The sequence below is a fragment of the Rousettus aegyptiacus genome, unplaced genomic scaffold (assembly GCF_014176215.1).
Source record: "Rousettus aegyptiacus isolate mRouAeg1 unplaced genomic scaffold, mRouAeg1.p scaffold_m13_p_9, whole genome shotgun sequence".
NCBI lineage: Eukaryota > Metazoa > Chordata > Mammalia > Chiroptera > Pteropodidae > Rousettus > Rousettus aegyptiacus.
In genome coordinates this window covers 858,381-1,386,086 of record NW_023416312.1, presented here as the reverse complement: position 1 = coordinate 1,386,086, position 527,706 = coordinate 858,381, and the positions used below count along the sequence as shown (strand labels likewise).

At 42.0% G+C, this 527,706-nt stretch overlaps 3 protein-coding genes and 7 pseudogenes across 5 annotated transcripts; 3 read left to right on the top strand and 7 right to left on the bottom strand.

The window, feature by feature from the left end:
- Positions 1–53,384: 53,384 nt before the first annotated feature.
- Positions 53,385–53,503, bottom strand: LOC118608386 (annotated as a pseudogene).
- Positions 53,504–63,623: 10,120 nt separating this feature from the next.
- ARHGAP6 (Rho GTPase activating protein 6) lies at positions 63,624–499,676 on the top strand. 2 transcript variants are annotated; one of them, XM_036226473.1, is made up of 13 exons: positions 63,624–64,611; positions 419,987–420,146; positions 441,843–441,914; positions 448,381–448,637; positions 450,724–450,919; positions 455,086–455,141; positions 457,378–457,528; positions 458,582–458,730; positions 465,772–465,951; positions 478,565–478,662; positions 491,961–492,229; positions 495,109–495,192; positions 497,596–499,676. In XM_036226473.1, the coding sequence occupies exons 1-13, from the start codon at positions 64,036–64,038 to the stop codon at positions 498,294–498,296; spliced, it is 2,949 nt and encodes a 982-aa protein (XP_036082366.1). In that variant the 5' UTR covers positions 63,624–64,035; the 3' UTR covers positions 498,297–499,676. The 2 variants fall into 2 exon arrangements, with proteins under 2 accessions (XP_036082366.1, XP_015987204.1); XM_016131718.2 differs by lacking the exon at positions 63,624–64,611 and adding an exon at positions 261,119–261,368.
- LOC118608265 lies at positions 133,133–133,251 on the bottom strand (annotated as a pseudogene).
- On the bottom strand, positions 144,036–144,742 carry LOC118607709 (annotated as a pseudogene).
- On the bottom strand, positions 254,247–254,365 carry LOC118608476 (annotated as a pseudogene).
- On the bottom strand, positions 367,053–383,942 carry AMELX (amelogenin X-linked). Its single transcript, XM_016131720.2, has 6 exons — positions 383,889–383,942; positions 381,953–382,000; positions 380,674–380,718; positions 379,996–380,421; positions 370,732–370,840; positions 367,053–367,321 (listed from the first exon to the last, which is right to left on the bottom strand). The coding sequence occupies exons 1-6, from the start codon at positions 383,940–383,942 to the stop codon at positions 367,053–367,055; spliced, it is 951 nt and encodes a 316-aa protein (XP_015987206.2).
- LOC118608479 lies at positions 406,013–406,131 on the top strand (annotated as a pseudogene).
- On the top strand, positions 486,872–486,990 carry LOC118608060 (annotated as a pseudogene).
- On the bottom strand, positions 489,339–489,457 carry LOC118608205 (annotated as a pseudogene).
- An 8,163-nt stretch (positions 499,677–507,839) lies between the features above and the next one.
- On the bottom strand, positions 507,840–522,391 carry LOC107503431 (cytochrome c-type heme lyase). Of its 2 annotated transcripts, none has more exons than XM_016131722.2 (7): positions 522,235–522,391; positions 521,459–521,607; positions 518,933–519,078; positions 516,304–516,452; positions 515,941–516,060; positions 514,599–514,685; positions 507,840–509,294 (listed from the first exon to the last, which is right to left on the bottom strand). In XM_016131722.2, the coding sequence occupies exons 2-7, from the start codon at positions 521,571–521,573 to the stop codon at positions 509,096–509,098; spliced, it is 816 nt and encodes a 271-aa protein (XP_015987208.1). In that variant the 5' UTR covers positions 521,574–521,607; positions 522,235–522,391; the 3' UTR covers positions 507,840–509,095. The 2 variants fall into 2 exon arrangements, with proteins under 2 accessions (XP_015987208.1, XP_015987207.1); XM_016131721.2 differs by having other exon boundaries at positions 522,155–522,380.
- Positions 522,392–527,706: the final 5,315 nt, after the last annotated feature.

Here is a 527,706-nt window from a genome sequence, read left to right as displayed (position 1 = left end):
CACCTTAAACGCTGCCTACTCTTTCACATGGTACACCCATGCCATCCAATAGAAGTAGATAAATAAAGTCTTTAAAATGTAATTCATAGAAAAAAAATGCCTTTTTTTTCCTTTGGTCTTATCTCTGTCTCTCTGCCCCTCCCCTCGGCTCCCTCACTCTTTGTCTGAGGGCAGACCATGCTCTGTCTAGAGCATTATCCTTTCTCTAATAAACTTTCTTTTTGACTCTTACTTTGGCGTGCACTTGAATTCTTTCCTGCTGTCAGTCAAGACCCCTCTAGGCACAGGACTCGAATCTCCACTCGGGAGAGTTCGCCCTGTCCTGCGTCATTGTCTTATTGTGAAACTAACTCATAGGTTATGATGTCAGGTCTGTGGAAAAACTGATTTTGCTGTTCATCTTGTTTCTGTTTCTCCCAGCTGAGACCATCCGATGTACTGCTGATGGCTATAAACATGCACTTAAGATCTTTGAGAGAACATAACGCAGCAGCGACGCTATAATGATGACTCTTAGGAGGATAATACCGAAAGACTTAGCCAGGGCCCCCACGAACCAAACCAGTTAGGATCGAATAAATCAAATGATGTCTACCTGAAGGGGCATCAACCTGTTTTAGCCAAGTGGCTCGTTTGTTGATTTCTTGCATTTGCTACAGTACCAGAGGTGTTGATCCAGCTACAGCAGGAGGTATTTGCTATGGCTCATACTCTACTTTGTTCAGCCAATAAGTGATATAAGGCAATTCTATTATGTAAAACCACATTCGCAAGAAAGTCCAGGGACTTCTGTTGTGCCATCATGGCCTTAGCAGTAGATTGAGCAATCGTTGTCAGAGTTAAGGAGTTGCCTTCCTGTGCGTTAACAAGAAAAGCAAGGAGCGACAAGGCAAAAGGAGTAAGGGTTTCATATTGGAGATGAAGATCCTGACCCGTGACTTTGGGAGGGCTGTTCGCCTTGAGAGGCCGTCATCTTGTCATCTTCCAGGGAAGAACCGAGTCAATCTGAATTTTACATCCCCAGCTGGTGCACGTTTTCAAGAGTAGGGGACCCCTTTTAACCGTGGCATGCAGACCCAGTGTTCAGTTCCCTGAAGTCTGGCTGCCATCTGGATAGTGAGGTGGACCTGCCATCGTCCCTTCCAAGGACATTCGAGGGCAGTCTTTGTTCTTCGTGATTCCAGATCAGAGGGATGGGAGAAAGTTGGAAATGTCAGTTTGGAGAGTTGTAGCCAGATATTTGAGGAAACCAAAAGAATTCAGGATCCAGTTCAGTTTATACATACAGTTTTCTTTAACCTTTATTACTTCCTAAGGGGTTTTAATTACATCTATTAATTAGGATTCTTAATCCTTGGAATCCTTCACTCCTAGTGAAAACTAAGAAAGAAGTAAACAATGTGGACTGTCTGTTATACCAGCATTCTCTGGTTTGGCAAAGTTATAGATACATTTCACAATTTCTAGAAATACATTCTTCCTCGTCGTAAATTTTTCTATGTGGCACAATATATGTTTACTAATAGACCCAAACATCTTTAGTTTCTCTGTAAAAGAAAACCAAACGTGGGCAAATCTATGTTCAGTAATTAACATTTCAATATTTTATTTTATTTGAAAACGATCTATTCAATGAATAGTCATCGTTTTAAGGTTTCAAGTTACCAAAAAGATCTTAAAAACTATTTTTAAGTAGACGTACCATAAAACATAATTATTATTGAAAAGTGTATTTATTAACCTTTGTCTTACATATTTTTAATTTACTTGTTCTTAACAATTACGTTAAGATTACTCATGAAAATTTGCTCATGAGGCAATAAACAACTAACCATCATCTTAAATTGTCTTTCTTGCTGACATATTCTGAGCTTATCTGACTTTTGGTAAACCTAGGTAGGATAAAAGTATTCAATTAAACCAACAAACATAAACTAGCTTTTATTGACCAAAGATTATCCTAGGTCACATGATTTGAAAGACATCTGGGTTCTATATTTCTGAGAGTATACTTGACTTATGTAAATGCTTGTTAGTCTTTTAAAAATAGAGGTTTTTACAAATTAACTTTAGCAATACCATCCAGAGGTAGAAAACTGTCACACCTCTATACCATACTTACATAAACATACAGACAGACAGAGATCTTACAGCTTTCATTAAAAAATTTTTAGCCAATGACACAGATATAATAATACAAAACTTGGTTATAAGAGAATGGTTAGATTCAAATTGTGTTTCTGGAAGACATAATAAGTTAAGGTTACCTACTCATATGACTAAAACTTTTATTAATATTTGTGGGGGGAAAGGTTTTTAAAGATTTTTTCATTCACTTAATTTCCAAGTGGCTTTTCTTTTTCTTTCTTTCTTTCTTTTTCTTTTTTTTTTTTTTCTGTTAAGAATTACCTCCTTGAAGTTTGCATTTCAAAAGATGGCTTTGCTTTCCTGGAGAAGGCCAGGTAGAATATTTACATCTCAGAAGTAAAGAAAAGAGGAAGTATTTAAGTTTCTCCAAGAAGGGCTTTTATTTCCTAAATTGAGATATTTTACAATATTTACAAGCTTTTTGAGATGAATAGGGGAGGTTTAGTAATTGGTAAAAAGGATAGAGGAGTCCTGAATTGTTTCTAGAGTTGCATCTCTGTTCCTGTAAAGACTCAATTTGTAAGGTGATTACAGTTGTTTATAATTCCTCTAAGAATTGGGTTGCAACCTGAATAATATCTAGACACTGACCCAACCATCTAATTACATTATCCTCAATTTGCTTCTTTGCAACAGGCAGTTCTTCAACTAAGATGGAAGATGTTCTAGATTTAGAGCTGTTCGTCTTTAGAATGTTTTAGTCAATCCTTCCAGCATGGCTTCATAAGGTTTTTCGTTCCCTCTGGGTACATAGTTTCATTTTAGCTAAGGAGAAAAGACTTTAAAAAAATAAAAATAAAAAGTTCCAGATAGGCTCTGAATATCAGCTTCCAATGTGGCCAATTTCTGATCATGCAACTATTAAAAAAAAAAAAAAAGAGGTTTCAGCCCAGTCAAATAGTAGATATTCTCAGCAGTATGGAACAACCCACGAACACAAGAGGCGTCCCCAAAGAGGGTACAGAAAATACCACCCTTCCAAGAATCAGAGCCACTCCCAAAGATAAAGGCACAATTTTCCTGAGAGCTGGCTTCAGTGGGGAGGACCCTAGTTGCAAATGAAGTGCAACCCATGTTTCTGCCCAGCCACATCTAGTCACAAATGGGGTGCAACCCAAATTTCTATCCAGCTATAATTTTGCGGGGTCCCCAACCCGATGGTTGCCAAGTCAAGTTCTCAGGAATCAAAATGACACAAGAAAGCAATAGCTGTCCCTGGGAGAGAAAAGATCAATAACCAGTGATTTATTATTTTTTTCCTGCCAATCTGAATTTGGAAAGGAAGGGACAATGTGAAACTTCTCCTTTGTCTCTGGACCAGGCTCCACGGATAGAGGCCTGGGGGAGTTGACTTCAGAAATTTTTTTATTATTATTTTACTATGAGTTTCGGGTATACAGTAAATTGGTTAGACATTTATACAGTTTATAAAACGATCCCCCTGATTGCTCTTTCTCTCCTCTGGCCCTCCACCCAGCCATTACATTACTGCTGACTGCATTCCCTATGCCGTGCTCCCCATCCCCGTGACCATCTATCAACTACTAATTCATATCCTTCGCCGACTTCTGCAAGTTTGCCCAGGATGCCCTGTGCAGGCTCTGGAGTGAGTGGGGTGTCCCAGCGGGCCTGACTCACCCTTAGTCACCAGAAACTGTACAGGTAGAAAAATAATTTCCCCTGTATCCTTTATAGTGAGTGCCTGACTGAGATCCTTTTTGCTCTAGGGCACTTCGGAAATGGATGAGGTTATCTAGGATGGTTAAAAGTTTGATAGTAATAGAAAATAATATTGAATGCCAACTGTAATTGAAAATGGAAAGTTTTTCAATGAGTTAAAAAAAAAAAAAAAAAGAGTTCTCCACTTAGGCCGCTGTAACTCAAGGTTATCTTTGGTAAGGTTAATCTACTTGCTCAACCTTAAAACATTTTATTCATCTGAGGACTCACGCCGCCCCATCTGGGTTCTAAGTCAGACCCGGTCCCACCCTGGATCCGGCCAAGTCGTTAAGTCGGAACCAGCCCTTCCCCGGACCGGTCCTTCCCTGGAATGGGTCCGGGTGCGAGGTCGGGCGCAGTCCGCCCTCCCCGCCCCATGCAGCCCAGCTTTTAAGTCGGAACCAGCCCGATTCCAGGCAATTTCTGGACCTAGTCTGTTAAGAGAGATGCCGAACCGAAGTCTGAAAGCTCAGAGCGCAAAGAGCCGCAGAGCCAAGGTCGGGGACCGAGGGGGACGCGCCGCCGCCACCAGACGCAGCGAGAAAGCGGCGGAGGCCACGGGCTTCGCAGGTACCTAGGCCTGGATGCTCACTGTTCCTGGGGGCCGTGGGGGGCCGGCGCGGGGGGGGGGGGTCCCCGTTCTGAGGCCAGACTGGTGAGAGAGAAACTGAGGCATATTCAAAATGCTTTGAGTTTATTTGAGCAAAAGCTGCATCCGGCTGACATGAGCCGGAGGAAAGACATAAAGCGTGAAAGCAAAGAAAGCGTTTGCGGATCGGCTGTATCTTCAAGCCGGGTGGGCTGATTGTGGTTGCTTGTTGTTAGAGTTTTGCTTTCTGTAACCTTGAGGCATTTACAGGCTTAGATTTGGGGTTCCCTACAGGCCTCCACTGGCATTAGAGCCCCCTCAGTCTAATAGCCTCCTTGCTTAATTAATTAAACAGTCTCGAGCTGAAGTTTATATGGTATTTTCCAGTTTTTGCAGCGGATTAGAAGATTAAGATAGCGACCAAATCTTTTATGAGAAATCTTTTATTTCTTATAGGTCACCTAGTGGGTAACTGACCTGCACAGGTCCCTCCTCTTAGCTACAGCAAGGTGTGTCCACGTGGCAACTCTAGTTAGTTGCTCACCTGTGGCCTGCTGTCGTTCCTGCTCCATGGCTGTTGGCAGAGCCCCAATTTTGTTCAGGTGTTTGCCCTCTCGAGTTCTCAGGTAGACCTTCCACCGGAGCTCAGGCAGCGGTAAAACTCAGTTAAGCTCATGCGGTAGGGCTGGCTCCTGAGCTTACATTTGGAACAGCGGGGGAACTTTTAAAACCTGTTGCTGAACGTTAGAATTTTGTTTCCAAAGCTCCCAGTTGATTCAGGGGAGGCGGGAGAGAAGGCTCTTCTGGAAAAGAAGATTTTCCTGTCTCTTCCTACTGGACTTTATTGTCTGGCTGGGAAGGCGGGTAGATGCTACAGCCATCTTGGTACCACGGTGCTAACCATCCGAGATTCTCTGAGGATGAGGGCAAAAAGTTACGACCGGCTCGCTCACCTGCGTCCTCGATGCGTTGCTGAGCCCCTAACTCACTAAATTAACTCTGCTGCCTAATTCCAGCTTTCTTGCTCTGGGGTATAATTTATCCTGATTACATCTTTTCTGCAGTTTAGAGAGTTAAGTTATCGCCACTTAGCATGATCTATACTGCTAATTTTGGTGATATTGGTGAGACAGACCTCCCGTGATGAGAATGCATATTTTTACCTGGACGTGATGATGCATTTGAGATAGTACTGTGTGTGTATTCAGGATTAAATACGCTTTGGGGATGAAAGGTACATTTTTGAGCATTTATGATATGGTTTCACTTGGAAACTCATGTTAGCAACAAACTTTAAATGAATTTCTGGAACACCTCATTTATGAATTGTAACAACCTATGGCCTTACAACTTAGACTGCACAACTAGATACTTTTTTCTTTCTTATTTTGGTCATAAGCAACATGCAGATCTACATTCTAAGAGTGTGTTCTGTGGTTAACAGTATTCTGATAAAAAGTTGCAATGACTTTTTTACGAAAGTTGCGATGCATTTTCAGTGAGGCCGGTAGAACTTGGGCTTCTGTTGGGTGATACGGGGCAGGGTTAAGGAAGAGTGGGCTTTGGCTCTGAATTAGACGCTGTCGGGAAGAGGGGATTTTATGATTGGGTGTTTGAGTCGACGTTACCTAGGGGGAGACTAGACTGAGGCTGAAGTTGCAATTGGCAAACAAGCAGCTGTCACTCATTTGCTGGGAGAGGGACCGTTTCGTATTTTGTGGTTTGGACAGCGGTCGTGTTTTGTCTGTGCTCGGGCATGATTACAGAGTGGGTCACTGAAGTGGTCTTGTCTGACATTCTGTGATATTGTTTACGGTCAGTAGGAGAACAGCCAGGCCCAGCTGGGAAGACCCGCCCAGCTCCTAGATGGCAGAGGCAGCTTCTTTCTTTTCTCTCAATATTTAAGATTTACTGAGTGTTTACATTGTGGTAGGCGCTGTGCTGAGCACGTTCCATATTCAGATGGGCTCATCCCCATAACCTTATGAGGTGGTATTGTGATGATCCTCCTTTAACTCATGTAGAAACTGGGACATGTATTGTTAACCAGCTTGCTCAAAGTTGGGATGAGTTCAAGTTAACACCAGAGCCCACGAAGCTTTTAACCCCTCCTCTCCACAAAACCATAAGGCTGTGCTTGGGCAGAGACTCAAGTCAAGGTTCCTTTATAAACAGCAACCTACTTTCAGTTAGAAGCCAATCACAAGCCTGAAACAAATTATAGCGGAACTCCCATGTTATGAAGCCATGTAACATTATGGAAGAAACGTATGGACACGGGAAACTGTTGATATAGTTAACAAGAAAAAAAGCATCACAAAACAAGTTGGATTCCTGCTCATCTGAGCAGCTTTTTATTTATTTATTTAAATGCTTGCAGCACTTGGTATTTCTAGGTGGTCTCCCATCCAAGTACTAACCAGGCCCGACCCTGCTTAGCTTCCGAGATCAGACGAGACTTGGCCCGTTCAGGGTGGTGTGGCCATGGCCCATGAGTGGCTTTTTAAACCCGAAGCTTAGATCCACTGAGACAAAATACTGACAGTTCCGCCCTGGCATCTGTTCGCCCAAGAATTCAAACTCTTATTGTATAGGATAAGCTTAGTGTTTTGAGGGGTAAACCGAGGCAGGTACTTGTCAGGCCTTCCTGTTGCATGCTTAAGAGCAGTAATGGCCGACACGCAGCATGTAATTGGCTCCTGATGCACTGAGAGCTATGGGGCGTGGCCATCGAACGTTCTTTCCGTGTGTTAGACTTCACTAGGATCAGTTGGTGCTTCTGAAGATGGCATGGGTGACGATTATATCCATTGACAAGCTTGAGTAAAGCCATCATTGGTATTAAATTGGTCCCTGGTGACAAGTTTAAAAATAACTTTTGGTTCTCAGCCTTCTTAGTCAAGATTAAATGTCCGTAGCTAAGGCTTGCTCCGTGTAACAGAACCAAGTAATAGCAGCTATTTACGAAGTGACTACATGCCAGGCTTTTCATTCGTCATTTTATTTAACCCCATAAGTAATCCTCCAAGGTAGGTATTAGCTTCACTTAAAAACAAAACTAAGGCTCAGGGACATTAAGGGACTTGCCCAAGGTGGCACATCAGTAAACGTGTCTTCCACTCTGACTCCAGTTCCCATGTCCTGCTACTTTCTCAGTTTACTTGTTAACATCCCAACAAGTTTTGCAAGCTTTGAAAAAGGCATGCAAACGTTTGCGGAGGTTTCAAATGTCTATGTCTTTATACTGTCACGTAATCTATGCTCTCTGCACCTGCGACATATCAAATTAGCGGTAGCACAGAGAATATCATTTTCATGACAAAAAGACGCTGAACTTACAATCCTACAGTCATTTGTCTTCATGGTATCGAGAGTCACATCAGCTACAACAGCCAGATTAGAAATGTCCTTACACTTCAAATTCCAGAGAAATTTACAAAAGATAGTTTATGCAAGATCCAAAATATAAAATCATTTTTTAAAAAGTTCGACTTAAGAAATATATCTCTTCAAATGCCATGACCTCTTTAAAGCTCCATTAAAGTTTGGTTTAAGATTTTAGTAACCTCAAATTTGCTTTACTTAAGCGTCACACGATGTTTCTGAGTAAAATGACTATATGCTTGACTAATTTCACATAAAAACGACTTTGTATGATAAATATAGAAACTACTTCTGTTAATTGTATATTGTGAATTATTGGTGAAACTTGACTGGGGATCAAAATTTTCATGTAAACTGTAAATTTTGCTGTTAACCATATTCTGAAATTTATTAGTTTTTTGATCATTGATTAAGTGAATTTTAAAAAGTGTTCTTTGGTTTTATCATGTTTGAAATATGGCTTTTTAGTGCCCATAATTAAATCATTTTAAAAATTTTTAAAGAAGGAATGATAAAGAGAATTAAGCTGTAGTAAATGTTATTGGGTTATAGTTCTGCCAGGCATCATAGCTCTAGGTCCACTTTCTCCTTACACAACTCTATAATTAATGGTCACGTTGGTGTTCTTGAAACAATTTCATAAAGAGAATACCATACGAGTATGTGATTAATGGATCATGAAAAAAATTAGCTCAGTCATCAAATTAAAAAGTATTAACCTAGATTATCCTTTATTTTACCTGTATTGCATGTAGTAAAATCTAGACTAAAAATTGCAAATTTGAGATCAAAAGGAACTGAAAATGACTTTTGTATTCTATTTTTCAGAGATTAACAACTTACCACAAATATATTTTTAAAACATTCAAACTTCTAGGGATGTTCAGTGAGTACGGTATTCATCTCCCAATCTTATTCTATGTACACAATACTCCCCAATGAGAATTATCCTTTATAATGATGATTCTGAGGTATTGTCACATTGAATTGTTGACACCAGTGTTTGGTGGATATATGGTAGTGATTGTACTTAGCCTCTCAAGACTTGCCACATTCCTTATCCTGGTGGCAGGTCTCTCCTTCTGCCTACAGGTTGGGCACATAGCCCGGGCCTGGCCCTATTGAATATCTCATCTCCCCACCAAGACGATTGGGCAAAAAGGCAGTCATCTCAGTGGGGGGCAAGACCAAACAGCATCATTCCCTGTCCTTGCCGCTGGGACCTGGGTAGAAAGCCACTCGAGTGGAAAGGAAATAGGACTGGGGTGACATCTTCCCTACCCCAGGGAGAGCATGATCTGAGCTAACAATATATGAAATTAACTCATCAAGAGAAGCAGAAACAAGTTGAAATCCCGATGGGTAGTGTGTCCTGATGGTGGCGTTCCATGAATTCTCAGATTCTGCAGCTTTTTCTTAGATTCGGTGAGCTACCCCACTATCAAAGTCGATCAATTCTTTTTTTCTTTAAGTAGTTTTCAGATGGATTTCTGTCACTTGCAACCAAGTGTCCTAATGACTATAATAGTCAACATACTGAGTACCTGTTGATGTGGCCACTATTTTAATGTAGTGAAAATGAGAAAGTGAGCCAAGTTTAGACACATTTTTAACCAAGTTTGAAATATAAAGAGTTTATTCCACACGTGTTGTATCAAGCTTAAATTTTTATTTTATTAGCATCCAAGAAAAATTTAATAACGAAAAATAAATATTAGCTATAATGAACCTTCTAATTCCACCCTGGGTTTTGCAAATGGTTACGGAAGAGGTACACACAAGCGTGGCTTGCGCATCTTATTTCTTAAATGTTGGTATGTCGCAGGAGGAGCCTAGAGGGGATGGTGAAAGACCAGTTCTCATATGGGAACAAAAAGATTGTAAAAGAGGCTAAAATGTGAAAATAATTCTTCTGCTTTTCTTTACATAATACCTGGTTTACAGTGGAGGAAAATAGTAACTAGTAAATCTGATTCTCGGTCACTAAGCAACCACCCACGAAGGGCTGTAATTAAACTGGGGAGGTTGCACAGAAAAGGTATGGATCATTCGGGGGCTGAAAGGAGGTTGGACTCTAAGAGACGGCCAGACCTGCCAGCCTAGTTCTTACTGGTGCCACTTTCCCAGAGTCCCATCTCAACCCTGCCAATGGGGCCAGCCATAAGCTGCAAAATTGTGACTCCCATACCTTTGTGTCTACTGCAGACACCCTGCTCCCAAGTGTCAGACTCCTGTCCTTAAACCGCCTGCTTGCCTTGTACCCGTGCAATACCCAAAGCATCTCAAATACAAGTCCAAAATGGAACTGATCACCTTTTTTCCTAAACTTCTTGCTGCATCTCAGTGAACCTCAGTGTCTAAATCACCGTTCTCCCTATCGTTCAAGCCACATTTCTGGATACCACCTATTTGCTTGTATTCCTCACTCTCAACGTTCAATCAATTCCACTTCCTAAGCAGCTCTTGAAATTCGGACTCCTTGGCACACCCGTTCTCCCAGCCCCGTCGGTAATCCTGCATCTAGGTAGCCGTCCCATGCATTTATCTTTTATTCCATCCCTGCTGCCGCTACCCTAGTGCGAGCCACTGTCTAGCCGCTGTCATCTCTCCTGGATCAGAACGGTAGGCTGCTAACTGGATGCCTTGCATCCAACCTGCGTTCTATGCAGTCTTTTCTTCACATGCAGATGGGCCGTGTAATATGCAAATCTCTGGTGACACTCCAATGCTTTTGGTCTCTCAGAGCCTTCCCTTCGCTCTTAGGAAAACACGACGTGGTGCACAAGGCAATGTGTCATCTGGCGTGGCCTTTCTCATGCTCCCCTCCTGCGCTCTTTTCCCACACTGTCCACACCGATCTTGTCCCAGTTCCTTTACCATTATCTCCAGAATGTTCTTCCTTCAGTCTTCGGCCTGGTCGTCAGGTTGGTCGTCCCGGATGGCGTCAGGCATTTCATTCTATCTCCACTGGCCCCTTCGTTTTAGCCAGGCTCTCATCTCAGCTTATCGTTACGCATCGCTTTGTATACTGGTTTAGTTCGTTCTCTCCTCCACTAATTTGTAACTTCTACGAGACCCAACTCTATGTCTTTTACAACATTTTCCCAGAGCCTTGTATTTTTCCATTTGCCATACACATAACAGCGATTCAGTATATTTGAAATAGAGCTATTAATACTTTATATCATGTGTATCATGCATTAAATAGGCTTTGGGAACGGGAGGGGTAAACCTAACTGCTATTTATAATATAGTTTCATTTAGAATTAAAAAGTACATTTCATAAGGTTGCGACATACAATGTTAGTCGTATTTCTACATGGCAGCAATAAGCAAGCAGAACATGAAATTTAAATTATCATTTACAATACCATCAAAAATGTCAAATGCCTGGAATAAATCTAATTTAAAAATGCAAAAAATACCACTATTGAGAGAAATTAAAAAGACCTGAATAAATGGAGGAATATATCACGTTTATGGACTGGGAGAGTCAATATTGTACATATGCCAGTTCTCCTCAAATTTCTCTACATATTTACAAATATAGTATAATCTTAGCCTTTTTAAAAAAATTGACAAGCAGATTTTAAAATATGTCTGGAAATGAAAAGGACCAGAAATAGTCAAGAATATTTTCTGTAATAAGAATGAACTTAAAGGACTTATAAGGTATTATTAGATATTGTGACTTATTATAAAGCTATAGAATTTAAGATGCCATGATATTAACATAAGTATAGACAAATAGACAAACAGAATAGAAAGTCCAGAAATAGACCCACACTTGTCACTCGAATTATGGGAAAGGGGTTGCTTCACTGTAATGGGGCAAAGATGGTCTTTTTAATAAATAATGCTGAATCAACTGCATGTCCATATGAAAAAGGTTTCTTGCCCCCCATAACACACACACACGCACACACAAATCTCAGATGAATTGAAGATATGTATGTGGAAGGTAAAAACCATCAAACATGTAGAAGAAACCACAGGAGAATGAATTCGTCATGACCTTGGAGGTAGCAAAATATTTTTAAACACAAAAAATACTCCTTAAAAAGTAAAAGGTATACTACTTTAAAATTAAGAATGTCTGTTCATCAAAGAGCAGCATCAAAAGAATGAAAAAGCAAGTCACAGTGTGAGAGAGGATATTCAAAAGTGATGAACTTTAGCAGGGAGGTGCAAATTACAAGATGCTATCACATGCCCACCAGAACACTTTACATGGAAAGGTAAGTTAACACTAAGTTTCAGCAAGCCTGCAAGGAGGAGTATACATTGAAACTATTACTTTTGAAAATTGTTTGGAAGGCTTTACTAGAGTTGAACATAAAATACCCTATGACCCAGCTATCACATTTCTAGCTATATGTCCTGCAGAAATGTATACATATGTTTACCAAGGGATGCGTACAAAAAATGTTCATAGTAGCACTCTTTGGAACAGCTCCCTAGCCTGGAAACTAGCCAAATATTACATCAACTATAGACTAGATACATAAATTGTAAGATACTAACAAAACAGAATACAGTATGTCCGAGAAAACAAATAACATAGACGAATCTCTGAAGAATATTATTGAATGAAGGAAGCTACACGCTAGGCAGTACGTAGTGGGTCATTCCATTTATATAAAGTTCAAAAACAGGCAAAAATATTGCAACGTTAGGGATTTGGATAATGTTTACCTTTGGGGGGCAGAAGAGGATATTCTGGGTGCCAGACATGTTCTGTTTTGCGATGTGGCCACTGGTACCTTTGCGAAAATTGACTGAGCCATGCACTTATGATTTGCGTGCTCTTCTGTCTGTATGTCATATGTCAACTTCAACTTTTACCTAAAGAATTTGCTTACCAGAGTAGAAAAAATAAGATGTCAGAGAATAATTTTTAGAGACTGCTTATGAATCAGTGAGAAAGATTAAAAGAAAAATGACCTAAAAGAAAAATAGAGCAATAAATAGACAATTAACATGGGAGGAGATTATAATGGTAGAAACATTTGAAAATATGTATAACCTTGTTAGTGTTTAGGACAGTGTATCATCAAACGATATCAATTTCACATTCTCAATTTCATAAAAGTCATAAATGCTAGATAATACAAAGTTCTGTAAGAGATGAGAGTTATTATATGCTGCCATTGGGAGTGCAAATAGGAAAAAAGGATGCTTGGGAGAACAATTTGGTCATAGATGGTAAATTTGAAGATGCACTATCCTCTGATTGACCAATTCCATGTTTAGGGAGCTATCTAGAAAAATTCTTTATGTAATAGATTAGTATAGGAATATTCTTTCTAGTATTTCTTATTAATGCAAAAAAGGATGAAAATTATCTAAATATATGATAAATGGAGAATGAATGAAATATGTATCATGTGTTCACACAGAATACTATAGTGAATAAAGTAAATAACAGAGCCATTGTATCGAAACCGTAATAATGAGTAAAACATAATTTTAAAAAAATGCAAAATAATAGTGTAGATGATATTTGTATAAAATACATGGAAACAACAAACAGTTCATAACGATGGTTGGAAAGGGGAGTAACAGGGTGAGGTAAGGCGCCCGTATTGGGGAAGGGGCGTTCCAGTTGCATAATTGTATAACTAATTATTTTCTACTTAATAACCGAAACAGGACACAATATAAAGAATTATAAAGCTGCATGATAAGTATACAGGTATTATATCATTCTCCCTAACTTTGCGTGTGTTTGTGCTATTTTATAATAAAAACGTTTTAAGATGAATAAGAGGTGAAACACTGAGCTGTGTTCCACAAAAGTAAGCCCCCCTCCAAACAAGAGCTGGTTATACATGTGTACCCACGAGAGTGTCAGTCAGGACCTCTCACTGATAAGTATCTTGATCCTACATTCAAAAATGTACCCAAAGCATAGGGAGTTGTTTCAGACAATAGTAGTTGACAGTTATATAATGCTTGCTTAGTCAGGCTCTTCCTTTCTTGCCCCCTCTGTCACTCATTTTTCTCCCTCTTCCCTCCCTTCTTTTCTCCCGCCTTTCCTCCCACTCACTGTTCCTTCCCTTTCTCTTTCAAACTTTTTGACTGTAAAATATGACATTCTTACAAAAGCCGCATACAACCTATTGCGAAATGAATGCTTATGTAATCAAGACTGAGCTCAACAAACACAGCATGGGAAACGTACTGGATTTCATAAACCGATGTCACCATTAAAAAATTGTATTACTTAATAAAAAAATAAAGCATACAGAATATAGTCAATAACGGTAATAACTATGTATAGTGTCTTGCAGGTCATATCGGGGATCATTTCATAAGTTATGTAATTGTCTAACCATGATGCTGTACACCTGAAACTAATATAAAATTATATCGAAAGGCAACTGTAATCAAAAAATCAAAAAAATTGGGAAGAAAGATGAAGGGAAATAAGAGGTTCAAATTTCCAAGTATAAAGCAAATAGGTCATAAGGATGTACTGCACAGCATAGGGAACATAGTCAATAATGTTGTGACAATGTCATGTGGCGTCAGACGGTTGCTGGACTTGACTTGGTGATCACCTCTTCAGGTATATAAATGTTGAATAACTATGGTGTATACTCGAAACTGATACAATATTGTATGTTAGCTATATTTTAATAAAAATGTTTTTAAAAATAAATAAAAAGAAGAAAAAGAAACAGTGTGGTCAGCACCTGCCAAGACCCCCACCCCCCACCCCCGTGCTGAGCTCTGAGCTGAGAGGCGCACAGGTGGCAGGCGGCAGAGCCCATGTTCCATCCTGGGTCGCTGCGTTCCGCATTCCACGTAATGCGCATGTGTGCTGGCGCGTGTACACACGCCTCAGTTTCCTCATCTGCTGGAGTAAGATACCCACGTGTAACTCAGGATTGCTGGGAGGGCCAAGCGATCATATACTGTGAAGTGCCTGGGCCATGTAGTCGTTTGCCTTTGTCATCACTGTCTTCATCACTGACTAGCACTTTACTCTGCGCATTTGATCCCTTACGAGCTTTGTCACTCGTGAGCACTCTTTCCAGGACTTCCGTTTTCCGGGGGAAGGGGCGGGCGGGCCGACCTAGGACAGACGCGTGCGAGACGCACATAGACCTTCCCACGCTAAGGCCGAGATGAACACACTGAAGCTGACCGTAGGCGCAGCCAGAGCTCGAGTCCTGAAGACACCTGCCCCTTGCCCACCCAGCAGGGATTTATACCAGGGAGAAAAGTTCCAGTCGCAGTGACTCTTTAATGGAAATTCTACATTTTGAAAGAGATGTGTGTCCTAGGAGGAGAAGCACAGGAACTGAGAGACAATGAGTAGTCATGTCGATCATTAATTCATCAAAAGGTCGCGAGTCGGCGCCAGATACTAGAAGAACGATGGAGAGGACCGCACAAAAGCACGTTTCTGGCCTCGTGAAACTGGACACTAGTCAGACAGGCAAATTTACAGACTCGGTGAAGAAGAAAAAAACGTAATGATAAAACAAGTACAGAGCGTTAGAGGAGCACATAGAGGAGTCAGCAATTTCATGTCCCAAGGTCGTGGAAGGGTCTTCTGGAGGAGATACTGTACTGAAAGAGAAGACAGAATTGGAACGAGGGTGTGCCAAGATTTAGGAGATGTGAACACAGCCTGCTTTGCCTCAAGTCTGGACATCAGAGTAGCTGCAGGAATTGCCTAATGCCCGGGTGGCCTCTTTGACCACAGTCGGCAGTGGAAAAATGTGGTCGAGGATGTGACTGCCGTTCTCTGTGTTTCTTAAATCCTCATATTGGCTGATCTAAGTCACCTATCTTAAAACCATCTTTGGGTCTTCTCACTGAGATTCATAGATTAAACATGATAACTTGACAGTTTACTGTATTGAATCTTTTCTACTATTTGTTCCTTGTTTATATCCCCAAAGAAAAAAATACAAATAATACTGGATTCATTTTATAAACAGAAAGCGCCTAGATTCCCTATAAAGACAGTGTTTCTGACCAAATAGATTCGTGCTATCAAACTTCCCTTTTTTGGAAATCTTAAAATTTTCAGCCAACTATGTTTAAAAAATAACAGTTTTTAGGATCATAATAAACTGAAGTTGTAAAATAGCACTTGGGACAAGTCATGCATTCTTGATGCGTTGTTTAAACTCATTTCGGCTAGACCTAAATATTCACTTTTATTAGCTTAATGACATTTTCCAGTCAATTGAAAAATGAGAACTGGTTATTTTGTAGATAGGTCTCTTACAGACTTGAGACCAGTAGACCTTCCTAAAGGAGCATGAAAACAGCTAAATGTATCCTGTCCTGGTTTTTAAGTTCTGTCATAAGTGAGGATGATAAAGCTTGTGGAATGCACTATATATATATATATTTTTTTTCAACTTACATATAATTTAAACTTTATGCAGTCTGTACCACCGAATATCCACATCAGTGTTGTTTATACTAGATTTAAGTTCCAAGGGACAAACAAATGTGGCTGATAAATTACCCTGTCTAATTATTCTGAAAGGCAAATGAAGGTGATGGGTTTTAACATGAATTTAGTACAAGAAATCAAAACAAAATAAATTTAAAACCCACAAAATCACTGTTTCTTACCCTTTCTTTAGCCTTGAGAAACTTTAATCCTTTGAATCTCATTTTCCATGTACAAACTGAGGGTAGCCATGAATGTTACCCTCCAAATTACTAGCAACCATCAACCTCTTTAAGAAGTAAAGGACTAGGATTGTAATTTCGAGGTAAAAGGCCAGATTCTACTGGATAACCAAGCTACTAATACTTAGGAAGTTATGTTAGCAGGTATGTTCTAAATTTCACTAAATGACTGCCCCGCCGAATTGACTTAATTTCATTTAGCAAGCAATATGTAGCATTTAAAATGCAGCAGTTTATTGGTATGTATCTCTTTGCTGTATGTAGGGATCTCCAAAATGATTTGAATCTTTAGAGTCCATCTGAGTTCACTCTGAGCATTGAAACAAGCAATCTAACCTTGGGAAAAAGTATACTTGTGTCTCTTCTTTCAATCCAATAACCTCTTCATGTTCCTCGGAAGGATGCATTGTGTGTTCCACTAAAATTTCTTTCACCAGGACATCCAATGACCTTGCTGTTACACCAAGTGACAATTCACTGCTCATTCTTGCTCTTGCTGGCCCTCTCACAGCATTTGATTCATCCGATGACTCTTGGCTTCCTAAAATACTCTATTCCCTTTGCTTCTGTTTCGCCATTTTTCCCTATTCTTCTTCCCAGCTTTCTGGCACACTGTCTCAGTTTTTCCTTCTCACCCTGCACCAGAAAATCTTTTAATTTATTTCTTCTATAACTTTTTTTTTTGTATGTGCAATATATTCAGTTGGTACAAAATTCTAAAGGCACAAAGGGTGACCAGTTAAATCTATTTTACATTCTACTCCCAGCCTCCCAATTTCTCTTTTTAGGGGAATCTCTGTGAAGAATTTCTGATGCATCTTTACAAAGTCATCGTATGCATATAACAGGCGCGCACACACAAGACACTGTGTGATACTATATGCAGTATTATCGTGCTGTGCTTTTATTGCAGCTGTAGATTGAATGTGTTTTCCCCCAATTCACATGTTGAAAACCTAACGTCCAAAGTGATAGTAGTAGGAGTTGGTGCCTTCCGGAGGTGATTAGGTCATGAGGGCGGAACCCTCATGAGTGGAATTAGTGCCTTTACGAAAGAGAACTCATCACGTGAGAACACAATAAGAAGTCTCTGACCTAGAAGAGTGCCCTCGGCTGACCATGCTGGTGTCCTGATCTCAGACTTCCAGCTTCCAGAACTATGAGAAACAAATTTCCGTTGTTTTTAAGCTACATAGTTGATGGTATTTTGTGATAGCAGCCCAAAGGGACTAAGGCAATTAGTTAATAATGAATCATGTAGCTTGTTCCATCTATGAAGACACAGAGACGCATCTTTTTTTAAATTTTTTTCTTTTTTTTTTTTTTGGCTGTAGACTATTCCTACTCATGGATGTACTATAATTTGTTTAACTTTGTATCAGTCGGAGCTTAATGCAACTCTTTCTGGCATGAAGAGGTTTCATAAAGGGATTTATTTAGGTGACAACGAAGTGATCGAAAGGGACCGAAGAGTGAAAGTCATGGAGTTGTCACTGGACTGTGATTTCAAAGTTACACAGCCATAGCCAGAATCTGGAATTCCAGAAGCTACTGTCACCATAGCCACAAGTGTCACTGTTGTCTCATACACAGGAAACTGAAGGGAGACCCCGGAGGATGGAGGCCAGCCACACACACTCTTGTCCGTGTGACAGTTTGCAGCCTGCGCAATATCAGAGAGATGACCCTTGTCTCACTTTCCAGCTTGTACTCACTTTCTTATATAAGAGCAACTCATGGCAGAGCCTAAATAAAATAGAAAAGAGAACGGAAATGGATACCAAGGACCGATTGTCCAAAACTCTCTACCCCTTTGGCTACACACACCCTTCCACTTGTCCTTAAATCGCAACAACATGGTCACACTTTACGTAATATAATTACACCTTGCACGAGTAATATACATTCACCCTTTCCCCATAAATGAGAGAGAACAAATTCCGTCAGTTGCAGAATCCATCTCTGGATTAAATGAAAATTAGTCACAGTTGAACTCTTGTATCCTATAACCCAAGGACTAAACGATAGAAAAATAGCCATGATTTATATATTTTGACATAAAATAATAACAGAAAGAAGGAAGGAGAAAGGAGGTTTGGTTGACATATAAAGGTACATGCATAAAATGGCGAGGAAAAATATATGTAGCTATTTCTCAATTTGACAGCTAATCATGAGGCTGTACTTGGTGTTTACACATTTCTTTCCTCATTTAGCATTTCATGTTCCTTTTGCCTTTGAATAATATTTCAGCTGGCTAGCGTTGTTTTATATGGTGGGGTGATATAAGCCAATGTAGTGATGAAGTTATCACCGCCATGAAAACCAAACAGGTTAGATATTGACTCCCCATTCTTCATCATGGTGCCAAATAGTGTTTAGTCACAGTTAAAACAAATGAACAAACAAACTAGGTATTTCAGGTAGAAAGGGATTTACTACAGAAAATTAGGTGCTTGAAACTCTTTGAAAGCAAGTCAAGGGAGTCAGGAGCTGAATTCAGGGGCTAATAATGGTTTAAAGGTCACATAATTTCTGTGATTACAAAGTCAGGAAGCTGCTACTGTTTCTGTCACTACTATCATCACAACTGAGCCTCTTACTGATGGCGCTAGTGAGTAGCGTCTGGAACGTAGAGTCAGCCCGTTGCAGATGCTTATGTCTGCCTCACTTTCCTTTTCAGACTCCAAAACATCAGGAAGATGTCTCATTTTTCTTTTAAATTTCATACACATAGCTCATCGATGAAATCTAAATCATGTCACAAAGCCTAGCTGCATGAGAGTCTGGTAAATGTAGTTTTTACTCTTCTAAACCTCTGTGGATATGAAGCAGGAACAAGGAAGGGGGCGAGAATGTTCTGTGCTGGTACACTTACCGTGACAGACATTCATGTCGCTTTTTATCTGTTATTGTTACACCCAGTCTCACAAGGAATACCTCTGCGCACACACCTTTTCTCACATGTGGAAGATTATAAGTAGGATAAATTCCTAGAAATTATATTGTTGGTTTAAGAAATACATGCATTGAAAATTTTATTAACTATCGCCCAATGGATAGAGTGTGTGGTCTGAGTACCAGCCACGTTGGCCTCACCTGGGAGCTGGTTAGAAACACAAAACCTGAGGTCTCACTCCCGACCCACTAAACGAGAATCTGCATTTTCACAAGATCTCCAACTGATCAGTGTGCACATTTCAGTTTGGTGAACACCTTGCCAGATGTCGTACCTGACCGCGTTCCCAGCAGCAGTAATGTATGGTACTCTCCCCGGACCTTCACCAAGGCTCTGCTCAGTCTTCTTGATATTTTTCAAAGTAGCTTTTGAAAGTGGCATTTCTTATATTGTGAATGAAACTGAGCATCTTTTCAGATATGACATGATTTTATGTCAACTTCTGTGAACTTATTCTTCACATTACTAAGTTCTTGGCCTTTTACCAGCTTAAGAAAATGTTTGCTATTGAGAAAATTAGTCCTTTGTCTTTGATAAGAGTTGCAAATATTTCCCCGTTTTGTCATTTGCCTTTTTTTTTGTATTTGTTTATGGTTTTATTTCTACGTGGAACACACGCACACGCACACGCACACACACACGCACACCTACCTATGTGGTTGAATTTGTTAGTCTTTTCTTTCATTGGTTGGAGAGTTTTGTCTTATGTTTTGAAAGGCCTTTACCACCTTAAGATTATTTTTAAGACTCATGTTTTCTTTTGTAATGATCAATCTTTGAATCATCAGCATGTGTTTTGGTGAGAGGTGTAAACTAAGGATCCACTCGAATAGTCGTCCTAGATGACTGACTGTACATCAAGGGGTTTTAACCTGGCATCAGGAGTGCCTAGAGGCCACTTAAACCCCTGAAATTACATGTGAAATTATGTATTAATTTTCCTTTCTCTGAAGCAGAGAACCATAGGGTCCATTCGATTCTTTATAAAAAGATTAATAACCATTTCTCTATACAATGCCTCATCACCCAATAAGACTTCAGTTGCTTTCTGTATCTTTATTACTTCCGAATGTCCACTCAGATCCTTCTCTTGACCCCCCAGACTTGGGCAAACCAAACATCAGACTCCTAGTAGACTAAGCTAGATACAGCCTCAGAATCCTTCTCAACACAAAGCTCGAGGAAACCACGGAAGAGTCATCGGTGTTGGCAAAGGAGCCAAAACCTCTTGATCTTTGCTGGCTGATAATGCGAGGCCAAATGTATTTCCCAGGAGCACGTGTGAGTACCCCAGTGGAGGACACTAGATGGGCAACGGGAAGAGTCTGAGTAGCTGGTCAACGTGGTGGTACAAAGTGACACAGACATAGTGACCAAGTAGGTGATTACCTTTTCTTAGTCATGGAGCTGAAGAACAGTACTTCTCAAAACTTAATGTACATAGGGATCACCTAGGGATTTTGTTGAAATGCGATTCCCATCCAATAGGCCTGCAGCAGAGACCCTGATTCTGCATTTCTAGCAAGCTCATAAATCTTCCTGACGGTGTTGCTCCAAGGATCACAGTCTGAGTAGTAACAGTGGGAGTTATTTGTATCTTGGGCGCAGGACTCTGTGCTCTTTCTCTTTGTTGTAGAAGAGAGAGACTGGAGTAGGATTCAGAACACCCAAGTTTTTTCTCATTTGTAAAAGGACAAAAACACATCACAAGGGATGCTCATGAAGATCAAATACATGTCGTACGTGTGATATTTAGTAAGGGCTCCATAAATGTTAGCTCACTCTGAACAGCTATAGTCACCAATATTCCAAGACAGAAGCTCTGGCTACGCACCACTAGAGTATCCAGAAGAAAAGTTTATCAGCCTTCCAGATGGCTGTCGACATGATGCCAAGCATCCAAATATTTGGGCTGCATTCAAAACATATTTGACAAGCATCTTTCTCCCTTTCAGATGGATGTTTTGGCCTCAAGAAGACAGAGTGAAGGGGTTTTATGTAGAAAGATGTTATCTATCTAACTTCACTGGCTCCTTTGTATACTTTGGAGCAGCTTACAGACACATTGGAAAACGGTAATGCATGCAACATGGATCATCTCAATTTTCAGAAAGCCTTTGATAGCGTTCCATCTAATGGGCTGTTTAAACCCAAGACAGCGGGGATTCTTGATGGAACCCTGGGAAAAAGGAGAAGCTGGCTAGAGAACAAAACAAAAACTTTAGAATGAGACAGAATGGAAAATAGAAGATGGGGTTACATTCAAAGAGCAGAGGAGGAAGTCCAGATGTTGCCATTGTGACTGTGACATAGGTTGGTGTGCAAGTATGACCATACGGGAGAAACGGCAGCTAGGCTGCGACTCCACCACACATGAGCATCGAGCTGGATGGTGGCGTGAGTTTTCTATGATGATCTCTTTACATTATGAGGGCTACGTGTCAGTTGTTAAGACAGCAATTAACTTTCCACATGTAAGGGACTATCTCATGACTTAGAACCACTCAGTCGAAGGAAATATAGAAGAATGTAGAGAAAACACACAAGAATGAAGAAAACAGAATTACAGATTTCAAGCAGCTTAATAAGGAAGATTAAATATTTATGCCTTTTTCTTTACCTGCAGTAGTCATTTTGTAAATATGCTATTGGCACTAGCCCTGCTAAAATTTTTGAGGTGAGTGCATGTGTTGTATGGAAGAAAATATCAGGGTCGTACACCTAGATCATCTCTCATGTAGTGTACTCTGGGACAAAATCCAGTTGAGTGCATCAGTATCACCAAGCAACTGCCACGTATGAAGTCGTTAGCTTGGAGAGGACAAAAGACGCATAAATAAGAGTCTCTACCCTCAGGGAAACTACAATAATGGTGGTGAGGAAGCATACATTGGAAAAAATAAGATAGCAATAGAATGCTTTACTTATACACCAGGACATTAGCAGAAGACATGTTATTGGTGACAAGTGCAGCCAATACTTCTATTCAAGGACCACCCCACCCAAGATGTCTGCATCCTCAGAACCTGTGAATGTGGTACCCTGCATGGCAAATCACACTTGGCAGGTATGATTAAGTTAAGGTTCTTGAGATAGAGAGATGATCTTGGATTATATGGATGGGCCCAATGGTGTATCACAAGGGCCTTTCTAAGATGGAGGCAGGCGTGTCAGAGGCAGAGAAGGAGATGTGAAGAGGGAAGTCAATGAGAGTAAGTCAGGGCCATGAACCAAGGAACTCAGGTAGCCTCTAGAACCTGGAAGAGACAAAGAAACAAGTTCTCTGCTAGATCCCCCAGGAGGAAGGCAGTCCTACTGACCCACTTTGGACTTCTGACCGCCACGACTGTAAGGTAGTAGATTTGTATGAAGCCGCCGAGTTGGTAGTACTTTGTTATAGCAGCCAGAGGAAACTAATGCGCTTACCATGTAATCCACCTCAGTTCAGTGGAGCCCAAAGTCCACAGCTATCAAAGGGGCGACATGAGACTAAATCAACATTTGGTCATCCCCAATCATACTCTTGACTAAGACAACATGTAGATGTGCTGTCTTCAGAGAAGAAGGCAGGAGCAGAGGCAAAGCGGAAGTGTGGTAAGGAGGAAGTAGGGGGTGCTGCGCAGTTTATCTCTCTGGACCTCGGCTGCCTGATTTTCCAAACAAGGAACACAGACTGTGTGATTTGCAGGTCGTCTCCAGTTTTAACTCTGTATGAATCGAAGTACCAAAGAAATAAAGCCGAGAAGAATTGTGGTCCAAGTCTACCAGAGCTATTAATTGCTAGTTTGATTCTCAATAATGTTTTAATTTTACTCAAATTGATGTGCCCATTATCAGCTAAATTTGGGGGTATTGTGGCATATTTTCCCCCGAATTATCATCCTACAAAACTTAACTTGATTTTTCTTTTTTTTGGCAAAAGAATAATCTGCATTTATTGAAGAAACTGAGAGTGGGGTCGGGGAGCATATGAAGGTCCAAAGTAGAGGTGCTAATCCAGGGACAATGGGACAATGAGCGCAGCCATTTTCTCTCTGTGAGTCAAGCATCCTTTCCTGCTGAAATCCATGAGAACACGATGGAGTAGTATTACCCCAAGCTCCATAAAAAGAAATTACATGAAATAGGAAAGTCACTTAAGAGTGAGAAAAAACTTGGTGTTCTAAGAAATGTACTTAGTTTTATTTTTAATTGCTGTCCCGGGGATGGCTATGTGACATGGACTTCTCATTTCTTAAAGGTCCCGGGAGACTCTAACTTCAAGACAAGAGGGTAACAAATAGAGAGAACTGTATGTTCATATGAAACGCCAGCTATCCGAGTGGCAGTGGAGGATCTAAGTGGAATATCTCGATAATTCTACGGTGACATGATGGGGACTCAGTGTGAGATGACAGGGAAAGTGAAAACAAAACATTCATACATCACACACACACACACACACCACGCACAAAAGAGACAGAAATTAAAACAGATAAAAATGATTTATGCCAGAATATTGTGGGAGAGAACGACACTTCGAGAATCGAAGTGAAGAAATCCAAGGCGCCACCTTCGTTCCAAAGTCAGTTCTGCCGTCTGGTTGAGATCTTCCATGTGCTTCCCAGGTACAACAACAGAAATAGGTGTCACCATCTTCCTGTTGAAGGTAGATTGGCAGATGGAAAGACAAGGCTTACGCTATTTGCAGAAGATTTCAGGTAGCAAATGATGAACCATGGGTCAAAGCAAAATCTGGTTCCAAAGTCCACGTTTTCAAGTGCCCCATTATACTTACACATGTCTGCACAAATATTTCCTGGGAATATCACAGCCATTATCCCTTCAATGATTGCCTCTCTCCACTTCTCTCCATCCTTCCCGCTGGGACTCCCGTTAATTGTATGCTGGAGGCCACCACGTCCTCTGTCTTGTTCCCTAGTTCCCATTTAGCAGCTTGCATATCTTTACCCTTCTGCACTGATTTGGTCTTCTCTGTAGATCTCTCTTCCAATTCACAGTGTTCTGTTCAACTCTGTCTACCCTACTGCTCAGCTTATTCACTGAGTATTTTAGTGATCAAATCAGATTCATCTATTATCCTTGCTATTTCTCGTGGCATTCGATTTCCTCATACGCTTTGCAATTTTTGTGTGTGTGAGCTCATCTTTATAAGAAATGATCCATAGGGGTCCTTTACTCAGCCTATTAATTGTTTTTCATGGTTGTTTTGTTGGCTCTACAGGGTTTGAAGTTTCTAGACCAGATGGATATTAGACTCACGGTCCCACATTTCTTTAACATGTGGAGACATGAACAAAAGTCACCCAGCACAGATATGCCATAGGTGTCCTTCACAATCATCCTGAAAGCCACAAATAGGGCAGTTTGTAGGCTAAACCGGGAGTTGCAAATTATGGTTCATGGGCCAGATCCTGCCGCTCGACTGTTTTTGCAAGGCCCATGAGCTAAGAATGGTTGTGGAATTTTCAAATGGTTAAAAAAATACAAATAATATTTTATGACATGTGAAAATGACGTGAAATTGAAATTTCTGTACCCATAAACAAAGATTTATTGGAACACACCATGCCCATTTGTGTACAGATCTGTCTGTGGCTACTCTCATTCTATAATGGCAGAGTTGAGTCATTGCAACAGAGACCACATGGCCCACAAAATCTGAAATATTCATTATCTGACCCTTTACAAAAAAAAGTTTGCTGGGCTGGATCATCTAATTGAAATCATTCCTCTTTGAAAGTGTAAGTACACTCCACAGATGTATGTCAAAATCCTCTGCCGATATAGAAAAAAACTCAGAGTACACGAGATAAAAAAGAAAGGGTGTGACTGCCAAGCCTTTAAGATACCAAGGAAATATTTAAAACTCCCCATTTTGCAGTCGTCTTATTATTTTCTCAGGAAAGCATGTCATTCCCCACTTTGACCACCAGATGGCAGCTCCAACGATGATTCAAAGGTCCGTCAACGTTTTCTTATAGATACCTTATGCATAATTTAGAAAGAACACTTTGTGACCAACCTTAACTTAGATATCAGTTAAATCATACCAAACTCAGAATAGCCTCTGAGGGGATGCAGGCCGAGGCTCAAATCTTAGTTTTTGGGGAAGTGGGAGCATCGCAGGAGTGAGTAATATTTACTTGATCTAAGGCAGTGGTCACAAATTGTAATGTACAAAAGAATCATCTAGAATACTCCCTTAAAAGTATTTTTACCCCCAAGCCACACCGTTAGCCAGTCTGCCTCAACGATTTGAAAACTCTGCATTTTTGACCAGCACTAAATTTGATTATGATGCAGGTGGTCTCGTGATCGCAGATTTAAAGATACCGATTTCAGATTTCTTGTCTCTAGACCTAGCTGGGAGGGTGGCCGATTGTCTGAATTACAAGATCCAATGGGGAGCAAGGGCCTCGGGACCCACTTCATAGGCAGGGGGTCAAACTTGTGGGTAGGAGTGGGGGAAAGAGCCTTCTCAAGTTTCAGTGCCCAGGGAGAAGGGCTGAAAGGGTAATCAAGGCCCCATCGCAATGGAATGGCCTTTCAGGCAAGGCTCCTGATGACGAACTGGGACGGGACAAGATCAGGGGGATGCTAGAGGGACCTATGATGTCTGTGTGGAGAGGCAACAAGAGCCACTGCGAACCACGCGATGCTAAGTTAGGACCCGCTTAGGTCGGGTGGATAAGGCTGAGCCAACAGCCTGAATGATGAAGTTCCTTCAACTAGAGGACGAGGGAGTCAGGGCAGAAAGTTCCTGTAGGCTCCTGGTGCTTGCGACCTTCTAGTAAGTCTGTTCTCTCAATTCACTGATTCCAAACGATACATCCATCCCCTAAACTACGTAACTTCTTGTTATAAAGTGAAGAGTGAATGCAGAAATCTGCACATCTCATATATATTGATCCTCCTTTCTTTTCTAAGTATAATATTCGGAACAGCTTCCAAAACATGGACAAACCCTTTAACCATCTGATCTGAGACAATTTTTAAATGATTTTGTTTGTAGGACCCTAGATTTTCTATGTTAGAACCACTATGAGGAACTCATACAGGTGCTCAACAAAAGCTCATTAAAAGAATAAAGTTTGATTGTAAAGGGAATCGAATCCAGTATTTTTCTTGTCCATATGCTATTTCTATTTGAATTATTTCCTTTAAGAGCGTAGGGAATTAGGGACTAGAGACGTCTACATGACTTCACTGCTCGCTTCTTGGTTAATTCCTACATCCTCATCTCCAGGCTTGCCTCTGTCCAGTTCTGTTGGTCAGACACCTCTGGTGGCTGGTCCTGGCACCCACATTTTAGTATCTCAAGAACACGAGGAAGCTTAAGAGACTTCTCAGGAGATAAGGGAACCTCGCTCTGTATAGAGATTTTAGAATAAAACACACACACCAAAGGCTTGGAGATGGCAGAAGGTCTTTAGAGAGGGGCATTTTTATGGTTTGGACAGATTTACCTAGAGCGGAGGATCTCCACCACCACCATCACCCCCCCCACCCACCCACCCCAACAACTGTGACAACCAAAAGTGTCCCTGGACGTTGGCAACTTCCCCGTGGCAGACAAAATTGCCCAGGTAGAGAACCTCCGCTCTGAGAGACCAGGGATGCTGCTAAACATCCTACAACGTGCAGGCTCGTCCCCAGCAGAATGATCCGGTTGCAGCTTTCAGGCCTGCCGAGGCTGGGAAGCCTGCCCTAGAGTAACGCGTGTGAAAACGACACATGTTTACCTGCTCCTTCTATGGAGTTCTCTTCGTTCTTGAGGCTAAAGTTTCAAAGAGAATAATGGTGAGAATTCTAAGAATAATATTAACTTTCTTTGAAATCTGACCGTGTGCCAAACACTGTGATAACTGCTTTACATAAGCGGGAAGGATTTACGTCAGTGACACACGGCAAGGAGTGATTTACAAATTCCCAAATCTCAGCTTTTCTTATATAGAAAATAATGTGAGAATCTAGGAAATAGAAAATTAGAGATTTTTTTAAACAGTTAATTTAGAACTTAATTTATAAATCATATAAACACTGAAAAAATGAATCATCAAAAAAACTTAATTCCATGAGTACTAATAATTTTAGGGAAAAAAAAAACCCATAAACACAATTAAGCATAATATACTTCAACATGAACAAGTCAAGAATACTTTATCTTTTTGAAGGATGTTTAGCCCCATGGGAAAATGTCCGTGATGTCATGTTCAATAAAAAATTCAGCTACAAAATTTAAAGGAAACATCCCAATCCTAGCTGTGCTTTTTTGATAAATGAATAAACATTGACCAATATAGTGGAGGAAAATGCTATAATGAATGAAATACATTAAAATTGTCTGTGTTTTGAGATTATTTTCATCTTTATTTTGTAAATTTTCCGTGTTGAGCATGTATTATGTGCTACGCAGAGCGGAAAGGAGAGAAAAGAAAAGGGAGAGATTGTATCTCCTTAGAAATGATTTTACCGCCATCGGTGAACAGAGACATGTTTTTGATCGAACTATTCATGACTGTTAATATCGGCTTCATTAATTGTATGGAATTAATTGTATGGAATATTTATTAATTGTATGAAATAACTCTGGCAGGATAAATGACCGCCTTCCCATATTTAAGGAAATGTAGATAAAATTAGTTGTGAGTGCGCCTAACCAAATGTGCTTTGGAAGTCTTCATTTTCTTTGTGCTGTATTTATTTCTGTTGGGTTTTCTTTTGAAAGCATTTGAAAAAGAGATGAACATTTTAAATACTGGCTACAATTATTTCAAACATTCTTAGGTATTTGGTGAAATAGAGAATAAATTCTTATGTCTTTAGTATTTGTATTCAATGGTTCTTTTATTAATGAATCTGAAAACGGTTGAGGAAAACTATTTTCTACTTTCACGTACATTTTTAAAAAAATTTCAGTTCGAGAGCTTTAACAACTCAGACTTCTCAAAACTCTGGCTTCTGACCACAAAAGCCTGAGATCAATAGTATGGAGAATTTCAAGAACATAACACACTATTTTTTTTTTTTTTGAGCTTTATATTTGGGAATTCAACAAGGCACACTCAGAGTCAGGAATTCTCTCTGTTCGGCGACCAGCATAGATGAAAAGACTCTGGCCTAAATATAGGAATGGGATCCCCAAAGGTGAGAAATCATTTTTCCCAAAATGGAGCCTATAGAATATTGAAAACCACTTATAAGTTTTACAACGAGTTAGTGGAGAGGCTATTCCAGTTAGGGATGGTAAAAATATGAGGCCCATTTCTCAATTCTCTTTGTCAAAAATATTCCATCAACATCGTACTCATGTGATGGTAGGCAGTGGTTCTCAATAATGGTGATTTTAGCCCTTAGGAGACATTTGGCAATGTCCGCAGACATTTTTTGGTTGTTACAAGTTGGAGGTTGAGCTACTGCAGGCATCTTGCAAGGAGAGGCCAGGGTCGCTAACTTTGAAATGTGTCTTCAGTAGATACACGTCTCGTCGATATGGACCCTGTTCTCAAACTGGACCTAGAATCTTTAAGGCACCTGTTACTGAGAAGTAATTGACAGGAACCCTGAAATCTCAAGTCCAGGACATTAACGCACAAACTGTGTAACTTATAGTTAACTTATAAAAGCTGATGGATTTTTAGAATTTAAATTTGCATACATTTGTTCCGCCGTGAAAATTTTTCTCATGCTACTTAAGCGTGGAAGTAAACTTTACTAAGTTGGGAAGTGCGCCGGTCATTAAGCTGTCGTTTCTCAGCCCGAACCCAGACTTCGGCACTGTTCTCTGGGACATCGGGGCCGACTGCCCACAAACGTCACTTCTCTTCCGCCAGTCGGCTCCTTGTTATGATTGGACAATAGGCGCGGTACTGCTAGCTGCAGGGAGACGACAAGGCTCAGGGAGGTATAAGGGACTTGCTCTTTCTTGTTTGCTTCTTGTTCCTGTCACTGTCGCCCCTGGCAGTGGCAGTTGTTTTCAAGTTTTCAGGTTTTGGGGGATTTTTTTTCCGTCTTCACATTTCCAGAACCAGCCTCATTGCACCGTCTCGGAAATCCCAGCACCAGGGGGCCAGTGCCCCCTCTTCAGAGGCCTGGGGCGCGGTTCTGCACACTCCTCCTCTGATCTCTGAGGTTCTCATGACCACAGACTCTTCCTTCTCCTCGTTCCCTCCACCTTAGGGTGGCCACTCCCTCTCGCACTAACTGCGTCCGTCTGCCCTCGGTGGGCCTGTCACGGCCTTTCGGCACTCCTACGCCAATTCCTCATATCAAATTCTTCCTGTTAAAATTCCTCGTGTGAGTTTTCCTTTCCTGACTGGCCCCTGATTGAAAAGTTTAACCTTTTACAAAACTTTACCACAGTAGAGTTGTTTATCCTCATCTAAAATATGAACCATGGAAAACATAATTTTCAACCTTCCTTAAACTTGATTACAAGATAAAACTGTCGGAAAGTGAACCAGAAAACTGAAGAAGCTGCAGGTGTTGTTATTTATACTCTGCCATTTTATACGTGGTTCCTTTGGCTGACTTAAAATAATGACACATGTAGGGGATTATGTTCTTTTTCGCCAATGAAAATCTTTGGACAGTCTTCCTTTGGATTGTCCAAACCATTGGACAGTTTTGGGGGACGTTCTCCAGTTCCTTCTTCGTCTCATCAAACGCTCCCTCGGGTTCATAAAGGATGGGTGGCCATAATTATTTTCACCTCCATCACTGGGTGCCCACTCTTCCCTGTCATCTAGCGCAACCAGATACAAAATAAAAACTCGTTATCCTCAGGGTATGGCCCAGCTCTGCTCCTAAATATCAGGACTTTGGAAGGAAGTGCTTAATAAATCCTGTGAGAGTCTTGCATCCTAAAAGCTTGGCGCAGATGATGGTGGTAACGTTCCACCAAAAAAAGCACGAGAGAGGAGATGTCATCTAGTTGGATCTTAGGGAATGAGACAAAGTGTTCTAGGTGGATGGATTGGGGAGTTGCTGTTGAGATGGGGAACAGCATGAAGAAGATGCTTCTTCAAGAACAAGGTGGGGTAAGGTACGGCCTGTCTGGGGAGTACTCTGTGGGGGACTAGTTGCCCCAGAACAGCAGGGGTCCTGGGAGGGGAGTATTCATGGTTGTTCGTGCTGGACGCGTGGACTATGGCTAGCTTTGGGGGCCTTACATGACATGCAAAGAGTAGAATTTATCCTGCAGCCAATGGGGAGCCACTGGATGATTCTAATCAGGGAATTGATACAACTAGATCTGTACTTTAGAAGAAGGCTCCGGTAGCCACGAAGAGGATGGATTGGAGGAGAAGGGGAGTCGAGGCTCTGTGAGACCCAACAGCGGGCCGTCCTTCGATTCAGATGGGAGAAGGTAAGGCAGGATCCACAGTGATGGCTGTGGAGACGGAGAAAAGGCGATGCCGAGTCGTCCAGCATTACGATCAAAAGCTTCGTGAGCACGCAGAAGCCACATCAAGTGGGAAGTGAGAACCGGATGAAAGATCCTTGACGACATGAAAAATAGAGACATGCTGGGTAGGGCAGTTTCACCTTCTCGACTGTCCCCAAGTGGCCTTCTTCCCGTCACTTTCCTACCACATCTCATACGTGTCAGACAATAAAGATTTGTTGCATGATTTCCTTAGACTATCCTTCAAGTGCCATTCTCACACCTGTTTGTAGAGAGCAAAATTTTTAACTTTGGTTTGATTTATGGCATCTGCATTTCTATAGTAGGTATGGGTAATCCGTGACACATGTGAAAAAAATGACATCTCAGGAGTAGGGGGCATTTTTTTCCTTCTTTTCTTTTTCTTTTATTTTTTCCTCTTATTTGGAAATTCACTTTCACATTTCAATCAAATGTAAAAACCAAAAACAAATCGACAACCGTGTTTATGATAATGAACGTGCGAATTCCCAAGTATGCCTTTAGCAGACGACAAGATGAGAAGAGCTTAGCGACAAAGGCTGAATGGGGGTCAGTAGGTCTGGCAACGCTGTGAACGCGGACATTGTACTTCTGCAGGGCCCATGTGGGCCTCGTAATAATAACAATAATAATAAATGATAATAATAACAGTAATGAGGCGGAGGAGGAGGAGAAAGAAGAAAAAGTCAAAGTACAGAAATAAAAGTAGATACTGAGCTAAACAGTCGACTTAAACCTGCTAGAAGCCGTACCACGGATACTGGTCACACATGCTACTGTAACAGGTGGTATTTAAAAGCCAGTTTTGAGTTTTGCTTGGAATTCATGTTGTGCTTGAATGTTCTGTAATTTTAAAAGGTGAATAGTGTACTGGGGGAACAGGGAATTGCAAGTGACAACTGCTAATGAACAGGCTTTCTTTTGGGGGGAACAAAAATGTTCTGGAATTAATGTGATGCTTACACACTTTGAGAATATACTATAAACCGCTAAATTGTACACTTAAAGAAATTTAAGTGCTACTTTTAGCTCATGTTTTAATCGTCATCCTATGTTCTGGTAACCAAATCAGAAACCTGTTTCACATGATTTTTAATAGATTTTATTTTTATTTTTGCATAGCTCATAGATTTATTTGGTTTCAAAGGCAAAATACAGGAAACTCTATTCCTTGAGACGTTTGACTCCCATCAATATTTATTGTTACTTCCGGCCTTTTCTTCACACAAGTGCATCGTTGTGTATCAGCGTTGTATGTGTCCCGAGTGTGTTCCACCATTGGTGGAAGCAGAGGACTTACTTAACCAGTCCCCGACTTTGTTTTTAAAATACGAAGACACAATTAAATAGAATTTCCAAATAGGAACACACATACACAGAGGCATGGTTTTAAATATTTTCGCCTACAGAATGAACAGAGAAAAGGAATTTCTTACTTATAGGTTCCAGAGTAATCATTTATAGAAAATGTACTATAAAAATCGCACTCGAAGTCAAAACGCTTATAAGTTACAGAAAAGAAAAAAAAATCAATGTCCATAGACCAATTATTTTCCAATATTTAAAATAAGGATACCTTCCTTTTTCAAGTTTATGAAAAATTTAAATCACATAATGAGGCTAATTCAGTAATTTTACATTTAATAGTAAAACAACTAAAAGCATTTTGTGATAGAAAATTTATTATTTGAAGTTTTATTCAGAGTTATCCCCAGTTTATGTCAGAATTTTGAAAACATTGGCAACATGCTTTTATGGATTGAGGCAAAGTAGCAATCTTCAACATCAGATTTAAATTCATATTATGCAACAAGAACTAAGTTTTTACTTTCACATAATGGAGGAACAATCAAAAGCCTTTTCTGATAACAAATTTAATTTTGAAGTCTTATTCAAAGGAATCTTAGATTAATCTTAGATTTAAAAATCCAGGATTTTAAAAACAAAGTTGACAGTTTTGCATATATTCATACACTGTAGTGAAGCCGAAATATAAACTTCAGCCTTTGAAAGTGAGCCAGGAGGTTATAAGTCAGCATATGCGATTCTTTTTCTCTTCATCTTGATAAAAAGCACTGACTCTGTATCATTTACGCAGTTAGAAATTATGTCCTGCTGTGTAGGAAATAAAATGTGGGTAGTAATCATCGCATTAGACGATATGCCAGAAAGACTAATCGATTCAGATACTTGTTAGGTAGCTGTTTGCGATTTGACCAAGCTAACATCAGTTCTTGAGAACTTGATCTATAATTAAAATGCAGTTCCCAATGAGCTAGTGGGTGAGATGTTCACAGGTGAATCTTTCGCATTTCTACTATCTGTTATTTCCTATGTATTATACATTGGGAAGCATTGAGGACTCAACATGGCATCTTTGACTTTTAAAATCTATCTATAGTCACCAAAAAAGTTCCATTCAAAATCAAGCATGATTTAAAAGTTCAGTTCATTTGGCTACTTTTAGGCAAATGACATGGGAAGTTGCTTTTTGAGAATCATCTGTTTTTCAATGTGGTCTTTGAAAGGAAATTTATTTTTCTCTCCCTGGTCTATAGGGTACCACCACTGAACCAGACCAATCCCTTTCTATAATTCCCTTAACGTTTCCGTATCACAAGTAACTTCTTCCTCAGACCCTTATAACTGTACCTTCTAAGTGTTAATTAGCCAATTTAATCTATTAGTCAATTTGTATCCTTTTAAAAGGTCTGTTATGTGAAAAGCCCTGTGCCATTTGCTCTTTGAGAAGCAAAGTGAACAGAATATGGTTGCCTAGCACACCTGTAGTATAACGAAATAGAAAAAACATGAAAATTTAAGTTATAACATATTGAATCGATCATATGAAATATACCAATATGAGAGGGGAAGGAGAATGCAGGTAGAACATTTGCGATGGCCCCGGCGCCACGTGGGTGCGGAGAAGGGCAAGCGATATATAGGTGTGAGCACTTCGGGTGCGTTCACAAAGAGGAAAAAACATCGACAGGCCATGGAGAGAATTGGGCAGGGCAGAGGGTAAGGAAAGTCAGCAGGCATGGGGACACTCAGTAAGAAGTCCTCCTGTTTGGGGACCAATGACAGGGCAAGTGTGCCTGGGTTCAAATGTGGCAGGAGGGAAATAGCAAGCCCGGGAAACTGAGGCTGGAGTCAGCCCATGAAAGTTCTCAAAGTGAAAAGAGGGATGAGTTTGGCGTTTGTCTTCTCTGTACTGGACGCGATTCATTCGGTCACCAAGTATTTATGGAGGGCCGGGCACGGTCCCAGGAGCTGATGACGAGGACGCTCAGTCTCTACTACTCTGGAGCCTTTGTTGGAGGAAGGGGGAAGATGGAAGATAACCAGAAAACAAATTAACAAGATCATTTTAGATGATGCTGACCATGGTGGAAATAATAAAACAGCGTGATGAGAAAGATGATGACTGAGGGCTGGGGATATTTGGGATCACATATTTTTTTTAAAGCAAAGAAATAACACTATCCAAACAATGTGTTAGGAAGTTTCATTTATCTTGGCTTAATAAATAGACACCAGTGGGAAAGAGGAGTCTCTTGGCTTCCTCTCCTATTCTGAGTTTTATAAAATATTTACTGAGCGGAGCTTTTCTGAGGACAATTCTTCAACTTTGTTTTCTAAGTTAATCAACACGATCTCTAATGATAGAGATTTCGGTCCAAGGAGAAAAGTGAGATGTTCAAGGCAAGTTGTCATCTTCCCAGGGCAGGTTAACAGGAAGTTTCCTTTTTCGTCGTTGTTAGTGACGATGTTGCCGGAGGAGCCAGAGCTTTCTGGATAAAGGGCCTCCCTCAATCCACACAGCGTGGGCGTCAGTCCCTCGCGGCCGTTCCACTGAACGTTCTCATTCCTGAGGAAAAAGAAATACATCCTGATGCTCGTTGATTTCAGTCCGTGTTTGCACAGGTTATGTGAATCAACACCATTTTAGGCAGTTCAGATTTGCCCGAATCAGGCCCCCTGAGCAGATGCGCGATGCTAAGCCAACAGCATAGTCAGCAGAACTGCCTTTGAATATGAACAAAAATGAGTGTTTCAGATAAGAAGTGATCTCCTGGACATCAAGCCAGAAAACAACTGCTTGAGTTTACAATTCTGGCTGAGGATTTCTAAAGCGAGTCCATTTCTTAACGGCGGTCACTGCTTTGTTCTTAACAGCTTTCGCCTTTCATCGGAATTAAGTGTGCGCCTGGACTTTGCCATTGACAATGTAAACTGCCCCCCACCCCACCCACAGTTCCCCATCTTGTTCTCTTTTCCTCCAGGGGCCTTTGATCTCCCTAATCTCCTGAATTCTGCCCAGGGACGCAGACCCCAGCCGTTCTTCTACCGGTCCCTCGCCATTAAAGCACATCTTCCATCCCTTCGAAAGTTTCATTCGTTTTCTGCCTCCTTGCAACCCATAGCCAGAAAGGCAGTGTAACATAGCGGAAGGGGGTGGGCTTCGAAGTCAAGAAGACCTAGGTTCAAAAACCCACTCTTAAAAACAACGACAACGACAACGACGACGACAACTCTGTGGAGATGGCTCTGGAGATTATTTTACTTTTCGAAGCCTCATTTCCTCATCTACACCATGTGGATCAATGATGAAATATTTACCATATCTGAGTTTTAAATAATATAATGAATATAAACTGTAGCTATATATATATATATATAAACTGTAGCTGTGTGTGTGTATATATATATGCATATATGTGTGTGCGTATATATATACACGTGTGTGTGTGTGTGTGCGTGTGTGCCTGGCACACAGAAGGTGATATACAGACAAATGTCTGAGACTAAGCCTTCTGCTCCCCGTTTTTCCCCCCTGTAATTTCTCGTTTGGAAAAATTACTCTCACTCTCTATGTGTATACAGAGTATATATCTTTCTCTCTCCTGGTTTCCAAAACATCTTAGGACCGTGATTTTCAGACTTCGATGTGCACATGGATCACTCGGGGATCTCGGTCAAATGCAGATGCTGATTCAGGGAGTCAGGCGGGCCCGAGATTCCATTTCTAACCTGCTCCCTCAGGTGCCACTGAGGCTGCTGGCTCGCGGAGCACACTTCGAGGGGCCAAGTCTCAGACGAAAAGTCCACAAATGCACCGTCAGGACACCTGTGATACGGCACGTGGAGCATAACAGCTAAGACCATCTCGTCGGGGTGGGTTCTCACACATCCACAAATCCAGAGCTGACAGATGGCCGCTGGCATCGCTTTCGTGGTTCCGTGACGTCCAGCCCAGTGGCGCGTCTCGCCTTCCCCTCCCGCTTGTTGGCGAGTAGCCCCAGAATGGGTGCCGCGGCCTCACGCTTCATGTTGGCATTCAGGGCAGCAAGAATGGGGAGGCCCATGCCAGCTGTTTTGTTCGATCACGAGAGCAGAAGCTTTTCCAGAACCCTCTGAAAGCTTTGCTTAGGTTACACATATCACCTTAGTGCCCCATGGCTGATGCTCACTGCAAAACACACTGAGAAAATGGGAAGAGAGAGAGAGTGAGTGTTGAATAGGCCACCAGCAGAATCTGCCCACTTAGGTTTATGCTTTGTTAAAACACTTCCATATAGCTTTCTCCTGATCCCTGACCTCTTAATATGTAGTCAAAGCACACTTAGCAACTGCTATACACTGAATGTTTACATCCCTCCCAAACTCGGAGGTCGAAACCTAATCCCCGATGTGATGGCATTTGGAGGTGAGGCCTTTGGGATGTGAATAAGTCATGAGGGCAGAGACCTTAAGAATGGGATTAGTGCCCTTATAAGAGAGACCCCTAAGTGCTCCCTTGCCCCTTCCACCACATGAGGACATGACAAAAAGATGGCCATTTACGAACCAGGAAGCTGACCCGCACCACACACAGAATCCCCTGGCGCCTTGATCCCTGGCTTCCCAGACTCCAGAACTGTGAGAAATCAGTGTCTGTTATTTGTAAACCACCCAGTGTATGGCATTCTGTTCTAGTAGCCAAAAGCTCCAAAGGCAGTTACCCTTTGAAGATTTACTTAGCCGCCCCAATGAGTCAACTGATTTTTACAGCTCTTTTATCACACAATACTAATAGAATCTTCAATATTACACAAAATACGATTGTAAGTAAATAAAATCAGCTTTCAGTTCTTTAAGAAAATACCCAAACTCTTACTGAATACAGACCACATCGCTTCACTTAAGTAATTTAGACTCTTAAATACTTTAATTTACATTTAATTAGGTCTCGGTGAAGGAATTAGATGTTGGAAATAATGGGTCAAAGGGGACAGGGGAATGTTAATCCCTGGGCTATGAATAGAAGACAGTGATATACAGTCAACAGAGATCAAAATTAAGTTCAAAAGGCGTGCCCGAAATAGACTTTTGCAAATGGGACCTCTAAGGAGGAATTATTTCAGTAAAAATAACTAGCTCCTATTTTAAGAAATCATGCGTTACAATAATATATTTAACTAGTGGCGGATAAATTAGTGGCTGTCTAATTAAATGGCTCAAAAACATTTTAATACGAAAAAGACAAGCAGATTTGCTTTGTAAGAAAGTCGAACAAACTCTAGAAATGGGAGAGAGAAATAAAATTCACATCAATATTCAATTTATTTTAATTAATATTAAGTATCAACGATAAAATCAGATTTCAATTATTCAAGACTATATTGACATTTTCACCAACTCTACCAAATGAATCAGTGGATCGATGTATGTGGGATCTTTAGTTAGTCTACTAGAGGCCGTAAACTAAAAATTTAAGTTGTCATAATTACCTCCGTGTCCTAGGATGGTGTGACCCACACCTCCTCCCCCGAAAAAGTCCATTTCCAGAAGCGACGTGCAAAGACATGGCCTTGGCTTTACATTCAGCTTTGGGTTTAAAACCTCTATCTGCCGCCTTCTTCAGCCGTCTGACCCTAGACTGTTTCCATACCCTCTTGCTGATGCTGACTGCCTAGGATTGTTCTGAGGGTTACATGAGAGGATGTAGGTGAGGCGTCAAGTGCACAGCAGGTCCTCACAAACATCCTTTGTTCCTTCTCTGTACCTGTCAAAGAACAGCCACTCAGCTTTCTGTTATGGCTTGGTTTTCTGATATTAGAATGTTAGAAAGGTGCTTTGAGGGAGATCATATTAGGGAAGAGCATGAGATCCTAACAGGGTGATTCCATCATTTTAAAGTATTAATCTTAGTCCCCAGGACATCCGAGATAAAGACTAAAATAACGCCTAAAAGCAAATGTAAATGATTTTACAGTTTTCTACTCTTCCATCATTTGGAAGTCTGGACCCTTAGCAAACTTTGCCATAGTGCAGATAACTGAAAGCTGATGAATTCCGTAGTCTAGATTAGGCTCAAGGATGGCTCATTTTGCTTCCTGTTTTAAGTATCATCTTTTGAAAAATTCATGAAAATGAATTTATGAAATCTTATCACAAAGAGAGAACTTGGGTGGCAAAGATCATTTCCAAAGAAGTGTGTGGACCAAGACCGCAGAAATGAGAAGGAACTTTCCTGCTTGCTGTTTTGGAGCAAAACTGCCATGTTCACCACGTAGGCTAGTTTCTCCTGCAATATGGTGATCGTTGTTGCCAATTTTTTCCACAGTTACAAAAATGGTGATCGTACTCTTGATGCAGGATTAAAGTAGGTACGGGTAGAGATAGGGCCAGTGTGCTTGCTCATTATATCCTACGAGCATGTGATTAAGGTTTGCGGGCTCTTCAGGGCTTAAAACATATTCCAGACTTGAAATTAAATTTGTGGGATCAAAAATACAAAGTGAAGACTATAAACTGGAAATGAACAAATGTTTAATTAAATGTCCACAAAGTCTAAATTATGTCAACTTTAATAATTACATTTAGTATCCATAAACATTTCATTACCTTTAAAACCATCTGTGAGTTATGACTGTTGAGAAATTATAACCCATTCATAAATCAAAAGTTATTTGCAGCCAAATATCATAAAACATAGTTATAAAAATTTTAACTTTTTTTACAGCGATGAATTATACTTCTCGTGGGATGTGGATTTGTTTTCATGTTTCATATAATGTAGAATGGAGACTCCAAAAGTAAGAGAGCATCTTCACTAGCCCCGGTGGTAAACATTTGTTTGTATATAAAAATGTATGAGTTGGCGAGTACCCATCTTCTAGAAATCCTGTAACTGAGTACTATAATTAGTATTTGGTGTTCAATCATGGCAGTTATTGGTAGACGAAATCTCTAAATTTTATGCTTTGATGAAAAATTCACCTTTAAAATCTCTCATCAGCCTTGTCTTCTGTTCAAAGTCCTTCTGATTCCACATTTTAAGACTTTTCAAACATACAATTCTAGGCTTGGTTTTCGTGGAACGTCATAATTTACTCCTAATTGACCCAGCTCTCTACACCCATCAGACTAAGATTTTGTCCTCCAGCATCAACATTGCCCTTTCCCGTTGTCTTCCTAAATAATTTTTCACTGGAAGGATGCTCCTCCTAACCCTCATTCATTCATGAGCTCCTTCAGCATTTACTGAGCCTACTATGTGCCAAGCGGTGTGTTAGGTTTGGGGAATGCAAAGATGAATGAAACATGATCTATCCCTCCAAGAACAAATAGGTTACTAAGAGGACCATTGCATATTAATAAAAGGTCTAATACATCAGAAATTTTGACAATTGAAAACTTATGTTGTCTAATAAAATAGCTTCAAAATCTGTACAACAAACATTGATGGAATAATTATAAGGAGAAATAGCAAACTTACAATCATTTTTACCTTTCCTTCTCAATAATTCATAGATGAAGAAAACTGTAATGGTATGGTATGTATCATAAACAAACTTGGTCATATATAAATGGAGAAAGAAGAGAGAGAGACTATACAATACAAAACAGAACAACTAGACAGTATATATTCTTTTTAAGCACATGTAGAACTTTAGAAAATTTCACTACATACTGGAACATAAAATAATCTCAACAGAAAATATCAGAAAAACCATTATACATCTAATCTTTTCTGATAAGAACTACATTAGAATCCAAGAACAACCAAAATAATAGAAAACGAAAACATAACCACACTTTTGGAAATTAAGAAAAATTAACATATACAGCTCAGAGGAGATATCATATTGGAAATTTGAAAATAATTATGATGCAGGACAGGGCAAATTCCCCTGAGTGGGGGGAACTCAAGTCTTGGATTGAGAGAAAAAAGGGTTCTTTGAGCGCAGGAAAGAATTTAAACGCCCACCAAGGTTAGAGTTGAAAGAAAAGTTTATTAGAGAAGGGGTAACGCCCCCATAGACAGCATGGTGTCCTCTCAGAGACAGCGAGTAAGAGAGCCTAAGAGAGACTCAGAGGGACAGAGACCGGGACAGAGAGAGAGACAGAGTAAAGACACAGAGGGTAACCCTTGAGTGTTTTGGGAATTCAGTTGACATATCATACTTTAGTTTCTGCGAGTTACAGTTTAAAGACTTTGTTTACCTACCCATTTCCTTTGATGGTCTGGACAGACCGTGAGGAAGGATAGGAGTATGTAAAGGTAAGAATAGGCCCGTGAAAGGCCTGTAGGCAGCTCCCAGCCTTTGATCCATAGGTTCCCCGTGGTTTTAGCCTTAGGGAATGAATGATTTTATTTTGCATAGGGCGCCACTTAAGACTGTTTTTCGTTCACAGTGTGAGGGAAATGGTTTGTTAGCCATCCAGGCAGAAATCTGCCTTTGTTCTGCAGGTTTCCTGAGGTCTGGCTGCGGGGCCCGATCAGCATATTGCAGTCTCTGAAAGTGGCTTGATTTAGCATTCAGTTCTCTTGCCTCCTCCCTAGATAACTTATAATTTAGAGATATTAAAAATACTACACATAAAATTTGGGCGATGCAGCTAAAGTGGCATTTAGTGGGAAGTTTGCAGACTCAAAGATGCTTATATTAGAAAAGAAGACTAAAAATAAATGAGACCTCCAAATTAAGTTATAAAGGAAACAGAATAAGAGCAAAGAATATAAAAAGACGAGACTAGTAAAGATAATGTAAATTAAAAGAATTATAATGGAGTAGATTTAAAGCCAATTTATTTATTTTAAAAGATTAGCAGTATGACAAGCAACCGACAAAACTCATGAAATACAGAAAGCACCTCTCCCACTGAGAATATAAGAAGGGCTAACTGCTCATGATGCCACAGAGATTTAAAAGCTAATGAGAGCCCATGGATGAGCGTGGAGGACCTTCTGCAGGGGAGGCTGGAAGGAAGAGTTATATGGCATAGATGTAGTGCTGAGACGAAACGGAGCAAGTCTTCAGATTTTGTCGGTGAAATAGGAGCCGGGACCTAGGATGAGAATGGCGAGGGTGGGCAGGGAGTTAGTTACAGCTCCTTAACTCCCTTGCCAATCGCTGTGACCGACCTTCTGTATTCATCCTCACCAGCACTGACACCTGTAAAAGCAGGGTGGGTGTTCCCTTTGGCCAAAACTTGGGAGGCATTACATTGAGCCCAGAGGAGGCTTTTGTCCTGAGCATTTGGGCAATGCCTCTTTGAAATCACACCCAGCACAATGCTGGTGAGTTCTTTGAGCACGTATTTAATTTTTGACTCAGATCAAAGCCACTTGGATCAACTCCGATAAGAAAGTCAAGGTAAAAACATATTTTGAACGAAATAATATATAAATTTAAAGTAAAGAAACAAGTGTTATTTTATTCTAAAGTGACATCGGAGGCCCTTTGTGTAAAGGATTTTCACATATTTTAAGCAATAGCAACATAATACACAGCACCTCCCTAAGTAGTTCTGTTGGAGAACTCACTCAGCTGGCAGGATTATAAAAAGAAGATCAAATTACCCTGCTCATTATAATTACACATTTAATATTTGTTGGATTGAGGAAACATTAACGAACCCATGTACTTAATTCTTCATAGATGCTTAATTAACAGCAGCTACTTTATCGGTGTTACATATCTTTAATGTATCTTATATGTTAAAGAAGACGTGATTCTTACTTTGAAGAGTGTGTTTCTCAATGATCCATAAAACAAAGAGAGCAGTAGAGTGGAGTATATACTATTATCCTCAGTTTATTGTTTAAGATTTAGTATGCAAGTGTTATTTAAATAAATTGCCCGCATCTTCAAAAATCATAAATGATTCTCCACGTCTGGTAAGAGGATTAATCCCTATATTCTTTATTAAGAGTTTTTTCTGTGCTTGCGTTCCCAAATTAGGGATCTTGCCAATGAGCTGAATTTGAATAAGCAGAACTGGGGGTTTCATTTTTCTCAAAGCGACAGTAAGCAAGGAATAACGTCAGTGGCGCCAGAGCCATCACATTTATCTAGTTCAGTTTATGTCACCACTGTTCGTTTCCTGACGCTTTACAGTACGAAAATGGTTTCTGCTGTCCAAATATGACTGTGTAAATTGAGTAGAATAGTGTCAATTCAGTAGCAGGTTTACTAATCACTTTAAGTTAATGGCATCATAAACATCACGTGACTGTACATTCAGTCTAGAAACTGATTTGTCCAAGTATCATATGCGTGTTGATAGGACAAACGTTTGTATCCAGTCTTCCTTGTTTTGCAGCCAATAGCTCCCAGAGCAGTGCTTTCTCACTTGGATTCTGTCATTTATTTTGTTTATCACTTCCTAACCCTTCCCCATGGGAGGACACTAAACTGATGACTCAGGTTTCAAAAAGCCACTCAATAATAGGTCACAGATAAAGTGACTTCTCTTTTCTTGGTAGCCCCTCCTCGTCGCTTGCTTTATCTTGGTGGTCATGATGTCAGTGGAACTGTGTTACAACACACACAGGCACTCCGTGACAGACTATTTACAAGCCCTTTGTAACCTGTCCTTCCGTCTGCCCAAATAGAGTACATCTTTAGCCCAAAGTCAGGAATTTTTGCATCAAGAAAAATATACCTTTTTGATGTTGTTCCTGCACAGAGTAGTTGGTATCTTAAAGCAATAAGGTCAACCCAAGTTTCTAACTCAAGTCAGAGGCTCGAGTTGTAGGTCCAACTCTAGAATATGTCTCATAATTTCAATAGTGGATGTTTTTTTTCTTCCTTTTAAGACTTTTGCCTTTGGTCGCTCGCCTGCTCCCAGGGCATGTTATACAGCTGTAGGAGCTAATGAATAAGGCATTCTCCGTGATGGCTCATGGAAAGACTTCAGTTTCCGGTCAGTATACTTCTGGAAGAGACTCTGTTTTTAACACAGCAGGCAGATTTATTAGGCAAACTATTAATGGTTAAAAAATGATTGTTCGCTTTGTCTGAATGCAAGTAATTTTGGAGTTCTTTTAAAAATTAATTCCCCACATTTTATAAATATTTGCCTTCAGTCTAAATCATAGGACATACTAACTGTAAATTGTGTCAAAATAGCAATAATATTTAATACATCCAGATGTACTGTTTTATATAAAAGAATGAGGATTTCCCTTGTTTATGCCGGCAGATTAGTGAAACCAGTGGACCTTCCATTTGTTCCCACAAAAGCAGTTAGCAATTTGTCTTCAATCAAAACAGGAAGGAAATTTCTAGGGCAGTCCTGCATGGGGACCGTCTTGAACTCACGTCCTTGAAACATAGGTCTCAGGCCATCATCATGTGACCTTCATCCAAAGTCATTCTCTAGAGATGAAATGTGAGGTCTGGGTCGTATGGACCCAGAGCCCCAGAGCCTGGATGACTTCCCCCAAGGACACAGCCGGCTAAGTGAGCTCTAACAGATCCGAAGACAAAAGTTCAGACAACAGTTATGTGGGTTCAGTAGGTGGGCCATCTCCTCCCTTCCTCTCGCCCTCCTTCTGTAAGTCTAACACAATGGCTGCAGACTTCTGACAATGGCTGATGGGTAATACTGTCCACCTGGGAGCTGGAGTCCCTGAGTCATTTGTAAAGCCCAGTCCCTTCTGCTGGCTCTCTAACCACCCTTTGTGATGAGGCAGTGATATTGTCTGTTATCTGTGACATTCTGATAAGGACGCAGGCCCAGGGCAGTGGAGTGACCTGTTGGGATCACAGAGCAAGTCATGGGCAGAGCAGGAACTACAATCTTCTGTCTGCCCCTGGCCTGTCCTATATCACTGCCTTCAGAACGAGCCACAAGCCGATTTTCAGATGCCAGAAGGCAACATGACACCCAGAAGACAGACACTCTGCTGCCCTCCCCACCCATTGTTTTATGAGACCAAACTTTGAATATTCTTTTGCATTTGTTTACATTTTTAATTTTATTATTTAGGCCTTAGATCCACCACTGAATTACCTATATTCTCAGCACACAATATACCATCCCCTACGTTACCCACTTACAAAAAATTACTTTTCTCATTTCTTTTCATCTCACACTGTATCACTCAAACAGGTACAATTTGTGTCTTTACATATAAATGTGCCCTTGAAAAACCCTCCTTCACAACCCACTATTATCAGTTCAAGAAATATCTTTTTCCTCTTTTTTTTCCCCTGAATTTACTTCTTTATTCTGTACCTTGCCTTAGGCACACACCGGACCGTGGTTAATATCTGTCTTTGGATAAGAATATATCCTGAAAAAATATTCATCGTTGTTTTGTATCTCTATATTTATGATTTTAATTTACGTAAGTGCTATTGTAAGAAACAGAAACAGATTCTGTTTCCTATAATTTTACTTAACTGTGTTTTAAAGTTCTATGCATTTTTATGTACTTTTAGCTCTGATCACTGCTTTTTTGTCCATAGGCAACTTTTATTTTTTGGAGTTTTAATTCATTTTGAGGTCGCTTTTGCACGATGATTTGAGATAGCAATCCAAATTATTCTTCTTCATAAATAAAACCAATTTTCCCAATATTTATCCAGGAAACATTAGTGTCCTTGGTTTTGAATGAAATAAGTCAGGGTCCTCTCTCCCCCCTTATTTTAAAGAAATGTAAGTTGAAGTTAATCCAAAATGCTTACCACAGTACCTTAAATATCTTACTTTATTGTTTGATATGGCTCATTTGATACTCAATTAAATGAGGATTTCTTGAGCACCTACTCAGAGCTAAGCGTTGTGATGAGTACTAGGGAACCGAGATGAACTGAACCCAATGTTCCTTTTCACTTTGCAGTCTGGTAGAGGAGAAATTTCCACACTAACAGTGTCATGTGGAAAATGCAGTAATGAAAGCATGTCCCGCAGGTTATGAGAACCAACAGGGAGACTTCACGAAAGTGATGGTCAAGCTGGGCCTTGAGTCCTGAAGCAGGTCTAAGTGTTAAGACTTTTTTAAGGAGATCATAGGTCACATTCCAAAAGGAGGAAGAGGCCTCTGTTAAGATACCAAGGTGTAAGAAGAGAAGGTGTGTTTTAATAGTAGCCAGGCATGTCATTAGGAGAATGGAAGGGTGGGGCGCTAACTTCAGACTAGATTGTGGCCGGTTAAGGCCACACATGCTTCTGAGAGCTGGTGATGGTCGTTTATGGTGATTAACTGGGAGAGCGTCCTGATAAGCTTTGAATTTTTGAAAGAACACTTTGTTGGCCAGGTGAATGCAACTGGAAGAGGAAGAAGCTGGTGTCGGGGAGACGAGTTGAGGAGGCAAGGTCTGAGCCACGGGTAAGATGGTGAGGTCCACAGCAGTGGCAGTGACAGTGACGATGTGAAGGAGGGGATGAGTTGGAGAGGTATCCAGGGAGCAAAATGACTTTGTAAACCACCAATGGCTCTGCAAGTTGAGTAGCAGGCTTACGGAATGATGATTTCGATGTGTCTCATTTTTATTCTGTTTAATATGGCTGTGACCTAAGAAAAAATGGTGCCGTGTTTTAAAACTACAATCATGTGTGTATGCTAGGAGACAGAGCTCAACAAAATAACTCTCTTTGGTTTAGGAAAATATTGAATGGGCCTTTGGACTCTGCAAAGGTCTGCCTCTGGACCTGGTCACAGATCAGGAGTGTGAGGGAGATGGAGCTACCTGCTTTGTGCTCTGGGAGAAATAGATTTGAGATCTTAGAACTGAGGGAAGGGGGGAGAGGCCAAGGCTCATGGCAAGAGAGTCACTAAGAGATTTTCCTATAACAAATACAGCTGAGGAAACCCAGGAGAGTGTCAATGCCCAATGCGGAGTGATTTCTGGGACTATGTGGCAATCTTTCTCCACTTCTTTCCATTTTTGGTAGACTGCTACACAACACAGCATGTCTTGAGTTGCACCTTGGCAATGAGGAAGAAGACACTCCAAGCATGCGACCTGGGGCCAAGTAGTTTGAGGTCAAAGGTGGCAAGAATCCTGAAGGCGGTGGGGAACGGAGAGAGAGGAGAAAAAGAATCCGGGAGAGGTCATGAGGAATAACAGGTGTCCGCCACTACAACAAAGGCAGCCCGAAATCGTTACAAATACTGCAGCAGTGCCGTTGGGGGGTGGCGACGCTGAATTGAAAGAGACCCTACACTCAAGTCACTTTACGTGGATATTCAATGGAAGGGTAACCCAGCAGGTCAGAAGACTCAGGCACAAGAAACCCGGATGCAAAGACTCTAAACCCAGTTCAGGGTGACTGTGTGGCCCCAGTTTCCTCAGTGACTGAAGGAAGATGAGTTATATACAATTTCCGGCTCCAAAATTCTGTTATTTGAAACTAACCTGGTTGTTTGGCAGCTTTCCATTCCGACGAACGTGGTAGGTCTTGCAAATGGTTCTCAAGAGTTTGGTTTTGGTCCCCACCATGTCACACACTAGTGTCAACTGTGTCCCCCGATGCTCCCCTTGTCATTCCCTCTTCGATGCTTTTATTTCACTTAAATGGGCTACTGTGCCTGACACTCGAAATCTGCAATCAGTTCAAAAATTTTGTGCAACCCCCAAAAAGGAAATAGTGCACTTTTTAAACCTCGAAATGGTTTAAATTGTTCACGCTACAGCTGGAGGAGACGCAGTTCTCCTTTCACCAGGGGAAGCATGTCTCCTTGTGAGTCCAGACTAGAGAGCACACCTCCCCCCCAGTCCCTTTGGATGTGCATTGCACACCTCTGTGACAATCCCGGGAACCCCAAGCGACTTCTCCAGGCTGACGCTTTATTTCACTTCTAGTCCTTTAGGCTACTCCTTTTGTTTTCTTGGATTTTTTTTTGTGTGTGTTTTTTTGTTTGTTTGTTTGTTTTTCCCAGTTGCGGACTTAAAATTGCTCTCAAAATAACTTTTATCATGAAGTTTAGGTCTTTTTTCATTGTGCCAGAGTGAGATGGGCAAAAGATATACTGTTTTTTCTTTTCCAAAGTTAAAATGTTACAAAGGAAAGATATCCGCTTGTCCGTTTCTAGCCAGTGGTAGAAAGAAATATAGTTTCATTTAACTTCTGTAATTCCCATTAATACTTATATTCCCTAGAATGCAACTGTTGCTGTATGTATCAACGGGTGTCCAAAGGGTCCCCCGAAAATAGAAATAATGGAACACAGCCAATAAAAACGCGTCCCAAACAATCCTCTTGCACCCTGAGTGTACAGTTTGGAACTGCAATGGGCTGAATGTTTGTGTTTTCCTCAAATTCATTTGTTGAAATGTCACCCAGGCCCCACCAATGTGGGTATCAGGTGGACCTTCATGAATGGGATTGGTGCCCTTATAAAAAAGACCCCCTGGGGTTCCCTTGTCCTCTTTCTGCCGTGGGAGAACGCAATGAGAAGACGGCCATCTGCAGTTTTGAAGAGGGCCATCACCAGAACGTGACCATACTGGCACAAAGACCTTGGATTTTTAGCCTCCAGAACTGTGAGAAATAAATTTCTTTTGTTTATAAACCACCAGTCTATGGCACACTGACTAAGATGGGACTCTTGGCATGAATTCTACAAAGAAGAAGTTAGGGAGCCTGGCGAGTTCCGTGAGGAGCAGGTCATGGTTGGTCTGCATGAGTGTGAGCTCCTGCGAGCCAGGGAAGGCTGCTCATGTTGTCCTTGGAAGAGCGCTGCCAGCGAGCCTGTTGTCAAGGACTTCCGTGACTTGCTTCTTAGGCGGCGTGCGCCAGATTCCGGGTCATGGGCACAAGATGGGAATATAATTGCCCAGAGACAGTGCACCTTTACCTGTGAGCGTACGCTAACTCTCTGTAGGGAAGCACACCTTAGCAGGTAGGGCATTTGGCGAGTGGACGATACTTAGGTCGCTTTCTTTGGCACTGTTTATACTAGCTTTCCAAGCAGGCTTCCCATTTTCTGTAACCTAATATGCTGAAGCATGACCTGCTTAAAGGAGAAATGGTAGTTAAATGAGAAATTTTATTTAAAACCTGCCCCAGGGTCTTACCGCTTTTGGATGTGATCACCTGGTATTTCTCTTTCTTGTTGAGAGCCAAGGGTAGACTTTCAGAGGGCCTGTGTTCAAGTCCCTCGACATCATTCACTGAAGAGAAGTTATTACTTCACCTTACAAACCATTATGAAAACATATTTGGAAGAAAGCTAGGTAGGCATGTTTATAATACATATGCCTATACACGCGCACAGATGTGTATGTCTATACGTGTACCTGTATGGGTCTACATGTGTATATGTGTTCAGAAAAATCATTGGGACACATAGGTTATTATTTAAAAGGAAACTCTATTCTCAATTTTCCTTGCGATAATCTAGTAGCCTAGAATTAAATCTAGAAGAAATGATTGTAGTGAAACAATTATGTCGTTTCGTTCCTTTGCTGAAATTTAGTAAAATTCCATTCAAAGCACTTTCTTTGGAGGAAAAAAATTGGCATCAAAATGTGGTTGAGGCAATAAAATTCATCAAATGCAAATCATTTACGGAGTATTGAAATCGAAGGTGCGAGAATACCGGGCAACTGGATAAAAGCAAAGTGGTGTAAGAAACAGAATAAATTCTAAGAGTAGTATTAACTCGAAGCTATCTTTTCCAGAATATGAAGAATAATAAAACAGCTATTTTACGTTTTGCCAAAAAAAATTCGAGTTAACAAGAGAAGTCTGGCTCCAACAAGGACCACCAGACTAGAAGCTAAAGATAGTGCTAAAAACACACTTAGTTCACCCAACTCACATTTTTGTGGCGACCCAGTAACAAAGGGAGAGCTTATGGCATCTTTTATGATGTTGTTGCAAATGTAGTCTTAGCATCGAGGGCAAAGCTCGTTTTCTCATATATCCCAAGATCATTGGTGCACATCTTTTGTGGAAAAATATATAAATATTTTGGTTTATTTCTCAGAATTTTCCTACTCTCCTCCATGCCAAGTGTTACTTATATTTTCCACAGAATAAATGTGTTCAACTTCAAAAGCAGCACCATTCATTAGAAATGTTTCCATAAAATCACAAATGGATTCTTTGAAAACCCCAGTATGAAAGAAAGTCAAGACAGTTCACAGAGGAGAAAAAGTCCTTGGTACCTATAACACATTGTGTGTATGTGCTATAGTGAAAAAAAAAACAAAACACAAAACAAAACCCAAAACATTGGGTGGCCATGATGGAATTAATCAACTTTCTGAAAACCAGTTTCATTTCAGGGGGTGGGTGGTGGGAATTTTTTTGGTGGAAATTTCCATTAGAGAATTTTTCCAGAATTGTAAAAATTGTAAAACTAAATAGAAATATTATAATGATTTGCTCTTTATAAACAGAAACACTTGGAAAGAAAAAAAAAATGAAGTTCAAATTATGAGCAATCAAAAATAACTTCCGGGTTTCTATCAGCTGATAAACCTACCAAAACACAGAATGAAGAGTGCTAGGCATAATTGTACTTATCAATTTAAAAAATGCCCATTGAGTGTTCACCATGTGACAGGTAGAATTCTAACCATTTTACAAGTATTAACTCATTGAATTTTCATAATAGGCCAGGAGCAAAGATGGCTATTGTCCCAATTTTTAGTGGAGGAAATGGAGGCACAGAGCTGGTAAGGAGCGGAGCTGGAATGCAAAGCCATCATCCGTGCTCTTTGTCCTTCCTTGACTCTATTGCCTCTCACACATGCTTTGCTATTTGTATGATTTGCAGGATAGTGTTCTTGAAGAGAAAGCAATGTAAACCGTCTAGCATTGCCGTATTCGCCAGCCAGCCGTGCTTGTAACAGGGGAACTGGGAGAGCTTTCTCTTTTGTCATCTCTCATTACATCCCTCCGCAACCCTCTCGAGACCATGCAAACCCCTTTGCAACCTGTCAGCCTGCAATTTCTGACTCACCATCCTTCTTTTTTTTTTTTTTCTTCCTGCGTTTCTATTCCTGAAGGCCCAGTTGGTAGAGAGGAAACAATCTGAGTTGATGGAATTTCTTCCCCTCACCCATCTTCTTCTCAGCTCTTAGTCTGTATTCTAAACAATTATCTTTCTGGGAACTATGAATTTATGTCTGAGTCTCATAGACAATTGGGTGAAAGAACCCGGCCCTAGGATGAATCCACTGAGATGCGTAAACTTTGTATCTTCCAAGAGTCAGTATCTTCATTAATCTTGCTTAGTTCAGACCCATTTTTAAAAATCATTTTTCTATCATCTCTGCAGGGCTGCAGTACTCAGGAAATTCATTAAAATGCTGCTATTTTTCCATATGAGCTTTTCATATAACTGCTCAGCTCTCCTATTTAATTCCCCTTGTGGTTTCTGTGGAAATAATGAGGCAAACAGCTTAGAAATTGTGTTCTACAAATTTTCCTTCAAATCCTAACAAGTAATGAAAGTTCTATGTTTAAGATTTTTTTTAATAAGACATATGTAGATTTTCTTTTTAAAACCGGTGTTCCTACTACGGGATTGGCTTTTAATATTTACATAGTTCTCACACATTGTAGATGAGCAAGCAAACAAAGATGGCTTCTGGTCTGAAGCTAAAGGGGATAGAATTATTTAGAGATTTGACCAAAGTAACATGGTTGGTTGGAGTCAGGAGTAATTCCTTGAATCTTGGAGTCTTGTTTAATTAGTCCATTGATTGAGGATCATTTGGTTTTCTTGTATGTTCATTACCAAGAAATCATGACATTGGGGCTGATCTTCATAGCCCGAGGGGAAAGAAACTCCAGAAAATACCTCAAAAGATTGGGGCGGATGAAGAATTCAGGTAACAGTCATCGAGATCTCTGTCGTGGATCACCCCGCAAAGTAGATAGTCCTCTCGAATGTTTATTTTCCTTCCCCAAAATAGAGCGTTTTATTTGCCCCTTGAGTTACTGGGATAATTGTAGCTCTGCTGGCCTGGCCGTAGAAAGCTGGAGAGGACCCTGACTTCCATTTCAGCATTAGTTTCTGGACCTCGTCAAGTATTTTATTTATTTAAAAAATGATATATTTTGAGGTCAAATTAGTCTAAGCACCAAATTTAGGATTTTGCAAAAGAAAAAAAAGCACAAGGGCAAAGGTTTGTAAAACCTAATATGAACAATGTTTGTGTACGTTTTTTAAAGAATTAATGAAAACATGGGAGGTCATTGAAACACTGCCCCTGCAGGGCTGTGAACCTAAGTGACAGCAGTGCCTGAAAGCATGAGAACTAGAAAGTGAGCCTGCCCTTAAAGGCAAATGTAATACAGGATGTCAGCCAACGGCACACATGCCAAAACTATATTTAGTACTGGAAGCTATATTTTGAGTGTAAGTGAAGTATTTTTACAAATAAATTTTTAATCACAGAAGTACTGTCTTTTCGGAGAGATTCTAGATGTGTACGTTGAATTGGAGTACCTGGCCTTTTCAAGGTGAGAGAGCCAGTGGACTAATCCCAAGGCGGGTGATTAAAGCCTCTAACAGGTCTCTGAAGAGAAGCCTGACTGACTGCTTTTTCTCATAATGACCGTGAAGCATGCCTTGGTAAAGTGTCAAGGTTATTGAGGCTCACCCTTTACCTTCGCTTTGGTCCTTCCTGGTATTCACGGGTCACCACTGTTTGCCTTGGGTTATTCTCTTAGTTGAGTTCCCTTCAGGCAAATGGAAGTCAAATTGGCTACCGCCTCCTCAGAAAGGTCTTTTTCTATCACTGTAGCTAGAGCAGCCCAGCAGTCTCTCTGTTTTCTACTTTTTATAGCACATATTGGTTCTTAAAATTATCTTAACTCGTTTCCGTATTTGTCACGTGCTTCCCTTTGTGATTTGGTAAGCAATTGGACGGTAGGGACACTTTCTTTCCTATTTACTTCGCCCACTTTGGGTGAAATATCTCAAGAGATGCTTTGACAAGAATTTGGAGGCTCACACCCACCTACTGAAAACTGTATCTGATTCGAGTCAGATTAATTAGGAGATCTGTGCCAAAGTTTCTCTTTCTCTAGAAAGGTCACGTGGGAAAATTAGTATTTCTAAGATGTCCCCTGGTCGCCACGAAATGAGCCACATATTGGGAGAAGTTTCATTTCCTTCACTTCACTTGGTACTTTAGCGGCAGAACATAAAAGCCGCCCCAAAACACCAAACCAAAACAAAACAAACAAACAAAGCCCCCAAAAACAGCAACAACAATAACAACAACAAATAAACAGAAAAGGTCTTTGTCACTAGCACATTACTTTCATTTGGATTTCAATCTTATCAAATGAAGGTCTCATTGAGTTCAATGCCTTCCTTTATTTTATTTTATTTTATTTTATTTATTTTATTTTCAATGCCTTCCTTTAAAAAGTTGATGATACTCTGCGTTAGACTAATAATTTTAGTTCCTAGAAGAGAAAGAAGCCTGTTGATCATGGATTAAATCTTTGCAAATAAAGAGAGACAGGAACCAGTCCTCGGGGCTCGGAGCCGTCCCGGGCTCCAGAAGGGGGCTCCAGGTCTCTTTATCAACAACTGTGCCCCTTCAGGGCAGTTTGGGTTTAGGTTTTATCTGGCCCTCTCATTTCCAGTGTTTTTAATTTGCCTTTTAAAACAATAGTAAATGTGAAACCAGGACATTAAAGCAATCTGTGAAAACAAATACTTTATCTTGCTAAAATTGGTAATAATAACTCCATCTGGCTTCTCCTTAGAAGTCTTAGCCTCTGGAGCTGGTAGCTCATCGGAAAATCCCATGGTTCTCTTTTAGAAGCTCTTTATTTCTAGCAAGATTCTGACTCAAAAAAGCCATCCCTTCATCATCGTGATTATTTCTCCACTAAGTTCAAAATGTACCGAAAATCCTCTTTTAGTTAGGGCCAATATGTGTTTTGGAAAATATATTCATTTCTCAATTGGTCTCAAGTGATGCATTAACAAATAAATCAAGAGATGGATTCCAAAACCAGTTTTAACTATGCATATTCACCTCCTTTCCCAACAAATTTTAATGTAGACTCTAAATAAATACATATAATGGCACTATTTGCCTAAATTGAGTTAAAATGGACTGAGCCGAAAATGGGTGAATTGTATAATATGTGACTTATATCTCAATGAAGATGTTTAAATAAACAAACTGAACTGAGTCAATTAATGTCACAGATGCAATTCAGAATAATGACTTCCCTGAGAACCCGTTTAAGCCAAAGGGGCTGTTCTACTTTTTTTTTTTTAACGCCTGCAGCACCTGGTCTTCCTAGGTGGTCTCCCATCCAAGTACTAACCAGGCCAGACCCTGCTTAGCTTCTGAGATCAGACTGGATTAGGCTTGTTCAGGGTGGTGTGGCCATAGACTAAAGGAGCTGTTCTGAACAATGAAAGAGAGTTTACTGACAGTGACTTCTCATAACCTTATGGCCCAGTTTGTCAGGACTGGTCACCCCTCACATGATCAGGAACAGGAATTTGATGTACTTAGCACTACCCTAAAGACATCAGGCAAATCATAAAATGCGAATCAAGACCTTTACTGGACTTCTTCTTAGCACACATGAATCAAACTAAACACAGCTTGAATCTGTTCCTTGTAAGAGCACTGTGTCCAGTTTGAGGCTTCACAACTTAGGAATATGCAGTATGTGAAAAATGCCCCGAAGAAAAAGTTCAAAGCTCTAGATAGCGGTGGGGTGGGGGGCAGGATTTAAAGATTTACCCTGAAGGAAAACAGGCTAAAACTCTTTTGATAAGTGAAAATATGCATGAGAAACACAGAGAGATGGCTGGCTCATTCCCATCTGCATTCAGAAAGTAGGAAGGGAATTTCAAGTTTGGGGTATGACATTCCTGTTCATGTTTTGTGATGACTGTGATCTTTTTGCTTTTTCAGTCAGATTTGATATTCATAAAATGTAGTGAGGAATAGATGAATTTTGATGTTGGACAGATGTGGGTGTGAATCACTGATTTATAAAACGGTGATAAGAATATTCACGTCACAGCAGTATTGCCTAGAAATAATCTGTGTTAAGTTTTTGGCACAGAGTGGGCTCTTGGAAAATGTTATGCCCTCCTTTCTCCCGTCCTCTACATGTGACCCCCATGCACAGACACCCCCAGTCCTGTTTAGGTGGTCTAGAGTGTATGAATGGAGAGATCACCATGACTTTGCTATTTGTCACACATCTTCCATAGAAAACATGTTTTAAACACCCAGTTAGTAGTGTGTGTTTGGATTAGTTTACTGGCTTCATCATTGACCAGGTAATTTGGGAAAATCCTGGCTGTATTTATTTACTAGCTCACTTAGGCAAATTTTTAACCTTTTAGTGATCACTTTCTTCCTCTGAACAATAAAGAATATAACTACATCTTCTAGTCTTGAGGATTAAATAAGGTAACCCGTGTTAAAGCACTTGGCAAAGTACTTGAGGCATATTAAGGGTTAGCTAATATTACTATTATTGTTATTAGGAATTTGATTTTATGATGGCACGTACAGAGCGACAAGTCTACACAAGCCATACTATGTTCCTTATTTCTATAATTCATACTCATAAATTTTATTAATAACAGGTAATAGTTATGTGGTTGTTCTATGTCAGAAAATGTACTAAATGCTTTAAATCTTATAGCTATTAATTTTATGTATCAGAGGAAGTCCTGAGTCTCTGAGGAATTAAATAACTTTACCCAAGGGGGGTCTTTCTCTCTCTCTCTCTCTCTCCCGCCTCCCCCTTCCCCCTTCATCCCCCCACCGCCAAACACACAACACACTTAGGACTCAAACTTGGAAACGTCCAACTCAAAGGCCATGCATTTAATGAAATACCAAGTTTTGATAAACAGATTCCTATATCATTATTGCTTATTTTAGTCCTTCCATAAGAAGTCAAATCAATAAATACCTCCCACTGATTGCTTGAGGATAACTTCAAGTTTTCTGAGACACGGAAGGCGAGAGCCATCAGGGACTTGAAGAGCCAAATTTCAGATGAGAATACTGGGGCCGAGGGCTCGACTTATGATTATCGATTGAGCTCTTGTTCTTACGTGATGTGAGCTGCTCCAGCACTGAGAGCACAAGGGGAAACCAATCAGTGATGTCTCTTGCTTCATGAAATGCATGATGTTGGGATGTTAAGGCTCAAGCAGATATGACTGTGCTAACGAACGCCGTATACTTATCCTTTTGACAAGTGCCATTGTTAAAGAAATATCTAATCTAGCTGAGGTGGGTGAAGTCAGGGAGAGCTTCCCAAAAGGATGACATTTAAGCCAACATGGGGAAGGCAAGTGGGGATTTATTTTGCATTAGGTGGGTTGACTGGGCTAGTTAGTAGCTGAGTCTGTACTAACAACTGGATCTGTGATTCTCACTCCTGGGTTTTCCCCGCTGCTTAGTAAATCTGCAACTTCTGGCGGTTTGCATTTGCCAAGTCATGACGCTGCTTTATGAAGCCATTTCTATTTTAAAAGGGGGAAAAGCCCTTAGGTTTCGCTCCCCGATCCACAACCTCCTTATTGCAATCTGCGAGGCCTTATTTTCATTGGTATATCTTTAAAGGGGAATGGGGGTGGGAACTCTTTGGTATGTCTCTAATCTTTGTCACGCCACAAAGCAGTGAACTGTGAAAAATACCCGTGGAATTCCCAATAAATCGTAAAGGAGGCAAGTGAAGGGCATGTCGCTCTGAACTTGAGCGGCTCTGCTTCTTCAACTGGATCTCTGGAGGTTCTCTCCGGAGAAAGCCTTCCCGGGCTTTGATTTCTCAGGCCTGTTGAGGAGTTCGGTCCACTCTCACATGTCCTTTCAAAGGCGCCTCCCTGGAGCCCGTTCCGGCATTTGAACTCATTTGTGTCACAGGTGGGCATTCAGTTTCCTTAAGGCAGAGTGAATCGAACACCAAAAAAGGTAAACTTAAGTGTCACAACTCTTCGAATTTGAGTGTCTCTGGCTTGAGTCAGTGATATACTTCTGTGCGCCATTGATTAATTATAAAACCAAGCCAAAACAAACGCTCGAAGGGTGGAAGTTTTCCAAGCAGGCAAGTGAACTCCATCAGGAAGGAGGGCTAGACCCATGTGTGGGACCCAGCCGCAGCTAAGCTGCTGCGATGACAATGATGTCCCCGCACTTGGCACCTGGGCAGGATGTCTCATCCATCATTCATTCTCCTTTCTTTTAAAATGAAACACTGACGAGCATTCATTAGTCATTCTCTTTTCTTATTTTTAAGTTTTCTGAGATCGCTTTTTGCTCAGTGAATTCCTTGGCTCTGGGTTTTATTAAATTGTTAGAAAGAACGAGATAACCAAGCTGCGGCACGCAATGCTCCAGAAGTGTAACAAATTACCACAAACCGGGTGGCTTAAAACAATGGGAATTTATTCTCTCACAGTTAAGGAGGCCAGAAGTCCCCAAATCAAGGTGTCAGGAGGATTGGTTCCTTCTGGAGGCTCGAAGGGAGAATCCATTTCATGCTCTCTTCTAGTTTTCAACAGTCCACCGTATTCCTTGGCTTGCGCTCCGGTCTCTCTCTGCCTGCATTTTCACATGACCCTTCGCCCCTGTGCCTGTACCTCTGTCTCTGGATCCAGATCGCCCTCTCCTATCCCTTCGAAGGACACCTGTCCTTGGATTGAGGACTCGCCCTAACCAACTACTCCAGTCTGACCTCGCCTTAACTCGATTCTACCTGCAAGGATCCTATTTCCAAATGAGGTCACGTTCGCTAATAACCAGGGCTTAGAATTTGGATGTATCAAGAGGACATGAGTCAACCTACCACAGGGAGTAAAAAGCTCTGCTCTCTAGTCCTCCCTCTCTTTCTCTGGTGACCGATGGCACAGTTCAGTTGTGACATGGTGCAAAATCTAGTTGTCAGCGTTCATACAACGTTAATAAAGCGCACCCGGGAGGCGACGGGGCTGTTTTGTACCTTTGTCATGTTGGTGGGTCCATAGGTTTATACAGCTGTCAAGACCCACTGGTGTAGTTTAGCACACGTAGGTTATCCCTCAATAAAGTAGATGAGCGAAAGATATCTACCCCGAGGGACAGCTCCCGATTTTCTTGTCCTCTCTCCTTTCAGTACCCCACCCTGTCTTGTCACTAGAAGCGCACGTTGGGTGAATGTGTGAACCCATTTTCATTCAATATAGAGGAGTGAAGGTTCTGGGGAAAAAATAAAACTTTTAGAGGAAAAAAAATCCACATGATTTAGTTGCTTTGAAAAATTAGAAATATTAAAAGCTATTTAGATTACGAAGATTTTAGAGTAATTAGCAAAATATTAAAAACTGTTTACATTATTACATAGTTCTTCATCTTCCAACGTAGTTCTATGCTACGGGAAGATGTTAAAAACCACTTTCAATAACTAAGTAACCGAACCATGTACCAGGTTCAGAAAAAATTAATTTACTTTGAGAGTCCAAGTGCACTTTCACCCACAAAGACAGAAGAAAGTAAAACTAACAAAGAAGGAATGCCATTGGCACACAGAGCGTCTTCAAAAATGTTTATAAACCGAAACCGAATTCGATTGTTAGACAACTTGTATTATTGTTGGAAGTCGGTTGTTTTCAAGCCAAAAATAAAAGTAATGGTGGTTATGCAGTTAGGATTCAAATGCTGGTTGCAGGTAAACGATCGATTCACTCGTGGCCCCCGGCACTCTACTAAGCACATCGACACCGCAACTTGGCTTAAGATTTTATATAACCGGGCTTCTCACCTGCCTCACTAATGGGTATCCTAAAAACAGAGGGTTGGTATTAGGAATACTGTACTCACACTAGCTTGAGAAATGAACATGTAAGCGAAAGGGTGGGAAAATGTCCCTGTGCAAAACTGCTTTTTAAATTTGAGGAGAAGATAAGGAAGAAACGCTAGAAAACAACACATCGCTAACATCCGCGCAGATGCTGCCATAGAAATAGGAATTTTTTAAAGATTATGACTGGCGAGGGATGGCGAAATTAGATGCACAAAGTGGGGAGAAAATGAGAAAGATGAATAAAAATAGTCATTTAGGTTTCTGAGTTTAATGTCAGGAGAAATTTGTCAGAGGTCTTGGTATTAACTAGATGGATGTGAAAACCTCAACTGGGTGCCTGTTTTAAAGAGAGGGTTCATGGTTCTAATTTTGGGCAATGTGAAATTGATATAAAATATTGAGCCAAACAACTGGCCTGTTGATATATAAATGTAATAAAAGGTAAAACATTTTCTATACTCTGCTCTGAATATAGAAAACCCCAAATTATCTTTTATTTAACTCAAAAAAGTGCCCTGTTTTGAAAGCCCATGTTGGTGTTATTTGGTTGGTATTGAAAAGACCTTGCTAAAACTTGGGGAGAGTGGTGAAAATCCTAGCTATGACTTATCTCTGGGTGGACCATGAGTCTTTTTCAAATAATTTTAAGCAAATAATTCATTAGCAAATGAGAAAGATTTGAGTGGGTCTTTTGGATGCAAGACCAGGTGAACTGGCCTTATGGATCGCCATTGAATATATCTGGATTCATAAAATAATGAAAAATTGTAGATTTTGGATAAATTGTAGTAACAAATCCCATTACTATGCTCATTCTCTCCAGAATGCTCTGTGCTAAGCATGCTGCGTACACCAGGGCCATTAGTCATCTTCACACGTTCCCAAGGGGATATGATTTTGCAGATGGAAAGTGAGAATGAGAGCCGACACGTGATGTGCCCAAGGTCACATAGCTAGATAAGAAATCAACAAATCGAAATTCATCCAGAAAGGGTCCCAAAGCACATCCAAATCAAATAGCTTCTTAATCTGCAATTCTAGTCCTGTAAGAGTTAGAGTTTGAGGTTAGGTCACATGCATCTGAATACCAGCCCTGCCACTTGACCAGGGAGTCAGTGACTTGTGGGACTGTTCTAGGTCTTGATTTTCTTCATTTGTAAAATTGCAGGTTAAGCATTATAACTCTATGTGTATGTGTGCGTGTGTGCGCATGTGCGTATGTAACTGTTGATTCGGAGAGTTCATGTATGATTTCAGCCCAGTGCCTGCTATATAGTAAGTTCCAACAGTGTTATTTGTTATTATATTGTTATGATTAAAAGGTCTGAAGCAAGTTGAGTAGATGATCTTGAGTACAGCACTAATTTCAAGTTAGCAAATGGTAGAGACATCTTTAGCATCTCTTCTCTTTAGTGTTGGCATAAAGTTGTCCCCCCACACACACACCCCGAATATCTCTTTTGGTATTGTGATCTTCAATTGTTCTCTAAGGTAAAGAGTGAAACATATCTTTATCTTCTCACTTCACAGTACCAGTTAGGACTCGAGCTCTCAAACACCTTTATGTCTTGCAAATTATTATATTCACCTGGAGAAACTGTGACAACATTTCCATCTTTGGAAAATGATCATTGTCCCTCAATGCTGGGTTGGTGTTTAAGAAAGTTAGTTTTTACTAATCTTGCCCATGTGCATTTATTCTGTAGCTTTAGATTTATCTCCACCGAAGTCGATCAACTATAATTTAACTGCCTCGACAGTTATATTCATTCAGGGAGATATTAGAATACGAATCTAAAGAAACATTCTGAGTTCAGCCACAAAACATTCCTAGCTTACAATCAAATAGTTTATGCATGGGGCAGTCTGGCTATTTAATGCAATTAGCATTCTTAAGCCCTGGAAATGTTCTCCACACATTTCTCATATATTCCACATCACGCAGATTAAAATCATGTTCCCCTTTCCACGTTTCAGGAGCCCGGAGGCAGAATCCTTGACTTCTATGAGAGAGTGAGATGCTGTGAACTGTTTACCCCACACGTCACTGAGCATGTAGAAATGGTATCAGAGGGCTCACGATCAGTTTGAGGGGCACAGGCAGGATGAAATAAAAATGAGCGATGCTGACTAAGAGTTGGGAGCCAATCAGATAGAAGTCTGAAATATTATATGGCAGTGAATTAGGAAGTTCGCTGTGACTTGGGACTATATCAGCAGTGGGATTATATAACAAACAAGGGCAAAATAGGATGCCGTATCCTAAAATACTAGACCTCAGAATTGAAAAGAAATAAGTGACTGGAAGGAATCCAGAGGAGATCATCTACAGTGATGGTGTTTTAAAGCAAAATATGGGCTTTATAGTGTAGCCAAACCACAAAGTCAGACCCAAGGGGCATGATACAAATCTACACATAGTTCAAGGCTCTAAACACCAAGAGGAAAGAGGAATTTTGGCCAGAGATAAGAAAAATGTTAAGGGATGAAGTTAAGAAAAGGGAAATTTAGGTTTAACAGAATATATCCTTTGGTATAAGATGTCTGTGTTTGTAGAACAGTGTCTCAAGGGAGCGGAAAGAAAACCAATGTTTTCTAGGATCCTTGATAAGAAGATACCTTGATGTCAGACCAAGGACTCCAGAACTTTCATTAGAATGTTCTTGTGCCGTGACCGGATGGAATAGATTTTTTTATCCTAAACTTCTAGGATAATTATAACGGAGAATAAATAACGAACAGACTATTCTGCCATTTAATAAAAGGTATCCTAAAATTTTGATTAACTTCAGCTCTGAGGAAAAAACAAACAAATAACAAATATGGACACTATTTTTCAATGGCAAATGCCCTGATAAAAAAGCCTTAGACACCTGATTTTCAAAGTATGAATATTCACATCCGTTTATTTCTAGACTATCAGTTATACTGCTACTGAAACGGGCTGACGAATTGTCAGAAAGATTCTGGGGATCAGCGTAACAACAACAGCCATTTTTGAAATTGGTAAATGAGACCCAGACCTTCCCAAATCAAGTTTGGCTTAAAATGACAGTCAATCAGAAAGGCCAACATAAGTGGGTCTGTATAAGCAAAGGGATTATGTAACAAACAAGAGTAAAATAGGGCTCCCTGACTAAGAATGAATGAATATGCCATAAGCCACAAAGACTGCAAAGGAAACCTAATAGCAATCAGGTTGGAAATCAGAATAGTTTTTCAAAATACGATTTAAAAAATCCAAATAATTTTCTTACAAAATCTTTCTTTCCCCCTGTGTTTTAAAAGCATATGTACTTACACTGGGTTTTCAAAAAGGAACCTGAGCTTAATTTTATGAACATTTAAAACAAGGTGTTCACTGTGTCCTCTAGGCTAGTGGAGGGTCAGGACCTGTTGGAAACGAGATGATGAATTAACTGGATGTGTCTGTTCCAAGCCCCAAGTGCGGATAAAAGTGTCCCTCTGCTCGTTGGCTCTCCAGCATCCATGACCTGGAATGTATGACTTCGTGTCTGGAGGGCATTCATTCTTATTAGCCCTCCGTAATTATGGCAGAGTTGCATTTTCAACCTCACGATGGTTGGTCATCAGAGGGGCTTAGAGAACTAGAACCTATATGAATCTTGGACTACATTTGCTCAATCACCTTGACTTATACGTGGTCCTGTGAAGTGCGGGCTCTGTTAACCATGGACTCCAAATGCCCAAATCCAATGAGGCATAACCAGTTCCACGCGATGGTCTCCGAATGGCAGAGACATCAAGTGTTTTCATTACGAACGACAAGTTACAAGGTATTGCTAACTAAGAAAAGGGCAGGCAAGACCCACCCTCTCTGACTTCTAATGAGATTTGTTTGAGGAGAGAAGAAAGCCAACAGCGACAATCTCCCCAATGTAATTGGGCATGTGTAGTCAAGCTGGGAACGAAGCGGTTGTAAACGCTGTGTCTCTCTCCACGGCACACCTAATCGTCAGCCACTGAAAATACTTAGGTTTCAGGGTGAGCGGAGATGGATGGCGGCGACAGTACTGGGAAATGCGTATGGCGTTCCGTGGTCAGGGAGCAGATGGCTTGCATTCCCAGGGTCCAGTCTGTCTCGCTGGATACGGCAGAGATCCCGGGGTCCTAACGAAGCCCCTTGTAGAAGAGGCATGCCACGCTTCCGTTAAGTAAATCTCATACGACGCGCCTTGTCCCCAGCAGTCGAATATCCGGTACATCAAGCACACTTTTTTAAAAAAAGACAAATTCCTCCCCTGAAAATTTTATAGGGAGTAAAAGAATTCTTCCCGAAGTAAGCTTAGACAATTCCGATATACACGTAAGAAAGCGAATGTTTGCGTCACACGCCCGTATTTCTAAGTTCGTTCTGTTGTTGTTTTTGGTAAAAAAAAAAAAAAAAAAAAAAAAAAAAAAAAAAAAAAAAGATAGTAAAGGAAAGTCACCTTTACATTTGTGCAAAATTCTCTTCGCCCTCAAGTGGTAAGAGGGGACACGGAGCACAGATCAGGACAGTGCGCTGGCATTGCCAGCTCTGCCTCTGCGCCCTGCTGGGACCGCGTAAGACGCGTTGCAAAACTTCAACGTTACGTCAAAAAGCCCTCGGAGGGGCGGGCGGGGCGCTACACTTCGTGGATTCGGGGGGTCGGACAGTAGCGCGAGAAGCTGCTACCAGACTCCTTTCGGAGCAGGGGACATTGACATTGGCAGCATTTTCCAGCCTCCTAGGAATGTGGCCGCGGCTCGCTGCGCCCAGAGGCGTCCGGGAGCCAAAGCCGAGACCCACCGCGCCGGGAGCGCCAACCTCCGCCGCGTGGGTGCCCGCCGCCCCCGGCCCGCCCCGGCCACCGCTCCTCCGCGAGCGCATTTACCCAGGATCCTCCCTCTCCTCGGGTCCCCATCTCCAGCGCATTAGAACTGAATCTCTACTTTTCCTTAAACAAACAGACTCCCCCTCCTCCCCGCCCCCCACCACCGACCCAAAACACAGCAGGGGTGGCGGCTAGGCCGGCTGGAGATTTCACTTCGACTTCAGAGCCACCGTCCCGGGCTGCCCATCTGACACCAGTGGGTGGGGTGCAATCTGACACCTCCTTTCCTTCCCAGAAACGTGAGCGGAGCTGGCGCCCCCCCGGACCCGGGGGAGGGGAGGCCGGGCAGAGGTCCGCGCTTCCGTCCTCGCGGCTCCCCCCCTGGAGACCCGGGGGCTGGGGCGGCTCCCAGGTCGCGCGCCCGGAAAGCTTCCCCCGCTCCTGCTCCCTCTCGCTCCTGGCTCCGCCCCAGCTCCAGACCTGGCTTCCCTCCCGCCTCACCGGTCCGGCTGCCCCCTTTCCGCTGCCTCTAGGGTGAGCGTGCGGGGACCCCTCCGCGCCTGCCCTGCGCCCCAAGGGTGGGCTGCGAATATCGAGGGCCCCTCGGGCGGAGCGTGGGCGCCCGCCCTGGGGCTCTGCCCTTCGCGCGGCCAGGAATTCTCTCCCACCGTGGCCACGCAACCCTGGGAAGGCCCTGGGCGCAGCGCGCAGTGTCCCCACTGTGTGGCAAGACTGGCACCCTGCGGGCACCTGGAGCCCGGAGGCGCCCCTGCACCTAGCGGGTTGGAAGGGCGGCTTCGGGCGCCGGCACGGAGTCCCTCCCGCGGCGGGGAGCGCCCACGGACGCGCCCCGGGCGCACACCCAGGAGGCCGCCTGCCCAGCCCTCGCGACCGTCCCGGGGCGCGAGGAGGAGCTTGCTGGAGACTTCGAGGCTGTGCAGAGCCAGCGAGCGAGCGCGGGAGCGCGGAGTCTCCGGCCTCGGCGGGGCAGGGGGAGTGGCGCCGGCGGCGGGGCCGCGAGCCCAGGGCGCCTGACCTTCCTCCTCGGCCTTACCCCTTCGCTACGTCGGCTCCGGGGAAGGTTCCAGCGGCCGCAGAAGGCCCGCGACCCCTTTTTTTCTAGAAGGCCGGTGATGGCTCTCCTGCTTCTGTCCTCGCCGGGGCACTCGGAGAGCGCTGGTGGCGCGTGAGCCGGGCGCTGCCTCGCCTAAGCCCCCTTCCTTCCCGCGCCCCGAATCGCCGGCATCCTGACAGCGGGAAGAGGGTGGCCCTCGGGCAAAGTCCCACCGAGATGTCCGCGCAAAGCCTGCTGCACAGTGTCTTCTCCTGCTCCTCGCCGGCGCCCGGCGGCGCGGCCTCAGCCAAGGGCTTCTCCAAAAGGAAGCTTCGCCAGACCCGCAGCCTGGACCCAGCCCTGATCGGAGGCTGTGCCGGCGAGGCGGGCGCGGAGGGCGGCTCTCCGGGGGCCCCCGGAGGCCGTGTCTCCTCCCCACTGCCCGCGGCCGAGGCTCCCGGCACCCGCGCGGCGTCCTATCCGCGGGGCCCGCACCCGCGGGCCAACCGACTCCCGTCCCCTAGACCCCTCTGCTCATCCTCCATGCCCAGCACCCCGCAGGAGAAGTCGCCGTCTGGCAGCTTCCACTTTGACTATGAGGTCCCCCTGGGTCGCAGTGGTCTCAAGAAGAGCATGGCCTGGGACCTGCCTTCGGTCCTGGCCGGCCCGGGCAGTGGCCGCAGCGCCATCCTCTGCTCCTCCGGGGGAGGCTCCAACGGCATCTTCACTTCTCCCAGGAGGTGGCTCCAGCAGAGAAAGTTCCAGTCCCCACCCAACAGCCACGGCCACCCCTACGTCGTGTGGAAGTCCGAGGTAGGGTCTGGCGCCGCGCGTCCTCATGGCCCAAGGATGGACATCTGGGCAGGTCTTTAATTGCATGACATTTGTAGATTCAGGGACCCGTTGAGGGGTTTCTGTGGTGTGGCTGTGCCTCTTTGGCTGGTGACTAGTGCCTGGAAATGCGCCATCCCTAGCGGCCACCCGCGCGCGTCTTGACAGGACTTCTGGGCTCCACTTGGCAGCAGCGGTGGGAGCCGGGGAAGACGCGACGTCTGCTTTTCTGTGTGCGCTACAGGCTATTTCCAAGGGTCATCTCACCCCTTCGCCCAAGCCGATATTTTTAGGAACTCAAGTGATCTATTTCCAAGCTGTTTGTAAGCATTGGATGAAATATGTTTTGAACTGTGTCTGTCATCCGGTTGCTCTACAGAGAATTCAGGAACATTATTACTCTGGAGGATGTTGCCAATAGTGTGTGTGTGTGTAGCTTGCTGTGTGGGGTGGCAGGGGGAGTAGCTACTAGAATTCTCTAGTTTTGGTATTTTTTTCTCCCTAAAGGTCTCATTTCAGAAACCTATGGTATGGAGTACTAGTTTAATGTAGGGGAGAAAGCTTTCTTTAAGGCTATGAAAAATCATGGAAATATGCCCAAATTCCGCTAAGGACAACTAGTAGTGAAATATTTGTGAATCGGGAATCATTAAACAGGGAACTCGGAGGGAGCTATTTGGCACCTTTAGGATGTCTGCTGTCTGGTTGAGAAGAATGGAGAACAGAGCTACGGAAAACCGAGGTTGATGTGTCCTTAGAAAGCAGTGTGCCTTTAGAGAATAAATAGTAGTTGTTTTAAAAATGATCAACTCCTATGACTCTCAGTCCACAAACTCTATAGGTTTGCCTTGGATCTGTTTCCATAAGGGAAGGGAGATTCCATCGGTTGTAATTAAATATTTTAAAGTACAGTTAGAATTACAGAAATGAAACGAAATACCATGTAATTGCTGGAGATTTAGACTAAATAAAGGAAAGAGAACCAAGAAAAAGAGTTTGAAAATAGCATCCAAGATCATACCTCATTCTGTTAACACGAGATAACTGCGAGATGTTGACTTTTAATAGAATTCCTTAGAAAAATCAGCAGAATTTTTCAGAAATATTAGCAGCATATATTAATAAAATATTAGGTACTGTGTCAAAGTGACAGCTGCCATTGGATGGGGGGAGTATGGAATACAAAAACTAACAAACATTGCTGACTGTTTTGCCCATTTCTGGAGGAAAATAGGCAGTAGAAAAAAAAGTCAAGTCGGAGAGCGAGAGATTTTCCTCAAACCAGGGAACTCAGCATTAGAAAGATGTCAATGTCAGAAATCTAGATGTGGAGTTTCTCCTGATCTCTGGAAGGGGCCAGGTTCCCACTCTGTATCCGAAGCACACATTACCAGATTAACCTTTAGGAGCTGAGAGAGAGAGACAGAGAGACAGAGAGACAGAGAGACAGAGAGAGACAGAGAGAGACAGAGAAATGCAAAAGCAAGTCAAATTCTTGGATTAGATAGCCGCCGACATTCCCATTTCAATCCAGTTATATCATTAAGAATGTCCTAGTTTTTCTTAGCAGCCATACGTGCTTGGAATATAGTGTACAGATGTTGTTTGTTACTGTTAAGACCAAACGGCGTTCTACGTAGATGATCATGACTGATTACAAATTATCTTCTTATCCAGTAAAATCTCGTAACCAATGGACAGACCTCATAATCCAAACTGCAGCAATATCGGGTGGCTTCTAACTGTTCTGTGGCAGTCTGCAAGCTCATCTATGACTTTTGCTTCTTTGCGATGGTTAAAACTAAGTACCTAGGCATCCAAAAAGAACAAAATTTCCTCATAAGAATGTTCGTGTGTGTGTGTGTGTGTGTGTGTGTGTGTGTAATTTCCTTATTCTCGAGGCAGACATGGAGAGATTGGATGGAATCCTGGCATGAATTGCCAAGGCTGATTTTGTTTAGTAGAGGCCCAGATATCCTAATTTAACCCTGGGTCTGGAATTTCATGTCCTGGATTACCTTTCAAAGGTTTAACTCCCTGGAACCCTCTCAAAAACCAAGGAAGTTCATTCCATTGAGCACTGCTTGTCCTTCTCCCTGGCAAGCAAGCCAAGCCCTTTGTCCTAAAAGAGAATCTTTACTAATAATGTCAAAAGTCCAAGCGAGCACCTTGCAGAGTTATTTATGGGCCCTGGAGGGGAGAGTTGGTTCATACAGATTTGGTCCTCGCGCTTTCCCTGGTTGCTTTGGGGCAGGCTTTCTCACCCTCTGCCCTATTGACAGTTATAGCTAAATGATTCTTTGTGGTGGGATGTCCTGTGCATTGTAGGGTGTTCAGCAGCATCCTGGGCCTCTACCTGCTAGATGCCAATAGCACTCCTCCCCACCAGTGTGACAATGAAAAATGTCCACAGACATTGCAGGATGCCCTCGAGGGGTCAAATTTGCCCCACTGAGAACCAGTGAGTTGCACGGAGCTCCCCATACTGGCCATCTAGCCAGTGCCTACAGAAGTGCTTTCAATGGCATAAAGTTTGTCTGGGGCCGTTGTCCAATTCCCACACCATTCGGATCCCTCTTGGGCATGCCTGCAGACTCCATGGACCTCTCGTGGTTTGTTCACCTTTTCTGTTTCTCTTCCATTGAACCGATAAGCACACCTGAGAATTCACCTTCATTCGGGTTTAGCAAGTGATGAACACATGCATTTCTGCTTAGTTCTTTCAGAAGATTCTCTGTGTGTGTGTGCGTGTGTGTGTGCATGTGCGTGTGTTTAATTTCAATTACAGTTGACAGTCAACATTCTATTTGGTTCAGGTATACAGCATAGTGGTTAGTCATTCATGTAATTAATAGAGATTCTCTGGTTTTAAACTTAATGTTCATACAGTAGCAACTCTCATAAAAGCTCACAAATGGCTATTTTATGGCCTAAAACCTGGACGTGTTAGACAAAGTCAGGTGCAACTCTATTAAAATGTCCTCACTATGCATTTCAGGATTGCTTTAACAAAATCTGATTCATGGACGTGCTGGGTAGAATATCCATTGAGTAGAAAAAGGGAGAAGACGAAGGGATAAATGGAGCTTGGGGACACAATTGGTACATACTTCTTGACTTGTGTTCTTAGCAGCCACGCTCTGTCCCTCATTCCGATCGCAGATAATGGAGCGAGGTCTCATTCCAAGCCCTGAGTTCCCCTAACTCTAGTGAATCAGAACTGGGATTGTGGTCATAGCTGATCTGGAGTTTCTCAGCTTCAGTAACCCATGATTAAAATGACTTTTCTCTGTCCATGGCTTCTTCGTTCATGCCACAAGCACTTCTCGAGCACAAGCATTTATCTAGGTACCAGGAATGCAGAGAGGCTAAGACATAGTGTTAGCCCTTAAAGAGCTCTGAGTCCTATGAGGAGATGATGGATCAGTCAACCATTCAGTGCGGTGCGGAAGGATCACAGCACAATGAGGGTCGGGGCCGGTGGGTGGCGATGTGATGGTTCGCCCTGCTTTCGGGAGCCCTTGGAAGGCTTCACTGTGCAGAGAATACTTGAACTTGATCTCAGTGATGACTACCGTTTATAAGAAGCAGGAAGGAAGTGATTCCTTGAAGAAAGAGAAAAGAGTGGACATGCCAAGGCACAGAGGTGTCAACGATGGCAGAGTGTCCAACGAAGAGAACTTTCAAGGGGCTTGAGAGCGATGCTCTGTTTAAAGGAGGTGGTTGGGGCATCTGTGGTTTTGTATGTGTAGCAACCACGTGGCTTTTCATGTAATGACCTAACGGAAGCAGATTAGATACATATCTGGAAGGAAATACTAACTATGGGCAGGGGTAAAAATGGCGGGAGGGCCAAAGCACATTGCCTACTCTTCTAGGCACTTCTTGCCATCAAATCCGCAGAGAAGTGAAAGATGGAGAGTGTTTTGGAAGTCAGAATTTCGGTGTGCTGGAGCATAGGATGCATCTCGCTCTGTGTTGGATACTAGTACAGCAGGTTGTAGCATTAATTACGAAGAGTCCACTGCGCCCATGCCAGGAACTCGGACTCTATGTTTCACAGAGCCGTGGTTCTCAACCGGGAGGTGACTTACTTTGTCCCCAGGGAACATTTAGAAATGGCTGAAGGTGGTTTCGTTTATCAATGTATTAATTTCCTATTGCTTCTGTAGCAAATTACCCCAAATTCATAGGCTTAGAGCAACACAGATTTATTATCTTGCAGTTCTAGAGGTCAGAAGTCCCAAACAGGTCTCTCTGGCTGAAGTCAAGGCGTTGGCAGGGCTACGTTCCTTCTGAAGCCTCTAGGGTCCATTTCTTTTGCTTCGCCATCGATCTGCTTCCTCCGTCTTTAGAGCCAGCCACGTTGCATCTCTTTGACCCTTTTCCATAATCATTTTTCCCACAAACTCTCTGAAGGGCTCCTGTGATAATGTTGGGTTCACCTGGTTGAATCAGGGTAATCTCACCACTTAAAGGTCAGATGATTAAGCAACCTTTAATCCAATCTACAACCTTAATTTGCCTTTGCCATGTAATTTATTCACAGGGTCCAGAGATTAGGAGGTGGGTATTTTTGAGACATTCTTTGGCCTATTACACGGGAGGTTCTACTGGCATCTAGTGGCTAGAGACCAGCGATGCTGCTAAACACTCTACAACATACAGGGCAGCCCCCACAACCAAGAGTCATCTGGCCCTCATTGTCAAGGGTGCCCAGGCTGAGGAACCCTGTGGCAGAGAATGGGGCAAGTTGCTGATTTTTAAGCATGAGGATGGAACATGATCACATGTGTGTTTTAGAGAGGTCCCTCCGTCGTCTGGTGGTGGTGGTGGGGGGTACGTGTTAGTAAACGAGCCGGAGGATAGACGCCCAGAGGAGGTGGGCACGGGAAAACCATCCTGAGGATCCGAGAGGCAGATGGGAGTTGGCACGGACACATAACACTCGTGTATTTCGTTCTTTTCCATCTCGGCAGACTGTTTCCTTGCACTACCGAACTACTTCTACAGGCCAGTGGTTTTCACCTGGGGCCAAGTTGGCACCCTTGGCACATTTGACAATACCTGGTGGCATTTTTGATTGCCAGAGTTGGGGTGGTAGGATGCTGCTGGCATCTGGTGGGTAGAGGCCGGGGATGCTGTCGATTACCCTACAATGCACAGGACAGAGCCCTACAAGAAATAATTCATCCGGCTCCAAATTTCAGTAGCACCGAGGTTAAGAAAACTTGTTTCATGTGTTACTCTGTATAAGAGACTGAATTCTAGGTTTTACTTTCCAGTACCATTTTCTCTCATGTTTCTGTCTTTACTCTTTGTCGTCGTCGTCGTCGTCGTCGTCTTCTTCTTCTTCTTCTTCTTCTTCTTCTTCTTCTTCTTCTTCTTCTTCTTCTTCTTCTTCCTTCTTCCTTCTTCCTTCTTCCTCTTCCTCTTCCTCTTCCTCTTCTTCTTCCTCCTCCTCCTCCTCCTACTTTTTTTTTTGATGTCTGTCAACCAAAGCTCTGAATTGAGAGAAAAAGAAAGCCTTTCAAAAGGTATTAAAGATAAGAAAAAATCCAGGGTGTCTAAATATATGTGTAAGGAAGAATGGAATGGTAAATACCTAATGACAGAAACTGGAATTGAAATTTAAAACGTGGGCAGAGAGTAATAGTGTGATTAAAAATAGAGGCTCACTCATGGCACCAAAGAGGAAGTAATTAGAGTAACACAGCTTCAAAGGGCACATTGACAAAGGGCATTTTAGAAGGAATTATGTCTGAAATCAGCATAATGCCGTAAGAATTATAAATTAGGAAAATAGTTATTCAACTTTCATCTGCTCTCTTTTGGAATATCTCTCTGCTAGACTGTGTTTCTAAGGTAATTTTTTTACTTAAATAGAGAATAATGTGAAGACAGCTTCTTCTCTGATGCCTTGGAATAGAGCTTTCACCAGAATTTTGGGATGTGAAAGTTGGAAAGAGCAAATTTTAGACTCAGAAAGGACCTTGCGTAGCATCAAGCTGCAGCCTCCTTATTTTACTGCTAAAGAGAGGGACTGAAAGGGTTAAGCTCGAACTCAAACAACAAACTAAGGGCAGAACCACCCTGAAATCTTTCTTGACTCTCAGTATAAACTGCCTAAGTTCTAGAGAAAGTAAATGACTACGGGCACTTTAAACCTTGGCAATCTCTTTTCTATGCCCATTTGTTGCTGCAGCAGGTCTCTCAAAGATGCCCACATTCCAAGACTCTTCCTGGACCTCCTTTGCCTGGCTGGACTCTGGGCAGAACCGCTGGCACTGTTCCGCCCCTCCCCCCTCTCCCCTCCCCGTGACACACGGGGACGTGGGGACGCCTCGGTTCTCGCCTTACTGCTCCCTTTTCTATCTCAGACGTCTCTCTGCTCTTCTCTCCGTGCTTGTCTTTGTCCACCCATCCCCACGGTTCTGCGTTTCTTCCTCCAATCATTCTCCCTGGGTGATGTCATTCACTTCTGTGACTTCAGCCACCATTCCTCTCAGGGACACTCCGAACTCTGTGTTTAGCCACGATCTCGTGCATGAGCTCCTGACATCTCTTTCTGATTTTCTGCAAGTCGTCTGTTCACAAGGCCCATTGAACTTCTTCTCATAGTCTACATATTTGAAGCGGAACAGATTAGCACCCCCGTCCTCTGAGCGCGTTTAATTTTCTGTATTTCTGATTCTGGTTGGTGTCACCGTTTTCTCACTTGCTTAGTTTTGCCAGAGATGGCTGGAGATGCCGCTCGTTGTCCCCTTCTTTTCTTTATCCTGTCTTAAATGATCAAATCCTGTCGTGTTTACTTCTCATTTGCTCCATTCTAGAAAGGATTTGAAGTGGAATGTATCCGAGTGCTTAGGTCTCTCTCCAGCTGTTCCTTCTTATTGCCACTGCTAGTTTGGGTCCTCATTTGCTATGGCCTCCTGCTTGGACACCCTGCCTTAAGTTTCTCCCTCCTCACCTGGCTTATGGGCTTTTCCTCCAAACATCTGATTATAATCATGGTAAGTCCTTGAGCAAAACCTGTGCTGGGGCTTCGGGTGTACAGAATGAAATCCAAACTGTTCAGCCCATCATTTCAAAGCTTTTTACAATGTAATCTTAGCCTACCTCCTCCCCTTCCTGCAGGAACTCTGGTCCAGCAAAGGCAAACTGTCCACTCAGCTGTGTGGTCATCAAATATTTGTTGAGTGCTGGCTATGCACTTGGCACTGGGAACGATGGGGAACGATCGTGTGGCCGCAAAGATGCTTACACTTTTATGAAAGCAATAGTTTCAAATAAATAAATCCCTGCGCTTGATCAGAATGGTGCGGCAATATGCCGGGAAGACACTGGTAGACAGAATAATGGCCTCCGAAAGACGTCCATGTCCTAGTCCCCAGAACCCATTGATATGTTACCTTATATGGCAAATGGGACTTTGCAGATGTGATTAAGGATGTTGAGATGGTGACATTATCATGGTTTATCTGGGTGAGCCAATGTAATCACACTGGTCCTTATAAGAGGGCGGCAGGAGGGTCAGATTTAGGGGAGATAGGAGAACGGAATTGGAGAAAGAGATTGACCGATCGATTGATTGACTTTGAAAACGCTACACTGTTGGCTGTGAAAATGGGGGAACCACTAGAAGCTGGAAAACTCAAGGAAATGGAGTCTCCCCTAGAACGTGCAGAGATAATGAAGCTCTGCTGACATCTTGATCTCAGCCCAGTGGGACTTGTGACATCCAGAACTTTAAGAGAACATGCGTGTGTCATTTTAAGCCAGGACGTTTGTGGTAATTTGTCACGGTGGCCACAGGAAACTGACACAAGGACCGAGGAGGTCCGGGATGCCTCATCTGGAATCAGTGGATGAGGAGGCTTTCGCCCCAGAAAGAAGAGGGGTGACGCTCCAGCTAGAAGGAATGGCCTGTGGTTAAGAGAGAGCGTAGTGCAGCAGGCGTACCTGTCGCCTTCTGTGGTTTCAGTTAATCTCAGTCTGAAATTATTAAATGGAAAATTCCCGAAATAAACAATTTACAAGTTTTAGATCGCATGCCGTTCTGAGTAGTGAGCTGAGATTCTGCTCCATCCCGCCTGGGATGGGACTCATCCCCTTGTCCAGCGCATCCACGTCATAGATGCTCCCTGCCCACTAGTCACTCAGTAGCCGTTTTGCTTATTGGATCGACTTTAGCGTTAGCGCAGTGCTTGTGTTCGGGTCACCCTTATTCGGCTTCATAATGGCCCCAAAGCGTAATTCAGACATGCCAAAGAGAAGCTGTCAAGTGCTTCCTTCAATTGAAAAGGTGAAAATCCTCAACTCAGGACAGAAAAGAGGCGTATGCTGAGGTCGCTAAAGTTTATGGTGAGAACGAATCTCCTCTCCGTGAAATAGTGAAGAAGAAAAAAATTCATGCTAGTTCGCTGAGAGAGAGACTTGATTCACATGACTTTTATTAGAGTATATTGTTATAAGTGTTCTGTTTCATCATTAGTCATTGCTGTTAATCTCTTACTGTGCCTAATTTATAAATTAAACTCCATCGTGGGTGTGCATAACAGGAAAGACAGTACATACAGGGTTTGGTGCTTTTTGTAGTTTCAGGCCTCTGCTGGGGGTCTTGGAGTGGATCCCGGAGGGAAAGGTGGGGGAGGTGACTATATGCTTCAGACATTTAGAGCAATCCAACCGGAATGGAGTATGGAAGGGAAAAGATGGCGAACGATGAGTGTGTCTGGGCCTCAAGCTTCATGACTAAGGTTTTAGGATTCACTGTAAAGGTTCCCCGCAGAGGGTTTTGCCCCCCCACCCCTCCTTCTTACTCTGCTTTTGATTGCCTGGTCCCATATCTATCCGAGGAAGTTCCGCTTCTATTTTCTGGCCCAGCCAGATGTCACCTTCAAATACATAAGCTCTGGCTATGGTGCATGTCGTGACACATGCGGGGTTGGCAGAAACGTGAGCTCGGTTTTCTGTCCTGGAATTCTGATTCTTCCCATCTGATGCCCTCGGAAGGGAAAATGTGTTTCCTATCAGAATTCAGTCAGTGGCTGAGGGAATCTGTGTTCCGATAACGGTGTCGGAGACACACCTTTGGGGTGTGACATCTTGGTCTACAGCTTACCACATCCTCCCTTAGCCATGTCTCATGATAGAGACTCTCTTTGCATCTGTGTTACAATAGGGCAAAAAACAAAAAACAAAAACCGGAACGTGATTTGTGAAGAAATGCAATTCTTTTGTTATCTGGGAAAGAAGGATGTTTTCATGAGCTATTAGGGAAATGCAAATCAAAGCCACGGTGAGATACCACTTCATACCCACTATGACAGCTATAAGAAAAAAGATGGCAGGTGTTGGCAAGGATGTGGAAAAACCGAAACTCTCATTCGCTGCTGGTGAGAATGTAAAATGTTGTGGCAGTTTCGTAAAACGGTTTGGCAGTTTCTCAAAAAGTTAAACATAGAATTACCAAACGCCCCAACAGTTCCACCTTTAGGCATATACCCGAGAGAAGTGAAAATATATCTACACAAAAACTTGTACGTGAATCTTCACAGCAACGTTATTCATAATAGATAAAATGATGGGACCAACCAGATGCTCCATCAACGGACGAATGGCTAAACGAAGATACAGGCTATCCGTACACCGCAAGATCATTCAGCAATGAAAAGTAATGAAGTTCTGATACATGTCACGACATGGATGAACCTTGAAAACATCATGCCCGGTGAAAGAAGCCAGCCACAAAGGCCCACATATTGTGCGGTTTCATTTATATGAAATGCCCATAATAGGCAAATCCAGAGAGACAGAAAGTAGATAAGTGGTCGCCAGAGGCCGGCAGTAGGGAGGGGTGGGGAGCGACTGCTAATGGGGTCCATGTTTCTGGGGAGGATGATGAAAATGTTTTGGAACTAGATAAAGGTGACGATTGCGCAACCTGGTGAATATACTAAAAGTCGCGGAATTGTACACTTCAAAAGTGTGAATTCTATATGTGAATTTTAATATCAATTCAAAAAAGAATGGAGTGTATGACTTTTAGAAAATGTACCAGTATTGTTGCTATGTCATCTTTTCAATAAAACATAAACATAAATGCTGTCCTTTAAGATACGACAGTTCTGGCAGATTCAGTGGAGAAGTCAACAGTCGGCCCAGGGTTTTCTGAGATTGGTGACTGCGGAAATTCTCCGTCCTGATTATTATGCTTTGGAAGCAAGTGCAAAGAAACTGTTAAAAAGATTGTTTTTCAGAATAGTCAGAGACTTTAAAAACTACGTATGATCTTGAAATTACCTGGCCACATTGCACTAGAGGTGTTAAATAGCCAAGATTTTTGGAAGCCGTTAGAATGAAGAGCAACTTGAGAAGCCCACCCTTTAAGTAATGAGCTGAGGGACCTGAGAGGAGAAGGTTGAGCCTAGAATATCCACGTCTGGAGAAATCGGAAGTGGGTTGGGTTGAGTGGCCCAAGGATCAAGGAAAATAACACGGTTTTGTTTCTGTATACCTGGACGGCTCGTGGAGACATGTGAATTACCATCCACAGGAGTGAAAGTGTGAATAAGGATCCAGTCTCAGCTTGTGCTACCAGAAACTTCATCCCTGAGGGGCTGAGAAACAATTAGCAACTGGTACTCAGAGAAGCCAATGTGGATGGAGAAAGGGAAGGAGAAACCTTAGGTGGTGATGGCAATGTTGGCTCGGGGGTTATTATACCGAGGCTCCTGCTATAACTAAGAATTTGGTCCAGAGAAGTCCTAGAAGTCCTGGAATGGCCCAGTATGTTTTCTGGCTTTGGGGCAAAGTATCATTCTACTGACATTGGAAATTCCGATTGATTCCTTGCTCGCTTATTTCAGTTGATGGGTGATGATAAGAATGATGAGCAAAATAACAATTCATATTTGTAGAATGCTCGCCAGTTTGTTTTGTTATTACAGCAATTCTGCAGGGCGATAGGATCAACCTTCATTTTATAGATGACAACACTGAGACTCCAATTAAGAGGCAGCCCGACTTAGTTGGAAAGGAAATGAAGTGATTGGGTTAGAGCTGGATTCTGAACCGGACCGCGTGGATTCAAACCCCAGCTCTGCCCTATGAGCTTAGAGAAATTACAAAGTGTATTTATGACCCAATTTCTTCACGTGTCAAGAAGGGATAATTAAAGTGCCTATCTCAGAGATGTTTTGTGAGGCACTCATAACTTAATTATAGTCATGAGCCACAGAACGACGCTTTTGGTCAACAATGGACCGCATATACAACGGTGGTCCCATGAGATTATCATAGGGCTGAAAAATTCCTGTCACGTAGTGATATCGTAGGCATCGTAATGTAGCATTCCAATATGCTTAGATACACAAATACTTACCATGTGTTACAATTGCCTCCAGTATTCAGTAGCAAGCCGTACAGATTTGTAGTCTTAGAGCAAAGGCTATTCATACGGCCTAGGTGTGCAGTAGGCTAGATCACCTCGTCCAAGGGCACTCTGTGATGCGGACACATTTCTTACGACATATCCCCATCGTTTAGCAGCACATGACTGTGCTTGGAAAGTGCTCAGCACATAGGAAGTACTAAAAGACGCCAAGGAGAGCAAGGATGAATAAAATGGAATTGTCGCCCACGTCACACAGCTAGGAGGCAACAACGGTGGGACTTGGATTCAAGTATTACTGTAGCAAAAACCATTTATTCAACACCTACTGTGTGTGACGGGAACCTCGGTCCTTCCACCGTGGCAGTCGGAGAGGGCTTAGGTGATCAACAGGTCAATGAGTAGACCCGGCTGGGTTGGACAATGGCGGAAGGTGATCAGAAACTTATTTCTCAAGCTGTTACATAAAGTATGCTTTTCACGATGGGCTTGGAGCAACAGCAGGCTGTCGCCCCAGGCGTTTTGGCTTAGTGACTTGGAGCACAGGAATTTGCCAGACTTGCATTGTGGATTTGGCATAACCCAAGACATGCCAACGGGCCAAGGGGTAGCCGTCATTCCCACACACTAGTCACAGTGATTTCATGGCATCAGACACTGCTAGTTTGTAGGGTACTTAGAGTGTCGGAAACCGGATGGATGCCAAACCAGCCCGGTTTAGCTGGTAAATGGCAGTGTGCTCTCCCACTTCGAGTCTGGTGTTCTGATCATGGTCTCGTACTCCTCCTATCATGTGAGACCAAGCTGACTGTTCATGCTTCGTCTCATCCACATCTTTCTAGGGTAACAAGGTCACATCGCTAGATTGAGACAATAGCATCTGCAGATGCCTTTTTTGCCCCAAATCTAACTGTAACACCCATGAACATTTCTGGACTGACTTCAGCATTCTATGAACAGAGTATTAGAAACAAAAGGTCCTTAAAAGTCTTCTATCTAGTCCAGACATACATGTGATATTTAAATCCAAGCCAGTCCATGCCCAGCCCCTACCCCAATGAAGACCTTCACGATTTTGCCTTTCGATTACAATGGACATGGAAATTCTTCCCGGAATGGTGTGAAAAACCAACCTCCCTTGTACTTTTATCATGCTGCAAATGAATTCTGCCACTCCGGTTACATAGGTAATCACCAATATTGTGTTACCGTCCACAAAGAAGTACCGGTTGGCTTAGCTATCTTCCTGAATGTTAACACAAAGTTTGGTCCTGTTTCTCTTTGGCAGATAAGAACTGGGAAGATATCAAACTAGAATTAAAGAATTAGTTTAAAGTTAAACTGTTGGCAAGTTATCTTGCAAACTACTTAGAGAAATGCAGGGCGAGAAGGCACCGTCTCCAGGTTCTCACTGTCCATTCAATGCGTCAGGTTTCTTCCTGTCGCTATTCACAAGAGGGCTCAAATACAGGCGCGCTTTTCAGAGTACATCACAGAGTATTGGTCTGTCTTTCAGTGAGCCCCGCAGGAGGCATGTTGAATCTGGATTCTAATGTTAGTATGTTGTAAATAAATGATATTAGAATGTGTTTATCAAAATGACAAGAAAATAAATGTGAAAGGCAGTGGTAAGCAGAATTGAAGGTCAAGAAGTGAGATGTGAGTCCCAGACTAATTTCGGTTCTGAGCGATGAACTCGGCATACGTATTGTTATTCTGCTGCGATGGCAATATTTTAATCTTTTAATTTATGATTAAGTTGGAAATATGTCACTTTTTCTCATATAATGGAGAGTACCCTGTTAAAGATTGGTAGTGTCATAAAAATGATCAAATATTTAGGTTCTCGTTCAGGGTTCTTTAAGTTGAAAAAGGTTATTCAGAGTTACAATTTTTTTTTTTTTAAAAAAAGTAGAATAGTTCATTTCTCCTTGCAATATTGTTTTGAATTGCGGTTCTCCTTGTGGGGAGCTGGATGCACAAGGGTCAGCGGGTCATGATTGTCTAGTCGGTCTTTCCTCATCTAGAAATATCCCCTTTCCAGGAAATGTTTAAAATCTGCTATGTGTTTTATTCTCTTCATAAGGTATCATTTCTAATTCACATAAAGATATGAGAGATGTAGCTTTCGTAAACATTCATTCAAATCTAAGACCATTCGAAAAAAGTACAGCTTTTTTCTAAAATGTTCATTGAACCAGAAAGTTGAATGGTCCAGAAGAAAATTACCTTACTATATCTATCTACGTAGGTTCCCTCTAAGTCATTACTTAAATGTTGCTATGCAGTATTTTTACAGTGCAGAAAGGTTAATTTTTTTCCTTTTATTTGGAAAGATTTCTTGCAGAGTTTTATATCACAATCTATTATTGTAATTTCTCTCCGTGCCTATATATTTATAGACACAACATTTAACTTCATAGTGATATTTTTCTTTAGAAATAAAAATGAATAGTTGGTTATTACCATACATAATTGGAGCAATGTGAGTAAATGATTTTTTTTATGAAAGTATAAGCTTTTAAAACTCCATGACGCAATGCGGGAGGGGCAAAATCTCCATGCCTTAGTTTGAGTTCTTGCAAAGGTAGAACCTGGGTGAGGGTGGGTTATTTGGGAGAGGATCCCCGGAAGCAGGAGGGAAGAATAAGGGGAAATGAAATACCATTGTAAGGTTGTATCGTGAGAACTGCAATTGAGGACAAAGGGTGGGGGTGACTGAGGTTCCACTAGGACCACTAGGATGCCTTTTAGGATGATCTGCCTGTGTTTCGGTTATCTATTACTGCACACCCCTCTCCCCCCCCCACCCCACGCCTCACCCCAGCCCTAAGCTTAGTGGCATGATTCTGTGGGTCAGGAATTAGATCAGAGCTCAGCTGGGCACTTCTGCTCCACGTGACATCAGCTGGGCTCCCTCACTTGGCTGCTTTCAGCCGGTGTCTGGGATGCCTGGAAAGTTCCAGGTGTCTTCACTTACATGCCTGGTGCCTTGGTGGTGTTTCTTCATGTGGCCCCTCTCTCAAGATGGCTAGCTTGGGCTTCCTCACTGCATGGTGATTTGATGGTATTTGGTCAAAGTGAGTCACAGCGTCAGCCCAGATTCAAGAGCAGAGGAAATAGATACCATCGCTTGATGGGTGAAGCAACGAAGAATTTATGGCCTGCTTTGATCTGTCAAAAAGATGGGGATCTGGAAAACGTCTCCACTGGTTTCCATCCTCCATGGGTTGAGATTCCTTTCCGGGTTTTTAAGTACCTTGTAACTTCTTGCACTTGACTGAGTGTTCACTGGAGATGGATCACTAACAGCACAAAGTCAGCATGAGGTTGTGCAGAACTTCCCAGCACAGTTGCAGCTGAACTCAAAAACTTTTAGCACAGGCTCCTAGGGAGGAGCGTTTAGAGTCAGTCACCCACAATCTTAGCTAACCAAAAGCATAACTGAAAGACAGTATGACTGTAGACTTTGGAGGCGTCTAACTAAGCCTGGGGTCGAATTCCAGGGCCACTACTTGTCAGGTATGAATTTCTGTTTCTTTACCTTTAAGGGAAATATAACTGCGTTCACTTTGTAGGAGGTCGTGAAATCATTCGGTGACCGCGCTGAGGCCCTGCGAGCTATGAGGGGATGCGCAGAGGGCGCCTAACGATACAATTTGAGGCTTTTAAAACTGCAAGGAAAATATGTAGAAGTCCAGTAACTATGACACAGTACAATTTTCCTTTACATTTTAGGTTCGAAGGTTTGTGTGCTACATTTTAAATACTGTCAAAAAGAATGCAGTTTGGTTCCTGTCAAATGCATATACCCATGAATAAATGGCAAAATGTCCCCTCTCCTTTTTGAATTATATCTAGAGTTGGGGAAAAGTAGTTCATTCAGACTCTTCGTCCAGCCCTGTAGTAGTTATTCATTAAATGAGAGTTGTTATGTTGACTTCAGGGAATTTGCTGCCCTTAGGGAATTTGCACACATTCTTCAATTGGCAGTGACTGCAGCTCGGATAACTCCCATTGGCTGTAAGGATCGTTGTGCAAAGTTACTTGTTCTTAGAACTTTTTCGTCTACTCCGTAGATATCCTTTCAAATGATCAGATGTTGACACAGCAGTAGAGCAGTACAAACATGTATCCTTGGTTTAGAACTGGCATTCTAAAGCTCAGAGGCATGAGGTGGCAGATGAAGAAATTTAATTTTTCTTATCATTAGTTGATGATGATAATCTGTATTAGCTACTGAAATATTAGCCATCGTTCTTATTGATTGATTCATTTATTCATTCATCATAGGATTTACCATGTCTTCAGTGTAAAACTCTGGGTTTAGCAAGATAATTATGATAACTAATATTTATTAGATGCTTGCCTTGAGCTAGTAGTCCTACTAAATGCTTTAAAAGGCATCAGATCATTCAACTCACACAATAATCTAATGAAGTTCAAAGCCAGTAAATGGCAAAGGTGAGATTTGAATGCAGCCTGGAGAATTCCAGCCAGGAAAGTAAATACGCATGGTCCTGGTTCTGAAGGTCCTCCTTCTAGAGAGGCATGTGATGACCATAATAACAGCTAACGCCTATTGAGCACTTAACTGAGCCAAATGCACTTAGAATTACTTTATTTGCATGAATTCATGTAGTTCTCATATCAACTCCATGGGGCTGATATTAGCCCCATTTTCTAGACAAGGAAACTGAGACACAGGAAATTAATGAATTTGCTTAAGGTTACACAGCCGGCAAGGGATTGGGCCAGGATTTGAATCCAGGTGACCTGGTTTTAGATCTCTTGCTTGTAACCATCAGTCCGTATAGGCCTGATTCAGTACGTTATCATCTGAGCTAACACAGGTTTGAAGAAGGGGCTCTAAGAATGGATGAGTGAGAGAGTCCAGCTCTGCCTGAGGAAGCCAGGGGAGAGGGCTTGTGAGGTCACCCTTAAAACAGGGAGTATGTTGGGGAACAAGGATGGGGAGGGAGACAAATTGAAGAAACAGAATTAGCAAAGGGTGGGAGAATTAGGAAGCAGGGCATAATCCAGAAACTAAAAGTTGTCTGATGTGGATGGAAGGCGGATCATGAATTCTGGACTTGTTTGCATATGAGTCAATCTCATCCCGACCAGTCATTAAGATCCAAAGACTAGGACGAACAATAGATATGCGATAACTTTTTAATTTTGCAAAAGTGTTACATTTACAGAAGAGTAGCACGGATAGTGCAGAGGGTTTTCATATACCGTGCACCCAGCTTCCTCTACTGTCAATATCTTATATAATCGTGTACATTTATGAACACTAAGAACTAAACCTTGGTAACAGTTTACCAAGTTAATCTCGTTGACATCTTTAAATACAGTACCTTTAACTGACATACAGAATTGACCTGGAGTCACCAGTTTTCCCACCAGGGTCCAATGTCGCATTTAGTTAGCATGGCTTCTTCGTCTCTTTCACGATCAGTCTTTTTTTGCCTTTCATGACCTTTCCACCTTGTAGAATGGTCTTCAGTTTTGGTTTGTCCTACGTTTTCTCCTGAGTAGAATGTGGTAACGGGGCGAATACATGCGATCTCATTCGAACACCGAGCGTCAATGTTTATCTACATTAGTAAAATGTAATGTGTCTTTTAACGGTGATACTTTTTTTACACAATCGGTCCCATCTTCCTGTCCCGTCTGCATGGTAGCATGGTTACATGTGTGTTGGGCAGATGCAGTGTTGAGGATATAAGACCGTGTGGCTAAGTGGCTGAAGAAAGCCACCTCATAACAGTGATCTCAGTAGCAACCAGTTGACTTGATTGGCCCTTCCAGCCATGTTCTCACTCTGTAATTTGGACCTGCCCACCCTTCCGCATCACACGAGAAGCCCTCTCTTAGGGTACTGCTTTGTCTGTCCTTATGCCACCCTGAGCCATCAACAAGCATTTCTTTGGGAGCCGCATTTCTTGGTGTGTGAGGCTGGGAGAAATCCAAGATCAAATGCTCTTTGTCAACCCCTATCAGAGGGGAGTAAGAGTTGGGCTTTGAGTAAATATTCATTTACATCAGCAGCATTCCTATGCGCTCATTCCATGCTTACATCTTTCTTCTTAACAGTACTAAAATAAACACATAATTCCACCAAAATATTAGCACTGCGTGCTGTTTTCTTTCACTTGCCAAGATTGTTTTATAATAAATACCACTGGGGAAAATCCCATTGGCTAGCATCCTCAGCAGTTACGTTAATATCTCTAGAGAACAAAGTATGGATTTGCAAAGAGAAGCCAAATATGCCTGTTTTCTACTGCATTCTTTGAATATGCTGATCTTGTTACCTTAGAACTTGATGTTACCTTAGAATATTTCTATTGGTTGACAAAAGTCGATGTCACTATTTTCTGTGCTATTCACTAATTAAATATCTTTTAGCAGGTAAGCCTAACATAAGGGTTCTTTAAAAATGAGTGGTACCAAAACAGATGTTTATAATGTGCTTTCATGGTAGAAATGTGTAGAATAAATCGGATATTCATGTTCATCAAGAATAGTTTAGTCACATGGAAGAAATGAGTTTTCTTGATAGTTTTGTTCACTTGGTTATTATTGTGTCTTAGTTTCAACCATCAGTTCAGGTGAGTCAGGTCGCTACTCATGGTAGATGCAGGGTCAGAAGAGAGGGAGAAGATGCTCCAAAGCCTCTTGAGGCACGAGCTGGAAACTGCACACCATTACTTTTGTCTTCTGTTGGTCAAGTCACAGATCAGTCCTGATTCAAAGGATGGAGGAGTAGACTCTACCCGTTAATGGAAATGTCTGCCACATTGCAAGGGGACAATTCCTTCATCAATCTACAGGTATTTTACATATAGGTGACTTGGAATTTTCAAGAGTCCATAAAAAGATAATCAGAAAGAAAGACGTCAAAATATTAAAATATCTCTGGATGAATTTAAATCTTCATATTTTCAGTTCTACTGAAATAAACAGGTATTATTTGTGAAAGTTAAACATTAGTTGTAAAAAATTAAAGTGTGTTGGAAGCATAGAAGAGGGAGTGGTTACTTCTTTCTGTGAGGAAGGCGCTAGCATTTCTTTCCGAATAGCAAGAATTGTAAAATCATAGCCTTCTGGGTGGTGAACTTGTGTTGAATCTTTTTTGAGCATAAAACGCCAAATAGGCTATTTCGGATGGGAACCTCTGCTTTTTAATCAAACTTTCAGAAGTTTTATACATATTTTTTCACAAAATGTGTCTGCCAAGAAGAAAAAAAATGTGGAAGGGGAGACATTCTAGTGTTAGCTCCTGAGTTGGGAGACAGGGAAGCATACGGAGAAGGCGCTCTGGACTGCGCCCTATGTCCTCTGTGGTTGGCTGAACGGGGCCACACGGCCGGGCTGTGCATGGCCAATGGCTAGGAAAATCTTTCTTCTCCGGTACTTTCTAGAAAATCTCAAATGTGCTCTTGACAAACACAAAAGTAGGCAAGTGCTACAGGAAAACCTCTTATTAATTAGATTTCAGTTATAGCCATTATTCCCTTTTAAGTTTTTTAAAAAAAGCTTAGAGATTTAATTCATTCACTGTGGAATTCATCCATTTAAAGTGCAGAATTCAATGTTTTCTAATATGGCGCAGAGTTGTGCGAACATTGGTTTTAGGACATTTTAATCACCCCAAGAAGCAATCCTGTACCCATTAAAACAGTCACCCGCATTCCTCCCTACCCCCAGGCCCTGGCGACCACGAATCTGCCATCTCTTTCTGCCTCCTGGAATTTGTCGATTTTGGACATTGCGTATCCATTGCATATACATGCAGTTGTACAATATGCAGTGTTTTGTCTCTGGCTTCTTTCACTTAGCATACGTTTTTCAAGGTTCGTGCACGTGGTAGCACGTATCGGCAGTCCATGTCTTTTTGTTGCTGAATAATGTTGTATTATGGCGGGACCACATCTTGTTTACTCATTCAGCAGTTGATAGGCATTTGAGTTGTTTCCACTTTTTGGCTCTTGTGAATAATGCCACCACGGACACCTGTGTACAAGTCTTTGTGGGGACATACGTTTTCAGTTTTCTTGGGTAGATGCCTAGGAGTGGAATTTATGGATACACGAAGGTTGGAACAGATTCGCAGCTTAGGCTCATTGGCCAAATACGAGAGTGGATTTTCCTGGGAATGCAATTCTTTGGCCTGGCTATGGTGTGACTATAAGGCACGTTATGGGTCGACATCTCAGGAAAGTTTCCAAAAAGTAGCTCTACAGATGCTTTTAAGTGACAGAAGCAAAGTTGGCGTAGGCGCACAGCGTGCTCAGGCGAGGATTTTGAACTGAATGTGTAAATTCTGCTACCTGTTTGCAAAATGTACTGCATGTATATAAAAAAATGAAATCTTTTATTTAACGTCGACTATATGGCATACTGCATTTACTTGGTATTATTGTGCATACCCAGTGAGTTGGAAAAGATGAGAAGGTCCTGTGTCTGTGGATCAAAAATGAGCAAAAGCAAAGGAAAAGTCGTACACTGTTCGTTGGTCTGTCAAGCCACGTAGGAAAAGTCTGGGTGTTTGTTATTTTTTATTTTTTTAAATTTTATTTTATTATCAGTTTCAAGGATACAGTACATTGGTTAGACATTTATATAGTTTATGAAACGTTCTCCCTGATTGTTATTTTTTTAATGACTTTTTTTTCTATAAGGAGAAAAGCATAATGAGAAAAAAAGATGAGAAAGCAAGTGATAGTTGTCAAGCTTTTGCCAGGATGATGTGATTGATAATTACCTGCCGCTGAGCAGAAAGCACGTGGCCGTGCTTGGAATTTGCTTGATCGGTTTCTAGGCTGTCCTCCCCGTGGGCTCTTAAAATTCTTCGGCCTAAAGGCTCTTGAACGAGGAGAATATTGCCCTTTTAAAAAACTATGGAATCTATTTGAGCACGCAGAATGCATGTTTTCCCGAAATGCTCCAAAGACAGGTTGTGGAAATATTCATAATGTACATATCGGTTTATTCACAGAATTTAAATATGTGCTTTTTTAAAATTGTTACTTTTCTCTGAAATTTCTCACTGTCTGTATACCAGATTTATTGCATCAGCTATCACTTTCCCAAGATGTCACATGCGCTATGACCTTCCTGGGGCTGAAAGCCACTGTTTAACATATCAAAACTGAAAGGTTCTCCTCTTCCCCTGAGCCACTTGCCAGACGGGTCCTTGTGCCAAGTCTCAGGCTACATGTTACTGTTGATGAAGAACAAGATAAATGGCCTTGGAAGACACTTTCTCTCATCTGGGCAGTCTTCTTGGAACCACAATTGTCCCCTTCCATGTGAGGGAATAGATTTTACTGTCCCCTCTCCTGTGGGCACTGATCCGGCAGGTCCTTAGCGCTGGGCACTGCTAATTAGGGGGTCTGCCGATTTGAAGAGTGTGGTGAATGTCAAAGCCAGTGGCCACATTTGGCCTCTGCTTCCCTCGAGGCAGAATGTGATTCTCCTGCTGTGACTCTTTGTGAAATCGGATAATTATCTTCTCCCATTTACCGGCCAGGAAAAGAATTATCCATCAGCCCATCTACCAGCAAGTCTTTGCCCCTGTCACTGTTGATAATCTGGTGACGTAAAACTGCCCAGTCTTCATACAGAGTACCATTCTAGTGGAATAGTGCAAAGGAAAAATTAGAGAACACAGAAATATTAAATTGGGGTAAAACTATCGGGATGCGTGAGAATTCTATCTCAATTGAGAGAAGGGAGAATTTGGGATGTTTGGGAGTTATTGAAGAAGGCTTCATGGAAGAGGGACATTGAGCTGGCTTTGGAGGTGGACAGAATGTCGATATTTGAAATGGAGACTCTTGTAAGCATTTGAGGAAGGGAAAGAAATATGAACAACGGCTTCGAGAGAAAAGCAGCCTAAACGACAATTCCAAGGAAGAAGCAGTCACTGTACACGTGAGACTTTGACTGGATTCCCAGTAATAGGGTAAAGCGGCAAAGCCAGAAGGCTAGTTTTTAAGCAGCTGCGCAAACCTCTTATTTTCTTGACGCATCCTTGTCTGCCCCAACGCGTACTTTACAACAAAAGGCCCTTTAAGGCGACGGCGACGCTGGGTTCCACTAGTTTTGCCTTTATGTATTTATTCAACTTTAAAAAACACCATGACTTCTGGAAGCAAACAGAAGTAGAGTTAGGATGCACACCCAGTTCTAGTGCAGGAGAACTTTTTTGATTTAATGAAAAGATTAGTATTTGGGCTTTTTTTGGTTATGTTCAGATGGGAAGCCAAATACAGACACGAGCCTAGAAGGTAATGCAGATGCCAAGTTTATCTTTTTGGGAGCAGTGCGTGTGGAATCAGTGACTTTGCCTGGTGACAGAGCAGTGAGGATGAGTTAGGAGCGCTCGCTTCCCCCGGGCGTTGCTCTCCCGTTTACCACTTTACATTTTATTAGATTTTAAACCAATGGCATCAGAAGCTTACCAAAGATATCACTGTAAGAGAACACGTTACATAAGATAGCGGAGGCAGGATTCACTCCGGTAGCGCCGGCAGGGTTCTCGTCTACTTTTGAAATTCAATGGTTAAGGCCAGGAGCATGATGGTTGAGAGCGGGTGGTGAATCAGGTGTTTCTCAGGATCTCCTAACCCCAACCCGCTTTCTTGAATGTAGTAGCGGATAAACCGACCTCTACGCGTGATGACGTTGCATGGAACTCTCCTCTCTCTCTCTCTCTCTCTGTCTCTCTCTGTCTCTCTGTCTCTCTCTCTCACACACACACACACACACACACGCACATATAAACGCATTCTAAATTATATGACAAAATGAAATTCGATGAAAATTTATCGCTGAGCCAGAGCATCATACAGTTGTCTAATCCAGACGGAATATTTGAAAAATCATTTCTAGCCTTGTCATAATCGTCCCCAGTGTCCCCGGGTTTGTTCCAGCCTCGCGTTTTCGCTCTCTTCCACTCTTACCGCCTCGTCATTCTTTCACATTTCTTAGGCCCTGGGCTACTATTCCCAATTTTTGGCAGCCAGAAATCCTTTCGGATGAGACTGTCAATTTATGCTTCCTGAAACCTCTAATTTTCAGATTAGCTAAATTATAAACTTTTCTATTTACAAGTGTGGCATTCCTCTGCAGCCTAACATTTGTCTAAAAATAGTGTTCGTTGCCATTAGAGCTTACTCATTCTTGTATACACAATTAGTGCTTTACTTTTTTCTTACTAGCCAATAAATTCTGTAATTTAAAAATGTAAGACTGTATTACTAGTTCGTCTGGGGCTGCATATGATTTTTCTTTCATCTGCTGGAAATTACTATTTTCTTCTTTTGGGTTGAGGATTAAAACTTGGATTTAATATTGGGGAGTCATAAGTTGGCCCTGTTTCCTCTGCGTGCCAACTGGGCCCTTGTCCCATACAGAGATATCAGGTAGATTTACTGTCGCAACTGAAAACAAGTGGGGATTGTAATGGAGGGTATAGAATTACTTTTCGATGACAATAATCACTAAAAATGTCATAACGGTTCAGCCAAATTAGTTGTGGGGTCATGGGGACAACTCGTCGAACTGCTCGAAATTTGCTTATTCGCGCACAGAGCCTGAGTTATTTCAAGCTGCGGTTTTTAATGTGTGCGAACCTGCAAACGACTTTCAAAGATTTAGTTCTGACAGGTTTGCATTGCTTCTATTTACATTTTTCAGTGTTAGATTTGTTTTTGTTTGTTTGTTTAGTCTACCATTTTCTTCAGTCCAACTCTAAATATTATTCAACATTTATTTTGTATTGGAGGAGCTCGTCCTAGATATCAAAATGCGTAAGAACAGTCTTTTCTTCTGACTATTGTTTCTTCCGGTGATGCTTGTCTCTGTTTGCTTACATAAGAGTCCTACCCACTGTGGCGGACTTGTGCTATTAGCTGCCTCTCTCTGCCTGACCCTCAGGTTTGTGTTCTTATGGAAATTAAAAATAGGTTTCTCCTGATTTCCTTGAAAATTGTCAGTCTTTTAGCTCTGACTGTATTGCTTTGACAGGAAAACAAGCAGTTTGTGTTATTGAACACTCTTCCTCATTTTTTCTTTCTCTGTAAGGATAAATTCATCACGGTTTATTACCTAAACATAGATGAAAGTATTCAAAAACTAATCTCAGAGAGTCTCAAAAGAACCATTTTAATTTAAGTCACCCAGACGTTGGTAATTAGGAAGATTTTAAAATGCCAATAAAAGCTATCAAAATTTGCACTTATTACAGTTAACACTTCAGAGGAAAAGGTAAAAGCAATTACAGAAAAATTTAATTAGGTTTGAGAAGAACGTGGGAAACAGAAACTTACTTAAACTCAGAGAAATACCTTTTTAAGTTTTTCACATAGAGACGCTTGAGTTAAAACTATTATCAAAAGTTCATTTTGTCTTTGTTTTCTATTAGTGTAAGACTTTTCTCTCAAATAAAAGTTCTAATAATTAGGCTAGTGATTTTTGCTTCTATGTCTTATTAGAAGAATAATCCAGATGGAATGAAAGTGAAAGAAAAATGTAGAAGAAAATATTTCGTAACAGGAATTGTTAACATTTTCGTTGTGGTCCCAGCAGTCTTGGACAATGTCAGGATTTTGTGTCCAGTGTTATCATTGTTGCCTTTTGCCGGATTTTAATGGAATTGCCTGCTCTAAACATCAACTCGACCATGTTAGCTCTTAGTTTGATATCTGGTGCCAGCTCAGCGAGACCGTGAGGAAAGCCATGATGTACTGAGTAGTAAATGCTTTGCAACAAGGACTTTTCAAAATGCCTCCTCTTCCAGAGAACCTCTGTCTTGCTGTTAATTGCGTATTGGTTAATAAATTACATTTCCCTTTTTGGTCAAGTTTTTCTTCTTAAATGTAATGCTCATCACTTTATAAATAAGATGCTACCTCGAAACAACATTTCGGTTAGAAGGCAGATCAGCTTTGGTATTATGGAGCCTTTTAATGTCATTTTGCACCAAGCGCAGTTATGCAGATATCTTTATCAAATCGATCATGGCTTAAAATTTTCTGTAACATATTTGGTTAAATGACATTGTTAAATCTGGCCTAACGGGAATTCGGATTTCATATTCCATGGTTACTAGTGAGTGAACTCCCTGTAACAAGTTGTGGTTTTCTCGTGATGGCAGAAGGCTGAATGATTGTGACTTTTTGCTGGTGCCAGCCGTTTCATATGATTTAGGACTTCCGGTTTCGCATTGTGCTGAGAAATGATGGTGCCCATCTGAGGTGTGATCTGATGATCATGAGATGGCAGCCCCTTCCCCAAATCTCGATTGACTTCAGACAAGCAAGTCATTTAACTCTGTGAGCCTTAAACCTAATTTTTAGCAGAAAGCTGGAGAAGAAACCTCATCTCATTCCCTGTCCTAGAGAATCCTAGAACATCTACATAATCTCTTCCTCAAGCCACTGGGGCCTTCCTTCACTCTGCAGACTCTAGATAGGCCTCTTAGCATGGAGAAATCTTCATGGTATCGGCTCAAGGAGCCTGAAGTCTACACGGAAGGAAAAAGAAAAAAGCTATGCCAAAAAATACTCCCTCATTATGGGCCATATCTCTAATTGGCTGTTATTTTGCACTGACAGTAAAAACATTGAAACAAATTGCCTTTTTAAGTTAAATTCACATTGAATAAATGAACAGATAATCCGAACGAGCAAATGTTCTTTTGTTGATGTTGGTAGGAATTATTATCTGTTGAGCAGATCGATTTAAGTTGGTGAACACAGATGCCCTCTATGTAGGGCATTTCTACTTAGGGTATTCCTATAATTTATTGTCCAAATCGGGACTCTTTGAAATGTAAAAAGGGGAGCTATTAATAATTACACCAGAGTAACAGGCATAACCCGAGATCGTGCCAGTCAAACCTCACCCAGAAGTCCACGAGAGTTCAAGTGCTACCCACTTGGGAATACCCAGATCAAGTCTCCTCCAAGAAGGATCTTTGGAGTGCTTATCTGAATTGTGAAGGTATCAGCCCAAGCATGTCAGAAACGAAGATGCTTTATGTACCTCAAAGAAAGAATTTCGTGCGGTTATTTGGTGTATGTTCGTTCTGTCTTAGCTACTAGAATGTAACCTTCTTGAGCACAAGGACTGTGTCTCCCTGAAGTGCCGAGGTCATCGCATTGCCCAAGAGAGGAAATTCTTGTCGTTAGTTGACTCACCTTCATCGTAACAGTCTTCTTTATGATTGTGACTACGAGCATGAGTACTGGAGCCAAAAAATGGTTATTTAAAGATCTTTCTCCTGGGTTTGTAATTTTATACGGTAGAAAGGGTTAAATATTAAGCCAAATATAGTTAATCTTGACCCAAGTACCCTTTAGTTACCAGATGTTTGAAAGCGTCTACCTCGGTTTAGACATTTTAACTACAGCCAGACCTTTACATGGGAGTACTTTATCACAGAAAGGATCATTTGAGAATAACTTAATTGTAGCATTCCGATCAAAATTACAATTAATTTTTGCTAAGAATTTACTGAAAAGATAAAACAGATTTTGCTCATTGTAAAAGTAATATTCGCTCATTGTAAAAAGAATAACTCATAGAAAGTGTAGAGGCAAAACGAAAAATCGCCCATAACCCTTTATTTTAGAGATATTTACTTGGAATATGTTGGCATATTTTCCAGCGGTAGTTTTTCTGTATATTTATATACTATAGCAGAGTATAAGTGTGTATACACATAAGCGGTAGGCGGTGTCTAAGATGGCCCCCAGCGTTTGCTGTCTTCGTCGTCCACAGCTTCATGTAATTCCCTCCCTGTGGTTAACTGGCTTATAATCAGTAGAATATCGCAACTTAGAGGGGATGTTACTTTCACGATTAGGGCACAAAGGATTGTGAACTTTGACTTGCTAGCAGACTCTCCTGATGCAAGCTGACATGTTGGAGAGCCCTACATGGGAAGGAACTGAGGGCGGCCTCTGGCCAACAGCCAGCAAGGAAATATAGCCCGCAACGAACTGGACCCTCCCAAAGGCCACACGAGTGCACTTGGAAGCATCCTCTTCCCCATTTGAGCCACCAGATGAGACCCAGCCTCAGTGGACGCCTAGATCGCAGCCTTGTAAGGCCCTGAGCAGAAGACCCAGCTAAGCTGTGCCTGGGTTTCTAACCCACACAATCTGTGAGATTACAAATGCGTGTTGTTTAAGCTGCTTTAGTTTTAAGGTAATTTGTCATATAGCAGTAATCACTAATACAGTTGGATAATGTCTCATTTACAGTTTTCAACCATTTTTACGTAATCTCATAAAAATCTGTCATTAAAACTTATTAAATGCATAAAAACATAGTAAAGACATGCCACATTTTACTCTTAACATTATTGGATATCTATATTATTTCTAAATACTGGCTATTATAAATCATCCTCGTACATTTATCTTTGACAACACATTTTATTACTCCACTAATAGCAATTGCTAAAAGAGGAATCAATAATTTGAAGTATATGAATAATGTTGAGGATTTAGGAATAGTGCCAAAATACTTCCAGAAAAATTAGGCCTTTTAACATGCCTCCTCTGAGCATCATGCTTGCCAACACTGAATAGATAGATAAAAAACTTAGCCAACTTGAGAAATAGTATCTTTGTTATTTTAATTTTTATTTCTCTCATATTTTCACATGACTATTAGTTGGTCAAAGTTTGCTAAACATTTGACTAAAATAATCGGTTAACTATATACCTTAAACCACTAGATCTACAAGTAAATATATAAACGTGAGGATGTTTGTTAAGTCGACATTTATCAAGTGCTCGTTATGTGCTTTACAAATATTAACTTATTTGGCCCGCATGCCGACTCCAGGCCAGATACCACTGTAACCCTCACTTTACTGAAAACAGGCAAAGATCACTTGCTGAGGGCAGTGCAGATACAGAAAGCGTGTTACTACATATTGCGATGCAATCATCTTAGCTCGGGTCGCTACTGCGGAGTGCTGTACACTGGGTGGCTTTTAAACAACAGACATTTATTTCTCACAGTTCTGGAGGCTGGGAAGCCCAAGATCAAGGTGCAGGCAGTCTGGGTGCCTGGCAAGAATCCTCTTCTTTCCTTGCACATGGCCACTTTCCCGCTGTGACTTCTTCACATGGTAGAGGATGAGCGCTGGTCTTTTCCTCCTTATAAGGACACTAATCGCATCATGGGCCCCCATACTCATGAACTCGTCTAACCCTCATCACCTCCCAAAGGTTCTATCTCTAAACACCGTCACGTTAGGGGTTAGGGCTTCTACACAGCAATTTTGGGAAACACGGATATTCAGTCTGTGGCAACAGTATATCAAGAGAACAAATCAGATCCATTTAAATACTGCTTCCATGTATTTGTGAAAACTGGAAGAGTTTTTAATTTGACAGTGGAGCAGCAGCTCCTGCTGAGTTTTAATGTGCCAAATAGAAGTAGAAATTATATTAAGTTCTTTGCACTGTGATCCTTTATGCGGAAACTGTGGGAGTTAGGTTTAGGTCAGTTAAAAATGCAATTTTCTAAAGGAAAATAAAGAAGACAAATAATTCCAAGTCTCTAATTTAGAGGGTTAATTTCAAATTAGAGCTTTGCAAATGGTAGCAGTTAAGCTTTGACTGGGGTATTTCAATTCTCTGCCTCCAAAGGCAGGTTGTAATAAGTCCTGGGAATAGTGATCTGAAAGACTTTCTAACAGCAGGATGGAAAATTGTTACATATTATTTATTATACTAGGAAATGATGTATGCCTTTCTCATTGTCATCACCCTGAAACACATTTCAACACCAGGAGAAAATTATTTTATCTTTCTTTCTTAATCTGATGTCTTTGCAAGAAGATGGAGATGTCAGCCAATCTGCGTCCAGCATCATCTGCATATTTTAAGTATTCCCGAACTTCACTAATAAAGTGGTTGATAACAGCGCTTCATTTCTAGGTAAAATATCAAACTTTTTAACCTTTAACATTGGATCATCGAGAGAACATCAACATCATATTTAAAACAAATACTCCTAATTCATTAAAGGACTTCAGTCAATATTAAAGTAACAGCTTGCTCTATACCAGGAGTCATAAACTCCGGCCCAGCCTTTCGTGTGTTTCTATGGCCTGCTAGCTAAGAATTGTTTTTACATTTTTATATGGTTGAAAAAAATCAAGAGGATATTTTGCGACATGTCAAAATTACATGCAATTGAAATTTTGTTGTCCATTGATAAAGTTTTATTGGAACACAGGTACACCATTGATTTATGTATTGCCTCTGTCTGCTTTCACACGACAATGCCGGAGTTGAATAGTTGTGACAGACACTGTATGACCCTCACAGCCTAAAATAGTCACCATTTAATCTTTTACAGAAGATGTTTGCTCACCCCTGCTCTAGGCTTTTGTGTCTCCTTTTGACCACACTTTGTGGTAGTTTAAAACAGTCCTAGAACACAACGTGGATAGTAACAGAATGTTGAAAATAAAGTCCATTTTATCTTTTTAGGGAAGAGATCGTTATAGTTCATTTTGAGGACCTTTTTACTTAAATATATCGTACTGCAACAGGCATAGCTCAAGATCTTTTATCTGTGTATGTTTGAAGTGATCACTGATTTGCAGGAGCCTGAATTATCTGAAGTGTTATCTCTGTTCTCTGAATGTGAGTGAGGTGTCCTTTAGCACAGAGGTGATAATCAACTCTCTTCAATTTATCTCTTTTCAACATTTTAAAAACACAGTACAAGGCAATTCATTGGGTCCTTTCATTGTTATTTCATTTTATCCTCTCAATAACCCTACAAGTAAATTTTACTTTTCTATTTCCATGGTGAGGAAGCGGGCCCAGAAGGAGGACACTATTTGCCTAAGTTGCAGAACTAATCAAAGGTCCCAGGCTCTGTACCTTAATTCACCTAACTTCAAAGCTTTGCTCAAAGTATTTTGTCTTATTGCCATCAGCAGAAGAGTTTCATCAACATAGGTTAGAAATCTTGCCCTAACTCATTGATTATTTTCTACCTGCAACTCTTTCTCTACCCATCCAAATACAGAACAATTCATCACTCTTCCATTCATCCTTCTTTCCTTCCTTCCTTCCTTCCTTCCTTCCTTCCTTCCTTCCTTCCTTCCTTCCTTCCTTCCTTCCTTCCTTCTATCTATCCTCTCTCTCATTCATAATTAATTTAAACATCAATTGTTTACTGAACACCTAGTGCATGCCAGCGTCATGCTAACAACCCTAAGCACTAGGCATACAAAATGTGAACACAAGAGATTCGGTCCCTGCCCTCATAAAGGGCACCTGCCAGTGCTACACAGAGTATGAATTTTATTTGCCAGCAGGTCTCTAGGGCCCAGGTATCTCCATCACGTGTGGAGTTTGATGTCCGCATGGTTCACAGTCTGCCCTTTCAGAAGTCACTGGAACTGATCCTCTTGGATGAATATTTTGCTTTTATAAATAGGTTAGATAGCAGAATGAAGATATTGTAATTTGATTTTTTAATTAAAGGCTAAAAAATAAAGAGATATCGGCTTTTTAAAAAACTAAATGGAGCACTTTGCATAAGTATTTCCCTCGGAGCTATAAACCTGTGCCAAATTCTAACAATGACATACGCAAATATATGTAAATATATAACATATTTGGTTGTACATTTTTCTTGATCGCATCCCAAAAGATTTTCCTCCATTACTTGTTTTTCTGAGAAAACAGAGGCTGGCTTGACTTGACCTGTAGGGTGAACACACACACACACACACACACACACACACACACACACATACACTCACACACTCACTCACTCGCTCCCTCACTCACTCACTGGTTAGGGAGACTCTGATTCTTCTCAAAGGACTTTGCTGGTGAGACTTGGAAGTGCCGTGTGGCTGCTGGGAGCTCTGTTTTGGTAGTAGTTGCTGGTTAGGCTCTGTAAATTTTCCTTCCAGACATCTGGCTAGTTCTCAAAAATTGCCTTTAAGAATTGTATTTTGTAAGTTAAGAGCAGGAGCTATTATTAGCTGTGTGTTTGTGGTTGAAGCATGAGGTCAGATCTGGCAGAGAGCTCTTGAGGGTGTGCGAGGGGGACTCCCAGCCCAGCCGTCCCGCTGCCACTCCGCGCCTTGGGGAGCAGCTCACTCCTGGGCACTCGGGGAGAGCTTCCCGACCTGTGGGAGTATGTGCCTTAATAATGGAATGCTGCCTTTCGGAATTAGGAGCGACTCGTACCATTCCCCCTCCCCCCTGAATTCAATGTCCTAATGTCCACAGCTGCTTAATAGGTCAGGGACAATGTTGCTCTTGTTCATTATTGTACCTCCAGCTCCAAGAGCAGTGTTTGGCATAAATAATAAGTATCTGTTGAATGAATGAATGAGTTAAAAATTACGGATGTGTTAAATGAAAGAATAGAAGTTCGTGATCAGAGAATATTTGTAGGTCAAGAGATTCCAAATGATGGCAAATATCCAAGGTGAGGTGACCATCCTTATGAATGACGACACTGGAATAAAACAGAGTTCTCTAGACCTCAGGAAATTGAGGAGCTATGATGTTACGGGCCACATCAGTGCTGAAGCTACTAAAGGTAATGGCAGAAGAAAGACGGAAGTGGAGGAAAGTTAGGCGAGTCTCTTTTCCTTGCTCTCTCTTAGGATGCATTAAGTAATTTTGTTCAGATATGTAAAGATATAAGGCCCGCAGGACCCATGCTTCTACTTGAGTGTACGTACACAACCACACCCACACCCACACTGGACTTTCTGAAGCATCCGAGCTGATCATATGATGATAATAATAATTAAAGCAATAATTATAGGCAAGTGACCAAAGTGAGCCATGATTGGGAGCTATGGAATGATTAGTACACATAATTATTTTCTGCTGATAGTGAAACAGGAAATATTTACATGCATATAAAATATTGAAACAGGGAGAAAATTTTAGTTTTGCCAGACTATCCTTATATCCATTTTTTTGTAGAAAAGGCTCCATAGTAGGGGGGAAAAAAGGTGAACTGTTTGTTGCCCACTTGCTTTTTGATGTAGCAGATTTTGGGTGGAATTTTCAGGGAAGTTCTGGATGAAATGGCTATCATTATTCTAGTTTGCAGAAGTACCTAAAATGGTGTAAGGTTAGAATCTCTTTATGCCCTGATCATCGGCTTGCTGCAGAGTGCCACAGAAGAGAACATAGTCTTGCTACTGTGTGCGCAGATGCAAAATACACAAAGAATGTAGCTATTTTAAAAGGAAGTTTTTGTAAAAAAGACTAGTAAGGCTTTTGATGAGAAATCCTTTAAATCCTCAATGGTAGATAATAATGCAATTTCCTTTTTAGAGATTCACTTATATCTTTCCTGAATTGGAAGATAATATTGGGGGACAGTTGCTTTCCCAGTGTTATAGTAATATAATTTCCTCTGTAGCTTTCAAATAATTGTCTGTGAAATCATTTTTGTGATTTCTATTTCAGAAGCTTCGTCTTGACAGCAAAATCATAAATATTCCCCCTATGTCAAACATTTTAGGTGACAGTCAGATGTACCTAGTACATTTTGTTTTCCTCTATAATCTCAAATATTATACAAGTTAGTCCTTTTCGCGCTTTTGGCTTAATAAACAATTGAATAGAGAAGTGATTTATTGCAAAGAAAGTGGCTCATCTTTGTTTCATTTTTCTTCTCAAATTTACAGTGACATTCAGTATACTTTTATACTACAGCGTTAATGAAAGTTTGCTTACGGGTCTAAAAATAGAGACAAAAAAGACAGTGAGTTGACTGGAGAAGTAACCTTTGGAATTGGAAATTTGTGGAACCATTTAATGAGGGGCCATTCTCAGATCAGGTGCTGAGTGAATTAGATCAGTAATTACATTTGGTCCTCTCATTAATCTTATGTAAATTCTGTTCATCCTCCCTTTATGGATGAGGAAAGGAGGACCGGAGATCAGATAATGTGCTCAAAGTCACAAAACCAGTAAGGGCAGAGCCAGCACCTGGAGGCAGATTTGCGTCCCTAATCCCGTCTACCTAACTATCCTGTTGCCACCACAGTGTCACTATTCATCACACCCGGGAGAAACATAATAATAAAGATAATTTACTGTGACCTGTGTACTTATGTATTTATGACTAAACTCGTCAATTTTGCATGTTTTTAAAAAATCTTTATCAGTGGTATTGATGGGTATCATTCCACAACATGTTTTCTTTGCTCATCATGGTTCTAATCATGTTCACTGTTACGTAGTATTCTATTTCAAAGTATAATATCAATTCCTTTATCTTCTTTCCTATTGATGAACAGAGTGTTCTTCAAAGTTTTCTTGGCTGTTCTTGGACCCTTCTTTCATATAAGTTTATTAAGTTACTCAGCAATCATTTTGGAATTTTGTTTGGAATTGCTTTGAATTTATATATTAATTGACAAAAATTAACTTATATGTGATTTTGGGTCTGCCTATCATGAAGTTATATATGTACCTCCCTATTTACTAATATTGTGTTTTATGTTCTTAGCAATATTTTAAAATTTTCTCAACCTGCTTTCTACTAATTTTATTACACGTATTACTAGGAACCTTATAGTCATCGCCGATATTTTGTCTGATGTATTTTCATCCTAATTTGGTTATTACTGGTATATGGTAAGGCTGTTAATTATTGTGTGTTGATCTTGATTGAGCAACCTTGCCGAATTCTCTTATTTGTTCTAATGATTTGTCTATAAATTCTTAAGATTTTTCTGTGGAAGATCATCACATCGTCCCCATTATGGGCTGTTTTATCTCTTCCTTTCTAATTCTTATACCTCTTAACCCTTATTTTGTTTTGATTTGTTTACTTATTGTTTATTGTTATGGCCTTCGGAAAAATTTTCAGCGAAAGTGGTGATCTCTCATTTTCTCTTAGGTTTATTTTAAGCTTATCGAGAGAGATCTCTTTAATTTTTATTTGCTAAGAGTTTTAAAAATAACAAATGAGTAATCAATTTTATGGATTTTTTCCTGAATACAATGAGATGTAGATATGGTTTTTCATCTTTAATATACTAATATGTATATTGCATTTTTAATTTTTTTAACCTTGAACCGTTCTTGCATTATTGATATTCATGATAGATTTAAAAATTTCTGCTGTATTTTCTTTAAGATTTTAGCATCAGTATTCCTTATCGGATAGGTCTCCAATTTTAATTTATCATACAGTCCTTATCAAATTGGTACAAAGACCATCTTAACTTCATTCAGAAAATTGAGTAAGTTTTTCCATTTTCTGAAGTCCTTTGAACAAACTATGAAATCATCTGAGTCTGGCTGTCATTTTCAAAGTTAGACTTCTAATTGCCAATTAAATTTCCTCGGTGGCTATTTATTTGTTATAGTTTTCTGTTTCTTCTTGAAAAAAAATCATAATTTACATGTTTCTTTAAAATTATCCATTTTACTCATTTAAAATTTATTACATTACTTTCATATTACTCTTATAGTTTAAAATTGTTATGGTATTTGTATTTTTTTGCATTATTAATATTGTGTATATGTATATTTTCTCTTGGTATGTCTTAAGGTTTTCCATTGTATCTATTTTTAGTAGAAAGCCAGCTTTTGGTTTTATACATCTTTTATTGTATCTTGTTTTCTATTTCATCAATTTTTGTTTTTCTCTTATATAATTTTCTCTTATGTAATTTTCTTTTACTTATTTATGAAAATGTATTGAAAATATATTGTGAGCCAGGCACTATTGAGATATTTGGCATACAATTATAGGACAAAACTTGAGGACTTATTAGAAATTTTGTAGTTCAGGGTTCAATGATTTATTTGCATTTTTATCAGCAAACATTAAAGGTAACATAGAACATGTTCCTCTGGCTTATAAATATTAAGATTTTCATCTAGGCTGTTGACAAATGCTATGTTTTGATTTCTTTGTCTTTATTTAATATGTGCTTTGAACAACTTATAGCCATGGGAAAATGCAAAATACTCTCTGGGAACAGCTAAAACCTTAACCCATATATATTGGAAAGTTAAGATTTTATATTTGCGACTGCTACATAATTTTTGCTAAATAATAGAGAAAAAAGATACCTTAATAATCTTTTAGATTAACCACACTTTCGATCAAGGATCAAGGATGTTGATTTCCCTTAAGCTCTTAGTTTGTAGATTAAGCAATTGAAGTGATCTTAGTTTTATGACAAAGCAGGGACCTAGGATACAACAGTTCTGCGCATTCTCAATTTTTTGATTGTTCCCTATTCCCATTACCTCTCCCCCACCATGTTTGGTAACTATTTTTTTGTTTGTTTGTTTTTTTGGTACATTTTTCCTGGCTATAATTGTATTTGCTGATAAATTTAAGTTTCTTTATGCTTGTTTTTGCCAAGTTTTTTTTTGTGTGTGTCTATACTTGAAAATAGAATTTTCTACTTCGGTGAAATTAAAAACTATATATTAAAGTAGGGAGTATGAGGGATAAAATGTTAAGATTACTAAACTCAAGGGGATTTGGCATTTTTGAGAGTGGTACAGCTTCACCACCACAGCAATGTCACTTGTTTTTCGTTGATAAGCACAAATGCTTTGTTTTCTTTGTTACGTGCTGCTCTTCTGAATTCACATTTCTTCTTGTTGAAATAAATCCTTTAATAGTTCTTTTAGTGTGTCTCTGAGTATAAACACTCTTAATGTTTTATGTTTTATAATATTATTTTGCCCTCAATGCTGCATAATAGTTTATCTGGGAATAAAATTTTATGGTAAATTATTTTTTACTCATCATCTTAAAGGTATTTCTTTATGTTCTTCTATCAACTTTTGTTGCTGATCAGAAATCTGCTCTAAGTCTGATAATCACTTTTTTTTTAAGTCAAGCTACCATTTGTCTCTGCTGGCTTTTAAGATTGATAGTTTTCAGTTTTATTCAAATGTGTCTAGGTATGGGATTTATTTGTATTTATGCTACTGAATATTCATAGAACACTTTCAACTGTGGAATCCCATTTTTCTTCAGTTCTGGAAAGCTCCTTTATATCCATGTTCAAATATTATTCTTCAGTTGTTTCAGACATTTCTTTTTGAATCTCTAATAAGAGATTCTAAATCTCTAATAAACCTATAAAGTTGTAGCTCTTCCCCCTCTTAAGTGCTCTTTCACAATTTTTAATTTCTTTTTCTCTTCTGTTAGCTTCTGGGCAAATTTCTTGGTACCAAAATCTAATTTTCTAATTCAATTTTCAGCTATTTCAGGTCTAAAGATTATCCCATCCTTTGAATTTTTAATTTTAAAAACCATAATTTTTCAAATTTTAATTTATTTCTTTGTCTCTTCACCCACCCTTTTCTTCTTTCTGTCCAATTTTGTGTTATAATTTATTTTCTTTTTGTAGGGCTGATTCCATCTTTTATTTTCCTGAACATTTAAAATGTACTTCTTTTAATGATTTTGTCAAGCTTTTTTATGATGTTAATTTCATCAGTGCGAACTCATATTATGGATACTCATGTTATTGGCTGTCTTTTTTCTATTATATTACTTCATGTGTTTTGTAATTTTGGTTCACAGGCTAATTTTGAGTGGATCTTTATGTTTGTGTTTTTCTAGATCTCTCTTGCTCACTTGTTTTTGTATTTTGTTCTCTCTCTCTTTTTTTAATGAGCATATCTTTCTGTCTGGCATTTTCCAGTTGATTTCCAACTGGGCCCTCAGGGCAGAAACACATCTTTTATGATGGTTTGGAGCTCCTGTCCCATAGTTTTATTAGAAATAATGCAGAGGCAGATTCCAGCTCAATGGCAGCTTGTTTCAGATCTTGGGTTAGATAGGCTTCCACAGGTCTTCAACTTCATAAAACGCAAGATTTCTCAATAGGGGAACTGTTGTCATTTCAGACCAGATGATTCTTGTTGTGAGGGACTGTCTTGTGTTCTGTAGGATATTTAGCAGCATCCTGGGCTACTCACTAGATGCCAGTAGCACTTTCTTCCCTTCACTTATGATCAAAAATGACACTCGACATTGCCAAATGTTCCTGAGGAAAGAAGTCATTTCTCTCTTGGTAACTAATGGTATAACCTGTAAATTCTGGAATTACTTGGCAATAGTTTATTTTAACTTCCTTTAGCAAGCAGAGGGGTCCAAATCTAGTCCAACTTTATGCCAGGAGCCTGGGTTCAGACCTTCATATCAAGTAGAGGACTTTTAATTACCCACTGGAAAGAAATGTTCACTACCCATTGCCCATTTAAGGGCCCAGCACCCAGCAGACTTTGCCTTCACACTCACCACTACTGGTTCTTGAGGATGTATATCTTAGTTTGTATTTTGCTGTTGTCTTTTATTATTTTTCCTTTTATATTACATTTATCATAACTACATATTTGGAGTAGAGAGGACACTATACAGCATGAACTTAAAATTCTTTCTTACTCATAAATCGCAGAAGAATATTTTCCAAAAATATGAAAGTTTATTCATTGAGTTCGAGTTTTTTTTCCTGGATAGTCCAACTCCTTTAGATGCTTTCTTATTATTTTTCTGCCCTAATTTGATTCTGATTTTGTTTTGCCTTTTTTCGGTGTTTATAACCAAAGACTTCATAAACTGCTTTATTTTTCGCCAGTTTTTGGAGTATTGATCATAGTAACTAAAACGTGTAGACAGTTTTGAATGACTTTATGTATTATCTCTTTGGGAAAGAGCACAGGCATTATATGTTGCAAATGAAGAGAATGAGGAGATTGGCCTACAGGGTAAGAAGCAGGGCAAAGTTCTGCCTGTAGTTATAATGGAGAAGGACAGTGTAGCCCGTGAGGGAAAGGAGGGCAGCAGGAGGTTTGGACCTTGCTGGAAAATCTTCAGGAATGAAGTGAAATGTAGCCAAATTGGAACCCACCCCAGCCCTTTCCCTCCATGTTAAAGTTAGTTAAGTCAATTCGAGCATCTATTTATAGTTAAGCCTTGGTTTTGATTAATGATGTTGGACATGGATAGAAGAGGGGAGGGGCCTCCTGGAAGGAAGGGAGGAGGCACAGCTGCCAAGTCTGATACGCTGATCTGTTGTTTGGACCCTACTATTCATCGCACACAGATTTCTGGCCAAACATAATGAAAATTATTTTTATTAGAGGGCAGTAATCCATGTCAACATTTTCATTACAAGCCAAGTGAAGACATCAAATCCCTAAACACTGAATAAACTATAGGGCAAACCATGCTGCCCTTTTTCACTGAGTCACCAGACGTGCATTGTCATGGACACGACCTAAAACTGAAATGTCTTTATAAGTTGTGCTTTTATGTGTTAACAAAAATGCAATTAATACAACAAGCCTGCATTAATATTAAGCATAAATCATTTTCGAGCTGTAAAGACACTTAGAGACATAAAGCTGGTCCAACACGAAAGCATTATAGGAGAGAAAATTAAGATTTAAGAGCCCAAGGGACGTGCTTCCAGCTGTATAGTGTCTCGGTTCCGGAACAGTGACTGGGTCCTATGTCTTCCCCCCAATCCAGAGTTCTTGCTACTTCTGCCCGAAAGAGAATCAATTTTAATTTTGGTAGCTAGCCATAAATACTTTTCTGGTTGACTTATGTTCTCTGCTTTTAAAGTTGGAAATAGATTAAAGTTTATAGTTCTCATAAATTAGCTTCAGTTACTAAGGAGATTAGTGTATTATTAATCCCTCCTATTTAAAAAAAAAATCTTTTCTAATGCCCACCTTCCTCGAAAAATGATATTATCCAAAGGATTAACTCTCTAGCTCTGCACCCAGACATGAAGGATTGCGAATAGGGCTGGCCTGCATTTTAAAAGGCTTTGCTTGGTGATCACATGAGTTTAAATATTATAGAAAATTAAAACTTACAGTGACTACGCTTGTACTTCCAGTTAGGCGTTTAGAAAAAATGTCCTCTTCTTTGTACATATAATTGTTGTTCACTCACAGCAATTTGCTTTGATGCTTGAATCTCAATAGCATGGGCTGGGTAATGACTATCCATTCATCCACGAGTCATGGTATTGTTTATGAAGAAATTATGTTTTATCGGACAGTCAGTTTTTTATATCTTAGCCTCCTCTTCTTTTTCTCCGTAGCGATTTCTACTTATGGCACCACGCACGTTGTGCAAATCAATTAATCATGCATGAGTCAGGTACAATGTACAATAATTCATTGGGTAAAGTAGTTTTAGGGGATGCATCGTATTATAAATGTGGAGATGTTCTAGACCCCCTCCGAATATATAAGCTATACCAGTGACTATGTTTAATCATAGTCATCCAAATTTCTACTTACTAAAATAGAGTCATAAATTTTGATAGAATCTTCAAGTTGAGGAAAGCCGTCGTGTGCCATAATCCATCCGTGTGTGCATACGGCTGTATCAGTTTCCTGTGGCTGCTGTAACAGATTCCCACAGACTTAGTGGTTTAAGACAGCACAGATTTATTATCTTATAGTTCTGGAGGTCAGATATCAGAAGTGGTATCAATGGGCTAAAAATAAGATGTTGGCATTGCTGTGTTTCCTTCAGTAAACCCTATGGGCGAATTCATTCAATCGCCTATTCCAGCTTCTAGAAACTGCTCGCATTACTTGGCTTGTGGCCCCTTCTCCCTTTTCAAAGCAGCAGCACAACATTTTCTGATTTCTTTTGGACACTGCTCCTGTCGTCATATATCTTTCTCTGACTTTCCTGCCTTCCTCTTTCCTTTACATGAACTCACCCAGATAGATGTTCCAGGATCATCTCCCCATCTTTGGGTCCTCAATAGCATTTGCAAACTCCCTTTTGTCATATAAAGTAACATATTCATTGGTTCTTGCATGAGGTTGTGGACATCTTGGGGGGGGGGGTCATTATTTTACCTATCACAAAGTGTCAGACTATTTCGTAGTAGCCTGTTCTCATGCTACTTTACGTAATGGATATGGCATATACTGTTTCAACTGGATATTTTCTAGAGCAATAATCTCTATAGCACCAATGTCCAAAGAAATGTAATGCAAGGCACACATGTGAACTGTGTGTGGAATTTAAAAATGTCCCGTAGCCCCACTAAAAAAAAAAAAGTAAAAAGAGACCAGTAAGATGAATTTTAATTCTTTTATTTAATTCAATAGATCAAAATATTATCATGTCAATATACATCGATATAAGTATATTAGGAGAATTTATGTGCTTTATTTTACACTGTCTTCAAAACCCAGAGTGTATTTTACGCTTACAGCTTACCACAATGTGGACTGGGCATATTTCATGCGCTCAGTTCCTGCATGTGGCTAATGGCTCTTGTGTTGGAAAACACAGCTTTGTGGTCAAAGTTTTTATAGTTTCCTACCTATTTAAGAGTCAGGTCATCTACTCGAAGGGACGTGAGGCGATGGCTAACACGTTGGACTCAGCCCCGTTCAGCACTATTGACATTCAGGTAACCCTTGGGTAGGGAGAGCTGTCCCGTACGTAGTAGGATGCTTAGCAGCGTTCCTGGTCTCTCCCACTAGGTGCGAGTAGCACCTTTCTTCCAGTTGCAACAACCAAAAAATGTCTCCGGATATTGCCAAATGTCGTCTGGGAGGTAAAATTGTCCCCATATTGAGAATCACTGGACTAGGCATAGAATATTTGAGTTTGAATTCTGTTCTCCCTACATTATTCCGCAACATTGAAGGAGTCACTTGAACTTGTTAAAATACTTTCATCCTTTTTAAAATAGATAAAATATTATCTAGGCTGCCTGAGCATCAAAACGGTGTAGATAAAACAACCCTGTAACCTGTAGATATTCTGCAAGGGGAAGTCAGAATTGTTTCTATTTTATTTATGTTTAGATTTGAATTTAAGAACAGCTATTTCAGTTTTCTCATAATATTTGACTTATTGGAAAATTTTCTATTTATGACAATTGGATTATAGCTTGGATAGGATGTTTCGGGTATTTTGTTTTTTATTGGTTTTTGATGCTTATGTGTGTGTAGAAGTAAGTAGAATTGGGTCTTTTCAGGGTCTAGACTGTCTTTGAAATATTTAGGAGTTGTTCTGCGGCCTTCTCAGCTCTCACAGGGTGCAACCTGCCCAAGGAACTTGCGAAAATATTCTATAAATTATTTCGATTGGTCTAATAGTAACTGAAGACTGGTTTCTGCTGGGGAGAGTAGCAGGTCCTGAGAATGGAAAAGAGAATGAGGTGTTTCTCTGACTCAGAGCGCTTACAGAGGTAGCAGGAGAAGAGGCTTCAACATTAAGGAAGAGTATTCACATGGAAGCGGTGCTCGGCAAAGGGTCAGGGGGATGTAAGGAGAAGGTGCAGTTGGCAAAGCAAACAGGCGGCCGCGGGAAGGTGTGAGAAGGGGCTGAGAACCATGCAGAATGAAAATGCATGGACTGGCTCGACATTCGCAGGAGTGGAGCCTAGCATGGAAAAGGGAAGTAGAAAAGGAGCCAGCGGGAGCATGATCTCCCCGGGAAAGGCGGCCCCCTTGTACCATAGGGCAGCTCTTGGGGAAGGGGTCACCTGGGCCCGAGCCGCCTACACGCTCGCACCTGGGAGCTGTCCACCACGGGCGCCTCGGCGTCTGCTCCGGGTTCCCGTGGTTCTTAACCTTTTTTTCTAGGAAACGTTTTTAGACATTTTTTCCTTCATTGCTGAAATTTCAACAGCATAGACACACAGTTTATCTATCTATGTAGTGTTGGTATATCTCTCTACATTAAGAAGAAAATTTCCTCCCCCGAGAATCAATTTTCACCGTCTTGGTGGCGACCTTGCTCCTTGGAATGTACTAAACCTCTCACTCCGGAATCCTCGGTTCCTGTGATGCATAAAGGCCCTAACAATCACTTTTGTGTTTCAGGGGCTTCCCTAAAAGTAACCCCCTTCCCAGCCCCCAAGGGAGGATGCTCGAGGAGGGGCTCTGAGAAGCGCAGGGGCTGTGATCTCACTTTCCTGCCGCGTCTGCCCAGCGGGCTCTTGAGATGGGGTTGGGGCAGAGTCGGTTGTGTGCGCCACGGAAAAGGCCCTGCTTGCTGAAAGTGACATATAGGGAAATGGGTGCTGCCAGCAAAGTTGCCTGTCGTCGTGTGTGCCCAGGGTGCGGGACCCTGGGTGTGTCCCCAAGAGAGCGTGAAGACCCAAACCCTTACTGTTTTTGGCCAACCGCTCCTGGCTGCATCTAGGGTTATTAGAAACACGCCCAGCCAAAAAATAAAGAAGAACCTTGTTTTCTCTTTTGCTATTTTCCTTTGTGCGTGGAGCTCTGTGAGGAGCCTGGGGGCGGGGGACGGGGTAGATGGCACTCAGGATTTAGCCCAGAGATATCAAAGGACACCAACGACAGACTTCTTAAAAGTGTGATTGTGTGTCCTTTTTTTCAGAGTATGGCAACCCGGCCACAAACTGTAGTGTGACAAGGATGATGGGACCGATGCTCGAAAGCATTCTAGTTGAATTATAGACAGTGAAATGTCAACTAAGAAATGTGTGGAAGCCTCAGATTTGTCCTTTGTCATCTACTATAACTAGTTCTTTCATGGCTTCCAGTGACTGTATGCGTGCATTAGGGTTCGGTCGCCAGTAACCTAAGCTGACTGTAACCTAGCCACGAGACTTTCGTAAGAGTCTGTAGGGATGTCTGTGGATCCCAAGAGCAGGGACATAGCCACATTTCAGAAAAAGGCTGCAACCTAAAATTAGAATCATGCACTGTATTATTCTGGATTCTCTCATCACCGTGCATCTGCTTCATTCGTCTTTCCCTGTTCACCATCCTTTTCAGATTCTTGGTTCTCGTGGTGGCCAAAAGACAGCTGACTCAGAGGTTTTATCAAATGGGCCCTGCTCCCCACAGACAGAACCTGATAATAGCCCTGTGGCCTGACAGTCCCCGTTCCCAGATGCAAGAATCTGGCTGGCCCTGCTGAAGCTGGGCGAGCGTTCCAGGTCAGCCAGCTGTACCCCGACAAATAGTGCTGCTGGAGGCAACCCCCAGTGTGGGAGTGGCGTGGCCAGGCAAGCAGATGGTCGGTCCTAGAGAAAAGAATAATGAACGGCTGGCTCCGGACAGTGTTTGCCACAGGCACTTGTCACTGATTTTCCTGCCTGGCGTAAACCACTCAATTTCAGGAAGTGATGGCATTTCGAATACTGAAAACTTTAGTGTTTAAATAATATTCTTTCCTTAGGTTAAGTCTGGTGGCTTAGTTGGTTGGCTAATGTAAGTGTAAGGTGTGTGAGGCTGAACTATGATATGATGTTCAGTAGGCGAGGTGTTATTAATTGCATTTTTGACTTATGACATTTTCAACTTAGGATGGGTTTATCAGGACGTAACCCCATCATAAATCAAGGAGCATCTGTGACAGTCTGTTTAATCCACAAGATTTAATTTCATACAGATTGCCGATTTAATTAGTAAGTTAGTGTTTCTGAAGCAAACACCCTAAGAAGAACCTAGATGAGATTATTTTCCCTTCTAGCCTGTAATATCAGTTGTGCTATTAAGATTTTGTATTGGTTCACTCACGATTTTGTTGGAAGAAGCTATAAGATTACGAGTTATTTGTCGGCCCAGCTTTTTGGCTACAATTAAACATGAATTTAAAGTAGAATATAAGGTCACTGTGACAAGTTGTACTTTTATACATGGTGTAATTTAACAGTGACCAAGCAGCCTACAATAAGAACTCGATTACATTCCTTCAGAGCTATTTTTAAAATGTATATTTACAAAGGAAGATGAAGGTTTCTAAACCCTGAACATAACTTCAAATTGTCAGTTACTTTGCCTGTCATTCTGATTCCTTTAGCTTCATGATTTTTTCCTTGGGGCGACTCACTTCACCTGACCTGCCTCTGAACACGAAACAATGGTGCGAACATCTTCTCAACTTGCTTTTAATTAAACAGAGTGCAAAATCAACTATTGTGCTGTAATTACCACCATCGATCCTTTTATATCCACTTATGTCCAGATCTGGCTTTAGGGAACTCTGGACAGAAAATGCTGTCTATGAATGGGCTGCAAAAATTGTGTATATGTCACCTCTTTGGGCTTCTGTAGGTATGATCACTTGAGACAGTGGAAATCATGGTAAGAGAAATAAGTTCTCTATAAGGCAACATCGAATACAGGAAAAGGTGACAACTGCATGTTGTCACAATGCAAAGGGGTAAAGGAGTATAGTCTGCCGGGAACGCGTTTATACGATTGTAATCTTAACTCTCCATAGGTGACTGCTAAGCATTTAAAGACCATAATGAAGATACTTTCAGTATTTTAAGTGTAATCCACAAAACTTATAGGAATTATGAACATGGTTCATGAATTAGCAACTGTAAGAACAAAATCCCACTTAATCAGATTAATATTTACCGAAGAAGTATTTGAACATCTCGTTAAGAGAAACAAAAACAAAGGAAATAAAAAACACATTGGAGAGAATTAAGCGTTGAATGAGGTGATTTCGCAATGCGGCATTTTTAATAACCACATTTTGAGCAATATTTGTGTTTTGCTAAGTGTCTTCCTAACATATTTAAGCTGTTAAATTCCGACAGATAGGTTTCATTTGAAAGTGAAAGTGGCACCTAAATGAAACAATGACTAAACTTACTGTTGGGCCCAGATAGAGTTTAAAGATTTTTACAAACTAAAACTGAACCTCAAGAAATCTAAAAGCCATTTGAGAAATGGGATCTTTTTTACACTAATAAGATGCCCCTGCTGCTCTTTCTCCCAATATCACCTGATTGGCCTCGGGAAGATCCTGGCCATTGATTTCATTTTCGCTTTAGCTGAGGACGTGACTCCGTGAAGGTCCAGCCATGTGTTCCCTGACGTTTCATTCATTGATTCTGTGCTCTACGAGGACTGTTGAGAGCCTTCGATATGCACGCGCACACTGTGAGCCAACAGAAGCCACAGGCCTTTCTCGGGGTTCTCGGAAGTCGACACAGCGCAGAACTTCGCGAAACGCCAGATGACACTTTGAGAACCATCACGAGGGCATCTATTAAATGTCGCACCGCCATCCTTGCGCATCTTTATTAGCTCTCTCACTTCCTTTGTATAACTTGGATAAAGCTCAGCCACTTCCTGTCCAGTCCATCTGAGTGTCACGTTGAAGTAAACACAAATCTAACAACCTCCAAAAGCAGGAAAAGAAATCTTTGCTATAGTGAAAGAATTAACTCACACGTTAAGAAATGAGAGAGAAATCAAGTTCCGTTACACACAGAAAATCCGCAGTGATCTGAGACCCCAGATCCTGCTTGGCACCGCGCGGGAACCGTGTTTGCACGGCTTGCCTTTCCTGCCCGCTCTCCTCTCTGCCCTCGCCTCTCCCTTTTCCTGCTCAGCCTGCTCGGGACCTTGTCCCTTTCACAGCACTGTCCCCTTCTCCCTTTCCGGATCTGTTTCCCCGCGCTGAGATGGAGTTGCTCTTGGATGTCACATAGACCATGCTCTCTGGACTTATTTTAGTTCGCCTTTCTACCTGTCACGCAGATCGGCACAAACGAAGGCCTCGTGCCCTCCAAGCACGTCGCTGGCTTCTGCACCGAGGGACGGAAGAGTGGACGGCTGCCCAGCCCTGGGCCAGCCTTTGCCATCTCGACCTGAAGCTTGGGTGTGGAGGCTCTTTTGGAAACCTCAGGGCCTCAAGCACAGAGCTCGAACCCCATCCCAGGGAGCAGATGGAGAATATTCCCCTCCTCCTCCTCCTCTTCCTCCTCCTCCTCCTCCTCCTCCTCTTCCTCCTCCTCCCCCTCCTCCTCTGGCCCCTCACGTACAATCGCCAGCCCTTCTTGCCTCCCCCAGTCACCTAGCACAGGATTCAAGCAGAGATTGGTGGATACCAACCATAGCGGACACTTTGCTGTCCTGTACAGACCCTTATTTCAGGACAACCTACTCGAGCCCAGCTTCTGGGACTGGTACCTGCTGAAGTCTCACACCTATGCCCCTTCACTGGACTTGTCCTCGGCCTCAGGGAACCGACTCTCGCACAGGTACCATTCCTCTTAGAGGCTGATCCACAGCCATCGACTGGCTGACCTGGGGATTAAAGTCCTGGCCTTCTTTCTTGCGAAGGGTCACTCCAGGGGGCAGAGCTCCGTATCTGCTCATCTGAGGCCTCCATTGCGGCTGCAGGTCAGCTCCTCCCTCTGCCCGATCCCTCCCCCCTCACTTCCTCCTAGGTGTACCTCTCTGGAAGATTCTCTAATAAACCTTCTGCATGCAACTCCCTGGCTCGGAGTCTTTTTCCAGAGAACCTAATCCTAAGACTACAACAGTGCTGCTATTTGGCGAAGATGGAGAACTTGGGAGGAGGCTCCAAATTGGCAAGGATTGAGCTCAGTTGCACAATAAATAACAGCTGTATCTCGCATGGAATGTGGAGATTTCTTGTGGACACTGGGAGTCTCTAGATGTCTGTCGAACTCAGCCTCCTAACTCACCCATGAAACTTGGAACCGCTTTCTGATTTAAGCATCAGTTTCTCACTGTTGTCAAACTCAGTGAATAAGTAATTCAATTCTAGCTTCTCCACAAAACTGTTCCTCACTGAAATGTGTTTTGAGTACTTGAGTGTTTCGGGTCTTTTGGGGCCGTGACGATGGACTCTTTGTACAGCGCAATGGCTCGTCTTCTCAGTTCTTCGCTCCCTCTCAAGCCTTGTGTGATCTTGCAGTGTACTAGAAGTGAGTAGAATATATTTTCACATCCCACTGGTGCTGGGCTCAGCCGTATGACTTGCTTTAGCCAACGGAAGGTTAGCAGATGTGATGCAAGCAGAAGTCTTAAATATGCTTGCGTAACTAGGCTTGGCCTCTGGTCTCCTAATACTGTGGTGAGTAAACTATGCCCCGGGTCACCGTTACCTTTCCAGCCCAGGCTTCATAGAACAGACCTGGACCTGACCTGAAGCCTAGAGCCAAACCCAGCCGGCTGTAGCCTGAAACAGTGCCACCTAAGATGTGTGAGCATGAAAAGAATGCGTTTTTGTGAGTTACAGAGTTTTGGGGTTGTTTGTTAAGTAGTATTATTGCAGCTATAGTTGACAAGTACATTAAAAATACGGGTACATTATTTTTAAACCCATGGGTTCACGTTCTTCAGCTTGCTTCACCTGAATCGAGGTTACCACCTTTCTCTTGTTTCATCCTTTTCCTCTTCTGAACTTTGTTCTTTTCTTTGCTCATCCTCCGAGTGCCTCTGAGCCCCCAAATTTCCATTGCTCCCTCTTGTGCTTTGGTAGTGGTGCATGTGGCATAAACAGGGGTTAAGAAATAAAGGAATTTTGGTTGGCGTAGTCTGAGAAATCTTTATGCAGGAAGTCATACCCAAGCAAGTCGGAGAACGTAAGGACTATTTCAGGCCGTGATTCATTCAGTAAACATCAAATACTCCCCAACTGTGTGCTAGGAACTACAGAATACAATGGTAAAGCAAAGCAGTCAAGATACATGTTATCATGGAGCATATGGTCTCATCTTGGAGGCAGCCCTTAGTCATAAAATGATACAGAGAGATATCGACATGAGTGAAAGGTAGAGAATCTAAATCTAGAGGGAAATGCTTGAGATTCACGATCCTAAGCCTGACCAGGATGGGTCACCAGAGACCGAGCGTTATTGGTGAGGAAGTAGCCTGGTTAAGCTATGTACCCGGGCAGGAGTCATAGAAAGGAGTCATTCATTTGAAGGGCCAAGGTCCTGTGCTCTCTTAAACTTTGAATTGGAGTATTAGGGCTAGTCTCAAATGGTCGATGGTGTAGCGGTGTCTGGAGCTCGAGGTTCATGTCCATGGTAGCTGTTGATGTGAGAGCCGCTTATGAGTTCCTGCTCAGCTCCAGAACCCTCTAGGCCTTTCAGCCCTCCCTAGTGACTGGACAGCATTCTGGATTTAAGGGTCCTTACTTGGTACCACGTTCCTCCACTGTGTATTCGTGTGGAGGGAGTGCAGGGGGCACAGGCAAAGTGTCCGGAGTGGTAGCTGAAAACCTGGATTTCTTATTCCTTCTGTCACCCTGTGAAGTCTGGGAAATGATCACACTAGTCCCAATGGGCCAGAGTTCTTTTTAACATGATAGAACTTTGGTAGGTAGCCACAGTGGCTGATCCAAGGTAAGAAGTTGCAATAGCATTCTAGGATAAACATTGTTTTTCTTGCTTTTGTAAAAAAATAATTTTTTTATTTTTCAATTACAGTCGACATGTGATGTTATTTAAGTTTCAGGTGTACAACATGGTAATTAGGCATTAATATAACTTACGAAGCGATCACCCTGATAAACCTAGTACCCATCTGACACCATACATGATTATTACAATATTATTAACTCTGTTCCCTACGCTGTACTTTACATCCCCATGACCACTTTGTAATTACCTATTTGCACTTCTTGATCTCTTCACTTTTGTCACTCATCTCCCCAAACCCTTGCCCATTTGGCCACCATCAAAATGTTCTCCATATCGATGAGTTTGTTTCTTTTTTGTTAGTTCATTTGTTTTGTTTTTTAGACCCCACACGTAAGTGAAATCATATAGTATTTGTCTTTCTCTGTCTGACTTTTTTCACCATGCATAATCCCCTCTAGGTTCATCCGTGTTGTTGCAGGTGGCAAGATTTCATTCTTTGTTATGGCCGAGTAATATTCTATTATGTGTGTGTGTGTGTGTATATATATATATATATATATATATACACATACTGCTTCTTTATCTATTCATCTATTGATGGACACATAGGCTACTTCCACATCTTGGCCATTTGTAAATAATGCTGCAATGGACATACGGATGTATATGTCTTTTCAAATTAGTGTTTTGGGTTTTTTCGGATAAATACCCAGAAGTGGAATTACTGGGTTCTTCTTTGTCTCTTGTTATATGGCCTTTGTTTTACAGTCTATTTCGTCTGGTATTGCTAAGTATTGCTACCCTGGCTTTTTTTGCTTTGTTTTCATTTTCATGAAATATCTTTTTCTATACATTTACTTTTCATCTGTTTGGTATCTTTTGACCTGAAGTGAGTCTCTTATGTAAAGGTCTGTTTTCTTGTCCACTCATCTATCTTATGTCTTTTGATTAGAGCATTGAATCCATTTATATTTAAAGTAATTGTTGATTATTGATAGGTAGTTATTGCCATTTTATTGTTCATGTTTTTGATCTTTTTCATTTATTATTATTCTTAAAGAATTTCCTTTAACATTTCTTGTAATTCTAGTTTGGTGATGATGAACTCCTTTAGCTTTTTTTTAGTTTTTTTTTTGTTTTTTTGGTCTGGAAAGCTCTTTATCTGCCCTTTGATTCTAAATGATGCTTTGCTGTATAGCATCATCTTGGTTGTAGGTCCTTGCTTTTCATCACTTTTAATATTTTGTGCCAATCCCTTCTGGCCTGCAAAGTTTCCATTGAGAAATCAGCTAACATTCTTGTGGGACCTTTCTTATAGGCAACTAACTGCTTTTCTCTTGCTGCTTTTAAGATTCTCTCTTTGTCTTTAACCATTGGCATTTTAATTAAGATGCGTCTTACTGTGAGCCTCTTTGGGCTCATCTTTTTGGGAGTTCTCTTTGCTTCCTGGGCTTATATGTGTATTTCCTTTGCCAGATTAGGGAACTTTCCTGTCATTACTTCTCCAAATAGATTTTTAATTCCTTGCTCTCTCTCTCTTCTCCTTCTGGTACCTCTATGATGTGAATGTTGGTACCTTTAAGAGATTTTAGGGAAGTCTGCAGCATGAGCCAAGATAGTCCATTTGTATGGAAAAGCCCCTGGAAGTGGTTTGGGTGGGACCACAAGTTAAGTGGGGCAGGGTCTCAGGCAATCACCAGGGTAGGGCAAATAGCTGTTGGCTTGGTTGTTGGAGGCTCAGACATGGTGGGTGCCTGTGAGTATAGGCTGGGTCATGGGAGGGCTCAACAAAGGAGCAATGGCTTCTGCCAGCACTTCCGTCTGAGATAAAGCTACCCCTCTAGCCTTTGCCTGGAAGCCAGATGATTCAGCTTCTCCCCATATGACCCTGGCATCTTTTGAGCTGCTGCCCCAGAGCTGAGGCTCAGCAAGTAAGTCCATGTATAGGCCTCTTAAGAGGAATGCCTTGGACTCCAGCAGTACACTGTCTCACTCAGCCACAATCTACATTGGTTATCACATCTAGAAGTTATGGGTACTTCTCTCCCTGGCCCTGAATCCCAGGCTGGGGTGCCTGGTGTGGGAGTGGGATCCGTCACTCTCAGGGAGACCGTCACAGCCGAGACGTGCCTTCTTGTTTAACTGCCACATGTGGCTGTGAAATCAGCCTGCTCCATGTCTCTACCCCTCATACCAGTCTCAACATGGCTTCTTCTGGATATCCTTAGTTACAGGATATCTGTTTAGCTAGACTTCAGGCAATTCTCAAAGATGGCTGTTCTGTAGTTTGGTTGTAATTTTGATGTGGTCATGGGAGGAGATGAGCGCAGTGTTGACCTACGCCACCATCTTGACTGGAAGCTATATCAAGACCTGCTTTTCTTGCTTTTAATCTTAAATTAAGGAATGGAGAGATACTACAAGACAAAGGAAATGAACATTGTAATCTTAAGCAAACTGTGAGTCTCCTCAACCTGTTTCTTAGTCAAAAGAGGACAATATTCACATCCAAATTCATCGGTATAGATTCTCTTAATTTGAATTACATTTGCTATTTACCAGGATGAAATTGTTTTCTGTCAATGAATTAAATTGCTTGAGAACTGATTTAGGAATTTCACAACTTCTGCTCAGGTCACTTGAGAGCCACTACCAATGGGATGGGCTGGACCACCTCAGTGCTACTTCCCAGACAGGAACCCTACTTGTACGATTTTTATGGGGATTGGATGAAGTTAGTCGCCCTCAGACACATAACTGCAACTCAGTGATTTAGGTTACTATTTTTAATGGCTTCATCCATTAAAAAAATTACGAATATTTTTATTTCCATTTTGCATTATATACTCTTTTCATCTGATTACACCAGAGGAACACGGTATAGGATATATGCGGTGCACCAAATGCTTATGTCCCCGCCTCCCCCAACTTCATATGTTGAAATTCTAACCCTCGAGGTGACAGTATCGGGGTATGGCACCTTTGGGAGGTGATTAGGTCATGAGAGCAGATGAGTAGTATTAGCGCTCTTATGAAAGAGATCCCGGAGAGCTTCCCAGTTATGGGAAAAAGATGGCCATCTATGAACCAGGAACCTGGCCCACACCAGACACAGAATCTATTGGCACTTTGTTCTTAGACTTTCAAGCCTCCAAAACTGAGAAATATGTCTGTTTACAAAGCATCTAATTTATGGTATTTTTGTTACAGCTGACCAAACAGACTAAGACAGTATGCATACAGACTAGAAAAGGACACCTTTAAGAAAAACCTAAGTCCTCTACCCACAATCCTGTTTTCCTCTTTAAATATAAATTACATGATTGTAAACTATATTCAGACATGTAATCCTTTCCCACTATGTGAATAAGGCCAAAAGAATAATGTTAATAAATCAAACAAGACCTAGTATTAGAGTCACAGAAACCACTGACCCTTTGATGTTTCAAGTATTCAAAACATACTCCCCCACACACATATACACAGGCAAGAACTGTAAGCATCACGAGCGCGCACACCCGTTTGTTCATAAGCCAAAGCAGCGATTGGCTGAGGGCAGGACACATTCCAGAGCATTATTTTGTACCTCGTTTTGCATGACAAACAAAAAGACTTTCTCATTAAAGCTCGGGTCAATTCAAAAAACAGGACTGGAATTTCACATTTATACATCTTCTTCATCTGAATAGCATTTGTTACTTCCCAATATAAAACGTATACACTCACAGGATTCAATTACTTGAGAACTGATTCAGGAATTTCACGATTTCTGCTCAGGGTCTAAATGCTGCTTGAGAGCCACTACTGGAGGGCTGGGCCGGATGACTTTGCTGATAAATTCCAGGGTAGGAGCTCCACTCCATATTTCAGAACTAAGATCATATTCTTGGTCATTTCTTGAGCACACAGCCCCAATCAAGGCCATGGCGAATGACTGTACATGATGACAATCATTGCAACTGAAGAGTAATCATGAAGTAGATGGGCCAGTTCAGTGGTTCTCAATCTTTGGAATCCTTAATACCCATTGATCTTTGTTTTTACGTACATCCTGATTTTCCTGGGCAAAATATGAGTCCATAAATACTCAGATGAATTGAACTAATCCTACACAGTGGGAATGTTCTCAACTTGAACTTTTAGAAGACTAGGATCTGAATCCTGATGCGAATGCTTACACATAACTGATTCGATTCTCAGCCTCCTCCATGTTAAATAGAGGCAGTAATTTACCACATAGAAGTTCAATAAAGCCCAGAGAAGGTGATGAGTGTAGAGACTGAGCATGGAGCTGACAGAGGAGCCAAGCTAAAGGTTGTGGACAGTGGGCCGTGCCACATCAACACCTCTTTCCTAGATTTGAACAGTACCCATTATGTGAGTAGTGATCCAAAGCAGTTTCTCACCTTCAACTACAGGAGTTAAGGGGGAAGATATTTCCTCTTCCACTCCCAAATGAGCAGGGAAAGGGCATGTGACCTAAACTCAACCAATCAGATTCTTCCGCCTGAGCTTGGACCCTTGAGTGTATGATGCTGAGACGCACAGGCGTGGAGATGGGTGGCAGGGTGGAGTGGCCCCTCTAGGGCACTCCAGGGCACAGGCACTGTGGCAGTATCAGGTGTCCAGTTCTCTAGCCTCCCCTCATTCTTGTGCCGTTTTCAAGCTTGACTTCCCAGAAAACACTAATATTCTTCCAATATACTGTAATATATCTTTTTAGGTTAGAGTCAGATTTCTGTTGCCTGCAGTCAAGAATCCTGGAAGATACCCAGACATACGCTTTGTTGGTAAACTTCAAAGCACTATACTAATGTGAGGTATTGCTTTTTTACTGAGACAGTTCATCATCTAAGGAATAAACTAGAAATATCTAGCGGCAGGGAATATTTATAATGTCTACATTTATGAGTTGGCAGAAACTTAACTGCTGATAGCTTCAAGAGGGAAGGGACTTCTTCTTCCATACCCGCCACTTCATATCTTTAGGGACTAACATAGTGCCTGGAACATAGTAGATATTTTTAAAAAATCTTTGTGGAATTAATTTTGTTCTGTATATTCTGATGATATCCAATCTCTCCACCTTCAACATAGATAGCTTCTGAGTTCCTGAACCATAATATCCACAACATATCTCTACTCGGATACCCCATAAACCTCAAATGCAATATTTTAAAAAAAAATAAGTCGTGAGGCTCATCCTAGGGCAAAAATGGCCTGTCCCTCTCTGTGTCCCTGGCGTAATGAATGGTGCAGCCATCTGGGCTCTCGGGGCACAGAGTTGCCTTCTTTTCAGGATTCTTTACTCTTACATTATTCATCGCGTCCTCTTGATTCCATCTCTCTTTAGCTCTACTTCCTCTCCCTGACTGCAGGCCTGCGCCAATTCTCTTTTGGATAGGTCCGACGGCCTTCCATCTAATGGGCCGCCTTCGGCTGGATTTTCCTCTCACCCCATGCTTTTGTCCCGCTCCCACAGCCTTCTTCTCCAAACTCTACTAGCTCCCGCTTCTCCCTTAGGACTTACCTCAATCAGCCACTGGAAATGGCTCATCGGCGCCCTTCTGTAGTTTGTGCCTTTCTGTAGCAGACGTGGTCAGTGCCCCTTAGCATTCGCCATTCCTGTCTAACCTGACCCGCCATGCTCCATCTACCAGGACATGCTTTCTGCCTCTGTGGACACTGCGGAATGCCTGGCTTCTGCATCATGCAGACTAGAAATGCCAAGTACTTCACATCTGCTGAGATCAACCCTTGGCCTTGACCAAAGAGAACTAGTACATAAATACACCAGCATCCTTAGCTTTCCTAGGATAACTCTGAGGTTTGTTCCACACTTTCTCCTAGACAGGACTGAGCCCGAGCTGCCCGCAGTGGTGATCAGCATTACTGGATACCTCCCCTCCCCCACCTCACTGTACACCCCTCTACTAGTTTCCTGGGAACACCTACAAATGAAACTGCATGGACTCAAATGCTTCCCCACTACCCATAACCAGGCTCGATCCTTCCAGAAGACTGTGGGAGACAGCGTAGAACACCCTTAATAGTTATCCCGTCTGGGGCCCCAGGAGATGATGGATGTATTTGCCCACTAATACCTGATTGGTCTTCGGTAAACGCTGCTTCCAGGGGCATTAACTTTCTGGTATTTCCAACTTGTCCTGTGTGAGGAAGTTTTGCTCCTTCAGCCAGAAAAAAATCTCTGAGGTAAAGATTTACAGTTGTTCCCCGCAGGCAGCCTTCAACAGGCAGGGGTGAAGGTCAAGAGTGGGGCATCAATAACATCTACAAGTTTAAATTTTGTGAAAGATTTTGTTATATTACTGCAACACTGAGGCTTTTACTGGATTGTTTCTGGGCCTAGAGTCTTGAAGTAGAATGTAATTCTTTTTTTTTTTTTTCATGTTAAACATTGAGAGTATCTGGTTTTTTATTTGTTTGTTTTTTAACAATCTCATTGAGCTGTTGTAGTAGTGTCCAGATATGCTCTGGGATTCTTATGTTGTCAAAATTATAACTTTTCTTCTGGATGTCATTTTCCTTTGACTTCTCCTGGCTTCTCAGGAATTCATGCATGTACACACTCTGGCCTACATTCTGGTCAAATGGCTTTGGAGAATGGTATGTGGTACCTTGGCTATCACCACAGGGCCGTCCGCCTATGAGAAAGTTAGAGAAAAAACAGCAGCTTTCCTAGAACACAGAGCATTTATCACTGAAAGCATAGACTTACTGAAAATTGACACCTCTGTTTCATTTGCTTTCTTCATTCTTGATTTTGTACAAGTGGAAACATTTGTTTTAAAATTGTGTTTGACTAGGGAATGCAGTCAGCAGTAATGGAATGGCTAGGTGGAGAGCCAGATGAGGGAAAGAACAATTAGAGGGATCGTTTTATAAACTATATAAATGTCTAACCAATGTAATGTGTACTTGAAACTAATAAAATAAAATACAATAAAGTCAAACTGTATTTGATTGTTGAGCTGTGTTTCTGAAATGGAAATATTTATTTGGATTATAAACATGGCACTGTGAACTGGTGTTTCATGTAAGTTTTTGTCGACTTAGGAGTCAATGTGTGAAGCAGACGAATTCATCATCTCCCCCGACCCCACCCAACCCTCTTCCAGCTTTCCTATGCTTGTGAAGGGTTCCAGGTCCACTGATTGCTGAAGACAGACACTTTGCTGTAAATTTCAACATTCTCTTCCCATGTCCCCGCCCCATATCCAATCAGCTATCAAGTGACTTGTCTTCTACTTCTCAAAGATCTCTTCAGTCTCCTTTGGTCCATCCTCACTACCCTATACTGAATCACACCACAGCCTGTATCAGCCTCAGGACTGGACTCTTTGCCTCCAACTTGACTCACCAATAATACACTCTCTCCTTTTGTTATTGAAGTGGTGGTTTGTCTGAAAACGAACACCTAATAAATGCTTTGATGTCTCTCCAGTGCCTTTCAAATCAAGTTCAAACTCCATGACCTTGTTTGTAAGACCCTCTGGGATCTAGATCCACCTTTCTAATTCTTCGTCACTAGTCTATCACTAGCTGTCCTCTTTTCATTTCATCTCAAACAAAATAAACTCTTCGGCTTCTTGAATACGCTTGATGGCCTCTCACTTGTGAGTCTTTATATATACTCTTTCCTCTGCCTGGAACATTATTGCTTAGTCTTGATCGCTTGCTTGTCTCAAGAGCCAAGTTTAAGCTCTGACCTGATGTCATTTTGTGATTAAAAATGTTGATTTTGGCTTTGCTTTTCATATTAACAGTGATAAACTCCATAATTTCTTACAGCTTACAGAACGATACTTACTTCCCCCATGGGGATTCAAAGTAATTTTTAATGTAATATATTTGACAAGGGAAAAAGGGCAGATTTAAAACCCTACCATTACCACCACCAAAGATAAAGGTGATAGAACAGATGTCAATCAGCTACATTAATCATCCACCAACTTTGATGCAACTCAAGTATTTCTTCCTGGTAACAGGGAAGCTGTAGACTCAGTTAACGAAGCTTTTCCCAGCTCTGCGATGGTGTTAAACGCTTTTAACATTTTGGCTTTAAACTTCTCTTTTTCTCTTCATGTCCGGGTTGCTAGGAACTGACAGACCGTTTTGTCTAATTAGAACAGTACTAGGACTTTATGATGAATTCACAGAGAATCACTTGTGAAAATGGCTGCATAAAAATACAGTGACAGAAATTCATGCACTGAAAGTTAATCGAAAATGTTTGAGTAAATATTATGCATAAAGCTCGCGTTAAACCTGTGAAAACCATAGATAGGCTCATAATTTACATCAAAGTTTATGGGACGACCAACCATCCTCGTTTGCCCAGGTTTGCCCAGTTCTGAGATGCAGGACTTGCAGTGGTAAAACCGGAAAGTCCTAGACAGACTGGGTTGGGTTGATCCCCTTAGCTACATATCAGAATATTGGTTCATTGCATAATTCGTTTTATGGAAAGTACCACACAATTAACAAACACAGTTTAACAAAAAATGATTTATTAAATTCTTGGATCGAGCGGGCAGAGAAGAGACATCAAGACACTCATAAGCCATGAAAATAGCATGATCAAAGATAACGTGCTGTGAAACCTTTGAGCGCCTCAAGGTCTACATTGCTTGGGCTTGAAGATAAGCATAGGTCAGGAGACCGGAAAATTAAGAGGCCAAATTTGAACAGCTTACAAATTCAAATTCTGGATAGGAGTAGACCTTATTCGCTAAGTGCTTGGGTGTTCATTTTGGAGCATTTGGATACTTTTGGACAGGTTCGATCACAGTTATGCTATAGTAAAAGTGATGTTTTTGGAGTAGTCGTCTAAGCCTTGTTTTGATCTTTCATTTTTAAGAGAATGGAGAAATCAGCAGGAAATTGTGTTCATCTAGAAGACAGCACTTGGTTTATTAAATCTGTAAACGAAAGCAAGTATTTCGAGAATTATGCTTCTTCAGCAATTGACAATATGATAAGCTATTTTGAAAACTGTCAGTCTGCCTCATTTTATATGAAACTGCTTTGTGAAAACATAGATTCACATAGCCAAAAATTAGATTATTTCTTGTATAAAAAGGTATTTTTCTTTCTTAAACTAAGTGGTGTTTAAAATAGTATTTTGAAATAATTTTAACATTTTAAATATAACGTAAACATTGACTTACTTAGCTATCACTTCTCTGCTTAACTGACACCTGAAGGACCAAAACAGTTAGAGTGATAAAAAAAAATGGAGGAATTAGAGTCCAGGTAAGGGAAATACAGGCTAAGACTCTGAGGCTGAGAGAGCACAAAAAACTCAAGAAACTGAAGGAAACTCTGGGTGACCAGACCTTAGAGAGTAGAGCAGGGCTGTGAGAAATGATGCTGAAGAGAGGTGGGATGGTCCCAAAGCCCTGTGACACTAGGTGAGGATTTCAGACCGCTTCCTTGTTGCTTACATGGGGCTCCTAAGTGTTTTCAGCAGGGGAGTAGCAACCATATGCTATGGCCAGAGCCACTTCATTGGCATGTGACCCGTGCAGTTGCAGAGGACCCAGTGTTTAGAGGGACTCGTGCTTGGTTTAATGCTCTGTTGTTGCCACTTTGGAATTCATAATATTTTTAAATAAGGGCCTTTATTTTCGTTCCTGAGTTCTGCCAATTACCTAGCTGGCCCTTGCTGAGGCTCCAGACGAATGGGCAGAGTGAATTCATGGCTACCGAAAGCTGAGACAACCATTTTTTTCTGCTCTCTGCTTTTTTTTTTTTTTTAAATAGAGTTTACTTTTTAGAGCAGTTTTAGGTTTACAACCAAATTGAGGAGAAGATATAGAGATTTCCCATGTGCCCCCCGCCTCCATTCATGCACGGCCTCCCTCACTATCAAAATCCTGCCCCGAAGTGGTATATTTGTTATAATTGCTGAACCTATGTTGATACATTATCGTCACTCAAAGTCCACGGTTTACATTGGGGTTCATTCTCTTGGTGCTGTTTATTCTGTGGGTTTTGACAAATACACGATGATGTGTGCTTACCATTGTTGTATTATACGGAGTGGTTTCGCTGCCCTAAAAACTCTCCGTGCTCCCCCTGTTCATCCCTGACCTCGCCCCCACCACAAGCCCTTAACCCCTGGCAACTACTGATTCTTCTGTCTCCATAGTTTTTCCTTTTACAGAATGTCAGATAGTCGAGATCACGTAGCATGTCGCCTTTTCAATTGACTTCTTCTCACTGATTCCCACCCCTCCACCCCCCCTATCTAGCTTTGGATAATTCTTGAGGCCACTCTTTAGAAGCCAAAGTCATACTTTTGCTCCTCTTAAAATAGTCATGGAAACAGGAGGTTTTGCAGGATTAACCGATGTTAGAGGGTGAGAGGCTCCCCTGCCCCACCCCGCCTCGTGATCATGATATTCCTGAGCAATGTGAAGGAAGCCAGGCCGGATGTGGAAGTCGTTGTGCTGATGGTTTCTTCAGGCATCTTTGTGTTTCTAGATTCGTTCGGGATAGCTACAGAGTTGCCAGATGGTGTCAACTGACTGGTCATTTATTGCAAACCCTAAGGAAATAAACCCCTGGGATTCAACTTTTTGAAAACAACTTGGTACAGCCACTATGGAAAACGGTGTGGAGGTTCCTCAAAAAACTACGAATTGATCTACCATACAACCCAGCAATCCCTCTTGTGGGTATTTACCCTAAAGACTTGAAAACCCATATCTGAAAAGATTTTTACACACTGATGTTCATAGCGCATTATTCACGGTGGCCAGGACATGGAAGTTACCGAAGTGTCCTATGACAGATGATTGGCTAAAGAAGCTGTGGAACATGTATACAATGGGATATGACTCAGCCATAAGAAAAGATGAAATATTGCCATGTATTGAGACAACGTGGATGGACCTCGAGATAATCATGCTAAGCAAAATAAGCCAGACGGAAAAATTTGAAAATCACATGGTATCACTTATATGTGGGATATAAACCTAAAAGCAACAAATGAACAGGACAAACAAACAGAGACTCATGGACATGGACTATAGACTAGTGGTTACCAGAGGGTAGAGAGTAGGGGAGGAGGGGGGAGGTAGATGGGGTAAAGGGGGTCAAATATAAAGGAGTAGGGGGAGGGCGAAGTGGGTAAAGGGGATCAAATATATTGTAAGCTGAAGGAAAGTGGACTTTGGGTGGTGAACACACAATAGAATGTACAGATGTCAAATGACAATGTACAGCTGAAGATTATATAATTGGATTAAATCATGTTACCTTCAATAACGTTACATAACTCACCTCCCTCCCCTCCTCCCTCCCCCCTCCCTCCCTCCACCCCTCCCACTCCCTCCCCTCCCTCCCCCTCCCTCCCTCCCTCCCCTCCCCTCCCCCCTCCCCTCCCTCCCCTCCCCCCTCCCCTCCTTTCTTTCTTTCTTCCTTTCCTTCCTCCCCCTCCCTCCCTCCCTCCCTCCCCCCTCCCTCCCTCCCTCCCCTCCCTCCCCTCCCCTCCCCCTCCCTCCCCCTCCCTCCCTCCTCCCCTCCCTCCCCCCTCCCTCCCTCCCTCCCTCCCGCCCTCCCTCCCCTCCTTTCCTGTCTTGTCTGTTTTCTTTCCTTGTCCTTCCTTCCTTCCATGCACTAATGAAGGGAAGCGAAGAAAAGAAAACACCTGGCCAATGAGATATATTAAATATACCTCCTTAGATCCCAGAGAGTAAAGTTATTTTGTACACCACACTTTTTTACGTGGAGATGCCACTCCTGGGGCTTGACAAGAATTACAGGTGTAAACGCGCTCTGACAGCATTTTGCTTGGCCGTAAGGAGCATCTTCCACCCACCGAAGTTCGCCACAGGCTCTCCAGGCCACGCTTCCTCCGTGGCGTGGCCGGCTCCACTGCCGGGAACTTAGCCTTGAGCTTCTGACTCCTTGCATTCTGGGCCATCTTGGACTTTTAATTCTCTCTTCCTCAGAGAAAGCAGCAGCCACATCTTTTTTGGCTTTTCTGCAAATTTTATAGAATGTCTCAGAAATTTCGTTTGACCTTCGTTATTATGTACATGTGGATTCTATCATTAATATACTATATTTTACATATTATATACTGCGAATAGTTTTGGATTTTTCTGAAATATTTTGCTTTTTCCTGCCTATATAATTAAAATATACTCATTGTGGATGCTGCCAGAGCTTCATCCATGTCACTGGGGCGTCCTTGTTGTACGGCACCTCGGCTCCCTGGTGATTTCTCTCCCAACAGCCAGCACCTGTCTCTTTTTTGGAGGACCAGCCTTAGACTGTGGGCCCCACTGCCTGGCTGGCGTAGAAAGAGTCACGAGTTCCTGGATACTGACTCCTCCTGGCAGGTGGGGAGGGCGCGGCAGGGACAGCCAGTGACCGACTGGTGTGCCTGCGCAAGGTGTTATAAATATCCCAGCTTCCTGATCAGATGACTGATGTGGGACCCACACTGTGTCTCCAGCTCCCCCGCCCCCTCCAGCCAAGGCACTGAGCCATGCTTACCCTTCCGGGCTCGCGGCCTGATGCTCTAGCTTTGCTTGGTGGCTTCTTCTTCCTGGTCTCATTTTCCCACTCTGCTTCAGGTGTACCCTGGGAATACTGCTTATGCATCACCTTCGTACACTCCTTCATCTCAGCTCCACTCTGGGGGAACCTAGCATAAGAATTTGCTCATGTAGAAAAATTAGAAATTGTTGTAAAGTATGAAAAAAAAAAAAAAAACGAAAGAAACCAGCCATATCAAGATGCCCGCTGTTAGTCTTTTTCTATGAATTTAAAAGCATTTTATTGAGGCATATTTTGCATATCATATAATTTACCCTTTTGAATGTATATTTCAAAGTTTTAGTAATTTCGTTAAGTTGTTCATCTATCACCACAGGTCGGGTCTTAGAAGATTTTCATTTCCCCAAGTAGCATCATTTCCTCAAGGTATCTTCTTCTTCAAAGAAAAAGGAAAACGGGGATTAATGTTAAATCCCTTTAAATGACATTAATCCTCATTTTCCTCCACCCCAGCCCCTGGCAACCACTAATCCTCTTTCTGCCTCTGTCGATGTGCCCATGTGGTCCTTTCATATAAAGGATGTCATAAAATACGTGATCTCGTGTCTCTTCCTTAATTTGTCAGAACGTTTCAACATTTAGCCATGTTGTAGCATGTATCAGTTCTTTGTTTCTTTTTATGGTTGATTAATATTTCATTACGTGGATAGACCCCCTTGTGTTCATCTGTTTATTTTGTGAACACTTGAGTTGTTTCTGCTGTTTGAACTATTATGAATAAGGATTTTATGAACATTCATGAACAACTCTTGGCGGTTCGATTTCAGCTCTCTTGAGTATATACCTAGGAGCGGAGTAGCCGCGTCCGCTGGTAACTCTATATTTAAGTTTTTAAGAAACTGCCCAACTGTTTGGCAAAGCAACTGTGCCATTTTACAGTCCATCAGTTTCTGAGGGTTCCAGTTTCTCCACATTCTGGCCAGTACCCGTTATTATCTGTATTTTCAATGATAGCCACTCAGGTATAAAGCGCTATCTGGTTGTGGTTTGCAGTCCCCTGATGACTAAGGGTGCTGAACATCTTTCAGGGGCCTCTGTAATATTACTGTGCATAGTACTGAGATATTACTGTACATACGCCTTCGTGTTCTTTAACATACTAATAAGTTAAAAACATCCTCCCCTGTCATAAAACTATTCGTAAACATATTACAGTATGGTGAAGTATTCTGAAACGTGCATGGACCATGTTTTATGTAATGACTTCTTAGTATTTATTTTCAGATGTTTCCTCAGTCTCTTAAATCATATGATTCTACTTTATTTGTATTCATTTATTCATTTGTTTAATAATTCGGTACATGTTTTTTGAGTATTTATTATGCCAGGCATTGTGTTTGGTGCTAGAAATACATGAGCTTATTTTCTAAACCCCAAATTAGGGCATGATTTAACAGCTACATATCTATTTATAGGGATGATAGAACAGAATTGTGGAAATTTTAGATTGGCCCCAAATAATGTAGGTCATATGAAAAGGAGGATAGAACAAATTATAGTGGTTGACCTGTAGGAGATTCTATCCTTGTAAATGTATGATCTAAATTTTTCTAAAATCTGAATAGATTTTTCAACCTTATCATCATTGTAGTATATTTCAAAATTATCGGCTCTCCACTCAGGGCTATAGAAACTTCAGAACAAAGACAGCCAGTATAATTTGTGTCTCATTCTGTCTTCATCCCACTCTCTCATTTTCTTTTCTTTCTTAATTCCTCTGTTTTTTCAAATATAAAGATGATTCTTGAAAGCATACCTAATTAGCCTTATCTTTTTTATTCTCAAAAGTGGTCGACTAATTACGTTTTTAGGTTTTCATAGAAGCGTCCTGAGTGTGTCTCATTGCTGAGTTCTGGGCTGATGTACCACATTCTGGTAAGCTAGCGATGGGTTAACAGTTCACATAGATTAAGGGGAACTTGGGAATGAGGTAAATTTTCTCCCGCATGTCTCCTAATGAGACATCAGCACTTGAGTAGCCTGGCCTGGATTTTGTCACTCCCATATACCAACCTTCCCCTCTAACCCAGCCTATCGGGTTCCTCATTAGATAATTTTGTTCCGTCTCAGCATTTCAGTAGATAGTAAATAAACACCTTCTTTCCTTCGCTCAGAAAAGCTCCGTGTTTTTATAGACAACAATAAGAGCTTGCTGAAATACTTCTTCAAGGCAGGCTTTCCAAGTGAGTGTGTTTTTTCAGGCTTTTTATAGTAATCTATTCACAAACTTCTAGAAACATAGCGTGTCTCTTTCTATGCAGTTTTCTGCCTAATAGCCATGCATGACAAGCTGCAAAAATAGTCTTAAAAGTTCTTCATTATTTAAAACCGATAGAAATTCCCGTGGAGCAGATGAACATATCTCGTTATCCTACGTACTGATATTGACAATAGTGTTACAGACAAACAACAGGACACAGGATTATTTTTTAATAACAGCTTTATTGAGATATAATTCACATACCCCAAATTCAGTGTACAAACCAGGTGTTTTTAGTATATTCACAGAGTTAACTATCGTCGCCACCTAATTTCAGAAGGTTTTCATCACAAAGAAAGCGCGTGTCCTCCGGCCATCACTCCTCATTCCCGCCACCCTCCCCAGCCCTGGGAAACCGCGAGTCTACCTTCCATCCCTACGGATTTGTCTGTCCTGGACATATCGTATAAATGCAATGATACAACATACGGTCTTTTGTGACCCGCATCTTTCGCTTAGCGTAACTTTTTCAAGATTCATCCATGTCGTAGCACGTGTCAGCTCTTCATTTCCTTGTGTTGCTGAACGTTTGATGGTGCGGATCGGCCACACTTTGCTTATCCATTCGTCGTGGGACCGATGGCTCAGAACCATGCAATTACTTTCACTTAGCACTGCATTCCCATGTCCCACCCTTCCGTGCCCGTTTCTTTATTGCTGGCTGTGGCTCTCAGAAGCCTTTAACCAATGTTGACTTAGCGTCGTGTTGCAGGGTACCCTCTATGCTTATAATCACCTCCCAAATTCTTCTCTAGAACCCTTTCTCTTTGACATGCATGTATTCTTCATGTGGATTACCAAACACGATGCTTTACAACCTGTGCAGTTTCATGCCTTTGCGTTACATCTACAGTCGTTACAATCTCAACATTCTGGAGCTATACACACAAAGGATCAGCACTGCAAAGCAGTTTTGACAGTAAAATGGTCTGAATGTATAAGAGACCCAGGTGGGCTTCTGCTCAGTAAATGAAGCTGTTCACGTTCCTTGAAACAGGCAGGCTGTTCGTGATTCTCCAACACACAGCAGCCTGTGGGCAGACCGTCCTGCTCAGCGTGCTGTGTGGGGTGTGACTAGATGCTGGCAAAGAGGGTGTCACTGGGGCCTTGTACTCTGAAAGGGACCGATAAACACTAGATAAGACTATAATAAATGCCTGAGGGACAGGGCCCGCTTTTGGCTTCGAAGCGGGCCACATGGGCACGATAGCCATTACTTGACAAATTAGTTCCAGGTAGTAAAGTGAACAACTCAGCATCTCTCCCTCCTGAGGTTTTAGAGGCTGACATGCTCCCATTTGATGATAATTATTCATCAGTGTAATCTCCACAACTAACAGCTGTTCATTTTTGCAAAATCCTTATGTAGATCTGGCACATTTCTTATTGATTTAATTCCTCTGTACTTTATAGATTTATTTTTGCTTGTTTCTTTGTTATTTTGCCAATCTAGATGAAATCTGTTTTTTCATTCTGTTTTCAATTTGGTTATCGATGGCATATAGGAAATTATTAACTTGTATGTTGGTCTTATATGTGGTTACCTTATTATTTTGTACTAGTTCTAATAAACTTTAAATTAACAGGATTGGATTTGTAGATGGGAAATCATTTATCTGTCAATAATAACAGTTTGGCATATTTCTTTTTCATGTTGAAGGTTCCTTTTAATCTTCTTGTCTTACGTACTAATGAAAGCTTCTCATACAAGGTTGATTGTGCACGTCTTTGTCTTTTTCTTGAGTATAACGGGACCACTTTTAATTTTATATTGTTAAACAAGGATGAATTCTATCAATTTCTGGTAGATACTCCTCACCAAGATAAAGCAGTTTCCTTCTATTTCGACTTATCAGTAGTTATATTTTTCTTTTAATCTAGAAAACCTTTGAAATTTTATAAAATATATTTTAGTATCTGTCAGAATGATCATAAATGTTTTTTCTCCTTATTTAATATTAATACCTAGAGAATTCCATTAATAGCTGTCTAATGTCAAACCTCCTTGAATTCCCAGCCTACTGGATCATGATTTATTATTATGGGATTTTTTTATTTACTTAGGTTTGTAATGATTCTCCATTAAAAATACTGGCTGAGTATACCAAAATATCTGATGAACCACGAGGTTTGAAATTATAGCAGGGAATACAAATAGACCAGTTGGCTATACTGTTCATATTTTTTTCTGAATAATTTCATTCTATGCAGACATGAGCGATAGGATTTGATTGGAAAAAAGGAATGACTTCTTGGCTTAGTAGACCATATTTTTCCTGATAATTTATCTGCTGCCCGACATCGAGTAGTCCTTGTGGCTTATTTTCTGTGTTTAAACAACCTGTTCAAGTTCATCTAAGTTGCAACAAGCATCACTTACTGACAAAACTCTTTTCTGAGCTGGTGGGAATTATAACAAGCATGAAATTTACTTGATTTCAATGCGTTGCATTAATCTTAGCCCAGTAATCTCTAGCTGCAGTGGCTACAGCTTTTTCTTTCATTGGTCATCAGAAGTAGGTGGTGAGGTGTATGGCAGTTCAGAGTATGAATTGTCTGGCATCACACCCCAGCTCTGCCAGTAATTGGCTGTGAAAACCTTAATTACTTAGTTTCATCATTTTAAAAAGGGACTAAAGTACTTTATGGGTTACTATGAATATGATATGAGTAAATATAAAGCACTTAAAATAGTACTCAGGGCATAGTGAATATATATGTGTTAACTGAGACTTGCAATAATCAAATCAGAGTTGTTAATTTGGCAGGATTTTTGCTGCAGATACCAGTGTCTTGTGATCACAATTGAAAAGTTGTTTTCTTATATATGACTCATGGAAACATAGCCCATGTGGAATTTGACTAGTCCTTTACTCATTCAAGACATTTCTGAAAATAGGCAGTTTTGTTTGACTAAGTGTTTTTCCAATAGAAAAGGGCTGGCTGATTTCTCTAAAATATTTTACGTTTTAGAAAACTCAGAAGGATAAGGTTGAAGGTGATTATCAGAGTAAGATAATCTGTCTAGTTATACAAAGAGAAAAATCATTGGCCAACTGTAGTCAACAAGCAATGCGAGCCTGGAGAATATCAAGTGTGAATGACAAGGGACAACCCCCACCTTTCTCTGCTCATGATGGGGCTCTTCTATGAACTGTATGTTGACTAGGACAGTTACCAATTAGCCAAAGTATCTTATTTGTGGGGGAGAGGGAGAGGTGGGGAGGGGAAGAAGGGGAGAAGGAGAGGGATGGGGGAGGGGGAGAGAGGGGAAATGGGGAGAGAGGGGAAGGGGGGGAGAGAGAGACAGAGACAGAGGGGGGCAGGGAGAGAGAGGGAGTAGGAGATTGATTGATTGATTGATTGATTGATTGCAGGTCCTGCTTCCTGGCTCCCAGGGTTCAAACATTAGCTTCACCCCTGCTCATCAGTCAGTTGACCTTGATTATGTTTCCAAACCTCATTTTTTTAATCTGTAAAATGGTGATAATAATAGCAATTAACTCTCAGGGATGTGGGGAGAACTTCAAGAGGAAATCCCTGTGGAGGACCAACACAGGACCCTGCACACAGAAAGTGCTCAGCGATGTGTCGTTTAGCACAAGGCGTTTGTATCCAGTTTTCTTTGTTCTGGTCTGTAGGCCATCGTATCTTCAGCTAGGCAGCAGGTCATACGTGAAAGTTTGGTGGGGGGAATTCACAGCTTTTTTTTTTTCTAAAACAGTTCAGTGGTAGTTAGTATACTCACAAGAGTCCCAGGTACGTGCAACCATCACCACAGTCAAGTTTGGAATATTTTGACCCCTTTCAAAAGAAACCTCATTCCTTTTAGCTCTTACCTCCCTCCACACACACTGCACCCACCTCGCTAGCGCTAAGCAACCACTACTCCACGTTCTGTGTTATAGTTTTGCCTATTCTGGATATTACACATAAATTGAATCATACGATATTTGGTCTTTTGTGACTGGCTTCTTTCCTGTAGTTTAATGTTTTCAAGGTTCATCCATATTATAGCACGTATCAGTACTTCATTCCCTTTTATGGCTGGCTGATTGATATTCCACTGTATGGATATGACACATTTTGTTTATTTATTCAGCCACCGGTGAACATTTGGGCGGTGTCTACCTTTTGGCTATTTGTAATAATGCTGCAATGAACATTCGTGTGCAAGGTTTGATGTGGACAGGTGTTTCCATTTCTCTTGGGTGTGTACCTAGGAGTGGAATTGTCGGGTCATATTCTGTATGAGGGACTACCAGTCCGTTATCCAAAGTGGCTGTGCCATTTTACATCCCCATCGGCAGTGTGTAGAGTCTCCAGTTTCTCCACGTGTTCTCCAGCACTTACGAAATATCTGTCTTTTTGATTCTAGCCACCCTGATAGCTTTGCCTGGTACCTCCTTGTGGTTTAGACTTGCATTTCCCTATTGATTAATGATGTCGAGCATCTTTTCATGAGCTTTCTGGCCATTCGTATGTCTTCTTTGAGAAAATGTCTATTCGTATGTCATTTTTTAATCGAGTTGTCTTTTCAGTTATTAAATTACAACACTGATCATTTTTTTTGACTCCTTACTCTCTGGCAGCTAATGCTGCACACACATCTGTGTGCATAGGTCCCATGGGGCGCTGGTTAGTATGCAGATTCTGCTTCGCTAGGTCCCGTGTGGGGCCTGAGCATCTGCATTTCCCAACATCGCCCAAGTGGTGCTGTTGTCCGTGGACCCACTTGAGTGTAAAACAAAGTTTCATTATTTCCAGAGGCGTAATTTTCTTCACAGTGTGAAAGAGCCTCAGGAAACACAAGTTCGGAAAAGAAGCCGGAAATGGAAGATGCAATTTAATGACATTAATTGTGAACACCAGGGATTTGTTGAAATGAGTTGCTTTGTTTTTTGGTAGCCATCACCCTTATAGATTCTTACTTACTCGAGAGGACATATTATTTTACTTCCGAGAGGATGTTTCTGGTGTTTCATGAGTCATAGTAGTAGTTAGGGCTTCTCGCAGTGGCTGGTGGTATAATTTGGAGGCTTTTTCTGTTCTGTCGAGACATTGAAATGGAAAAGATAAAGTCAGAAATGATTTCTCCGGGGATGCGCATTCATGGTTAGAGCTCAGAACGGACCTGTCGGCATCTCCTCCTCCTCACCACCCCGCTCCACGGCAGATTTTGTCACCCGATACAGTTTTGAATGAGACTTTCACAAATACTGAATCTTGTACCTTTTACAGTAAAGTATTTGCTCAGATGAGGTCATCCCCTTCGGAATTTGAGATATTTTTCTCTGAAAATACAGCTAAACCCACAAGCTGTGAAAAATCATAATAATTCATTTAGAGATACCTTTTCCATGGCTGGAAACACTGGGAATTTCCTGACTCTGGGTTCGGGGAAGTCAAGCAGGCTGAGGGTCTCTGTCCCCCAGTTGGTGGTCCTTAGGGAGCGTACCGTGTCCTCAGTTGGGAGGGACTATGGAGAGGGGTTTATTTATAGAGTTAATTAATCAAGATATTATATGTGAGACATTTCAATAATTAACATTTGTTGTACACACATGGATAAAATTGGAAAATTATTACTCAGAAGTAATGTGACTATAATATTTAAATTGAGCTTAAATAATGTTATGATTTATAACATTATGCTACAATAATACTAGAATGTCACTGTACAGATGATACTGTGAGGCTGAGGATGTGTAACCTTCCCTTTATTTCTTAGTTCAGAAGGCAAGTACAGATGCTTCCTTGAAATCGCTTACTTTTCCCAAGTGGGCTCATGATTGTCCAAGTGTTGCTTGAAGGAAAGTCCTCTTGAATAGGAGCATCTTTGATCATCAGTGCTCAGTCAGAGTTGGAAAATAATATCCCATGATTTAGATGGTGGAATCACCGCACTGTTGTTCATTGGCCAGCCTTAGGAGACCGGGCAGGGGGTGCCCGTGCCTGGCCGCAGGTGCCCTGGGGTCCCATCTGCCCCGAGCACTGCACTGCTACCTTTATGTCTTTTTCTCACCAAACTCCGCTCCTTTATTATTATTTTTTTTAATGCCTACAGCACCTGGTCTTCCTAGTTGGTCTCCCATCCAAGTACTAACTAGGCCTAACCCTGCTTAGCGTCCAAGATCAGATGAGATTGGGAACGTTCAGGGTGGCATAGCTGTAGTTCACTATTTTTTAAAAGATGTAAAAATGCCCTTTTCTACTTCCCTTCCTTCCCTTCCCTCTCCTCTTTTTATTTCCTTTGACATTTAGGGAGTTCACTCACACATGCTAGAGAGCATGCCAGATGTTAGGACGTAGTGCTCCCTTGGGGTGATGGCTGTGGTATGCTCTTCCAGATAACTGGCCCTTGGGGATGGTGAAGGAAGAAATAAATGCAGGTGTGGCAGAAAAATGCTGAGTTCTGTTTCAAATGTGTAGAGTTTTAAGAGCCGGGGAGCCATTCAAATCAAGGTGCCTCATAGGTAGCTCTAAAGGTGAGAAGAGAGATTGAAACCCAGAGACAAAGATTTGTGTACCTCTGATCAGTGGGCCGAATCCAACAAAATGAATTGTGACGAGGATGAGTAAAAATTCTTAAAGGTAAATGTAGAATAACCACCTGTATAAATCCTGCAGCAAGAGACTACAACTTAAAATTATGTTTGTGTGTTTTAACTGAGAATGTGTTGGCAGCAGAGCTAACTTGCTGAGGCATTTCCAAAAGATAACAATTTTCTTGGATTGCATTAATAGAATTATAGCATCTGGAATTAAGAAGGTGATAGTCTTGCTATATTTTAGGCTAGTCAAGACTACAACTAGCATAACACATTTATTTCTTAGCTCATGAGCTGTCCAAAAAATAGGGGGAAGGCTAGAATTGGCCTATGAGCTATTGTTTGCCAACCCAGGCTTCGTAGACTTCTCTTCTACCAAACAGCCACTTATCATGTCCAAGGCTACTCCTATGTGTACGATCTCGGCCAGGTTTGTTAGGACTATATTAATACTCATGTCAAAGGGTTACGATGCAGATCAAACGTGCAAACACATGTCACACCCTGGATACAGTGCTTGAGACATGATAGCCTGAGATACTAACTGTATGGAAGCCACCATCAGTGGCCTTTGGTCATGTGACCGTGAGTAGTTTCTCCAACATTCTGGGCCTCTGCTCTTCTGAAAAGGGGTATGGTCAGAAAAGGTGGCTCCAGAGGTCACTTCCTCCTGATGGCAAGTGCCTGAGAGAAACCCCTGCCGCTCTCTTCCTAGCACTTTCTTTCTGGTCGTGAGAGCTGACTCTGCCATACAGGGCAAGTCAGAAGTGTCAGAGTCAACGAGCAGCCATCACATGACAAGGGATGGGCAGTTGGTAGGCAATGACCCTGTTTCCAGGGTAACTCCGAAGCAAATCTGCCCTGTCTCTAGAGCCTCCTGCAGGCCCGAACCCCAGTGGCAACTCTGTGATGGCGGCCTTGTGAACTCACTTTTAGTTGCTTTCTTTCCCTTCCCTATCTCATTATTTCACTCCTCTATGAGTGTTTTCTGGTGTCATCTCCTGTGGTGGGCAGAATAATGGCATCTCAGATATGTCCATGTCCTAACCCTGGAGCCTGTGACCGTGCTGCCTTACGTGGCTAAGGGACTTGCACATGTGGATTAAATTAAGGATCCTGAGATGGGGAGACTAGCCTGGATTATCCAAGTTATAATATAATGTAACCCCGTGTCATCACAAGGGTCTTGAGAGGTGAAGGCAGGAGGCAGTGTAGTCAGATTCAGAAAAGAAGATACGATGACAGAGACGGAGTCGGAGAGAGATTTGAAGATGCTACGCTGCTGGCTATGGAGATGGAGAAAGGGGCCGCAGACCAACAAATGCACGTGGCTTCTAGACGCTGGTGAAGGCAAGCAAATGGATTCTTTCCTAGAGCCTCTGAAGGGATGCAGCCCTGTGGCACCGTGTCGTTCGCCTAGTAAGACCCACTTTGGACTCGTCACCTCCAGAACCGTAAGATAATAAACTTAAGGTAATTTGTCACAGCAGTAACAGTAAATGAGGACCCCTCCTAAGTAGCCAATTTGCCCCTGAATCTTCAGTAACTGCTTCGGGGGGACCCCAAATTAAGACACATTCCTGTCTGATAGTGTCTGCTCATCTCTGTCTCACTTAAAATCCCAGTGCTTTTCAGTTGTTCAGTGAGCAGTTAGTTGCTGTGTACTTCTGTGTGCTTGGTGTTGCTTTAAGGCTAATCGTAAAGATGAAACAAACTCAGTTCTACTCTGTATGGAATTTAAAATCCAACAGTAGACATAAGCCACGGACCATTCGAGCAGATGTGCCTCCTGCTACTCGGGGATTTCTCCCAGTAGTCGATAGTCACGTAACCATAAGGAATTATTAAGCATCCTCTGTGAACGCTGATCAGAGCAATGGTGTGTCTATAAATATAGGCCATTGTGACTGCCAACAAAGACAGGCAAATTCTCAAATCTAATTTTTAATAAAATGACAGTATTGCCCCCAAAGAGGCAAATCTCATTTTAATCTCATAGGAATAAAAGGAGAACAAGGAGTTCTAAGTCAAAACAATGCAAGGATGCCATTTTAGGGAAACTGAACTACGAATTTCACCTCTCGTTCCCATAAAAAGCATCAGAAGGTTTATTTTGTTCCCAAGGAAATTCACTGTTGTTTAGCTCCTGGACCATCAACACATTAAAAAAATTATAATTTACTGCAGAATTTTGGCCGTAAAATATATGGAAAGAAAGTCGAAGTCAGATTCATAAGATATGAGTTCAAATTCTAGATCTGTCCTTTCAGGAAGTCACGTGACCTCCAGCAAATACGTAGCTATTTGCTCCAAACCGCACCTATTATATAACAACAGCGCAGGAGCATCTGAAGTCAGTCCGCTGAGGGAGGCCAGGTCACTCTAACGTGTCAAGCCTTTCTCTAGTTTATATTGGTAGGCCTCTAGAAGCTTCTCCGACTTTTAGGCTCAAAATCTAGAATCCCCGATTCTTTCATTTTTGCTTGCATAATTAAAATTCTCTCTCAGGCCTCTCTTTTGCTTGCAATTCCTTGCTCTATATACAGTAAGAGTTGTCGACATGTGCTAACACTTTCATTCTAAAAGCTCTGAGTCTGAAGATGTGTGGTCTGCCTACTGGGCCATCACAAGTAAAAGCTTTAGCGAGTGTACCCTGCTGCGTAACACGTCGCCTGTCCTTCCCACCTCTGATATGTATTTCCTCTCTTCCTGTTACCTGATGGCTAAGCAGGCTCTACATATATTAGGTCTCAGTTATGGCAGCACGTTACTTTAAAGTTCAAATATAGTAGGCTAGGCTAATTCCTGCAACAAAAAGCCAGTTGCCAGAACCAACAAGCTGAACATTTCTGTGGCTTAACACAATACAAATTTACTTTTTGTTCGTGCTGGAATTGAATCAGTTGTTCCAAGGGTAGACTTCTGCGTGGCCATTTAAGGACTCAGCCTCCTTCCATCTTGCGGCACCTCCATGTTCATTCTGTATGCTCCATGGGGTGGCGTGAGAGAATGGCAGCTCCCGTGAACCTTACCTGGACAGGACACGCATCACTGTTGCCTGCATTTCATGGACCAGAACATGATCACATGGCTGCATCCTAGCCATAGGAAAGGCGAGGAAATGGACCTTTGTCTTAGCACAGATCCTTCGTCAGCAGCTTGCCATCTCTGCGTCCCCTAGCTTACCTCAAAATGTTTCTCTGTGGGTTAAAATGCCAAATAGATGTAAATTCTTTTTAGAGTGAAAAGTGTGGGATAAACGAGAAGGATTGTTTTCCTCAAAGAAACCTTGTTACCCATTATGACTGGGTTCTCCTTAAGACAGTCACCTAGTAAATTAGTGGAGTTTAATGAACTTGAGCCCTAATCACGGGATCTTAATGTTGTTCTTATGGGAAAACACCCACCCACTTAAACCACTGGCCTCAAATCAGCTCTTGGAACTTATTTCCTAAGTTAGTAGCTTCCTCTATAAGCTTTGTAGGGTGCACATTCATTTTGATTTAATCTCTACTTTATCATAGTCTAATTCAAATTTCTATTTAGTTTGTGGGTTTTATGCTAAGTTCATGTCTTGTCTATGTTAAAGTGCAACTGCCCTTTGACCTTGACTTCCAGAATCATTAGTGACATTTATAGACTACCTACTGTGCCAAGTACACTCTAGGCATGTTAAATACATCCTCATTTGAATCCAACTGGAACTCTGCAAAGTATGTATTATGTGATTATTGAGAACATGAACTCAGAGAGGGGAGCCGTACCAGTTTTCTATTGCTGTATGACAGGTTTCCACGAACTTAGTGGCTGCGCTCTGGACTGGAGGCTCTTGAGGGAGAAGCACTTCCAAGCTTATTTAGCTTGGCAGAATCTGGTTCTTTGTGGTTATAGGGCTGAGGTCTCCGTTGCCTTGCTTGCCTTTTTGGCTGTTGGCTGGAGGCCTTTCCTTAGCTTTGAGAGGCCACCAGCATTCCTTGGCTCAGGGACGCCTCATCACCAAAGTTGACAGTGGCGTGTCAAACCCAATCTCTCTAATTTCTGCCTCTTAAAGAGTCCATCCAGGTAATCTTCGTATCTTAAGTTTCAGCGACTTGGGACTTTAATTACATCTACAACGTTTCTTTGTGGCAGTACCCAGATTAGCGTTTGATTGATTAACTAGGGAATGGGGATCTTGGGGAGGGGGGCATATTTAGGATACTGCCTGCTCCAGTAACTAAGTTGCCTAGATTCACACAGCTGGAGAGTAGGGAAGCAAGGATTTGAATCCTGATGTCCCTAGCATCAAAACCTATGCCTTTTCCATCTACCAGTCTGTCCCTCTAGAAGAATGAGTGGTGGTCAATACCCAAAGGAAATGTCCGGGAAGGAAAACCAAACCCCAGTCCTAGCCTAGAGGCATGTAAGTTCAATAAGTCTTACTTTTAAATTATGGATTTAGTATTTTAAAATTATGTATCAGAGTAATACCGACTCTTTCCAAAATGCCACCAGCAGAGAGATGGTGTCTGTGGGCTACTCACAGACAGAGCCGGGTGAATTCCAAGAGCCACCACTTACTCACTCTGAAATCCCAAACCTCAGTTCCTGTACTGTAAAAAGGGGATAATAATAGTATCTTATGGTGGCGTCGAGAGACTGAAACAACTACACTTATATAATGTCAATTATAGTTTCAGACACTAAACACTTAGTTGCTAACCATCTCCATCCCCATCCCCATCCTCATCCCCATCCTCATCCTCATCATCACGTTGTCATCAGCCCAGCTAGCAACTAAGTATTAAACATATTTTTGCATCTTCATAATTTTATATCAATAGCATAAGATAAAGCGTGTCTATTTATCAAATGAGCAGAAAAAGTTATGCCTATGATCTCATTTTTAACTCATACTTGCTTTTGAAATCTCAGCAGCAGATTAATAAATGTGAGACGTGGTGATTTTTTTTTTTTATTTTTATCTCTTGGAAACTCAGAAAGAAAAGAGGAGGATATGCTTTCTCTGCCTTTCCTATAATTTAATTTGTCCACTTGGTTCTGATTCTGCCAGTAACTTAAATAGATATAAATTTAATGTCATAACTCATGAGGCTTGGTGTCACTTTCAGAGGCCGCCTCTCAACCTGCCCTTCTCTTTTCCCCTCTGGATCCAAGACCCGTTATTGTAAGGCCCCTACCATATGTTTCATTTTACTTTTACTGAGGACTCGAGCCTGCTGTAAACAAGAAATTTCTTTTTAGTTTTTTTCACTCTGCCTTTTATTCAGAGTTCGTCTCTTGATGTATTTCCACCACATTCCTAGGCTTCTGTTAAGCCAACTTTTTCAATGTGAGAAAAATACATGTCATGGAATGAAGACTTTGTGGCAGCCAACAGAAGTGAGTCCTCTGTGGAAGGAAGCTTAAGATCCCAGGATGGTTTGAACAAAAATTTGAATGAAGAAGTATGAAGGACAGAGGTATCAGGAGGGACCTCCAAGACTGTTTATAAGTAGCATACGCTAAAGGAAAATATGGGGCTACCCAGACCTCAATTGGGGGAAGGATGGTTGCGAGAGGCCACCACGGTGCAGACATCTACCCACCCCAGCCTCTGTAGAAGTCAGCAGTACAAAGGCTCAACGGCAGAATAATGCTGCAGTTGGTGCTGGAGTTAGTTAGAGGTTTGGTTTTGATCCCCATACCTGGATTCCACATGTTCCCTTCCTCAGTTAGAAATATGTCATTAGCAAAACATTCTGAAATCCTGCTAGCTCTGCTGCCTTTCCCCAGCACCGCCACTAGCCCCCTGCATCCTCCATGACCAAGTGATGTGCATCTTATGCTTTCCGTGGTAACCATTTAGTTGTCTAAAGCAGGGGTTCTCAACTGTGACACTGTTGACATCGGGGACCGGGTCATTCTTTGTTGCCCTCTTGGCACTCACCGGAAGGCTGCTTAGTGGGACCACCGCAAACTGCACGCTCCCCGTGGGAAGTGCTGGGCAGTTAAGGGCTGCGAAAGCAGCCTCCACCCAGCGACGGGTGGGAGTTGCTGGATAGGTGCTCCAGCTTCCTACTGCCTCAACTGGGACAACCCTTGAGGCGTGATCCACGCTGTCTCCCAGCTGTCCCCAGCGGGACCGAGTGCCAGTGTCCCCAGAAGTAACTCGTTTGTTTGATAACACACCTCTGTCGCTTTCTTTCCCTTCCCTGACTTGCCTCCCAGATAAACTATTTACACTCAAATCCTTTTCTTATGGTCCACTTGTAGGGGAACACAAACCGAGACACCATGTTCCAAACATGGCAATTCGATATGTTTAGAGAAAGCTTGAGCTAATTCACAGAGATTTGTCCATGAAATGCTGTTAATCATTGTTGTCACCGATTGCTCTGAGGCCTAAGCTCTGGGTGGGCCAGACTGTGTTGGGGACGGGTGTGCGCTGGCGTGTATGTCTGTGATGATGTGGGCAGCGTTATTCCTCGTGGGTTGGTTCTGAGTAAAGCCTTTGGAAATTGTGTTTTTCCACAAGTTCCACAAATGTTTGCACATTTTAGAAATTCTTCGAGCATGCTCTAAGCTGTGACTTTGAAACTCAAACAATTTTGGCTAGTGATATTATTTTTAAAGAAACAAAAACAGTTTTGTTTTTAATTTTGGCTCTTGTAATGCTTTGCAATCCTTTTCTGCTCGAAAGGCCTCAACTTCCTTTGTTTGCTTCGTGCATGGCTTCGCGTAGAGCTCATGGCGTCGTTTCACAGACATTTTTGTATGGATATGATTGCAATGAATTTTTACTGGGAATCCTTCACATTCTAAAGCTCTTATATATATAATGTTTCATTTAGTCCTCACAAAACCCCTGAGTAATAGGATTATCGTCGTGGTTTAATGAAAGAGGAGACGGAAGTTCCAGAGAGTTTAAGTGAGTTTCTACTTAACGCTTTTATCTAGTCATGGATTAACATAAAACTTTCATGAATGTGATCAGTGATTTCGCCAAGACAGCAAAGCGCAGGATGCAATCTTCAAAGGATGGAGAGCAGTAGGCTGTGGGAAGCTGGGGATAAAGGACGCAGACCTCCTCAGCGCTCACACTCTGAGAAGATAAAAACTAGTGAGTCGGAGACTAAAGCAGCATTTTCCCAGGTGGCGTTCTCAGTTCCCAGGACCTCTCCTTCACTATGGCTGTCTCTAGCGGCTCCTGAGCATCATTAAAGCTACGATCCATCTTGCCTCACCAGCCAGGAGACCACGTGTACCACTCTATGGGTTCACACGCAGCCTTTCTCTTCTTGGCACTAAATTTGTAGCTGGGTAGAGAGAAAGTGCATCATCATCTCAAATAGAAACATTAGATTTTGAGGTCGGGTCTAAAGCTAGTCGACTCTGTTTCTTCCAAAAAATAGAATCTTGCCTCTGCTTTCCAGCTCTTGAGTCAGAGTCCGCACTGACAGCCGCCATCCCTGACGCTGAGCTCAGTCTGATTTTTTGAACCTTTGCCAGTTGCATGCTGCCGGTACCCGAGTCGCTCCCGTGGAATCCGGTTAAGTCCCTTCGGCCCTTCCGCCGATGAACTGTAAAGACAGGGAGTCTGGAAAATGTCGCTTCCAGACTTCTAGCTCCTGGGATACAGCGAATGGCATGAAAGAAAGAACACAACGCTGAGTTCTTACAGATAGTTCAGGCCATATCCCGTCTTTCCACATTTTCTGAGGCTGATTTGTCAGCCTGGGGCGTTCAAATAAGAGCATGTTATTCGTCCAAAGCTGAAGGTGCTCATTAAAGCATTTCTGGTCTGGAACAGGTCAATAGGAATGAGGGAGAAATAGCACCTGGGGACATGCTTGCCCTTAAGATTCTGTAATAGTCATTCATGTGAAATAGGAAGAGACTGGGACTTTTGTTTCAGGCACAGCTGCCAGGGACATTGGGCAGCCCTCACAGCCACGTCCTTACTCTACCTAGTATACTTGTACTTGGGGCTCCTTTCTTGCTGGTAAGTTATGTTGCGCACTCGAATCAGCTGGCGGATTCCACTCTTGTATGCCAAGGTCACAGTCTTGGATAAGTCTGCTGCTCCAGAGAAGGGTCTTGGAAAAGTCTCCAGGAGGCAATGGGGAATGGCCAGAGGGTTATCCCTGGACACCTGCTCCATCAAAACAGTCCCACAGGGCACGGGACCTGGCCAGGAGTGTCAGAACCACTGTTGGGGCCGTTCGTAGTAGCACATTCGACTTGTCATCTGATTCAGGACATTTGCTTCCAGAAGCTGTGCATTTGTTTGGCTTGGGTACAGGACGGGAAGGCTGAAGCATTCACGAAATTGACCTAATGCTGTTTAAAAATGTAACTTCATATTACAAGTCATAAAGCCCAATTTATTTCTCATAGAATGCTAGAAATCGTTTTTCTTTTCATCACAATGTAAAATATTCTTTGTATCCTCGAGATTCAGTTTTGTGAAGAAATTTTACTCTATTTAGATAGTAAATATCTAACTATGACCTTTTTTTCTCAAGGACATATTATACAACCAGAACTCTGGAAAATAAATTGTTCTTTGAGATAAGCACCTAGGGACTCTTGATTTAATAAAACTGAAATATTAACTTCAAATTTTCTTAATACCTTAGAAACTAACACTTTTAGTATATTTCTTCTAGAGAACCTACATTGGAATTGTAATCAATATTATTCTGAAGATTTTTGACAGTTCTCGTTGGAAAGTACTTCACAGATATATCTAATATTGAAATATTGTTTCTTTGATAATGATTAGTAAGCAAACAGAAAGGCATACATAATAACTTAATAGTAAAAATATTAAATTTTAAGATTATTTCCCAAAGTAGATAGTTAATTAATTGGAAGTTGTATTCTTTCCTCTCTGTATATATTAGAAATTCCCTTAGTTGTACCAAACGCTGGTTTACTCTCTCTTCTTGCTGTCTATTGTTTTATTATTTTTTTCTTGGAGTAAAGGCACATTTTAGACTTCATATGATTTTCCTGTTGATAACGATAGCATGTCAACAAAATGTTTTATAAGAGGGTAGGTTTAGGGCCTGCATCTGCCTCATAGTGACTTTCAACACAATATATTACACCTCTAGACTAATATAAAGATAAGTCAAAACTAAGAATGCTGATATGTGTTACAGGAAATAAGATGTGCAGGAAAATCATTTTAAGCCATTTCAGTGGTAGGAGGAACGAAGGGTACCAGTATTTGTTCCAGAAGCTAACTTTGCCTCCATTTGACATGTAAACATAAACGTGAATTTATGCTGATTCCTTCTAGACGTCAATCGTGATATGAAATTAGGAACTGGTAATTGTGATCAAGTTCCTAATTATTACAAATGATAAATATATGCAAAGTAGGTTTCTAGTCTTTGTATAAATGCATTCTTAGTCTGGCTTATGGGAGTATCGTTCTGATTCATCAGTGGATGTGTACTTATATGTGCGTGCACGCATGTAAGAAAGACAGAGGTGCTTAATCTTCTCAATTAATGTGCTTCTGATTATGTACATATCTGGGATTTCATAAGATTGAAAACGAGCTGGGAAGAGCAATAATATTCAGTCTTTTTCATGACGCATTTTCATCATGCCTGCTCTGTGATCCGTGTTATTTATATACCCGGACATCTTTATTATTATTGAATTGGTTTCTCATGATTTTTTTTTCAATAAGTGGGCATTCCAACTCTGGCTCACTTAATTACAGTTGGTAGTTAATTTCCTCAAGGAATTTTTAATATTGAAATTACTTATTTCAAATAATATATCTATTTAATATCTTTTTTGTTTCCTTATGAGTTTTCTAATGAAAGAATATTTTCTCCTATCTTCCTTTAATGCCTTTAAAAATGGCATTAGTATGTGGTCATTAGAATGCATTTATCCCAGGTGCTCCATGGTCATGTTTTTAAAAATCACTTTCATTTGTTGTGCGGTTTCTCCCCAAATCAGAAGTTAGCTGGTTCAATACACATGACATAGAAATTTCACAATGAGGCAATTAAATTAGAACTATGACAGCTGGCATGTGTTCAAAGTAATAAAGTTCCAAAAATAGGTGAATCACATTAACGTAAAGGTATTCACTTTTTCTGGGTGGCGTGAGTTCGCAAAAGTCTTGAGTAATTAGATTTACTTATTCTCAAAATAGCCAGTGAACCTTGAGTCACATTACGTTTCAAAGGTGGGAGCCAGAGGGAAGGTCGCTGTAGGTATTGAGGTGGCAAAAAAGAAGAGATTTTACTTCAAAATCACTGAGGGTCCTACTTGCTACCCTATTTAGAAGTTGTTGGCTAGATTCCATAAAGAAATGATTATTATTTTATTTCACGAATGGGTTTTATTTGTCACCATGAAAAGTCTGAATTTTAAACAAATTCTGGGTCCGGGGGCTCCTTATCCATCAGCTTATTCAACTTTAGCACCTGTCTCAACCCCAGTAGATTTTTTCCAGAACTGCTGCCTTCACCACGTAGCTCCATGAGTTTTCCCAATTCAAACTTGGGCTTCGTCAGCATTTTGACTTTTCTGAGAAGATCCTGGAACAGATAAATCTCCTGGCAGACCTTCTGTATGTCTTCTCCAATGCTATCCGCGATCAATGTATGGACCACGTCTTTCTTTCAAGTCATTTGTCTGTACCTCTAGGGTCATGATATCCATCATCTGCTTCCAGATTTAGCAGCCATGCTGATGCTGAGTGTAAAAGGTCTTCTGAATCTGATCGTCGACTTGCTTAGGAAAACCAACACAGAACAGACAAAGCAAGTAACGGTTGGTAGCCTTCATGTCAATGTGAACTTTAGTCATGGTCTACCATTTTTTGACCATGGAGTGCATTTTGTCACAGGTGAGAGCCATGCTATGGAAATTAGGCAATTTTGCCCTGACCCGTCTTCTGTACTTGGCTTGAATTTTCTGAATGCGCCTTCATCACTCTGTAGAGCACCTAGGCTTGCTTCAAAAACACGGCCCTCGAGACCATCGGATGCGATTTTGTCTCCTTGAGTTCTCGTGACTGGTACTTTCGCATCATGCCAGTCTTTCTCCTTGGCTCCCTCTTTACTACCTTTCGTAAGGTGCTTGGTCTTCCCGACCGCCATGTTGTCACTCAGAGCCGGAAAAAGAGATCTTTTGTTTTCTTTGTGAGAATGACAAAGTGATTTATGAAATAATCTCTGGGTCTGGAACTTCAGATGATTCCTAAAACTTTATCTTTTTATAATTTTGTATGTTTTTTATATTTTATTAATAGTCAAGTAATAAAGTTATTTTCATTTTGAAAAGAAGTAACTCCAAAGAATTGTGTGGGATCATTGCTCCAAGTTTTGTGTTTTCTTGATATATCAATTATATGCTAATAAGTTTTAAGAATGTATACGTGAGTATTTTAAGACTATCTGGAAGAGTGATTATGCTATTTCCATTTCAATATGCTAAACTTGGTGTTTTAAGCCCCAAGATTTGTTTCAAATCCAAACATTTGGAGGTCTGAGGGCAGTTCCCCAAAGTACTACGGTAGTTCCACTGTCAAATTACTTGGAAAGACAATTTCCATTTTGCATAATTTCTGGCATGTTCTTAAAAAGAATTACGTGCATGCCTTTTTGTTGAGTCCCCCAGCATGGCTGGTCTCCATTTTGTAGTGGTCGTTATTTTCAAGCTCAGGCCAGCCCCAGGCTGATGCGTTATCCCAGCTGCCCTCGTTTCCTTGCCCTTCCTCAGAGCTCCCTCCCCTCTTCTGGTCCTCACGGTGGGGCAGTGCATTTTCTGTCACCAGAGATAGTCAGCACTGCCTCCAGCCTCTCTGAGGACATGGCGAGTCCCCTGTTTCAGCAGCCTCGGGGCTAGTGGCCCTTTGCCAGTTCTTCCCTCTTGCAGTAAGCATTGCCGCTGGCCCTCGTCTGAGTTTGCTTCACCATCCTGGCCATGCGTGGGCATCCAGATGTTGTGTACCAGGAAGCATTTGTTGTCCTGTGTGAAAACCAGGAACACAACATCCGGGTGTCCATGCAAACTTGTTTTCTTTCACATGGAAAATGGAGGTACATAGAGAAAGTTGCAATGGCTAGTCCATTTTTGTCCAGAGCTGATAGTTAATGTTTTGGGCCACGTATAACTTTATTTCCTTTGGTATAATAGCCAGCTTTCTTTTTTTTTTTAATGTATCAATTTTAAAAAACATTATTTCATTTGTACATATTTGCTAATATTGACCGGATCATATATACACATGGTTTAAAAATTTCAGATGGTCCAAAATGGTATGTCCCTTTTAAAGGTCTCCCTCCCATCTCAATTCTGGGTCTAACATTTTACTTAATCACAGAACAACTACAACTGATACCAATTTCTTGCTTCTATTCTCATTCTTCCTGTGATGTCATATGCATTTGTAAGCAGGCCTCTCTCTCTCTGAATATATGTGTATATTTACATGTGTATGAAATCGCAGTACACTATTTGTACACAATTTCTTACACTTAACATAACTCAGAGATAGTTTCCTGCCGCTGGATGTACATATGCCTCCTTCTTTTCAAGGGCTTCATAGTACTTTTTAGTATGAAAATTAATTATAGAATAATGGTTCTCTACTAATGGACATTTATGTTGCTCTGGGTCCTTTGCTTTAGATTGAGGTTTAATAAACACTTTCTGTAAGGGCGAAATAGTAAATATTTTAGGCTTTCTAGGCCATGCTGTTTCTGTCAACAACTACTCAACTGTGCCCTTGTATCACGAGAACAGCCATAGGCCATATGTAAATGAACGTGCGTGGCGGTGTACCAATAAAATGTTACATGCGAAAACAGGCAGCAAGCCATATTTGGCCCCTGCTCTGAGAGTGATTGGAACATTCTGAGAAGCACTGTCATTGCCCCTAGCGTCATGAACAGCTTGTAGCAAGTGTTTCATAAATACATGTTGATTGGTGGGTTATCTAGAAATTCGTTATGAGAAATAAGGAGAACGCTAAATAATGAAAGACTTGAACAGGACATATTAGTATCAAAAAAGAGCTAAGTGAAAAATGTTTGATATTAAGAGCATTCTATTTTCTGGTGTTTCAAAAATTTTTTTAAGTTAGTGCTTTGACTTTTCGAAGTGTGATAAATAGGAATGAGAAAATGACATCATGGAGGAAGAATTTATTCGATTCTTCCTAGTATTATTTCTCTCTGAAATTTTGCTTCCTGCCCTGTGGGCCTTCAGTCTCACTAGTAAACTCAGATTTACCCACAGAACAGGGTACAGTGATCCAGTTCATGGTTATTAAAGCCATTTGGTTTCAGGTGATGAGTGTATTCTTGAAAGCGAGTAGCATCCTATAATGTCATCTTCTCAATGTCCTTCACAGCCTTTTCTTCTTTCTAAATCTCGTTAGAGGTCCTAGGTATCACGTGACATTCCTCCTTTTTATTAGACACTTAATTTGATACATTTGAATTATTGGAAGCTGTAAGTCAGGGATCATCAGCAGACCGAGTCCTGCAGCCAAATCCAACTGGTCGGTTATTTTGGGAAATAAAGTTTTATTGGCAAACAGCCACTCTTATTTGTCTGGGTATTGTCTGTGGCTTCCTTCTTGTTATAGCAGCAGACCTGACTACTTGAAACAGAGACCATAGAACAGAAAAAGTTTGCCAACCTCTCTTTTAGATTACACTATTTTCTCACCTTTGAGAATTTGGTGATCTCTGCTCTGAAGTTGCGAGGGTCTACTTCTATTTTTCAGGACTGAGAGCTTGAAATAAGCATGTTTCTTAGCTTTTCAAGAACAGGCGTAGTTGATTGGGTGATTTGTCTTTTCAACAGTGAGCTCCTAGTTTGTTGGGCAGAGAATTATTGAACACCTGTTGTGTTTAAACTCGGTCATAGAAAGGCGGATGAGATTGATTCCCTGTTCTAGAAAATTTGGGGCCCGATAGTTGACACAGATAAATAAGTCAATTATAGTGAGTGATAAAAGTGCAAAGGGACCGATATGGGGGGAAGAGCCCTTCGTGTTGTCCTGGAGAACATTGAGGTCTTCTCAGTGCAGGAAGGTGAGTCGTGGGCCAGGTTTTGAAGATTTGAGTAGGAGTTTTGACAAAGCAAAAAGAGGAAGTTGTTCCAGGCCGATGGGAGGGTACACTCAGCATGTCTGAAGGTGCTGAGGCCTCAAACCACTTCAGATCACCTGAGGTCATGGAAGAAGAAGTGACAGAGGAAGAAAAAGGCCCAAGGACCAAGGGCATAGATGATGCAAGAGTAAGGTTTGAGCATTGCCTCCCCCTTCCTTACTGCCATCAGGGGATCATGGCCTTGAAATTGCTGAAAGGCGAAGGATTCTGATGTTTTGGCAGAGCTATAGTCATCTCTGGCCTCTTCGGTGGAAAGGAGGATGAAGACCCGTCACTTCAGCTGAAAAATGGCTGTGGCCAGAGCAGACAAATCACCAGAGGCAGAACGACAGGTCCCAATAAATGTCCAAAGCTGTTAATCTGGAGGTAGAGGCAGTTTATATCTCTAGAATTCTCCATGGTGGGGGGGGGGTGTCTTCCTGGAAGTAACAATTCTCCTTTTCAAACTTTAGATAAAGCTCTTTATCTTAGGACAGCAAATAGAGTTGATAAAGTCTTCATAACCCTCCACAGCCCAGTTCAAGTTAAAAGCAAGAGAGAAGAAAACAAAAGCAAATTAAGCCCATTCTTTTGCCAAGAAGAAGTGTTATTTGATTTTTATTTGCATCCTGAATGTTCTTTGGAAAAGAACATGACATTTGGCAATGTCCAAATGACTGTTGACAATCCTCCGACATCATTTTCTGTTTCCATTGCCTCACTCGGCACGCGGGCTCTCCTAAGCTTTCCAGTCAACGATGAAGCCCAGATGTTATGGATAAACCACAGACTTTAGGGGGAAATAAGCAAACACCAACAATAAATAACGTCTCCAGGTCATACTGCGGCCCCCTCTAAAGTGTCATGATGGTCAGGCTTCACTGTTGCCCAGGCAGATTGCTCGGATTTTAATTTTGGCAGCAAATAACATGGAGTATACAGACTTGGGAATGGTGGCCTCATCCCAATAATGCCTGGTGTGGATCCCATTCCAGCTTTCGTTAACATGGTGATTTGACTGTGCATCGTGGTGGGTCAACAAGCCATTTCTGTTTAGAATGATTTAGAGAGTCTGCTCCCTGTCTGGGACTTTTCTCATTCATACAAGTCATTGGAGGCTTTATGGACCTTAAGTATAACTTGAGAGTTAAGATCTGCTCAAGCGCTAGGCTGGGTTTGATTAGCAAACTGGAGGTTAGAAACCTCCCTTCTTGTGATTCGATCCCACATTCCCAGTTTATATTGTGGCACCTATGACATTTTTCTAATTAAGGATGAGTTGATGATACTTACCATGGGGACGGCTTTTGGATGAAGTTCCTGGTGCTTACAGGTTTCTTCCCTGATCATTAATACTGGGATGAATCACAAGGCTCATCTGGGGGTGGGGGGAAGGCAGTTTGCCTCCTATTTTTAAAGGATTGTTCCTGAAATGATATTGTTTATGCTTTGGTTCCTGTAATATCTCTATTTACTTCTTTCATAGAATTTTTTTGTGTGTGTCTTTTTCAGATACTTTAAAAAAGGAGAAACAGTAAAAATTCAAGAGATTGTTGTGGCCACTAAAACTTGCAGTCTCTTGGTGCCATTGTTGACCCTTGCAAGCTCGTAGACTTTTATTTCTGTTGGCAGCATCGAGACTACCATCTTTCTCATCACGAGTAATCTAGCACTCATGCGGCCCTCTAGTTATCGCTGTCGTACTAACTCTGAGATTATTTCAAAACTTTTGATCTGCTTCCAGAAAGGACTTTTATATGAGCAATAGGAATTATAGAGAAAACCGTCAACTGAATAACAGGTATTAACTTCTTGGAAAGAGCAAAACATCTAACGCCATCTCTTCCTTCTCTTTTTCTTTCATCTTTTCTATTAGCAAAACTTGGTTTGCAGTAACTTTAGGTTTCCTTTCTATCACAGTGTCTTTGTGCTCTTCCATACCAAATGTGATTGTTGTGGGAGAAGAAGCAAGAAATCAGCTTATTTTGATGAAGATTTAATGAGCACCTACTATGCATTAGATCCTGAGTAAGTTATTGTGGTATGGTTACAGATGAGGCATGATCTCTTTCTTTGGGAATTTTAGGACCTAGTGGAGTGACAGTCACATAAATATAATATAATATAATATAGAAAACAATAAATAGGATATTCCAGAAGCACTGAAGACTCTGAAAGCAGTCATTTCTATGTCTTGGAGAAGACATTTAGATTCTGAAATTAAATTCTTGAAAATAAGGACAATCCTAGAATCAAACCAGAGCACAATTAGCTATAGTTTGTTATTCTGATAGTGATCGATCTCCTGTCATGGAAGAACTTCTGCGCTTTAGTCCTCAAAGAGTCCCACCTGCATGGGAGACCTAGAACCAGAAACTGTTTGCCTGGGAACGGGGCGTTAGTCTTTTTGACAAACGCTGTTATCTACAGTGAATGGGTCTGTTGCAGGAAGCTGCCCGATTGAATGTTGCCTAGTCAGATAGCAGTCTTGCTGTGGTGTGGCGTAGGGTGGTCAGTTTGCACCGGCACGTGGCCTGGCCTCTTGGATCTTTCTCACGGCTCACCTTTCAAGCCCTGGTTGCTGCATGGCAGTCAGGTGTGTATCTGACCGACCCCATGCACCAAGCTCTCCTGAAGAGAAAGGTGTTGGATCTTGGCCCGATTATTGAGAATATGTACTGAGTGCTGGTTATATCGTGACAGCATTTTGAGAAAGATGACGTTGATGATGGTGGTGATAGTGCTGCTACTGGAAATCTTGATGGCAAGGATATGTGATAATAACAGCGGGGCAGGGACTTTCTTACTTATATGCCAAGGGTTTGACATAGAGTAGACTTTTCAAAAAGTTTGTCGAAGGGTGGCATGAGCAGTCAGGTTTCCCTTGTAAAAGGTAAGACAGAGCATGCCATCCCTCTTGTTCAACACTCGCCAGCAGACATACATCTCATCAGCATAGCAGCCATATTTCTTGCCTTGGCCTATGCATCTGACCCTCTCCCGCTATCACTCTGACCCCTACTCTGATCACTCCCTGGACACACTGGCTTCTTTGCTTTTCCTCAAATAACCATACATGTTCCCATCCCAGGGTCTCTCCAGGTGCTCTTCCCTCTGCCTAGAATACTTTACTCCCAAATATCAATGGGGCTCACTCCTTTACTCTCTCAAATCTTTGCTCAGACATCCACTTCTCAGAGAGGTATCCCCTGACCTCCGTGAATAAAAAGATCATGGCCCCTGCCTTCTTCCCATGTCTCTTTGTCTGGTGCTATGGATGGAATGTTTGTGGTCCTCCCAGATTCATATTTTGAAGTGCTGATGGTATTTGGAGGTGGAGCCTTTGTGGGGTAATTAGGTGATGTGGGTGGAGCCCTCATGAATGGGATTAGTGCCCTTGTCAGAAGAGACATGAGAGAGATGATCTCTCTCTCTCTCTCCATCATGTGAAGATACAGCAAGAAGGCAGCCATCTGCAAACCAGGAAGGGGCTGTCCCCAGACACTGAATTTGCTGGCATCTTAGTCTTCGACTTCTCCGCCTCCAGAACCATGAATATAAATGTGTATTGTTTAAGTCTCCCAATCTATGGTATTTGTTATAGCAGCCCAAACTGACTAAGAGATCAGGCTTTATTTTTCTTTGTAACATTTACACATAATGCATTATTTATGTATTCATTTATTTCCTGCCTGCCCTCTCCTACTCTGCCTCTACTGAATCTAAACTACGTGAGGGCAACTCCTTTGTTTCTTTACAGCCAATTCTTCAGAACCTGGAACGGTGCACAGGCACGGCTCTAAAAATATTGTTAAATGAATTTGAATTGAGTTAGTAAATTGTTTGTATCATCAGAGGACATATTTCACAAGCCGCCTTGGATTCTAGATATCTTTCTATGTTTGTCTTTCTTATCTACCTCTCAGTTGTATGAGCCCCTTTAGTTTCCCATGAGAAATATCAGTTGTCCCAAACAGAGCACAGCACAGACTCATTCACAGAGTAGATGCTCGGTAAATACTCATTCACTGGTAGATTGTCTCAAGGGCCCAGCTTATGAGGATTGTCCTTCTTTGGTCTACTTTACCACATTTTCCAATCTCCTTGTTTTCTTTCTTGTGTTTTGACATGTCATCTTACATTTTTTTTTCACTGTAAATATCTATGGGAGGGAGAAATTATACAAAAAGAATCTTACCTCCAGTCTCAGATGTTGTAGACTCGAGCTTAATTTGGTGTTATTCATACCAGCACACCAAAGACCAACTACCAAGAAAGTTATAAAAGTCAGAAAATATTTGTTCTATTTTTGATAAAACTCAGGTTCAAACGCTTCAAATTCCTAACTTCAAAAGATTGAATAGGATGATTCTTAAAAGGAACTTCTAGCTGATTATGTTCAGGCCAATATATTTAGATTTTTGTCATGCTATTTAGCATTTTTTAGTCGCTTTTGAATATACTGCACTTTCCTCGACTCAATGCCTGCAAAGTGTCTTCCTGAAATAGTTAAAGCCAAGTTGATATTCGCACTGGACTCAGTATCACCCTCCCTTACCCAGAGGCGCTTGGCCAGGAGCTTGCCAGTTGAAGCTGGCCTGGTACTTGCTGACACATTTTTTTCAAGAACTGGTTGTGCAATACATGTTGATATTCTCTGTTCTTCTTCCTTCCCTTATTCATCCATTTGGCTCCTTCCTCCTTTCCCGGCTCTCTCTATTCCCCCCGCCTTGGCTTTTTGGAATCTATTATCTGCTTTAGTAAACTTAAGGGTAAATTGCCTCGAGGGTAAAAATACTCTGCTTTTCTAATCAGAAATGACAGTTTCCCATATTTTCTGAGCATCTTGTCCCGTCATAGCTCTTCTTGAAAAAGGTTTTAAGCAAGTATTTGTTTGTTTGTTCAAAATTGGATTTTCTACCCACTCAAGCCTGATTTGGCACAAATAAAGCTTTAAAAAAAATGCTTCCTCATATCCTTCCTCATGAAACATTCTCAATGAACATTATCAATTTTACTAGTAACACCGTCTTAATTTTACCACAACTGAACTTGCTTGGTCTTCAGTCTATCTATATATTATCTTCTCATATACCTTTGTTTTGCTTCGCTAGGGCCGCTATGACATTTGAACAGAAACTGGGTAGCAAAGACAGCAGAAATGTACTGCCTTTCAGTTATGGAAAGTAGAATTCTGAGATCAAGGTGTCAGCAGAATTGGTTCTTTCTGAGGGCCGTGAGGAAAAGTCTGTTCCGTGCCGCTGAGTTTCCGGTGGCTTGCTGGCAGGCTTTGGCATCTCTTGGCTCATGGAAGCGTCAACTTAATCTCAGCTTTCATCTTCACATGGCGTTCTCCCTGTGTGTGTTTCTCTCTTCGTGTCTAAATTTGCTCATTTCATGAGGACATCAGTCACATAAAGACACACCCCAGTGACCCCATTTTAATTCGATGACCTCTGTGAAGATCCAGTCTCCAACCAAATAAGGTCACACTCTGAAGTCAAAGGGATAAGGATTCCGACACATCTTAACATGACCCATGGCGCTCATCTTCTGAAACCGGAAATTCTGGGCTTAGTAAAAGGAACCCATTTTCTTCTTTGACTTTCTAGTTATAGTGAAACTTTACTTAATCAGGATGAAAGGCTCTAATAGATGGAATTTTCTCATTGACTGAGAATTAGCCTGTAAATTACAGTGTGAGATACCAGCTCTGATCCCTCCGGTAGAATGCACATAATTGAAATTTTGATGATTGACAGTCTTTCAGTTTATCCCAGGGTTTTCATCCTGACCTCGTACCCTTCTTCCAGGCTCATGTTCCATGTCGCAAACCCTCCTGCTTATCGTGGCAAACTCAAGAGACCCCAATGTTGTCTGTGCCTTTTATTTCAGTCCCTTCTTCCTTGTTTTAACCACTCCTCTGCCTCCTGAATCTTGCCACTCTCCCTCCCCTAAAGAATTTGTCTTAGACATGCTCTACTGGCTCTCCCTGATTCAAATCAAGCTGTTGGATGGCCCACCCTAGCCTGACCTCTGACATCAGCCACCACTGCCAAATCTGCCCACTGGCACACAGGACATACCCTCCTTGTTTCTCTATAAAGTGGGGAATTTGACAAGAGACTATATTGTCTTGAGATAAGTATTGTGATTGCCTCCTAGATGACTTTTCCCATGGCTAGTCTCTACTTTGTCTGATTTGGTTAAAGTGCAATTATTCTAATCATATTTCTAACGTGTAATTGGGAGAATGCAATTCGCAGCTCGAAATCCAGCAAGGTTCCTCCCTCCATTGCCCATTCAGTGACTGCAAATTCCTCAGCCTGACATCTCATCCCCTTATACCTGAGAACCATTGCTTCTCAGCTCTGCGTGCACACTAGACCCACCTGCGAAGACCACAAACTACGGGGCCTGGGTCCCTCTCCCAGAGTTTCTGGTTTCATTGTTCTGGGGTGTCGTCAATGGATCAGGATTTTTAAAAGCTCCCTAAGTGATTCTAGTGTTCAGCCAAGGTTGAGAAGCACCTGTTAGGAGCGACAGGTCTCCAGTTTTACTGTGTGCAGTGATTGCCTGGGTCAAATGCAGACTCTGATTCAGCAGATCTGGGGCTGGCTGAGATTCTGCATTTATAATGACCAGTGATACTACCAGTGCACACTGTGAGGTGGCAAATTGAGCTCTCTGACATCCGGGACCACATTTTGTCCATCTTTTTGTCTCCAATGTACAGTGTTGGAACTTTCAACAAATGTTTGAAACCAAATGAAATATCCACCTACCTCCAAATGTCTGGGCTTTTCTCTGCATATTGAAGTCCACATAAGCCTATGCCTATCTCCTTTTGGAACCTGTCCCTAACCACAGCCAGGTGGCCAACATTTCTCCTTCCCTCTCCCGTCCGTCCGTCCTTCCATCCTTCCTTCCTTCCGTCCTTCCTTCCTTCCTTCCTTCCTTCCTTCCTTGCCTTCCTGCCTTCTTCCTCTCCCTTCCTCCCATCTTTCCTCCCTTCCTCCCCCTCCCTTTTCTTTCATTTTGATCAACATTTCCTAAGTTCCCTTTACATTCAGGTAGTGGACATGCAATGGTTAGTGAGATGTGATTCCTGTCCTCAATCTGCGTGATGGTAGAGGGGGTTATCCTCTAGACCAGAGCTTTATAGATTTTCTGTACAAGGACCAGGGGTTTTGTTCCAATCTGTTTTACTTTTGTAAAATACAAAATTGGGCACTTGGGTGTCTCAGCAATATCAAATAAAAGTTTCTAAAGGAGCGCTCTCACGGAATGACAGTGAGTGTTTTCAGACCACGGTGTTCCGGGGGCCCCCTTTGAGGACCTGTGCTCTAGGGCCCTGCCAGACAAAGTGGGGTCTGTGGACTGGCAGCATCAGCATCCCCAGCAGCTTCTGATGGGTGCAGAAACTCAGGCCCCGCCCCAGGCCCGCTGAGTGAGAACCTGCACTTTACCTAGCTCCCTAGGTGCTAATGAGGATGAAAGGCTCTAACAGGTGGGATTTTCTCATTTACTGAGAATTAGCCTGTAAATGACAGTGAGAGACACCGGCTCTGATCTCTCCGGTAGAATGGTGCTTCATGCGCACATTACAGACTGAGAAGCACAGCTCCGGGGCGGCAGCCGCTCAGCCTTGGTTGGCTGCACGGTAGGGTCATTCGTGAGCTTTTAAAAATTCTGCTGCCCAAACTGCATCCCAGACAGATGAAACTGATATCACCGAAACTGTATATGTGTGTGTGTGTGTGTGTGTGTGTGTGTGTGTGTATATATATATATACTGATGCTGGAGTATATATAATTACAGTGCAGGTGACTCTGACATGCAGCCCAGCGTGACAACCAGTGCTATGCAAATCCAGAATCCATGAGGCTCCAGAAGGTGCTCAGTTAATTGCCCTAAAGCTCAAATGAAGCTGGGTTCCGGGAGAACGATTTTTCATCTTCCCTTCGTTTGGGAAACTGAGGAGCAAATACAGAGTGTTGCTTGGTGGGCAGATTTAGGAGGATTACTTGGATCAGTGGTCCTCCACTTTTCTTTGCGTAACAATTTGTGAAATTGGATGGCTACATCTTTCAAGCTAGTTTCAAGTGCCGAGTCTTTTGAATTGGAGTGGAGTGTGCAGGTGGCTGCCCAACCAGCCGCCATTCTCTTCCCCCTTCTTCCTAATGGCAGAGTCCGCCTCCCAGGATAAAGTATCTGGAAACACCAGATACTGTCTTCTCCAGCCTCTCTTGCTGCTCAGATATGGTGCTGTGACCCAGTTCTGGCCAATAAGACATGAGGGAATGTTGCTGAGAGGCTCTCTCCCTGATAAAAGGAGGAAGTCTGTTAGAGGTCTGCTCCAATGCCTGCTCACCGAGACTCCTTAGGATCTCAGTTTCTACTCCTGTAAGCTCAGATTGCTCGGTAGACCAATTGATTAATCAAAGGGAAGGGACTGAAAAACCAACCCCACTTAGAAATCCTCTATTATCTTCCTCCAAGTGTGGGCCATGGACCAGCAACATCAGCACCACCGAAGAAAAGTAGAACCACGGGCCCCAGCCCACACCTGCAGAATCAACAAGATCCCCAGGTGACTTCCATGGAAGTTTGAGAAGCGGTGGTCCGTAAGGGACAGCTTTCCTCCTGTAACCCCTTTGCTGTTCCCCTGTTCCTTTTGCTGCCATGGAAGATAGGTTTGCCACAAAGGGAAAAGCATCAGAGTCTAGGCAGATTCTGCACTTGGGAATTCAAACATCTGTTTTCACACTGCAGTGGAACTGTTGTGACATGCTCTGTTGGAAAGGCACTACCTAGAGGCCATCATGTCGAGCCATAAGCTATTTTTAGGTTTTCTGGACAGGCTAAAGATTCTGCTGCCCGAATGATTCCAAAGAACGTGAGGCTGATATGTCCCAGATTTTCTTATAATCCTTGCTTTTCAGAAAATGTCTCAGGCGTTTATTCTTGAGCCTTGTCCTGTGTCCCATGTCATGTTTCCTGGCACTGGTTTTAATTGGAGAAAAAGAACCAGAAATTGATTCGATACGCATAACATTCTACGAGATGGTCATCTCCATCTCAAGTTTTCCTTGAGATTTGAGATTTGAAGGAACATCAGATGTACAATTGGAATAGAGAGGGAAGGGTGGAGGTTCAAGTTTCTTCAGTTTTTGTTAGAGGACTTTGGAATCTGCCAGGAAATGATTAACGAATAAGTAGGCAGCCACCTGAGACAGTCCGTGGAGTCTGGAAGAGCAAGTGTAAAAAACAAACAGCAATGCATGGTCCTTCAAAGGAAAACATGGTTATAGGAGAAGGGAATTTTAAGCCTACTAGAATTAGTCAAAAGTGGTTTCCAAATTGCATCTTTGCCCCTTGCTTTGTACACCAGACAACACTAATGGGACTTGGGAAGGGACAGATGTGAGTTTCAGTGTAATACTTCCTTAATCTTCACGCTCTTATATTTTATAGTATTTTCAAGATCCATAGTTTAAAGCTCGTTGCTACTATAACTAATGCTTCCCATTATGATGACTTTAAAGGGCTTATTGGATAGAGAAAGACATTGACCTACAGTTAGTAATCTTTTATTGCAAACCCAATAAGTGTCGGGTATTAGAGGTATAAATGTAAATGAGATCATGCCCCAGCATAAAAAGCAAAGACAATATATATCGGGAGTTCTACAGAAGACAATAAAAATAACCATTAAATCATAGTTCATTTCTTAATTTTCTCAATAGGAGAAAGCTCATTTTTCATATTCTTCTTTATTATTTTGAAGGCAGAACTTCAAAAGACATAAAAACAGAAGGTCAGCTGCAGGGCAAATTACAGTGGCTCCATTCTTGCATATCCAGATGGGCGTTACCCGTGTTTACCTTCCTAAATTGGGAATTCTTACATCCTTTCGCAAAAACGTGATCCGTTATTATTTTGTTTCACTTCACTTTTTTAAACGGGGAGGAAACATGCTATGGATGGTAAGATACTCTATGAATAATAAAATTATTAACATTTCATGACCGCCTTTTGAGATGCTACCTTGTGCCAACTTCAGCTCATGCAGTCTTTGGAGCAACTCTCAGAACTGAAGACTCTTATTCCTATTTGAGAGATGTTGAGACCAAGGTATAATTTTCTGCAAATCTCATCTGGAAATTAAGGATAAAGTCGGGTGTCCACCTGACCCCCATACTTAAGCTTCAAACTAGCGCCTTGAACAGTGCTTTGTAAGCTGGAAGGCATAGTTGATGGACCATGTTGAAAGCCAAATCTATAAAAAGATTCAATAGCTTTATCTGAGAGAATTAGATCCCACCGTGCAAAAGTTTGAAGGAAATAGACTATCTGAATTGTTATATTTTAGCTTTAAGGATTATTGAAATGAACAGAGCTGTTATTTGATCTAGTACTTACTTGCAAATAAGCACGATATCAACTTGAAGTCGACATTGTCGAAAGGCATTATTGTTTGGAGAATCAAACTCCTTCATTTTATACATGAAGAAATCAGAGAAGCCAAAGCATGTGTCCCATGTCCCACAGCTCAATGTCATCTGAAATGAATTAAACCTGAGAGGTCGTCTAGTCCGTGTTGTGATAGCTCTTTAGCTGAACGTGAAATGTAGTCATGAGCTATCTCCGTGTTTTTGTGGTAGGAAGTTTCAGAGTGATGAGATCATTTCTTCAAAGATTTTGCTTGTTTTATTATTTTTTTTTGAGATAATGTTTTGATTTCTGCCAAATAGCTTCAGCCCTATTGGAAACTTGTATTATGTAAGTCTAGCACAAAATATTTATCATTTCTTCTACTTGCTGAAATGTTTGATCTTGTTACCACTACATAGGAACAGGCTGCTTCAGAAAGGCTGACGGAGAATCAGTTTATTTACAAGACAAATCACACGATTCAAATGATCGAGATATCAGTGTCAAATTAAGTTCCACCGAAGAACTGGCGGTCCTGGGGGGATTGACCTTTACTTGAAATAAATTAGATGGATGATGGAATGGACCCCGTTCCAAACAGGGCATCAACAAATATAGTGAAGACTTAAAAAAGACACATGATCTGAGTGCTAGATTTTCTGACCTCAAAAACAAAGTGGTGACGGGGTCAATTTCAAAATGACAGGCATCACTCAGCCTCCAGGGTCAGTTAAAACATTGGTCATATTCTTAAGGACACTCAGATTTTCAGCAAGGTTTAAACATTTGCCACTTTTCCCCACATGTAGTAAATCTATAACTTCTGAGTAGGAGGAACAGTGGATTTTTCCCCATATATGGATTTTAAGCATTCAAACATTTCATGTTCTTGTAAATAAATACTGTTTGTTTATTTATTTAATTATTTATTTAGACTTACGGGTGCCCGCTGTTGATGTTGATCCTGTAACCCTACATTTAGTTTGAAAAATCATTTCATGCATTGTTTTCCTTCATGTCTTACTGAGAATTATCCATTGCGTGGATAGTGCATCTTTCGCATGTTATATGTCTCACTTTGCTCGTTTCAGAATAATCCCAAATGCCTAAAAGTATTTAAAGCAGCCTATATATAGGAAAGGGTTTTGGGAGCCTTCAGGCTTAAGGTACCTTCTAAATCATCAACAATTGAATTACACTTGATATGGTTTTAGCATTAAGGCAATTTCCTTGTATTCTTAGTCTTCGAAAATTGATAATCCATCTATGAGTGTATGGTCTTGATTGCATTGCCCTGTTCCTTAGGAGATCTTGACTTTAATAAAGATTTCAAAAATTAAGGAAATTAAAAGAAATTAGCACTAGAATTTAGAACTCTCCTTTTTTTCTCTTTCCACACACACACACACACACACACACACACACACGTGCGTGCACACACACAATAATAACTTACAGGGTTTCTGGGCCATGATTATAACATACTGTTGAGGAGAACAAGCTTTGGAGTCAGGCAGTCTTGGGTTTAGACTTGACTTTGTCACTCATCTTGACATTGGCAGATTCCCATCCTCCTTTGAACAACAAAGGGGGAAAGGATTGCTGGAGCCAGAGATCGAACAGCACCTAAAAAAGGGGGGGTGAAGTCTCAGAAAAAAGAAGCCAGGAAGGCACTCCAGGAGGGTATACAGTCACTGCTGCAGCCCCGAGTTTATTTAGCACAGCCTTTATATAAGTTTTTGGATACAATAGCAGAGTATGATAGCAAAGCCCAGATACAATAGCAAAGCACAAAGTGCATTACCATAGGAATGCTGACATTTACACAGGTTCCTATATATCCTTCCCTCAGGGTACAAACATCCTTTTCTGGGCTGTAAAACACTCCACTATCTTAAAAGGGTTTCTTTATGATGCAAGTCCCCCCACCAGGGTCAGTAATGTTTAAGTTAACATCTTGCTTCCTTGAACCATTGTTAAGCAGTCTCAGCAGTTGCTTCATGGCTATCAGCTACGTGACTTCTTCAGTGTCTCTTAATGGCTCCCGACAAAGGATATTACTCACTCTTGGAGTTTCTAAGATTTACTGAGATAATATGAACAAAATGCTTTTGCATCTTTTAAATTATGGTCTCTTAAATTCGGCACTGTTAACATTTGATACTGGGTCATTTCCTGGGTTGAGAGGGATGGCGTCCCATGTACCATGGACTATTGAACAGCGTCCCTGGTCCCCACTCACTAGAAGCCAGTAGTGCCACTTCCCAACCTCGGTTGTGACAACCGAAAATGTTTCAAGACATTGCCCAATGTCCTCTGTCTAGCTAGGTCACCCCAGGTTGGAAACCACTGCTCTGAAATAATACAAAACACCCTCCCCAATTTTTGCAAAAGCAGAGTGATTGTTAGATATTCTAAGACTGAGGAGAAGGGAACTTGAAATGAATCGAGCCTCCGAGGACGTACGGGCTGAGACGCCACATAGAGCGAGCGCACCCGCAAGCCCCCTTGGGAGCCCTGGGCCTCTCCCGCAGACGTTGTCTGCCCTCCCGACGTGCCATCAGTATCTGAAATGAATCATCCCTGCGTAAACTCCGCCAGCTCCATTTCTCAAGTCACTCCTTCAGCTCTTATTCAGAACTCCAGGTAGTAAGAGCTATTCCTTTTGATTACCCCCCAATATATATTTTTCTTTCCTACCTGAAAGAGACCCTGCCCACCCCGTGTCCTGATGAGTCTTTGTGTCTTGTACCTTTGCATCTGAGACTCGCGGACTCCTCAGCCTCAAAGACAGCCTTTCCACACAGATCGTGCGTACTCGGGGTGGGAGCGAGAGGGCAAGGGAGCAACAAACCTGTTTTCAGGAAACGAAGTCGGCTCTCATGCCCTTCCCTTACACTTCCCTGAAGGTCAAGTCCCAAACTCAGACTTGACATTGGCAGATTGCTCGAACTAGGAGGTCGGGGGTGGGGCTGCGGGCGTGATCTCTCTCTCTCCATGAATCGTGGGAGGTTTTTTCTTCCCCTCACCCCTCTCCCCCATCCTCCCTGCTCCCACCACACTGGCTCGAGGACGACCCCCAGGGCATGAGCCCATAGGAGGCGTGATCTGAAGGGAGTGTCTTCTCCCCTTTGGGGAGGAAGAAAGATAAAGTTGTGATTTGCCCAACCATGACGTACAGCTCCAAAAACAAATACAGTCTGAGTGGGAAATACACAAACAGAACCTTAAAAGATAGAAGTCATTCGCGAAGGTCATTATTCCTGTCCCAAGGGACAACGTTGATATGCTTTCAGTTAAGCTCAAGTGACATGTTGCAAACTAAACCCTAACCAGTTCAATTTTCGTTAATCATATTATTTATTATTATTAATCCTCATTTCACTGATAGGGAAACTGAGGCACAGAGAGGTTAAGGAACTTGCCAAAGGTCACAAAGCTAGTAAGTGCCGGCCCCTGGGAGTCAGGTTTATTGAGCGTTCCCAAGATGTGCCAGGTCCCGGACGGCATAGCTGAGCATGAAGCCTGATGTTCATGAGGGACACCTCCAAGTTCCGGGCCCTGTGGTGGAGTGGCAGGGTGCCATTAACTGTGCCTGTTTATTTTCTGTATTTCTGGCAATATGACATTAGGGTTAGCCAGTTCCCATCCATAGTCAACAACTCACCTGCAAGGGCACCTTTCACATGCAAATGAGCCAATCCAGCACCCACACCCTAACCACCTCCATTTTAGGGCTGTCACCCTCCAAGCCTCTGTCCCCCTAGAGACAGCCGTTATGTCCCAGAACCCACCGAAATCATTCGCAGTAGCCAATTCTAGACTCACTTACCTGCTTCTCCTATTTCCTTCCTGTTTCTTTCCCACGGGAGCCATAGGAAAAACTGTCGCCCACTTTTCCGCTTTGCCCCTCTGCTACCTGACTGACCCCACGTGTATTTCCCTGTGTGGCCCTGAGCGGCATGGTATGCCACCTCCTCTTGGGAACTGTGAGTATCAAGCTGTCTTTTCAATGGCAGTTGTCTCCTGATCTGTTGGCCTCATGGTACATGGATAATAAAACCTATATTTTAAAACCGTCACATGCCCATGGAGCTCTGGACCGGCCCCCAGGATAGGAGCACGGACGGACACGTTTCGAGCCACACATAGCTGTGCCACACTGTGCACTTAAGCCACGGCTGGTCCACACAGCAGCTGTTTGGCTCCCCGCTGGCCTGGTTTGAGTGAGCGTCACAGATGACTTGCATGCTGTTCGGATCAGCCCATAGAAACATCGCTTCGCTTAAACAGTGCCGCTTATGAGCTGCTTCCGAAACCACGTGAGTGCTTTGTCCCTTCCTTTAGAGAAACTGTCTTCTATAGAGTTTTCCATGTATTCTCTCAGGGCCATCTTGGTGTCAATGAGTCATTTGCAACAATGAAAGCCGCTAGTGGCTGCTGAGGGTGACTTCGGTCACCTTCAGAGGCCTCAAAGTAGGATCTGAGACTCTCCAGCTCGCACTTGGCTGAGGAAAGATATTATCTGTCAGATGGATAATTTAGCTTGGCAAACTTCTTTCCCTCTCCCAAAAGATGACCATTCACCGCGATGATTGGAAAGAAGATTCTAGAACTGGGTGAGAGAGTCGGAGGAAATTTGAAGTCTTTTGTAACAGAGACCTCTTCTTCTTTCTCCCAGTTGCTCTCTAAAGCTATAGTGCTGATCTTCATGGTGATTTTTCTAAATTTAATTCTTTTAAGTATGGCACTTACTGATTTTTCACCATTAGATACGCAACAAGCTTAGAGCTAACTGGTCTACCCTGGCTAGTTGTCGCCATTAAATTATTCTTTTTCATCTTATACAGGTTTAAAAGATCTGCTTATAGACTCAATTAAGGGCTAGGAGGCTGGGAACAGTGTGGGGGACGCATAAAGACACGGGCACTGTGACTTCTAGTGTGAGGATGAAGTCACATTTCCCTTTGTATCCTCAGTACCTAAAACAGTTCTAGGCACTGGTTAGGCCCTCTGCTAACATTTATCGAATGAGGGTATTTCCTGATATTAGATTGCTTAGACTAGTTCAGAAGTGGGAGTCGTGGTCCGCGCCTCTGGAAGACATTTCCTGAGAGAATGAGAAGAAAATACTTGCCCTTAAGTGTCTGGGTTTATGCCCATGTGGATGGCGAAGGGGTCATCTGTCCAGCAGACTCTGAGCCCTGCGCAATCGCAGAGAAATTAACTTCCACGGAACTGAAGAAATAGTTTGAGGTTGGATTCGTAGTAATGAAAAAAATGTCTGATGTGGATCTCGCCAAGAAAGTACAGAGTCACATTCCAAAGTCTTCTAAATTTGCTTGTGATAAGTAAGTTAATTGTCTCAACGACCCATTTCTCACATGGTTGAATGGTCAGTTGGTGGACCTGTATTAGTGGTTCTCCGCCGAGGACAATTTTGCGATGTCTGGAGACTTTTTTGGTTGTCACAACTTGGGAGTGCTACTGGCGTCTAGCGGGTGGAGGCCAGGGATATTACTAAATAGCCTACGATGCACAGGACGGCCCCCCCCCCCGCCCCCAACAAAACAAAACAAAACAAAACAAAACAAAGAATCATCTGGCTTCAAGTGTCAATAGTGCGCCAAGTTTGGTAAATCATAATCTTTATTTATACGGAACAACTGATTTAGTTTCCAGGAATCTATGCTAAAAACAAAGTTTCCAGAATCTTAAGAAATGGAGAAGTGATTGTTTAAAATAAAGTCCTTTAACGTTTTAAAAATTAAGTGCATTTTCTGAAAAGCTCATTGATTTCTATTTACCGATGTCTTAAGACTGAGACTATGCATATATAGCGCTCTCTATGAAAAAGTCAGTAATTGGTTATTATTGTACGCATTCTGGGAGTTAATTCTTTATCCAGTAGAGAAAAAGAAGTTACAAAAATATTGAATTCCTCTGAAATCTTCAGAAAGAAAACTGTCATTCTGGGTCCCCTGTCCGGGCAATTGATTTTGGGGGGGAATGCGAGGAGGGGTACAGCTTGTATTGCCCTTCTCCTAAAGATAAATTTTATTTGTAGATGCTCAACCACGAAAGTCTAGGAAAAGCAAAGAGAAATATACTTTAAGATCTCAAAGTCCCTTTTCATACCATATTTGATTTGGCTTAGACTCCTTAAGCATGAAACCGTGATTGTCTGATAATTCCAGATGTCTCAGATTAGAGGAAATTTAGGAGACTGATTCTTTTTCTCAAATGGTCTCCAAGACCAATACGCCAGTTCAATGTACATATTCAATATTAAAAATATGTAAAGTCATTGTATCTCTTAATTTATATATACTTTGGGCTTTAGGGAAGCTCTAAGAAGAAACCCTGTGACTTCTAGAAATGACATACATTTACAAGGAGCAAGACCCCTTTCTGTCACAAAGGATACTAAAATATTTATTAATATCTAGGTCTTTAAAGTGGCTTCTGTAGTCCTAAGATTCTTAAAGTACAGTCTGAGGAACTGGAGTCTCAGAGTCTCACGAGTTCCCTGAGGTCAAATTATTGTCATAATAACATGAAGAAATTGTCTGTTTTCACTTTCATTCTCTCAGAAATGTACAACAGAATTTCCCCAAGATTACATGGTGTATTGGTGAAGTCATCATGCTGACAGCTGATGAAGTCTGTGCTTATATTCTGAAACTTTTTCAGTTTTAATTACTAATTTGATAAATAGCAATACATAAAGACCACATAGACATAAATGTTTGGAGCCCTCAAAAAATTTTAAGAGTTTAAAGGGGTCGTGAGACCAGAAAGTCATGAGTGAGAATCCCTGCTTTAGTGAGTGACAAGGAACATGAGTCAAGTTAAGCAAAAATTCAGGACTCAGGATATTTCAAATACCATGGCTAATAGCATGAGACGGCATCATCTCTCGTTGCTCCGTAGAGATCACAGAAGCGAAAAGCACTTGGAGTCCGGGCAGAGCTTGAAAGGACCAGAAGCAGTTGTTTCTGAGTTCTTGTTTCAAATCGAACGTCTAAATCCAAAGTCTCAGCATCTCAGCGCTATTGCCAATTTGAGCAGAATCATTCTTCGTTGTGGGGGGCTGTCCTGTGCAATGTGGGAAGTTTGACTGGTCTCTGCCCATTTGATGTCAGTAGCAACCTCCAGTTGTGACAAGCAAAAATCTCGTAAGATATTTCCCAATGTCCCCTGGATGGCAAATTGCCACAGTTGATAAATACTGTCTCTTAAGAGAATTCTCTGTCATAACAGGATGTCCCTGCTTACATCCCTTTGTCCAGAATTTAATCACATGGCCATTCCTAATCGTGAAGGAGGCTGAGTGACATCTTTGTTCTAAAATTGGATCCTCTTCTGTGGCAGAAGGGAACAAGTATTGGAAGACAGCTCTAAGTCTCCATCATGTAGGAAAAGAGAATTCATGCCTGAAATATTTGTGTGATGGTGCATTCTACCAACTTAAGGGAAAAACAAGGCAGTGGATTTGATTGAAGTATTTAGGTCTAGAAATTTGGAGGCTCTTACATTGAAAAAATTCTAACTGGTAATTTTATTTTATGCAAAATCCTATTATGCTATTATTTGGGAGAGTTTTAACATATTATTTCTCCTTGGTAGATATTGCATAGGACAAAATTCAAATGTCAAAAACAAATATGAAAATAATCGCATAATGTCTTCCTTCCAGTCACATTTGAGTCCAGAAATATATTTTCGTACATATTTTCATACCATAAGCTAAATTATTTTTCAGCTTTTATTAAGGTTTAATCATCTCTCTTGTTGTTCTTGTTAACAAAAAAGAACAAAGAATTTATCTCTTAATGAAAGCATAATTTGGATGGGGTTCTCTGAGAAGCAGAATCTGAGTTTAGGATTCAAGTTCAAGGGGTTCTTTGGGAGAGTATGAGTAAAGGAATCGAGAAGAAGCAGATGACATAGAGAGGGGAGGAATCCAAACAAGAGTGTACTATCACATTTCCACCTTAGCCAATGAGCTATAATCCCATTAGGGAACCTGGGAGCCGGTGTAGAGCGTGCCTCAGAGTTTCCTGCCCAAGAGTAGGGAAGCTGGGGTATTTCTTTTCAATCTTTCATGTACCACCGGCTCAGAGCTACATCCCAGAGCATGAGTTCCCTGGTACTTCTGGCCTGTCCCATGTTCTGTGGCCAAGAGACGGCACTTAGGCAGAGAGCTGTGTATGTGTACAGTAGGGCGCCATTGATATACATGGGGACAGTGAGTGCCGAGAAGGCATGCGGGGCCACAGACGCATCTGCTCCACCCTCTAAGCCGGTCAGCCGGCTCGGCTCACTTCCCAGGCTCTGGCCCACCAGCTTTGTTGTATGTTATGTTGTAGGATTCTTGAGGTTATTAAGCAAACCAGCTGGAGCAGGATCTCAGAAGGATGCTGACAAAATGCTTGCATAATGAGTAAGCGAACAAATCTCATCAACTCGATGGGCAGGAAGGCACATACTTTAACAAAAATATGAAGCTAGTTTACAAGAGCCATGGCCATGTAGCTTAAAATTCCAACCCCAAGGAGATCTGCAGAGCAACAATAAGAAGTCGAATGTTTTTGGCATTGTGTGACTTGAACATATCACAGACCCAGCCTCTCTAGGATGTTAATCTGGGACATCTTCGCGCCATACTTACTGTCAGATGGAAGCCAGACCTCTGGTAATGAGCGTCTGGAATGCAGCCCCAGAATCAGTGTCTGCTTCAACACAGATGGGCATGCAGATGAGAGAAGGTGGGTGGCTATGGAATGTGAAGAAAATACGGTGCCTTAAGAAGGGCGGCTGCCCTAGAAGCTTCCTTTTCAGTACATCACGATTACATGTTGACCAGTAATGAGAAGAGGCCCCAGGTGGCTCCCTGTGGCCCCAGGTGGCTCCCTGTGGCCTGCTCGTTTCAGCAACAATGCGCATTTTGAGCACAAGTAAACCAAAGAGCCTCATGTAGGGACCCGGGGCTCAATGGCAGATATTGGCTGAGTCCGCATCATTTGCAGAACATCATATTAAAGCTTGCTGAGCCATCTCATAGAAGATTCAAGGAGTTTATTCGAGGAGACAGCGTGGCTGCCTTGAGCCTGCATGTAAATGGGGATGGTTTTAGAAAAGCATCAGCGGTACATGGGAAGGACAGTGGCAAAATCAAACTTGCGTTTTAGGCCGAGGGTAACGGTGTCTAAGTGCGGGAGGAACTTAAGAAGGGGGGCCACTTGTTCATAATTTATTCCTGTCACGTGATACTAATGGGAACATCTCCAGGATGTCGTTAAAAAATATGAGACTAATAAGATTGAGAGGGGTGAGGGCGAAATAGGGGTGAAGAAAACGAGGGCTTATCAGTAGACTCAAGCACACACTGGGAGATCGCGCACCTGCGTGTCCAGTGTGCTCGCCCCCCACCACGTGTGGCTGCTGAGCACCTGAAAAGTGGCAAGTCCAAACGAGGACGTGCTCTAAGGGTTAAGTAGGCACACCGGGTTTCAAGGATTAGTCGGAAAAAGGGTAAAATATATCATCAATAGCTTTTATGTCGATTATGTGTTGAAATGATAATATCTTGGCTATACTGTGTTAAGATTAATTTGATCTGTTTCCTTTTACTTTTTAATATGGCTGCTAGAAAATTTTAAGTCACATAGTGACTCTCAGTTGGGATCCTCATTCTATTTCTATTGGATAGGGCTTTTCTGCACCGTGTGGTATAACCAGTGATTCTCGATCAGGGCTGATTCTTGCCCTCCAGGGAATATCTGGCCATGCCTGGAGACATTTTAGGTTGTCACAGCGGGAGGGGAGGGAGTGTTGCTGGCGTCTAGGGGTCGGTCAAGGTGCTACTAAGCATCCTACAACTCATAGGACATGCCCCACGACAAAGAATGACCCAGGTCTGAACGTCACTAATGCCAAATTTGAGAGGCCCTAGTTTAGACAATGCAAAAGTATTTTGCTCAGATTTTCTCACTAAATCCTAACAACCCCAGGATGCACTGGACGGCCCCTGCTACAAAGAATGGTCCAACCCAAATGTCAGTGGTGCCGAGGCTGAGAAGTCCCACGCTATGCCATCTCTATAGGGTGCCCTGAGACCCAACAGGGGGCTAAGGCATCAACACAGGTGCGAGGGCGGCAGGGTTTCTCTGGAGCAGAGACTCCGGGGCCCATACGAACATCCCCTGCTGCTCGTTGGTGAATTATTAGGCCGTACATCACGCACCTTCTACTGTTGTTATGTTACTTAATCCCTGTGAGAGCAATGGCGAGGTGGACAGCATGTCCATTTTACTGCAAACTGCCTGGCGTTCATAGGGCTCAGGGGACCTGACTGAGCCATTGCTCTTCAGAAGGAGGGAGGCAGATTTGAATCGGAGTCATTTAACTCCAGCTTTATCTGCCACGGAGACGAGGGCTGTAACTGCATACGTAAATTTCAAGACCCCCAACTCTATTTCTTTCTTTGCATTGAGAGGCCCGCGAGTGTAGTGTACGGCCCCTAACTGGTGTCTAGTGCTGGCTGCTTCAATTCTCCAATTCTCTTCTCCACACTACGGTGATCTTCCCCCCAAACCTAAAACTTTCAGGGTACAGTCCATGTTCTCTGTCATGTCCTGGAAACTACAATTCAGATTCAATAAATTTTTCTTACGAATGCACAACGTATTTTGGGCTAAGTGTAAGGATCAAAAAACAACTGTGATGTTACATATCGACTGTCATTAATACAAAGGCACCTTGAGGACAGGGACAGTGAAGCGTCCTCCGTAATCAAAGATTTCGGGGGCATCATTTTGCTGGTGTAGAGTGAGACCCATGAACATTTGGGTAAAAACACATGTATAAGATTTAAGTAATTATCAAAACAGCAGTAAGTTTATTGGAATGAGACTTTAATTTGGGGGTTAGATATGATGTTTCACTTTAAACAGTTTTACTTTAAATCTACAAATGATCAATACTTTCGAGGGAAGGGCTCCGATTTATATATTTTTCTGTATCTCCAGCAATAATAATGAATATACAGTAGGCATTGCTAAATACCAACTATCAAGTTAAAAACCTTGTGATCCTGAAATAGTTTTGAGAGTGTAAAAGCTCTTAAGTGCCACCTAGTGGGAATGAGGTGACGTATTTTATAAGATGTGGTACGCAAAGTATTTTAAAGTAGGTTACTGAAAATTTGTTCTCTTCACTTTGGTAACCCCAGCAGGACTTAAGCCCTGTGACCATAACATACAAAATGGTATTTCCTTAAAGAGTATGCATTCTTCCATCTCCTTTATTCAGTTTACCTGACACAGTCTCACTCATCTGTCTGTCCCTGCCCCCTGTCCTTGGCATTAAAAAAATAAAAAGAAACTCTTTGTATTAGTTGGGGTAAACCTAAGTCCTGAAAAGGATGGACCCTGAAACCTGAGTGGAATAACAAGATGAAAGTGCTTTCTCTCCAATATTTAGCGAACAGCCTTCTTCGTAACGATTTGGGGGACCCGGGCTCCTCTCATCTTGTAGCTCGGCTCCAAGGGAGGACTTTTTCTGTAAAAGGCCAGCTTGTAAATATTTTATGCTTTGTGGACCATAAGGTGTCTGTAAGTAGGCAATCTGTAAATAAATGAGTGTGGCTGTGTGCCAATAAAACTTTATTTATGGACACTGAGATTCGAATTTCATATAATTTTTATGAACTAGTGTTCCATTTTTATTCTTTTTCAGCCATAAAGATAGAAAAACCATTCTCAGCTCAGGGAAGTACACAACTAGAGCGGGCTGTAGTTTGCTGACCACTGCCTGAGGGCCTGAGCATCCTTTCCTTCCAGCCAGAGGCTGGAGGAAGGATCTATTGTGGGAGATTTTTCTGGGCCAGCCTGGAGCACCATCCCTTCCGCTTCCATCACTGACCAGGACCCAGCGACATGCCCGTAGCCAGGAAGGAGAGCGGATAGGTTTCCGTGAACACATAGCAGTGTAGCCACAATTTCTAATACTGTTATTTAAAAATACAGTTTCATTCATTCATTCGCTCATTCACATTCATTCTTAACTAGTCGACGCCATCTCTCATCCATGTTCTTCATGATCCCTTTATATGTATTGAGTCTAAAGGCTAGACGTCGTAAAGTGGATGTGTTCAGGGACATGTTTATGTTATTATAAATACCAAAGGAACGTGGTGTACTGTGGGATATCCTGGACTAACTGGAGAATGGTCTTTATTTCCTGTGATTTTTCATATTGCCAGGAGAGGGCAGCCAGTCCCCAAATTGAAAACAACGGAACGCGTTACATTTTCAGACTATTGTGAGAAGCAGAGATTTTTTAAGCTTACAGCTGTTGTCCATTCTATTGACCATAATTGGAAGCTCGATGCTTACAAAGGCCCGAAGCAGGAGTCAAACAAACGTCTGAATTTGGACTAACTAGAACATGCCGATTTGTATTTCCTATTATTTTTCACTTTGCCAGGCGAGGGCAGTCAGTCCCCAGGCCTCCCAGCTGGTTCTCCACACTTAAATTAACCAAGTTCCCTACTTCTTTTGGGATTTCTATTTGCTATTTCTTGCTTGGAATGCTCTTCCCTTAGTTATCCACATGGCTCACTCTTAGGGCTTGTGTTTTAGATCTCTGCTCACCTGTACGATACTTAGAGAGGCCACCCTGTGCACAGTATGTAAAAATAGCATCTCAGTTACTCTCTTTCACTTTACCTCATTCCCTAAGGCGGCCTCCAAGCTCTGTAATGAATTAACTTCTCTCCTGGGCATGTAGAATGGTAATAGTTATGCATTGTCTTTGGGGATATTGAGAACATAGTCTCTCTAATCACTTTCTGTGTTCTGATGAGGGAGGCAAGTTGAGTCTGTATTTTATTTTCTTCATAAAACTTTTCACTTACCAGAGACTGTGTTATAAATCTATTTGTTAATTCATTTTTCTCTCCTTTTTCCTTACTAAAACACGAGCTCCAAGGAGATAAGAACTATGGCTTGTTTACTGTGTTATGCCCAGCACCTAGAGCGGTGCTTGGTGACACACCTTTGATGGCTTGATGAATGAATGAAGACGGATGCGTGAATGAATGCTGAGGAAGCAGTTGACAGGTAGGGAGGTAACTCTCGATCTGGATCTCATAAGATAAGCAGAATTTGACTTGGTAGATGGGGGTGGCAGAGGTAGTCCACGCAGTAACACCGCCTGGTTCAATGACATGGGCTTGTAAACTTGAGAGTGACATATCCAGGCAAAGCGGTGACTTTCTAAAGTAGTACGTCCATACCACTCGTAGCTTCTCCAGGGTTTTTCTCTTTCTTTAAGGAGTATTATATACTGCGTATGTATGTATGTATGTGTGTATGTATGTATGTATGTATGTATGTATGTATGTATCTATCTATCTATCTATCTATCACCTATCATCTATCTATATCTATAATATATTTATTTGCAATTTTTTAAAACACAAATAAGTTGTATTCCCTGAGCAGACACTTTCACCTATTGATAGTCGACGTGGTCAGAAAAATAGAGACTTTCACAGTAGCCTAAATACTATATATGTTTAGAAATTTAATCTACCAGGGATATATTGTTAGATAAAATTTCTAACCCAATGCATAACTTTGGCTTATCAGAGTTATTCTTCTCTTAGTAGTAAAAGGACCAAATGTGAACTCATCGATTACAACAGTAGTCATCTTTTGTTGTGAGAATCCATGTTTTCAGCAGTGATCTGCATATGCACGGACCATTAGGTCAGTACGATGCCAAGTGTGGTCCCTGGACCCGCGCGGGTCCATGGACATTCCTGGGAGGTCTGCAATGAGATGAGCCAATCAGGTGAGAGCGCACATTTAGAAACGTTCAAAACAGTTTGGCAGCAGAATTTTATATCTATTGAATCTAATTTTAAAAACCAGGCCTTGTGTTTTATATTCCTTTTGCTCATTTTTTTTTTTTTGCAATGTATTTTTATTACATTTGACAATAGTATGAGTCTACAATGGACTGAAAGAAAACAAAACCAAACCCTGGTTTTTCAGTTCAGGTCATTTGAGGAACATTGTTCTGGAGTGGCATTTGTGGGCTGTCTTTAGTCCCACTAAGTCTAAACTGTAGAGGACAATGAAAGCTCATCTTAGAGTTCACTGGCGTCAAACTTCAGGCGGGTAGCAGTACCCGTTAATAGTGCCGAAACCTGACAAATATCAAGTATTTACTGTGTTGCAGACATTATGTTAAAACTCGAAAGACATCCTTCAGAGCGAAGGATGTTAAAAGTACTCACAGGCATAGTGCAGAGGGCGCCATCAGAGTCACAGGTGTGTCCTGGTCTGTGTCGCACGGGCTTCTTTTCCGGATCATAGTTTCCTGTAGAAAGTCTAGAATGCCCACCACTCCGCCTGACTGTTATGCTGAGTTGAACATTTATTCTCTTTCATTATTGCACTGATCTTAGTAACGTTTTGAGAATTTAAAGCATTAAAGTCATACATGGGTGCAGGAAAGGCTGAGAATTTCAGATCGTCTGTTAGTTCGTTTACGCATGCCTCGTAGACTTGGCTGAGAGCTCAAAAGCTACGTGGAGACTTTCGCTTCAGAAAACCTGGTGTACTTGACCCAGGAACAAAACCGTCAGTGCCCAGGATCTGAGTTCTGTTGTCTGAAAAGATCTTGCTCTAACCAGTTCAGTTCAGGTGGGGTTAAGTGGGTGGTCTTTTTGAAGCCCTAGAATTTACAACTTTTCGGAGCATCCACAGAATCCGTACTGCTAACATTCTGTAGATTTAAAGGACAGGTGGCCTCTTACGTAGTCTTCCGCTTTCAGAAACCCCTGGCCGTGCCACACGACGCGGCAGGCGGGGAAGTGTGCGGACCTCTGTGGCTGACGTCATGCCTCGGTTCACGCGGCATGGGCCTGACGGAGAGGGCAGATGTGCCCTGGATCAGCTGGATGTCACTACCAGTGTTTCATCTCACTCTGTGCTGAAAGGCTAGCAAATCTCTTCTATGAACGTGTCATAGAAAGGCACCAAAACACTATGTTACTAAAAGAAATCGCTCAATAGGCGGTCTGTTCTCACATGGGGGATTCACAATGTAGGGTCTTGGATCCTACAGGGCTCACTTATACAAGAACGTGAATCTTTAGATGAGGGCTTATAAAGGATATCCAGCCATGTTTCTTAAAAATTTTCATGGAAATTGTAAAACTGAACTGAAATTTGTATCCACAAACCCGTAAGGATTTTTTGCCCCTGCGAGCGGGGATATTTATGCATTTTATTATTGCCAGATTTAGAACATAAAAATATGGGTCACCCAGTTAAACTTGTATTTTAACAGTGAAAATTTGTTTTTAGCATAAGTATGTCCTGTGTGATGCTTTGAAAAGGCCACCACGATAAGGCTGTGAATGCCAGGGCTTCTCAAAACACACTGCCTTTAGCCCATCTAGAACCAAGCAATATTTGGGACATACTTACACTAAAAAGTATTCCTTGGTTTTCCGAAATTCAGATTTATCTAGTGTCATCGATCAAAAGATTTGGGAACAAAAAGATGTAGCAGAAGATAGCTATCATACATCGAGTACTTAGTGCCTACCAGGTTCTGAATTGAAACTTTTATACATATATCTCATTTAAATTTCACAACAGTCACAGAAGAAAGACATATTAAAAACCTTATTTGGGGGGTGGCTCCATAGTGTAGCGGTTAGCATGTCTGCTTTACATGCAGAAGGTCCTGAATTTGTGCCCCAGAGGGAGCCATGGACCATACTTTGGGGGTGCCAGGCCCCGGCAGGGGGGGGAGCAGGCCCCGGGTGCGCGCAGCGAGCTCGTGGGATGGGATGTCCCACCTTCAGAGATCCAGTTCTTAAGGGGAAACAGTGAGATCCATAGGTCAGGGGTGGAAGTTGGGGGTAGGAATTAAAGGGAGGAGAAAAGAAAAACCTTGTTTTACAGATGTGGCAAGTCAGGCTTGGAGAAGTGAAGTCTCCTGTCTAGGGTCAAACAGCTGGCGAGTCACAGAGCTAGGATTCAAGCTCACGTTTGCTTTTGCACTCGTGACTCTTAAACGCTTCAGTGTAGTGTAAGTGGCATTTAATAATATTTTGGAAGCAGATGGACTTAAAGAAACACGTAGACACACACATCCTTCATGTCATCAAAGTGTGTCATCGGGAGTACTTCTTTAGTGTTCTCCAAGCATTAAATTGATGTTTTCCAAAGTTTTCAATTATGAAGACCCTCCCTTCATTTTAATCTGTCATGGTTCAAATTACTAATTGTGGTAGTTTCAGTTTCATGGGTCTAAAAAACACATAATGACAGTAATCAACAAATTATGTCGTGCTTTAAAATATATTCATATATGATTTTTCACAGTAGCATCAAACCACTTATAAAAACAGCAAAATGCATATCTTGAGATAAAATATTCTACCAATGAGGTTTTGTACGAAAGGAGATTTATATAATTTGAGGCTCTCCCCACTCCCACCCCCAAGCATCTGTGTCCCACTGGTTGGGAGTTTAGAAATGAGAGCAATTAAATCTCAGAGATAGACCCACAATGGATGAGCTTCCTTTCCCTGGATGAAGAAATGAGCGTGAAGGATACAACATTGCCGGGGTCGGGGAGAAATGCAGGGTGCGGGGAAGTGGAGGGTCAACCATTTAATTCCGCACCATCATCGCAGAAGCCTCAGGTGCCCTGGCCACACCCACCTGGAGGCTTTATGTGACAAACACCTGAAACTCTACCTAGAAGGCTTTTCGGCCGCCGCTCCCTACTCGTGTGTAGCCAATGACAATGCAATCTGGAAATGACAGGGAGTTCCACCCAGGAAGAAATCCTTAATGTGACCAACTTGCTCGCCTCTTCAGTGGGAGGTGTCTGAGTCAAGGCCTACACAGTCTACCCGGGGGGCCCAGCAGGATTGAACCCCAGTTGCCTACAATGGTCACCTGCTCATTAAAGTACTTAATTGGCCACTGTTCCTGTCACATCTCTCCCCTCCAAATGCTTCTTCGGGATCTCCTCCCAGTTAAACTTATTTGAATGCAAAATTTCGTCTCATCATCTGCTTCTGGGAGAACTCAAGGTTAACAAATGGATTAAGAAGGATTTTTATATTTTCAAACTCTGCCATAGGTAGCAATACTATAAGAGATCAGCTCTCGCTTCTTCTGATTCTCGGTGCCTGGAGAGTGAGTCTAGCGTTTCAAGAGCTGGTAGGTTGGTGAGCCTGGTTAATATCACTTCTTGACAGAGGGGCCCATGTAGTTACTAACAACATGTGTAAATAGAGCCTGACGTCAATTAATTATTCTTGCGTAGGTTTTTTTTTCCTCTGTAAATTTTGGTCATTGTAAATAAAGAATTGACAGATTTTTATATACAGTATGTGGTGAATAAGTGGGTGTCCTTCAGTGCCTCCCACCTCACCTCTTTTGGGGGGCATTTTCCTTAAACTAAAGTAGGAAAGATAAACTAGGTGATTTTATTTGATGAGAAAATTCTGTAAAAATAAAACAGAACAATGTCTCCATAACTCTCATGCTAGACAGTATGGGGTAGTAAAAGCAAAATTAAACTGAGAGTCGGGAGCCCTGATTTGTTCATGACCTTGGGAAGTCCTGTAATCCCTCCAGGTTCTATTTTCTTTAGGGACCGAATTATATCTAAGAATCCACCACCGATAAATGAGTGCTATCTTTTTCACCAATAAGAGTCCTTGTGTAAATTGCAGAAATGAAAGGGATTATAGATTATGGACAGACTTCAACATCTGAAGCTTTCTTACTTCATCAGTCCTGGAAAGAGGCCACAAACACAGCATCTTGGAAAACTCTGACGATGGGTATATGATTAGGCTAGGCTAGGAGAGTGGTTCTTAGCCAGGGTGAGTTTTGCTCCTCAGGGGACGTTTTGCAATATCTGGAGACATTTTTGGTTGCCACGGCTGGGAGGAGGAATGCTAGTGGCCCCTAGCAGGTAGGGGTTTTTCTAAACATCCTACAGTGCATAGGACAGGCCCTCGCAACCAAGAATTATCCGGTTCCAAATGCCACTGGTGCCACAGTTGAGAGATCTTGGGCTAGAATAAGATAACAAATAGACCAAAGCATCCAATGGCTTAAAACAATAGAAACATTTATTTTTTTTGCTTCCATGACCAGCTAGGGTGCTTCAAGCTAGACTGGGATGGAGTCGTGGGAGTCAAAAACAATAGATCCACCTCCTCTCGTGCAAGGACACCATCTGATGGCCCTCTTTCTCATCTTCAGCGTATCGTTTCCAGGGCCACAGCAGGGTTCCACCATTGTGGCCAGCCGAAAAGGGAGACAGTGTGGAGGGGGCGTGTGAGAGGTTTACAAGGGGCCCAATGTGGCAATAACACTCTGCTCTTCCTCTCAGAGTCCGTTGGCTGGAAATCGGTCAGTGGCCACTGCGAACTACAAGGCAGGTTGGGAATTACGGGCTAATCATTTATGCTGAGAGAAGACGAAAGAGCATTGCTGACTAGTTAGCTCCTTGCCGTGATGGGTAACTGATTGGCTTTATTATAAAAATGAGAGCAAAAATAATACCCTTTGTTGTTGAATCTGCATATGTTTTATGAATGTGTGTGCATTTTGCATAATTTAACTCATTCGATTCTCCCAGTTGCCTAATGGGAAACCAAGGCCTGAGAGGTTAAGTAATTTCTCCACTGTTTACAGCTAGTAAGCGTCAGAGCCCAGTCATGAACCCAGGTCGCCCGGTGCTAAAACCTGGACGTTGGGCTGCCATTCCTGGGCTCTCCTTCAGTGCCCTGGTTGTTATTGCCTCTATCGAACTCAAACCCTCCCACACTCATCGGTTATGTTTTTGTAACTGGGGAGAAATAGGCCAATCTAATTTAGAATTTCCAACGCGAGGAAGTAGAGGCCTGGGTAGAAGGCAAGAGATGCTGTGCCAAGGCGATGGCGGTGGGGGATGGGAAAGAAACAGGGAGACATAAAGGATGCGGTATCCACAGGATGGCATCGCGACCAGCGAGTGTTAGGGCTGAGACATCTTCAGTGCTCACTAGCTGTTTTTGCAAACAAAAGTGTCAGTGTAGAGAGAGTTCAGAGTTCCCCAGAAATAGGGTTAGAAATAGCCACAGAAGATGGGCAAAAAACTTGGATGGTCCATATATAATCAACTTCAGCAGGAAAATTGTTAGTTTTCTTGGGGAATTTTGTGTTTGGAGGTGGTCTGGCAATGCAAAGGTTCATGGGTCTTTTGACTCTATCTCAAAAATTTAGTTTTTATTTCTTGTTTTTAGAAACACCAATACAATTTCATGAATCACATGAAGTTTTGAGATAAACTCAACTGAATTTTTAAAAATGTTTTGAGCAAATGAATTGTTTACTGTTCCTGGAAGGGGGCAGATTTCTTCTAGTGCCAATTTGTATGAATCACTTTATAATAAATGAGAAGATGATTTTGTGTCCATGACAATGACACACTTGGTTCTTTTAAGACAAAATATGTTTTAAAATAAAAATAAAAGTGAAACATTTAAAAGGCAGATGTTCAAAAAATATTTTAAAAGGCATAAATTTCCATGGCCTATAGGTTTTTACTCAAGGTCAGAAATTCGGCAAAGATTATCGAGAGGAGGCTTTGGTTGTCAAAAAAGAAGGAGGTATATTTTTATGCCCCAATAAGTCTATGATATATATCTGCTTTTCAAACTGATAGTTGAAAGAATTCAAAATAAAGCTCCTTAACATGACTGTGTGGTCAACACAGACCCTGGGGGATGACTGCCTCAGCGCGCGACTTTTCCTTCCCGATTAATGTATTAGTAAAAGGTTTAGAAAAGATTTCAAAAAATTCTCTGTACCCTAATGACCTATATACTAATATTTTATTGTCTGAGCATATGAGTTTTTCCTTCTGTGTGAAACATTGGTCCTGATTTTAGGAAAGTATAATAGATATCAGAAAAGTCAACAGAGAGCAATCCGAGACAATCTATCCAAGATGTCACGGACACCACAATTCTAGTTCATGTCCATGGCAGACATTACTAATCGATCACAGCATGTTGCTACTGAACCTGTCTGTATAACAGCCTCACCTTGTCAGTGCCGTCCATTAGTTTTAGTTTGCCTGGGAGATGAAACTCATTGCTCACTTTGCATTAGATACCTGTGTAGCTATGGAAATTACAGAGGAGAGAAATCAGAGAGGATGGGATTGAGAGTCTCATGGGAGTGGATAGTAGGAACTAATACACAGAGGTGGAAATGTGTGTGCGTGTGTGCGTGTGTGTGTGTGTGTGTGTGTGTGCATTGCACGCACAGAGAAGAAGAGGGCAATATTACAGAGCCTCAGTTGATGTGTTGGGTGGTAATTCTCAAGAACTTAGGTGAAAGACAGTATGGAGGTTCCTCAAGAAATTAAAAATAGAACTAGCGCATGATCCAGCAATTCCACTTCTATAATTCCAATTCATATATCCAAAGGGAATGAAAATAGATACAGAAATACCTGTACTCCCGTGTCCACTGCAGCATTATTCGCAGTAGCCAAGGTGTGGAAACAACCCAAGTAACCATCAAGGAATAGATGGCCTTAGAAAAGATGGAGATCTTATCAACGTGACAATAGGAATGAACCTAGAGGGCACTATGCTAAGTAAAACAAGCCAAAAAGAGAAAGACAATGGTATCACGTATGTGTGGAATCTAATAAACAAACCTTGAAAAATAAGAGTGAGTCAAATTAAGATGATATCAGAAATCACGCAGAGGACTTTAGATAGAAGCCCGTGCATACCACATACATCAGAAATGGGCCGGATTAGGCAGTATAGGACGATGGGTCTCAAATGGAGTCAATTTTGCTCCCCTGGAGACATTTGTAATGTCTGGAGACATTGTTGGTTGGTACAACTAGTGCGGGGGATGGTCACACTGCTTTCCGGTGGGAGAGGACAGGACGCTGTTAAAACACCCTGTAACTCTAAGGACGGTTCCCTGTGAGAGTGAACATTCCAGGCCCAAATGTCAATAGGGCTGAGGTCGGAAACCCTGAAACTGGCTAACTGCTCTAAGAAATGACCTCAAATCTCAGTGACATAACCCGGCAAATATCTACCTTGCTCATGCAAAGACCAAAGCCAGTGGCTTAGGTCGGGCGGAAACCCTGGGAATTCTCCTCCAAGTGGTTACTCAGGGATCCAGGCACCTTCCATTGTATAAACCAACATAGCTGGGGAAGGGGAGGGAGAGTGTGTTCGTAGAGAAGTCACGCTTGCTCCTATGGGCCTTGGACCGGAAGTAGCCTATCATTTCTAGTCACGTCCCTTTGGTAGGAACTAGTCATACGGCCACACATAAATGCCTGGCAGCTGGGAAACATGGTCCAGCTCTGTCCACAGGAAGAACCGGGGCTCCTCGAAGGTAGCTTTGAGTCTTACTCCTCTTCGAAGTCTCAACTCACTTGGGCACAGTTCGCAGTCCACATTTCATGAACGAATGAATGGATGTGTAGAGGTAAAGGTGGGAATAAAGCCTTTTTGTCGTTGTCGTTGGTTGGTTTGTTTTCTGCTGGCAGCTCCTGGAGGAGAGAACGATGATTTAAGATTCAGAACGTGATGAGTCTTCAGTAATACTAAAACATTCAAATAGAACTGGGTGGGGCCTGACGTTTGAGATGAGAGTACAGCATTAGAGATCCGGGCACTTAGTGGCTGAGATGATTTCACTGCTATATCCCTGGAGCCTAGTGTAGAACCTGACGCAGAACAGACAAATAATTCATAATATTTTGTTGAATGCCTCAATTGATATATATTTGAATACTAGAAATGAGAAAAAGAATAATTTTCAGGAACATTAGAAATCTTGTTACTTGGCATATGTCATCGATTAGGCTCAGATAAACTCATAAAAAATCAAAAAAAAATAGAAGAATTTTCTCTTTCATTAGAAGGGGAAGAAGCCTGATCTAATGTATGTATATCAGTCACCATAAGCAACTGCCCCAAACCTCAGTGGTTCAAACAATAAACATTTATTATTGGTCGCATACCCGTGAGTCAAGCTGAGTGGTCTCGCTGGTCTTGCCTGGGCCGTCTCGTGCATGGACAGCCAGCTGTGGGTCCTGGAGGTGGCTCTGCTGATCTGGGCTGCCTCTCTCCTGTGTTCGAAGTTGGCTTGTCCAGGCCAGGGTGGTCATAGGCTTATTTCCGTATGGTTTCTGATCTTCTATCAGACTCTCCTGGTCTTCCCTCACAGCATGGGCAAGGATGAGAGAGAGAGAGAGAGAGAGAGAGACTGACTCAAGACCTCCTAAGGTCTACACTCAAACTGAATCAAGGGTGGGAAGATAGATCTAACTCTGGAAAGCAGTCAGCAAGTAACATTGCAGAGAGTGTGGATATGGAGACTCTATTAAATGGCACCATCAGATAAATCAATCCTCCGCAGCCTGGAGGCCGGTTCCCATATAGGGCGGAGATTGAACACTGAGCTTCGTTTGTTCACTTCTGAGCATCTTGATCTCCAGGATAACTCAAGAGATTCTTAGAATAATTTCTATTTTTATTACTCTTGATTAGTGAAGCATTAATTTAAAAGGCCTAGTGAATTCCCCACACTTTAAAAATAAATAGCTGTCAGACTAAACGAACCTCCTTATGTGTTAAACACCGGTTCACTTGCCCCAAATGTACCCTAATGATTTCCACGTCATGGTACATAGAGAAGATAATTGTAATTGTGTAGCTCACCAGAATAAAAGGACAAGGCTGCCTGTGGTTGGGGGGCTAGCCTCGGAGGCTGGCCAGAGGGCTTCCTGCCTCCACACTCCTGCAGCCCGCCGGCAGCGGGGGCTGGTTAGGGTGTTCGGCCATGAACCAAACTAATAATAGGTCCCATGGTTCCCAGCGCTTAGTCGCAGGATCACCTCTAGCAGCCAGGCCTCCCGACTCTCAATGCCATGCACTTTCCACAAAGCCCTGTTGTCCTCAGAGGTATGACTTTAATCAGCACATGTTTATCAAGTACCCAGTGTTTGCCTTGAAATGTGCAGGGCACCGCGAGGGACGCAGGGGACGTCTAGGGCCCGGTCCGTGTCCTCCTACGGCTTAGGGAGGGAACTTGCATCTGCCCCTTTTGATGTCTTCCCTGGGCCCAGCGCTGCCCAGCATCACGTCACTCGGCGCAAGGATGCAAGTGCCACTTTCTTCTGGCGTCGCAAGCGCTGTGTAGATGTCTTCTTCCTCTGTGTTCGTCATCGCATTTGAACAGAAAGCAATCGGAGAAACACAGGAAAACCAATCAGTTTACTTAAGAATCCCCGACAGTGTGAAACAATATATATAGCTCATTCTAGCAGAGCCTCTGCTTCTCCTACTTCTGTGTTATTTTAAGTACGTTCACATCCTGGGATATAATTACTGCTAATTATTTACTGGTTTATTGTCAGAGGTAAATGCTTGCATATTGCTACTTAGTAAACCATTTTAAAACTCAGTGGCTTCAAGCAAGGTCCCCAATTTTTTTCTGGAAGGAGCCAGGTAGTAAATGTTTTCAGCTCTGAGGGCATCACAACTATTCGGCTCTGCCACCAGCAGTAAAGCTGCCATAGACACTACGTACGTGAATGACGCTGGCTGTGTTCCGGTCAAACTTTACAGAAGCTGTGACTTAAATTTCATATGATATTTGTGGGTCACAAAATTTTCTTTGGATGCTTTTTCTACCCTATAACCATAAAAAAAAAATTCATTAATAGCCAGCTGCTGGGCAAGTTAAGCGGCAGCTGGATTTGGTGTTCAGGGCCTAATTTGGTGGCCTCCTGGTTTAAAAAGACCATTATTATCAGTTGCTGGTCTTCGGGCTGGTGCGAAGGGGACTTGGGTACGGCGGGTGGGGACGCGCTGGGCCAGTGGAAGCTTCGGCCCGGTGACTTCGCCTCAGGCTCTGGGTCCAGCTGGTTTCAGCCTCTCACCAGGTGGAGCATATGGTCCCCATGTGTCTTCATTCTGGGGTTCAGGCTGAGTGGCAGCAGCTCCTGGGGGAGGCGCTTTCCATGGCCACGACACGCACACAAGGCAGCAAGCCCAGTCGTCCAGAGCATCAGTGGTACCATGTTGGCCACTGTGCCACTGGCCAGAGCGAGTCACGTGGTGGAATCTAAAATCAACACGCAGGAAAACATACTGTTTAGTGACAGGAACTGCGTGTGGCGTGAGTTCGGGGGACTGTGACATGGTGGGGTCGCTAACGCCATCTACCACACTCGCTTTGCCTTTTCTTTATTGAAAAATGTAGTGATCTCCATCTTGTTTTTCCTTTGAGACAGAAAAAGGAATAAATAATGCATCTTAGATTCTTTCCTGAGAGGCCAGCTTCCTATGACTATTACTCTTAGTCATTTACAGGAAAACGCCGTTCATAATTTTGCCCTCATTCGCTATCTCTCTTACTGGAAAGTACATATTGCATGTTTTGGGGTGTCCCGGGGCCTAATCTGATACACTAAAGGTCATCCAGATGTTTTCTGTGAGAGAACTCTGAGGCATCAAGTGCTGTCTGTGAACAGCCTTTGTTTCGCATCTGAAGGTTCCCTGTCCTCTTGTTCCGCTCACGGGGAGGTGACAGGAGTTTGTTCCTGGAAGTGGGGCCTCAGAAACCACTGGACCTTTGTCTGCAATGGCTGCGCTCACGTCACTGACCGAGGACTGTTTCACATAACTCTTTTTGCCTTCAGCCACATTCCTTCCACTTCACCATTTGTTGATGCAGCTTTGAACACAGGACAAAGTGTCTTATGTTTTTCTAACCTTTATCACTTTCTGGATTTCTTTTTCTGATAACCTTCTGGAGTTTTAGACTTGTGACTTCAAATTCCTGAATAGAACATTTCTTAAAACAACACTACTTCTTTTTTTTAAAAGCATGTGTCCTGAATTTTAAAAATAATAGATCAGTGGCCAGTCATCTCCCTGCAGAAGGTCAAGGTGGACAGAGACGGTGCCCAGTCTTACCTGCCAAGCCCAGAAGGCCACGTGGCTTTGCAGGACCTCAGTGCATGTGAAAAGAGAAGTCAGTCCCAGCTCGGGAGTCACATGATTCCGAGGTGCCACAAAAACCACCAAACTGGAATTCTGTATAGAATTTGAGATACAGTTGCAAGATATTATTTATAAATATCATCTGGATATAGGCTACATATTGGACAAAAAAAAAAACCCCAAAAACCATTCTTGAACCTTTCTTTTCTACCCCAATCTGTCCTGGTCCTAGGTGCCAAAATCTCAAGTTTAATTTTCTTTAGCTGGTTAAGATGATGTGAGGCATTGAGGAGATTCTTAGGGACTGATTGTAAGTGTCCCCCTAACTTCATACGGTGAAGTCTTAACTTGCGGTATCACTGTATGTGGAGTAAGGAAGTAATTGAGGTTAAGTGAGGTCATCAGGGTGGGGCCTGACTCAATAGCATTAGTGTCCCTAGAAGAACAGACACCACAGAGCTTGCTCCCTCTCATACTCTCTGTGTGTACAGGCAGAGGAGGGGCCATGGTCCCCTAGCTTTATCATTCTCATCATTAATCCATGAAGGTATGTACGAACACCTTCACAGTACAATACTGGTGCGTCACACTCAGAAAGAAAATCTCGGCGGAAGCACGCTTTCCTTTTTGATCCAGGTAGTATTTACAGCCACAACAATATTCGTAAAGCGCCCGGAACAGTGTCTGACACACAGTGAGCGTGATCTTAGTGTTTGACACATAGAATACACATAAGCATAGGGAGCCATGAAATGTGGTCATCTATACAAACAAAAGTAGAAGAAAAGAGGGGGATGTTTGGATTTGATGGGGTGACTTCGATATGGAATAGGGCGATTCCGTGAAAGCTTCGCTTTTTCTCTCCCAAAGGCAGAAATGGTGAGATCACGAGAGAGGCCAGGCGTGGGTAGAGGGTGGGCGGCACACAAGTCTGGGTCTCAGCTGTAGCTTCGCAGCTGGATGCCCTCGAGCCGGCAAGTTACCTCCCCTCCTGGGGGGTCCACCTTCCTGTTTGTCTGGAAACAGCTGGACTAGATCTGTACAGTGGTTTAGTCCAGGGGACTAGAAAAGAAATACTTTCTGTGATCCTGAAATATGTTGGGCAATGCTGTTAGGTCTTGCTGGTTATAGTTGAAAACATAGGGTCTTATTGAAATGGAAGGCAAAAAATAAGCGATGGCAAATATTTTAAGAAGTGAAACATGAGAGACAGCAGGAGGAGATGTTGGTGCCCAGAAGCTTGAAGTATTGTTCCAAGATAGTTCTAGGGCCAAGCGTTGAGCATCAGGGGAAATCGTTGAGATTTGTCTCATGACGCCTTTATAGCTGTTCTTGGTACAGAACTATTCCTAACCTGACAATATGTATTCCGAGATCTGAAGATTGCTTAAACAGTGGCGCTGTCATAGAGCGAAAGAATTTCACCTGAGGACCTTAGAGAATTACTAGTTAACACCCCCATTCATTCTGCACTCCCTATTTCGTATGGCGGCCAGCGCTGGCTGGGGTGCCATGCGGCCTCAAGACTTACTCTGAACTTCTGGGTCTTCCAGATGACTCTACGGGCTGTGGTTGCAGGGCCGTAATGCATTGTGGCCCCGGTGGCTTGGATGGTACAGACGTCTGTGTGTGTGCCTCGATGTGTGTGCGTGTGCGCATGTGCGTGTGTGTATGAGAGAGAGAGAGAGAGAGAGAGAGGGAGAGAGAGAGAGAGAGAGAGAGAGAGAGAGAGAGAGAGAGAGAGATCTAGACCAAAGTTGCTCGACATTAATGCTATTGTCACTCCGGCCTGACGGTTCTTATTAGAGGGATGCCTTGTGTGCTGTAGAATATTTTGTAGCATCCTTGCCCTCTGCCAATTAGATGCCAGGGGCTCTCCTTCCTTATATGCCAGTCACGGCAACCAAAACCATCTCTAGACGTTGCCACATGTCCCCTGAAGGGTACAATTGCCCTGAGTTGAGACATACTGCCCTAGACTGAGAATCAGATGGCCTGCTCTGTCATTAAGTGTCTGAGTGACTTTAGAAAAGTCCTCGACCTTTGTGAGCCTCCGTTTCTCACGTACAAAATGGGGCGCTCTGAAGGATTGAAAATGCATGAAGTGAAAGTATGTATTGGAAGTAATTATGCCGTATTTCTTAAAGGCGCCAATGCAAATCCATGCCATCAAAACAGTAGAGACCCAAGACATAAATGTCCCTGTCGGCTGAGCAGATGTCACTAGTTTTAAAGCCAGGTGTGGTGAGATGTGGAATCCTTCACGCTGGAGTGTGCCCTCTGGTAACTGCTTAAAAGCCATGCTGCCATGTTCATCCCACACGCCACCCTCAAGTTACTTCCTAGAGAGTGTGGGTGAGGGCTCAGCTCCCTCTCTCTGAGCGTAAACCTTCACGTTCCTTTGTAGGGGGTCACTGAGTCACAAGCCTCCAGATATTTCTCAGGAAATCCCCTCCCCTTTAGGATGAGGCTTTTAATTCTCAACTTTCACTCGTGAATAACCAGCAGGGATTCAGGAGTATATTAATAGATCAGGCTCAATTAAACAAGCATTTCTGAAACCTACAGGGCTCTGTGCTTGGTAAAAACAGTGGCGAGAACAAAGATGATTAAGACACATTATGCTAGAGTAGGGAGAAAAAGCTCACACAGAGAGGAAAGAGTGCAAGACTTGAGCTAAAGAGAGGAACCAGATACTTTCGACTGAGGGTTGGGGGGAAATCAGAGGAGAATGATGGGAGAAGAGGCACTGGATTGGGGTTCTGTAGGGTACGTGGGTTACTGCGTTCTCTACTCACGCTCTTCTGTGCTCTGAAGTCTATGACTCTGTGCCATGTACACGTGTGGCTTAATTGAGTGTAAAACGAGTGCCATGCGGCCTGAGCTGTCCAGGTTACCTCAGAGAGCCAATGGGGGCTCATAGGAAGTAGAATGCGCAATGCTGGGGGGCAGTGTTCTCACCGAGTGTCTTGTCACCTCCATTTCGCCTTCCCTCACGTGCTTCCCTTAGGGGGAGAATTTCAGGGAAGCTTCTGTGTCTGCTGAATAAAAGCCATTCAGACTTCTCAGTCATTTTCTACTTTGAAAAAAAAAATATCCAACGTTTCTCTGGTTATCTTCTTAACTTACCAGGGCCAGGGAGAAGGGTAAAAGAAGCGTCCACTAACTTTGGGGTTTACTTTTCCCATAGGACTTTCCCAATGTGGCATCTGAAATATCTTTATAGCATTGTCTATGCTTGTTAACCACTTCCGTTCATTTTTTCCCTATGTGTTTACCTCCAGGAAAGACAGGGAACCACCATATTTCATTCACTGGCCTTTACTGAATGTCTCTGCAGCCCACATCTCCTGGCTAAGTAGGCCAATGGGTTTTTCCGGGTTTTTCTCATTTGGCTAAAGACCTACTTATATACCACCTAGTGAGGTAAAGGACGTAGTTGGGTTTTAATCAATACTTTGAATCGAATCTTGTTTAATAGCTGTTTGGTGACCAAGTTTAGATATAAGTACTTTGTAAAAGAGTTTTAGAATACTTATTTGTATATTTAAGGCAGTGGTTCTTAACTGGGTGTGATTTTGCCTAACAGGGGACATTTGGTAGTGCCTGGGGATGTTTTTGGTCGGGGATGCTGTTGTCATCTAGTGGGGAGAGGTTAGGGATGTTTCGTCGTATCTGGCAATGTGCAGCCCCATAATAACTGGTTATTTAGCCCAACATGTAAATAGTGCTGAGACTGAGAAACCTTTATTTGAGATATATACTCTCTCTGCTTTCCAGGGAGGCTTAATAAATTAAAGACAATAAAAAAGAGTAATTACAAATAAAAATAGAACTGAAACAAAATAAAAGGAACAGAAGCATAGATATCACCATGGTTCCGAAATGACTTAATCACTAAGGTTGACCATTTGATTGAGTTTAGAATTTTCTGACAAAGGAAAAAAAGGAAGGGGAAACGTAAATCTTGGGTTCCTAAAGCAATTTTTAATATTTAAATTCATCAGCAAAGACCACCTTTTTTTCTCTGCCACCGAATTTCAAAGAGAAATATATCTTGCAGGACTTTATATATGAGTCGTTGTGGAATAGATACATTTTCAACTGTGCTTTGCAAAAGACACAGGTTGTGTGTCTGTGTGTGTGTCTGTGAGATTCCTCCCGGTTGTCACATGTAGGTGTAATCATTCATTTTCATCTCTGTGTTGCTGCTGGATTAATATACCACAATTTATTGATCTGTTCTACTACTGATGAATGTTTGACTTACTTCCAGTGTCTGACTGTCATGTGTATACACGTAGAAGTGAGATCACTGAGGCTTAGTGTGTGTGTGTATGTATTCAGACTTAGTTTTCCAACTGAGTTGTCCAAATTTATACTATTACTGATGATAGATCAAAAATCTGCATACTGTGACCAAAGGCCTGTTTTTGTAAGTAAAGTTTTATTGGAACACAACCGTGGTCATTTTTCGTGTATTATCTGTTTTTGTTTTTATGGGCAATGGCAGTGTTGGGTAGTGGTGAATGAGACTGTATGGCCCCCAAAGCTGAAAATACTTTCTAGCTGGCTCCTCAGACGAAAGTTCTCTGACTCCTGGGTGAAGTTTCTGAGTTTCACGACCTTGTCAACACTTGAACTGTCTGCTCTTTCATGTTAGCTAGTTTTTGAGTTTCATTTTGAAAAAAAATATGTAGTTCTCTTTGCTTCTGAATCTTAAGTTGTGGGATTTAGTGGAAGGTTTTTAAACTGTGCTTGGGAAAAATATATTTTATTTTCAGGTATCGTAGTAGGCCAGTTAGTGGGTAGTATGGGGGCACAGGCGCAGAGAGAGGGTCCCCAGACCATGATGATGATGATGATGATGGAGCGACTTAGTAAGTTCCTTCCAAAGGCAGAAAGAGCCCAATAAATACTTATTACCTGAATAAAAAGAAGAAAAGGTGGAGTGAGTAGCGTAGGGTGTCAAGGCAGGGAGAGTCCAGACAGGTCTGAAATTGGGTCTTACGGTTTTCTATCCTGACTCTCCCACTGGACTTGGATCCGATTCTGTGCTTCGATTTCAGTTACACGAATGTAGAAGATGTCTCTATAAGAATGCTATAAAAATGGCATTAATAAGCATAACAATTTATTGCTAGTTCAAGATAATCAGAGTGCCCTTACCCAAGAGACTTTTAATGCCCTTTCAGGTTCTTTTATTTTGAAATCACATACAGGGAGGTTTTTACACACGACAAGGCAATTTTCTCCCTTCTTCAGATATCCTCCTCTGCTAAAGACTTTGTTGCAAAATTGTGTTTCTCTTCCAATGAGAAAATTAAGCAGATAAACAACACCCACAACAAGCTAGGTCTGAGTCAGTCTTCGAGAAGAAAGCTGCCGTGCGAGGCTCAGCAAGCCTTGGTTGCCGGCTTAAGTCCCGCTTGGCCAAGCCAGATGCTACCGAGTGTAAAGGTGGCCCTGGGCGGGGGGCACACTTCCTTGCAGCTCCTTCCTCTTCTCATTTGCATCCAGCAGTGCCTGGTACGGGCTGAGATCAGGGTCCCTTTGGGCCAGAAGACTGGGATGGATGCAAAAGGGGACTATTGACATTGGGAAGCAGAGGTCACAGGCCCGGAGTCCAGGGTCCTGAGGAGATGTGAGGAAACAGGCCCTTTCACACACGCCTAAGAGATGAAGAAAGCTTTGCTCTCTGGAGGAGAATTACAGGAGAAAAATTTGGAGGATCTGTGAATCTTGGTGGCTTCTGGAGGGACATTGAGAAGGAGGATGAGGAGATGCCATTTTGTTTAAGAAAGGGAAAGAGTAGAGAAACACAGGACTACTATTTTGAAGATAAATGAATTAACAGAAAAAGAGAATCCTGCGATGTGTTTAGAAGGAAGAAAAACTCTGCTTGATGAAGTTGAGAAAACAGTTTCATAAATGTAAACTTTGCAAATATCTTCAGATCACACGCGTGACTGACTAAAACGAATGGCCCCAAATCCAACTGTAAACACCAAGGTTATATCTACACACAAAAGTCCTCTCGACTCAGTGCATCAGGGGGAGAAAAGATTAAGTCAATAAAGCAATTCTTCAAGTGCCAAGTACCTGCTTTGCCTGAATGTTTTAGTTTTCACTTGTTTTGGCATTTTGTAGACACAGCCAGAAAAGATTACAACAGAAAGATCTCATTCCAAGATGTTATTTTAGTCACTGGGACAGAGAAAAAGGACCGGTCCTTTCCTAGGTTGAGCTCAGTTGATGGGTGCCCTTGGTTCTTAACATCTTTATCAGAAGTGGCTAGAGGCCCTGGCCAAGTGCAGCTAAGTATGTTCATTTTAAAATGCTTCCAGAAAACGCTCTTTTACCAAATGGCTTCAAAAAACATGGCCAGAAATAATTGGGGTCACCTTTTCTATGTGTGTATCATTTTATTTCAACAACGAAATAGTCTTTGAGAACTGGGATAATATGTTATCCTTTAAAATATTTCTCCTCCCCTCGAAATGCTTCTGTATAATCAAACTTTGGTGTGCTTTTTACCATTTACTCAGTCAGGTGTGTTACCCCACTTCGGTTATGATGAAACTGAAGTTCAGGGAGCTTCATGTGAAGTGAGCAGCGTAGGGCGTCGAGGCAGGGAGAGTCCAGACGGGTCTGAAATTGGGTCTTATGGTTTTCTATCCTGACTCTCCCACTGGACTTGGATCCGATTCTGTGCTTCGATTTCAGTTACACGAATGTAGAAGATGTCTCTGTAAGAATGCTATAAAAATGGCATTAATAAGCATAACAATTTATTGCTAGTTCAAGATAATCAGAGTGCCCTTACCTAAGAGAATCCTTCTCAAACGTCAATGCCAGTGGAGAGCACATGATAACTGTGAATCTTGCTTGTTCGCTTGAATATAGTCAGCTCAGTAGCTTTTATTTCGAATCTTCTAAGAGCAGATATAATACACATGATACTAAGTGGTAACTTATTGTTATGCTAATGAGACATCACAAGCGCAACAAGATAGTGTCTGCCCAAGAATCCTCTCTGTTTCAGGCAGACTGCTTTTGGCCACACCAAACAAAATACATGACTGAAAGTCACTTAAACAGTAAGGAGGTTTTTGTTTGTTTGTTTTTAATCTCTCACAGGCATTGTATTAGTTATCTGTCACTATACAACAAATCACCACTTGCTTAGTGGCTTAAAACATTATGTATTATTTCACAGTTTCTGTGGATCAGGAGTCGAGACATAGCTAAGCTGATTACTTTAGGGTCTTTTACGAGGCTACGATCAAGATGGCAGCCTGAGCCGGGGTCTTCTGTGAAGGCTCGACTGAGAAGGATCGGTTTATAAGCTCGTCCTGGTTGTTGGCAGGATTGGGTTCTTCAGGGAATGTTCGACTGAAGGCCTCAGTTTCCCACTGATGGGTGAGTGGAATGAAATGTAATCACACATTAAAATTACCTAGTGTCTGGCTTTAACACCCTCACCTCCTCCTTGCCACATGGGCCTCTCGGGACACAGTGAGTAAGAGAGGGCACGTGCATCTTTGTTATTTTGAAAGAAAGCCCTTCCCAAAAGTTCCCTGGCGGATTTCCCCTCGGGTCTCATTTGTCAGCATCAGGTCACATGCCCATATTGACGTTGCAAAGGAGTCTGGGAAAGTAGGTGCAAGTATCTGGAATTTTTGCTTTTGGTGGGAGGCGAGTCTCTGACAGCAAGCAAAGGCAAGCGGGGGCAGGAGCTGGGGACTCCGCAGGCACCAATTACCGAAGGAAGGCCATTTCAGGGGCGTGCGTCTGTACCTCCCTGTGTCACATGTTGGCTGAATTCCTTCCCGCTTTTGTCCTCCTTGCGTGAGACATTTATTCATACAGTGTGCTATGCTGTCGTCCAGTTTTTACTCGGCTCGATTTTTGCACAAACTAATGCAAATTTAGGTTCTGAAGCTGCTCAAAGTTCTCTATTATTGTGATGACTGTTTTATTCTAATGTTTCCTAAATAAATTAAAATTACTAAGCTATTTATAAAATCCTTATCCTCAGGTCCATTATCTATAAACATTTGTCTCTCTATTTTTTTACTTTACATAGAAATGGCTGGTTCTTTAATGGACCATTAACTTCCAGTCATCTAAGTCATTTCTTTAGATATGAAAAGGTAATCATTAAAAGAAAAATAGGCGGTAGTGTGAGCCCTTGATCTACCCTCAGCTCCTACCTCTTCAGCAGAGTCCCCCGGATAAGTCCACAAAAGGTGGGTCAGTTATAAAAAATATCTTCTGTAATCGGAGCTGGAGTCTGTGACCATAAGCACCTTGGGTTATGAGGCCTCTAGACCACCTGGAGAATTGGTGACCATCTCCCATAAGTGAACCTACGACAGACCAACCTCACCAGCCAACCTACCTAGACAACTGCCAAGAGTTTGCGTAAAACAACTCCCTACTACTCTTATTGGTAGTCACGTTACAATTTGCTCTTGTGGAACTTTTTTTCACACTTGCAGAAGCTAAATCCTCTCTCTCTGTCTGTCTCCCCCCCCCCCCGCCCACCTCCTCTTCTCCCCCTCCCCCTCCATCCTATAATTTTCTGTTGGTGGTCTGGACTCAAGTGAATAAGCTTATGTGTGTCCCATTCAAGTACAGTCATATTTATTAGGCCCATTTTGCCACGACCTTCTGAAATCTGATGCCACGGTCTCCCTTAGTTACTGTGATGCTCAGCATTGTGTCAGCGTCAGGGTTTTAAAGCATATCCACGCGTGGTAATTGACTGAGCCAATGCTCGATTATGTCCCAAATGCCCTGATCACTTTGTGGGATTTTAAAAGAAAACAGATTAAAAGGAAATCAGTGATTTTTTTATTAGTTCATTGAATGCAGCGTTTCTCAACCTAAATGGGAGGAAGGGATTCGTAGGACATCTGGCATTGTCTGGAGTCAGTTTTGGTTGTCACGATGGGGGAGAGCGGGTGCGCTACTGGCATCTAGTGGATGGATCCCAGGATGCTGATAAATATTCTGTCATGTGCAGTATGTCACCATCCCCTCAAAGAAGAATCTGACCCCAAAGCTCTGTACTGTTGAGAAATCCTGATTTAATTTAAGAAATGGCACCCATTTTTGTAAGGGAAATCTTATACAGCCTTCTTTTGGTCAATTTGATATGAATTTCTATGAAATACTTTTTATATTTGAGTGTAGAGCCCAGATCTTGCCATATTTGCCCTCATCTTTGTCTCATCTCTCTACTGAGCAATCCTTCTTGCTATTATATTTGGACCTCAAAGCCGAACTTTCTGTCAACCTGTCTGAGCTGCACACACCCTTAGGAATCTGCCCCTGTTCTCCACACCCCAAGCTATTGGCAGTTGAGAGCACAAACATGGTCACACCGAGGAATGGTTAGGTAAGGCAGCTGCATCTATGAACACTCGTCACCATTCCTGCTAGACTTAGGGCTCCTGTTGCCACCGTGAATAATCGCTTATAGCCCTGTGATCCTGTCACTCTCTATAGATTCAGAGTGCTGGCCACGAGCATCCAATTGGTGAAGTGTAGCTCCCGGTCTGAGCCTGGGCTTTGGGGATGGCTCTGGACCAGGGGATTCACATGTATTGCTCTTGTAATCCATTCATTAATTCTTAACCCTTATCACCATGTCGATTCCTCAAGAATAACTACTGTTAACAGTTTATTGAATATCTTTGCAAACATTTTCAATGCATGTGCAGAGACGTATTGTGTGAAATACTTTTATATTATCATGTACATATAAGTTAAGGTTGGCTAAGCTGCAATGAGACATTCCACAATTCAGTGGTTTAAAGAATAATGAGATTTGTTTCTCCTTCATGTCAAAGTTTGATGTGAGTAATGTAGATTGAAGGGCAGCTCTGCTCTAGGCAGTCCGTCATTTGGGGACCCAGAATGACTGTGGCTTTGCCATCTTCGACACATGCCACTCTGGACCCTCTGGTGGTCGTTATTCCGTCTTGTTGAGAAAGGCTGAAACGCAGCACGAAGAAGGCACTTGGCCTGACTCGGAGGACAGGTTTGGGTGATAACTGAGCTGCATGGCTACGCCTAACTGTAAAGGGGCCGAGAATGGCAGTGTAGCTGGGCAGCCATATGCCTGGCTACAATCACATTTTATGCAAGAAATGGAGAACAAATGTTGATGGATAGCTAGCTGCTTAATTGTTTTGCAGTCAGTCTCTCTCTGTCTTTCCCTCTCTTCTCTCAACCTTAATAGGACCACATTATAGAAAAACTGTACTTTATCTTGAACACTGTCCATGTTAATGCATATAAAGATGCCTCTTTTTGAAAACAACTATATTAACTTAAATGCAAATGCATAGATTATGTATTCTTGACTCCCACGAGGCAAGTGTCCACTTCTTTTCCCCCATGAAGTTGATCTTTTGAATCCTTCAATCCGTTTAACTGTTGATTGAATGCTCAGCAGATATAAGACATAGCCAATATATATTGGTGCTTTTACATAAATTAGTGGCTAGAGTTTCCTTTTTTTCAGCCATTCTTTTCTAGTATAGAAATGCACATTACAATATAGAATGTTTGGTTTATAATTCTCCAAAAACACAGGTATTAGAGAATTGTTCATTTGTTCTGTTTATTGCTATACTGTTAAGTAACAGGGGTAATTAAGATGATACACAGCACATTGTATTCTATTTTCCAAGAACTGGAGACGTCTGAATTCCTCTGAAGTCTGTTGCTGGCTCGCTCTTACACTGTTGACATACCTCAGAGGAGGCGATGATGGCTAAAGAATAACATGATGCCCCTTTCAATTCTGACCTTGGCTGCTTCGTTCTGCATTTCACTGTTCACCTTTAGCCTTACAATTTCAACATTCAAAGGCCTTCCTTTTGAAAAATTGGTAGGGTTTCTGTCTGTTGTCTCAGTGTTGATATTTACTGTGAGTCTTACTCTCCACAATAAAATCAAATTTGAGCTTAAGTAAAATGATTTTGATATGGTTTCCTTCTACTTCCCTACCCATTCTTTGGAAAGCAAGAATATGTAAAAGCTAGTAACATCTGAGGCATTTCTAGTCTTGGGTCTTCCAAAGTCTACGAATAGCCGTCAACTGGCAAACAGAAGCAGACCTGAACCCCAGCTGCCATCTGAAACACTGTCACCATCTGGGACACCTTGTCCCTCATCTTCTGTATTAGTTTCCCATTGCTGTATAACAAGTTGCCACAGACTTAGAGGCTTAACTGGGTCCTCTGCTCAGGGTCTCACAAGGCTGCGAACAAGGTGTTTGAACCTTGAACAATCCTTTTTGGGACTCAGAGTCCTCTTCAAACTCATGTGGGGTTTTTTTGGTAGAACCCAATTGAAGATAACTCTCTGGCTTTGATTTCAGGCGTCTCAGAGAATGATCACTGTACTGAAATGAGTAGAAATGGCAGAAGGAAGTGATATTCAACATAACAGCCTAAGTTTCATTTTACCCATGTTGCATTTGAACGTTAAAAGGAGGGGCTAATGGAGTCAGGAGATCAGTGACTTGACCATAGAGAAGATCACGGAGATAGGCAGAGGGGTGCATTTTGTGGAAGTGTTGGAGATGCAGGGTAAAAAGTGAGCAGGAAGCAGGTTTGAGCTGAAATCATGTGTGGACTAGACAGGTGGCAGTTCAAAACCAGGCACCAGGTGGGCGTCAGAGGGGCGCTGGCGGCGAAATGGGAAGGAGGCAGGGAGATAAACCTCGAAAGCGGTGTGGCAGACACACCCTCACATGACCCTAACGGGCCACATCCTTGTGTAATTCACCCCCATGAGTGTGGGCAGAACCTGGGTCTTCCTTGCAACCAATTGAATATGACAAAAGTGATGGGATGCTACTCTCATGATTATGCTCCGTTATCTAAGACCCCATCTTAGCAGACCGGGGCAACAGATGCTCTCTTACTGGCTTTGAAGAATTCTGTGGATCAGACCCCTCAACCGGGGGTCGGCGAACTATGGCCTCTGGACCAAATCTGATCCCCGTGCCTGTTATTGTAGATAAAGGTCTGTTGGAGCACAGCCATGCCTGTTGGTTAAAGTACGGTCTGTGGTTGCTTTTGCACTACAATGGCGGAGTTGGGTAGTTGCTACAGAGACTGTCTGACCTACAAAGCTGAAAATACTTACTAGTTGAGGATATTTACTATCTGACCGTTTACTGAAAACATTTGCCAACCTGTGTTCTAGACTAAAGAGGACCAAGCTTGTTTCTTTCTCATTTATAATTCCAGCAGCCTCTATTCTCCCCATTCAGGTCCTTCGGCCTCTGTTCCCTCTGATAGATTCTCTCGTTATCATATACCTAGATCAGCGCAGCCATCTCCTAACTGGGACCCCGCAGCTAATCAGAGCTCCTTCAGACTTATAAAAGGGTCGCAGTGATACCCCAAAGAGCTTTTTCCCAAAACCATTTGAGAGTAAGTTGCTGGTTACTCATAATACTTTAGTGACCAATTTCTACAAGCAATGACCATCAAAATAAAACCATCAAAATCAGGAAATTGGCACTGAGGCATTACTTACTTAATCTAGTCCCCAGGCTCTATGCGAGTTTGACTGACCGTACCAATAATTTCCTTTGTATCAGAAAGATCCAGTCCAGGATCATGAGTTGGATTTGGTTGCTGTGTCTCGTTAATGTCTTTCAATCTCGAACAATTCCTGTCTATTTTGATTTTGATGTTTTTGAGGAGAACAGGCCAGTTATTTTGTAGAAAGTCCCTAAATTTGTATTTGTCTGATGGTTCCACATGATTAGGTTCAGGTTACTAATTTTTTTTTTTGGTCAGGAATATCACATTCGAGGAGATATAAATATCCCATTCTTCAACACAATTTTATTCACTAGTTTCAGTATCCATTGATGTTCCTTGGCTACATTATTACTGTGATAACTGCCAGATGATAATTTTCTATTTTCATCACTCCTTCTACAAATGTTATGTGGCATTCCGCCATAGAGAAAAGCTTTCTACTCTTCTTATTTGTTTTTTTATATCACAACGAACTCATGGATTCCTACTTTATTCAGTGGGTTGCAGCCTATTAACTCTCATTTATCTCGATGCTCAGAGTCCCACAGTTAGCAGTGGGATAGGGTTGCTAGATAAGATACAGGATACTCAGCTAAATTTGAAGTTCAGGTAAACAGTGAATAATTTCTGTTAGTATAGATATGTCTGAAATATTGCATAGACATGTGTAATATTGCATAGGCATACATAACATATTTATTCACTGCTTATCTAAAATTCAAATTTAACTGGGCATGCTCTATTTTTATTTGCAGAATCTGGCAAACCTGTAGTGGGAGCTCCTTCAAGATTCTTCCATGTCATTCCAATATGTCTCCTTTATTCTTTGAGCATTTCCTTGCTTTCTGGCTCAACAAGATGTTCCAGGATCATCTTGTACTTTTCCTGCTCCTGTACTTGAATCAGCTACGGGTTCTATTTAGTATAAAGTGGTATTTAGAAACCAAGCTCTTGATACAAAGTATACTCATTGCGATTGAGTGTCATAACTCCTATACCGCTTGGGTGGAGAGATCTAGGGGAACATATGTATGTGTGTATGTATATATACTTACATCTCTGTATGTATTTGCTTCTCTATTTTTATGTGTTGAAAACGATAACTTCACATCTATATCTCTATATTCGATCCAGTACCACATGGACAATTCTAGTTTGCTTTTTTCCTTCACTTCTCCCATTGTTAGAAATTTGGTCTTCCCTCCATCAATACAACCGTAGCGGATAAATCCCCCGTATGTACCTAACCTCTGTTGTCACCGACACCCCCACACCTCTACATGGATGCCTTCCTCTCTTACCTTGGGCTCTGACATCCCATGCTGGCCTGCCTCTCACTGCCTCAGGCTCCGAAACCCCACGCCCAGCTGCTGCCACCGCCACTTCCCCCATGCGACACAGGGACACCCTATCCACTGCTTCCATGTTCCACGGGCCCACCCCAGGGCAGCACTGTCTCCCCCGGTGTGGGTGCCTTCCTCATGCCGCTCGGGCTCTAACCTCCAGCAGAAGGCCACCTTGAGCAAATGCCCTGCTCACCCTGCTTGCGCTTTGATATGTTCTACTGGGCCGCCACCCCTGCCCTATCCCATCCTGTGCAGATATGTATCTACCCTGCACAGTCTGCCTCAGGCTCTTAGATTGGCTTATTTAGAAAGAACGAAAGGCAGGCAGAAGGAAGGAAGGAAGGAAGGAAGGAAGGAAGGAAGGAAGGAAGGAAGGAGAGAGAGAAGGAAGGAAGGAGAGAGAGAAGGAAGGAAGGAGGAAAGGAACCTATTTATATACTTCTCATCCTGCGAAATTAAAATTAATTTACTTTTTTGTTGTCTGTTTCCCTCTTTTGACCTGGCTCATTCACCGATATATTAGTAAGACCTAGAACAATGCCTTCCCTGTAAGAGGCGCTCAAAAATTAGTCATTGAATGAAAGAAGTGAGTGAATGAATGAACAATGCATACATGGAGACCTAAATTTTGTTCACTTCCTTCACATAAATCTTAATACCCTTAAAAATTTCTTCTCTTTTGTCCTCTGAATTCATTTGACTTTTGATGTGGAATTCACCCATGATAACCCAGTGATTGTTTTGGGATTTGCGCTTGACCTGGCGTGACGTCTGGGCCAGTTTATTTTCAGGTCTCTATAACCCATCCTCTTTTTCCTTGCAAGAGAATGGCCAAAACATCATTTTTCCTTATTAGGAGGTGGCTCCTGTGTTTGTGTTGGGCTCACGTTTCATGTCTCCCAGACTTCTTCCGCTCCCATCCTCTGTAGAGCCCTAATCGTATGCTTAATGGTGATTTCCATGTACGGAGATCAAAATCAACCACCGCATCCATCTCAGAATCGAAATGTTATCAATAAGACATCCGCTCAGTAAAGTTACTTCCACACAGAAAAAGGAAGAACTGAGGACCACTTCGGCCATTGGTACCCATAACGAGTTGAGGACAAGGGGCAGTAAGGTGCCCGGTTGCAAGAGCATCAGGGTTGGCGCTCTCATCCATTCATCAGCTAGCTAAATCTCTTCCTCTTAAACATGAGAAATGAGGAGGTACAGCAGATATGTTAACTGCCCCAACCCCAGGTCATTACAAGGAAAACAAGCGATGTGCTGAATGGGCATTGCAATGTATAAAGTTATATTTTCATCGAACATTTATTATAACCGATTCCTTTAAAAAATCACAGAAAATACTACAAAATATTGTGCGGTTTCAAAATTTATTTTACTTAGTTAGTGGAAGAGAGAAAAGGTGGATGGACCTTTAAAAATAATGTTATTTCATGACTAAGAACTGCCTTGGAGGCTGAGAAGGAAAACTAACATCACGTAGGCTCAGAATATTTTTGGAAGTGAAATGGCATTTCCTACAATTTTGTTTTTAATGCTTTCGACTGCTCACCTCTCTTAAAACACCTTGTGCCTTGTTTGCCTTTTGAAAAGCTTATTTCTTTCCTCTCCCTTCTCTCCTAAGACCTTTCCCTGATCAATCTTTACTCATCCTGTAACGAAGAACATTTTCTCTATGAAACTTACAATGGTTCTCCAGTGAGTTTATTAGAATGATTATCACACACATTCAAATTATGAATTTACAGTCTGTCTCCGTCATAGGTTGTGAACGTCCAGACAGGAAGATGTTGCATTTTGTTTTGTTTTGTTTTGTTTTGTTTATGTTAAGGATCTCAAGTGTACAGAATTGCAGTGATTACACTGCCTAGCTCACGGCACTGAGTGATGTGTTATGTATCTCTTCATTTTTAGCAACTGGCCTTCAGTGGACTATGTACTTACACACACCCGGCCTGAATCCCTGCTCACTCACTTAGCCGTGTGACTTTGGGAAATTTACGTGACCTTTTTAAGCTTCTGTTTTTTTCAAATGTAAAAAGGCTCCTATTTAATATGTCTTTCTTTTGGTCTTTTTGAGTGTTAAATATAATGTTGAAAATTAAATGCCAAAGAGGGTTTCTACTACATGAAGCAAGCAGTCAGTAAATTTTAGCTTTTTTTTTTTTAAATGGGGTGGAGCTCAACAGATTCTTGATGAATGAAAGATCCATGAAGCTTTTTGAAATTCCAATCAAGTATAGGAATTTTTCCCCCCTATTCCCTCTCTCTGTCCTTTCTTTTCTTCTCTTTCTCCTCCTGCTTCTCCTCTCCTCTCCCCTCTCTCCCTCTCTCAGTCTTTCTAGATCTCTCTCTTTCCCTCTCTTCCTCCCCCTCCCCCCTTCCTTGCCACCTCTGAGCACAGCTGCTGTATAAACTAAGGCAAAGTGGGATCAGATGCCAAAGTTTTTTCAAGGGAAGCCAGCTTTCAAGCTCAGGCACACTGACTTCTAGGATACAACCCAAACACTATAGAATAACGGCATTAAGTTTCTTTGCAGATAAGGCTGGAGTACCTCATTATCCAAGGTTTTAAATGTAAGGGAAGTGGAACCAGGTACCGTACAAATGTTAGTTCAAATCCTTCTCATAGCAGTCCTGCGTGATAGGGATTATTATTCCCACTTTGCAGATGATCGAGTTGAGGCCGGTGTCTCTCCAAGAATTAACTTTATTCTAGCCGATCTTTCAGCTCTGTTTTCTTTCCCGAAGTGTTTATTTTCTCCCACTGTGGATGTCTTTCTCCCTGCAGTCATGGAAGAGGATCAGTGGCCAATGGAAACATCCACCCTTACAGCTCATGGCCCCACAGAAAGTGGAACCCTCTATATTAAAGCATCTGATTTCTTAATCGATTTCACTAGAGGGGGCAGTGAATGGGCTTCTTCTAAGGATATTTTCAAAATTCAGCAAAAGAGTAATTAGCAGAGGCTTAAGGGAAAGGAATATTTGATTGTCTCACAGATCTAGAAATCTGAAGGTAGCAGCTCTTGGGCAGACTCAGTGACTCGGTGGTATCAGGAGCTGGACAACAGGTTATGACTCTCTTGAGATTTTGCTCACAGTTGTGGGTGGTTGTCGGTGTTCACCTCCGTGTCGTAGGGAGAAAGGAAGGGTAACAACAATCTTATTTGGGGGAGTAGGAAATCTCTACATTATGAAACCTCTGTCAGCAGGCTTGTCTTTATTAGTTAGTGAATTAATCTGGAATTTGTGTCTTGTCTCGCCTGTGCTGGGGAAAGAGTATCGTGGTCGTGTTCTGAATCTCTTGTGACCCCTCACTCTTCCCCGGTGTTACCTGAGCTCAGGCTTTTTCTCCCTTTGGGACTGGGGTTGCCATATTTAGCAAGTGAATTTGAATTTCAGAAAACAACAAGTAATGTTTTTTAATGTAAATATATCCTGTGCAGTATTTGGGATATACTATAAAAGTGTGTGTTCTTTATCTGAAATCCCAGTTTAACTAGATAGTTTGTATCTTATCTGACAACTGTATTTTTTTCAATTAAAATTACTGGAGCGACATTGGTTAATAAAATTATATAGGTTTCAAGTACACAATTCAATAATATGTCATATGTATATTACGTTGTCTATTCACCACCCAAAGTTAAATTTTCTTTTACCACCAAATATTTGACTCCCTTATTCCTATCTGCCTCCCCCTCCCTCACCCCCTACCCTCTGGTAACCACTAGTCCATTGTCCATGTCCATGAGTCTCTTGTTTGTTTGTCCTGCTCGTTTGTTGTTTTCGGTTTTATATCCCACATCTGAGTGAAATCATATGGTTCTCAACTTTTTCTGTCTGACTTACTTTGCCTAGCATGAAATCTCAAGATCCATGTTGTCACAAATGGCAGCATTTCATCTTTTCTTATGGCTGAGTAATATTCCGTTGTATGTATATACCACAGCTCCTTTATCCAGTCATCTATCGAAGGACACTTTAGTTGTTTCCATGTCTTAACCACATGAATAATGCTGCTATGAACATCGGGGTGCATATATCTTTGTATTTGGAATACATTCTTTCTCCAGGAACTCCATTACGGAAATGGCTGCCATTGCTAACTTCCTGTGTACTCAGTTTGTCCTTCTGCCGTGGAATCCCCGCTCTGCTGGCTGATTAGTTTTATTCCGCTCACCACCGCCACCACTTAGACTGTTTTCATCACAGCACTTTAAACATTGCCACCACCTCTCATAGTCTCTGTCCCTTTCTTTCTTCGGCTTTTGTGTCCTTCCCCAAACCCATCCTGTGGACTTGGATGTTTCAGGCCTGATGCAACTGTGTGAATGTGCATGTGTGTGAGAAAAAAACAAATGATAGTGTCCCTAAGAGACACTCATGGGAATGGAATAATTGAGTAATTGAGTAATAATGGGGAAGGAATTCTTCAGCATTCCCCAGTAGCCCCTGTTCTGACAGCCTCCAGTCCTCACAGCGCAGCCATGAGAATATTAGAGGCAGAGGAAAACACGTTCTGTAAATAATAACACTCCAGGGGAAGTCCTAGTAGTTTGCATTTCTTAAAGACCCAATGCAGTTAACTTTTGATATGTTTTACATTCTTCAGATGAATTTTCTAAGAGATTTTTGTGTCAGTACTCTCATGGCCTGAAAGAACAACTGAATTTTGAGTTGTTTAAATAAAGCCGATCAAAAAATAAGAAAAAAATGTTGCGTCTCGCTTTTCTCAGACTTGCTTACCTTGTGTTAGCAAGCACAGTAGTGAGCTTTTGGTGGCCAAGAGGACTACACCTGAGGGCAGAGATGCAGGAGGCAGCATCGTGGGGGTATCTCGGTTCATTCAACTAAAAAAGATTGGAAGAAAAAAAGTAGCTGACATGCTACTTTTTTTTTTAAACATCTTTATTGAGATATATTCACACACCATTAAATTTGCCATTTAAAGTATACAATTAAATGATTTTTGGTATATTCACAGAATTGTACAACCACCACCACCACAATCAACTAGAAAATTTTTATCACCCCAAAAAGAAACCCCGTACCCATTAGCTAGCTGTTAGTCCCCACCTCCAGTCCCGGGCAGCCACCAATCTACTGTCTGTCCCTGTGGACTTGCCTTTTCTGAGTATTTCATATAAATGCAACCGTACTATGTGACTTTTCTGGATCACTTCACTTAGCCTAATGCATCAAGGTTCATCCGTGTTGTAGCATGCATCAGTACTTCATTCTTTTTATTGCCAAATAATATCGTATTGTGTACACCACAATTTACTCACACATTCATCAGTAGATGAATTTATCAGTGTTATCTTTACTTTTGGGCTAGTATGCATAATGCTGCTATGGACATTCCTGTATGAGTTTTTGTGTGGGTATGTTTTCATTTTTCTTGGGTAGATACCTAGGAGTGGAATTGCTAAATTATATGGTAACTCTGTTTAACATTTTGAGGAACTACCAAACCGTTTTCCAAAGTGATTTCACCATTTTACATTCCCATTAGCAGTGTACGAGTCTTCTAATTTGCCCACCTTTTTGCCAACTCTTGTTATTATCTGTCTTTTTGATGATAGCCCTCCCGGTGGGGGTGATGTGGTACCTCACTGTGGTTTCGATTTGCATTTCCCAGATGACTAATGGTATTAACACTCTTCTCATGTGCTTACTGACCATTCGTATATCTTTTTTGGACAAATGTCTATTAGATCCTTTGCACATTTTAAAATTGGGTTGTCTTTTCATTATAGCATTGCAAGGACTCTTTATATTCTAGGCACAAGTTCTTTATGAAATATACGATTTACAAATATTTTTATCCCCATTATTAGGGTTTTGTTTGTTTGTTCATTTTTTACTTTCTCGGTGGTAATCTTTTGAAGCACACAAGTTTTTAATTTTGTTGAAGTCGATTTATCTATTTTTTCTTTCGTTATTTACGCTTTTGGTGTTGTATCTAACAAGGCTTTACCTAACCCAAGGTTATGAAAATTTACTCCTATTTTCTCTTCGAAGCGTTTCATAGTTTCAGCTGCACATTTAGGTCTATGCTCCATTTGGAGTTAAAATGCACTGGGCCCAGTGCAGAACAGAAAATGTTAAAATGCACAGTGCAGAACGAAAATGTGAGGCTCCTTTTGAAAAAACGATTTAGAATTTCAAGATGGTGACAGTTAAGTATTCAACCCAGTTCAGAGCCCTTCCGAGCATGGAGCCCTGTGCGCAGGTTGAATGCCCATGAAGCCAGCCCTGAATAGAGTTTGTCTAGGTTTGAGAATTTCTAGATTACATCTGCCACACGGTAGCAGCCTATAATTAGAATTATATATTTGCAGATGCTTCCTAAACAACGAACTTTACAGCATGATCGGCTTGATCAGAGGGCCGCTAAGCTTCCTAAATGAATGTGTGACTAGGTGTCTCCAACATGAAATCTCTTTGGCCGAATCTTCGGAGCTATGGTGTGATGAGCAGGACTGCGACGTCACCCGTGTTTGGGAGGGCCCTTGCTGATTGCGCTGTTCATGCAGCTTCGTATTTTCTGATAGCAACTATAAACCCCCCACGGGCAATACATTGCTTCCTGTGTGGCAAGCACTGTTTGTCCAAGGCATATGAGAAACCCTCTGACACACAGGGCCCTGAAGCTCAGGACCCCGCAAGTCAGATTAACTGTGACCGCAGAGTGCAGGGCTGTTATGAGTAACTCTGAGAGAAAGCTGGATTTGTTTAAAGTGGGCACTGAGTGGATTCTGGATGCATTCGAAGACATCGGTGCCGAGCAGATCGCCATTTCCATAGCCCGCCTGAAGCTTTTGCATGTACACATGTTTCTGTTAGGAAACAGAAAATGTTTGGGTTCCCGATTTAGAATTCCTCTTTCTGTGAGTTCAAAGGTTTTGGGCTTCCACTTCTCAGCAGGCTCCTGTTTTTGTTTCTTTGGGCCCTCAGAGGACCAGAGCTCCGTGTCACATTGCTCTCAGAGGAATTTGGTTGTTTGTGAAGAATATTCTTGGTAAGTAGAATCTTTGGAGTCTCTAAGAAAATGAGAAAATAAGTACCGATGAACACAAGTTTTGAAGGACTCTCCACCCTCCAGATCTTCCTGGCTTTGAATTTGGTTTTTATTTTTTCATGCTTTGTCAAGGCCTACATGCAGGAAAACGTGCCGGTCTTAAAGTGTACAGTTTGACGAATTTTGAGACATACACATACACCCATTGCCCAGGTTAAGATATAAAACATCTCCATCACCCCAGAAAGTTTCCGCTACTCTGTTCCAGTTGGTTCCCCTGCCTAGAAGCAGCCACCATTCTGATTTCTATCTACTTAGATTAGTGTTGCCTGGTTTTGCAATCCCTACGAATGGAATCATACTGTATGCATTCTTACATGTCTTTCATTTAACACACGCTTTGGAGATTTGTCCACGTTGAGCATCATTAGTTCGTTCCTTTATTACCCAGTAGTTTTCCATTGTATAAACGCACCACAATTTGTTTTTTTTTTTTTTAATTCCCCTTGTGGATAGATATTTGGATAGTTTCCAGTCTTTGGCTTTTGCAAATAAAGCTTCTAGGAACGTTCTTGTACAAAACTTTTTGTGGGCATATGTATTAGTTTCTCTTGGGTATAAAGCTAGAAGTGGAATTGCTGGGTCATAGGAAGGCTGTTTATTTAACTAACTGCCAAAAAAGTTTTCCATCAACACAGAAGAGTTCCAATTGCTTCGTATCCTTGTTGACACTTGGTCTTGCTGGTCCTTGTAATTTTAGTCATACTGGCGGGTATGTCGTTGTATGTCATTATATATATATATTTTTAAATCAGTTTTACTGGGAATATGATTAGCATTCAAAAATATTACCATTTTTAACTGTACAGACTGATGAGGTTTGACTAATATAGTATGATTTATTTATATATCTATGTAACCACCAAACAATTAAGATATTAAATATTTCCATCACCACGAAGAGCAGCTTCATGGCCCTTCCCAGTCAGTGCCTTCTCCCCTTGTCCCAGGCAACCACTGATCTACTTTTTGACACTATGCATTAGTTTTGCTTGTTCTAGAATTTCTTATAATTGGAATCATATGGTACGTGTACTTTATTTTTTTAGCTTCTTTTGCTCAACATATTTTTGAGATTCATGCATGTTCTTGTATATATCAGTAGTTTGTTTCTCTTTATTGTTGAGTCATATTTCATTTATGGACATAGCACAGTGTTTTATCTATTCGTCGGTTGATAAACATTTGAGCTATTTCCAGTTTGGGGCTATTATGAATATAGCTACTCTAAACATCATGTACAGTTCTTTTGGGGACATGTGTTTTCATTTCTCTTGGGTAAATATCGAGAAGTAAAATGGTTAGATCATATGATAAGTGTATATTTAATTTTATAAGAAACTGCCATAGAGTTCTCTAAAGGGTTGTCACATTTTATACGCCCATCAGCAAGGTATGAGAGTTCCAGTTGTTCTACATTCTTGCCAATATTCGTTATTCATACTGTAATCATATGTTTTAATTCTAGTAAGTTTATAGTGGTACCTCACTGTGCTTTAATTTTCATTTCCTTAATGACTAATGATGATAAATATTTTATCATGTGCTTATCAGCCATTTCTATATCTTCTTTTTGTAAAGTTTCCAAATCTTAATAGTATCTTTCAAAGAGCAGGAATTTTTCATTTTGATGGAGTTCAACTTTTAATATTTTCATCTATGCCTGTTGCTTTTGTATCCTAAGAAATATGTCTACTAGAAGATCACAGATTTTCTTCTGTATTATCTTCAAAATGTTTAATAATTTTAACATTTACATTTAGGCCTATGATTCTATTGTGAATCTCTCATAGAGAGAGTCAGATTATATATATGTGTGTATATAAATATATGTGTGTGTTCACACACACACATACATATAGCATGAAATGGATCGGTTTCATTTTTTAATCAAAATTGTTCCAGCACCGTCTATTGAAATTCTATTCTTGACCATTGAATTACTTTTTGACATTCCAAAAAATGTTACTTATTTATTTATTTGTTTGTTTGTTTGTTTATTTATTACGGTGACGTTGGTTAACGAAATTCAGTAAGTTTCAGATGTACGATTCAACAGTAAGGCATATATATGTTGCATTGCGTGCTCACCGCTCATAGTAGATTTCTTTCTGTCACCATATATTTGACCCCTTTTACTCCATCTACCTCCCCCCTCCCCACTACCGTCTGGTAGCCACTAGTCTATTGTCCATGTCCATGAGTCTCTGTTTGTTGCTTTTAAGTTTATATCCCACACATGAGTGATATCATGTGGTTTTCGACTTTTTCTGTGTCACTTATATGTATATTTTCTTTAATTAGCATGACAGTCGATGCCTTGTTACCATTTTTCATGGGTAAATTTGAAAAAGATGAAAATGTGTCGTATATAATGTTGGTGATTGGATAGGGAAAGAAACACACAGATATGTCACTAGAGGTGCAAATGCATGTAATCTTTTGGTATGGGGGGGCACTTCTGCAGTAGGAATCAAAAGCCTTAAAAATGTTAATTCCTGAGACCTCGTAGGTCCACGCCTAGAAATTTATTCTGTGGAAATTGCCCTGAGAGGGCCAAAATTTAGCTTCAAGGATGTGTTATCACAGCCTTTTAAAAATAAGGACAAAGAAAGAATGGGAACAGTTTGTAACAGTGGATTGTTTAAGTTATCATATACCACTATTATGCAAAACTGTGTAACTGTTGAAGTTAATGCTGTGGAGTGTTCAATGCCATAGATGATGTCTATATATATATTTGAGTGGAAGACAAATTATGAAACTTATTATAATTATCAAATTATGAAACCGAGCTTATAGATTCATTGCCTTTTAATCAGTGTACACACATTCAAACGCCTACATTCTTACCCCCAAGATTTTATGCTTCCCTGTGTTTCTAAAGTTCTTACAATGCACATGTATTCCAGGAAAAAACTATACTTAAAATTTTGACTTTAGAAGCATATAAGTATGAGGGAAGGGAAAGTGTTGAGGTAAATGGTAACTGGAAGTGAATTTGTTGCAATAAGAACTTTCATGTCATTCTATAAAATGTTTTTAAATTGCTATCCATTTGCTGCTTTTATACTTCAATTTCATGTCTTTATTCTTCGGTACAACTAAGAAAAGAGGCAGCTAGCTAGTCCCCTGCCTGCGAGTTGAAAGCGTGACAGAGAAGTGCCACGACGCAAAGTGTTTCTCTTACTGCCTAGAGTGTTCTGTCGCTGGGTCATTTATAGCTTGAGAGACTTAAATTCCCATCGGGTGGAGATGGAAATGGCTGTAAACAAGAAACACTTATCTGCTCTAGGGAAGGGTTTATGCAGACTCAAAGGAACGCCAACAGGCGAGGCTGTAGACAGACTTGGGGCTGAAACCATGGGGTACTCCTTGGCGTTTTGCCAAGGCTGATGCAAGTGTGGTACAAGGGCGACATTTCTAGAAGATCATGCCCAGGACTTTTTGGAGTGGAGTGTGCCTGTGTCAGGCTTATGGCTTATAGGAAAGGGTCATCAGAATGTGCAAAGGCTTGGTCACCCTTTACTGAGGCATCCCCATCCACCGTACTCAGAATTCAGGGTCCTCGGGGTGTACATTAAACTCACTGTGTGAAGAACCCCTGGGCCCCAGTGTGGGTCTAGAAGAACAGTTATGCAGTTAATAGGAGTAGTGAAAAGACAGTTTAATCAGGGCACACGTGCACAATACGAAAGGAACTCACAAGGTCAAACGCTGGAGATCTTCTCATTAAATGTCATCTTTCAAACACTCTGCGTTACAGCTTTTCAGCAGAAAATTCACATGCAGAGAAAATGTATCTTTTGGCACATATCGTCCAAATGAGTATCGTATTAGTTTCTTAGGGCCACCAAAACAAATGACCACAAACCGGGTCGTTTAAGACAACAGAAATGTATTCTTCTCACTTCTGGAGGCCAGAAGTGCAGAATGGAGGTCTGGCCGAGCCGTGCTCCCTCTGAAGGCTTTGGGGGAGAACCCTTCCTGCCTCTTCCCACTTCCGGATGCTCCCAGTAATCCCTGGCGCTCTTGGCTTGTAGCTGCGTCACTTCAATCTCTGCTTCCATTTTCACGTGGCCGTCTACTCCTGTGTGCATCCGAGTCTGCACGTGTCCAGTGTCTTATAAGGGCGCCAGTCATAGGATTTAGAGCCCACCCTAATCCTATGTGGTTATTGTAAGTAATTATGTCTGAAAAGACCCTATGTCCAAATAAGGTCACATGCATGTACGTGGGTGGGGGTTAGGACTTGAACATATCTTTTGGGGGGACATGATTTAACTGCCCACAAGCATATATACTCAAAAAATCCCTGTTTCATTATCCCTCCTTGGACTGCTGCCTTGCACTGGTAAGCCGAAATTCATTCCTCTTCCTTGCGTTTCTGACTCCTATATCTACCATGTCTTTCGTTCATAAGATACTCTGAGCAACCCACTAGGACCTTCTCTGGAATTCATAATGGAGATGGTTACTGGGTTTCTACATTCATAGAAACAGAATGTTCAGCTCTGGCTCCCGAGAGAGTTGGAATGCCGGCGTCGTTTGGAGGGAAAGCGGATGTGAGCGAATGGCAGGGAGGCTAAGGGAAGGCGAGGCCTCTGCACATGGAGCTGACCCGAGCGGGGGTCAGGGGTGATCTACTAGAAGATGAGGGTATGGAGCAGGATGAAGAAGCAGAGACTGAGTCCAAGCGGACAGAAATGTGGCAAGTCTGGCCCAGCTGGGGGCAGAGGTGGATTTCCGGAAATATGGAAAATGGGGCGCATCTCGGTGGACACTCAGAGAGGAAGCGGAACTTGCCCACGCCCAGTCCGTCAGCCAGACCTTTCGGCTCTACAGCTCCATGTGTCACGTCTGTGCAGTGTCACCCCGTTTCCTTCCAGCCCTCATCATCTCTCTCCTGGACAACCAAGTTCCTCTTTTCCTGGTACCCCAGACTGGTTTCCACAGAGCCACTACATTATCTTTTTAAAACATAAATCACAAATCACCGTATGACCTGGCTGTGCCCGCCCACCCTATGCCATCACACTTCAGCCACGCCGCTGTCTTCCTGTTCTTTTAGCACACCGAGCTCCTTACCACCTTTGCACCTGCTGGTCCCACTGCCTGCAACTCTCTGCCCCCACTTATCAATGCCTCCATGTCTCCTTCTGGGCCTCTTCACCTTAGAATATCTTTCTGTAATCCTTTAATCTAAAGGGGCACCTCCCCATTGCTCTCGATCTATCATCCAGTTTTATTTTATCTGATTTTATTTTATTTTTATTTGATTTTATTTTTGTTTTATATTTTATTTTATTTTGTTTTATTTTATTTTTATTTTGTTTTATTTTATTTTATTTTGATTATTTTTATTTTATTTTATTTTATATTTTATTTTGTTTTATTTTATTTTATATTTTATTTTATTTTGTTTTATTTTATTTCATTTCATTTTATTGATTTATTTTAATTTTAATTTTATTTTATATTTTATTTTGTTTTATTTTATTTTATTGTAATTTTATTTTATTTTTATTTTATTTTATATTTTGTTTTGTTTTATTTTATTTTATTTTATTTTATTTTATTTTATTTTATTTTATTATTTGTCACTTGTCACTACCTGAAATTATTGTTTGTTTGAGTGATTCTCAACCTGGAACAATTTTGCCTTCTAGGTACAATTGGTAATATCTTGAGATGTTTGGGGTGGTCACGACCTGGGGTTGCGGGTGGGGTGCTACCGCATCTAGTGGGTGGAGGCCAGGAACGCTGCTAATCATCCTGCAGGGCACAGGACACCCCAAAACACAATTTATCTGCCCTCAAATGTCAACAGTGCCAAGGTTGAGAAACTGAGTTATGTGTCACCTTTCTATTCCCTCTGGGCTTAACTTCCTATTCAAACGTACAGCTCAAGAAAGCACAGATCTGTTCTGGCTTGCATTTATTTTGCTCACTGCTTTATCTCTGGGCCTCAGAACAATGTCCAGGCCATGGTTGGTGCTCAAACAATCATTAATAGGTGAACGAATGAATGAATGAATGAATGGATGAATGAATGAATGCCTTCAAGCCCCGAATCTACTCTTTACTACCCTTTTAAACTTGGGAATATTGCTTAACTGCTGCAAGCTTCAGTTGCCTCATCTGTGAAATAGAAATCATAACGATGCCGATTCATTACAGTTATTGTGCCGACCGAATGAGATAAATGCTTCCGAGCAAGCTCGGTAAGTAGCAAGCCCTCAGTTCCCAGGGGCTCTTAACGGCTGCCACATGCCCCTCACCCTCACCATTGCTTCTGTCTGCTTTATCCTTTCCTTGTGTTTAGAGAAGAAAAAGCTCTCCTCCCAACCACCTTGCTTTGAGATTGGCATCTCGGCTCTGCACTCCCCCTTGGCCTTACCTCTGCAGCCACGGCGAGATTCTCTCTCCTGCTCAAGTGCACGCTTCTTGGAGACGAGGACGAGGAGCGTTCTTCCCGCTGTAAACCGTAACAGCTTTCTTAGAGCACGCTCACACAAGAGACACTAGACATGTTTCCACGTGATTTAAGTTCCTGTTGACCTGGGTCAGCTCAGGCTCTGTGTCCCTGGGTCTCGGGGTTCAGCCCGTGACTTTGCCCTTCCCCCTAGAGTGCTTTCCTAGAGAGATTTGTCTTGAGTTATTTTTTTAGATGATTACAAAAAGATTTTATTTTTTGGGTTAATTTGAGGAAGACGGATATCTTTACAAAATTAAATCTTTTCAGCCAGAAATAGAGTATGGTTCTTCATTTATTCAAGTCTTTTATAGTATCTTATTGCAAAATCGTATAATCCATTCACATACATGTATATTGATAATGCAGATTTCTTACTAATTTGACTTGCTGCTCTTTTATTGATTTTGTGGCAATTACAGAGGGAATTTTCATTTTTGCTTTTGTCACTGGTTTAAAAGTAAACTGTTGATTTTTAAACATTTTTTTGTATATCTAAACATTTTAGTTAAATCCTTTAATACTTCTAAAAATAACATTAGCATTATATTGTAAAGTTTATAATTTCAATTTTTAATTTTTCTTTGATCCAGTAATTTTTCAGAAGAATGTTGTCATTTCTGCTTTATTTTAGGTGTGACAGGATTGTTTTTTTTTGTTTTAATTTTTTATTATTTTACAATTGTATTTTTGAAAAAATGCTTATTTTACTTCATAAATTTATGATGAGCTGGCCTTTTTATTTTGGAGTAAGTTTAGATTTCTAGAAAGTTGTAAAGATTGTACAGAAAATTCCTATATGTCCCACATCTAGTTTCCATTCCTTATGATGTTGTCTTTTCATATTACTATTCTTCGATCCTGTTTTTCATCCTTCACCCAGCTGCTAAAAAGTAAATTTTAATTTAGTATGAATAGAAAATGTTTTAAGTGGTTCCCCTGTATGCTGGGGATACAGATTGTGCTATACCCTACATATACCATGTTTTTTCCTATATGTACACATCTATAATAAGGTTTACTTTACAAATCAGGCACAGTAAGAGACTCACAACAAAAACTAATAATGAAATAGAACAATCGTAATAATATACTGTAATACAAGTTATGTGACTATGGCATCATTAGGTAAAATAAGTGTCACTTGAACACGACACAGTGCTACTGAGACGGTTGATCTGATCATCAAGATGGCTGCTAAGTGACTAATGGGTGGGGAGCGTCTACAGTGTGAAGACCTTGGACAGAGGGAGGATTCATGTGCCAGGTGGGATGGAGCAGGACGGCACGAGATTTCGTCACACTACTCAGAACAGTGCGCAATTTACAATTTATGAGTTGTTGATTTCCGGAATTTTCTATTTAATATTTCCGACTGTGGTTGACCACAGCTAACTGAAACTGCAGAAAGCAAATGCATGGATGAGATGCTGGGGAGCGGAAGGGACCACTGTCCAGGGAGAGGGTGGAAGTAAAGCCACACTGCTATTTCCAGGATTGTCACATAATTTGGGAGGCCTAGTACAAAATTAAAATGCAGAGCCCGTTATTCAAGATTTATTAATAATTTTAAGATGGCGACAGCAGAGTACTCAACTAATGGCGGGACCCTTTGTGGTGCAAAGCCCTAGTGACTGCCTGGTGATCTCTCTTCCCACCAATCACCTCCCTGATCCAAATATCTAGTGAGTTAAGGGAAAGTCTTCGGCCTGACCCGACCAAATCTACTCATATGTGAGTGTTTCTAGACCCACTCTCAAAGTCACAAGCTTCGTGGCCAGCCCGCCTCCTAAATCTCAGTTCAAAAGGCTTCGAGGTGAGGACAGTGGTATTCGCTACCCTGAAATGGCAGTGAAGCTAATTCTAAAATAACACCCACATTAGCTCACACGGGCTGATATTTTCTTTGCTGAAGATCGGGCAAATGGAGTGTTTGTTTTGAGTGCCTTCCAATAATACTTACAAGTAGCCAAGAATGCTTGGGCTCTTAGAAATCATACCTAATGCCCAGAGGCTCTTGGTGAATATATTTATTTAACCAGGTTTACTCATTTAACTTGTCCAAATGGGGCACTTTCACAAGGGAACTCATCATCCTGTCATTGCTGGTGAAATCACAAAAGTACCTATGAGGAAATGGACTGTGAAAACTCTTGGTAAACTGGGATTTTGAAAGGATCTGGGAAACACACAGTTGGAAATTGGTTTAGCTTTATCATTTACTTATCAATATTTAGCAGCACCGTATTTTGAAATCTGAGGGCACGATGTCCACTTGTGCCATTTAGTTAGCTGAGCTAGCCAGGTAGCTGCACCCCCAGTTTGACCTACGGTACGAGCCACACCCCGGTGAGGTTCACCCTCCTCCCTTCTGCGCTCACATCCCGTTCATCATGTAAATAATGGGATCGTGGATTTGGGGGCTGCTTCCTCCTCCTTCTGCAACGCAAGTGCTGGCTCCTGTACGCAACAGAATGCCATCGGAGAGAAGTGATGCTCCTGTCTCTCTCTCCTGTCTCTTTTGACCCACAGGTGGCGCCCATTGGCTTCTGGGAACCGACTTCCCCTGAGAGCAGGTGGGCAGATGACCCCTGGGAACGACGGTGGGAGAACCTTAGTTCCTGGGGTGCAAAGTGGTCTCTTACTCAGAGTTCGGGGCCGTTTTCATGGATTGAGCTAGAAGTCAGCAAGAGGTATGAGGCAAGGGGCTGCTTAGGAGGCTGTATCCGAATGCTATGGAGAGGATATGAACATAAGGGAAATATATCTATTTATAAGTAAATATGTAATAATAAATCACATATTCAATGTATTTATATAAGTGTGTAATTTATACATTTTATTTATGTTTAAATACACATACACGCATATATGAACACATAATACAAGTGGGCATCATACCCTCAAATTTCAAAATACAGCGTTACTATAAGTTGATAAATAACCATGGTCTCTGACCTCTCCTCTCCAAGGGTGACTAATACTCTAACCTCTAGCGACAATAGATTGCTTTCCTCATTTTTTACGTTTTGTATAAATGGAATCATACAGTATATACTTCTGCGTCTGGTTCTTTTGCTTTTCATTGTGTTGGTAAGTTCATCCACGATGTTGCATTTGTCCATAATTTATTGTTTCTTGTCGCTCTGCCATATTTCCTCTACATATATGCCACATGTGCTTATTCTACTGGGGATGCACACTGCAGTTGTTTGTACCAGCCAGATCCGAGGGGGAAAATTTTCCTCCCCCTGGTTGGAGGGAGGGGTGTTGTCCTACAAGGGTATGTCCTGTTGGCGTCTCAGCTCAATGGGAAAGCAAGTCTCATTCAGCTTGCCACCTTGGGCAGACCCTAGGATTTTCATTTAGTTTCCTGAAGTCTATGAGACCGGGAAACCTAGAATGTAGGTCCACCAGGTTCCACAAATGCCTTCCAGGCCAACGCTGGATGTGGGGGTGCAAAATCCGCTCTCATTATTTGGAGACCTAAAGTGTTTCTGACTTTCTTGCCGACTCGTGCATATCTTTAAGTTTAAAAGTACGTTATCCAACATTCCTAGTTTTTTTTTTTTTCCATGCAAGGTGGTTTGGATATTTATTTCACCTTACTGTAAGAAGCATATAGAAATATGTACATTTAAATTGTCTCTTCTTTTGTGAGACCAATGTGCCTGTTATAAAATGTAAAAAAAAACGAGGCACACTGATTTTTTTCCTCCACATTCTTTCTTAGCTTAAATAAGGACCCCAAAGAGATTACACTTATTTTCCTGAAGTTGTTTTCCTCTTCTGATTTTGTTTGTGGAGACTAAAGACGTTCATTTCAAAGGTTTAAATGAGATTCTTTTTAATATTTTCTTCACGAATTATCTTGGGTAGTTCTTACGAGAAATATTTTTGGGGAGCTGCCTTTGACACATTTTGAGGTAGATCACACACGATGGTACAGACGACAGGAATGAAAGGCGACATCTGTTGTACAAAGTGAAATGTGATGATCGCTGTTCAGGAAGCCCAGAGGAAGTGCTCTGTGAGTTGGGGGGAGGGGAGGCTCACTTCCTGTTGGGTGGATCAGGAGAGTCAGTGTAGGAAAGGGGTCTGAGCTGCACCCTTGGGTGGGGGTGCCACAAACTTTTCTCACAGAGGAGGAGGAGCCGTACTCACTGCATGAGCTCAGGTGGAAATGTGTAATCGCATTGTCTGGAAGGACGCAGTTCTAGATCTAGAGCTATGCTGTCCGACGTGGCAGCCCCGGATCCATGTGGTTGTTGAGCCCTTGGCGTGTGGCTAGTGCGACTGACAAGCTGCTTTCGATTTTATGTAATTATAATGAAGTTAAGTTTAAACTTTACTACAGAACTGATATTCCGTTTATTGTTTAGAAAACTTTTAAACATGTTTGGTCCAACCTGGGTATGTAAATCTACTTTTCAACTGTATATTTTATGAAACCTAAATCCAGATCAAGTAGTTCTAATAAAAATTTGCTGTCCAAACGGAGATAGACTATAAGAATATAAAAATATCTTATTGATGATTATTTTTTTTTACATTGATTGTATGTCGAAATGACCCTCTTTGGGATATTTGGGTTAAATAAAATATACAGTTAAAATAAATTTTACCTATTTTTACTTTTTATGTCTGGCTTCCAAAATTACCTATAATTTTATAAGTTCGTGCATGTAAAATTACATATGTGCCTTGCATTAGAGAGAAAGTTGGAGCATAAAGTGGAAGTGTCTTGGGGACTTTAGCAAGTCACTTAACTTCTCTGACCCTAAGTTTCCTTACTTCCTTCGGTTCTTACCTCATACCAATATCGAGAGAGTAACATTCGATTTGTATGCAAAGCCCATGCAAACGCAGTGACAACTGGCTTAATGACTGGGTGTCACTATTCTTATATTTAAAGAGATAAAGAGAAAGAGAAGCAGGTTCTGCAGAAGAGGGGAAGCAATGAGACTGCCTAGTTTTATAAAATATGTGATGACGTGGGTAGTTTTCAGGATCAAAACCCAAACGATCATTGAGTAATGAAGACCGGAGTGTGGTGAATGAGCGAGTAGGACCGAGAGAACTCAAAGGAAATGGCGGGTGAGTGATGAAAGCGGTGGACTTGGAGGAATGTTCTAGGCGCTGAAGCCAGTTCTGACTTTGCCATGAATGGACCGGGTGAAGGTAGGGACGGCTGCTCACCTGCCGTGATCCAATTTGGTATCCGCAGAACACCATATTCCTTTTGGGCCAATTTGGTTAATTAGATGGGAAGAAGTGGAAGGTAAATTATTCATAAATATTGGTTTTGCTCTGTACGTGAGTCCCATTGTGGTTAGGTAAGAGGGTAATTTACCTAAAGGTAGTCTAAAGAACAACTTCTGAAATATTGAAGAAAATTCACAGTGTATACAGAGAGGAATAAACTTCTAAAAGAAGGGATTGGCAAATTCTTTAGCTTCGTAGTTGAACTTGCTTGGCAATTATTGGAGATAAGAAAAAGGAGGATTTGACGGAGATGTATTAATTTTTATAAACAGTTAGGAACATCCTGTGCCTTTTCCCCCTCTAATGATAGTTTATGAGTAATTGCTTGAGTGTTAGGACACCTGTCTCTTTGCCTTTTAATATATTGTTATGTGTACTCCTTGTTTATCTGTGATTTAGTTTCAATTTAGTTTTCAATGTCTGAGTGCTTTAGACCATCAGTAAAATTAATCACACAAGCTTAAAATACTGAACAAGAAAAGCTCAGCGAGGAATGTTCAAATTGAATGCACAGTGATTTCTTTTAAAATAAAGAAAAGCAAATAATACCTGCTTACCCAGAGGTAAAGCAATAGCTTTGTAAATATTCCTCTCTGTGGGGAAGTTCTACCACGGCCTGTCTTTGGCCTCAAAGGGGGCGTGTTTTTTATATCTTAGGGTGGAATTCATTTAAAATTTAAACAATGTAAAAAAGGAGGATGATATTTAGCTGCATAACACTAAAATAATGATAGCTTAAAAAATATAGGTTACTGTTTTCTTCTTGAAAGGAGGCTGCGATGGCGGCTCCACATTTATCCAGGACTCAGGTTCCTTGAATCTCCCTCCTTTATCTTCCAAGCACACGTCTTTCTCCTCAAGGGCACTTCACAGTCCAAGATGACCGCTACTGTGGTAGCGTCACAGGCCACATCACAGGCAAGGCGGGAGGGGGCAGCATAGATGGATTTAAAGCCAGGTAAGAGAACACCGGTCTACAGCCCAAGATCTTGGCAAGAGTTACGCGTGTGAGTGGGAAGGGCGAGCTCCGAATCTGGGTTGAGAGCTGGTTTCTCTCTGCCTTGTTTCATTTTCTCCGGTACAGAGCATGGTTCAGTAGGAGGCATGGAGTATTCAAATAACAATAGCTCACATTCGAATATAATTCCTATGTGCCAGACGCTGTTGTAAACATTTTCTAAGCATTTAATCTTTACAACAACCCTATGAGGTAGGTTACACTTAAGAAGACCGAGCCACTGAAGGTTAAGTACCTTGTCCAAGGTCACTCAGTTATAATGACTAGAGGCGGGATTCCAACCAGGGCGTTCTGGCTACAAAGTCCATGTCCTCATTATTCCGCCATATTGCTCTTTATTTCCTTATAGTGACTCCCAGGTAGCCACCAGTCTGTAGGAGCCCTGTGCCTCAACTCAGGTTTTAGCAGCTGTGGTAGACTCAGGAAGCTCAACAGAAAAATCAGGCAAAGATATGAATAGACAATTCTGAGAGAGGGAGAAAGAGAATGAGAGAGAGAGAGAGAGAGAGAGAACTTTGTTATTAAGTACATGAATGAAGAAAGCCTCAAGCTCATTTGTTATTAGAGAAATGCAAATTAGAACAACAATGAAACATCGCTTTAAGTTTAACATATTGTTAAAAGTTAGAAAGCTGGAAAATGTCAAGTGTCGGTGAGGACATGGGGATCTGGGACTCTTCATGACTGTCAGAGAGTGGACTGTGCAGCCGCCTGGAAGTCGATCTTGTAATATTTTGTCCCTACCCTATGACCCAGGACTTCTGCTCCTGAGTATGTATGGTCCAGAGGACTCCCTATACCGGGAGCAGGGCAACGCAGGAGATGTTCGTCACAGCGCGTTGTGGCGATGGGGAGTTGCAGGCAAGCAGGTGTCCATCGGTGGAGGAGCGGGTAAGATAAACGTGGTGGACACACACTATGGAACACGATGCAGCACTCAGAAGCGACAGGCTGCACATCCATCACCAACATGGATGGGTGATGTTTAAAAAGGCGGATTTCCTATCCTCTTCTGTTATTCATTAATTAAACTCGACCATGTGTTCCAAAGCTCATTCCTTCAGGGAGTCTCTCAGTCTCAGAACTTCTAGTAATATTGGAGGCTGAACAATGGCAGACCCAGTGAAAACAGTGAACTCCCTGAAGTATAGCAAAAGCCATCAGATATGCCACTCTTCCTGATGGGATTGTCACCGCTCTCCAGCTGTCACCAACTCAACTGAACCTTCTCTGACTCCTACGTGGGTCCAGGCCCCTTCTCTTTGCACGGCATCCCATACTCACCCCCGTGGGACCCTCGCCGCATTGTGGCATGATTTCCTGTTGACTTTTATTTGCCTTTCCCATGAGACCGTGGGGCAAGGGTCATGTCTCCATCTTCTTTCACAGCTCCTTGCCGAGAGACAGGATCACAATAAGTAGCCGAGAGTTATTTTCTGAATGAGTGCATGAATAAATGAAAGATGAGTGAGTGAATGAATGAATGAATGGCCTGGGTAGGAGCCTTCCCAGACATCCATGCACATTGCTGCTCGTGTTTCACTGGCCAGCACCTGGTGACTTTGCAATATCCAGGGGCAAGAGAGGCTGTAAAAATAAAAATATTTTGGCTGGACACATTGTCCTCCCCAAAGGACAGTGAGGTTCTCTAACCAAGGAAGCAAGGAAGAGTGAACAAGCAACATAAATTAATAATGAGCTCTTGCAGCCGAACTCCCTGAGTGCACACTCTGCCCATATGGGTGCTGGTCGCATCCTCCCTTAGATTAGGGACCGGTCAGCAGGTGGATCCGTTCAGGCCCTAGCCAAAGTCAGATGTCTAGTCTGCTCACAACGAGCCCTGCTCCGCCGGACCCAGATGGAATTCTCTATCTCCTCTACTTCCAACCGCGCTGCTCGTGTCTCTTCTGACCGTGGAGCTCATCTCAGACTCTTTGACTGAGCACCATCTGACTTGGTTGCCCTTTAATTGAAGGCCATGTTGTATTTAAAAATGGAGGACTTTGAACACTAAGTCCAGCTGAGCTCGGTGAGCTGTTTTCTCTGTGGGAGGCACGCAGACTCAGACACCGATGAACCAAAGTCAAGAGTCAGTTGTTCTGAATTTGAAAGAGTGACGTTTTTGAAGTTATGTGCACTCCTGGAGGGACATCCTCATTGAGTGGGAAGCAGTGTGGAATCAATATCTAAATGACGACCGTGCTTTCTCACGGCCTCTCTCGCCTCTCTCCCACCCTCAACCCTCTTCACACGCTCCGTCCACATCTTTTCCAGAGCACCCACAGTTGAATTCAAGGCAAATATATTTGCATACTATCCCCCCGCTGTCCCCACACCACCTTTCACTCTTCTCAGGTGTCCCGTGGGTGCTGCGGTCCTGAATTGAATGCAGGGAGAGAGACATTCACCAAGTCTACCGAGAAGACACACGTGCCATGCTGCTGTCGCATTGTAGGAGGTTTCAGGCTGAGACGGACCATGCACATCTCAACCAGGGGGCAGAGAGGAGTGGGGCTATGGGAGAAGATGCTCACATACTTTCCAAAGCCTCCCCACTATATCTTCAAACTATTTCAGTCGATCACGCAGTTAGCAGAAATGCCCGTGCGAGTCCAGCAACGCATTGGCATAGGGCAAGGCTTGCTGATGCTGTATGTTTTTATCTCCTGTTGTATCACCATAGGATTTTAGTCGGAAAGTTGAGGGAAAATGCGTTGTACAGTCCTTGTCAATATTGTAAATTTGAATCCCATCCCGGTACAGCCTTTACGGTTAATTTGGGGAGAGGAATGGTTGCTTCCTACAATTTGGGAAATCAGAATGCCATCTTAAATCTCACCAAAATCCAGTGGATCACTTTGGAATAAATTTTTGAATACAACATGGTGGTGATGTTTTCTTTCTGGATCTGAGTCATTAAAACTACAAAGTCACTATGATATTCCTATTGTGTTATTCCCTGACCAGAGCTGAAATAAATTTGGAAAGTGTTTTCAGAGGGTTGGGAAGGAGGAAACCCAGGGACGCCATTGCTACACCGTACAAATAAAGCAAAAGGTCATTTTCCCACATCATCTCAAGATTTGATGTTAATCTGGGACAAACACAGTTTTGTTTTGTTTTGTTTTTTTAGTGGGGAGGGCACTGCTGTGGGTGGACGAGAGATGGGGCAGTTCCCTTTGAGTCAGATGTGACTCAATTCAGGTCACATCTTGTGGCCTTAAATCTCAGAATTTAGATGTATGTGATTTCACAAGTTGGAGTTTTTTTTAAAAAACCATTTTTAAAAGCGCAAGAAGGAAATGTGCAGCCCATCATGTACCACGAGGCCAGCAGACACTGTTGCCTCCTGCATGCCCCTGGTTCCTTTCGGGTCTCATAAATAAAAATTTCTACAAAAATGTGGAAAATATCCTTGCCCTGAATTAGGTAAGCGGCTTTGCTTTAATTTCCTTCCCTGCAAGTTGGCAACTGGGTAAAAGAAAATATTTTCACTTCCAGAAATGCTATTGTCCCTCTTCCAGCCTGTCTCCTAGCCCTGGTTATGGGCCGTCTGCAGGACACCCTATCTGGCCAGTTCCTGGTCACACCTGGTCTGTTTTTCCTTGAAGGGGTCCCTGGTTCTGGGCGCCAGAGCCTGCAATGGGGAGCTTTGCTGCAGGAAGGCAAACTCCACTCATATCTGTCCGTTCCGTCCTTAGCTTCCAAGACAGAAATGTGCTTTCCTTGATAATATTGCGCTGAGCTGTTCTGAACACAAGGCAATTTGTTTGTTTCAAAGCCTGGTTGTGATGGTTAAGAAGAAATCTATACGCTGGAGAGATCTGGGAAGAAAATTCAGTGAGGCAAATCTGTCAGTCATTGAGCTATTTGGAAAGCAAAGCTTCTTTGAGCTTCTACTCTGTGCCCAGCACATGTGCTAGGCATTTGGGGTACAGAAGTCAAAAATACAGATACCTCCTGTATTCAGAGAGTTAATAGTTTAAGAGGCAACACAGATATCTCGCTGTCTGTCTGCCTTTCTGTCTGTCTCTCTGCTTTATTGAGGTATAACTTACATACCATACAATTCACTCATTTTAAGTGTACAATTCTCTGATTTTTATTAGATTTATAAAACTGTGCAACCATCACCACAATTCAATTTTAGAACATTTCTGTCAGCTCGATATTACCCCTCATCATAGTCATCGGCAGTCATTCCCCTTTCTCTGGCCCAGCCTCTCGCAACCGATCGACTTTGTTTCTAAAGATTTGCCTATTCTGGACATTTTTGATCCATGGAATCATACAACACATGATCTTTTTTGTCTGGCTTCTTCTTCCACTTCCCGTGAGTTTTATGTTCATTGCTTTGTAGCATGTGTTGACACCTCATTCCCTTTTGTCGCTGAATAGAATTTCATTGTATGGATATGTCACATTTTGTTCATTCATTGATCAGATGATGAACATTTGGATTGTTTCCGTTTTTTGTTTGTCATGAACAGTTGCGTACTAGTCCTCGGGACGACATGTTTTCATTTATCACATACATACCTAGAGGTGGAATCGCTGGGTAAAATACATACTTAAACCAATATTTCTCACAAAGTCAGTTATTTCATAGCAGGAAGATTTCATCTGAAAATCATACCACAGTTTAGTATCTCTAGTCGTGGAATATTAAATGAGAATCGATCTGCAGACTTGAAAAGACATGTTCAAAATCTGTTTCTTTCCTCACTAATTGGATGAACTTGGGGCAAAATGCCTTGACCTCTATGGATCTGTTTCCTTATTTATAACATAGCAATGCTAATATCTGTAGTCAGTAATATCATGAGAATGAATTTAAATAATTCATCGCTTGCCTGGCCCATATATGATATTTAAGTATGGTGACTACAGTTAATATTTGCATTAACTACGTAAGTATTGCATATTTGAAAGTTGCTAAGAAAGTAGATCTTAAACGTTTTCATTACAAGAAGAAAAACGTAACTGTGTGGTGATGGATGTTAACTAGATTTACTGTGGTGATCATTTTGTAATATATTCGAATACTGAAATATGTTCACCGGAAATTAATGTTATATGTCAGTTATACCTCAACAAAAAATAAAAATAAAACCTACTTGAAAAATAATGTACACAGGACATTCAAAAAATTTTAAAAAGATATTTAATAATGAAAAACACATATATCCTTCTCTAGGAAGGTAAATTTGAACTAAGCAGATCTTAGACCATCTGGCTTTATTCAGGGAACTCACAGTTCGAAAGACTTTAGGGTAAGAAAGCTTGGATTTCTGCTAGTCAAGGGGGTCAGACCCCGTTTATGTTGAGGGCAGGGTTGCCTCAGGATGGACGTGGTTTCCACAACCGCTCTTGTCCTCAGACCCTCCGTATTAGGTATGACTAGGGACCAGTGATGGAAAGAGCCAAGTGACACTCATGCCTTTGCAGGCCTGTTTCCTCATCTGGCCTGAAGGCACCGTGGTTTGCAGAAGTAAGATGCAGATGTGTTTCCTGCCATAAACTCTGTGGGAAACTAATGTTCTCTTCAGTGATTGAATCCTAAAAGATCTAAATGAAAAATTTGATCTTGGAGCGGCCCTTACGTCAGACAACGCATTCCTTAACTGAACTCATCAAATTTGGTGTGTGGAAGGAAGCTGAACTACACAATCATTCATTCGGTTAGTCATTCGTCGAGCGTTTATTAAGTCTGCTAGGTGCGGATGTCGGGGATACAGCGAAGAGGGCAGGAATCTCCACCCATGTGGATTTTACTCTCTGGCAGGGAAGACCCACAGGGGAGGAATAACAAATACATGATACGATTACACGTACGTTCAATGACGGGATTAAAGCAGGCTGAGGACGAAGGGGCATGCTATTTTAGATAGGACGGTCAACAGAAATTCCCAGACATGGAGATTCGTTTCCGAAGAACGAGCCACCGCCTTGTGGGTCATGACCCTGCCCCTTCCTGCCATCCAGTGGTTTCTCCTACTACTCTTGTCCTTAGTCACCACACACCTGTCACGGTGGGCTTCTTACCCCTCCTTGAATCTGTCAGTCATTGCTTCCTCAGAGCCCACGTACTGGCTCTTCTCTCGACCCGGACAGAGTTCCTCGTGGTGACTGCTTCTTTGCTCAAGTCTCTCCGTGACCGACGGGAGTTGGGTGGGGCTATGCGGCTGCGTTTAAAGCATGGACCGGGAGCAGAAGTAAAATGTGTTACCCTGCGGCCAAGGCGGTAAATGACCCTCCACCTCTCCCTAGGCCATATGTTAAAATGGTGGCATCTCACCTTGGAGGACCTGTCACCAGCTGGTCCATGAGGAACTATGAGAATCAGAGCCCCCTGAAAGCCAAAGTCGGACACACCTAACATGAATGAAAATACGTTTTGATTGCATTAAATCACCGAGGTTCCATGGTTAATTTGTTGCCCCAGCATAACCTAACCTACTCTGACTCGTGTGGCCCAAACGAATGGAGTAGCAACTATTAATGTCCCCCATTCCAAATGAAGAAACTGAGGCACAAAGGGGTAAGAACTTACCTAAGGTCACACAGCTAGTAAGGAGAACTGAGATTTGAACCCGGGTGGTTGGTTAGGCTTCCAGAACTGTGCTCTGGCCCGCATGATTTGCTACGCAAGGAACACAGAGGCAAACACTTAACTATAATTCGGTTAAAGCAAGAGAAGTATGGTGGGACTTTCCAGCCTGAGGGAGCTGTTCTGGGGTGGTACACACAACGGGGGGTCAATGAACGTTAAATGAGTGAGTGAATCTTTTTAAGGAGCAGCGTATTCAATTCCTATGGCTGGGTGACAAAGTGCCACAAATGTAGTGGCTTGGAATTGCACACACTGATTATGTCATGGTTTCTGTGGGTTGGGAGTCCCGCACACCTAGCGGGCGCATGCCCACTCAGGACCATATGAGGCTCCAGAGAAGATGTCAGGAGCCTCTGCTACACTCATGCTGTTGGCACAGCCAAGTTCCTTATCACTGCAGAACTAAGGTTCCTCGTTCCTGATGGCTGTCAACCAGGAGCTATTCTCAGCTCTTAAAGGCCCCTCGAAGTTCCTTGCCATGTGGCCCTCTCTTGAGTCCTCTCCCAACATGGCAGCTCAATTCTTCAAGAACAGCAAGGGAGAGTCTTTCTCTGGTCAGCTACCATGGAGTCTTACATAATGTAATTATGGGAGTGACACCCCATCATCTTTGCCATGTAAGGTCACCTATTTAGGGGTTACTTTATACTTCTCATAATATTCCAAGGTCCTGCCCACACTCAAGTAAAAGGAGTTATACAGGGTGTGTTTCCCAGGAGATGGGAATATCGAAGGCCATCTTAGCATTCTGTGGACCGCAAACAGTGAATGAAGAGAAACTTGTACTGTTTTTTTTTTACCAGTCAAACGTCTTGGCTACTCACTTGTTAAATGTAGAAGCCATCCCTAGAGTCTGTGGAGAGATTCAAATTTAATAGTCCATATAAGTCGAACCTCAAGGAAAAAAGCAAGGGCGTTAAGAGAGAATCGCACTCAGCCAACACGTTCAGGACATGGGTAAATAAGGAGAAATGGTCTGTGGGGTAACTGGGGTGATGGAATTGGTGATTTCAAGATATTCAAAACTAATTTTCCCAGTACTTTTTGAAAAGTCAATTTTATTGAGGAATAATTTATATATAATAAACTGTATCCATTTCAAGTATATAGTTCAATAAGTTTCAATGGTCATTGTGAAATGACCACCATAAAATCAGCAAAGCATTTCCATCACTCCCAAAAGACCCTTCCTGCCCCTTTGCAATCTAGACCTCTCTCTATACCCCATCTCCCACCCCAGGCAACCTGGGCAGTGTGGTGTAGTGGTAGAATGCTCAATACTTGATTCAGAATGCTTTGTTTGATTCCTTCTTTGAACAACTCACTAAGTTCTCTCTAATTTAATTTCTCTCTAAAACCTAAAGTTTATCATCTCAAAATAGGACAGTGCCTCTCTCAGAGACAGTAGCTATATCAAAGAATTGCTATGAGAATCAATTTAGTTAATATATGAGAAGCCTAAATAGTGCTTGGCACATAATGAGCACTAGATAAATGTTTACCATGTTTTAAAAAAATTGTTATTGTCAATATGGTTAAATTCAATTAAAAAACCACTTCAAAGATGGCTAGTGGAAGATAGTTAATATACATTAAAGCATATTTACGCCTCTGCCTAGAGCACTCTTTTCCCAAATATTCGTGCTCCAACTTCCTCCTCTCCTAATATTTTCTCTAATTTTAGCCTCTCGCCTTATCTGATACCACAAGCAGCCCCCTCCCCACACTCCTTCCTGACCTTTTCCTGCTATACTTTTTAAATTTTTCTCTAGAACTTACCACCATCTCATCTCCTAAATAACTTGTTTATTATATTTGATATTCATTGTCTAGCTCTACTTTCTAGAATTTAGGCTCCACTGGGACAGGAATATTTGTCTATTTTGTTTGCCGATGTATCCCGGCCTCTTAGAACAATGCCTAGCCCATAAAGAACACTCAATAAAATACTTGCTGAGTGAAAGAAATGGACGCCTGTGGTATGAGCTTTATACGTGTGTCATTACATGTAATTCTTACAATAAAACCGTGAGATATAGATGTTATCATCACCATTTAATAAATGAAAAAAGCAAATACTAGAGAGATGTAGCTGCTTGCCAAAAGATACACAGTTTAGTTGGTACAACTCCAAAAATACTCTTTTAGCCATAGTTTACCATATAGAGGAGCATGGAGGCGCCCTAGAGCAGATGTGATGAATCAGGCATTATTGCCAAGATCTAGGAACCCACAAGCAATTTGTATGTTTATACACACTGGATTTTAGACACACTGGCTTATGCCAAGCCGGTTCCTTATCCCTGCTCTGCCACATTTCCAAATTCTGGAGTGGCAAGAGGCAGAGGCGTATTTCTGAAGGATGAGCTCATTCCCTGGCCTGCAGTCTTGCCAAAGTCTTCAGTAAATCTATTACAGAAGGTTGGACTAAATCAAGCTTAGGATTATCTTGCTTTACTACAACTAGAACCTCGGGAGAATCAAGATTTGAGTCATCACGGTAACTCCATGAATCAGGAATAATCCTGTCAGAGGCATGAATTGGTTTTCATATCAAGATATTTAAAATATGACTTTCTTCCAGTTTTGAGACCATGTCTACACATCTCAAAGTAAAGATGACAGTTATGGACAATGAAAATGAAGCATGTGTTGATTTCTTTGCTCTATCTGTCTTGGCATGGGTTTTCCAAAACCAGACTTTGAGACCGGGAATTGAGTACAGGTGGTTTATTTGTTTACCTGATCCCAGGAGCACAGCGAGGGGAATAGGGAGGTGACAGGAAGAAGAGGAAAGCCAGTAAATAATGTGTTAATGAGCTGATTACTGCTTTGGGAACCTGGGCCTGGATTCTACTGAGAGACTGTGTAGAACACACCTCAGAAATGTCCCAGTGGGGAGGGACGAAGCAGGGTTATGTATGTCATCATCCAGCATCTTTCCTGGGCCCTCGACCTCTCTGCACTTCCAGTCTGCCATGTGCAGGTGACCCAGCACACACCCACGGTCAGAGACTGTCCTTAGGCAGACACGGGACACCATCTGAATGTGGGGAACCATCTGCGGGTGGGCTATTGAAAGACCAATGTCTTTGCCTCTTTCATATTTCATATATTTCATGAAGGGGCAGAACGCCTTTGCTTTAGAATATCTTTTCAAAAAAATTTCTATAGGGAACATTCTTGAGAGAGATCAGTCATATCTCCCACTGGAAAGAAGGGCAGGTTCCTGTAATGACCAGTTAATAGATAGTGTCTCCCCATGGACAAAGTCCGGGCAGGCTTACTGCCCATTATAAAAATTTAGGTTCTCTAAGCTCAGGGATCCTCTTCTGTAATGCAATCCGTTATGTGTTAAGATGGCAGCTGACTCTCTTTAGTCACCTTGTGGGAATTGGGCCTCAGAGGAACTGGAGCAAATGCTGATACTCTGACTACTACTATTGCTGTGAGTAATACAATATCCTTTGTGTCTGACTCAGAGGCCGCATGTCTTCTGCCAGCCCATATGACAGTGTGCCAGAAAGACTTGTTCGCTTGCAATTGGGGTAAAATCTCAGACCTCGCACAGTTCTTAAGGATCTTTAGGCTGGATCTGGGGGATGTGGACAGAGTTCTAATCGTGCGCGTTTCTCTCTGTTTATAGCAGTCAGTGTTAACCTCATAGGACTAAATCTCTATTTCATTCTATATGTTTGATTGAGCCTCAGAGATAAGCATTGTCTTCCTCTCAATTTCACTAGCCCGCTTTTAAGGATAACAACAGGAAAAAAAACCCATAATATTGGGGGAAATCTATGAATACTCTTTACATATTCCATTTTTTCAAGGCAAGACACATTTTCTGGTTTTGGATAGAATGCATTCACTAATTAGTGAACACTATAATTATTCTATTTTTTCTGAATTATGTTAAACATATTAGAAAATCACCAGGATTATTTTTTTTTGTAAACGAGGTTTTATATTGTTCCCATTTCCAAGGAGTGCTCTCATGTTCTGTAATATACAAAAAAGAGTCATCTTCTGGGTCCTAGGGGACATCAGTGGGCTTGCCTCACTCCAACCCCGCCACTGGCCAAATCGACTGGGGAATTGTTCTTTATTCCAGGACACCAAGTCTGTCATACATCGAAATCTTATAAATATGTGAGTCTGTAGCTAAATTCTCTTCTGTTTCAAAGTTTTTATTTTTTTTTTTGGTCTATTTTGTCACTCTTGCTGCATTCTTTTAATGACATTTGGTAGGGCAGGTCTCTCTTTTTGTTTTCCTTAAAGAAAATCTTGATCATTCCTGAGACTTTTCTTACCAACTTCCATAAAAAAATAGTCAGCTGAGATTCTGATTGGAATTGTATCAAATCCATATAAAAATGGGGGGAAATTGACATCTTTACTGATACTTTGTTTTTATATTTATGAATGTGGTATTTCTCTCCATTTACTTTGGACTTCTGTAGTGGCTTTCAATAATTAAAAATGTATAATTTTCTACGTAAGGCTCTTACATCTTCTGATAGTCTTTTCCTGACTACATTATATATTATAATTATAATGATAAATGGCACAACTTTGAATATTACAGTGTATAACTGCTGGCTACAAGTTTATCAAAATGCAATTTGCTTTTGCATATCAAAATTATTATAGCCACCTTGCTGAAGCCTTCTGTTAATTCTGATAATTTATCCATAGAATTTCTTGAGTTAGTTAAATCATCTGCAGATTATGACACCAGGCTAGAGATTTCAAATACTTCAAATACTTTTCCATATATTATACCATCTGATTCTCCTTCAGCAAATATTCTTATCCACATTTTAGAAATAAGGAAAAAGACCTGAAGATTTTAAGTGACTTGCTGTAGGTGCCAAGTGATTCAATTGACTGTCCTCTTATTTCGCTATAATATGATACCTCCTGAAATCACTCACCATGAAAAAGAGATGGAAATCACAAGCAGAAAGAAATCACAGATAGTGAATTTAGATGAAAAAGAGGAAAATAATTTCAGTTCCCATGCGAACAGCGGAATATCATGAATTAGCCAAGTCTTGATTGATTGACCATCGGGACTTACAAAAACTCCTTTTTTTCCAGTTCGCAAGATTCAATATCATTGCTGTGTTTATAAACTTTAACATTTCAGTTTTGTCCCAGTGCCGCTGAGGTCATGAAGTCCTTGGCTGCGTTTCCACAACCGTGGCAAGCTCAGGCTGCCACAATTTCAGATGGTCGCATCATAAATGGTAGGAACTGGTGTTGCCTCTCACAGTGCTTTGGAGAATGACAGACACGTCATCAGTGAGTCTAGCCATGTTTATATCATCCTAACCATTATTCTAAGTGGAATGTCCCAATTTCTCTTTTTGTCTTCACTCTGCAGAATCTGTAAAAGTACTTTAGAGTTTGGATTCTGTAAGAGTATATCCCATTTCTTCCTGTGGCTATTTTCAAAAGAGACCTGGAAAGCAAAGGGAGGAATTTCCATTTGGTAAATATACGAATTTCTTCCACTGCTTTGGAGAATATGTTTCCTCTCCAATGACAAGTAGATATATTGGAATCTGCCCATTGAATAATAAGGAAATAGAGTCCAGGAAGACTCATGAAAGATTAAGTGTTGGTTTCCATAATAAAGATCTGGAATCTCTCCAAGTCGTGCTTGAAAAAATGTGTTTTGTGATAAAGCCAAATAACTCCTATTCCAAGGTAGTACTGTATTGGTCCATAGTCTGCAGTAATTCCAGTCATGAGGCCAAACTGAGTTGAGGTGTATGTACTGAATTACAAATACCTTGCATAGCATGTGGCCTGTGTCATGAGGCCCCTCCCATTCCAAATGCTATCTGAAGTGCCCAGTGTGGACCAAGAACTTTTTAAGTTCCTCCGTTGAACCATGTGTTTCACGTGGAAGTTGAGAATTTGCAAGTAGGCGGTGCAGCTGTGACTCACATAAGGCTGGACTGGCTGCACGATCAGTAAATGGAACGCAGCGTAAGCCTAATCAACTCCAAGACCTGAAAACCGCACTCCTTGATTCTTGCCAAGGCGGGCCCATATGGAAACTTACTATAGGAAATACTCCAGTGAATTCTAACGCCAGATCGTTGGAAAAGCCTCTGTAAGAAGCAACAAATCCCTCTTATTCAGGCTGTTACTTTCTTTAAAAAAGATACCCTTAGTTTTATTTCTGAGGCTGCAAATTAGGCATCCTTTCTCTCTTTTTTTTTTTTTTCTGTACTCTGAATGCTTCAAAGAAAATATTTTAGAGCTTATATTTTAGAAACGTGACTATCGAAAAGGAGCCCCATCGTGGAAGGTTCCATGAGAACCCACTCATTTCAGAAACGAGCCTTCAAGAAACAGCTTGCCTCTGAGACGGACCCTTTTTCTGCTTTCTTGGACAGACAAATCCCAGGAAAGACTGCAAAACACACCTGAAGTGCAAAACCACAGACGGTAGTTCAGGAAGATATGTTATTAAAACGTATTAAAATGGAATAACTACCAAAAACGAGAGTTGACACGCATGTTCTACATGCTGCTTTTCTACTTCTACTTTTTTTTTTTTTGGAAATATTACAACAAAAATGTGATTGACAGGCTTTTATGAGCCTTGCTGAGCAGTAGTGTACATTCGGAGGGCTGGGGTATGTCATAGAACTCAAGTGTGTCTTAGTTTTGGAAGGCTCAAAAAAAAACTGTTGGTACAACCAGAAGTAATTTCTTTTTGGTTTATCACTTTAATTAGCCAATCAAATTTAAGTAAATCGAATAGTTCTCGCAGTGAATTTAGTGACATTTCTATAACCATGACCACGAGAGGATCTCAGAGTAGCAGGGTTTGTAGGCCAGAAAATCTGCTTAATGACTTATATAGCTTGTTACCTAATTTGTTTTCTTCTTTTCTTTTCCTTTTAAATTTTATTTTATTTTATTTTATTTTAATAAATTTTATTTTATTTTATTTTATTTATTATTTTATTTTATGGTGACATTGGTTAATGAAACCCAGTAAGTTTCAGCTGTACACTTTAACAGTAAGGCATATATATATATTTACACTGTGTGTTCGCTCCCCACAGTTAGATTTCTTTCTGTCACCACATTTTTGATCCCTTCTACCCCGTCTACCTCCCCCCCCCCATCCCCTACTATCTGGTAACCACTAGTCTATAGTTCATGTTCATGAGTCTCTGTCTGTTCGTCCTGTTCATTTGTTGCTTTTTGGTTTATATCCCACACCTAAGTGATGCCATGTGATTTTCCACTTTTTCTGTCTGGCTCATTTCGCTTAGCATGGTTATCTCGAGGTCCATCCACGTTGTTGCAAATGGCAGTGTTTCATCTCTTCCTTATGGCTGAGTGATATTCCATTGTATGTATGTACCACAGCAGAAGTAATTTTGAAATAACTCATAATTTATTTGAACTTCTTGGAAATAGCCAAATAGTCAAGACCTAGAAATACTACTTCCTGACTTTTTACTCTCCATCTACCATCCTTAACCAGATAGATCCACACCACGCTCAAGTGCTCAGATGCTCAAGAACCACTTCTGTAGGACTGAGTCTCCCTTGGAAGCCGCAGCAGGCCCATACCAAAGCTAGACAAACCAGGAGATCTTTAGTATGCTGGGGAGGGGTATCTAAGAACATTCTTAAAATTTACAGAAGAAAAAAGTTAGCCTATCCCACATCAAATTGCAACAAATAAATTGAATGCATCATATATTTAATATCAATGCCCATGGAAAAGTACCTGTAGATCAACCTTTCGAAGTACCCTGGTGAGGAGTTATTTTGGAAAGCTTGCCTTTGACAACTTTGCAAGGCTAAGAAGAAACGTAGAGTTCATTTGGCTTCAGCTTGGCTTCCTTTAGCTATTTATCTCACTAACTAAGTGAGCTTCCTGTATCTGGACAAAGCCCAGGGGACTTTGTCGCAGACAGCGATTCTTGTGTACAAATGCCTGCTTCTATCACAAATCTCCTTGTAGAGTAAAACTCTGATGAACTGGTATGCTTCTTATGTAAACTGAATGTTGAATTTTTAAAGGTTGAGACATTTTAATGATTTTTCTTATTGAGAGGCATAAAATCCTTCAGAGGTGGCATTCCGAATGAAAGTGGTTGGCGAACGAACACGCAGCATTGCATTGATCGGGAGAGGTGGAGATGTCGCTTTGCGTGATCATGGGAAACAACCACTCAATGAGCTTCTGGATATTCTTCCGATCAGATTATGTGGGTGACACTGTTACAAGCATTGTAAAACTTTAAGTATAAAACATCGTTATCCTCACCTGCCGGGTGCCTAGCACACAGTAGACATTAAGTAGATATTCCTTGAATGAATGGATGCATGAATGAATGGTGTAGGTACTCAAACCATGGATGGAAAATTTAGAGTACAGATTATATCTATACTAACCCTAAATCTCCTGTCGGAAGTGTGTGTGTGTGGGGGGGGAGGGTTTCATCATTGTGCTTTTTCTTGTGTTTCTACATTCTTATATGAGTTTCTTTTGTTGCCCGTTGATTTTCATATCTTCTTAAGTGTCAAATGTAAGAGGATCCTCTCAATCCAGTGACATTTATTAAATCTTATTAAATGCCAAGGAAGACATTATCTCTATTTTCCAGGGGTCGTCAGTCCAGGAGTGAATTCAGACATCTTAGCCTGGGGAGTCAGGGAGATGACATCTGTGTGGCGTGCAGAAGGCGCCATGGGTAGATATACCAACAAAAGCAGAGCGGAGAGTACAGACTAGTGGGGTTGTGAGCTGCCAGAGTTTTGTTCTTCATTTTACTCGAGTTCCCAGATTTTGAAGTGAAGTCAGCGGTCCACAGGGAGCTGCCACGGTTGGCGATCCCCGTTGGAAGATTCAGCCTCTTTCCGGATGGAGGAAGCTCAGATTCAGATGCTCATCATCACTCATACCCGAAGTTTTGTTTTCTGAGCGAGCGTGCTGATTCCTCAGTCAAACGATCAGCAAATCCAGTCAGATGCCACCGGGAGCCTGCACCGTGAACTCAGAGGGCTACAGGAAGTGCACTTTGGCTCTGTTGTTATGGCAACCAGTGGTTTTCCTGCTTTTTGGTTTGGCATAGGCCATAGTAGTAACGTTTCCTCCTGGGGTAATTATGAAAAAAAAAAAATGAGAAAGAAAGAAAGGCACTATCTTGGTGTCTGTCCATGCATTTAACAGCTAAATTATACTCCTGCAGCTATGAGAGGTATCAGAACGAACTTCTGGAAGGAGCAACTGTTGTTGATACTGTTCCCCAAGGCATCGTGTGACACAGGCTTTGGGAAACTTGCTGCCTGCAGGGCACAGGGGCGTGGGTCATGGCTGGGCTGATGACCCCCCAGGAAACGGCCATTGTTTGCACTAGTAGTTCTCAACAGGAGATGGGGGTGACTTAGCTCCCCCAGGACACATTTAGCAATGTCTGGAGACATTTTTGGTTGTCGCAACTGGTGTGCAAGTGTGTGTGCGTGTGCGTGTATGTGTGTGTGCATGTGTGCGTTAATGGCGTCTAACGAGTAGAAGCCAGGAACGCTGTTAAACATCCTGCAGCACACAGGACAGGCCCCAGCCACAAAGGTCCACAGTGCCAGGCCCGAGGGACCCACCCTCGACCGTGAATTTCTTGGTTTTGGAATGACGAGCATTCAGGAAGCAACGGTAGGGTCAGGGCACAAATCGGAGGCTGTGAAATGGATTTCTTCAGGGCGACGTTTCTGTGACTTCTCAGGGGATGGGCAGAACGCTCTCTGCCTTGGAGGAATGGTGTCCCTGATGGCAGCCTGGTGACAGCCTCCCAGGGAAGGCTTCCTCTGGAAGCTCGCGTGACTCAGAAGCCTGAGAGGCTCAGGTGCTCGGTTCCAAAAATAAATTCCCTTTTGCCTCACACTATTACTTGTTTAGAATTTCACGTAGGTAGCAGAGCACATGGAAATGACACACTTGTTGTACTTCGAACGCCATATGTCCAAATGGCTGCAAGAATAGCAAGCTGGTTTCTAGATAACTTCACTCATCACCCTTCTCATCAACCTGGGATCGAATGCACAGGAAATAACAGAAGAACACACGTGCATGCGTGTGCACACACCACGCACACACGTTTTTTGCTCTAGAAAGATTTCAAGTGTGAGTCATTTATCAAGCTCTGTGCAGATATCCACTACACACATTGGCATACTTATTATTCTGGAAAACCCTCCTTAAAGGAGCAAGAACAAATTGCCTAGTCGTTATCTGGGGATTGTTCGGATGACAGCCGTGAGTGTACACAGCTCTGGAATGTGCTCTCACACGTCAGCCATCACTGTCAGGGTGAATACCTCACCTGTCACAGGGAAATAACACACCTGTGTAAGCGTCTTCACGTGTTCCCCTGTGGCACTGTGGAAGTTTACAGCCTGTCATTTTTTTTCTTTGAGTCAAGACTTTCCAGACATGTCAGCCCACGAGCATCTACTCACATATCTGCCCAAGGCATTTGTGGTCGCCAATGTCACAAATCATCCTGGACTCCTTCTGACTCTTTGGACTTTCTGTTATCGATTCCCTCAGCCTTTGTCACCACACCTCCTGCAGTGTGCCAGGCCCTAGCTCAAGGGTCTCATCAAGGGTCCCTGCTTTCAGGAGAACTCAATCAGGGGAGGAAGGCGTGTATGGAAAATAATGAACTTGAATTCAAGAGAAGGCACATGCAGGGGCAAGGGTCGCCCAAGAAGGGAAGTGTAAGGGAAGGCTTCACAAAAGAGCTCAGCCATAAAAGCCCAGTGAGAATGTCCCCAGATGGGAAGTGAGGGGCGGGGCTGCAGGCATGGCCGTGGGACAGCGCGCCGTCCTCACAGAACTCGCAAGGAGTGCGCGATGGCTGCCCAGGTGTTTGTATCCCATTGCTAATGGGATATGCCTGAACTATTTGGCCTTTTAGAAAGCTCTGGAAGTAGAGACAGACATATAAGGATGGATTTGGGAATGTGAGGGAGAGAGCTAAAGCCAGGGTGACCAACGAAGAGTATAACGAAGTAAGGGGTTTGAGAGAGACCTCTGACGTAGGGCTAATTGGCCTCAGTGCCTTGTTGGGTTGTGGCGAGAGTAGCATCTCAGTTGACAGTGGCAAGGAAAGGCTAGTGAAAGATCTGGCTTCTCATAATTTTCACAAGCCTCCTGTTCCCACTCACCCCCTGTATAAGCATAGAAACCAAGGTCAGAGAGATTGCTCCCAGCCTCCTACCCCAAATCAAAGTGCTGTGGATAGAATCCCGGAGGCATCATGGCCCCTGCCTTGGAAGGCTGAGTAAAGACGAAGCTTCTCGGTGAAACATGGTAAATTTGAGATGACTGTGGAATGTCCACGCGGAAGTGTCTGGGGAGTTTTTGGTAGGTCACCTGGGGCTCAAAAGAGAGGGCTGGGATGAACATGTTCATTTGGGAGGAATTAAGATCTAGGTTGGTGGTTCCCAGTCCTGATTGTATCACATGGGTAGCCTTTTCTTTTTATTTATTTGTTTATTCTTTTTTGATCTCTTTTTTTTGGTTATTTTTTGTATTTTTTCCAGCTTTATTGAAATATAATAGACAATTAATTGCTCGTAATTACATTGTACAATTCAATGAGTTTTTTCAATTATATATTAGTTTCAGTTGTACAGCATGGTGATTAGAGATCTATATAACTCACCAAGTGATCACCCCACTAAATCTTGTACCTTTTTGCCCCATGCATATTATTACATTATTAACTATTTTCCTTATGCTATACTTTATATCTCCATGTCTTTTTTGTAATTATCCATTTGGACTTCTTAATCCCTTTTCCCTTTTTTGCCGTCCCCCCAACTCCCCTCCCATCTAGCAGCCCACAAAATATTCTTTGTATCTGTGAGTTGATTTCTGTTTTTGTTGTTGTTTATTTTATTCTTTAGGTTCCCCATGTAAGTGAAATCATGCCATATTTGGCTTTCTCTATCTGACTTATTTCATTCAGCACAATACCCTCTAGGTACATCAAAGCAATATCTTTTTCCATCCCCTTCCTTTTAGTCTGTGTGTGTCTTTTAATCCGAAGTGAGTCTTTTGTAGACAGCATATGTAGGGGGCTTGTTTTCTTATCCATTCAGCCACTCTATCTTTTGGTTGGAGCACTTAATTGCTGTTACCATTCTTTATTCCTGTTCTGATACATGATTTTTCTTCTTAAAGAAATTCCTCAAACATTTCCTGTGATACTGGCTTGGTGTCGATACATTCCTTTAGCTTATTTTTGTCTGGGAAGCTCTTTATCTGTCCTTCAATTCTAAATGATAGCTTTGCTGGATAAAGTATTCTTGGTTGTAGATCCTGGGTTTTCCTCACATTGAATATTTTGTGCCAAGCCCTTCTGTCCTGCATGGTTTCTTTTGAGAAATCAGCTGCCAGTCTTAGGGGTGCTCCTTTGTAGGTACCTAACTGCTTTTCTCTTGCTGCTTTTAATATTCTTTCTTTGTATTTAACTTTTGGCATTTTAATTATGAGGTGTCTTGGTGTGGGCCTCTTTGGGTTCCTGGTTTTTAGGACTCTCTGAGCTTCCTAGGGTCTTATGTCTATTTCCTTCACCAGGTTAGGGAAGTTTTCCATCAATATTTCTTCAAATAGCTCTTCAATGTCTTGTTGTCTTTCAGGTACCCCTATGACATGGATATTTTTCCATTTAATAGTGTCCCATAGACTCCTTAAATTATGATTATAGTCTTGGCTTCTTTTTTTCTTGCCATTCTGATGAGTGTCCTTGGCTTCCCCATCCTCTATATCGGTGATTCGATCCTCTTCTTTATCCACTCTGTTGATTCCTTCTAGTATACTCTTCCTCTCAGATAATGGGTTCTTCATTTCTGACTGGTTCCCTTTTATAATTCTCATTCCTATTTTTATGGTTTTTATCTCTTTGTTCAAGTTCTCACTGAATTCATCTACAGGTCTCCTAAGCTCATTGATCACCATTATAACCAGTGTTTTGAACTCTGCATCTGTTAGATTGCTTGACTCCATTATTCCTGGATCTCTGTTCTGTTCTGTCATATGGTTTCTGATGCTTTGTCTTCCCATTTTGGCTGCCTTTCTGTGTCTGTTTCTATGTACTAAGCAACGCTCCTAAGTCTTCCGGTCTTATTAGTGTGGATTTGTGAAGTAGGTGTCCAGTGGCACAGTCCGGAGAGGGGTTCAGCAGCAGGCCAAGTTTAGCCCCAGCCTGTGCCCCTCCAGGGCCACCTATTAAGATTCAGCAAGCAATCCACAGATGCTATGCTTATAGTTTCCTCAAGAGGCCATGCCAATAACCACGGACAGCAACCACCAGGGTGAGTCTCGGCGCTGCTCAGCAAGGAGCACAGGACTCGCCAAGGATACGCACTTGGATGTGGCTTGGGTAGGGCTGCGAGTTGGGGGAGGTGTAATTTCAGGGGATCCTCTGGGCGGAGCCATCTCTTATCCAATTTGATGATGTCTCAACTGTGATGGTGCTGCCTTCGTCCACGGGGAGTGGGGAGGACTCAACAGAGGGACAATGGATATCACCCGCACTTCTGCTCGGGAGAGAGCCTTGCCTCTGACTGTCACTCCAACAACTCAGCATCTGCCTTTAAGTCCCTGGTGACCCCCCCGCGCAGCTGATCCGGCACTGGTGCTCAGAGCGAGCAGGTCCATCCCCGTGAAAGTCCGCTTGCAGACGCTGCCCTTTTAAGAGGCGTCTGCAGTTGCCAACAGCCTCTGTCTCACTCAGCCACTGGGGACCAGGCAGCCTCACGTCTTCACCCCCTCCTACCTCCTCCCGTTGCAAGATGGCTTCTTATTTCTCTCCCTGGTTGTAGTGCTTCTGTTCATCTAGATCCCAGGTGACTTTCCTTGCCATTTGCTCCATGTTTTGGTCACAACCGTTTTGGTCTCAAGAGGGATGAACAAAGCCTCTATCATCTTCGCCATGTTTTCCCTCACGTGGGGAGCCTTTTAGAATCCAGGTGCCCAGGCTGGACCCCAGACCAATGACTTCAGACCCGGGCTTCAGTGTATTTTAAGGGAAGGAAGAAGAGTTCCCAGTAATAGCGCTGGTTTCTCAGTGAGGGAAGAGGCAGCTTCCGGTGACGCAAGCTTAGGCAAGGGCTCGAGAAGGGGAGTGGATGCCGGCTGAGCCGGAGGGGCTGCAGAGGGGCAGGAGCACGCTGGCCTGACGGCTGGGTGGTGCCCGGGCCCCTCCGAGACAACAGCGCTGGATTCGTGTCCAGTCTACACTTTCTGGAATTGAGGTCTAATCGACACCCATTGTCTTGGTTTCAGGCATACAACGTAATGATTCGATATTTCTATATGTTGTGAAGTGGTCACCATGATAAGTCTAATAGTTAACATCCCTTACGTAGTTACTCATTTTTTTAAGCTTTACTCTCTTAGCATCTTTCGAATGTGCACTACGGTATTACTAACTGTAGTCACCATGCAGTATAGTGCATCTCATGGCTTATTTCTTTTATAACTGGAAGTTTGTACCTTTTGACTTCCTTCACCCATTTCACTACCCACCAGTCTGTTCTCTGTATCTATGTATGAACTTGGGTTTGTTTGTTTGTTTTTTTGATATGATTCACATATAGGTGAGATCATACATTTGTCTTTCTCTGACTTATTTCATCTAGCATAATGCATTCTGCACATTTGTAGCGTAAGTTATGATGTTCGGTTTATTTCTCTTTTGCAATGCAAGTGCCTGACTTAAGCTTTGCCTACCGAAGCATCCATTTCAAAAAGCCAACCACTTCAAAGAAGACCATCTCGATAAACATGCAGCGACCTGGCCATGCGGCTAGATAAAGAGCCAGGCCACCTCCCCCGCTGCGGCTCCTTTGTTTCAGAGCTCTTAGTTGAATCCAATAACTGACTATTGGGGCACTCGTTTGTTTTCTTTTCCCACTCTAAATTCCTGCTCTTATGTTTCAAATCCACCAATGAAGGGCGAGCCCATGAAACCCTAAGACCGCATCCTGGACCCCAATCTCTCTCTCCCTCTCTCCCTCTCCCTCTCCCCCCATCTCTCTCCCTCTTTCCCTCCCTCCCTCTCTCTCAGTCTCTACTAGAGATCTCTGCCACATGGCCCCAGGAGTGCTGTGTAATTTCCAGATCTTGTAAGTAATAATCCCATGTCTTTTTGAGTTTCCTTATGGTTATTGCTGACGGGCGTCTTGCAACCATAATGCGAACCACAAGGGTTGGGCCAGCCACCACATTGCTTATTGATAGGCTGAGACCAGTACAAAACAATATTTGTACAATTTTTTTTCCTAATGATCTTAATATCCCACTGCGGGGGGCAGGGAGAGGGGGGAAGGGTGGTCCTATTGATCAGAAGTGAACTTTGTGGGGTCACAGCAAGAAGGCAAAAGAAAGGCAAGAAGAATGTCCGAAGCTGACTCTGGAATCCAGGCTGCATAATGAAGATGCCGAAGGCAAGTGGGGACTATTTGAAGAAAGTCGGTGGACCGATTGGAGGCAGTTCTCAGAGACTGAAATATTAGTTTAAGATCCCAAAGTAGCGCAGTTAGGGTGGACACACTACAGAGGATGCCTGGATTTGTTGGGAAGCGAACGCCCTTACAGTCTAGGTGGACATGTAAGTGTGGGGAAACATGTCCACTCCTCTGCGGGCCTTTCTTCTGGAAGTCTGTCTCGGTCTTTGCCAGTGTCCTTCACAGAGGGCTGTCTCATGGCTCTTGTAGAATTTGAGCACAGCTTTATTCTGTGGAATAGCTATATTAGATCTCCATTATTTAAAAACACGCACCACGACAAATTAAAAACTCTCGCCATTGCATTGGGAGATGCACATACCTCCCTGGTCTCTGTCATTCTGTCATGCACACAATCCGTAGGCACAAGTGGAAAAGTGTAATTCGGTGTTTGCTGTACTGATGCTTGTATTTTCAAATATTTCCAAAAAGTTTTTTCTAAATATTTTCTATAAATTTCAGTGTCTTTTAGGGAAATTAATGTTGGACTGAAAATCTGTTCCCAGCTTTTAGAGACTCTTCATTAAGAAGCATCTTTGGGCAGGGGGTGGGGCAATGCAGTAAAATATGTCTTGATCAAAAATAACTCTGCTAAGATGTCAAGACTCAATGTTGCTCTTGTGATTTAGAAGACAGACTGAAGTCCGAGATACTTCTGCACAAATAAATATTACTTGAAACGTCCATCAGAATCATGTGGTTTTATTGTCCCCTTAAAGTATTTTAATACTTACTATTAAGGCTTATTAAATATTGACTACCAAGGTTGCCACTCTCTGAGGTGGTTTGACATTTCAATCAGGGCTCGGAGGGCTGTTTTTCATCAGTCATTCTTTGGAGTTAATGTGTGTATGTTGGTAGGACAGGAAAGGAATGGAATGTCAACTTTCTGCCAATGACTCTTCTGGCCGAAAGAAAATTTCTCAATTTTTTTCTTTTCTGCATGAGTCACATAGAGAAGTTATCTGAGGAGGGGCATCGAAAGGAAAAGTGAAAAACAATTAAGGAGAGAAAAAAACTCCTTATATCCATGTTGGTCCTATTCCCTTTGGGAAACGGGTACCAAGTAGCATCGTTGGTTACTGTTGGTTTTTTGTTTGTTTGTTTTTGTTTTTGTTTTGTTTTGTTTGTAAGCGTAATAACTGCAGTTTTCATTTGGAACATGCCCAGATGGAATGGACCTTATTTAAGCCTCATTCTGAAAGAAGATACCAGCGATCATGATCTGTTTTTCTGACTTCTGTACACAGAAATTTTCGTCATAGTGGTCAATTGGGACAACTTCAGAGTGATATCTGAAGGGATCCTCTTACTCCATACTGTAGAGCAAAACCAGAAAGAATTCATTAAGAATGAGTAACCTCTGGATAGCATAAATTAGATTTACCGTTTGTTAAGAAGCGTTACTTGAGCATGTCCGATAATAAGAATTTGCCGCTAACTTCCGTTCCCTCTGCGTGAAGCAATGGGTGAACGCTGAACGTGGGGTGATGGAAAGTTAATCTGCTCAGCTTGTCACTGGGTCTCCCTTGCATTCCATTCATGGGCATAGCAAGTAATGCACACGTTCTAAATCTCATGCCACTGAGCTTTGGAACGGGCATGCCCCATGGCACGTTTTGCTCTAGCTTCCGCTCACCCTAATTCAGGGTTTCTCGACCTCAGCACTCTTGATATTTGGGGCTGGATGATTCTTTATCGGGAGGAGCTGTCCTGGGCAATGTAGGATGTTTAGTAGCATGCCTGGCTTCCACCCATGAGATACAAGTAGCGCCCCTCCACTTCTCATATCCTGTCCCCTCCCCGTTATGACCGCTAAAATGTCTCCAGACATTGCTCAATGTCCCCTGAGGGGGCAGAATGCTCTGCTCTGCTTGAATACCGCTGTTCTAATCTGATGTTGCTCAGCCCTCAGTGGGTATCATTTAACTGACGTCCTAACGAGCATTGGCTACATTCCCACATTGCTCTGGGCTTCTCTTTGCACGTTGGAGCCCAGCTTTGCACTGAGTGGTGGAGGGAGGGGCTACCTGGGTAGGGTGTTCTCACATTGAGATCTGTCTAGGATAATCTGTTTCCTGGATGTAATTATTAAGTAGTGCTACCATAAAGAATGTCCTTGTAGGAGTGAAAATTATCCAGCCCCCTTACAATTTGGGCATTTTGGCTTTAGAGAATGGGAAATTGTTATAAGAGCTCCTAAAATCTCAAAAGGCTTTTCTCCTCTGTAGATGTCTCTGAGTCCTTCCTGCCCTGTTTTTAGGAGCCTGGAACTTTAAGCATTTTGTGCCCATAAAAACTACATGCTCAACTCTTTATCCTTAACTCCCAGTGAACTCAGTTTTTGACCAAGCAGGCAAAGTGAGCTCAGACAACAGGGAAAAGAACAGTGCTTTAAAAAAGAATGTTCTTCTCCTGATAGAAACAGAGTTTGAAGTTCTAAGCAAGAAAGAGTTGCTACTGAGTTTATAATGACTTTTCTATTGGCTTTTACAATCACACTATTACTGGGATCAGGCATCCTGCTCGGAAAACTGCTTCGCAATAAATACTTCAGACAGTAGAAAATGAGTTTAGAATAGACTGGGCTACAATAGAAAAGAGCTGAAGAATCAGAGGTGGTTTGAAAAGCAATCTTTCCTTCGGTCTTAAGAATAAGGGGAAAAAATTTTCTCCCTCAGTAAATCCTGTCACATGTAGAAGAGACTACTTGTCAAAGCCTTGAGTGGACTTTTGGATTGTGTGGTTCCTGGCATGTACCTTTACTAAAAAAATAAACACACACACACACACACACACACACACACACACACACGCACACATCTCCAGGTAGTAATATGCACTCTAACCTGTAATCAGAATCAGCCTCACACCTAAAAATATGAAAAGAATTTCAGCCCATAATGAAGGCAAGATAATTATGGAAGACCACTCCATTTAAAAACTCAGCATTTAATTTTGTTATGGGCCACTCTGTAGCAGCTGAGATTTGATTTTGAAAATAATATAAATTCATGGACTCTATTTGAGATGTTGGACGTACAATCTCTCTTCTTCCCCATACTTTTCTTCTTTTGTCAGCCTCCTAGAATCTTTACCTCCTCTTCAATTCAGATAAAACCCTCTAGGTCTAGAGGGCCAAAGTTCCTGATCTCTGACAGGAAGAACGAGGCCAGATGGATGGCTTCACTCACAAAAAGTTTCCTGTCCCAGTCTCTTTATGTTCACATTGTGATGTTTTCTCCCTGGGCACACCTGGTGTCAAAATTGTAATGGATGTCATCTCGGACACTGTAATGAAGGTTGTGGTTTTATCTTCAATTGGATTTCGGTAGAATTTTTAGGTATTTTCTGGGTCTTGTTTCTCTTTCGTCATGGCTGTGAAATACGAGATGGCAAATGGGCTGTATTTCCCTGTGATTCCCAGTCTGATAGCTTCTATTTTAGGTACCAACTCCTAAAATGGTCTTCAGCCCAAAATAATAGCCCCTTATGAACTAAGGGAAACTGACTACAGAAAATATGATAGAAGTAGCTGTTTTAAAATCATTGGATTTGCGTTATGCTTTGGAAAGTATATTTCATTCTTTTATTACTTATTAAAATTATTGAGGTGACATTGGTCAATAAGATCGAATAGGTTCCAAGTGTATAATTCAATAAGAAATTATATGCATATTGCATCGCGTGTTCACCAGCCAAAGTTAAATTTCCTTCCGCCACCAAATATTTGATTCCCTCTAGCCCATCCACCTCTTCCTTCCCCCTTCCCTCTGGTAACCACTAATCCACCCTGCATGCCCACGAATTTCTATTTGTCTGTCGTGTTTGGTACTCTTAGTTTTATGTCCCACATATGAGTGAAATTACATGGTTCTCAAGTTTTTCTGTCTGGCTTATTTCACTTGCCATGATTATCTTGAGGTCCATCCATGTTGTCACTAATGGCAGTATTTCATCCTTCCTTATGTGTGAGTAATATTCTATTGTACATATGTACCACAGCTTCTTTATCCAGTCAGCTATCGAAGGGCACTTCATTTTTTTTCCATGTCTCAGCCACTGTGAACAATGCAGCTGTGAACATTGGGGTGCATATATCTTTCCTGATAAATGTTTTTAAATTTTCTGGGTAGATACCCAGAAGAGAGATTGCTGGGTCATGCGGTAATTCTATTCTTAGTTTTTTGAGGAAACTCCTAACTGCTCACTTTCAAATTGTATAGAATTCTATTTTAGGATATAGTGTTTTAGGAAGGTGTGAGCATGGCCCTACCCAACTGTAAGGGACAGCATCCAAAAACTATGAACCCCTCTACCCTACCCTGTAAGGGAGTATTCTATGATCACCTGAACCTCAGCTTAAATGCACTCAATATATAATAAATCAACCTCACATTAGTGTGTCTGAAGACAAAACAGTGACTCACAGAGTATAATTTTGATTTGCCTAAATTTAGATTAATATTACAGAACTGTATACCTATCGAAAGCCTACCCAGCCCTGTCCTTTACCTACAGACCACAAAGTCGCCTTCCTGTAACTATTTTCCTGACCAAAAATGTGCTATCATTTTGCCTAAAGAAGGATGTTCTTCGCCATCTTTACCATAAATGTTATCATCACAAAGAACTATTTTTTGGAGCACTGACTTCTCATGACAAACTTACTTTTAAGTACTGTGGACACAGAAATATGGCATATGTCTTCTCCATCAAAAGGCATATGACCAAGGAGAGGAAACAGGACAGATACAAAAAAGATAATAGAGTGTGTGCTCAGTGTTCAGTGATGATGGATGATACAGCTAAACAATAAAACTGAAGTCTAAAATTTCAGTAAGGAGATAGGAGGACTAAAAATGCAATCATATAGGATGAGAGTTTTCCTTTACCCGTTAAGAATTACCCTTGACTGCCAGTAACAGAGCTGAAATAAGAGTGTCTTAAACACAGTAAGGGGTAATTTTTCTCCCTAATAAAATAAGTGAAAATATTGGGCTAGTATAGCAGTTCAACAATGTCGTGTCTCAGGTTCTCTCTATTTTGCCATTCTTAGTGTGAGCTTTCAGAATTTTGGTTGTCTCATGATCACAATATGGCTGCTATGAATCCAGCCGCCATGCCAGCGTCCCTGAGAGAAAGAGTAAGGAAGAGGGGAGCTCAAACGGTCATCCTCGCTGAGACAGCTCCTCTTTAATAATTTCCTACAAGCCTTCAACCCAACACTTGGTCTCTGATAGCTTAAATTTTTTCAGCCAGTGTTATGGTGCTAATAAATAATAGAAACATTAATCTTGCATAGACAGTTAGTGAGCTCTGGTACACAACTCAGTTTTTGCTAATATTTAAAAATCAAAACCACAAAGCTCCTCTAAACCAGATGTGAACAAACCATGGCCTGTGGGGTAAATTCAGCCCATTGACTTTTGGTAAATAAAGTTTTATTGGAACTCAGCCGTACCCATTCATTTCTGTATGTTCTATGGCTTCTTTTGTGCTATCGTAGCAGAGCTGAGTAGTTGTGACAGAGACTGTATGGCCTACAGAGCCAAAAATACTTTCCATCTGGCTTTTTACACAAAAACATTGCCAGAATCATTGTAGATAAATAACTCAATGGAAAATTGGGCAAAAGACTGGAACAGACTATGAAAGGGATATCCAGAGACCAATACACATGTGAAAAGTGCTCCAACTCATTAGTCACCAGGGGAATGTTAATTAAAACCACAGCCTCCTATCATTCCTTGCCCATCAGAATGGCTATAATTAAATAGAGAACCGACAGTACCAAGTATTGTATTTATAAGGGACAACTGGAGTTCTCGTACATTGCTTGTGGCGGTATATGTTGGTACCAATACTCTGGAAAACTGTTGGGCAGAATCTGCTGAAGCAGAACATTGGTACTCCCTGTGATGGAACGGTTCTTCTGCCAGGTATAGACCCAACGGAAATGCCTACCTGTGTCCACCAGAAGGAATACACTAGAAGGTTCATATTGGCGCTATTCATTCATAACCCGGGCTGATCAAATGTCTCTCAACAGTAGAAAAAGCCAACAGTCCTGTTTTATTCATACAATGGAATACTTCTCAGCAATGAAGACGAAGTACCAGTGCATGCTCTAACATGCAGGAATGATGAAAGAAGCCAGGCAAAAAAGACTGTCCACTGCAAGATTCTATCTAGAGTTCAGAAACTGGAAACAAATCTATGCTGTTGATGGTCAGGACAGAGATTACTTTTAGGGGGTAAAGATTGGGAGGGGACTTTTCCTCTTCTGGGTTGTCATTATATAGGAGTGTTCGCTTTGACGAATGCACCAACTTCTGCACTGTTCGGCTTGTCTTTTATTTCAATAAGCACCCCCTCACACACAGCAGAAAGAGAGAAAGAATACAATCTCTTTAATGACAGAAACCTAGCAATGCCACTCTCAGCCAGCTTTCTATTAAAGTGTCGCCTATGCTGATGTGTTCCTTTTAAAACAACCACACTGGGCTACATGACAGGCCCGGCCTTTGTTTGAGACTGTGCTCATGTTCCCGTCTCAGTAATAAATGGAACGCATTTTTGCTTTCCAGCCTTTTGGACTGGATTGCATCCACCATTTAGGTGGTCTCAGCTCCAGGTCGCCCCCGGCAAGGATCAGATGGTTGTACATGAGCTGCCGTGGATTAACCCACTGAGCAGACCCCCTGGCCATGGGCTTTCTGGCCAAAGGAGAAAGCGAAGACTTCAGCGCCAGCTGAATGTGCGATTTATGCATCCTGAGAAGGCAACTCGGAAGGAGGGTATTTTTTTTTTTTTTCCATTTCTGTTTAGTCTTCTCTTGGTGAAATTGTAAAGAGGTGCTGGAGACCGAGGGAGCTGTTTGTGTGCTAAGTGTTGTCTGCCTCAATTGCACTCTTGAATTCTGGCTTGCTGCCCAGTCTTATGTGGGAGGCTGGTTAGGACGTGCGTACTTCTCCGAAGCATCAATTTTAGATTTTGAAAAGGATGAAAGTATTATTCCTGCAAAGCCGAGAATCGAGGCTGATTTGAAAGGAGAAGATTAGAAGAAGTAGCTAGACCTTTTTAAAGAATCACCCGTATTTTTGGCTAATGCATCGAGTTAACCTTGTGCCCTCCCATGAGGCAAGTGAGGAGTTATAAAAGTAAGAAGAACATTAAATGCTAAAAGTGAATAAAAGGAACATGATAATCCAAGTATTGGAGTGATCGATGGCCATGCTTTAAAAAAGCAGTGCTAAAAACTAAATTTAAATAATCGAATAATTATAAATACATATAGATAATCCATCCAAAAGTTCTGGTACATACATAAGATGTACTTCTTTTCGTATTTCATCATTATCCAAAATCTTTAAAAAATGTATAACATCTTTTCATGTATCTTTCTGATACTTGAAACTATATGTGTGTGCATGTGTGTGTATAAAAATAGGTATAGCCACATATATGTGTGTGTATGTATATATATTTGAATACATATGCGTAGCCATTCATGAGGTTTTAAAAATTACCATCCTCCAAAGGAAACTGAAAAATAACTGGCCAGCGGTGAGAAGGAACTGAAGCCGCCTGTTTATAAGAATCTCAGAAGGTTTAGATGACCTCGACGCAGCCTCCCAGGTCTGCGGTAGCACCTCAAAGGACACATTTTTGGGAGGGGAAAATAATTGTGAACCTCAATTTAGGAGAAACCATAGAACATTATGTGACTTGCATTTTTTGGAAATTAAGATCTAGCAGTGGAAAGCAAAGCGACACCCATCCAGCTGATTCGGGTGCATTGTTGGGGTTACTGCCACTTCCCAGGGAGCCCCTTGTTAGGAAGGTAACTTCCCTGTTCCTTCCATTTTCTCCTCAGCAGGAAGAGAGCGAAGTGGGGCGACAGGGGGCGTTGGAACGCGGGTGCCATTGCCCAGCTCTTGTGATCATGAGTTAAATGGGCTTCTGGCTTTGGGGGCCAAAGCGTTTGGAGAGTCTCATCTTAGGAGAAGCAAGTTACTCTGTTTCTTGGTGGCCTCTCAGTGTCAAGCCATCAAGGAGTTAGGTCTCAGTGTCTGGTACCAAAGTTGAACACGGGCGAATGTGCAAAGATGGGACCCACAGTTGTCAAAGCTTGGCCTTTTCATGGGATTTTGAGTGGATTCTGCTTGTTTCGTGAGACACCAATGTAGAGAACCCTGTCTCCTAAACGCCACGCAGACTGGCATGTCCTTGAGGCGCTCCCCTGCTCCGCGAGCCTCGTTCACCTCTTGGTCATGCTGAATTCACTGGTGGGAGCCCCTCGAATATACTTATTCTATAAGCTAAAATGTCAGCCCTGAGATTGGACGGTGTCCTCATGATTCCCGTGGACTCACCTTTTATGGAGAAGTGCTTTGTTCTTTCCTAAGAGCCAGAATTATGACTTACAAGGTCTCGCTTTTCCAAACCACATCATAGTGTCCTGATGAGAATTGCGAGCCACCTGCACCATTGACCATTTGGGCATGGGAATCAAGACCGGGCCCAGGGAAACGATTCTGTTGGATAAATCACCAGGTTACTCTAAGTAGTAGTCACCATTGTAGTCGATTCCAGATCAGTTCGTTTAAGCACCAAGTGCTGATTATTCTCGTCTCCTGGAGCCATATTTAACAGCAGCGCTCAACGGATACTTCGCCAGTGGTCGCTGTGTAGTAGGCATGGGACCAGGCGACGGGGGTACAAAGAGGACTATGAGAGCCCCTGTGTTTGAGGACGACAGTGTTTCAGGAGGAAACGGACAAGTTGAGCACCCTAACAGAGGTGTGGCCAGAGGCTAAGCGAGCCTTCTGGTGGGGGTGCTGGGGTGCGTCTATAAGGTGGATCTATGAGGCTAGTGAGAGTTCTACAGGTAAAGCAGGGAGGGAGGTGATGGATGTGATGGGGGAGAAGGCTGTTGCAGGAGGGAGGGGTTTGTCTCTTGAAAACAAAGGGCTCAGTGCGTGACCTAGAATTTCAAAGGGCGTCTCCCCTGGCAAGCAGCCAAGAAGGTGGATGACCGCATCATGGAACGTTGTTGGGAATGTAAGGAGGATGCTACGTGCTTCGTGCTAGATGTAGAAAAGGGGCTGGAATTCTGAGTACCTTCCAGAATCTTGACTAGTCTGAAAATGTTATGTGCACATATATTTGTCCACGCAGTATGGCGTGACCTAGAAGTCACGGCCTATTGAAAAGTTTATGCCACGAAAATAAGTAACAGTTTGAGTTCACTTCCTCTGAGTGGGCTAAGGTTTTGAAGACAAGACAAAATTGTCAGGCTCCAAGGGCCAAATACAGACATGGACGCTTTAGAATCCTCTGCTTTCCTGGTCTCGGAGCACGTGGTGCGATGTCGCGTGTAATTAATTGGATCTGGTGCCGATAGGTGCAAACCCAGTTTAAGTTTGGAGTGAGGGGATCCCAGGGGACAGCATGTGTCTGAAAAGCAGCATTACATTTGCCAGGTGAGGGCTTGGAGAAGGCTTTCCATTCAGTGAGACTTAGAAAACATTAATGAATGAGGGGGAAATACTTTGAACAAATGATTCGAGAATAGTAAATACAAACGCAACAAGGGAGTGTTTGTTTTTGGTTGCGATTTATATTGTGCTAGGAGGTGGAGGTGCCTTTTTCAGACCAAATGAGTCTGCATTGACCTGAGACTTGCAGAAATAATGTAAATGTGCCTCTAACGGCTCAGGTATGAGAGGCAGTAGAGTCCACGTGGGATTCTGATTCACCTGTGGTGAGTTGTCTGTCTGCTTCAAGGCTCTACATGAAACCAAATAATTGAGACGTTAATAGAAAAAAATCTATAGAAGATTTTCTTTTTCTTTGGATAAGTAAAATTCCAAGAGGGAGATGATGAAAACCAAAAATAGGGAAAAAAATCAAACAAAATTAAGGGCTATTTTTACTCTTGACAAATTTCGAAGCTATTCGATGGGAGCATAAGTGCTCATTCTCTACTTTTGTGCAATTTTGGAAATTTTTTTAGAATAAAGTTTAAAAAATAAAGTGCTATTTTAGTTTTTGAAATCAGGGGTCAGCAAACATTTTCCGTTAGGCTGGAGAAAGCAGCTATAGAGAAAGAAATACGTGCCTGGACGGGTGTGGCTGCACGCCAAGAAGACTTTATTTATGAATGCCGAAATGATAATTTCATATAATTTGTACATGTCACCAACCGTTCTTGATTTTTCTTTCAACCTCTCAGAAATGTAGAAACCATCCTTACTGACTCTTGAGCCAGATCTGAGACAAACATTTCCCCTCATTTGCTCCTTTAGAACAAACAAAATAAAAACATGTCAAAACGCAACATGCTTTCTTTTTTCAGGTTCTTGTAAATTAATTTAATGGCGTTTTTTTTTTTTTTAACCTTCGGTATTTTCCTAGATTTTTCTACAATGCTTTTTGCCCCTGCTGGAATGCTTCATGCCCTTGTAATACTTTCTAACATCAGTTGTCTTGCAATTATTAAGTGCTCAGCGTGAACTGAAATGCTTAGGATGGACGTCAGAGGCAAAGAAAATTTTAGCAATTGAAAGTGGTACAGAAGCTCCTCTATTTATGGAATGTCAACTTGTGCAACTTCATAGATACAAACAAAACCATACTCTGGAGTCGAGCCCTCTGACTCTCCTCAGCGCCAAAATATGTGTTAAGAGGCTCTGGGAGCTTTTTGTTTCTGCCTCTCCTCCCCCTTGTTCTTATATCTACCTAATGTTTGCTGTATTTCTGCTCGGTGCTGAGGAGTTGTGCCATCGGCTCTGTCTTGTATGATAACCCCAGAAGAAAGGGAAGAAGAGAGAGCTAGTAAGAAGTAGCAGAAAGGAAGGAAAAATAGAAACAGTTTTTCAAAATTGAAATAGTCTGGGAAAATTGTTGCAAGGCCTTTGCAGGAAGAACAATTTTGAGTGAGGAAGGAGAGCTCATCCCGCAACCTGGCTGATAAGAGCAAGAATCGATAGAGAGCTGCTAGAGACTTGGCACTGCTACACACACACACTCACACACACACACACACACACACACACACACACACACGGTAATGAACAAGTGATGTCATCAAATGATGGAAAAGGCGGAGAAAAAGTCACTGTGTGGCAGGGACCAGCATCTCAGATCTATCTGTGATAATCCTGGGAAATGAAATAAGTCCCATAGATCAAGTCACTCAGTCAGAGATGGTTCTGCGGGTTGGCAGCTTTGGGAACCTACCCGACCTTCAAGTAAGTGATGAAATGACAATTAGGGGTGCTTAAGCTGCCAAGAAATTCCCTGTGGCGCTCGCGTGCAGAGTAAGCACTTTCTGAAGACTTTCAGTACATGAAACGGCATAGGTCTAATGTGGCCGAAGATGCCGAATGTCCCATTTATCCGCAAAGCAGGGAAGAAGCTGGGGCGCGACGTCCTGGGAGACGCCCTCCCAAGTGGCCTCACCGGGAGTCCGTGTGGGCGGCCGCTAGCTTCTACCCTGTTCGGAACCTCTGGACCTAGAACAGCCGTAAACAGCCGTTAGTGGTAACGGTTTTCAACCCGAGCGTGTCGCGGACACTTGCTGTAGGTGTCTGCCCACAACATCGGGCCTTGTACCAGTTCTGCGGGCTCGTCCCATCCATCCCCCAGCTTCCGTGTGGCTTGTTTCTTACGCCCAGCATCTATGAACTTCTTCAGAGGACGTCCCTTGGAGCTCTCGAGCAGTTCCCCTCTTTGGACCCACAAAGCAGGAATTGCCCGGGAGTTCACATCACGGGCCATTCCCTAGTCCTTGACTGGAGGCCGTGACGACTGAGATGGAACAGTCACGGTCCAGGGGCCCATCACGGTCAGGATGAGACTGGAACTTTGTCTGAAATCACCCTTTCCGTGGCTTTGTCCCCTTTCCTTCCCTGCCAGGCTTATCCCTTCCTTACCACTTTCTCCTGGGAACATGTCCTTAATGCATCACATGCACGTGAATCCTTACCTTCCTGTTTCTGGGGAATTCTACCTAAGGCAAGAAGCAACCATGTTATTAAGCGAGAGAACAGCACAAGGCCTTGCCTTCAGTTAGCATTGAAAGAATGAATGAAAGAATGGGCTGAATGAATTAATAGAAGCCAGGCTTTAACTTTGAGCCACTTCTGTTCCATAGTTGGGGAAACAAGAACTGGATAAAACATTGACTGTGACATTTTAGGGTTGCAGGTCCCACAGTGAAGCTGCCCACACAGTGCTTCCTGTCCGGCTAATGGTCATCCAGGCTCAGCCTGAATCTTGCCAGGAGGAACTCCCCGCCTCCAGGAGAACTGCCTTCCTCCTTCTGCTCCGTATGATTTGAAAGACGAAGGAAATGGAAGGACGGAAACAAGGACAGCGAGAAGGAAGGAAGGAAGGAGGGGGGGGGAGGGAGGAAGGGAAGGGAAGGAGGGAGGGGAAGGGAGAAGGGCAGTGAATGGAAGGGAGGGGGAAGGGAAGGGAAGGTGAAGGGCAGGGAAGGAAGGGAAGGGAAGTGCCGGGGAGGGAAGGGACGGGAAGAAGGTAAGGGAAGGGAGGGAAGGGTCCGGCGAATGGAAGTGCATGAAGGAAGTGAAGTTAACGTGGAATTGCATGGCCGTTGTGGTGAATTTACTGCAGTTCATTTAATGTGACTGTAAGGTTACGGGCACTTTCACGTTCATTTCATGTCCTTTCCTTCCTTTCCTTTTTCTTTCTTTCTTTCTTTCTTTCTTTCTTTCTTTCTTTCTTTCTTTCTTTCTTTCTAAACTTTATGGAGATAGAATTCACATTTCATACAATTCACCCATTTAAAGCGAACAATTCAGTTGTTTTGAAGTATATTGAGGGTTGTGCAGGCATCCCCACAATCAACTTTAGAACATTTTCATCCTCCCCAAAGAGAAACCTTGTACCCTTTAGTTATTACCGCCTCAACTCCCCAACCCCTCATCTCCCCAGCCCTAGACAACTGTGGGTCTACATCTCATCTCTGTGAATTTGCCTGTTCTGCATATTTCATATAAATAGAATCGGATAAGATTTGGTCTTTTGTGTCTGGCTTCTTCACTTAGCATAATGTTTTCTTCATTCATGTTTTATCACATAACACTACTTCATTCCTTTTAAGGGCCAAATCATCTTCCGTTATATGGACGGACCACATTTTGTTTATCCGTTCATCAGTTGATGAACATTTGGGTCGTTTCCACCTTTTGACTCTCGTAAATAGTAGTGCTATCGATATTCGTGTACAAGTTTTTATGTGGACTGTGTTTTTTTTAAAATTTTTATTTTATTTTTATTTTGAGGGGATTTTTGTAGTTATTTTTTCTCAGTTTAATTTAATTTATTTACTTATTTTTTAAAGTGAAGAAATGATTTAAATCCCCCTCCCGTCTACCTCTCCCCCTCCCTCCTCCTCCAAACCTATGTTTTTATTTCTCTTCACTATATACTTAGGAGTGCGTTTGTCAGGTAAAGTGTAGAAAGCTGTAAGCCTGTTGCGCCGAACACTTCCGCTCTTGGTCCTTGTCCAGCCTTCTGGAGAAAACTGCCGAGACTTTCCTTTCTTACACTTGACATACTTTCAAATTATTCATCATTATCTTCATGTCATTCTTCAAGTCTCACAGACAGAATTGTCTCTGTTCTTTCCATCATTCCATTGTGAAAATTGGACTTACAGAAATGCAAACCAATAGCCCGGAAGGTGTCTCATTGTTGTGATGGACATAACCACTTTCTTTTGTTCCAAATCTCAGACTTTAGATTCCCATCAACAAGATAGGAGACGAGGAACTATTTTCTAGATGGGAAAGTTTTGTAATAGATTCCGAAGGGATTTTCCCTTTGGAAAATCTAAAGGACTAGTAATCTCTGTAATTTATACACATTTGTCATTTCTTGACATGTTAATGTGAGAAAAGGAATTCCATGGTTTTGAAAGATAAAATTTAATGGAGATCAGTTATCCTAAGTGCTTTGAAAAGAGTCATGTGTAGCATTCTTTTCGGTCATAGTCATGAAGACAATAGTGAGAGAAAACTTGACAAAACCACAGGAAAATGTAGCAAGTCACTTAGCAGGTTCTGGACTGTGCCGAACTGGGCCAAATGTCGTGTTCAGTTCTTTTTCAATAACTAGAAGTGAATCCGATTCTTGCTTGTTAGTCATAAACTTAGGGATATTTTCCCTTCTTTTAATATTAAATCCAAAGCTTGGGATGGGTTCTGACATTGTCGCATGCCAGCCGCATGACTTTGAACAAGTCACTCAGCCTTTCTGAGCATCAGGTTCTGCATTTTAGTAGCCCCTACATCAGTGGTTCTCAAACCATGTTGCACATGATGTTGAGGGATCTCACTAATAAATGTTCATTCTGGGGTGGTGCCCCAAGAGAGTCTGTCTCAGCGCGTTTTGGGGAGGGTCTCGCGACCTGTGTTTTAAAGCTTTCTCCTCTAGTGATTCTGATGCACACGGTTCTGAAGACCATACGTTCAGACACTGATCAGCCATTTTTTGGGGGGTCCCATTTCTTCTTGTGCTATCTTCTGCTGAAAGGGAAAAGAAATCTTACAGTCTCTCCAGGTATGATCTTTCCATATATGCTCTATGTATCAACGTGAAGAAAGATGACAACCAAAGTCGAAATAGTAAAAAAGCCCTAGTCTGATGCTTAGGTTCTAATGTATTAGAATTATTTTGACCAGAACAATTTTACACGTAAAGTCGGGTTTCTCAGACCTGGCACTGTGTCCATTTGGGGACAAGTCATTCTTTGCTCTGCATGTGTGTGTTGGGGAGCGTGGAACTGGCTCGTTCACTGTTGGATGTTTGGCAGCATCCCTGGCCTCTGCCCATTAAATACCGCTACACTACCCCTCCCCCACATTGTGACAGTAACAAATCTCTTCATTTTTTTTTTTTTAGGCGAGGCAACCCTTGGTTGACCTCCCAGATTGCAAGGACCGTGTCAGCTTACAATCCCGTATTTTTTTATTTTTTTTACACCTACAGCACCTGGTCTTCCTAGGTGGTCTCCCATCCAAGTACTAACCAGGCCCGACCCTGCTTAGCTTCTGAAATCAGACTGGGTCGGGCTCATTCAGGGTGGCGTAGCTGTAAACTACAGATCTCTTCAAATACTAACAAATGTGTCCTGAGGGACAAAATTGCTCCTGTCTGTGAACCGCTTTCCTGAAGCATGATCCCAAGGAAAAAGAATCTAGAAATTAAGCTTGGAGCAGTGTTCTTTGGTTGGCGCTCATGGCCCAGCAAGCCAAAGACAGCTGTGTTAAATCGTTGATGCTTGACCTTTATGTACCAAGCATTTCTTGGGGATATGGAACTCTCTGGTTCATTCTCTCTATTTGGTGGATTAATTGAGACACAGACTTAGTTAAGTGACTTCAATAGTGAAGGATACTCTGTTTCTTTAATTCTCATTTTATTACACTCTGATAATCAACTCTTAACTTTTGCCTTATATGTTCTGTTCCCTCTAAAAAATGAAAATCATAATTGCAAAAGGCATTAATTGCAGGAGGGGCATCGTTACATGGGAAATTGCTTTGCAAGCTTCAGGCCTCAGAATAATGCCAGGTGTCACCAGTCACAACGCCTTCCAAACCAGTGTTTTATCGGGGGACTAGTCATGTGCTCTGAAGGATTCCAAAGCTTCCAGTTCCGATCACACAAATGGCCAGTTTTTACTGATTAGCCTTTCAACACGCTGTGTCGGTTGGAGACCCACTTGCACATGAGGCCCAGAGCTCAGCGCTAGTCTTCTACACTGGGGAAATCTCTCTGGGGTAGTGCAAGACTCACTCCACCGAAAGAAAATTCGTTGTTGCTGTGATATGTACTACTAAGTGGAAATGATTAAAGGATGAATTTCTTATGTCTACGAAGGGTTTCTGAACCTTGGCGCAGGGTCATTCTTTGTTGCGGGGGTGCCGACCCGTGCATTGTATGATGTTTAGCAATATCCCTGGCTTCTACCCACTAGACCCGAGTGGCAGCACGCCCTCCACCTCACCTCTCCCCGCAGTTGTGACAATGCAAATGTCTCCAGACGTTGCCAAGTGTCCATGTGGGGGAAAATTCGTCCCCGTTGAGAAACACTGGCCTGGAAGATACAGATGGGACCCTGGCAATTTCTCCCTCTCTACGCACCTTCTATAAGAGGGCACCATGGCGATCGAATGAATGACTTAGCAAAAAGAGTTTCCACTTAGAAACGGACTGGAACGGCCTGCAAAGAGATTTCGACCCAACTTCCATTTATATCCATTTACCAGATGTGCAAAGCAAGTTAATTACTTTCATGAATAAAATGGATATAGTCATACTCTCCTCGCACAATTATTACGAGGATCCAGCTTTGCCGTTTGCAAAAGATATAGCTGGACAAAGGGCCAGTGCTGTTGGTGCTTAATAATTAGTGGGATTGTTATTGTTTCACATAATTCTAGCAGGGAGCACTGGTATTGTCATGAGCATCCCGCAGGCTTTACGTGCTTGCAACACCACGCAGACAAAAGGAGCTGGTAATTGGGTCAGATGGAGGCAATAACCTAACATTAGATGATGGATATAATGAAAACTAGTAGTTGCTTCATTTTCAAACTGTTTTATGGGAAATCATAATTAAAGGGATTGCGGCCTCTCCATTTTGCCTAATGACTCTTGAATAGAAATTTATTTTAGAAACATCTCTGTGGATACTTCTTAAGGGTGGTCTCCCTTGCTACGAGTCACTGGATAGCAGTTCTGCAGTGAAGTTATCAAAATGGCAAGAATAGAACAAACCGATGATACCAAACCGAATCTTCTCTTTCTGCATTTGCAGATCATTTTTGATACTCTCGATGGTAGGGGTCAAGGCCAAGGACAGTAGTACTAGGCAATGCCAGGGCATTCTTTTCTCTCTTCTCCGTCTTATGTTACCATAGCTCCAGGCCCCATTCTTGGAGCCTCCAGGAATTCTTCATTCACTAGTCTTCTGACCAGGTCTGTCTTCTGCGGGTCATCTCTGACTTACCTGGAGAAAAGAATGGAACCTTCATTCTTCCTTGAGTTCCTCCTATCTCCATACCCCTGTTAGGGTTAAGAGGAAGGGGAGAATTATGGCCGTGGAGCAAAATGGCAATTCCTTAAGTGGCACTTATGTTTACAGTGAGTTGCTAAGATTCCCTCCCCACGCCGTCCCTCCCAGAATGCTGAACTTTTGCCTAATAAAATGTCCCCTCACTGAAGCATAGCCAGTGTACCCATTGCTCCTCCTTGTATGTGGGGACAGAGTCAGCAGTGGCATTTCCAATTCCTGGCAGAGCCGGTAGGTCCTTCACTTACAGGAGACATGCAATTTTGGACAAGGAGGACCTTTTAAGCTGCTTCCCCATTTCTCCTTCTTGATCTTGGAGTTTGAGTTCCTGAATTTTATCTTTGTAGCCCCATGAAAAAACCTAGAAGAGAGACAACTCTAAACTATGTTCAGTCTTTATATAAACTATGTCCAGTTTATTTATACTGCAGTGTAAATAAAGATTCTAATTGGTACAATCAGTTTGGAAAACTGTTGGGCATCGTCCAGTAAAGTTGAAGATATGCATGCCTATGACCCAACAATTCTGTTTCCAGGTTCGTACCCTATAAAAATGCATGCGCATGTGCATAAGATATGTGTGATGCTGTTCAAGCGCCCTGGTTTTCAGTAGCCCAGAACTACAAAGGACACAAATGTCCATCGGCAGTTGAAAACATAAATAGAGATAAACACATACAGTGTGATACTAGGCAGCAATGGGAATGGACAAACTACAGCTGCATATGTATGACAACGTAGAATTATATAACCTTGAGTAAAAGAAGATGTAATAATAATAATAATAATAATAATAATAAACCTTGCTTATGATCCATGAAAACAAATAACGCTATGGATGCATAACTTCGTAAAAAGCAATAATCCTCAAACAGGGGTGATCTAGCCTCCCACCTTCAGAGGATATTTTTCAATGTCTGGAAATATCTTTGGTTGTCCCAACTGGAGGACAGAAATCATACTTGAATCTAGCGGGTTGATGCCATGGGTACCGCTAAGCATCTAACGATGCATACGACAGCCTCCGCAATAAAGAATTATCGGTACGACGCCAAACCTGCAAGCAAGAAAAGCCAAAATAAACAAGTGGGACTACCGAAAACTAAGAAGCTACGGCACAGCAAAACAATCACTGAGAAGTCAGCCTACGGAATGGGAGGAAGTATTTGCAAACCATATATCCGATAAGGAATTAATATACAAAATATATAAAGACCTCATACGACTCAATAGCAAATAGTAATAATGTGTGGAATTCACATTGTTTAAGATTAAACAGACCTCTCATGGAGTTCTGCACACACTTTTAAGTCCCTGCTTGAGTCTTGAACAAGCGGAATGAGAACTGAAGAGGCGTATGATTCACTCTGAGGTGAATTTAAGAGTCTTGCAGCATGGACTGATAATTTCTCTTCTTAAATGCTTTGTCCTAACTCCTCAACCCTTTCAAACATAGAAAAACAACTCTACTGCACTTGAAAATTTAACTCCAACTTAGCGATGACGATTTAGCAAGAAATATGCTGGCAGGCAGAGTCAGAACTAAAATGTGAATATGGCAGGCCCTGGGGTACCGTTGTTTCATTTAAATTGTTATAACATTGATGAGGAAAAAAAAAATCGATTCCTGCCCAGGAATCGCTGTCTGTGTGGGGTCTGTAGTTCTCCCCATGGCGGCGCGGGTTTCCTCCAGGGACTCTGCTGTCCTCGCACATTCCAGAGCTGTGCACAGTGAGATGAGCTGGCGTGTCCACACTGTCCCAGCCTGAGGGCGTGCGGATGTGGGTGTGAATGGCGTTGAGCCGGAATGGGGTCCTGTCCGGTTGGGTCCCACCTCGTGCCATGAGCTGTTGAGAGAGGCTTCAGCCACCACAACCCTGAACTAGCATAAGTGGGTTGGAAAAATCATTCTGTTACTTGTTTTTATTCATCTTTCTCAAATGTATCTATAGCTCACATTTATTTCAACGTTTCATATTAGAAGTGCTTTGGATCTTTATTTAGAAGTTTCGTGATGTTTTTGTAACCAGAAATATATCATAGGAACTTAAGGCTTGTTTGTATCAATTAGCCTAGGGCCGAATTGGTTTCTTTATATATTGTTTAACTTAAAGTCACAGTTTTTAAGAACTTATGAACAACATGAGGTGAGGACTCACTGTAAATGATTTGGGAATGATAGATTATTGTTGGCTTACGGTAATGCCATTTAGTCACGTAATGCATTTTCCAAAGGCAGAACACAAAATCTAAGATGACTCGGTTTTCACATGGAGGTGCCTTACGTAGGGGAATGATCAAAGAACTATGGTTGAAGGTTTTTAAATCCTTGGAGCCATCGTGTGTGTGTGTGTGTGCGTGTGTGTGTGTGTGTGTGTGTGTGTGTGTGTGTGTGTAAGAAACCGTTTTATAGGGAAAGAGATTTTTAGCTTCAAGGGCTTAATGGCAGGCATGACAGAGGAAGAAGTCCCAAAGCCGGAGAGTTCATCTTTCTAAATCAAGCACAGTGAAGCAAAGGTCCCTAAGTTGGGGCATTCGTGGACCCCAGCTGCATTCTCTGAAAGATGCGACGTGCTAAATGAAGCTTGTGCTACTTCTCTGCCTTATTCTAAGGATCTTTGACGACATAGGTCTAAAGGTTGCTTTCGGCAGCAGAACAGAGTGAAAGTGAAGACAGGTCTTCAGTGGGTCATCTTTCCAGCCCCGCCTGGATGTGTCAGGGAGCAGGGAGAGCCTTCCAAGCGAGTGGATGTGCTCGGCCCTCCCGCGCAGCAGAGGGCGCAGATGGGGTAGGACTGGCCGCAGGGAGAAGGAGCCTCGGGCAAATGGTGAGGTTGACTTTCTCTTAAGACAGGAAGCACTGGCTGGACATTTCCGTTTGGGGCAGGGGATTGATTTTAAATTTATTTGATTTTTAGTTGATTGTGGCATAAAATACACATAGCGAAGGATGCGAATTTCACAAATCTGAACTGTACCACCCAGTGAATTTTTATATGTGGGAATACTCAGGTAGCTGTCATCCAGTTCAAGACACGGCACCCCAAAAGGTTCCCTCACGCCCCCTTCCCAGTCAGTAAACACCTATCCATCTTGGTAATCGCCATTCTGGCTTCTGTCCCCATAGATCGGATTTGCCTATTTCAATTCAGCACTCGAGTTTCAATCCCAGAATAAATCAATGGAATCTTACAGCGTATCCTCCTTTGTGTCTGATTTCCTTCTCTCAGCGTGACATTCGTGAGGATAATACGCGTCAGCATGCGCACAAGTAGCGTTTTCCTTTCATTGCTGAGGAGTATCCGATTGTATGGAAAACAGATCATGGATGGCTCCTCACGCACCAGTTGGTGGGCATTCCGATGGTTTCCGGAGTCACCGTTTTAGTGATTCTGCCTGAAGATATTATGGACATTGTTGTACACAGGAGGCCATCGGCCCCCATTCCTCTATATACCTAGGAGTGGAATTGCTGGGTGGGAAGGTAGGCTGTGATCACTTTCAGTAGGTACAATCTTACAGTTCTCTAGCGGATGAGCTGTCACGGGGTTATCTACTGGCAAATTCTTCAGGATACCTGCACCCCGGGCTTCACGTTCCCAGTGCTGTTTACAATTATTATGCTGCCAATTGTTCCAAAATATTATATGCCAGTGGGTGGTCTGTCTAACGAAATCGTAAGGGCTCAAAGTCAGGGGCCGTGTCCTATTTTCCTACCCACAGGGCAGGTGGAGGACCACTCAGGGAGTCTAGTATAGTGGACCCCAGGAATTGACCCAAACCACCCACAAATGCGTCTTCCCCTTGATAGACACGCCTCTCGGGCTTGGACTGATTGACTTCACTGGGTCTGGAGTGTCTGTTCTGGCTCAGGACTCTTGATTTTGTCTGACTCAGCTTGTCGGAGGCTGCACATAAATCACAGAGCGCCAGGCCTGGGGAGGGGACGGGGCTCTCCCCCGCGGGGGGCTGCAGAGCGGAGGCCGGTCTGGGGCGGCGCCGCACCCCTCCAGCGCCTGCTAAAAAATGCTTTGGCTTTCCCGGCGGCGTTTGCAAGCGGCGCATGTTTTTCTACGTCCAGATCCTAGCTTTGTCGTTTTCCGACTCGCTCCTAAGAACTAAGACACGGAAAGCAGCTTTTGGGGGACCGCCCCCAACCCCAACTCAGATCCAGCCGGGCACCGACGCCACCTCTCTCGCTCCGGCAGACTTCACAGGACTCCCCCTTCCGGTGGGGTGCCTCTGACGTGCCCAGGTCCTAGAAGCCTCCTGGGGGCTCGCTTTGCCCAAAGTGGCGCGGTGGGGCCGGCCCCCCGCCAGGTCGCCTTGCCCTGAGCCGATCTCATGGGCAGCGTCTCTCGGCCGCTCCCGGCCTGCCCGCTGCTCGGTTCCCGCCGTGGAGACTGTCCCAAAGGAGGGCTTTCCAGACGCCGAAACTCCGCCCTCCCCGGCCGCTTCGCAACTTAGTGAAAGTCTCTGTTTTCTGGAAACCCGACCTCGCCCTGTCGCTGGTGTCGACGGCTTGGTCAGGCGCGGGCTGGCGGGGGGTAGGAGCGCCGGCCGCCTTGACACCTGTCGTGGGTGCGCTGGATCGCTTGAGCCCCCAGCAGCTGGCGGCGGCAGCCGCGACAGGGGCCAGCCAGGAGCGGAAGGACCTCAGCGCCCGCCCATCTCATCTGACTCTGCCGCTCCCTCCTCCCCCCCCCTTCCTCCTCTCTCTCCTCCAACTCCTCCTCCCTACCCTACTCCTCCTCCTGCTACTCCTCCTTGCCATTCGCCGCTGCCTCCTCCCTGTCCCTCCAGCTCGGCTGCGGGACGCTGGTGCCCGGGGCGCTTTGCACCGCGCTCGCTCGGGGCGCCGGGAGCAGGGCTCGCGTCCGGGGGGCCGGCCCGGGATGGCGGTGAAATAAGGGGACCTCGGAGAGGCGCCGCGACCCCAGGCTGTGCCCGGGGGCCCGCCACTCCTTCCCGGTGGCGACATGGGGGACCCGGTGTACCGCGAGAAACCGCAGCTGCACTATGCGGTGAGTGTCCCGGCGCGGACAGAGGTGACAGGGGGCGCCACTCCGCCGGCCCGCGAGGGAACGGCTCATGCACGGAGGGATTCGTGGCTCCCCCTGAAGTCCTCGGTGGGGTGGGGTGGGGCGGGGTGGGGTGGGGTGCGGTGCACTGGAGGGTGCCGCGTGTGTCCCCCCCAGAGTGCCAACTGCTCAGAAACTCCGCCGCCCCTTAGAAGGGGACCCCGCAGCCCCGGAGCCCGCAGTGGTGGCCAGGGGCTGCGACACGGGGCTCGTGGGACTGGGCTCAGGTTCGCCCGCTCAGCCTTCTGTCACATACGCCGCCACAACGGGGATAGCGCTGGGTGGGAGGCCGCTTCGTGACCCCAGCGCGTGGCCACCGGGCGCGCCGGGGCGCAGCCGGCTCGCTTTGTGGGCACACGGTGTGCGTGCATTTCCCTCCCAATCCGTAGCGGGACCGAACGGTGCACGTCACCTGATTCATAACAGAGGGCGCCCGGGGGTCTTCGTCGCCGGCCTCTCTTCTCCCCGTCGACCCACAGATTCCACAAATATTGATTGGGGACCCGCTATGTGCCAGGCGCTGTGCTCAGTGCTGGAGTCCCACAGGACACAGTGGATATGGAGTTTGCCTTCTTAAAAGAAGGAGTCAAGATTTCAAGATTCAGGACCGACCTACCAAATCAGTTCTAGATTGAGTTTAATTTTGAGAGAAAAGAAAGAAAAGAAGGCAGAAAAAGAAAGGTGTTTCTGAGGAATGAGTATTACTGCTGAAGATTCTGAACGCCACCTCCAGGAAGCCGCCGGCAGCAGTGCTAGTGAGCTCCAGCCTTTAGACGTTTGTTTTCCAATTGTAAGATGTGTCATTTTGAGACGAGGCATTTAGGGTGGTTCCATCATCTGCTACTTTACTGAGTTTTCCTTGACAGGGTTTTCACTGTTGAGATTGGACATGCTAAATGCCAACTTTAAAAATTGGAGAGAAACATGCAGAAAGGTAAGACAAGAATCATCAATATTTAGAATCAGGCAAAGACAGTTAGTTAGTTATCTGTGAGGATTTCGTGCCCTCCAAAATGCACTCTCCACGTAAGGCTGTGTGTTTTAAGAAGGGAGTTGAGGTGGACAAGGCTGATGGGTACAGAGGTCCCGGAGCTGCCCGAGTTGGCTCCTGGTGCCACCGGCCATTTGGGTAACCGGGAACCTCTGCTGGGTCACTTTGCTGGGCTGGAAAAAAAGGACCCGAATTACAAAATTGTTAAGAGCTCTTCCCAGGCAAACATTTTAGGAACCGGCGACAGCTCTTTCTCTACTTTTGTCAGAGTTTCGAGCCTCAAAATAGCAAGTTACTACGGCTTGTTCATATTTGGAGACGCTGGGGGCTCAGTGATTTGCCTTTTAATGTGCTATTACTGGTAACCTGTTTTCCTCTGACGTTTCTCTGCACGAGAAGATCTCGAGCCTGTGCTCATAATGCCCAATGACCTCACCACCTTTTCCAGATTTTGAATTGAGTGCTGGTGCCCTTTGATTTGCAATCTAAGGTCTCTATGCCATTTACAAGGTTGGGGACGAGAGGTGGGAACCGGCTCCTTAATTTAAATAAAATAGAATTTGCCTACTCACTTTATGAATGACTGTTGCCTCAGTCGTGCAAATAAATCCAGTGCATCACCAAACAATTTAAAAACTGTTTTCATTCAGCTGTCTCATCTCTCTCTAAAAGATGATGCTAATGTGTCCTCTTGGGCTCCGAAGATTGGCTGATGAAATAGCTCTTTATTCTAGCATAGATCATCACAGGCATATTTTCTGAGTTAAGGCTATAAAAAGGAAGATTCCAGAGGGAATTTGTTGGCTTTCCGGCTAGAAGTCACCTGGGTCCTCTGACATCTCTTCTGCGTACTTCAGAATGATAAAGCAGCAGCATTCGGCCACACTGTGTCATCACGAGTCAAAAGAATGTTCTTCGTGAAGTGCGACCCATCGCTTTTCATAATAACATAACCCTCTGTGGCTTAATATCTATCCGAACACTGTAGTCTTCCTCTTCATCTCCCATATTGGTTTAGGCGATTTCAAAAGCTCGTTTTGCCTCTTAGCACAAATATTCCACTTTGCTTTCTCGCAGTTTTGTCCCATCGTGTATTGATTGTCCTGGGTTCTTGGAGGCTTTTTTTTTCTTTTTCGTCTGAGTCTTCCTGGAAAAGAATTACCCTTCATGTGTCCTCAGTAGCTCTTGCTCCCCTGAAATATAATCCGAGGGCGAGTATTTAATGTTCTTCTTTTAGTGTTCGTTTCATTTGTCCAAGATGAGCCTGCAGATAAGAAATCGGTGGCTCACACTTTATTCATTCATCAAACATCTGTTGAGTGCTTATTGTGTGCCAGCTATTTGGGTGATTTTCCAAAGAGACGAGTAAATAGAGAAAATGTTAAGAGTTGCTATGAACTCTTCACTCATCCTTTTAAATGGTCATAACGCTCGGAAACAGAAATGCAAGCACTTAAGTATGGAAGAGCATGCCGTGCTTGTATAATCCATTCCACTTTTCCCAGGTACGGTACCACCGTCGTCTCGGCTTATCGCTGTAATAAAAATGCGTGTGAGCACTAATGTTCTCCTTCCGACCTTTCCTCCCACGGTTTTCCCACATTCGGTTTGTGGTGACTCCATCCCTCCAGCTGGGTGTCTTTCTGAATGACTTGATCAGCTTTGCATTTTGAACAGCCTGCTCTGGCCTAGGATGGGGTCAGTCAAGGGTGAGGAGGAGCCAGAGCGCATCTGGGCGATCGGGTCAAGGAGATACGGGAGCTGACTATGCTGGGATGGGGGGAGCTGGGCTGCAGGCCAAGAACTTCTGGGATATTCGAGATCTCCTTAGGATGGTGAAGCGGCTGGACTTCATTTGGATGAGCCGTGGAGGTGCCAGAGCGTGGGGGTCAAGGACCCCACGCCTGGATCAATCAGTGATTGCCTGGTAACGCTTCCTTCACATTTGTTGTCTTATACAAATCGCAAAGTGTTTGGACGTGGTCGGTGTCAATTTTGGCCTCAAATCCAGCTGGTGGGTTAGACAGTTTTCTATTTCATGGCTGAAGAAATCCAAGCTTAGGGCGATAAGTTCAAGGCGGCACAGACGTAATTGGTGACAGAATGGAGAGCTTTATTCAGATGCCCTGATCCCACACAGCTTGTCCGACTCATTTAGATAACTGAGATGAGCCGAGTTATCCTGCTCCCTCCCCATTTTGTCATTGTAATAAACCAACAATCAAATATCATACTTTCAGTGACTTCGTGTGACTGTCCCTATTGTTGAATGGCATGGCCAAATAGCTCTTTAATCGGACCGGTATAGACAAAAAACAAGTTCTAAAATATCCATTCAGTTCGAGGCCGTATATTTATGTCTTTCTCAGGTTTTCTCAGCCTCAGCAGAATCAACATCTTGGGCAGGATAGTCTCTCTTTGCGGTCGGAGCTGTCCTGTGCAGCACAGCATGTTAGCAGAGTCCTTGGCCTCTCTACACTAGATGCCAATAGCATAATATCCCCCCGCCACCCAGAAGTGACAACCAAAAATGTCTCCAGACGTTGCCAAATATCCCTTTGGGGGGCAAAATTGCTCCCACGTGAGACTCACTGGTCTATCTGATTTTCATGCATGTTTTTAAGAAGACGTGACAATTACTAGGTAATAAAAAAATCGGAAAAGAGAAAGTATGGCAAATGTTATTACGAATATTATTCATACTCTTCAGCAAACTTCAGAGAGAGCCTCAAACACAGCACAAGTGCTGGGAGTAGAGTAATGAGTCACCTCATTTACAGTGATCACGACTTTAACCATATTCTCCTGCTCTCGGTGACCCCCAATAGTCAGGTCACTTGGCCTGGGTTAAAGATTACGTTAATCAGACTTCCCCGACAGCCCTCAAATGCTTTCTTCCATTAACCACTGTCAAAATATTACAAACCTTGATTGTCTGCCAAGATCATGTAACATATGTCGAATTTCATGACAACCCATGCAATTAAGTATGGAAACGCCTTCCGTAGAGTTACTGCACTGAGCCTTCCTTCTAGAATAAATCTTCAGAGGCCCTTCGGAGCAGCCTGTGAATACTACCATCCCAAGCCATTCCCTGGAGGCACACACTTATTTTCACCCCTTTTCTATGAAAAGAGAACAATAAGATGGTTTTGTGCTGCCTCTGGCTAGACAAAACTGTGGGTGGGTGATGCGTGTTCTGTTTACTGAGGTGTCGGAGAGCGAGGGGCTTAGGCTCTGATTTGGCACTGGTCCCAGCGGAGTCCAGCTGTCAAGATGCAGCCATTCTTGTCCCTTGGATCTGCCTCCTTCTGGGCTCCTCTGTTACTGACCTCACTTCCTGTTTGGTGCGGCCGCCCCACCATCTGTGCTCTTGACCACAGCCTTGTCATTAAATGCTGACTGTTCTCTCGCTCTACTTAACCCCTCCCTAGGCGCCCCACCAGACGGGCTAAGCTGCTTGACCCGAAAGGGAGCCTCTCTTCACCCAAAACAGTTAAGGGCTTCATATAAAACTTTCCACATCTGCTCTCTGGGACGTTGGCTTTCCAAAGGCTTTGACTTCGGTCAGTGCACTTAATAATTCAGCGACGTTGACTACAGGATATTCTTGGGTAATTCCAAAGACACCCAGAACCAGGCACTGTCGCAGGTTGGCCGAGCTGATGTGAACCCGTTGCCATCCATTGATGCTGCCAGTGTAGATATCTTAGGAAATTTAGGAGCGTGGCCTGGAATTCACTTTTATAACATTCTGATTGCATATTGTCTGTCTCCTCACAAAAGCAAGAGTTTTGCCAAGTTCTAAGTAAATAATTTATTTACTTATTAAATCTTCTTAATATTAGCTAAACATTGTATTACTATTAACTATTACTATTAATATAAGATATTACTATTAAGTAATATTAATTATAATTAAATCCCCTTAATTCCCATCTCTACTAATTCTGGATACCTTTTTCACCCCCCTATGGTTTCTTTTCTGCTGAACGCAGAACTTTCTCTGGGTGTGGCCTCTTGGGTCTGGAATGCCCATCATCTCAGGGAGCCATATCTCTCTTCCTTCTAAATGCTTCTTAAGTCCCACCGTTAATTGATAAATGGTCAGATTCCTGTTGGGTGGTGTGGAATGGAGATCTCTGCCTATCATAGGAAAACACGTACTACACTTTGCCTAGTCCTTTCTGGTAATGAACTTGTATCATTTACTCTTCCTGTTCCCACATGGTGAGCCATGGACCGAATGCACTCGAGTCTCGACTTGACTGTGATGTTATTGTCCAGTCTTACACAGTCTTTACTGGGCTTCCGATTCCTCACTTGCCCCTGACCTGTATCAATCTTGGCCTCTCCTGTCTCAAGAAATGGTTGGCCACTCGAGGGGTTGCCCAAGCTGGAAAACCTAGAGGTCATCCCGAATGCCTTCGTTTCCTGCATCTCCCACTGGAAGATCCAAGCCAACCCTGCTAGGTGTGTTTCACAGTACTTCCCAAATTCATCCTCTTCTTTTCATCTTCACTGTTGTCACCTAAATCCAAACCCTCAGCATCCATCATCCTCGCTAAGGTAACACTGTAACCCTATATTACAATCCTGTGGCCAGTGAGCTCTTTTAAGAAGAAAATGAAGTCGTAACATTTTAGTGCTTAAAGCTCTCCGATTGGATTTTCGGTTACACTTAGACTAATATCTTCATCCATGACCTTGGCCTTCCAAATCTGCCTACATGATCCTAACTGCTTCTCAACACCCTTCCTCGTCTTACCACTGCCTGGTCGCGTGGTGTCTTTTCTGTTCATCAAATGAAACCAGCTCTTTCTTGCCCAAGGCCTTTGTACTTGCCGTCCCTCTGCCTGAGATGTTCTTTGTGTGGCGGGATTTTTTTTATGTCCTACAAGTGGCAGAAAAAAATGTCACCTTCCATGACTGCTCTCCCCAAAGTGCTCTGACTTCACTGAATTACTATTGATCATATCACAGGGCCTGGTGCTTTTGTTGTTTATGTCACTACTTGGTATTATATATACATTCATTGTTTGTCTATCTCTCTGTGCTGGTGTGTAAGCTTACTTAGGGCAGAGACCCAGTCATTCACACCATATCTCCATGCCTAGTGTGGGCCCTGGCATAGGGTAAACACCCAATAAATGTCTGTGAGCAGATGAATCTGGCTGCCTGGGTGTTTTTACCTAGTTTACACTAGGGGGTTCAAAACTTTACTCATTCTCAGCTGATGGTTGTAAAACATATTGGCTTCCAGGATTTCACCTTATTCACTAAATGAGAATTTCCAAGGCCTTGTCTTGGAATTGATACTTAGAAAAAGCTTTGGAGGCGATTCTAATATCAGTAATGTTTGGAAACCACTGATTAAGTTACATGGTGAACCACTTACTATTCAAGAACCACAGACTCTAGGATTCAGTGGTAAAGTGGACCCAGAGAGTACGATCTAGTACTTCGCCTCAGGTGACTCTGAGGTAACACAGTACAAGTTTTCGGAGAGGTCTTTTGTTTTACAACCTAGTGTTCACGTCAGATGAATTCTCTAAGGATGCACGAGGCATAGGAATGTTTCCTCTGCATAGCGTGGTCTGGCGATACGTCCATCAGCATCCATTCGCTAGGTAACCTAGGCCAGCGGTTCTCAACCAGGAGATAGTGGGTCGTGTCAGGAGGCATTGCTCATTGTCACAGTTGGCAAGGGGCACTTTTGATATCTGGTAGGATGCTCAACATCCTCCAATGCACAGCACAGCCCAACAAAGAATTGCCTGGCCCAAGCGTCGGTATTGCTGGTTTAAGAAACCTTTACTTAAGTATGTCTCTGTAGACATCGAAATCTTACAGTTTTGGAGATCATTGTGTATGGTGCTTCTCCTTGGCATTAAGAGATGGAGTTGAGAAAATGCGAGTTGCCTTTTCCACACGAGTCCCGGTTATAAACAGCGTGTTTCAGACTGTGCAGGGCTTACTCTGGAAAGGGTGAAGGTGGCCCTTCTAGAAGCCTCTGCTTTGTTTAGAGCCCTTTGCTTCTTCACTCTTCAACTCTGACGCCCTCTGTAATCTCGGGCCTTATTTTTCAAAACATGTCCTGTCTTCTGTGTGAGACTTTAGCTGACGTCTCGATAGATGCGTGTCTGATAGCCTTGTCTAATTCTCTGCCTCTCTTCTGATTTTGCTGGAATACTAGTTTATTAAATCTGTTAGTCCTGGGTCTAAAATTAGCAATCATAATCTCCGAATTAGGCTGTGAGAGGTTCTCAGAAAGGCTTCGTGCATGGACATTGGATCTCTGACTGTGTGCGAGTGAGAATCTAGGGCCCACGTACAGCCAGCGACCCCTCGTTGGAGATCTGATGTGGATCGGCCTGCTCTAGGGAAACTGCAGAAGGCTCTGGAAGAAAAGCAAAAGGAAGAAGCGGGTAGACAGTTCCTCCTAGCTCTTCTCTCTCCATCTCATTGGGTTAAAAGTCTCCTGAGCAGCCCAGGGTGACAGGTACGTTGACGCTCTATCTAGTTCGCCCTTGACGAGGACTGTGGGGACCTTTCTTAAGTCCCGGCCACTTCACAGAATGTTAATTATCATGGCCTGTTTTAGACTGTAAGCTCAGAAATGATGTGGGGTAGTTTTGAAAGTCTCACGTGCTGACAAAACTTTGAACTAAGATCACCGCCATTTACAAACATATATAATTAATTTAATATCTTTTAATGTACCTTTTAAGATTTTCTAATTCTACCCTTATTTTCAAAAGAGCAACTTCTCTGGTTTATTTTCCTCTTAAATACATTCTGAATACTTACAAACTTAAACGTAGATCAAATGAAACAAGGACTCCCACGCTTTATCTTCATGGGGACTACCTGGATGTGCCTTTGGGATACTACTCAGTTCGGAGAAGTGATACACAAATTATAAGACTAATTCGTTCATTCAGATATGATCATTGTTACTCAGGGCTCTTTCCTTGAAAGATGTCATGACCCTGTGAAGTGAAACCCTTCTCTTGGGTTATTTGACACATTCTTAGAACTCTTCTAACTTAACACAAATTTTATAGTAAAATTTGAGTATTTGGAGTGTCAGCTAAACTAGATTTCTGTGATGAAACTTTCAAAAGAATTTGGAGTTGTGGTGGCTTTGGGGAAAAGTTGCCATGGAAACAGCAAAAGACTTTAAGATGAATAAACTTTTAAAATAGTTTTTGAATGACCCCTTTCTGCAGCTGACTGAACTATCTGGTAAAGAAACATATAAGTCAGTCCAAGTAAAATAAAGAAGCTGAAAGCATCTCGCTTGCATGTGGAGCATCTCAGCCCTGCGTTCGCTGAGCTCCACTGAGCCAGGTGGGTGCCAGCCCACACGCCCAGAACCCCTGGATGCTGCTCCGGATTCCTCACTCGATGGTGCCATTTTAATTAGGTCCACAGAGTCAGAAGAGTTTAGCAAGAAAATGGCATGTCGAGTTTGCTGGGAGAATTCGACAATGGTAATATGTAGTATCATTTGATCAGTGTTTCTTTATGTATGTGACTTTTAACAGTCCCATCACGATGTCATTGATGGTATAAGCACAATGTATAACAGAGTCTCAACTTCGATCTCAAAAGATAAGGCATTCTTCCACCTTCGCTGCTGACTCACAGCAAGGTTGTCGTATCCATCAGGATCCCAGCAGGAAACAGATGAAACACTCAAAAAGGCTTAGCTTAAGGGATGACCTGTCACGGATGTGTCAATAGCTTTAAGGAAACCAACAAGGGGTGGTAAAACACACTGTGATTAGCACCCCCGGAGGCTGTTACCACTTGGACACAGGGAGGGACCTGAGTTACCAGAACCCAGTGACTTTCAGCCTTCATCAAAGGGACCCTGGAAGCGTACCCAGAGAGGACCGTAGCGAGGAGAAACTATAGAGAAGCTGAGATGGAGCGGGATGACAAATACCCCAACGTCTTGGTCTTCTTGCTGCCTCGTGTTCTTTTAGTACCAAACCCGAACACTCTACTGAGATGCAGCCCATTAGGATCAGTCTCACAGGGCTCAGGCTGGCTCCGAGGATGGCGGAAATTTTGTTTTGTGTGTTGGGCGGATGGGGGGGCGTTGGCAAACAGAAAAGATCACATGCATTTTCACTGTTGTTTGGCATTTACTTAAATGATGAAAGATCCTAAATTCCTAAGTATATAGAAGACTCCCACATTGCTTAGAATGTCTCTTTCCTCTCCCCTGTGGATTATTTTAATTACCACATTTATTTTATTATCATCTTTATTTTTCGATTACAGTTGACATCAAATATTATTTTATGTTAGTTTCAGGAGTGCAGCATAGTGGTTAGACATTTATATAATTTATGAAGCGATCCCCCTGATTAGCCTAGGACTCACCTGGCACCATACATAGTTATTATGGACTATATTCCCTATGCTGTACTTTACATCCCTATGACTGTTTCGTAACTATCAATTTGAACTTCTTCATCCCTTTATCTTTTTCACCCAACGCTCCCATCTTGTAACCATCAGTTTGTTCTCTTTATCTGTGAGTCCATTTCTGTTTTGTTTGTTTCTTTTGTTCTTTAGATTCCACATACAAGTGAAATCATATGGTATTTGTCTTTCTCTGTCCAGCTTATTTGACTTAGCATATGCCCTCTAGGTTGGCACAAATGGTAACATTGCATTCTTTTTTATGGCCAAGTAATATTCCACTGTGTGTGCGTGTGTGTGTGTGTGTGCGCACGCACGTGCGTGTGTGTATTACAACTTTTCCAATTGTCTATTGATGGGCACTTAGGTTGCTCCCATATCTTCACTATTGTAAATAATGTTGCAATGAACATAGGGGTTCATACATTTTTTTTGCATTAACGTTTTGGATTTCTTCAGATAAATACACAGAATTGGAATTGCTTGGTCATAAGGTAGTCCTATTTTTTATTTTTTGAGAAACCTCTAAACTGTTTTCCATAGTGGCTGCACTGACTTGCAGTCACATCTATCGTCCACGAAGGTTCCGTTTCCTCCACATCTTCGCTAACTCTTGTCATTTGTTGATTTATTGACGATAACCATTCTGACAGGTGTGACATAATATCTCATTGTGGTTCTAATTTACATTTCTCTGATGATTAGTGACGTTGAGCATCTTTTCATATCTGTTGCGCATCTATTTGTCCTCTTTTGAGAAATACCTATTCAGGTGTTCTACACATTTTTAAATTGGATTTTTGTTTTGTTTTGTTTTGTTTTGTTGGTTTTGAGTTGTATGAGTTCTTTATAAATTTTGGACATTAACTCCTTATCTGATGTACCATTGGTGAATTTCTTCTCTCATTCAATAGGTTGTCTTTCATTCTGTTGATGGTTTCCTTTGAGGTGCAAAAACTTTTTAATTTGATGTAGTCACATTTATTTATTTTCTCTCCTGTTTCCCTTGCCCAAGAAGATATATCAGAAAAAAATATTACTAAGAGAAATATCAGAGGGTTTACTGCCTATGTTTTCTTCTAGGAGTTTTATAGTTTCTGGCCTTACATTTAAGTGTTTAATCCAATTTGAGTTTATTCTTGTATATGGTGTAAGAAGGTAGTCTAGTTTCACATTTTTGCATGTATCTGTCCAGTTTTCCCAACATCATTTATTGAATAAACTGTATTTGCCCTATTTTTGCCTCCTTCATCATAGATTAATTGACCATATAGGCATAGGTCTAATCTGGGCTCTCTATTCGGCTCCATTGATCTATGTGTCTGTTTTTATTCCAGTAACATACTGGTTTGGTTACTATAGCCGCGTATACTTTGATATCAGATAGTGTGATAACTCCAACTTTGTTCTTCTTTCTCAAGATTGCTGTGGCTATTCATGGTTTCTTGTGGTTCCATATACATTTTAGAATTATTTGTTGTAGTTCTGTGAAAAATGCCATTGGCATTTCGATAGGGATTGCATTTAATCTGTAGATTGCTTTGGGTAGTATGGACATTTTAACAATGTTAATTCTTCCTATCTATGAGCACAGTATATGCTTCTATTTATTTGTAACCTCTTCGATTTCTTTCTTCAATGTCTTAAAATTTTTCAAGTACAGTCTTTTGCCCCCTTGGTTAAATTTATTCCTAGATTTTTTTTGGATCCAATTGTAAATGGGATTATTTTCTTCATTTCTCTTTTGTACAGTTTATTATTAGTGTGTAAAAATGCAATAGATTTCTGAATATTAATTTTGTATCATGCTACTTTATTCAATTCGCTTATCAGTTGTAATGGTTTTCTGGTGGAATTTTTAGGGTTCTCTATATATAGTATCATGTCATCTGCAAATGACAGTTTTATTTCATTTATTCCCAACTTGAATGTCTTTAATTTTTTTTTCTTGTATGACTGCTGTGGCTAGGACTTCAAGTACTATGTTAAATAAAAGTGATGAAAGTGGACATCCTTGTCTTGTTCCTCAGCAAAATATTAGGAAAATGCTTTTAGCTTTTCACTGTTGAGTATTATGTTGACTGCGAGTTTGTCATAGATGGCCTTTATTATGTTATGTCCCCTCCAGTCCCACTTTACTGAGAGGTTTTTATTTTTATATCATAAATGGATGCTGAATTTTGTCAAATGCTTTTCTGCATATTTTGATACGATCATATGATTTTTATCCTTCATTTTGTTTATGCGGTTAATTGATTTGCAGCTATTGAACCAACTGTGTATCCCAGGAATAAATCCCATTTGATCATGGTGCATCATCTTTTTAATGTATTGCTGAATTCTGCTTGCTAATATTTTGTTGAGGATTTTTAGATCTATGTTCATCAGGGATATCAGCCTACAATTTATTTATTTATTTATTTATTTATTTATTTATTTATTTATTTATTTATTTATTTGTAATGTCTTTGCCTGGTTTTGGAATAAGATCTTGTAAAATAAGCGTGGGGAGCGTTCCATTTTCTTGAATTTTTTTGGAATAGTTTTAGAAGGATAGGTGTTAATTCTTCTTTGAATGTTCGGTAAAAATTTACCTGTGAAGCTTTGTCGATAGGTTTTTGATTACTAATTCGATTCATTAGTAGTAATCGTTCTGTTCAGATTTTGTTTCTTTTTGAGTCAGTCTTGGAAGATTGTATGTTTCTAGGAATTTATCCATTTCTTTCAGCTTGTCCATTTGCTGGCATATAATTCTTCATCGTATTTTCTAATTAACCTTTGTATTTCTGTGGTGTCACTTGCCACTTCTCTTTCATCTCTGATTTTATTTATTTGGGTTCTCTCTTTCGTGATGAGTCTGGTTAAAGGTTTATCACTTTCATTTATCTTTTTAAAGAACCAGCTCTTGGTTTCATTGATCTTCTGTATGATTTTTTTAGACTCTTTTGTTTATTTCCGCTCTGATCTTTATTATTTCCTTCCTTCTACTCTGGGCTTTGTTTGCTGTTCTTTTTCTAGTTCCTTTAGTTATAAGGGTAGATGTTTGAGATTTTCCTCGTGTCTTGAGGTAGGCTTGTATTGCTATGAATTTCACTCTTAGGACCACTTTTGCTTTGTCCCGTAGATTTGGAGTCATTGTATTTTCATTTTCATTTGTCTCAAGGTATCTTTTGTTTTCTTTCTTGATCCCATTGTTAACCCATTTCTTGTTCAGTAGCATGTTATTTAGTCTCCATGTATTTGTGTATTTTTCTCTCTCTTTTCTTTTTCCTTGTAATTGATTTCTAGTTTCATACCATTTTGGTAGAAGATGCTTGATAGAATTTTAATCTTCTTAAATTTTTTTCTTGTTTTCTGGCCTAATATGCAGCCTATCTTGGAAAACGTTCCATGTGCACTTGAGAAAAATGTATATTCTGCTGCTTTGGAGTAAAATGCTCTAAAAATATCAATTAAATCCATATGGTCTAATGTGTCAGTAAAGGCCACTGTTTTCTTGTTTGTTTTGTGTCTAGAAGTTCCATTGATATCAATGGGTGTTAAAGTTCCCTACTCTGACTGTCTTACTGTCCATGTCTCCCTTTATCTTGTTCAGTATTCGCTTTATATATTTAGGTGCTCCTGTGTCGGGTGCGTACATGCTTACAAAGGTTACATCCTCTTGTTGGATTGATCACTTTACATATGAAATGTCCTTCTTTGTCTCTTATTGGAGCCTTTGTTTTAAAGTCTATTTTGTCTGATATGAGTATTGCTATGCCAGCATTTTTTCGTTTCCATTTGTATGAAATATCTTTGTCTATCCTTTTACTTTCTGTCTGTGTGTTTTTCTTTCAATCCGAAGTGTGTCTCTTGTAGACAGCATATGTAAGGGTCTTATTTTCTTATCCATTCGACTACCCTATGTGTTTTTATTGGAACACTTAATTCATTTACATTTAAAGTGATTATTGACAAGTACATAGTTATTGCCATTTTCTTTATTCGTATTTATGTTCTTTTTTCCTCTTCTTTTTGAAGAAGTCCCTTAAACATTTCTCGTAATGCTGGTTTGGTGACGATGAACGGCTTTAGCTTTTTTGTTTGTTTGGGAAGCTATTTATCGCTCGTTCAATTTTAATCGATAGTGTTGCTGGGTGGAGTAATCTTGATCGTAGGTCCTTGCTTTTCATCACTTCGGCTATTTCATGCCAGTCCCTTCTGGACTGCAAAGTTTCTGCTGATAAATCATCTGACAATATTATGGGAGCTCCCTCGGAGGTTACTAACTGTCTTTCTCTCGCTACTTTGAAGATTCTTTGTCTTTACCCTTTGCCATTTTAATTACGATGTGTCTTGGTGTGGGCCACCTTGGGTGCATCTTGTTTGGGACTCTCTGTGCTTCTGGTCTCGTACGTCTATTTCCTTTGCCAGGTTAGGGAAGTTTTCAGTCATTATTTCTTCGAATAGGTTCTCAGTCACTTGTTCTCTCTCTCCTTCTGGTACCCCTATAATGCGAATGTTTTTATGGTTGATGTTGTCCCCGAGGTCCATTAAACTATCCTCATTTTTTAAATTCTTTTTTCTTTTTTGCTGTTCCGATTGGGTGTTTTCTGCTACCTCATCTTCCAAATCACTGATTCTCTGCTTCATCTCATCTGTTATTGATTTTAGTGTATTCTTTATTTCAGTTACTGTATTCTTCATTTCTGACCAGTTCTTTTTTATGGTTTCTACATCTTTTTTATGCTTATTGTCTCTTTGGTAAAATTCTCACTGAGATCATCGAACATCCTTATAACCAGTGTTTTGAACTCTGTGTCTGGTAGATTGCTTGCCTCCATTTCATTGAGTTCCTTTTCTGGAGATTTTTCCTCTTCTTTCATTTGGGACGTGTTTCTTTGTCTCCTCATTTTGGCTGCCTCTCTCTGTTTTTTTTCTATGTATTGGGTAGATCTGCTATGTCTCCCTGTCTTGGCAGGGTGGCTGGTACTGCAGTCTCTCAGATCACCTGAACTGGGTGCCTCAGGAGTGTTTCTTGTGTGGGTTGTGTGTGTGCCCTTGTACTTGGGCATTGGTCGCTGTTGGCATATCAGTGGGTAAGCTGATGCTCAGGCTGACTGGCTCCAAGGACTGGCCATGACCACAGCATATGAGCTGCTCTGCAGGGGCTGACCCGTCAAAGCGAGATTCACCCCAGTGGGCTCTGGTGCCTGCCGAGATCATCCTTTGCATGTGCCAATTGTTGGGCTAAACAGGTGGTGCTCTGCTGTGCTCTGAAGCTAGCCTCCAGGTGTGTTGGTTCTGGGGCCTATTAGGAGGGGCTGCCTTGCAGGCCAAGGTCAGCTGCTGCATGCGACTGGCCCAGGGCTACCTGGTAGGAGCTACGAAGTGATCCGCAGTCAGTCGCTGCTTGTGCTGGTCTTGGAGGCACGTGGCAGAGGCCGCACTGGGAACTGAGGCTGGCTGCCACGAGTCCTGGGGCAGCTCAGCAAAAGGTCCAGGGCGCCCCGGGGCCTGCTGCCCCCTGCTGGCTGCTGCCTGTAAGACTCAGCTGCTGAAAGAGCCGCGCGTTGTATGCGAGTTCAGCGAGGCGGGCTCTCCTGGCGCCACCGGGGCGGGCAGGTGGTGGTCACCAGGTTCATGCGGATTCAGATTTGGCACCCGTTCTGAGCCTGTGGCTCTCAACGGAAGGCTCGGGGCACAACAAAGCCAGCCGCCACCTTCTGGCTGTCTATGAGGCTAGACTGCAGAAAGAGCCTCAGGCAGCCCGCCGGTTGGGTGGGGCGGGGTCCCGGGGAGTCACCAGGGTGGAGCCAGTGGAGTTCACCAGGCTGGTGCAGGTCGAGATGAGGCTGTGTGGGGCAGGGCTCGCCACATGCAAAATGGCGTTCCTCCGCCGTCTACGCGGGAGGAGGGCTCAGCACAGGGTCCCTGGCGCCACACGATTCAGGCTCTTCCTTCGGACCCCTGGTGCCGCCCGAGACGCCGTCCCTCTGCCGGAACCCAGGGTGAGTGCCCGGGAGCGGGTCTGTGTGTGGGCCCTTTAAGAGCCCGGCTTTCCAGCTGCCGTCCATCTCCCAAGGAGGAATGGGATCCCTGCTGCTTTTCACAGGCAGATGTTGTGGGGACTGTGCCTCTGGCCTGGGGATCTTGGTGTGGGGCTGGGACCCCTCGCTACTCAGGGGGGACCTCCTCAGATGCGATATCCCTCCTGATTCTCCACCACCACACGTGGGTGCAGGGCCAGCCCGTTCTGCCTACTAGTCTCAAGGTGGCCTCTTCTGTATATTCTTTGTTGTAGGACGTCTGTTCAGCTAGTCTTCAGATGGTTCTCCAGGTGGATTGTTTTATAATTTTGTTGTAATTTTAATGTGGCCAAGGGATGAGGCGAGCAAAGAGTTTTCCTACTGCACCGTCTTGACTGGAAGCCCTAATTTACGTTACCTGATTTACCACTTTTAAACTAGTCATGCGTCATGCCAACTCCATTCATATGTGACGTGTATGTCTTTAATATTCACATTATAAGCCTATTAAAATACTCTTATTATACAGTGATAAATTTTACATACATATTATAATTTAATATTAAAAAGCTCCATACTTAATTAAGGAATGCTTTGCTCTAAGTTTATTAACATAAATTTGAACTATAATAGATTTTTTTTTTCCCCTCTGAGCCCATTAGGGTAGTCTAATGTAATTTATTTTCCAAACAATGAAAAAGGAATTATTGGTTTAGCTCTTTTTCTGGTTCACGGGTCAAGAGCTTTAACACTTAAAGCTACACATGAACACAAATGGGTTAACCTGTGCTTTAATGAAAATTGATCCTCATTCACCTCTAGTTAAGGAGTTGGTTGAGGAGTGGTTGCGACTGAGGACGGCAGTTTCGCCACCTCGTACTTCAGCTAACTCAGCAGAGCGTAAACTCCCTTTTTAATCTCCTGCAGAAAGTGTTTTTCGTTTAAGTTAGTTCCTCCTTGAGGCCCATGTGCATCCACTTTCATAATATCCATCTTGCTTGTAATTACTCCATTAAAGACCGTATTCACTACAGTACGGAAAAATCCAAAGGCAGAAGCCAGAACCAGGGACTTTATCTGGACTCCATATCCTTGGCCACATGTAGCATGTGCCTGATGCTTAGTCTGTCCTTGAATGTCAGCAAAATTAATTATTTATGATTAATTAATGATCGAAGATATAGAGCTCTTAGAAATATTTACGTTGACTTACATTAATAATAATAATAGTCAATGTTTATCGAATGCTTTCTATGAGGCCTGGACATTCCACATATAGTATCTCATTTAATCCTTAAAAAGCACCCTATGAGGTAGGTGCTGTTATCACCCCCATTGAAAAGATGAGGAAACCAAGCCACCGAGTTTAGGTCTATTTCTTAGTCACGCAGCTATTAAGTAGTTGTACTGGGATGGAAATCCTTGTCTGTTCGACTGCCGGGTCTCAATACTTGAACCACTACATACATAATGGCAGACTGTTAAAATGGTGCTGGCTTGAGATTATACCTTTGAGACGACACTTAAAAAAAAACATTTTATTTTTGAATAGTTCATTCACAGGAAGTTGCAAAAATAGTACCGAGAGATCCCATGTACCCGTTACCCAGCTTCCCTCAATGATAGCATCTTATGTAGTTATAGTGCAATACCAAAACCAGGAAGTTGACATCAACACAATACTATTAACTTGAATACAGACCATATTCACATTTCGCCAGTTTGTTTTTTACATGCGTTCCTTTGTGTATGAGAGAGAGAGAGAGAGAGAGAGAGAGAGGGGAGTTTCATGCAATTTTATCACTTTTATCACATGTATAGCTTGGTATCTGCTACTACATTAAAGATAGAGAACTGTCGTATCACCACGAGAGAGCTCCTCCCACTACCCCTTTGTATCACACCCACGCCGCCTCCTACCTCCATCTCTAATCCAGGCAATCCATCAAATAACACTTTTTCAATTACTCCCTCCGTCTTTCCACCATAATAGGAACATTCTCGTGTCCATTGATCAGCTATGCCCCAAACATCCAGAAACATAACAGGAGAAAGTCAGGTGAATTGATCATGCGATCGGAGGTGATTTTGCTGTTCTTGGTGCTAGTAACATATACGACCACAAACAAAGAACATCCTGTTTGGTATTTTTAGCCGAGTGTCATGGTAATTTTGTAATTCCAACTCTCATGTTTTCTCTAGCAAAGTGCTTTTGATTGAAGCACCACAGGGTTTAGCTCCCGCATTAATGCCCCATGTTCTCTCTTTGCATGGCTGTTCTCATGGAACATCCATCTCAGGAATGACAACCGTGTAGTTGAACTTGCAGCAGCCTGGAAAACGTACATGAGAGCTGGCACTCTGCCCTCCAAAAGTATTTATGAGCAAGGAGAAACACAAGTCCTGCATGTATTTGTGGTCGCCGCAACCTAGTTAGTTGTGTTCTGGGCAGCACAAGGGTTATGGAAACCCTGGCATTCATGGTACGTGTGCATTTTTATTCATTCATTTCAAAGGGAGTGGCAGTTCACAGACTCTCTTGGGGAAAGTTTGAACCTTATCAAGATTAGCTGGTTCAAAAAAACTCTTATAGCTGTTTTTATTCAGGATGGCTGCAGAGTGAGACCTTATCATTGGGACACAGTTATATAGACTTCCTGCATTTATTTGGCTCCCATTATTTTTTTAAAAAAAGGTGTAAAAAGTGCTGATGCTGTCTCATTCTGCAAACATAGGCGCACTCTTTTGGGATACTGAAATTTTTGCAAAGTTTTACTATATAATCTTCTTGATTTTTATTACAAGTGGAGAATTTTCGTGTAAAACCTAGAGAATTTAGATCAACCTGTTGCTTTTAATTAGGTAACTAGGTAACGTCTTCACTACTGTGAGGGTACTTCATGTCATTCATTGTCAGGAGTCTAAGGAGAATCTGGATTTTTTTTTCCCCTATTTTGGGTACCATTAAATAGGAATGAAATATAGAACTCCTGGCATGCACATACGTACTCACATAGACACACAAAGCGGTGCTTTATTGTATAGATGTGTTGTCTGAAGTGTACAACTGTGTTTGCATTGGTTACCTATTGCCACACTATGGCCATGTGACACTGCTTTGAAATTCAGTGGCTTGAAACAATTATCAGTTACTATCATGGATCTGTGGGTCCGCTGGGGTTGGCTCATCTGGGCAGGGCCCAGTCGTTTGGCCCAAGGTCAAGCTGTGGGTCCCATAGGGCGTGGCTCCTCAGTCAGTTCTACTCTACATATGTTTGTTTATTCCGGGGCCCAGGTTGGTGGAGTAGCATCTACCTGGGGAAGCGCAGAGGTACAGTGCCAAAGTGGAATTGACTAAGGATTCTTAATGCCTAGGTGGGACTCTGGCACGCTCTCCTCTCTACCCACCGGCCATTGGCCAAGGCAAGTCACACGTGAAAGCCTAACATCAGTGAGGAGGGAAATACACTCCCTCCATGATGAGGCCGTGGTGAGAGGTGAATGAATGGGCCCGATCATTCATTTTACCACAGTATGTGATCAAATTCTCAAAATACTGATGTTTTCAAGCAGGTGCCCGTCTATGTCAGTATTTTTTTTTTTCCTATTTGGCCAATGAGTTCTTTCTGTCATGGATATCAATATATATTTCCTTATGATCTAATTTTAAAGAAAAGCAAAGATGGCATGACGGGGCCATCTCACTGATCCCAGTCCTCACAAATCCACATCGATTGTATAAAGCCGAACAGATATCAAGGGAATAGCATGGAAACAGACTGAATGATATTCAGTTTTAAATCAGAATTGTCACAGTCTTCCTGTGTTTCTTTGTGTTTGGCAGCTCTGGTTCCCTAATCTATCAAAAGGAAAATATTCAGAATCACCTCCCAGGAGATTTTTTAAAAAATCTGTTTTGATTTGCTAGTATCACTTTAAAAAGATTTATAAATTTAGCTCCTGTTTTACGACGTAGAAGAAATTGTGGGTGTGGTCATTTACAATGGGAAGAAAAATGTATTAATCCTTTAGTTGAAGCAAATCAGAGCCATCATTTGGAAATCAGCTGGTTATTTTGATCAATTCTGACATGTAAATGGATAAGCTGAATTAACAGTAATATACACATGTAGAAAATCTCCTCCGTGAAGTTAAAACCTTTTCCCTGTGTTCCTCCATTATATCAGGTGATTGGACAGTTGCCAAATTCTGTTGTTTGTTTGTTTTTTTTTTCATTGCGCTCTATAGGTGCTCATACTTAGTAGAGCACCTGCCAAATTACAGTCGCTCAGTTATGTAAATCAGGAGTCAGCAAACTATGGCCCACAGGCCAAATATGGACTGCCTGCTTTTTTTTTTTTTATATCCGATGAACTAAAAATAAGCATTACATTTTTAAACGGTAGGAAAAAATCAAAACAAGACTGTTTCATGATGTGAAAATTATATACACTACAAATTTTAGTGTCCATAAATCAAGTTTTATTGGAAACAGCTCTGCCCACCATTTACATATTGACTGCAGCTGCTTTCATGTTAAACAGCAGAGTTGAATGAATGCAACAGAGTCTATAGCATGCAGAACCTGAAATATATATAATCTGACCCTTTACCGAAAAAGTTTGTGGATCTCTGATCTAACGCTATGTCTCAAATTACCACACATGCTGTAGACGGGTCTACTGTTATATAAGAACAAGGGTAAAAGAAAGGGGGTACACGTCTGTAGTGTGGGGGGAACGCTGAGTACTTTCAGATAAGGAAAGAATATCCCGAACACTCATTTATTCATCAGTATGTGTCCAACACTAAAAGAAGTCAATAAAGGATAATATCTAGTTTGTATTCTCAGGCTTCCACTTGAATAAAAAGTAAGATGCATCCACATATAAATTGCAGTGCCTGAAACCTATCTGCCTTGCCTAATTCTCTAAGTTACCAGAAAACTCTTTGGAACTTTCAAGTTAAACAAGTATTTTTAGAGCTTATTTTATAAATATTCTAGGCAGAATACTTTTCATGAGCATTGCTGTTCTTATCAGTTCAAAGTGGAGAATCGAACTCTGAAAAATGTCATTTACTCCTTGGTTAAAATGCTAGTTCTTGTTTTGCATATGACATTTTTACGTTAGCGTATCCAGAACTCTGTCGGAGGAAAGAATGTAAAGGCCCTGCAAGAGCTAACCCTAAAAATCACTGCCTCGTTCTTTAAACTCTGTATAGCTCACTGCCTGAGTTTTGCCGAGGGATGTTGCCCCGTCTTACGCTTTGTGACTTTTTTTTTTTGACTGACTCTTCCACATTCTTGTGGTCCTTTGAATGGAGATGTCTCTATATAGCTTTAGCCCTGCAACATGGTCCTCACTTTCATTTCTGCAGGTCTTGGCGTAGATCTCAGCAGCTTCCTGATTAAATGTCACCTTGGTATCTCCTAAGAGGAACTTGGGAGGCTCACAAAACTGGGTTCCCACCAGATCTGAAGCACACTGTCCCCGAGTCTTTCCATCAGACTCTAGGAGGATGAGCCTGAAAGTCTCTAGTCCCAAAGCAAAGGGCAAGTTGGGGCACTGAACAGAGAACCAGGAAAATGCCCCCGAGGGTGGGGATCAAATGACCCCAGAGGAGGAAATTCCAGTTGAAAATAGAAACCAGGACGGCACCCTTTGAAAGCCAGTGCTGGACTCAACCAGCTACCTGTGGTCTGTGAAGGCTGCTATCAGAAGACAGGGATTGGCCTGAATATTATTGTTGCGTTTTATGGCAATAATTGGGTGGTGCAAAGCCAGAAAGGAACATGATTTATCTACTTTCACAGTTGTGCTGGGCTGGAGAGTTATGTGGAAATGACTCAATTTCATGTATTTGTCATGTTGGCCAAGGGAGAGTTCTTTGAGAAAGGCAATTTGGGACCAATATTTTCTTGAGAACTATGGTAAACATATATAATATTTTATATCTATATATATTATATAGATATAAAATACACACACACACACATATGAAATATCCCCACATATATATATGGCAGAGGCGACCTGCAACTTACCACAAGATTTTCTCCATGGAGTGTTAAAGGACAAAGGAGTATTTTGTAGAAGTTATTTCATATCCCCTTGTTAATTAAAATAAAAGATATCAATTAATGATCCTTAACATGACAGATATGTAATTAATTGGGAAATGTTCACAATATTACCAGATTGCTAAGAAGGCTAGTGGCTTTTTGACTAGTCTGATGAACTTTCAGAATATCATTAAAAAGAGTTTAATGTCTAGAAACTTTAATATAGCCATTCGAAAGCTTTTGGATCAGGATGTCACTTGAGCAGGTTTCATTTGCTCGATTCAGCCTGTGATCCAAATTTCGAGGAGACGAAACCTCTCCAGGGTTTCATGTGCAAATATAATGAAGAATATGTGCTATAAACTGTTTTAACCTGTTGAAAGGATGTGGTTTTGTTTGTTTGTATTTTGTATTTTTTTTTTTTTGTGGGGAGGCATGTTGGAAGAAGGTAAAACGGACACTTTTGACTTTAATGAGGAAAATATTACATTATGGAAAAATGCTGTGTATTGGTTCGTTGTCACAAGTTTTAAAATAGTATTTTACAGTGGAGAAACATGTTTTTGGGACTGTTTTCCTGAGTTTCTTTGCAATCTTGAATTTATTTGTTATTTAAAAATTTTAAAACATCACCAACAGAAAAATCTTAGTGTAGAAGGAGGATTTTGGTAAAGGAGAGATATATTTTTGATTTATATATTGTATATATGTGTGAAAACAGAATGCCTTCCACAGATCTATAGAGACAGGAAGTAGATGAGTGTTGCCTGGGGCTGAGGGCAGGAAAGGGGAAGGACTGCTTATCGCCACCCGGGATGTTGTTAGGATGTTGTTAGGGCGATGGACATGGTCTAAAATTAGGTTATGGTGATGGTCGCACAATTCGTTGAATTTTATGGTGTATAAATTGCATTTCAATAAAGTTGTTTTTAAAGAGTATGCATTAGTAATGGAATCAAAAAGTATTTATTTGGGAATGAAGGATCAAAATCAATCTTATACAATCAAAGTTGAAATATATTAGCAACATTATAGTATATCTTATTTCCTTCTAGACCACTGTCCTAGAAAAATCACAAGGTAATAAATGAGAGAAAACACCATTTTTTTTTTTACTACTTATTCAGGATTCACAGTAGTCTGACCAAGCATATGCTTGTAGTTAATGCAGAATCATCTCATTGAACTCGACACCAAACTTCCAAGAAATTCCACTTTCTCAAACCAAGCAGATAAGATATCTGAGCAACCATCAAGTTTGTCTACATAATTTGGTGAAAACGTTCTAAAAAATGCATTATGGTTATGATTACACAATTGGGTAAATCTAAAAATCACTCAACTGTAAATTTAAAAAGGATGAATTTTATGATGTGTAAACAATGATATAATAAAGTTAACTTATACATATAAACTTTATAAATATAAATGTAAATATATATGTCAAATTCCTTCCGGTAACAGAGGCCCAATGCCTGCATTCCATATGATGAAGTCACAGTCCCAGGGCCATAGTGTTGTCCTCCTCATCTTATTTAGGACATTTTGTCCTCGACTGTGTGACACCGAAGTTTGCTTGGGGCAGTTGAAGAAATTATTCCCTTTGAAAACAGCCCTTCACCCATTTTCTGTTTCTCTGTTATATTTTTGCGCACAGCAGGAGTATCCCATTGCAACTTTAACTTCTTTTCTTTCCTCATGTTTTTAATCTAATTTCTATTTATCATTCCCTTGCCCTGTGGTCAGGATTGTTCAGACCCTGTGGTTTCATTCATATGAGCTTTTAGTTTCATAGCAATTGGAAAGACTGTCATTTAAATGGCAGGAGGTATATTCCTTAACTCGAGGGACCTGCATGCTAAATGGTCCTCCATGCCAGGCAAAGTTATTTAGGGACACCACCCCTCTAAGCCCTAGTTATAGCATCATTTGTTTAACACGTCTATTGAGATATAATTCACACATTTTACCACATTTCACACATTTATATACAATTCACACAATTAAAGTGTATAACTCAGTGGGTTTGAGTATAGTAATCACAAGACCGTGCAACCATCACCAGTGACTAATTTTAAATATGTGTGTCCTCCTCCAAAAAAAGGAAACTCTATACCCATTAACAGTCACACACCATTTACTTCTTCTGCTCTCTGGTCCCTGACTACCACCGATCTGCTTTCCATCTCTATAGATTTGCCTATGCTGAACATTTCATAGAAATAGAATCATATATATGGCCCTTCACTTAACATAATGCGTTCAAGGTTCATCCCAGTTGTAGCATGTATTGGTACTTTTAATAGCTCAGTAGTTTTCCGTTGTATAGATAATGCCTTTTGTTTACCCGTTCATTAGTTTCATGGACATTTATTTGCACTGCTTCCAGTTTGGGGCTATTATGAATAATACTGCTGTGAACATTCACGTACAAGTTTCTGTGTGGACATACGTTTTTCTCTCTCGAGTATTTTATTACTTTTAATTCCCATGTGACATCTCATTGTATGGAAACACATTTTGTTTATTCATTCATGAGTTGATGGACATTTGGGTTGTTTCCATTTTTTTTTTTGCTAGTACAAATAATGCTGCTCTGAACATTCATGCATAAATTTTGTATGGAGGTATGTTTTTATTTCCCTTGGGTAGGTACCTAGGAGTGGGATTCACGGGTCACGTGATAACTCCGCTCTACCATTTGGGGACCAGCCTCGCTGCTTTCCAAAGTGACTGTACTATTTTATAGGCCCTCAGCAGTGCGTGAAGGTTCTTATTTGTCCACATCCTCATCAACACTGGTTCCTATCTGTCTTTTTGACCATAGCCATCCTAGTAGGTATGAAGTGCTCTGTTTTGTTATAATGTTTAGTTTTAAACAAAGGCACATTAGACAGTGACTGTTTTACAACATTATTTTCTGCAGTGTTCTTTTTAAAAATTACAAAGCCACCTATGTATTTAAAACAGTATCTTTTTTTATAAAGTAGTTCACTGCAGCCAGAACATTCCAGCAGTATCCATTTCAAAAAGCAAAGTGCACACAGAAGGCTTCTACCTCCTCTCCTTGCCTAAGACTATGCGTCCCCCTGAGTATGGAGGCCCTGAGCTACCTTTGCAGTTCTTCCGGGAGGACATGGCAGGGGTCCACCACTTCAACAGCTCTCTAGCCTTTGCACTTGGCACCAAGACTCTGAGAAATCCAGAGGACATGTGGCCACAGGTCCCTGCTTGTGCTCCTGTGAACCCTTGACATAGATACCCAGTGACTCACTGGGTCTAATTCAGAGCCCCTCTCCCCCTTCCCTGAACCACACTGACCTGGCTGTGGCCCTTGTTGTATCTGTTATGCCTGAAGAGGAGATGTTTATGCCCGGACATCCAGGGTGAAAAGCCATTAGGTTGCTTAAGAGAGGGAGAAAGCGCTCCAGAAAGAAGGAATGGTTTGTGCAATGGCCCCGAGGAACAAAGAGACAAAGCAGGTTCAAGTAACTGAATGAAGAAAGTCCAGAGTGAGTGAGAGGAAGATTGGCATGAGAGTCATTTAAAGAAATGGGTGGGAGTAAGTAAGAAGAATTGCAGGGTCTTGCAGGGCACAGGGTAAACGTGTTAGATTGTAACCTAGAAGCAAGAAGGAGCTATTGAATGATTTTTATGGAGTGTGTGTGTGAGTGTGTGTGTGTGTGTGTGTGTGTGTGTGTGTGTAAAGGAGCTGGAGAGAGAGATCATCCTCATTCATAAAAAAGACATGGTGAAATTGTGTGGCAGCGTTTTGGACACTCAGGATAAGAGGTCTTTTATTGCCATGACACCCATAGGGTCTCAAGCCCTGGATATCTGGTCAGCCATGGCAGGAAGAGTTCATGGATGACTACTGTGGGGTCCTACCACTTTGTAGTCTGCTCATGTCTGATCCTGACCCCTTCTGCACTGGTACTCAATGAACAGTAATTACTACATCTCTCAGCTAACTGGCAACAGAGGGAACCTCCTTGGTTCAGTTCAGACAGTAGCATCCATGCTAGGAAAGTTCTCTCACTGTGCCTCCTCATAGACGTCTACTCTTTGGGTAGCTGTTGGATCAGTCACCACCCCTAGGCCAATCAGCTACGGCTAAGGGTGGGTCTATAGTACCTCGATGGAGTTTTATACTTAAGGAGACCCCAGTGGCTGCTAATTTCAGCAGGCAATGGCCATGGTAATGGAAAGGACTTTGTTACCCTTCTCTGTAACAAACAAGCAAACCACTGCCAAGAGCAACATTTAAAAAAAAAAATCTTGAGTTGTGGCAGGGATAACAGATATTTCCGGTGAAAGGTATGCGATGCTTGCCATTCTGTGTTCAGCAGTGCTTATCACGTAGTGTGCTTTGCAGAGTTGGTTGACAATTTTGTTATTATCCATCCCATTTCTCCCACCCCCACACACTTACATACATAATTTCAGTAGACTCTGCTGGACAGGTTACCGGGCTTGTATCTTAATCTTTCACACAAGAGCCCATGATGACACCTTTGACCAATGGATGGATGATTTATAGTTCTATTTTTTGATATTTTTTTTAAGTTATGGTATTGAAGTCATTTATTTTCTTTAGTTATTAATCTTACTGATTCTTGCAACGTTTTGTTGAATAGCATTTCATCATGTTTTGGTTAAGTGATTTATGGTTAGCTCGTGAATTCCAGTCTCAAGATTAAAGTTACTCACAAATTCCTTAAGTCATTCACTGTGCTAGCAAACATTAAAAAAAAAAAAGATAAGATATCATTCCTATATCTGATGCCTCCACGATTCTGTTGAATTTCATCACATACTTCCATACTGTTCACTCCAAATGGCCAATAAGCATGTGCAACATATATACGATTGGCCAATGTGGACATGAAAACATTTTCAAAGTGAGTAGCCGTCAGAGAAATGCAAATGAAAACCACAAGGAAATACCACTTTACACCTTCTGGGTCAAAAAGACAGAGAATAACAAGTGTTGTCAAGAAGATGGGAAAATTGGTACCCGCATGCACTGCTGATAGGAATGTAAAATTGTGCGACCACTTTGGAAAACAATCTGGCACTTCCTCAAAAGCTAAACGTAGAGTTATCATCTGATTCAGCAATTCCACTCCTAAGGTGTATATCCTAGAGAAATGAAATATGTGTCCACCTGCAAACCGTACACAAATGGTCATAACAGCATTATTCTTAATACCCCAAAAGTAGAAGCAAACCAAATGTCCGTCAACTGATGAATGAGTAAATAAAATGTGGTCTATCCATACAATGGAATATTATTCAGCAATAAAAATGAAGTAGTGATACATGGTTCAGCATGAATGAACCTTGAAAATATTATGCTAAGTGAAAGGGGCCGGACACAAAAGGTCTCATGTTGTATGCGTTCACTTATGTTAAATGTTCAGAATAGGAAGATCCATCGAGACGGGAAGTAGATTGGTGGTCTCCTAGGTCTGGGGGTGGGAGAAAATGGGGAGCGATTGCTAATAAGTATGGGTTTTCTTTTCGAGGTGATAGAAATGTTCTACAATTGGTCGTGGTAGTGGTTATAAAACTGTGAATATACTAAAAAAAAACCATTGAATTGAATGTCTTCAATGCATAAATTATATAGTATGTAAATTATATATCTCAATAAAGTTATTTAAAAACGAGTAATACTAGACTTGAATGGCGTATTTCATTAGCAGGTAATTGTGTAGGCACATTTACTTATGAAACAAAAGTTCCTCAGTTGTGTATTTATATGTTGTTTTTCCATATATATATACTTAAGAAACATCTCAGTTTTCCTAGAATATATATGTAACAGGGAGTTTATTTTATGTCATGAGAAACAGAAACAGAATGAATGCAGACTATTTATGTGAGCATAGTCTGGCCTTTGGCTGGAGACTCGGGTGTATTTGAATGCCCCAAACTCACGTATACCACACACTAATCAAGGCTGGCATGTTGGAAGCAACCATGACTGCCAACTGCAGGAAACTAAGATGCATTCTATATGGACATTTGTAGGCAAATGTAGCAGAATCTATTTAACTGGGGTTGTGGTGGTGGGGGGGCATGTGTTTGTGCATATGTGTGTGTGCGTACGTGCATTTATATTGTGTGCGTGTGTTTACAGCAAGCTCAGTCAAAATGCCGTAGGCCAAACAGTACTGTGAATTTCTAAAAAGGAAAAAAGATCAATATCTTTGAAAATGCATTCTTGCATGCTTTTAGTTCAAAGATCGCTTTTCCCAGCTGAAGCCCGATTTAATCTTCTGTTGCCAGAGGATCAAAAATGGGGAAAAGAAATCCCTGTTCCCTTCATTATCTAGTCTGTGGCAAACGTGTTACTTGATGCCCTATATGTGTACTTTCTAATCCTTAGAACAACTTTTTAATGGGGTTTATTAATCACATTTTATAGACGAGGAAACGGAGGCTTGCAGAGGCTAAATAACCTTCCCAAGGTCACAAAGATACTAAACGATGGAGTTGAGTTCTGAATTCACGTTAGACGATTCCAAAGACTGTATCAGGCTCCTTCATGATAAACTGTTTTCATCTTTCCAAAGAGATATGATATCCTTTACTCTTTTGCTATCAACTTAATTGCAATCATTAACAAAACTGAAGCAGAAATTGATTATTTGACCAAAAATCGATTATACAGCAATTTTGTAATTAGATTAGGAACCGAGGCCTTCCAATTTCCATGCCAGAGCTTAGCCATTCAAATTCGAAAATTGTTTTTTTTCCCATGAATATATAAAATCATGTAGTAAAGCCTTTATTTTTAGGATAACAGAAATGACTAATGATTTTAAAAAAGGACAAGCAAGAAAGAAAAAAAATTCTCCTGAGAGGTAGAGTTGGGATCCAGAACACACATGCTTTTACCCAGAGAAGTAAGTCATCCTTCATGGATCCTTAGAGAAGGAAAGAGACACGCCAGCCCATCGGCGTCAGGTGCATGAGAAGCTCATCTTGAGAACGCGCCTGTGTGGAGAAGTAATTATAGACAAATAAGAGACAAGCAAAGAGGAGCAGGCTGAAGACAGAGCAGTAAGGAGGTAGAACCTAGAACTGCTCTAAGATCGCGGCGAGAGGCAGCTGGCAGTCCCTCACACTCGGCCCGTAAGGCGCTGAGTGCCACACCGAAAAGGCATTGTCGGTCATAATGGATCGTCAGAGTGGATGGCTGGAGGAGACATTTTCGCTTCATGTGGTCATACCGTGACAGACCCATTCAACTCTGTATTTTACCCGTGATTCACCTATATAATTATGCCTATAAGACTAACTGGTTTGATGGTTTAAAAAGACAAGGAAATGTCTCCATTAGAAAAATAAAAGCTCTTAAAATAAGATGGTTAGAGCATAAACTCTGGGCTGTTCAGGATGTGTGCTTATCTAGAATGACTCATTCCCAGATGATCCCTGCTTGCTGTACTGGGGCCTTAAGAGCTGTGACCTGCTCTTTTTAAAAATATTTTTGGAGACATTTTTCCTTCCTGAGGTTACCCACAGCAGTATCTTTTGACCACGTTTTCTTTGAGCTCTAGAGTAGAAAAAAAATCTCTAACCACCCACAAGCACAACATTTCTTAAGATGAGGCTTTTGGGGGCATAAAACTTATGAATTGAAAAGAAAATTTGGTTCTCAGTTGACAGGCGCTGTTACTTTCACTGAGTTCTAATTATATTGAAAAGCGTTGAAATGAATTTTAAAAAATGCAAAGTAGAAGGATTATTTGTACATTTTAATTTATATGTCGCATTAAAAAGACTGAAGATTGACTTGAGTACTCGGGGAGCCTTGACTATTGATGAGTCTTAAACTTGTCTTTGGCAACTTACTTGGGTGGGTTGTGTGGAGTCACATTTTAAGGCTTTGATGCAAGGATGACCTCGTTTCCAACTGGAAGACTCCTCGCTACTGTGGTAGGTTCTAGAGCCAAAGATCAGGATGGCGTGCAATGGTGGGGTACAAGGCAGATCAACAATGCGAGAGGCAGAGAGTGGAGGGGCTCCTCAGAGAGATGAGGAAGATGGCTTTGCGTCTGACCCTGGTGTGAATCAGACAAGCAGAAGCAGAAATGGAAAAGAGGTGACGAAAAGTAGTAGCAGGAAAGGGTGTAGTGGTGGGACATGGAGATCTCTAACATTTGCATTCGTATACTCAACGTTTTCTTCTCTCCTGCCTTGTGCAGGACTGGCCTTTCTCCGTCCATGTGTCTTTTTGAAGCATTGCAGGATATTCGACGTTAGCACCTAATTATGAGCCTGTTTCCATGTTGGAGCCTGTTTCATCTCTACTTTAACATGGTTTTAGTGTGTCTGCAAAGAAAGAAAATTTACTTACATTGTGAACCATCCCTTTTCACATCTCAAAACAGCAGATTTGTTTATCCAATAGATTTTGCCAAGAAGGCAGTGAATGAAATTTCAGTTTGCAAGTATGTTTGAAGCTAGCATTTCACGATACAGCCAAGTTCAGTCAAGCAACGCTTTCTTATGAAAGTGTATTTGAGCTCAACATAAATCATATCTTAAAGTCACAGTCTGCAGGCCAGTGCTGTTCAGTAGAAATGTGATCCAAACCACATAGGTAATTTAAAATTTTCTAATAACCACATTTAAATAAGTAAAAATATAAAAAAAAGTCAGTAATATATTTTATCTAATACTTCTGAAATATTATCATCTTGATATACAATCAATGGAAAAATTAGTAAAGAGATATTTATATAAATTGTGTGTGTATATATTTATTATATATATATATATTTCATTCCAACTGTTTGAAATACAGCATGTATTTCGCACTTTTGTGACATCTTAATTTCCACTGGCCACATTTGAAGCACTCAAAATCCACAATGGCTAGTGGCTATCTTATTTCACACCGGGGCTCTAGAGGACTGAATTAAGAGCCAAAAAGATGACAGATTTGATTCAGTTCTCTGCTGGGAAGTTTTCGTGTTAATTAGTGGGATTCTCCAATCTCCCGCATGCCTCTCGGTCCAGCTTCGGGCACCCCAGGACCACAGTTCTTTTCTCCCTTGAAATACTCAGGATTCCATATCTCCGAAGGTATTGTGCGCCCGGAGCCACGTCTTTATGCTGCATGGTAGAACCCAGCTGCTGCGCTCTGCCTGTGTGCTACTCAGCTTTGAATTTCAGCCCCTCGGCATTCTCACACTGAGCAGCCAACGCAAACTATTGTTTGCCATGATACCTGTTCCTTTCTAAGAAGATGAAGGCAGTAATCAGATTTGCACTTAGTACAAGGTGTTCGAGTGAAATTACCTGCTTGTTTTGGCAATCCCCCCTCCCCAATTGCTGGGGTGTATTTTCATTAGGGGGTTATATAAATAGGAATTGCCCAACTCCTAAATAGTGTGTAATACTGGAGGTAACCTAGGCATCCTCCCACACCCTGCCACAATTGACGTCCAATTATCCTCCAGAACACCTAGGCCTTTATGTAATAGGGCCTCGGGAAGAAGGGAAGTGGTAGGCAAATATGGAATAGATATTTCAACTATCGCTCATGTGCGAAACATTTAGATGTGGCATTTAGGTACAAGACTCTTTTTGCTTCCAGTTTCAGGGTTCGTCCCATGGTTCAGCGCTGCCAGGGCAGCATCCTGGAGCTGATATTCATGGGCAGGGTTGGTGCTTGCTAGACCTCTCGATGCAAGCACAGTTATGGACAAAGCCATCCTAGAGGACAGGTGACTCCTGTTTGATAAAGCTCAAGTTTTTATGATGCATTTCCTCATGCAAAATGAAGACAACACTCTATTTTGTTGATTAATCTGCTATGTAAAGCTTTGCTTAAATTAGGCATGGGCTCGAAGCATGACTGACTGACAGTCTTGGCTTTTTTGGAGAATGATCAAAGAAGATGGAACCAAAATGGATGGAAAATTTAGATGCAACCTTGAGCTGTTCTCATGTTCGTGTGCATAATTCTTTAAAATGAGACTAACGTGAGACTTCTGTACACTGCAATCAATCGTGGGGCAAAGAGCTTGGGAATGACACCCCAAATTTCTAGTCACCCTTTGAGTTGATAGCTGGAATTGGGCACGGTTTCAAATTCTGACTCTGAAACTTACTAACGGGGTGACGTTGAGCAAGTGCTTTGTGAGCCTCGGTTTTGCCATCTCATAATTGTGACTCCACAGGGTTTGAGTCACAGTTAAGCAGGATAATGTACATCAAGTGCTTGGACAGTGATCAGGACAGAGCAAACCCTGAATAAATGGTAACTACCCAGTTTTAAAAATCAAGATGTTATCAGATGTCTATATATACGCACATTCATATATTTGTATGTATATATAAAGAACATATAATGTACTAGCTTTTAACCTGATTATTCTTATTCCAAAACATGAAATGTGTCCAATCATATATTTTTATTCAAGTCAACAAACATTTGCTGAGTTTGGATTTCAAAGAACCTGCCATTGTGTGACGAGGGGTACACCGTTGTCAAGTTTTGATTATCCTGACATCCTGTCCATGTGAATGGCTGGTAGGTCACAGCTTCCTTCCTATAGTTCTTAGAATGTAATGCCTGTCGCCCTGTAGTCCTCAATTGGGGGAAGTTTTGCCCTCCCCTCCCCCAGGGACATTTGGTAATGTCTGGAGACAGATGGGTGTCACACTGGGGGAGGGAGGCTGCTGGCATCCAGCGGATAGAGGCCAAGGATGCTGCTCAGCATCATACAGTGCACCGGACGCTCCCACCACAAGGAATTGTCAGGCTCTAAGTGTCAGTAATTCCAAGGTTAAGAAACCTTGATTTTGGCCTACCTCCCAAATCACGTACTCCAAAGGGCCAGTGGTTACAATACCCTTGATGGCCAAGGAGGGCAAATACCTCACACAGCTAATGCCTTTCTGCCTCTCCTCTCCCCTCCTCTTTCTCCAGCTCACTCCGTTCTACTTCAGGCAATTTATTATCATGCATAACAATCTCACCCTTTTCCCTCCTTCCAAATGTTGGCGAGTTACTTTAAAAAAATTGATGTTATTTGACTCCTGCTCTTTCTGTTTTATATGGAGACAAAACAATGACTTAGATTATAATCAAAGGTATGCTGCTCACGAATCACAATAAGACCGATTTCCATCAACTTTTAAGCCCTTAAAATTGCCCCAAAGTTCCTTTAGGAACTGTGTCACCCCAGTCATCTCTCTGTTCTCATCTTTCTCTTAAATCTGTCCTGAGGCATCAGGTTTCAAGGTAAACACAATAGACTTATTCAATGTTGTTCTGCCATTTTATGTAATAGTACAACTATTGCTTTCTATGGTTCTTCACTGCGTATGTAATGAATTTCAGCTGAATTGTAGGTTAAGGTAATAGTTCAGATTCCGCTTAGAACACTAGTAATCTTTCGTGATATGGTTTTAAGAGAAAATGTTTACAGAGTTTCTTAAGAACTGATTGAAAAATTCATTTTTAAAATAGTACCCATCTCTCGGTAGGGTCGCCCATTTATTGTCATCTTATTCACAGTGACTACCCATAGTGTCAATATTTATATGTGCAGATGGAACAAAAAACATTATGATAACTTCACCACGTGTAGGTTTAAAAGCTCATTGCTTTGCCTTTTCGCAGAAAGGGCATTTTCTTTTTTTTATAGAAACAGTTTCCTGTTGTGGTCTGAGAGAGCATCAGCATTGCACAGGATGCCAGCTTGTAAAGAAACACCCTGAAAACCCTCTAAAAAAATGTAAGGATCAGAATAATTAGTTGAGTATTAGTACTGCGTGCCTAGTAGATGTGCTCTAGTAAACGTGTTCCCCCAACATCATTTTTACTCTTGACCATTGGTCCTCACGCAGGTGTTTTTGTCCCTAGGAGACATTTGGCAAGTTCTGGAAACATTTTTGGTTCTATAAATGGGGAAGGGGTGGTGTGCTCCTGGCATCTAATGGGTAGAGACCAGTGATACTGCCAAATAACCATAATGCATAGGCAGCAAAGAATTATCCAGCCCTAAATGACGATAGTGTGTGTTTGAGGAACCTGCTGTAGACATTACGTGTTTTCTAGAGTTTATATCGTCTCTCTTGATTTAAGGTTTTGAGGATCCATCTAGGTAAAAGCTGTCTAGTTATGAGCTGGCTGGACATGAAGCTGTGAGAGTTAAGGTCAAGGTGATACCTACCTATAAGGGCTGTCGGAGGGCATTTGTTTTTGGGTGGGAGGCTGAATTAATCACCCTTGCATGTCCTGATTCCAAGAATTCCCTGCTTTCTTTCCTTTGCCCCACGGAGCTATGTTTCAGCAAGAATTCCTCCCAAAGTCTGTGGTCATCATGGCCAGCCCGTTCTCAGATCCCGCCATCAGAGCCAAGTAGAGTATTTTTGGAATGTTGATGAATGCATTGAGAACGTTATTTTTAAATAGCGTTTTGCCCTGTAACACCATGCTGAGGTCTCCTGAATGGAGCTGATTCCAAGAGGAGGCACGACCTCTAATGTCTAATAGTAAACTATCGAAAACCTATCCAAACAAACAGTGCTAAGGGTTTCCAGATCTGATCACGTGACTAAAAGACGCCACTGCTGCCCCTCCTAGATACTTTGACATCCCCCTTCTTGCAATTCAAACCCTCAAATATTGGGGAGAAATAGAATACTGTGCAGTCAAAGGACAAGTGTCATACAGTGAAAGGTCAAGCTAGGTTAATGCTAAACATTCAGAGTCTAATACTGAAACCTTTCTGGATGAATCGATAAGACAGCTGGGATTTCTTTGAATAACCTGCTGGGGTAGAAATCTAAAAATTAATTGTTTTAAAGAGAAAATGCTAAGCCACAGGTGTGAAAGGAGGGGCTTATACGTTTTGCGTTTTGGCTGCCTGTTCTTCAGCTGTGAATTCCACCCGAAGCTGAGGCGCGTATGCTTGTTAGCAGGTGAGGTTCACTGATGATGCTCCCGCAGCGTATGTCGGCTTTCTCCTCCTGATCGGAACAATGTCCGGCCTCACTTTGTCCTCTTCTTTCTCTCGTCCAGAATGCCTTCCCTCCTCATACCTAAATCTGGAGCATTCCAACTCAATCCTGCAGCTCTCCTGGAAGCTTCCGAAGGTCTTCTCAACTTCATTGCTATTTCTTTCTCCACTGAACATCTGCACCCAGGCCTCTTTGACATATATATATGTGTGTATATATATATTTTTTAATTGAGGTATAATGCACAGACCACAAAATTCACCATTGTAAAGTATACAACTCGGTGGGTTTTAGTATGTTCGCAGAGTTGTGTATCCATCACCACGTGTTTTAGAACATTCTTCATCACCTCAAAAGGAAACGCTGCGTCTATTAGCAGTCAACCCACCGCCACTTCCTTTCAAGACTCCACCCCCAACCCGACAACCACTAATGGACTTTCTGCCTCTGTAGATTGGCCTTTTCTGGATATTTTCACAAGTGGAATCATGCAATATGTAGGTTTTTGTGTTTGACGTTTTTCACTTAGCACAGTGTTTTCAAGGTTCATCCATGGCGCGTCATGTATCAGAACTTCATTCCTTCTCACGGCCAAATAACTTACCATTGTATGGATGGACCGCATTTTGTTTATCCGTTCATGAGATGATAGACATTTGGGTTGTTTCTACTTTTTGGCTATTATAAATAACGCTGCTATGAACATTCGTGCACAAGGTTTTGTGTAGCTATGTTTTCATTTCTCTTGAAATAAAACATACCTAGGAGTGGAATTGCTGAGTCACATGGCAACTCTATGTTTATCCATTTGAGGAACTGCCAGACTGTTTCCAGAGTGGCCGAACGATATTCCATCCCCACCGGTGGTGCGTAAGGGTTCCGATCTCTCCACATCCTCTCTGCCGTTTCAATCTGCACGAGTCTGTTGATGTCATTGTTTGTCTTCAGGGTGACTTATGCCATGCATGTTAGTCTCACTTCCCAAACTTGACTGCAAGCTCCTTAAGACAGTGATCCGTTTGTTCAATCTTCATCCTGACAAGCATTTCTTGATTGCCTACTGTGTGCCAGGAATTACTAAGTTCTAAGACCGTGAATATGAAAAGGCTCCGTTTGGTGGAGGAGACACATACAGTCACTTCAGCCCATTTCCGGGTGACAGGCGCAGTAATGACTGCTGATTCGAGAAAGAGCCTTTGCGTCCCAGAATTCATATCGATTGTCTCCCTTCCACAGTGTCATACTTACAAACATCACTCAAGCCTACTATTTAATATATCTATTTCAGACAAAGGGCAGATCTCTGTATGTGTCCACTTTTTAGTCCAAATGTAAAAGCTCTGATTTTTCTCTTGGGCTTTTGTGTTTCAGTACCACTTAGCAAGTATACTTAAGGAAATAAATGCCAGCAATGTTTCTAAGCGGTGACTTTGGAAGTACAATGTGAGTTATTTTGAAACAGTGAATCATCGAGAATGTTAATCTGTTGACTTGTAAGTATAAATGCTGCTTGAGACTAGGCTAAGGAGAGAAAAGGCACCTTCTAAAATTTTAATTCCTCTGGACTCAAAAATAAATGGCCATATGTTACTTTTACCTGCAGTCAGTCTGGTTTTGATTTTGCCTTTCATCCACAACCGGTCAGTGGTCAAGAGAAATTAAGGTATTTGGAATCTCTAAACGATGGCAAGAATGAAAGGGAATCAAACTACAGACTGTCAAAATGAAAGACTTGTTATGCCATATGAAGGTATAATTATCCAAATATAAGAATATGATCATTAAAGTACGTCTTATATTGTGCCTTTTAGTGATTTAACAGCAATATCGAATTGTTTTTATCTCTCTTCTTCATTACCTAATATAAAAATGCCAACGTCCACAATTCCGAAGCAGGTACCTAAAGGAATTTCTTGTATTTAGAAAAAAGTTATTGATCACCTAATCCATTCAAGGAAAGAAAATGGCACTTTTATTCTAGTTTGTAAATCATATCAATTTTAACAATGACTTAATTCTGTGATTTAATTCTGAAAAGAGGTTTGTTTATGGTAAAGAAAAACTATGAAACTAAGAATGACTCATGTGTTCATATTATATACAGGTGAGTGAAGTTCATATTGAGTCTGTGAACATAGAAGAACAATAATACTCTCCCATGGGTTTGATATTTTATAAGCATTTACACAGCACTTACTATTTGCCAAGCACTGGTTTAGGAATTTTAAAAATACTCCTTTAATCTTCATAACAACCTTAGAGAACATATACAATTATTATCCCCATTTTATAGAGGAGGAAGCTGAAAGTTTCAGTTACTTGCCGAAAGTAGTTAATGTAATTCCATGCAGTTTGGCCCCAGACTAACCTGCTCTAGGCGGTCTCTTAAAGAATGCAGTCATTAAGTTGTTACCAGTGTGGGGATTCTGCTTGTCTGACATTATTCCACGTTTCTGAGGGCAGCTGGCTGCAGGATTTTTCATATAGCCTAGGAAAGCAATGAAATTAACTGTGGGAGATAAAATATACTTCGTAACCTAGTTTTCTATGGTCTGTCTAATGCATTAAGTATGCCATGTTTTATACATTGTAGATTACATATGATATTAAATATTGCATATGACGTATTTTACTACAGTATATTATACACAGAAGCACATGTTATCCGCACACGCAGGCGGTTAGCCCCTTGCTGCCCGCTCTTTCCCATGGCCCTCCACGGGCTCGCCATTCCTGCTCCTCCCTTCTCAGACCTTCAGGAACTGCCGCGCTGCTCATATTCTTCAGGTCAGCATTCTCTCTTCTTGGTGAGGAGTGTTTTGAAAGATCGACAATGTCCAAGTTATCTCCAGACACTAAAGACGGATCATGGAAGGGAGGTCTAAACACCTTGGACATGTCCACAGATTGACAGCCTGACACTAACTTTTCTGCTCTGCAGGTGGCTTCCATGAGGAGTTTCTTGTCATGGTTCTTTGCAGGGACATCTCATGGCAGTTACTCCCAAGAATGACAAACCTGTGCTCATCTATTGGGCAGTGGCTTCCCAAGGATAAGCCCCGTTTACCAGCAGCTTGTACTGATAGTAGTTCTGCCATGCCTTTTAGGGGTGTGTGTGCGTGTGTGTGTGTGTGTGTGTATTTCAAAGGGTTGAAATAATGAGTATTAACAAACCTTCTATTATTTCATGCTAAATTAAGTAGTACATTGCATGTGCCCATAACAGCAAGTTATAAAGGCAGAGAAGACACTGGATTAAAACTAATAATCGATCATCTAGTCTCAGACAGATTTTATAAATCGAGTTTACACTTCACAGACGTAATGAGAATAATCACAGTTGTACAGACTTCTTTAATAGAAGTCCGTGTTTCTCCTCTTGGCATTCATTCCAGAACTTTTAAAAAACTGGGCCGCTATGTGCACAGTGTATTACCTTGCCTTCCAAGTACTGTGTCAGACTTTGGACCAGTACCTAACAAGAATGACAACATTATGAGTCCCAGAACAGTGCCTGGATGTAACAAGAACTTGATAAATAGTTTTCAAAAAATAAGTGGGTGACTACAGTTGTATCAGATAATGGGAAAAGATAACATTAACCCCTGCTCACTTTGGAGGAGGGAGCAGCTACTGTAAGAGGGACAGTCACCCCAGAGCTCTCTTTGTTGCCTCTCTGTAAAAGAAGGACAAATAAAGAGTAGTCGAGGAGATGAGGGGCATGCTGGGTGAGCAAGATGGCGGCTCCCTTAGACACCACCTAGAGAGAATCTTGTGTGGCATCATGCCCGGAGCCAGAATGTGGTTCACTGCTTGACTTTTAAGAGGTCTTGAAGTTCTGAGGCAGAGCTATGGTGTGGGGTAGCGATTCTCAGCATTGCCTATGGAGATTTGCAATGTTTATGTTAGAACATTCCATATACCCTCATTGCTATTGGAAGCAGCTAAAACTGATAGTGAAGTCTTATGCTTTTTTCTATAAAGAGTAAGAGTTCCTTGTCCCTGGTATGATAATACTCCTACAGGGTGATTCATAGGTTAAGCCATTAGAACCAAAAAGAGGAAATATTTTTACTTGGCCATGCCCTCCTTTTTAAAAACAAATATTACTTTTTTTTTTTTAAAGCCATATCGCTGGCATAGTTTTCGCTTCTTTTCACAATTGGTTGCTCTTGAAGCATACAAGATCTAAGTGTGAAATCATTCAGAAATAATTATTTTTGGAAGAAAAATGACAAAGGAAATAGTTCTGCAGTCAATTTTTGATTATCCATGATGATTTTGCCACTGGAATTAAAATCTCATTTTAACAAATAGCAACGGTTACCTTCTCTTTTGCTAACCCTTGGAACAAAATGTTTTATTACGAAACAGAACTGAATTTTATTTCTCCGGCTGAGCCTTGGGCCTGTCTCGTATTTCCACTGGTGGAGCTGGCTTGCACCGGATGGAGAACCAATTGTGTGCATCTCTTTCCAATTCCATGTTCCATTTCTTCACCTTGGTACCTTGAAATCTGCCACAGTGGGAGTATTTACATGATGGAAACTGACAAAGGCTGCAAAATCAGGGCATTTCACTAGCACGCTACTGCCCCGTTCCGTCCTCGCTTTTTCTGATAAATATCCCGTAAAATGTGTTATATGTCACGCTCTTTGCAAACAGGGGGTGTAATGGAAAAGGTCACTCTTTCTTGGCCTCGTTATAATAATTCATGTACCTAGGTCTGCTTTTTAGTATCTCTTTCTTATTTCCCATCAGAGGGAGGCTTCTTCCTTCTCAAAGCCCTCACTCACTTCTCATTTAAGGACTCTGATTGTCCATGTCCCGTGACTTAGATAACCGAGTCAGGTAGGTCTGCACATAGAAGAACAAATGAGAGTTTGAAGATAGATTTAAGTTCTTAAAGCCCATGACCTTGGTCTAGAGCTTTTGTGGTCTTGAGTTTGGTTGCCAGGACTGGCTTTATGGGCATTAGACTGGGTAGTCACCCAGAGCCTGGGCTCAAAAGGGCCTCGTGAGAGGTTTAATGCTCTGCTGTTACCATCTTGAACTTCGAATACTCTTGAACAAGAGGTCCTACATTTTCATTTTGCTCCGGGTCCCCATAAATTATGTAGGCAATCCTGATAGTTGTTCAGATGTCTTTTTTGCTTCTGACTTTAGAAAGTTGAATTTCTTAGAAGTTTGGCGTCTAGAGCAGTGGGATGTTTCTATATTAACTACAGATGGATACTTGGTCAGATCACTGTGAATCCTGAATAAGTAGTAAAAAAATCAATGTTCTCATTTATTTGATTTTGATTTTTATAAGAGGGTGGCCTAGAAAGAAATACAATATGCTATAATGTTACTAATTTATTTCATTTACTAATTTATTTTAAATGTGCATGTATAAGATTAATTTCGATCCTTCCTTTGCAGGGAAGTACTTTTTGATTCTCTTATTAAGGCATAATTTTTAAGTATTTTATTGATGTATTAGTTACATATCATAAAATTCACCCAGTTTAAGTGTACGATTCAATGATTTTTAATAAGTTTATATAGCGGTACAATCACTCCTGCCCATTTACAGTCATTCCCTTTTCCCAGGCCCAGGCAACCACTAATCTGTTTTCTAGTGCAAAAGATTTGCCTTTTATGGACGTTTCATATAAAATGGAATTGTATAATATGTGACCTTTTGTGACTTTCTTCATTCACTCAGCATTATGTTTCTGAGGTTCATTCACGGGATAGCATATAAATAAATACACACTTTTGGGAAAAGATTTATAACGATGTGTGAGGTTTGTGTAGTAGAACTAATACTCATTTATAGATTAGGTCCCTAGAACTTATTCATCTTATAAAGCTATATTATTATTAATATCATTATTTATAATGACTTTCTTTAGGAGTTGGAACTATAGGGGATTTCCTAATTTTTTACAGTAAATTTCTGGTGTTTTTTTGGTTTTTTTTTTTTTTGCTCTTGTTTCCTTATTTTTTAAACAAGCATGTATTTTTTAAATAGAAAAAAGTCAAGATTTAAAAAACTTAAATAGTTCTCCGATAGATTTGTAGTCATTATCATATAATCTTTTAGATCGCTGGTATTCAACTTTTACAATCTTCAGAATAAGTAAAAATTAAAGCTTCTATTTCCTCTAAATAAAGAATTAATGATTGCTTTACAAACCATGGGTAGTACAAGTGAACTATTTTCTAAATTTGCCAGTGTCCTGAATTTTCTTCAGTGAGAAATGATTGAAGACAATTCGGAGTGCTTTCCACTCAGGCAATGAAAAGAGCTCTGTCAGCAATCACGGGGAGAAAGCAGGGCGAAGGGTTGAGACGAACATGCCCTTGGGACTGGGTGTGTGGTCCTTACCTTCCCATTCTAGACGGTGGGGGGCTAAAGGCGCCCTCAATATTCAATTCAAATATATGCACAGTCTTAGAACCGCAGCCTTGATTTTTAAGAGCATGTTAAAAGAATAAAGAAGACAGCTAGGTGAAGTTAAGACACCTGAGAGGCTTGGAATCTGTAGGGTCCGCCTTTGATTCCTCCTTTGTGCTGTGGCACATTCAAAAAACTCAGTTTTCCCATCTTGAGAATGGGAATAATTTCCACTCTACTTCATGAGTTTTTCCTAGGCGTCAAAAGAGAGATCATCAAGAGATTATTTTATAAATGTAAAGACTCTAAATACAGTCCAGCTAGTTGGAGTTTTTAAGGTCATTTATTACTTTTCATCCCCTTAGGATTTCTCATTCCCGACCCCCGTATACTGACCCATAGTCGGTATGCATGGGTCAGCAGGGCTCGGAAGGTTGTGCACTTCTTTGAGTCTGTTAATCATTTACTGGTACTGATTAGTAACGATGCCTGAAGAAAACTAGGATAAGGAACTGAAAGTGAGCGGATGGGCTGCCCTTCCAAGGGAGTAATTGGGACTGTTTTGGTCCACGTTGGATCTTCTTGTTCTTCTTAAAAATCTGACCCTTTCTTTTGCTTTTGATAGTTAAGACAAATATATATATGCATTGCATGGCAGTGAAAGCTCTGAATTAGGATAGAGTGACTCTTTATTTGAGGAATGCTTCTTTATATTTTCGGTTTCATTTCTATGCCCACATAGCACCCAAACCATTGGAGGTTCTCAATGGTGGCTACGTATTAAAATCATCCAGGAAGCTTTTTAACACTCACTATTTAAGGTATGGCCCTTAGACCAGCACTGTTGGTATTAAGAAATTCAGAATCTCAGACATACCCAGACCCACTTAATCAGAATCTGCATTTTAGAAAGATCCCCAGGCAACCACCACACACACACATAACATTTTGAGGTGTGCTGTACGGTACAGTACCACAGGCCAGACCCCAGCCCTGGAGATTCTGATTTATTTGGTCCGGGGAGGAACCTGGGCATCATTTTTTAAAAAGCCCCCAGTCCCCAGTTGATCAGGATAGAATGCACAGCCAACTTTGATTGACCACTGGCTTGGTAGGTCTGACTCTAAGGCCCTCAGTAACTGATAACTCTCAAGCACTTGGAAATGGGTTTAATCGATTAATTAAATTGCCTATTTTAGAGCTCCTGTTCATGTTTCAGTGTTTTCTGGCCTATAATAAATGATGTTAAGAATTTCTAGATGTTGATCTAAACTCTTCTAGTTCCCATGTAACATTATTGTCATCACAGATCGGGGACTGGAGAGGATTAGTTTTCCTTGTCTTTAAGCCAGAGAAGAATTTTTCTCCAGCTCTAACCACACCCACTTTCTCATGTTTGAGGATTGTATTATTTCTTACTGTCTACTTGCTTTGCAATTCTGAAAAGCATCTTGATGTCTCGCTTTTGTTTTGAGTTCCATAGAATGAGTAATTACTAAGCAGTTTGGTAGAAATGAGTATAATTGTATAACTTAAAAACTCTTTTTTTTTTTCGTACAAATATATGATTTGGGGAGCTAGTAACATTCCACAGTAATATTTTATTGTGGGTATCAATTATTAAATATTGATGCTAAAGCATACTCTTTAGAAGTCTTCATTTAAAGGACTTTCAATTTGTCCGAATGTAAACTCAACTCCAGCAATCAAATTCAATTTGCAATCCAGTTTTCACTTCAGCATACTTGGTTGGCTGAGGTTCTGATCCTCCGGTCCTTATGTCTCATTGTGGTAAACCCACAAAATAATTTTATTAGCGGTTTAATTTTCTGTGAGAGGCCTTTTATTTTTCTTTAATTTGGCATATAATTTGTACATGTCGAGACTTGTTTTGCTTGCATTCAGATTGGAAGGCAGAGAATCCTAGTTAATATTTGTGGAACTGTTAACTGTATCGTGCAGAGTAGGCTTTCCCAGCCTCGGCACATACTGACATTTGGGGTCAATCATTCTTTGCGGTGGGGACCGGCCTGTGCGTTGTAGGATGTTAAGCAGCATCCCCGGCCTCTACTCGTCGGATTCCAGTAGCACGTCCCCAATTATGATGATCAAAAATGTCTGAGATGTTGCCAAATGTCCCTTGAGGGGACAAAATTGCGCGCAGTTGAGAACCAGTGATGTGTGGCAGAGATGGAAGCAGAAGAAGAATTTGTAGGTGTTTTATGATCTAAACAAGACACTTTATTTCTCAGCGTTGCTGGTTTGTATTTTGTGGCTGGGCGAAGTGTGATCACTGTGAACAGCGTTGTAGGTACCTTGGATTTCTACTTAGAGATGGTTACAAATATTTAAAATAATTAGCCGAGAAAACTTTCTTCTTTTGTTCCCTTTGAATTTTAAAGATCCTTAAGTCAAGCGGAAAATGACGTCATTTGTCTGCCAAGTTCAACTAAGGAAATGACTTTGGCCACAGTTATTGGAGCGCTTTAGGTGCAAGTGGCTCTTTTGGCCTGATAATCTAGAGACACGGGACCTCATGCCTTCACTCCGTACGCACACAGCACTAGGTCTCGACTCTGGCTGCACACCAGAATCATGTGCAGTTGTAGAAGTTTCACACTCAGCCCCGAACCCCCAGAGATTCCAACTCAGGTGTCGAGGGTGGGGCACAGGTATTTTTTCAACCCGCCTGGGTGACTCTCAAGGGCAGCCAGGGTGACACCCGCTGGTGCAAGTCCATGCAGCTCCGCCGCCTCCCTCCCTCATCGGTCACTCTCCCACATTTACCTGTGGCCTGCTTTCTTCCTATCTGCAAAGTGCTGGTCGAACTCTTTTGCCTGTCCTTTATTAGAATGTTTTTAACCAAATGATTTTTTTCGTTTTCAAGTGCTTTTCCGTCGCTCAGACCTGGGCTCGCACGGAAAGTGCTGGCTCAGTAGAGTCCACTTCATCCATGACCTTTTGACTGCTGCCTACGTTTCAACTGTTAACCTCGTTCCGCCCGAAAAACCTTTATTGTTGTTAAATGGGCATTTCTTCTCCTGGCAGCAGATCTTATCCCCAGTTCCTATTTATGTTTCCCACCATCACTTGCCTCTGTTTTCTCTCCTTACTGCTATTTATAGCTTCATTTAAAAAGAAAAAAAATTGGCCTCCCTCTTATTCCCTTCTCCATCTTTAGACAACACGTCCCCCTTTAACGGCTTCTTCAGTGCATTTCGAGATGCTGCGAGGGCATATTTCGCTTGACGCTCGTCCCTTAGGATTTTGATCCTCACCTGTGTGTTATTTTTAACTCGAGACCAGTGTGTTTTGATTGTGCATTAGTTATTTAAAATGTATTGCTCTCGTGTCTCCGTTTGCCCCACCTGAGCATTTAACTGTGACACCTCATGTCTGCAGGGTTCCCAGGTCGCTATTATGGCTGGTGGCTCTAGGCCAGGCCGACCATCCCAGGCCTCAGGCGTCTCGTCACGTCTAGATTCACCTCTCTCCTTCCCACAGGATGGGCTCGCCTGCCTTATAGCCCGGTGACCAGCCTCTCCTCAAACCCTGTTGTCTCTAGCAGGCTTTGCACTTCTAAATAATATCCAAACAATCTTTACCCTTGGCTTGCTTGAAGATATTTCCGCTAAGGCCCACTTGCAGCTTTCATCTTGTTTCTTCAGTTAGTTCTTCCGAAATAAATCATAAATTGCCTCGTTGATAAAATTTATGTCACGTGCTCTCGACTCCCGTATCCGTATCCCTAAGAGGCAAAATGGCCTGTGGGATTCAGGCCAGTGACTTCACAGTGCAGGCTCTCGCTACACGGTGAATGCGTGGACCACCTTTGCCCTTTGCATTCAAATTTAAGGATGGATTCACTGTGCCCGCTCTGTCCTTCTCCCTCTCCTAATTTTCCAGGAATTGTCTTTGCTTTCTTGGCCCCTCTGAGACCACAACACCATGCCTGTTCTGGAAACATCACATCACTTGTGTTTTTGAGCGTCTGAGTTTTTGTGCGTCTGAGCTTTGGTGCACATGCACATTTACCAGTCTTAACAGACTCCCTCATGATGTGATGCTCAGGATATTCTTATCGAGCTATATTTTCAAAAACACCATTTTTAAGCCTTTAAGAGACACTTTAAAAATCTCATTTTATTTGTAAATCTTAGCACGTTTGCATTAAAATATAATCTTTTTTATATTAAAATATAAAATAATAAAATATGATCCTTTAAATACCAGCCAGCCAGATTTTCAAATCTAACCATTAAAATTTCACCGTATCTAAATATTCTTTATAAGATCTAAATTTCCAGATTTAATACATCAGATTTTCTGAAATATTTGAACAATGATTGCAAACTTAAATCCTTGAATCTCAAGTACTTAAATAAAATCATAAGCTTAATGTCAGATTCTCCCAAATAATTCAAAGAGCTCAAAGAACAGATAAAATTTGTATATTCTAACATGTTGACTCCGAAGCTACCATACCCAGCTCAGTGGTGTTAATATGAAAGTTTTATTAACTATTTATTAGCTCCATATAATTTAGTAATATTAGTACTAGCGCCTGTATTACTACTGGTATTAGTACCAGCAATAGCAATAGCATCGATATTAATATTAAAGTTAAAATTATTATTAGCATAAGTATTAGTGCTAACGGTACTAATATTCATGCTTATATAGCTACCAGTACCAGCATTAGCAGTATCACTAGTAATGCTAATATTAGTGCTAGCATTAATATTAGCATTAGTATTAATATTAATACTAATACCAGCACTAGCATTACTATTAGTATTAACACTAATAGTCATACTAATATTAGTACATTGGTATTATTACTAGGATCAGCACTAGTGTTAGTAGTCGTAGTATTAGTAGCATTGTTGGTAATATTAATGCTTAGCGTTAGTATTAACATTATTAGTATTATTAGTAGTATTATTATAAAATGAGATTAGTATTATTAGTATTATTATTAACATTATTAGTATTAGTTTTAACATCAATACTAGCACCAGCATTAACATCAGCCTTAGCCTTAGTCTGAGAATTCGTGTTGGTACACTTTTGAGTAGCAAGGTTACTGACCCAAATGAGGAAAACGAAGATTGTGGATGTGGAGTTATTGGTTGAGAATGTGGCTTCAAAGTTACAGATTCGGGGTTTTCAGTCAGAGGTTTTAGACCAAGACACCAAGAACTAGAGTTTGCCAACCTACTGCTTTAAGTTCAGTGGGGCTCGGTTGTGCCATAGTCACTTATATAGTGGTGGTAGTTTCTAAGCCTCAACCTTCCTTGCAGTCTGCTGAATCATGGCCACCTGTATCCAATACTTTTACAGTATTTCTATGACAGCTTTTTATCACCTGATTCGAAAGAGTAACCAATCATCCTTGTTCACCCAGGACTGAGGATTTTCTGGGACATAGGACTCTCAGTGTCAAAACCAAGAAAGCGCCCAGGATGGCTACTCTACCTAGATCCTAGACCAGTGGTTCTCAGCCATCTCTAGAATGTTCTGGGAAACTTTTGAAACATACCAGGCCCCAAGTCCCATCTCCAGAGATTCTGATTTAATTGGCCTTGGAATAGTGCCCAGTCATTGATATTTTTTAAAATCTCCCCAAATGATTTTCACGTGTAGCCAGTGTCGAGAACCCCTGCTCCACAGTCTCTGCCCAGTTTGAAACACCTTGTACAACATTTTACTGCTCGTTCTAACCTAATAGAATTCAGCAAATCTCGAATTTGACAAGCATGTATTCGGATTCATCAGTTTGTAGCATTTCTAGTAAATTTTCCCAGGGGGAATAATGTGCACCTTTCTTGAGCATATCATGTTGTTTGTTGCTTTTGAGTATCATCATGTTCTCATGGCTTTTTACAGAATTACGTTTTCCTTTTTGATGTTTAAATTGTCATACCTTTGCCAATGATAACTCCTTTAGCTGGCCCATTTGTCCGCTTAGCATCATCCTCGAAAGCATTCATGCTCCCTGGTGACAACAGAGTGTACCTGATCCTTCCTGATTTTCCCTGCTGCGATAAGTGGATTTAATTACCCTCCAAGGATCCCTGGTTCTTTTTAGTGAGGAAAGTTTTAGAGACAAACTCTTGGCTCGAGGGATGCACATCGCGTTGTTTTATGTAAGTGCGAATGGCAGGTAGATCTTGGACCCACGACGTTGCCCGCAGTTGAAATCCTTAACCCTCTCAGATGCTTTTCGTGCATCTCATTGGCCATCCTATAAGTTTTGTATCTTTATTTTTTTTCTACTCACCGATACTACAATGTTCTTTGTACTTTTGCAGGCATTAAAATTCTCTCACTCCTTTATTTACTCTCTTTCCAAATTTCAACTGTGTTTGAATCAGGAAAAACATGTGACCAGGCTTTGTGTATTTTCTAGTTTATGCTCAGAGGGGAGACACCCTGTTCTCTTTTCCCAGCCCAAACTCTATTTCCTTTTATAGTTTGACAATTTCTCCCTTCTCCAATCCTCATATTTCCTGAAATTCTGTCACCCCTTAGCTTATTTCTTCATAAGCCATAGCTGACCGAGTTTTATACACAAAGTGAAAAGTGGACTTTCCTCAGAAATGAGACGATGTAGCTATTTTGTTACCATTTTAAGAGCAGTGGCGGAGCCACTCTCAGTCATCCTGTTGGCTGATAATTTGCATCTGAAGTTGCAGATTCAGGACGTGGGTCAGAAGTTTAGGATGAGAGCAGTGCAGCTCTTAATGGCTGGAACCACAGACCAAAGATCAATAATAAAACTCACATAAACGTTATTTTTAATGGGTTTTGTACTCACCTTGGGATGTTTTGTAGAGAAGGTAAAGGAAGAGAGAGGTGACATATCCAGGAAGGACCTTGACCATCTTCTTGACTCCATCTTAGAATGTCTTAATTTTAGAAATCACTCTGAGAAGACAGTAGGTAAACCCTCCTTATCCAAAGGATTTCCCTCATTTGGGATCTTGAATTTCGTCAAGTCACTTTAGATTAATAAAATCCCCTTGAGAGTTTCCAGAGTTTTCTTCACAAGGAACCATGAAGCGGGCTGTTTATTTGTGGAACTCCCAGTTCTGGTTCTTTAGAACTCCTTCCTTCGCTGGCCTAAAGATAGCCAGAAAAAAAAAAAAGGCTCTTAAAAATACATGCCTTATTGATTTTGGAATGTTCTGGTAAATGCTAATCTGACTGATGCCTTTTACTTAGGGGTGGCTTTGGCTCAAGCCCCAAAGTGATTTTAGCCAAGAGGAAATAGAATATATAATAAATAATGTAGAGTTTACATATCCAGATGCAAAAAAAGTATTATTAGTAATAATATTTTTGCAGATGCCACCTCCACTTCCCCATTTAGGTATATTTCTAACAGATAAATTCAAGTGAAATTTGATGTAAGTATAAGCTTTTATGGTCCTGTTATTTTTTTTACTTTTATTTCAGGTTTTTATTTGCATTTTTTTGTTGTTGTTGGTTTCATTTGTACTTTGACTTGTTTGGGCAAAAACTTGGTGATTCTTTAGTGACTTAGGAAACAGTTTAATAAATATGCACATCCATATTTCAGATGCATAAACCAAGTGATTATTCCAGAAATATCCTTGGAAGCTACCTTTTTTGTTTTAAGATGACAAAGTTGTATTGGTTTTGGTTGTACATAGAACACATGCTTATTGTAGAAATGTCACAACTTAGAGAAAATTATAAAGAGTGGATTGTAGTAAGAAAAAATTCTGTGTATATGGCAGGATCCATACAGTATGTGTATTCTTGCCTTGTTTTTTGTGAGCATCAATGTAAATGGGCCAATCCCTCATCAGATGAAAAGCCAGCCTTCACAAATGCAGGTCTGTGGAATTTTATCTGAACATAGAAGCATTCTCCATATAATAATCATGAATTTAGTATTTAGTTAACGATAACCTTTATAGCTATTTACTTATTTATGTTTGTGTTTGGGTCATCGAAGGATTTTTCTAATGTGATCTGGGTGCCTTAACTTTAAAACAAGTAAATGAAGAAAGCTCTATGTTTTCCTCCTAGGTTTGGGGAGAGGTATTAACCAGCTATTAATGTAAATCGCTTAGCCCAGTATCTGTCCTATGGTGGTAAGCTTTCATGAAATTTAGCTAAAATCTTCATCACCTTCATCACTGTTAGTTATCATACTCTCTGTTGTTACCATAGTCACTTCCACAACCAACACTACCACCACCATCATCATCACTATGTTTCTGTTTTATCTTTAGCAAGCAGAGACATTCAAAGCCATTTCAGATTATCCTATAGACATAGGCACTATCTGAAAACCATTTTGTTTCCTTTATGAAAAGTTTGTTGTTATATCTTAGAGGACCTTATTATTAATTAAAAAGCCATACCAATTACCAGGATATTAAAATATACTATTAAAGTATTAAGAATTTTGCTCACAGGATTACCGAGACAGTGATAACTTGTGTCCACTGCTTGCTGATGGAACAGGTAAAAATGGAAAGAACTGGGTAGGGATGTGAATGGCATTGTCTTTTAATACCTGGTTTGGGGAAGCTAAAGAGCCACCTGGCCATTTCTCTTTACCTTCTTTCAACTCACCTCTTTCTGCCCCCTTCCGCATAATAAATGATTGGTCGCTGGCCATGTACTCTCCTGATCTCTAAATTGCAGAACATTCTCGTAGGTAACATTAGTTTTTACTTGTCTTATTCCTAAGGCTTCGTCTTAAATGTAAAGAAAGAAAGGGCACCAAGAGTCAGTTAACTTAGTCATCGCTTGCCTCCCAGGATCAAAAATAGCTGTTGCTTGCAGTGTTTGGAATAGAAAAGTTTAAAAGAACCTTATATACAGAAGTGGTTTGTACAGCTTTCTCTGCGGAATCCATGCCAGGAGATATTTATATCCTGTTAGGAAGTAACTAAAAGCTTTGTTCGACTCTGGTCTGCCAGCCTCTGTAAGGCACATCTGACAAATGCTTGTGACTGTGTGAGAAAGTTCGGTACTCCTCCTGGTGGCGAAAGAGAAAAATTAACAGTGGCCTCCGTGGGAGAGTATTGATAGGATTTGAGATATGGAAATGTGGCCTTACCCTTTTGGCCAGTTTCTTGTGAAATTGTTATCTCATCCCCTTTGGCTGCTTTTGCTCTTTGGACAACTGATTTTTATCTGCCGAGGTCATCGGGATGAAAGAGATTTAACAAATGGCATCACATTCTGCTTGAGAGACGAGAAACACATCTATGTCTTAAATCAAGATTATTTCAGAATCACAGCAATATGTTGAACATATTAGTCATGGAACTAGGTTTTAAGCCTCGTGACCATAAAAATAGATGTTGGGCTTATTTAATTGTTATTACCTCTGAACGCTCGAATTTTTCTAACTCAGTAGACAGACATTTACCCTTCTGTGATAAATAGAGTTTGGAAGATGTTGACTTATACAGAGACTGTCTTTAAAAAAAAAAATCTCATTACCCCTTATTGAGCCCCACTTTTGGGCCAGGCTCCATGCTACATGATCAGATACATCCTTGTTTAATCGGTCCTTACAACAGCCCTACGAGGGAGGCACAATCACACTCTTGACTTAACTATTTGTACACTGCTGCCCTGAATTCACATGGGTAGGAAAATAGTTCGGCCAGACTCCACCCAGCTCTCTGACACTCAGAACCCATCTGAGTCGTTCTCAGCGAGGACAGTTTGGCCCCTAAAGACAATTGGCGATGTCTGGAGACATTTTTGTTTGTCACACCTGGGGAAGTGCTGCTGGCATCTAGTGGGTAGAGGCTGGAGATGCTGCTAAACATTCTGCAATGCACATGACAGCGCCCACCACCAAGAATGATCTGGCTTCAAATGTCGGTAGTGCCAAGAAGATTTGCTAATTTCATCTAAGCCAATGCTATTCAAAATGTAGTCCATGGACCAACAGCATCTGCTTCGCTTGGAATCTTGTTGGAAATGCAGAGTTCTGGGCCTCATCCCAGACCTGGTGAACAGGAAAGCTGAGGGCTGGGCCCAGGAACGTGTTTAACAAGCCCCCTAAGTCCTTCTTACACACTCAAGTGGAACAAGCTCTGCTCTAAAACACCAGGCCATTCTGTGTCTTATTGAGCTGGATACAATTGTATGGTTTCCTCATCACTTTCCAGCATTCCAATAGAAGTTTCTCTTCAGGCATCCAAAAGGGGAAAGTCTGGCATGTACTAGGAATAAGTGTGACTCATGGGGAAATCAACGCAATTGCAGATCCAGGAACCATGCCCAGATGAAAACTTAGGGGGCCCTTTCTTTCTCATTTTCTCTGCCTAAGGTGGGAACTCTTGGATATTCAGTCCAGGTTAAAAAACTGTCAACATATACACTCGTTCAGTTTGGGGTTTGATTATGTAAAATTAAACTTACAATTGAATTTAGTAAAAGCCCTTTTGAGGGGAATCGCAGCCACAGAGTGCTAAATTGCAAATTACATCGAGTTTCTGATTTACTGACAGCCCTCAAATCAATCTTCCGCTCTGTGTGCGCGTTTTTTGAATTATGGATTGTCTTTTGGAAAGCCAATGCAACCGTTATTTTGATCCAGGTCTCTCTTCAAAAATCACTCATGACTTGGTTTTCCTGTGATTTTTGTGAGGAATATATGATACCCAAGGCTGCACTGTAAAGGATAAAAATGTCGGACAAAACGTGTGCGTTCAGGTAGTTTGTGCTGTAACACAGCACCGTTCTCTGTCTCATTTTTTAAACAACACTGGCGGAACCGAAAAAAAGAACATTTTTTAAAAATTTTGAAAAAACAGTATCCCCTAATTTAGAGTCACTATATTGACTTCTTTGAGTTCAGAAAGTTAAACTTTTTATAAACTCTAAAGAAGGCTTTCTGACTTGTCTGGTTTTCCTTCACCATCTGTATCATGGTCAGAAAAAAAAAGAATATTCTTCTAAAGTATTCTCCACAAGGTTAGCTGCGTTAACATCATCCGAGGTGGTAGACAAATACCCCTAATCCCTTTCCACTGGGATCCAGATTCAGTAGCTGGAATGCTCAGAAACCATATTTTTAAAAAACAGCCAAGTTCACGAACCAGCATTAGAGCGTGAGTCATCGGCATCAATAATTTCCTAATATGAGGGAGTCAAACTGATGTACCTTAGTGATGGTTTCATTATTTGATGGCAAAACATTTACCGGAAATATTTTATCCTGTTTAGTGGTCAGAAGTATAAATCAGTGAACCCACAGAGTAATGCGTATATAGAAGTTCAGTAAGAATTTTGACAATGAGTTCACTAAGCTGTTTGTATCACTTCTATGTAAAGCTGCTATGACTTTGCTAGGTGGGAAAAAATGGCTAAACCCTGTCACAGGGAGAGGATTTGGGGCTAGCAGCATCACTGGCTAATTTCATCTAGAATGACCCTCTGTGGATCAGACACGGCTAAAGAAGGCTGGGGAGCAGGTGCAGGAGTTTTCCAGATAATCAAAGCTTTACCCTGTGTCAACTTCCGTTTTCCTTAAAATGATTAGCATAAAAACCTAAAAGTGCGTGAAATCTCGATTCAAAAAATATGAATCACACACCTGGCCTAGCACCCGGAGCTGGGTACAGCCACCACGAAGCTGATCACTTCCAGCCTTTGAGAGGCGCATGTTTGGAGGATGAGACTGTCTGGGTAGCACATCATGGAGCAGCAGACAGTGGGATCGGGTTTGCTCTGGGTGAGCGTGAAGAGCAAGGAGCTATGGCGGGTGGCTCAGAACATGGACACCTCTGAAGATCATGTCTCCTGTCTCCATGAATCCGATTCTCTACTGTGGGTGTTCCTTAGGGACCTCTGCTGTAGAAGGGGAGGCTTTAGAGCGCCCCAAGGTGTGTAGGGATGTGAGCCTAGTCCCAAATGGCTCTGGACAGTCCAGGTACTCTAACTGGTTTTCTCCCTTCCCCTAATGCTTCGCTGTCCTCTAACCCATGTCACAGCCGCCCCTGAGTGACCTTGGTTAGTAACACACCGGCCAGTCTGTCTACTGTGGCCAGAGGGGGTCTCAGAGTGTTCCTATCTTTTTTTTTTTTCAATTAAGTGTATTGGGATAACATTGATTAATACAATTACATAATTTTCAGGTGTACATTATCATTCGATATCTGTATATTCTATCGTGAGCGTTCCTATCTCAAAAAGAATGTTAATTCACTGGAAAGCTTTGGTTTAAGATTGTCTTCCAGATAGTTCAAACTCCTAAATGACAGACAATCAAGTGGAGATATTTCTGTCGCATTTATTTCAAGGGCCCAAAGGAATAAATATTACTATTCTGAAAGCGTTTTATTTGTTAACTCTCATGGTGCATATTTTTATTTCTGGTGAGAATTCATAGAATTACATGCTCTCCAAGAACCTCATTTGTTTGCAGACTCCTCCCGTCATCTTTGAAGGGTTCAAGTAGACTTAATATTCTCAGATACTCTTTTTCATTGCCAGACTCAGCAGGGACTAACAGACAACGCCAGGGAACCCAAGTAACAGAGTAAAGATAAATGCAGAATATTCTTTTTTTCTTTCCTTTTAAAAAACATTTTATATCAGTTCCAGGTGTGCACACGATGGGTAGACATTTACATACGTTACGAATTGATCTTCCCAATTAGTCTAGTCCTCACCTGGCACCATACCTGGTTATTAGAATATTATTGACTCTATTCTTAAGACCTTTTGTTTGCTTAGGTCATCGCCCCGATGTGAAAACAGCACCTTGGATGGACAGTATCGCAGAATGGAGTGGGCCTTGCCCGCAAGGTTGTATTGCAACACGTTGCAACATGTAAAATGAAATTTATTGTGAGCACCGGGACAGGAGTCATTGTTTTAGGTGACTTGTACTCAGGTGGGACATGTTTCAAGAAAGATAATCCACGGAAAACCAAATTTATTAGAAAAATAAATGGATTTTTTTTTTTTTTTTTTTTTTACCAAAGAATCCTTGACATTTTTTAAAGAACACGTTTTCCTCTCAATCCTCAAGTATTTCACTAGAGATCAGGAACTCATTTGTGCAGGGTTTGGAAGGCAGAAAAAGGGAATGCTAAAAGGTGCAGCGTCTCTGAATATTTAAGACAGTAGGACAGTGAATGACCTAGACCCAATGATTAGTAGCAAGATTTTACTTTTGTACAGGGCTGTAGCGCTTACAGATTCTTATTATGCAACAGCCATATCAGTTGCTCCCACCCTGTGAGGTGGGGGAGGCAAGCACGCGTTATCAGCTTCCATGTGTAGAGGAGAGTTTACCAAGATCACACCATCTAGTATGGGACAAAGCCAAAGTAACAAGGGAGGCCTTTGATTCCTTTTTAAGCTTACTTTCGGGAACCTTAAAAAAGAAAAAAAAGCATCCTTCAACAAAGTTTTATTCCTCTGATCGGCTGGTTGTTTTTTTTTTTTTTTTAAGACTTTCTGGTATTGATATTTAGCTTTCTTTCTTTTCACTCTCAAATGCAGATGGTCTTAAGATCAGGATTTTGGTGCTGGGGGTCAGAGCTCCCTGTGAAGCGAGGGTCAAGGTTGAAGACAAAGCTAGGAATGGGAGAAGATAATGTGGATTCGGGATTCAAAGTTAGCAAAGTAGCAGTGTTAACTTAATAATTGACTACGACAACAAAGGCTCTGTGCCTTGGCGCCTTTCTTTCATGGCCACAGCCCTCTCTGACAGACCCTGCTGAGAAAAGCTCTCTTTTTTAAAAGACCCTTGGGATTAGATTGGCCCCACTCGGATAATCCGGGATAATCTCTTCATCTCAAGGCCCACACACTTAACTGCACCTGCAAAGTCTCTTTAACCACGCAGGGGGACATATTCGCAGTTCCAGGGGTTAGTTTGGGGGGGCCGTTACTGTGCCCACAGCATATTAATCAACAGACGAGTTTCCAATATCACTCTCCCCGCCACAGTCCGCTGTGTTTGTGACTTTGTGCGCGTGACCATCTCTGTATTGTCTCCATATTTATCTCCCAATTTTTGTTTTCTCTTTTCATGATATATCACTTCGTATTTATCCCCTTTTTTGCCTTCTCTTTTTCCTCTGCTACATATTTCTTTTTTCCTTCATTATGACACTTCTTCCTCCTGCCCCCACCCTTTACCATTTTGTTTGTATTTCTTTCATCTAACTATTTCTGGCTGTTTCGACCTTATTTTTTCTTACTGTTTTTTTTCCCCCCTCTAATTTCATTTTCTTATCACTTTCTCTCGAGCCCACTTGGTCTCTATTTTTACACGGTATTGACCCGATCTCTTTTTTCTGTCTTCCTTCAGCTTCCCTTTCTTGCCCTTGCTCTCATCCGGAACCCTCATCCGCGTGCGCCCACATCGTTTCACGCTTGTGGCTCCTCCATCCCTGACCGGGGAGCTGACATTGTCGTGAACACGGAAGGTGGGCATGCAGACAGCAGAGAGAAGCCATCGGTGCTGAGAATCACAGTCTAGGCTTGTTCAGATCTGCCTTAGAACACCTCAAGTCCTGTACCCAGATTTGACACCCTGCAGTTCCTGCTAAAATCCTCTCAGGGAAACCTTGAAAGACAAAATGTGCACGGTCATTGATTACACATATGTAAATATATGTGTATATTCTATAAGAAGGGTCAGAATAGAATTTGGAGCGATCTAAATGATTGAGGATGGGTTAAATTTTTTGCAATGTAAAATTTTCTGCATTTACAGCAACAACAAGCCCTGCAAATGTGAACATCCCAGGTCACTGCTTTTGCGATTTATGTTTGTCTATTTTGTATGATTCTAGTAAAACGAGCGTTTTATCAGGTGCAGAATTTTCGTCTATAGACAATGCTGGTGAAATAGCATTATACGTGTGTGACTGAGGTTGGTTCTTTGTCTTTGTAGACCACAGACCTAATCCATCCAGAATAAGAGCTAAGTTATGCATTTTCTCTCTAGAGAAACGCGTGTGCACAAAATTTGTATTCGTTTTTGGGAGGTTCCATCTATAAACTCATTCCACAGGTATATACTGAGCATATACTAAGCAAAAACACAATAGTTCTCTTCTGGGCATTGTGAATAAATACATCAGTGAATAAAATAAGAGAGATTGCAGTGGAGAGTAGGAAGATTGACAACAAATCAATAAATATATAATATGCCAGGTGGTCATAAGTGAGATGAGACGACAGAACGACGGCGTGGAGTCGGTAGGATGGTGAGGGAGGTTTTCTCAGAAGGTGGCATTTAATCAGAGAGATGACATAAGGGGGAGCTGATATTTCAAGGATGAGTCAGCCATTCGAACAGCTTGCTATCACTCAGGTTCCTGTGTGGGAAGTCAATTTAGATAGTCAGACAAAGCCCGTTTTGTCTGTTAATGTGAAGAACAGGTTTGCGTTTAAGTTCTTACGCACAGCTCTGAGTGACTAGAGAGAATCCATTCCCGGGAAGATAGCTCCTTTCCAATTCATTTGGTTTTCCAATTTGACCAAGCAAACATGATTATCCATGGAAACCGTGGCTCTGGAGATGGTGTTAGATTGCCCACTTCTGGGGACTTGAGAGAAGAAATCATTGCAGACCAATTTTGAAAAGGAAATTTTAAAAATCTTACGCATTAAATTCTTACAGAGGCATTGTCCCATAGAAATTTTTGTGATGCTGGAGATATTTTATATCTGCTTTGTCCTGGTGAATAATCTTCCTTACGAGTTTTCCTTTATAGCCATCAAGCCCTTGTTGTTTGAAAAGCCCCAAGGGCCGGAAAGACCAAATCTATACCCTAGAGAAAGGGATGTTCGTAAGATCTAAGTGGCGACTCCCACGTGCCTGGCCAAGTAAGCTACAGCCCTCCTGGATTCAGTTTTGATTTTTAAAGTTGCTCCATCTTGGGCTCACTCCATGCCTAGTAGCAAGGAGAGGGTGCCTAGACTGTGGTGATTTTGTGAAAAGGGAAGGACCCTTCACAAAACCCCATTTCTTTGTCTCAGCAGGCCAAGCTGTAGAGATGTCTCCTCAGGCTGTGTTTGCACCTTTGAATCGTTTCCATGGGTTCTTGGTCTTGATTATGTTATTTTGTGTTATATAGCTGAAAGGCAGATAATTGCTTGGTCTCGATGAATTACAAGGAATCGCTTCTACATTGGAATAGTACTCAGAAGGATGGGTGTTGCTCTTTCTGTAAAATGCTAATCAACTTGATCCTAGCTGTGTTTTCTAGAAGAAGGAAAAGTTTGGTTGCAATCACTTTGTTTTGTTTCCCGGCATCCAGAATCCTACTCTGAAGCAAATAAATCACAAATCACATTTGAGATCTTCTTAAGAAACTGTTGAGATTCATGCACCAAATGAGATCTGTCAGTGCCGAGTGCAACCCGGGCAGAAAAAAAATATAAATTAAGTCTACTTATTTTCTCAAAAGCAAGCCCTCTTTTTTCCGTCTTTTTTATGGTTGGGCCAATGTTTGTTTCGAACATATTTCCGATTGTAGACATACTTTGAAAACCACCTGCCATCCAGGAGCCAAGTTCATTGCCTTGGGGTGGATCGTGGTTAGCCAGCGGATAGTGATGGGCCTCGGGAAGCAGGCCCTGGTCGTTCTGTGAGCTCTCAGTGGGACAGCTGTTCTCCGACGTTCTTCATGCAGCAGCTACTGTGGTCAAGTCAGGTGTTAAATAAGTCCGCGAATGAATTGGTGGAAAATTATACTTTACGATGAGCTTTGAATTGTTGGAGGTGAAAATATAGCACGTCGTGACTTCAAAATCAACATCAAGTTTTATAATTACTAAATACTCAGAGGTTAATTTTTTGTTGAGAACAGTATCCAAGTTTCTGATCTAATTTTTCCCCTTCCACTGTTGACCCTGGGTGGGACGCTGGTCCCGTATTAGGACAGACATCAGAGGAAAGACAAATGTGTGTAGCTGGAGAGGACCTTAAAGTCGAGGAAGAGGATGATAATTTTGGTGACTACAGCAATGATTGTGACCCCATAGATTTAAATAGCAAGTTTGTGTTTACACAGTGCTATTTCAATCCTATCACTTTGTGATAGTTAAAACAAAGGTTCCAGATATGTGACTTTTGAAAGGCTGAAGGAAAGAAAGTGAAACCGAAATACTTGGAATTTTGCCTCCTGATACTCACTTAGGAAAAGAAGGAAGCAGAATTTAAAACAAGACCTAGTTCGAAGAGTTCGTTTGATCTCCCTATTTTTCTAATGCTCACTCTGTTACTTCCGCTGGTAATACTGAGTTTTCTAATAGTATATACAGTGAAATTGCTCCTAGCTGCCACTATTCTCTCTCTCTCTCTCTCTCTCTCTCTCTCTCTCTCTCTCTCTCTCTCACACACACACACACACACACACACAAACTAGGGGAGGCAGCCACAGCCCAGAGAATTGAATCTGCCCAAGTGACAATCGAATGTCTATGAACTAGAGTTAATCAACAACTTTCAGCCAAATATTTGTTCCTTTCTTTCCTGTGATCTATCTAAAGCCCATTGTAACTCCTGCATGTACTGACGACTTGATAACTTAGCATCTCCAAGCGTCCATTTTGAAGGTGCTGTTCAAAACATGGCTGTACTCATTACCCTCTGATATTTATCTAAACGAGTGTCCTCTGAAGTTAAGCTATGAAAAAAATGGGGAAAATTTACAATAGGTGAGGACAGTATTGTTTTATATTTATCGTTTTATTTAATCTTCACATCCTCCCTCTGAGTCAGAGATTATTATTATTATTATTTCTATCTCTTATATAAGAAAATTGGCCTTAAATCAAATACCTTATTTAAGGTCACGCAAGTAATAAGTGATAGAGGCAGAATTTGACCTCAATGCCATGACGCCCGAAGTGCATAGACTCAAGCACCAAGCCATACTGTATCCTAATGGCTTGTCTCTAAGTTGTGGGAACACTGGCAGACTCTAGCTACTTGAGAGGTGGCCCTCAGACTACCAGCATCAGAACCACATGGGAGCCAGTTAAAAATGCAGAATCTCCATTCCCACTCCAGACCTGCCGGATAGAATCCAAATTTGCACAACAGTCCCAGGAGAAATGGACATAATCCAGTAGAACTTAACAAGACTAAATCATTCCTTTAAGCTTGACGCCCACAATATTTGTAAACGTGGTTATAGAATCAATTCAGGGCTTATTTGTTCCATATTCAATCCTGTATCTTAAGAAATGATACAGTCTCATTTTTAAATTTAGATATTTTAAAACAATTTTAGATAAATTCATGGAAGATGGATTCAAATGTGATACTTAAGGCAAGTTGTGAAGTTACTGTTAGAGGAGGAGTAAGAATGCTATTTTAGATGATAAAATAAACTTTCGCTCTGTAATATGTCACCTGGATCTTTTGACAGATATGGAACCCTGGGCCAAATGGGTCATGATGGCAATCTGAACACATGGAACCTTTGGAGTTGATCATCTTTCGTGGGTTTTAGGTTAGAGTATTTATCCTAAGGGTCTGTTCACCTCCACTTGTACCTCATAAATGAAAAGTACAATGCGTGCATCTTCCATGCCGAAAAATAAACAGCAACCTCATCTTTTGTAAACAGTAATACAATATGCTTGGCGAGGTTTACAGATGCATCCATTTAGATAAACAGAAAGAATCTTTACTCAGTCCCTATGCAAGGCCCGTGGCCATGCATACTCCATAGGGACATTATTTTATGGCCGCCACTCTTTCCCATGCCTGGAACAGAGTCTAGCACATAGTAGGAAATGAACGAAAATTCGTGAGATAAGTAAATGAATCAGACGGCATTTCAGAGATGCTCAGAGACAAGCACTTTTCATCGTTCCTATTCGAGTTTTTTTTCTCAGGGCACAGAATTGCTCTAAGGCAGCTCACTTAGACAGCTCCAGATCAGTGCTGGAATCCAGGAAGGAGCGGACAAGGATTGACCTCGCGGCCTTGCCGACTCTCTCTTCTATTCTGGTATTGTTTCCTTCACTTGGAGGAGCAGATGTGGCTGCCCGATAGGACGGAAACCTGGAAGCCCCAAGGTCTGGACGTAACATCCTGGTCTCTCAGACTTCCTGGGTGATTCACTGGCCGGCTACGGCCGCAAGATCCATCACTCCCAGAAACCCAACCCCGTTGGTTCTCTTGTGAAATGGGCTAAGGATCCAGAGGAAGTAGCAATAATTGGCAAATTATAGACAGCCATTTTGTCTACATGTAATACTTACCGAGCTTAAAACAAGATCATTGAAAGCTTGAAATAGTCCTTTGTTATAGCTAGTTTCATATGAAAGTACTAGACCAATTGGTCCTGCGGTAAAAGATCTATCACAGGTGGAATTCAAATAAGCAGCACAGTCCCCATTTCCTTCTATCTCAAATGTGAAGGTATCTGTCTTCCCGCCCAAACCCCATGCAATCATGCTTCCTCAGGGGCCACTCCAAATAGTATGGCCTCACTCTCCTCTAGCTTCAACTTCTATACGTACGCTCAGTTATCTTCCCATGTCAAAACCCTGCTTGAGCAAACCTCTCCTGAAAGCCATCTCTTCTATCTTTTACAGCTCAACCTCTGGTAAGAATAGTTTACCACTCAAAGCTACTCCGTTTTCTCCTAAACCCTCTGCCAGCTGGCCTCCACCCCACCCCCACCGCCGTCACTCTCTTGAATCTCCTTTTTCCAAGGTTATGGAAGAACTCATCACCAAATCCAGGAAGATGAGCCCTTCCTTATTGCATTTAAACTCTGGCCTTTAAATCCAGCTCTGTTTCTCCCTGGGAATCTCTTTTTCTTCACTTTTCACAAGCCCTCTACTTCTCTTCCTACCTCTCTGAGCGATATGTCTTGATCTCCTTTGCAGGCATCTTCTCCTGCGTCTGGTCTTTTAAACATATTTCAACCTTAGCCCTCTTCCCTTACCACTGTACACACATTTCTTTCATCCCGTTGTCGGTTCTATAGCTTCGACTACCATTTACTTTGTTTCAGGATCATTTGTGTTGTGGGGAGCAGAGACGTGCTTATGTTTTCAGTTAGTAATACTTCATCGTAAAGAGACGAGGGAAGGGAGTTAGGAGGAAAATCTCTTAGCCCTCGGGAGAACGGAACACGACTCCCAGAAGGACCCAGCAGGAACTCATCATCGCTGTGCAAAATGGGACCCTTCAGCAATGCTGGAGATGGACCAGGCCGCAGGCTCAACTCCCCTCACGAGCCGCTTCTGTCTCCTTCCTTCCCTCCCGATCCTCCCCTCTCCTTTACCCGTTTCTTCTCTCTGGTCTCAAATACCTTCTCTTGACTTTCCTTCTCTTTCCTTCACGGTTTCTGCCCATTTGTGTTATCTGCTGACTCCTGGTTTCATATTTGCCTTCTGGCTGCTTCGATGCCTTCTAGAACTAGGTGGAATCAAGGAAGGATTGCAGGAGAGAAGAAACGAATGAATGTAACTTTGAACCAGATCTATTCATTTCATCTCTGTGTCCTCGGTGGCCAGTTATTGAGCACCTAATATATATCCAATGTTATATCATTTACATTTATTTCTGACTTTCACACATTTCTAAAAAGAGATGGTATTTCCCCCTTTTTTACATAAAAAGAAACCATAGCTCTCGCAGACTAAATTACTTGCTCTAGATCATACTCTGAGAAATGACGAAGCCAGGATTTCAAAACCCTTACCTTTTTAAAGAAGTATTTGAATATCTGAGTAAATGAATGCACTGTGTATTTCTACATTCATTTTTAAATAAAACAGGCAGTAACCAAGGTATATTTTGGTAATAGTGATTAAAACAATAATTGGTTCGTCTTTTATGTCTCTTGAATTTTTAGCTCGTGCAAATATAGACCAAGGGGGAAAATAACTGTCCTCAAATTGGGGAGGCCTATTGGACAGGTTGAATGAATTAGAAGGCATTCAGCTGCAGGTAACCGAATACTCTTCCTCCACCAGAATTAAACAGCAATGAAATTGCTGTCTAATGTAATAAGTCCCGAGTGGCGTGGGAGCCACGTACAGAACGTTAGGGTGCTAGGCCTTTCTCTCTGTAGGGTGCGTCCTGCTCTGTGTGTTAGCTTTGCTCTCAGGCTGGTAGCAAGATGGCCGCATCCATTCCAGACATCACATTGAGATACAGCAGTTACCAGAGGAAGAAGTACGAGTTATCTCTTTCTCCTTCTTAGAATATCTTTCCTAGAAGCTTCTTCGCATGTCATTGGCTGGAATCGAGTCACAGGCTGTGGCAATGGCTGCTGGTGGCCATCCCCTTCCCCCTGCCTACCTTTCACTGTCTCCCATACAGCTGATTGTGGCCACGTGCCTAAGTCCCCGCCACTGAGGGCTTCCTGTTGGCCGATGTACAGACACGTTGTCCAGAGCTCAAGCAGCCATGTTGGAATTGAGACAGTACAACAAAATGACAGACAAATAAGCTCGCGGGAGCCTCATCCCTGATGCCACAGCAGCGTCCCGGGCTGCCTCACGCCCGGCTCCTCTCCCCCAATGGCGAATTACTTGCATTACTTAAAGCCTCTATTATTTTTATGTCTCGCTCTTTTCGTACTTGTTAGGCAACCGAACTTAGTCCGATACCCATTTCCCCTGGAACGGTCCCGGCAGATGGGATGGTGTAACCACAACTGATGGCAAATGACATGCATCTACTATTGGAGGCGGGCAGGGGTCACACCCTCTGTCACATGGGGAAGGTTGAATGGCCAGACAGCATCGGACTCTGGAAGGAGCAGGGAAGAGAGAACGATCGTTGTTGGCCAGGCAACTAGCAGAGTCTGCTAACAAAGTTAAGTGACTTTCCCAAGGTCACATGGCTAATTATTGGTAGAAGAGAAATTCCAGCGCAGCCTGTCCAAAAAGCAGATTCAGCGGGCTTATCCTTACCAGCTGTGTTTAGTTGACAGTTTGTCATTCTGTCATAAAGGGTTTTCACCGCAACTGTTAAGCGTCTGCTGCTTCATTAATTCCCTCTTACTAAGACACAAATGGTTAGCAGTGCCCTCTGCGTTGGTGGGAATCCTGTGTGAATAGGTAAAGGTCACACTCACGTGGAGAAACGGCCGGCAGAGCACACCGCGTCGGGGTTAGATGCGTGGCATGGGTAGTAATGTGAGGAAAATTAGCCTTACTAAGGCTGCTCGCCTGAGCTAAATATCGAAATAGCATGTATTTCCCTAGCACGTGGACTGGGTGGGGGTGCGGGCGACTGAGGTGAACTGAGATCGTTTGGAGCGGTGGGAAGAGGGCAGCACAGATGTGTCTGCGGGCTCTTTAAAGTTCCAAGCCAGTGTGAAAAACAACCCACTCTGCGGCGCATGCACGGGCTTCCTCGTCCACAGCATCCCGGTGCTGACCCTGGAGCTTTCACTTCCCTCAACGTGCTGTGTGGCTCCATCTGGGGAGCGGGCAGGGCATGTGGATTTCAAGGGCGGGGGCCTCGTTAGTGATTTGTGGGACTCAGCAGCCATCTCAAAAGAGCAAAACCGGTAGGAATGAGACTGCTGGAAAATCCTGCACTTGACTTTTATTTTATTTTATTTTATTTTATTTTATTTTATTTTATTTATTTTATTTTGTTTTATTTTATTATTTTATTTATTTTATTTATTTCATTTTATTTTATTTTGTTATTTTATTTTATTTTATTCTATTCTATTTTATTTTATTTTGTTATTTTATTTTATTATTTGATTATTTTATTTTATTTTATTTTATTATTTTATTTATTTTATTTATTTCATTTTATTTTATAGTTTTATTTTATTTTATTTTGTTATTTTATTTTATTTTATTCTATTCTATTTTATTTTATTTTGTTATTTTATTTTATTATTTGATTATTTTATTTATTTTATTTATTTCATTTTATTTTATAGTTTTATTTTATTTTATTTTGTTATTTTATTTTATTTTATTCTATTCTATTTTATTTTATTTTGTTATTTTATTTTATTATTTGATTTTATTATTTTATTTTATTTTATTTTATTTTATTATTTGACTTCATTTGATTTGATTTGATTTGATTTTGATTTTGATTTTGATTTTTTTGATGGAGATGCCGGGCATCAAACCCAGGGCCTCATACATCAACTTTATTTTAGATGGTTTTATTTTTTCTTCTTGTTCTAAGAGGAATTTCAAAGTGAAGTATCAGAGAGAAACAATGCCTTTGCTATCATACATATCTTAGGCTACTGAAAAGCTGCAGAGAACTTTTTATGGTTGTGAACAGTATCTGTATAAGATTCAAAGGCAAATTTTATCTATGTGACTGATTGATAAATTGTTACTAATGGCCTTCAGTCCCGGGGGATTTTATAAACTGATTTCACTGATGCCGAAGGAGGCAGAGAATAAAGGCAAATCTCAAATCTACAAGGTCTCTGGAGAAGCATCATCTTAGAAGGCAAGGGAAGGAATATTTTTTTAAGCGTGAAGCAATACAGTATACAATTGCAGTATTTAATAATGCTTATGCTAAGATGATTAGGAATTTTGAATGCACCGGAATATGATGTTAGGAAGTTGAGTGCCGGTACACATTTTGAACAAGCCTTTTACGATAGGTTAAATAAGATTTGGAGGCTATATCAACAATACTAATGAGGAAGACTGGTTACCTGTAGTGTTCCTTTAAGGACCATTTACAGAATTAATTTGTTAATTATAAATAATTTTCTCTTATTAGCTAAAGAAGTTTCTTTTTCTGTTATTCTGAGTAGTTATATGTTCCTGAATGTAAAAAAAAAAAAAAAGTTGCACTTAAAAAGTGTTTTTCTGTATCACGAATTCAGATTGGTCCGTTTGACTCACGGAAGGTGGGTTTGACCCTCAGATTTTGGAGTGAGCAGATAATGCTTCTCAGTAGACTGATGCCATCAGCTGTCAGAGGAGTTGACAGTTATATAAGGAAGAAATGATTTATAATACCTAGTACCTGGAGCAATTGTTCTTTTAAGAAAATGTTATAGGAGATACTAACATAATAAAGTATTATTAATCGATGGAGAATTTACCTATTCTGTTATGTACAGAATTCTTCTAAATTAAGATGGATTTATTTTTAAGAAGATAAATACCTAGGATTTAATTTTGACTTTCTGCAGGACTTTGCATTAAACTTTTCATAGACATGAATGGATAACCTTTATGGTGATCAAATAGAATGAAATATCCCAACTGATATTTTTATTATAAAGAGGCAATAAAATCACTAGTCCCACAAGAATGTACAGGATTGAGATCACTTAGGGCTACCTGAAGAAAACAGTTAAAATATAGTTAGAATAGAGTTATCATCTGACCTAGAAGTTTCACTCCTAGATATCTTCCTAAGAAAAATGAACACCTATGTTCACACAGAAACAGGTACACAGATGTTCACAGCAGCATTATTCATAATAGCTCAGAAGTGGACACAGTACAAATGCCCATCAACTCATGAATGGATAAGCAAATGTGACCTATGCATACAATAGAATATTATTCAGCTATAAACAGGAATGATAAATACTGCAACATGGAGGGACTTTGAAAACCTTAAGGTAAATAAAGAATCCAGGCACAAAAGGCCCATACTGTATGACTACATTTATATGAAATGACCAGAATAAGCAAATTCATAGAGCCGGAAAGCAAAATCATGATTGCCAGGGACCGTGGGGAGAGCAGTGGGGGAGTAACTGGTGTTGGATGTGATTTTCTTTTTGGAGTGAGGAGAATGTTCTAAAATCGACTGTGGTGATGAATGCACAACTCTGAATACACTAAAACCCACTGGATTGCATACTTTGACGTGGTGAATTTTATGGTATGTGAATTATACATCGATTTTTTTTTTTTAAAGATAAAGTCAAGATCCAAGTTTGATGAAAAGCAGACCAAGTTGGTATTTCTAGCTCCTCTGTTCACATAGCAGGTATTTATTAAGAAAAGTGCTATGTCCCTAGCACACTGCTGGTTATGATTTGTAGGGCACCCGGGATAATCCTTGGGCTTTAAGTGACTTATTAGCACAAGGGAGAGGTGCTGCGTATCACTCAGGCAGAATCTGTTTAACTATCCCGGGAGACTCCATATCTGAGAAATGCAACTTTGAGGAAAGGAAGGAACAAAAAAAATCCTACAGCTAGCTATTTGAATGCAGTGGATAGATTTAGAAGTCTTATCAACTGACCAAAAAGTGTATCAGACACAGAGACCAGTAAGGACATGAGCCAAATCATGAGAGCATAGAATGCAGGGTTCACTAAGTCCATCCCTCCTCTAACTCAAAAAGAAAAAGAATTTCCCACCATTCCCACCAACCGAATGAGAGAAGAGCCGGGAATCCCGTGAATCAGAGCCCCTTGGATTTCATCCATCTCCACTGCTCTGGAAGTGATTAAGTCCAATGATGAACCAGTGTCTATAAAGAATGATGCATTATGTATGTATCTGTCATTTTGAGATTAATTACAAAAGGTAACTCAAAGAAAATGACTCCCCAGCTCAGCGCAGTTTGGGATTGGTTCATAAGCACAACAGCATTGTAATTAAAACCCACAACGAAATGCTCAGAGACTTCAGGAGCAACAGCTGTGGCATTCTCAATTGACCTGAACTATCATCTGCTCTCAGGTAATATAGCTGCGATGAAATTCCTCAGGTGAAAATGAATGAATGACAGGCACAGGCTCTGTCAGTATAATGCGTGTAGCCAGAATAGCAACAAAGAGATAAAGGGAGTATTTGAAAATGTACTGCCTCTAAGCAAGTATGCCCTACAATAATAATCTAACCCGGCTTTAATACTGTGGCATCATTTCCTCATTTGTGGATCAAGGCAATGTGGATATTGTTATTTAATTATGTAAAAAATTCACATTTTGCTTTGGTGTAATTTAACGACACAGTGATTAGATGAATAAATCTTCTAGAAAGTTTTGTTAGATATTTAAAGGTTCATATATTAAAATATAACAATGCTGTGTATCTTACAATAGTCGTATCACATAATTATATTAGATCGTTATAGTATTGAATCACAGTCCAACAAAATTCATTAACGTCCCACCAGACATAAGAAAAGTATAATAATATTTTAAAAAATTGATCAAAAGATTTCAGGAAAAAAACCTGTATTGACGCACTACTATAATAGTTTGCCACAAAACAACAACAAAAACACGTTTTTATCATTCTGATGTCAACATTCTTCCAATTAATTTAGGGTCATATACCTTCGTGAAAGCAGTCAAGCAAATAGGCACTTTGCCTGACTCGAGTTTCCACTGTTGACTAATCATTCCTTATTGTTTAACCTGAATCCCCTGGAGAAAAAGAAGAAAGTTAATGGAGCAGCAAGTGGTTGGACAGCACCCGCCACATGCCCAGTAATGAGGTGCTAAGGGAAATGCGAAAAAGCGTAAGACATCATCATTCCATTCTTCAGAGGCCGTGGTCACCCGTAGGGTGCCAGGGACAATGTCTTCCACTCCACTGTCTAAAGTTTGGTTCAGACCTTTATGACTTAATTAGCATGAATCCATTTATCATGGGGACTTTGACACCTGCTATACTCCGTAGCCACCTGGAGCTAGCAATAAACTTCTTATCTTCCATTTCTAAGCATCCCTTTGTCCCCGAATGAACCCTTCCCTCTTTGTATCTTTCATTGAAACGATGGAGGAGAATCGGGTCACAGAGGTGGGACCTGAAAGATCACACATTTCGCCCCTTATCCCAAGCTAGGGTCCTTTTCTCCACATTTGATGGATGATCAAATGGTTATCTGTGCGACCCTCTGATGTTATGAGCCGCCTTCTCCCCAGGTCACTCAGCCTTGAGCAAACGTTTTCTTTAGAAAGACTCTCCTTGGGAGACGCCAGGCCTGCTCCCTGGAGTTCCCATTCAGTCCTTTGAAATCTCTCTTGAAACATAGACTGGATTTACTACTGAATTCACCTGACAGTCACTCATACAGTATTTTAAGTTTGTGTTTCTGGTACCCCATGTCTCCGCAACTCCAGACCAAACAGCCTCAGTTCTTTTCCTGGACTTCAAAAGTTTGTTAAATGACTTTGTTTCCAGAACCTTCCCCTCCCCATCCACACTGCCCTGTTCAGGGCTTGCTGGATGCATCGGTGTCTTTTAAAGGCACAGACTCCAGATAGAGCCTAGTGCGCTAGCCTGAGTGCAGCCCATTACACTGCCACTTCTTAAGCTGGGTTCCGAGTTTCTGTTACCTGCTTTTGCACTTTCGAGCTTCGTGGACAATCTAAGAGCTCTACCTCTTCCTCAAGTCGTCTCTCTATCTCCAGTTAAGTTTCTTACAATTTGAATATAAATGTCTCTCATTTTTTAAATCTATTTCAAGTCTCATTCTAAACTTTTGATCTAATTAAATTATTCTATGTCGATTTAAACTATTTTAAAAACCTTAGATTTTTTTCTCCTATTATTTATTCTTCCTAGCTTAGTGCCACTTGCAGATTCGATAAGCATGACTTGTACCTTTATGTGAGTTTTTGATGATATTGAGTAAAACAGGACCGAGTGCCTGCCATTGTGGATTCACCTTCTTCGTTAATTAGTGCCTGATAGTCATAGTTTTTAAGGCCATCAGAGTGTATGACCATTTCTTCTACATTTTACTGTCTGGTCCACAAAGGTTCCAGAAAAAAACTGTCCAGCACTTCACTGCAATTGTTCATTTATCAAAACCTTGCATCGTAATGGTAGAAAAATGGGTATTTGGTGTGTGGGGAAACTATATTGATTTATAATCAATTACCAGGACATCCTTCAATATAGAACTATATGGTACTGTGTTTACCTTTGACTCTACCTGGATCACATTCCTCTCCAAACTAAAATTCTATAGTTAGTAACCCTCATTTCACAGTAAGTGATAATGATGATGGTGGTGGTGCTGATGATGATGGTGATGATGACTAGGTAGTAGTGAACATATATTTAGCTCTTGCCAAGTGCCAGGCTCTGTCTTAAATGCTTTACAATTATTATCTCGTTTAATCATAATGACAATCGCGTGGCCTGGGTGAAACAGTCCGATGGTAGATTCTGGAAACCAGTCAAGAAGAGCAAGCCGTAAAGGTAAACTACTGTTCAACCACGTCACTATTGGGTTTTATGAAACATCAAATTCTCCCACATATATAACCATTTATTACCCAGCACGCACCCAAATCCAAACTGTTTTGGTAGCTTGGTAACAACAATAACAAAAGTTACGTTCTCTGTCCCTTCAGATATTCTAAGCATCTGTTTGCATGAAAAGTTTGCCTGATGCAGTCACAAAAATTTACTGGCTTGTTAAAAATCCTGGGCAGTGACTTCTCTAGAATATGACTGTACCCACTTCATGGGCATGCCCTCACCAACGATGAGGTCAAGGAGAGTGACCAGAAAGTGCTGAGAGGAAGCAGAACAGTTAGAGAAGAGGGATTTGAAACAAGGAGTGAGGGCTCAGGCGAGAATTCATTTGGGTCACTTGTCACATATTCATACTCTTTATCCTACACTGGCTTTGCTCAACTAGCGAGAAATAGGTGTGTCCCTTGGGATGCTTAGCTCAGATTGACATATCTGCCACTCATTTAAAAAAAGATTTCTTAGTATAGTGAAAGCACTATTGTTGCCCGAGACAGATTGCTTCTGGTCAAACAAGGACATCGCAGTAAATATATCAACACTAAAAACTCCTAAGCACTGTTCAGGATTGGTAAATTTCCTGAAAGGAAGGAATTTAGTTCTCAAGGACTTGAAATTAGAACTTTTTCTCCTGCTGCTTTTATTTTCAAATACTTCTGCCTGGGAGAGAGCACTATGTGGAGTTAGTACTTTCTTCCATCTCCACAGCCCTGTGCAGGCTAACCAAAGTTGGGTGCGGACAGTTTTTTTCTTGCTTTCTTTCCAAATGCCTATTAGAGAACACTTTTTTGTTTTTTCTCCCTGGGGCTTACCTCTGTCTACTACCCCGGAAGATGGGTTTTTGTCAAAACTTCTATAGTAGTGCAAAGGGGAAAGCTTTTCACAACCAGCACAGTTGTATACGGTTATAGCTTACCTTTATTTTGGAAACGTGCTAGGCAGTGATTTCGAATTAGCTACCCACAAATAGATGCGGTCCTAGGTATGCTTGATAATATAATACACTTTGAATGCACTTGTAAAGGTCACTTAAAATCCATATTGTGTATATAGAAACATATAGATGTTATATATAAATCAATCTGGGTGAATGTAGTATATGTGCATAATATATAGTATGCACATGTATATCGATTTTTTAGATACCAACTAAATGATTAGGAAAGATGGAACACCAAAATTGAAGGGTTATTAATGGCTCTGTATTGGAGAACTGAGGGAGATTATTCAGGCATGTTGAAATCTTCCTTCTGGGCCCCTCCACAGAGGACAAGTCACTATACCGAGCTTGGCCCTTGTCTCTGCCCTTGCCCTTTGATTAAAGATTCTGATCAACTGACTTGAGAAGACATCAGATTTTGGAGACCACTTGGTCTTTCATGCACTACTCTGGCCTCCAGTGGTTCTTGTACTACCTTTAAGCGAATAACAACGGTCTTGGCTTCCTTCAGCTAAATAAACTGAAGGTATACCAGATGTACCTGCTTCAGCATGCCCATTGCTTCATTTGTGTTTGTTAACTGTGTGTTTTTAAGGCTCCTAGGTAGTGAATACCCTTCGTCTCTAAGCAGATTGCAGTCTGCTAATATAATCATCCAGCATCTCCTCTGTTGCATTGTTAGAGCTGTGTGTGTGTATAGAAACTATATGAATTTATAATTCATCAGCTTGTACCAAACTATCTCTTTGCCATTAATGAGAACAGTATCCTTTGCCCATATAATTTCCAGTAATTCAACAGGCTATTATGTAATAGTGAGTCTTTTCAGTTGATTCAGACACGACGTTCCTGAGGTCCAAGGTTTCATCTCGATCATAACTCTTTCAATTCCTGTCCCATACCTGAGCTGACTGGTGGTCCCATAGTTGTCTTTTGGGCCTGGGGAGGGCCAGTTGAAAATGTAGATGAGCAAGTACAAACCAATTCCTAAGACAAGGGGAACCTAGATCATGGTTCATCTTTTTCCGAAAAGAGACATTTTTGTATAGATGAGAACATATTTGCACAGTGCATTGTATGGTGGAGTGTGTGTAACGTGTCTACATTCACATGCACGTATATGTGTCTGTGTGTGTGTGTGTGTGTGTGTCAGGGAAGGGGTAGATGCGTTGCTGTATTAACGATGACAGCAAAGTATACCCATTAATTACCAGGTCATGTGCTTATTGTCAGATCTGCTGTGTGTTTATCTGTACAAGGGTTTACTGTAATGAACGCCCAGATGTTTCCAGAAGGGAAAGGCGAGGATTAATTTGTCGATACCTCTGGATCTCCCAATGCGTGGTCTACACCCGTGTGTTGGTCAGTGAGCTGTTTGGGCCTCGGCAGGAATTTTCCCACAGAAAGGATGTTCTAACTGGCAGGCTCCCAGGACCGCCCACAAATCCATTTAACCATAACAGAGCGGACGGGCATTGTCAGGGCTGGAGTTGGCTTCCAAGTGGGAAGTTAGCCTGGTATTAATAGCACAGTTCCAGCTGCACTGTGGGTCCAGCAGACTTCTGATGGACCGGCCTGGGAACCGAGGCCCTCTTCGTCACGTTTATGGGAAATGGATTCCTTGGTGAGCATGTGGGAAAGGGGAGCCACGATGGCCTGAGGACATGGCTTCCCTCTTCTACTCTAATCACTACTGAGGCCGGTGTCCGGCAGGAAGAGACAGAGGGGAATCCTAGGGGGTCCTTCCCCCATCTGGGGACAGGCTGCCCCCCTGGTCCAGGTTCAGCTCCCGTGGGTCGACTGTTCCCATGTACAGAATATTTGTCAGTTAAGTGTTTCTAAGTCACCTGTATTGAATTCTATGATACAGATGTCTATTTTAACATAGTGCTTATCCAGGTAAAGTTATATTAGAATTTAAGGTTTATTTTTATTTTGAAAACTTCTAAAATTTATTTTGACTGATTTCAGCCCTGATTCTGTTCTGATGCTTCCTTAATGGATAAAGGCAATTATTTTTATGCACATGAAAATAGTGTACACGGTTGGAGTAAAACATTTCGTTTTCTCGTTAGAGGGAGAAATAGAGGAAGTGGGTGGTGCGAAATGTGTGTGTGAGATGTGTTTGTGCACGTGCGCAATCTGAATACGACCCAAAGGTGTGTTGGTCAAACCAAGACGCGCTTTAAAGAATCAGAACTGTATTTGTACTCAAGGGAGCTCTTTTTCATTAGGGTATTTGGAAATAATTCAGACCATTTTTTTTTTGATAGAAGCTGTAGAATTAAAAGAATTTTCTCCTCAGAAGTTCTTTCATTATATACATTTTTCAAAAGGATTTTTAAAGGCTAGATGGCAGCCAGTAAATTATTTCCTGTTAATGTTGAGTAAATACCTTTGTGATGTAAGTGCCCCTTCAAAGTTATGGGGTGCGTATGACTGAAGGGGAAATTGACTTAGTGACTTGATTTTCTCTTGTCATGACTCACAAGTTGCGAAATTCATCCTGTTTGAGGCAGTATAAATGTGGGAGCTTGTAAATGAATAACAGTTTTAAAGTGCAAATCAACTCAATGTATATGCAACTGATGGATTCTTAGAAGGCTTCTTGGTATTTCTGAGCCTCATTTCTCTTTCTTAGGATTCCATTTTGGGACATAATCATAAAGGCAAAAAGGAAGATTTCAGCCCCAAATTACATTCATCTTTAAACTAGTGAGCCCCTGCAGCCTCTCCTGAACGTTGAAAAATCTGTGGAGAATGAATTGCCGAGATAAGGAACTCTTTTCTCCCAGAAGATTATTTAAAGAAAAATTGTACTATAAAGTCATGAGCATAGAATTATGACAGACAATTCATAAAAATAAGTCTCTCTATCTCTACAGATAAATCTAGATTATCTCTCAAATTCCTCATTTCACTCAGCCCCATAACTACGTATTTGTGAGTGCACGGTTTTCAGATCTAGTTGGCATCATTCTAAACCAGTTGCTCATTTTGTAGGATAGGGGACCAGCGCCCCAAAGGAGTTAAGTGACTTGAGCACAGCTATCGCAAAGAAGGGCAGAGCTGGGAGGGTGATGGTAAGCAACAGTGAGAGTACCCATCGGCCATTGCAGGTCATCCGGGTGTACTTACATCTTTTCCTTTCATCCTCACAACAGCCTTGCAAGACTGGCTCATATTCCAGTTTTATAAATGAAAACTGAAACACGAGAGGTGGCCTTACTGCTCGAAGTCAATAGGCCTTAAGAGGCAGAGCAAGAATTCAAACGCACACCCACCGATTCTGAAGGTCTTGTGTCTCCGTTGTGCTAGGCTGGCTCCAAGTATCTGCGTAGCCTAAGATCCAAGCAGTATTTCTTCTTCGTATATGTTTACATGTAATATGTCAAGAGCAGCTCCATCTAAGCGACCACTGTGGTTGCTGAATTTCATGGGTGGTAGTGGGTCTCTTACTTTCATTTTAATTAAATTTAATTAGAAAAAACTATGGTCCCTCTCCTGCTGGATTTAATAACATTCCAAAATTTGTCTTCAATTAATGCCTCCTTTTCTTCTTTGGAAATTATAGACTTTAAAATACCTAATTTCCTTTATTTAGATCTAAAGAAGAATATACTCTTTCTCTCATTTGGTGATTCATTAATTCAATAAATAGGTACTGAATGAGAACATTCAATAAAGATGTACTACTATGAGCAGATGCTGTTCTGGGCTTGGAGATAGAGTTGTGAACAAAATAGACACATTCCTGGGCTGGTGGTTCTTTCATTCTAGTGTGTCAGGGGATAGCCGGGAAATAGCAGAAAATAAAGTATGTGAGGTGGTGATAAGTGTCCTAGAAACAAAAAAATAATGAAGGGAAAAAATCAAGGAGAGGAGACTCCAGAAAGATGGAGAGTGTGAGTTACTAAGGACTTCACCGAGACAGTGAATTGGGGGAGTGTTTGTTATTACATTATCGATTCAGTGAAAAATGTTGGTAGATGTTTATTTTTTTTCTGCGAATTCCTTTCCAAAACTGGAATATTCCAATCCCTATCTCCGTCTCCATGATACATCTTCCCATCCACCCTCCTTGGGAATCCATCGTTATCCCCACAGCACAAGAAACAGGAATAAACTGGGAACACCACAATCACCACGTATATCATTGTTTCTATGGGAAAATATATCCAGACTTTCAAACACCAACCATCTTTACAGACTTTCCAACTGCAGAGTGTCTGAGTTGGAAAATATGAGCATGGATTGTTTAGGGTTCATCGAGGCAACCTCTGGCTGCCCAACCTCCAAGACATTGGCCATCTCCTAAACGACACCCTCTTTGGTCAGCATCAGAGGCGATGTAAATGACCAGTAATAGCTTTCTCTAAATTGTATGATAAAAGTTTTCTTTTCTTCACCGTGAAGGTAAACTAATAGTCATAAGTGGTCACCTTTAAGAAAAGATCCACAAATGGTAGTCTGTGGAGAGCACATACCAGCCATTCCGTAGTTCGTCATCGTTCTCTGGGGCCATGAGAATCTACAAGGGGCTTGTAGCTCATTTACTCTGTGTTTATTACATTACCCTCGCGTTTCCACACATGGCAGTAGTCAGCACAACGCCCCAAACGCACGTCGAGTGGAATGGAGAGAAGTGTTCTCTTGGCCATTGCGTACTGTCGCAAGTGCGGTTCTCCCTTCTCCCCTCCATAATGGGAATGCCATGGGCATTGCAGCCCCTGCTCTACATCCCCGTCATCACCTGCTCGATTAGAATGACACCGCTGGAGATAATAAGGATGTCGAATTCATATAAGTTTCCTAAGGAAGCATGAACTTGGATTGAACTGCAGTAGATGCCCCACCGAAGTTCAAAGGAAATATGATTATGGTTGCCTTGGCAACCAGAGCTCTGCACTCGCTTTGTTTTACTACTTACTATTTTCCTGTTTTGGGGTCATTTTGAGGAGAAACAAGGGAACGGGTATCAGCAATGTCTCATTGTTAATTTATGAGGCTGCTGGGAAGGATGCAACTTTATGTAGCTACAAAAATGTCTCCTTTTCTTAAAGTGTCCCCAAACACTGGAAAGTGCAGCCAGGTACGTGAAAGGAAGTAACAACAGGCTATAACTTAGGTCGAAACATAAATATCATTTTTACTCTCTCTATAGGTAATTATTTTTAAAGGACTAAAGAAAATGATCACTTTCGTATTTCTATCTAGCATATTCCTATGACTTCTATATTTATTTTAAAGGGAAGAATTCTTGGTCACTAAATTTCCCTTAGTATTTTTATATGTGATACAGTTATTCAATTGCAAATAGCTAGTCAATTAAAATAGTCTACTCTAGGAAAAGGGCCAGTTCGAGAGACTGTCCGACAGCAGTACTTTAACAGTGTATTAAATTATTTTTAAATCTTTCTTTTATTTTTCAATTACCATTGACATACAATATTATATCAGTTTCGGGTGTAGTGATTAGACATTTATACAACTTATGAAGTGATCACCGCAATTAGTCTAGTACTCATCTGACAAATCATACTCAGTTATTACAATCTCTATTATATTATCAATCTTCAACATATCCTCTGTTGGTTTCCGTTGTAGACCTCATCAGTTTTTTTAAGAGAAAAGGTGATGATTAATACTTGAGTCATTAAAATTGCTTTCTTGGTATTAAAAGAAAGATATAGTATAAATGCACATTAGCATGTGGCTACAAAAAGTTATCGAAAAACATTTTATTTTGTCCAACCATGTATTATTAAACTTCTATGGGAAAATTTTACATGTTAACACTCTAGGACAGACAGGACTTAGGAAAGTTATTTTGTAAAGGACCAGATGGTAAATATTTTAGACTTTTGGGGCCATACAGCTTTTGTCACAGCTACTCAAGTCCGATAATATCTGAGAGTGTCCAGAGACGATACGTAAAGGACTAGACCAGACTGTGTTAAATTAATACCGGTTTTACAGAAACAGACAGAGGCCCGGATTTGGCCTGCAGGCTGCAGTTTGCTAACTCCTCCTCCAGGAGAAAAATTTTTCTACTTACTTATCCCAGCCCACAAGTGAGTGTAACGCTTCAGGCAAATTGATTCTTTTTTTAAAAGACGTGCTCTAAAGGCTGTACTTTCACTGCCTTTCGTGTAAAATGTCGTAGTTGCTACCATATTTGTTTCTAGAGAAATGACAGAGGCGTGGAAGAGGGTAGAAGCAGATATTTCGTAATAGTTTCCTTGGTTTAAAAGCTGATAGAACATTTCACAAAAGTAAACTAATAAGATTTCCATACATGCTGGTCAAGTTCAAAACTAATCTTGAATGTCAAAGGCCTAATGCTCCATATCTCAAATGACAGCAATGTAAACTGAGCAAGGAACTGTGAGTTGGGGTCTCTCTGCCTCCAGCTGGCCTCTCCTTCCCTGTGACATCCCTACGGGGGTCTCCTTGGTTACCTGACACCAACGAAAACATGTTTTCTTTTTTATTTTCCTTTAGAGTATTTTCTAGTGCCTTGTTTAAACTGATTTTTAACATCTTTTAGTTTTAATCAAATATTTCAAACAAAAAAGCATAGATAAAAATTAAAACAAAAACTATGTATTTCTCATTCAGATTTAATAACTGCTAACATTTGGTATTGTTCGCTTCAAGTATTTTTTTATCTTTTGTTAAATGAAATAATACATATGTAGTAGTTGAAGCCTACACCGGACTTTTAATGTACACGATTTTCCAACATTTTAGCAATTTTTAAAGAGGCAATTTATTTTCAGATGTCTATGCATTCTTTCCTAATTATTAAAATGAGTTCTCGGAAGCCAAGTGGATAGAAAGTTTAGTGATTTCATTTCAGATGTGTACAGTATGACAAGTTCGATCCGATCTGATACAGTTTTCTGTCCATCCAGGACTGAATAATGCTATGAGTTTACTCTCAAGAGGGACTTTGTGAACTCCCCACATCTTATGATATGTGCATCTAAGAGACAGTGAATATAATCGTTCTAATTCATATTAAAGGACTGGATACAGCTTTTCATTTCCTTGGCAGCTTTTTCAAATGCATTATTCTCTGCTGCCCTTAACATAATGATGTATTGTGGAGCAAATGTTCACAAACAAACGTTCTGTCATTAGATCCTCGGGGCATCCTTTGCGATGGTAGGAACAGATAGCATTGCACTTATCTCCTGTGTGATAAAAATAAGGCATGATGACGTCAGTGCGATGCTTGTAGGTCTTTGGCTTCACCTTAGCATGACCTGGTGAGCTTTACAAAAGTACTTGTGGATCCCCGAGCCTACCCACAGAGATTTTATGGACTAGGCTGGAATGGACCATGGTCATCAGTATTTTTCATTGATTCTACTGTGCAGCCAAGGTGAGAATCTCTGGCGAACCAGTAGAACTGGTCCAAATCTTTCAACCCTGTGGTTCTCAACTGGGGCTGTTTGCCTCCCCACCCCAAATTCCTGGGACAATTGACAATGGGACATTTTTGATTGCCACAGCTCGGGGCAAGGAGGTGCTCTTGGCATCTAGTCGGCAGAGACCAGGGATGCTGCTAAAACATCCTACAGCCTCCCTCCTAACATAGAATTATTTGGTCCCACATCTCAATAGAGCTGAGGTTGAAAAACTCCCATTTAACCTGTAAGTGCCAGACTAAAGTCCCTCTGACTCTAAGCCATTGTTCTTCAGTCCCAAGTTGCTAGGTTATTCCAATTGGTAATACTCTTATTATTGTTGCTAATAATGTATGTTTTAAGTAGGTTGCTCTTCGAAGCTAAAATGTTTACAGTGACTTTTTAGTTATCAGGAACTAGGTAAGCTTGAGTCATAACCACACTAGGATTGGCAGAAATCCTACTTTTGTCAGAATACCAGAAGTAACTAACACAAAACAAGCAAACAGACACAAAACGACGCAGCATCGAGAAGAAGAGCTATTTCTCAACTTAAGTGTAAGCCTGATCCCAAATAAGAAATCTATATTACATAAAGCAGTGGTTTTCAAACTTGAGCATGCATTGAAATCCACTGTAGAACTTGTTAAAACGTGGGCCGCTAGACCCTACTCCCAGGGTGTCTGCTTCTGTAGGTCTGGGGTGGGGACGGAGCATCTATATTCCTAACCCATTTCCATCTGAGACTCAAGCTATGGCCCTGGGACCACACATTGAGTAATGCAGAGTGTGTTTCCACAGTCTTAACTTTTCAAATGGATATTAACCTCAGGGCTGTCTATTAATTAAAGTTATAAATTAATATTCCTAAGCATGCAAAAATCACCTCATCATAGTATAAAAATAACTTAAAGATGTGATTTTTCAAGGAATACTAGGACCTTCTAATTCTACAGTTATCATCAGGACAGAGCTATGGGATGCAATATTTTGTTCCCGCTTCTAAGAGCCACAGGAGTTAGCTACTTTCCACTTGATTGGAAATGAGAAGATGCCAGTTCACTGAGGCATTTTAAAATGCATCTGGTCAATGAGAGAGTCGATTTTCTGTGATAACTGATGTGCATTCTTCAAATTAAAAGTAGATGCTTAAATGCAAAAGGACTTGGACTAAATTTTCCTAGCTTTGTATACATTAGCATATGATTATGGAAGAGTGGATGGATATCTAAAATTTCAGTGAAATTTATTACCTTTCTGTAAAATACCACATCTAATTCCTTAACTAACTGGAATATTGGCACGAGTGGCTAAATAATCTTAGAGTTAAGTATGGAATCTGAAACATATTTTGGGTGTTTCAGGAGCAAGTCATTCTTCCAGTCCATCAGCCAGTGACACTTTACGAACAGCGGTGAATTAGGTGACATGTTTTGTGATTTTCCGAAACCAGCCTAAAGTTAGATAGTACAGCATAGTTTGTAGTTGAAAAATCTGAATGCCAAAGTGGTAGAATTTAAGATTACCCATCCTTTATTTTCTATAGCAAGAGATCATAGAAACTAGAATATACTCTTATCTGGGCCTCTTGGATGTTTCCTGAATCCCTTGATAGTGAAGATTTTATTTCTTTCTAGAATCTGGCACCCTTTGTAGATTCATGCTTTCACCGAGGTGATATAAATAGGTATATGAGAAATCCATGCATTTCAAATGTAGTTCATGAATTTCAAATCACATATTTCAGCCCCACTGAAATTTAGGATCCTCCTAAAAAGAATCCTAAAGAGAATCCAGTCTATTCTGTCCCACGTGCAGACTTGTAATTGTGAGCAAGGGATTGAAAAGAATAAAGGGAAACGATGGGAGAATTTTCCAAGAAGCAAGCACTTCTACCTCCCTCCTCCCTAGTGTCGATGAGATGTGTGGCCGTCGGAGAGATGAGATTCCCAAAGGATAACTAAATAACCACGTGCTGGAAAATATAGTATAAAACGAAAACTGCTAAAAGAGCAAATAACAATCTGAGAATAAAAGAAGAAAGTACCCGTTAACATCGTTCTGCTGCTGTGTGTTTAAGAGCAAACTGGGAGTTGCTATGGCGTTGGCTTCTGTGTGCGTAGCCACAGAGAGAGCTCAGTGATTCAGCTTGATAAAGAGGAAATTAGCTCACCATTTCCCTTTCCCCAAATCAGTCAGATATCCAAATGTTTCATTTTGAAATGGTATATCCATCAACATGTTCCAATGGATAAAAGTCAATGGTGGGGATGCGTGGGGAAAAGGTCACAAGATGAAATTTGTATGTCATACACTTACTCTAGAGAATGCGACTCATGTTTAAAGAATCTATTAATATCTCCGCATCCTGCTTCCCCCCCATAGAATGGGGTTTCTAAGTGGCATATGTTGAGTGTTTTGTTGTTTTTTTTTTTTACAATTTACATTTTACATTTATACAATGATGAGTAATAATTTGGCAAAAGAAACAATTTATCAGCCCATATAACTTTGTTCCAATGAAAGTCGATGGTGATATATTTTGAGAAAGAAACATTGTTCGGCTGTGAAACTATAATTCCCTGTGTGTAACAGCCCTCCAGGGAAGGGTTAGATTTTGCCAGCATCATATGTGAAGTTTAGTCACTATCGACAGCACAAAGCAGAGGTCAGCCGTGGGTGTATGTGTGGGAGGCACCATTATGAAATCAACCCACAGCCACTGCACTGCTGGGGCGAGCCAATACAAACAGAGCCGAATGTCACAGAGAAATGCTGACATTTTATCACATGATTATTTTAAATATTATTTTACCACTGTGTCTTTTCTTGTCTTGTTTATCCTCCACATCTTTATTTTGTTTCTGGTTTCCTTTCTTTAAACCGAGAAATGAGAAATGGGGAAGTATGGCGTGAGTCAGTACTTGATCGTGAACTTGGGATTTTGAGATTTGTTCTGGGTTGACTTAGGTTTTAGAAATAGAATTTTATTAATTTTTTAAAAATTTTTCATACTGCAGAATTCATCTTTTGGCTGTACCGTTGTATGAGTTTTGACAAATAATAAAGTTATGTAACCACCACCGCAATCAGGATACAGGAATGGTCTATCTCTGTCCCTCCCCCAAATTCCCTTATGCTGCCTCTTTAATCATCACTCCTTCTGTACCCCCAAGCCCTGGCAACCACTACTCTGTTGGAACTATTCAATTTCGACTGATTTCCTTTTCTCCATTCATTCGTGCCACAAATATTTATTCAGAGTACCACCTGCTGAGCTCTGTTCGAGGTGCTGGGCGTGCGATGGTGAACAAGGCTGATGCGGAGCATTCCATGCAGAAAGAAGATCGTAAACAATAAATAGAAATTCCAAATTGTGGTAAATGCTGTACAGGAAGCAGATTCCTATGATAAGAGATATCAGAAGATGAAATCTAATTTTAGATAGAATATTAGAGAAGGCCAGTCTGAGAAGGTGGCATTTAATCTGAGGACCGGAGGCCAAGAAGGAGCCAGCTATGTGAAATGGGCAAGGGATGGGGGCGCATGGGGCAATCATTCCAGGCAGAATAAACAGCATGTACAAAATGGGGGTCAGGGGTCTAGTGAGAAGAGGGAAGAGTGGCGTGAGGTGCTGGGGACAGATAGGCAGGGCCTAGGTAGGGAATATGTACTTCATTCCGTTGCAGCAGGAAGCCACTGAATTTGAGTATAATTTGATTGATGTTTGCGTAGAAAATTGATCGTCAGTGAGCATGAATGGACGCAGGGTGGTTATTGACCGTGGCAATCATTCCGTTGACTGTTGATGGAGGATTAGGCTTGGGCGGCAGCTGTGGAAATAGAGAAGGGATGGATTTCAAATCTATTTCAGAAGTGAAAGAAACAAGACTAAGTGTTTGATAAGATATGGAACAGGGGGCTGGTGAAGGAAAAGTAGGAATCAAATGAGACTCCTGCTTGTGCTTGAGCAACTGGGTCGGTGATGCTATTTCACCAACATGAAGAAAATGCTGAGAGCAGAGGATTGTGGAGCGAAAAATAAAAAGTCGTTTTGGCCAGTTCGATATAAAGAAACCTATAGATATCCAAGTAGAGGTGGATACGTGTGCCTTGAGAATTCACAAGAGAGCTTGGAGCTGGAAAGAGAAATTTGTGTCATCACCTAACTATTAATTATCTATTATATCATTAACCTAGAATTTATAAATATATATGTATTAAGATGCTTTGGATATATTAACATAATATATTAATCCATCTCATAAATGTTATTTTATTCGTTATTTATTGAAGGCCCACTATGACTGAGGCTCAGATGAGGAAATGGAGATGTGATGGTAAAGAGAAGCCCACACAACCTGAGGCAGGCTGGCAGGAGCAATAGGACGCCATTAAATAGTCACACATGTTTATATAACGTTAGAGTGACTATTTCCACAAAGGAGAAGGTTTCGTAAGATGGCAGGGAGATTTGACTTAGTCCAGGTGGAGGCGGGGCTTAGGAAAGGCTTCCCAGAGCACTGGAAGACGAGGAAGGGGGAGAGGATGCTGAGTCAAAGAAAGCATGGACGAAAGGTCACGTGACAGAAGACCAGCCATTTTGGGTTTTCAGATGTCAGATATACTGTCATTCCGATTTTGAAGTCTGGGAGCGCATCCCAGGAGCGACGTTTCCATAAGCACTTTAGGCATTTTGTTTCTTCAACAAATATTTACTGAGCACCGAGGTGTGTCTGGGACTCTTCCAGGTGCTGGTTGTTCAGCACTTAACGAGAAGCTTCCCTTTCCTTGCAGTGTTTCTGGGTGAGTGTGACACAGGAGGCTCATAGATCCTGGGCACATCTTGGAAAGGTTTGACTTAAGAGATGTTGGCCTATGACAGAGCCATGAGGAGCACCATCATTCAGAGCTGGAGAGGAGGGGCAGCGAAGAGGTCACACCGAGTGGCTAGTGAAGGTCAAAGTGAGGAAGGCGGCAAAAAGCTGTGAGAGGAGAAGGACTCGAGATGGCTGGGTGAGTGGCCAGTGAGGTCTCACGCTGCTGAGGAGTCAGGCTGAAGGAAGATGGAACAGTGCCCCTTGAGCTTTATAACCTAGCATCATCGGTGATCTTGACTAAACCAGTTTGATCTGAGTAGTGGAAGTACAAAACGGATTGAATTGCAAGAAAGAATGATTGGCAAGTGAGAAGATACTGGCAATTGGAATGGGAAAAATCGCCGACGACTCTGGGGGAATTCGCCTCAGCTCAGGATGTCGTTATTGTCCTGCAGGAAAGGATCTTGTGGCAGCGGTGAGGTTAATCAACTTCTTTTAGCCTAAGTTGCCATCTAAAAGGAGGAACAAAATAATTCATCCTGACATTGAGGTCGCTGAGGACGAGGTGTGGTAGGGTATGCACATAATGAATACTCACTTAAAGTAATGGCTTGCATTTGGAGAGTGCTTGAAGTTTACCAATCACACATTACACACGGTATAAAATTCTCATTGAATATCTTATTAAATATCAAGTGCAAACAAAGGTAAGATCAGAATTATTTAAGTGATTTTCAGAAGAAGAAATAAGAGAAGTCTCAAGCAACTCACCCACGTGTACTGCCAGTAAGCCACAGCGCCTAGAATTGATGAGGAAGCATGTCTTCTGACTTGGTTCTGTGCTGTGTTTGCTCTACTTTATGTTATAATTCAATTCCTCTTAAGAGTTGCAATCTGCATAAGTTGAGACCAAGTATTCATTGACTTTGTATCCCCACCCCCCACCACTGCATTTAGTCCACCGCCTGACACAGGCAAAGTTCTCCACTGTGAGTGGAATCTAAGGAAAATTCCTGGACCCTTGGCTCAGCCTTCTTGGGCTGCTCTTGTTTCTGACACTCCAGTGAGCGTTCAGGAGAAATGCTTCTGACTTCAGAGCCCCAAGCTCATTTGGATACACATATCAGCAGTGGTGAATATGGTATGTGTAGAGAATGCACTTGAAGGTAACAGTAGATATGATATAGTGTTAGCAGAAAAACAACACATGTATCTTATTTTATTTAAAATCAATACACTAATAGTAAAATATAAGGAAACAAAACTTAGGTTTAGTTAAGTTTTATAGCATAACAATATATATATAAGATTATTATCTATTTTACCATGAATATATGTATCTCCATCCATCCATCCATCCATCCATCATTCATCCCGGTGCATTTTTTTTTCCTCTAAGAAGTTCTGTAATCATCAGAGAACACCAGTAGGAAGATTCTTCAGAGGGTCAGAGATCAAGAAGCATTCTCAGGACTCACTAGGAGCCTGGGGACAATGGGCTCTAGGAATCCCGTGGAGAGCTTGAAAAGTGTCTGTCACCTCTTGAAAGAAAGGACTGTAAGAGGTGAAGTAGACTTACTCTGTGCAGGTCTCCACGGGATCTTACTGGCACAGAGGACTGGTGTAGGACAAGCATGTGGAGAAGACTTACCAGGGACCGCACTAGGTCCCATTATTCCCGTGCAGCGACCAGAGTGGCATGCAGAAGCTGTGCATTTTGGATCATGGCTACAGTCCGGGTGAGTATTGCCTGGGAACTAGAAAAGGCAAATGGAACCAGACCACCCCCAGATTCCCACCCAAATCTCTTGGGTTGAATCATTTGAAATTGCCATTCGTATAGGTCCAAAATGCTCAAGTATTAACTGTTTCATACGGTTCAGCCAAAAAAGCGTGATCTTGGTAGTACATGCGCAGAAGGATGGATGCTGGGAGACCTTCTCGTTGGTTTGAACTTGACCAATTGGTAGCTGTCTGGGACCGTATATTAAAGCCGCTCAATTTCATGAGCCAGAGCAAAGGCATATTTGTTCATGACTCTATTTGAATAATATCTTGGATGAGAGAGTGCCAGCCTCATCTATTTATTACCTTCCATGCTCAGTGATTATGTGAAAAGAAAGGAAAAGACCTTTAAAGCCAGGGTGATTGTCTAGACAGTCCTAAAATAGCTGCTCCCAGGTGCAAAGGAAACAGTAAAATGCAGACAAAGCATGAGGGTCCTTTGCCAAAAATGCAGCGTGTTTGAACTTTCATAGGCTCCCTGAAAATTCTGAAGGAGAAAATGGCCGGATTACTAAGTCCTGATAATTATGATCATTAGTTACCTTCAGTTACCACCATTTACTTCACACAGAGGCATTCTCTGCTTGCTAAATTAAACCAAAAAAATTTTCTGAGATAATTATTTGGATAATTCAGAGCTAAAATAGTCCAGGCTGAACTATTTAGCTGACTGAAACACCTGTGCAAGATTTAATTTAAAATATACAAAAAAAAAAATGACTTCATTTTTCACTTCACTGTGGAGGTCTTTTAATCAGAAACAGGGTAGTTTATGTAATTCTTCATCAGGTCATATTACATTCTGTAGTGTTGGCACAGTGAACAAAATTGCATTGAATCAAAAAGGTATTTCTGGTTACACAAACTGTGGCTTGGTCATACCGTAAACTGCAATTCAACAATGAAGAGCAGTGAACTATTGATACACTCAACTGCTTGCATGGGTCTCGAGGGCATCATGCTGAGTGAATAAAGCCCGTCAAAAAGGCTACGTGCTGGATGACTCCATCTTTATAACATTCTTAAAAGGAAAAAGAAATGGAAAACGGATTTGTGGTTGCCACATTTAAGAAGGTGGGGGGGTAGAGAAGGAGGAAAGAGTAGCTATAAAGAGGTCACATGAGGGACCCTTGTGATGACGGAATGTTCTGTGTCTTGACTATTACAGTAGTCACATAAGTGTGATAAAGCGGCATAGAATTAAATACACATACATTCACACACGCAAATGAATGCACGTTAAACCGGCGAAGTATGAATAAAGTCATCAGATGGTATCGATGTCAGTTTCCTGGCTGTGCTATTGTAGTACAGTTATTACGCAGGATAACTGGGGGGAGTTATCTTGCACTGGGAGAGACTGGGAGAAGGGTTACAGGGGAGCTCTCTGTATTATTTCTTATAGCCGAAGGTGAATCTACAATAATCTCAAAATGAACATTTTAATTTTAAAAATGCATTTTCTCGAAACCGTTGATATTGGGTCAAACCCTGGGTATTCATGCTGGGAGAGAGGCTCATTCTTGTATTTACTCTACTATACGTTGGGATAGAAGAGAACTCCGATGTTCCCAGCAAGCCAAATGACATGTTATATCAGTGGGTGGGCTTTCTGCACTGTGGACAAGAGAATGCATGTACCCCATCAAACATTTTAGCTTGCTTTGTGTTTGTTTGCATCATAAAACTTACAACTGAAGCTGACTATATATGTACATCTCTAAGATTCATCAGCACTCAGTGTATAGAAGTAAATCAGATGTCATTAGGAAGCTCTGTAATGGAAAATACAAAAAAAAATGCTGCATACTTTGAGTTTATTCAGAGAGGCATATTTCTAGAGGATGGATCTAAGAGGAGCTTGTTATTGAAAATATTGGTAGCAGAATGAGGATCATTGAGTGTGAGCAGTGGGTCTAGTTCTTATGAGAACTCTTTAGCTAAACCTTTAAAATCTATTAAAGGAACCGGAAGGAATAGATTAGAATGAGGAGTGAACGTATTCGTTGGAAATATTTTTGTACTTAGGTACTTTACTCACTGATTTCACAGTTAGTTTTAAAGTAAGTTGGAGCCGGTTATGGCTGTGGTTTCTCTGTAATCAGTTTCATTTGCCTGGGAAAGTCCAATCAACAAATAGTTATCATTTATCTTACCCATGACAACACTGGGTGAGGTAGAATACGAGGACTAGACCAAAAGTACTTCTGTATGATGGCCTCACACCTCCAAAACTAATAAAATGGAAGTGTAACACCCAGTAAATCAATAACAGATATATAGTATTTGAATTCATGAGGACAGTTTGGTTAGCAGGCCTGAGTAAATACTTTTACTTTGCAGCTCACAGAGCCTTGTGTTCACTCTGCCTGCCTTAATCAGTGTTACTCATTTAGAGTGCGAGCAGTTGGCTCATTTCTTTTATTTTATTCAACAAACTCTTCTAAAATGCCGGTCATTTGCCAGGCACTGTTCTGAGAGCTTCAGAAATTTTAATTCATTTTAATAGTCAAAGCAAACCTAGATTATTTCCATTTTGAAGATGAGGTAACCGAGGCACAGAAAAGCTGCGAAACTCGTCACAGAGCTAGTCAAATATAGTTTCTTTTTGGGATTCGCCTCTAGACACTAATCTCTATGATCAAGCCATTAATACTTGTTAGAGTGGAGCCCTAAAGTCGACATGATCGGTGGAGCTGATTGAGAAAGCAAGCGAGATGCTTACGTCTGATATATTGAGTGTATCCATTCTTTACCTGGCTTCATACTTTTGTTCCTTCATCACATTTTTTAAAATACAACCGTGTTTAAAGCATTATGGTGGGCAATGCAAACATACAGAATTTACATGCTACGCAGGAGTCGAGACTTGTATACAAATCTTTAGGATAAAAGGCCTTTGGGGACAAATGTTCCAACAATGGCCCAGATACAATGTCTGATGTCTCGGAGAGAGCAGATAAAGCAGTGATTGTCTCCAGTTCGGTAAAGGAAGGGAGCATCATCAAAGTCAGCCTGGAAGAGATGTCATTTGAGTGAGTCTCCAGGAGAGACAGAGTGTTGACATGGGGGAGGGAATTTCAGCCAGCTGGTCCATTAAGGACACGTTCCTGAAAGAGAGTATAAGCTCTAGGATTGGAGACTAAGGCAGTAGCATGAAGTGGGGGAAGGGGAAGTCTAAGAAAGATGGAGTAAGTTGAGACCAGCATGTCAGGACCAGCCCAGGCGGGCTGTCTGAAGCCCTGAGGGGTTGCTCGTTGTTTTTTTCCATATTGGGGAACTATTCGAAGTTTCTAAGCAGCGGAATGGCTTTGGTACGCTTCTGCTGGCAATGAACGGGAAGGGTTCGAGAAGGGGAGGCTTCAGCGCACAGACTATTCAATCACGTGAGTCCATGCAAAAGCCGCTGAGTTCATCAACAAGTCAAACAGAATGACCACATGAGCCAGCAATCCCACTTCTAGGTTTATACTCGAAAGAAGCAATTCCATCCCTAGATATTTGCTTCAACAGAATTGAAAACAAGTACTCAAAAAAAGTACCTGTCCGTGAATGTTCATTGCAGCTCCGTTCACAATAGGCAGAAAGTGAAAACAATATCCATGAGCAGATGAATGAGTGAACAAAACGTGGTCTATCTGTACAATATGGAATATAGTTTGGCCATAAAAAGAACGAAGCACTGATTCACGCTACAACATGGGTGAACCTTGAAAACATTAGGTCACGTGCTGTATGGTTCCATTCATAGGAAGCATCCAGAATAAGCAAATCCATAGAGACAGCAAATATGTTAGTACTTGGAGGGAGGGGAGTGGGGACATTGGCTTCCCTTTTGGTAAAACTGGGAGCTAGACAGTTAGAGGAGGTGGCTGCACAACACTGTGACTGTACTAAATGCCACTGAATAGGACACTTTAGAATGGTGAATTTTATATTATGTGAATTTCACTTCAATAACAAACAAACAAACAAACAAACAAACAAAAAAAACTATGTGTGCTGGACTAAGACAAGGATAACAGGATGGAGAGGAATAAGGGAGAGGTCCGAGAAGCCACTCAGGGGAATTGGCCGGTCGTGTGCATGTAATAACGGAGAACAAGAGGTGGGGATCCTGGCGTTTCCAGCTTGGGTGCCCGGATGAATGGTGACACCATTTGCCAAGTGACTCAAATGATTAGCTAAATCTATTTCTCTTCATTTTGACTCTGCCACGTACTACTAGCTCCCGGTCTATGGGCAAGGTTGTCCATCTTTCTCTCTGTAAAATGAGAACAATGTTATTGTTGTAATGATGAAATGAGTGACCATTTCTAGAGCGTAGACCTAGTCCCTGGCATAGGGAGGCCCTCAGTTAATATTTGTGGAATGCATGGAGGATCATCCTTATTTGTTCTGCAACATAAGACCATCCGATTTGGAGATGCCAAGATGATAGTTGCTATGCTTTCTGGAATTCCAAGACCCATCTGCATCTCATTAACCCTTGAGAAATTTCGTGGGCTCCCTTAGGATTTTAACCATCAGGGTGGAGCACCCTGGAATGCACATAGGACTGTAGCTGGCCTGTAGTATGTGCTAAATAATAGCCTTAGCTTTTTTGTTGCTGTTGTGGTTGGTGGCGGTTATAAAATGATGGCCAGCATCTGCTTGCGAATATACTTTAACACAGATCCAATTCCAGAACTACTTACTGGGAGGAGATGCGGTAGACAACAGACATAAGTGTTAGCTAGTTGGACTATTTAATTACTCAAGTAATCAATTCATTAAAACAGTTGTCAAAACCCTTACTTTATTGCAGGTAGGTGAGGAGGAAAAGGGCTTTGAATTTTCCAGTGTGTCTTCTTTCTGTGTGGCCCTGACTAAACAAACAGCTGATGGTGATGAGAATGTTAGATTACTAATATCCAAGTGAAACTTGGGAAATATTGAAAAATGTCTATTGCAATGTGGATCCGTAAAATCTTTAGCATGGAGAGAATGGAGGAATCACTCCACTACCATCAGCTTCGGGAACTTCCTACAATGATCTCATAACCCTGGTGCGAGCATTGCCCAGTTTTGTCAGACTTCCTGAAGTTCATTATTAGACTTTGGAATCTGTTCTTGTGTAGGTGTAATGGGATTAGTTGAATTACAGAGACGCTAGCGCTGCCATTTAGAGGAAAAGGTCATTTCTAACACTTGCCTGTTTTTAATGAGTCACCATAATACCCCTATGATTGTCAAATTGATCGTCTTTCAAGAATTAGAAATTTTATAACCCCAGAAGAATTTGATTAGAACATTCAGTTATTTGATCTGAAGAACTGTCTAGCTGTGAGTTAATGTTAAATGTGTCAAAAATTAAATTGAAATTAAAATTTTTGTGCACTCAAGCCTCCGGTGCCTTTTACCAATGTCAGGGCTCCAACAGAACTCCAGACTTAGAGATAAGTTGTACTAAAAAGGTTCTGTACTGTTCCCTAGCCCATCCAGTCCTGTGCTGTTACTTGGGACACATTTTTCTGTACCGCAGCTATAATCACACAGAATAATAATACTCTGGTGTTTGGAGGTGAATATTCAAAATTCAGAACTTGTTTCAGGAGCACTTTTATTCTCCAGTAAAATGAGAGGGACTGTTTTCACCAACCTAATAGCAGGACAACAGCATTTGCAAAACAAAAGTGATTTTCTTGTAAGGGATTCAATATAAACTATCCCTGAATGTCCTTTGAGAGGGTACCATCTTAACACATGTCCAGAGGAGGAGGCCAGACGCTGACGGAATCAGCAATGGATGTGTTGATGCTTTTGGCCATCCCGGTAAAGTGTTTTCTAATGGAGTCAATGAACCAAAGATTTACGGTAACTTCTGCGGTCACCAAGCCTGTTGTAAATGAAAGTCCAGTCTCTTTGTTTTGATAAGCACAGTCTGTTTTCCGCTTTACCATGTGATTGCACTCAAGAGCAGCTTGTGTTTTACTCCAAATGCTTAGGATCTATTCTGAAGTTAGGCTCGGACTCAACCATTCATATCTTTTTAGCCCAGAACCTGTATTCCTGGCACCTAGTAGAGGGCTTGGTAAGTAGTCACTAAACGAACCCACAATATCTGTGTTTTGGTGGAGGAATTTTTTGTTTTGGCTTATCTTTTGGTGTTTAAATGCCTCTATACTCACCAGTACTGCCTCTCTGGATTGTTGTATTCACTTGGTGCCTACCACCTGGGAACAAAGGCATCTACCATTCCAGAATTATTTAGTACTTTACAAAACATCTAGAACATCAAATCTCTTTCCATCTTTAAAAGCTGAACTCAGTTTGGCCTTGGAACAAAAGAATTTTGGCTAAAATAATTCACACTAAAGGGTAAGTGACTGATATATTTTGTCCTGGACCATATGAAATTCAAGAGGAACATTTTCTTTCCTTTCAAGTCTTTGCAATGGAATGTATGAGCAAGATTTGTCTTCTTTCTTAGCAGGAATGAACCAAAATGCCCTTTGCTTACCTCAGCTTCTCTCTTCTAACCCATTCAAAAGCTTGGCCTCTGTCTCCTGAAATGTTGATGTCCCATAACCTAGATAATGTCATAGACACTCGGGAAAAGTAAACACACAGGAAACATTTCTTTTTCCTTTCTAGCATGAAGTTTTCTATTTTTCTGTCCATCAGGTGGGTAAAACATGAGTGATTTATACAGTGCTAGCCTGTAAGGCAAAAATATAAAGTAATTTCTATTTAGAAACATAGGTTATTTTTTTTTACTTTAATGTGCACTTATTGTGTAATCTATGGATTATTTGTGTCATTTCTATCCCATGATTTAATTAAGGTGTCTTCAATGATATTATTGAATGGATTAGTAAAAAAATGGTTTTATTTGGAAAAGATACTATAAGCCACCGAAGAGACATTTTAGCCAAAATTTAACAAGTGTTCCGTTCGTCACAAGGCATTTGCAGCTGTAAGCAATCATGTTTCTCTGCCATCCCTTAGTTTTGTGGAAAATGAAGATGTTTACATAAGGCTATTAAAAGTTTGATTTTAATAGTGACTCCTAAGCAATACAGACTATCACTTAGAGTTGACATTAAGGGGAAAATGGATAGACTCATTGCTTAACTTTAGCTGTATTGATATTTATGATGTGTTTTGCTTAGCTTGTCAAGTAATTCCTGTTTTACAGTGAAGGCATTGCTTTGACTCAGTATCAAAGTACATTCTGCTGCTCAAATAAGATATAGTCCCTTGGAGTACAGCAGTGCAAGGATCGCTCATTCGGGGCTGCTCATACTGTCCCTTCGCAATGTTCTATTTTGTTTTCTGCTCTGTAAATGTCAACAATGGCACGAAGGGATTGCTAATGGTCCACCTTCTCCGGGAGAAGAAAAATCGCTTTGGTAAAATAGGGCATGCGCTCCAAAAGGGAGCCTTTCTCGTTTTAGATTGAGTGGTCCTCACTTTGTTGCACAGGATAAACCAGGAAAGACTTTTATCTAGGGCAGGGTCTTCCAACCTCAGCACTGCTGGTATTTGGAACCAGATCATTCTTTGAGATGACGGGCTGGCCTATGCAGAGTTGGGTGTTTAGCAATATCCCTGGCCTCTAGCCACTAGATGCGCATAGTATGATCCCCCAGTTGCGACAACCACAGATGTCCCCAGACATCCCTAAATGTCTCGTGAGATGCCAAGTCATTTCATTTGAGAAACACTAATCTAGCAAAAAAAAAAACAAACCAACTATTTTTCTAAAAGAGAACTTTGATCTAGGATGTTTTCCTCTTTCAAATGGAGATGCATTTTAGATCATTATTATTTCAAAAAGAAATGTCAAATAATTACAGAAGTCAAAGCTTAGGTTTGAAATGTTTACCTGTGTGGAAATGTGAAAAACATAGTGATAATATTTTCCGAGCCATTAATTTATAGGTACAGACTAACAAAGATTTTTGTCTGACATGCATTTAATTCTATGCAATATCTTTTGGTGATATGATAATATGATTAGATTTAGTCATAAATGAATCATGCGCATGAGAAAATATTAAAATAAATGAGAAAGAAATGAATTTAGAAAAATTGATTTAAATGATAGCTTTCATGTTTTGTCCTTTATTACCGAAGTAGACATGCTGTCCCCACTTGACTTGCTCAATAATTATTCTTAAAATTTTCCAACATTTCTTGTCAAATTTGAGTAATTTCTCTGCATTGCCAGTGAATATATTATAATTTTAAGGTACCGATGAGCATTTTGATCCTCAATTTAGTATCGTTCAACAGTCCCATATTTTAAAATCAACATAGCCAAGAAGATTTGCCTGCTTTTCTTATTTGGAATATTAATTTTTCAGTTTAAAAAACTGTAAGTAACATCAACCGCCTTCGACCTGCCTATACTTTTTCTTTGTGTATTTTACTAGCAAGTTCTACTAAGATGAATTTTAAGGGTGAAACTCTCACTTAAATGGTTATCGTAATTGAGTATTTCTGTAATGATCTCTTAAGGGAGGATTTTTTTCCCAGCTGACTCGAGTAATTGATACAAGCTATCATTATTTATCTAAAACATATCTGATAACTAATAACAAAATTGTCAGGGTATACCATCCTCAGCAATGTTATCCTGAGATTCTCTTCAAACAGGGGAAACAGATTGTTTTCCTTCAACAAAAGCATAACACAAGCAACATAATTTCCATGCAGTTTCCAACGCTAACACAATCTGTGCTTCCATTTTGGAGAGAGCATTATGCAAAACAGTGATAACATTTTGGTTTAAGCCCCAGATCTGGATGAGAATCCTTGGAAATTTTCGTAAGATCATCAGAAGTATTTTAGTGGATTTAGAAAATGTTTATACCTAAGAAGCAGTCACTCCAGACTTCTCAGTCTGTTATGATTAAACATGAAAATGTGTATACAATACTTTGGCAAAATTCACAGAATGAGCTCTGCATGAATATAAAATTTTGAACAGTTTTGTAAGATTTACTACATCAATTGATCAAACTAGTTTATGCGATTGTGTGCTATCGATGCTTTTCACTGGGGGACCGTCGCTCCTCAGGACACTTTTGCCAATGTCTGGAGACATTTTCGATGTCACAGTTGGGAAGGGATGGGAAGTGGGTGGAGACCAGGGATTCTGGTAAACATCCTTCAGTCCACAGGACAGACCCCCACCCCCGACCAAGAATGATTGGGCCCCAACCGTCAAGGATACTAAGGTTGAGAAACTCTCTGCTATAGATAAGGCACTAAAATATTTCCTTTATTCTCCAACAATTTCATGAGCCGTTTCTCAGACCTGGGATATTTTGCAGCTCTAAAGTCGGCTTCAGTGTTTCAGTGGACATGCCGGCCGTCTTACTCACATATGTCCCTTCACAGTATAAAGAAAAGATAATCTCTTAATTAGCTCCTTATCTCATTCTCCAGAATTCCTTCATAAAACTTTCTCACTAAGATATGGGCAACTTTGATATTTATGGTCAGTTTATATTAATGATGCAATAAAAGTTTTACTCTAGTCCTGTGACAAATGTTTTTGAATTTCTGATGCAAACTTGTTTTGAATAACTCCTTTCTGTGCTTTTAAAATCTGGATTTGAACGATTTGGTAACTGCCATGATGGCTTTAGCTAAACTGTGCATCTTTTTGGTGTGATGGGCAGTTATGACTTCTTTTCGCATCAGTTCGTTTTCTTTTTAATAGGAGTACATTTAATTTGAAAATGAGCGCGTGTGCTGTATCTGCTCAAGTTCTCAAGCTAAGATCTGAGAACCAACTGACTTTTAAAATGAATTCTTTTACTCCTTCATTCATTTTATTGAGAAGTCACTTTTGATTAACATTTATCACATTACTCCTTATAAGTAAAATATTACATTTCTTTAGAAAAGACAGTCATTTCAGAAAATGTTCACATTTCTTGTCTTTTATACTAATGTTCAAAATACCATTTTGCAACCAAATTTGTGCCTAATAGAACAAATTTTTAAACAAACTGGAACTACGGGTCGATCGTTACATTAAAAAACTCTTAGAAACACTCACCGTTTCTCCGATCACAATGCTTCCTGTGAATTCTCTTTGTAGCACAGTTAGTGGTGACTTATCTTTATATTGGACATGTCTTTAACACCAAAAAACAGTACTTACGTGAATATATAGCCGTAGATGTTAAAATGCCGATTTTTGTATTACTATAGTCTATGTGTTCTCTCTTTTGTAACATATATGTGTGTATATTTTAGTGACAGCTTTATTTCGATGTTTGCTGACTGTCATTCATTCCATGGCTGTTTGCAATTCGGGCATTTTGAATATTCAGTGGGAACCAGTGGATCTTATATATAAATTGGAATTATTTCACAAAATCTGAGTGCGTGTGTGCGCACGTGCATGTGCATGAATGCATATCTCTATCTATAGATATATTAAGGGGGGAAGAAATGTTTTCTCTGAACTGGCCAAAACCCACCACATCTTCCATTTTTTTCTGTTAGGGCACAAATTTTTTTCTTCCATCTATCCTATTCTTCCACCATAAAAGACATTCTCGATTGGTTGCAGGCGGCCATAATTTATAATCATTTCATTAGTGAAATTCGTCATTCTTGAGATTATTCACTTTATCACACATTAACTCCTCACTGCGGACAGTCTTTGCTTTGACCTCATCTGTAAAAATTTCCTTCCTTTTCCATGTCTGCATTTCACTTTCTAGAGAAATAAGCTCTATTTCTGAAGCAAATGGAATATGCTCACCAGCACAAAGTGAGTTCTCTTTTTCTCAATTTTGCAACTGTTTCTCCATTAAAATTACCAATTACCTTTCCTTGTGTACGTGTCTCGTCTGCCACTAATTGGTACCCACTGAGGTCTGACACAGCGGAGCCTGTATCCTTTAACTTGACCCTGAGGAGATGCAGGCCTAGCTTTTATTTAGGTTAAGGTTGGCATCTGGGGAACTGTGTCCCGATTGCATGCTGCAGACATGTGCCAACATAAGCCTTAAATCAAGCGCTGTCAAACTAGCATGAGGAAGCAGGCCACAGCACGGTCTCTGAGAAGCTTTGTTCTTTGAACCGCATCTTGAGTATGGCTGACATGGTTGACATCCAGCAAAGCCAAAATTTACTTGAAGGAATGTGGTTGGTTCAGTACTGTGGACCTGAGAAAGAGAAGTTAGGAGAATAACATGTGCTTTACTGTGTGCTATTTTCCCCCAACTGTTTAGAGAATTATAAATTGCTCAGTCAAAAGCTTGTTTACAAAAGCCTGGCCAATTTAAAAATGAAGCTGCCTTTGAGTCTTCCCTGTTTCATCTCGCTGTTTGGAAAATAAATCTGAATCGTTAAGATGTAAATGCATCAAGTTAAAAGCCAAAGGCAGTGAAAACTAAGTAACAGCAAGAAATGTACCACAATTAAAGTATTCTCCCGGGAGGAAGAAGATACGCGGCGACAATTTTATATCTTAAAATTTTTATTATTAAGTGGAGAAAGCTTGAAAGCACCATAATATCAGTTTTATATAGTATATAACACTGTGGCTTATATTAACAATTGACGATGATAGCAGTTAAAGTATGAGGGAGTAGCCATATGCTCCTAAAAATTTAGGTTGGTATGGAGAATATAAAGAGAAAAAGACAGAGGTAGGCTACATTTCTCAAAGTGTAGACTCTACACAAGGAGTATCTGTGTCACCTGGGAACTTATTAGAAATGCAAATTCTTAGACTATGTCAGAGATATGTTGAATCAGGAACTCTGTGGTCGGGTACAGGAATCTGTTTTAGCAAACCCACAAGGGAATTCTAGTGCACGTTCAAGTTTGAGAAGCATAGATATATGGATGGATGGATGGATGGATGGATGGATAGATGGGTGAATGGATGGATGGATGAATGGATGGATGGATAGATAGATTCATAGATGGGTGAATGGATGGATGGATGGATGGATGGATGGATGATGGATGGATGGATGGATGGATGGATGGATGAACGGTTGGGTATACAGGTACAATTACAGGTACATATATAGGTACAGGCATAGGTATTGGTATCAACACAGATATGAATACAAATATGGATACAGATATAAATATATCTGTAGACACATTTGTAAATATAGCTGTTGGACATAGCCATCAGGATTTTTGCAGAGGAGCAAATTCTTTCTTTTTACTAATTATATGATTGGATAAAGTCTGTTCTTTTTCTCGAAAGTGACTCTATGACTTATAAACTGAGAGGATATGTTTGGGGTTAATTCGTTGGCTGTTTCTCCATTGGGTTCACATAGTGTTGGCCCTATCATGACTGCCACCTGGGTAGTTTTTTTTTTTTCGCTGCGAGACTCGTTTGCTATCAAGCACCCCTTTGCCCTCTTGGGGCTGCTTTCTGTGATTGGATCCCCACATGAATGATAACAGAATATCCTAAACCTTGGTACATTTTCCAGAATTTTTAGGTATTTGTGTTTTCTTCTTACATTTTTGTTTTTGAGCATGTATAACTTCTTTTCAGCCAGCCATTCATATGACACACCATTTACAATTGGATGAATTAGAAACGAATTTCTTAATAAAGGGACTTTTAAAATACATTATGTAAGAAAAATATTTGGAAGAATATTCACTCATCGGTGGTTGATTCTTGGACAATAGAATATTTTAACTTTATTCAATTTGCTTATTTCTGTATTTCCGATTTTTTAGATTATAAGCTTGCACTGCTTATATACCAAGCAAAGAAAATACCAACGGGCACTATAAAAACAAGAAAAGTGATAAAACAAATAGATTTTCATTTGCGTCTTTCTTCATCCCCACTATGCCCTGAATGTAATAATCCATCAATTACTCCAGTTCTGTTTGTTCATCAGTTTTCACATTAAAAAACATATACTGCTGGATGGTAAAATTAAGTGACAACTCAGCCTATAGAAATGGGCGTCCACTGTAAGTAGATAATGGATTCGGTCATTAAAACCACATGGAATTCCTAGTTAGGGAGAAGAGAATATTTAAGTGTATGCGGCCATAAGAAAATGTCTCTCCTTGCTTTTTATGCAAGATGCATGGTGACTTATCATGTTCAGGAAGTGTTTTGAAGTGGATAATGGTTCTTTTCCTGAGATTTGGAGGCACGAGGCTTAATCTTCTTTGGAAAACCTTCCTTCAGAGATAAACACAGACATTGGTTTTAGCTTAATTCTCCTTCCTTAAAACCCCTTCCTGTTCTAAAGTTCTACAGTTCTGTAAAAACTGTGGATAAGTAGCAATGAACAAATGGAAAAGTGAGCCATTTTGTTTCTGTCCTACATGGAAAACTAAGCCCCCAGAATCTTGCCCTAAGGTGGCGTAGGGCATTATTCTAAGCTGTGGGATGCCCTGAAATAAAGCAATGTTCTGTGAACTGTCATGGTGGACCCTAGGTCTCTGGAGTGCCCCTGGCTGATAATAACTGCAAAACCCACTTAAATAAGCTTAAAGAATTGGGAATTTTAGAGGCTCAAGTATGGTAGGTTTCATTCAGCGTCTCTGGATCTTTTTTCCTGCAATTCTCTTCACTTTATGTTCCTCTAAGCATCCCTAAGCTAGCATTGCCAGAAACTGTGGCAGGTTGGGGATAAATCTGACAATGGTTAGGCCAGTGGTTCCCAACCTGCGGTTGTCCCCACGCCCTCGCAGAGACATCTGACAGTGAAAGGAGACATTTTCGGCTGTCACCACTGAAGAGATGCTACTGGCATCTAGTGAGTAAAGACCAGAGATGCTGCTGAGCATCTGACAATGTACAGGACAGCCCCCAAAACGGAATGATTCAACCCAAAATGTCAGTAGTGCTGAGATTGAGAAACCCTGGCATCCGGGAAGAAAAGGTTTCCCTTTCCTCTGCCTCTTGCTTATGTTGAAGGAAACATTTTGTGGACACCAGCCACCTTTACCTCACGTGCCTCTGGCTGTAAGGAAGACTCATGGCTTTCTATCTGGGTATCACCAAAGTCAGCTTACTCAGTCCCCAAATGCATGGGAATGGCCGCTCTGTACACTGTCCACAAGAACAATAAATGCACATCACATAATAGCACTGTTCGCTTATGAGCAGGAATGAGTAATTCAGGCATCATTAAGAATCCTGTGACCTGCTCAAGAATAAACATGCTCCATAGCAATTAACGTCGTCACTGAGGGATTTGGAGGAGCTTCTCTGCACCTGTGTTTCTTTTTCTGGATTATCTGTGTTTATACCTTTCTACAAAAAGATATGGCTGGAAGTGACTCAGTGATAATCTGAAGATTTTCTCAAGAAAAATTCTCTTCGGTGAGAAGGAATGACTATTTTGGGGAAGGTTTGGCAGAACCAGTCTCTACGCTCAACGACTTAACAATTTTATTATTAATCGAGGTGAAATTTGATGTTAGCTTGGACCAGGGTAGAACAATGGAAATGCTAAGAGGTCAGATTGGGGCATGTTTTAAAGGTAGAGCCAATGGGAATTACTAATGAGTCAGCCTTGGAATACAATATGGAGTCAAGGGTGATAGAGAGTCAGGTTTTGACCTGAGTCCCTGGAAGAATAAACTTGCCATTGACTTAAATGGACAAGACCATAGAGGAGCAGGTTAGGAGGAAGTCGAAGAACTCAGGGAATTCAAGGAAGAAAGGTCCTGTTGGAGATATAAATTAGGGAATTAATTGTGCATAGATGTCATTTAAAGCTGTGAGATCTGTTGAAATCATCAACAGAGTGATTGCTAATGTAAAATGAAGGCGGTCTGGGGACAGAGCGGTGGGGAATTCCATACTCTGGGAGGTGAGGAGGAAACAGGAGACTGAGAATCAGTGGCCAAGGGGGCAGAAGGACACCTGGGAGGGCGTGTCATCTGAAACCCCTGATGAAGAATGCATTTTAAAGGGAGGGGGCAGCGGGCTGTGATAAGTAGCTGTCAGGCTTCTGATGGTAATGCATAAGTATCAGTTAGTATACATATCAATAGCATCCTGCTGGTGGGAAGACTGAGGACTCATCAGAGGATTTATCAGCGGCAAGGTTTTTTGTAGCCCAGTAAGAGCAGCGTTGATGGATGGCAAGAGCCGAAGGCTGCTTGAAATGGATTCAAGAAAAACTGGAAGGAAAGGAAACAGAAGGCAGGGTATATAAACACTTCTTTAAGGGTTTTTAGTTTTTAAAGGAGAGAAATGAGGTGGTGGCTAAAAAGGGAAGTGCGATCAAGAAATTTTGTCTGGTGGAAGTTAGAGCAGCATGTCTTAATGCTGATGAGACCTATCCAGTCGAGAGGATGCGTAAGAGGATGGCTGGCGTGAGGATGGGAGAAGGGGATGGAACCTACTATACACACTGACACGAGCGAGACATCGTAAAGGCGGGGCGTTTCCATGAAATAAGGGGATAAAGAGAACTGTGGAGAAGGAAAACAGCAAAAACAATGACAAGGCATCCAAAAAGGATGAGGATGAGCAGTTCTGGGGAGCTGGAGTGCTGGGTGTGCTGGAAAGAAGGTTTGGAGGAATGGGGTTGGGGTCAGGTCATGGAAAGCCCGGGACCTCATGCTGGAAGGTCTCTGCTGAGTGAAGAACAATGGAAGGGTCGGAGCAGGGAAGGGGGATGTGAAGAGAGGAACGTCACAGCAGGCCAGGGAGGAAACCGTCTCCAGCATCTGTCAATCACTCATGCCGAACGCCCTGGAAATGTCAAGGAGGACGGGGGGAAATGTGAGTGAGGAGGCGACAAAGCACCCCTGGCCAGGGCCTTGGCATAGCTTCCCTTGCTGTTTGGATGGGGGTACGGTTTCTTCCTGCATTTATTTATTTGGTGTCAAAAACATGGCTGGATGTCTTATCGTTGTTTTATTTTTCTGTTTAACTTAAGCTCTTCTGTCATGTTCTGGAACTTAGGTATCTGTCCTTAAAAGAGAAAAAACAGCTGCCTTTGTCTTTTAAGCAATCCAGGAAGCCTCTTTCTGGCTTTAATTTTGATTTTCTTAACATTATGCACTTACAGCCTAAAACATAGTCAAATTATGGGCTAAGGCACTTACCTTGCTAATCTTTCCATCTGGTTAAATGGTTTGTCCTTCTTGTCCAAGCTGAGACATGCCTGTCCCTTCCTTCCCATGTGTTCATGCAGGCCAACAAAAGATAGTTATCAAAGATGATTTATTTTACCAAAAAGGCTATTGATAATCTGCATTTCTGGATACTTAGTAAACTTAACATCAATTAATAATGTATGCTTTCCCTTTATGTGAAACATTCTCTTAGAGTTCTCAGAATTAAACCATGTTTAATGAGTGAACACTGGATATCTGTTGTATATTTTTTCTAAAACAATATGCATAAGTCTAGATAAAAAGAAAAAAATGTTTTCAAATCATATTTCCATGGGATTTCCTGGAAAGTTTCTTGAAATGCAGATTACCGGGCCCCAGAAGTCCTGTTGCGAGAGGTTCGGGACTCCAGTTAGTCCACTTCATCCATTATACATATTAATGGAAGCACAAGCTGTCCAGGAGCCCACCCAAATGCATGCGGGCCGAAAGCAAAGGATTGGCTCCCGTAGTGACTATGTAAACATTTATCTACGGGCCTAAAAACACAGCATGGGTCAATTTCATTATCGATGAGTATTTTAAACAATCTTATAACATGTGAAAGCAGTTCATAATGTACATTTTCTGTCTCTTAGCAAGTATTCCTGAAAATGCAAAATGATGACGACTTGAAGAGCATAGCTAAACAAGAATCCTAAGAGTTACTCATTGCCAAACCATGTCGAAATCAAAATTATAAAAATTCTTTAGAAAACTAGGTGATAGGTCTCCGGAGTAAGTGCTTAAAATAACACAGAGTCCCGGGACTGTGCTTTTGATAAAAAGCATCGCCGTGTGATTCTGACTCTGATCCTACGCTCACACTTGGAGAACCTAAGATCTAGGTGGACGTTTCATGTGACCGAAGTAGTCTTGTCTTCATCCAGTCATTTATCAAACGTTCTCAGCACCTACTATGTGCAAGGCATGGTGCTGGATAGTAGAAATATAGTCGTAAACAATATTTATCTAGGTGAAGCTTCCAGACCAGTGGGAGAGACAGTCAGTAGCCAAATGGACAAGCATGTGAAAGCAATTACAAGTCAAGATAAGTGCAGAGAAGAAAAGCAGCAGGGTGTCGAGATCGAGAAGCCAGGGAACACTGACTCCAGACTGGGAAGGTCGGGGAAGGCTTTTCTGAGGGAGTGGGATTCGAGGAGAGAGAAGGAGGCGCCAGCCATGTAAAAATGCCTAGAAAGCGCAGTTCAGGCACCGTGAACGGCATGGGCGGAAACCCCATGGAGGACCAAGCTCACTGTGTCCACGAGTGTCAGGAGAACGGGAGGACGGAGAGAGACATGAGAGGGGAGGCTGAGGACGCAGCCCCAGACTGCTTGGCGCAGGGCAAGTCCTATGCAGATGGATTTTATTCTAACCACAGTGGAAGCGAATTGACAGTCTTCGCTTGCTTGGTATTCGTTTAAGCTTGGGCTTGGTGTGGTACTTTGTGTAGCGGGTGAACACGCAGCTGTGGAGCTGGATTGCTCGAGTATAGGTTTTGGCTTTGCCTCTTAGAGGCAGAGTGATCTCGGATATGTTCCAATCTCTCTGCTCCATTCCCCACCTGTAAAATGGAATAACAGTACCTACTTCGTAAGGTTGTTTAGCATATTTAATAAATACATGCTAAGCATGATATACATCTTAGTAATCAAGCTAGGTGTTTGAGAAGACCATTCTGGTTTCCCCCATGGATGGTTAAGTGGGCAAGGGCAAGAATGGATATGATTAGGTTATTAGAAGGCTGTTAAATTTGTTCAAGAGAACTACAATGGAGGCTGGAGGTGGGGTGTTGAAAGCGAAGTTGGGAAGGAGGGGTCAGAATCCTGATTTATTTGGGGGGGGGCAGAATCGACAGAACCTGGGAATGGATTAAATAAGAAACATGAAGTGAAGAGAAGAATAAAGAAAAACTATCTGGTTTCTGGCTCAACTGATTGGGTGCATGAAAATCATCATCTTCTTCATCATTAATTATCATCAGTATCATCATCATCAGCATTTATCGAGCAGGTCTGCATGCCAGACACTGAGATAAAGGCTTTATAAACACCTCTTAAGATGTAGGAGGCTTAAGTACAAAGACATTTTCCAGGAGGGAAAGTTACGAGTTCAGGACTGGATGAGTGAAGTTTGAGATGACCCCAAGATACCAGATGGAAGGGTCAAGAAGGCAGTTGGATAGCCAACTCTATAAAACTCAGAGATGACTGCTTTAGAGATAATATTCACAAGTCATGAACTTTGCATCGGAACTCACCACAGTGTTCTTTTATATAATGATTTGGGCTGTTACAATAACATTTTATTTCTTTTGGCCCAATCTTTAATTTTTTTGAGTTCAAGACCTGCCTCTTAACAACCTTCATGCCAATTGAATTTGCAGTCGATTCTTCATAGTGTAAAATGTTAATTTTACACTCTATATTGTAATATATTGAATTAACATTTCTGACTCTAAAACAGAACTCTACTGAACTCAGCTAGCCTCATCTGAACTTCGCGTTCCGGGATCACTTCGTAAATTATATGGATGTCTAACCGCTATGCCATACACCTGAAACTAATAATACCGAATGTCAACTGTAATTAAAAAATAATAATAAATAAAATAAATAAAAAGAACTGTGAGCTTCAGAAGACATTAAACAGTCCTTGGAATACTGAAAAAAAAAAAAAACCCTCAAAGAGAGTTTACTTCCAGTTATGGTCTCAAATCAACAGAATTTTATTAATTCATGTGAATATAGAAAATCATTTATTTACAGTGTTTAAATTGACACTTAAATTGACATTTGAACAGTTTTTCCAGTCCCACACAGTTGGTGGCAGAAGGTCTTGAGAAAACATGAAACATTTTTTTTTTATCAGACTCATTTTTGATTGAGCTTGCCAAACAGTTCAGTTTCCATAGAAATTTACAAACCTGAGCAGTGGCCAAATTTTCACAGTCGCTGAATATAAGTCAGTGAATAAAATTGTTAAACCCTTTGATTTCCCCCCACTTTTTTCCCTTAAAAAGTAACATAGCGTGTGCCTCTGAGTTTTATGATTTGACATCTATTACCCGCAGCACTCGAGTGTGTTTGAGAAAAAGCCTGTGTGGACATTCCAGCACAGAATGAACACAGACGAGGTCCCTGGGAACATTCATTTGCCATTTTACGTATCCTCAAATGGGAAAGCCTACTCTCTCATAGTTACGCTGACATCCTTCAGAGGACAATGGTACCAACTTTAAAAATCAGTCATTTTAAAGATTTTTAAAGATCGAAAGTTTTTAAGACAAATCCAGAATAGAAAAAATTTACGCGTTGGTCCAAAATGTGACACATTTCAGACACTGTGCATTGTAGCTAATGGGGGGAATTAGCAAGGCTTCTTCTCTTAAGACTTTAGTCCAAATAGCAGAATACACCGATCCCAGCAGAATCCTGAGCATGGGACACGATGGAACTAGTTACCGTTGAGAAAATAATGTTCGTGAGCATTGGTGGTGTGTGCCCAGGCAGAGTTTGTAAAGATTGAAGGCTATGGAAACAAACAAACAATAATAATGATGAATATTAATAATGAAATTGTGTCAGCAGCTCTGGTATAGTTTTCTTAGTGGACGGGAAAGTTATATAAGAATACCGATTTTTTTTTTTTAACCCAATGATCACTGTAGCAGTCTCTTCATTGAATTGCTTCCTTCGTTGGTGTCACCTGCTAACTTTACCTTTACTTATCATCGTGAAAATGCTCCTAAAGGTGATACCCTTATTTAAAAAATGCTCAACAAAAATTAGACCGAGGTGAAGGGTAACAATTAACTCCTGGATTTCAGCCGTGAGATGTCACTGAGCTGTGAGGGCCCATTATGCTAACGTCACGTGTAATCTATTTGGAGACATTGGTCACGTGGGATACAACTGTGGGCCTGACATGGGAACCATGGGCATGCTGGGAGGAGAGTCACCACTCAGGAATGCGGGAGTCAGGAGCGGGGCTAAACCCTGAAGCCGGAGCAGAATTCTTATCACCGGTGCCCTGGAAAGGAAGCTGAGAAGGGTCCCGGTTGGCCGGGGCCAGCTACACGCTGGACAGAAGCCCTCTCTCGCTGTGGCCCCCACCAAGCCACGTAGCTGAATCTGCAGGACTAACGGTGATCTCAGAAGGACACATCGTAATTGGGGAAGGGCTGAGGCAAGAGAATAAGCATTTCATTTTGAATGTAACAGCTTCATTGCGATACGATTCACATACCTTACAGTTCACTCGTTTAAAGTAGATAATTTAATGGTATATTCACAGAGTTACACAACCATCACGAAGATCGGTGTTAAAACAGTTTCATCACCCCAAAAAGAAACCCTGTACCCCTTAGTCATACTGTCCCCAGGCCTCCCAGCCCCTGGCAACCGCGATTCTACTTTCTGTCTCTATGGATTTGCCCATCCTGAGCATTTCACGGCAATGGAATCATACACTATGTGATCTTTTGCATCTGGCTGCTTCCGCTCAGCATCAGGCTTTCAGGGGTCATCTATGTTATAGCACGTGTCAGTGCTTTGTTCCTTTTGATACTGACTACTGCCACTAAATAGATATGTTGCGTTTTGTTTATCCATTCGTCAGTTGATGGACATTTGGATTGCTTCTACCTTTTGGCTATTACGAATAATGCTGCTGTGAACAATTTGCTGTACAACTTTTTGCGTGGACGTATATTTTCAGTTATCTTATGTCATATGGGAATTCTATGTTTAACATTTTAAAAGCTGCCAAACCGTTTTTCCAAAGCATTTTTACATTCTCACCAACAAAGTATGAGGATTCTAGTTTCTTCACCTCCTAGCCAACGTTTCATCTTAGCCATCTTAGTGGGGGCGACATGGTATCTCACCGTCATTTCAATTTGCATTTTCCTGATGGCTAATAACATCGAGCATCTTTTTTATGTGCTTATTGGCGTATGAATATTTTCTTCAGCGAAATATCTATTTGGAGTCTTTGCCTATTTTTAAATCGGGTTATTTGTCCTCTTTCTATTGACTTGTACGAGTTCTTTATGTATTCTGAATTCAAGTCCCTTACCAGATATGTGAGTTGGCATTTCACTTGAACGATTCGTTCCCTCCAGGTCATAGTGCATCTCTACCATTTACTGTAGACCGGCACACGTCTATGCAACCGTTTCCCTCAGCTTGGTAACTTTCTGATTTTTTTTCCCCCTGGTTCAGTGCTGGTGCCTCTTAGCCTTGTGTGCTGGGGGAGGCCTTTTGGAGCTAAGAGCTCCCCAGGGTGTCTGACTCAGAGGACCACAGCGACCCTGGGCTTTCTCCCTCCCGTGGCCTCTAGCAGCGCATTCCAGCCGGGGAGCCTGCCTGCCCAGCTCCTAGCTCTTTGAGGAGCGTCCTTGTCTCCAGCTTCCCCCGTTCCCACACTGGACGGGGGCTCCGCGTGGGGAGGATGGGTGGTCAGTTCTGCCTGGAGCTGCTGCTACTGCTGAGGTGTAAGGACCCTGGAGAGGTAAGAAGATACGGCGGCTTGCGCATCTCAGGCTCTGCGTTTTGTGCCTCCTGCTTGAGGCAAGGCAGGACCCAAGCCGGTAGGATGTGGAAAGCCTTCGGGGCGTAAGAATCCTGGAGCAGCATCCGGGGATGGTGGACGCGAACGGGCCCGAATGACAGAAGTAAAAGCTTTGGTGGCATTTCAGTCCGCTTGTTCCAGCACTTATCTCTTTCAACTTCAAAGTTCAGACAGTTCAAACGACACTTAAGAAGTCTCTGCCTGTTGCTTTAGGAGAAGGTTCAGAGCCTTCGAGCCAGGCTGACTGGAATGTTCCATAGCATTGCCAAGACACTCATATTTTTCTTGAAAGTTTAGATCAAATCTCTGAAAGGACCCGCCATTTCTTCTGCACCTTTCCTTTTGGCTGTTTTCTAAGTATTTTAAAATTGATGTAATTTGGCCTGAACGATGTATACCTGGCTTATAATATTACCGCTGCCTGGGTCTTAGTGGCCTCCTAGTGTAATATTTTTCTGTGACAGATTAAGAAAAAATGAGAGTGTGAGAGTTGATCAGGTTACGGCAGGGTCACCTGCCTAGTCCATGACAGAACTGAGACTAAATATCATGGCTTTTTAGTCTCTCTTTGGGTCTGGATCACTGGGGACTATGTAATGATAGACATTTGGGACAAGGACAAATGTTGCCCTTCCCCTTCATATGATGAAGGGTCAGGATTCTATGACATCTACAAGCGACGTGGGCACTGATGTGAAACCACAAAGTGTGGCTAGACTGTTCCCTTGTGGCTGCTCCATGCGGTAAGGACAGATGGTTGGTCTGGAAAAACAGAAAGCCTGAGTTTTGCTGCTTGCAGCCTCAGGTACAAATCTTATATTTTTATGATTTCAGTTTTTGAGGAAAGAACCTCAAAATCCATCATTTCCTGTTATTAATTTAGAATATTACCAGTGCTCACAGAGCTGAGTACCTGCTGGTTTTATGTAGCTATGAGTGAAAGTGTTTTTGAATCTTCCTTAAAAGAAGAGACAGTATCATATTAAACATTAGTTGATTTGGTGAATGTTTTTTGTTTTTTTTTTGTGTTTTGTGTTTTGTTTTGTTTTGTTTTGCTTTGTTTTTATAGCCAGCAGGTGGAATCACGAGCTTTCCTACAGATCGGTGATAAGTGACCTTAAACTCTGTGACCGGGCTACTTCGATGCACTTGCAAATTTCTTCCTCTCTCTATCATGTGTACATGCCACTACATGTATAAAGTAACTGAAATATATATTAATGATTTAATTTGCTGAAAAAAAAATAAGTTGCTTTTGGAGCAAATGTATTGCTCCGAAATCACCATTGTTTACAATCTGTTGAATGATTTCGTTTTGAAGCAGGGCAAAGACTGAGCATGGTGATTCTGATAACTTACAGGAATAGTAGCTGGAGAATAAATCAGCTTAGGTCGCGGTGACAACCCGTTCCCAAATACCTATCAGTGGTCATCGTGAACATTTTTTTTTTCTACCTGTGGAAAAATGAGCCCCGAAGGCAGTAAATCCATCTTTATTTTCCTACGGTCTTTGTAAATCCTGCTCATGGGAATGCACATTTGAGCAAGGTTCAATAAGGACTTTAGAGATCTACAACTGTCTTTCAAAAGAAATACTTTTGAAATTTCCAAGTTGCTCTGTTGTGCCTTTTTTTCGAATTCGGAAGAAATCCTTGCAGAACCTAGGCTGACCCCAAGTTCACCATCATGGGGTGAAAATGGGATTTCGTAAACCTCGCCAGCCTGAGCTGGTTGTTGCTCGCAGCCGTGCAGGACCCGTGGCAGGAGCCAGTGTGGCCGCCACCTTCAGAGCTAGCGTTTGTAGAAGCTACGGTGTCAGAAGCTATTGAGATATTTGAACTTTTTCATGTGTTTTAATCCGGACATCAAATGCCAGGTAGAGAGAGTATGCCAGCTAGTTAGTTCTGATTGAGTCTCGTGCTGGGAATATATCAGCTGCCTTCCAATTCTGGTCGTGCTAGTGACCTTCATAATGTCACTTGAAATGGCCTTTCCATATGTGTTGAATCTGCATTCAGTGGGCTACTTGGTAAGGAGGATAATGGAGGGCCTGGTTTTTCTCACAAGTCGTCGTTAGTTTCCTCTGTAGCTTTCTCTGCTTGAATCAGTGAGAGGAAGAGAGCGCCTTGCAGGTCCTGTGAGGACTGGACTTGGGTTTATTTGTTTTCAGTGCATATTTTGGAATCGAGGAAGGAGTGAGGGCTATTCTGCTCAGGTTCGCACCTGGGAGTGGTCCGCATGAGTTTCTCCTGGTAGCCATGGCAATGCTGCCCTGACGTGGTCACACTTGCCCCCCGTCCCCCGTGGTTTATCACAAGTATAGAGGCGTTATTGGGCTGCAGTTATTGAGCTTTTTATTTGTTTGTTTATTTGTTTTTCACCATTTGCTCCTTAGCACAGCCTTGGAAGTTCAAATGGGTGCGAAAAATTAAATGACAATAGGAGACAAACTTCATGACTGGAATCGAGTTAAATTCATATGTGCTATTAGATATAAATACAGGTTTTCTGTTAGGATCCTAAACGCAGATGACAAATTAGTTGACCTTTCACATGGCACGCATGAGAAACAGGACAGGGCGTGTGTGTGTGTGTGTCTTGAGAAGAGCTTCATTTCTTTTTCAAGTTGAAAGTGTAGACAACTCCTCATCTGTGAGTTGGACATAGAGACAACTTTTCCTCCATCAGATCGTGAGAATTAAACGAGGTAATATATGTCACATGCTTAGAACATGCCTGGAATATAATAGGAGCCCAGTAAATGTTTGATTATTATCACTACTTTCGTATTACAGTAGGGTGGCTTTTGTCGCTAACGATGATTCCATAAGCAGATATTAAGCACAGCGACTAGTTTCCAGGGATTTTTCTAAATCTGCCTCCAGGAGTTTGCCAGCTAGTGGGGAGATCAAAGGAGCAACAAGTGAGTGCTTGAAATAGAGGCACGTCCGACATATTTTGGGAGACCTCGAGGTCTGAGCACTCCGGCCCAGGTAGACCAGTGAGAGAAAGTCTCCAGACAAGGAGGCACCTGCCGATGCTAATCGCGCTTGGAGGAGTGGCTTGGGTTTGATATTCAGAGATAGAATGTTTCATATCTGCGTCCGTCAGGTATTATCGGGTACCCAGAATGGGCTCCTATCCCCATAGCTCACTGTTTTATATTCCCCGTGGCCGTCAGAGAATTGGTGGTCATTTTGTAACTAAAACCTTATTATTATTCATCAAATAATACTTTTGGAGAGTGACGGTTCTGAAGATCGTGAGAATTAATCTTCAATCCCTGCCCACTCTATGGACAAAACTACTTATTTCTCATTATCCTGCCAAATTCAAAGAAATCCCCAAATAGGACGTTTCCCAGACATACTAAATGAGCTCTAATTCAGTAGTTGCACTAATGACTAATGGTCCGGTTATTTTTCTCTTCTTTATTACTCAGGTAACGAAACCACTTTTAAGTAACCTCGTCAGAAACAAATAACATTCTCACTTTTAAGTAACTTCTGAAGAAGCGAATAACTCCAATTTCTGAAGGCTGGTTTTGATTTAGAGAACTCAGCTCACTTGATCCTGGGGCAGCCATCTTTTCATCGTGCGAATCTTCTCGAACACCCTGGCCACTCCCCAAGCTGTTCAGGTTTCGCTGATGCAGTTGGTGCAGGGGGCGAGCAGCCTGTTTGTGTGAGGTCCTATATCAAGTTTACCCACTTTAAGATTTGAGCTCTTGGGTTTTTTTTCCCCCTTAATCGTGTTTTAAAAACACACACACACAGACGTCTACATTTGTTCAGAATCGCGTTCCTTCTGTAGGTCAAATTCTGATCACGCAGCCGGATTCAGTGTTGGAATTGTTTTCTAGAGTGGCGTCTCAGCCTCGGCAATGTTGATGTTCGGGGCTGGATCTTTCTTTGTTGTGGGGTCTGTCTTGGGCATCGTGGGATGATTTAGCAGTGTCCTTGTCCTCTCCCCACCAGATGTCAGGAGGTACCACTCCAGCCCCCAGTCACGCCCCCACTGAAGACATTGCCAAATGTCCCCAAGGGGCCACAGCGGCCCTGGTTGAGAACCACTGCTCTAGAGAAAAACAGTTTGGTAAAGAAATCCCTAACATGGAATATTGGCCAAGCTGTGACCAATGCCACAGCAAGAAGGGAAGGGGAAGAGTTGGAAGCCACAACAATTGGGGACCAGACCTTACAAAGAAGATGAAAGGTAGTCATTCGGGAGGAGGGACTCTAACAAGCTGGCCTTCGATGAGCCTTGTGCAGCCCTTGACACTCGTGGATTTACTCTCATATTATCCTTAGGGTGACCTTGGGGTGGCAAAGAACAGCCTCTGGGATGTCGGACAGGAGAAGGCAGGGATCAAGCAAGGTAGCAATCAGTAAGGGAGGTGTTGAGGTGGCTAGATGTCAGAGATGCCATATCGATAAATGACAGATGTGTTCAACTTTGAGGCCTTTGGCATAGAAAACCTTTGGCATGGAAAACCTTTGATGTGGAAAACCAGGTTATATCCAAATTCTACATCAGCCCGCTTCCAACTGTATAGGGTTCCCTTTGAGCACCTGCAGAGCCAGGAGAAGCCCTGTGTTCTGAATATAAGAACCGTAGGCAACATTTATTGAATTTGGGGCTCATTGACAAGAAAGAACTCAAGAGGTAGATGTTTAGTACATTTTATAGATGAGGAAACTGAGGAACAGAGAGGCTAAGAAACTTATCTAAGTTAACACAGCAGATAAGCAAAGGCTGTGATTGTGAACCAGTCTAGTTGCAGAACCTGCACATGCCAACACCACACAGGGAAGCCATCTTTGTCCTTGCATGGACACTTAACTGACCCCAGAGCCAGTTACACAGACGAATTGGAAGCATGGAAAATCCTTTGGAGAGGAAAACAAGATTCGGCTATTCTGAAGATAAATTTCTGAAGATACTTAACATTGTTAAAATTTTTTTCTGATTAATAGAAAAAAGTGCTGGACCCGAAGCTATTTTTTGTTCACCATAGAGAATGTTATGTGTAAGAGGGCTTTATTGATTTTTTTTTTTGATAGATAATTCAAGTGTGATTTATCGAGGCAAATACTTTGGGACCCAACTGACCATTCCTTTCTTCTCTCCTCAGCCTCTTCACTCCTCACCATTCCCAGACCAATCTTATTTCTCAAGTATAATTTATCTTCTAGAGGAGTGAGGTGTTCCAGATGAGGCCACCATGGAAGTATTTTTGAATAACTAAATGTCAGCCAATGACTCTTACTGATAAGGCTCTCAACCAAATGGGGGCAAAAGGGATTATTAGCCAAATCACAAAACAAGAAGTAAAAGCTTCAATTAACAAGAATTTCACAACAAACATAGGCCGATGAGTATTTTATTAAAGCAGTGTGGATCACAACTAGAGGCCACCATGTTCTGGAAATGTGGGAAATCGTTTGAAATCATTTTTCTCTTGCGATTCCTATGTTAAAACATTCACAGTTAGATCTCTTTGATATATTTTTTTTATTAGCACCATTGTTAGCTATTTTATATTCTTTTAAGTCTTGGCTTTAAACTCAATCTTGCTATTTTCAGCAATTGTTTCTTAGTAAGGGGCAGACTTCAGATTTATGGGAAAAATCCATGTTTTTATTTTGTGTGGCGTTGGGAGAGGAGGTGATCAACTTGACATTGCTTCTACATAAAATGAACAACTTGACCTTTTTTTCTTGATAGAATTTCATACTGGAAGAAGTGTAATATTTCGCGGTGATGATCATTGATACGATAACCATGTAGTTCCTAAATGATTTGAATGGAGAGAAGGTTTATTTAAAAGTTCAAGTTACTCAAGTGGCATATGTCTCCAGAAAGGTCCTTTAACTACAGGTGAATTCAGTGAGCACACGTGTGTGTGTGTGTGTGTGTGTGTGTGTGTGTGTGTACTCATTTGTCTTATCTTGTGCTGTTGGTTTGAACCACACAAAGAAAAGAATGTAAATATTTTCTGATGTTTACAGGCAATCATTCACCCTCAGGGACGGACAAAAGTTCAGGTTTGTTTCTTATTTTAACCTTTCTGTCAGCTTAGACTTCTGCTTGTTCCCAGTGAAACCCTAGGTCAAGGGCAGCCCAGCCTCTACCTCCAGTAAGGATGTGGTCGATAGAGGTCGGAAAACAAACAGCCATTCCTTTGGAACCAAAATAGTTTCTCTTACCAGTAGAAAATTAATTTTGTTGAACTCCAGATTCATCTGTTTTTAAAGAAAACTAGAGGGAAAACCATTTCACTGTGCGTGATACAACCCAAAGAAGAGGAGGGCACTTTGAATTCTCAGCAAATCCCCCTCTGAGAGTTTGCTTCCCGGAATGCTTGGGAAACGGCTTGTTAGGGATAACTGAGATGTTCAGTTTTAACCAGCAAATCTGTTTTTGTTTCATATTTCGTTTAAAATCTTCGAGTTAGTAGGGATTCCACCTCAGGAAGTAGTGTGTAGATCAACGCCATCTCACAGCCCTTGGTGGCCATGGACGTGTTCAGTATCTGTGATGTCCAGTGGTCGCCACCACCCCAAGACGCCTGTTAGCACTTAAGGTGTGTTGAGTGTGACCGGGGAACTGAATTTGAAATTTTATTGCTTTTTAACTGTTTAAAGTTTGAATAGCCACATGGGGATGCATTCTGAACAGTATGAGTGAAGTGTAATTACCAGTTAGTGTACGTCTCCGATTTCAAATATTCCATTGTCTTATCGCCCTACATATCAGAATTTCAATTTGGAAAATGTGGCAACTATTACTGTGTCTGACAAAGTGAAGATTACCGCCAGGTGACCCTTTGAGTCTCCACCCTCAGCGTGTGCTATCGAGCTAAGTGGTTATGGAAAAACAGCCTGGAAATTACTTTGATAGACTGTATTTTCCTTTGCCCTTTTAATAAATGAATCAAGAACATTTACTGGTTAATTGGAGTTGTTATTGATTGAGGTTGAGCTCTTAAGTGATTCAGACCTGATGTAATTATCATAACAGAGAGAAAAAAGTACATTATAGCCAGTAGCAGCCCCCAGATAAAATTAGACAATGGATGGATTTCAAATCAGCGATAGTTCAGGCATTATTTAAAGCAAAAGAGAACCCATTTAATGTGAAAAGTCATTGCAAGCCCCCTGCTCTTTAAGAGGTTAGGGGCTTAGTTATTTTATTTTACCTTTGACCTGCTGACTCTTTGAAACCAGTTAACCTTTGAGAGAATTTTAACTCGTACTGCCTTATGGTCATTTCTTTTTTATTTTATTTTCTATTTTACTTTATTTATTTTATTTGCATTGTTTCTAATTCTTCTTCCTTCACTTTATCATGCTTATCTCTTCTTTGTTTTTGGATTGTATTATTCATCTTTGTTTCTACTAAAGCCACTTTCTCCTTTCCCTTTGCCCATCTTTGGTCAAAATATTTCTCTGAAAAATGAAGTATATATAAACTGATTTCTACTTAGAATTTCTCTGAAGGGGGCCCACCAACATCCAAAGCTCACATCAAAAGGAAATGAAGGAAGGAGATCCATCTGGATTGAAACAGAAGAAAGGGAGAACAAATGTTTTAAAAATTAAATTTGTTTCTTATTATGGAAGTAACATATTTATTGTAGAACAGTTGTATCTTCGTACAAACAGCTACATCTTCCTAGTTTTTTTCTATGCACATTTATGTGTGTTTCAGTTATTTACATGTCATGATATATTCTCCGATGATACACAGTCCCGATCTTAAATTTTAGTTTGTCGCAATTTTCCACTACTAAATTTTCTTCTAAAGCATAGTTTTTGTCACAGTATGTCTTCAGATAGATATAGGAAAATTTAAGTGAGATTCAGTTTCATACCGGTTTATGTAATGCAATGATCAACAGGACCTGTCCACATCTTTTCGTGCATTTTGATGATTCTCTGAGGCCAATTCTTAGACATGTATTTGTATCCTGGAAAAATGATGCATACTGAAGCCCTCAGCAACCAAGAGTGAATGAGAATGGAGAAGATTTCAAATTTATTAGTGACACGGGAGTGTTTATTAGTGAGATGAGAGGTTCCTTGAGGTGGTTTACTTCATCTGTCTCTTTAGCTTCATTTCAAAGACATAGCACAACTCCGTAAAGAATCTTTTTGCCTTGTTATTGATTTAAGACTTTTTTATTAATGCACTTGTGATCACTATCGCTATTTATTTCAGGCTGGACTTTGAGTCTTGGTCATTAGTATCTACTGATTTTCTTCCATATTTGGTTTAAATACACATAATGTTTGGGCAGTTGACTAAGTCTGAGTTTTAATGAGTTAGAAACACGGTTTCATTCAGTTGACATCAGCTATGTTATGCTATGTGGTGACATGTATATGTCAGAATTTTGTCAGTTGCGGCCATCTGCCATAGTTGGGGAGTAAGGAAATCAGATACTCTCAAAGTGACTGTGGAACTTCCGGAACAACAGTCCAAAGGACAATGTGCTTCATTTTATTAGAGAGAATATATGTGCAAAATAAGCTATGTATTAGAAGATGTTAGTTTACATGAACAAAAACAACAGGAAAGAAATGATTGCCAAGAGCAGAAAGAAGCAATTAGCACGAGAGAGCAGTGTGGGGCAATTTAAAATGAGCGTGAGAGCCTTTTTACCTCTGAATTTTCAAGGCGATGCACCTCCCTGATGCTTATAAGTCTCCATCTGGGCCATCCAGAAGATGCTAGGCTCTGGTTAATATATAATGTTTAATGTGGTAGAAGAATGTCAGTTATAGAAGACCGCCGTGGGAGTGATTACATTAAAACACGTGTTTGGATGTTTAATACACAAGTGTTAGTTCCGCGTTGAAATTATCTTGTGTAGTGCATCTCACGTCAGAGTGAGCAGTCTTCAGAGTCCACGGTCTGGCTTTTTCCCTGTAATTCAACATGTGATTTGAATATATATGTCTCTCTATATATGCATATATAGATAATTTGAATTATTATAAAAGGAGAATTATTTTGTCAGTGACTTTCCCAAATAGAGAATCCTCTTATGTCATAAAAATTGAAAGCAGCTCCATTCTGAGTCCAAAATTTGTGTTTTTTTCCCCAATGTCACACACAGTCTACAGGTAGCATCATCGCTTACATCCTTAAAATGTTTTTCAGTATCAACAACTGGCAATATTTTCATGAGCAGTGGCAGGCAAAGTGTGTGAGGGGGAAAATATTTTTGAGAATACACTGGGGTATATATTTCTATCTCCATTTATTAGATTCCCCCCGCCCCCAGGAATGTCATTAATGAAATAATTCTCCATATTCCTGTAGTCATATAAGCTTTACATCATTGAAAGAGACACTTTGCTGGCATGATATAAACGATGGACGTCCTAATAATGTCATTACCCACTAATCAGTTATGACCCACAATTGAAAAAAAAAAAACTAACAGAAAATAGTGTCTGTCATCCATCTAGATAGAGGTAGATGGTACCAGATTCGGGGGCACAATGATGCCACCAAGGACTTAGGGGCTTTCCATCTTTCCACTTGCCACTCCTGGTCACAAGATGGCATACAGAGCTCCAGGCATCACATCAGACAAATAGATCCAAAGACAGAACAGCATATTTTCCTGGCACTTGTGTGTATGTGCGCACGCGCATGCGTGCATGTGGGTAAGAATGTGTGTATTTAATTAAAGGGTAATCTTTTTCCCCAGAAGCTCTTCCTCTCCTAGCAGACTTCCCTTTCAGCCTCATTCATCATCCCTAAACCAATCACTGGCAAGGAAAATAGCTGCCATATTTGGTGTGGGCATGTTCTGTCATGGTAACTGATGCTGTGATTGGCATGGAGGAGTGACGTTCATTCCCTGGAAGATGGAAGGGGGCTCATTTCTCCTGAGCTCGTGGGAGACCGGATGCCGGGTTAATTTCAGTTCTGTCAACAAGGAATGAGTGCTGAGGAAAGCTGATGGCCAGCCAGCTGGCTAACGACATCTGCCATATTCACCAGAGCATTGGGACTATGCTTCTGTCACAAGCGTTATTTACTCTTAGGCCTTCTGTTATTATCCGTGAGCTCATTTTACTCCTTTGGTAGATTCTAGATTCCTTAAGGATGGAGATTTACTGTTTTTGCCAGGACATGGAATAGTGCCTTACACTAGAGGATGATTAATAAATATTTACTAAATCGATGAGAATTTGCCCATGCCAATCGATTAAAACTTGTCTTACTTTCTTATTGACTCTAAACTCTTAAAAATCAAGTTATTTACTTGAATATTGACACCGTCCTCTCCCTCCCCCCCCGGTAAAGTTATGTCAATTATTTCCAGAAAATGATTAAGGGGCCTCAATCATAAAAATGCGGGAGTAAAGTTACTGTGTGTGCTGTGTAATATAAACCCTAAAAAGACTGTTTACAGTTCTCTGCGGGTGTAGGAGGAAAAAAAGGATTCAAATATAAATATGAGTGGGAAAGAAAACTTATCTTGAGTCCATTTATACATTTGTTAACATTTTGAAGACTATACCATAGAATTTATCATCTTAAAGATTGTGAAGTGAGAGAAATGATTATATATAAAATCACTGTGGTTCTCTATTGGAAGCTCCATTTAATAAAAGTCTTCTTGGGAAAACTGATTACCTTGATAATTTTAAATTCAGTGCATTATTATACTTATCACATAATTTAAAAAAACTTTTTCAGTAGAATAAGATCAAAAGACTAGATTTTGTTCATTATAGTGGTATGACATATAAAGCTAGAGTTCCAGGTCTTAATTTGTTTTGTGACATAAACATTTCTCAAGAGCTTATCTTTTTCAATGTAAAGAATTCTTCACATAAACTTCCCTTCATTTAGTTCAAGTTCAGTGACTGTACATGTTTATAAGTTTTCACTTTATCAACTATTATAACTAATGCATAAACTTCTGTTTTTTAAAAGATTTGAGAGTACGTTTAAAATTTTTCTAAAAAGAACTATAACACTCATTCGCCTGAAGAACGGACAACTTGTAGGTATAAATGAGCAGTCCTACCTCATTCAAGAGTCATTTATAATAGATTCTCTCAAGTGATGTGCAATTTTAAATTTAATTCAACACAAAGACATGAATGCTTTTTAAAACATTTTATTGTTTGCTAATGGTACTTCTTTTCAGTTACAGAATCTACTAAGTGAAGTGATGATAGGCACGAAGTATCGTGTCATTCTGAAAGCACCTGAAGTATCTACTGCAGTTCTCTTTATTTCCTGCTCTTTTAATCCTGAAAAAATAAGAAAAGGAACAATTAAAATAATATACAAATATTCTTAGTGCCATTTATAGTAACACATGTGGCTTCGGTTTTGCCAAAACAATGTACAGCCATTTAAGTTTATAATTTTCAAAACTTATTTGTTATCTCATTGTCATTAGAAATGAAGTGTCCAGGATGGAGGCCCCTGCCTTTAGGACACTTAAAAACTATTAATTGATAGTAAAATAACAATTGCTATCTTTTTTTGAGTACTTCCTGGACGCCAGGCTCTGAGCTCATCACTTTATTTTCCATAAAACGACTCTAAGACACGATCGATATTTACACTCTGATTTTACACAGGAGTTTTAAAAAGTTCAGACTACCTGTCTGAAGCTCCGTTTTCATAAATAGCTCTGGCAAGTTGTGAACACATTACAAAGTTCATGGCCTTATTTATTAATGAAGAGATAAATAAGTGTATTTTCTGTACAAAGAAGGAATATATACCTTAGGCTAGAATAATCAGCTCTAGGCATCAGATTATTTAAGAGACGATCAGTTTTCAAAGATTCTGTTCCATAGTCTCTATGATTGGGAAGCCATATATGGCACATATTATAATTTTTTTTATCAGGAAACTATGGTATTTGTACTTGGACAGAGGCTTGAAAAGTATCTGATTTAGTCATTTTCTCTCAATTTAAAGAAGGGAAAATACCCATAGATTTAAAGTAACTTGGACAATATTGTCTCCCCTTTGGGAGCAAAGCCAGGACTGGGGTCCAGGTGTCCCTGCTCCCCACCCAAGTCATTTATGTCTTGCCCCTCGGTACTTCTTAGTAGAAAATCATCAATAGCATTTATAACTTGAAATTACATTTAGACACATACAGCAGAATTACAAAATCTCATATATGCAGAAGGAAGTGTTTCTGGATATGGATAAGGGTCATTTATTTTATTAGCTCTTTCTCACTCATTTGGAAGAGCGTTCTGTGATGGAAAGATCTTGTGCTCAATCGTGAAAAGTTCATGCTAAAAGCTTACTTACTCTATAGAATCACAGCACTGAAAAGGAATATGACAGTCTGTCTAGTTTAGCTTCCTCCAAGTTAGATTGGAAACCACTGGAGACAGGTAATCTTCTCTTAGGTCTTTAAAGAGATTGCCCACCTACCTTTGGTAGCCTGTTCAAATATTTGCATCCCCTCGCTCTCAAAAATTATCCTTTCTTAAACCTTCAGTGCAATTCTAGCCTAGTCTTGCCAGTCAAACACTTGAACGGTAAGGAGGGTATATTCTTTTATACTGTTGACCTTAATATTAATGGGCTTCAGTAATATATATGCTAGTAGGGATTAAAAATAACCGTAGAATTTAAACCCACCATAAAAACTATGGCCTTAATTACTAAACCATGTAGATAAACTCATTTATAATATGTGCTTGGACTAAGTGAGTCAGTGGCCGGCCTATATAGACCCTGGATTGTTTGAGAACTTAGAACTCTGGGCGCCAATTTTGCTTGATCACTTTCTTAGGCGTCATAGTGCCTTCAAGATATACTCACCACTTCCTCCCGCTTGGTCTTGTCTGTTGCTGGCCAAGCTTCCAGAGGCAGGTCGGGAAGCATGGGGGGCAGGGGCTGCATGGGGAACATCGGAGGCAGAGGTGGCTGAGGCGGCAGGGGCTGCATGGGGTGCACGGGCTGTTGGGGGTGGATGGGCTGGTGAGGCTGCGGCTGGACGGGCTGGGGCTGGAAGGGCTGCTGGGCGGGCGGAAGGAGGTTTGGCTGGTGGTGTTGGGTTGGAGTCATGGAGTGTTGGCCGGGAACTGGCATCATTGGTTGCTGGGGGACCACGGGCTGCTGAGCTGGCACCATGGGCATGTGGTGATGAGGCTGTAGGGCGTGATTCGGGGGGTTCTGCTGGGACAGCACGGGAATGATTTGGTGGTGCAGCCATCCACCCATGGGTTCGTAACCATAGGAAGGGTACTGGTGAGAAACAAAGAGTCAGGTTTACCGTCGGCTCCATCGACTTCCAACTGGAGAAGTAGCAATGTTTTCTTTGTCATTATGGCGATGTGAGTATTGATTCATTTCTAACCATGTACACAGATAGGATCTTATCCAAACTCGATTTCCCGCCAGTGTCAGTATGTGGCATAGATATGTTATTTCACTTAAAAGGGAATCGAAATGCATACTTAATATTTTAAGGGAATAAAGAACAGAATCGCTGCTTACCGGCTGCCTTATCATGTTCTGGTACCACTTAATGGGAGTGAGCACCTTGAGAGAGAGAGAGAGACATTAGAACGCATTTATTTCAATTCAGTTATGTGAACTATAGATTCAATAATGCAGTCCTGCCAATAGTCATAGCCTGAAAAGATAAGTTCTACAGAAGAAAGCATAAGGTAAATATTTGTCAGGTGATTTCAACGTGTTAGGCTCTACGTGACATCCCTCGCACACATTTTTCTCATTTTCTCACACACTCTGAGGCAAGTATCATCACCTTCGCTTTCACAGACAAGGTCACGGAGAGTTAAAGAGGTTTGTGAGCTTGGCTGAGGTACAAAAGTAGTAATTCCATTTAATTCCACGGCTCCTGCTCTTCTTCGCAAGAACAAAACAAAACAATTAATGCGACTTAACATTAATCATATTCTATTTTGATTTGATGTCACCATGGAAAAATAAAAGAGGCAGAAACTCTCTCCTGCTAGAAACACAGGTTTTCTGATCAAATAGGTCAACCTTTTAAGGTTTAACAGAAAATCTCGCTTCAAATTGTCATTAACATTTTTCCTCAGCTTCTGCGAGTAAACAGACTCGCAGCTTGCCAGAGATGTAAGAGTTTCGTCCCTTTCTATACAGTAAACACTTGGGTCACTGCAGGTCGAGAGACTGCGTCATACAATAGTATAGATTTGATATCGACACAACAAACAATTATGAACCTCACTTAAGTTATACTTGATGAACCACCTTTTCTGTTGTGTAACTATTTTGTTCCCCAGACAATATTTTGAAATGTGGGTGTTCAGGATCATTTCCCTTCCTCAGAGAAAGAAACCAAAGTTCCAGAGAGAGAGAAAATGATTTGCCCCAGGTGACATAGGTGGTATGCTTTCCATTGCTCTGCAGAATGTCACATAGACCCCTTGGTCACTAGTCTTTCAGTAAACACAGATGAGAGAGGCACATAGAGCGAACATCTTAGAATCAGGAGTTTTATATCTTGAAAGGATCTTAAGTCACTTCTTCCTCGATTTCTCACATTTACTATGCCACCCCCTGACTGCTTGTTTCTGATGGATAACTCTATAGCCATGTGAGGAGGAGAAACTGAGTCAGAGAGGCAGGGATGTGCCGGGACAATGCAAGCTCGAGGTGACTCGTCAGGGCTTAAAAAGCAGGACTGAGAAGCATGTGGAATGAAGAATCAACACTATTCTTTACAGAGCTCGGAGCATTGTTAACTCAAACAATGGTCAAAATTAGTAAAGAGAAAAATTACCTCATAGCTGAAGTTGATATAACCAGGGTGCCCAGGATGAGGTGGTAGCTTTTATAGGGAGGGGGAAAGGAGAAGAAAAAGGAAGAGAGGGAGGGAGAGAAGAGGGAGAGGGAGAGAGGAAGAGATTAAGTCAATACGCAATTGTTCACATTAGGGAGACTGAAGCTACTTTTTAAAACTCTATATAGTGCAGAACACATTTGGGGTCTACTTTTAGCTTGAACATGAACGCTGCGTAGGAGAGGAGCCCTCTTATTTTAAAGGGGTTCAGACCAACTGAAAGATTTTTCCGGAGGTCTCAGTCTCATGGTGGGAGACCTGGAAGCAGGAACCAGGACACATTTATTCTCCAGTGACCTTGGGACGCCCCTCCATCCGTGTTGTCAATGAATCCTGCTCTGTCCCGCCCACCATTTTTACTTCTTGGAGAAACTCACTCCATGTTGGGAAGAGAGGAACGTTTCTCTTACACAATTACAAAATACCAACAAGAAGAGAATTGTCTCGCCATCCTCCCCTTATAGATCAGAAGGTGGAGAAGTGCTTAACTAGCAAAGAGATTCCTCATAATTGGCATGCAAAGTAAATAACACATCACAACAACCAAGGAAACAACTACGTGTGAATTATTGATGACTATGAGAACCAGATGGGTGAGGCGAAGTGGAAACATTATCTTTCCTGTGGAAAATGAAAGAGTTGATTTATGAAGCTTAGGCTAGCTCTTTTTATTACGCTGTCACTGTGTTATGGCAGAAACATTTAGAAGTTCAAAATAAAAGCAACCTGCATAATTATCTAAACCAGGACTGTCTGTCCTGTCAAAAGTGGAGGCCAAGGAGCCTGCGCTGTAGAGCTCTGGTTGGCCCCAGAAGGGGGACAGGAGAGAATCATGCCAAACACCTCCCTCGGACGCTGAGTTTTTAAAGGCTCTATTCTTCTTAAATGCTCATATTTTAGGAGAGGGTTAATTCTCTCATCTGAATGCAATTTATTTTAATCAGGTAAGTGCTTTTCTATACCTTCCTGATGGAAGCCCTCAGAGAGCTGGGGCGTTGAACTAAGCAGTGGGAAAAGGGCTGAACTTGTAATGCGGAGACCCCTCGGGGGACCAGGAATTGCCATGACGCAGGGTGTCAGGAAAGCAAGAGCACAGAGCCTTGGCCTTGCGGGCGAGAGAGGAAGGCAGGAGGCAGATACGCAAGCGTGGCTGGCTTCTGGTTGCATCAACTGCTCTTCGCGCCACTGCAAAGCAAGTGGATGCTACTTGGCCTGCGCGTGCTCTAAGCTCTGTGTCTGGAGAGAAGGCGTCGGACTCCCTGGTGCTCGGCACGTCCGAGTGTGAAATCTGTCCGCGCGTAGTGGGCGCAGGTAGGGAAGTCATGCGCTTAGCAGGTGCACCCGAAGGTTGAGGCCTCTGAGAACGGGCAGAGGGCTCAGGAAGGGGACCCTGACACAGAACTCGTACTGTCTGAGGAATAACAGCAGCGCAGCTTGGAGAGCAGGAGGAGATTTGGATACTTGTGAGAAACTGGGTTTTAGAGAAAACTGGCATCTTGGTAGTATTTGCCTAAGGTCGAGTTAGCACTTTCTCTGGAGGCTTTTCAAGGATGCCTTCCAGAAGGTTCCACCACCTACAGATGGGCAATGATATTTACAAGCTAATTGTTTCAATAGAATCTCCTGGGGTGTTTATTAAAATGCAGAGTCCTGGGCCCGACCCTATCTGTACAGAGTCAGAATCTTGGGCAGAGGCATCTGAGAATCTATTTTTTAAATAACAAGCTCTTCAAAGTGTTTCTTAAACATAAAAATGCTCAAGGACCTCTGACCTTATACTGTTTTAAACCCTGAAGTTTACCAACTGTGGGGCCGATTTTTATTTCCAAGCTTGTGAAATTGGACATTGACTTGTAACAGGGGGTGTTTTACTCACGGGCATGGCGAAGGCTGCTCCCAGGAGGCAGGCAAACAAAATCCAGGTCCCCATTTCTTGATGGCCCTGAAATGTGTCAACACACACTCTTCTTATCTCTTCTCAAAATTGAACATTATGAATGTGCCATAAAACTCACAGAATCCATGTTAGTCTGGTGCTAGTGGAAAGGGCGGGACTGTTCTTTGTGAGGTTCCTTCATCCATACCTGGCTTTCAGTTCTGAGCCTATTTCATTGCTTCTGGAATCACAGTAGTGATAGAGATGCTTTTCATTTAGATGGAGAACTAAACAAGCTGTAAGGACGTGAAGAATCTCTCATCGTATGATTTGTCATGCCATTTCCCTGTGCCCATACAGCTTGTAGAATCACAGACGCTAAGTGTAGCTTATAATTAATGATTGAAAGAATAGAGTTGGCTCTGAAAGTTGTGGAGATCATCCAGGTGCACAGCATTTCATAGTTTTAGAAACAGGAGACACAGAAACGTTTTTTGTTTTTTGGGGTTTTTTTTTTGGTATAGTCCACCTGAGCATTGCTACTGTTAAAAACAAAGATTGATCATCAAAGACATTGATTTGTCAAAATATAGTAAGGAAGGAGCGGATTTCAGTTCCAGATATTCCCGCCAGTAAAGACTTCACATGAGACCTTGAGATGACATCCCTGAGCTCCAGATGTGGAGCAGAGGGTGTGGTTGAATGGTCAGGAGAGAGGACGGTGCTAACATCCTGTGATTATTCAATGAATTTTGAATGACATCTACTCAAAAGATTTCTTATTTACTCAACGACATCTTCCTTTTATTTGACACACCGGGCACAGTAATTATTCTATAAGTAAGACCCTTGGGGCATGAAGCAAAACAGGCCATCCTAAAATATGCATTTTGCTTTGTGGTGCACATTACTGACTAACTATGAAAACTGTCAGAGGACAGACCTTAAATTTTGGCTATGGAAAGTACACTGACATTTTCTACCGCCTAAAATTTTTTAAAGTTTGAATTAATGAGAAAAAACATTCAGTTGATGGTTCTATATGATGATATTAAATAAAATGTTTTCAAATTACTGGATCACAGACTGTTAAAAAATATTTTATCTTAGTCGATAAATAATTAAAAATAAATATTTGGTTGTGAAATTTGGCCCCCAAAAGTGCTTTGGGATTCTGAAACTAAATCTTAAAGAAATACAGTTGCTGCATTAGAAAGTAAAAGAATCCATCGAATAATCAGAGTCTAATTTAATTATGGTCCAACTGAAGAAATAACTGAATATTAACAGCATAAAATATTGGAAATACAAAATACATTCACATCGTTTGAACATGAAATATAGAAAAAGAAATAAGTATAACAGAAAGGATTCCAAATTATGAATAAAAATCCACATACCTTTGGATATATGTAATCAGAGGAGGTTTCTGTCTGAAACTCAGGGATGCTTGATCCGTTAGATTTCTTCCAACCAAGAGCTCAATTTATATCATTCACGGCACCTAGAACAACCAATCCGGCTTCTGGAGGAAAAATGTGTTGAGTACAACTAAAAATCCCTGGATCATGACTTTTTTAAAGCTGTGATCAAACAGAAGTCTGTATGTTGTGATTAGTGCATATAGTCTTTCATTATGGGCAATCATAGGTTTAACAGGCAAAAAATTGTATCATGCTGTTTTGAAGTCAGCATATAAGTTGACTGCACATGCTGATATATTCGGATTTACTTTTAAGAAGTGGCTATGTCATTGTCTGTTCCCTGGTTCTAGCAAACATAACATTCTTCTTTGTAAAAAAAAAATAGTTAGATGGTTGAGTTTCTCCAGTGAAATCAAGATGTCCCCTAGTGTTCCCCAGTCCTTTTAGATCAAGATAAATTGATTCGAACCCCCATTCTGGTAAAACCTCCAAGCTCTCCCCAATATTTCTCTGAGGGATTATAATTTTGGGTTCAGCACCGCTCTATTTTCTACTCTCATCGAAGGCATCTTCTCTGTTGTCTGTTGCCATTTTTTAAAGTCACCGTTCTGGTGTTCATCAAAAGAGGGAACAAAGTCCCTTCTCCTTGTTCCCATCCTGCAACGCATCTGCCACCTAAGCGATCATGAACTTGAGGTTATCACAGGAGCAAAACTTTTACTGAATCTTTTCCAGGCAACATGATATATTTTAATTAAACGAAATGGGGAAAAGATTGAAAAAGGGTATAATGTGACCTGAAAGACAAGGCAAGGAACATAACACACACCAGACCTCACACTTAAAAATGTATTGCGATTCTTGCAAACAGGTATGTATCAAAGAGGGGACATTGCCCTGGCTCCCCCATCTCACAGAGCAACTCAGTCTTTCTCAGTATGATGGGCCTTCTTTGCCCACATCCTTTTTGCCCAAACCCATTTTCTCTTAGAAGCAAATCCAGATTCCTCTCTCTCTCTTTTTCGCAGCCTCTTAACTGCCCCTTTCGTTGCATGGTTCCCATGTTCTCAGCAGCCTCGCCTTTGACCAAACGACAACCAAAGCTCTTTTCCTTCTAAAAGGACCTCTGAACTAGCTATTAAATTCGTGTCTTTTACTCTTCCACTTTGGCAAAGCATATGTTTTTTTTTCTTTTATTATAGAATCTGATCAATTAAAGAGAAAATGTGTATCTAGTGGTAAGAGGCAGCTGATGAGTTGTCTATCAATAATAGATCGATAAAGGAAATACTGATTATATACCCAGCTACTATTGGTGATATAGCCAGATCTCTTTGACTACTTCAGTAATATTTGTACATGTATATATATATATTTTATATAGATGCTCCACATTGGCTGAATTAAACTCAAGGAGAAAACATCCATGAATGGCAATGTAGTATTATTAAGAGCTAGAGCTTAGACTTACATGGGTCCTGACCTTAGCTTCACCAAGAGTTGGGGGACCACTGACGCGTCATTTAGCCTATCTGAGCCTCAGTTTCCTCATCGCTGAAATGAGGATAATTATAGAACCTACCTAAGAGGATTAGTGCGGAAATGAAATAAGAGTCATCTCTGGGGGAAATGAAAAGATATCACAGTAAATGTTTTAAAAATACCAATAAGTAAGATTCTAAGAGAACTTTGGGGAATAAATTATTAGGAAATTAATAACCCTGTGGAGAAAGGTAGACTTTTCAATCAGAGAGAAGGAAATTTCAAAGAAGAAAGTGGAAGGTTCTAACAGGTAAAACATATAAATGAAAGCGAACATAGAATATGGTTCTAAAAGCCAGGTGTGTTCAGGATTTGCATTTATGTATGAATATATTTATTGGTGAATTGTATATCAGGCAAGAAGGATTCTCTTCGAAGGAAGTTGCAAAAGGAATTTTAGGAGAATTGATATCAGGTTACTTGCAGGGGGAGGAGAGGGAGTAAGCAGCAGTGCTTAAGGAGAGTAGGAGAGAGGGAGGAAAATGTAGGTCACATTATATTCTTTTTCAATCTTTTCCCCATTTTGTTTAATTAAATATATCATGTTGCCTGGAAAAGATTCAGGACATATTTTTCCTACAAAATTGTTTCTGATCTCCACTAATTGAGTCATTGGTGAACTACTAGGGATCGTACAGTTTTACAAGATTTATCTCATTACTTTGTCTCATCTTTCAAGAATAGAGTGTCATATATTTGACCACAAAGATCAACAGAATGATCCCTTACTGTGGCATTGATTTCTCTAGTCAATTAGATAGTGAGATATTGCCAGTTCACTGTGAATCATTGTTCAGGCTTTGATGGCAAATGCAACAGAAATACGATAGAAATGATTTAGTTCTTTCTATTTATTTTCCCTCTCTGCCTCCTGAGTCATACGGTAGACCCTATTAAAATATGGATCTCTCTGTTTGAAATCTCTTTCACTAATTTAGGACCCGCATATATAGTTTAAAAGTTACTCAGTGTTTGGGGGGGGGCACAAAATTTCAATTGAAAACTATTTTTATGAACAATTATTTCATTTATGAGTAAGATGACTTTATAAAAGAAAACCGAATTTACTAGATTGACTACTTATTTTGATTTATACAGACTATAACACGGCTGAAATATTTGTATTTTGATTTCCAGCTCTTCAGTGTCAAATATTTTCTTCTCTTTTTTTAAAAAAATCATTATTTCTAAAATAGATTGTAAGCGTAAAATAGTTTCCTCAATGGTGATATCTCTGGAAAACGTGCCTTCATTCACTTAGGCATTTGTTCTAAATATATATGTTGAATACCTATGAACCTGATTCCATTTCTGTTACGATAGGGACAAATACACGCATGGATTTATTAGTTTCTAAAGGCTTTTCTCCAAAATGATGAGTAAATAAACACCCTTATAAATGATAGTTTCCCATTCTTGCTAAGTGGGAAGGAAGAGAGTCCAAGAAAGGATTATAAAAATGTCACATTCAGGGCACAGTTTGGCCCAGAAACACCTGCTCTTAGTCCCCCTGAGGCTTTGTAGGACCAAGCAGGGCTATAAAAAGTTCACGTGGCAGGACCTGAGATGAGAAGCCTCCTACTCTTCGTGGGACAAATAAAGAACCAGATGGTTCTCACCTGCCAGTGGTTGGATGTGAGGAAAGCATGGGTTCATCCCAAGAAACAAGAATCCGACCCACTGCCATTATATGCCTCGCTTTGGCCCAAATACTTTTAATAAAGAGAATCCATGATAGTCAAGAGCCGAAGCAGTCTTGAGCTCTGAGAGGAAGCATGTCTTAAATGTGTTCACCTCCTGGAATGACTGATCTCAGACAAATAATAGGCACTCGACAACAACAATGAATTATATATATTTATTTGTGTGTGCTGTGCTTTGTAATTTAAAAAAAGTTCTTTTGCCCATTTTTCATAGTAGTTATTCTTTTCCTTGACTTGCAGCTCATCGCATTTTGCTGTTCCCATGTTGCTTATGCTAGTAACTTCTCCCCCTTCTAATTAGCTGCTTAATTTACAGTGTGCTGGAAAATCATATGCCCGAGCTTGTCGGAAGTATGTGTCCACCGCAAAAGATGCTATAAGCGGTTTTGGCCCTGGTAGCTCACTCAAAAATTTCAGTCTTGTGACATTGATTTTTGACTGCTGGGAGGATATTTTGTTTTGTTTTGGGGTTTCCCCCCTTAGTTTGATTTTCTGGGTTTAGCAGTGGTGGAGGTATATGGGTGATGTTTAGATAAGTCAGGTGTTATGAATTCCAGAAGCCTTTCTTATCATCAATAAATAGAGGCTCAATTCTTGAATCTTCTTTTAAAGCAGGTCCAGTATTGTCCAATATTCTGGAATTGTTTCAAGAGCGAGTATTCTTAAGTAACTGGAGTCAAAGTCAACCTGTAGACATTCGTTTATAAGAAAATACGATCTCGCTAGCTTTTGCTGGAGTGGATTTGTACCCTCGTCAGAACTCAGATACACCACCACCCATTGATTCTGATAAACAAACTGACTTCCTTTGCAACCCTTGAAAGTCAGTTATTATCTTTTATACTTCCTTGAGAGCTCTTTGATATCCAGAAGACTGTCTTTTTCAAAGTAGGTGCTAGATAAATGTATCAATTAATGAAAATGTAGAGAAATTATCCATGACGTTATGAAAATATAAAAAATGTCCTGGATCTGTGTAGATCCTCCATGGACAGAGAAATCTTTCAGTGATTTAGATGGACCTTTTAAACAACTAAGATGGATCACTCAGCATTGCTGCCAACTGTTCCTATGGACTTTCATGCAAATGACCTCTGCTAGGGACTGAAGGAGATGCTACAAAAGGTTTAGAATCCATTATCTTAACATCTTTCTTATACTTGGCTCTGACCTACTAGTTCCTACTGTGATATACTACAAGCAAATATACTATGATGTATGTACCTGACATTTTCTTATTTGTGACTGAGTCCATTTGCTTGATATAATAAAGCTTTATTATTATTCTTATTAGATTTTTAGGCTTCTATAATCACTTCAGCCCAAGGAGTAATTTGAAAAGAATAACAACAGCTCTCCCACGTTCTCATACTTTTTTTGATGGCGAACCATCATGCCTATTCTAGCATCCATTGGAATGAACTGTGTTTTCTGGCAGGTCGTTTGAAACTGTGACCAAAAAAAAAAAAAAGAGAGATCTTTTACTGGCTAATGACAGTTAGTAAGAGAGTGGACTTGGGACAAGAAGCCTAAGAAAAGCAGGGACAGAGGTAGGGAACCAGAAGGGGGACATGTATTGTGATGGTATTTAAGGTAGTGACAGGCTCAGTGAGCCCCACGTTTGCTGAAAAGAAGAAACCTATTAATGAAGCAATAGGAAATAAAATAACTGCGCAGTAAAGGGAGATGGTCCTAGGGTCACAAGGCTTGAACGTGTCCCTCATAAGCCAACATCGTGATATAACTTCAAGCACTTGGTATTAGCCTAGCAGTCATTGTTGAGCACTTAGTGTATGCGTAACGCAGTCTTTGGCCTTGGAGTACAAGGATGAAGGGGACAGTAGTCCAGTTCTCAAAAGACTCATGGCCTCTAGCAGAGTTGTCCACTTAGAGTTGGGGCGGAGGATGCTGGGAGTGGCCGTTGGAACAAGTCATCCTTCTCACCGTCTGGAGGCTGACACGCTCTGCGCTCTGTGTTTGTGGATGAGAAGGGAGAAAAGGGACAGTAGTGACACTGGAAGGCTTTGAGGGGCTGTGGAGTTTTCCCATAGTTCCTGGCTGGATTGGGAAGGGGGTACTAACTGTATGTAGGACCACTTCGGTCTCTGTCCTGCAGGCCTGTACTTTCTGCTTCTGTAGTGATGGCGCATTTACTGATAGTGCACACTGAGTCGTCAGGGGAAGATTAAATTATAGCCAGTGCCTGCCGTTTTCGAGGGCAGTATAAAGTAGGTAGAGGTGTTTATGTACTGATCCGGAAAACAATGTCTACCAATAAGCGGCTGGTTGAAATCAAGTCTGCCACATATAATATTCAAAATGAGAGTGTCGGTCTGTATTTATTAACATAGATTTTTGTGACATATAGTTAAGTGGTAAAATAGATTTTTAATGTCTTCTTTCTCTAAAATGATCTTCTTCCTCCCTTCTTTTCTCTGCCTCCTTCCCTCCTTCCTTCTCTATTCCTTTCTCTTCACTGGGGAGGTAGTCACCAAAATATTAATGGTTGTTATCTAAGGGACTCATTCCTGAAAGTCTCTGAGAGGCCACGTTTTATTTTATTTCTGTGAATGGAACAAATGCAAGGGAGACACAAGAAATTTGGGAATATAATATTTCTCATTCAAGGTCAGCAAGAGGAATGAGTAAGCGATAGTACTAGAGTTCCCATAACGCTGGGTTTATTTAATGTTCCTTCTCACGGAGAAAAATCTGAACAGAAAGAGACCAAAAAAAGTACATTTCTCAAAAAGGGATAGGGTCCCTTTTAGGTCACTAGTAGAAAATATCTTAATAATATTAGCATTCACAGAAAGAGCTCATACAGCCTGTAATTTGAAAGACCTGTAAGTATTTTCTAAATATCTGGTGGAACAATTTTCAATAAGGGAAATTATATGCAGATGGATAGTGTGTTGTTTGGCTTATAATTAACTGGTAACTGTTGGGAGCGAAAACATTACATCTGTGTTAACGGAGATAACACGATAATGTGAAAACAAGCTTTTTAAAAACAATTCTGCTTATTGAGCGAAATGCGTCGAAGTAAGTTGCCCTTTCCCACTGGGGTTCAGTGCACACATGCACAGATGGGGGTTTTCTCTGCGCGAGCATGTGCTATGATGGCGAGAACTCGTCTCTGGCAGGACAGACTAGGTCAGCGTTGTGCGTGGACCACTGACCCGGGATGCTGGACCCTAGCCAGTGTTTTTGACTCCTTTGTCCCCTTACCTTACTGCCTGGAAAATGGGAAAATGTCCATCGGGGGGAAGCTAGTAATGCCACTGAACATACATTTGACTCTTCTTAAACATGATTTCCAGCATCAAGAGTGACAATTTTAGTAATTGCTCAAAGAGGAAATATGCAAATTTAAAGAAACACAGGCAATAGTTTGCCACCAAAAATGGTGGAAACTATCATACTCAGATATATGATGCGCAGAGTTTTTTTCTATTGTTTTTGGACAGAAAATTCTTAGATTGTTACACTTTAGTAGGAGAACTTTCATCTTCATCTCTCACAGAACTGCCCGCAGGGACAGAAGTATAAAATGGCAGAATAACATTGTCATGTGATCCGCTAATTCTACAGGGAACAAGAAATATGTAATGGGACCTAAGTACCAGCAATGTCACCAGTCCCGGTAGGGTTGTCATTCCTGGTAAACATTCTAGTTATTATTTCAGTTACCGGCCCCTCAGTTGTGGACAGAGCCCCGAGCGGCTTTTCAGTTAGCATCTTCATCGCATCCCTAAATTACATCAAATTCAGTGAGAGTAGCTGAGAATTATTTCTAAATCTCTATTAAACAATCACATCACGAATCATATGTCTGCTTGAAGTACTAAGTAGATCTGCAAACTGATATAATTCTGAGAAATGAAATAAATCAGGAAAAAGGCCAGAAGGTAATTTAATTCTATTCACATACATTTCATTATGGACAATTTTTCTTTGAAATGAAATTAAACAGATGCAATATCCTGTCACAGAATTTTGTGGAGTGAGTGCAAGTTTATTCTAATCATAGATGACATTTTACTGTTAACATGGTAATGCCAGCAGAGCTTTAGAATCCTAAGACCGCTGCTTCTTAAAATCTCACCTAGTACGTCATCTTCATCGTGCTCTTAAGAGAATCATAGACATGTGCTATGTCTGTTCTCAATGGCATCCAGAAATTTTAAATCATTAGGATAAAATATTTATTGAGATTCTGTAATATCCAAGGCATAAGACACATAGAAATATATGGCATGATATTCATAGAATACAATATTATTTAGCCATTAGAAAAGGCATAGGGTGCTAACACATGCTACAACATGGATGAACCTCGGGAACATTGTGCTAAGTAAGTGAAAGAAGCCAGACACAAAAGACTGCGTATTGTATGATTTCATTTCTAGGAAATACCCAGACGAGACAAATCCATATAGACGGAAAGTAGATTCATGGTCGCCGTGGGTTGGGGTAGAGGGGCCTAGGGAGTGATTGCCAATGGGCTTGGGTTTTTTAGGGGATGATGGAAACGTGGTTGGAACATGGATGTCTGAGAACCTCCACTGCAGGCTTTCTCGTTGTTAGCGCTCTTGGCATGTGGGGCTAGATCCTTCTTTGTGGTGGGGGTCCTGCGCACTGGAGGATGCTGAGCTGGGTCCCTGGCCTCCACCCACTAGATAACCGGTGGCATCTCATCCCTCAGTTGTGACAACCAAAAATGTCTCTGCACTTGGCCGTGTGTTCCCTGGGGAGAAAGGAAGACATAATTGCTCCCAGCTGAGAACCGCAGATCTGCAGTTTCCTAAGCGTCGAGCTGGATGTAGGGGTGTAGGCAGAGTGGGGGCCCGCAGCCAGCGTGCGCTTATGGAAAGACCACTGTTTTAGGGTCTCTGAAGGTAAAGACATTGAAACCTGAGTTCTAAAGTCCGTGATTTCTTTTAAAAAACACTGAAGAGACGAAAAGGAGAGAGAAGATTTAGATAAAACTATTGTTCAAAAAATGTCCTCTAGGAAAAATCCCTCATTATTCAGGTGATTAAAAAAGATCGAAATTTGTTATTTAAAAAGTAAAATAAAAATAGTATATGCCTGTGGTCTTTACTTTTATTATTATAAAGGATTAGAACCATGGTGCCAATAATTCAGAAAGTATATAAATTTGAATTTGGCATGTTCGACGCTAGAACCGTAAAAATGTATTAATGGTTCTCAAAGAGTTTTGCTTAACTCAGCTTTCAAATCATTCTGCAGAATATAAACACCCCTCGAGCAGCAAAAAAAGAAGCATGAGATTTGATTTGTACCGTGGCTAACAAAAACAAGTGGCCAATCACAGTTTAATCATATCCTACTAATCTAACTTAGTCTAAGGAATGAAAGAGAGGAAACGCGTGGGCTTCAGAAATACGTAAATTTCAGAGTCAGTTTTTAAGCGTGACCTCTTTTCTCTTCAGAAATGCGTGAGTGGAGGAGGCCCTCAGACTCCCTGGTAACTCATTTATAAATAAACAGGTTGAAGGAAATGGTGTCGATGGTCTGTTCTGTCTAGTTCTCAGGATCTGCCCCACTCGGAGTGGGAATCTTTAAATTATCGAGGCAATAACTGGCGTGTTTCCTGCTCTCCACTTTAAGGACGTGTTTTCTCAAACTGCTTCAGTCTGCGTAGCCTTGACTACCTAGGACTTGATACCCTGTGTGTGGCTGTCAGACTAAAAGTTAGTAAACTCGAATTGTGTTTATAAGTAGGATCCCATTACACAGTGGCTTCTCTGTAAATAGACAATGTAAATTTTCTTATTTCTCATGGACTTTAGCAGTTACAGAATGTTGCTTTTAGCTCTTGTTTATATCAGGGATATTACTGAGTGCCTTCGACTCGGGCTGGCTTACATCTATTAAAAGGGTCATGTTCCAAGGATGTTTTCAAGATTTAAAGGTTGCACGTTCGCAAGATGTTTTTGTCAACCTGTTCTCCCACCGTGTCAGGACGGAGAACTGCCAGAACGTCTGAAGGCGGCTGGGTCAAACACGTCAGTCCTAAAATTGAGTGAGGACAATACTTCTGGGAAAAAAAACCTGTGTGGTAGCTCAGTGGAACCACCTGTTCTCACTCAGTTCTTTACAACAGGGGTCTGCAACCCCCGGGTCATGGACCAGTACTGGTCCTTGGCCTTTGAGGAACCAGGCCGCACAGCAGGAGGTGAACGGCAGAGAGGCGGGCGGGCTAGTGAGCAAGCTTCATCTGTATCTGCAGCCGCTCCCTAGCGCCTGCATCACCACTCAGATCATCAGGCATTAGAGTCTTATGGGAGTGCCGGTCGCTGGTGCCAAAGAGGTTGGGGACCTCTGCATTAGAGCGTTGTTTCGGGATCAATGAAATGACCTAACCGGAGCACGTGGAGCAGTGTTCACCCATAGCGGGTGCTTAACAAACTCGGAGCTTAGCATTGTGATCATTTTCTAGCAAAACTGCACAAGCTGCGGCAAAGGAATATTGAGTCTCTTTACAAAACGCTTCTTGACATTTTTAATAACGTAAGTTTAGAAGAAATCGATCTTGATGCAGACTACGCTTTAGAACCACTAGCTTTTAAGTGATATTCATGTTTAGGTCCCATTCCACCTAGCTTCTGGTTTTATTGGTCTGAGCAGTGATTCCAATTCTTACTATATTTCTGAATCCCCAGGAGAGGTTTTGCAAATACCGATGGCCAGGTGCCACCTTCAAAAATTAGGTTTCAGCCATGCTTGAGATCGATGGGATGCAATCTGTTTCTCCTTATGAATGAATTATTATGTATGTCTCTTACACCTTTACTGTATATAAAAAGCTGTAATTTTATCAACTTTATCCAAATCAGTGGGTTTTGTCTTCTAAGTGAATTTCCATTCAGTGCCATGGGGCGTTAAGAACACGCAACACAATGACATTTGCAATTGATTGTAAAGACATAGGCTCAGACCCGCAGAGTTTTAGCATGATGGCAAACCCACGGTGAGCACTCAGAAAACGTTTGCTGATTATGGACAAAAAAGCGTTCTTCATGGTCTCTTGGTTTATCCACGAGAATTTCATTTCAAACTGTGTTACAGAGTCCGCATGAGGCTGCTCCAATGTCGATTCGATGAATGGGGTGCATTTCATGAACCACTCGTCTGAGCTGGCTACTTTGGGTGTAGCTGTTTTGATTTTTGCTTCCTCCGAATATAGGATTTTGTTCATTTAATCAAACAAATCCAGTTGTTTTGCTGTTCTAGAGACATATTATTTGTGTGGCCAAGAATCCTGTTTGCGGACGCCACACCGCAACTAGATCTGAATGTGGAAAGCAGCCCAGAAAACAAGTGCTAATTGAATCAACTGCTAAGATTACCAGTGACAAACCAGTATGACCTCCATCACCGGGTTCAGTTAGTGACCCTCGGGCAAGGAACTGGCTTTATTCCAGTATCATTTCCTTCATCCACCAAAAACCCTCATCTTCATGATTGATGAAATAATAACAGTGTCAAACTTCAGGCATATTTTGTTCATCTTGATTTTCTGTATGTCCTTTTTTTTCTGAATGCAAACATAGTATACGTTTGTAAATGAATTCAAACAATGTAAAAATGCGTTAGGCAGGATGTCAAAGTTCCTAAGAATTCCATCCTCAAGCGATGGCTGCCAGGCAGAAGCAACATGACCTGGACTTCCAGGCACTTCTCCCCAAGAGTAACCCCTAATCTGTCTTTTCGTAGCACAGATAGGTTTTGCCTATTTGTATAATTTACATTAATGGTTTCCCAGACTTCTTTCGCTTCACAGGACGTCTGTGGGATTCTTGCATATTGTGATAGGTGGTTGGAATGTGTTTATTCTCATCGCTACATAGTATTCCATTGTGTGGATATACCGCGATTTATCCATTCCACTTTGATAAACATTTACGTAGTTTACAGGTTTTGTTTATTGCAAATAACTCTGCTATGAACATTCTAGCACACATCCATTGGTGAACATATGTTTGCATTTCTATTGTTTTTATTGTCGACATTTTGTTGTTATCAGAGATGCTGTTGAAGTGAATATCTTTGCAAATGTATCTTGTGCCTTTCATAATACTTCTATAAAATACATTTTTAGAATTGCCGGGTCATGTAGCACGCATGATTTGAGTAGATGTGGCAGAACTGGTCTCCGAAAACATTTTGACTTTTGAGCTTGGTCTGTACCCCAAGCAGCCCATCGTGTCTACATCCCTTTGCCATTGTCATTATCTCTGACGCAAATGCTGCTCTTGTGTCTTCTGGACTACAAGGCAAAGCTAATGAAAACCAGAATCTTCTTTCTGGCCCATTTCAGACACTCCCTAGTGGGCTAGCAGTGCCTCTCTCATGTGTCCACTGAAGGACAAAATGTAAAATGACCTAGTGTCCCAGGATGTCAGGGCATCGTGTAAAATCACCAGCTGAACCTGAATAAATTGATGCTGTTAGAAGATGCACCAAGTGGACCCCACAGCTCTAAGTGCCCTGCACCCCAGGCTGAGAGGACCTCATTTCCCAGGTAGAGATAGAGGTTTCTAATCTGGAAATGCAAGTTCTATATCTTAGCATCAAGTGGCCCATTCAAAATGCCCTGTCATTGGGAGGCATCAGGCTAGAGCAGTTTCCAGACCTTGGAGCTCTTGACATTTAGGGTCAGATCATTGTTTGGAGGTGGTGGGGGGTGGGGGGTGGGGTCCTGTGCACTATAGGATTTTTGGCACCATCCCTGGCCTCTACCCACTAGATGCCAGTAATTTTCCACTTCTCCCTTGTAACAACCAAAAACTGCCTGCAGGCATTGGGAGGTAGAATTACCTCCAGCTGAGAAGCACTGGGTGCCTCCTTAGAGAGGCTCCTGGCTCTAAATCACAGTATGTTCAGATTCTGGCTTCGCCTCTTACTGTGTGACCTTGGGTGAAGTACCTAAACTCTCTGTGCCTCAGCTGGCTCTTCCGTAAAATACAGATGTTAATAGTAATATTTACTTTAATTGGTTGTCGTAAACATTAACTGATCGTGTGAAGCAGATAGCAGTCTTTGGCACAAAATAAGTATTCGATGTCATTAGCTTTATTAGTCATAATATTTATTATTAGGAATATTAAAAGCTGAGACGGTGAAGAAAAGTATTCACTTTCTGGAAAAGAATGTGGATAACGCGTATCCGAAAGACATCAAAGCCTGTGGGTTCACAGCTCTTGGGCTGGGCGGTGGGAAATGCGGCGAGAGCATCGGGTTGGACCTCTGTTCCTTCTCAAATTAGCATTTATGGAAACCAGAATTGGTGGAAAATGGGCTTTGGCAGCAGAATGAGGCATTTTTAGGAACATGCTAAATCACCGGAGGGAAATATTTTGCTGTGTTCCTCTCGCTAATATGAAATTAGTAAATTTTCGATCGTTTTTTGAACACTTTCATTTTAAAGAAGAAAATATGTTCAGAGGATTTTATTTGTTAAGAGCTTTGTTGGGATGATGTTCCCCTAATGTGTAACCACAGGTCTAACTTAGATAAACTCAGATGGCAGGAAACAGTGTCTCCTTGTTGGTAGGACAGAGTGGCATCCTGGAGTGGGCTCCAGATGAGGACCGGGAGGCGAGGGCTGTGTGTTTGCCTCGCCAAGTCACTTCTTTTTGAGTCTCAGGTTCTCAGACATGTGCTGAGGAGTCTGAGGGATGCGAAGGGAGGTTCTGAAAAGAAAAACGAGAAAAGGAGGTGACATTATGGCGCACGCATTTACAAGATACTCTGAGTTAGAATTTGCCATCTGCAGAACTTCTCAGCGTTCCCTTAGCTAGTGTTTATCGTGACTCTTTAAAATGGGGCCAACACGAACCACTTTCTCCCACTTATTTGGTCCCGAAACAGTTTGGGAGATGCTGCATTAAATAATTGATGAGTCCCTCGTATCCACAGAAATTTCCTGATTCCTTCTGTATGCGTTTTCTATCACTGCCGCAACAAGTTACCACAAACTTAGTGGCTTAAAACATACACACTTATTATCTTACAGCTCTGTAAGTCAGAAATCTGACACAAGTCTCACTGGACAAAAATCAGGGTGTCAACAGGGCTGCGCTCCTTCTGAAGGCTCGGGGAGAAGCCATTTCTTTACCTTTTCTAGCTTTTAGAAGCCACCCCCATTTCTTGGCTCATGGCACCCTATCTCCATCTGCAAAGCCAGAAATAATTGCATCTCTCTGACCACTTTTCTATAGACACATCTCCCTCGTGCTCTGAACTCTGCTGGATAAGATTCTCTGACTTTAAAGGCCCATGTGTGTGCATGGGACCCACCCAGATAATACAGGAGCCTTTTCCCACCTCTGGGGGGAGGGGGGCGGCGGCAGGGCTATTATTCTGCCTACCACACTATCTGTCCTGGTGGCTTCTCCTTTTCCCAACACTGGAGGGTGTGGAGTGGTGTTCTGTAAAGCCAGGAAGAAGCTCGCGTGATTATCTTTCTTTTTCCTTTGCCTTTTGATCAGCTCTTGCCGTGTTGAATGTCTGTCTTGCAAACTCACCGAAAGAGTAATAAAAGCAGAGAACGCAAGAGTAATTAAAACAAGGCTACTGAACTGTTCTGTGCAGAGTTTTATTTTTAGCTTCTCTCTTGATACAGACAAGAATATCTCCTTGAAAGAAACTAAGCTCTGAACTGTCCTTTGTTTTAACATGTACAATTGCCAGAATGCATATCAACAAGTGGTCTTTAGAATTAAAATATGAACATAAAGAGATTGAAAGAGTTTATTTGCTTTTTTGGATATAGCCCTTACCTGGCTCCATTTCTAAAACAGTGAGCGCTGCAAACTCCTAAACTTTTCAAGCACCTCGCGATCATCAATTTGTGAAAAGAAAAGAAACTGAAGGGTTCTGTTTCTTCTCACTACTTGGTAAAAGCTCCACTGGCTGATCTATATGAAGTAGAAAGATTATCCGGGTTTGTTTATAGTTGTTGCTGTTTTATCTCATGTGAGAGGAATGAGGCGGAAAACGAGTTTTGCACTTAAAAATATTTTTAAATCTTGGTGTTAGACTCATGTTGTTTAAGTTTTTGTTGTTGTTTTTGTTTAGCTATTTATAGCTATCATGTGATCCAACGATTTCACTCTTAGGCATATACCTAAGAGAATTGAAAACATGTGTTCACATGAAAACTTGGACACGAATCGTCACAGCAGATTTATTCATAATGGCCAAAATGTGGAAACATCCCAAATGTCTATCAACTGACGAATGGTTAAAGAAAGTTTACATGATACAATGAATATTATTTAGCCGTAAAAAGGAATAAAGTTCTGATGCACGCGACAGCATGGTAGCAGAAAGAAACCAGAACCAAAAGGCCATATATTGAATAATTTCACTTATATTAAAAGTCAAAAATAGGCAAATCCATAGAGACGTAGAGTAGGTGAGTGGTGGCCAGGGCCCGGGGCGGGAGGGGAATAGAGAGTAATTGCTGATGAGTATTGGGTTCCCTTTTGGGGTGGCGAAAAAATTCTGGAATTAGATAATGGCGATGGTCGCATATATCTGAATATATTTAAAAACCCTAAATCACATACTTTAAAATGGTAAATTTCGGGATATGTAAATTTTATCTTTAAAAAATTGTATCAGAACTTCAGGTGTTGGTCTGGCATGCGAGAAGCTCAGAAGTTGTCACTCTACCTAGCAAGTCCAAACAAACTGAAGAATCAACAGCTCTTCTTAGAGCCTTATGGGAAGTGACGTCACAGGGAACTCTGCTGCCTCCCAAAATTGACGAGATTGACAGGTGAATACAGAGAATCACAACTTACCAGAGCAATAATCTCCAAGGCAACCAGTGCCCGGGTAGGGAAACCTGAACTGTAATTGGTCAAGCGCTGGGGGCTCAGTGTGGACGATTCAGAGTTAAACTCCATGGAGACCCAGTCATCAGGAGGCCCCCACACTTTTGTGAGTTTCACCTCCTGGATCTCTACCAGGTGTACAGATGATGTGGTAGCCTGTGTAAAATATCAGAAATAATCGAAGAAAGCAAAAACCCTCCTGTGACTATATATAATATTGTAATGACCATGTACGATGCCAGGTGGGTACTAGACCTATCGAGGGGATCACTTTGTAAATTAGATAAATGTCTTTCCGCTATGCTGTACACTTGAAGCAAATATAAAATAATACTGAATGTCAACTCTAACTGAAAAATAAAAATTAAGAAAAAAGAAAAGTAAGCTGATAAGTTAAAGTAAAATTAAAAAAAAATTCTGGAGCTAATAAATAAGCAATCATAGCAAGGTTATAGGATGCGAAGTTAATATACAAAAGTCAATGGTTTTCCTGTATACCAGCAACGAACAAGTAGAATTTGAAATTAAAACCAAAATACCATTTACATTGGCACCCCCAAAATGAAATACTTAGGTATAAATGTAACAAAGTATGTTCAACAGCTATATGAAGAAAACTAGAAAACTCTGATGAATAAAATCAAAGAACTAAATAAATGGAAGGCTATCTCATGCTCACGAATAGGAAGACTCGGTATTGTCAAGATGTCAGTTCTCGCTCGATCTACAGAATTAGGGAAGTCCCTATCAAAACCCAGCAAGTTATTTTGTGGATATTGGCAAACATTCTAAAGTTTATGTGAGGAGGCAAAAAAATCCAGAATAGCCAACACAATATTGAAGGAGAAGAATAAAGTTGGAGGACTGATATTACTTGACTTCAAGACAGTATAAAATGACAGTCATCAAGACAGTGTGCTATTAGCAAGAAATAGACAAATAGATAAATAGATCAATGGGGCAGAGAGCCCCGAAAGAGATCCACATAAATACAATCAGTGATCTTTGCCAAAGGAGCACAGGCAATGTGATGGAGCAAAAGTGGTCTTTTCAAGAAATGATGCTGGAACAACTGGACATCTACATACAAAAAAAAAATGAATCTAAACACAGACCTTACAGGTTTCACAAAAATTGACTTGAAATGGATCACAGATCTAAATGTGAAATGCAAAACTCTGAAACTCCGAGAAGATAATAGAGGAGACAATCCAGGTTACCTTGGATATGGCAATGACTTTTAGAAATAACACCAAAGGCATGATCTGTGAAAGAAATAATTGATAAGCTAGACTTCGTTAAAATCTGAAAGTTCTCCGTCAAAGACAGTGTCAAGTGAATGAGAAGATAAGTCACAGACTGAGAGTAAATATTTGCAAAAGACATCTGGTAAAGGAGTGTCTTTCAAAATATACAAAGAACTCTTAAAATGCAACAATAAAGAAACAAATAACCTGATACACTATGGGCCTAACACCTTAACAGCTATCTCACCAAGGAAGTTATACAGATGGCAAAAAAAGTACATGAAAAGATGCAAATTAAAACAACAGCGAGATACCACTACACACCTACTATACCGGCCCAAATCCAGAAAACAGACAACACCAAGCGCTAGTAAAGGGCATGGAGCAACAGGAACTCTCGGAAACTGCAGCTGAGAACACGAAATAGCACAGACACTTATGTGACATTCCAGAAAAGGCAAAACTATGGAGACAATAAAAAGATCAGAGGTCGCCAGAGTTTGGGGGGAGAGGGGAATGAATAGAGGAGCGCAGAGGATTTTGAGGGTGGCGACACTGCCCTTTGGGGTACTGTAATCGTGACTACATGGCATTATACAGTTGTCGAGACCGGTAGAACATACAAGACCAAATGTGAACCCTAATGTGAAGTATGGATTTAGGGTGACGATGATGCAGATGTCAATGCAGGTTTATCGGTTGTGACAGACGCACCACTCCGGTGCGGGGCGTTGATAATGCAGGAGCCTGTGCGTGAGTGGCGGCAGAGGGTATGTGGGAACTCTCTGCACCTCCTACTCAAGTTTACTGTGAAACTTGAAAGGGCTCTAAAAATTAAACTCTATTTTAAAAATGCACCCATTAAGTAGAACTCCTCAAACTCCTGTAATGTTTGACTGTAATTTCTTTTGGAAAACATCAGTTTCCGTTTGTTTCATTGCTCAGAGAAAGCACGGTTTTCTTATATCAAAGCAAAAATATTTGCCCCGTCTCTGAAACACTTTTTAATTTATCATTTTAAATGTAGTACATTGAAGAGAAAACAGCTCTGGGAAAAAGGTCTGAAAAAATGGCAACCAAAAAAAATCAGATCTATAGCACTGAGTGCAGATAGTTTGTTTTTATGTCCTACCTGGCATTTTGTGTCATTCTGCAAATTTGTTTTCCCCTTTTACATGTTTTGACACTTATCAGTAAAAGCCAGGAAGTGAGATTTTTTTTTTCTTTTTACGGGGAGTGATTTTAGCTACTTTAGAACATGTATCCTAAATGTAAATATTACCCGCGGTCTTGTGTTCATGCTAATCTACACAAATGGTTTTCCCTATAGATGCAGAGTGAACTTTCCCAAAGGCTTTCTTTCAACCAGCAAATGTGTAAAAAGCACAAAACGCAAGAGCCCTTTCTTCTAAGTGCTGTGCCTGTCCTTGCAGAATGTACAGTCTAGCCAGGGAGAAAAGGCTCAGATGTAGAGAATCAAATAGATTTCCAACATTTAAATAAGAATCAAGAAAATCGCCGAAATGCAAGGGGCGGAGAGGTGAGTGTGAGGGTTACCTAGGAGGGAGGTATCGTGTGAAGTTAGAGTTTTAGGGAAAATAAGTGCCATTTAAACATTCTGAATCCTCTTCTTCCCTCCCTCAATGAGCCATCACAAGTGATTTCCTGCACATCTCAAGTGTTAAGGTCATTTGGGGCCTTAAAAGAAGCATAGAGGAAAAATAAGGTATAGACCCATCTGCTCATCATACATACATACACACGTGTCATAGTGATATTTGTAAAAAGATGTGATTCCTCTGCTGCTTGAAATAGCGAAACGCCCCGTGAAACTGTCATTTCCTGTGCTATATGTCTGGTGATTTCTTTTCAGCGAGTCCAGAGTGGGGTCAGCAAACTTTTTCTGCGATGGGCCAGATCGTAAATATTATAGGTGTCGGGAGACCTACATCTGTGGAGCAGCCACTCAACTCTGCGGTTGTTATCAGGACTATCAGGACGCAGCCCCAGACGAGATGGAAGCGGGTGAGCCTGGCTGGGCTCAAGTTTACAGAAACAGGCAGGGGGCCGGATGTGGCTGGGGCTGTAGTTTGTCCACCCTTGCTCTACATTAACAGTTGTCAACTCAAGGTCAAGTCATGCCGTAGTCGCTGTGGTAGACGTAATTTATGGCTGCTAATACATCACTTGTACACTTTGGAATTTTACTTCGTAAGAAAACTAAATGAGAGATTTTGAGGTGAGCCCAGAGCCACCTCAGACAAATGGTCCTTCTGCTGGACTTTCTTGAGTCATACTTTGCCGTTCTTTGAGAGAAAGTTCTGGCTCTCACAGGGAGGTGGCTTATACAGTGATGAATAAGACCCCAAACTCTGGGGTTATGGCCCATGAGTTTGAGTCTGAGCTCTGTCACTTGTAGTCTATTTCCTTGGACAACTTGCTTAATTTAACCTCCTGGTGCTTGATCTCTTCATCTGTGAAATGGGTACAAATTAATAGACCTTACTTCATAAAATCGTTTAGTGATTAAAGCAGGGAGTACATAATTAGGGTTAGGAATAACAACGGGTACACGTTTACACCCAGGAGAAATGTTAGTTCTCCCTCTCATATCTAAATTCCCTGGGGAGGGAGCATAGCTCCCAGCTTATCTTATCTGCGCTGTTGACTCACTGAAGAGAAATCCTTACCATTAATAGTTGTGTTGACTACAAACTCTCATGATGCTAATGGGTTGCGATGTTACATTTTCTTACATTAAAATTTTTTCCTACCCACAGACGGTCATTGAACAAGGAAGAAAGCAGCAAATCTCAGGGTAGAAAATGTGAACATAAATCAGCAGTGCCTGAGATTCCCAAACGGTCGACAGAGTAATTATGTGCTTGAAAATTGTACAGTATGCTCTTAACGTTGCTCTCGCTGAACTCTGGAATTCTGAGTCTTACCATCTTTCCGAATAAAGCAGCGTTCGTTAATCTAGTTGATTAGCACACACTTCCTCGTCCCATCAGTATGAATCTAGTGGTGTGGAAGTCAATCAAAATGAAGACTCATTAAAATAGGTAAATTCAATATGCGACAAAATCACGTTAGGCTATTATTTATTTTTCATGATCATTTTTCAGTGGTCTTCATAGTGCTACGTAAATTAATCACACGCTTGGAGCAGGCTTTTCTGAATTCCTTGACTTCCTCCTGAAAAGTTTGCCCTGCGATTTGCTTTCCTCACCACGGAACTGTTGGGACGAGAGTATCGAAATCTGGGAGGGGAGAGTGTGTGTGTAGCACTTCTCTCATTCATTGTGCATCGCTCTATCCTCCCCACAGAACTATTGTTGTTTCCACTTTACGAAGCAGGTAACTGCAGCTTAGAATGGTTAGGTAACTCACGCAGGCAGCCGTGAGCTGAGCCGGAGTTCAGAGCCAGGTGGTAGGACCACTGAGCCCCCTCTCTGCAAGCACTGAGAATCCCACTCAAAGGAAGCAGCTGCAGATGAGCAGAGACCTGTTTACCACATCATCCCGAAGACCTTACTTAGCTGCTTAACAGTGCTGCCATTAGAAATATTCCCCATCGCATCCAGTGCAGAACTCGTAGAAAGTAGTATGTGGATCAAGCCTGTGGAAGTGGAAAACAATTTTATGGGTGCCCAAGTTTGGAGTTTTAATTCTAAATCTTGGTAGCATTATTAGATTTTATTTCTGCTGCCAGCGAAAGAGAAAGACGGGATAAGAATTGCCCTTGGTGTGGGAGAAATCTGGCAGCTTGAGTGAACGAAGGAATGTATAGATAGCGCAGCTATCACAGGGGGCGTGGAGGAGCTGGGAGAAGGGAGGAGTGGCGGCGGCTGGGAGAAGGGCAAAGGTGCATGGCAAGTGCTCTGTGGAATTTGATGGAAAGCGATGCCTTATGGTAAAAGTGCAGGGAATTTGCGCCCCCTGGTGGTCCTCTTAATCCCAGACCATTACAGTGGTCCTCGCCTCGACTGCGCATTAGAGCATCCCCAGAGGGCTCTGTGAACCTACCAGTGCCTGGGCCCCAGCCCTAAAGAGTCTAACCCATTTGATCTGTACCTGTGCTGTCCAATACAGACACCACTAGCCGCTGTGGCCATTTTACATTTAAATCAATGAAAAGTAGATAAAATGTAAAATTCAACCATTCCGTGTCACCAGCCACATCCCAAGTGTTCATTAGCCATGAATGGCTAGTGACCACCGCATCAGACAGTACAGGTACAGAAATTTCCGTCGCCGTATAAAGGACTGTGGGACTTCCCTGGTCTGGATGCAGGTATGGGATGAATATTTTTTAAAATGTCACCAAGTGTCTACGGCCATGCCACCCTGAATGTGCCCAATCTCCTCTGATCTCAGAAGCTAAGCAGGGTCGGGACTGGTTAGTACTTGCGTAGGAGACCACGTAGGAAGACCAGGTGCTGTAGGCATTAAAAAAAGAAAAAAGAAAAAAGAAAATGTCACCAAGTAAATCTTTTTTTTTCTTTTAATTAAGGAATGTACCAACTAATTCTGATGTGCAGCCAGGTTTTAGACCTGTTGCTCCTTAGAGTTTGTTCTAAAATTTATCACCAGTTGCATCTGAACTAATTGTGCTTTTGAAGCAAATATTCCAGGAATATTATTAAAGCTAGACTTTTTCTGCAGTCCAGTAGTATTTTTTTTTTATTTAAAACAACTTGCTTGCTCATTTGCTCTACAAGTAAAGGTTTAGATGGGTTAAGAACAAACCTTCGATTAAAAATGTACAAGTTACCATTCGCCACTTAGGTTGAAGTATTACAACAATTCCTGCCAATTTTGCACTACCTATTGAAAGAGCTTAATAAGGAAAATAACCTCAAACTAAAACCGAGAGGCTCACTGTCAACAGCTCACATTTTGGGCAACAGATTAGAGGAGATTGATGTTCATATATTTGGCGATACTCAAAAACTAATTCATTAAGGTAATAAGTTAATTCAATTTAATTTTTAGGAAGTTGTTTTTCTTTTCTGTTAGAGGAGAAGCTCACTGAGAGGTTTTCGCAGAGTAAGTGTAATTGATGATGCAAAACGTTGTCAAACGTAGCATCGAAATGAGAAGACGGAAAGGAATTCACTTTAGTATTTCGTTGTTGTTGCCTACTTTGTTTTGCCTAATCCTTTTCGGTCTAGAGTTTTCAATCTCCTAAATATGATATTCATCTACCCTTAAGGCTTGCTTTATTTCCTTCTGGTTCATAAATATCTGCTTTGGGATCAAGTTGTCCAGTGTGGGGTCATATTTCTTCAGCATCCCTGCGTCTTTTAGATAACCTTGTTTCGTGAGCATTGAATCTGCCCATATCTGAATAAATGATCTGCTCTGCAGAGTTTACGTGGCATCTTACCCATAAGGAGTCCTCCTATCTGAGTGTCCCTGTTGGAGGACCCTTGCAGCGTCCATCCTTAAAATTGAGCTTTGCTCACAGCATGAGTAGAAGGAGCAGCCTACGAAGGAAACCCGTCTCCTCTGTAACACATCAGTCCCAGTGACATCATTTCTACAGAAGAGAATGATCTGTTCACGCTCCCCAACACATAAAGTAAGCTACGAATTTCTCACTCTACCAGGTATTCCTCCAAGCATAACATTAGACCCGACTCCCTGGGGGTCCAGATTTATTGAAAAACCGAGGGACTCTCATAACTAGAGCATCCCGAAGGGCCACCTGTTTTATTGCTGCCGAAAGTCCCGTTTTGCCCGTTGGTGGCCCGCATGGGTCTCCCTTTCCCACTGGCGCTGTAGACCTCAGTGTTTGCTTCATCTCGCTCTCTCTCCCCTTCCCATCTGTTCTGCACCGCTCCGCCTCGCTCGTCTTTCCTAAAACGTCGCTATCACCGCATTCCACCTCTACCCCAAAGCTTAGAGTGCAATTTTTCTACTTGTACAGGATATGACGTTTGGGAGGTCTTCGAAAATGCCTGTTCCTCTTTCCTGAAAATAAACACTGGTTCTTCCTCTTACTCTCTGAGCAAAGCGGCCCCTCAGCTTCCTGCTCTGTTTCCTCCCGCCGCCCTGCCTCTGTGCACATTTCTGTGCCTTTATTCTAGAAGGGCTCTAGACATTCAGCTGTCCTCCGTGCACGTGCCAGATTTCTCCCAGTTGCAGAGAGGCCTTCTGGTCCCCATCGAGTGCTCTGTGTCATACTTACTTTGCACACATGTCTTCTAAGGGACTCATTGAAGAGAAGGTCGCTGGGATGCTGGGATGTAGCATAAAGATTAAACCCATTACATCTGGAGACCGTCTGCCTGGGTTTGAACTCCTTACCGCCCTACTTGTGTGACTTCAGGCAGGTTATTTAAGCTCCCTTCCTCTCAGTTTTCTCATCTGCAAAATGGGGATAATCCTGGTACCTGCCTCTTCAAGTATAGCAAGTATTCATGGAGGCAATAAGCACTAACTGTTAGATGTCCATTAGTGTGGTTTTGACTATTTCAGATTTGTGGCCTTAAGTAACTTTCCAGTTACCTAATACTTCGCTTTGCTGGTAGATTTTTAGATCTGAATGATCTAAAAGTTAGTCCCCCTGCAAAGGGGTCATAGCGGCAGCAGGAGGCTGCTGGAAATTACACCAAGGTCAAGTGCAGTGCGGGGGTGGGGCAGCAACAGAGAGTTACTTAAAGTTAAGGAAGCAAATGACAGTGGCCAGGGACTGCTGAAGCCTCCTTCTGTGCTTGGCTTGTCGCTTTAGCTCTGGAAATTCTGAGCAATGCACAGGTAGAGACTGATGATTAAACTGAAAGATACCACATTTTCGCTGTGCTTTTTTTAAGCTAGCAAATGGAGTAAGATGTCCTTTACGATTTCCATTTTTTATATACCGTCAGAAAAAAATATGAAGACCTCAAGTGCCAACTCTACGGGACTGGTGAAAAGGGGTCAGTCGAACCAACGGAACGTATATCAGTAGTGATTGCGATCTAAATGAAATTTCAATGTGCCACTTGATCAGATCGAGTCAAACTTCCGAATGCTAAAACCATTACCTGTTTCTGAATGTTACTTACAACCGGAAGGATGTCACTAAATCTCTATTTATCTTCTCGTTCGTAAAAGCCTTTCTACATGTTCTGCAAAGCGATTTATAAAGAGGAGTTTTTATTTCGCCATCCGGTTGATCAGCTGCTCGCTTTCCATGTGAAAATGCAGAAATCGAAGGAATGAGCTGCCTCTCGGTTCAGTAGGGAGAAATACAGGAGACACGCCGGGGCCAGGACTCAGTATATTCCTGGCTTTGTTTCTGGTTAGCGAACTTCTGCACTGGCCCTTTTAATTGCTTCCCAACAGTTATTTCTAAGGCTGTTTGAGTGACTTTTTAGCCTCTTATTGGTTCTACTTAAAGAGTTGATATTTAAACCTTAAAGAAAATTCCTTATCTTCACCTTTCGTTTTCTGGCTTGAATGCATCTTTGCAAAGAATGCCAAAGATACACAGCTTCTCCATTATTTCTCTGTTTCCTCTCGAGACCTGACTTGGTTCCACTCTTAAAACCAACTAGGAATTTCACAAGACATTGTCTCGAGATTATTTGAGATTATTCACTTAAAGGAATAGTCACCTTCTAATGACACATTCATTGGTCCAATAGTTTATGTCTCCATCAAGTAATTGATTTAAAAGGCCGCTCCAGTCTTAGGGAATTGTTCGTATTAAATTGCTATGTCTAATTCTCACCGGACACTTACGACACGCCTCCAACTAGTGCTGACTGTGGACTGTGGGTTTGCCTTCTAGTTAATTCGTAACCATAGCGTAGTCGTTGGGATCACAGCTGCATTACTTACAAGTCGCGACTCTTTGGGCAAGTTCCTGAGCTTCTGTTTCCTCATCTGTAGCATGGGAATAACAATAATGTAACCTACTTTCTACAATTCTTTCAGTGGTTAAATGAATCAATGTTCATAAAAGGCTTAGAACAGTGTCTGAGACTTCATAAACACTACATGCCGATTTCCTCTATTCATAAACTGAAAGATCGTTTGCCTGCCAGTGACAAATGAATTGCATACTTATCAACTTCATGTGAAAGATTATATTAAATCATTTTAAATGAGTGCTTAAATTCCATTGATGAGTATCCAGATTATATGAACTATATTCACTGTCTGCTGGAATCATGACTATTTTCAACGTCTGGATTTTTGGGGGTACTGGACGTAGAGGTATATGCAGTAATGGTAAATTTTTACTCTGAATTTCTCTTTAACTGTAATTATTCTAGTAAAGAAAACCATCTGACTTATTTTATTGTTTTTAAATTCCTTCCTCTCGTTAAATAAATACCAGCAGCAACAGAAGCTACGCGTGGCTTATATCAAATGATGATCAACCTTATGGAATCCTAGTAAAAAAAAAAAAAACATCTCGAATCCCTAAATTTTGAGTCAGTAAGATCTTCCATGAAATCGTTTCTCAGTTTGTCAGTTGTAATCACAGTGATTCCTTTGTTGGAATTCACTCGAGAGCACGAGAGAATTATAACTTCCTATCGCTGGAAAACAAAGATGTCTTTCTGAGTTGTTTTTGGTTTGGTGCCATGTGGAATACATGGAGATCAAGGTAATTAGTGATCGGGATACGTTTTTAATCTTTTCTCTCTGCTCGTCGTGGATCTCTCCCTGCCACCCCCACCCCCACCTGCAGCCTCTTAAACATGACCACGTGGTTGCATTCACTCTGACCTCCTCATCCTCTGTTCAGGAAATGAACAACTTCTCAAGGACTATTGTTCCACAAAGAGCATAAAATTCAGAGCATGTGTTGTGTTTCTCAATAAAAGGCAATGAAACGTTTCTGGTTTTTTTAAAATGTTTTTTTACTAGTATTAGAAAAATGAAGAAGTCAGTGGTTTGAAAATATAATTTCAAAATTGAGACTTTGTCCTAAACAAAGAAAGCACCCTGTGCGCTCCATGGCGCTCTCAGGGGTTTTACCCCAGGCTTCCAACATTCCTTGGTTGATTCCTAATAAGGACACTTTGCACAGTTACAATCCAATTACCATTTGCAGATCCCTGTGGGAAGGCGGACTTTTTTAGTTTTTAGAGGCATCCTTTCCTAACTCTAGAATACCTCTTCAAAATAGTCTTGTTAAAATAAAAAGCAGGAAATCCAGTTTCAATTTCTCTGCATTCTTTTTCGCCCTCCCCCAACACTCTCTCTTTTACTCTCTCTCTCTCTCTCTCTCTCTCTCTCACACACACACACACACACACACACACACACACACACACACACACTCTCTCTCTCTCTCAGTGAGACAGCCTCTGTCTCCGTTCCGAGAAGGGACGAGAACTTCTCAATGGTCTGATGAAAAGACTGTTTTTTTGGTCCCAAGATTCAAGGTAGCGGAGGTCTCTGGCAGCAAAAGGTATTGTAGGAGTCACAGCTATGGCACCTGGGCCATTTCTCAGACAGTCGATGGAATCAGCCATTTCAGGATGCATTTTTTACCAAAACACAACAAAACAAAACAAAAAAACATTTAAAAAAAAAAAAAAACAGTCTCCAGTTCCTACTACAAGCCTAATTCAGTTAAATTAGGACAGCAAAGACCCAGCCGAATAGAATTCATGGGTAAGCAATAAAAATATCTGTACTTATACTTCTTTTCGAGAAGATTATTGTGAGAAAATGTTGTGATTTTTTTCCACATCTGTCTTGCGATTTGGGAAGAAAGTAGATTGATCACCGTCTGAGATGTGTGACAGCGAAGTACTGTCTGTGCCAATAGAGATTTATGAGAACATTATTTTTAGATTGATTGATAATGTTGGAGAGACTTGAAATGAGCAAACCGGAACGGGGTGGGGCATGCCGTGCCGAAACGGAACCGCACGATTGGGCTGATTTCTGCAAAAGATTCGACACGGGCTGTTTTGAGGTCTGCAAGAGTAAATTGGCTTATCTCCCCCTCTGGGCTCCTTGAACTCGCTGTAACATTGTCCTTGCAGAGGCTATGATAAATGTGAGCGCTTCGGAGAACAACTTGCATATCAGATAAGGCTAATAATAAATCTGATGTGCTCTGTTTTGCAAAAGAGAAGAACCTTAAGCTTCTGGATTTTTCAGCTCTGTCTGGCTTACCTTATTATGAAGGTATGTCTCATAATGAAGAGACTCGGGGGTGGAAAGAGGCGGAATGTCACTCTGACACCCCCGATCCCACTCTGCTAGCACAGAAGTCACCTGACTCCTTTAGATCTTACTCGGGTTTGAACTGATGAATTGTGATTAGTGATGAAATGCAAATAGTGGTTATAGGTCTGGATTCTGGAGCCTGCGAATCCCAACTTTGCCAGTTACTAGGTGTGTGATCGTGACAAGTTACTTGAGACCCAGGCCTGTTTCCTCACCTGAAATATGCAAATAACGGCGATAACACAGTCTTTAGAGTTGTTGTCACAAGAATCAAACAAGCTAATACAAAGGGGTTAGAACAAGTAAGTAGCAGAGGGTGGACCACCTATAAATGTTAGTAGTGTCTTCAAGGTCCATGCTATCTCCAGGGGTCTTTCGTCCTAATTTCGGTGAGCTAAATGGAATTATAGAAAAACCAGCCAAACCATCATATGCTGGCCCTGTCATTGAGAACTTTCTACTTGTTGCAAGTGTTTTCATTTTCTGCATCTTCCCCATCCAAGACTCCAGCGAAGCTTAACATTGAGAGCTCAATTGGTGACTGGTAGGAATGAAGTCGGCCTTCTGTTCTGACATTTTTGACCCTGGGGACTTCTCCTGCGTGATTGTAGTCCCTTTGTGCTAACCACTAGAAGGGTTCTTTCCACCGGAAGTAAGACCTGAGTGACGTTTGTTGTTGGTGGTGTTTTTGTTTGTTCATTTGTTTGTTTGTTTAATGGTGTTAGCATAGCACTGGGCTTGACAGTGTTAATTTCTACTTCTTTGGTTTATCAATAATCCAGATGGATAGGCCATTTACAGATAACTTTTTACTTCACCCTAGCTTTTACGTACTTTCCAATATCCCCAGGTCTTACCACGTCATGTGATTTCTTTACAGGCTCTCGGGGATGTCACCCAGAGAAACAACATCTTAGGAGAGGTGGAAAATGTTGACCCCAAAGACAAATCCTAATCAAAGATGTGCCTTTACTTGTAGCCTAGTCCAAACTTTTTCTGTAAATGGCCAGATAATAAATATGTTCAGTTTCTCAGGCCAAAAAGTCTCTGCCAAACTCAACTCTGCCGTCGTAATGTGAAAGTAGCCAATACCTAAATGAATGTGGCTGCGTTGCAATAAAACTTTAATTGCAAAAGCAATCAGTAGGCAGAATTTGGCTCACAGACTGTAGCTTGCCATACCCTGGCTTGTCATCACCCCCATTTCATAGATTAGGACAGTAAAACACGGGGGGGAGGGAATAACCTGCTAAAAGCCACATGGCTAGGAAGTAGCAAAACTGGGATTCGAACCAAGGCAGCCTAGTTTGCCAGCCTTTGCTTTTAGCTGCTATCTCCAAGCTGCCCTTGGGACACTCATCTCCCGAAGTCCGCCTGACTCGTTCCTCACCTCCGGGAGGGTTGGCTCAGATATGATGTTCTCAGTAAGGGTGTCCTGGAAACCCTCCCATCACCCCCGATTCCCCACACCCTCCTGGACCCCTCTTTATCTCTAGGGCTTATCATTTAGTACAAACTTGCTATGTAACTTAACTCACTTATTTTAATTGTGTCTCATCAGCTTCCTCCACTAGCCGGGAAGCTGCCTTGGGGTGGGGCCCTTTGTTCCGTCCACAAGTGAATCCCCAGGGCCTAGAATAGCACCTGGCCTGCAGAAGGTGCTCATTAGGTATTTGTCGAATGAGAGAGACGCACTTTTACATCATGCTACTGTGAAATTTTGACACCTCGCATAGCGATAACTAGCTAATATACTAAGGCAAAAGGTAAAAATGTACTGCCATACCTACCAACTGTCAGAATTTTCAAAAATTCCCGCTTGAATAAAAGCAGACCAGAATAGACAAATAAAATATAAAAGATCTCTACGATATAGTAAATATGTTAAAACTTCTTAGAGATCTGTTGAGAAGGAGTGGCTGAAAAATTGAGAGGAAGAATTAGCAAATGTTATTCCGTTGAGTTCATAAAGGAATAACCTCTTCTAAGAGTCCAAACAGGGGTGTGACAACTACACAAATACCCTGGACTTTGCCCAGAAGCTCATGAAGAAGGGAGTTCCTTGTCATTGGTGATATGTTTATTTTGGAGTTATAATGAAGTAGGCAGCTCTTTTCAGAAGTGTTGGTCGTGAGCCTGGTCTTGAAACTTGTGCCATGCTTCGGCAACACAATGTGATCATCTGGGCTGTACTAATTATTCATAAATGACGGCTGGCCACAGTAGAAAACAGTTCAAAGAAATTCAGGCCCTGGAATGGTTGATCTAAATGACATGCCATTTTGGGGGCCTTAATTTACTGGTCTGGTCTTTTTTTCTGTTTCTCACCCATACGGAACCATAATTTAGCTGGTTGGCTTGTAAACACCTAGAAACGATGTCTTACTCAGAGTGGAGCCATTGATTCATGAATTCAACATGCATTTCTTAAGAGTTTTTGTTGTCAATAAAACAGCCAGGCTTAAAAAGGGAGATGCAAATTCAGAATAATGATGAATATTAATTATAGCTTATATTGCCACGTATTTAGGGCTTGCTGGGAGCTAGTAGGACTGTACAAGAAATTGACTTACATCATGTCACATGATCACTATGAACCTGAAAGTTAAGTCTTGTTCTTTGCTCCATCTTATTGATGAGGAGACTGAGGTTCAGAGATGTTCTGAATCTTGCCATAGAGCTCATAATCTATTTGAAGCCAAGTCTTTTCCACAATACCAATCTGAACCTCATTGTGCAAAAATAAGAATCACCTGGCAATGCCGGTTTTTTGATGAAGGTGCTTGCGCTCCATTCTTGAAGACCCATATTTTGTAAATCTGCCTTAAAGCCTAGAACCCTGCATCTTCAACAAGAATCACCTGTACGGGGAATTCCACTGTCCTGGATCCTCAGGCCATATTTTGAAAAGCCCTGAATCGCTCCTTGCTGGCTCCTTGGCCTTGGGAAGGTTACAGTTGATTGAGGTTAAAGAAATGCTGCAAGTAGAGACTTGTCTCAAGGACATAAGAAAACAGTGTGGTAGAGACCAAAACCAAAATGATTTCAATCAATTTCATTTTATGGGAAAATCAAGTCTGTTTGGAAAGATGTGATTTCACGCAAAAGAATGACCTTTCTCAATAAATCGCGGATACTAGATTGTTGATTTTTCAGTCTGTCTTTTGCTTCTTTTTCTAAATGTAGAGACATAGACTTCTGATGGAAAGGAAATCTCTTTAGTTAATGCTTTTGGTGAGTTGTTCTCCAGTTAATCTAGATTCCAGTGTATAGAGACTTTTAATTTGCCTCTTTTAATTTGGCTTGTGGGATTTGTGCTTCTTAATGCTAATTCTAAATAACTTCAATGATTCTGTCTGTTTACATTAGATACAGATAGGTTTTAGCCTATATGTTAATCGTGTTAATTCTATAATTTCTCAGTAATGGACCTAATATATTTCTAGCTTAAAAAAATAAAACATTAGAATTGCATGTACCCAATTCGAAAACAAATTCTATTTAAAATTCACAGTCATGGAAATACAGATTGGGTGCAATGAGAGAATTGGGGCGTAGGGGAGGATGCAGATTATTTGATGTGTTCATTACTGCTGATTGACAGGTAGCAAAATGCAATCAGATGGTCGAGGGTGGAGGGCTGAGGGACGGTGATGAGTTCATACAGACTCTTCCAGGTCTGTATATATTCTGTAGGCTTCAGCCATTCAAGTTTGTGGCCTATAATGGAATCCGAGACAATCTTCTCTATTAGCCATAATCAAAACTGTAATTGAATGATATCGTTACTTAAGATGCCGCTCAGTTGATAATAGGTACCTTTGGAGGCACCTGTGAAGTCCCTCTTTCTTTGTTCCTTGATAACCTTCTCTGCTAGGAAAATTGTTTTTTCAGCCAGAGGCAAAGGATTTGTTTAAGAACCAGTTGGCTCTGGAAAGAGTATTACCTGCCTCCTTCAGAAAATGACTGTCCCAGGGCCTGACCAATGCAGACGCCCTGTTTCCAAGAAAGCACCACACTCTTTTCTGGCTATAGCCATCCGCCCAGCCATCAGCTGCTACAGAACCGGTCTTGGGGGAGAAAGTAACTCCAAAATTGAAGTTGTTACAAATAGGCCAAGGCTTCTTTTATTTTTTTAATCTTTTGGTTAAAAATTCCAGATTTACTAAAGGAGTTAAAAACATCTAAGAAGTTAAGAATCACAGGCCGTAATAGATAACGGACTAAGAGAAATTGAAAGCATCACATTTTACCTTTTATGATGCTAAGTGTAGTCATTTGTGAAACAGTTTCAAGACTATGTATGACTTGATCGCATGGGAACTGTTTCAGTTGCAAAAAGAAAATGAAGGCTCAAGAAAGATGTAAAACTGGCCGGGTACTGTTCTGCCAGATTTGGGAGTGTATTTTATTTATTTATTTTTTAAAATAAAATATCGCTTTAAGAATGTCAAAACTTGAACATCTTCCTTCTTCCCCCATGAAACCTAATTTCCTCTGCCTTTCCTTATCTTGGTGATTAGTGTACCATCGTCCCAGTGGCTCAGGCTAGATCCATAAGTCATTCTAGACTTCGCCTCTCCCACCACCCCCACTGCATCTGATTTGTCCCTGAGCATCTATCTATGTTGTTCTAAATGTCTCACTGTTCAAATATGAGTCATCATCTTACTTAGCCCTGCATCTTTTCTGATCTCTACGTCTTCGACCTGCTCCCTCCCTCAATTCTTTCGGAAATTCGTTTCCAATATTCTTTCCTATATGTGGATCTGAGCATGTTCCTCTTCGACCGACCCGGAGGTTTCTCCATGGCTAGCCATCACCTGCTGAGTAAAATCCAATCGACTTTGCAATGCCTGCAGAGAGAGACCTCCAGGATCTGGCCTGACTTTTGCATGGCTTCGCCTCCCGCTGTTTTCCTCCTTTCAGCCTTATAATTTCTCAAAACAAGCCTGTTCTCTCAAATTCATTTGCCTCGGCAGCCACTATTTTGTTTTCTGTTTTTGTTTTTTGTTTTTTCCCAATGTTGCGTTTCTACTGGGCAAACCCTTACCCCTCTAGTTCAACTTTTAAGTCTCCACTGAAACACCACCTTCTCTATAAAGCCCTTCTTGATCCCCAGACAAATGTCAAGGCCTTTTCTTCCAGGGGCCCTGCTATATTTGGTACTTATTTCTAGTATCACAATCTCCATATTTTATGGATTGCAAATGTTCTTTCTACCAAAATTCAACTCCTTAAGGACAGGTGCGCATTCAGTTCTGTTTGAATTAATTAACCAAGAGGACATAGTAAATAAAAATAAAATGTACCTTCTAGGGATTGGTTTGTTGCAGTCAGAAGCTATGGTTCAGAGGTTGGCAAACTACGGTCCGCTGGTCTTCTGCCTTTGTTTGTAAATGAAGTTTTATGGGAACACAGCCACACTCATTCATTTATGGATTGTCTATGGCTGCTTTCCTGCCACAGTGGCAAAACTGAGTAGTTTTGACAGGGTTTGAGAGAGACCACATGGCCCACAAAGCCCGAAGTATATACTGTCTGGCCTTTTACAGAAAAAGATAGCCAACTCCCGCTATATATAGATAAATGAGCCCATTGGAGGCAATATTTTAAAATGTTCTTTAAAAATAGGTATATAATTCTATTTTGACACCTTAAAAAGCAGTTGACTCTCTTAGATACCTAAACTTCATACGTGGAACTCATCGACTCATCTGGAACTTCCCATTTGGGGAGGGGAAAAAAACAATTCACTGATATTGTGCCTTGTGGTACCCTCAAGTTAAAGGGTGTGAGCAAAAGTACACCCAAGGCCTGGGTCCCCAACTCCTAACTGTCTAAAGTTGTGCTTGATCCAGTTATACCAAAACAAGAAAAAAGAAAAAATCCAAAGTACGGTGGACCCGGAAGCATTTTCCTCAGTTCTCCAAATGTGACCCCAGTCTACCCACTTCGCCTAGATTGGCTCACTCGCTCCCCTCCCCCACCTCATTGGCACACCCCGCTCCCTGAGCCTCTCGTGTGCTCCTGTTAATCTTCCTCATTATTCTCTGGATGCAAATTCATACATGTAAAGACAAACAAACAAAAAGCCCTCACTTCCTTTCCCCCCACTCAGACGTGGCCTTCTCTGTGAGGTCTTTCCTGGCCGCTCGATCTCCAGCTGCGTGTCCTTGTCCCCTCCTCACACTGCCAACCCCTCCGTGGCTTGGGGTTTCCTCCCTAGCAGTTATACCATTATTTAACTCAATATACCCTTTATTTACCTTATTTTCTGCCCCTACCAGAGTATGATCTCTCCCTTTGTTTACTAAATGGATAAATAAATAAATGAAATCCCAGATAAAGAGGAAAAATATCAAAGCATTAACACAGTGCCATTCACTCTTTGGAGTGAACATTCTAGACAGGAATTTGCTGCGATTAGGGAGCAAAGGTATCTTAATAGTGCAGGGGCCGGTCTTTCTGCCTTCCTTCTTTAAGGGTGAGAGGTAAGGACAGTGACGTCTTAGGGGACTCCTTAAGTGTCACGCCCATCTGCAACAAGTCCTCAGCAGTGCCTGTGGGGCCAGCACTTTTCCTTTCTTCTAAAACTTTTCTCGATTGTTGATGAAACAATAGGTCCCCTGGCTGATACCTGTCACTCACAGGGAGTCCTGCTGGGTAAGGGGACATTGGGTTTCACAGGACTGTGAAGTATTGTTTCTTACCATCACCTTCTCACTGTGTGAATGAGGGTAGAGCCATTCGCTCTGAGTGGACATCCGGGATGTGCGTGCGTGCACAGGATTGTGGGAATCTCTGTTTTGATTCTTTGATGTCGAGTAATTTATCATTCAATGTCTCCATAAATATTTGTACTTCTCGTTGATCATATCTCTGTACTTCTTGTGCTCAAAATAACTCATTAGTGTTCTGTAAATAGAAATTTAGTATTTATAATTTAACATAGAGTTGAAGGGCATAAGTTTTTTTAGCTTGAGTCCTAGTTCTTTCTAGATCTTATAGGTTTTATGTTTGGGAGAAATTACTTAATCTCCCCAAACCTCAATTGTATCTATATTAAATAATATGTACATATATATGTATTACTATAATATTAATATGATGTATCATAAGTACAGACTGTCCTTGACTTACAGTAGTTTGACTTAGGATTTTTCAACTTATGATGATGCTACAGCGATACACAGTTAGTACAGACTGTACTTCGAATTCTGAATTTTGATCTTTTCCTGGGCTAGCGATATGCGCTGCGACAATCTCGTGATGCGACACTCTTGCGATGCTGGGCGATGACAGTGAGGCCCAGCCCCCAGATAGGCATGCGATCAGTAAGATAAACAACCAGTACTGCAGTGGACAATGTTGCTTGTGTGTTTTGGACATTGCATTCTAAGCTCGTTTAAGATAGGCCAGGCTAAGCTGTGATGTTCGGTAGCTTAGGTGTATTAAATGCATTTTCGACTTACGATATTTTTGAATCGCAATGGGTTTATTGGGATGGCACCTCATTGTAAGTCAAGGAGTATCTGTATATATTATAATAATGTATCATAATTATATATTAAAATTAAAATATGTTATGTATTATAACTATATTATATCATATAATGTTATTGTATTATTCAATGTTCTGTTAGATAGCGTTAAAAATGGTAACCAGCTCATCAGGTTGTCGGAGGGAGTGATGGAAAAGCCCCGGGCACAGTCACTGGTGCAGGGCATCTGTCAACACACACGCACCCTCCCGTATCCCGCATGCGTGGTGGCTATTGGTGGCCATTTTCCCTGTTACAAAACTAAAAAATGTCCATATGTTCCCATCAAAGAGCAGCAGTAGGACCCTCGAAACACCTTTCTGCGCAGTTTCCTTTGGCCCGTGTGTGCATCATTACATGGCATCGGGTGACCCAGCAGGTCCCTGAGATTTTGATTTTTGCAACTGACTGAGAAAATCCACGGTCAACTAAAAGTGGGTCTGATTTTAGGGATCGAGAGCCAATTTCGAAGCAAAATGATGGCGTTTGCTTGACGTTATTACTAAGAGAGAGCAGGATGTTTGTGAGATGCAGGCAAACTGAGTAACCCTGGCTGTTTCCCCTTGGTCTGCAGGGTGACTTTACCTGGAACAGCATGTCTGGCCGCAGCGTGCGGCTGAGGTCGGTCCCCATCCAGAGTCTCTCAGAGCTGGAGAGAGCCCGGCTGCAGGAAGTGGCTTTTTATCAGTTGCAGCAGGACTGTGACCTGAGCTGTCAGATCACCATTCCCAAAGGTAAGGCCTTGTCTGTCACTCTGACAATGACTCTGCCACAGCCGCAAGCTACAAACTCATCTCACACCTAACACAACACAGGAAGGACGCTCCAGCTTCGTGATCATTGGCAGGCATTAGTGTCCATTTTGAAAGACAGGTTTAAGTGGGGCAATTTACATGTCATCTAAGTTTACGTCAAGGGAAGGTCAGCTAGGGCCTTTAAAAAGAAAAGCCCTGTGTCGCTCAACAATCTATGTGGCTTCAGAACAACCAATTAAAAAGGAGTTTCAGAAAGGTCAACTTAAAGGGTTTGAAGAAAAACCGCATCTGTCTTAACATGATTTCAAATTAACCAGTTGAAAAGAATGTTTTAGCAATCAGCTAAACTTCTCGTTTGACCTTATGCAAACCCAGAATCAGGGATTATACCAATGCTAACTCATTTTTTAAAACTAATTAATTAATTTTTTTATGGTGATATTGGTTAACGAAATCCAATAAGTTTCAGCTGTACACTTTAAGAGTAAGGCATATATATGTTTACACTGTGTGTTCACCTCCCATAGTTAGATTTCTTTTATCACCACATATTTGACCCCTTTTACCCCATCTACCTCCCCCTTGCCCCCACCCCCTATCCGCTTGTAACCATTAGTTTATTGTCAATGTCCGTGAGTCTCAGTTTACTTGTCCTCTTCATTTGTTGCTTTGAGGTTTATATCCTATATATAAGTGATATCACGTGGTTTTCAACTTGTTCTGTGGGGTTCATTTTACTTAGCATGATTATCTCAAGGTCCATCCATGTTGTCACAAATGGTGGTATTTCATCTCTTCTTATGGTTCAGTAATATTCCACTGTATACATGTACCACAGCTTCTTTAGCCAATCATCTATCGTATGACACTTCAGTTGCTTCTATGTCCTGGCCACCGTGAATAATGGTGCTATGAACATCGGTGTGCAAATATTTTTTTTGGATATGGGTTTTCGAGTCTTTGGGATAAATACCCAGTAGAGGGATTGCTGGATCATATGGTAGATCAATTCTGAGTTGTTTGAGGAACCTCCATACTGTTTTCCATAGCGGCTGTACCAATTTGCAGTCCCACCAGCAGTGTATGAGGGTTCCTTTTTCTCTGCATCCTCTCCAACACTCGTTATTACTTGTCCTGTTGATTATAGCCATTCTAACAAGTGTGAGGTGTCATTTTTATTTAGTCCTTCACCTGGCACGTCTGAGCTGGGGGTTCACCGCTCTGACATGGGAGCCAGTGCAGGCCTGGCCGGCTGAGTTTTTGCAGACACAGATCCTGATTCTGCTAAAGATGAGAAGTGTGTATTTGAAATTCATTTATCCGTAAAGGTCTGTTTCTGATTGTTTACCACCTTCTGTAGGGGCACTTTACAGTGTATATTCGTGTGTAGCAGGAAGGTGATCTGAGGTTATAATGTTATACAAATAGGGTAAGCCCACCATAAAAGCTGGCGTGCCTGGAACGTGAAGAAAGCGGAAGGGGGTAGCGGACATCTTGAACGCTAGAAGATCATTTTGGGGGATTTCAGTATCTGCGGAACTCCTACTTTGTTTTCTTCTATTAGGGGGCTGAGGGGATGCTTTGTGAGTATTTATTCATAAACTAATCCATGTCATATTATCCACACGCACACACAGATATGTGGTTCTCAACAAGGGGTGATTCTGCCCTCTATCCCCGCGATAAATCTGACAGTGTCTGCCAACACTTTTAGTTGTCACAGCCTGAGGAAGGATGCAGCTGACATCTAGTGGGTAGAAGCCAGGATGCTGTCAAACATCCTATAATACACACGACAGTCCCCCGCACCAAGCATTGCCAGGCCACAGGTGTCCAAGTGCGGTGGTCGAGCGGCCTTGATATACACGTAGACACGTACTCTCAGTCTGTCAACAACCGTGCCGGTGGCGCTGTTTGCGTGGCTCATCTGTGGCTCCTGGAAAGGGCACTGGCTTGGGAGCCTGAAGATCAAGGAGTGAGGACTTGCCCCCTCACTTCCCCAAGCATGAGCTGGGGCATTCGCCTCTGAGGCTCCATTTGGTTGACTAGAAAGAGAAGCCCAAAAACGCTGACCACATGGAGGTTTCCAGTGGATGTTGATTCTTAGGGCCACTGTCCTTCTTTACGCTGGAATCTGGGACCGCTGGAGGTCACAACAGAGTTCAGAAGGGAGCGGGAGATGAGGGCAGGGGGCTGGGGGATCGGGCGCATCTCGCTGGCTTCGGCTCCGCTCCATTAGCTCCCTCGTCGCGCTCTGCTTGCCCCTACAATCACAGCCAGGCCCCCCTTGGAGGAATCTCTCCCCCCGTTATACCTTTCCAGGCTAATCTAACACATAGAGACCCTCAGCATAATGAAGAAGAAAACCACTTTGGCAACTGGTGAAAAATGAGTACTAAGGACTGTCAGGTCGGTCACTGCTGCCGCCTGGTACAGACTCAGCCTGCCCCGCCTTGTCGAGGTCTGGTGGTGGGGTGGAGATGCGGCCTGCCCTCCCCTTCCCAGTAATTCACAAGGTGGCCCAGGTGGGCCCGAGACTCCTAGTTCCCTTTCACAAACACAGATGTTCTTTCAGTTCCTTAAACAAAAAAACAATGTTGTTGACAAACCCAATTTGTAGTGAAGGGAACGATGACTCTAAAAAATTATGTCAAACCTAGATTGAATGTACATCAGATATCAGGGAACAAATATTCTTTGCAGCTTTGTTTTTAAACCCAGTTAATTTAATGTTTCTCTCTGTTCCTGCTTTTTAAAGAGTCTGAGAAATAAATCACCTTTACCAAACAGTTTTGTAAAACTTGCCTGCTGGAAGTTCTGTCTTCGTGGCTTATTTCTGAGACTGTGGTTCCTAGCACGTTCAGAAAAAGACGTGCTCTATCAAGGTGTTCAGGAGTTACTTTGATATTTTCTATCAAAATGGGAACAAATGATTTACAAATAGTTCCTTGCTTATGAAGGAGAGCTGGGACTATGTGGCTGGTTGGGAAAAAATAAACATCACCTAGGAGTTCTGAAGCTATTGTTTTGTGCAAATGATTATAGACGGCAAATATTTACTAAGATCTTTCAAATGCGTGGCCTGTGCCGAGGGCTGTGATGGCGACTTTGGTCTGAGGGTGGCCTCTTGGTTCCATGCGAACCCCCTAGAGGAACTTGTAAACAAGGTCAGATCCTCTGTGTGATTTACTTACCCAAGAATGTAAATACGGAGGCCAGGGCCTACGGCCTAAAGAAATGATACCAAGCCCAGTGAGACAATGAGTATAATGAAAATGAAAACATGCTCAAACTCGCCTTTCTGTTCTTTGTCACTTTAGGACTATTGTAGGGAATTATTTACGGGCATCTGTTTAAAGAACCCCGTCCCTCGGTGAGACCGGTGTCGCCAGGGCTCAGATGAACGATATTATGACATATTTATCAGCTGCTGGGTGGGATTCACCGCAGAGAGGGAAGAATCGGAGATTGGGTCATTGGAAAGTTACTCAGGTGATTTCCTAGATTGTACTGCAGGCGTGCGACCCAGGGCACAAGTAGATGCTTTGACTTTCTTCTGAGCTATGGTAATGGGTGGACATCGGTTATATGGGTACAGATACAAGTAGATTACGAGATGGTAGCGGAGCATGTGGAATTACCTTTCCACTCTCAGTGAATTAGGAAGCGATTTCATGTGCTAGGTGTGAGGATGGGAAGGAGGTCCCGGAAGTATGAGGGGGGAGGAAGGGAGTGGGAGGGAGGGCGGCGGATGCACAGGCAATGTTGTAGGATCGCAGGGCGGTACGTAACGTGCATCTGAGGTTAGATGCTAGGAATTTAAATCACAAAATATACATCCTGGCAGCTTAAGATTACTGAAGGAAAACACCCCATTTCGCACTTTAAAGTCGCCAGCCCTGGTTAACTCAGATCTCTTCTCACTGGAGTTAGGATTTTCTAGTCAACTTCATTGATGGTGGAGAGGGACATGGCATTGGAGAATAATCTGTAGGAGGCAGAACACTGGCCTCCAGAGATGGCCATGTCCTAGTCCTGGAACCTGTGAACGTGTCACCTCACATGCCAGAAGGGATTTCACAGACGGGGTCAGTTAAAGTCCTTGAGATAGTGAGACCACCTTGGATGATCTGGGAGGTCCCAAACTAATCCCACAGAGACTTAAAAGCTGAGAATCTTTCTCTGCTGTAGTCAGAGAGAGAGATGACCGTGGAGGATGGTCATAGAGATGCGCCGTTGCTGGCCGTGAAGACAGAGGAAAGGCGCATGAGCCAAGGAATGCAAGCAGCCTGTAGAAGCTGGAAAAGGCAAGGGAACAGATCCTCCTTAGAGCTTCTAAAAAAAGACCACAGCACTGGTAACACCTTGATTCTAGTCCAGTGAGACTCATTTCAAACTTCTGCCCTCCAGAAATATTAGATAATAAATTTGAGTTATTTAAGCCACTGAATTTGTGGTCATTTGTTACAGCAGCGATAGGAAACAAATCCAATTTCCAAGGGACTGATTGTAATCCCGGGCCATGGAATCTAAGTTGGATAAGAGGAGCAGTTAGGAATAAATAGAAAAGACATATATTTTTGGGGGGGAATAAGAAAAATCAAGAAAATAAAGAGGTTAATTATGTCATTAATGATCTACGAACTGAATGTGATTCCAAAAAACATACCAACAAAATTCGTTTCTGTAATATCGCTAAACTGATGTAAACATCATGTGGGCAAATAATTATGTGAGAGTAGGAAGGAGAAAATATGAAAAAGAGGTCAAATGAAAGTTATCTTTATTCATTTATTAAAATGTCATGAAACTAAGACAATAAAAGAGTAGCGTAAGTAGCGTACTGCTTTACAACAGGCAGATCAGTGGGAGAAAACAGAGTTCAGAAATGAACTAAAATAGATATGAGAATTTATGACATGATAAGCATTGCCTTTCTTGTCATGGGGAAAATGATAGATTATTGTATTTGTGACAATGAGACAACCACTGAGGAGAAAAAGCTGGATTCTGACCTTATTCCTTACATCAAAATAAATTGATATGAAAGAAAGATTTAAAGATTAAAAAATGAAACTATAAATGCACCATAACAAAACATAGCTGGATATTTACACATAACTTACATAAGAAAAGGCACCACCCAGAAAACGTAAAGAGACACATTTCACTACTTAAAAAAAATATATAGTATCACCTGTGCTGCTAACAAATAAATAAATATAAATTTAGAGCACATGTGACAAACTAAAGACTAACTTTTCTACAGAAAGCTTTGTACCAAATTAATATAGGAAAGATAATTAAAATATAGACAAATTACTGGCATCTCACAGAAAAAGGAGAAATGTAAGTGGTTTATCAATATTTGAAAAAATATTCACCCTCATATCCATTAAAGAAACGCAAGCTAAACATCAAGGAGATTTTTTTTCCCTTTGATTAGAATGGCTTCAGAAATTGGATCATATATTTGATGAGAAAACAGATACTCATATACTGTTGGTAGGAGTCTAATTGTGGCAGCAACTTACAAAGCAATTTGGCAACATATAATGTAAATGGCCCAACAGTTCTAATAAGAATATATCTCACAGACATATACTTGTATTTGTTAAGGTGCCTTAACACTGTAAGTTTTTTCTTAGGCAGCATCCAGTACAGGTTGGCCATGAGGGTCAGGAGGGTGAACTCTGCTCCATGCAGTTATTCAGGGCCCTAGGCTTCTCACCTCTTGTGGCTCCTCCCTCCTCTATAGCCATTCAGCCAGGAGACACACACACTAAAAACTAATAAGATTTCTATAAACCATATGAGATGATTGATGAGCTTAATTTGTCACCCCTTCTAAACCGAAGATATTTTGAGAAGGGATTTTCAAAGATTCTGTAGAGAACCTAGAGAAATGTTTAGTGGTAGAAATCAGAAGACCTTTCGGTGGGAGGGATCATATCTATCAGTAATGTTCTCTCTGTGAGCCTGACGTTGCCCCATGGAGGCAGCCATGGAATGTTTCTGGCCGGTCAAAGGCTGCTCTTGCCATAGGCTCTCGGGTCAGACTTTGTAGTCTGTACACAGGCCAGTCCTTAACAGCAGAACCAGGAAACAAATGTGGAGAGCATGGTTCGGAAATTAAGCATCACCTCATGGCCTGCACGAACTTTTCATTTATTCCAAACACATGAATGGAGTACAATTGATACATCAGGTAGTATGTTAGGCTCGATTAAGATTATTTTGATAGCTTTTTAGTGGGCAGGGTTTAGCAAACCAGCCCACTGGCCAAACCCAGCTCACCATCTGTTTTTGTAAATAAAGTCTCATTGGAATACAGTCATGCTCGTCCATTTACATATCGTCTCGGAGTTATGACAGCTCATATGCCTCAAATGTTTAGTATCTGGCTCTTTACAGGAGAAATTTGCTGACCTCTGGTCTTAAGTAAAAGGAAAAGAAGTGACTGATTTCTCCCACCGTCAGTGTAGCAGGTTAGTGTAGGCGATGTGGCTTAACCTCATTATATTGTAAACGAAGGGCCTAAAGCCCAGTCATTCCATAAGAGCGAAATGCGTATTCATGTTTCCTTTAGTGCTGTTTTTTCTCACTTGCTTCAGTTAATTTCCGATATCACGATTGAAAAAGGCTTTGTTTATATATTTTGAAAACAGGATCATGGAATGAGGAATAGCTGATGGTTTAAGAAAATGTGGACAAGAGTCTAATAAAAGAGTACCCTGACGCCTCGAAATTGCTCAATTATATGGCTTCCTTATAAAGCGGTCGCTCACCATTGTCCCTTAGGCAATGTAAAACCCAAGTAAACAACTCGATGAAATCAAGAAAATGATATTCTTGGTAGGCGAACACTGTAGCTTCCTTTGATTCGTGATTTAAATGTTGATTTAAAAAAGTAAGGACAACCTGGTGGGCAAAGAAATCAAGCTTGGGTATTTATGTAACAACCCAAGACAGAAAAAACAGAACTCTCTTATTTCTACGTTATTCTTGCTGGCAATGTTCAGTCGAAGAAGTGATATACTAGGACTGTTTATGAAAGCTTTTCGTGTAAATAAAAATGACGTCGAAACCTGGGGTAAAATCCACAAACCACTGTAGATAGAAATGCTGATAGAAACACACACAACCAAAAAAAGGTTAGACCACTGGGCTTCGAGGCCATCAATAAAGGTCTCTATCGTGTGAGCTGCAGTGTTAGTTGTACCTTCTGTGTGTTCACAGTTCCCTGTTCTGTGATCTTCCCAGAGGACTGTGACTTCCCGTGGAGTAAGACTAGATCTCATTTGTCTTTGAATCTGGAACACGGGTCCACTGCCCCTTAGCAAATCGTTGAGAAAGCGCATGCGTATATCCTCCTTTAAAATTAACCTCCTTCCTTCATTCTTCTCTATCTCTCTAAAGCGAATCAGTCACCTTTCTCTCATTTTCCCCAATATTCCCAGTAATGATTTAGAGATAACCTCAGTGCTTCTCTACTGCTCCACCCATGCTCGCTTTCCAACTTCAATGGATGGACGCAAAGGGTTGATGTGAGGCTTAAATGAGGTAATAACCATGATGAGCTTAAAACATCTCCCAAAATCTTATATCCTGCCAAAGTTACCCATCACCGTTACATTGTCGTTATCACCATGACCATATCACCCTCGCTTATATCTGCCCTCAACCCTAGACACTTTATCATTGTGTCTCACCTTAACCATAGCCATGAACCCTCAGCTGCCTTCCTCAGTTCATGGTTTCACGCCCTCATTCTGCCCGCCACACCTAAAACCAACACGGTAATCTTTAACCACCGAATCTGCTCCTTCGTTGGAAAAACAACAAAAAACAAATAACTCTTGAGGCCCTCTGTTGCGTACTGATCTCAAAAGCCATTTATGATAGTATTGCATAGAAAAGAAGAAATCCATTTTGTTCATGGCTTGTTCTAGGAATGTATCACAGATTTAAGGTTATTTATCTTAGAACGGTAGGTTTCAAACTTTTTGTCCACAGTTGATGGTAAGAAGTACATTTTACATCTCATCCCAGGAAACATATGAACCAAATGGTACTTATCTTTGTCAGAGATACACTTTAATATTTTCTGTAACTTCTCTCCTATTATCCTCTATTTGAGTCTGTCATTTTCTAAAAAACACTTGTCGTGACTCACATTTTCGTGATTCACTAATAGGTTATGACCCACGATTTGATTAGCGCAGTCTTAGAAGGCAGATGGGCTGGAGAAGAGGCAATCAAGAGGAAAAGAATAAAAGTGTCAGTGTGGAAAACTTTTGATTATCCTTTGCCGTGGCTCTTACGGCCTTGGAAGGTGGATGGAGCGTTGTTTCTGTAGGGCCACAGGGACGAACCTCGGCTAGGCCCTCGGCTTAAGCATCTGATGCCTTCTCTGCCTAGAGCTCAGCCATGGAATGCCAGCCAGAGGCCTTCCTGTGCTGCTTCATTGCTCTCTCTCCTACTCCAAAGCCAGGTGGACAGCCTGGAGGAGGTACATATGTGGCTTTAGGATTAAAAGAGGTAGACGTCTCTAAATTTAGGAGGCTACAGAGTCATGCCAGAAGTAGTCCACATCCTCAAGGAGTCAATAGAGAAAAGACAACTACATCAATCATGTTGGAAGAGCAGTAGATATCATCTATCCAAGTGACCTCTGGTGACCCTTACAGACAGAAGAAGTCGCCTCATCTTCCTATTCCAGTAAAAGCCAGAAATGACGGAGAGGTTTCTCTGCAGGTTCTTTTGTAATTTTCTCCTTGGATGCTCTCCTCTGTACCCCAGGGCTTTTATCATGTCAAGTTCTCAAGTGTGCGCTGCTGGGTGATTTTGTTCTGATGCCAAGCGGACAGGCCAGTACGATAGTGTGTGGTCCTTTAAGCCGTATGCTTTGTGCCTTCATATTCCATTATGGCCCCCTTCATATTCTCAGACAATATAGTTTTCTATCCAAGACCTTGTCCCTATTGGTCACATTTACACGTATTTATATATCTTTTTTGGAGCAGCAACTAGTATTGCAAAAGGCTTTGGCATCTTGGACAAAGCTTTTGTCATTGCAGTCTCTGAAATATTCTGGCACCTTTCAAAGATTTCAAGAGTACACCATTCTCTCTGTTGGGATCGTGGCCCAAAAGTAAACTTGATAATTGCAAAGAATGTTCCATCCTCGAAATGTGAAATATGAACAGCGGCTTCCATTTTTGCTTTTTTCTTAGTTTCCCCATGGGCAAAACAAAGGCGAATAAGTATTAACTGAAATTAAATACCAAGTGTTCTTTTTAAACCAATCAGTCTTTTCAGATAATTTGAAATTGAGCCCTCAAAATTATTTTAAAAATTCAATTAGTGGGTGTTTATAAATTTTTTACGAATGGAAATTCTGGAAAAGTAGTTTAAGACGTCTTCACTTAAGATAGGAGTAGGCAAACCACAGCCCAATGGCCAGATCCAGCCCGCTGCCTGTTTTTGTAAATAAAGTTTTATTAAAACAAAGCTACACTCATTTCTTCGTTGTTTCTGTATTGTCTAAGGCTGTTAGTTGCTACAACAGTGGAGTGGAGACCATAGGGCCCACAAGGCTGAGGATATTTATAGAAAAAGCTTACTGACCTCTGATTTAAGAGATTAGCATTAATTTGATATAGCAATTTACAGTCATTTCAATTTCTTCACTATCTTCATTTTGAAATCATTGTGTTTTAGTGATCATACCTTCGTAACTCTCAGATGTTTCAGTGTTTATTTCATATGTCACCAAATATTTTTTCAAAGTGAGTAATAAATTCCTTTGGTGGCACTAAACAAGAAAAAGAACTGAATATTTTTATGAATTGCTTTAACAACTGATGCCACCATGCAGTGTATAGGAATGTAAGTAAATTAAATGGACGACTTTAATAATAAGTCAGTCTCCAGTGGAGATTATTAGCTTTGTTATCACTATCTGATTTGATAACTGAGAACTTAGCAGTATTTATCTTTAAGGACTTATTTACAGATTTACAATTCTTTGTAAACTGATCTCCTTCCTCTTACCCCCCTTATTTTAGATCTCACCCAATACACCCAAATTCAAAACTTCCAGGATGTCTTTTTCAGGGATGCCTGGCATTACATGATAAGGTTGGTTCAAATGTAAGTAGAAAATACAGCCCACCACAGAGTTTTGTATTGCGCTCTGTTAGGATGCTTTGGCTGCAAATTATGGAAACCAAACCAAAAGTGGCTTAAGCAATAAAGAAATTGATTATATTACTTTCCAGGGAGCCCACAGATAGGCTAATGAATGCAGTGGCCTTCCATCTTTCTTCCCTGCCATCCTCGGTGGGCCACTGTGTTCTTAGGCTGGCTTCCTTCATTGTCACAAAATGGCTGCAGCAGCCTCTGACATCACTGCTCTTTGTGGCAGCGTGAAGAGGTAGAGAAGTGTTTTTACTGCTACCTCCCGGGAGACTTCCTCCCCGCCTAACGCCCTAGAATTGCAACACCTGCCAGTGCCCAAATCAATACTGGCAAGCAGAAAGAAATCACCGGAACTGGCTTGACCTAAGATTCCTTTCCTGAGCCTGGGGTGAGGACTCATCCCAGGATGCATGACTACATGGAGGGTGAGTGCCTAACAAAATAGGGAAAATCAAAATTGGCGGGTTCAGTAGGATAAAGATGGATGTAGATTACAAACTATTGGTGTGCAGTGGCAGTGATCGTCTGCCATTGCAAATAAGCAATTGGGAGGGAACTATTCTTATATCGTATTTATCTGATCTAGTGTCTAGTATAGTGTTCTTTGCTTTCACGGTGCAGGAAATATTTGAGAAATCGAATGGATTAAAAATTCAATGATTTTAATCGCAGCTCAAAGAATGGTCTAAAACAAGAATGGCAAAGGAAAGAATGAGTATTAGTATTAGTGGTCATCTAATTACATCATCTGTCCAGTTACCAAATTTGTGAGAGATGTTTTTACGGGAGCAACTGGCAGAAATTTGGAGGAGTTCCCAGGGGTGAAAGTTTATGACTTAAAGGTATTTGATTCCCTTCTTTCTTGTGCAGTATGCAACAATATGTGTCAAAAGACAGTAGAGAGCATTAGCCCCTTTCAGAGTTCAAAACTCACACCATGCTTAGACACCCTCGTCTGACTACCGTTTCAACTTGAACTACGAACTTTGGCTTTAAAATTAGTAATGACAAAATTCTATAATTTAGAGTCGAATTTCCTTTAATTAACAATCCAAGGTATTTCTCTGGGATAAGCGATTTCTGTCTTTCTGTTCTCCTACCTGCTTTCTTTCCTGTACACACCACGAAAGAAACATAACTTAAGAAAATGACTTCCCAGAGGCCATTTTTCTTCCTCTGATGTTTGGAAACTTCTGTCTCTGCAAATACAATGCCTACCTAGACTAAGTTAAAAAATACCAGTTTCCATTTAAGGGACATGAAATTAAAAAAATGCAAATTTATGAGCCTGGAAGGACAGACGAGCTCCCAGCTTAGGAAAAAGTAACAGCAGGGTTGCCCAGCAACACACGAGCTGATAGTTAGAGTTTTTTTTTTTTTTTGCTTTTTTTTTTTTTAACTCATAACACTTGAATATGGAAAAAATGACAGCAAGTAAAAGATCCTTCAAGGGCATAATTTGATCATGACCAGTTATTACAGCAAACAGCAATTACAGAGAACGCCTGGTTAGGGAAAAACTGTACTTGAGCTTTGAAACCCGTGGCATTGTGGCCATGCGATCTGCTTCCTTACCTCACGTTTTGATGGAATAATGAGACGAGCTCAACAAATCAAATATCTCAAGGATTTTCTGTATTAGAAAAATACTTGCTTCGAGGTTCAAGAATCTACAAGTTTTCCCTCCTGAAGAAAATTTCAGAACTAATTACCTTGCCAAAAGCATTTATATAAAACAGAAAAGGTTTCCTTAGTGTTGAATTTAGCTGGAAACGTAGTGACCTCCAAGATATGACTCCTCTTACAACACTAAGAGACTTACAGCATGTTCTTTCTTTTTTTCTGACCACAGTTTTGATAATTCCACCACCACTTGAACATGTAAACTGTGGGGGATTAGTACATTTCACAAGTACTTTGGGAGCCTCAGCTCTAAGGAGAGGCATCTGTGTTGCTTAAGAATACCATGAATATTTCCTTCCCTGAGAAACATAGACACTTTGGAAACGATTTTGAAAATTCTAACCCACGAGGTGCTAGTGGAATAAAGAAATAGTGTTTAGTGCGTTGGGACTTACAACCAAGAACGATGACTCGATAACACTATTTCTACCTGCTTTCTATGTAAATCAAGGTTAATGGAAGAATTGCTAAAGATAAGGTGAACTATAAATGAAAACTTCGACCTATGTATTTGATTAAATAGCCAACAGTCTATAGCATGGGAGATTTCTTTTAAGATGGCGCACACGCACACACACACACACACACACATACACACATATAATGAGATCCAAAGTTTGACCTTGAATACATTGTTTTCTACTTTTTCTATGTAGGTTGTTTTCTTCGAAAATTCTTATCACTCTCTTGAGCCCTAGTTCCCACTAAAGCAAATATCAATCAATCCACTCCTAAATTTGCAATTCTCTCACCTTTTTTCACCAATAGAGTGCTTGCTTGATGAAGGATTGGATTACTAAGAATAAAACATTAAGAGGCATAGGATAAGAAAGGATTTTCTAGACTAAGCGATCACCCTGTGATTTATCAGGGAAACCCCTATCAAAATTCAAAGGTCCCTGAAAAGAGTAACTTTGTCCTTTAAGACCAAACTCAAACGTTAGCCTTTCCGAGCAGAGCTGGGGACGACCTTCTCACTTCTGACCTATACCACCTAGTGAATGTCTCCACTGAAGCATTTCTTCGTTTTGCTTTAATTAGGTTTCCACGTATCTGTCTTTCGCACTAAACTGAGTTTCTCAAAGGCAGAGATAGAGTCCATTCATCCGGGTTCATAACACCTAGTTCTGTCTCACCTACAATGTGCGATCGATCAGCGTTGGGTAGAGGGATGGATGGAGCAGTGGGTGGACCAGTGGACAGGGAATGAGCCTCTTTCCTGGGGAAGATGTCGTTTAAACAGATGCCTGTGATAATGTAAAATAATATTCCCGTGCGAAAGGGATTCATCATGTTCTGTGGTACAACACCCCATGGACAGAGAACACTTATTCTAGGCTGGAGATGAGATCTCTGCTTTGGCCCCTCTTCTAAATCCCTGGGGTTAATCCCAGTTCGACTCTTACACCAGAGCGTTGCCCTGGTCCCATTGGTTTTACTATCCTGAGCTTGCAGCCGCATTTCCTGCCAAGAAGCCGAGGTGGCCACGTTCCTGGGAATCAGCTTCCCCTTTGTGTCCAGCCTCCTCTCTCTTCTATTTCTTGAATATGGAGCAGACAACTCAAAGTAGCAGGAGCAGTTTTGCATTCACTCCACTGAGGATGGTGATGCCGGGAACTGGCTCCAATGTCCAGCCCAACTTTTCCTGAGATATGATTTTGACTGGGGATTTGGTTGCCCGACTTGCCAGTCACTATCTGTTTTCCGATGTCGATGTGCTGGGCCAAATTAACTTACATCGATGAGATGAATCATTGGAAAATACTAGAGGCGGAGTATGAGCACAGCGAACGGCCCTCGCGTATCTGGAACCATTAATGATATTATTGCTTCTTCGACAAACCACCTTTTCCAAACTGGAAATAAAATCTCTGGTTTAATATTTTTATTGCTTTATTTTGGGGGAGGTCTGTGACTTGAAAGTCCTCAAGTAGATGAGATTAAAGGATGAATTTTAGTAAAGGATAAAATATAGTTTTAGTAAACATTTTTATAACACATCCGCAGATCATATAACTCATCCGATCCATATATAATTTAAAAAGTTTTATTTTGGCTTATCAGGATAGGCATGGAAACTTGAATAATAAACAGATTTCTGTAATAATCAGTGTTCTGGGATGCAAATGACAAGTGCCAAGTCTGAATAACTTAAGCAGAAAAGGGATTTAGAGAACCCGTGAAATAGGAATCTTGAGACAATCTAATCAGCCGTGTACGAAAACATCACCAGGGCCGCCAAAACAAATCCGGTCAAGCCTCTCGTCATCGCCAGTCCACTCTCTTTCCAGAAAAGTCGCTGCACCAGAGTGGCAGACATAGCTGATGCTTTATGTGGGCCTAGACACGTCTTCTTTCGGCTCAGGTAGATGTGAACAGGAAGATTATTTCACTAGTTTCAGCCAGGTGGGAAGGTCTGGACTGTGAGTCCCCTCCCTGCCATAAAGCTGGCCCCCAAATCTATAGCGCCTCGCTGAGCACAAGCCTCCTCTTTCCTGCAGGCTTGACCGATGAGTTTTCAGCCTTTGCTTGAAGACATGCCTGGGAGAAAGGGCTTTACAAAATATTTTTGTGATAATTTTAGATTTACAGAAAAGTTATAAAAATAATATGGAGTTCCGTTGTGCCCATCACCCAGTTTTCCCTAGTGATAACGTCGTAGATAACCTCGGCGCACGCATCACAGCTAAGAAGCCGAAACTCAGACATTGCTGTCGGCCAAACTGTAGACCTTGTTCAGATGTCACCAGGTCCCCACTAATATCTTTCTTCTGTTCCAGGACCCCATCCCGTGCACCACATGCACATAGCTCGATGTCTTCCTTTCAATAACAGCCATTTCTTATCTCATGCAGTTTCTGGGAATATCTTAGCCTGGGAATATCTGGAAATATCTTAGCCGGGCTGTTCTGATTCACGGGGCCATCAAGCTCATCTGGGGTGGCGGTCATCTAAAGACTTGACTGGGGCTTCAGGCTCAGTGTCCAAGGGCACTCACATGGCTGCAGGCCAGAGACTTCAGTTTGTCACCACGTAGCCCTTGCATAGGGTCGCTCGTGACATGGATCGTCCGAGTGAGGCATGCAAGACAGAGAACAAGCAGGGTGGAAGCCACAGTAAACGATGCTGTTTTTTGTTTGTTTGTATTTTTTTTTTTGTTTTTTGTTTTTGTTTCATTTTGTTTTGTTTTGTTTTTATCTGAGGCAGCTCATTCCGAGGCCGAACAGTTCCGTTTGCTGAGAAAACTGTCTTTCTGTCATTTGCTCCTGAATCTTTGTTCTGGCCAATGTGGGCGGGGAGGGCTAGCCAAGAAGTCTCTTTATCTACCATGTTCAGTCCTCTACAAAAAGAAGCAGAAGTACAGCGTCCCCTGAGGCTTTCCTGCGGGCTAAAGGCGCCTCCATTTATATATAAGTCCATTCATGCAAAGGCCCACCATAGGATGCTGTTCTACCTGATCTGGCCCCACTAACGGAGGAAAAACACCTCGTATAAGAAATAGAAGACTACTTCCCCAGGAAACTTGCTTTACTTCCCTATCTGTAGTTAGGAATTTGGTAGAAAGGCAGCTATCGACAGACTCACATTTCTTCATAAATTGAAGGAAAACAGTTATTGTGCCCCAAAGGCAACCTGATATATAAAGGCTCAACGATTTGTAAACATTTCTATAGCGTTCTGTTTAAAACAAACACTGAGCTTGGGTATAAAGTGAGCATTGTGACAAATGGGAAAATGTGAACGTGTCGCATGGCGTGAGCGTATAGCAGCTCTCTAGGGAGAGATGCGCATAGACCGGTGGCTCCCAACCAGCGTGGTCCTGCTCCTGTGGGACCTTTGGCAATGTCCAGAGATATAATTGGTTGTCACACAGGTAAGGGATCGGTGCTCGGGCAGCTAGTCAATCAAGGCCAGGGATGCTGCTAAGCAGCCCCACTGTGCGCAGGACGGTTCCTCACACAAAGAGATATCCAGCCCCCGGTACCAATTAGATGCAGCTTCTGAAGAGCTATGTCCCATGCTGCTACCCAGGTGTCTCTTTTACATTATTTGTTCCTCACTTTTTATCTGAGCTGCCCTCACTGCCTCCGAGGCCCTTTGGTTTGCGTTCTCTGAGAGTCTGTTTTTTTGGTCCTGTAAATAATGAGACAGCTGTGGCTGGGAAAAGTGGAGCAGGCGGTGCCAAAAAGCATTCCTTCAAACTTTTCTCAGTAGGAATCATTTGAAGATTTGAAACAAGCTCCAGCCTTCCTCTTAGGCTGGGATGGAGTTGCGAGCTCCAAGTCTTGCCAGCCATGCGGTGGCCCAGCGGTAGGTGTCTGCGTTAGCTTGGGACAGCTGTGAGGAATGTGGGACCCGCTGCTCCCTGCTCTTCCATTTTCCTCGAGACATTCGAAATCCAGACCTGTATGGGGACTTACCAAGATTTTGCATCAAACTCAGGTTTTTATAAATCACCTTGTGCGCTAAGCACCGCCTGAATAGCGAGGGGCTAGATATAATCATTTTGTATCCACTGGGCTAGTTCTTTGCCTGGGTCAGTAACGGCATCAGGAGAGAGTGTTGTCCTCAGAATGATGTTTAGTAGCTTTTATTCGTCCTCATTTCAAATCTCAGAGCAGGAGATTTGTTCTGTTTTCCGGTAATATATAATCTTTACAAAGTGAAAGCTTTAACGTTGGTACCCATCGCCCGTGCACCTGTGAATTTAGGCTGTCGGCGTGCGTGCCCTGTGACCGCCCTGCTAAGAATGAGCTTCAGCATCTTGTCGTTTATCACCCCTGTTCTTGAAGGGCAAAGTCTAAAAGACTTTCACAAATGAACATCCATTGTTTCACAAATACCTCCAGAACCATCTCTCATGATGCGAAGGCAAAGTGACCTTTAAGGAAAGGAGCTTCAGCTTCTCATCACAGATATCTGGGTTCTGCTGTAGCCACCTCTCTCGAGACAGAGCTGGGCTTTTTGAGAAGGGCTGGAATTTGTGTTTGAATCCCAGCTCTACTCCCTACCAGTCCTGTGAGTTTTGGACAATTGGCTTTAATTCTTTGATTTTCAGTTCCCTCAGCCGTAAAGTGAGTAAATCAAAAAACTATCTCAGTGGATTGTAAGTTGATGTGTATTAGGTAAATACATGTAGAAATGACTCATGCCGATTATTGTGAATATTTAGAGCTTACAAATTGTCAGTTTCTCTTTCCTCCTTATTACCTTGGACATGTTGGTCCACATATATTTGGCCTTTAATGTCACAGCCCTCAAATAGGGACCACATTCTCCTCACCAGGACAGGCAGAGGTTAAGAGCGCCATCTTCGATATTGAATAGCCCTGGGTGCAAGTTCTGAATTTCCCACTTTCCACCTTCCGTCCTTGGACAAGTTACTTAACCTCTTCCAACCTCAGTTTTCCCATCTGTAAAATAGGAAGAAATAATAGCGTGGGCTTCGCAGAGCTGCGGTGAGGATGTAATAAGGTCGTGGATACTAAGCACTTAGCTTATAGTACGTGCTCAATAAACACGAGTTATTCTTTACCGCTGTGTGCCCATTTCGCAGAGAAGTCATGGTGGTCCGAAGACATCATAGGTATTCAACTATTTAGAAACTTAAACATTCCAGAACTTTCTCGTGCAGAACTTTCTTGCTGGGTTTTCAGCTCCGTTCAGTTAATATAATTTTTTATTTTGGTGCCATTCTCTAAAAATGATGAAGTCTTTCGTTATTATTATTATTGTCGTTGAGGAATAACAGAGAGTATTGTGCATAAGTACGAATGTGCACAAATACAGCTCAGGGGGCTCTTAACACGTGTGTGTCCCGTAACCACTGGCCAGGTCGAGACATGAAGCATCCCTGGCACCCCGGCGGACTTCTTCGGGCCCCTGACTCTTTCATCTTTCACCAAAACTGAGTCCTTCCTTGACCAATATTATTATGATTATCATCATCATCTCTAGAGTCAATTTAATATGGAAAATACTGTTTTATAACCCACCTCCTCTGAATCTGATCCCCTTAAAATTAGGAGTTCTATACTTTATTGATCCCGGGTTCTCTCTAAACCAACCCAAAACCTCTGTCTGACTTCCGGCCGTGGATAGTGCTGACAAGTCCTCATGGTGTCCCACCCTGTACTATTCGCTTAGGGCGAGAGAGAAGCCTAGGAGACGTGGTTCTGCCCTCGGAGAGCTTCTCGTCCAGCTAGAGGAACAAACAAGCCTTAAAAAGGAATTTCACCTGAGTCCATGGAAAACACGTCCCGCACGAGCGGTCTCATGTTCTCTCGTTCTCAGCCCTGCAGACCGTGTTCGGGGTCGGCGACCCCCCAAGAGGACGCCAGATTAACCACAGTCCACACCCACAGTTCCTTTGCTTTGGGGTCACCAGGGGTGAATGGCTTGCTGTCTTGACATCTACTGTCATGTCCTGTATGTCCGTGGGGTTTCCCATCTGGGACATGGCCCCCTGGGGCACATTAATGAGATGGAAGGAAGATGCACGGAGTCCAGTCCCCAAATGCTGGTTCCAAGATACCTTTGTTCAGGATGTGTGACCCAAGTTCTCTGTCCAGGTCCCTTTTGTCTTCAAGGCGGTACACACCCTGGGAACACTTAGTAAGTGCGTGCTCACCACCATTTGCACTGTAGAATGTTGCTGTGCAATATTGATAGTTAGGAAGCTTCAGTGTCTGTAAAAGATGTAATGGCACTTGTCACACTTATCACCATTCAAGGAACTGGGTGAACAGAAAATGTTCTATTGGTTACACGTAATATGGCAGCCTCACGCGCAGGTTTTCTGTGCTCTGTGGAAACAAAAGACACTCTTCAAACACTGGAGACTCGATTGATCGATCACAAGGGAGAAGAGGAGCGAACAGTTCCATTTCTCAGCTCTTGTCATTTTCCTGAGGATTTTAAATGATGAAATGGTGTGCCGAAGCAATGCAGCATTTCACATTAGGGCACATCGCCCATAATTTCATCTAGTTCCTGTTGATAACATTCACCTTTGTCTAATTCAATGAAAATGTAAGTAGTGAAGCATTTTTTTTTTTAAATTATGGACAAAGTTCACATCTTTCCCTATGAGGATGCTTCGAGTTATTGTTTGGAGTTTTGGAGTCTGAAGTCTACATTATCCTCATGAGACGATGTAACCTCTCATCCTGGTGGGACTATAAATCAGCAAAACCACTTGGAAGTCAGTGCTGCCTGCTAAAGGCTAAGATTGCACACACACGCTGCCTGGGCAATGCAGCTTCTACACGAATCCCCTAGAAGCGTGATTCTCAGACTTAGGTGTGAACCAGAGTCCCCCGGAGGGCTGGATAAAACACACACTGCTGCACCCACCCCCAAATTCCTGACTCAGTAGGTCTGCGGTGGGACCACAGGCTTCGCATCTCTAACAAGCTCCTGGGAGGTCCTGACGTTGCTGGTCCCAGAACCTCACTTAAAGAACCACTGCCTTAGAGAGATTCTTGTACAAGTACGAGAAGATGTGAACAAAAGTTTTCAAAAACACTGTTCTTAATAGTCCTAAGCTAGAAACAACTCAGATTTCCATCGACAGTTCAATGGGGAAATTAATTGTGCTATAGCCATACAAAAAACCCTGTCAGAATGAGTGACCCCCAGCTACCTGTCTCAACACAATGAATTCCAGGAAGTGTGGATGAATGAAATAAACGAGGCGAGAAAGAATACCTATGGTGTGATTCCGTCTATGTGAGTTCGAAAGCAGGAAAAACAAAACTATGATCTTTATAAATACATCAATGGTAAACTGTAAAGAAAAGCAGAAAATGGGTTATTGCAGAAGTCAGACCAGTGATGACGGGGGGGGGAGGGGGACGGGCGGGGGGGGGACATACGCAGGGGCTAGGCCTCAGTCCTAGCAGTTGTCTGCATCTGAACTTGACCGCTGGTTATATGGGAGTTGCCTCCTAATTATTATTTCAACCGTACATTTATATTCATACACACCTATATGCATCTCTTAATTAAAAAGAAGTTTTAAAAAATCCCTCTATCTTGAAAACAAAATGTCCCCCATCCCATATGTATTCTAGTTCTTTGACAACTGGTTTGAATTTTAGGATCTGCCCACTGGTTCTGAAAAATAAATCTCTTTCATATATGGTTTATTCTCTCGGGTCAACTATTAAAATAAAGGAATGATAGGATTTTTTAAAGAAACATACCTTCGTTACAGTCAATACATTTGGTGATATGAACGAGCGATGAACAAAGTTTTACAAAGTAGGCCCGTTAGTCCTACTTGGAGAACAGATTAGAACCCTGCGCAGTTGGTATTTTGTGTCTGTAAGAACGCGATTAGGTCGTGGGGTTCCTGCAGTTAGATCATCTTTGAGAATCTGAAGGTAAGAACATAGACACGATGAACGGGATTGATGGCTCTTTGCCGCAATCGCAACTGATTTACATAATTTCCCCCTATTCCAATCGCATGACTGCATGAGTGAAGACTCTTATAAACTATCTCCATTTTATGGGAGGAAAATCATTTTTGAAATATTTTTCCTTTTACAAAGGATGGAGGGATTGAATGTGCCTGTTGATTATGCTGTGTTATCTTTTGCCTCCAAAAACGCAGACGAGAAATTGGGAGCATGTGCAGCCCTATGAGGATCTCAGGAATGTTCGCTCCTGTTTAAGAATGCTTGCTCCGTCTTTTCTTGATATCAGAGTCTTGCTTTTACATTTTATTGGTCTGAGTCGCTTTCTTTGCTACGCTTTTTAGTAAATCCCATTAGAAAACAATTCTTAATCCCCCCTTTAAACATAAGTTTTCTTGCGGCAAGGGCTTTGTCCCCGCTGTTTGATCACAGTGTGGGTTCTCGATTTGTACCTCCCACTCGTTAAGTGGACAGCTGCATAATCCTGAAACGCATTCTTGCAATGACGACTGCCAGTATTTTATGATGACATCCCAGGAATTCAATTGCAGCTGCCTACTGATATGAGTGGTATCTTTATTATTTGGTGAGTTAACCAGACGTATCAAGTACATTTGTCACGAGGACAAGATGATAAAATACATGCCTTACTTATTATAGTGAAAAATTAGAAACAACCCAAATGTCCATCAATGGGGAACGGTTAATTAAATTATGGTATAGCAACACTAGAATGCTATGCAACCTCCCCCCCAAATACATCTGAATTAATGCATCAAGGGTCCCCATTAGAGTACGTTATATGCATTGTTTCATTTAATTCTCACAACCCTATGAAATTCTCACTTTATAGATGAGGATGCTGAGACCTGTCCAAAGTCACACGGTTAGTAAATGGTGCAGCAATAATGACATCTGAGTTCTTTGGACCCCCAAATTCATTTCCTTCTCCAGTTACTCTGTACTAGCTCATGACCGTCAAAGCCGTACGTACTGTTGACTCTTCTCTTGTCATCCTGATTCAAGATGACACTAGTTTGCATAAACATGAAGAATAGGAAGAGATTCATATAATAGTAAAAGCAAATATATCTAAAGTGTCAAAACTAAATTACTTCCGAGTGAGGTAAGTTTCCTGTACTTTCCATCATTGGAACAAAATTTAAGAGCATACACTAAGATGCTGGTGATGTGTGCAGTCCGAGTCAGGGACTTTCATGGCTTTTTAGAGCCTTTACTCTGTTTAAAATGCCAAATTACGGGCGAAGTGATTGAGAAGCCACACAGTTGCTCAAATGGAATTATCGATGTTAAATATCACTTGTATGCTTGTTTTTACAACTTTTCATTCTTTTAATATTTACAGATGGACAAAAGAGAAAGAAATCTCTGAGAAAGAAACTGGATTCACTAGGGAAGGAGAAAAACAAAGACAGAGGTAAGGGACAGAATGAACTAAAGCGAACGCATCTTCCATGGAGCATAATGGTTGAATTTGGTGGGGCTTTTGAATTGCATAGATTTACGCGGTTCAACTCTGTTACGTAAACTAGATTTCTATGATGGAATGTCATTAAAGGCTGTTTTGGTCTACTCTTTTGTGTTTGAGTGGCCCTGTACTGAATTGATGAGTTCAACTGGTTGGAGCAAAGTGTGACTTCAGCCAAGTTTATGGTTCCAATTATGATTCTGGCCAATCAGCTATGCATAAAGAGAACCTGGGTTGAGTAGCCATGGATAGCATCTCTAACGCTAACCAGCTGTCTGGCAAATTCAGATATTTAGGCAGGGCTCGTTAAATGAGAAAAAGTTTGGATTCGCCTACCATGACTACTGGAAAGAAGCAGTCTCATCCTATGGAGTACTGACGATGAGCCATTCTCACTATTTTTTTTCTTAGATCACAGCATGCTTATTCTTTGCCCTATATATTTTGGAACCTGTTGATGCTCTTTATACTGTTTTATGTCCCCTTCTGTGTCTATTTAGGGAATTGACACTTTTGCTACTCTTTCAGAGTTTATTTGTCTTTATTTCAAAGTAGTATTCATCGAGCCCACACAGTGGGCATCTGGCCTCCATTAGCACAGTACGGCACAGCTTGTCGTAGCTTGCTTCTGTAGTCCTATCTGAAATGATCGCTGAAGGCTATGGTCACGAGAATGTATTTTTATTTTATGTGACATAGTAAATGAGTATTGAGTAAAGAGAGCCATGCGCCTCATCTGGGACAATTGAATATCTGCTTGAAAAGTAATAGAAGGCAATGAAACCGAAGGTATATAAAGAAATGCATAGTGATCAGCGTGTTGGACAAGACCTAGCCCACGCCATCAATCCCAGGCTCTGCACCCATACCTTGAACCATGCCTAGAAGGACATGACCTTTGGTTCTTTGGACTAAAAGGAGATAAATAATTCTAAAGAATGGAAAGCCAATGTTTACTTCCCTTAGAGCATGATTTCTCAACCTCAGGACTATTGACATTTTAGACAGGATAATCTTTGTCGCGGCGGCTGTCCTGCACACTGTGTGAGGTGTTGAGTAGTATCCTTGGCCTCTACCCACTAGACGCCAGTAGCACCATCCCCAACCGCAACATCCCCAGACATTTCTAATGTTTACCTCCAAGTGGAGAAAAGGAGATGAAAGTGTCTATGATCCTTCCCCCGACTGCACAGTAGAATAATTTATTGAACCTTTAAATAAAAATTTCAATGTCTGATCTTCCACTCCATTCGTCTGTGGGGTATTGGGCATGAGTAGCTTTATAAACTACTAAGGTACAACTTCTAAGGTGAGAACTCTGGACCATTTTCACCAGTAAACCTACCAGGGCATGTCCTATGACAGCAGAATCTGCTGCTGGAAGAACAAAGGCAGAGGGCGCTGACGCTTACCCGGGTACCTATCATTCTCTGATAAATTGTGTTCTATTTAATTGGCTCATATGTTCTTGCCCTTATTTTTTAAATTAGTAGCCGGGGTAGCTTTTTTAAACTAGACTTTTTACTCATTCTCTTCCCGCCACAGACCACGTCCACCTTGCTAGATTTAGGGTAGTTTTTGATGTTAATGGGGTACATCAAAGGGATTATTCAGACCGCTATATTAGTAATGTGTCATCTCTCACGTTGATTTGTTCCAGGATGATGGCCTTGATACTGGGATTTGGATACCTGTAATGTAGACTTCAGGCGATTCTTCAGCAGTACATACACATTCAGGCCAGACTGAGCAGAATGCGCGTTTTTGTGGGAGATGTTTTGCGTCCCGTGGACAGAGGGAGATGGATGTGTGCTTGTTTATATCACAGAACAGAAGGAAGCGAGAATGGTAGTGAGCAGGGAAGGAGGGAAGAAAGGGCCAGGGAAAGTAATCGGCCAACATGCACGGAGCCACTGTGCTTTTTAAAGGCCAAATCATATTCATGTATTATATAGGCTCACTGAAAACTTGGCATTGTTGTATAAGGCCACACAGGGAGCTGGCTAGGTAAAAAAGTCAGGTCCCGATGGTTCCAGAGAAAAGGCACAATGCCTACCCAACTAAGGGGAGAAATACCAGGCTTTGTGGTAAAAGATATTTGTTTCTCTTCTAAAGTAGCTATGATCTTTATGAAGAAGATGTCCTAGGCTTAAGTGAGGCTTAATTATGTGGTGTCTTTTCTGAACATAAAGTCCTATCTGTCTGTGTCAGCACATCCATTACATGGAGTCCTGGGGCCCAAGGTGTGAGTGGGCAGAACGCGGGTCTCGCATAGTTGTAATCGGGTCTCGTGATTTTCCTCCGTTCAAATATTAGCGTTTGGGTTCATAACAGCTGCACATGTGAAAAATGATAATCATTTGAATCCAAGAGTAAAAGAAGGAAAACAGGAAACTCAAAATGACCTCTTGGGTTAGGTCATCTAAAAATAAATAGGAGTGGCTTATTAGAATCCAAGTGCTTTCCCGATAAAGAATGATTCATTAAATGTTTGATATGCTGCTATATTAATTCAATTGAATCTATGAATTGATTCGATCAGAATGAATCATGTCCTCTATTTTATTTCATTGCCTTGACACAATATACGGAAGATCATGTGACACTCCTGTATCCCTATGACTTTTGATTTCCACATGGAAATTAATTCAAGACTGCTGCTGGTTCAGAAAACATTTTCATACATAATATTTCCCAGCCCTTAACTTCTCTGAGCTAAATTACTTGGCAACCAAAGAGTATTCTTTAAACTTTTAGAATGTTAGAAAATTTCTTGCTTGTATCATAAGGAAATCACTTTGGGGAAAAGGATTTATAGATAGCTACTTTGTTCCACTTCATGTGATCCCTAATCAGAACACCAGGTGAACGGGTTTTATTGTGACGTAAGTCTGGGGGATGCGTCACTTCTCCACAGGAGAATTTCAGATTGTGCCGTATATTTCTCGACATAAAATCTGGGGATCGTTCAGGTCTGGCACTTTTCTTTATGCCGAAATCATATGCAGCCATATTATCTTATTCCTGGCAGTCCAAGTAAGTTACTATATGCGAGCTGTGAAATAGCACTGTGTAGGAATAGATGATACAACTTGATTTTGCATCCTATTAAATAGCAGTAGAAAAAAATCAAGTATCAGTCAGCACTGTGTAAGAATTCTGAAAGAAAATGCGGTGAATGCTGTCATCGAGTGCCATTCCTGGAGATGAGGGCACCAGGGAGCATGTGATCCCAAGAAAGGGCCACCTCCAGAGGATTGCGTGAGCCACAACACAGCTTTTGGCCTGCGTGCTGAGAGTGTTGAGACACGATCCAAGTGTAATGAGGAGGGGGCAGCTTAATGGTGTGTTTAAACAGATCGCCACTCCGCAATGTAAAACGTGAACTCGGGGTGGGGAGAGACAATGGTGGAGGAAGGAAGCCTGGTTCCAGAGGTAGCATCACTTCTGGAGAGGACAAGGTCCAGGATGGGGCAGAGGGATGGGTGACAAAGGCGGCATGCAGAATTAAGTAAGAGGAGAGGAGAAGGTAAAGGAGATGTGAGGACGGAGAATCAGACGGGTCATTTAAGCAGGCATCTGAGCCACCCAGGATGACGGTAGATTGGGGGTCTCACCGTGAGTCAAAATCAGTGACAATAAAGAAAAGCAATGAGCAGGAGCCATGGGGGACCTTGCAGTAGCAGGTTTCTGGCACGCAGTGGGCGGGAGATGACCTGCGAGTTGCAGTAGGGAGCAAAGAGGATGGCGCGCCACCTCCTGACCCTGTAGTTCGTGGGAAGAGAGAGTAGACAGTCGCTACTAATGAGGACAGCAGGGGAAGCAGTCTCCTTGGCGAACACACGCCATAGATAAGAGTCTGATTCACTTTGTCTCTGGTCCCAGAACACTGAGTCTTCGGTAATATCCTTAGGGCTTTGAAAACCTATTATCAACTTGATTAGCCATGGTTATCACAGCGCCTCTAGGTTCTTTTTTCTCTGCAACAGAAGAGCTTTGAACACACAGACGAGCATGTGTGCCTGACACTTTATTTACACATAAAGGAGGGTTCTGCTCAAAAGACTTGTAATAAATCCTCAATTTCACAATAGCCATATTTGTGAAAAACGATAATATTCAAGGAATCCTGCCTAGAATTTTACAGAGAATAGATTCTGCAGCACAAAAGTTTAGAGCATTAGAGATGTCTCCTTGCTGAAGCTCGTAAGAGCCCTCAGGAGAAAGCAACAAGAAATTAGAGACCTATCAACTCTATCACTGAAAAAACACACTCAACCAGGAAAGAAAGGCTATTAGAAATAAGAATCTATTGTAGTTGGCTACATCTCTTGAATGGAAATGAAAGAGAAATAAAAGTTGGCAGCAAATGACTCCATGTATTCCTCCGATTTAATTTGTATGCAATTATTCTGATTTACAAGTAGAGTGACAGACTTTCAGATATTAAAATGACAGATTCCGAAGGAAACCATTTTTCTTCTTTTTTTTTTTTTTTCTCCAGGGATAGTAGAAATCTTTAAACAAGTCTGATTGGTTTTCCCTGTATAGAAAACATGGCTAGGAGAGGAGTCAATAGTCCCCATCTCATATTAAATCCCGCTGTGAGTACACCTACACGAACGGACAATGTCACCTGACACATTTATCAATGTCCTTTTTGCTGTTATTATCCCCTAACAGGTTTTGTATATTCCGTGTAGCTGTTCGCCTTACCATCCACATATTTCTAGATTGTCTCTGACCTTTTTGAAGTAAGACTATTTGATTATTCCCAGAGACAAGGCACCGCTGGTTTACACATAAGTCCCAAAGCACACAGCAGGTGGGCTGGCGTGGTCCCCTTTCATTTTTAATTTTGCTAGTCGTGGAAGTGGCCTTTTACCTGTAGTGAGTATTGGATCTTGCTACATTGTCCACATCGATCACTCAAACAAATGTCTAAATTATTTTTTTGTATTATTTCTGCCACCTAGTTTGTTGATGAATGGTAGACGCCCTCTGAAAATTCCAAAATTCTGAACCAAAATTCTGAACTTTTTATTTTCTACTTCAAAATAAATTGCATGTTTTAATAGAACCAGAGGTGCAGACTTTTCAAGTTCCATTTCTGCTTTTAATGTAGACTTGGCCATTGGCTCAGCGATGTTGAAAATGTCGCCATGGATCAAAGAAGGAACCCTTTTAAGGCCTCTTTCCACCTGATTTAATGTTAGTCTTTTCTTTCAAAGAACAAACAGCTTTAGAATTGTTTTCCCTTGATCATTCTGGTTTTATTCATAGGGGTTATAAAAACAAGGGAGAGGCTAGACTCCAATTTGCTCCTTCCAGAGACCAAATTTTGAATCTAAAAGACATAATTCGTTTAATTCTTAATGCTTTCCAGCATGAATCTAAATAATCGCCAATAAAATGCATGGTCCTATGGATCCATATACTTACAATGTATGTGTAACGAATTACTAGAGATATGGAGAGCAACTCGATGTACATCTTCAAATAAAGCCATAGATTTCTGCACTATGCTCCTTTCCTGAAATTGTCCTTACTAGAGGATTTAACAAATCGTATCCTGCGCCCATCACTGGATGTTGAGTGGTGACAGTCCACTTCCACGTGTGGCCACCAGAATGGCTTGAGTACAGGTTACGAGAGTGACATGACAGCCCCAACCCGGCTGTCATGCGGGGATAAGGTACACAAAGGAAAAAGAGCAGACTTCTTCCCAAGTTGCCCCTGTCTCACAGGTTTCACGGGCTGGCTCTTTCACTAGGAACCTCAGAGAGCATCCACTTAACCTTATGTCAGTCTTCGCTTCATGCATCTCTATTCTGGCACGTGATAGACAGTATCACACTTATTTATACACCTGACTCTGTGCTTCCCCATCCTACCCCACTCTCGGAACCTTTCGAGAGCAGAGATTGGACCTACCTTCTGTAAGCTTTGTACTCTCCAGTGTGTAAGTTGACACGGCGCATCATAGCTATTCCGTAAGTGGCTGTTGAATGGATGGAGAAGTGACTTGTAAGCTTTGGGGGCTCCTGAGACATATAAATTGAAGACTAACAGTTGTAAAACTGTGTACGCATGAGGATAAAATATTACCTACATTCTATCAAAACATCACAGCTCTCTATAAAGTTATTTCCTTTAAAACATACTTGAGCTACGTGGAGAAAAAACTAGAGGCCTAGATTTCTAAAACCTGTGTTCTTTATACATACTAGCTTTCTTTATCGAAATAGAATCTTTGGCCACTCCTGATAAACACGAAAGTCATCCTATATTTAGACTGATCAATAAATTCTTCTGAAAACAGCCATTTGAGTATGTCTGCCCTGAGGTCTGAAACATGAGTGAGTCTTCGCTGGGCCAGTCTTTCTTGAAAACGAACGTTTGTTTTCCATTCCAGAATTCGTCCCGCAGGCATTTGGAATGCCCTTATCCCAAGTCATTGCAAACGACCGGGCCTATAAACTCAAGCAAGACCTGCAGCGCGATGAGCAGAAGGACGCATCTGATTTTGTGGCTTCCCTCCTCCCGTTTGGAAATAAAAGACAAAACAAAGAACTGTCGAGCAGTAACTCATCTCTCAGCTCCACCTCGGAAACGCCAAATGAGTCGACGTCCCCAAACACCCCGGAACCGGCTCCTCGGGCCAGGAGGAGGGTGAGTTGGCCAGTGTTTTCCCCGTTGCCGGTGCTAGGACAACTGGAAAAGTGGCAGGTTATTTTTTAAGTCTTTGCTCATGTGAAAACCGAGAATGTCGTTTGTGTCCAAGTATCTGTCGACAACCCCATTCAGAGAGATTTTGCACTGGCCATATGGCACCTGGCACACCCTCAAAGCCTTCCCCTGATGCCTCTCAAAGCCATTGGGGGCCCCTCCTCGGTTATCCATATGCTCATGATATCCTGAACATTCTGCGACATCGCCATTGATCCTGCTCTATTGCAATCTTCCGTTGTCTTAGCAGACTTTCCCACGAGACCGTGAGGCTTAAGGACAGGGCCAGATGTTTTTGTTAATCTCTTTGTCTCCAGCTGAGAACCATGCCTGGCCCAGTGAATTCATAAACAACGAGATTTTTTTCCTTATCACTGGAAATTCTTTTTCTCAAACACAACTCTCGCTCTCTCTCTCTCTCTCTGTACACACACACACACACACACACACACACGTATGTAAATATCATCTTTCAAATCAACACTGTAACAATAGGGTACCATTTGTCAAGTGAGTGCTTTGTTCTAAGCACTGTGCTATTATTTGACACTTCAAATTTCACATTTCAGGCAAACTGGTTGGTGACTGGCTGAGTCAGTCGATAAACATCTCTAAAATGTCCTAGGTCACTGGGAGATCTTCTCTCCTTTTCCTCTCAGCTGGTGGCATCAAATCTTTGTCACCTCCAGCCATTGACTCACCGGTGCCCTAGTTAAAACCCCAGACAAACTTCTCACTTAAAATCTTTATTTCTCAATCAGCCCCCAACATCCAGCACCTGTCCAGGATAGAGAGCTGCTTGAGCCACTGCTGTTTTTCAAGGCTTCGGCTATGTTTAAAGATAAAGAAATGACAGCATTGTGGGATATTTGAATTAACATGATAGAATCGTCCTTCCAATCCCGTCATTCTCTCAAACTGTGTCTACAAACCCATATGTGGCAGTAACACCAAAGCTCTATGTCAGGGCTTTCTGGGGCTCTAGGGCCAGGCAGTCAGCCTCCCAAAACGCCCTCTCCTCTGTCCAGGCCGTGCTGCGATGCCAGCAGCCACCTTCTTCCTCTACGCTTTATCAGAGGATGGGTGGCTCTCCGGACGTGGTCGGCGCCCTGTTCTCTTCCCCTCGGCCTTTACTGTTCCTCGCATGCCGGCCCTCCCTCTACCTGCCAGCACCGCATCGCTTTGCTGAAGGCTCTCTCTGCTGGCCAGAGGAGCCCTCATGCAGATGACAGGCTGCAAGCACTGAGGCGTTAAGGTCACCTCCCTGCCCCTACCAGAAGCTGTCCTTAGCCAATGACTCTTGAGACTTGGGGTATAAGTACCCCAGCGCCCTGACACCTTAGCAGGGATAGCTCTGAGGTGTTCGGCCTACACCGTCTCCCACGGGTCCCCATACGCTGGGCTTTAGCTGCCCATAGTGGTCATAGGCTTGGCGACGCTCCCTTTGGTGGCTCTTTTCCCTTCCCTTTCTCGTTTCCCCCATTGCCCCGCACCTGTCTCCTGGGACCGCTTCCCGCTAAAGTCCTTTGTGCTGCTTCTGAGGGAAACCAAGAAGAATGTCCTATGGAATCTTCCTATTAAAAAAAAATCTACTTCCTAGAGTCGTTTTTTTTTTTTGTTTTGTTTTGTTTTTTGTTTTTTTGTTTGTTTGTTTGTTTTAGATTTTTTATTCACGAGCCTTCTCTGACTTTACCTCGTCCATTGAGTACGTGATTTTCGTCTCATTTCAAGGAACGAAGCGGTTGGGTCAAAATGTTTTAAATATGTGTTTGCCATCTCTTGTCTTTCATTTGGAAAATGTTATCTATTGCTGCCATTACCTTACCCTACACTGTGGAGGTTTTCTAACTGTTCAAAAGGTGTTAATTTTTTCCCTTTTAATATACAAACAGTACAATTAAATCAAGCAGCATTATTTCAAGTGTGATAAATAATCATAGGCAAAAGTATTTTTCAGATGGCATCTATGGAAAGCCATTGTTATTTTCTCCCTCTTCACTCTTTGTTTACGTCTACATGTAATTTGCAGGGCGCGATGTCTGTGGATTCTATCACAGACCTTGATGACAATCAGTCTCGACTGCTAGAAGCTTTACAACTCTCCTTGCCTGCTGAGGCTCAAAATAAAAAAGAAAAAGCCAGAGATAAGAAACTCAGTCTGAATCCTATTTACAGACAGGTCCCCAGGCTGGTGGACAGCTGCTGTCAACATCTAGAAAAACATGGTAAGCAGACTTATCTGTCGGTGAGCACGTACTAAACACTTTCATTGATTTGGGCATCATTCATTTAAGCACTCATTTTCATTCTGTGTTCATTCGATCGAACTCTGGGCCAAAGTTTTCTTTGTGAAGATAGCTGAATGTTTGCTTAAGAGATTACCGGGCTGACCAAGATTTGGGGGGAGAAGAAATCCACTTGATGACATCAGATTGCTGAGACCCCAAGAGTCCTCAGAGGTGACCCTAGAGGTCAAGCAGTTTAGGGGAAAGCAAGACCTTTGGACTGGGTCTGTCCCCAGAGCCCCCATCAAACAGAGCAGAGCCACTTTTATCTTTTTTGTACTTTAAAGTTACACATAAGGCTTTCTTCAAAACATAAGATTCCAGCTTCCTCTTTTTAAAAAAAAAAAAAAAGATTTGAAAACTATGTCTTAAGTGAATAGAAAATCCATAGTTTTTTTAAATACATAGTTTTTGACAACAGGTTTCTATATAGCTATTTGCGTTTTTGCAGAAAGATGTCCACTTAAAATTTCTTCATGATGACCCTTTTAACTACTCACTTCCAGTTAATATGTTGACTTAAAAATACTGTACAGTTATTTTTAAACGTTACTGAAATTTAGACTTGGCTCATCAAACCGCCATTTTCATAATGTAAATTTGTGTGCTGCAGTGTTAGGGTATGTTTTATGGACATGAGAAAAGTCTCTTAACTGCTTCTTTACCATATAAATAATATGCTCATTGTAATAAAGAAATAAAAGAAGCAGAGAGCAAAGAAAGTTCAGAGGCTATTATGTAGATGTAAATACTGTCAACATTCTCATTTATTTCTAATAAAAATGGAACTTTATTAAAAATTAAGGGTCTATCTAAATCTCTTAATCAACTCACTATATATGGAAATCACTTAAGAAAATATGGGTGACTTAATATGCTTTGAAATTTTGTTCATACAAAATTTTAACATATATGTGTGCACGTGTGTGTGTGTGTGTTTGTGTGTATCCGTCTCTTCTTGGAAGGTTAACCGGAGGTCAAGGTAAAGGTCTTAGTTATTCTGAATTCTCAACAGTTAGTATCATAACACAACGTAGATGTTCAATAAATATTGTTTGAGCAGAATTGGTTTTAAAAATAGCTTAGCAACTAAAGAGTTCAGAACTTCGAATATATAAATTCAGCTTCAGTTTCACTGTGAGGTAGAAAAAGAGCCACATACTTTTGTAATTATAATTTTTTTCCTATAAAGTATGTAGGGAGTGAACTGTAAGCATTTTAAAGAATTCAAAACAAGAAAATTCTACTCCAGCCATACAAAAATCCAGTGCTAGGTTGAGAAACTGCTTTGGTAAAAGAAAACTTGGTATGTCTTTTTATTTTCTGTTTGGAAATAAATTTCCTTTAAGTTTATTAAAAAAAAACAAACAACAACAAACGGCAGTTCATTTCCTTTTTTTGGAATATAGTGCAGTTTTTTTAGGGCTTCAAGGAAAGAAGGTAACCTGGGTTGTCTCTCAAGGCTTTGACATTCTATTCCGGGTTTTCAGGTCATTTAAACCAAATAGCTCCAGAAAAATAAGAGACACGTTCAAAATCAAACAGATATCAACTTGGTCACTGTAAACCAATAAATAAAAAGCAAACTTTGAAAAACAATTCTTTTATAAGACTTTATTTGCCAGTTTTTGAAATGGGTAGCAAATAGTTTGATTCACTTTAGCCTTATAAATATTTATCAAAGATCTTTTCATTCTCGTCAAAATTGGTCTCGGACAATGATCTAGGTTCCATCTCTGTTTGCGTACATTGCTCTTCTCCACTTATTTTTCACCCATAGAAATGCTTTCTATATTATTAGGTTAAATTCCGTAAGCTTTCCAATTTCTAAGAAGCACACATCAAAAAAAAAAATAACCTAGACAACATCACAAAGAGTCAGTCAAATGTCTGAGATTTAGGCTGAGTTCGGGGTCGGGCCTCCTGCTTATTATGCTTGTCCTTATTATTTGAAATCCCTAATTCGCTCTGGGTCTAGTTTTCATTTCAGTTTCTGATGAAAAGAAGAGAAATGTGATCACGTCGATTTCTAGGACAGGACGCAGCAAAGTCGCGTTTCTTTCCCAGATCTATGCCTTTTTTTTTTTTTTAATGTATACTTGTTTTTATCACTGACTGTCTTAAGTCAAGGTTACTGAATGCCTAGACAGACTGTTTCTTCTCTTTGAGGAAGATCACTGTAAGACTTATGTCAGAGAACAGCGTTGCCTGTCCGAAGGCTGTCATTTGCTCTACCTAAAAAAAGTAAAGAAGTAATTATAAAAACTTAAAATGAATTATCATCAATTGAGATATATAGGAATTATAGTAATTGATCACTAACTATTTTTTAAATCACAGTCATTTCTCCCAAACAGAAATGCACTATAATTGAGTACATAGAAATGGGCATTTTGGAACAACCTGGAGGAATCCAGCCAAATGAAGAGCCCCACCTGTGTATAAAATGCCCTTTTGTGACATCTCACCTATGTAGAAATGTCAGCTATTTGGAAACAATCAGAAAATAAGAAAATAAATGTGGCCCAAATTAAAATTGCCAAGACCTACTATTAAATTAAAATTTTTCTATTTTGCACAAAGAAGCCTCACTCAGTTAAGTGAGATCCTATTTCTCTTTATATAATAGTCGATGCCAGGTATGATCCTGAGTTATTTTATCTGTATTAACTGAATTGTTGTATAATTTTTGAGGCGGATACTTATTATGCTCATTTTGCAGGTAAAGAAGTATAATTATGGATTTGATTCTAATAGCTTGATTACCCTGTTTTCAAGCTCCCAGAGAGGTAGAAATAGTAAATTAGGCTGGGGGTTAGACTCAGTTATGGGGCAAATGTTATAAGTGGTATCCTGAATTTCCAGAGTAATTTGAGAGAATCATGGTTAGAGGCTACTTAATTTGGTGCTCTGCTCTTGGGTAGGACTTTGCTTTGTATCTGTTTCCAAAAGACATCTGTACCCTTCTTGTTTCTACCATTGATACATTTGCCCCATAACTAAATGGAGAGATCTACAACAGGAAACGTATGCTTTTTCCTCCTCGGATCAATTCCAAGGCTAAAATGCAGAGAGGATGCGCTCAGCAACTAAAAGGCGCATCAACCTATCACAGTTTCTGAACCTTCTGTGAACGTTGATTGGAAATGTAATGATTTTAAAGAACTTCTTAGTTTTAAGATACCTCATTTTTTTAGTGCAGAATCTCTCAACCTCAGTGCTACTGACATTTTGGGCTGGTTAACCTTTTGTATGCATCGACCCTATAATCTCACTTCTAGGACGTGATCCTAAGAAAATCAGAAATGTGAACTAGAACCTATGTACAGAGTTGTTCATGATAGGGTCATTGAGAATACAGAACCAGTCCAAGTGTGTCTGGGGGAACTCTATGCCACTCATAGGGGAATATGAAGTGAGTCGTGGCACATTCATACAATAGACTCTTTTGCATTCATCTTAAATGACATTTACAAGGACTTTTTTACTGGCATAAAAATTCTTATGGCGTTTAACATTTTTTCTCTCTCTCTGTATCTATTTATCTGTACACACACACACACATATACATAGTCGAGCTCAGACTATGTGTGTGTATATATGTGTGTGTGTCTATATGTGTGTGTGTGTGTGTGTGTATGTATATATAATTAGAGAGAGAGAGAGAGAAAAGACTGGATAGAAATAAACCAAAATATTTCTACATCAGGTACATGTTTTAATTATGATCAGTTAAATAAGAAATACCTATTTTAAAAATTGACAAAGAGCTAAAAATTCATATAAATTTCATATTGAAGTAATTATTCTGAATGAGAGAACTCGTTATGTTATTTTTCTCATATGGAGGTGTGGGAATACGTAATGTCACACGAAAAATTTTTCATCAGAAATGCGCAATGTAAAACAACCCGGTGCTTCTAGGGCTAAGCTGTGGGTCCCTGGAGAAATCATGGGGGCCACACGCGCATCCACACGTGCTCTCAAGTTGCTGTTGCTCTGTGTGTCGCAGTAGAGTGCCGGCCTTCTGTTCTATTTCTGTTTTGATTTCCTCCTGAGTTTTAAGCCATAAAACAAGACTATTGATTTTGTTTGCTTATTTGCAGGCCTCCAGACAGTGGGGATATTCCGAGTTGGAAGCTCAAAAAAGAGAGTGAGACAAGTAAGTAAAAAGTGAAGATTATATTGTCTGTTTCACTTGACTTTCAATTGAATTACCTCGTGCCAAGTTCAAGCTTACGCACATTCATTTCAGAATATCTTTTCTGAGTCCTCCAGCCAATTTAGTATAATTGAGTCCCAAGAGGTAAAAGGCAGCAACTCAGAAGCCCAGAAAGGTTGCAATGGAGTTAGGTTCAAACGCTCGAAAGCAAACGTCCAGACGTGTCCTTGGCATGGACAGCCAAACAAAACTAATTTATAAATGACTTTCTGAAACTGTAAAAACAGGAGGTTCAGAGAGTACCTAATTAGTAAGTGATAAGAAATAGAAAACAGTTGTTAGCAGCCATTTTCACTAAAATGCAATGTGAATAATGCCATTAATATTATCTTCGTGTAAGATGCTATGTTTATAGCTTTACTTTCTCCAAAATAAATAATTTTTATGAAGTGTCCGTGGAACCATTGATCCCCAATTCATTTTTCACGTAGGGACTGTGCCCTTGGACTCCTTCAGCACCATGTGACATTCTTGCGACAGAAGTTTGATGTTAGAGCTTCAGGAATAGGTTCCTGTGATCAGGCAGGTGCCTGTGTTCATGATGGCTTCATAAAAAGGAGACTGTCCTTTGAGAGAAGAACTCATTTGTTGGCTAAAAGAAAATTAAAATGTTATTTTCCTTTTGTCGATTCCAACAGAAAGAAATAAGAAAGTCAACAACTCAAAAATGAAGCCAAATCAAAATAATTTTTAGTTGGATGAAGCTGAAGAAATGACATTTGTTCATACTATTGAAACTAACTGAAATCTGTCTCTTTTTTTGTCAAAATAAGAGGGGCTTTTGAAGGAAGTATGTTTTCTGTTTGGTTTGTTGGTCGATTTTTTAATTTTTAACAGTCATGCAAAAGACTATTGAACTCTAACATTTCACAACAGGACTCAGGAAGAAAGACAGTTTAGTAACATTTCTTAAGCCTCTCACCTTTGCGGAATTGCAGAATATTTTCACAAACATTATCTCATTGAATCTGCCCACCAGCTGTGAGAGTAGCTCCTTTCAACCATTTCTTTAGAGGATTAGAGAGATTAAGAACCTTAAGATCACTCAATTTAGCCAGTGTTAGGCTCGAGATGAGTGTTAAGTTCAGGATCATGCAATTTAGACCATGCTCTTTCCATGGTCCATTCTTTCTGCATATGTGTGTGCTCAGAAAAGACACGTGTGTGTATGAATGATCACAGACAGAAGTAGTAGCACCAGTGGAAGGCCGAGGAGTTGCCTGGAATCGATGAGTGATCCAGGGGCAATCACGGGCCTTCTCATCACATGGACAGGTGGCGAGCGTCAGAAATTACTTCTCTGTCATATCTGGATCCACTGAAGGAAAACCTTCGCATGGAGATTATCTAATAAAAATATGATTGGTTCTTATTTAGACTTAGATTTTAAGTATGAAATATGCTCTAACTCACCATGTTATCTTGCTATATCCCTTCCTAGCACCCTACACTTTTCTTTCAGAATAATTGCCACAATATTGGGAGTTAATTTATCATTTGTCGCCGATACGTAAGAGGTTGAGCTGTCAGCGATAAAGTCGGATGCAGAGTTATGACTCCGTTTTTCTTGCTCTTGTGTTTTCCTGTTGCTATAAATGTTAATAAACCTAGTGTAATGATTCGAGGCAGAGAATCCTCCTGGGAACTGTTAATAAGGCTGCTTTGACAAATCGAAGGCAGCTTTTATTTAGTTATCGTCATCTTTCAAGTCTTAGTCATGAGTGCCTCATCGGGGTTTTTAATTTCATTGCCTGCAGAAAACTCTTTTTGCTTTCTTGTTGAGTATTTCTCTAAAATGTCAAAATTCCAACGTGGTAGGGTGGCTGACATGCAAAACTGCTCTATAATAGATTAATTCCTCCCTCCCACATTTACAGTTGAGCTAACCCCTTAGCTCTTCCTCCCAACCTTCTGGATGTCATTATCAACCCCTTCTGCTTGCATTATTGACAGTTAAACCACAGATACTTTTATTCAATTGCGTGTGTGTGTGTGTGTGTATTCATGGCCAGGTTGCATACACTCTGTACATCAAGGCAACACATTGTTTCCTTCTCCTCTTTGGGTCTGTGTGACCTTAATACCAGATGCCACAAGTCACCGCCCTTCTGTTGCTGGGCACTGAACGTAGAGGTATGGTGTTATGACATTGCCAGTTGAACTATTATTTTTCCAGTTACGTGAGGAATTCGACCGCGGGGTTGATGTCTCTCTGGAGGAAGAGCACAGCGTTCATGACGTGGCTGCCTTGTTGAAGGAGTTCCTGAGGGACATGCCAGACCCCCTTCTCACCAGGGAGCTGTACACGGCTTTCATCAACACTCTCTGTGCGTACTCCGGCCATTAGCAGGGACGTGACCCTGAGTTACCACCATGTCCAGCGCCCCCATCAAAACTTCATGCTTGTGCTTCCCATTAAGGGCTTTGTCCTTCTTTATTGGTCTCTAATGAGTGGGCTACTTGGGGCATTTTCTAAAATTTACCCTGGGGAGAATTAGCATGAAGAAAGTTGCAATAGGACAAATGGAAGTAGCCAAGAAGAATTTGGGATGCTTTCAGATGACCCTAGAATAGTACAAAGTGCCACACGTTAATGCTTTGAAGTAACAGCAAGAGTTCGCATTGAGCCTGTGACTAAAAATGAGTTTGCGTTTCTGGTACAAGGAAGGAGGGAGTCACAGGAACCCAGAGTGAGAAAAGGGGGGCAGGTAACATTCCATCAAAGCAGGATGGCATGGCCCAGTGCCAAGACTTTCACTATGGCTGCTTCAGGTCTATAGACACACATGCCATGGAGAGGATGAGGGCGGGGGGCGGGGGGAGGAAGAGGCCGGAGCTATGTCAGCCTCCAGACAGTTCTTCCTCCAATGCTACAATTCGAATCAGGTTACAGGAGAGAGAGGAGACACCATCATACCGTGTCTCGGCTATTGACAACAAAAAGTCTATCCCTTGTGTATTGCTCAACAGAAAAGAGCCTGAAATCTGGTTTTTCAAAATTCAAATTGCAAAATGTTTACCACTTCTCAGTCCTTGTTTGTAAATATTTACCAAAGATGAAAGACTGTAGTCCGTAAGGTGAATGATGAGTAATGCCAGGGCGAGGAGGGAGAAGAAAGGAAGAGGAATGAGGCTACCTCTTTAATCCGGACTATAACGCTTGCCCTAGATGTTATATTTCTCCAGGTCTATTTCACCTTTCTATCCTTCATAGAACCTTGCTATTCAATTGCTGAGTCAATGGGAGAGTGAATGAAGGAATGAAAAGTCACTTGCTCTGATAACCCATTCTGAGGACGGTTGAGAGGGGGCCTCTCCTCTGAGCCTGAATGGCGCAAGTTTCCCCATTTACTTAGAGCGCCTCTTTTTGCCTCGCTCAGTGCTGCAGCCAGAGGAACAGCTGGGCACCTTGCAGCTCCTCATCTACCTTCTACCTCCCTGCAACTGCGATACGCTCCACCGCCTCCTGCAGTTCCTCGCCATTGTCGCCAGGCACGCCAATGACAACATCAGCAAAGACGGGCAAGAGGTATGCACCCCTCTGCTGCTGCAGATGCTCTCACTTTGACTTCTTCCTGTTTTCAAAGAGCATTCCGTCAATTTGGTCAAATGTTTCACCTGGAAGAAATGGCATCTCTCCTTTCCCCATCTTCCTGTCTATGTAGGAAGAACTAATGCCAGGTTCGCTCTAGAGGGACAGTTCCTAAAAGCACACAGGCCACTAACCTCCTATGTTTCAAGGATGCTTCTAAAGGAAGCTGTCATTTTCCACGGTGATGCTCTATCAAATTTCCATTTGTGTGAAGAAAACAATGAGCTACAGAGTACTTACGGTCATGAAAAAAACGGAGTAATGGAGATGGGGGGAGATTGCTGTCCTTGTCACTAATTTGATCTGCCTCTTTAACCTGGAGCCAAAATGTGATGTCACCTCTTTATTCTTCTGGTTTGTTCTTGGAGCTCCTGTCTACCCTCAAGCTAGACCTCTGGGATCTTCCTTTCAAGAAATCCTTTCTCACCTTAACCCCTACCCCCCAAATAGGGACCGCTCAATGCATTGGAAGGTCAGTCCTGCTTCCAGATCAGGTGTAGAGGGAACTAGAAGGTCTCATCTGCCGAACATTGCCAGGCATCTTGATGCCACATGATGTCAACCGTGGTGTGTCCATTAACGAGGTTCTTGCTGGACCTGGTCCCCATCAGGCCCTACTGCGGCTGTCCCATCTGAGTTCTTAAGCTCTGGTTCACTTTGGTCGTGGTCACGCACTTCAAGGTGATTTTAGGTGTCACCCTTGGACAAGTGAGAGGCTGGCATCGATTTTAGGTGCCCCTTTAGCAAGTAACCTCTTTAATCTTTACCTTAACAAGAGACCCATTTCTCTTTCTGATACAATGCAGTCATACTTCTCCTTGACCTTGGATCTCCCAGGAGATCTTCGACCTTTTAATAAGCTAACACGCACTGTAAATCATCAAGAAAGAGCCAAAGGCATTCCAAACTTAACCGCAAACTTATTTTAAAAAAAAAAAATCCTTATTAAGCAAAAGTCAGCTCTATCGTGGATTCAATCTATGCTTGCCAAATTTCTTTTCCAAAAGTCCTGGTTGTGTATAATTTTTTTTTTTTTACTTTAATCCAGAAAGGCAATTCCGCATTTCTTTTCCTCCCTGTCAGTATGAGAATGGAACGTTCCTGAGTTAGCCCTTCATCTCCATAGCAGTTATAATTAGTGAAACTTCTGCTGGCTTCAGGTTTTGTAACATGGCACTGACGGCTTATTTCAGCAGACACAGCTCTTTGATGGATACGCTGTAATTCTCATAATTGTTAAGTAGTTATATTACCCACCTGGGTGTCATCCTTTATCGATGTAGATATAATAGAAGCTGTCGAATCACCTGCCTAATCATTGGGTAAAGACAGAGCCCTGTCTGTGTTTCTAGGTATTTCAGTTGCTTCTCTGGCGTTTCTTAAGTACTATGTGAGAAGGAAAAAGTCGGGTCTTAGGCAATTAAGAAGGCATTGAGGAGAGCACAGAGTCCAACTGAACTCAGTCGTGCTTTTTTTAGAATCATTTTCAGACACACTCTTTCAGTCCCAATACTGAACAGGACTCCCTCGCCTCTGCCGAAGAGAAGGAGATATTCCTGGATAGGTACCTACACAACTGAGCGTGCCGAAATACTGATCATCATTGGTGCGTGTTCTACCAAGTGCCAGTCAGTCCTCCATTACACAAGAGAGGTATCATTGTCCCCTTGTTTCAGAGGTGGAAAGTGAGGGCTAGAGGGGTTAAATCATGTACCCAGTATCCCACAGGGAGCATCCATTTGCGATCATGCAAGTCGTGTATTTGTGCATTTCACAACTCCGGTGGAGGCGCTGTGTACATCATAGTCACTGTAGATGTACCGAGATATGAGGACAGTATCCCAGTGAGTGGAAGGCAGTAAAATATCTTGAGGAAGGGGCTCCTTTTTCTAATTCACACAAAATTGTCGTGTTGGATACTGGTTAGGTCGGTCCTGTGACTACTAAACTTCCAGTTGTGCCTCAAACGCAAACCAATCTAACTTACTAAGAATGGAAATATAGAATAGGAAGTAGAAAGGATCTACTAGTCTAGTTTAGGTTTTAATTGAGGGTTTCCCAGCCTCCATATGATTGACATTTGAGACTGGGTGATTCTTTGTCCTGGGAGCTGCCCTGTGCACTGTGGGATGTGCAGCTGCGGCATCCTTGGCCGCTACTCACTTGATGCCAGTAGCAGCTCCTCCCACAACCCTAGTTGCAACAACCAAAAGTGCCTCTTGACATTGCCAAGTATCCTGTGGGGGTGACAGAGGCGGGGCAGAGTCACCTCTGATTGAGAGCACTTGGTAGCTTTATAACTCAATATCTATGTGTCTTTGGAGAGCTCTATTAACCTTCCTAAACTTGAGTTTCTTTATCTGAACTTCGGGAATACGAATTCTTCAACTGGCACTGTGCAATGGTTGGGAAGATTAGTTACTATATGGAGCATGAAAATATCCTGGTAACAGCAAAGTCATACAGGGTAGCGAGAGATTACAAGGGTTTCTAGACAGTCTTGACCTAAACCTTGAATCAGAATGAAGGATTAGTAACCAAAAATTAAAGCAGCCAGAGAAATATGAGGAGAGTATTGCTCCTGTGAAATGGTTAAAAATTACAGGAAAGCAAGTAGCCCATGCGGCCATCTTGGACTGGAGTAAAGGCCATGGAGTGAGAATTACTGATGAGGTATGAGGGGAAATCGGGCCATGTTCATAGAGTAATGAACGCCTGATTCTTTTAGGTTCTGAATCTTCGGAAGGACTCCACTAAGGTGATATAACCCGTGTTGTAGATTGCTAAGAGACAGGGAAGGAGGGAGTTAGGAAGCTTTTTTTATAAATATGGAAAATAGCAATTGACATTTAAAATGTTTCCATGTAAGAATGGCCTTGCTGTTTGAACCACATATGTCCTGGGCACCTACCCCAAGTTCCTCTAAACCAGTGAGCGTTGTTCAGGAATTTTCTAAGTACCGATCCTCGGATGCTGTGGCATCTAGGAGGTAAAGGCAGCAAAAACACAAGGTGAATGTAGAATCGGGGAACACAGTACAGAGGAGTGAGGAACGTGGGCCAGAAAAGTCCGGAATGGCTTCGTGGAGGAGACTGAATTTAACCTACACATCAACGGGTGTGTAGGGATTGAGCGAATGGGCACGTTAGGGATCGAATAAGCAGACTGCGTCAGCATTGCATAGGGATGAGAATCAGCTCTAAACCCCTTCTGATGCAACTTAAGAGTAGAGGGAGAGGAATGAGAGAAGGGTACTTTTCTCAGTTGGTTTGGCATGAGCAGGTAGAGAGAGAATACAGAACAGGCAGTCTGGACTGAGGCAAAAAATTGTAAAATACGATGAAGAAACGAAGCAGTTTTCAGGTTTTTGTTTTACCTTTTGTTAGTTCGTGTTAGATGCGTTATCTGTTTGGGGGGTAGTTGCCATGGATTGGAACATGGGAGAAAACTGAATCAGAGTGTCGAGAAGTTTGGAGCGTCACAAAGGCTCTGCCAGCACCTTGCTACATAACCTTGTATTTATAAAATAGAGGAAGAGGAAGGAAAAGAGGCGGGGCGGGGGAGGCCTGAGCTTCCTCCTTTATAAAACGAACATAATATTTCCTTTCTGATAGCTGCTTAAAACTCGATGCATTATTAACTAATGGGATGTTAAAGGAGTCTAAAGGAAGAGTGAGAAAAATCATTGACTAGTCAATCAATCAGTGCCTATCTTGGGAAAAGTAGCGGTATTTTATCAAATCATGCTGTTTTTCTGTCTTGTGTTTGTTTTGTTTTATTCCATTTTGTCTAGTCTGCTATTTGCTTTGCTCCTTATGGGGGGAAAAGAAATTGCCAAAGTAAGAAAGATGTCATTTCTTCTAGAAAGAACATTGCAGGAACATAATTAAAACCTCTTGAGTGGTGGCTTTTTCAGGTGGTCCGAGAACCCTCTGGCATTACGTGGAAAATGTGGTGTGAATATGCACTTTTTGGTGAAAGAGTCTGTAGCTGGCCTTTAGTTTGCAGAGAGCCTGTGAGGCAGAAAAAAAGTTAGAAGCACCCAGTAGAGGCGGGATCGCTGACCTTGGGGAAGTTCACGCCTCCAAGACGTGGGAGGTTGCGTTTGGGAACGAAGCGCGACAAGTGCCTTGCTCTCCTCACCCCTGTCCTGGCCTCACTTTGGAACCAGTTGTCGTGTTTCCCCATGCTCTGACAGGGTCTGCCACTCAAGAGCGAACAGTGGGAGGTGCAGGGTGCTGATGAAGAGCGTGCGGCCGCCTGAAGCCAGGCCGCCAGCTTCGCTTCTCGGTTCCATCGCCTTCTGACTCTGGGCTCTAGATGTCACCTCCCTGTCTGTAAAAAAAAAAAAAGGGTGACAGCAGCAGCTGCTTCATGAGTTTATAGTGCAAAAGAATTAAAACAGCCTGTGGAAAGCCCTTAGCCTAGTGCCTGTACATGCTAAACTTTTAACAAATGTGAGCTATTCGTATTAGGTTCAGAAATGGTCTAGAATGCTTATTTAGTAGAGATAGAACGTGTCCTTGAATTAGCTGGCTAATAATGAAATAATGAACCGATCCCAAGTGTACCTTTCTTTCCCCAGACATAGTCATATACATGCTGAGACATGGGGATCAAGGGTGAAAGCTGTCGTGAACAAGTCTCCAATTTGAAAAACAGTCAAACAAAAACAAAAAACAGCGTTAACAAACCACAGCAGCGTGGTCTGCAGCTGGGATCTCTGTGCAATTTTACAGACAGATCGAATTGCATTCCCCGAGTAGCAACAGAAGACGAGAGCGGAAAGAGAGTTCTGGGTCATCCTTACACTGAACAGTCTTTTAAAAGAAAACAGAATCTTCTATTCGTTAATGTTCAAAAAATGAGAAAACCTTCATGGGCGGATTTGAAAATGGCACATGTGTAATTTTAACCTTAGCCCCAAATTTGCAGGAATGAAAAATAAAATGAGAACTTGTCAAGTTTTATATCAATGAAATAAAATAGAGATAAAAAATAATAATCAAACAGTCATACGTAAAGGGCACTTCCTTGAAAACTCCATGTTAACTGCATGAAATGGTTTTACTCATGGCAAAGCAGAAAACAGCCTCACATTTTAAAAATAACGACCCCTCAAAAAAATTTTTAAATCATTTCTTGAATTAAAAAAATAATTAATTAAAAATAAAATGAAGTCAATAAAAAATAAAAATAAAAAAATAACTATCAATGAAAATAACGGCCCCCATGTGCCATGCTGGGGCTGCAGGGCCAGGGAGCCACCAGCTCAAGGCTCCGCAGGACGAGGGTGGGACTCTGGAAGCTTCGCCTGGGCTGTGAGTTAGGACTGTTGAATTCCATGTCGTGCACCCAGGCACCTCTCAAAGCTGTGCAGATCTTAGGCAAAGGATCCGCACTACACAGCCACGGTCCCCATATTTATCCAGGATTTCCTAGATTTTCAACAGCAACAAGAGGAATACAAATTTGCCTACAACCGTGGTTCTCAACGAGGGGCAATTTTACCCCACAGGGGATATGTGGCAATGACTGTCACCTGGCCTTTGCGTGCCTTTCCTGCAGAACCCTCTGACACACCGAGCTTCCTAGGGGACCTTAAGGCAGTGGTCTCCAACCTTTTGGCACCAGGGACCGGTGCTCCTGTGAGAATCTAACGCCTGAGGATGTGAGGCGGGGCCGAGGCGGTGATGCTGGTGCTGGGGGGCGGCTGCAGGTACAGACGAAGCTGCACGCGCCTGCCGCTCACCTCCTGCTGTGCGGTCCGGCTCCTCACGGGCCACTCACCGGTACCGGTCCATGGCTTGGGACTTGGAGAGCCCTGCCTTAATGTATGTTACGTGTGTCTGTCTTTACATTTGGAGTTCTCTCCACTGTGAAATTGCCTTCTACCTCAGCTCCTCTGCTTTTCAGCTTAGCAAACTCTATTCTTCCTTCAAGGGTTCGTGCAAATATTGCCGCTTCTTTGGAAAGTCCCTTGGGCCTCCAGAGTTGACAGCTTCATATTTTATATTCACTACTTATAATCGATAAGTTTATTTACTCTCTAGAGTGTGAATCCTTTAAAATAAGGACGTATTATGATCATTGTTGGGAAAAACAATTTTTTTCCTGTATGGTTCCATTCATATAAAATTTTAAAAAGCAAAACTAATCTATGACAATAAAGATCAGAATAGTGGTTGCCTCTTGGAAGAGTCTATAACTTATATCTATGCACTTATTAAATATAAATTATACCTGAATAAAAAAAAAGAAAAGAAGATGTCTATTGTTTTCTTCTTCCCAGATGAATAACTCATTATTTATTTACCCATTTTTTTTCACTGCCCTGCTTCTTTCGAAAAAGATTTGAGGTAACTTACAGAGATGTATTGTGTTGAACTGTATTTATAAGTGAAGAAATCTGGGTGGTACTAAAATGAGGCCACAAAATAAGATGAAGTCAGACGTGAGGGTAGTCCTTGGCCTTAATGTCAGGAGGTCCTGTGCGCTTCCTAGGGGCGAACTGTGGTTAGAATCCATGAAAAATGCCTATGATGGGTGCTGAGTGGATGGAGTCATAGAATAATGTTGGATTGACGGATGAAGAAATAGATGAATGGATGGTTGGTTGGATGGATGGATAATTTGATGGATGGTCAGTTGGATGGATGGATAAATGGGTGGATGGACATCAATATTTTTTGAAATCAGACAGAATAGACATTTTATAGAGTACCAGTTTCACAATAAATGACTTAGACATGTAAAAGTTTACTCACTATGCTGTTGAAATGACCGCAGCACAAAGAGTTTCAATCTAAGAGATGAAGCAAAAGGAAAATGATGGTGGCCCTCTTGGGTACTGCCAGAGATCATGGCGTCCTTACAGGAAAAAAAAATGAAAGAGAAAAAGGTTCCATCGATTACTAGACCACTCGGCATTTCGAAAAGCAAAAATAACAATAAATCTTATATCCTCCACTCCTATAGGTCACTGGGAACAAAATGACATCTCTGAACTTGGCCACCATATTTGGACCCAACCTGCTGCACAAGCAGAAGCTATCGGACAAAGAATTCTCGGTGCAGAGTTCAGCCCGCGCTGAGGAGAGCACAGCCATCATCGCTGTGGTGCAGAAAATGATTGAAAACTATGAAGCCCTGTTCATGGTAGGTGGCCCTTCTTTGGCAGGCATCTCAGTAGATTGCCTATCGATTGATGGCCTTTTAGTGGCATAATGAAACTCACGCACACTGCCCTCTGTTCTACAGTGCTGGTCATTGAATTCACCGGAAGCCAGTCAGTTTCAACAGGAGTAGAAAGTTACAACCTATGATACCACTCTAAGTTTGTGATCCTGTGTTTAAACAAATACGTTCAAATCATAAATTTTATTTTGTTGTCCTCTAAACATTGGTCACGTTTTAGAGTCATTTAACTATTCATATAGCATTGCCTTTGCTGAAAATCTTGATGAAATCCTTTCTTGGGAATTCTATCTGACCCTCTTGAATTCATATATTCATAACCATCCTTCAGAGATGGCACCTCCTCCGAGATCAATACTGGCATCTTCCCTCCTCCACGAAGCTTCACCTATCTTTCCCGTGTCCTTCCCATGTCACTTTCTCATGTCATTTCTGTTCCTTGAACCCCATTATCATTCTTACTGATGTTTATCTCAACATCGCACTGTAGTCATTTCTCACTATTTCCCCTAGTACATTATAAACACATTTAAAACATGGGCTGTGCCCTCGTTATCTCTTCTCTGTATCCTCTGTACACTTTCGAGACGCCCTTCGTCTGGCAGGCACTCAGTAAATATTTTTTTGATTTGTATTGAATTACCGGTTCCTGTTTTCCTTCAAAAAACTGCATCGCTTGCTCCAACTTCCCTTGAAACATTAGAACAAATGCCAACTCTCTTCTATTTCTGTTCACCACTCATATTGCTTGTCAAAATTTACAGGAAATTCCTCCATGTTTCTTTTCTCATTTCTCTTGTGGCAATGTGCAAATGCTCCCCATAAATCTTACTCATTCCGCTAGGGCCTTTTGTGTTTTCTTCAACAAAGTGTGCTAATTCCCTCTTTAAAACTTCCTTAATACTTTGTCTATGTTTGCTAAGTGCCTCGCATTATATTTATTTTCAAACCTGTCTAATACCAACTATTTTTTATCAATTTGAGAGCCAGTGATTTTCAATTTCAATCTTTTCCCTCTATGTCTTACCTATGCGATCATGAGCAAGTAATTCAATACTTTATAAGCATCCATTTCAGCTTTTGTGAAGTGGGAAAAATAAAAAATATGACCAGGGTGGTTCCCAGAACCATTTGATAAGTGAAAGTATTCTGCAAACTGTAAAATTCTATGCAAATGGTAAGTAATAATTACATAAATTAAACAGCATGAGCTGGCTCAAATCTCACAACACACATAAATATCTTGTTGACAAATAGTTGAATCAGATGTTTGGTTGTCAGCCTTCCGGGTGGTGATTTAGGGACCCCAGCTCCTTGCATCTTGAGACTCTGAAATCCCCTAGGATTTACAGGCCAAACCTAGAAGGAACATCTATCATGCCTACTCAGATTCCATTGGTCAGAACTCACCCACAAGCCATACTTAATTGCAAGGTAGCCACAGAAAATGCATTTAGCACAGGAAAAATTGACTGAGGTAGAACGATGCCTCCCTCCTCTTGGAGTCTCTGAGTTGCATACAGTGAGCGCTCAAAAAATGTAGAATCGGTCATTGACTCTATATAAATTTCACACTTCAGCCCAAATCCTCATAACTAATTACATATTTAGATAAATCAAACGACTGAACTTTCAACATTTTCCTCTAGTTTTAAGTCACATATAATCTACTTCATGCTCTCTCGATTTTTTTAAACAAAATCGTACCTCTCATCAATCTTAATTCTGTTCTCCACATTCTGTATTCTGAGCACAGTTCTTTACATGAAGCGACAAAACATCAAACATTTCTTTTCACCACGAATACTAACAAAACTCTTCCTGGCCTTCTTGAAAGACTAGTTGTCGCCATTTTAATTGTGCCATTTCTCTCCTTCCTGGTTCCTGCCACTTGGACTACCACGAACAGCAGAAGAACATCAGTCTTCCACCTTTTCCAACATTTTCCAAATCCGAACTTCGCTTGCCATTCTCTGTAGAAATTGACATCAAGACTCTCTTGAGTAATAACTCATATTTGGCTTCCCTAGTTATAGTCTTTATTTTAAACGAGGCCTTTCCTGGCCAGCTTTTTGAAAGTACAGTCCCCCCACCACCATGTAAACTCACCCCGACTTCCTATTTTCTTCCCCTGCTTTTTCTCCTGAGCATTCACTTTGACTAAAGCAGGGTTTTACTCGTTTCTCGTTTGTCGAGTGTTTTCCCATTAGAATATAGCTCCATGGCAGGACGAATTTTCATCCTTTCCAGCTACTTTCTTTATGGTATTACATCTGTGCCTGGTCCATGGTAGAAACGAGAAATAGTGATTGAATTAATAAATGACTCAGTGGTAGTTCTGTGATCTATGATTTCCATATTACTAATCTTTACTCCTCATACGTATGAAAAGATTTGGGCAGGGAGGATTAAAGGAGAGCTTTCTCAGAGTAAGTTTACCATGAATGTAAGCATTCTCGATCTCCTTATACTGATTACGAGAATTCTCTATTGAGAAAAAGGGTCAATGAGGTTGGAGAAGAGGTGGGACAAAGATCTGGAGCCTGGATCAGTAAAAAAGAGAACTAGCTCTGAGACCAGAAAAGTGTGCCGGAGTGCTGTCTTTGCTACACCTTAGCTACGTGACCTTGCCCTCTTAGATTTCTGTTTCTTTGGTTATCAGAGGACTGGGTTAGAATGCATGATTAACCAAGATCCCTTCTAGCTCTAAAATCTTCATGGTTCTGTGCCCTGGCCCCAGCTTCACCTCTTTTATTTCTGTAAAGCGCGGAGGAAAATTAATCTCATGCTTTTGTAGATTCTCTTGGCATATTTGGCATTTCAGAATCTAGTTGGTTACGCCAAAGCTCGTGGCTGGTTGGCAAAACGGGTCTGTGTGGTGGACAAAAATTCAATCATGTATATAGCTGTTTCATTGTCTAACAAGCTTTCGGAATTAGTACAGTAATTTTCAATGAAACGAGGAAGGATAAAGCTAGACAGGGCCGGATGGTTAAGGCGGTCACAACCGTGCAGTTTCACAGGCTTTGGAAGGCTTTATGGGCTCACACAGAAAAGCATCGCTTCCCATTGGCATTAGAAAGGAAGACTCATTAGAGAAGGTGGCTGTGAGTTTGTCCTTGAAGGCAGAATGTCGCCTGGAGGCCACGATTCCCCAGAAGAACTGATGGAAGATAAATAAAAACCCACAGAGGCCTGGCAGGGGCCCAAAGTTTGTTCTCTGTGTTAATAATGTCCTTCATTTCCTGATGCCTTTCCCAAGTGGCCAGCATCTAAGTTAATGGGAAAGGGAAGAAAAGAACCTGGCTTCGTCCCATGATACCGAAGAAGTGCCTAGATTCAGAGGCTGACACTCCGTTCAGGAGTCTAGCCAGGACACTCTTTTGTACCAATCGTTTGCTTTTCAGGCACCAAGTTGGATGTCCTAGAGCCAGAAGTACACCCTGAAAGCAGCCATCATGGGCACTGTCGAAAGGCCAGGGCAGCAGATTGTAATAGTGCTTTTCAAAGTCGAGCCTGAAACACAGTCACTCCAGAGAACCAGGTCGAGTGGCATTGGCAGGGCCCCAGGAATCTGCACCTTCTGCCGAATTCCTTCAGGGCATTCTGGTACTTTCCTAACCGGTCTTGGGAAACACTCAAGGTGGCGGGAAGACTTTGGCACGAGCTGCCCGAATTCAAATCTCTGCTCAGCCACGTGTTTACCGTGTAATCTCAGCCCCGTATGCTTAACTCCTATAAACCTGCAGTTTCTCATTGTAAAAAGAAAGAGATGAAATTACCTACGGTTAATCTGAGAATTAGAAATGAGATTTTAGGGTCCTTGGGACAAATGTTGACATATACTAGGCACTCAAAAATATATATATATAAATATCACTGCTATTATTACATTAGAGTGAGCAGATGTTCACCTTGTCAAAGTGCTTTCACGTGTCTCTTTTTCAATGAAACTTGTCCTGACCACTGTGTGACAGCGCGACCTGCTCCACACATGTGCTCCTCAACCCTTTCTCCGCTCTCCTTTTTCTTTTCTCCTGAGGCTTATCACCTGTTAACTGTGTAATTTACTTATTTATCGTGCTTATTGAGACCTAATAGTATGCTAACTCTACAAATGCAGGGGTTTTGACATTCGGAGAACTTTACAGGAAATGGGTGGATGGGCGCTCAGTAATTATTTCTTGAATAAATACTGCCATAGTATATTGCTAGAAAAATATATATTTTTCTTGTCTGTTTGTTTGGGGTTCAGTCCCATACGCCTTCAATTTCCTTACTTTTAAATCATAACCCTCCATTTCTGATAACAATCTAAAAACTGGATAACAGGACGGCAGTGTCTGGAGCACTGGAAATAAAAGAGAAGGCTCAGACATATCTAGAAATGGTCACTTGTGAGGTAGAAAGCATCCATCGACTAAATCATTAACACGTTCGTCGTTTTGTGAAAGTTCTTGCTTCTGCGACTGATATTTGGGATCTCAGAGAAAACTCATCATTGCTCTTGGAATGAATAAGAGCTTCAGAACAGAGTGGAGAAAACTGGCAGTTCCTTCTAAGGCTGCTACCGCATGATTCCTACTGGGGCTTCTTTTTCTGAGAGAGAGAAACAAGAGAAGGCACCACCCCATGAGCTGATGAAGAGCCCAGAGTGCGGTGGAGACGTGGGAATGTCACTTTGTCAGCCTGAGCCGGGGACCAGCACAACAGCGCATGTGGGAAATTTCAAATGAGGACTATTGGGGACAAGGGTCAGAGGTTGAGATGAGGATTCCAGACTTGGAAGCCAAGCTTTGCTTTGTGTTCCCTTTATTCCCCAGCGCAAGTTGCATTTTCTTAAAACCTCGTCTGCATGCCAAGTCAAAGGAGTCAGGCAGTAAATCCAGGTCATCAGACGAGAAACTGCCCCCCACCAGCCGATCCAGATAATGAAATAGGATTTCCATTTTCTGTTTTACATAACCACTCTTTTTTGAATAACCACTGTTTACGTGCCAGGGGTCGTTGGCTAGTCACTATGTACATCATCACCTTATCTAAATTTCAACACCATTCCATAAGGAGTCAGCCTAGATCATTTGCTCAAGTGATGCAGCAACTAAATGAATGATTTCTGTAGTCTAATACCTCTTCACACTGAGGACAGATGCTTCAGTATGGTGCCTCGGATATGGAGTCCATTTGCAGGGGAAGAAAGAATATTTTAGCCAGCTTGAAAATGGGGAGCAAAGGAGACTTTTAATGGTATTAACTCCTCTGGACTATTCATAACACAAACCTGCCTGATGCTCAGGCCAGCAGATGGCCGTGAGAGCCGGTACGTGCTCCTTCAGGAGCCTGCTCACCATGCCCCTATCTGCAATGACAGAGTGCGTGTACTGTTAGAGACACATACAGGTGGAAGGGAGCAGAAGCATGTTATACCTGAGCTGTTTCCAGTTCCTGTAACCTGTTGCCATGGAGCAAAAATAGCTCAGTTTTCTCCATCTTCCTTTCCTGAGTTATCCTCCAACACAGCTCCAACTGCTTAAAACACTGCCTGGCATGTATCAAGAACTTGAGAAAAAAATTGTTAGACTGAATGAATTCTGACTCTCCAAATGCACCCAGATGCCCTTACATTGCATTAAGTCATCCTCCATGACAGAGCCACACAAAAGGTCTAGACTGGTCCTGCCTGCGTTTGAACTGTTGCGCCTTTAAACAGCCAGAGTGGTTTCTTTCAGTGTGTTTGCTAATGAAAAATAAAAAGTCATCATGACTTCCAGTGATATTTACCTCTGCTAAGGAGTGTTAGAGTTTTAAATGCCAAAGCTTCCTTCTTGGTCCAGCATGACGTAGTAGATTAGCACGGAACACCCAGTGGCAAGTATGGTAGGCCTGGGTCCCAGCAATTGCTCTCAGAGATGTCCTTAATGGCTTGTTATAGTGACTTAGTAAATGGAGAAAACTCAAAACGTTTTTCCCTCTCGGTGGTTTATGGAATAAACTACATCATAGCAGTTATACCCTAGGCAATCATTCAAGATTTCAGTTTTAATCTGATAGGGCGGATTTTAATCGTGACAGTTTTATTTCTTCATATGTGCAATTGTTTACATTTTTTCTCTGAAGCAGGAGAGTCCAAAGTTCTTTCGATTGTTGGACTAGCGTTAAGCTTTGAAGGAACACGTGAAAATCTAAGGAGTTGTGTCTCCAGACAAACGCAACCATAAATGGTGTCCTTAGAAAATAACCAAAGTTACTCAATAGTCGACTAAAACCCAATAGAGATTTTGATGTGAAATAGTAAATGATACGTGAAGAAGCCCCTTGGGCCGAGTTTTATTTCTTCATTCACACGTGTAGAATTGGTTGATTAAAAAAATGAATGTGTTTTTACAATCCTGCTCCTTAGTTTCCACATTGCTATGTATATAAAAGCACAGAAGAAAAACAAACAAACGAAATGATTATTGAGTCATACTTTTCATGTTTAGAGTTTTTGTATTGATGGGAACAATAGTTCAAGAACCTGTTAGAAAATGTCTGATGATGCTCAGTTGGGAAAGGAAATTTCTTTTCCAACTCTAGAAATTAATGGCCAGGAGATTTTGCTAGAGCGTGACATTAGTGCTACTTTTAAGTGCAGAGAAGCATCTAGACCAAGGTGACAAAACCAGTATCCACCACGAAGACCAATAACCCCAGGTTATTTTTAATTATTATTTGTAGCCATTCCAACAACATATATTGAGTACCCATTGGGTAGAAATCAGCACCCCAGCACGTATTCTGGAAGAATGAATAAGTGGGTAAAGCAGGTGGGAACCTCAGGAGAGAAAAGAGTAGGGAGGCAAAGAGGAGAACAAAAAGAGGCAAAATTTAGGAGAGAGGGAAACAAGCATTCAACTGCAAGGAGGAGAAAAAATCAACTGCGGTTGGCTGCAAACGTCAGGATTTATTACGCTGCGTGAGAAGAAGCCTAGGGAGGCACACTTTCAGCAGCTCACTCACCCTTTTGCTCTCTCTGTTCTGCCATCTTCAGCTGCAAGACACTGCACTCATTTCCAGCATCTCTTGCAGCCATCGTGACATTCAGAAATGATGGTTCCTCTCCTGCATCTCTTTGCAATATGGAGGAGAACCTTTTCCGGAAGTTCCTGCAAGACCCTCCTTGGGGTACCTTGGCACGTGTGATCTTGCCTTAGTTGCAAGGGAGGCTAGCGGACAGAACTACAACCTTAGCAGACTACATCACTTCCAGGTGGACAAGTCAGATATTCCCTGCCATCAGGACATTTGCCTTCCAATGTTGTGACTAACCCAAAGATTTGAGGTCCGATGGAAGAGAAGTAACCAGAAGGGAGCAGCTAGACAAAGCCTGGCTTCAAGACCACTGCAGTTGAGGGCCCAAGAGATCACAAACAGTAACTCTAGAAATTTAAGGGGAGGTCAGGAGCAGAGACATATTGAGAGGAAATGCCATAACTTAGTTCTCCATCACAGCGTTAAACAAAAGAGAAGACAGGAATGCTTCTCTGCCGGCATATGGGGTAAGAGGCAGAGATGGATGACTTAGTCAAGAAAAACGAAATTGCAGAACAAACATTGGCCTTTCCACGTTATCTGCTTTTACTTTTTCTTTTAAGTGTTTATTAATTATTTTGTCTCTTTCTCATAAAACCTTTTATTTTAAATGTCTTTGCAAGTGGAAAGATACTTTCAAATCTGCTAGCCCTTTTGATCCACATAACATTTCCATAAAGGCAGGTAGGATATGCCTGGATTTTCAGATGAAAGAACAGAATCCTAAAGAAGATGCTCGATGTGTCCAAGTGTACATTAATTATGAGCAGCAGAGCCAAAACTATATTGCAGGGGTTATCGACTCTTAGATACTTTTTCAACAACATTCTAATTCCTGAAAAGAATATCTATGGGAATGGTCTACCTGGATGTTTCTTACTTCCTGTTTCCGATCAATTCATTCCCTTGACTTTCATTTCCCTCCTGAGCCTCTAAATTAATACGAAATGAATGCTCATCCAATTGAACTGAGCCATTAGTTTGAAATTTTTATTAAATAAGAGGCAGTGAAATGTGCAAATACGGATAAAGATTAGGGGCATTATTGGGAAAAAGGGCACTGGATGATGTTGTATGAATATTAAGCCGGTTCCAGGCATCGTTTCAAATTCTCTACCTTTATTTTCCCATTGGCCTCAATTTTCTGAACAATTCCTTTATGGGAAAAAAATGTGCAAAAAGAATGTGATAGCCACTGTACTACAGACACGGGCAACAGTTTATTTACTGTTTACCAGAGGGAAAGTGGGCAGGAGGGAGTTAGATAACGGTAAAGAGGAGCAAATATATGACGATAGAAGGAACTTTGACTGTGGGTGGTTCACGCACAATGCAAGACGCAGACGACGTATTATCAGAGTGTGTGCTTGAAACCTATATAATTGTATGAACCAATGACACCCTGATAAATTGAATTTCAAAAATGTAGTTTTATCATATGAAAGTTTTTCTTTTTTCTTTTTTTATATGAATTTTTAAAGCTGCTTTAAATCATTTTGTAACAATATGAGATATAAATAAATTAATTGGAGTAATGGATTATATACACCGTAGTCAGTCTTACATAATAATAGGAAAATGTTATCTACTCTCCCTGTAGTACATGGATTGTTTTTTATTCTTTGTAAATAGTGTCTCCAAGCCAAAATAATATCATGAGTTTTTTAAAAAGAAACTATAGACAGATTTCTAGCACTGACCCATTCTATTTGCATTTGTTACAAGTAAACATCACAAATGCTATATAAAATAAACCTCAATAGTATAATTGGTTGGGAATTAAGCCTGGTTCAAGGAGTTAAAAACTCCGAATTGCAGAGTGTTTAACAAAATGCTATGGAAAGTTATTTTTTAAATAATGACACTTCCCGTAGCCTATTCTAATAATGTACCCAAGTTAATAATTTATCATTAGACACACCACATGCCCTCAAAGAATGAACATCGTGATGCCGGCGTTCTGAGGAGCATGTGCTCTCGCTGCTTATTCTTCAGTGAGAATGGACTGGTGCTTGGAGCAAAAGTTTTTCTTACACGTCTAAGCAAAAATTTCATGTAATTTTTATTACATGTAAATTACACTAACTGGATGAAAATGCATGCATTTTTTCCAACTTGCTCATGGAGTTTTCTTTTACAAAGAGTTCAGGATATACATTTTTTGGGCCTACATTATTTTTTGCTTCGCTGTTTATTTTTTTTAAATGAGTACTCTCTCTTCTCATTTTCACCCTTTGGGCATTACTTTTTGAAAAATTGATATAATAGTGCATATTCGTTGGGCCGTATCCTCTGAAAAATTTACAGTAACAATTATCAGTCTTTTTATTTGTTTAATTTATTCAATAAAATAAAAGAATCTCTGAGCCTTCACCTAAAAGCTCTGCCTTTCTTTCTTTCTAATTCCCACTATATTACGTTCAGTCACAGAAATTTAAGTGCCATATGTGTGTCCCCCAAATTTCTATGTGCACCCCAAGCCTCCCCACTGAACCGCAAACCTTTATTCCCGGTTGCCTACTGGATCGCCTTCATTTGGAGGTCTCGCGGGCCTCTCACCCTCATCATATCGAAGCCACACTCCTGACCTTGACCCCAGCCTCCTCCTCATGCAGCTTCTCTACACCAGCCAACAGCCATCCCATCCTTCTAGGTGCCTAGGCCTCAAACACTGAAGCCATTCTTCCTTCTCCTTCCTACTCCTTGTCCCAGTTTTTTCTCTCTCTATCCTCAGATCAGTTCATGCTTTCATCTCTATCTTCACTATCTCAAGGATCCAAATATTTCCCATCAGCCCGTTAGATCCTGGCTCAGCGGTGCAGCATCTCTCGCTTCTAGGTGTATCCACAACCCCTATCTGCAGTTCCTGCTCCACCCCTCATTTCCCTGCAATCAGCTGTCAACTCAGCAGCCAGAACGATGACAATTCATGTTAGTTCTCCGCTCAAAACCTCCAGTGGCTCCCCACCCACTTAGATTGAGAGCAGAAGTGCTTATCATGACCCGTAGACTCCACGGCATCTAGCCTCGGCTACCTGACTCACTTCCTACTACTCGCCTCCTTCTTTTACTCCATTCCAACCTCATTGGCTTCCTTGCTGCTCCTGACGCAAGATCTTGCTGATTTTTTCTTCCTACTGCTTGGATTGATTTTCTGCGATTTCTTCATCAACTTCAGTTCTCTGCTAAAATGTCAGTTTCTCTGTGGCTTGACTATCCTATTTAAATAGCATTCTCCTCCCCGGCATCCTCCATCACCCTTCTTTGCTTTGTTTTTGTCCATGTGATCCATGCTGTGTTTGCTTTGTTTCAGTGTTTAATGCCAGCCTTCCCATATTCATCGTCATCTTCAAGGAGACAAGGATTCTTGTCTGTTTAGTTTGTAGCTGAATCCCAGCATACAGTACCTGGCATTCAGCAAGCATTCACCAAATATTTATGTAATAAATTAAAGGAAGGAGGTGGGGAAAGGCCAGAGGGAGAAGCACAGTGTTGCTGACGTAGAGGGTGTGTGAGGATGAGTGCTAGGGGACAAAATGGGACGTACGGATTGAGGCGAGCAAGTGGAGGTCTTCAGCAGCAGAGATAAAAGGGTTTTTGAGCAAGTGAGTGTCTTGATCAGAGCATTCTGACAACCATACAGATAAAAAAATTGATGCACGTGTTGAAGGAAATAGTATACAAGTTAGCAAGCTGTTGCATCAAAGGCCTTCCAAGGATGTATCTTTCTTTTCAACTAAAAACCCAGACTAACGTAAGGAATTTGGAGCTCACATAGCTGAACAATCCTAAAGCAAATGTATCTTGAGGCATAACTTTACCTAGGACTCAAATAATGTCAAGAGACACCTTTCGTTTCTTTCCATTCCTCAGTATTATTTTTTCAACTGTCAGCACAGTCCTCAGGCCTCATATGGCTACGGGTCCTGTGTCCTCTTTCTGAAAAGTCTCAGGAAACTCTTGTGGCTTTTCATTGTCTCTGATGGAGTTATATGCCCATCGCCCAGGTATCCATGGTCATCTGAGAATGGAGTGAGCACTGACTTGGACTAGGTTACACTTCAGCCTTGAGCTAAGGGTTGGAGAACAGTTCGTTCTCCAGAGGGAACTTGGGATATAACTGTTATATGAAGAGGGACATGGAATCTGGTAATGGCCAACAGATGACCACTACAAAGGGGTAATGAGGGCTTGAGTTCGGATCACTGCAGTTGGAATGGAAGATGGAGGAAAGAAGAAGCAGGCATCATGGAGATGAAATCAAGTAGCTCTCCTAGCTCCAAACAGGGAAGGGAAAGGACACAGAGTAGTCTGGCTACAACCCAGGCTTTGCATTTGTGAAACTAGGGTTTGGCAATGTCATTAATGAATATTCGGGATGAAGTAGGAGGAACAGATTTATGAGAAAAGGAAAGCATTTTCATCCCTGTTTTCATTAATAAAATTGTTTCCAGCTTCTCAAAACTCAAGAAGAATTGAGTTCCACAAGAGGTAGTAGGCAAATTTTTCCATCAATCATTTATTCTCAGAAGACTTATCTCTGCTGTTCATGAGTCTTATCTCCAAGCCCATGTGTGAGAGAATCAGACTAAAAATTTATTTTCTCTCAATAGTTTGAATTTCCTTTGGTTGAACTACCAGCATCTACAGAGTAGAAAACCTTTAGGGCCAAGTTCAATCTTTTCTTGTAGAACATTTCCATGTGAATGATTTAAGATTCTAAGGCTGTCTTCTAATGCCCTGTGGATTAGGCTTAGAGGAATATGGGACATTCATCTGCAGAACTCTAGCGAATGCCCTGTCAAACTACGAAGTGAGAAACTTAATTGTTAATGGGCCAGGATGCAGGGAAGGAGTGAACACAGGCACCGAATGATAAAATGACAAGCGCAAGTGTAGCAATCCACATTTCTTTTATGGTTACTCTCTGTCAGGTACTGTTCTAAGTTCTCAACACATAATAAGTCAGTTAATCACCACAACAATTCTTCGTGGTATGCACTATTACCATCCTCATTTTACAGGTGAGAAAATGAAGACGTATAAAGGTCATGTACCTTGCCGAGGGTGCCACAGCTAGGAAGTAGAAACGAGACTCAAACACAAGCAATCACAATTTATGCCTGCTGTCTTGAACTCTACAAAGCGTCCCCACTTGAACAATAAATTATGACTACCATTCCCCTGAACTATGATACTTTGCTCACTTGAAGCCAAGAAAATCTAGTCTGAACAACAGAGGCATCCAAGTAATTAAGCTATAGCTCCAGCCATAAGAGGGGTGACAGTTTGGCCTGAGTATGATGATTTGGTAATCATCCAGTTTGTCCTAAGAATTTAACTGGCCATATGGGTTGGTGTAGGTTGAGTTCGATCCAGCCAATCACTCTGTTCTTTTAACGACTCTTAAGGCCCCGTTTTATGCTATTAGAAAGTTACTAGTGACCACGATTTGCCTCTTTCTGGAATGGGTTTACTTACGCCCCACATTTTGCCCCTCCAGGTCCCCCCGGATCTCCAGAATGAAGTGCTGATCAGCCTGCTAGAGACCGACCCCGACGTGGTGGATTATTTACTCAGAAGAAAGGCGTCGCAGTCCTCGTGAGTAGGCCGGCTTTTCCATCTTTCTAAAGCAGCTTGGGGATTTCTGTTTCCATTTCTAAAGAGTTATGAAGGTTTACTTTACATAATTCCATGCAGAGTGACTTAAAGTGGTATTTTGGCAACTCTCTGGCCTATCCGATCAGTTTACCTAACCAGAAAATGTTTCAGTCTTACCGACCCACTTATCGAATTAGAAACTGCTTTACAGGATTTTTCTTTTTCATTTTTGGCTTTTTCTAGTCCCTTGAAGTCCTTTTGACTGTGTTTACCAGAAAGAAAAAAAAAAGCACTAAATCACTGGCAAGAAGCTCAAGGGATTGACTAGGATGCACATCAGTGATTCTACTTCTAGAATCCTGATAACTCTACTTAGGGGCCTGTAAAGCTGATCCTGGATGCATCTTATGTGTGTCATTTATGACTATGAGCCACGCATTACCAAACCACAAGGCAGGCCTCGGCTGAGGCTCAGGTGTCCGTTTGGAATTAGAGGAAGGACCCTCTTGATTCTCCCTCCCTTTATAGTTAGCATCTTTTGATGAAAATGCACGCTGATCTCCACATGCACCTGTTTGCAATGAGTAAAAATGCAAGCCATGCCGCAGGCTATGATTTGCTGCCATTTTTGCCTCCGAAGGCAGAGCACTGAATTTTTGCATTAGCCAGATTTAATGATTAATCACTTGGTACAGACGCGGAGCACTTAGCAAGTCCAGTTAAGGGGATAATATTGCATCATGAACCAGGAGCGATGTTGCCACCATGACGCCAAGCCTTAAGATTGTGACAGGAAAACTTGTTATCCTGTCATGAAAGCATCATTTATGTTGTGCTTTTAATCTACTGAATTTCAACAATTGCAAGACACATTGCCCCCATGTTTCATCTTCTCTGACGTTGCGATTAACCTTATAACCAATGGCATGTCCTGATTTAGTTCATAGCATTTTTTGTCTTCCTTAATCATATATAAAATAACAGTATGTCTTATTCAATGATATCTTAGAAACATCGACACAGGTCAAATTGCTCCTTTATATTGATGCTGAATTTGATGCATTAATTTTCATTTAAAACTATGTCAGTTATAAAAATGTGATATCCTTTAGAGAAATTTGGTGAGAAGGAATTCCACATTGTTCAGGCCTCCCTTTCCCTGGGTCATTACATTAACAGCACTGCTAAATTCAGCTTCACTTCGTTTCCTGTAGAGCAGGGAAAAATTTCTAACTGAATCATCCTTTCGAACGCACTTTTAAAAATCCACCTCTTGCCAATCATTATCGGGCCAAATTCTGATGCAAGTAAGACTTTCTGCCTGGATTCAAAAGCTTTAAGTAAGCCACGAGTGAGTAGAAATATATTCAAATGATATAAGTGAGCTGGCATTTCCTGCTCTTGCTTTTCATATCAGAGAATTGGGCTCACTTAAATTTTTCCTAGAGTTTTAACTGTTATCAAGGTATAAGTTCTAATTTAAGCTAACAAATGGCTTTTTCTCACAGTATATCTTGCATCTCCAGAATTTTAATGAACTCACTTATTTTCCACCTCCTTTCAAGAAAACAGACATGGTGACATTTCTATTTGTGAAGCTCTCATTAATCTGCATTTATAATATTTTATGAGTACTCTGTGGGAAAGCTAGAAAACACACACCTAAAAAAGCCACTGATTTTGACTTGCCAAATTTCTGTTTTTATATGACATTTGAAAATATATGCATTGTACTTTTGAAGGGTGGTTGATAATAGTTATTTTTATGTGGTTTGTAAGTACACTCCTTGCATATAAATGCCAAGAAGTGTACCATCTTTCTTTACTCTTAAAAAAAGGAAAAAAAGTATACATGTTAAGCTCATTCCGAGCTGTGCAATTCCCTAGCCCTGTCCCCGTGGGAATGAGAATCGTAAGGTCTAGGCAAGCTTGCCCTAGGCCAAGACCTTAGGTGAGTGTCAGGGCTTCCAGGACAGGGAGGTGGACTCGGGGATGCTCCGTGGATGTCATAGACTCGTGTTACCGATCAGAACACATTTGGAGAAGACTCTTAGCAGGAAGGAGAAGGGAGTGTTTGGTTTTATTCCTCTAGGTACAAGCCAAGGATCGGCCCAGATTGATAACGATGTCATGAAGTAAAAATACATAAATTAATAAATAGATATTTATTTTTAATGGCCTTTGGAGGCTCGAGTGTCCTAGTCCTCAAGCTGTAGTTCGTTTCTTCGCGCCTTAATCACATGCTTCTCAGTCTTTCCCGTGCGCACAGATTGCCAGGGGATCTTGTTATAATGCACTTTCTAAATCAGTAGGTCTCAAAATAAATCAGTAGGTCTCGGGGAGAGAGTCTTAAGAATCTGCATTGCTCACGAGTTCCCAGATGACGCTGCGATGCCGCTGGTCCATGATCCACGCTTTGAGGAGCGAAAGCCTCAAATATCAAGGCATATTCTTGACTTTGAGAGCTTGCAAACTTGTCGAAGGAGCCCTACAAGGCTAAAAGTAATCGGATGCATGCTCTTATGTCGCAGAGTGCAAAATGACACGTGCTGGGCCATTGGTTCTCAGACTTGCTTGTCCAACATGAATTCCCTGGCGAGCTTGAAATACAAATATGCCTGGGTGCCAGCCCTAGAGATCCTGATCCATTTGTTCTGGGGTGCAGTCTGGACATTGGGGCTTTTAATAGCTTCCTGTGTGACTCTCCAGAGCAGCTGAGGGAAGGACACAGGCTTGGGTCCACCACAATAGAGGCCACATATTTACTATCACGGGGATTTGAGGTGGGGGATCTTTAACACTAAAAAGGGGTCTTTGTGTTGACCAAGAAAGGGAACCGATACTCCAGACCTTAATACACTTGGAGTTTGGAGGAGAGAAAGAGATGTGACCTGCAGCCTCGGGAATGCCTTCTGAGAAGAGCAAAGATTTGCAGTGAATTTGAAGATTGAAGAGGTGTCAGCAGGCCTGGATGTTTGGGGATCTCAAAGCATGGCCTGGACATAGAGTAAATTTGTTGCCTGGCGGGGGCACATTCAAGGGCCGGCCGGCAGAGAGGGCAGGAGCCTTCAATGGCAGGTTTAGGGGTGGCGCTTAAGAAACAGTAGCAATGAATTACAGTGATGATAGCTCACGACAGTGATAGATTAAAGTGGTGAGGAATTACAGTCCGCCACCTGCCAGACAGTGCTGGCTACGTCAGTAGGGCTACACCATGAGCTGTCTACCAGTAGCTCACACCTGTATAGGATGACACGCTGCTTACGAGCTTCGGATCCAGAACCAAATCGCCTGAGTTCCAACTCCAGTTTCACTGCTATTAGCTGTGCGGTGCCAGGTCAATAAATTCATCCCTCTCTGTCTCAGGTTCCTCATCTGTAAACTAGAATCAAAAGTAGCACCAGCTTTATAGGCCTGTTGCGCTGCTAGAATACTAGCTGTTTTTTTTTTTAATGTGTTAGTGATTGCTATCATGTTAGTTGACATTTCACCATTGTCATTGACAAGTACTTAGCAAAGACTTGGGCATCGCCAAAATCCACCTCGCCACCCACGAGACGGCCACATGTGAAGCAGCTATGGCGAAGCCCAGCTGCACACGCCTTAGCTAACTGGCATCAGGATGACGGTCCTGGTTCTGGAATAAGGGGTGAGGACGAAAAGGCTCTGAAGTGGGAACACCACCTGCTCTCACTAGGCCAGGTAGATTTCAGAAGGGACTGGAGGCGACCGCGTGTCTGCAGGTAATGAGGCAGAGGACCTGGGCAACCTTGGCACAATGATAATGCATGGAATTCTTGTTTTGAAGACTTTATGTAGTGAAAACTCAGCTAAAAGGTAGGGGGCTGGGTAATAAAAGGTGACAGTCAAAGAATTTGCAGGAAGACAAGAGAGTAGGAAGCAGCAGTACCTCTTAAAATCACCACCTGGAGGGTCGGGCCTGGTTAGTACTTGGATGGGAGACCACCTAGGAAGACCAGGTGCTGTAGGCGTAAAAAATATACATATAATAATAATAATATTAATAAAATAAAATGACCACCTGGAGTGCAGCGATGCACGGGCTTCCTCAGTATTCTCTTCAGACCCTTTGGGTTTTTTTTTTTTTTTCCCCCCCGAAGCTTCTGTTCTTTGCCTGTGTCTCACGGGGAAACTGGACAAGATTTTGTTTGCAGTGGAAAAGTAACTTTCCAGGAGTATAGAACTCAGAACAAAACCATATTTGTTGTAACTTCTGTTTTGAAAGATCAGACATTTAGTGACGCTTGGGAAGTTTGTTTTGTTTTGGTTTGAGTTTTTCTCTTCATGCAAACAAAAGAATTGGGGGAATGAAAGGAGGATTCATTGTTTTTCCCTGTGCGTGTCTACTTACATTTTTGGCTTCAACCAAAATGGAATGCCGGAGGGAGACCAGAAATTTATATTACTAGCAATGCAGGACTTCAGGTTTATTAGTTGCTTGTCTAGTATATTTATTAGACTTATATGCTCTTTTCTGCAAAGATATTTAAAATAGACCTCCCTCCTTTGATTTAGGGATGTAAAGAGACGGGGGACGAGAATGGAAGGTAAATCAAAAAGAACAAGGTGTGTCAAATGTGGGCATTTGCGACAGAGAGGGCGATCCTAGCAGGGCCAGCACCAGGGTGAGGAGAGGGGCCGCTCACCTCAATGCGGAATTTAAGGGTGTGCTCGAAAACTCAGCCATCGAAATGAACAATATTGAAATGTAATATCTTTAAAAATCAAAGTTACTGCCAAAAATCTACGATGAACAAAATATTAAAACATTTTTCAAAGACTAGTGCCAGGCCACACCTTGGACCTTGAAGCAAAAGGTAAAATGTAAGCACCTGACTCTAATGGAAGCCAGTTATCAATAGTGTTTCGAAAATGTATTTCTTTACTTTCAATCGAGAGAGCTGTGCTTTTTGACAATTTCTCTGGACCAGTAGCAATCTTAAATAATTTTTAATTAACTCATTAAAATAATAACAAAATTCTATTTTGGCATAAATAAAGCATTTAAATTTAATATAATGTTATAAGTTCTAACGTATGTCCTTTTCCATTTTTCTGTATTTTTCAACTGCTTTAATGTTCTGGGAAAAAATTAACCGTCAAAAAATTACATAAAACCTTGTATACCTAGATGGTATATAAAACTAAGCAGAGCATTTTCCCTGCCGTATTCAGGAAACAAAATCAAATTAAAACGATTTGTAACTGCATTTGGGGAGAAGGCTGATATGGATAAACCAAATCCATCACTACGTATATTTTCAATTTCATTGTATCTAATTCTGTTAGCAGCCTTCACAAAGTTTTTATTGAAATTGCCCACCAAAATAGCAAAACCGGTGAGCAGCCAATCAGGACCATGGCTGAAGACCCACAGCTGTCTCAAAGGACAAAATTTTAGAACCAGAAAGTAATTGTTTCATTGAGTTGAATGTGCTTCCTCCCGCATAATAATTCTACCTTCTACATGATGGAGGAGCATTTGGCCTTCTCATTATTTAAAGGCATCACGTTTCAATTAGCAAATAAATATTTCTTTTACTCTTTCAATGATTGTCATTAAAAAGGTCTAAAAACCATGGACTGTTACAAGATAGACTATAATTTCTGTTTTCCTTTTACTAGTAATATTTGTAAAATCATAAAAATTCTCAGAACATTTTCAAAGACAAGAAATGAGACCCTACCAGTGTAACAGCAATGAGTCCTATTGACTGGCAGTAGCTTGTGGCTTCAAACGCCATTCTTTGGAAATTATGAAGCATTAACAGCGCGCGCACGCGCACACGCACACACACCACACACGCACTCACTCCCTCCTTCCCTCCCTCCCTCCCTCCCTCTCCCTCTCTCTCTTGCCCTCTCCCCTTCACTCCCTACCTTTCTCCCTCTGTCTCTCCTTTCGAGAAAGCCTTTTCAGCCAGACAATTGTAGGAAAAAACCTGTGGAACAGAGAATTTCATAATAAAAAATTCCAAAAAGTACAAATGTGCCTTCTGTGGAAAGGCAATTCAAGATGGAGGGAGAATTGATCACATTATCACCTCTTTCTTCCAACACCTTTACTATGATTCACAACTTCTTTATAAACTAGCAAAATATGAATTGGAAGATGTTTTATGGAGCGTACTGTAAACAAAATGAATAAGATCAGCACTGTTTTCTCTTCACCCGTTGTAAATGCCTCCATATGCCAGGACGATTCGGAGGGGATTAATAAGAGCTAAGAATGAGGAGAGAAGTCTTACCAAAGCCCTGGGCAGGTTCTGGTACCCAGAGTGCTGGCTTCATCTCCTGGGGTGTCTGGATGCATGTCAGCTTCTCTTCAGGGCAGGCTGCCTTTGTCCCTAGGGTTTGGCATTAGGGCTGCTTTGCAGAACTGAGCATGATAGTGGTGACAATCCATAGATCCAGAGCTACTGTGGCAGTGGATTCCTCTCCCGGGACAATTAACGCAGTCTGAGATGGCCACGTGCTTTGCGTTCCAACAGGCTAAGGTTGATCAGGTGAGCGGCTGAGCCAATGCGAGTTTGAAACCTCCCAGGATATTTCTCGCTGCGGTAGCTCAGCCAGGAGCTGGGCTGGCCACACCCGGTGATTGAACCGGAGTTTTTCCGTTTATCCACAGAACGAGTTCTGTGCCTCCGGCGGCGGTGCAGGCCCAGCCGCAGTACCCTGCCGGCGTGTTTACACCCTGACCTGGAGGGACCGGCCAAGGGTGAGAAAGCCATTCACTCTCCATGTCCATCCCACGCCTGTTTGGTTAGCCGTGACTGGCCATGCACGCTGTGATGGCTCCCAGGTTTGCCGCCTCACCCGCTGTTCACGAAGGCGAAGCCACGGCAGGCGGCGACCTTCCCGTCCGACATTCCCCACGTCAAACGCTTCAGTTCCATGGCATAAAAAGAGGCCACTACCTGCTTTCCCACTATTTCTCATCTAGTGTGTTAGCACTGGTTAGTGTAGCACTGGTTAGAGCAAATCTTTTACGTAAACACATCGATATTCCGTTGCCTTTAATTAGAGCGTGGAACTTCAAATGCCTCCCATAGAGCTGAGCCATCTTAGAGGCCAATCTTAGGGAAGACGTTGGTGGCCGCTCCTCTGTGTCGCACGATGCCAAGTTCTGTCCCCTTAAAGGAAACCCACCCAGCAAGAGCGGACCATGCTGTGGATGGGAATCACACACTTTTTCTCCTTTTTGGGGGGAGGGGGAGAAACGGAGCTATAGTGTTGTCCATGTAGAGTTCCATTCCTTAGGGGATTTGTTCTGTCTTTTTAAGAGTGCTGGGTGGGCGAGGCGGGGCGGGGGTGGGGGGAGCCATGAGGTTCTCGGTGAGCCCCTCCCCCCCCCCGCCCCCCTCAACTATGTCCCCTCGCATTCCCCTGCCGGTCCCCTCACTGGGTCCCGAGCCCATCCCCTCAGTGTCTCCTGGGCATTCGGCCTCCTAGTCCGTCCCGCTGGGGACCGTGGACGGCAGACTGGCCTTTTCCTGAGGTCCCCGCCCGGCCCCACGTCCGAGGCTGCTGGGCCGTCCCTGCCCTCTGCGGAAGGTCGCAGGTCCCGCTGCCCAGCATCCTGCCTGTCTGAACCCAGTACTGTGACGTCACCGCCAGTCTGTGTGACGTGAGACAGCCCTGCCCACCCTTCACTACTCCGGTGTCCCTACGCGGACCGTGGTCCGGTTGACCGTCCCACAGCGGGAGTTGCTGTGACCTGCCCTTTCCCGGCTCAAGGCTGCCCAGGGTGAGCGCAGAAACGCCCTCCCCGCCTGGGCCCCGCCTCTGGGGGAGCCCCGCACCCCCACCCCGCCTGCCCACTGATAAAGGCTGCCCCACCTCCTCCGAAAAAGGAGCCGGTCCTGTATTGATTACAGTAGGTCTAATGAAAAAGCACTGGAATGACATGAAAATGTCTTAAAACTCTGAACTGCCTGTCTTATAGTGAGAAGTGAATTAAATTGTTTTATTTATTCACTGGCAGGCTCGCATGTGAAAAGGCAAGTCCTGGATTATGGGTTCTTAGGCAAATTCGGCTACCACCTTACCGTCCTCTCCTGAGAAACGAAAATGATAGATAGAAAATAGTTTAAACATTTAAAAAGGCCATCAACTTTAAGTATATAAAATATAACATTTTACTGTTGACTTTTAATAATATTGAATAGCACTTATCAAATAAATTTCAGTCTACGGCCACGCCACCCTGAACAAGCCGGATCCCGTCTGATCTCGAAAGCTAAGCAGGGTCGGGCCTGGTTAGTACTTGGATGGGAGACCACCTGGGAAGACCAGGTGCCTTAGGCGTAAAAAATAAAAAGTAAGAGATTGTAAGCTGACAAGGTCTTTGCAATCTGTGAGGTCAACCAAGGGTTGCCTCGCCTAAAATAAAGGAATGAATGAATGAATGAATGAATGAATAGATTTCAGAAGGGTCTCAACCCTTACCACCTCCCCTGAACCCTTACCGCCTCCACTGCTAGGAATGAGTGTCCCTTAGGCATCGCGTTTCTTTCGCGCATGCGTAGACTGCGATCGCAAAGAGGGAGAGTTGTTCCCGGTAGCTTAGTCCAATGCCTGCCACACAGGGAGCTCCGCGTAGACTTCAACCGTTACTCTTCCCACAGTCCAGCGGGTAATTTCGCGTAAGTGTGTTTCACAAGCTGCTGGCCATGCATACTCACACCATGTCCCCTCTCATAGCCAAGATACGTGGGGTGGCTGGGAAGGGAGGCATCATCTCTCATTGGATGGCCCCATCTACCTGTGTCCCTGTCTGTGAGCCCAGCCACCCGGAGGAGATTCATGGCCGGTGTTGACTGTGAGACAGACACTTCATTCGCCTCTGTGTCCAGGAATTATCTTTAGCCACCTCCGCTGATTTTTCCTCTGATTGGGACCCCGGCTGTGGTCACTTCAGTGGCTCGATTTAAGAGAATGAATCAGAAGAGCAGAGACAGGCAGGCTGGTCTCTCCTGTGCCCCTCACTTTAACATGTTCTGCTCCAAACCAACCAAACTACATTCCATTATCTGGATCTTGCTGACGGGAGCTTCCTGGCGTGGCCTTCCTCCCCACCCCCACTCTACTCAGCTGTGGCCCCAGCCACCTCAAGGTCAGGACCACCACAGTGACCCGCAGTGCCAGCCAGTGCCGAGGTTTTGGCCATTATTTGTGGTTTTCCTCCTGATCTCTTAGTCATTCCTTAGCCCACCGTCACATCTACAGATTGGGAGAAGGAAGGTAGGTTTGGCATCGCATCATCTCCAGCTCCCCGTGCATCAGAATTACCTGGAGGGCTTTTAAAAACACACTTTGCTGGCCCCACTCCCAGAGGTTCCCTTTCAGCGGGCAAAGCCAGCTTCACAGGCTGCACTCTGTGCCGTGACACAGGACCCGACACTCATTAGAAGCCCATGCCTGGCTTAATGATCTGCTGTCGCCATCTTGAAATTCTCAATAATTTTTTAATGTGGGGACCCGCATGTTATAGCCAGTTCTGTCAGCTGGTCCAAAATGGAGCTTGAGAGTTTGCATTTCCAACAAGTCCCCAGGTGAGGTGGATGCTGCCAAGGCAGAAACTCTGAGTAAGATTTTGCAGAGTCGCCCCAAAGGACAGAGGGATGCTGGCCTCCACCTCCTCCTCTCTTGCTCTACTTGATCAGATCCGATCAGAGCCATGAAAATGGAAGAAGAAATAGTGCAGCAGCCTCGGTTATTTCTGTTAAGTGTTCTCATGAGGCATACTGCCTTTTCGATACCCCTGACAATGAATGTGAGCGTGATTTCCCAGTCCGAGTATCAGTCCAAAAACAATTTATAGAAGTAGCTTGCAAAAATATGTGAAGTGGAGCAATATTGTAATAAGTAACTTGAGAGACCGGGAACAGGAAAACAATGGAAAGAGCGAGAAGATAAATGAAGTTGGGGTTTGAGACACAGGAAGGCGGACCAGAAGCCCTGGGAGACCAAATCGAGTGTAGCCCCAAATCCTCAGAGCCTTTTGGGAGCCACTGTAAAGAGCAGTGCATTCTCCTCCTCCTCATCATCACTTATTTTTTTTCCCCCTGTGGAGGTGCATTATTATTTCATGAACCTACTTGCCTGGTAGAAACGCAAATGTCACTGGTACTGAAATGTAAGAGAAATTTCTCTATAGAGTGTGTTTCTTGATGCATGTGACTGTTGGCTGAATCTGCAACTTAGAATATTTCGTTGAATGTATTTTCTTCTAAATATATTGTGAGGCAGATAAACAAGATATGAGACAGAGTATTGGGGCTCCATGAGCTAAAATATGCCCTTTCCAAACTTTCCTCCCCATGCAAGAAGCCAAAAAAGCTTGTGTAGCTCTGGAAGTATTTTGTTTTGGCTAATGAATTGACTTGACTCTCGTTAGAACATCCCATAGAATAAGGCTTTGTGTAGCTTCTATTATTGATATGACATCATGACTGATTCTTGCTGAGTAGATATAAGATATATTCACTAATGACTTAGAAGAATGCCAACTAAAAGGGGAAATAATTGAAATGAGCCCAGTAATATAATTTCTCGCCCTGATCAGAAAGTAGAACTCTGATTCTGAGCTGAGCTCCATGTAGCTTACCAGTTCACACATTTGATTTTTCTCATTTTAGTTTTTTTTTTCCCCTCCTGTACAGCACCTGGTCTTCCTAGGTGGTCTCCCATCCAAGTAGTAACCATGCCCGACCCTGCTTAGCTTCTGAGATCAGACGAGATCGGGCGTGTTCAGGGTGGCATGGCTGTAGAATGATTTTTCTCATTTTAATAGTAAGGTTTTCTCAGCCAGAGTCGGGCTCACGATGTCAGACAAGTGTCTGTTTTGTTTTGTGTTCCCTCCACTAGCATTGGGGAGACTTTTTCCACTTTAATTAGTTATAGAGAATAATTTTTTCCCCCACTTCCCAGCAAAAGTAGTAAGTCCCATGTATGTTTGGCTCATTCATTGGAGGCCTAAAGTTTCTAGAAAATCATCCTCGTGATTGTCCTCTGGCTCTTTACCATAAGATGATCTGTCATCGCTTTAAAGAGGAGGCAAGAAAAAAACTTACTTTATTCCACTGGGATAAGAAATCCCATCAATAGAAAGTACTAGAGACCCTGGCTGCCTCGGTGACCAGAGAGGCAGGTCACGTGCTGAGATGCCGTCCTCCTGGACGTTGACCCCTGCCGGGAATTGGAGAAGGAAGGAATATTCCCTTCCTCCCATGCCGCGTGCTCAAAACCGTTAGATCAGGAAAGGATTGCTCAGGCATGCGTTGACCTTCTGTCAGATCACAAAGGATCGGTTTTGAAAAAAATTGAACCAAAAGAAAGAAAGATTAATAAAGAGAAGTGAAGTAGGGGGGAAAACAGAATGAGGTTCTGGAACTTTTAATCAGTCTGTCATCATTTTCCTTTAAGATGTCAGGGCCACTATTTTGAGGAAGGGAGAGAATACAGACGTGCACAGGTAAGACTTCGAACACGTTTTTCATCCTCCTGGCGTTCTCGTTTTCCTGTTCCACTCAAATTTTCATTGTTATTTCCGTTGCCGTGACAACTCATGCATGTATAAAACGTAATATGTGCTAATTAGCATGATTTCTCTTAATTAGCATGATTTATCTTGGTGGTAAAAGACCTGGTGCCTTGTAGAATCATTTTACATGTATTTAAATACAGTGAACACTAGTTCTGGGCATGTGTTTCTCTTTTCAGCCATTTTATCCGTGAAACAATTATTCCCGCCAGTGGCGTTATCATCATTATCATCGTCACAAGAAGGAGGAGACTTTTATACTAAGAGGTTGGGTGAGGGTAGAAAAGCCGTCCATGAAACATAATGAACTTCACGTCAAGTTTCAATCACAGTTTTATCTGAATTATTTTTAATTCGAGATATCAGGGATAGTAAAAGAGTTATCTACCAGTTTTTCTTAACAGATAGTGAGCATCAGACTTTATTTTTATATATTTTGACAGCTGCAAATGTGTACATTTATTTGCACACACGGAACATGCACTCACATACTGGACAGTGTATGCTCTGAGGTAGACTTTTCCAAATAGCCCTAGGAGCTTTAGCCCTAAATGAAATGCATATTCCAATTGGTGCCACGAACAAAGTAAGTTCTTAACACAAAACTAAAATCCGGACCACTCTTCCATCAACGTTCAGGGATTATATAGTGATTAGAATTTTATTTCACTGAATTATATCCGTGGCCAGAAAGAATCACTATGATACCAAAATAATGAGAAAATAGTCACCACAATCGATTGACTCCATTGGTTGCTACTATCTTAATAAAAGAGTCATTAGAAAATATAAATATTTAGTTAAATGGATCTCTTAAATTCAAGATCATTGATTGCTACATGTACCTTTAGTAGATGAAGTGCTATATTTTAAAGATACCAGATGTGAATCCAAAGTTATTTCTTGTTAAATTAAATGTCGTAAATACTGTGAATTTCTTCTGCCCAGTTCAGCCTAGTTCTAAATTTAACGTTTAGTTATTATTTTGATCAAATATGCATAATCTTCTCTGATTTGCCTGCGTCCATGAGCACACGCTCCCACACATATAGTCATAAATATGGTTGGTTGACCAACATAATGACATTTCGATCTTTTGTTCTGTTTTGGTTCTTTCTAATCAATGCCCAGGGATGGCCTTTTTTCTTTCTGCACATGTGTGTCCCTCCCCATCATCTGCCCAAGACTCAGTTCTCTTTTCAGACATTTCTTTGTCTTTGTATAGCTTTCTTCACACGACGTTTCCAACAGGATGTCAGTCCCTTCTGAAATTCTCCAATGAGTACATTTTGTTCTTCTCGTCCCAAAGACAATCATCTTTTTGACAAGAAGTTTCTGTTTCTTTCTGATGTGGTCAGTCTTTTCTCACACTTTTCTTAGCTTTTAAGAAACGTTCCGCAGGAGTTCGGACTTTAACTTTGGGATGAAAACAGGGGTTAAACCAACAGGCAAATTGAAGGACAGAGGAATCCATCTTTTTCATCCTCCCGCCTCCCTTCGCCTCGACATTTCCAGTAACATCCGTCGAGTTTTTACTGCCATCTGCTGGCTATTTCATGGAAACGCTTTCACCGTATTGATGTAGACGTCTTGGAACATTGCTCACAAGGTCTTTTTGTTTCAGCCCCCATGTCCATACGTCCTCCTCCCGTCGTCTGTGTAACGGGCACATCGTTTGAATGTCACTGCCTGTTCGCACACTCACGCACCTGTCCTTGTCTCCTTGTGCCAGAAGCCCTGACATGCTGCGTTCGGAGGTTTCCTTTTCCGTGGGAGGAAGACACTCGTCCACTGACTCCAACAAGGCCTCCAGCGGAGACCTGTCCCCTTATGACAACAACTCCCCAGTGCTCTCTGAGCGCTCCCTGCTGGCTATGCAAGAGGACGCGGCCCGGGGGGGCTCGGAGAAGCTGTACAAAGGGCCAGAGCAGTATATGCTGGTGGGCCACTTGCCATCGTTGAAGTCAAGAGAGAGTTCTCCTGGACCACGACTCAGAAAAGGTAGCTGGCGCCTGGCCGGCACTGGCCAAACCTGGGACTCTGATTACATGTGGCGTGATGTGGGCACCTTGGGCCTTCTCTTCATCCCTTCCGAGGTCTATGTTTCTGTAATTCAACGAGCATTAAGCGAGTCCCCACTGAAAACCTACACTAAGGTGACCCCAGCGACCCCAGCCACTGTCTTGGAGGGACCCCGCAGACCCAGATGTCTGGGAGGCAGTCTCATGGCCAGAGAGCCACTGATGTTCCCAGCTGGCTCTTCTCCCTCCAGCGTCTAGGAACTCTGTGTGTCCTGGCCGGAGACTTTGGGCGCATATTTGCTAGTCTAAGATGTCATCCAATTACCGCTGTTAGTTTTATAGAGAACAAGTTGAACCTACTATATAACAAGACAACATGTTCTGGAAAGGTCTCCAGGGAGATTAAGATTTTCATGCAAAATAAGGGTTTCATGGTCAAATACATTTGGGAAATGTTAGGTTAACCAAGTTAATGATTTCTCTATTATACAATTTCCCAAACTCTTTAAAGTGCTAATGGTCACTATTGAATTTCCCTACCGGGAGGGAGGGTGTGGCTGGCAGCTTTTCCCACATGTGTCTGAACACAGAATGTTTGCTCTCGTTCTTTCCTCCACAGAGTAATTCCTCGGGGCCGGTAGTCAAATAATAATTGGAAGACGCAGTAGAAATTCTTGCTATTTTATTTTAAATTTATGATTTAATCTGGAGAGCCATTTTGAAAGGGCTGTGTGTGTGTGTGTTTAAACCATAGCATCTTGATTTTTATTTTACAAATATTCGTGTCAAAAAATCATTTTCAAAATTTACAGTGAAAGCAGTAATCCATGTTCTCATCAGGCGTTCAATTTATTTTTAAAATGTGAAGTTTTATTTTTCTTAGTCCTTATTCATATGCTTGCATAACTTTACAGAGTTGTTTTCATGGTATAGCTACTTTTGAACTAAGCCTATTTTATTAAAATCATATCATTACCAGTTTTCATTTTGCTAACGTTTCTTCGTGGCCACGATACATCGCCATTAAGTTGACATATCAGATTGTTAACTATTCCCTTTCTGACGTATATAAATGACCTCTAATTATGGCTCTTTTAACTTAGCGACTAGTTTTCCATATGCAATATTCTCTGCAGCAACAGCAAAAATAGCATTTAGAACAGAATTTTCCTATTATGAGAAGCAGGGCATATTCAGGTTTCTAAACACAGATTCGAAGAGATGTAAGAGATGTCGTTAGACACATGCACACCGGGAAAGCTTGATTCTTTGCTTTTCAGCAGGTAGGCTAAGACATGCATTAGCTCTAACTGATTAGCAGGTAGACTGAGGCACCCGTTGGCTCTTCTGTCTGCTCAATATCTTGGCAAACTCTAGCATTGTGATTCTTAATTTTGTCCCCTGGGGGACATGTGACAATGTCTGGAGGCATTTTGGGTTGTCACTGCTGGGGAGGAGGTCGCTACTGACATCTAGATGCTCAGCATCTCACCTTGTACCTGATGCCCCACCACAAAGAATGATCCCGCCCACTGTCACTGGTGCGAAGGGTGAACAACCCTGTCTAACCCATAACTGTCTCCCCGGAAACAGCGTCACGCTGAGGGAACAGAAGCAAAGAGGGTCAGTATCCAACGACAAGAGCGCTCGATTTCTGAGTCGATTATCCGCTCTGCCACTTTTCACCTGCAGAACCTTCAGTGAGACAGCTTTTGGGAGTCCCGTTTCCTCCTTTGGAAACTAAGACTGATAGCAGTATTAATTGGTAGGGCTTAATGAGCTAATCCACGTAAAGTCCTTAAGAGGGAACTTGCGATGTAGCGAGCACTCAGCAATACTTGCTACGGAGCCCGGCATACCCTATTCGCCTGCTCCCGCCACCTGGACCACGCACCAGGGCATCTCTCGGGGATTAATGAGAGAATGCATGTAACCTGAGGAACACAGGGAAGCATGCTGGAGGGACATCTGCTTCTAGAAAGAGCCATTATGATCACATCATAGGATTGTAGCGAGGATTAAATGAGACGGTAAGGACACCTCAAGTAGCGACTCACGGGAAGTCTCAGGGGAAGTGTGAATGAACACGTGCAGGAACGAAGCTGTTGGTGCCAATAGCAAAATATTCCCAGGAAAGCGCTAGGCGAGGGAGCTGTAACTGCTGTTCCTCTTCCTCTATGTTAATGAGGTTGGAGTAGCACCACCCATCACCGGCATATTTTTTTCCTATTGCTGCTGTCATAAAAGACCACGGATTTCGGTATTGAAAACTACACGTAAATGTATCATCTTACATTTCGGGATGTCAGAAGTCTCAAGTGGTCCACAGGGGCTGTATTCCTTCTGGCAATTCTAGAGAACAGTCTGTTTCTTTGCCTTTTCTAGCTTCTAGAGGCTTCCAGCTTTTTGTCGCTCATGGCCCCTTCCTCCGTTTTTAAAGCCAGCAAGGTCACACCTTCTCTCCTGCCTCCTTTTTATAAAGATTCTTCTGGTGACAGCGGGCCCGCCCAGATAATCCAGGATCATCTCCTCATGTTAAGATCCAATAACTGAATCACATCCACAAAGTCCCTTTTGAATATAACATGTTTACGGGGTCTGGGGATTATGACACAAACATCTTTGGGGAGCCATTATTCTGTCTACCACGACCAGGATATAGAAAGAACCTTTTTGTAAACCCCGAATGGAATAAGCCTCTGGAAAGGCAGATCTTCCTTGTCTTCTGTTTTGTGTCTAACACAATCTCGAGTCCGGTACTTTGCACAGAAGAGATGTTATAAAAATGTTTGTGCATCGATTTTTTGCTCTTCGGTCTTCATCGTGAGTTACGTATCTTTTTAATACCCCTTTTCCTAGATACGTCGTCAGAGGAACCTTTCAATATCTGGGGAACTTGGCATTCAACATTAAAGAGTGGATCCAAAGACCCAGGAATGACAGGTGAAATATTATTTTTAAAAGACTGCTGATTACGTTGACTTTTCAAATTAATTTTCTTGAATGTTTTGCCTTATTATCATCGCGTTACATACTTGCCAAAAATTGTTTGGAAAATGCTGAAACTAGGAGGAAAAAGGCTAAAGCCATACTGAGCCTTTCCACCAAAATACTTCGATCTTTGACTATATTTCATTTCATTTCCTTTGCGAGAGTTTTTAAACATAGCTGCCATCATTATGTCTGTGAAGCTTTACGTGATTCAACTCTCATTTTCCAGTTATTTTCCATTATTACTGGTTATGTCCACACAGTGCTCTAGAGTACATATTCATACTTTCCAGCCAACGCTTGGATGACCGCGTAGTTCCCATTTTTGTTGTTGTTGTTGTTATTGTAATAAGTTATACGGTCAAGAATCCCTTGCACATGCCTTTTTTGTATTTTAAATTATTATTAGATTAACAACGTTTTGGAAAGCAAGTTATAAATCCAGAATAGGAAAGTGGGTCACAAATTAGGAAGCTTTCCAAGAATTCGGAGGTACCAGCACTTCACGTTCTATGTAGGGGACACGAGCTTCTGCTCTGAAAGCCATCGACGGCGGAGGCATTTCACTATACTGTCCGTGGCTCTTTGATCTCATTGGTATTGCAAATCATTGTTTGCGTCTTTGCTGAGTCCAAAAACAAAATCGTATTTATGTTTTCATTTGCATTTCTTTTTCGCCAGTATTTTTCAGTTTTTCTATTCATTAGCTGAATTCCCCTTCGCCTCCCCCCTGCCCCCCATTGAATTGTATTTGTGCGATTGGCTATTTATGTATGCTCCTGCCCTTAAAACTGGTTTTATGAACTCTTCCTGTAATAAAGCTTTTACTCCTTTGTCCACATTGTTTGTCACTGATATTTACTCCTTTGCGTTTTCCTCCCTGTTTTTTATGTTTTACATAATTAAGTCTATCACTCTCTTTTGTGAATTCTTTCCCTGAATTAATCTTTACTAACCATTGGCTAGTCATCTGTACATTTTTTCATTCATAGTAATTCCTTCTTTTAACCTTAATCCTTTAATCCATCTGGAATATATGTTAATATATAGCATATAGCATGAAGTACATAAATTGTTTTGTTTCATTGTTCCAAATATGTAGTGTTGGGTTCTCATTGTGTTATAATGCCCCCCATATTACATTTTTAAAGCACAGTGCATTTTTAATTTAACGGCCCCTAGCGCAGCCAACCATAATACAGTGACCCATTTGCTGGCTACATCTCTTTGCGTCCTATGAAGCGCTTTACTGCATTTCCCCCCCAAGGATAAGCTATCCCGAGATATTCCGCTTCATTTTCCTTCTGCCGTTTCAACTCTGAGCTATCCCAGTGTGAATGCTCATGCCCACCCCCCCAAAACGATCCTGTTCTCTTTCCCTGCCTACCTTTTAAGACACGAGAGGACAGGCCGGATCCCTTGGGGACATAGAACTCCTCGTTTCCTTGTGAAATGCACTGTTTCACTCTCCCTCCGGTTTCTTGAAGGAAGTTGTATCAGTTAGGGAAGACCGACTGCTGTAACCAACGGCTCCCACATGTCTGAAACCGTCACGGGTGGATTTCCCCCTCACGTCACTATGCAGCGTGGACTGTGCAGGGTGACGACGAGTGGGAGTGCTCCGTTCCCCCAAATTGTCCCTCGGGGGCTCGGGTTCCTTCCAGCCGATGGCTCCCCCATTCTCAGAGACCTCAGAGTCTTCCACGGTTTCTCCATCCTAGGCTAGTAGTTGAGGGAAGGGAGTGAGCAAGAAAGAGCAGGAGTAAGTTTGTTCATTCGTTCGTTTGTTTGTTAGTTTGTTTGTACTAGATTAGACCAGGGCTAGAAATGGCTGATATCACATCTTCCCACATTCCGCTGCTCAGACCTCCCTTATGCGGCTCTCTTAACTGCAAGGGAGGCTGGGAAATGTCATTCCGGAAGGAAAAGGAGGGACGCGGTGAACAGCTGGCCGGCCTCTCCCACAGCGGTGGCGTAGAACATACACAGCGCTGCTATCTTCGTTATCTTCTGGCACCAGACGGGGCATAGCAGAGTCAATCCCTGATCCCTACGGCTTTCTTTTTTTGATGTGGTAGAAACCAGAAAACTGTACCCTTTGTCCTCTGCATTGCAAATTGCACCGGACAGGATGAGAACACTTCCTTCACCTCTAGGTTTCATGGCTAACCTGTCAGCGTTTCGGTATCTGTATTTGGAGCTGCTACACGAATCGTGCCCATGAGCGATCAGAAAGGATTTGTCATTTCTGTTACCGGGGAGGGAGTCTTTTACTTTAGACGGCAGCAGCCAAGAGTGTCCCAGCAAGGGTTCTCCAAACTAATTCCATTTCTTGCCCTTCTCTCTGGCTTTCAGGTTCCTATGGAGACATTTTTGAAAGCAGCTCTCCACTACGACCAGGGCCATGCTCCCTCTCTCAAGGGAACCTGTCCCCAGATTGGCCTCGGTGGCAGGGGAGCCCCACAGAACTGGACAGTGGCACACAGGTCATTCGGAGGACTCAGACCTCAGCCACGATCGCGGAGTACAGGGCTCACCCTCCCGTGTCCCGCGTCTGCAGCACGTCTGCCGCCCAGGGCGGCGGCAGGAGATCGGAGCTGGCCGCACCAAAGTCGGAGCAGTATTTGACTCTGAACAATGCCGAAGACCTCGCCGAGAGCATGCTGGATGCAGCCTGGCTGCAGAGCCGCGCCAAGTCACTGCACCAGAGACCTCGGGAGAGCGCGAGGCACGACACGAGGCCACCTCCTCCTTACCCCGGTCCAGGGAAGCAAGCTTTAGCATCGGCCCACCAGCCCGCAGAGCCACCGTTGTGGAGGCGTCAGAGGCCAGAAGAAGGCTCAGGATCAGCTTTGGAAGAGGGAAACCAGGCAGCTGAGCGCGAGCATCAGGCCGCCCAGCAAGAACTGAGCAGCGCCTGCTCGAGTCCCGCCGGCGATCAGAACAGTAAGGCCCTGGGTGAAGCCAACTGGCTTGACTGGCAGAGAGAGCGGTGGCAGATCTGGGAGCTCTTGTCCACCGACAACCCCGATGCCCTCCCGGAAACACTGGTATGAGCCCACGCCCAGCTTGGGCCCCCACGTCCCAAACAGCCTTCTTTCACTCGGTAGGGAAAAAAAAAGTTGGACAATTGGACAGTTACTTACTTTTGGACAATTGGACAGTTACTTACTTTTTTTCTTTTACACTTCGAAAAAAATAACACGAGAGAAACCCAGTTCACTTAAAGATAATACAGCACTAGTACCCTTGACATTTTAATGCGATTCTATGCATAGCCAGCCTTAGGGAAACACACACAAAATATATAAATATATATATAAACGGATTGCAATATCCAATCTAAAAACTACTCACAGTGGCTCTATCTAAGATAAAACTCTTGCTTTGGTATAGCTTAATTGTATTTATGTGTCTTCAGTTTTGATTATTGTATATTCTGTAACAGATTATGTATGATAATCATATATGATATATTCACAGAAAACAAAAGAAATGATTTTTTTTAATCACTTCACTTATACTAAGCAATGAGATTCTATAGAAGATTCTAGAATATGCACAAGCGGGTTTCTGTGCTTTTGCCATAGTTTTTTTTTTTTTTTTTAAGGGGGACAGCCCTTCTTCGATGCCTAAGAAAAAACACTAACAAAACAAAACAGAATATGAGAAGCCGTATTTTTATATAGTAATGAGATACAAAAGAATATAGTCACTGAATGCTTTTTTCATATTGAATATGTTTTAAGGAAGATATTAAATTTGATATGTTATGGAATATATTTTTAGAATCTGTTTAGAAAGGATTCGATTAATCAAATGAGAAAGGTCATGCCTGAGCAAAAAAAAAAAAAAAAGAATGATTAAGAAGTTGTCTTTCCCATTTTAGGTCAAATTCAATTTTATATAGACCATATATAATATATATTTATAATGTGTAATTGTTCTGTATTTTTCAAAACCACAAACTGGAATCCAGCTATAAAGTGATTAAGAATCTAAGTAGAGCGTTCAAATTAGAAAACATGGTTTTTCCTTTTGTCCCATAATCAGTATTAACCAAATTATATGCAATGCTATGTTAAGTAAATCACATTTGGAAAAAAAAAAAAAAAACTACAGCTTTGTATTTACATTGTGCCAAAGGCTAAGGAAATGTTTCCTTCGGTAATTTTGTGTGTATTGTAAAACGCTCCTACCTTACTTCAGTAGTAAGTTAGAAATTTTTCAATTGCAAAACCATTTTTGACCAGCAGGTGGCGATTCGCTTCAGTATTTTATGAGATTTTTTTCACTTCATAAGGGAATGTGTATTATAGAAAAATAATTTTTTTTTATAAAACATGCTACTCTTAATTTTCATGTTGGCAATGACATTTTTGGTGGTGTTTCTTAAAATTCTATCTTGTGCCATTATGAATAAAAAGTTAAGCAAAGGCTTTGTTCCTTGGCATTAAATCCAATGAATGACCTCACACCCCATTCCAGACATACAGCCCACCAGCCACAAATCCAAATGTAATAGATAATGACAATACCATACATATACAGTAGTAAAAAATATCAGATGGCCTGGGGACATCGACCCGGTGACACAGATGCATTTAGAAATTTATAATTATCTGTTGCAAGTGAAGGCTAATTGTCACTCAGTTGATACTCAGTCGTCAGTGAGGAAGTGGTTTGCTACAGGATTGGAACTCACATTTCCTATCCGCTGTATAGGTATTGCCCAACACAATCCCTGTAAGTTACATCTGTCCCTATAGGCCTTAGATGCTTAATTTCCTTCAGGGCCCAAATAATGACGTCTAGAAGTGGGTTCTAATTTTCTGACTGAGGGACTGTGTGGGACATCTTCAGGTTCTACCTTTGGGTCTAGCATCTCCCCCACTGGAACGCAGGAAGAATTCGCCCGCGGGCCTCCCGATCTTCCTGGCTGCCCATCCTGGCTGCACATCGGCTGCTAAAAGTTATAAACGAGACACAGAGCAAACATTGCTTGATCGTGAATCACAGGTCACTTTTCTGCGCCACCTACTCTCAGCCTGCCCCTGCTGACCCTGTGTTTTCTTGGCTTCGAATTGTAGCATAATCTGGCCAGTTGTTTCCCTCTATTCTGGACTGGACTGCTTGATATATGGGACCTCCTTCCTTCCATGTTCTTGTATTAAAAGTCCGATATGTTTTTTAAACTTCCAGACCAGATGGCTGTGAGGTTGATGTCTGTGTCACAAAAGGTAACAGAAAGTATGTCCATCTGTTATAATAGTCAGATCTAGAACAGCCAGTTCAGAAAACATGGCTCAGAATATTTTTTAAATAATTAAAATGTGTGTGTGTGTGTGTGTGAGAGAGAGAGAGAGAGAGAGAGAGAGAGAGAGAGAGAGAGAGAGAGAGAGAGATGGAGAGAAATGAACAGTACTTACTCTGCCTTCCTCATTGTATAGTTTAAGCCCAGCGGCCATATCTTTAGCTGAGTGAGTTAAAGCTAGTTTCTTAGATGTCTTTATCACACTAAAAAGAAGCTATTTTTAAAACACACATACGAGACCCAAGGACCCGAGTGGAATTTGAACTCATTTCTATCACCTTGTAAATGATATAATACCTGACAAGAAAAAAATAAAACTCAGACTCTTTCAAGCTGGACAAACCACGAACAGGCCATTCGAGTCACTCATTCCTGTGAGCGAAGAGATCCTACGAGCAAGAAACAGGCTGCCGTGGGCTACAGATGTTACCGTATCCCCGAATCATCCATCATTGCTTTTGTGTCTTTGGCAATGGAGCCAGAACAATGAATGCAGAAATAGCCAAGTATGAATTTGTCTTGATCCACCTAAGCAGCTATTAACATATGTTTGTTGTGGTTTTTATAGAACAAAAAAAAAAAAACTCATACCGATGGAGTTTGTGCAAATGGAGGGAATTTCTAAATAAGCCCAGCTTGCTTCTTTTCTTATGCACATTTTAATGTACATCTGCTTGGCAGAGAAACGGCATTGGGATTAAATATAAGGAGATGTCAGAACCCAGTCCAGGCCTGTGGTGTGTGTCGTCTGAGAGGCGAGCTGAGAAGAAAGGAAATGACTGAGGAAGAGTCGCTCAGAGATGAGAACGGGACAACACCTCGACTGGACAGAATTTTAAAACAGGGCAAAATCAGCAGCAAATGTTCTTCCAGGGAGGGGGAAAAATGCAAACCAAAGGAAAATTCCATTAAAGTTTGGAATTCTTTGGCACAGTCGAGGCGACTGACGGCAACATGGAGATGTTGGACTGCAGACAGTGGTCTCCAGGGTGTGGACCCCTGGCCTGGCGTGGCCCACAATTCACCAAGGTGCACGCAGCACCAGCAGCAACGGAGGGCCCCATAGGGTTACAGGACAGTCGTAAGATTTGCTACATTCAATTCAGTCAACATCTGTTCATCCCAGAGTGACCAACTCGTCCCACTTTGCCCGGGACATCCTGGGTTTAGCAATGGAAGCCCCATGACTATCCATGTTTTCCAGAGGACAAAAGGACTCAGAGCAACATGACAAGAGTAGCCCGAGGTCTCACAGCTAGGGAGTGGCAGAGCTAAGATTGGACAGCAGGCCATCATCCGACTGTGCCAGTCTGCCATCCGGATAATTCGAAGTGGAACAAACAGAGCTCTGCGCTTCTTGGAACCCTGAGTCTCTCTCGCGAAGGAAAGGGACCTACTGGACCTTCCCAGGGGAGAGGGCCTGCCTGCGGGATGATGGCTTCTTCACAGCAGTGCTTGGGGGAGCTCCAGTCCTCCCCTCGCCCCCTGCCTACTTCCTTTTGAAGAAAGAGAAATGGAAGATAAAAATTAATGAAAGCCCAAAGTAAGTTTGATTTCTGGGGAGCTCTGGAAGCCAAAGCCATGAGGGGAAGTGGGTGTGATTTAGTATTGAACTTTCCCAGTTGAATTATAATGAATAATTATATCATTTACGTACCGCTATTAATAAATATCAAATAACTAATAAAAGTTACATATCACAGTTAATAATAATTAATTGCACTAATTACAGTCTAGCCTTGTCTTTAGATTTTCTCGTTTCAAACAGGTACCAGAGCCACGGCTGACTTCATTAGGTCAATGGATGGGTTGATGGATTCATCCAATCATCTATCCAACCAAAGTTTACCAGGGGCTCAAGGGCTGGGCTCTGAGGTTACAGAGACAGAAGTCTAGGTCTGCCTTTGAGGGCCCCTCAGCTACAAAAATGGTCCCTCCCATGACCTGCACTGTGGGACTGGCAGCGGATGCTGCCAAGTGCCACACATGGATGCAGCAAACATCCCAGTGGCTGGTACATGCTAGGCGATCTATAAATCATCGAGTAAATGAATCAGTACACGAATCCCTCCATCTATCCACCCGCTCACCTACCTGCCCCTCCATCCATCCACTTATTTCCTCCCATATTCTTCTTTCTTTCTGTGTTTCTGTTTCTGCCATATTTTTAGTTTTCTTTCTTGCAAGTCGCTATTTCTCCAGTGTTATTTTTTAGTGTGTCTGGTTCTCTTGCCTAGTTCCAAGATTAAAATGTAATGTTGGGTAAATGAATGAAAAAGAGAACAGAACCTTCTGTTGGCCATGGGTAGGGGGTGCAAAGCTATTTCTTGTTTCCATATAAACAAGATGCCCAGACTGGTTTCCAGGATGTGAAGGAAGAAAACAAGCTATCCTCCACCCTCTTAACTGTCTTGCCTGGGGCGTGCGAATTAAACTGGCAAAGACAGATTAAGGGAGGAAAGGGTTTTTTTCTTACCCATAATAGGAGCCAACAAAGGACTAGCTGGCTCTTTAAATGGTTAAAGTTTTATCTATCCAACTCAGTAGGGCAAAGGGAGTAGAGAGAAACAGCTTCTTCGAGAAAACCAAACAGGTTTATTTAAGAAAGACAAATGGGTTTTTAGGAGGACAAACAGAAGATAAGAAAGTTTGTGAAAATGTTGGTCTCTACAGGTGTGAGTGGGTTTCTCGTCTCCTTCAGGACTGTAAAATCTCCCCAGAGAGGGGATTTATGGCAGCTTCGCCTCCCAGAAGTTGCTGCTTTTAGTCAGATGGGGGAAGCTCCGAGAAGGCTTTTCTTCTGCATCTGCTGAATCTCAGATGTTTTCAGCTTAAAATATTCTTCGTGCCAACTCTGGGGTTTCGAGTGGGCGTCCACAAGAGTAAAATGAAATAGAGAAGGAATTAGAAACGTGATTCCTCCTGCTAGAAAGAAACATGGCGAGTCAGTGCTCAGAGCTGTCTTCAAGTCAAATCACTTTACTTAATTCTTTATGTAAAAACTAGTTTGAAGTCTACTTCAAACCACACCATTTTCCCTTAGCTTAAATATTCACAGGCTAAAATGAGGCATGACACAGTCTACCCTAACCTAAGAGAAACAGGCCGCATAAAACTTAGAATCCTGGTCTGAAAAGAACCTTGAAGATAATTTATTAGAGAAAAGTGAGGGTTACAGACCACAACCCCCAAGCTAATGCACAGAATGAGCCCAGAAATAAAGACCCCCAACCCTGTGCCCTGCCATCGCGCTAGCCACTACCTCCAGATCCGAAAACTCGGCCTAAGAAAGGGGCCCAAGAAGGCAAAATACCTTAGTGAAATGATGACTAAAAATGGGATTTTTAAGTTAACAGTGAATTGATTCTTTTGTGGGCACTGCAGTGTACTTTGATCTATCTGGGTTCATCTAAGCACAAGCCACTCTCCTGGGAATGTGAAAGGGGCAGGGGTGGCAGGACACAGGCCTAGTGCTAAAGTGGTCTCATCGGGTTGAAGAAAAACCTTATTTTCTTTCCATGGTTCTGGGAACTTCCCCCTCGCGCCCCACCTGGCCATAAGCAAAGACGATCGGAAAGTGCAGACACCAACTAGGCGCCATCTGCTGGTGGTGAAAGGGATCATCAGCCCTATTAGGATGCAGTTGAAATTGAGCATGGAAGGAAACAACTTCCGGAGAAGTGGAACTGACAAGACACGTGCCCAGCCTTACACCTGTGGTCATCAGTCCCAGCGGGGATTCCATTACTTGCAGCCAAAAGCATCCTGACAATATTCTATACCCAGCCGTGCAAAGGCCGCCAGAACCAGCCATATTAACTTCTCTCAAGTGTAGAAGGAACGGCAGTGTCTAAATGATGATCCTGCAAAGAGCTCCAAAATAATAACCTTTATTGTCCTCCAGGATTCCATTCAACTGTTATTATGAAGTCTTCTCGCAATTCTTACGTTTACACCACTCAATATTTATAGTTCCTGTGGCCCCTTTCACATGTGACATTGTGTATGATAAAGCATGAAGTAAAGCTAATTATAAACGTAAGATAGCACACATGTCTCACGCCTCATCTCCCGAGTAGATAAAGGATCCCCAAGAATAAACTTGTCTTAGAAACTTTAATGTCTGCTCCAGCACCTGAAACGATCCCACAAAACAAAAACCACATGCTTGCTATGTGACTTGTGACCCCGGGTCATGGCAGAAAGAGCTGTCACCTTTGTCTTCAAAACGAGAGAGTAGAGTACACAGCACGAAGTGGGTGCTTTACTGCTTACACACATGGCGTGGAATTTTATTTAAGGGGCGGCGTCTTCACCTGCACTACCACAATAAATACATTATTTCTGTGATAGATAACTGATATACGTTCCTTCAATACACTGTACCCCTAAGAAATCCTGTAATTTGGAAAATTTTACTGTAAGTAAGAAGGAACATATAACTTTTGAGATGACTTTTGCTGGCCTTTTATTTGCAATAAATACAGCGTTGTACTTTCCATTTTGAACATGGATGCATATTAAGGTTTTGCGGAGGGGGTACCTTTCTGACCCTGAGGACATAATGAGCTCCATTTTAGATTAGGAAGCACAAGAGCCTAATTATATTCTTGCTTTTGTCAAGTGGGACCTGCGTATTAAATAAACCAAGTGTCACCATGCCATGTTTCTGTTGTTTTAAAGGTCGAAGACTACTACCTGTCTTTCTCCTTTAGTGACTTTAAATAACATGGGCTTGCTTACAGCAGCAAGCACCCACGTACCTGTTAATCTTGCTGAGGAACTGAGATCTGTAGGGGCCCTGCTGATCCCCCTCTGGACAGAGTCTTCTTGGGAGAAGTAGGCCAGAGCGTGGGAGACTGCATAGCATGTCTTAGTACTTCTTTCATTGCCCTTGAATCTCCCTTTCCTTGTTGGTGGTGATGAGGTGATGGCTGAAGGTCATTGAGTATTTCCCGCCCCCGTGTTCTTTTCTAAGTGCTTTCAGGTGTCATCTTGTGGTAGTACCCTCAAAACAGCTGATACATCAGTGCCGTGGTCTGAAAGTTTGTTTCCCACAAATTCGTTATGTCGAACTTTAACCCCCGATGCAATGGTATTAGGAGGCAGGGCTTTGGGGAGGTGGAGCCTTCATAATGGATTAGTGCCCTTATAAAGGAGGCCCCAGAGCACTGCCCCCCTTCCTCACGTGAGAACGCAAGAGAAGATGGCCGCCTGTGAACCAGGAAGTAGGCCCTCCTCACCAGACACCGAGTGGCCCAATATCTTGACCTTGGACTTCTCAGCCTCCAGAACTGTGAGAAATACATTTCTGTTGTTTATAAGCTGCCCAGTCGATGGTATTTTGTAGTAGCAGCCCAAACAGACTAAAATAGTAAGTTATATTATTCTTTCTATGGCCGAGAAAGCTGACGCCCAGAGATATTAAAATCACACAGCAAGTGAAGGCCTGAGTCCTCATTCCAGGACGCATATTATTATTATTATTATTGTTATTTTTGTAAATTGAGGCATAATTTACATTAAATGAGTTTCAGGCCTAAGATGTAATGATTTGCTGTTTGAATATATTGTGAAATGATCGTAACTCTAGTTAACATCTATCACCTTAACAGTTAAAAAAATTTTTTTTCTTTCTTGCGATGAGAAGTTTTAAGAGCTCTTAACAACTTTCAAATATGCAATACAGGCTTATGGACTATAATTACCACGCCGCACATAACATTCCTATGACATATTCGTCTTATAACTAGAGATCTGTACCTTTTGACCCTCTTCATGAACCTCCCTGACCTCCCACCACCCACCTGTAGAGACTAGCAATTTCACCAATCTTCTGTGTATCTATGAGCTCGGTTTTAGACGGTATTTTTAAGGATTCCACAGATCAGTGAGACCATACGGTATGCCTGTCTCTGTCTGACTTATTTACTTAGCATAATGCCCTCGAGGTCCAACCATGTTGTTGCAAATGGCAGGACTTCATTCTCTTTAATGGCTGAATAATATTCCCTTGTAGGGACATTTTGTGTGTATCATTCATTTTACCTATTCACCTGTCACGTTATTTCCATGTCTCGGCTATTGTAATGCTGCAATGAATACGGGAGGGGTACCCATATTTGTTCGAGGACAAATGTTCTTGATCACCACACACGGCTTCGAGCCTGTGAAAAATGACCCACGAGCCCCACGGTTACCACAGAGGCGAGGCCGAAATGTGCATCTCTTCACTTAGCTAGGGAGGAATAACTCTGGTCAAGAAACCGTATTGGTGACTCTATAGAAATTGGGAACTATACACTCAAAAATACTTGCGAGAACTTGCCCCGCCCACGACCACAAGACAGTCTTTAAATCGGAATTCCAGTACTTACACACCGGTTCCTTCAGACTGCCCTCTGCAAGACTGAGCGCCCTTCGGAGTGTCTGTCTGCATTCCCATTGTGATGCGCGGTGCATAAACATTCAGGGAATGTATGTTAGTTAGGCAGCTACTAGGAATACGCCACGTCAGTTCAAACCTGCACTTTGTTTGCTGATTCTTAGCCTAACGTACGGTAGGTTTGGTCTGATTCTGAACAGTGCCGCTTCCATAGACAAGACTTTGTTTAAAACCCCAGAGATTGCCCAAAATGAATTGCAAGTTATAAATGAAACCTATCAGAGTATATCGATCCTTGGATATGATCATGTACGATCTAGACAGAAAGCAGATCTGAAATCCAGTAGGCTGTTGTCATTCCCAGGGCATAAACTGTTGATCTTGTTTGCTTGACAGTTTACTTCAGAGGTTTTCCTTGAGACCAACAAGGGGGTGGGGGGGGAATAAATATTTAAATAATTTCTTCAATTAAAAAAATTAATTTTAAAAAAAGAGAGAGATCAAAGCCCTACAAAAGGGGTGCCTGTCTATGGCTAACTTTTCAGTTTCTGGTTATGACACTGTTTCTCATAATAATGCCTTATCCTGTACTAATTCAGTGGCACGGAAGACCAAAAAAAAAAAATGCCAAGAGTAACAGTTTTCTTTAGCACAGGTGGACCTTGTTTTATTGCGCTTCACAGGTTTTGACAAAATGAAGGCGAGACCCTCCACTGGCAAGATTGTGACCCACTTCATGGTGCTGGTCTAGAACCGAACCCTCAGTAGATCCGAGGTCTGCCTGTACTTAAAAAATATGTGATTAGCAGATGAGAACATGGCTGCCTCTAGCAGAGACTGTGGCATTACTTCTGTAAAGATTACTTCCGTCCGAAGAAACATTACTCAAGAGACCGTCAAAACTTGTTAACCATCAACTTTATTTTATTTGAAAATATGCAAATATTTTGAAATATAGGAGTTTAAGGTTGTTGGATTTTAAAAATTCCATGCAAAGCTGTCACAACAAAGAAATTCACACCAAATTAATCACTCCAGACTGCTGATTCCATCTAAGAATTTAACAGTATTTGGGATAAATAAAGGAGTTATTATCAACTTTAAAAAACCCAAGTCATTTGTAACATGCTGCTCTAAGTAGAACAATGTTGTTATGGATTACTAGTACCAAGAATTTCAATGGCAAACTTAGAGCTCCCTTAAAAATGGTCTGGACTGAGACAGTGAGTTGATGTGAACATTCTACATCTGGGAAAAATACTCTCCTGGTGAATTCTAACACTCAACAAAATATAACCATGTTTTGGAAAGGGACCTGAGCTAGCACTGTGACTTGCACCTGACCTTCAAGGTTTAGATGAGGCCAACTGCGGGGAAGGCTTCAGGCAGAAGGATGGGACGCAAAGGTAGGATAACTTGTCAAATGCCAGGGACAATGAGACCTGTTTGTTGGGAGCAGAGTTACAGATCAGAATCACAAAACTGAAATGCAAATATTTAAAAGATATATTCTAATGCACGTGCGCCATCAAACCATGGGGGCATTCAAACTATTCTCTAACAAGGTCCAGTCTGAAAACTTCCTATGAGAATTTGGAGAGCCAAGAAGCATCTTAGTTTTGCTGAGTACGTTTCTAGTGTAAATCTTTACGTTTTTTTCAGGAGTTATAGGGGCTTTAGACGTGCTCGCAACTTTTTAAAAAGCATAACTGAATAACTTACGTTAAAATATTTGACCAGGTAAAAGCTCCTGAGCATTGCAGAGGCTTCCAGATCCACATGTTGCGCATTCAAGAGAAAACAGTTAAGAAAAAAAGCAGCTCTCCTCATATTTTAAGTTCTTTTTCAGAGGTCGTTCAGACTTTGCTAGATTAAATACACAGGCAATACCACACTTAAAGTGAAAACTAAGGGCTCGCTTCCCACCGAAGGGAAGTGGGGAGGAAACTGAACATAATCTGCTATCAACTGCAGGGTGAAAACGGAGCTCCGAAGGGCAGGTGCGGTGTCCCTCCTAAGTGCGGTGGAAGGCACCGTTACCCGCCTGCCCTCCCAGCACAGCATGACTGCAAGTTCGATTTGGGGAAGATGGTTTACTATATTGCTCCGAAAAAAAAAAAAAAGGTTATATTTGCCCATCTCGAACGAAACAGTGCTTATGAGGTCCAGCGCCACCAGGCGACCTTCATCCTGTCCCACACTGCCGTAAACGAGTCCAAAGCGGGTCGGACGTCCAGGATGGTGAACTGGTAGTCGCGGCTGACTTCGCCGCCGTCGTAGTAGTCGATGACGTATCTGACTTCCGTCCCACAGCGGTTGATGATCCAATCGTGCCTGTCGAAAGGCAACTCGTACCTGGAATGAAAATGTGCCGGTGAGTGTTCGATCGCTCGCCACGCCTCCGGCTCCAGAAGGGCAGCGCGTGGCGAGGCCTGCTCCGAGGCGACACTCGGCATCGCAGCCCACGGCGCCCACGAAAGGAGGTGCTGAAGACGTGCGGTGAGCCCAGGGCACACGACAGCTCACCTGTCTGCAAAGGCATCGGGGCCCCGTGGAGGAGACCCAGCGGGGTGGGCGGGGGCTCTGACTACGCAGGAAGAAGAGGGAGGACCGCTCAGCGCAGGGGTCCAAAGAGGACAGATTTAACGACCGAGAAGACAACTCGGTTCGATGCCCCATACTTAGGCAGGCCGCACGGAGGGTTAACACAGCCCCTCCATGTACTCGGAGGACTGCTGGCTGCCCGGCCAGCAGCCAAGGCCAGCTGCACCAAATGCTTTCAGCAGGGCCTGTCCCCAAGGATGCTTCCTGCTGCTCCCGTGGACATTATCTGCTCCCGCAACCCAGCAGCACGTGGCGCTCCCGTGCTGCTGGGACGGCCCCACGAGGTAACCCCCACCCCGGGCCCTGGCCATCCCAACTCTGCGTGCTTGGGTCAGCAGGCTTCCTCCTCAGCTCCGACCGGCTGCCACTGAAGCCTCCCTGCCTCATGAGTACCGAACGCCACTTGTCACCCCTCTAATCCTCCTGGTGGTCCTTCCGGAGGACCCAACCCAGGCGCGGCCTCCTGGCCTGGGGCTCCTGCGTTACAGCTGGCGTGGCCAGCAGGGTGTTACGGAGCTCCCCGGTTCAGTCGACCTCGAGTGGGGGGGCGTGGGGAGGACACGCCGGGTGGCGTTCCCCGGGGGAATCCCGGGGTGGGCCTCTGGGTCCATGTTGTTTGAGGTGGCAAGCCTTTTAGATTTGTGGGGCCCACCAAGGGGGCGGGGACGCTCCCAACGTGCCTATGGGCCTCCTCCAGCTTTTGCTGAAAGCAGGGGGCCTGTGTTCTTTAAGGGGCTGTGGCCGTAGGGCGCCCATCCTGCAGGCGTCACGGGAAGCCAGCGCTGAGTGGCGCAGGCCGAGGAAAGGGTGACGAAGTGGAAGTGAGGCTACGGGGACCCGCAGGTCACAGGGGCCAACGGCGAGGGTATTCTGGGATGGCAGTGGGAACAGACTAGTGAACAACCGCAGGACCTAGCCTGCGCCTTGCGGAAGTTCAGGAGCAAAAGCTAACGAGGGCTCGCATACGGGTAGCCACTGCACAGTCCGAATGGAACCCCAGGAAATGGGACCCCACAGCAGAACACAGGTCTGAGTCAGGTGACGAAACAGAGGTGTCCCTCCCAGACGAAGCCACCTGTGTCTCGGGCCTGCCCAGTAATTGGTTAGAAACTAAAGGCTCAACGCGAGCACCCTGAGGGGCAAGACCCGAGGACGCTGGCTCGGCCCCCTAAACATCTGCACGTCCGCCCGGCCCTGTGCGGCGGCGGAGCTGGTGACCACGGTCCGCTGGAAAGGGTCGCAGTCCATCACAGGGTGGTGACTTCGCCTCTGGGACACCACCGGTGCAGAAGGCAAAATACTGTCTGGAGATGAACTGCCCGGATGGCCACTGTCACCAGCCACCCTTCTTTGTGCCAACTCGTACGTGGGGCAATCCAATATTCGGAAAACGTGTCGCTGCCGAACTGGCTCATGGCGGGCTGCCGCGTGGCTTGGCCAAATGAAGGCGGGTTGCCGATGGCCCAGCCGTGCTGGATGTCCCCGCCGTAATCGCGGGTGTTCCTTAGGGAGATGGGATGGCGGCATGCTACATCGAACCATCTATACAGCCATTTACTACAGGTGTGCGGGAGCGCGTCGCCCAGGCGGCCCCGCCGGCCTGCTGTGATACCTTGGCACCTGTCCTGTCCACTCTAGTGGGGAGGACAATCCAGGTGGAAGCACAGGCTGTTGCCCATTTGGGGGAAACTGAACCGGCCCGACGGGTCCAGGGAAAAGAGAGGAGGTTGTGGGTGCGCAGGCAGAGGGTAAGGATTGTCTGGTAAAGGAGACCGGATGGCAACTACGGACGGATCTGAGAAGGGCTGGGGTCGACCCCCCCGAACCCCCCAAAATGATAAGCCACCTGGTACAGTACTGGTAGGCCTGTGGCAGCTTAAACCAGAGCAGAAATTGCAACCCCTGCTCGACAGGCGGGTGGCTGTCCGCACCTCGGAATGGACCTCAAGAGGTTGGGACTTGCGACCCTCGGCTCCCTGCTTGGATGACTTTTTGTGGGACCAGGACACGTCCGAAATATTCACTCAGATAGCCAAGATCAATTCGTCTTTACCTGAGAAGGACAACAATGGGCCTTCACTGTCCTACCGAGGGGGTATCTCCGTAGCCCCAGTATCTGCCAAGGTTTCGTGGCTGAGGATGTGACTGGCTGGACTAACCCCTCCTCCATACGATGCACCGTTATATCGATGACGTCATGCTAACCTCTGACTCTCTCAGACCTACAAGCCTACGCCGCCCCTGCCTTTTTCCAGCCCCTGTAAAACTGTCAAGGGCAAATGAAATACTTCTAGAGGTCACGAAATATATTTATACATTTGCCAATCTAAAGGATGTTAATTGCTTACTAACCACCATTAGAAATGGCAGTTTCTGAGAGTTAAGAATTCGTATTACAATTGAAAGGGACATGTACGTACTTAGTAACAGAAGGTATAAGGTACAGGGATTTATTTTAAAGAAAAGTGGTTTGTCCTGAAGTTGGTTATTTCCAAAGGAGTAAGAAGAGGCCAACTGATGGGATGAAGAAAGTTGGAGGTCTGTGAAGAGAAATCTTGAGTCTGCGGCCACGCCACCCTGAATGCGCCCGATCCCGTCTGATCTCGGAAGCTAAGCAGGGTCGGGCCTGGTTAGTACTTGGATGGGAGAAATCTTGAAAGAGGAAACTTTATATATGGTTAAGCTAAACGAGACTGGAAATATATTTAAATGTCAAAAGCGAGCTAATACGAAATCAGAGTTGTGTTTCCTCCCTCTGCTAAGTAAGACAGTTTCTGGGACTGTTGGTCAGCTACTGATGTTACAGAAAAAGTTTCTGCCTGAAGAAAACAGAACTAAGTTTTGCCAATAATTATGCAGAATTGGCGTGTTTCTTTCCCTCCCCATCTACCCCTCCGAATCCGAACACTTTTAATAAGTAAGTCCCCTTACTCTCATGACAATGTGGTTATTTACGTAAGTTTAATAAGTATCTGTCCTCTTTATAACAGGACATGATTGGAAACTAGCTTTTAGTGCCAAGTCTTTCACTGGAGTGTCATATTGAAGAATGCAGAGACTCAGATAGGACCGAACAGCTTTAAGGAACTGACTCACGGGAGCCAGTAAAGCCTTTAGAAATACTGGCCGGGTACCATGCTCTATGGCTCCCAGCAGCCTTCTCATGTGAGTAAAGGATGTCAGTTCCTGGCAAGGTATTTTGGAGATGTCAAGAAGAGAGGAACTCACCTGCAACCTGTAGGTATTGCAGGCATCACCTGAGGGCAGACCCTTGCTTTGGCTTTTCTGGCCTTGCGAGGCCTTTGAGCTCTATCTGAAGATACCTTGTAAAATCCCAGCAAAGCAGAATTAAAAGTGCCCCTCTGGTTAATTGATATTCTTGCTGGGCTTATGCAAGTGATAAGGCCAAGTTTATTGAAACGACTTATTTCGCAAATGAATGAGCCCTAATTTGGCTAACTTTGGTAAAAACGAGTAGTTGGAGAGGAAAGAGAAAACATTTCGATAAAGATTGAAATGTACCGATGCGGACATTAGATTCTTATACTATTGATTGTCTTTTAGGTTATTTTCTACTCGTAGATTGGACCGGGTCCTAAACTTTTCTGGCTTCCTCCAACATCTGTCTGTGGCTCTTCGAACATGTTTCCGATTTGTAATTTTTCGCCCATCCTTCAACTAGGCATTATTGAAAAACTATAACTGCTTTCTCCAAGCCATGCAAGCTAAAGATGGACGACTGGATAGATAATTCGAGAGACCGTCACAATGGCTCACGTTTGAACAACCTCAGTGACTGGAGCTGTGTGGGCCACGTGAAGAGTTTGCCTTGGTGTCTGCAGACATCATGAGGGACATTTCAGGTGACGGCAGATGCTTCCAGCCTCACGTCTAGAGATGTGCTGACAACCTCACAAACTCAGAAGCTGCTTTATAATTGGCTCTATTAACCTCTTTCTCTTGTTTTCATTGACAGAGGAGGCGTCTATACAGTGGCTAATATGACCAGCCAAACCTACGGTAACGGCTCTGGGAAAGCTGAGACTCAAAACACATAGAATCATGCAGAAGGCTACTTTGTATTCATAGTGAACCAAAAGCTAACAGTACCCGCAGTTGAATGGAGTTTCATTCCTCTAACCACCAAACTCGGCCCTTTTTCAGCAGAAAGCAGGCGGAACGGTCTCCTTGCCTCTCTTCCCTCAAGACTGAGGAATGCTCAGGAGACCCGGGCGAGGGGGGCAGTTGTAACAGGAATTGTAGCCTCACGTGTTGCATGGAGCACTTCGGGCAAAGCCCTTAACCACCTGGTGGCCCTCCTTTGGCCCTTGGGGCCATTACGTGGTAACGGGGCTGCTGGGCGTATGTGTAGTTAGTGTTAGGGTGCAATCTTTATTGCATTTGTGATATATGGATGCAACACGCAAATGCTCTAGCCACCCAGAAATCCCCCGTCTGGAAGACATGACATGAAGAATGTGGGGCGGACAAGCTACGTCGGCGTGGAGCGTCGGGTTACCTGGGACACAAGCCCCTCCACGTACTCAGAGGACTGCTGGCTGCACCAAGGGCTTTCAGCAGGGCCTGTCCCCAAGGATGCTTCCTGCTGCTCCCGCGGACGTTATCTGCTCCTGCGACCCAGCAGCACGTGGCGCTCCCGTCCAGCTGTGGAGGCGGCGGCCGCCCCACGAGGTACCCCTCCCCCGGGCCCTGGCCATCCCAACTCTGCTGGCTGGGGTCAGCAGCCTTCCTCCTCAGCTCAGACCGGCCGCTGCTGAAGCCTCCCTGCCTCGTGAGTACCGAACACCACTTGTCACCCCTCTGGTCCTCCCCGTGGTCCTTGCGGAGGACCCAACCCAGGCGCAGGTTCCAGGCCCGGGGATCCTGTGTTACAATGCAACCCACGAAACGCCAGTGGACCTGGCTGCCATGGGGCCGGCTTCAGGGAGCGGAAGAAATCTACCGCTGAATACTGAGTTTTGGACGGTGGCGCCACAGTTCCCAGACTGGCCTGGGTGCCCAGGGAAAGCCGCCCCTGCCGCGAGTGACACTCACCCCATCCACGACCGGATCCTCGCCCGTGGTGAATACTCTTTCGCTTTACCTCCGAACCGAATCAACGACGGGCCGCAAGGACATTCCCTAGAAACCCCCCCAAAATAAGAGAAGTCTATGAAAATATTTTCTTTCCTTTGAAAAATACGATGTTGTAGGTTCTCAATAATATACGTTGTTCTCTACGCATTTTCCGTAACGTCGACATTTACAGAGAAAGGTCGCTTTGAAGAACTTCAAAGCAATAGCCCTATTCGTTAGACACGCTGCTTTTTATTTCTGGGTCAGACGTGTCCCCCCTCCCTCCGCTGCCCTCCCTGTAGCTCCGCTGCTCTTTGCAGGAGTCAGGAAATGGCCTTTCCATTCGCGGTGGGGACACGGGCCTCGCGCTTCTCTCGCGCACAGAACAGCTGGGTTTGTTTTTTTTTTTCAGATGAACCCAAGGAAATCCTACACTCTTCTTTGATTTGAAACCGATGAACAGCCTTCATGAAGAAGGAACGCTGGCGGAATCCCCTGGAACTCATGTTAACTCACGTCTGAACGGCTCCTTAAGTAACTGCGCTCGCGCCGCTGGTGCCAGACCCTCGGAGGGGATGTCCTCGGGGCCAGCAGCACCGCTCCAGGCCCTCGGAGCCCTGTGCTCCTGCAGCTCCTCCCCGACACACACAGAGGCCATGCGCTGGGACATCGCCTGAGGCTTCGTCCCAGGGGGATGCAGTAAGTACTGCTGAGTGAATGAAACTGTTTTCCCGTCTCCCTTGGGGCAGAGAACAATTTAGTCTCTGATCCCACATGCTCTGCTTTCAAGGGACTATGACACTCCTTCATGGGGCGGGGGGATCTCTGCCCCTTCCCCTTGAGTCTGGGTGGGTAGTGACACTCTGGGGCTTCTGAGGTTGTCGCCGAAGACACAGCTTCCACCTGGAGCATTTTGGAACTCCAGGTCTGGGGACCTGAAGCAGCCACACTTAGAGGCGGTGGGCAGGTGTCGTGGCTGATAACTGGTGTCACTCACCAGACACATAAACGGGGCCTCAAGAGGACATCAGCCCACGGCTGCCGAGCCAACCCGATCGCGCAGCCTTGGTGGCTGAGCCGAGCCGTCCCCACACCTCCCTTTCTGTTCTCGGTCCCGCCAATCCACGGGCGGAATTAGATGCCTGTCACTTTACACGGCGGAGTGGGCGTGGTCTGCCACGTGACAACCACGGGAACAGGCCTGTTATCCAAAACGTTTTATTAAAATAACGCATCCGAATAACTGTTAAAGCTCTAGAAAGTGGATATAAAGTAAGAAAGCTGCCGGACAGGTGTTTTTTAAGGTCCTGGACATACTTACGCGGCATGAAGGGCTTCCCACTTCAAAATCTCCTTCCAGGCCTGCTCGTTATTCTGATTGTGAATTTTAATGATGTTATACATGTCCCTCTGACTGATGTCGTCATCCTTCCACTTCCACCTAGAACGTTCGTGAGATGTGACAAATGTTAGTGACACGTGCGTGTGAACACCCACGTCCCGTTAGTTCTGTTCCTCTGGCCAGTCCTAACACGCTGGCCTTCCACTTATTTTCTGATAAGTCCGAAAATCATTATGACGGATTAATTTGTCAGTCTGGGGCATAAACATCTCTTTCGTGTTTAACTCTCACAGGAACCTGATGAGCGAATTTATCTTCTCAGTAATATGCTCGCCGACTTACCCTTTCCTTAGCATCGCATTCCAGAACATCTGTTCGGACGGATAAACCCACTTCTTTTCTGAATCTGCTCTCGGAATGGACGACTCTTCTCTCACGGTAGATAGTGCAAACGGTTGATCGGGGGCTGGTGTCTGATTAGCTGGTGGCATCTAAATAAAATATGTGGATGTTTAAAATATTGGAAATACTTAAAGTGGGAACAAGCAATATCATTCAGTACTTCCTGGAAAGCGATGCGTCGGACATGTGACACGGGTTCTCTGTTAATCCAGTGCCATCGAAGCCTCAGACCTCCCAGCTGATTTGGCTGAGCACAGAGGTGGCTTTCCCCTGCTGTTCGAGTTGTCATAAATGGGAAATACACGCGTGGCTCAATTTCTGGTCTTTGTCCCCAAGTATTAAGAAGTAAAAACTAATGCCATGATCTGCAGGCATTTCTAGAAGCCTTTCTATGATGTGCTTTTTAAAACGATCGCTGACTCTTCTGAGGAAAAGTCTCATGGACTCTATGTACGACGCCACCTTCTGTTAAAATCTCTTCACGATTAGGATCTTGCTTATGTCTTTGGCCTTTGGTCTGAAAACAGATGAGTGCTGATGTCCCCGCATTGGCAGCCTGGAGGGAGGGGAAGAAGGCGTTCTTCCAGACACAGGGGATTGATACTGTTGTGCAAACACTTAGCCTGGACCAGGGTTTCTCACTCTTGGCACCACCGACGTCTTGGCCCGGACATTTGGTTATGGGGGTCTGTTCTGAGCATTGCAGGATATTTGGCAATATCCCTGGCCCCTACCCAGTAGCACCGCTCTTCCCCAGTTGTGACAACCGACGTCCCCCTAGGGGCATAGTCACCCCAGATTGACAACCACTAGCCTATAACTTCTTTTTGTGGTAAAAGTCTGAAGGATATTCTAGCAGGTGCACATGAATTATTAAGTCATCACGTGGCCCCTGGTTAGGAAGACGGCAGCAGATGAGCTGGGCGTGTTGGCGCCACACCGAGCATCTATCAGCACAGTGTGTTTAAGGACACAGGTCGGAGGCAGATGGGGATTCGCTTTGGGCTCTGCCACGTCCTAGCTGTGATGTGGGCAAGTGGCTTACCCTCTCTCTCTCGAGGTCTTCAGCTCTAAAACAGGGTCACTAAGACTACTGGCTGCATAGAGTTGTCATGAGGATTACGGGAGACAGTGTACGGTGCTTAGCATCCCCCAAAAGCTACGAGCAAAAGTTGGCCATCACGCATCTTCTCACTACATGTCGCAGTCCCACGGGGCAAGAGTCTAGGTCTGCAGGATTCCAAAAGGCTCGTCTTCTGCAGCACTAGGGCATCTGAGATGCCCCAGACCCACGGGTAACGGCGCTTTTGGCTGTCACAACTGAGAAGAGAGGGTGTTACTGGCACCTCATGTGCGGTGACCAGGGATGCTGCGCACAGTGCGCAGGGCAGCACCCACCACAGGGAATCACCCATCTCCAAGTGTCGCTGGTGGCGAGGGGAGAAACCCTGGTCTCGTCCACCTTCTCCTTCAACACAGCAGTCTCCTTACGGCTCAGCAGGGTAGTTACTGAGTGCGACAGGCTGAATGTTCGCGTCCCTCCCGAGTCACCAAATCTGCTGGCACCTTGATCTTGGATTTCCCAGACTCCAGAACTACTGTGAGAAATAAATGTCTGTTGTTTATAAGCCACCCGATCTGTCTGGTTGTTTATACGTGTGTGTATATACATAAATATATTCCACAGTCTTTCTTTTCTAGACTATATATTGCCAGTTTCTTCAAATGATACCTGGTTTGCCAAGATTTCTAAATATTTTTCATAATCCTGTGGCCTGCTAAAGCAGCAGTGCCCAGCCATTTTGGCACAGGAACTGGTGACCTAACGCCTGGTGATCTGAGGCGGAGCTGAGGCGGTGATGCCAGCGCTGGGGGGCGGCTGCAGATCCAGACGAAGCTTCGCTCGCTCATTCACCTGCTGCTCACCTCCTGCTGTGCGGCCCAGTTCCTAACAGGCCACGGACCAACCGGTACCAGCCTGGGTTCTGGGGACCCCTGCTCTAAAGTACAGGCCCAAGTCTGTCTCTCCATTAAAATGCGATTCCAAACAGGAAACCTCAATTCCCTACGTCACCTGACTAGCACAGAGAGGGATGAGACCATGCTTTTCCTGTCCTTCCTTTCTCAATGGCATTCCACTGCTGGCTGCCAGGTGACACTGTACCACCCCAGGGATTCACGTGAAGGATGGCAGCCGGCTGTACCCTTGAAGGGGCCCCCAATCTTGCAGCATGCCTGCAAGGTTCTCCAAGACCAGAAACAGTGTTAAGAACTCCAGCTGCACTCCTAAGGGAACTTCCCACCCGCGACCCATAACTACCCCAAAAGGAAATTCCTTTGGTGTGGCACGTCACCAGTCAACCTGTTCCGGTACTTCGTGCTCACCGTTTCCTCAGGCGTTCTCTGAAACTACTTAGTAACGCACTCTAGGTTTTCACTGTGGATGGAATATCTGATTTTAAAAGAACAGAAGAAATCAGCCCTAGCGGCCTGAAGCTAGCTTGTCTTGGGATCCGTAAAAGCGTCTCTGCACAGGAAGTTTCGGGAAGAAGGGCCAAGCATGCATTACCAGATTCGCAGGATCTAGGTTCTCCTTATTCCTGGCCACGGAGCCCGTGACGGGACACTCCACGTACTCATACGCGCGTTCTTGGTGGGCAGGCGTGGAACTGCTCTCACAGGCTGGCTCAGACGGCTTTGCGCTCACTGGACAGTCTGAAAATAGATCAAGTGTAACGATGGTGTCAGCACAGAGGCGGGCTATCCAGCTCCCTCGATCTGGGCCCTAAAGAGTTGAGGTTCCGACCAGTGATGACCACAGGAGAAGCCAGATTTCTAATGCTGACAGCTGCCAAGAGATAAACTGGCGAACATTCTAATATCCTAAAGACCAGGAAAAGGTTCTGTATATTTACTTTCCCTTTGAAACAGCAACAGGTACCCATTCTCTTCTTGTGTCATGTCCCTAGCAGAAATAAACCAAAAAAATAAACCTCGTTTGCAAGAGAACGTGCTGTTCTTGCCGTGGTTTCAGTGATGGGCTAGAAGGTCCCCGCCTGGACTCCCAGCTGTGAGCTGCTGCAGAGGAACGTAAGTGGGGGCCAGGCCACCTTTCCCCAGTCTCCCTGCCCTTCTAGTCCCAAGCTGCACACAAGGCCCACCCCAATCAGGACACGGGAAGCCAGGCTTTCGTTCCTGGTGCCTCCTGTCCGGTACTAGGGACAGAAGACGAAAATGAGCACAGGAACCCTCAAAACGGCTACTGGAGACAAGTCTCAACACTTCTCTGCTTGTGCCTTGCTCCAGGACTAAAACAAGGCGCAGAAAACTACGCCTCGGCTGAAGTTCTATTCCCCGTTCGTAGACAGCGAGAGGTAGACAAGGAAAGGCGGACATTAAAGAAAACGTCCCACAACCCACGCGGGATCCAGATGTCACTTAAATGGGAAGGTGTGACCCTAAGAGAGCAGCAGCAGGAAGGGCAGTCAATGCCCAAGGATCCAAGGTGCTCATGGAAGACAGGGTGCAGCCTGAGGAGGAACTCTGCGGCTTAGGACAGCGGGCAGGGGTCGGGAGAGCTGCGTCCTCGGCGTACGCAGCCGCAGTCACAGTCACACCAGGAAGACACTGGCGGCTGGATGGATGCCCTACACGAAACAGGCAAGTTTCCTTTCACTTCTCTCGCTTCTTCCAGACCCTCACTCCCTAGACCCTGTAGAGCTGTCCACTTGAGGGGTGAACGGACCCTTGCCATACCACCTCTGCTCTCTACGACTCAGTGTTGATCCCTTCTGGGTCACTGATCCCAGCTGGGTGCTAGAAAAAAATACTCTTTACACTTTTCATATTATATAACCAACCGCCCCTTAGATCTACAAATATCCCGCATTCTTTAAAAATGCAAATAAATCCGACTGACGGCTCCCCTCGATACACAGTAAATGAAATCAAACCATAGTCAGGGCTCTAAGATCTCCCCAGGGATGCTCAGAGCAGGAGCACACTGGAAGAGAACTGGATCTGTCCTTGCCCAAGGTCACAGTCTTCCCTGACTTTGCCACTTAGGAGCTATGTGATCTGTTAAGTGTCCTTAACTATGAGATAGAAAACCCACCACAAAGGATCATGTGGATGACATGTAAGCTCCATTAGGCCAAGGATTTTGTCTGTTTTATACGCTGCTGTTCTCTTGGGGCAAAAACAAACAAAATCCACCAGTGCTTGACACAGAGTGGGCGGTAACTAAACCCTTGCCGACCGGCCCCGGGAATGAGGCGTTAGCATTCGGTAAGCGCGCCATGCGGGTTCCTCCCTTCGCATCTTGAAATAAGTGACGTATCAGGCTGACTCAGGCCCTGCTTTTCTATAAACAAATTAAAGCAGATGTGGACCAATTAAAAAGGAAGGAGCTTTTCCATTCTCACCTTCACACCTAAAGGATGAACAGCAAGTCCATCAGGTGATGACTTATTTTTACAGAGATCATTTGTGCAACGGAGGTAGGAGTAAAGTCTTGATCAACGGACAGCTGGGTCTATACCAAAGTTTTTCAGCTATGGCTCTCTGGACATTTGGGGCCAGGTGATTTTTTTTTTTAGGGGGGGGGGTGGCTGTCCTGTGCACTGTAGGACGTGTACCAGAACTCCTGCCTTCTACTTACTAGATGCACCCTCTCCTCTCAGTTGTGACAGGCAAAAATGTCTCCGGACATTGCTAGATGTCCCTGGGGGATGGGGGATGGGGGTGGATCGTCCCCCCCACACACACACACACATTGTGAAGGGCTGAAGTAGACATACATACAAACTTTGGGGGCCGGGGGCTGATGTATGGAACAATCACTGCGCCCTCACGCATGATCTCAATGAATCGTCACACTAACCCTGTGAAATAGTATCGTCACATCCTCATCTTACATACAATGGGTTGAGATGTAACTTGTACAGTCACATAACTTATAAGTAGCAACGTAAGGACCCAAGGCAGGCTGCCTCACACCCCCGCCCAGGAGCCTCACGAGCGTGCTGTACTGCCTCGTCCCTGAATTCATTTGAAGAATTCCCTTTTTGCTTTTGTTTTCCAAAGAGTCGATTACCTTTCATTTTCCCTTCGTGCATCGGACATCCTGAAGGCCGGGATGTTGCTGTCTGGTGATCTGATGCATTTGAGGTCTGCAGTGTAACGGCAGGAGTAGATGCAGACAAACCCATGGTAGAAATCGCAGTGCTTTGAGTCCAGACAATTCTAAATTCACACGTGCCAAAGCAGAGACAGATTAATGCCGATGCCTGGGCTCTGACTACTCCCTCGGTATTCTCAATCTGGCCAACCCTTGAGCTTCCTCCTTGTCATTCTTAGTTAGGTACATCTACCCGCCAGGATACCCACTTCCAGGGACAGCTTTAATATGTTAAAGCTTTTGGGAAACTCTAGTATGAAATCTACACCGCCCTTCGCGGGCACGTTTCTAAGGGTGTGCAGAGATGGGAGGTGACGTCAGGAGGTCACTGAGAGACCACGTCATAGTGAGGGGATTATGCCGTGGGGTGGGGCGGGTACTAGGTGGTGACCCGATGGGGGAAGGGAGGCCCGGGGTCCAGACTAGATCTCCAGACCTGGGGCTTGGCGAGGGGCTGCGCAGGGTACTGCGCAGAGACGGGATTCGAGAAAGAGCAGAAAGGAAAGGGCGACCGAGGGCAAGGTGCCGTCAGTATTTATCTCACGGCCCTCGCGCGTCCCGAGCCCCGGGACCCCGGACCCCGCTAGCCTCAGCCAGCCCATCCCTCGGCACCTGACTCCTGATCAGGGCTGCTCTGGGCGGCCAGCCCCGCCTGTAAGTGCCGACTCTGGCCTGGTGCGGGAATTAACTACCGCTGTCGCTGCTGCCGCTACTGTCGCTGACGTCGCTGCCGCTGCTGCCGCCGCTACCGCCGCCACCGCCGCGCCGCGGCCGCCTCCGCCGTCGCCGCCCTCTAGTTCGGTCACCGCTGTCGCCCAGGTCACCGGGGCGCTCTCACGTGCTGCTACTTCCTTTTCCGAAGGCAGGACTTCCGGGCCCGCGGGAGGCGAAGCGCGTGGTGAGGAGGGACAGCGCCCGTCAATCACAAAGGCGCGGGTCCCGCCCCCTTCCGCCTCGGCCTATAAGCGCGAGCGCCGCGCTCAGGCTCCGCCCCTCCCGGCCAGGCGCCTTTCTCACTAAGGCAGAGCCGCTGCCTGAGTTTAGCCCGGGACAGAGACTTCCCTAGAGCCAGGCTCACTGCTCTAAATGTTTTAAACGCAGAGGGGTTGCTTTGGAGGACTTAGCTGTAAAATTTCGATTTTTTAAGTTGTATCTCGTCAGTTTTAATTCTAGTAATGACTCAAGAATAATCAGTAGGCGTCCAGAACTGGCGGACTCTGGAGATCCCAGAATGAACAAACCAAGGTGCTGATCTCAAGGCCTTCATAACTGGGTGTGTGAACTTGAAGGTCTGTATTTTCACTTACCTCTGTCAGAAATTTAGGGGTTTTTTTTTTCCCCATCGGGAAGGCAGACAACAAATCCTAGCAGTTTCATATGATTGTTGTTTCTGTCTCAAAGTACTATCCATCACTACTCTGAAATTAAGATAATTTTCTCTTTTTACTTAAAGCGTTAATCAGACGCACATGTCTTTCCGCACTGCGGTAGCAGATCTGTGAAGTACGCCCAGGTGACCGACCCTTCGGGGCCAGGCAGGGCGGTCCATCCCCAGAGTGCTGGGAGTGTCGGCAGCTGAGGCTCTGGGCTGAGGCCATCTCCAGGAATTGCCCTCAGCCTAAGAGAACTGCCTCAGGCAAAATCACAGCCCCTCCCCGGGGCAGGCTGCAGCCCGTGAGTGGTCTCTGCAATGGCACCAACGCCCTGTCCCCTGGCCTCAACGAGGACCACTCAGAAGGGCCATCTCGGCTTCAGGGCCGCTCACAGGATCGGCCGAATCTTCCATTGCGCTTGTATCACAGTCTGACTTCTCCCTTTGCCCAGTTCTTCTTCCATTACTGTCCGACACCTGCTCAGGAGAGCACACCTATGCACAGATCGTTAATAAATGTAATTATTATTTAGGTTCGGTAAGGCCAGCAGACCAGGAAACGACTGCCCTTGAAAAGATAGTTTGTTACACACACAGATCCCAAGAAAGGGAGTTTGAACACACCACGCGAGGAAGCACTGCGGTCCAGCTCGAAGTGGGGCGGGGGGGCGAGCTGTGGGCGAGAGCCTTCATTATGATTTCCATGGGAAGGAATGGGTGGGATTGGCTAATTTGAATAATCTAGGCTCTGGAACACAGGGGCTGTCCCCAATGGTCTGGGACCTGGCCCTGGGGCAATTGAGGCAGGTGTTGGTGGCCCATAATAGTCTCTAACCAGGGCTTCGAAACTGGACCAAGACAGCATTTAAAAAACTGCATATATTAAGTCAGTATATATGTCCTGGGGTACCTGGCTTTTAACAATCAAAATCTGTTTTTTACAAAATGTTGATGACTATATTTCAATACAATTGGTTTCTTTTGTAATCTTTTTTTCTTTTTGTAGTTTTCAGTTTTTCGATTATGGTGACATATGATATTATTTTAGTTTCAGGTGTACATCACAGTGATTAGACATTTATACAACTTATGACGTGATCACCCCGATACATCCAGTACCCATCTGACACCATCCATAGTTATTACGATACTGCCTACTATATTCCCCACGCTACACCCTACACCCCCATGACTATTTTGTAACTACCAATTTGCACCTCTTAATCCCCTCCCCTCTTCACCCATCCCTCCACCCCGCAATGTGACAACCATCAAAATGATCTCTGTATGTATGAGCTTATAACTGTTGTTTGTTTATCCTGTTCTCTAGATTCCATATATAACATTTGTCATTCTTTGTCTGACTTACTTCACTCAGCACAGTACCCGATAGGTCTATCCAGATCGTTGCAGATGGCAAGATTTTATCCTTTTTTATGGTTGAGTAATATTCCATCATATACTATACACATATATACCACCTCTTCTTTATCCATTCATCCATTGATGGACATTCAGTTTGCTTCCATATCTTGGCTACTGTAAATAATGCTGCAATGACCATATGGATTTACATGTCCCTTCAAAATAGAGTTTTGGGTTTCTTTAGATAAATATCCAGAAGTGGGATAACTGGATCCTTCTTTGTTCTTGCTGTAGCCTTGGTTTTAAAGTCTATTTTGTCTGGTATAAGTATTGCTACCTCAGCTTTTTGTTTGTTTCTATTTTCACGAAACATCTCTTTTCATCCCTTTTAGTCTGTATGTCTTTCGATCTGAAGTGAGTCTCTTGTAGGCAGCATATGTAAGGGTCTTGTTGTCTTATTCATTTAGCTACCCTATCTTTTGATTGGAGCATTTAATCCATTTACATTTAAAGTAATTATTGATATGCAGTTATTGCCATTTTATTATTCATATTTTTAATCTGTTTTTTTTTTTTTTCCTTAAGGAAGTCCCTTTAACATTTCTTGTAGTACCTTTGGTGGTGAAGAACTCCTTTAGCTTTTTCTTGTCTGGGAAGCTCTTTATTTATCCTTTGATTTTAAATACTAGCTTTGCTGGGTAGAATAATCTTGGTTGTAGGTCCTTGCTTTTCATAACTTTGACTATTTCGTGCCAATCTCTTCTGGCCTGTAAAGTTTCTGTTGAGAAATCAGCTGACAGTCTTATGGGAAACCCCTTGTAGGTAACTGCTTTTCTCTTGCTGCTTTTAAGATTCTCTCTTTGTCTTTAACCTTTGGTACTTTAATTAGGGTGTATCTTGATGTGGGCCTCTTTGGGTTCATCTTGTTTGGTCCTCTCTGTGTTCCCTAGGCTTGTGTCTATTTCCTTTGCCAGGTTAGGGAGGTTTTCCATCATTGTTTCTTGAAATAGGTTTTCAGTTCCTTGCTCTCTTCTTCTGGTCCCTATGATGTGACTGGTGGTATGCTTCATTTTTTTTTTTTTAGATTCTTTTTTTCTTCTTGCTGTTCTGATTGGGTGTTTTCTGCTACCTTATCTTCTCAATTGCTGATTTAGTCCTTCATCTAATCTACTGTTGATTCCTCCTAAGGTATTCTTTATTTCAGTTATTGTATTTTTCATTTCTAAATGGTTCCTTTTTATGGTTTCTATCTTCATTTTTATGTTTTCTATCTCTTGGTTGAAATTCTCACTGAGATCATCGAGCATCCTTATAAGCAGTGCTTTGAACTCCGCATCTGTATATTGCTTGTGTCCATTTTGTTTAGTTCTTTTCCTGGAGCTTTGCTTTGCTCTTTCATTTGGAACGCGTTTCTTTGTCTCCCCATTAGAGCTGCCTCCCTGTGTTTGTTTCTATGTATTAGGTAGGGCTGTTATGTCTCCCAGTAGAGTGGCCTTATGTAGTAGATATCCTGTGGGGCCCAGTGGCACAGTCTCCCTGGTCACCTGAGCCAGGTGCCCCAGGTGTGTCACTTGTGAGTGTTGTGTGTGCCCTCCTGTTGTAGTTGAGCCTTGGTTGCTGTTTGCACATCAGTGGGAGGGATTGACCTTCTGGCTGACTGGTTGTGATGACAGGCCGTGACCAGTGGGGGAGCTGTTGTGCAGGGTCTGACCCTATGGGGCAGGATTTGCTTTAGCAGGGCTCTGGTCCCTGTCCCATGTGCCCTTTGGGTGTGTCGTCCTCAGATGTGTCCCCAGGTGGAGCTCAGGATTAGACTGAAGCTGGCCACTGAGTGTGCAGGCCGAGGTCTCCTGGGAGGGGACCCAATTTAGGCTAAGTTCAGCTGCAGCCTGTGCCCTGCCCAGGGCCACATGGCATGAGTTCTCAAGCAATCCACAGATGGCCGCCACCTACACGGAGCTTGAAAGTGCCTCGAGAGGCCAAGTTGCAAACTGAGGCCATCTGCCACCAGTGCTGGGCTTGGGGCTGCTCAGCAAGAGCCATGGGGCACGCCGAGGCCAGATGCTGCCCGTTTGGGGTGTGCGAACCTTTGAGATATTTTAGGAAAGTTTACAGCATGAGCCAAGACAGGCTCATTGATTGTATGGAAATGCCACTGGAAGCGGCTTGTGCGGGCCCAAGTTGGGAGGGGTGGAGTCTCAGGGAATCCCCTGGGCAGGGCGACCAGTGCCAGCCGGGTTGATGGAAGCCCAGACATGGCAGCTGCATGGGTCTGCACTCTGGCAGAGGAGCGGGCTCAGCAAAGGAACGGTGGCTTCTGCCGGCACTTTTGTCTGGGAGAAAGCCGCCCCTCCGGCCCTCGCCCTGAAGCCCTACAGCTCAGTGCCACCCCATGTGTCCCTGGCGCCTCATGGCAGCTGCCCCAGCGCTGGAGCTCAGAGCGAGCGAGCGAGCGAGTCCATCAGCGGTGAGTCTGCACGTGGGGCTCTTAGGGAAAAGCCTGTGACTCCCGCCACCCTGTGTCTCACTCGGCCACAGTCTCTGCTGGTTTTCACAGCCAGAAGTTTTGGGGACTTCTCTTGCCGGCACTGGAACCCTGGGCCAGGGAGCCCAGTGTGGCACTGGGACCCCCTCAGCCGAGATCTCCCTCCTGATTCTGAACCGCCACACGTGGATGTGGCTCCAGCCCGCGCTGCGTCTCCGTCCCTCCTATCAGTTCAGACTTGGTCTCTTCCCTGCGTCCCCAGCTGAAGGATTTCTGTTCAACTGGATTTCGGGTGACTCCCGATGATGGCTGTTCTGTAGTTTAGTTGTAATTTTGATGTGGTCGTGACAGGAGGCGAGCGCAGCGTTTACCTACTCCATCATCTTGACTGGAGCTCTTTTGTAATTTCTCGTATTTTGTTTTATGCGTGTAAAAATATTATCCCGAGGAGATGATCAGAGACTTTACCGACTCCAAAGGGGCGTATGACACAAAAAGGGTCAAAACTTTTGGTAATGGGAGACATAGTCATGAAACAAACAACTGTGTTTACGTGTCAACATATGTGCGTGCAGACTGCTCTGGGGCACGAGGGAACAGGGGTGATGTGAAGGCAGAGGGACAGCAAGGACAGTAAGTACCAAAAGTGTTTATAGCGAAGGGATAAAGGCGTCAGTGAGTCTCGAACAACATCATGCAGTTAACAGCACTTACGGGGCATTTGTATCACGCTGGGTCTTGTGTTAAGCTCTAGGAATATAAAGGCGGCAATGCTGGCCGAAGTGGCTGCTCTTATGGAATTTACCTTCGAGTAAACGAACAGATCAACCAACCGATGAACAATCCAGTACGCAAACAGATAAATTCAAAGCGTGAGAAACACCATGAGGAACACGAAGCTGCTAGTGTGACAGAGATCGAAGGGGGTGATGCTACTCAAAG

Coding starts and splice junctions, on each gene's coding strand:
- ARHGAP6 (XM_036226473.1), top strand. CDS start 64,036: ATGTCCGCGCAAAGCCTGCTGCACAGTGTCTTCTCCTGCTCCTCGCCG. Junction 420,147..441,842: donor TCAGATCACCATTCCCAAAG/GTAAGGCCTTGT, acceptor TAATATTTACAG/ATGGACAAAAGAGAAAGAAA. Junction 458,731..465,771: donor TCAGCAAAGACGGGCAAGAG/GTATGCACCCCT, acceptor CCACTCCTATAG/GTCACTGGGAACAAAATGAC.
- AMELX (XM_016131720.2), bottom strand. CDS start 383,942: ATGGGGACCTGGATTTTGTTTGCCTGCCTCCTGGGAGCAGCCTTCGCC. Junction 380,422..380,673: donor AGAACATGATAAGGCAGCCG/GTAAGCAGCGAT, acceptor GTTTCTCACCAG/TACCCTTCCTATGGTTACGA. Junction 367,322..370,731: donor GATGGCTGCCCCAGGATCAA/GTGAGCTGAGTT, acceptor TGAACTTTGAAG/TTGAAAGAGATAAGTGCTGG.
- LOC107503431 (XM_016131722.2), bottom strand. CDS start 521,573: ATGGGTTTGTCTGCATCTACTCCTGCCGTTACACTGCAGACCTCAAAT. Junction 516,061..516,303: donor AATGCGATGCTAAGGAAAGG/GTAAGTCGGCGA, acceptor CGAACGTTCTAG/GTGGAAGTGGAAGGATGACG. Junction 514,686..515,940: donor TGGGAAGCCCTTCATGCCGC/GTAAGTATGTCC, acceptor GGGGGTTTCTAG/GGAATGTCCTTGCGGCCCGT.